Source organism: Diceros bicornis, chromosome 13 (assembly GCF_020826845.1).
Source record: "Diceros bicornis minor isolate mBicDic1 chromosome 13, mDicBic1.mat.cur, whole genome shotgun sequence".
Lineage (NCBI taxonomy): Eukaryota > Metazoa > Chordata > Mammalia > Perissodactyla > Rhinocerotidae > Diceros > Diceros bicornis.
Genome location: NC_080752.1, coordinates 32,703,564 through 33,275,578, shown reverse-complemented (window position 1 = coordinate 33,275,578; position 572,015 = coordinate 32,703,564). Strand labels below are relative to the sequence as shown.

At 51.0% G+C, this 572,015-nt stretch overlaps 2 protein-coding genes across 4 annotated transcripts; both read right to left on the bottom strand.

The window, feature by feature from the left end:
• Window positions 1–20,738: 20,738 nt before the first annotated feature.
• TMEM51 (transmembrane protein 51) lies at window positions 20,739–69,972 on the bottom strand. Its single transcript, XM_058552954.1, is given in 5 exon segments — window positions 20,739–21,843; window positions 23,936–24,063; window positions 24,065–24,474; window positions 28,370–28,443; window positions 69,920–69,972. Coding segments are annotated over 3 exon segments (747 nt in total). The 5' UTR covers window positions 24,278–24,474; window positions 28,370–28,443; window positions 69,920–69,972; the 3' UTR covers window positions 20,739–21,437.
• A 34,539-nt stretch (window positions 69,973–104,511) lies between these two features.
• KAZN (kazrin, periplakin interacting protein) lies at window positions 104,512–551,934 on the bottom strand. 3 transcript variants are annotated; one of them, XM_058552953.1, is made up of 15 exons: window positions 551,520–551,934; window positions 225,887–226,078; window positions 169,776–169,912; window positions 162,421–162,591; window positions 155,642–155,831; window positions 153,469–153,599; window positions 150,500–150,550; window positions 148,923–149,046; window positions 126,636–126,841; window positions 126,013–126,131; window positions 117,826–118,057; window positions 115,828–115,929; window positions 115,143–115,309; window positions 106,335–106,449; window positions 104,512–104,703 (listed from the first exon to the last, which is right to left on the bottom strand). In XM_058552953.1, exons 1-15 carry the CDS (start codon window positions 551,746–551,748, stop codon window positions 104,539–104,541), a joined length of 2,331 nt encoding a protein of 776 aa, XP_058408936.1. In that variant the 5' UTR covers window positions 551,749–551,934; the 3' UTR covers window positions 104,512–104,538. The 3 variants fall into 3 exon arrangements, with proteins under 3 accessions (XP_058408936.1, XP_058408933.1, XP_058408935.1); XM_058552950.1 differs by lacking the exons at window positions 104,512–104,703; window positions 106,335–106,449; window positions 115,143–115,309; ... (3 more) ...; window positions 126,636–126,841; window positions 551,520–551,934 and adding an exon at window positions 260,743–261,102 and having other exon boundaries at window positions 146,553–149,046; XM_058552952.1 differs by lacking the exons at window positions 104,512–104,703; window positions 106,335–106,449; window positions 115,143–115,309; ... (2 more) ...; window positions 126,013–126,131; window positions 126,636–126,841 and having other exon boundaries at window positions 148,954–149,046; window positions 153,474–153,599; window positions 551,520–551,845.
• Between the last annotated feature and the right edge of the window lie 20,081 nt (window positions 551,935–572,015).

Sequence of the window (572,015 nt, the reverse complement as noted above, 5' to 3'; positions counted from 1 at the left end):
ACATCAGTCTTAGCAGCATATTTTCAAGCACCATGTCTGACCGGGCAAGGGAAACATTAGAAAAAAATAAACAAATGGGACTACATCAAACTAAAAAGCTTCCGCACAGCAAAGGAAACCATCAACAAAATGAAAAGACAACCTAACAATTGGGAGAAGATATTTGCAAACCATATATCTGATAAGGGGCTAATATCCAAAATATATAAAGAACTCATACATCTCAACAACAAAAAAACTAATAACCCAATTAAAAAATGGGCAAAAGACCTGAACAGACATTTCTCCAAAGAAGATATACAGATGGCCAACAGACACATGAAAAGATGTTCAAAATCATTACCTATCAGGGAAATGCAAATCAAAACTACAATGAGATATCACCTCACTCCTGTCAGAATGGCTATAATTAACAAGACAGGAAACAACATGTGTTGGAGAGGATGTGGAGAGAAGGGAACTCTCACACACTGCTGGTGGGAGTGCCAACTGGTGCAGCCACTATGGAAAACAGTATGGAGATTCCTGAAAAAATTAAGAATAGAACTACCATATGATCCAGCTATTCCACTGCTGGGTATTTATCCAAAGAACATGAAAACACGAATGCATAAAAATACATGCACCCCTACATTCATTGCAGCATTATTCACAGTAGCTAAGACTTGGAAGCAACCCAGGTGCCCATCAAGGGCCAAATGGACGAAGAAGATGTGGTATATATACACAATGGAATACTACACAGCCATAAAAACCGATGAAATGTGGCCATTTGGGACAACATGGATGGACCTTGGAGGTATTATGCTAAGTGAAATAAGTCAGAGGGAGAAAGTCAAATACTGTATGATCTCACTCATAAGTAGAAGATAAAAACAACAACAAACAATCACATAGAGACAGAGATTGGATTGGCAGTTACCAGAGGGGAAGGGGGGGAGGGAGGAGGGTGAAAGGGATAATTCGGTACATGTGTGTGGTGATGGGTTGTAATTAGTCTTTCAGTGGTGAATGGCACGTAACCTATGCAGAAATCGAAATAGAATGATGAACACCTGAAATTTGTATAATGCTATAAACCAATGTTACTGCAATAAAAAAAAAAAAAATGTCACGGAAACAACTCTGAGCCTTTGCATGCCCCTACTGCACAATCCTCCAGCATCTCAACTTTCCACACCTCCATTGCTGCTGCAGGGGGCAGAGTGGGGTGGGGGGTTGCACTGTCTCTTGACACCCGGGACATGCCATAACAGAAAGTCCTTAAAACCACGATTCTATCTTCTGGAAGGAAGAAAAGACCCTACCGGGGGGAAGAGAAATAAAAATAAGCCAGATAGTTTAGTTTATATTTGTAAACTCTGAGGCCTATGGATGCTCACAAATATTGATGCTTTCATATAACGAGAAATAAATTTTATCAAGTTTACTGTCATTAGTATAGGGGGAAAGACATTTCTTCTTCCAAAAGAACCATGCTCTGTTGCCATTAAATCACTTCTGTTATTAATCCTCAGTTGCAGACGACCACATTATCAAGCAACACAGTCAAGGCTAATTAATCTAAAATATAAACTTTTGAGAAATGTCTTTTTTGCAGAAAAACCACAGGAGATGCCACTAGACTAAAACCCAAAACTTGGATCATGTGCATATTTGTTTTTTAGCACTCACCAAGATGTCCCCAACGCTGGTGCCCTCCCTCTGCTTACATGACCCCTTGTGGTCACCACGTGACCACCCTGGCTAAAGGCGCTCTCCAGCCACTTGCCTTGCTAGCTTATCTCCCTGTAGCGTTTCTTTCCTTGTACTTTTCATTCTCTGACATTTTCTTGTTCCTTTATTCAGTCATGTTTGCTGTTTCCCTTTCTCTAAGATATATGTTCCAGGAGAGCCAGAACTGTGTTGTTTTTATTAAGAGACAACTCTTCATGAGTGTCTTGTGTCTGTCCCTATCTTCAGAGCAAAGGCATTGACAGATTTTCTCCCGCACTATATTTGCAAGGACGTTTATATGGCAAACATCCTGGGAGGATAAAGGTAATGTTGATCATAAAGATAACGTCTCCTTCTGGGGCAAAAGTTGGGCAGGTTTGCTAGCAACCCCCTTCAAAGATTGGGGTTTCCTAAGCTTGGAGTTCCTTAGCTGGGACGCAGACCTACTGTGTGCACAGCACCCACCTTGGCTGTTCTGCACCACACCAAGGGACTTGCAGGGCAAGGGGAACCAATGTGAATAGGAAGCTCTGGCTGCCAGTTGTGCCTGCCGTGCTGTGACTAATAAAGTCCTTTTGTCTGGGGACCAGGAGTCTGCGTCTTCTGCCAGCACCTATAAGACGGCCAGGCTAACTCAGCTTGCAAGCAGGATAAAACCTCAGACCTTTTGCAGGTCCCGACAGTTCTGTTTATCGCCCCACCTCCAGAGCCTGGGGCAGCACCTAACACATAGTAGGTGCTCAGGAAACACTTGCTGAATGGATAAAAATACAAAATGACACCTCAGAGCAAGCCAGTGCAGCACGCTGGCTAGGAATCCCTGACAATAACTACCTTGCATTTTTCTCTTCAGTATCCATCCTAGACGACTTTTTGGAAAACCTAAATTCTATCTTTTTAGCTTTTGGGTTGGACAATATTTCTCCACCTTTACCTTGCCCTGTGCAGTCACTCCCCTGCCTGAAAACACTGTAGAAAGGAATTTGAATGTGTTCAACTCTGTAAATTCGTTCTTAGCGCCATAGAGCTGCCACAGTAAAGGGCAGAAGAGCTTCAATCCTCTGCATCCCCCGGAACACCTCAGACGGCTCAGAATTGGACTATATAGGAGCAAAATTTCTTTCGAGGGCTACAAGGTCTTCAGTGGCCTGGGAGCTGTAGAAGTTTCTCAGAGAAGGAGAGGTCAGGTAAAGGGGATCTCTGACTACTGGATGTGTGTTATCCGTAAATCGGGGGAACCGGGGGGGGGGGTCCCCTCCTAATCCCAGCTGTACCCCACAGGACATCCAAGAGTGGGTGTGGCAGGTGCCAAGGAGGGGCCTAAAGCTCCTTGGGGGGCTGCACTCAGGAAGGAAGTGCTGGTGTTGGGGCATCTCCACTGGGATGCTCCTGGACCCGAGCCTGGATCTGAGAGGAGTTGGGGCTCGGGACGGGGCCAGGTCCCCCGGCTCCCCGTTAGCCCTTGACCTCCCAGGGCCGGCCCCATCAGGCGCCAGGTACCCGCCCGCGGGCTCCTCCCGTGCCGCACTCACCTGGCCGGAGGAGGAAGCCCACGCTCCGTCCTCCGCGAGAGCCCGGCCGGCTCGGAGGCGCGGGGCCCGCTCGGGGGCGAGGCCGCCTGGCCGCGCTCCCGCGGAGTCTCCAGCCGGCGGCCCGCAGCCCGCGCGCCCGCCCGGCCTGTGTACGCGCGTCGCCATGGCAACGCCGCGGGCCGGCCGAGCCGCGGAGGGGCGTGGCCTGCGCGGCGGCGGGGATGAGGGACGGTGCGCGGGGAGCGCGCGCGCGGATCGCAGCCTGGAGCGGCTTGGCGGGCCCCGGTCCCATTTCGCAGATGGGGAAACGGAGGCTCAGGGGTCACAGAAGTAGCCCAAGCGTTTACAGCGAGGAAGGCACAGACTCAAGAATCCTTCCTACTACCCCTTGCTCTAGGCTGGGGGCGTTGAAAGGATTGGGTGGGGGGGGGGATGGAGCTGAACCCAGAGAAGCTTGGAGCTTAGTACCCCCGCCCCACCCAAATCTCTAGTCCTTTCTGTTGCAGAAGAGAAAATAGAGTAAGCTGGGGGGACCACCACTTCTGGGGGGTGGGGTGGGTATGGGCGAGGGATGGGCTGGAAGGAACAATTTTGAAAGAATGAGGGTTTCTTCCGTGTGCTGGGGAAAGGATGTTTCCAAACGCACAAGCCTACTCTCCCTGTCCTTCCCTGTCAAAACCATTTATTCATTCATTCGTTCTTTCTTTATCTCTGCAAACATCCCGAGTCCCTGTAAGTGTCAGAGGTGGCCCCAGACTTGACCTGGGTCAGTCACTGCCCTTAAGAAGACCCCCACTCACGGGCACTGCAGCGAAGCCCCACTCAAAAATGTCAGCAACGATCATTATTTCTATTGAATCACTCCCATTTTAGCAGGCATATAAGGCTCAGAGACGGGGGGAATGTGCTGGAGGCGGCACAGCTAGAAAATCTGGCAGGATTTGAATCTAGATGAGTATGACAGGGAATGTATTTCCTCCAGGGACTACGGGAGACAGCTGTGACAACCACAAGATGACACATGCTCACCACCTGCCATCCCTCGTCTCTGGGCAGGCTTGGCTCCTGTCCGTCCTGAAGGCCTGGCAGTGCCTGAGGCCTGGAGGGAAAGGGGGCCCAGGCCAAGAGAGGGCAGCTCGGGCTGTCACCAAGCTCACCCGCCAGACACTGGATTTCCGCCTCACCCACCTCCCCTGGGCTGTCCTTGATTGGGGCAAGCAGGCCGGCCCGTTGCGCCCCCTCCCCAGACCTGCCTATTGTTTTCCTGTAGCTCCTTGCATTGCAACATGAAATGAGTGCTGGCCTCAGGCCCCAGCTCACCCACTGAGAGAGGTAGGCAGGCTTGCCCAGCCCCTGTGGGGTAAGAGAGACCCAGAGGAAGGGCGAGCACAGGAGCAAGGGAGAGCAAGAGCGAGAAAGAGAGAGAGCTTAATGAGCAGGAAGTAGCCAGGCTGTTGAGTGGGATGCCAGATGGGACAGCAGAGGGCCACTAGAGGCACCACAGCCCATTAATAACCTGACCCTATAGGCTTAGGACATACAGGTTTTTACGTACATACATACACGCACACAGACTCACAAAAATAATTTCAAACCTTGGAGAGAACAACTGGTAACCGAGGCTTTCTAGAGCTTTCCTCACTCCCTTCCCCTGGCAGAAAATGAGAAAATACTCAGGTTTTTCTCACAGGGGCTCTTCTGTTGCCGGGTTGGGGCATTCATTTCTCCTGCAGATCAGCCTCTGCAGTCAATTCCCCTTGGTTCCCTGGGCTGTGCCAGGGGAGTCGGTCTGTATGTTCTGTTTGAAAACTGCAGACGAAGTGTGCTGACACACCATTCTGTCTGTGCCTCACTTCTCTCACCAGGAAAATAGAGATGGTAACAGCATTGCCTGTGAGGATTAAATGGGTTAATATGTGTGCCTGGTACCGTAGAATCACTCTGTGAGTGATTGCAATTATTATTGTCTGTTGTTGTCGTTGTTTTTCTCATGATATGGGAGGACAGCCCAGTCTCAACAGGGTCACAAACACCCTGGGGAAAACTTTTTATTTCCAATTTTTTTATTATGGTAAAATACACATAACATAAAATTTACCATCTTAACCATTCTTCTTTTTTTGAAACAAAATTGGTATATCACATAAGTTTCAGATGTACAACATTATAATTTGAGATCTGTATACACTACAAGTGATCACCACCAAAAGTCTGGTCACCATCCATCACCATACGATTGACCCTCATCACCCATTTCGCCCACCCCCAATCTCCTTCCCCTCTGATAACCACCAACCTGTCTCTGTATATATGAGTTTGTGTTTGTTTTTGTTTTGCTTGACCATTCGTTTTGTTTTTTAGATTACACATATGATGAAATCATATGGTATTTGTCTTTCTCCATCTGACTTATTTCACTTAGCATAATACCCTCAAGGTCCATCTATGTTGACACAAATGGCAAGATTTCATTCTTTTTTGTGGCTAAGTAGTATTCCATTGTGTATATATACACCGTATCTTCTTTATCCATTTATCCATTGGTGAACACTTAGATTGCTTCCATATCTTGGCTAGTGTAAATAATGCTGCAATGAACGTAGGGGTGCATATATTTTTTCAAATTAGTGTTTTTGTATTCTTTGGATAAATACCAGAAGTGGAATAGCTGGATCATATGGTAGTTCTATTCTTAATTTTTTGAGGAATCTCCTGTTTTCCACAGTGGCTGCACCAGTGTACCTTCTCACCAACAGTGTACGAGGGTTCCCTTTTTTCCACATCTTCTCCAACACTTGTTATTTCTTATCTTTTTGATAATAGCCGTTCTAACAGGTGTGAGGTGATATCTCATTGTGGTTTTGATTTGCCGTTTCCTAATAATTAGTGATGTTGAACATCTTTTCATGTACCTCTTGGCCATCTGTATATCTTCTTTGGAAAAATGTCTATTCAGGGTCCTTTGCCCATTTTTTAATCAGATTGTTTGTTTTTTATTGTTGAGTTGTGTGAGTTCTTGATATAGTTTGGTTATTAACCCTTTGTTGGATATGTGACTTGCAAATATCTTCTCTCATTCAGTGGGTTGGCTTTTCGTTTTGTTGATGGTTTCCTTCGCTGTGCAGAAGCTTTTTAGTTTGATGTAGTCCCATTTGTTTATTTTTGCTTTTGTTTCTCTTGCCTTTGGAGTCAGATCCACAAAGATGTCACTAAGACTGATGTCAAGGAGCTTACTGCCTATATTTTCTTCCAGGAATTGTATGGTTTCAAGTCTTACATTCAAGTCTTTAATCCGTTTCGAGTTAATTTTTGTGCGTGGTGTAAGATAGTGGTCTAGTTTTATTCTTTTGCATGTGGCTGTCCAGTTTTCACCTGGGGAAAATTTGGATTTGCATCAAGACTCAGTCCCAACCCAGAGAAAACCTGACCTCTGCACTGTGCCATATCATCTTGCCCGTTGCCCTGGGACCTTTCTGGCTGTTGAGGTCAGAGACAGGCTGAGCCCCCTCCCCTGGTATCCCCTAGAGGGGATTCCTGAGAATCCAGCTGGTCTCTATTTGTTGATACCTGTTAGATGACTCTATAAATTCTATTTCCGGGCATCTGGGCAAACGAACCTCCACTATTTTTTTGCGAGTAGCAATGAACCTTTATGAATGTGTTCAACAAAACCAGCTAATATTTATCAAGGCCAGTTAGCTACCAGCCACCATGCCATGCACAGTTTAAAACTTAATTAAATTAAGTTTTATTTAATTCTGAGCCCAATCCCTTTTATAGAAGGGGGAACTAAGGCATAGAAAAGTCAAGGAACTTGCCCAGTTATACATCTCGTAAGTGGTCGGTTCAGGATTTGAACCCTGGCTGTTGAACTCTAGAGCGCTGTATTTTTTGTAAACGTTTTATCAAAAAATAATATACTATCAAAAAGTGCATGAATCGTAAGTGTTCCCTTGAAGACTTTTCACCAAGTATTTGCATCCACCTCACCAGAACCCTGATCAAGAAACAGAACATCAGCCCCCCAAGAAGTCTCCCTGCGCCTCCTAGTCATTGCCCACCCACTCCCCTGACTTCCCGTATCGTAGATTAGTTCTGCTTGTGTTTGAACGTCATACGCATGGAATCATACAGATTCCACTTTCTGCCTGGTTTCTTTCCCTCAACACTGTGTTTGTGATATTCGACCATGTTGTTTGATGTCCATTCTGGTTCCTGTATCGTTTCCGTTTTAGTTATCTATTCCTGCATAACAAATTGTGACAAGCTTAGTGGCTCAAAACAACCTACATTTACCATCTCGCAGCTTCTGGGGGTCAGGAATCCCAGAGCTGCTTAATGGGTCCTCTTGCTCAGGGCCCCTCACAGGCCACCGTCCACGGCTTGGCCAGGGCTGGGGTCTCATCGGAGGCTCAGCTGGGAAAGAGTCCACTTTCAAGTTCAGGGGGTTGTGGGAAAGATTCAGTTCCTTGAGGGTTGTAGACTCGGGGCCTCAGCTCCTCACTGGCTCTTAGCCAGAGGCACCCCTCTGTCTCTTGCCGTGTGGGCCTCTCCGTAAGGCAGCTCGCTTCAGCAAAGCCAATGAGAGTCAATGGAGAAAATCTCCTAGCAAGATGGAAGTTATGATTTTATGTAACGTAATCAGAGAAACGACATCCCATCACCTTTACAGCGTTCTATTGGTTAGAAGTAAGTACAGGTCCCACCCACCCTCCAGGGGAGGGGATGACATAGAGGTGTGAACACCAGGGATGACAGGGGCCACTGTATATGTCTTGGTACACACATGCACACATATCTCTTGGGTATATGTACCTAGGAGTAGAATTTATGGGTCATAGAGTATGCATATGTCCAGCTTTAGGAGATTCTGTCAAATAGTTTTCTCAAGCGCTGATACCAACCACACCCCCGCTGGTGTATGAGCGTTCTAGTCAGAACATATGCTTTTAAATATTATCCTCCCCTCTCTCCTTACGGAGGGCGTTTGACCTGGGGTTCCTTGGGACAGTAAGTCCTAAACTGGCCCCATGTCAGAATCACCAGATTCCCAGGCCACATCTCCAGACTTTCTGATCATTTGAGGGCTAGAATATAGACTGGAAGGTACACTCCATAAGGCAAGGATCTTTGTCCCCTTCACCGATGTACTCCTGGTACCTAGAGCAGTACCTGGCATGTAGCTGGCAATTCAATATTCAATATTCAATAAATATTGTTTTGATTAAATGAATGAGTTTAGGAATGGTTGTTCAAGAGAAGGGCCTCAGGGAGAGTGTGAACTGCTGAACTTGGGGGGAAACTGACATGTCTGAGCCTGTGTGTATTTTTCTGGAAAGAGGGCCCAGAGCTTTAACCAGATTTCTCCCCAGAAAAGGTTAACAGCCAGTGTGATTAGATACACTCTGGCTTAGTTATCATCACCTAAAGAAACAGTTGGTCCCGAGGAAGGAGGAATGGGAACTGTCTACAAGGTCCCATGGCGCTTGAAGGAGTTTACAAGGGAGAGGAGAGACAGTGCTTGCCTGGAGGGCTCATAAGCTGACACCTTGCTTGTTTTGACCTTTGACCCATGGTGGCTCCTTGGGTAGATCTAGCAACTGCCTGGCCTCCTGGGGCCATCTCCCATGTCTGTTTGTTAAACAGTAAATTCCAGAAGGTCTTGGGGGCCCTGAGTTTCCATCAGCGGCAAGCCAGCAGGAGCCTCCCCTTTTGAGAAAGCCTCTTTCAGTCAATGGAAAGGCTTCCAGTTTACCTGGTTTGAGATGACGAACCATGACTCATCCTTTATCACCTCTTGTTTTCCGGAGGTTTTGCAGCATCTTGGTGCTGTCTGCATTCTTTTCTGATTTGAACAGTGCTCCTATTTTGAGCATTATTTTTTTATTTTGGGTCATTCCTGTCACACACTTTTTATCTTAATTTCCAAGCAGATCAACCTCGTACCTCTCTAGACATTTCTTCTCAGGTTTCCACTGAATCATTTCATTTGGTCTAAATGTGTTCAGTTTTTCTCCTTCCTCACTGCACTCAACATAGACTCTCTCTTTTCCCCAGAACAACTGTTCTTTTCTTTCCGATCCCTCACCCAAATCCTCGTCTTTCACCATGTTTTCTGACCTCTCCTAGGAAGTGATTGTTTTTTGAAACTTAAGTCTCAAGGATCATTCCTTCTAATCTGGGTCTGAATTTGGATCACTGTCAAGAAGCAAGGGAGACAGGAATGTTGCTGGGTAACTGGGATCCTCGATAGAAGGGCCGAGTGCTCAGAAGGGGCCAGAGGGACCTGCAGATGGCAAGGGAGGTACATTCTTCTGTCTGGGGTGGGGTTTGGGAAAGGCTCTAAGAAAAAGGAAGCATTTGACCTGAGTCTTGAAGGAGCAGTGGGAATAGAGGCTAGAAGATGGGTAACAAGAGAAGCTAGGTATGGTGGTACAGAGAAAGAGAGGAGGCCAGGTGCTGAGGTTGCAAACTAAAGGCCCATGGTCGGCCCTCAGATATGTTTGTTTGGTTTTCACATGTGTTAAAAGACTTTTAACTAGTTGCTGAAAGAATAGGTGTCTTTCTGTGGAGTGACAGAGAACCCAACTCAAACTGGCATCAGCATGAAAGCAAATTCGCTGGTTACCATAAATGAAAAATCTAGAGGGAACAGCTGAGTCAGGCCCAAGTGATGTCGCTAGGCCTTGGTTTCTCTCTAGCTCTCAGAAATGCTTTTAACCATGTGGCTCCAACCTTAGAATCTCTGTATAATGGTCACAAAAAGGCTGCCATAGCTCCAGCTGTTACATCTTCTCAGCTTTGAATCTCATGGGGAAGAGTGAGAGTCTTTTTCCTAAGAATCCCCCAAAGGCCTCACTGCTTCTCATTTTCTCAGATTGGGTCAGAGGCCCATTCCTGAGCCAATTATTGTGGCCCAGGAGACTGCTATGCTCGGATTGGCCCAGCTTGGGTCACATGCCATCCCTGCAGCCAGAGATGGAGTCAGCTCCATCATGAAGAGTCTGAGAGACTGGGCTAACACTGGGAGAAAGGTGTGATTCCCAAAGGGGGATTATGATACCATAGTACAGTCATGTGCCACATAACGATGTTTTGGTCAACGACGGACTGCATATATGATGGTGGTCCCATAAGATTAGTACCATGTAGCCTGGGTGTGAAGTAGGCTATACTATGTAGGTTTGTGTAAATATACTCTAAGATGTTCTCACAATGACAAAATTGCCTAATGATGCATTTCTCAGAACATATCCCCATCGTTAAACGACACATGACTGTATTTTACAAGAGAGGCAAATTGATACTGGGTGACAGAAACTTCAGATGTCTAGCACAGTGGCCAACATGTACAGATCACTTTAATTTACATTACAATCTGGATTTATGCCTTTTTTTGGGAAATTGGAATATCTGGCTATCCTTGGGCTCTCTTCCTGCATAAATCAACAATCTGTTAGGGCTAAAGAGAGATATGGCCTCTTTAGGTACAATCTAGTTTTCCCTGCCCACTGCTCACGTTTATTCTCTAGCTTCTGGAAGCTCTGTGTTTTTACCCTCAGCATAATTTGACTATGTAACTAAATCTGTTTCTCCCACCAGAATGGAAGTGCCATAAGTACAGGGGTCAAACAGCCCTCCCTGTGCTTCCACAAACTCCTGAGGACAAATGCCTGGCCACTTTTGATAGTCTCATTCCTAGCTCATTTTTAAATCCTCCTTTAAAAAATATTTAATACATAGTTATTTTAGAATCCGTATCTGATAACTCCAACATCTGAAGTCCTTGGAGGAGGTGGTGGGGGGTCTCAATCTAGTGTGTGTTGTTTTTGCTCACTCTGGCTCATTCTGACCTGTTTCTTGATGTGCAGTAATTTGATTGTGAGCTCGTTTTTGATTGAACTTAATCTGTGGGAATCCTGAGGATCTGATTCCTGGCTGCTTTCCTCTAGGAAGGATTTTTGTTTCAGCCGGATGCCAGGGATGTTAATAACCTGTGACTACTCACATTTACTTCCTCAGCTTGGAGTTTTCCCACTGAATGCATGGAGTGTAAATTACCCCCAGATCCATGTGGTTACAAATCTTCAGGGTTAATAATCATCATTATTAATATTAGGGCCATTAGTAACTTTCCCTTCCAGACCCACATTGAAAACAGACAGGTAGCCTCGCAGACTCCCTTTTCTGGCAGTCCTGGAAAAAAACAATCTAAAGCCCTCCCTTTGCCAGGATGTATAGCACCTTAGAGGGTGCTGGCTTAATATGGGCATCTTAGACTTGGCTAGCTCACTCTGCAAAGGCCCAAGGCTTAACCTCCCATCTCTTGCACCTGTTAACTCCCCAGACAGGTAAAGGTGTTTATCCTCAGGAAGCCCTGGCTTCCTCATTTGCTTACATTTTGCTTGTAGCTCACTCTGCCTGTGTTGTGTCAGGTGTGTATGTTCCTTTGGGACTGCTTACTTTAAAAAACTGTTTATTATGGGATTTTTGAAACATACACAAAAGTAGAGAAAACAGTGTAATTAACCCCATGTCCCCATCATCCAGCTTCAACATTTTTCCAATCTTCTTCCATTTCTTTTTTCTTCCTTTTTGATTCTTTTTTTCTGGATTAATTTAAAGCAAATTGTATCATCTCACCCATAAATACTTCATAACTGAAAGGAGGTTTTGTTTTGTTTTGTTTTTTGTTTTTTGTTTTTCCCTTTACATTATCCCCCACCCCCATGACATTATCACACCTAACAAGACTCATAATTCCTGAATATCATCTAACACCCAGTCCATGCTCACTTTCCTGGATTCTCTCAAAGGTATCTTTTTACTATTTGTTGGTTAGAATCAGGATCCAGACGAAATCCACACATTTGGTTGCATTTGGTTGTTGTGTCTCTGAAATCTCTTTTATTCTATAACTGCACAGGTACACATTTCTTTTTTTTCATGCTACTGATTGTTGGAGAAACTGGGTCCTTTGTCCTGCAGAATGTTCACATCCTGGATTTGGCTGATTGCTTCCTTATGATTTCAATTAAGTTGTTCCTTTCTTCCCCATGTTTCCTGTAAACTAAGAGTTAGGTCTAGAGGCCTAATTAGATCAAAGACTCTTGGTTGTCAAGGCTACTTCGTAGGTGGTGCTGTGTGCTTCCTCCCGCATCACATCATCAGCACGTGATGTCTGCTCCTCCCATTTTTAATGACACTGGGGTAGATCAGTAGGAGAGTGCTGATAGACTGAACCGTCCGTTACAAAGGCCCCATCAGCTTTTTTCCCAATAATTTTTTATTTTTATTTTTAATTGTGGTAAAATATGCATAACATAAAATTGACCATCTTAACCATTTTTAAGTGCACAGATCAGTAGTGTTAAGTATATTCACATTGTTGTGCAGCCAATCTCCAGAACTCTTTTCATCTTGCAAAACTGAAACTCTATATCCATTAAACAACACCTCCCATGTCTCCCTTTTCCCAGCCCCTGGCAATTACCCTTCTACTTTCTGCTTCTGTGAATTCGACTACTCTATATACCTCATCTAAGTAGAATCATACAGTATTTGTCTTTTGATGACACTTATTTCACTCAGCATAACGTCCTCAAGGTTCATCTATGTTGTAGCATGTGTCAAAATTTTTTTCCTTCTTAAGGCTGAATAATATTCCATTGTATGGATACACCACATTTTGCTTATCCATTCATCCATCAGTGGATACTTGGGCTCATCAACATCTTACCTAATAGTTTTAGCATCCTCTGAGGATCATTCCTAAGATCCATTATTTCCTTTGGAGTTGCAGAGTTCTGATTGTTATTCCTTTGGTAATTATTAGCTAGAATTCTTCTACAAAAAAGAATTTTCCTTCAACCATTTATTTATCATAAAATACAATTTGTTCAGGAAATGCAGCACAAATGATTAATTCTTTCCTATTTTGTGTCAATATTCAGAGTAAGAAGCAACTGCCAAAGTACCAATGAGCTTTTAAAAATATCATTGGGAAACTTTGATTTAAAAATACATAGATGGGTTTCAATCCATTGACGTCATTATTCGGTTTGAGGCTCACACCATGCCATCTCAGGGGTCCATTCAGATTGGCTTCCATGTCCTTTGCTTTTCTAGATGGAAACCGCTCAATATTTAATTATAACCATCTATGTTTTTATTGCATTGGTGTGGTCTCTAGGCAGACATCTCTTTGCCTCGGTTTTCCTTCTCTGTACAAGGAAGCTGGGCGAGATGAGCTCTAGAACCGTTCCTGCTCAAAACTACTTTTTGTAGCATTTTCACATAGAGATTACTCATTTGAGTCTCAGTCTTGTGTCCCAATGCAGTTATCAACATCTTCATTTTACAAACATAGAAATTGCCACCCAGGTGATAACATTTTTGTACGTCTTCATACTGCATTTTTTTCCAGGAGACCTAAAGCTGTGGTTCTCAAGCAGGGATATTTTGCCCCCCAGGGGACTTTTGACGCGGTCTGGAGACATTTTGACTGTCACACCTGGGAGGTGCTACTGGCATCCAGTTGGTAGAGGCCAGGGATGCTGCTAATCATCCTACAAAGCACAGGACAGCACCTTCCTCCCCCCCGTCAGTGTTATCCAGCCCAATGTCAATAGTGCCAAGGTTGAGAAACCCTGGCTTGAGCAACCTATAGAAAGAAAATCATATTCTTTTTCATTCAATGTTTAGTCAATGAAAGGATGTATAAAAACGTGCACATCTGAGAATTCAACTATACGTGAAGTAGGACGATGGGATAGGCTGTTTTTAACATATCCATAGAACTTAGCCATCTGATGCTCTTCTCCTCCCTGTTCCCTTCAGTCTTATTTCTGGCTCCTATTTTGCCCCTTGAGACCTTTCTATTATTGGCCTAAGGGAAAATTAAGGGACAATTTCTACTGCTTTCCGGCCAATGGAAAAATTTTAGGCCTTAAATTTTTTTTTTAACTTGGGAAATAAACATCAAAATCAAGTTTTATCCTAAATAGCAGTTAGATTTTTTGGTCCCAATTCCTCTTTGCCACTTTGGTCAAACGGATATTTTAAATAAACTTAGCCTTACCTTTTAAAGACATTAAAAGTATTGCCCTCTTCTGCTCACGGCTTCTCCTGTAAGATGTATATTCCTGTATCCTTTTCTCTGCCACATTTGCGCTGATTTAAAAGAACCCAGATGATGCTAAAATGAATTTACCATTGGCAACTGCTAGAATGGCCTGTCCTTTCCCATTCAAAAAGTCAATCTGTGGACTAGGACATTGAATCTGATTTTTAAAACAGACAACTAATTTGTCAGAAAGACAAAATGCAGCTTTCTGTCTTTTTTTTTTTTTTGGTTCGACTTTGAAAGAGGCAGGAATTAGATAAGGCAGATGCATTTACTCACTTGTTTATATTAAGTATTCACACAATTTCTCTTACAAACACATATTCATAGCTTGATGTATTTTATCCAAAAAGTAAAAGAAAAAGCTTGCTATCACATTATTACATTATTTTTCTCTCTTTTGTGTTTTGTTAAAGTAGATGCCAATGATTTTTCTGGACTGGACACAATCCCCAAGATGCATTTGAAATAAGACATCTCGAGGAGAAATACTGAAAACATTTTCTTGGGTTTAAAGTTCCCATGCACCTCCCAAATTTTATATAGTACTGAGCCCAGCTTATTACTGAGAAGCATGCTGAATTATTTGACACTGCTTTTTCTCAGAAAAACTTACAGAGCAGAAAAGGTCATGCCATAATTTCTGCTTCCCAAATTGTATGCTAGTTGTTTTATTTTGTAATATACCCTCCCTTAGTTCCAAGTATGCTTTTAAATAACCTAAAATTTCTCAAAATCCTTTTGAGTTTGTAAGTACTGTTATCTCTCCCACATCCTTTATACGACAGTTAATAAATTCCTGGTTTTCATATACAGAGTTGGGACTGGGGGTGGAGAAAAGGAGAAAGGAAAGAGAAATCTGTTTATATCATGCCATGGAGAAATAGATTTATAGTTCTGGACTGGGGAGGGATAGCAAAACAGTCTTTGTAAAAGTGACAGTTTCTTTAAGAAAAATGATAAGTAACACACTCTGGCTGATCTCCAAGGATGACTGTTTCCTGCTTCTTCTTGATGGAGCTGACACTGGTGGCCAGGCTCTATGACCAGAGTCCCCACTGCCCAGAAGAACGGACCTTCCTTTGTCTAGGGCAGGGTTTCTCAACTTGGCACTACTGACTTTTGGGGCAGGATAATTCCGTGTTGTGGGGACTGTCCTGTGCATTGTAGGACATTTAGCATCTCCGCCCTCCTGGATGCCAGCAGCAGCCTCCCTCCAACCATGATAACATTGCCAAATGCCTCCTGGGGAGAAAAATCAATCCTGGAGGAGAACCACCGATCTAAGGTGAAAATGTCCAGTTCTGGCGTTGGCAGGAATGTTTAGCAGCATCACCGGGAGCTGAGAATGTTCTGCCACACGTCGCAGCATCTGGGGGTTGGTTGGTTTGTATCAGCATGTCGTCCAGGGTTCCGGGGTCTGCTTGTTCCCTAGGGGATTGGTGTCAATGAGACACACACGGTGGGCAGCCCAGTTGGCCCTGAGCGCACTCCTGTCGCAAGGGCTCTGGCGTGTGTGTACCTGTGTTCTCTCCAGTGGCTTTCAGGATAAATTTGCGTCCACATATTGTCCCCAGAGACTTTTCCTGATCACCCAAATAGGCGATCCCATCACCTCCTATTCTTTACCTGCCTCATTTTTCTTCACAGCACTTCTCATTTTCTGGCTTTTTTTTTTTTTTTTTTTTTTTTGGTGAGGAGATCAGCCCTGTGCTAACATCCGCCAATCCTCCTCTTTTTTTGCTGAGGAAGACGGCCCTGGGCTAACATCTGTGCCCATCTTCCTCCACTTTATATGGGACGCCGCCACAGCATGGCTTGCCAAGCAGTGCGTGGGTGCGCGCCTGGGATCCGAACCAGCGAACCCCGGGCCGCCGCAGCGGAGCGCGCGCACTTAACCGCTTGCGCCACCGGGCCGGCCCCTCATTTTCTGGCATTTTATCATATATTTATTTATTTGTTTGTGATCTGTCCACCTCCACCCAGAATGCAGCCTCTGTGTCAGCAGGGACTTGGTCCATATTTTTGTAGCTTTATCCCCAGCACGTGGCACACAGTAGCTGCTCAATAAAAATGTGCTGCTAGCACAGACTTAGTTTAACTTGGCCATTCCCAAATGGATCTACTCAGGGACCTTTTTCACTTCCACCCATTAAAATTCAGGGAAACATCCTTGGGGTCTCACCAGGAAAGGAGGTGTCTAAAATCCTGATAACTGTGGTTCCTAAGATTCACTTTCTTAGCCCCAGTCACTCGGTTCTAAATGTACCCACAACGCGGCATTAGACTGAAAATCAAACAAAATGGACGGTCCACTCTCCGTGATGGGAGTTGCCATCACGTGCCCTGAGGAACCAAGCCCAGCGCCAGGCTGACCCCAGGGCTGCCTCACTGGCCTTAATTACTCGGCCCTGCTGCCGTCTTCCTGGAGAGGGCTTTCTGCGAAGATTTCTCACAGTCTGCTCCCGAGGCCTGGTGAATTTCCCCAGAACGGGTTTTCAGAAGTGAGTGTGAGGCTCACGCTTGCAGAAGTGCCTGGGTCTTCAAGTTCCCCATCGGGAGACTGTGGTCCAGTCACAGCCACCAGGCAGCCCTCGCTTTCTCTGCACTAGGTACAGCTTAGGCACTTTGCCTGTGTTTTTCTCATTCCCGTCTCAAAACTAGTAACCTCCATTTTGCTGGTGAAGAGATCAAGGCTCAGAGGGGTCAAGTTATTTGCCCAAGATCATACCTCTAGGAAGCAGCAGTGCTAGGATTAAAACAAAGTCCTCCCTTCTGGAAAGCCCCTCTCTCACCCTCTGCGCTCACAGACAGGACAGGGGCTAGCTATCCTTTCCTAACTCCACACTTGAATTCTCAGCACGGTTGGTCCTAGGAGCTCAGGGGTCCTTGTCAGGGCCTTTAAGGCAACAAACAAGCCCGTGAATCCTCAGAAGGGCTCTCTGTGTACTGCCCTTTACAGCCTGTGCTTCAACTGATCCATCCATTCCCACCATACAGCTGTGTCCCACTGTCAGTAGTCTTGCTGGACCCTTGCGGACTTATTTTAGCTTTGCCATCTCACACTTGTCCATCCAGAACCAAGTCATCTCTGGACATTTGGCATCAAGTAACAGAAACCCACTCCAACTTGTTTAAGCAAACATAGGACATTACTGAAAGCAGCCGGGGGCATCCATAGACCCGAGGACAGTGAGTGGACCCAGGCTGAGGAGAACCCAGGCCAGGAAACGCAAAGCAGTGATCTCCGTACGTCTTTCGGTGCAGGGCGGTTTCCTCTGTGAACCTCTGCTTCAGTCGTCGCTTCTTGCAGACCAGCTTTCCCTGTGCACGTGGCTCCCCTGCAGCTTTCAAGTTTGTTGCACTCAGTTCAAGTAGCCAGTCCAGAATGACTATGGTCATTGTCGCCCAAGGCCAGGAGACCCACTTTGGGAAGCACTGCCAGAGAAAGAACCCTTCCCCCGGAGAGCAGGGCCGTAGTTTCACTGCTGTCCTCAAGCCTAGAACAGTGCCTGGCATATAACGGGAGCTTAGGACATATGTGTGGATGGATCTGGCTGGTGCAGCCGCACACACACACAGCAGGCCGTGCTCTACCCTGCACTCCCAGTCGTGCTCCTACACAATCATATGCCTCCATCATCTGCTTGGGGCTCCCCTTCGTCAGAACTGTAACCAGTCCGAGAAAAGTGAAAATCAAAATTGAGACTAGGTGGAGAATCCACTCTGGGCCCAGCACTGCCTATGATGCAAAGGCAGTGCCCGCCGTCAAGGACTTTGGCTAAATTTAGGATCAGAGCTAAAAAGGGGACTCTATTGGGAGGACACAGCATCTCTTATGGAACCCAAGGGCAGAAGTACAGCTGGGCTTCCAGGATACAAGGACCAACGTCCAGAAAGTCATCAGGAGACAGCCCTCTCTGGGTCTCATTGTTCCTGTCTACCTCTTTCAGCAGTTAGCTTCATTCTCTCTACAGAACAGCTTTCTCTGCTTCCCTCACCTGTGGGCCCTCATGACAGCGCCCAAATGGCCCCCTAGTCCCCGAGACCACACCACCCGATGGCCTCTCCATCCATCTCAGGACCAACTCCTGGGAGAGAAGTGCCTAGCCCAGCTCAGCTTCTGATTGGTTCTGCTGGGTCAGGTGATCACATACGGCAGGTCCAATTAGCTGTGACCTGAGAGAGTGGGGGTCATGTGACACCAATATGGCTGCTGATTCCTCCTTTTGGGTGGGGTGGGAGTGCCAAGTGGGAATTTTCTCTGCTCTTTCATAGCCCCGGGGTCATTTAGGGTCCAACAACAAGTAAATGGCTTCTTGAATTTTCTCCCCCATCTCTGTCCTCTTACATTTACCTTAACAACAAAAACATGAGGGAGAGGAAAGGCAGGGCTAGGGTCTTTCCTCTGGTTTTTACCTTTTTAGCTTTTTTTATAGGACCTCAGCCTATAGCTAACGTTCCCAGCTAACATTCTCTCTGCCTTCCTTTTAGACAGAGGTGAACTCAGGCTCCATTTTACATGCTAAATATCCATGACGTATTCTGTGGCTAATATGAATAATTTTCTATTTGATCATTTCCACACCTACAATACAAGTAGGGTCCTCACTGGGATTTCCACAGCACTCCTGCCTGTAGGAAAAGCCGCAAAGTGTGCAGGTTGAAGGGGGGCTGGTCTCTAACCTGTTCAAGATGGAGCCTGTGTTAGTTTCCTAAGCCCTCTGTAACAAATTCCCACAAACCTGGTGGCCTGAAACGACAGACAGTTATCCTCCCACAGTTCTGGAGGCCAGAAGTCCAAAATCAGCGTCTACTGGGCCCAGCGTCTACAGGGGTCAGCAGGGCGGAGCTCCCTCGGACGCCCTAGGGAAGGACCTGTCCCTGCCTCTCCCAGCTTCTGGGGCTCCAGGCGTTCCTTGACTGTGGCTGCCTCACTCGAGCTCTGCCTCCGTGGTCACACTGCCTCCTCCTCTCCTGTGTATGGGAGCTCCCCCGGCTCTCACTTACAAGTACACTTGTGGATGGCCTGTGGGGCTCACCTGGATAATGCATCTCAAAATCCTTAATGTAATCACAGCAGCAGAAACTTCACCATGTAAGGTAGCATTCTCAGGTCCAGGGACTAGGGCCTGATATCTTTAGGGCGCCATTCAGCCCACTACAAACTGCAACTCTTTCTCTCCCAAGGAGGGTCTAGGCTGGGCAGACGCCCCGACAGACGTCAACAGAGGCCAGATTGAGAGCCTTTAGAAAGTCGTTTTTCGGCTCATTTGGAGCCCTGCTGTTCCCCTCTTCCTCCTCCTGTCTGTCCTCCAGTGGGTGGAAGCATGAAGAGGAAGTGAAGCACGCGGCCAGCCCAGAGATACGCGGGGAGCCCCAGCTGGCTCAGAAGTGGGCTGGGACCAGCCCAGGCCCCCGGTGTCCCAGGCCATGAGCAGACCCCTGCGGCTCCCTTTTTCAGAGACGGATTTGATGAGGAAAGTGAAAGGTTGGAATGTAGGCACTGCTGCCAATCCTGAGATAAAAGGTGGTTCACTTCCCAACTGCCGCCCCTTCCCTCCCACGGGAGCTTTTAGAAAACAGCCAGGGCCTGAGAATTGACTCTTCCAACCAAGCTCCAGGCACGCGGACACCCAGCAGGCCCGCTCCACGCTCACCAATTCCAAGAAGGCATCTTTGGACCCCGGTCTGTCTTCCCAGACTCCCACTCCATGGTCCAGAGCCTGACCCCAGATGTCTCTGTCCCTTTCCCCTGGCCCAGCCTCAGCAGTCTGAGACCCCCCCAGGCATTCTCATTAGCTGAACTGCTTTCCTGGGCCCCACAGGTGGGCACTTCGCCCTCTCCGTGAGGACAGCCCCACCCCCTACATGATCATACAGCCCGTCAGCTGCCTCCTGGGCCAGTTCTCAGGGGAGATGGCAGGAAGATGTTTAAGACAGGTAGAGAGCTGCTGTCTAAACAACCAGAACTTTCTGTCGGGCATGTGGGTTGACGGGCCAGCCTCAGCTCTTGGGGAGCACAGGTCCTCATTCAAAGTCTGAAAAAGCTCTTCACACTGAGTTGTACGGTAGAACGTTTAAGAAGTCAGGCCCCGGAGCCAGATGGCCTGGGTTCAGATCTCAGCTCTGCCACTTCCTAGCGGTGTGACACGGGGCACTTTCCTTAACCTGAGCCTCCACGAGCTAACCTACAAAGTGGTAGTGACACTGGGGCACAGATGAAATGGGGTAACATATGTGAGGCACAGGGCCTGGCATATACTGAGTGTTTGGTACGTATGCGCTATTATCATTATCAGTGATATTTCTCCCTAGGCAAGTCAGCTCTGGAAGAGCTGCTAAAGTAATTCAGCACCAAAACATCCTACTTATGAAATATTTTATTATAAAAAGCTAAGCTGCATGGCATTTGGGAAGGAACAGAATACCTCGCACAGCCTTCCTTTTTGCTGTGACACAGGAGAGACTAGGGAAGGGCACCAGGTAAGACTACGACCTTACGCATCGCCAGGCCTTGAGCCCTCAAAGACCCGACAGCATCAGGGGCTCTGAGAGCCCCAGCTGGGCCTCACCCCACATAATCGTGCAGCCTCTTGTTTCGCTCCATTCACGAAACGGCCCCGCGTCTTTTCCACAAAGCTGAGTCATATTCCCTACCCGCAGTTCAGGACTCCAGTGAAGAAAGCAAAGGCAGAACAAAACAGTCCAAGTGAAAGCAAACAAAACCACAATCTAACCAGTTGCTAGGTACCCTTTCCTAATGGAAAGACGAGTGTTGTCGCCAACGATTCAGAGTCAAAGAAAAACGAGGGGGAAGATGCCGGTCTCACCCCTCAATGGGCCACGACATCATGAGAGCCGAGGCAGCATCTCCGTCCCCCGCGCCTGCTACCCGAGGTTCTGTGGTCATCAGTCACTCCCACGTCACAGAGCCCCCCACCCCCATCCAAACTGCTAAGGATGCATCTGGCCCCTCCGATTCTCCTTGCAGCTGATGTGGCTTCACGGGGGGTCTGTTGGTGCGGAGGGTGGGTGACAGGAGGGAACACACCTGGGGGCCGTCAGTCTGGTGGCCGAGTGTCGGGGGCCTTCTCCTGGACTTCATCGTACTGTGGCGGGGGTGTCAAAGGCTCAATGGAGGGAGGAGGGACATTTTTGTCTGAGAGGTTGATCCTAAAGTCTTTGAGGTGAAGCTTTTCGGATTTGATCCTTCGAACTTTTAGTGGCTTCAGGCGTTTGGCCAACTTGGAGTTCTGCCTGTCGGGTGGATGCCCTGGGCTGGTCTCCACATCGGCCCTGGTGGTCGTGGGGCCCGTCTCGTCAAGCCCCGTCAAGGACTCATAGGAGGGGAGGGAGATGCTCATCCTCGGGTTCTGGTCCTGTTCCCTCGCCTCCGAGTAGTTAGTGTTCATCACTTCCTCATAACTGGGGACATAGTACCTTGAGGAGACCTCCTCTTCCTCCTGGCTGCAAGACAAGAGACACCGACACGGAGAGCGTTAACATGCGCTCAGGTCATTTACAATCACAAATAGATGGACTCCAAATCCTGCGTTGGCATTGGGTCCACAGACACCAGCCTTGTAAATGACAAGTGGGTGCTAGAAGTAATAAAAGCTAACACTTCAACTGTTTGCTGTGAGCTGGGCACTGTTCCAAATACTTTAACACATATGAACCAGTTTCATCTTCCTAACAACACTATGAGTTAGGTACTATTATCATACCCATTTTATAGATGGGGAAATGGATACATCGAGGTTACGTGACTTGGTCATACCTTCAGGAAGTGGAAGGGTGGGAACTGAACGCCACACTCTCAATTACTACCCCGGATTATCTGGGGGTTAAACCCCCTTGCCTTTAAGCCTCACATTTAACAACATGCTGAGTGGGATATTCCGATGCCCAGCTGGGTCTTTTGGCCAAAGGCAACAGAAACATGCATGAAATAGCGGCCAGTTTGAAGCAAAATGGTGTCCCCAGGTAGAGAAGGAATATCTGAGTATAAAATTTATATGTATTTCAAATTATTCTACAATTTTATCTTCCGAGTTCACCTTAAGACTCAAAGGACAGGTGACGTCCTCAGCCTTACTCCCATCTGACCATTGAAAGAGAAAGCCAAAAAGCCAGGGCGTTTGGTACACATTTACAGGGAGTAACGCCAACAGCCGTTCTCCAGGACCCTGCACTTGAAGCTGGGGGTGATAGTGGCCAGTATCAGAAACCTCCCTGTTGTCTTTTCATCTCCTTTAGGAACGAACTTGTGTGTGCTCATGGCCGGGGTAGGTTATTATGGGTGACTGATTTTCCTTCTTTGTTCTTTTCTGTATTTCCTAAGTTTTCTAGAATGGGCATGCATTATCTTTTATTATCAGAAAATAGGTTTAATTTTTCCAAATAAAAACAACTCCCTTCCCCCATAAAGATACGACATACTTGTAGAAAATTCAAACACCACACAAAAATCTAATGAAGAAAATAAAAACATCCCAAATCCTTCCACCTGGAGATAACCACTGTTACCATTCTGCTGTATCCTTTCCAGAGCCCTCTCTAATCCCACAGCCACGACACTGGATGCGATGATGACCTTACCAAAGATGCTGTTATCTCTTCCTTTTCTCAGTGTGGTGGACAGGGTCCCACATCAGCAAATAGAGATCAACAATGGTGCACAGAAAGCCATTGAATGAGTGTGTCATCATTTAGCTCGAATGATGGATATTTAGGTTGTTTCTCAGTTTTTGCTATTCTGAGCAATGTTCTGATAAACACATGGGTACAAATTCCTTTGCACTTGTGTAACTGCCTCCCAGGCATAAGGTCTTAGGAATAGAATCGATAGGTATGCACATCTTCAATACTGCCTCCTAATGTGAAACTCCCCTTCAGAAAGGTTATGTCCATCAGCGCTCTCATCAGCAACCCTTTTCCCTACAACTCTAATACCGGGGGCTGTTTATCTTGGCCAATATGATGGGCAAAGAATAACGATGCCTTCTTTTTGTCTGCATTTGGTGACTAGTGAAGCTGAATATCTATTGTTTAAACATCTATGAAATGCTTGCTCATATCCTCTCTCTATTTTCCTGCTGGTGTGTTCACCTTTCATACTCATTTGTGAGGGCTTTTTTTATCATAGGGATGTCAACCTTTATCATATAGTCCCCAATTTATCACTCATCTTTTAAATTTCTTTGTCAAGAAGAAATTGGCATTTTTGGTCAAATAGAAACCTGCTTTCCAACCTTTCCAACTCAAGGCATATACACACAGCACACCGGAGTGAATGGACAAGCAGCCACTCTGGGGGCTCTGGCCACCCCAGGCAGCTTCCCTGGGGGTGTCAAAATCTTGGTACACCTGTAATCCATTCATACCACATTATCTGGAAACTGGGATAGAACTATAAAAGTAACAAGCCGTTCTACGGAGCCTGAATGGGAGAAAGTGGGAAGGTAAAGCCTCTTGGACTGAAACACTCTCCTCACTGACCCCCGTGAGTGTGTGCACGTGCGCATCCCCCGGTCCGGATGGGGCAGCCAGTGCTCACCTGTCCTCCTCCTGGGCACGAGGCTCGGCCCCCGACTGGTGCTGGATGTGTGCCATCTCCTCGCCTTGCCGCTGCTTCCTCTTGTCGCGGATGCTCAGGCAGATGGAGAGCAGCAGCAGCGTCACCCCCCGCCCCGACCAGCACGTAGGCCACGGAGAAGGTCTTGCTCTTGAGAATGCCACTCCCTGTCTCGGTCTTGTTCCCCTGAGCTGTGGGCTTCTCGGCGGCACTGAACCCGGGTACCAGGTTCCACATGGCCATGATGACCCCGAGGACCAGCATCCCCAGGCCGATGGCGGTCAGTGCATAGTGGGAGCCGTTGGCCTTGGACTGGGCCATCATGCCAGCAGCGGCAGGGCACGGCCCAGTTCAAAGAAAGAAAATAAATAAACGGAAAGCAGCAACAGCAGCGACAAAACCCCCTTGAGCGCACTACACAAAATCCTTAGCGCCACAGTGAAAAGAGAGCAGCTGAACTCTCAAGGGATGACTTCAAGCAGATGCGAGGCATCCCGTGTGGACAACGGCGGCAGGGAGGTCTGGAAGGGAAGCAGAAAGAGGAGAGAGACAAGTCAGCTCTGACTCAAGACGCTGCTGTGAACACAGCGGCCGTGCTCTTGGAGGAGGTAAGAAGTGGGACTGAGCCACGGGCTCCGGCTGGGCCTCGCCTCTGATGCATTCCAGATGTCTTACGTGCTGGTGTTCCTTCTGTGAGCATGCAGGAGGCAGGCCGATCCGCCTGCCCCTACCCGAAAAGGAAAAGCCAGACCTTTCCCTGCAGGAGGCCAGGGAGGTCAGAGCTCCAGGTCATTAAGGCATTTTGTGGCATTTAATGAAATGCAGTAAAATCTCGACTCTCATGGGGTATGGCGAGGAGAGTGAACAGTGGCATGCATGAGCCGGGATCAACAGTTGCAACAGAGTCACCTGGGTGACAGGCATCTCAATCATATGTCCCAGTCCACACAGCCTACCGCCGTCTGCTCACCACCCTCAATGGCTCCCCGTTTCCTACAGGAGGAAATCCAGGCTCCATAGAATCACACTCGTGGCTGACTTAACCTGGCCCTACCTCTCCCTCTCATCTCTCACCTGGCCCTTCTTGCACACCCCCTCCAGCATTTCTGCAGTTCTCTGATCACCCCCGCTCAGCTGCCCCTTCCATGCACTCCCACCAGCCCCCAGCAACTACTGTGCTGAGTCTCTCTCTTCCCGGGACCACATCTTCTCCATCTCTGCTCCTGGGACATCGCAGCACTCACAGAATGTCTGCTCAATCAACTGAATGAATGAATAGAGGCCACAGGAAGCCATCCTGGAAGAAAGGCTTCTCTTCAGGCACGTGGAGTTTTGCTTTCCTTAAAGGGGCAGAAGCCTGCACATTCCTCATCTTGGCAGCTGTGCCCAGCTGGACGAGAAAACCTCTTCCCGCGAAGCAGCTCCAAAGCCTTGTGCTAAAGGGAGCAGGCGCCGTCCTGGGATGGCAGAACCATTTGTCAGCCGGGACAGTGAGCCAGATAAGCGAGTCACCTGAAGGTTTAGCTTAGAACACTTCCAGGGGCCAGGAGGATCAGCGAGCAGAGCTCCCGGCTAACTACTCCTCAGTGTTACTCCTGCGACAGTAACCTCTGCACAAGAGTAAAACTTGACAGATGTTTAGATGGCACGGCCCTGTTTTCAATTCTGCATTCTTTTCGAGCTTTCCAAAAGACGGCTAACCAGGCCACTTGAAATCTGATGCTGCAGAGATATTTTCTCATCAAACAATGGGCTCAATCTGAAACTGGCCACTTTGTTAGAAAACACTCTGAAAATATTTGGGATAACATCCTTTATCAGCTTGACGTCTGTTCCTTCTTTTTTTCACTCCACAAATATTTCTTGTGCATCTGCGAAGCAGAGTTAGGCACCGAGAAACACTGGTGAGCAAGTTAGGGGGAGCAGGGCTTCCAGGCTGCCAGGAAGACAGTCTACAAGGCATAACAATGAAGGGCGAAGAAAGTACAGGAATTGTGGAGTTAGGAGCCGGGTGTCCTAACTCGGGCTAGAGGGTGTACGGGAAGTCTCTGAGAGAGAGAAGTCCCACTCCACATAGTAGGGCCTGCACCCTGAATGCACTGTACTATGTGCGTGTGTGTATATGCATATGTGTGTATAAATGTGCACTCAGATGCCCGTGTACTGGTGTGTGAGCATGTATGTGTATGCATGCAAGGCACTGAACAGGGACCCCGCTGCAGACGGACCAGCTGGGAACAGTCTACCGTACATATGTACCCACAAACGTACAAGGGTGTTCATTTCTCATAATCACTCATGGCCTGCAAAGGGAAGGATGAGGGGATTGGCAACCCTAGGAATGCCTCGGTTCTGCCAAATGGATCTGAGACAAGGCCAGAGGTGGGGGCTCAGCAGTGGAGAGGTGTGGCCCGAGGCCTATGCTGAAAGCAGGAAAAAGCCACTTACTGGGCACCTCCTAAGCACCCGACAGGTAGGCCTTGTACCTGGGAAGCTGATGGTGTGATCATTAAACTAGTGACTGGGGCCACTTTGACCTCCCTCCCTCCCTCCCCGCTCTCATTAATTCTCAGCTCAAGCTTTTCCTTACGCTGTCACGTGAGCAAAATAGGCCCCAATTGAGAGTCACGGGCAGAGATGAAAATGACAGGATCCACATGTTTTTGGCCGGTTAAATTGTCAATGATTGAAAATAGGCGATAATACCTGAGGGTGTTGGGATGGGCAATTGCAAACAATTTTTCTGGATGGCAAATTTTGGCATTTATGGATCAAAAGTTTCAAAAATGTTTACAGCCTTTAGTTCTGTAATTCCAACTTCCAAGAATTATATACAAGGCAAGGATATTTATCATAGCTTTACAGAAGTGAGAAACTAGAAACTACTTAAATAGCCAATAATCTGGATCTGGTTAAATAAAATATTGTACATGCACTTATTAAATTACGGTCTTAAAGCAGCTAATGATATACTTTAAAGTCAAATAAGGTTAAAAAATAGTATGTTCAGTGTGATTCTAATTTTAAAAATTCTGTACACAGATATGTGTATATGAGTACATAGGAAAAAAGACTGGATGATCCTATTTATGTTAAAACTAAAAAGAGAAGACAATGTATTTTCATAAATACAAACACACAGGTAAAAATCCCAGACAACAGGCACATCCCAAACTCGTACCAATGATTGCTTCTGGGATGGAGGGGGCTTGGAAAGTGTACCTTTTACTCTACTTCTGTATTTCGAATTTTTTATAATCAGAATGTGTTGTTGCAAGGAACACAGCTTGGTGGTTAAGCATGAACTTTGCAGCCAGGCTGCCTGGGCTCAGATCCTCACTCTGTACGTTCCCAGCTGTATGACCTTGGGAAAGTTACTTAACTTCTGTGTGCCTCAGTTTCCACAACTGTAAAATGGAGATAAAAGCTCTCTAGTACTCACCTTATAGGGGATTTATGATAAGTCAACAAATATACATAAAGCACCTAGAACAGTATGCGACCAGCACACAGTAAGTTCGTACAGAAAGGTTTGTTATTTAATATTATTTAAAGCCTGTGTTCTCAATGGGTTGAGATCACCCACAAGGAGGAAAAAATTAGTTGTTGGGGATGGTGTAAAATAATCTTAGATATTACATGGTTTGTGGCCCTCCGCAGTATACAAACGGATACACCGTATATCTGCGGTATTAAAATTTCAAAGCAGGGGAGGAGCATTACAAAAAGAATGTCTAGAAAGACTCCTTAGGGGTCAGTAGTGGGGAAAAAAGGTTGAGAAACACTATTTAATGTATTATATTAAATTTCAAAACACTCAAATTAAACATACCATGATGTTTATAGTTATTTTCTCTGTGCAGTGGGATTAGAATGACTTTTACTTTCTTTTCCTTACTGGGAGAATAAGAATTAGAAAACACAGAAACGTGCATGGGGTGCTTTCAGAGTAAGAACGTGAAACAAAGGTTTTTGGTTTTGGGGTTCATGGCAGGGTTATGTGTCCAACGGTAGCTTGAAACTGCTCGTCGATTCCACCCTCCCCCTGGAGACCAGGACCTCGATGGCTCAGCAGGGGGTGGAAACCCAGCTCCCCGAGGTGCAGCTGGTGGCTATTTATCTTGCTTCTGGCTTGTTGACTCACGTTATATTTAGTACAGTGTTCTTTCCCTTTCAAAAATAGGGAAAGAAGCTAATTTTGTGCCCAGAGCATTTGGATCACATAGTTTCCAACATGTCCCTAAAACAGAGCAGCTTTGCTGGGCAGCCAGGGGTCCCAGCTCGGCCAGACTCACCTCTGGACCACGGGGTGGGACCCATCACGGCTCACACTCACGGTGGCCCTGAGGGATAAGTGAATGATCCAGTATCTGGGTTTTCAAGAAAAACTGTTAACCAGTTACGAGAGGCACCTACCTGTGGTTACCTGGGGAGGATCAGGGCGGCCTGGAAACAACTCTTCATGCTCAAATCTTGAGTTAAGGATCCACCTGCAAAAAAACATAAATGCAGCTTTCTAAGTAAGCTGTGAGCATGTCAATTTGAGGTGCTCATGGTGGAGGATGTGTTTTCTTTGTTTTTTAGGGGGAGGGCGTGGTTGGGGTAGGGGTAGACAAGTTGTATCTAAAGAAGCCAAGATTCTGTACCAAAAAAGGGGGGTTGCACAAGGATGACAATGTGGTAGCTACAGTTACCAAATCCTTCCACGGTTTTGTCCTTCTTACACGCCGGCTCCAGAGGACGAAAGAAGAGAAGACACCCCTCAGGTCATTTGATGAGGGATGTATAACCTTGATACCAAACCAAAAAAGACAAGGCAAGGAAGGAAAACGACAGGCCAACGTGATCTGCCAGCACAGAAAAAAAATACTAAACAAAACATCAGCAAATGGAACCCAACCATGGTTTTATGTTCAAAAAAAAGATAATACACCACAATTAAGTTGGGTTTATCCCAAAAACGTAGGGTTGGTTCAACATTAGAAAAGCGAATAATGTCACGTCTGAAGAGAAAAATTAAGCCATGACAGTGGCATCCAGTGGGGTACTACGCAGCAGTGAAAATGAATAACCTGCAGCCGCGGCACCAGTATGGACCATTCTGACACACGTGACGTTGACCAGAAAAGCAAAGTGCAGAAGAACACACACAGCATGATTCCATTTATATGAAGTTCAAAACCAAGCAATATTTTGCTCTATTTTTGTAATATTAGGAAAAAGTGCAAAGACTACAAACTAAACTTCTGGATAACAACTACCTCCATGGAGTAGTGAGAAATGGGGAGGGAAGAGTGAAGGGTACAGGAGTGTTTACTTATTATATTACGCCTCAAACGTCACTATATCTTATAGACACTCTTGATTGGCTGAAATATTTTATAGTAGGCATTTCCAAAAGCCATCAATGCCTTTCCATTACTCTTAGCATGAAATCCAACCTCCTGTGCTGTGGCCTTCAAATCCCACCAGACAGGAGTGGGCTCCTGTCTCTCTCATATCTTATCTCTTTGTTCACCAACCCTCAGTGGCTTCCGTTCTGTTTCTCAGTCACACGAAGCACTTCCTGCCACAGGGCCTTTGCTCTTGCTGTTCCGGCTGCCTGAAGCACTCTTCCATCTATCTCTCTCTCTCTTTTTTTTTTTTTGCTGAGGAAGATTATCCCTGAGCTAACCTCTGTGCCAATCTTCCTCCACTTTATATGTGTGTCGCCGCCACAGCATGACTGACGAGTGGTGTAGGTCCACACCCGGGATCTGAACCTGCAAACCCAGGCTGCTGAAGCAGAATGCTCGAACTTAACCACTACGCCATGGGGCTGGCCCCCATCCGTCTCTTTCGTTTGGCTACTTCTGTCTCTCAGCTCAAACGCCACCTCCTCAGCAAGGATGTCCCTGGCCACTCTATGTAAGACGCCCCCTCCCTCACTCACCTACTCTCAAGTTTAAGGGATGTTCCCTGTCAATTAGGGGAACTTCCCAGCTCAAGGCCGGCACCGAGGGGAGAGGATTAGACGGCTAGTTTTCAGGAGTCCCCGGATACCCAGATCTTGGATCCGAATGCAAACGATTTGCCAACAACGTGGGAAAGGCGCCCAGATTACATGTGATTTCCATTCTGACTCCCTCGACATTCCCTGGTGGGGTCTGAGGTTTCAGCCCTTCCCTGGTCTTCCAGGGCAGGAGTCCGCAGGAGCGTGGCAGCCCTGAGCCTCGCCCCCAACCCGGGTAGCTGCTGTCTCCGCCCCCACACACATCCTCGGACAGCCAGAGCCAGCAGGGATGTCCCTGGGGGGGCGGAGGGGCAGGGGAGGGCCTGTGCCCAGGGCGGGGGGCGGAGTGGGAAGGTAGTCACAGCCTCTGGACACCAGAGTGCTCTACCGGGCTGAGACCCGAGTGAGGTCATCCCTGCCAGTCCACACCTGGACTGGAGTCTCTCTGAATCTAACATAAAGACAACGATTTAAATGACATCCAGCTGTAGAAACCAGTGCTGCTCCAGCTGAAACAGAGCCAGGGTTCCAGTGTTGATGGTCGAGCCTTCCCTGGCCCCCTTCCCATGAATCCCAGACATTCTATAGAACTCAGTTTAGAAACTAGGGGGCTGATGGAGACCCTCATGTGGCCACTGAGCTCTGCCCTGTGGCCCTGCATGGCACAGTTCCAGAAGCATCCAGCCCGGCCAGCTTTAGCGGGAGGAGAGCTCGGCGGTCGGAGGTGTCTGGCAGCAGGACCGGCCCCAGCACAAAGAGGCCCCTTGACCGTTCTCCCTGCACCCCGGCCTCTTCCTGCCAAGCCGCATAATTGGGAAAGGGAGCCCGGCTCCGCGCAGGGGACCTGGCCGTGCTACATTCCCATCACAAAGGAAGGATTCAGCGGGGCTCTCGCCGGCTGAGCTGCAGGCCACAATCACTTTGTCCCCAGTTCCAGTCTCAGGTCGTGGGGAGGGGATGGGGCGGGAAGAAAGGCTCTGAGCCACGCTGATGCTGCTCCATCCCGCCTGGGAGTTTCAGGCCCTCCCCAAGAGTCAAGGTCAAAGGGTATCAGGTTCCTGTCCTTTCAGAACAGGTTCTTGTAGATTGTGCACCAGGAAACAGGAAAAGCACTGTGCAAATGAGCCATAAAAGTAGAGGAGAGGGAAGGACGGCTGCCTGAGCCAGAGAGAGCTGAAGGGAACAAGAAAAAGAAAGGATGTTAAGTAACCTGCAAGGCACAGTAATCATAACAGCAGGAACAGTAACAGGAGCACCAGCAGCGTCGTAATGAAATCAGCAGCCACTGAGACCACGAATCAGGCACCCTTTCTAAATGCATCCAATCCTCACAGCCACCCTCCAAAGAGTGATTAGCCCCACTATCTCTTGGTCTCAGAGAGGTTAAGTAATTTGCCCCAAGTCACACAGCTGTAAGAGTCAATATTCACCATCAAATCGAGGTGACTTTGAAGTTTACCTCCTGTCCCTTGCATCACACCAGCTCCCACAAGGCTGAGTCCCTGTGGGCCCCTCCCTGGGCAGGGCACGCAGGCCAGAAGTGAGCAATGCAGTTTACCCTGGGAGATGTTTCATCACAACAGCACGAGGGGGTCACAGGTGTGTGCATTTCTTTTAAAATGGCTTTTTAAAGAATTTGATTCCAACAGAACGTGTGTGGAATGCCAACTCTGCCGGGCCCCTGTTGAGCTCCTTCCATGCATAATCATTTAATTGTTATTAGTTCTATTTTATAGATCAGGACACCAAGGTTCAGAGAGGTAAAGTAACTTGTCTGCGGTCACACAGCTAGTATAAGGCAGGGCTAAAGTATAATTCTAAAACTCATGCTTCTAACCACTAAGCAGTACTGCTAAAACGGGGCACGTATAACGAGCCTACAGAAACAGCCATGACTTCTATTGGAAGGGGGCGGGGAGAAGGAGGATAAAGGAGCAGCTTGCAGGGCCTTGCGGTGTGTGTAAATTTCCTTGGGCAGAGTTTGGGGGTAGCAGGAGATCAGGGTATTCCAGGGGAAGGGTTCGCCAGAGAAACTGCACAAAGATGGGAGAGAAGACATCTTCCAGAACATACCACTCCTTGCAGAGAAAAGAGGAAGCTTCCCCTACCCCCAACATAAGACATCGGTGAATTTTATAAGACCCGACATCTCTAGTCTCCCTGCTAATCCATTTAAGTGTTGGTGAAATTGAGGACAAATTCATTCTGAAGACTCCAGAAAGTAAACAGGAGGAGGAAGTTAACAAATCAGGTGTCTTTTCTTCTGAAGCTTGACGCAGTGTGTTTGTCTAAGCAAGTGGCTGGCGTGTGACCCTATCTGCAAGGCTGGCACCGGGGACCCAGTCTTGGGGGCTCCAGCCAGTCAATATTTCTCCAGAAATGTGACATCTCCGTGTGTTCCTCTGCCAGGAAAGAGTCTGGTGCCCGTGGGGTCAGGGCAGCCAGAGCTCCGGTCCCCATCTGCTCCAAGTGAGCCTGACACCTCGATCCTTCTCCAGGCTCTGCGGATGAGCCACGAATGGAAGCAAGGTCCAGCACAGGCGCTGACCACCCACCCGCCTCCTGCCCACCAGCCCCAGCACCCGGTCAGCCACAGAAACATCTGCTCCTATTTCCTGGACGCTGACTGTGCCGGGCTCACACGAACAGCTGTGCAGGGGTCAGCTCATTTGTTCCGCCCAGCCACCATCCGATATCACTGAATACAGTGAGGCACAGAGAGGTCGAGAAACTTGCCCCAGGTCTCACAGCTTATAAGTAGTGGCCCTGTGCACAAAGTCTCCATGTTCAGACCTTCCTCATCTGCAGGACAACAGAAACCAGCCTTTCAGCCAAGCTTGATTAACTAAATCCAGGGCAGGGCAGAATCCCTGTTATTAAGGGCTGGCTCCACGGCCTCACCAGGGCCCACCCTATGGGCACGAGGAGGAAGTTAGAGATGTCACAGCTGACCTTCCCGAGCCCCCAGGAGTCTGGGGAGGCGGGAGGAGAGGCCGGAGCGTGTCTCCCTTCTCTGCTCCTGGTCACTACGTGGGCTGCTGGCCAGGCTCGCGTGAACCTGGACACCGCATTTGTCTTTGAGCAGTAGGCCATTTTGGACATTGACTTGATTCACCTGGGGACTGCAGAGGCTGTTTGCGAGTGTCAATCCACCCTCCACGTGGGGGGACTCTCGGTGTGCGCTCCCAAACGGGACAGCGCGTTCCTATCTCCCTGCTTAATGGTTACCTAGAGAAGTTAACGCTCACCGCTCAGCCTCAGCTGTCTCGTGTGCAAGAGGGGAATTATACTGGGATCTACCTCGCTGCGTTGTTATGCATTATGAACACAAAGTTTTGAGTTACAGGTATTTATTCATTCACTCAACAAAATATTAAATGAGCAGTGACGTGCTAGGGCCTGAGTGCTGGGGATAGAGGAGTGACCCAGACAGACAGAAGGCCTTGCCCCTGCAGAGCCCACAGACAACTAGCCCAACAGAGAACATTCTAGAGAATGTCAAGCTGCAGGAAAGCAGTGATGTTAGTGACGGGTGGTAGGGTGCCTTGAGTGGTGAATGTTTAATAAGGTGGTGAGGCCACCGGGGAAGTGATAATTAAGCAAAGATTGAAGGAGGCGGGGGAGGGAACCACCTGGCCATCTGGGAGAGGGGCGTTCCAGGCAGAGGGAACCACAGAACAAAGGCCCTGAAGCAGGAGCCTGACGGGCAGTTTCCAGGGACAGGAAAACTGAAAAGTCAAGGAGTGAAGGCAGAAGGGCCTTCCCCCAGCGCCTGGCAGAGAATAACTGCTCTGAACGTGTCAGCTACGCTTACACACCTGTGGAATCAGGGGAGCGTCCGTCGGTCTTCAGAGAGGCCTGGAGCGGGTGAGGGGCTCATTCACGGCCACTCAAGCTGGGGGCAGAGAAGGATCTGGAGTCCAGCTCAGGGCTATTTGCCACTCACCACCCTGCGTTTCTCAGAATTTGGGGAAAGGCGTGTGGTAGGCTGAATAATGGTCCCCACAGACATCCAGATCCTAACCCCTGGGGTTTGTGACTCTTACTTTATAAGGCAAAAGGGACTTTTCAGATGTGATTAAGTTAAGGATCTTGAGATGGAGAGATTAGCCAGGGGTATCCAGGTGGGTCCAATTTAATTACAAGTGCCCTTCTGCGAGGGAGGCAAAAGGTCAGAGGAGGAAGTAGGAGATGTGATGATGGAAGCAAGAGGCCGGAGTGATGAGAGGAAGGGGTCCTGAGCCAAGGAATGCAGGTGGCCCCTAGGACGGAAAAGGACACGGATGTTCCCCAGCCTGTGGAAGGAACCAGCCCCACCGACCTGTTGACTGTAGCCCAGGAAACTGACTGTGGACTTCTGACCTCGACAACTGCAAGAGAATAAATTTGTGTTGTTTTCAGCCACCCAGTTTGGGGTGATTTGTCACAGCAGCCACAGGAAAGGAATACAGGCAGCATGCATGCGTGCTCACACCTCTCTATGGCACCCGCCCACACTTGGACTGTTTACTTACCCAATAGTTGGTTTAGTTGGGCACAGTTCCTTAATTCTGGTAAAATCAATCACTTGGCAAGTTTTGTACGCATTCCCCGTGCGGCCAGGCTGGAGGGAGGCGGGGCAACCTGGCCGTCCTCTCCTGGGCCAGGTTTACATTTTAACCCAGGATTCCGCTAGTGAGCCAAGTCTGCACTTGTTCCAGCTGTGCTGGGATGAAAACCGTGATAAGCGCCCGCGTTCGCCTGCTCATATCAACAGGCGCTCGCTTTCCTGATGCTCAAAACTACAGCTCCTAAGCCTCGGAACAAAACAAGGCAGGAGTTTATTTTACGTGGTCCTTGTCTGGGAGTTTTTAACCCAAACTAGAGGTGTGCAGAGGAGACACACAGACCTCTGCCGGCCGACGAATCCTGCAGAAGCAAAGCCCTCCCCGTTCCCAGGCCTTTATCAGACCGGCCCGGATTCAGGAGATGAGGACACAGTTTGAGAAAGCTGATCCTGCCCATATCTGGACTTTTTGTTTTTTAGCCACAGCAACGCTGCCTCCCTCAAAGTGGTTCCCAAACCTTCTGCCAAGAGCCCTTCTGGATACAGCTGACATTGTCCCAGCCTCTCCACCCCCTCTCCTCCACTTGGACCTGCCATTCCCGCTTACAGCATTTCAGCCAGAGCTGCTTTCTCCAGCCCCCAGTTGTCTACTGCTTCTGATTTTTAGGAAGTCACTTGTCACACCCAATCCTTTTTCCAACTGTTACATTTTGGAATTGTACCAACAGTGAACGTCCTCCTAAGTGCTGACCAAGTGCCAGACACTGTGCTGTGTGCTTCACATGCATTTATCGTTATTATTATGATGTCGTTGTTGTTAGTGCTGTCAAGTCGATTCCGACTCCTGGCAACCCTGCGTGCAGCAGAGGGGAACCCTGCCTGGACTTTTTGAGCCATCCCCTCACCTTCCGGCGCTCTATCAGACAGTGCTTTGCTGCCATTATAGGGCTTTCATGGCCAGTTTTTTCAGAAGTGAGTGGCCGGGTCCCTCTTCCTGGTCTTAGTCTGGAAGCTCCCCTGAAACCTGTCCACCATGGTGACCCTGCTGGTATTTGAAATACCGGTGGCACAGCTTTCAGCATCACAGCAACACGCAGCCACCACAGTATGACAACCGACAGACAGTGATGTGGTTCCGTGACCAGAAACGAACCTGGGCCCCAACAGAGACAGTGCTGAATCTTAACCATCAGACCACTAGGGCTGGCTATTATTATTAATTTTATTTATAAAATTTAGTATATTTTATTTATTTTACATAAATATTTATTAATGATTTATTCTTACTATTAATATAATTATATTTTAAATTTATTATTTATTATCACATTTATATTTCCCAAGAACCCTAAGGAGAAAGTTTCTAGAATAATCCCCATTTCACAGATGAGGAAACTGAAGTTCAGAGAAGTTAAGATACCTGCTCAAAGCCACACAGCAAATGGCACAGCAAAGATTCAAACTAGATAGGTCTGAATCCAGAGCTGGCACACTCCACCACCCACTGCCTCCCAGTCGCCCTACTCCCACGGAGAGCCCCCTCCCCATGGCCTGGCTGCTGGAAGCCTCCCTAGGCCGACCTCAGTCTCTAGGTGAAGAGGCAGAATTCCCCGTTTCCTTCGTGTCATTTCCCCTCCATAAAAACCAATTTCCCCTGGGTGAGTCACTCCGTCCCCTGAAGCCCTGATACTCATCTGGACATACTGTAAATAACTGATGCTGGGATGTTTAATCATAAAACTGGAATTGAGGTTAGAACGAGGCAGCCGCAGGGGACGGGGAGAGGAGTGACAGCCGCGGAGGGGGCGCCCCTTTCACATTGGGAAATAAAACACAAACTCCCCTCGGCCCACCTCCCCGTGGCTTACGACCTCCACGGCACTGCCAGAGCTTCCCGACATCCTCCCCCTTGGTGCTCCCAGTAGCCTGGGGAGGTGCTGCTGTAACCTCTGCTTACAGAGAGGTCGGGGCACAGCCAGTGCAGGAGCTGGAATGAAATCCCCTCTGTCTGTTCAGGGCGGTTAGCACAGACAGCATCGACCCCACAGGGCTGAGGAGTGAACGTTTTAGCCACATTACGTGTACAGCGCTGAGTATACAGTAAGCACCAAGACACAGCACAGAGGGCAAGGATGACAGTTGGATTCCCCCAGCCTGTTACTGGCCCACACTCACCACCACCCACTCCTCCAGGTTTTGGTCTCCTGGGAACTGACAAAGACTCATTTTGCTTCTCTGCAGCCCACACGTGACACTGAAGTGGCCTCATCGTCTGGAGATGAGCTGGAAAAAACTGCAGAGGGAGGCGCAAACGTTTTCTCGGGGCTGTGAGGGCATGCCCCGGCTGCTGTCCCCCCCCGCCGCTCTGGTCTGTAAACACCAGTCAGGCCCAGTAAGTGCCAGAAAAGGCGACCACCTTCTCGGGGATGCGCCAGAGACAGCCGGCTGAGGGGAGAGGTCACCCGTAGGGCACAGCTCACCTCCTGATCTGTCCTCTCCGACCTGTGCTGGAGGGGAGCAAGAGGAGGACATGGTGCCGACTTGCTGGCCTGATCTCAGCAGGCTGGTTTTCTTTTGCCTGCTCATGGCTCCCAATATCCACTCTTCCCTTCTTCCGTCGTAGGAAAACTGATGCTCCGTTTCCAGTGGCTCCCAGAATGAAGACAACATTACCCTGCCTCTTCGGCTGCTAGCTGTGACATGTGACTAAGTTCTGGCCAATGGGATACAAGCAGAAGTGTGTATCAGGGGAGGGGGACATTCATTAAACGGAAGGGACATGATTTTTTTTTGCCCCTTCTTTCTCCCTATTGATTGTAGTGTAGATGTGATGGCTGGAGTTCAGCAGCCATGCTGGAACATGAGGTAGAAACTGGCAGAGCAACAAGATAGAAAGAACCTGGGTCCCTGGTGAAGGAAGAGCTGCCCTCTCAGCCATGGACTACTGACCTCTGGACTCTGTTTACATGGGGGAAAAATAAAGGTTTATTTTATGGAAGCTACTGTTACTTAGGGCTTTTTGTCACCTAAACCAGCCCAGGCCTGGTGAATAGTAACAGTGAAGTGTTATTATTTATAAGACTACGAGCTATGCCACGGATAGCACTACAAGCTTTACCTATATGAGCTTATTTAGTCATCACAAGAGCCAGACGGTAATTTACAAATGAGGAAACCGAGGTCTCGTCCAAAGCCACACAGCAGGTCTCTCTGACTCCACTCTCCATCCTGCCACTAAAACAAGATAACCAGAGAGAGGGTGTGGTAGGCAGACTCTTAAGGTGGCCCCACAGTCCCCACCTCCTGGTGTTCATGCCCTGCGTGACCCCCCTGCTTGAGTGCAGGTAGGACCTACAGCTTCTTTCTAGTCAGTGCAATATGGCAAAAGTGACGGGATGAAGGTGATTACGTGGATGAGATTACATTACATGAGACTGTGGTGCTTGCCTTGCGAGGAGATGTTCTTTTGATGCTGACTTTGATAAAGTAAGTGGCCATTTTGTGGGGAGACCCATTTGGTGAGGACCTGAGGGGGCCTCCAAATGACAACCAGCAGGACACTGAGGCCCTTCGACTTACAACCATAAGGGGGTGAAATCTGCCCAGGGCCATGTCAGCCTGGAAGTGGACCCTTCCCCACTCAAGCCTCCAGATGAGAACCCATCACTGGCCCACGCCGTGGTTGCTGCCTCGCTGGGGACCTGGCTAAGCTGTGCCTGGACTCCTCAGCCACAAAATCCGTGGAATAATAACTGTGAGTTATTCTAAGCCACTAGTTTATGGTAATTGGGTATGTAGTGACAGACCCAGAGGAGAACTCCATGGAGAGAGTAACAGCTTGTTCTCAGAGGGCGAGGAGAGATTAGGGGAGGTCAGTGAAGGACCCCATACGGGGGCCCCAGGAGAGGACTGGAACGGGTGGGGAAGTCTGAAAGTCGGGCCGAGAGGCTTATGGCGGTGGGAGCAAAGCCTGGGAGGCCGGCTGTGGGCAGCTGCAGCTCTGTGAGGTGAAGGCACAAAGTTCTGGACCCAGGAGGGCCTTGGTGACAGAGGCAGGTGTGTGTGGGTCAGGGAAGTGGAGGGCTATGGCAGTTCAAGGCAAGGACTTTGGTACGAGCCTCGGCTCCTCCGCTCAGCTAGCTGTTCCTTACAGCTAGTCTGTCTCCTTATCTGTAAAATGGCAACAATGATACCTTCCCGAAGAGACAAGACACAGAGAAAGGCTCATCAGTGGAGCGATGGCCGAGATGCGATCTTCGCAGGAATGAGCGTTGTGAACAGACGCAGTACGGGCTTCCCGAGAGAGCCTGAGCCAGGAGTGGGAAGGAGGGCAGCCTGGGTAAAGGAGCCGAGAAGGGCTCCTCAGGCAGAGGCCAGGGAGCCGGGGAGCACAGGGTCCAGCAGTTCCAGGAGGAGGCGCAAACAGGGAGGGGCAGCGGTCCGCCTCGAGTGCCTAGAGAAGTTCAGAGGATGCTGTCGTCTCACCTGCCCGGTGACCAGTCCCACTCCTGGTGGAACAGCACCCTCCTGTCCTTCGCCAGGGCCCCCCACTCTCAGTCCTGACGGGCCCCAGGGCTGGGCACGGGGCCTGGCCAATCAGGGCATTCCACACCCCTGGTGGCTGCCCCGGAGAGGAGAGGAAAAATGGAGTGGGGGAGAGGAGAAAATGCAAATAAAATGATAACAACAAGAATAAAACAAGACAGTGGCCCTCCATGGGCCACTGATGATGACGTGGCACAAGTTAAGGGCTGGATTAACCCAACCTTCCGAGCTGGGCCCAACACCTCCAGCTGCCACCCCACAAAGAAATGCTGCTCCCCTGATTCCACAACGACCCAGCCACAGAGCCGAGTGTGGCCGGTGCAGTCCCACACTGGACGTGTAGGAATGGACTGACGGCTGCTCAGCTCCACTGGGTGGTGTGACACCGATCACACCCAGGTGGCTGTCTGGATGGCCCCTGGGAATCTGCTTTATGCAAGAGCTGCACCGTCAGATACATGGGGCTATCTGAGCTCTTGAAATGTGCTGGTCTGCACTGAGATGTCCTATAAAAGTGTAAAGTACACACCAGATTTCAAGACTTAGGAGGACAAAACAGTATCTCCTTAACATTTTTAATTAATTCCATGTTGAAATGATATATTTCAGATATATTGAGTTAAATAAAATATATTATAAATTTTGCCAGTTTCTTTGTCCTTTTTTTAAAAATGTGATTACCAGGAAATTTAAAATTACACACGAGGCTCACATTCTATTTCTATCAGACAGAATGCCCTGGAATGTGAGCTCTCCGGGGCAGGAATTTCTGTCTGTTCTTTTCACTGCTCTCAGTTCCAGAACAGGCCTGGTACATGCAGGAGGAGCTTAATAAATGTTCACTGAGTGAATGAAAAGCCCGACATAGTGGTATAGTGGAATTTAATGAACAAATGAGTGGCTGACACGGCGGTATCGCGGAAAACACGTGGAGTCTTTAATTCTGCACACCCCTGGCAGTACACTGCACCCCCGTGAGCCTGCTTCCTCATCTGTAAAAGGAAGGGGCTGCTTCTGAGGATCCAGTGACATAACCTTCCCCAGGTCCGGCACAGAACCGGCAGATGCTGGCTGCTGTCGTCGTGTGTGGGAAACCTGGGAGGCACAGAGGCCGGAGGGCTCTGCCAGAAAGCTGTTGCTATTTTAAGTGAGTGAATGACAAACTCGGGTCAGGTGCCAGGCTGTGGCCTTGAGCAGCTGCTAAAAGGTTTATCCCCAAACAGAAATGCCTCTATGGATCCCACTGCCTGCACCACAGCCAGTGTCCCCGTTCAGGTGGGCAGCAGCTCGGAGAGGAGGCCCAGAGCCAGCAACAGGTGTGACTGGGGACCAGGGGAGGATGCTCCATGGGCACCTCTAATGGCCCTAATTTAGGAACCCCCAGAGTAATAGGACAGCTGTTCTGTGCGGCTTCTCAGAGTCCTTTCCAGAGAAGAAATTACCCGTGAAAAACGTATTTGCATTGCAGATGCACTACAAAGGAAGATGGAGGCCCGAGGAGAAGGGGAAGGTGGCTGCAGTAGCACTCAGCAGGGGTCTCCTGGGGCCAGGTGGGATGCTCAGGAAAGTGACTGTTCATCATGTGCCTGTCAACGCAGGTGAAAATCTGATAAACACCTACAGGCCCTCCCCTGAGAAGGGCTATATTAGTTTCCTGTTGCTGCTGTGACAAATTACCACAAACTTAGTGGCTTAAAGCAACACAAATTCATTCTCTTACAGTTCTGGAGGGCAGAACTATAAAATCAAGGTGTCAGGGGCCGGCCCCGTCGCGTAGGGCTTAGTTGCGCACGCTCTGCTGCTGGCCGCCTGGGTTCGGATCCCGGGCGTGCACCGACGCACCACTTGTCAAGCCATGCTGAGGCCGCGTCCCACATAAAGTGGAGGAAGATGGGCACAGATGTTAGCTCAGGGCCAGTCTTCCTCAGCAAAAAGAGGAGGATTGGCAACAGATGTTAGCTCAGGGCTGATCTTCCTCACAAAATAAATAAATAAACAAAATAAAATCGAGGTGTCAGCAGGGCTGCATTCTTCTGGAGGGTTCAGGAGAAAATCCGTTTCCTCGCCTTCTTCAGCTTCTAGAGGCTGCCCACATTCCTTGGCTCCTGGCCACTTCCTCCATCTTCAGAGCGCTTCATTCCAACCTCTGCTTCCAATGTCGCATCTCCTTCTCTGACTGACCCTCCCGCCTCCCTCTTATAAGGACTCTTGTGACTACATCATGCCCGTCTGGACAATGTGAATCTGCAAAGGCCTTTAGCATATGAGGTAACATTCACGGGTTCTGGAATTAGGATGTGGACATCCTTGGGGGAGTATGTGTCATTATTAATAATTTCATTATCCAGCCCACCGTCAGAGCCCTAGGTACAATCCTGTACAATTTCAGGGGTTCACTGGACTTCCACAGACTGTCTGCAGGATAAGAATCCCCACTCGGGCATCTAACAGCACGGCTCTTGGAGCTTCAGGTGGCCCTGGATATAGACAATGTGTGTCAGATTACAAATTGGGGAGAGCACACATTTTACAAGAGGGCCTTTTGTTTTTAAAAGCACGCATCTTTAAATCATGGCAAGAACAGCTAACCTGCATCGAATGCTGACTCCGAGCTGGATTATCTCATTTCATCTTCATGAAGAAGGCACTACCATCGTCCCCATGTTACAGATGCAGACACTGAGGCCCAGAGAGGTGACACATCTTGCCCGAAGTCTCACGTTAATGAGCAGCAGAGCGCAACCGTGAACCAGACAGTCTGAGTCCAGAGTCCCTTTAAAATGCTGCCTCCCACCTGCCCCCAAGCCAAGCTTTAGAAGATGAGTTTTTAAACATCCATATACTACGTCCATGAACACGGCACTCCTTTGTCTGACGTCAGAAGCAGAGGGTTGCTGACGGCGCAGAGACGGAAGGGGCTCAGGGTTGTCCCTGACAACTCAGTGACAAAGACAAATGCCAGTGTCTCAAGTAACCTGTCTAGAAGCCAAGGGTCAGGGCCAAGGGCTGACTCTGCGTCTCTCTGCCACCCTGGCTCAGCCTCTGTGACTCGGGGCTCTAGGGGCTGGCTGACGCCCTGTCTCATGTCCAAGGACTCCGCCCCTCTCAGAGCTGCCCCAGCACAGTGGTGAGGTCTGCAATTCAACCCCACGCTCAGAGCCCTTCCTGGGCCCAGGCGCCGAGCTCTTGTACATCATCTTTGTAACCCGCACCATCAAAACGCTCCCTGGCTGCTCCTCTGTCCCCACCGTAAGAGGGAAGGGGGCCGAGGGAGGTGACCAGTCAGAGACCACACGCTCCTAACCTGAGCCGTCCACATTTGAACCCGGGTTATCCACCCAGAAGCCCCACAGCGGGAGTCACGGTCTCTGGTGAGTCTGTGGGTGTTCCAGTCACGTCCCCTCAGGCCAGGAGCCAGGCCGCATAGTCTCTATCCCAGAGAGGGCCTGGACCACACCAGAGTTTATTAAGTATCTGTATGTGCAGTCTGACCCTTGATCCACCCTGTGGGGTGTTTAGACCTGAAGATCAGCAGAGGAATCGTAACTGCACACATTTTGGCATGGAACAGAATTACTGAAGCAAAGGTAGCCAGAGAGAGTAAGGGTCAGCAAGGGTCAAGACTGCTTCCTGAGCCAGGAGAAACTTCCAGGCTGAACAATAACAGCGGCCGCGCAGTCACAAGAGTCACAACAACAATGATAAACTAGCTGCTATTTCCTGAAAGCCCCCACAACCTGGGTACGGATGGGTGGTGCTCCCCAGTGAGGGCGGACCTGGGGGCAGGAGCAGGGTGCCCTCTCCCTCCAGGCACTGATTCCACAAACATTCACCGCACCCACAGCCCGCCAGGCCATGGTCCAGATGCTGGGGCGGCGGCAACAGACCTCGCAGAGAAACCACCCCACGCCAGGCACCTAGGCATGTCCTCTCCTTACAGAAACCCAATATCAAATAGGCAAATCCCAAACAGGCAATCCCAGGGATGTTGATTATCATCCCGGAAGTCTCTGCGGGGACCCTTGGGAGAGGGCACCGTGTGGTCCCCACCCAGCGAAGCTGTCCAGAGCCTGCTGCATTGGTCACTCCCAAAGGGGGTCACTGCAGGCCGGGGCACAAGCCACACTGGGCTGGGGAAGCCAGGCTGCCCCTGGCTACCTGGACCGCTGCGTAGGAGCCACGTGGCCTTCCTGGTGCCCTGGCCTGGCTCTAAGCCTGGGCGCGGCCAGGCCTGGCCAATCAGATCTTCGTATTTCCCAAAGGGCGGAGCCCTGGCCAGCCGGACCCTGTGAGACTCAGTCCCCCAATGCAGAGGAAATGTAGGGACCCGCCCTCCCCTGCTGGGCCCTGCCCCTGAGCGCTTGCCGGAAGGACTGGATGCAGGGAGCTGCAGGTGGCCAGCTCGGCCTCTCAAGGGGAGGGGCCGCCCCAGGATGGAGCCAGCACGGGGGAGAGGCGAGCTGAGGTAGAGGGTGGGCAAGACTCCAGGGACGCCTCTCAAACCCAGGAATCCAGCTGGACATACCCGTTTCCGCTGTGTGAACCAATACATACCCTTGCCTAACAAAAAAAATTAAAAAACAATAACTAAAAAAACAAAAGCAAACCACCAGTTGCGCCCAAAACTCCCTCTTCTGAGGCAAGCTTGGTGCTGACTGAGCGAGGGGCGGCCACCACCTCCCCTGGCGCATCCTCAGATGGCACAGTCAGGCCGCACCTGCAGAGGTGGGAGTTCTGGAACTGGGGCGAGAGTCAAGGCCTGAATTCATTCCAGGGTTACTGGATGTCTTTCCAGTACTGGCTGGGATGTTCTGAGGATGACTGTTCAGGTCACTCAGTAGAGAGGCCTGTGGCCGTGGCAGTGACCGAGGACGGGCACAATCACAGGGATGAAAGTTGGCAAATGGCCCCCAGGCCACTGCCCTAGAACAGGCCACCCCACAGATATTGTCACAGATCACAGGGTTGGGAATGCCTCTAGGCGGTCAGCAGGAATTAGAGGGCAGAGGAACCAGGCCCGCCCTTGAACATGTTACTGCTGAGGTTATAATGTACCTCTAGCAAATAGAGACACACAGGAAAAAAGAAAGATGCACTGGGAGGGACAGGCAGGCACGCCCGAGGGGACGCTGTCTCTATCCGGTGGCCAGGCACTGTGCTGGGCACCAAGACAGCCATCAACAGCACTCCGCCCAGCCTCCTCTCTGCCCAAGAGGGGCAAAAGAGAAGAAAAAACTATGAGAGAGGACACATCGGGGAGGGAGGGCAGGAAGGGAAAAAGAGGCAAGAACAACACAAAGAAGGCGAGAAAGTGAGCAACAGTGGAGTGGTCACGGTGACAGCATGGGAGGAGGACGACACAAGAGCAGAGTGGCAGAAGTGAAGGTCTGTCCCGGACCGGGCAAGGGAGTGGCTGGGGAGACCGCTGGGGGGCAGGAGGGTGGATGGGGGCTGGCGGTGAGTTTTCGGAAGGGCGGGTGAATCTGGCGATGGGCTTCATGCTCCCACTGGGCGGCTGCTGCCTCTCTGGTCAAACAACCAGCCTTTGTTGTCACGGCAGCTGTCGCAGGCGGGCCCAGCACATGGTTTGTGTACACAGATAGGCCAACGGCCACGGAGAGCCCCAGAGCAGGGTTGCTGGGACACCTGCCCGCCACCTTGCATTCATCACAGCGGTTGCCAGGACACTAAGGGGGCAAGAAGTAAGCTGGGCCGGGGAGAGGCCGCCCTAGGATGGCCCTCCGCCTCCTGCTTGGTCCAGGCCAACCTCACACCTCACCTGCATACGGACCACAAAGGCCTCCTCCGTGGCCTCCCTGCCTCCCGGTCTGCCCTCTCTACACTGCTTTCAGGGGGGTCTTTCCAAAAGGCAAATGTGATCACACACCCTCAGTCAAGATCCCTCCATGGCTCCCCAGCACCCCCAGGATAAAGGCCTGTTCACAAGTCCCTTCTGGCCCCTAGCACCTGCCTCCCGTTCCCCTCAGGCCTGGGCTGATTTCCATGCATAATCTCATTTCAGCATCCCCACAACCCTCTCTCTCTCCCCATTCTACAGATAACTGAGGCTGGGAGAGGTTAATAACCTGGGCCAGTTTCCACACTGGCAGTCACCATCTTCCTCATCTGGGCTTGAAACCCAGCTCACCCATGACTCCTGGCTCCCCCTCATCCAGGCCTGAATCCTGCCTATTAGTCCTTCCCATCACAATGCCCCTCTCTTCCTCCTTTTCTGTTTCGACTGCTGCCACTCTGGGGTAGACCCTCACCCCTCACTGTCCCTACCTGGCTTCCTGCCCCCAGCCTTTCCTCTCTATCCAATTCAGCCAGCGTGCTGCTGCCATTTTCATCTTACTGAAACAGGCTTTTTTGCCTGTCACTCCCCTGCTCAGAAACCTTCGGTGGCTCCCCAGTGCCAAAGGATGAAACACCAAAGCCCTCAGCCTGGCGTTCAGGCCCTTCTCCCCACCCGAGGGGTCTGGAAATAGGTGGGGAGGCTTCCCAGGGAGCCTTCCTAATCACCCCCTCCTCACGAGAGGTTCCAGCTCTCTCCAGTGGCCGGGCAGGGAGCTGAATCCCTTCTGGGGTGGGGAGAGGGCCGGCCCCTGGGGACCAGAGCTGGATTCCAGGTGGTGGGGCCCTCATTGCTGCCAAGGCTGACCTCCCAGACCTGCAGGGTCCTCATTTCGGGTCTTATAGGGTGGGGCATCATTGCACTTGGGGGGCTCCGAGGGGCCTCCTGAGGGATGAGGGCATGGGTGATGGGGGACGGCCAGAGACCACAGCAGTCCACATCTGAGGCTGCACTGAAAACTGACCTCGGCACGGCCGTGGGGCTCTACGGGCATTTGAAAATGACGCCAAGCCTTGCCCTCAGTTCGGCCAGTAGAAAGAGATTAAACCAGTACTTCCCAGTCTACGGAGATCACAGACCAGTAAAATCCCTCCCAGTCTTTCGAGAAGACTGACATTGGGTTAACCCTTCTCTTCTACCAAGTAAGGGGATTAAAGCAAAGCAAAACTGAAACAAAAAGCATCCTCCCTCCGCTACGGCCATCCTCTCGCAGCAGAGAGGCCAGGGTCACAGTGAAAGGGGTGGGAGAGAATCTTGGAGGGGTGGATACACCCGGAAAATGAAAGGAATTTTGATTTCAGGGAGATTTAATACATTGTCCTTAGTTTTCTAATTTGCTGTGAACTGATGACGTGTTTGTTACCGACTGGCTGGGGTCTACACACGGCACTTATGAACTACCAGGCTCAACTACGTCCCCTTTGTCAGCCTCACGTATGAATGTGACCAAGAAAAAAAACCCAGAAACATAAGCTGTCACCACGCATTTCATTAAAAATCTGAAATTAAAATCTCAATAAATTAAGAAGGAACTAGTTGTTAGAAAAGGATTTTCCCATTACAAAAAGTCTTGGGCCTCAGTTTGCCCATGTGTGAAATAAGAGGTGGGACTACATTATCTCAGTTCCTTCTGGCCCTGGAATTCTCGGATTTCATGAGTTAGTCCCAGTGAGAGAGGCTGCCTGCGTCACACCACTATGCAGTTTTTAGGGAGCTCTTTGGAGAAAAGCAAGAATATCACAATTTATAGAGAAATGAGGTTTTGGGCCACTGGCCCACCTCCCGGCCCCTCTGGCTGAGCGGTGACCTTCAGCGTGGCGGAGAGCAGGTCATATTCGGCAGAACAGATGCCCTCCCCCATGCCGGGCTCAGTGCTCCCAAGTTCTGAGCATTTCCCTAGCATTCCTTCCGGAGTGAGATGGTTTACAGGAAATCTGTGTATCTGCAAAGAATTCCGCCTGGACGGTTATGCAGCAAACTGGTAACGGTATTTATCTTTGGGGTGTGGGGCTGGGTAAGGGGAGGGGGCTGTGCACCTCTGACTTTCTATACCTCTACACCAGGGTTCCTCCACCTCAGCACCATCGACGTGCTGGGCCCAATAATTCTTTGTTGTGGGGGTGTCCTGTGTGTTGCAGCATCTCTGGTCTCTACCCACTAGATGCCAGTAGCATCTTGATTCCAGTTGGGACAACCTAAAATGTCTCCAGACATTGCCAGATGTCCCTGTGGGGGCAAGAGGGGGGCAAGACGCCCCTGTCTGAGAATCACTGTTCAATACTATTGGTTTAAAAATTTTTAAAAGAAGCCTGTATAATAATTTATATTAAGATTATTAAGAGTATTCAACACCTCAGCAAGTGCTGTCAAGTCTTCTTGCCCTAAGATCTCAAACAAACCTACTTCCTGCCTCTTCCGTTGCTGTCCCCATTACCCGGACAACTGCCTCGGCCTCCTGTCCAGGCTCCCCGCTGCCTCCCCTGCCCAGCAAGTCCTCCCCACATTGCAGCCCGACTGGACCTCTACAAGTGTCCTCAGTCATGTCACTCCCCTGCCTGGCCTCCTACTACCCTGAGAATAAAATCCACACTCCCCACCTGTCCTCCAGGTGCTCTGCCATCTGGAGGCTGGCTCCCCTCTGCTGTCTTCCAGTCGTGGCCACTCACGGTGCGGTCCGTGGACCAGCAGCCCCGGCAGCCGTGGAGCTGCCTAGAAAGGCAGAATCTCGGGTAGACAGCACCAGGCATATGGAAGGCATTCTGCAAATATTTGTGGAATTAATAACAGCCACAAGTTTCGTGTCCTCACTCTGTGGCGGTCAATTTTCTTTACGGGGATTATGTTTATTCTTCATGAAACCTATGAGGTAAGACAGGTACTATCTGTGTTAATCCCCATCTTACAGATGAGGAAGTAGACGCCCATGACTCAAGGTCTCAGAGCTGGTCACAGGCAGAGGAGGGGTTCCACTGGGGCCGGGTGCGGGAGGGATCCGACCCCCATGAATACACCCCTTACCACTGCCCAGTCCTGCCCTCTTATTTGTAAATCAAACAGCATTTTATACGCACGAGGGGTGCCTGACGCTGAAAAGAATTTCCCAGGGAATACTTCTACAAAATAAAGAATTCCACAGTTGGGGAATCGTTATCCCTTCGTGTGCTTGTTGGGTAAATTACATCTTTGTATTCCGAATCTGTGTAAGCAAGGTCTGTCTAGCCATATGTTCCCGAAGACTGGTGCTGTAACGTTTCATTTTACCTCCAGACGTGAGTCCAGGAACAAGCCCAACCGGGGAGACGCGGGGGCCGCTCAGGCTAAGGAACAGTGGGCATGTCTGTGTCCTCTGTCCGACTGGCACACCTGCCCCGCTCACAGCCGCCAGGTAAGTAACCGTTCGTCTTTGGAGATCCAGTGCTTTCCTTCTACGGCCCTTCCTGTCGGCATGTCCCTCGTTGCTCGGGGCTGTCGCAGGTACCCCCACCATTGCAACTCCAGGACACTTCAGGGGGTACTCATGACCTTGTTCACCCTCCCCGAGAGTCAGGGCCAAGTGTCCCCAACGTCGCATCGCCAGGATAACCGCTACCATTTCTTGAGTATTTGTATGTGCTAAGCTGTGTGCCAGACTGCCTTCAGTACTTATCGCCCTCAATTTAAGCCTCTGGACAATCCTTTATATAGGGAACATGGGGTCTCAATTTTGCAAATGAAGAATATTAAGTTCAGAGAGGTGAAGTAATTTGCCCAAGGTCACACAGCCAGTTGGTGAGAGATCCAGAACTTGAACGGTTCAACTCAGAGTGGGCCTGGCCTACCGATGATCACGTCAGCTAATGCTTGTTGAGTCTGTACACGTGCCCGGCCTGTGCTGAGACCTTCACTGCTCGGTCTCACAACAGCCCCATGAGGTAGGTGCCACGACTGTGCCCATTTTACAGATGAGGAAACTGAGGCTCAGAGAGGCAGACAGACAAGAGCAGGGATTGGAATCCAGAAGTGACACGCTGCGCTGTGTGGCCGCTCTGCTTTCAGCCAAGTGTGGTCACACGTTTTTCATTTACACACCAGCTCTCACGGAGCCTCATGCGGGTGGCTGGGCGTCACGGTTTGACAGTTCGCCTTTTATTTTTGTTTTCAACCCAAAAGAAAGAGAGCGGCTTGAGAAACGCACACTGTGGTTCCCAAGATGCAGGCAAAAAAAAAATAAAACAGACACACAAACTCAACAAACAAAAGGATTCTCTGTCCGCCTCGAGCTTGGTCCTCTGAGCACCTGCTGCCACCCGACCCTCCCTGCGGAGCGCCCGGGGCGGTGGGAGGCCGGTGTTCAGACACGACAGTGACCGTCAGCCCCGAGTCTCTTCCGACAGAGTAAACGTGACGGCCAGGAGACACGGGCCTCGGCCAGGAACAAGGCTTTGAGTTTCCAGAATGAGAGAATCCGGGAGAGGGTTTAATCACAGACCTGCAGGGTCCCTGGACGTGGCCGCCCTGGGACTGTCCTGTCCCTTCCTCGAGGCGAGAAGGACGACCTCCCATCTGACCGCAGCCTGGACCCGCCCAGCTCAGTCATGAACCCAGAGAGGTGCAACCTCAAAGGGGACGCATACGACGGGCTCACCTGTGCTGGGGCCACCGTGCACCGCACACCTGCCAACTCGTGTCATCCACACAACAGCCTCTCAACCCCATTTACAGATGAGGAGACTGAAGCAGTTGAGCATCTTGTCCCAAGTCCCGCAGCTGGTAGAGCAGGATTTGAAGCCGCTTTTGGAACCAGTTCACACAGCCTTCCTGAAGAAGGGCGTGTCTCTCGTTCAACCAGTGATGGATTTTCACTCCAGGCCACGGGGTCTTCTGTACGGATCCCCATCCCACCAAGCCGATGGCAGTGTGGTGCCGCGAGAAGCTCAGGAGTTAGGCAGACCTGACTTTCAATTCCAGCTCTTCCATTTTCTAGCTGTGTGACTTCGGGCCAGAGACTTGACCTCTCTGAGCCTTAGTTTTCGATCCATAAAATGGGGATAGGAATAGTACCTAAGCCATAGGGTTATTATAAGGATTAAACTAGACAATAATAATAATAATGGCCAACATTGACTAAATACTTCCCATGCTCAAGGCACTGTGAAGAAAGTATTGCCATCTTCTTGATTTTACAGATGAGGAGCTCAGAGAGGTTAAGTCACTTGTACAAGACACACAGCTAATTGTGAAGATGCGGAGACTTGAGCCTAGGCTGACTCTGAGCCCAGGCTCCTAAGAACTGTACAATGCACCCTCTTACATAATTTCCCACGGACACAGAACAACCATCATAGTGTCTATTATAACACAATAGCTCCTCAACACACAGCCACGATCATTATCTGGAGGGCGGCCAGGGAGACAGAACGCAGAGAGGGCCCGTCTGCTTCTGCCTGATGCCCAACAGATGTCTGCAGCCCTGCGCGGCTGTCCTGCCCTCTGCTCCCAGCACGGCAGACCCTGTGATGCCCGGCACACAGCCAGGACCAGCCTGGTGACTGAGGATGCTCTGTCCATGGCTTGGAGCTGGTCTTGCTGATGATCAGGAGCCAGTCCCGGGGCCAGGCTCCCACCACAGTCAGGTTTATGCTTCAAAACAGACTAACAGTAATTATCCAACATCTTCAAAGACTCGACCGTCCTGGCCAGAAGAGACTTTAGCAGTTAGAGTCTGGGGGTGCCCCTCCAGGTTGGGGGTCAACGCTGTCTGTGGCACTTGTTGAACATGCAGGTGCCCCTGTGTCCCTCCCAAGACCTGCTGATTCTGAGTTGCCAGGGCTGGGGCGGAGGCATCTGCTCATTGACTTGTTTACTTAAAGTATAATTTTATATAGTAAAATGCACAGATCTTAGCATAAAATGTGATGAGTTTCGACAACCGTATACATCCCTGTAACCACCGCCCAGAGCAGGATATAAGACATGTCCATCACCCAGAAAGTTCCCTGTGTGCGTCTTCATCCAGTGAGCTCACACTCCCCACCCCAGGCAACCACGGGTCTGCTTTCTGTCACTGTAGGTTAATTTTGACTGTACTGGAGGTTTATGTAAAGGGACTCACGCAGTACGTGCTCTTACGTCCGCCTTCTCTTGTTCATCCGTGGTGTCGTCTGGATCAGCAGTTTCTTCCTTCCTTTATCTTGCTGAGCAGCAAGCCCTTGTGTGGACACACCACAGCTGTTTCTCTCTTCACCTGCAGATGGACACCTGGGCTGTTTCCCGTTTGGGCTGCCGTGCATAAGCTGCTGTGAACATGTGTATGGTCTTTGTCTGCACAGATGTGTGCCTGTCGTCATAAACACCCAGGAAGATTGCTGGGCCAGGTAGCAGCAGTGATCTGAAGCCTCTGTCTCAGTGCTGCAGCAGCCCGGCGGGGGCGGGATGCCCTGGTCTGCTCTCCTTGAAGCCCCCTCGCCAGGTGAGAGACCCTGGAGGTTACAGGACCTGCTCTGGATCACAGAGGGGTCAGTCTTCCTAACTGATGATCCCTGAGTCTCTCCACGTTTTGATCCACATTGAGCTGCGAAAGCTGAACCGATTCTGGGTGGTTTGTTCTGACAAATGATGTCAGCTGTTCAGACCACGGCTTAAGAGCCCATGGAGATAGTGAAGGAATATTCTGGTTACCAAGGCTCTGACTGAGTTTCCTGCCTCCTTCCCTGTGGTCTACAGAGGGAATGTGCTGATGAAAACGCATCATTCACAGCCCTTCCTCTAAACTCGACCGGGACCCCGCATGCCAATTTGACAAGGCAGTAAAGCAAGGTGGTTCGAGTCGGTGAGGATTAAAATCCAGGTCTGCCTGGGTGGCCTTAGGCAAGTCGCTTCACCCTTCTGAGCCTCGTTTTCCTCATCTGTAAAATGGGGACACTGGCAGTACTACTTCATGATCCTGGAGTTAGGATTAAACAATCTGGGGTGCATAAAAGGAGGTGGCAGTGGTCGGCTGAGCAGCAGATGGGGATCAGGAAGCAGAGGGAGCAGTAATTTGAGACCTGCTGTTACCCGAGGACCCCTGCACCCCCACCTTGCAGAGGGAGGGCAGCGTTTGCTAGATCTGCAGATTCTGCAGTCCCATGATGGACTCACAGAATCGGAATCTGGGGTGGGGCCCAGGACCTGCTGCCAGCACGCTCTCCGCGGGAGTCTGATACTCAGGAAAGCCGCAGAACCCTCATCCCCAGTGTGGAGCAAGGTGGAGCCTGGGGAGTCAGCTGGGCATGAGGACGCAGAGCCAGGCGGGTGGAAGGATCCAGTAGGGCAGGTGAGGCTTGGAAGAGCCACGGTGTGGAAGCAGGAAGAACCCGGGAGGACCAGGGACTGATTTATTCCTCTACCAAGACTGCCTCCCAGCTCTGCCCCAGGGATTGTGGTCACACGTGCCTCACGTGGCCTGTGGGTCAACTCAGCAGAGTCCTAACTCCTTTGCAGGGGAGGGCCAGGGTTAGAAGTTCTGGGTCCGGAGTTAGAAGGTCCTAGGTTCAGTTCCCAGCTGCACCACATCCTGGTTGGATGAACTTGAGCAAGTTATTTCAGATGAGCTGTAAAAAAGATGCAACAAAAAGCAGTGTTCCTCCAATGGAGTTGCCAGAAGAAAGTCATGCGCTCTGGTGGGTAGAGCATTCAACACCTGGCAAGCATCCTTCACACAAAGGTTATTACTGGTGCAGCCCTAGGACTTCATCTTGCTTCCGATGTAGGTTTGGAGATGCAGTTGGTGACTCTTGACAACTGAGAAATATTGCCTGACCCATGGGGCCCGGAAACAGAGGACATGGCTCGTGTGTCTGGTGGAACAGCCTCTTCCCCTCCAGCTGTGTTCTCCCCGCCTTAGATCTCAGCCTTAATCTACCTCCTCCAAGATGCTCCTAGTGTACCTGTTTGCTTGGCTCTGAACAGCTATACAGCAGGGTCTCCCGACAGCCAGGGCAGCCCAGCTCTGCAAGCTGAGTGACGGGGGAAGCAAGCGACTTCACTGCACAAGTCTCAGTTTCCTCATCTGTAAAGTGGGCATCGTGATAGAACCTACCTTAGTGCGCCGTTGTGGGGCTTACGTAAAACCAGCCAGATCAACAAGCTACCCAGTGCCTGGCCAACAGGAAGCACTCAACAGATGTTATCACAAACACTGTGGTCTAGTGTTATTTCCTGAAGAGCCTGTGTCACCCTCCCTCCTACCAGAGACTGTAAGCCCCATGAGGACAGGGCCCTTGTCCCACAAATCCACACCCAAACAGGCATCCGGGGCCTCAGGATGCTCTGTGGCTCCCCCGACCAGGGAGGCGGCTGATAACTGTTCTTCAGGATCCCCCTGGGGGCTGAGTCCCTGAGCAGTGAAGCGAGGTTCCTCTGGGATGTAGGGGTGTGCTGTGTCTCCAGGTGGCCGGGGGAGAGCAGGCTGCACTGTGGTGAGGTGGGATTCACAAGGCCCAGGCGGGATGAGAGGAACCAGGAGGACCCCGGGTTTGTCCTTTTGAGCCCTTGTTTCAGGAGAGAAGGCCAGGCCCTGCGGAGTGAGGGTCAGGTCAAGACAACAGTTTTAACAAAATCACGTGTGGGGCACAAGCACTGGGGAGGGGCTGGCATTCCCACCCACTTGAGACAGAGACCCAGGAGAGCGGGACCCAGGGGGACTCCGCCCAAGGTCCCCGACAGCAAGGGGCTGAGCCAGGATTCAAACCCTTGCCTCTAAGGCTCTAACACATGTTCTTACGTTTGCCTCCTACCAGGGTGCAAATCAGGCAGTCTGAAGCAAAAAAAACCCAAAAAAATCCAGAACAGAATAACCCTCTTACAGAAGCCCAGAGAGGGTCAGAGAGACCACCTCCATATCCGTCACCAGTCAACCACACTGACAGGCCCTGCCTCCAGTCTCCAAACAGCCGCCTCTGCAATTCAGCTGCTTCCCCAGAACCAGCCGTTTCTGTCAGTCTGAGTCCTCCTTGGTCATCTGACCGTCCACTTCACTCCAACATCTTCCACTCCCCGCCTCCAGCCCGCCCACTGCTCGCCCTCTCTCCTCCAGACTTCCTAATTACAGTGCAAGAGCTCACCATTCTCCGGGTGACCTGGGCTTGAAGTCTCAGTGACCTTGGACAATCTCTCCCCTCCTTACTCCACTCTCCAACAGAGACCCACTCCCAGGTCTCAAACTGGCAGCCCGAGGGCTGTATCTGGCCTGTGAAGTGTTATTTATTTTATATAATATAGAGTAGTTGCCAATATTAGAACATGGGTGATCTCATATATAAAACTTGAAAATCTGGTAACCCTGGCCCAAATTCTCACATGTAACAAGCAGCTGGTGCTGAGTTATAGCTGCGTCCTATGGAAGGGCCTGCCTTCCACTTTGCCACAACCCCCACCACTCCCTGCTGCCTCACGTCTGGCCAGACTCTCTCCTTAACATCCTCTGCTGCCTCCTTTTAGACATGTGCATTTACAACTCCTGTCCACTTCTATATTCAATCGGTCCCCAAACTTGTTTCTTTCTTTTCCGTGATTCTTTCCACCCCATCCATCCCCCTCCCATTTCTCAGGCCTGGTTGATTGCGATAATTACTATAACCTGCTTTTCTGAGGTGTTCTCAGCCCCTAAGCCCAGCCATGCCAACTCTCCAGCCACTGTGTCTATCAAAACCTCAAAGGAGTCCCCCATAGCCTAGAGGACAAGTGTAGCTCTGCTGGGAGGGTCTAGACCACCCCATTCAACCTTACGTCAGGGTTCCTTGAGCACTCACTTTGTGCAGGGCCCTGTCCCAGGCACCACCGATACCAGAGTGGACAAAAACGTGCTCTCTCCCAGGAGAGAGGTCAGTGCAACATCAGGGACACGTCCAAGGGAGGGACACGGTCCTGATGTCACGGCTCCGGTCACGCGGATCTGCCTCCATCCTCTGCACACCGTCCCGTCTCCCTGCCTGTCTCTCTCCTCCCCCAGCTACCCAGCTCACCTCCCTGCACATCCAGGCCTCACTCCCGCAACGTGCAGCCTCCCCCACGGCCAGCGAGAAGCCGCCCTCCTCTTCTCCGAGCCCTGTCAGTGCAGGTCACTGGTATATGAACCAACGGCCACTGGCCACTCAGACATGTCTGGAGGGTGTAATTTTCATTTTGACTTTCTATCTTTAACTAAATCTAAAATTAAGCAGGCAAGGCTTAATACCTGTGTTCTTATCGCGGCCTGTGGGCATTTTTACATTTCTCTGGGACTCCTCTAGCTCTGGTGTGGAACTGTACACATCCCAACGTCTGAGCAAATCTCTGCTGACTTCATTCATTCATTCAACAAACATTCACTGCGCAACTCTTGGGAGCCAGGCACGATTCACACAGGAGGGAGCAAGACAAAGGCCTGTTCTCATGAGGCTTCTCTTCTACTGAGAGAGACAAACAAGTGAACGGATGGGTTAACAAGAACTGTTCAGAAAAGAAAACAGAATAATGTAAGAGTAAAGGTGGCGGTGGTTCTTTACACAAGATGATCAAGGAAGGCCTCTGGGAGAGGGTGACATTTCAGCTGAGGCCAAGGCAGCAGCATGGCAGGATGAGAAGGTGGGGGGAGTCCCAGGCAGAGGTGACAGGGAGTGCCAAGGGCCTGAGGCAGAAACAACCTTGGAAGATGGGCAAGGGAGAGGAGCAGCAGGGAGCCAGCTGGGAGGTCACTGCCCTAGGCCAGGTCAAAGTTGACAGATGGAGATGAACTTGTGATGGATTTCACTGGAGAGGGAGAGACGACGGGGGACAGATGATTTTGGCCTGAGCAACTGAGAGGAAGGTAGAGAAGGAAGGTAGAGAGGAAGGTTGTGGACTGAACTGAAATTCACATGTTGAAGCCCTAACCCCCAATGTGAAGGTATTTGGAGATGGGGCTTTTGGGAGGTAATTAGGATTAGATGAGGTCATGAGGGTGGGGCCCTGGTCTGATGGGATTCGAGCCCTTATCAGAAGACACACTAGAGGGGCAGGCCCCTTGGCTTGGTGGTTAAGTGCACGCGCTCCGCTACTGGTGGCCTGGGTTCAGATCCCGGGCACGCACCGACACACCGCTTCTCCAGCCATGCTGAGGCCACGTCCTACATACAGCAACTAGAAGGATGTGCAACTATGACGTACAACTATCTACTGGGGCTTTGGGGGAAAAAAAAAAAACTGATCAGAACCCTTTAAAAAAAAAAAAAAAGACACACTAGAGAGCTCACTCTCTCTCTGTCTCCACACACATGCACTGCAGAAGGGCCACGTGAAGACACACCAAGAAGGCAGCCATCTGCAAGCCAGGAAGTGAGCCCTCATTAGACCCTGGCCTTGCTGGACCTTGATCTTAGACGTCCACCCTCCAGAACTGTGAGAAAATAAGCTTCTGTTGTTGAAGCCCCCCGGCCTACAGTATTTGTTATGGCAGCCTGAGCTGACTCACTCAGGCCCCTTACCAAGATAGGGAAATCTCAACAAATAATGAATGATCACAGGATGAAAACTCTCAGAGTTGAGACTGGTACTAAAGTGGTGAGATCATATCAGTGAAGGCCACAGAAGCGTGGCTAAGGTGCACATCTCACTTAGAGATGCCCCGTGCACGCTGGTCTCCGAGCCTTTGCCTCATGCCCACAGCTGTTCTCGAAAGGCCCCCCTCCCTGATTTCTGACCATGAAAATCATCCTTCCCTTGCCCTCCCTCCTTGAGGCTGAAATGCAAAACCCTCTGTTTTCCTCATTGCTACTTTTGCTTGCTTTGGGAACAACAGCTTCTTTAAAGGCACACTTCAAAGTCAACACTCCTTTCATCAGACAGCCTGGCCCGGGACGCACCGCTTGATCCCGTGGAGCAGGCATTAGGAAACCCTCCAGCTTGCTTTCTTGGAAGAGCAGTTTGTTCTGCCACACAGACCACAACCACTTCACCGCGTGTCAACATGACAGACGACGCAAAAGGAGAGACAGTTATGGAAATGTTCGAAGTTACAGAAAACTTCCAAGATTCCAGATTTAAGAGAGTTTTGAGACAAACAGGGCCGGAAGTTGGAATGGTCTTGATGGAATAATTTTTTTTTTTAAAGATGGAATTTGTGAAATTTGCCTAAAGAAGAAATAAGCAACTGATATTTATATGAAACAACGCCTGGAGTGTGAACTGAGACACAGGGAAGAAAGCCGAATTTTTATGATGTCAGGAAAACAATCTGTGTAAGAATATGGTCAGGGTGAGGCCCAGATTCCTAAGAAGAAAGAGAAGACTCTGGGCCCTGACACACCCCCAGACATGTCTATGCAAATTATTAACTGTATTAAGTAGCACAATATTTTACAGGCCAGAAGTTCGGTACACAGTGTCCTTCAGTCCCCACAATCATCCACGAGGAAGGGAGGCATTATGCCCATTTTACAGGTGAATAAACAGTGTCAGACCAGAAAGGGTAAGTCACTTACCCAAGATCACAAAGCTAGTAAGTACGGAAGCAGCATTCTAACCCACGTCTGCCTGGCCCCACAGCCCACTTTCTGTTCCATACGTCAGGAGTTCCAAATTTGGCTGGACATCTGAATCAAGTAGAAAGCATGTTAAAAATCCAGATTCCTGGGTCCCACTGCTGGAGTCAGACTCAGCAGGCCTGGGCTGGGGTCTGGGAATCTGTTTTTAGTAAGTTCCCTAAAGCGTTCTGATCCAGCTGATTGACGATCTGAGCCGAGGATTGCCGGGGTGGGCCACATGTGTGCCAGCCAGAGGGTCCTGCCGGGAGAGCTAGGGGACCCGCAGCTGAGCCCCCAAAACCCCCTGCGGGCTCAGGGAGGTAGCTCCCTGGCAAGGACCGATTGATCCGCTGTGGTCGTTTATGCTGTGTCAACTTGGTTAAGCCACTGCTTCTCCCAGAATCCCCCTCCCTGTCTGGGTCTAGGTTAGAATTGGCTACAAGAGGAATTGGTGGGAAATCTGGAGGTGGGAGTGGAGCAGTAGCCACTATACTCCTGAGGTCATCACAGGCAGACGCGGTGACGGACAGGAGCGCCGGGGTCCAGCAGGTTCGAGCCTGTCCTGCTGTCCTCCAACCTCTGTCCTCTCTTCCTCCTGACTGCCGGGCCTGCTCACCAAGGCGTCCCCAGGACCACCACCGGACACTTGGTTGGGCACCCACCAGGCAGCAGCTGCCCACAGACTTCTCCTCTGGCCTCCCTGTGGTCCCGCTCTGGTGGCTGGACCTCCTGGCTCCTCAGATGGAGGTGGTCTCTGATCCCTCAGACCCCCTTTCCACCTTCGCCTCTGCCCCCACCCCCATAATTGTGTCAGATCTAATTCTTACGGCAAATCCCTTAACCCACAGGTCACAGTGGCTCCGCTCCCCTGACTCACCGTGAATGAGATCATCGACCACTCTCTCCACAGACCTTCCAGCCTAAGGCAGTGGTTCTCCAAGTGTGGTCCTCTGACCACCAGCACTGGAATCACCAGGAGCTTGTCAGAAAGGCAGATTCTCAGGTCCCACCCCAGACCTACTGAATCAGGAATTCTGGAGGAGAGCCCAGCAATCTGTTTTAACAAGCCCTCCGGGAGCTTCTCACACGTGCGCAAGTTTTAAGAACCACTCACGTAGGCATTTAAAAAGCCTTCCTGTTTCTGTTTGGGATGACGAAAAAGTTCTGGATAAAGATAGTGGTGACGGTTACACAACATTATGAATGTGCTTAATGCCGCTGAATATCACACTTAAAATGGTTAAAATTTTTTTTTAACTTAATTAGCCAGAAGCCACACACAAAAGGTCATATATTGCATGACTTCATTTATACGAAATATCCAGAAAGCAGATTAGTAGTTGCCAGGGGGTGGGAGGGAAGGGGAGTGGGGAGTAACTGCTTACTGGGTATGGGATTTCTTCCTGGGGTGATGGAAAAGTCTTCGAACTAGACAGAGGTGGTATATGTACTACATTGTGAATGTACTAAAAATGCCCCTGAACTGTTCGCTTTTAAATGGTTAATTTTATGTTATGTGAATTTCTGAGGCTGGACATCACATCTGTGAGAATTAGCATCTATGGAGACATCATGCTAAGTCTTCATAAGCATAGTGTCATTTCATCCTCACCCCAGCCCTACGAGGGTGGCATTTTATTCTCCCCGTTCAGTAGATGTGGAACCCAGGTAGTCTGACTCTGGAACCCACACTTGTAACCAGTGTACCATTATGCCCAGAACACTGAGTTCTTTCTTCGTGCGGGAGACAGAAACCAGACATCGGCCAGAGCGCGTAAAAGCAGTATCCTGGTCACTCAGCTTTGCTCTGCCCTGAAGCGCAGGGAGGTGAGGAATAGGGGGGTAGAGACCGGCTTATGACAGGTCCACAACCCCTTCTGAGATAAAGGCCCACGGGCTACCAGAAATGGTTAGTTTGGATTTGGAGTGGGCTTATCAGAATGGAAAGATTTTTAAAAAATAATTACGATATAACAGCACCTAAAAATTTATTGAGCATCTACGATGTGCTAAGTATTTTATACACTTAGCTCATTTAATCTTCACAAAATCCTAAAACTATTCTCCCCATTTGGAGAAATTAAGCAATTGCCCAAGTCACTGAGGTCATTAGGGCCAGCACTTGGTCTTAAATCTGTCACTTTAATGCAAAGTAATACAGTACATGTTTCTCCATAGGAAATTTAGAAATTTAGAAATGGTAAATATTCAAATTTTTAAATTCTTTGGATATTTTTTAAAATTAAAAAATGGGCCAGCTTTGTAATCTTCCTTTTCACATTAATAGATTAGAACCATCTTTCTACATCTTTCAAAGTCTTCTCCATCACCCCCTTTTTAATGATCATGTAATATTCCCCTGTATGGATGTACCACAGTCCATTTTCCAGGCCTTTATGTTGGACACTTGGGTTGTTTCCACAAGAGAAGACATTTCAACTGGGGAAAAATGTTTTAATCAGGGTGTGAAAATAAGCAAAACCTCCTCCCTATGACAAGCAGCAAGAGGGGGCAATCAGGACAATTTGGAGGGGTGATATTTGTGGCAGAAAGACTCAAGCGCCACATAGCTGATGTGCATTTATTTCAGGTGCAAGCTTTGGGGGGAAAAGGCTTTCATTTGTACGTGCTGAAGACAACGGAAAACGTCTATCAGATTTACCCGTCTCACCCCTTAGAAAGAAGAGCTTGATTCCCCGGCAACAAGGAGCAAATGTTCTCCAGATTCCCAAGTTATCTCCCCACTTCCCTGTTCTGAGGCTGCATACCAGGGAAACCTAGTTGAAAGGCAGCACTCTCATTTCTCACCATAGTGTAGTGGTTAGAATACAGCCCCTGGAACCAGACTGCCGGGGTTCAAATCCCAGCTCCACCACCTACTAGCTGTGGATGGTGTCACTGGCTCACCGAGCCCTTGGAAACCAAGTGCGGAAGACGAAAGAAGCCTGGGTCCCTGAAGGACTATGTGGAGCAAAGACCCTTCCTTCCCCACCCAACATGTTAAGTTATGACCTAAGTATCTTAAGCCATTGAGACGTGGGGTTGTTTGCACAGTTGCTAGCATACTCCTGTCTCAGTTTCCCCACGTCATAGAACTGTTACGAGGATCAATGAGTTATGAGTTAATATACGCAAAGTGCTTAGAATACTGCCTGGCCCACTTGGTATGTACATTCAAACGTATACTGGAAATACCTTGTAAGGACAGATCCTCTCTCCATCCTGCCAGCCCGGGATCTGCCTCCTCCAGGGCCACCACAAAACAAGGGTGACAGGAAGGCCTGGTTGTTTCCCCTCAGCAACTCCATCAAGGATATTGACCCCATAAAGGATATTTCCCCAAACGTCTGTGACTTTCATCACCAACCAGATATGGCTCTGCCTCCCAGGAATTTCCCTAAACTCTTTTTGAATATTTTTCAGCCTGAAATCCCCTTGTAGGAAGCAAGTTTGTCTGCTCGTCCCTGTGAGAAGTTCCCAGTAACTGGGCAACTTCATCCCAGGCAAGATCATACACGTATTCTGAAGCTGCCGACACAATTCCCCATATGCGATGAGTCAGTGGAAACACGCAGGGCTGAAAACCTCCATGAACTTCATCTCGGTTGGCTCAGCCAGCCCGAGTTCCCCTTGGCCTGACACAAAACTGGTCCATCAGTCGCTTCATCAGCTCCCAACCACAAAGCGAAGCAGCAATGATCCATAAATGCGGAACTTGTACCCGCCAGCTAATTACACGTTTATCTACCATTTGGTCTGTAAGAGATTGCTTCTCTCTTTGACGAGCCAGGGTTCTTCCTTTTTTTTTTTTTGGTGCACAGACCGCTTTGAGAATCTGGTGAAAGCTACTCACCCTTCAGAGAAAAATGCAGAGATGGAAGGTCTGGCATAAAATTTCAGGTGGTTAGTGGGACTAAAGGCAATCTGAGGACACTGATATGAGATATTACAAGTTTAAAATTACCCAACAATTTCAAAATGACCCTGACAACTGTAATACTCTATTGCTTTGATTACCAGGAGAACATCTAAAAGCAGCATTTAAAAGCATCTATATACGCACAGAAAATTTCCAGAAGCACGTACAAGAATCGTGAACCATGGCTATCTCTGGGAAAAGAGACCAGGGGTCTGGGATGAGGGGAAGAGGTACAGTTTTTTATTGGATATTCTTTTACATTGTTTGATTTTTTTTCACCATGTTAACTTTATAATTAACAAAAAGAGTTCATAAAATGTTATTTAAATTAAGAATGATACACAACCCATCGTTACCTTCATTCCTGTGACATGGGGAAGGGGGAGGTCACCAAGGGGGAAAAGGCCAACGTACCACCTAGCAGAGTTGAACCCACATTAGCTGGGAAATGGCAAGACATCACCCAAGGAGGGATGACAAGTCGTTTCTCCTGGATGTTCAACGCGGGTCGTGAAAGTTCCACGTTGGAGGGGAGAGTGTTCTGAACATTCCATTAGGTCCCTACACAGCTGGTGTTGCGGGTAGGAACTGACCAAAACTTTCTATGGAAGTTCAGGGGGTGTGCACTCAAGACCCTGAGTGAGGCTGGAGGTCACAAAGATGTGAAAATGCGGGAACGATGCTGGGGTGGGGAGGGAAGAGGACACACAGCAGAGCTAACCAGGCCCCCCCACACCCCCCCCAACTTCAAAGACAGTAGCTGTGCCTTTATCAGGTCGAATCGCGTGGAAATGCCTTGTCCGTGGGTCCTCTGTAAAGAGGGGCAGGGCCTGTTATTTCCTAGGCTGTGGTGAGGACTGCATGAGGCCATGGGTGTAAGGCTCCTGGCTGCATGCACAGCACACAGTAGGTGCTCAACAAGAGTCCATTCCCTTCTGCCCTCCCCTCCCTGGATCATCAGCCTGAAACTCACTAAGCTGGCCACTTCATATAAGGACAAACCTACACTCACCATACAAACCCAGCCCTCCCACTCCAGGTATTCGCCCAGGAGAAATGAAAAACTTACGTTCAGCCTAAAACCTGCAGAAAAGCAGAAGGCATAGAAAGAGAAAAGCCATCCAGGTTCATGGCTATGGGCAGGGGGTGGATGGAGGTGGAGGTGGGAAGTGGTTCCTGGTTCCTTCTGACCTGCGCATTGGGTGTGGGAAGGGGTTGGGGCAGCAGGAATGGGTCTGGAAAGGTAAACTGAGTCTGAACTCTACGGAGTCCATTCTTTAGAGCTTTGAAAGCTAAGGAGATTAACCTAGACTTCATCCTGCAAGCAGTGAGGAAGCGGCAAAGATTTTAGTTCAGGCGTGATATCCTTAATGGTTTGTCATTTTGCTTGCTTGTTTCCTAATTTACTGACTCCTTCCCGCTGCCCATGGTGGAAGCTCCATGACAGCAGGTACCATGTCTCTATTATGCACGGTTCCCCCATAACCCAGAACACCTGTCCTGACGAGAGAACTCAATGAATACTGGTTGAATGAATGAGTCTCGCTTCCAAAATGACTTCTAAGAAGAAATTATATAAACCATTTTTCCCACCTCTGCCCTTCACCTCTAGTATCAGCACACGTGAATTAAGCTCTTTTATACCTCTGGGCCTTTGCACAGGCTGTTGCCTCTGCCAGGTGTACCCTCTTCTGTTGCTGACCTTCTGCCCCCCTTCAGATTTCAGCTTAGACTTCACTCTTTCTGAAAACCCTTCCTTGACTCTCCAAGTTGGGTTAATTAACCCTCCTCCTTCATGCACCTGGGCCTCCTCATCACTCCTATGCTGTATTGTAATGGGCGCCCACACAGCCATTTCCGCCAGGACATTGGGGCCCCACCTCGGGGGTGGGAGCTGGCCCTCTCTAGTTCACCACCGGCTCAGTGACTGCCACGCAGTACACACCATCAGTACATCTGTTTAAAGTGACAGCCTGAGGTGAGCCACAGATGACTTCCCCCGAGATAGCAGAATTTGCATCTGTCACTGTTGGAAAACAACAATTACCCAAAGGCAACTCCAACACGTAATTGCTACCCTCCGGACTGCTGTTAATGAAGATGGATTATTTGGGGTTTGAAAGTATGTGTGCGTTTTTTTTTTTTAATCACATCCTTCCTCACCAAGTATCAACAAACCATGCCCACACCCTCACCAACACAAGCCCGTCCAGCAGGTGTGGGGAAAATGCAGAACAAGGGTAAGTAAATTCTCTCTCTCTCAGACCAGATGTTAAGAGGAAAGACTGGCCAAGACATAAAATTCACCAAGAATTAGAGCCGCGTGGGTCTATGTCTTGAAGAAATAGCAGAACCTTCTGGAGACATCCAGAACACTGTACATCATCTGAGATCACAGCGCTGAGTTCTCGTCCTGGATCTGCCAGGATTTGCTGGGTGACCTTGAGGACATCGCCTCTGGGACGCTTCCATTAGTGGAGCTCTGGGGGCATTAAAAAACAGGAGAAATACCAAAACAGGCTTCACAACTCTGGGACGTGTTTTAAATGCTGGCATTGAACAAGTGAATGGTGTGCACCGTGGCAATACAAGCTGAGCCGTTGGCACGACAGTTACAGGCTTGACGATAAACACTAATTCCTGGTGCACAGAACAGTGTAGCCTGTAGGGGACTGAGGCTGCACCGGGAACGTGCATTTGGGGCAGATAGCTCTGTCTGATACTGACTTCAGTGCCTGATTTGGAGAAGTGTCAAAGGTCTACACCGGGATACTCTCGTCCCTCTGAAACTCCAGAGCCCACCGGCCTCGCACAGGCCCCAGCCTCTCTGTTTTCCAGGTTCGTCTTCTAAGAATTGAGGTGGCTAGACCAGCAGCAGTTTCCAACTTGCTATTTTACTTTTAAAGTCGCAGAATTTTTTAAAAAGGACCTTTCGCACCCCTGACATCTGGAACATTTGTAGGCAGTTTCCTTCCAGCTGGCCCTGCCTCCCACCACTGAGCCCCATCCCTGCAAACCTCTGAGTTGCTCCTGGGACCCGTCCAAGGAATCCCAAGTTTCCCAGATCACAGTGTAAAAAGCAGTGGACCAGAGCAGTGCTGCCCGAGGTTACCATGCTGCTGGGAATATATTTATCTGGTGACTCAGTGCATACACACATACAGATAACCAAGAGGAAAGTTTTACTAAAGAATACTTCTCGCGACAGGACATGCAAGTCTACTTTCCTCTATTTCACTCTAAAAATGCCAGTGGAAAACCACTTAACTGATTTAAAAACCCACTAATAAGTCACTGCCCAGAGTCTATAAACATTAACCTAGGGAACCTCCAAGGTCGCTTCTAGTATTGACAATTTCTGGGGCTTTAACAAAGCTGGGATCCTGTTAGAGGATGAGAGCTGCCAGGAGATCCTGTCCCCAATGTGGGGGGACCCACCTCATCACCTGAGTAGGTAAATTCTCTGCACATCTTTGCCACTGAAACACCTGCTCTCCCAGGGCTTGGAGATGAGCAAGCCAAATACTGATTTTGCTAGGGACCTGCACTTGCCATCCCAGTGCCTAATCCTGGGGAGATTTGGGGCAAGAGGTGGCGAGGGTGGGGTGGGAGCACTTGGCTGGGTTAAAACCAGCACAGCAAAAAATCAGAAGAAACAAAGCTTTCTCCCTCCCTCTGTATAATCTTTGCGTCACACCCATCCTATCCAGATGGTTGACCTCCTCCACTTCTAAGAGGCTCATTGAGAATCGGTTTTTGCTTTAGATTTTGTAAACAGAGCCTTTTCCCAAACACCCATGGTGATGCAGAGAAATGGCCCCTTAAGTCCCACTGTGGTGAATAATTTGCCTAGCGTTACAGGATTCTGGCCCCGGGAGCGTTCTGAAGGAGCCAACACAGAAAGCTGGCCTCCTGAGTACCTTCCAGTCATCAGATGGTAGAAGCACATGAGACCGGTGGCTTAGAACCAGTGTCAAAAAACTGTCACACAGGGAAAATACACGTTATGATGATGAATGGAAAAGCCAGGATATGAATTAGCAGAGCAAGCAAGCAAACAAACAAAAAACCTGAAAAAAACATCATGATATTAACGGCGGTTGCCAGCATATCATGATGTTTTCCTTCTACGTTTTCTACAAAGAACGTGGATTTCTTTTGCAATCCGGGGAAGAAAACAACTTTAAAAGCCTGTCCCTCCACAGGGACATTATAAAATATGGTTAAGGGAGCAGCAAATCAGTTTAATCACCAGCTTACTCCCTGGAGTTAATGCCAGTCTGAGCAGACAGGAACTAAAAATGTCAAGAGACATACTCCTTGAGCTGTACCTCTCATCTTCCAGGGGCCTCAGCATTTACTCCTTCTGGACATGTCACTGTGGATGCCTCCAAAATGCCTGGCAGGGTGGAGTGCAGGGAGAAAGGGGCTCCTGGAGGGGGCGAGTGCTCTGGGTTTTTTTTTTCTTCCCCAAGAACCATCCTCAAAATCATTCCAGATAGAATGTGGGAAACTTGGGTTCTAGTCCTGGCTCTGATCTCAGGCAGGCCCCTTCCCTTCCCTGGGCCTCAGTTTCCCCATTTGTATAATAAGCAGATCAGACTTTCTCAGGATGAAGGTCCCTTCTGGCTCTAATATTCTAAGAGCTAAAGGGACCAACATTCAGGTTTAAAGGCTGTGAAGTCTGATAAATCTAGGGCAAGGGAGAATAGGAGACTTTCAGCTGCTCAGCTCAAGTAAAGAGCACTGGCTCAAAGGCGAGGGCCAACCCAGGGGTCTGGAGATGTGGGTTAGGGCTCAGGGGAGGGCGGAGTCGAGAACCAGCCTGAGGCCTCAGTGAGAGGGAGAGCTCAGCAGGGACCCTCAGAGAGACACCTCTGGCTGTGTCTTGGGCTGTCTGGGAGAGCAGCGCAGTCTGGCATGAAGCAGGGAAAACCAAATAAGTGACCTGTTTTTTGGGGGGAGCCAGAGTCCCCAGGAGGGGCAGGCGGGGCACCAAGGGCTCAATCCAGGAGAAGGGAGAGGAAAAACATTGCCAGGCTAAGCTGCGCCAGCCATCCCAGCTGGGGAGGAGCAAGATCCTACGAAGCAGCCGGCAAGACTGAGAGGTTGAGAAACCACCTCACCTGGACTACACTGGGGCCTAAAACAAGTGTCTGACCTGAACGTGGCCAGGCCTCCTGGGATAATGCAGAGGACCCTAGAGGGGTCAGCAGGGCTGCGTTCCGCTCCTGGTTCTGCTGCCGATTTGCTGTGTGCTCTTGGGCAAGTCCCTTACCCTCTCTGAGTTGCATTTGTCAAATGAGAGTGGTGCCCTCCACCCAAGACATTCTAGGGTCCTCCTGTGGCAGGTGAAAGGCCATGGGTGGAGACTACGGAGAAGGATACTCTTATGGCCGTCAACTACAAGAAGGGCTCCTCCAAGCTTCAGAGCAGACACAACAAAAGTGAAAGCAAAAGAGGCAGCCAGAAGGAGACCCTTCACCTCGTTCCCAGTCAGAAGGTGTCTGAGCTTCTGGAATTTTCTTGGCACTTAGGGAGAAAACTCTTCTCAGTTGCTGGAATTCCACCTTAATTCTGGGAGCTGGGGGAAGAGAAGCCCAGAGCCAAAGCTCCTCACACTCCAGTCTCTTCCAGAGAATTCTGAGGACTGCCAGCCCCGCCGAGGGAGGGGAAAACATTGACCAGAACCAGGCCCCAGCGAAACAGGAGCCCGAGAAGCAGCAGGCTGCCAGGTGCAGACATCAACAGGAGACGGGCTGCTGGCTCTGCCTCCAGCCGTTCCTCACATAGAGAACTCCGGGGCCTCGTGACTTGTGGAGCCGGAGGGCCGGAGAGCCACAGCTGGAGGGGCCTGGCCCCCCCCGAGGTCCTGGGCACCGCCACCTCTCCCTGGTGGAAGACAGGCCGGCAGTCTGGCCTCACATCGAATCCACGAACCTCACCCTTGACCAGTGGTCACATGTTGAGACCACAGGTTACTCTCTGCCTTGTGTGGGGCTCCAATCCCACCCCCCTTTTCATTCCCACTGCCCCCAACCCGCAGGCCAACCTTCTCTCTCCTCGCAGCCTTCTCCAAACTCCAGCCCAACTTCCAAGGTATCAAAGGATCAAATGACTGCCCTGCGTAAAGAACTTGAATGGAATTCGTGTCTCTTTCTAGTTCCGTGACCTATCTGAGCTCCCAGAACAGTGCCTGGCCCTCAGTCCACATCTGTCCACACCATAAAGTTCCACTTGCAATGGCCCAGCCCCCGCCTTTCCAGTCCAGCTCATTCCAGCCCTCCACTCCCTTTTCTCACCACCCACCACTCCCTGAGCACCTCCCCCATCCCCCGAGGGACTCTAAGTCACTGTTTAATATTCCAACACTCTTCTCTTAGCAGGACCTCCTGGCAGGCCTCAGCCTGAGCTATTTTCCTTCTTCTGTTCTCCCCTAAGCCCTCTAACATAACTTACTACAGAATACTTGCTAAGTGCTAGACATGGAGGCCCTACCTCACCCTAGGAGGTTATCATTCCCATTGTACAGATGAAGAAACTGAGGTTCAGAGAGGCGAAGTGTCTGCCCACAGTGGGTCACACAGCCAGCGAGTGGCAGGCCTGACTACATGGCCAACTCTCTGTGACACTTGTCATTTACTACCTCTGACTCCCTCACCAGGCTTCGAGCCCCCTTAGGCCCCTTGGCCCTGCATCCCTGGGGCAGACCCTAATCAGGGAACCACTGGTAGCTGAGGACATCGTCGGAGGAGGAATAGATGACCACCAGCCTCCTGCCCTCCTCTCTCTTCTGCCTTTTCTCCCAGTCTGGGGAGGGAGCGATTTGGAGGGAAAGGGGCTCCCTCACAATCCCGTTTGGCCCTATCAACTTAGGTCGAGATCTTTACGTGACAAATCTCCCAAGTGTGAAAGCCGTTCACACGTCCGAGAGCTGACCTTTCACAAGAGAAGCTATCCCTGAGGAGACCCACTCAACACGAAAGCCAGAAGCCAGCTCTCGGGAGCAATCCCCCTCCGGCCGCCCACCTTGACCTGCTCCGGCCCGGTCCAGCCAGGCCCCGCCCACCCGGCTCCCGCAGAGCCTCGGTTCCCAGGCCCCGGACCACCACCCGCGCTGCTCGGAAGGACCCGGCGGGGGGCCGCACAGGCTCCTCGGAGCGCGGCACCGGTGCCCCGCGGCCGCTACGCGCCAGGGAGGGCCCGGGCGGGGCTGGGGACACCGTACGGACGTCCCTCGCCCCTTGGTTAGGAAAGATTTCTTCCTGAAAGTGGCCAACCCTCTCAACCAGACTTGGCGCTCCCGGGCCCCACGCCTCCCGCCAGGGCGCAGACCAGAGATCCGATGCGGATTCTGAGTTCTCGCTCTGCGCTGGGCACGGGTGCCCCACCTCGGCCCCGGAGGTTAGCGCTCCCATTTTACAGCGACGGAATTCAGTTTCACCCCACTTTGATCACGCCCAATTCTTCACTCTTGTTTCTAGTGCGTAAAACACACACACACACGAATCTAAATCCCTAAAAAGCCTCGATCACCAGAAAGGAGGGGCTGGGCCGGGGGGCTCATGCGGGCAGCGCCAGGGTGGTTTCCGGGGACCTACTGGGAAGTTCTGCTCTAAGCACGGGTGAAGGTGCCTCTTTGGCCGAGGGTTCGAAGCACCTGTCCTCGCCGACAGGGGGCCCCGGAGGCCGGCTGCCTTCCCGCAGCCGAGGCCAGCTGGCCCCAGCGTGACACCCGAGAGACGGCGGTGTCCCGCACTGGCGGGGCGCGGCTCCAGAGGGTGCGGGTACCGAGTCCTCCCGGCGGCCGACCCCAGGCGCGAAGCTTCAGACGGACAGACAGACAGACCGGACAGCCCTCGACTCCCCTCCAACAAGTCACTCCGCCGGGCGCGCCGGGGCGGAAGGCGCGGCGGCGCAGACTCACCCGGGCAGCAGCGGGGCCGGCTAGGTCCCGGTCGGGCAGCCGGGGGCAGGGGGCTCCGCGACCCCGGCCTCCCCGGGCTGCCTCCTCCGGGGTTGGTGCGATCCCGGGGCTGGGGGCTCGAGGGAATCTCGGTCGAGGGAGGCGGTGGCGGAGAGGGCACGCCGCCCGCTCGGGGACCGGGATGCGGACGCAGGAAGCGCGGCCTCGGAGCGCCGGCGTGCGGGAGGGAGGGACGGTGCGAGGCAGAGGGCGGCGCCGGCCGGGAGCGGCCTCCAGCCGGGAGAGGCGCCGCCCACCGGTAGACCCTCCCTCCCCGCCCTCCGCGCCACCCCGAGGCCCCGGGGCGCGCGACCCGAGCTGCGGAGGGCGGGCACCCACTCCCTCGCGCCGGCTGGGGGAGTGCGGGGCGGGGCGCTGGGCCCCACTCCTCCTCCTGCCCCCATCACACAGGGTTGGCTAAGCCGGGGTCGGGGGAGAGATCAGAGCCCGGACCTCCTCCCTTCAAGGGCCGCGGAATTGGGTGCGTGGGGGTGGGCGCTGGGGGGAGGTGTCTCGGCCCGGATTCCCGGGTATTTTTGGAATAACCAGAGCTGGGAGACCCCCTCCCTCCCAGACCAGGCGCCAGTGCAGAGGCACAGCACCGCGGACCCGCGCGCCGCGCCTTGACCTGGCCGAGCACTCACCTGGCCGCCGATGCGCCCAGCTATTTCCTCCTTCCTGGGAAGGCCGCCGGCTCCCTCTCCACCCTCGGGCGGGTTCGGGGCGTTGGGGCCCGCCTGCACCGCCCAGGGCTGGTGCCCTGCGAGGTGACTGATGGGCGGAGGTAGGAAAGGAGGAAGCGAGTTTTTACAAAGCAAGTCTTCTCCTGCCCTCGGCCCGGCTCCCCACGCCCTCCTGGGTCCCCTGGGCGCCCTCTGGGTCGCACGCCTGGGCCTCGGCCGGGGTGGAGCCCATTCCGGGGGCCCGCGCCCCGGCACGGGATGGGGGCCCGGAAGCCTCCGCTGCTGGGGGCCCATTCCCAGCTTTGCAAATGACTTTCCCAACTTAGCACCGGTGGTTGTCCTGCCGACCAGGTGGCAAGCCGGTGGCCCAACCCCTGCTCAGAGCCCCAAGCTGCTGCCAGAGGCCTGGCTCTGCAGAGGGTGAACCCCAGCTCGGCGAGGGCGTCTCTCACCTGCGGCCCTGCCCCAGCCTGGAAGCGTGCAGGTCAGGCGCCGGAACTAGGGTGTGCTGGTCTCAGCTAGACCACGTAAAACCTGGATTCCAAACACAGAGGGAGGAGGTAGCCTGCTTCCTGTCTCAACCTTAGATTGTTCTGAATTCCAAGAGATGTCAGGCCGGGGTTCTCTCCTCCGATGAGTGTCCAGACCTTTGAAGTTCAAACCCTGAGAAAAGCTGATAGGCAGCTGTCCGGCCGTCAGAGGATCTAGCTGAGGACAGAAGGTGCCTCCTCCTGGGAATCTGCCCTGTCCTGGAAGGAAAATAGACACCCTGGCGCTAACTGCAATCGAGTTCACTTGCAAATTGCTGAATTTGTGGGTACACAGGGTCCTCACGTGTATATATACCTACAGAGTTGCCACACGCAGGTCTTTTTTCCCGTTGTTGCTTCTTAACACACACAGGAACAGTTCAACAGGACCCTGGTGTCCACAAAAAGACAATTTGGGGCTGTCTTGTGATTTGGGGGTGGGGAGGCATTTGGGGAAACAGAGTGAGTCTCCAAAACAACTGCTATTCCTCACGTCCTTACTATGGACCAAGCACTGGGTAGCCACCCACTTCCCTTGCACCATCTCGTGTAATCCTCAAAACAACCCCGGAGACATATTTGGTTATGCCCACTTTACAGAAGAGAAAGCTGAGGCTTAAGGAGGTGAGGTCATTTGCCTAAGGTCACAGAGCTGGGAAGTATCAGGAGTGGGACCCAAGTTGGTTGGCTCCAGAGCCTGTGCTCTCTCTCTCTGCTATAGAAGAATTCCTCGTCAGTCTAGACGTGCTCTCTACCCTGAGACAAGGTTCCCTGCTCCTCCTGTCTGCTGTTCAGGAGGAAGTCCCCTTTGTCCCACTCTGCACAGCGATGGAATTCTTTACAAGTCTGCCTCCTGCTCTCCTGAGCACGGGGACTGCTGTGCCTCACCCGCTTTCCTGGCCCCCTGCAGATGCTTAATAAATATTTGTTGGATGAATGAAAGTCCCCAATAATAACGTTATTTTAGCGAATGGGGAGAACCCTTTGTGTAGGCAGGTACCCGTGATAGCATTCTCCCATTTGAGAGCTATGTGTATCCATCCCAGAGTTTAGACAGTGAATTTGGGAACTTTCCAGGCTCTAAAGGAGTGATGGGAAACAGTCACATAGCTCTCAGATAAGACTAGGAGTCTGGTTTTCATTTCACTCTGCAAGACCGACTCTGGAGAGGCCTGGGCTGGGGATGATCATTTCAGACAGCAGCTCCAGCTCCTACCTGGAGGCAAAGAGTCTCAGTACTTTTCCATGCCAGGATTCAACCCCAGAGCTGCCCCACTCTGCTGCAAACCAACGGAGCAGGTCTCGTCTATCTGAGAAAATCATCTTCAGTGTTCCTTTCAGGCAGGCTCGCCCTGCCTAATCTTGGGAGAGGCCGGAGCAATTCTCAGCCAAAGCTGAGCCACAGGCAAAACCAAGAAGCTGGCAAAAGAAGCATGATTCTCCTCGTCACTCTCCCTTTCAGAGCCCTCTCCCTCTACATGCTTAGTTTCTCTGAATCTTCCCAGCTTCTCTATGTCCCATTAAGGAGCCTGACTTAATTTAACTGCCAACTTGTCCCACTAAGTGTTAGCTGACAAGGGCCTGAGATGTGTCCTGGGGGAAAGAGCCAAAGAAATAAATCTCGAATGGTGGAATTTCTGTTACCCTTTACCGTAATCGGCAGTGGGGAAGATGTCAGTTACCATTCACTGAGCCCTATGTTTCAAGAGCTCTGCAAACAATGTGTTATTCAATCCTCGCAACAGCCTTAGAAGGAAAATTCTATTATTCCTGTGTTTTCAGGTGAGGCTAAGACTCAGAAAAGTTGTGTACCTGGATCTGCTAGCAAGTGGTGGAGCTAGGACTTGAACCAAGGTATAGCCTTGCTCCTAACCACTATGCTAGGAACCCCATGTGGTAGGCAGAATAATGGCTGCCCAAAGATGTTCACATCCTAATCCCCAGAACTTGTGAGTATGTTACCTTACATGGCAAAAGGGACTTTGCAGATGTGATTAAGTTAAGGATCTTGAGATGTGGAGATTATTCTGAATTATCCTGGTGGACCTAATGTAGTCACAAGGGTTCTTATAAGAGGGAGGCAGGAAGGTCAGAGTCAGAGAAGGAGGTGTGATGATGGGAGCAGAGGTCAGAGTGGTGCGATTGCTGGAGGGGACCATGAGCCGAGGAATGTGGCAGCCTCTAGAAGCTGGAAAAGATCAGGAATGGATTCTCCCCCAGACCCTTCAGAAGGAGCACAGCTCTGCTGACCCCTTGATTTTAGCCTGGTGAAACCAGTCTTGAACTTCTGACCTCCAGAACTGTAAGACAAATCGTGTCGTTCTAAGCCATGAAGTTTGTGGTAATCTGTTACAGCAGCAACAGAAAACTAAAGCCTCCTGCAGACTCTGCCAGGTAGGTGGCTGTTTATTTCACCCGCCTTTTCAGCTAACTGTCCACCGTAAAGCTCTTCTCATAAGAGGCCCCATGATACAGCCCATGTCATCGATTTAGAAAGAAGGCAGGATTTCATCAGCTCTGTCTTTGGTTTCTGAATCCTCTGCCACTTATGAGCTGTGTGACCTTAGGCAGATGTCTCCTCCTCTCTGAGCCTCCGTTTCCTCATCTGTAAAACAGCGATGCTAATGATACCTACTCTGAAGGATCTATATGAGGATTAGGTGAGCCAGAAGGTGCCCAAGTGCCTTGTACGTGGTCCAGTGTCATCTGAACATGAGTCGTTTGGGGCATTAGGCTGTCCAGTTCTGAAAGTCTGGATTCTGAGAGGAGAGGATGCTGTTCTGAGCGTTCCCCTGGCATACATTTTTATTTGCTCTGGCTGAGTGGGCAAGTAACTAATTTAAAATATTGAACCATCTGGTCAGTGACTAGATCTCAATCTGTCATCAAGTGAAGCAGGAAAATCTACTTAGAGGAATATATCATCATACAGAGGAACTCACACATGTGCTCAAGAACATGTGTTCAAAGATGTTCCTTGCTGACTATTTGAAATGGTGAAAAATTGTTACCAAGCTAAATGCCACCAATAGGAGATGTGCTAAATAGATTACAGTGCAGGCTCACACCAGAATACTATGCAGTCATGAAAAAGAAGGAGGTAGAGCTAAGAGGGAAGAATATCCAAGATGTGTCATAACTGAGAAAAGCAAGAGACTACATATTATGATGTCACACAAGTGGTTTTTAAAAAAGACATAGACATATATATATTTGATTATGCATAGAAAGTGTATGGAAGGCATCAAACTGCGGTTACCCTTAGAAATTGAGAAGAGGGGTGTGTGTGTGTGTGGTGTGTGTGTGTGTGTGTGTGTCATGGGCGAGATAATTATTTTTTTCAATAAGAATGTGTTAAATTGAAAATAAAAACCAAGGAAAAACAACCAAGCCAGGAACCACCTGTATTGTCCACGGGGAGGATACCCTCCTGTGTCTGCCCCTCGGTCTCCCTTTCTTGCTGGGGTCTATCCCCATCTGCCACTCTTACCTTGCTCCCTTCTGTGCAGGTGAGCCCCTCTTCCCACTTTCTCTTTACGAGGGCTCGTTTCTGCACCCTGAGGAGCTGAGCAATGTCTCCTCTGTGTGACTCTTGCCCAAGTCAGCAGTAAATCACATACGCGTCCTTGTGTCCCGGCCTTCATCTGGAGTGGTTCACGTTAGTCACTGGGCAGGGATGTGTCTGGCATACAGGTATCACCTGTGACTGGCCCAACCTCTCTGGAGGTTGAATCAGGTCTGCGTGGCAGAGAAATTGTGCTCATCTAGTGCAAAGCGAAATTGGATCGCTGGACCATTAGTTTGATTGAAACAATTGTCATCCCATTTCCTGAAAAATTTTCATTCAAGAAATACGTCTCTACCTGAGTTACCAATGTAACTGGGACTGTGTAGACGGATCAGACAGCCCAGAATGGAGCTAGTGAGGACACCGTGGCATTGGGTATAGGTTCTTGAGACCCCTGAGCACAGAGAGCCTGCAATCTCCTTATCACCCCGTATTACTTCATGCCCCATCCCGTAGAACCTTCTGCTAGGTCTCATAATCACTCATAATCAATCCACCTGGCCTTCCTTCCGGTCCCGCCCCCAAGCTCTCCCCCTTGAATCCCTGCTCCGTGCTGCGCAGTCAGCAGTGTGAAACACAGCTCCGAGCGATGGTTCCCCACTGCCCTCGGCATCAAGTCCAGACTCCTTGACAACGACCCCAGGGACTTCATAATCGGGTGGGCCCTTCTGATTTGCTCAACCTCCTTAGTCGTGGCTCCCTCAGGCTTCGTGCTCTGTCATTCTCTCTTCCTGTGGGTCCCTTTTCCATCAGTGATGAAACCTTTCCCAGAAGCTCCCAGTAAACTTCCTTGATATCTCCCTTACTGGAACTGGGTCACACGCCCATTAAACTTGCCCCTGGCAAGGACCCTCAAGACTGGTGTAGACGCTCAGGATTCACCTGGAGTCACTTGGGGTCGGTGCAGACACCTAAACCAAATGGAGGCTCTGCCAACAAGAAGACGAGGTCAATGGCTGTCCGTAGCCCCCCGCAGGTGCCTAGAGCAGGCCCCCTCAAGTGCAGGGAGGCCGCCGTGCGGGGTGGGCGCACTCCGGAGTGGGACAGCCCGCTGCAGAGAGAGCGGGAGAGAGAGGTTGCCTGCGTTGCTGCTGGCCTTCCAGTGCTTAGGGCTGAGCGGTATTCCTGTTTTCCCAATGAGTTTCCTTTTTTTGCTTCAACTGGTCTGATAAGTTGTTTCTTGCAACAAAAGGACCCTGAGAGAGTCCCTTTGAAGCTTTTGCAAGCAGCTGAGAAGCGTTGCCAGAGGCCAGGCACAGACGCCCAGTCCTCTCCCAGTTAACTAACTGCACTGAAACCACGAGCGGCAAGCACGAGGGCCTTGTGTGGCTTGGATTTCAAGGAGACCCTTTCACCTCCAGGATAAGCGAATGACAATAATAGCAGCCAGGGGCCGGCCCCGTGGCTTAGTGGTTAAGTGCGCGCACTCCGCTGCTGGTGGCCCGGGTTCGGATCCCGGGCGCGCACCGACACACCACTTCTCCGGCCATGCTGAGGCCGCGTCGCACATACAGCAACTAGAAGGATGTGCAACTATGACATACAACTATCTACTGGGGCTTTGGGGAAGGAAAAAAGGAGGAGGTTTGGCAATAGATGTTAGCTCAGAGCCGGTCTTCCTCAGCAAAAAAAAAAAGAGGAGGATTAGCATGGATGTTAGCTCAGGGCTGATCTTCCTCACAAAAAAAAATAAATAATAGCAGCCAACATTCACATAGCGCTGACCACGTGCTAGGCGCCATTCTACACACCTGACAAGTCTTGTTTAATCATCCTCATAACTGCGTGAAGAAGGGACTGTATTTCCCCCACTTTATAGATGAGGAAACTGAGGCACAGAGAGGTGAAGTGACTTGATCAAGCTCACTCAGCTGGTAGGTGGTGGGGTCTGGCTATGAACCCGGGCTGCCCGGAGTCTGTGTTGCCACACGTGTCTCTACCCCGGCTCTCATGCTAGTGGTGATACTCCCAGGGACTCTGATCTGGGTTCAGAGGATGGGACATGAACCTGGGGCCAGAGATTCAGCTTCCCCTGGCTGAGAGGAGCCCAGAAGGAGGAGCACGACAGTGTCTCCCACACCCGCTAAGATCCTGTTTGCACATTCATTCCACACACGCTGCAGGAGCTGGCTAACAGTTAGTGATATTGACGAAAGTTTTAATTTTTTTCCCTCTGCTCTTTCCAGACAGTGGCTCTTCTCACTTCCGGGGAAGCTTAATCAGCAGAAAAGCAGAGATAATATTTTTAAGTTTCAAGAACCAATACTTCGGGATTGCAAGAGCCTGGGCTTTGAGTTTCAAAAGTAGAAGTCGTGGAGGCCTCTGGGCATAAGGTTTAAGTCATTGACAAAAGGTTTGCAGACTGAGCAAGAATCAAGAGCCATTTCCCCCACCCAGATAAGGTCAAGTGTCTCCGGGCTGGGGGCACAGGCAGCGGGGCAGAGGAGAGTGGCAGAGTCACGATGATGTGGGTCTCCTGAGAGGTGACTGGTTGCCATGGTAGCGGCCCTGAGCTGGCCTCATGAGTGGGTGTGGATGGGGGGCAAGCACAGGAGAATGTCTGCCCCTCACCCAGCATGGCACTGGAGGGTGCGGTCACAGGGACTGGTCTGCAGAGGTCCTGAGACAGCCTTGCAGAGGTTTGCCAGGCGCTCCCAACATCTCCCATCTGCCCAAGAGGCCAGAAGAAGCTGAGAGAAGAAAGAGAGAGAAGTTGGGCATAGAGAGGGCTTCCGGGAGGCCGCGGAGGGCACATCTGCCATCTGGAAGACAAACGAGGTCACCTCAGCGGGTGCCGGAGAAGACCAGATTGCCGCTGCCCCTTGCCCAGGTCTTGGCCCTTTGTGAGCTCCTTCCACCAAACAAGAAATATAAACACAACCCAGACAAGGGGTAGGGAAACCCTGATTAATTACGATTAAGTTTCTTCCACCCAGCAGATTGGGGACTTGAAATAGAAATTGTCTGGTTTTGAAACTGAAGTTACGTTGCTTGCACACTTCATGGTGTGGCTGAGTGTCCTACCGTGTCCCTGCTGTTCCTCAAAGGGCTTTGCATGTTCAGTTCTGCTCTCTTGCACATTTCCATGTGAAGAAGGAGATTAACAAGGTTCTTCAGGAGAAAGAGATGAGGCAGGGCATAGAGCAGAGGAACAATACCCCTGCCCTTTCTGCATCCTCTTTTAGGCAGCCCACCAGTCTCTGTCTTCTGCCGTTCAAGCTGTCCCAGCACCCTCATCTCCTACAGAAAAACCTCCCAGTATTGATATAGTGGAGGTGATGGTTCCTTGTACCTACTTCATAATGACCTTCCATCAACCCCAACCAACAATGTACCTGCTCTAACCATACCTTTTATGTAAATAATTGTGTCTACATAGGTAGAAGCTTAATATGACACTGCATTGTCTGGGTAGCTGTTGTCTATGTCTGTGATTCTTATGGTTCTTTAGACCAGAGTTTTGCTACCTTGGCACTGTGGACATTTGGGCGGGATGATTCCGTGTTGTGGGGACTGTCCCGTGCATTGTTGCATTTCCAGCCACTTCCCTGGGCCTCTACCACTTCCCTGGGGGCCAGACCCTGGGGTCTACCTACTAGACGCCAGTAGCAACTTCCGCTCAAGTTGTTACAACTAAAAATGACTCCAGACATTGTCAAATGTCCTCGGGGGGTAGGGGGACTCACCCCCAGATTAGGACCACTGCTTAAAACATTGCACACAGGATGCCCAGCATGTGTTTCTGCTCTGATATTGATGTCAGCCAGGATAGACAGCAACATATAATCAGGAAAGCAGTGGCCTGGAAGTCAGAAGATGGGTTAAAGTCCCAGTTCTGTCATTTCCTACCTGTGTGATCGTGAGCAAGTCATGGAGCTTCTTTGAGCCTCAGTTTTCCCATATGTGTATTGGGGATAATAAACGAGGAGAGGGGTGTTAATTGGTTTTGTTCACTGCTGTAGCCCTAATACCTAGACATGGCACACAGTAAGTGCTCAATAAAATCGCGTTGACTGAATAAATGAATCTCTGCTCTGCCTTCCTCCCAGGGCTTCTGCAGGGTTCAAATGAAAAAGTCTGTGCAAACTTCCATGATTGAGGGACCACAGAAAATACCGTACCCCATCCTAACTCAGAACACAGCTGCCACTGGCTGACACTTTCTAAATTAATTTTATAAATACATAAGGATTCATAATAGTGCAAAACCTGGAAACAACCTAAATGTCCTTCAACAAGTGAAGAGTTAAACTGTGGTACATCCATACCATGGAACACTACGCAGCAATAAAAAGGAGCAGATTATAAGGGCTGGCCCGGTGGCGCAGTGGTTAAGTGCGTGTGCTCCACTGCGGCGGCCCGGGGTTCCCAGGTTCAGATCCGAGGCGTGCACCAATGCACCACTTGCTGGGCCATGCTGTGGCGGCGTCCCATATAAAGTAGAGGAGGATGGGCATGGATGTTAGCCCAGGGCCAGTCTTCCTCAAGAAAAGGGGAGAGGATTGGCGTCGGCTGTTGGCTCAGGGCTAGTCCTCCTCACAAGAAAAAAACAAAAAAAGGAGAAGATTATCATTATATGCAACAACTTGGATGGATCTCAAGGGAATCATGCTGAGTAAAAAAAGCCAATCTCAAAAGGTTACCTACCGTATGACTCCATTCATAGAATATTCTTGAAATAAGCAAATGATAGAGAGGACGAACATTTCCAGGGATTGGGGAGGGAGGTGGAGGGGAGGGGAGGGTGTGGCTACAACCGAGCAGCAAGAAGGAGCTTGTGGTGATGGAACACTTCTGGATTTTGACTGGTCACATGTGATCGTCTTGATTTACACACGTGATGAAACTGCACAGAACAATACATGCACACACACACACACAAATGACTACGTGTGAAACGTGGCTTCTGAATAAGCTCTGTAGATTGTACCAGCGTCAGTTTCCTGGCTGTGATATTGTAGATGATTAGGCAAGATGTTGCCATTGGGGAAGGCTGGGTGAAGGACACACAAGACTTTCCTGTAAATTTCTTTTTCCATTTCCTACTAATCTATAATTATTTCAAAATAAAGATTTTAACCCAAATAATACATAAACGAAAATGAATGAATACATAGGGACATGAGGGAAAAAAGAATTTTCAAAAGACATGTGCTGCATAGAAATAATTAAACTCCCCAAATCACCAGAGGAGTTAAGAGACTCAGACCACAAACTCAAGCTGGCAGGAAATGTAACTATTTTTCCACGACTCAGTCTAATTTATCTTATGAGCCCCTATTTTGCCAGGTGGAGGAAATGTTCCCCTCCCCTTTTGCTGGGGCAGTGTCTAAATTCCGAGGGCCTTATGTAGTGCCAAAGCCCCCAGGGGCACATCTGGTGCAGGTGCCATCCATCCATGTTCCCAGACTGGCTGTCGGTCCCTGCAAGGCCATGCTGAGCCATCCCTCACCCCAACTCCCACACCATGCTGGGTCCCAGGGACACCTGGCAGGACAGCAAGCCACTACCTGGCATCCTCTGATTCACAGGTAGTCCACAGATAGGTTTTATTTGGCCCATACAGGATTTTAAAAAATTAGTTGCCAATTTTTGAAATGGGAATTTTCACTAAGGATCTGGACATCCGGAGCAGATCACTCTGGGTACACATCCCAGTGGAGCAGGAATCCGCCGGACCTGACTGTGTAGTGGCCGCCCCTTTACGCCAGGCATGCCCCCTTGTGGGTCCACCGTAGTCTCCACCATTCCCTATTATGCATCCTGCCTGAATTCATTCATTTACAGAAGCTGCCTGGCCCACGCAGACACTCGAGCTGGCAGCCTTCACTCTTCCCCACTTCTGTGCCTGCCACTCTTGGGTCGCCGAGCGCCTTTTTTCTCCTGCTCCTTGCTGGGGTGCAGAGAAACTTTATGGAGCTGCCTCAGATCCACACACCCAGATATATCAAACGGCCATCTGGTCTAGGGTCTCGCTGCCCTCCCTGGCTCCACTCCGGAAGGGACACCATGGGACACAGCCCAGGGCCCTCATTCTCCGTTTTCCTTGCTTCCTTTCAGACTCTCCCTCCTCCTCCTGATCTGGGAACCTCTATTTGGTCTTACGAGGCCTGAAGCCTTGCTAGTCCAGCATCTGTGCCCTCCCCCCCCCCCAATCTGTTCTGTTGTCTATAAACACCATCCGCTCTGTTCTCTCTGAGCTACTAGACTTTCAAAATTCAAAGCTAGGACACTTTGGGTCTCCTTTTTCGCTTTGTCATCCCCTCCTGGAAGCATATGCTAACAGCTGCCTGAGTTTTGGGGGTGAAGAGGGTCTTGAAGCAATAAGAAAAACTAGGCGTGAAAAATATCAGTTAGAATGTCACTCCTCGTCATCTCTCCACACGCCGGGCGCTGTGCTAAACACTTTACATGCATTATGTGATTTCAACCTCAAATTGGAAATGGGGCTAAAAGAGACGAAGTATTTGTCCAAAGTCCACAGCTAGTGAGGGGCAGGGCTGGGACTCGAACCCAGAGCCTATGATCTTAGCAACTCGGTTCGCACAACGGTGGCTTTATTTCACCGCTACATTTGCGGCTTCCCGAACTCCCAGGTCCCTGCCAGGGGCGGCGGCCGGTCACAATCCTTACCTGGGTGAGACTGAAAGGCCATTGGTCGAACTTTTCCTAAGGCCCGCCTCTTCCCTAGCTGATTGGCAGGATGGCTGTGACCGACAGGAGGCCGATTATTGCCACAGTGAAATATATTGATCCTCCGCGGGCCGCTTTAACCACAGCGTGAGAGTCCTGACAGCCAGGGCGAGTGGACTCCCTGGAGAAGAGCAGGGGTAAAAATGGAAGGACGACACGAGAGGTTGAGTCAGAGGGTGGGCAAATCCAGTTACGGGAGTGCGTGAACGCTGGCTGCCGTCAGTTCGTAAGGCAGCAGCCCGCCTCGCAAGCTGGACGAAGCTCGGCCATTTCTCGGGAAATCCAGTTATAACGCTGAGCCTAGAGGGCCTCTCTGGGTGTTCTGCCCAGCTCCCTGCAGAGCCTCGCCCGATGTCCCTTGGCTGTCTCTTTCCGAGGGCCCTGCCAGGGATCCATGAGCCAGTCACTGGGGCTCCGGGAGAGCCATTCTCTCAGCACCTGGGCACGAAGGCATTGCTCCGTCCCCCTCGGTGGCGGGAGCGCCCGATAAGCCATCTGTCCCGCCAGCCCTCTGCCACTCAGGGCTTTGCTCCCGGCTTTCTGCAGCCGGGCGGCTGGGAACAATGAGTCAGTGCAGCCCCGGGAGAAGACAGACCCCACGTGCCCTGGGGTTTTCTCAGATGTGGCATTCGGCCCGCCACAGCATCTGGGCCTGGCTGGGACAGCACCATGGAGCTACCTGGCCCTCTGTTTGGCCAGAAAGGAGGAAGTGTTTTATTATTACTTTTTTTAATCCAATGTAATTCAAAGTTAAAAGAGTTGTATTAATTGGGATTGTGATATTTTCCTGTTAGAAACTTAGCCATTTCTTTCACCCTATATTGCTTTTTAGCTACTCCCAGTTACCGTCCACAGGGGCAGCACTTGTCTTTAGAGTCGTGCGTATCCGAGGGGCTCTAGCTTGTGCTTAGGCACGTGCCCTGCAGCCGAGCTGGCTGAATTCAAATCCTGGCCCTGCAGTTACCGACCACAGCTCCTTGCATGAGTCATTTAACCTTCTGGGGCCTCCACTTCCTCATCTGTAGAATGGGGTTAGTAATAGTCCCGACCAAGTCAATGCAAGGGAACGCAGATGGCGATACTTGGCTCATGAAAAGCTGCTCTGTAGAAGGAGGCTCTTATTATTGTTGGAGAAAAACTCCCAATGTGAATGAAACCGTTCTGGGTCTGGTGAGACGAAGGGGTCACTGTTCTTGAGTCGGGGGTCACTGGTCTCAGCAGAACTATGATTTGAGAGCCAAGGACACAGTCCTGGCAGTTGAATTAGACTCTCCAGTGTCTCGGCTGGCACCAGAGGACAGCTGTGGCTGCTCTGTGGCACTCACCCAGAAAGCCACAAAGGCCAGGCTAGGATTTCCTCTCCATCTCATCCAGGATTATGGAGCATTGTTTGCAGGAGGCTGGCAACGGATGGAGAAATGGGGCCCATCCGGAGGCCTTGGCTCTCAGAAATGGGGGTGGGAGGTGAGAAGGGGTAGGAGCGTGATGGGGCAGCGCGAGCAGCCTGGAGCCAGAAGCAGCTATGCCCCATGTCCTCCTGGCTTCTGAGGAGCAGGCTGCCCAGAAGGAGGAAGCCGTGGCTGAGTTCTGAGTTAGTGACCTTGTAGGCTGCCAGGGGAGGTGGGGACTGCCACCCAGTCCCGTGGAAATCCCCTGTGGATGGATGGCAGAGGGCCTCCCTTTTCTGGAACTCTCCTCTGGTTCCAGGCCTTTTACTTATTTTTAGTTCTTCTTTTTAATTGAGGCATAATTTATATTCAGTGAGGTGCAAAACTCTTAAGTGGGCAGCTCAATGACTTTTCACCTATGTACATACCCATGTAGCCACCACCCAGATCAAAATCTGGAGCATTCCCAGGACCCAAGAAGGCTGCCTCATACCCTTTCCCAGTCAAGCTCCCCAAAGGAACCTCAGTTCTAACCTTCATCACCATAAATTAGTTTTGCCTATTTTTGAACTTCAAATAAACAAAGCCATACCATATTATATTCTTTGTGTCTGACTTTTTTCATTCGACATTGTATCTGGGAGTCCCATGTAAGGTTTTTCTATAGCTGTACTTTGTTCTTCTTCATTGCTGTATAATATTCCATTGTATGAATATATACCGTACTTTATTTTTCATTTTCCTGTTGATGGACTTCAGGTTTTTCCTAGTTTGGGGCTATTGTGAATAATGCAGCTATAAACATTTTTGCAGCTAGGAATTGGTGCACAGAAGCTCTCATTTCTGTCCAGCATACACCCTGGAGTGGCTCCAGGCCTTTTAGACATTCTATTTGAAAATGCTCCAAGATTAGGGAAAAGGGAACTAGCGTGTTTCCCTCCCTCCCCTCCCACTGCATAGCCACCCCGGGTTGCAGACGTGAGAGTCTGAGAAGCGGAAAGGAGCGAGAGGGTACCATACCACAGCAGCCACGTTCAGAAGATGTAAAAAGAGGCTGGCCACTTGCCAACAGCATTTCCCCTTTCAAAAATGTCGTCTGATCTTTTGCTGGCAATGTGTTGAGAGATTTCTGAACCTTGGAGGAAAGTCCCCCTCCTTCTCCTCCTGATGGTGCCTGTTGAAGTCTTGAATGTCCAGTGACCTCCGAGATGATCAAGTCCATTCTTCCCATTTTACAGGTGGGGAAACTGATGCCCAGAGAAGTCACTGGCCTGAAGCCTCACAGCTGGTAAGTGACAGGGCCAGGAACACAGAGTCCTGGCCTCTAGTGGCCTCGTCTGTAAATTGGGAGGAAGGGATTATATTCATTGGTCTTTTCCGGTGCTCTTGGGCTAAATTGGAGCTGTTGTCCCAAAAGTTTAGTCTTCTGGTAGTCATCCTTCCGTGATTATTGGATGTCAGATTCTAGATTTACTCCATTCAACATTCAATAAACCTTATTGACCACCTGCTGTGTGCCAGGCACTGTTTTAGTCTCTGGGTATACAGCACGGGATAGAACAGACTGTCCTCATGAAACTCGCTTTCTCTCGGGAGGAGAGAGACCAATAAACACATAAATAAGTAAAATGAAGGAAGTTGTAAAGATAAGTAATATAGAGTAAAACGAAGCAGGAAGGAAGATGGAAAGTGCTGGAGGCTTGGGGGTGGGAGGGGCTGGATTGAACAGAGTGATCAGGGAAAGTGAAGGAGGTGAGAGAGTCAGCCATGGGGTGGGGTGAGGGCTGTGGGATGGGAGAGTGTTCTGGGCAGGGGGACCAGCAAGTGCAAAGGCCCTGAGGCAGGAGCCTGCTTGGGGTGTCTGGGGAACGTAGAGAAGAACCCTTTGGCTGGAGAGAGGTGAGCGAGTGGGAGGGTGGCCGGAGGTAATGTCAGAGAGGCGAGGGCAGGGGGGATCTGTAGGGCCGTACGGGTTATGGTAAGGCCTTTGGCTTTCACTCAGAGTGAGATGCAGAGCCTTCAGAGGACTTCCTTCAGAGGAGTGACGAGATCTGAGTTCACGTCTCAAGGCTCCTCTGGCTGCTGCAGGAGAACAGACGGGGGCAGGGACAGGAGCGGGGAGACCACTGAAGAGGCTGTGACAGTAGTCCAGCGACAGATGACAGGGCTTGGCCAGGCGGAGACAGTGGAGGGCGACACATCCTGGCAATACCTGAAGGCAGCACCGGCAGGGCTTCCTGGCCGGTTGACCCTTCCAGGCAGAGGCGCTTTGCAAAGACGGCCACTGAGTTTCAGGTTCGAGGTCTTCCTCGTTCTCCTCGTCCCTCCCGCGGGCTCCCTTCCCCGACGACGGCCAGGGAAAGGTCTCGTGTGTCCTCCTCCATCACGGACCGAGCCCTTGACCCAGGGCCATGTGTGTGCGTGTGTGGGGGCGCGTGTGCGTGTTGGGGCGGGGGAGGTCACTTCGATTCCTCCTCGTGCGCCCCGTCATCTGATCCTCCATTTCCCCTTTTGTCCGGGAGGCGTTTTGACCATGCTCTACCTGCCCACCAGGCCCACAAGCCCCTGCACGGTGGAGCCTTGTGTGAGGCTGCTCTCCTGGCCCTTGGATACGCTCCAGCCCCCTGACCCTCCTCCTGGGGCTCCATGCCAGCGGTTTCCACCTCTGGGCCTTTGCACCTGCTCTTTGAGTGGCATCTCTTCCCATCTTTCAGGTCTCATCTCAGATGTCACCTCCTCAGAGCAGCCTTCGCTGACCTCCCTACTGGAGGTCAGTCACCCCGGGTGCTCTCTGCAGAACACCACGCTGTGTAATGATTACTGACTTCTTGACTCTTCCTTCCCTCACACTGTAAGGCGTTAGAAGGGCAGGGACTGAGCTGGTCTTGTTGACTGTCAGACCCCGAGTACAGTCCCCTCCCCCACTGAACAGGGCTGGGCTGTGTGACAAATGGAGTGTGCGGTGACGGTGGAGGTGTGCCTTCCACACTGCGTGTATGTATATAATTCCCTACTGGTTCTGCTGCTCTGAACCCGGGCTGACACGCGGGCAATCAAGGGAATGGGCTCTGAAGCCCAACTACTGGGTTCAAATCCCAGCTCTCCCCTTTACCTGCTCTGGGACTGTGGACAATGTCTTAGTCCTTTTGCCGTGATTGTCCATCTATAAAATGGGAATTAACTACCCCATTGAGCTGTGCTCACTGAATGGATTAATAAGTAAAAAGCAGCTAGAACAGTGCCCGGCCACGCTCACCATGTGGCCGTCGGCTACAGCTTTTGTTACTTAGCACATAATAGATGCTCAATAAATATTCTCCAAATGTCCAGCTGTGTAGCGAGTGGGAGGGGCCACAGGTCCTCGCGTGCCACACTCCTGCCCAGGGTTGCTTCGGAGGTCAAGTCTTTATATGTAGGTGGGCTTTTAAAGGACATTTTCTCCGTTCTTTTCTTCTTACCTCCCCCCCTTCCTCCCTCTGTTCCTTCCTTCCTCCCTCCCTCCCTCCTTCCCTCCTTCCTTCCTCTCTCTTTCTTTCATATATATATTAAAAAATTATGCATTGTTTATCTGAAATTCAAATTCAACTGTGTGTTAAATTTTCCTGTTTTATCTGGCAACCCTAACCATGCTACATCTTCTCAGAGGCCTAGTAAGGTCACCTCTGTGCAATAGTCAGTTTTATGTGTCAACTTGACCAGGTTCTAGCCCTCAGTTATTCAATCAAACACTAATTTAGGCGTTGCTGCGAAAGTATTTTATAGATGTGATCAAAGTTCGTAATGATTGACTTTAAGTAAAATAGGTTATCCTAGATAAGCTGGGTGGGCCTTGTCCAATCAGTTGAAAGACCTTACGAGCAGAGCTGAGGCCTCCCTGAGGAAGGAGAAATTCTACCTGTGGAACCTGTGGACAGCTGCTTCACCCTCTGCCTGAGAGCTTCCACCTGCCCTTCCTGACGGCCTGCCCTACAGACTGATTTTGGACTTGCCTCACCAGACCCCACAATTGCATAAGCCAATTCCTTGTAATAAATCACCTAAGATATATGTCCTACTGGTTCTCTTTCTCTGGCTGGACCCTACTGCATGCAGCCCGCTTCTCCTGCACCAGGCAGAGGCTCGGTCACCTGAACAGCTGGGTTACTTTAGTTTTCAGCTCTAAAGTCCTGCAGTTCTAGGATTAGGTTGATGGAACCCAAGTCCCAGAGGGGGCGCAAGAGAGAGCAGGTCCAGGGAGGATGTGTCTTTAAACATCTGAGGGCTGGTGTCGTGGACGTTTGTTGTTTTCTGGCTGCCCAACATCCATTTCTCCTTTATCCTCGCCCCTCTGATGTCCTGTTGGGGGAATGACCTCATCTCTGGACACAGTATGATAGAGGGGCAGGTAATGAGGAGCCCCGCCCCTCTTGTGGCCAAGGGGGTGGGCGCATGACCCAGCCCCAGCCAATCAGATGCTCCCTCCTGGATCTGAATTCCAAGCAGGTCCATCCATTCAGTGATGCCCTGAGAACTCCTTCCAGTAAATTCCCCTTTGCAAAAGCATCCTGGGGGCCCCCTCAATGCTGGGCAAATTGGGACAGTTGGTCGCTCTAATTCAAGATGACCTAGAGGTGTCCTGACCTGTGAGCAGAGCAGAGCGATTGAGAATAAGTGTAGCCAGGCAGGTAGTTGGCACCTGGGAAACTTGTAATCAGGTAGCAATGCCCTAGTCACCAGTAGGGGGCTCAGGGGCAGAAGCCCTTTTCCAGGCTGGTAGCCAGCAAGGGGTGTGGTCCAAGGAGAGCTTGGGTGTTAGGTAATGTAGTAGGATGTCTTTGTCATTTGCAAGTCATAGAAAACCAATCTCCAGTTGACTTGAACAGAAAAGGGAATGTAAAGTCCAGGACTACAACCAGCTTCAGGTGTGGCTGGATCCAGGGCATCAAATGATGTCATCTAGATAAGGTCTGTCTCCATCTCTTGGCTTTACTTCTTTCCATCATGGCAGCCCTGGCTGCTCTAGACTGGCATCCTCCCAGGTACAAGAGGAAAAGAGGGTGATTCTCTTAGCCTATAATATCAATATAAACCTTAGAATTGAAACTTTTAGGCTCTGATTGGGTCACGTGCTCATTGCTGAACCAATCACTGGGGGGCGGGGTGGAGGTGGAACGTTACTCTGATTGGCTTAGCCTAGATCCCATGCTCCACCCAGACCAGAGGGTCCTGGCACCTGGGATGTGGGGACAGCTGAACTTGCAGCTATGACCAAATGCAGATAAGGATAGTAATAATGATAACAACAACAACAATAACGGCCGCCAGCATTTACACAGTGCTTGCTCTGGTCTCAGCAGCAAGAAGGAGGGAGGGTGTCTGGGAACTAGACACCTGTCATGGTGCCTTGGGAAACTCTTACACTGGGTGGGTGGGTGGATTAAACAATCAGGGCGTTCAATCTTGGCTGTGTGTTAGGATGGCCTTTTAAAGAATAACTGTGGAGGGCCGGCCCCGTGGTGTAGCAGTTAAGTGTGCGGCTCTGCTGCTGGCGGCCCGGGTTCTTATCCCAGGCGCGCACCAACGCACCGCTTGTCAGGGCATGCTGTGGCGGCCTCCCACATAAAGTGGAGGAAGATGGGCACCAATGTTAGCTCAGGGCCAGTCTTCCTCAGCAGAAAGAGGAGGATTGGCATGGATGTTAGCTCAGGGCTGATCTTCCTCACACACACACAAAAAAATAAAGAATAAAGAATAACTGTGGGCCCCACCTCAGATCAACTGAACAGGAATCTCTGGGGGTGGGACTCGAACATCAGGGTTTTAAAAACGCTCCAGGTGTTTCTGCTGCAGCTTGCCTCCAGGGCTGGGAACCAGCCTGCTGGCTCAGTGTGTCTAGGGTGGGGCGTCTCTAGTTTTAACAACCATCCAGGTGTTTCCTACGCTCATTATAGCTTGAGGACCCCTGAACAGGGCCCTGCTTTCCATCACAGCTCAGCTGTGACCCTGGGGTCAACAGATAAGGCTGCTCCTGGCCAGAGGTGATGGACTGGGTGCTCCTACTGGTCACCTGAGGGCTCAGAGGGTGAATATCTCAGGCTCTCTTTCATCATTCTGCAGTGGGAACTTCATCCGAAGCTCTCTTTTATGAGTCTCTGAATCCTTAAAATTGCCCTAGCCCCTTTAGAAGGACCCCGCTTTAATTACTTGATAGTCTCATTTTCCTGTGAAATTAATGGTATTTTTCTTCCCTGGAATGTTTTACATTAGACCTTGCCCCTTGCGTCGACCTGAGGATTATTTCTCCCCTCCTAGGTAGGAAGTTCTACAGACAAACGGAGCTTCTTTAACAGGGTGGCTGCCTAGGAGAGAAAAAGTTATTCTGCCCTTATTTGTCCAAAGGCGTTAGCAGTGACGAGTGCACACTGAATGCTCCTGATCGTCATATTCGAGAAAGCTTTATGGGAGCGGGCCAGTCTACACTTAATGAGCTGGTTACATTCCAAAGGTTCCTTGATAGGTATGACTGGGAACCAAAATACATTTTCTTATAGCAACAGTGTTATTAGAACCAAGGAGGTGTTCCAAGCTACCCGCAAATATCTCTTCAAGTCATATGAATAATTGTAGAAAGTACCAGGACAATATGAAGAACTTTTCACTTACATAACTCATCTAAGATTTTAGATAGGAAAAAATAAACACTGATTCCAGAGTTAATAGAATTCGTGTCGTTAGATAAATATTTACACCTCCCTCTTAATCCGTATGTTTTAGGCATAGAGTATGTTTATCTTTTTTTCCATTTTCTGTCTTCCAGGTCCATTTTATTTCCTGAAGCAGAATAATATCAGTGCAGCAAATGGGTGGTATGTGACAAACACATTTGTCAGGTGGCAGGGAGTGGTGGCAGTCCTGATAATGACGATGCCTCATTCTCACATGCATAACAGAGCCTGTAACCCACGGCCCGACTGTGCGCCCTCAGCTGAGCCCCGAGGTGGCGTCAGACACAAGTCACTGCCGTCCACTCCTGTGCTGAGTTGCTCAGCAGCCCCACGCGCTCTGTGGCATAAACGTGAATTACCGGGGCCACTACTTCTCAAGAAGAGCCACGAGGATGCTGGGGAGGGGCCTCTGGAGAGCAGACACCTGTGGGCACAGAGCTGCGGGCGGGGCCTGGGGCACGCAGTCCAGCGGAGCCACAAGCTCAGAGTCCACTTGGCCAAGTGTCCTAGTCACAGCATCACTGTCTTTTCCAGAAGCCCCGCTGTCAGGGCCAGAAGGGCTGCATTGTCCAGATGCTTTCATTTCTGGGTGAGGAGCTGAGACCAGCGAGGGTTGTGGCTTCTGTGCCAGGATCACACAGCAGATCAGAAGCAGTGCTGGACTCGAACTCGTGTCCTCTGACGGCCAGGGGAGGGCCCTTTCTTCTCTGCTCCGACATCTCTCTCCTCTTTCCTACGTTTGTCTCAGACTCTGGTTCAGGGGGGCAGCTGTTCTGTCATCAAGCACACAGATGAGGCACGCTGGGGAGCCCCAGGAGGCCAGGGCACCCCTCTTTTGCATCCTCTTCCGGGCCTTGGTGCCCCCTGATCGCTCCCATTACTCTTCAAGGAATTTATGTTTACACGTCTTCTTCTAGTAGAAGGCAAGCCCCTTGAGGGGGCGACTGTGACCCATTTGCTTCCTTATTGCTTGTGACAAGCTTGGGGTCCCACCCAGAGAAGGTACTTTGTAAGTGTTTGACGAACGAATACATGAGCGTCACAGCACGATTTCCTTTCATTCCAGCGAGAATCCCACACTATTTCCCCACATCCACCTGCCCCTCCCAGCTAGAACCACTGCCCGTTCTGAGATCTGCGTGTGGGTGGATGATGAGCTCGGCTGTGACTATTATATGCAGGTATTTAAAAGACTTTGCCACTCATGATGCTCCTTTTCCTGGGTCTCATCCGATCCCCCAACAACCCAGGGAGAGAAAGGTACAACTATTCCAGACAAGGCGACAGAGATCGGGTTGTCATCTGGGCCAAGGTCACACAGGCGGTAAGTGGTGGGACCAACCCTGAAGGCAGGTCCCTGGGTGCTGAGTCCTGTCCTCTTTGGGCTGTGCTCCTGCATGTGGCTGGCTGGCAGAGGACAGGGCCTGATATAAACGAGCGTCCAGGGACTGTCTAACGGCACCTCCTGGTCAGGGATGAGATGTGGGTCTCATGTCCTAGGTTTGAGAACCCTTGCGGGGTTCCTCAGAGCCCTTGGGGTTCCACAGAGCACAGTTTGACCACCACTGCCTTGGGGATTTCTTCTTTAAGCAGTGATTGCAGAGCCCTTCTCTCTGCCAGGATCAAGAAGAGCGAGATCCAAATCTGAGCTCCAGTCCCGGCTCTGACCCCAGCAAGCTGTGTGACCTTGGGCAAGCCACGTCTCCTCTCTGGGCCTCGATGTCCTCATCTGTGATGTGAGCTCTCAGACCAGACAACTCCACTGTCCGTGAGAAAGACGGAGGCCCCGCTGGCCAGCTCCCCTGTCCCTGAGCCGGCCCGTTCAAGAACAAGAGCGCTGGCCCTGGACCCTCTGCTGCTTGGGCTGGTTAGGCGAGTCTTCCTGTCTTGGGCAATTCTGGAAGATTCCTGAAAAGCCTCTGGTTCTGCGTCTGCAGCGGCTTCCTGAGAAGGCCACTTCTCCGGCTGAGGAGGTTCAGAAGCTCAGGGTGCGGCTGGAGAGGGGCCAGCCACACAGCTGTGCTGGGGATGGGTGAAGAGGGCCCAGAGGAAGGGGCGTGGGCAGGGCTCCCCAGGGTCTCCTTCCGCGTCCTGCACCCGCATCTCGTCTCCTCTTGGTGTCTCAGCCACAGCCTGTCACCACCCCGCCCCAGCCCCTTGGCCTCGGCCTGGAGATGACCTCCTTCCCCAGAGGCAGCAATCTTCCAGCGGTCCCGGGGGCTCCCTAGGACACCAGTGCAAGAATGAGAAGAGGAATACGAGGACTATAACTGATGCATCCTAATAACCACCGCGGAGGACCCTGTGCCAGGTGCCCGCATGGACCTTCCCGTTTCATCCTCAGACAACCCTGGGAAGGGTCACTGTCTCCCCCTTTTACAGATGAACAGACTGAGGCCCAGAGAGGTTGCGCACGTGCCCAGGGTCTCACAGCTGGTAAGCGGCAGGGCGGGCATTTGAACCCAGGCAGGTGGGCTCCAGGGTGCAGACTGTTTCTCTCCATCTTTCTAACCTGGGAAGTGGCTCAGGGGCAAGACCTGGGGGCAGAAATCAAGAAAAGAATGAAAAACACTTCCTCCTTTTTTGAAACGTAGCGCTCAGCTCTGCTGGGTCGTGCCTCCGTGACATTTATCCAGATGTCGTTTCAAGCTGTTTGGAGTCAGTTCCTGCGGTGCTGTCAGCGCCAGGAGGGCAGGGGACCCGCCATTGTTCCCCTGATAAACGCCCAGTGCCCGTCACAGTACCAGCCTGTGGGAGTCCGCCTCCCTCGGGACTGCCCACGTGGCCCTGCGGGGCTGTCTCTGTAGCCCTCCCTGGGGACAACGGCGAGTGAAAGTTCCCTGCCACCCGCCACCCGCCTGGGACCCCTCAGAGGAGGGAGACAGCTGAAGCCCCGTGTTGGAGTTCATCAAGGGAGGAAGGCCTGCACTCGGCATCGGCCCCGTTCCGCAGCTTGCCCCCATCCTGGGCGGCCTGTCGCCCTCGAGCCCTGTGCCAGGCTCAGGATCCGGGCCGCCTGGATTGGAGGGCATCTGGGAGGGTCAACAGGAATTCCGATTTGTCCAGAGGCCAGCTTCCAAATTTTGCCCATCCCATTGAAGTTGTGTTTTTTGCCTTCTGTGGGGAAAACAGAAACAAAAGACATTTCTCCATCAAGAGCCCCACTTTTTGGGCTGCAGGGAGGAGCAGGAATCATAAGGGGCTCTGCCTGACTGCACCTGCCCGGCGGGGGTGGCTGGGTGGTCTTGGCTGGTTCTCTCCTTCCTGGGCTGAGCTGGTTTGGGTGGTGAGGGCCGGATCATCTCGCCATCTAGTGGCGAGTGGTGCAACTGTGAGCTCCACCGCCCAAGAACCGTCTACACTGGAGTTGGTCATCCCAGCGCGGTGGTCGCAAGCACCATAGAGTCACCCAGGGAGGTTTTAAAAAATGCGGATGCTCGAGACCCACCCCACATCTACTGTACCAGAAATGGAGGCCTGGAAATCTGCATTTTAAGCTTTAGAATGTAGGTCCCCAGACCTTACCTTCAAACTGTAAATTACTAGGTTTGAGATAGGATCTGGGAATCTGTGTTCTTAACAGGACTTCTCCAGTAACTGCCATGGGCAGCTTGACTTGAAGATCACCGACAGCTGCCCACAAGATAAATGAGACAACTGCAGGATGTGGATTTTTTAAAAAAGCTGATGCTATATTTGGTCGTATTCCTAGAAGCATAACATCCAGGTTAGGGGAGGATATAATATAGTGGTTATTATCTGGGTTCAAGTCCTACTTTTGCTACTATCAATTGTGTGACCTTGGGCCAATGTCTTAACTTCTTCCCACTTCTGTAGAGTGGAGATGAGAGTATCTGTCTGTCACGGTTGTCCTGAGGACTCAATGAGATCATGTGTAAAGCACTTAGCTCAGGGCCTGGCCCTGAGGAAGTGGGTCCTGTACTAACAGTCCATTGCTCAGATCTGTTGGCAGCACTGTGTCTGAGTTCAGTGACATATTTATAACGGGAATGTCCGGAGGAGGAGGAGATGGAAGGGGAGAGGAGAGGAGACTCTGAGGAAGAGCTGAGGGACCTGGAGAAGGCTTGGGGGTCTGTAACTGGGGGGAAGAGGGGTTTGGGGAGTGAGGCATGTGTGCTGCTTTAGAATGTAGGTCCCCAAGCCAGTCTCGGGTGTGCAGGAGGGAACGGAGTCAGACACCTTAGAGCCACGGGAGCTGGGAAGGCGCAGACTGACCGCCAGGGTGATGAGCTCGCCGTCACGGAAGCCTCCGGGCAGACGCTGGATGAGAACTCTGTGCCGTGGAACAGCCAGCAGCTCCAGTGTGGCACCCATGATACCGGACCAAGTGGGCTCGCCTCCTGGTGAGTTAAATGAGACTCTACACCAGTGGAAGTTGTCTCACAAAGTAGAGTGTATTTGCAGCACATAGGAGGCCATGAGGAGTCATGTCTGGAGTCATGGCGTCCCCGAACAAAGGGAAGCAGGAACTTTTATTTGGTTGGTGAATGAATATTCAAAAGGGAGAGGCGGATACACCGCCGATTAAGGTAATGAGGCTTAATCTCCTCCTGAAGAGACCTTCGCATTAAAAATAAGGCAAGGTCACGGGCGCAGCTCTTGTAGGGAGGCTTGGTTAGCTTCTGGGTGGTTGCTGGTTGAGTCTCCTTGACATAAAAAATCAACTTGGAAACATAGTTAAATGCTTCCAAACCCAACCTTGAGTTCCTAGGGGCACTGGGGGGGTCACACCTATGCCCCTCATGGAGGGCGGCCTGATGGTGGGGGATACACATTTACTGATAAGCATTTACTGCAATAGCTATTTATATATTTGTGTGTATACTTGGTACATACATGTACATATACTTCGTAAATACATGTACACAGTATGTATGTATGTTTATGTATTAGGAAAAATAGAGTCAACGTCTCAGGTCTATGGTTTCACAGAAGCAGGAAGTAATGTTGGGCATGAGCCAAATTTAAAATATACACACATGAAGAGTTAGGGACTGAATGTTTGCGTCTCCCCAGAGTCATATGTTGAGACCCAACCCCCACTTTGACGGTATTAGGAGGCGGGCCTTTGGGAGGTGATTAGCTCGTGAGAGAGGAGCCCTCCTGAATGGGACTAGTGCCCCTATAAAAGAGACCCGGGAGAGCTCGCTCGCCCCTTCCCCCATGTGAGGACGCAGGGAGAAGTCAGCAGCCTGCAGCCCGGAAGAGGAACCTCCCAGAACTGGACCCCACTGGCACCCTGATCTCGCACTTCCAGCCTCTAGAACTGCGGGAAATGGATTTCCATTGTTTATAAGCCCGCCCGTCCGTGGCACTTTGTTACAGCAGCCCGGCCGGATGGAGACGTGAAATCAGTCATCGCAGAGCTGGCCTGTGGACGGCACAGAAACGGGGTGGTCTTGGTCTCTGGATCCAGCCTCAGAGGGGCTTGGTGCTCGGGCCTGCAGACTGATCTTGGCGATGGGGCAGCCTGCTCCCGTGCCTCCCACACTCTCGTGCACCCCAGAGGGTGTCGCTGTGAAAGGGGCTGCCATCTTTAGTGAGCCAGTCCGAAGCCACCGACGACCTTGACGCTGGAGGTCGCTGGGTTCAGTGGCTGCAAAACCACAGCCGGGGGCGGTTCCAGAGAGGGAAGGAGCAAACGACCCTGCTGGTTTGGCCCCTTGCCCACCGTGGCGCATCTCCTGCACTCTTTTCTCCTTGCCTGGTTTGTGTGTTGTCCTGTTTTCGTGTTATATGCTTCTTTTTGCCCATTATTTCAGGCCAGAGACTGGCCCACAGCTCTCCCTCGGCCGGGGCTTTGTGCCCGTCTGCCTCTGCGAGGCTCCTGGCAGAGCCCTGCTCCAGGTGTCCTGGGCTCAGTGTCATCAGGGTGACCGTGGCTCTGTCCTCTTGGCCCTGGGCTGACCTCTGTTGTGACCTGGAGCCCGAGTGGTCCCGGAGAAGAACGTGGCCTGAACAGAGCGGCATTGAAACCCCATCAAGAAATCGAAAGAGGGCGACATTCCTCGGGGTGTCCAGACGGCGGTGTGTCAGGGAGGAGACACAGGGCAGCGTCTTCCCCGCAGAGGCAGTTTGGCCTCTGACTTTGCAACATCACAGGCTCAAGGGAGGGGTGTCTCTAGCCAAGAAGATTGGGTCAGTTAAAAAAAGTTGTTTTAGGATTATTTCACTGTTCCACGTTGTTCTGTGTGATGCAGAGAGAGAGCCTGAAACGCAAGGGGAAGTTGTGTGTGCATACACGTGTGCTTATGTGTCACAGGGATGGGATGTGCAGGAGTTAGGAGAAGGGACGGGGTCACCTTGGAGTCAAGCCCAGTGGATGATGGGTAGCTTAACTGGGACTCTTTTAGGGTCAGGCAACTGAAACCCAATTCAAGTTGACTTAAGCAGGTGATGGGGGGCGGGGAGTGTGTGTGTGTGAGTGTTATGGGCTGAATTGTGTCCCCTCGAAATTCATATATTGAAGTCCCAACCCCAGTATCTCAGAATGTGGCTGTATTTGGAGATGAGGTCTCTAAAGAGGTAATTAAGTTAACATGAGGTCGTTAGGGTGGGCTCTGATCCAACATGACTGGTGTCCTTATAAGAAGAGGGGATTAGGACACAGACGCACACACAGGGAAGACCACGTGAAGACGTGGGAGGAGACGGCCGTCCACAAGCCAAGGAGAGAGGGCCCAGAGGACACCAGCCCTGCTGACGCCTTTATCCTGGACTTCCAGCCTCTAGAACTGTGAGAAACTAAATTTCTTTTTTTGTTTTAAGCCACCCAGCCACCTTGTTATAGCAGCCCCAGCAGACTAATACAGGGAGGGAATGGGGGGCGGGAGGTTAGGGTGTCACTTAACCAAACCTCAGGGAGCAGGCTGGCCCCGGCCTCAGAGACAGTGGGCTCCGGGGACTATGCCCGTCCTCCCTGCTCATTCCACATCCTGTTTGCACCCTGGGTTGGCCCCTTCTCTCGCGCATCTCATGCGGGAGGCCCATGCAGCCAGCGGCTCTGGGGCACGACTTCTAGCTCAGGATCCAAAAGGATAGCAAGAGCTCACCTTCCACTTGCGATTTTGAACCGTCTGGGTGGTGACTCGAATTCCCCCTTCTCAGATCTCAGTGTCAACTTTTGGGGCCATTGCCTGGCCAGGGGGCTGCAGGGCTGGGGTGGGTCCAGCCAGGATCATGTGACCTCCCTGTAGCCAGGGTGGGGGTGATAGTGGGGGTGGAGGCAGTAGAGGCACCTCGATCAGCAGACCGCCGCCGCCAAGAATTACACGAAGGGGTAGGGCAATCCACCAAGGCCGGCAGAAGAGGGGGTTCCTGCTCAGCAGAGATTCTGAGGCCCAGACGGGGAAAGGATGTGTCCACAGCCTAGCAGGGGGGACAGTCAACCCCGGCGGGGTCTCCGACTCAGCGTGGTTGGGAGAGAAGGCAGGCGGGCTGGCAGGTTGGCTGCCTTCAGGCTCCGTCACGAATTTACTGTGAGGCCTTGGGCAAGTGTCCAGAACTTCCTCCTTGTTTCCTATTTTTTTTTGTTTTTTTAATAAAATGGGGATGATGGAGGTGTGGTGTGAGATAAGTACCCAGTCCACCAGACCATTCTAGTCCCTAAATTATTATCTTGTTTTCAGTCGGAGCTCATGGCTGACTTTCCCCTTTAAACATGCAATTAGAGAGCAATTTTCTGCCAGGTGGAGAGAGTGGATCCAGCTTCAGAGAACGCTCTGCGTAATAATGAGGAAGTCTCTTCTCCCCGCGAACCTCTGGCTTCAGGAATGTTTTACTGTAAGCAGCTGGGCGTGGCCTCCTAGCCTTAGGCCAGTGTACAGCCCAGACTCTGCAGAGAGCCAGTCTGCCCACGCTAAGATCCCAGCTCCCACTCACTAGGTCAGGACACTGGGAACCTATGTGACCTCTCCATACCTCAGTTTCCCCATCTGTCAGATGAGAAAAACAATGCTACTTGAAGGGAGGGTGCTCCTGGCATCTAGTGAGTAGAGGCCAGGGATGCTGCTGAAGGCCCTGCAATGCACAGGACGGCCCCTCCAAACCAACAAAGTACATCCAGAAGTGCCGAGGCTGAGAAACCCTGCGGGAAAGACAGGCCAGGTGTCCAGTCAGTGTTGGCTCTTATTAGATCTGACCTCTGGGTCAGATGTCCCTGAATTCTCAAGTCTGTTTCTGGCGCTTCTGTGAGCTTCTGGGTGCCTGGACTCAAGTTTCTTTCCCTCTCTGAACATTAGGGGGTGCTCGCCCCTCGGGTCCAGCTGTCCTGCCCCGCTGCTGGGGAAGGAAGCATCTATCAGGAAAGAGGAAACCCCTTGGGCCACATTAAAAGATCTCACTGTCACCACAGAGTCCCCTAGGAGCCACTGGGCTCTCTGTTCTGACACCAGTGCATGCGTCGGCCCCTCGGGACCCGAGACTCGGCTGACCCCACCCCTGGGGGGCTTGCGACCCTATGCCCCCCACCCCCTGAGCCAATGAGTCTTCACCTCAAGACTTTGCTAGAACCGCCAAGTGAGAGCCTCTCTTGTGTAGGGCTTGCTCAGCTCATGGTCATTTTGCCAACAGGTGTCTGGAAATAAACCTGATATAGAGGAAAGCAAAGCCAAGAGATGAAGATGAAGATCCTGAAAATCTCATTTGGCTTAAGATCCAGCTGGGTTCAAACTAGTCGCAGTCCTGGACTGTTCCTTCCATAAGCCAATAAATCCCTTTTTATTTTTGAACCAGTTTTCGAGCTGGGTTTTTCCCCTGTCAGTGGCTAATACAGATATCCCACCTGCCCTAGAATCTTTTTTTCCTCCAATTGTATTTTTCTAGAGACTTGATCTTTTTCTCCTTTGCCAAATCATGAGCTCCTTGAGGGTTGGGCTTGTGCAGTGAACTAAATTCCCTCTGGATGCCCTGGAGCAGGCTGTCCAATAGAACTTTCCGTGATGATGGGGATGTTCTGTATCTGTGCTCTCCAATATGGCAGCCCTAGCCCCAGGCGGCTATGGAGGACTGAGGAATGGAATTTTAAATTTTATTTGATTTTAAATAATTAAGAATTTAAATAGCCACACGTGGCTTGCGGTTGCCGTATTGGACAGCACAGCTGTATAGCATCTTGCACAGGTGGCTAGTGCTCCACGAATTTTTACTTAGTTGTTTGTTTTTCTGTCTGCTCATTTGTCTAACATACAAGGAGTGTGTGCTGGATGCTGTATTGGGGTGTATAGCACCATCACAGGCCCCACGGGTCCCATAGAAATAACCCTAATGTAAAGTTGAGATGCAGAATGTTTCGGAGGAGGCCCAGATTAATATTCTCTGGAAGTTCAGTGGAGATCGTGGTCCAGACAGAGGTTGGAGTGGGATCAAATAAGGCCAGTCAAGGAGATTAGTCACATCCTGAGGAAAATGAATCCATCTGCGCTCTGCTGGGAAGTGGGCCCACGTCTGAGAGGCAGCTGGAGGGGAGGCCGGGCAGAATGGGGTGCAGACAGGGTCAAGTTCCCAGCGGTGATGCCGTGGGGGCATTCCTTCACTGGTGTGTCTGTTTTCCCGTCAGTCAGATGGAGTTAGTATTGGGACCCGCCTCTTTCGGTGGCTTTAGGATTAAATGAGATACTTGTGCAAAGCCCTTAGCGTGCCGTAAGCCGTTAGAACAAACGCACAAACGAAATCTTAGCTCCAATGATTGAGAGAACTCGGCCCCCTCCCCTGGGGGGCCTGCTGGAGCTGAGTGCCCCTGGGAGAGACCCAGCCCTTCACCTCAGCCCTGCCCCGGGCTCCACCCTCCATCAGGGCAGGGCCTCCCTTTCACGCCTCCCCTACAGGCCAGGGCTGCCTGGGCTGTGGGGCGCCAACCCCAGGAGGAAGCTCCGCCGGGTACGAATGAATCGGGAAGGGCTGGGTGTGCACTTGGGTTTGGTCAAGTTTCACCTGAGGTTCACTCCCCACTCTTGGAAACCAGCAGCACATCTTGCAAACAGCGAGGCTTAAAAGATATCTTGGGTCTCTGCTTGGGGTCCTGGAAGAGGCTCCTGACTCCTTTGTTGGCCCCAAGTCAGCTGTGCCCTGGCAGCCCTGGTGCCACCTCAGGGGCCCACGGTGTCATTCTGTGGCCCGGGGGACCCAGTTTAGCCATGAACCAGAGCAAAGCGAAAGAGGGAGCCGTTTGCAGAAGGCGGGGCGTCGTGTCCAGTTGTGCCGCTTGGGAAGCACTGATTGCGTTAGGGAAGACACAGATGGACAGGAGCCAGATCAGGTGCCCTGGGAGTGGGCAGGGGCCCAGCGGAGGCTCTGCTGCTGCCTGATGCCCCTTCAGCCCCCACAGAAGATGAACCGCTTGCTGCCTTCACTCCAGCCACGTGGGCCTTTTTTCAGCCCACTTACTCTACCCCTCTCACTACACGGCCTTTGCACATGCTATCCCTGCTCTTCTCCTGCTGAACTCCCTTCCATCCAGGCCTCCCCTCCTCTTCACTACATTAAATCCCCATTAAATCCCCAACTACCAGCTGTCACTGCTCTCAAGACTGGTCACAGTCACACTCTGACATTGCTGAGGAGTATTTGATTCATGTCTGTCTTCCCCACTGGACTGGAAGCTCTGCCAGGGCAGAGGCTGGCAGGATTTCATTCACCACTGCATCCTCAGCATTTAGCTCAGAGTCTGACTGCCCGGAATGTTCTTCCCCCAGATGTTTGCGGGGCTGGTTCCTTCCCAGAATTTCGGTCTCAGCTCAAAAGTCCTCTAGGATCCCCCACCCCTCCATCACACTTACCACTTCTCACTCTCTGAAATCAATGCCCCCAGTCACGAGTGAGCTTCTTATCTTCCTTCACTACGTTGTATAAGTTCTGCCACTGCAGTCCCAACACCAAGACACACCCTGGGGCTTCACTAAATACCGCATTTGTGGTCAGTCTGTCTCACAGTGTTTTCTAGCTCATCTAAATCCCCCCCGTGCAGAGCACACTCCCCAGGTACTCACCCCCTGCCTCACCTTAGCAATGAGCGGAGGAGTCAGGCGGGGTTCCTCTCCTGGGGGATGCATACCGTCCAGTTCACTGGGGTGGATCCATCAGGGCCAGCTGGCTGCCTGGGTAGAGCCCACAACCCAGCCCCTACCTCCTGTGACGTGAGCTTTGCTAGGAGGCCCAGCTGGCTGCCAGGACCTGGATACCCAGTGTGTGTCTCTGGACCAGCAGCATCACCTGGGAGCTTGTCAGAAATGCTGGGTCTCAGGCCCCAGCCCCGGCCTCCTGAGTGAGCATCTGCATTCCAGACACACCTGTCCCTCTCAGGTGACTCGTGTGCAAGTTAAAGCCTGCACAGCACTAGGATGCTGCAATGCCTGAGATGCCACCACTGCTGGTGGACTGAATGTTTGCACCCCCCAAATTCCTATGTTGGAACCCTAACCCCCAGTGTGATGGTGTTCAGAGGTGGGCCTCTGGGAGGTGATTAGGTCATGAGGGGGGCTCTCGTGATAGGATTAGTGTCCTTAAGAAGAGACAGGAGAGAGCTTGCTTGCTTCCTCTTCTCTCCACTATGTGAAGGCGGCTGCCTGCAAACCAGAAAGAGAGCCCTCCCCAAGAACTGAACCGGCCAGCACCTTGATCTGGACTTCCCAGCCTCTAGAACTGTGAGAAATAAATATCTGTAGTTTAAGTCCCCCAGTCTATGGTATTTATAGCAGCCCAAGCTGACGGAGACAACCACTAACCATCTATTCTGGCGATCTGAAATGTAAATATGCTGGGAGGAGCAACACAGTGAAGCAAATGATGCTAAGGGAGGGGTGACTTGTCAGATGTTCCCCTCCTGAGAGCGGGGTCCTGGGACAGGAGGCAATGCCCTGACAGGGAGATCAGGCCCCAGGCTTTTCCAGCAGGACAGAGCACACCTGAACCCATTCAAATGATGCCATCGAAAGTAAGGTAAGTCCTGTGCTGGAAGGTGGGGGTGAGGGTGGGAGCACCAACATTGCAGGGGGGGTGGTGTGTGCAGTGGGGATGACTGGGCTCCTGTCATCTGCCTTGTGACTTCTTAGCTTTATGGAGCTTGGCAAGCCCCTTGGCCTTTCCAACCTCAGTTTCTCCATCTATGAAATGGGTTAATAATCTCCCCTCTCAAAGAGGCTGTTGGGAAAATTAAATGAGAACACACTTCACACATAGAAAAAGGCCACCTCATCAATAAAGCGCTGTGCAGTAGTATTTATTGTTACAGTGTTAAATTCACTCTTGGGAAGACATTCGGGGCCAGGAACGGCATCTTTGCTCATGGACAACTCGCCTCCTTTGCAGCCCCAAACTCCCCTTGTGGGGAGGGCTCAGGAAATTCTCCTCACCAGCCAACACTGGTAATAGAGTCGGCTTCAGAAGTCGCTTTTCCCCCGCGGGGTTTCTTTTCCCCATCAGACAACCACCAGGAGCCTCTTGGAGCCCCGAAGAGCAGAGCGGAAGTGACGGTGCCCAGAACATATGGGTTTTGATGGGCAAGGGGCGAGCTAGGCTTGGAGCAGCAGAGGGGTCTGGGTGCCCCTGCAGAGAGCACTGGAGTCGCATGGGCCTCAGGATCTGGGGTCACTGTTCTGAGGCCCCTCCATGCTGGCTGAGTAGAGACCCCCTCCCCTCGACTTCATCTGGCCCGGGTGCTCCCATGGCTTCGCTCTGCCTCCTGCAGCCTGGGGGTCGATGACTGCGATGCTGACAGGCAGATTTCTGGGAGAAAGGCTCTGCTCAGCTAACAATATGGGGGCCTTTCAGAGACATCTGGGGTCAGAAAGCTGAGTCCACGGGGCAGGTGCCTTCTGATGGATGTGGCCCCTAGCTTCCGGGAGGAATACGGGGTGCCTCTGCCTACCCCGATTCTCCCCAATCTCTGGTATCAACTACCCCTTTTCAAGGGCACCTGCAGGCACAGGCGACGACACCTTTCAGAGAAGCACACTGTATTGTTCCCAGGTCCAGATGCCATGTCACCCTTTAAGGCCCAAGACCACGACTCATGCCCTTTGGACAGGATGTGGCAGGTCACTGTCCCGGAGGTGGCCGCTCTGCCAGCCTTTGTCGATCAGCTCCAGAATCTCTGCCAAGTCCTTCACCCCCTGCTCTTCTCGCCCACCCTTGAAGCAGAGTTGATAAGTAGGATCTTTGCAGCAGACAAAGCCCACCTGATTCAACTCTGTGTGGAGGTGTTTATTTACCAATCGTAAAATGAATAAGAGAAGCCTCAACTAAAGTGGAGTCAGGAGGGCCTGTAGGGGGAGCTCTCACACCCGGTCAAACATCATCAATTACTCCAAACAGGAAGACACGTTGGAAGTACAAATACTTTACGACTGAGGGAAGATTTCTGTCCCCACCCAGCAACAGCCCAGCCAGTGAGAAACGCCACAGCTCAGCCAATGAGAAGCCACTGCCGTCCTGAACCGTTACTTTCCACCAATGGACTTTCTTTAGAACAGCCCCTCCCTTCACCCCATTTTTCTCTACAAAAGCAAGCTCCCCTCCTTTGTTTTCTGGATTTTTCTATGGTCCACCACAGCATGCACATCCTGAGTTTCAATTTTGGCTATTCCCAAATACTCATTTTGAGGGTAAAATAATGAGCAAACTTGCATTTTAAGTTGATACAACCAACCCGTCCTCATGTTGAAAAGTCAGCTCCAAATGCTCGCCTGGCTGCCAAGGACAGGGAGCACTGGGTAGGAGAGAATGTGCTGGTAGGGCATCAACTGGACCAAAAGGTGCATTCCTGGTTGCCCACAGTGCCGCCGGCCTGCTGGCCTAATGCTGCGAATGTTTTGGGCAATGCCATCTCTGCCAGTTACCCCTCGATTGTCCACTTGCCCATTTGTCCCCAGTGGGATTGAGCTGGGGAATAATGCAAGCTTCATTTCTGACAACTCAGGTGACGTTGGTTTCAAATAATCCGACCTGCATTCAGGACCCCTTCTGCCATTCTTGCCCACCCTGCGAGAATAACTGCCCGCCTGGTTTACTGCCCCCCAAGAGGCAGATCCTGGGGTCCCGGGTCACCCAGCCTGGATGCTGGCTTGGGAGTGACCTGTGACGGCCCTCTCTCCGGCCCGCGGGCTCTGCAGCTTCAGGCTCCCTGTGCGTGGCTGAATGTCATAAAGAGACCGAGGTTTGGAACCTCAGCAAAGCCAAGTCAGGTACCGGAGCTCCACCCCTCAGGCCCTGGAATCAGAAATGTGTCCCTGGAGGCCAAACATTCAGACGAAAGGGGGCCATCCACCTGTCCACCCACCAGCCATGTGGTTTCTGGTGGTGAGAAAGGCTGTGCTTACGTTAAGGTTAGACAGAAAACCACGGTCTTCTCGGCATTGAGAGGAGTAATTCTCAAGTTCATCAGGCCTCGGTTTATGCTTTTCCCCTGAGGGGAAACAATTCGTCGGGTTGAAGAATATGTGCTTTGAGGGTTCTCGAGGCTGCCACCTGCTGTGAGTCTTGGAAATTCAAACCTCTCATTGACTCTCGGTGCAAATGGCTTCAATAGAAGTCAAGCATCCTGGTTCCAACAAATGGTTCATGTTGATAACCGAAGCGTAAGTAGAACTCCACTGCATCTGGCCCTTCCCTACTCATCACTCACATGGAGGTCAATGAACTCAAGCCTGAACATTTGAATCAAACTAGTTTCCAAGGGTTGTGCACGTGAGATCTCTCTCTCTCTCTCTCTTTTTTGGTCAAGCCCTATTGGGGGCTCGAGAGTCTGAACATCAAATCTTCCTTGGCCTCCTTTTGCACGTGGCTCTGACCAAGATGAAGTTGGAGAGAACCCGTTCCATGTCAGTTCTGTGTTGTAAATGGGAAATTAGACACCCCCCTCCCCACCCCATAGCTTCCCACCTGTCTCCTGAGAGGTTACAAAGTGTGTTACAGACATTAGCAAGTGTTAATCCTCACAGCGTCCCTGGGCGGGAACCAGAATTAGTGTAGATGAAGACGCTGAGGCACAGAGAGATGAGGCCACTGGAAAGAAGCCACACAGCAAAACAGCGGCAGAGTCAAAAAAAAAAAAGGGCAGGGGATTCTCTTCACCCCCTTAATGGCTTTGCTCTCCCAGATTCATCTCAGTTAGGGCACTGGTGAGCACACCTATGTTTCAGGTGACAGAGACATCACAACAAGGGTTGCTGGGTTAACAGTGACAAGCATTTCCCCGCCCCCAGTCCCAAACCCATTGCCACACCCAGCATGGTTGTCACAGACCTAACTCGTTGGCAGGTTTTGCCTGATTCCAGCACTGTCCTTCTGGGCTCCAGTACGTCTGGTTGGAGTCCCACCTGCTCCTTCTGAAGGGTGTTTTGGGGAACTGTGGGCCTCTTCCCACCTTGGCAGCTCAGGTCTAGGCTCCGGGGACCACTTGGCTGTCAACGGCTGACAGTCACTCTGAGATGGAGCCTGGATTATGGAGGGTCCTCCGGGCCAGTCTCCTTCCATTGAGCAGGAAAGTCCACGGCCCGCTCAAGGCAGGCAGGCTGGCACCTCCGCTCCTCGGTGCTCCATCGGAAATCGCTCCAGTCTCTTGGGATTCTGCCCGGCAGCAGAGGAGCGTCCTCAGCCCGAGGTCGCTATGTACAGTGGCGATGGCCTCTGCTGCTCTCCCTCTCTGGGCTCTCCGCGTTGGGTCTGGTGGGGCATCGGTTCCTTACACGTTGGTGACCTCCAGGCCGTTGTAGCCTTCCAGACGGCACTGCTCTGGTCTGCCCTGGGGATCATCGTCTCCGCAGTCTTCATTTTGAAGAGAGCCGTAGTCATCGTGGAAATCGGGGTCTTTGCTGCTGAAGCCCCTTCCTATCTTCCCCAGGGGCAGCTGAGAAGAGAGGAAGAGGATCAAAGGACAGGAAGAAGAGAGAAAAGAATTGAATGTTTTTGCGTCTGGAAAATGTGGAGTTTCCGATTCTAATTGCTGTGCGACTTTGAGTAACTTATGTAACCTCTCTGTGCTGCTCCTATTAGTAATAATACTCCACTGCTCAGGAAGACCAAGAGGATTTTGTGAGTTAACATCAGGAGAAAGCTTTGTGTTCCCAACGGGAGGAACCAGTCGGTTACCAAGGATGAGGACAAATACAGTCTTTCTGATGATCACAAAAGTCTCCCGTCTTCCTCCTTGGTGGAAGGAGAGTCGAGAACGGGTATAATGGAGAAGAGGTGAGAGTGTCTGAGCACGGGCGTGAAGTCTCACTGCCTTCCCAAGTCAAGAAGAAATATTCTAGCACCGCCTGACGTGGCAGAAAGAGAGTGGGTTTTGGAGACTCACAAACCAAGGTTTTCTGCCACTTCCCAGCTGTGTGACCTTGGACAAGTCACCTGCCCTCTCTGAGCCTCAGTTTTCTCAGCTACAAAATGAGAATAGTAATTCTTACCTCCCAGAGTTGTTGTAAAGGGTCGAAATCCCATCCGTGAAGCGCACAGGCTGGCGGAGATGAGCTATTATCACCACACACAGTGGGCCCTCGGTGAAATTTCTCTCTTGTTTTGAACACACCTCGATTGCACTAGTCACGATGGCGCTCTGCAATTATTTCTTTACTTGACTGCCTTTCTTTCCAGACCAGTGTTTCTCAACCTTGTTTTCATTATTGCCCCCCTTGAAAAGGAGCCTTTTTAGACATTTTTTCCCTATTCACACTCCCATCATGACATTTTCATAGCACAGATATACTGTCTCTCTATGTGCCGTACGTATGTCTGTGCTTCAGACAGTAAAAGAGTAAGTTCCCAAGAGCCCGTGTTCACTACTTTGGGGGCGCCGTCACCCCCAATGTGAATGCACGTTCTAGACTGGGAGCACCTTTAGGGTAAGGGGGTCATTTACTCATGCTTACGCCCCATGCTTAGGATGGTGCCTGGAGCGCATATCCCAAAGTTTTTGCTGGATGAGTGGAAGAGCTTTTGGATTTTCCAGCCCTGCCGTCTGCGTCTACACTGCTCCATTTAGGAATCTGCGTTGGTCTGAGTCTGCACGATCAGACCCAACTGCACGTGTTTGCATACACCAGTCACTCACCTGCTGCTCACAGTGCTCACGTCCCTGGAGTTCAAAACCTGAGCCGGTGGTTCTCTGAGTTTGGGGTGCACTGGAACCCCCTGGGCAGCTGGGCTGCATACAGGGCTCCCCCCACATCCCAGAGGCCCTTTGCTCCCGGAGGCCCAGGTGGACCCCAGAATCTGCATGCTAATCAACCGCCCGGGTGATTCTGATGCGGGCGGTAAGACCTGCACTTCGAGACACGCTGTTCTAAGCCTTGTGGGGCCTCATGCGTCATGCAGGTCCCTTGAAGTGGCTTCCAGGGCCTCTCTCCTAGCTGCACCTGTGACCCGGCAAATGGGCGCCCCTGCACAGGCCAAGACAGGAGCTGGAAGAGGGCAGCATGGGCCCAGGTGACAAAAAGACCTTTCCCAGGCTGTGAGACTCACAGGTGAATGAGAGCAACTTACCCGGCCAGCCTTGTACTTGATGCCTCCACTGTTCTCCTCCTTCCCAGCCCGGGGGACGCTGGAGGCCCTCCCAGGTGGCGTCCCGAAACGCTCAGCCTCTCGGATGCCTGAGGAGCTGGGGAGAGACCCAATCTGAGTCAGCGGGGGGTGGGGGGGGCGGGCAGTCAGCTACCGACACCCAGGGACATGCACATATTGGTGACAATGACCAGAACTGCCTCGATTTACTGAGTACCTCCCATGTGCCACTGCTGTGCTCAGCACTTTATCAGTGCAATCCTCACAAGGTGCCTAGAGGTCAGGGCTACCATCCTTGCACTGAGAATGAGGTAAAGGGGCACAGAGAGGTTAAGCAATTTGCCCAGGTTCACACAGCTGGAAGTGGCAGAGCCAAGATCTGACCCTAAGTGTCTGAAAGACTCCAAAGTCTGGCTCGTGATCCTCCAGTGTACTGCAGACCTTGTCAGGAGAGAGAAGACAATGGGAGAATCCCCAGATTTTAGCTAATCAGATGTCATTTGAGAGGCACTGCTCTGCATTTGAAATCTGTGTCCCCCACCTGACTTGTTGCCTGAAGTTACCCCCATTACTCCCTTTGTGCAAAAACATTGAAGGCTTCTGTCAGAACAGGATTTCACAAACTACAGCGTGGGGGCCAAATCCAGCCCGCCCACTGACTTTGTGAATAAAGTTTTATTGGAACCCAGTCCATTCATTTGCATGTTGTCTATGGTTGCTTTCTTGCTCTAATGACAGAGTTGTAAGCTTCTGACACAGATCATATGGCTCCCAAGTGCTAATATATTTACTACCTGGCCTTTTAAAGAAAATGTTTGCCAGCCCGGCGTTAGAACATCAGTGCTGTGGAGCATGTACAGAGCACGGAGTCGGGGCAAAAATCCCGGTCCCGATCCAGGAGTTCTGATCTCCAGTCCTCCCACCTGCCCTCCTTCTCTGTTAGATTTGGGCAAACCACTGTCTCCCTCAGGCTCTCATCGTTCCTTCTTTGTCTGCAGGGTTGGCCCCAGCTCTGGAGAGAGCCTTCCTCCGTCGACCTTGCCAAACCCACGCGACTCATATCCAGAATCCTTCTAGAAGCTTTAGCCAGGCAGGCTGGGTTAAAACCCTGGCTCTACTGTTTACCGGCTGCACGACCTTGTGCAAGTCATTTCTCGAAATCGTAGTTTCTATACCTGCAAAACAGTGATCATAATAAAGCCAACCTCTAGAAGTTATTGTGAGGTTAGTTAAAAAATGCTCTGGAACTTAGCTGGCATCCATAAATGGCTATGATAATAATTCATATTAATTAATATTAATTTAAACATATTACAGAGGAATGGGCTCTGGCCGACAGGCAGTCAGGAGCTGGCTTTGCAGGAGCTGGGAGCCTGGGCTCGGGTCCCCACGAGGTGAGGTGGACTCATTAATAGAAATGAACCTTCTGACAGCTTTTAAGCCGCCTCAGAGAAGCCCTGCCTCTTCTGGGGCAAATTTTGCCGAGAAAGTTAAGGGTGGCGGGGGAGCACGCAGGAGACAGCACTGGCTGATGGGGCGGCAGATGAGGCGAAGTTCTCAGATCCACGGTGCTGGGGGCTTCCCCGGAAAGGGGACGCTCCCGCTCTGCGGCGGGTCAGGGAATGAGGTCTTCATTAACAACTGCCCTCTCTCCCCACCTGGAGGTGAAATTCCCTGGGTCTACTGGGGAAGCAATTCCAATCGCAGAAGCTGTGAAAATCTAAAGTCACACTGCCAGCCCTGTCTGCCGTCTTGCACATAGAAGTGCATTGAATCCCCCTGGCTCATGGAACATTAGTGGTCAATGAGCTTGGGAGAGCCCCCGGGCCCCTCCTCTTATTTTCACGGAAGAGATGGCAGTCCAGAGAGCGTGTGCGGCTCATCCAAGGATGCACAAGACACAGGGGGTCGGGATGGAACTTGAACTTGGGCCTTTAGGATCAAGATCTAGACCGTGCTTTTCCCACCTTGGGGGTCAGTGTCGGACCGTGAGCTCCACATCAGTGGCCCGGCTCGACCCCTTAGAGTTGTGTCACTTGGGCTATAGAGGGGGTTAATAACAGCACTTCTCTCATCAGGTCATCATGAGGATTAAATGAGATGATACACATAACACGCCAAGAAGTGGCTGGCATATCATGAATCATCGCTATGATTATATCTTCCTGGGACCAACACAGGCTTTGAGGGGTGCAGACCTGGCTGGAGTCCCTGCTCAACCAGCCCCTAGCTGTGCCCTTGTGCCAGCTCATTACCTTGCTGGCCTCAGTTTCCTCATCTGTACTATGCAGCCCAGTGAGCAGTTCTGGTCGTAACAAGCTATCCCCTGAACCTTTGTGGTGTAAACAGAGGAGTACGGATGGCCCCTCTATGCCCAAATATCTTCCCTTCTTGTTTCTTCCACAGCGGCGGAAATCCCACCCTCAGTTACCCCTTCGGATTAAAACTCATGAAAAAAACTGCTAAAAAAAACCCCACAAATGCTTCAAGGCATAAGCCAAGCACAGGACTGAGGTCTTTGAGACTTGAAGTGGCTTACTGAATATTTCTAGTCACTTCATCAGACCTTGAGGGAATGGAACGCTGGAAGGACAGGTTTTGATGTGGGAAGGTTCTGGAGAACAGGGCATGTCAGTGGGGTCTCCTGAGTCAATGTGGAGGGCATCCTGGACACCAAAAAAGCCTCAGGGTGCAGGAAGCAAGTCGCGGGATGGGAACCAGCCTTTGCCAGCCGGGCTGGCCTGAGGGCTGAGTCTCACCCAATTAAATGAGGATTAAATGGGCCCGTGATGTGCAAGACACTTTCAGACGAATGAAGTGGGGAAGGAAAGAGCATTGATTGGCCGCCTACTGTGTGCTGGGCATGACACCAGGTCGTTCACCCACATTAGCTCCTTGACCCCTCTCAGAAGCTCTGGAAGGAGGAATAAGTTGAGGGAACTTCCCCCATTTTAGGTTGAGGGAACCGAGGCTCCAGAGGTCAAGTTTCTTGCTAAAATGACACAGATGATGGTGGAGGAGCCCGAATTCCGCCCCCAAAGGCCCTGCCCCTCATTACACAGGACCACAACTCCAGGCACTGAACCACTGGGCTCACAGTTCGGTGGTTGGGGCGGCATGGGACAGAATATTATAAAACATCACCTTCTCTTGGGTGCCTGGAAACCTCAACGTCCCCTCCACCTCGGCTCGGGGGCCCTCCGAGAGGCCCAAGAAGATCCCCCCCTTGCCCGTTGCTTGGATTTCTCGGACGCAGGCTTGGGGATCCTGCCAGCCAAGGAGGTGGGAGACGCGACAAGGCCTCCTGTCCCCTGTGCTTGAGAGTCGGGTCTGTCTGAGTTCATAATGGAACTGCTTTTCTCAGCGGAAACGCTAAAGAGAAAGCTGGAGCAGACAGGAGGGGATTCCCGTGTGGCCAACCCAAGAGGAAACTGCTTCACGAGATGAGTCAGGCTTCGTGGGAAGTCAGGGGACGTGAACTGTCAGTCACGGCGGGGCATCTTGGTATCAGGCACGCTGCACACAATCTGCCTCACTGAATCTTCATAACAAGCTTTGAGGTAGGGATGAATCATATTCCCATATTACAGAAGAGGAAACTGAGGTTCAGAGAGGTCAAATCACCTGCTCATGTTCAACACGGCTAGAAAGACGAGGAGCCAGGATTTGAACCCACATTCCAGCCATTTCCCTGTGGACGAGGAAAGGGAGACGGCAGTGGGGGCTCTGGTGGTGGGTTTGGAATAATAATCACCAATATTTATGTCATTGGGTGACTTACAGTGCCCGGGTTCCTTTGCCAAGTGCTTTACGCATTATTCCACCTCATCTTTCCACCAGCCCTTTGGTTGGTAGATACTGATTGTGATCTGCATTGTGCAGATGAAGAAAGGATGGCTCAGAGAGGTTAAGTAACTTATCCAAGATCACACAGCCAGGAATCGGTACAGCTGGGATTCAAACTCAGGTTTCCTGGCTCTAGTGTGCCACAAGGAATTCTGGATGGGGCGTATATCTTTGCTTTCATGTCTACTAAACCAGTTCTTGTCTGGAGCCAAAGCCTTTCTTGGATAAGCAGAGCCCCTCAAGGACCCCATTAGAAAGGGGAAAGAGATGCGGTCTGGAGCTGACGGGTCAGGGGGCAAGGCTGGTCCCCCAGAGGGCAGGCTGTGGTTCTGAAGATTGGGAGCCAGACCCGTTTCTGCTCCCCAGGGAGGCCGGCTCACTTCCACTCACTCTGCTCGTCAAGCCCCTCCCAGCGTGCGTGGATTGAAGAACAAACCAATCAGATTTGTTCCTGATTGTCCCTCATTCCCAGGGCATCCTGGGGGTCTCGGAGGCAGGGCTGCTCCCACCAGTACTGGGCCACATGTGGGAAGGAGGAGAGAGGGAGGTCTTGACTCCTCCATTAGCGCATTTGGGCCTGGGTGTTTACACTCTGGGGTGGGGGCTCATAAGTCCCCTGGGGGAGGCCCAGGGAGACGAGGCCGTGGCTGGACACCAGTTCCTCCATTGTTCTGGCCACACTTCCTGCCCTTTAGGGAAGCAGCAAAGTGCGGTGGCTTGAATCCAGCTCCACGGTTGATCAGCTTCTGGCCCCAGGCAAGATACGTAAGTGTGCTGGACCTCAGTTTCCTAGTCTGTAAAATGGGGCTCACGGTGCCTGCCTCTGAACCCGCCCGCGGCAGAGCTCAGCAAATGGTCATGGCAGTTTGATGCCCCACCCTATGGCCACCTCTGGAGGAGGGAAGAGAGGGAAGAGGGGGATGCCAGCCGACTCTTTCATTCTTGGAAACAAAATGGGGCTCTTGGAGGCCATGGGTCATGAGGCCACAGGATGGGGAAGAGTATTAATAAGTGAGTTGCAGTTTGTCTGAAGCTTCAGAGGTCTGACGGAACCCTTCTCAGGCCTAATATTCAAACAGACTCTGAATGAATAAAGATGGAATCCGCCCCGTCCCCGACTCTGTGTCGGTGACAGGATAGTGGATCCTCCGGGGAAACACTGGGGACGGTCACGCAGTTTCATCTTCTCCTTCAGCTCCTCTGATGCCCCAGTGACTGCCTTTGGAACACCACGGCCGCTCCCTGCATCCTCTTTGTCCACTGGTTTATTTCCCTGGATCTTTAAGTGTGGTCCTATGACACAGAGTTGGTGCTGGCCTGGGGTTTACCGGGAGAAGCAGGAAGTCGGTGCGTGGCAAAGATACCACGAGACATGTCAGAAACCCTCCTCCTCAGTATTGGTCCTGTGTGTTGTCATGGCGATGGGAGGAGGCTGGAGAAGATGATGTCATGGTGGGACCTATAAACTCTTGGTTATCAGGTCGGGTGTTGATGGTCCCTGACTCCCTGGCCATGGGCCATAATCGATGGTGACCATAATCTCCCAAGATGCTCTGAGCTGACCATGTCCCCACCCCCATCATTAAGTGACCACAGGTCTTCTTCAGGGGTCACATCTACTGGGGAGTGGAGCCAGCTACTCCTCAGCCCCCCTTGAAGCTTCCTAGCATAGTAGAAGGTCACTGGAGTCCTCACTGGTAGATGCCAGCACTGTCACTGACTCCTGTCTGGTCCTGAGCAAGTCACAGCTTCTCTCTGAAGCATCAGTTTTCTTATCCATAAAATGGGCACTCATCCCTTCTCTCTCAGCTTCCCTCAGGGGGAGGAGGATCACATGAAATAATGGATGTGACAGCCCCTTGTTGATGATAAATTATGACATAAATATGACAGGTTGATGTTACTACCGTCACCATGGTCCACTCAGCCTGGGATTCAGCCTGGGATGCGGTCCCGGGTCAGCCTCTGATCCCTATCTCAATGGTTGGGGATGTTTCTCAAACTCAACCTTTCACTCAATCAGAGCATTCCGGAAGGACTCACCCCAAAGTGCCAGCACCACCTGCCCGGCCCCCTGTCTCTGGAAAGCTGAAGTCAGCAACAGAGAAAGAGAAGGAGCCACAGGACAGCAGACAGGAGGGCTTCACCGCTTGGACCAGTGTGGGGGTATCCTGGGGCGCAGCCCAAAGATCTGGGTTGATATGAACCCATCGGGCCTTCCCAAGAGTCTCACCACTTGCCTGGGGATCACCGTCTCCCCTGGTGTTTGTTTCAGCTGAGGACTCAACAGGGGTGGTCTCTAAAGTTCCTTAGAAACTCAAGGGGTTCTGTCTCCCCCAGCTGACTGAAATCAGTTCCCCTGGCCTGTGACAGGGTCTCAACACAGGGCTGTGAGTTTCCAAAATCCCACGTGGAGACCTTGACTCATGAACCGTGGATGGACACGTGGAGGAAAGCAGCATCGTGGAAAGAGGTGAACACAGGAGGCAGGCTTGGGGTCTGGCACGGGACTGCCTCTCAGTTCCCTGGCTGACCAGCCTCAGATTCCTCATCATTAAAATGAGGAGGAGGACTGAGTCCGTTTCCCTCATCCTCATCCTAATGCCAGGAGGATTGCTTTCATCTAATTCTTGAAGGAGTCTTTGACCTACCAACCACGTAAGAACCACCCTACCGTGCCCCACCAGAAACTTCCCCAGTGCTCACCCCCTCATCCTAGACAGTCCTCAATACACTTGTCACCTCACGGGTTGTCAAGGGGTTAATCAAACACACGAATGCCTGCTAATGTTTAACTAGCGCTGCCCCTCCAGGGCTCAGAATATTCGAAGCCTGGTACAGATCACACGACTCCATAAGAGAGGTCAGGGAAGGTGGGCAGTTCTGAGGAGAAAAGCCTTTTTCCTGAACCTGTTGATTCATGGCTCATGGAATAGGGTTCTCGTCAAAATGCTAAAATGCTAAAAATGTGGAATCCTGGGCTCTGCTGGCAGATATTGTTCCTGTAGGTCTGAGACAGGGCTGGGGGACCTGCATTTTACAAGAGCACCAATGATTCTGCTGCAGGTGTCTGTGGACCTCACTTTGAGAACCACTTAGGTATTAGCCTGCCAATGGGGAAGGACAGTCCAGGGCACCTGGACCCTGCTACAGATGAATGCTTTTCTCCCAAGCCTCAGTTTCTCCACCTGCATTGCATGGGGTGTGGCTCAGCTGCTCCCTGAGGCCCCATGTGGTTTGGGGGTTCGGCACTCAGGCCTGACTCAGAGAGCCTCAGGTTCAAATCTGGGCTCTGTCAACAGATGGACAAACCTTTGGCCAGACTGACCAGGGATTAAAGAGTGAAGACTCAAATTACTAAAACCAGGAATGAAAGAGGGGGTGTTACTACCAACTTTACAGAAATAAGAGGGATTTTAAGGGAATAATTATATGATCCATTGTATGCCAACAAATTAGCTAGCCTAGATGAAACGGACAAACTTCTAGAAAGATATAAACTATGAAACTGACTCAAGAAGAAATAGAAAACCTAAGTAGACCTACAAAAAGTAAAGAGATTAAATTAGTAATAACAATAATAATAAAAACTTCCCACAAAGAAAAGCCCAGGATCAGATGGCTTCACTGGCAAATTCTACCAAATGTTTAAAGAATAATGAACACCAATTCTTCACAAACTCTTCGAAAAAACAGAAGAGGAGGGAACACTTCCCAATTCATTCTTTGAGGCCAGTATTACTCAGATACCAAAACCAGACAAAAATATCCCAAGAAAACAAAACTACAGACCAATATCCCTTATAAATATAGATGCAAAAATCCTCCACAAAATACTAGCAAACCTAATCCAGCAACATATAAAAAGATTACACACCATGACTAAGTGGAATGCTAGGAATGCAAGGTTGGTTCAACATCTGAAAATCAATCAGTGTAATGTGCCATATTAATAGAATAACGGACAAATCTGGGCTCTGCCACTTACTAGCTGTGTGACCTTGGATGAGTACCTTGGCCCCTTTGAACAAGTTTCTCCATCTATAAGGGAGGGATAGTGATGCTGATTTCCAGGCATTGTTATGAGGATGAAATTGCTGCACATCACAAGTGCTCAATAAATGGCCATCTAACCCTAACTGCAATCATTTTCAGGAGAGAATCCACTGGGAGGGGCCTAGTTTATCTGTCCAGGTGTTTATTCTCTGGTCACTTTTCAGATGAGGAGACTGGGGTAGGTGGGCTCACATGGTCTGCTCACCTGGACTGTAAACACCATTAATATGCCCATCCCTGCCTCCAAACCTTTGTCCCCACAGTTAGTCCTGCCTGGACTGGCCACCTCAACCTCTCAGGCCAATGCAAATGATCCCCAGCTCAAACCCCACCCTCACGGGGCTTTCCTTACACATGTGCTGCTCGGTCTCCCTTCTTTTTTTTTTTTCTGTGAGGAAGCTCAGCCCTGAGCTAACATCCATGCCAATCCTCCTCTTTTTTTTTTTTTTTTTTTTGCTGAGGAAGACTGGCCCTGGGCTAACATCCGTGCCCATCTTCCTCCACTTTATATGGGACGGCGCCACAGCATGGCCTGACAAGCGGTGCGCTGGTGCGCGCCTGGGACCCGAACCCGGGCTGCCAGCAGCGGAGTGCACACACTTAACTGCTATGCCACAGGGCCGGCCCCCCGCTCTCCCTTCTCGATGCCCAGGGGATCTGGAATTTAACCACACACTTTATTCCAGACCAAATGCTCCTCTGCCTCTTTCTAGTCTAGACGTTTGGGCTGAAGCACTTTGCTTCTCTGACCCTCAGTGTCCTGATCTGTAAGAGGAGACCCCCTTGTTGCAAGAGGCAAGTGGGATACAGTAAGCAAAGGGGCCAGGATGGGAAGTCAGGACCACCTGCTTCCAAAGCCTCGCGCTGCAGCCAGCGGCCCGCACTCACTTGGCCGGGTAGAAGATGGCACTCATCTCCTCCGCCAGGTGTCTCCGGAGGATGTGCTTCCCGCTGGGGATGCCCAGGGCAGTGGCCATGGCCTCGGCGTTGAACGTGGGTTCCAGCACCAGCACGGCACCGTGGACGCCGCTGTTGGTCAGGTTGTCTGCGTACTCCTGAGGGCAAGGCACGAGGCTGGTTGGCCTGAGAGAGCCGCCCTGCTGGCTGAGGGGGCCCAGCTCCAAGTGGGGATATGCCCCCAACAGCAAGAGCTTGACCCCCTGGGGAACCAGTTAATTTAATACTGAGGGGGAACCCCACCCCCACTCTTAGGGCCATGAGGGCAGCGACCAAGACGATTTTGTCACTGACGTATCCCCAGACCTTGGCAGGCAGCCCATAAATACTTGTCGAATGAGAAGATGGATCTGGATTCAACCCCACACTTGCTTCAGAGAGCGAGGATGGCTCAGCACCCCCGACCCCCATGATGAGAAAAGCACCATGAACGGGGGTCCTATGCGGGGGAGGGGTGAGTAGGTCCCTCCTCTTGAGTGACAGGAGGCAGGTTATTCTTGCCAGCCTGGGCAGTGATGCCCCAGTTCACACAGAAATGGATACTGATCTGCACACAGATGTGCATGGGATTTGCACAGGCCCTAGAGTTGCCCCCACCCCCGCCATCACCCCTCACCTTCAGGTCGATATCTCGCACCCACTTGAGCACTCGCTGGTTGGTCCAGACCACAGGGTCTATGTTCTGCGTCTCGCAGCGGGCCCGGCGCTCCTGGAGGGCCTGGTGGGGAGGGAGAGAGTGGGTCAGCCAGGAGATGAGGGGGCACACCGAGGTCACAGGGGGAGCGAGGGTCCACGTGGCTGACAGGGGCCCCAGCGTGCCGGTGCGAGGAGTCCTGGCAGGGCCATCCACGACTGCCGTAGCCACATCAATCCGTGACCCGGCCTTTCATTCTGGAAAACAGGGAGAAGGCCCCTTCTGGGGGTGGTGGGAGTCTGGAGGCAGAGATACCTGTGGCCTGGAGTGTGGGGCTGGGCGCGACCCACGGCAGCTGTCTAGTCTGTACGTTTCGGCCCCCTGCTCACCTGACATGGCGTGTCAGGTGCTCAATGCATATGTGTTGAGGGATGCCCAATGACGAGGCCCTTCCAAGTGGGGCCAAGTATCCCCGGGGTCCACCCAGCCTCTGGGGGCAGCAAGTGTCACCCTGTTATGAAACCTCACCCCTGGTGACCTGCAGAGGGGTCAGCCTGATGGCCTTTCACAAGCCTCCTTGGGGGACTGGCTCCCAAAGGGCTCTGGGCTTGTGGTGGGCAGACCCTTCTCCAGGGCCCCTGGCCCACGGGTTCCTCCAGTGTGCCCTGGCCAGCCCCCATTCCACCATGCCCATTTCCACACTTCACTGTCATGATCTTCCTGAACGTCTGCCACCTGTACCAGACTGGGGTTCCCAGGGGCCAGGGCCTGTGTCCTCATCACTTCCTGTGCCCAGGGCCCTGTACCGGGTATCTGAGAAGGCCATGAAGGCCCCTCTTCTGTCCTCTCCTGCCCACCTGGAATTGCTTGTGTTCTGACATCGCTCTAAGAAAAGCAAGCCATCTGGACTCAGCCCTGCAGGGCCCAGTCAGGGCTCCTCCCTCAGGGGAATATTTGGGGAGATGCTCTGGGAAGGTCTTGGGGGAGCTGAAGCAGATGCCCTGTGCTCTGTGGCTTGGCAGAGCTCAGGATCCAGGCAGCACTCAGAGCCCAAACTCTTCAACACGCCCCACAGTCTCCTGGTTACCTATCCCGCATGCCTCTCCACTCCCCCCTCAAACCCAACACCAGAACCACACCACATTCTCAGTTCTTCTGCCACCACAGATATGTCCTCTGGGCCTTTGCCTGTGCTGTTCCCTCTGCTGGGTTGATTTTGCCCTCATACTTTCTACTGATCAATCCCTGGAATTCCTCCTTCAGGGTTCAGTTTAGCTGTTACTATCTCTGAGAAGCTCTCCCTGATCCCCTGGAAGCTTCTGCTCTGGGTTTTCATAAAACCCTGGACTTCCCTCCTTGGGACTCTTTCCATGGTTTTGTGATGCCACCAGCTTCCTGGTTCTCCCTGAGAAGCAGTGAGTTCTTGGAGATGAGGGTTCCTCATTTCTCCTGAATTGAGCACAGGGCCTGGCTTGTGCCCAAGGAGCAGTTGTCGGAAGGAAGAAAGGATGGATGGATGGATGGATGCATGCATGGATGGATGGATGGATGGATGGATAGATGGGTGGATAGATGGATGCATGAATGCATGGATGGATGGATAGATGGATGCATGAATGCATGGATGGATGCATGGATGGATGCATGGATGGATGGATGCATGGATGGATGGATGGATGCATGGATGGATGCATGCATGGATGGATGGATGGATGGATAGATGGATGCATGGATGGATGGATGGATGGATGCATGGATGGATGGATGGATGCATGGATGGATGCATGCATGGATGGATGGATGGATGGATAGATGGATGCATGGATGGATGGATGGATGGATGCACGGATGGATGGATGCACGGATGGATGGATGCACGGATGGATAGGCAGATGGCAGATGGGTGGATGGAGAGACACTGGATGCTAGGGTGGAAAGGAGGGCTGTGGAAGGTGCCCCGCCCCCTGCCCTGGACCTCACCTCCCTGCTGAAGTTCACTTGGTACAGCAGCTCGATCCCCAGCAGGATGCTGACCTGGTGGAACTTCTTGGACACATTTAGGTGCTTCTCCAGGTCCCGCTTCATCAGCGAGTTCAGCATCCGCCCATCGACCAGGTGGTTTTGGAAGGCCTGGGAGTACTGGGACAGGCCGATGTCATTCAGCCAGGCCTTGGCCACCCAGTGATGGTCCAGGTCAGCGGCTTTGGACAGGCTGGTGAGGAGAGACATGGCCAGAGAGAGGGATGGGTGGGGAAAGGTGGCAGAAACAGAGGGACAGGGAGAAATGGGGCAGAGATGAAGCGAGAAAGGGAAAACAACAGGGCGAGGGAAGGGGGACCAAGAAATCCACAGAGTTAGACAGGAACAGAGATGGAGGGAGAGACAGAGGGGAAGACAGAGCAGAGATGGGTAGAGAGGTGGATGAAGGGGAGAGAGAGAGAAGGAGGGAGAGAGAGGAGAGGGAGAGAAAAGGAGAGAGACAGAGAGAGACAAAGAGACAGAAACAGAGAGAGACAGGGAGCCCCAAAGAACAGAAAGGGATCAACAGAGAGACAGACAGAGGGAACAGGAAAAGAGAAGAGACCACATTCAGACACACCGAGAGTGAAAAGGGACATAGACAGAGCAGCAGGGACATCGGCAGCAGGAAGCAGCCCCCCTGGGGACCCTGGCACCCCCAGCCTGCCCCGGGGACCTCCACAGAATCCCTGAGGTTCACAAAGCTTTGGCCTGGCCTGTCTCTCCTCGGACTTTGTCCAGTCGCACAGTGGCACGTCTTGGACTCAGAATTCAAACCCACATTTTGCTTATTCCCAGTGCTCTCTCCTCACCCCCATACCGCGGATTTCTCTGTATCCCACACAGAAATTATCCCAGGGCCACGCACACAGCAGGTGCACAACGAATACTTCTCAAATGGATGAAAGGGTGGATGCTCCTGGCGGGAGTGGGGGTGGGGGTGGGTGGCGGTTGCGGGGCGAGGTCCCCTCGGCTGTCATTCCCTTGCCCGCCACACGGTGGCAGCCTCGCAGAAGGAATGAGGACAGCGCCTCCCACCTGCAGAGGGACTTGGAGAAATGGCCCGAGGCTGACAGGTAGGAGAGCTGCCTTACCTAAGTGGGACCCGCGGGGACCACGAGGGGATCATGATGGACTGACAGAGGGACGCCGCCCTCCTTCCCAGGCCTGGGACCAGGGCCAGCATCCTTCCCTCCCCGCCAGGTAGAAGGAACACGCCTACCCAGCTGGGCGGGGTGGAGGCTGTGAGAAGGGCGGGAGGCCTCCTCGCTTTGCACCCATCTCTGGGGCACCCCTACTGGCTGCCCAAGCTGGAGACCCGGGTGGGGCTTCCAACCCCACCTGACTCAGCTTCCTGCCTTCTACCCTCCACTGCTCACTCCAGGCACCACTGTCTCTCCCCTGAACTCCGCCCTTTAACAGGTCTCCCTGCCGCTGGGCCCTCTCCAGTCCCTGCCCAGGACAGAGCTAGCAGATCAGCCACCCCCTGCTGGTGGTCCTAGATGGCGCCTCCTCGTCCGTCCTTCCTTCCCTCATTCCGCGAATATGTACCGAGCCGCTACTGGGCGCCATATTTATGGACACATCTTCCCTCCTGACCCCTTCCTTTCTTTCTCCATCCTCACGCTCTCCGGTGCCCAGGTGACATCCATTTCCAGGGCTCGGGCTTCCATCTGTAAATGAGGACTCCCGAATTCGCATCTCTCCTCTCTCCTCTCTTCTGAGTCCCAGATTCTAACTGCCCTCTTGACATCCCCTCCTGGCTGTCACAGGCATTTCACATTTAATGGGCTCCAAATCAAACGCCTGTCCCCTCTCCCACCTCTTCCCCACTCCCACCATCAGCCCCCTCCCAGGTTCTCACTGGCCCTGCCTCTCCCCTCCCCCACCCCGTCCACCTGTCAATCACTCTGGTCAGTGTATGTCCTCTTCTCTCCTTTTCCGAGTTGAAGCCACGACCACCTCTGGCATAGATTCCTGCAGCTGCGCCCCCGCCCCACCCCTTCTAATCCACTTTCCCCACAGCTGCCAGTGGCCTTTTAAAAACATCAATCGGATCATGTCACCCCTCTGCTTAAAACCCTCCCATGGAGGAACCTTAAATGCATATCACTAAGTGAAAGAAGCCCACCTAAAAAGGCTACACACTGTGTGATTCCAACTCTATGACATTCTGGAAAAGGCAAAACTATGGAGACAGTAAAAAGATCGGTGGTTGCTGGGGTTGGGGAGAAAGAGGGATGAACAGGTGGAGCCCAGGGGATTTTAGGGCAGTCAAACTATTCAGTATGAGGCCGTAATGATGGATGCGCTTCATTATACATTCCAAACCCACAGAAGGTACACCTCCAAGAGTGAACCCTAATGTCAACTATGGACTTCGGGTGATAATGATGTGTCATCATTTATCATTTGTAACAAATGTTCCATCTGGTGGAGGATGTCGATAATGGCAGAGGCTGTTCATGTGTGGGGGCTGGGGACACATGAGAAATCTCTGTACCTTCCCCTCAATTTTGCTGTGAAACTAAAATGGCTCTAAAAAAATTGTTTTCAAAGAGTGAAGGAGGAAACAGAGACTTTTTTAACAAGCAAAATTGAGAGAATTTGTCATCAGAGGAATGATCTAGAAGAAATGTTAAAGGAAGTTCTTCAAGAGGAAAGAAAATAATAATCATGTGGAAATTTGGACTACACAAAAGAATAAAGATGAGAACTCCTCAAACTCAACAACAACAAAAAACCCGATTCAGAGATGGGCAAAGAGTGGAATAGATATTTCTCCAAAGAGGATATAAGAATGGCTGACAAGCACATGAAGAGATGCTCAACATCAGTAATCATTAGGGAAAAGCAAATCAAAACTACAATGAGATACCACTTGATAACCATTAGGATAGCAACTATAAAAAAACAACAGAAAACAAGTGTTGGCGAGGATGTGGAGAAATTGGAACTCTCGTGCACTGTTTGTGAGAATGTAAAATGGTGCAACCACTATAGTAGACAGTGTGGCAGTTCCTCAAAAAATTAAAAATAGATTACCACATGATCCAGCAATTCCATTTCTGAGTATATATCCGAAAGAACTGAAAGCAGTGTCTTGAAGAGATATTTGTACACCCACATCCATAGCAGCATTATTCACAGTAGCTAAAAGGCAGAAGCAACCCAAGTGTCCATCGATGGAGGAATGGATAAACAAAATGTGCAATACACACACAACGGAATATTACTCAGCCTTAAAAAGGAGGGAAATTCTGTAATATGCTGCAACATGGATGAACCTTGAGGACATTATGCCAAGAGAAATAAGCCAGTCACGAAAAGACAAATACAGTATGATTCCACTTATGTGAGGTACCTAGAGTAGTCAAATTCATAGAGACAGAAAGTAGAATGGTGGTTACCACTGTACTGGGGGGAGGGGAGAATGAGGAATTATTGTTTAATGAGTAGAGTTTCAGTTTTACAAGATGAAAAGAGTTATGGGGACGGGTGGTGGTGATGGCTGCACAACAATGTGAATGTATTTAATACCACTGAACTGTACTCTTAAAACTGGCTAAAAAGGTAAATTTTATGTTATGTGTCTTTTACCACAATAAAAAAAAATTTTCTTAAAGAATAAAGATGATTGGAAATCGTAAATATCTGGGTAAAGGTTTTTCTCATTTGCTAATCTCCTTAAAAGATAATGGACTGGGGCCAGCCCAGTGGCTTAGCGGTTAAGTGCGCGCGCTCCGCTGCTGGCGGCCCAGGTTCGGACCCCGGGCGCGCACCGACGCACCGCCTCTCCGGCCATGCTGAGGCCGCATCCCACATACAGCAACTAGAAGGATGTGCAACTATGACATACAACTATCTACTGGGGTTTGGGGGAGAAAAAGGGAAAAAAAGGAGGATTGGCAATAGATGTTAGCTCAGGGCCGGTCTTCCTCAGCAAAAAGAGGAGGATTGGCACGCATGTCAGCTCAGGGCTGATCTTCCTCACACACACAAAAAAAGATAATAGACAGTTTAAAAGAAAAATCATAACAATGGATTATGGAGAGTATAATATAGAGAGATAAAAGTGTATGAAAACAATAGCGTAAAGGAAGGAGAAAAGAGCATGTTACATTATACAGGAAGTCGCATAATATTATTTGAAGATAGACAGTGGTGTGTATATTGTAAACCATAAAGCAACAATTAAAAATAAAACAAAGATGCCTAGCTCATAGCCAGTAGTGGGAATATTCAACTAATAAAAAGTCAGCCAGTGGAAGAGGGAAAAAAGAACAGAGTAGATTTAAATTAAATAAAACAAGAAAACTCTTTCCTTGCTCCTCTTTGCAGGAATGAAGTGGGAAGTCCTTGGAGGACCTGACGAGGTCCCGGCTCCCCTCCCGCACTGGGCTCAGGCTGGGGGCACTTCCGGGACGCACTGAGCTCTTTGCCCCTCGGCGCTGGGGCTCCCCAGGGTGCCCCTGCACCCACTTCCTTCCAGCCCTGCCCCAGGCTCACTCCTCACCCCCAGGTCTCCACTGTGGCCTGGCAGAGGTTTGCTCTGCCCTGCGGTCTGAAGTCGCTCCCCCAGCCTGCTGCTCTGCCTCCAAGGGTTTCCTTCACAGCGCCAAGCACACGTGGAACTTTGAAAATTCATTGATCTGAGCGCAGGGACTGTGCTCTCTAGGCTCTGAGCCAGCCTAGCGCTCGGGCATCATCCGCTCCGTGGAAAGAGGAAGGGAAGGGAGGTGGGCTCCCAGCTCCACCCCACTCCTCCTGCCCGGCAGCCACCCAGAACCACTGGAGCCCGCCCCCAAGGGCCAGGGTCTCCCGGTCTCCAGCCCTCTTCACCGGCTTAGCTCCTACAGGACTCTGCTGAGACATCCTCTCCCTGAAGCCTTCCAGGCCCCTCGTGCTGGGTCGGAGCCCTCTCCATGCCCAGAGCCTCCCAGAGTCCCCATCCCTGCACTTGTCACCCTGGATAACTGCTGCTCATGTGGCCAGCTGCGCACTAGACCGTCAGCTGCCGGAGGGCAGGGCCGGGTGTGGCCTGTCTACGCACACCCCCTCCCGCCTGGCTCACAGCTAATGCTCAACAGCTCCTGTTCTCGAATCCAGTGCGCAGAAGACGGAGCAAGGCTGGCCGAGTGGGGCACTGGCTCCAGTCCACCAGGAGGCTGCCCAGCACGAGCTCCTGAAATGGAATCTTCTAGCCCAAGACAAGCTCCCTTCTAGGATGACAAGGTCCCAGGACAGAGCCCCTCCCAGCCCTCTAGGGCCGGCTCCCGCCCTGTCACGTCGGAGGGGCCCCTCCCAGGCCCTGTCCTCATTGGCCTCTCGCCCCGGCTGGAGCTGGGGTTCACAGCCTTCTGAATCAGACGCTGCGGGGCCAAGGTCGTCACTGATGGAGACCAGACGACCTCCTCTTCCGTCCGAAGGAAGGGTTTGCTCAGCAAATCGATGGTGCACCCACACGCAGGCTGGAGGGGTGGGAGGGGGCGCCTCGCTTAACCTCCTGGAGAGCGGCCCATTTGTAATCAGCAATATCCATCCGCATGCCAATAAGTAGTGCACCCCTGCCCTTCAAAACGCTTCTCGTCATTAAAATTGTCCCCATGGGGCCCCAGCTTGGCAACCCTTTCCCAGCTGTTGGTTTGAGCTGTTGTAAGCGCCCAAGTCCGATAAAACGGCATGACTTTAAAAGTAATTCAGACATTTTATAAAATTGACACTGCCCCCTCCGCAAACTGGGGCTAGATTAGACCCTATAATCTGAGTTTGGGCACAGAATTTAGATATCACCTGGGCTATTATTCAACACAGGAAACACGAGGGCGTTCTGGCTCCACCGCCCTTAGCTCCAAGACCGTGCACCTCTGTGCCTCAGTTTCCTCGTCTGTAAAATGGCGATAAGCATGCTTGCCCCCGGATTGTGAGGACTAAAGGGAAGTAAGAGTGTAAAACCCTTAGCACAGAGTCTGGGACGCACTCAGTGTTCCATCAATAATAGTAGGAGGCGTCGTCGTTGTTTTAACACAAAGGCCACACGAGATAGCGGAAAGGGAGTTGATTTTGAAGTCAGAAGTTTTGTAGTGTGACTTTGCGCCCATTATTTCTCTGGGTTTCACTTTCTCCACCTTTCAACTGGGCATAAGAGTGTCTATCCTGCACTGATGTTGTGATGGTTAAACAAAATCATGTCCATAAAGTGACAGGTGATGGGTTGGCAGGGGTTGGTGGATTCTGTTGTCAGTATTTTAGAGATAAGGGGAACCAGGCCCAGAGAGGGCAATGTCATGCCTAAGGTCACACAGGATGTCATGGTTGGAAACGTTCTTGAAGATGATCTCACTGGGGTTCTTACCCTAGATTCTGAACCCCTAAAAGTTCCATGGGTCGGTCAGAGAGTCCCAGAATGCAAAGTTGTGAAGTTTTGTAGATTTCTTCTGGGAAAAGTGTCAAAAGCTTTTATTAGATTCTCTAAGGGGCCATGATGCCCAAAAGTTAAAAAACCACTGTCCTGATTTAACTCCCTTTATTTCACAGGTGGAGAAACTGAGTCCTAGAGGGGGCAAGGTCACATGGCAAATGAGAGGCCAGAGTTCCACAGGGAACGGACCCTCAAACTAGGCCCCTCCCTTCTCCAGGAAGCCCTGGGGGTGTCTAATGCTGGGACCCCATGATCCTTGGAAACAGTCCTGCTTAGAGCTCCCAGAATTTTTCAAAATCTGTTCACATCTGGCTGCTGATCTGAATCCAGCCCTTTTGGGTGCCATAGCATCTTGGCTCCTGGAGGTTCTCGGTGTCAGCTACGTTTTGGGGGAACCTCAGCAGTGATCCCGCACTTTCGAAAGGTGACTCGGGCAGCCCCACCCTGTTCAATGAACAGAGGTGGCGTTTTCTGACCGAATTGGGAGTGGGACCAGGGGCAGGAGGGGTTTCCGGCTTGGGTGACGGAGGATGGTGAGTGCTTTTGGGGGTGGGGGGAGGGCACTGGTTGGGAGCGGGTGGTGAGCGTGAGGTGCCTGAGGGACCCCCGGGAGGGGAAGCTCGGTGGGGCTGCTCTCCCCGCCCCCATCACCCGGCTCCTCCATCTCCTACCCCAGCCCCGTCGTCTTCTTGCTTTGAGTTGTTACCTGAGTTTCTGATCCGTCTCATCTCATGATTTCCCGCCACCCGGGAATCCCGCCAAGGGCCCACTCCGGGACACACAGCGCTTTGGTGTGTTCCTGCTTCCAAACCAGCCTGAGTTCCCACCCTTAGCCCCCTCCTTTTTTTCAGTCTACAAAGCTCCTTCTGCACATAATGGCACACACCACCAGCTTTGATTAATTAACTGCACAAAAATGATGGGGAAACCAGTGAAGGAGATGATTATGCAAAACAGAAAGTGTCCGATTTACCAGCTAGTTCTTTCTTCCCCCTCCTCACTCTGAGGACCTGGGGGGGGGGGTGTCCTTCCCTTTTCCCTGGAGCTGCTTGGTGAATGAGGGATGCCCCAACAAGTCCTACTCACAAAAGGTCAGGGGAGAGGCAGGCGGGAGGCAGGCTGGGGTGGGGGTGGTATGACAATGGGGACAGGGCGGCCTTTCTGGGGACATAGCCGATGGGAGGGACTCGAGGCCATTCCCAGATGTGCTCACTAAAAGAAGACCCCTCCCACCGGCCCCATCCTCTGTGGGAGAGATTGCCATAAGCCGATGTGTGCCCATTTCTACCTCTCTGTCCGATTCTGCTTCTCCCCACTTTATGCCGTTTTCCTCACTCTGGAGTGGTAAGAGCTGGGGTTTGAGGTAGACGTAGGCCAAATTTTGGCGAAATTCCCAGACCCACTTGGGCTGGCCCTTCGAGTTCTGGGGGTGCGTGAGGCCCCTCTGACCCCTCACTGGGGAGATCATAGGGCATTTGGGCCTCCCTTAGTCCCTGTGTCTCCATCTTTCTATGGGGAGGGCTGGCCCAGAGAGGGACTGAGGTGCTCCTGAGCCTGCTGGCCACTGGCGTCCTGGGACCATTTCAGTCACACCCCATCCTCCATCACACCTGGCCAGCCTACAGCGCCCGTTCACCCCACCTGTGTGATCTGGGGCTCTCGGGTGGACTTTTCTCCCTCCTCCCTGGGGGCCCGGCCCCAGCAGAGGCCCGGGAGCGCTGGCTCACCTCCGGCCCGCCTCGGCGTCGCGGTAGTCCTCAATGGCCAGCCGCAGCTTGCGCCGGTGCAGGGAGCTGCACACACCCAGGCCCAGCTCCAGGTCCTCGTCACTCAGACTCAGCAGCACCTGCTCCCGGGAAGGTGGGGACTGAGCGCCCGGGAGGGAGGGCTGGGGTTGGGCACCCAAGGCTCCCAGGACCTGCGCTGGGGGCGCCGAGCCCCAGAGGGGTCTGCTGGCTGGGGCTGCTCTCCCGTCTCCCTGCCCATCCTTCCTTGCAGTCTGGCGGAGCATCTGTGCCGCCCACCTAGGGGCCGCTGCTCCCTTAGGTCGCTGGGGTCACCACCCAGGCTGAAAGAGCCTCTAGTCCAGTCTTTACCCCCTTCAGCCACGTAAAGGAAGGTTAGTCCCATTTTAAAGATGAGGAGGCTGAGGCTCCGAAGGGCTGTGTGCCTTGCTGGGGAGACAGTGATTTACTGGGGACGCTGGAGCCTGAGCCCGGGTCAGCCGGCCCCTAGACTACGTCTCCTCCTATCTCGGGGGTGGGAGTTGCCGGGGACAGGCCAGCTCTGGGCTGGTAAGGCTCAGGGGAGGGTGAGGGGGCATGCCCACGGGGTCCTGGACGTGCCCTACCTTCCCACTCTTCACGTTCTCCGCGCAGGCCTTGACGTACATGGGCATGGCCATGACCACCTCCAGCCAGGCCTGGACGGTGCCCGCCTTCCAGTGGGACATGGGGGTGGTCCTGACTAGCTCCACCTGCTGCAGCCGGTCCACCTGCTCCTCCCCCTCCGACAGGCTGAGGCTCTGCCGCGTGGGGCTGCACTGGCTGTCCGAGTCTGCAACACACAGGCGCAACACACACGGCCACGCTGGGGGGCGGGCCGGGCGCCGCCCCCCCGAGTCTGCCCTCCCGGGGCGCGGGGGCAAGCAGGGGTGTCCTCCCGCATGCATTCCTTCTCGTCAGAATCAAAATGGCTTTTATTTGTTTTGCTGCCTCTCCCCCCATTACAAGAGTAATCTAGTAAAAAAAAAGAATTTAAAAAACTCAATCTGGAAAAGAATAAAAATAAAACAGGAAGTGAAAATCACCCCAAATCCCACGCCACCCAGAGACAGCAGCTGTTAGTATTTAGCTGAATATTCTTTGGGAAAGACAAATGCCCACGCTTACATTACAAACACACGGACCCACGTGCTTACACCGTGCGTTCGTTTTGTAAGATGCTGTGCTAATTTACACTGCGGAGGACATGCTTCCATCTCAGCAGAGAACTGTGCTGTCTCTTGGCTGCACAGGATTCATTGAATGGATGCTCCGCAATTTATTTCCCCTGCCTCCTGTTGATGGGCAAGGGTCGTTCCCCATTTTTCACTATTGTAAACAACGCAGCAACAGGCACCTTTGGGCAACGGGGTGATTTATTTTCTTAGGATAAATGGAGCCCAAGTTCCATTCCTTAACACACCGCAGCCCGTTTCTGGAGTGGCCCTCACAGACAAAAAAGTCCATCCACCAGCACCTTCCAAACCTATTCTTCAATCGGTGGTCGTTCAGCTCCATTAACACCTGGTAAATATGCCAAGTCCAGGGTACACAGGAGAGAAAAGAATCTCTTTGTCTAAAGCAGGGCTACATAAAAACCCAAACAGACAAACTCAATACCATGAGAAACGACAAGTATTAAAAAATAAGCCGGATTAGAAATGACCCTACCGAAATTGTATATTACAAATCATCATAACATGTAATGTTGATTGATGATGCTTATCCATCAATTCGAGCGCATGGTTAAAACCGTGGGTATGAAGCACACACGAATGCTAACAGTTTCTGAGTTTGGGGGCCGGGAAGACGAAGTTCTTTCCCTCCTACTATGCCTTTGTGCATCATCAAAGTTCCATAATAAACATGTACAAATTTATAATGAAAATAGTTGGAGAATTTAAGAAACAAGAAGCAGTACAAATGGTTATCGATGGCAGTTTATCTGAATGAATGATGCTCCATTCACATGTTAGAGCATATGCGATTAATAAGAAATCTGTCACCGGAGAGTACTTTTGGTGTGGGAAAATGTTCACAAGCTATTGCCAAGTGAAGGACAGTGTAAGACAGCAGGTACAATGTAACCCCAACCATACTTTTAAAATTATATACATAGTAATATATATAATTATAATTGTGTGTATATATATACATCTATATACATATATAAAATACTAGATGGATACATGTTCAAAGTCTTTATCTCTGGAAATGGGTGATGGGTAATTGTGCGTAAGTGTGTGTGTGTGTGTGTGTGTGTGTGAATGTGCACGTTTCAGTGTTTGAGAGTATTTGTGAGTGTTTGCATACTTTTCTGTTTCCCAAGTTGTCTGCATTGACTATACTATTTTTGAAACTGAAAAAAAAAACCCAGAGCCTGGAAATCTCACTTTTCCCAGTTACAAAGCCCCTCCCTCCATGTAAACCCCCTGAATGACTCTTTGGAAACAGCTGCACCTGTTTGGTGACCACACACACCTCCTTCATCCCAGCTCTGCTGACATGGTTCTCCCCAACGCCCGGGGGCCTCCCACCGCCCAGCCAAGAGCCCTTCGGAGCCCACAGCCACCTGGTCTGGAAGACGCCACCCCCGGGCCAGCAGGGCGCCGGGCAGAGTGACCTAACTCTGGGTGGGCAGAGACGATGCCTGGTGCCTCAGTTTCCATCTCTGTAAAGTTGGTGTGATGCTCCTCCCTGCCGCCTGCCTCCTCTGCTCTGGGGTCTCAGTGACGGTGGGTGTCACTGAGTGACAGTGGGTATGACAGGGCTTGTCTGTGCCAGGACGGGTGGGGGTTGAGAGGTTACTGCAGCAACATTCTATTTCCCTTCTCCCGTGGGTGGAAAGCCTCCTTGTCCCCCTGGGAGACGGCAGAGGGGCACTGAGCTCTGTGCAGGTCGCGGGTCTGAGCACATGTGTTGCCAGGGCTCTGGGGGAAGGTGGAAACAGCAGCCCTGTAGCCCCGCCTGGGGAGATGGCTGCTCAGCTAGGGGAGACAGGCCAGAGCCTAGGTGCTCCTCCTGCTGGAGCCAGGCTCCCAAGGATAGGCTCGGCTCGCAGAGCAGTCTTTCTGATCACGTCCTACAGAGGCTGGCCGCTGGTCCTCCCTGGGTGGGAGAGCTGAGAGCCTCTGTCTTGTTCCTGTAGCTGAGTCCTGTCTCTGTGACGTACTTCTGGGAAGATGAGAGACGACGTGTGGCTGAAAATACCAAGACACAGCCCGTGCTCTCCATTTGGACCAGGCCTGTGGAGCTGAAGAGACCTTAGCACTGGGCAAATTGCTTCACCTCCTGAAGCCTCAGTTTTCCCATCTATAAAATGGGTATAGTAATAATATCTACCTCCTAGCTTAATATGACTATTACAAATTCCGAATGGGAAGCCCCAGGAAGCACCGGTCAAGGGTGGCTATTATTGGTAATACAGGCCCCTCCCCTGGGCTTGGGCACTTTTTGGCTACACTGAGGATTCAGCAGTAGTTGCCTGCATTCCTGGGATGAATGTGGCTTGAGTTCAGCTCAGGTGCTCAGGGAGGGAACCTGGTCCCACTTGTCAAGCTCACCTGGGCAGAAATTCATCGTAGACTCCACCTGGTCCAGGTGGGCGGGCTGTCTGGGAGGGGGGATTTGTCTGTTCTGTGCCAAGGTGGGCGGTGGGGGGTGTGTTTGCAGTGCTTGGCAATGTCGTCCCGAGTAAGGGAGATAAAGGGGCAGGAGAAGGGGAGAGACAGGAGGAGACGGGCAGCAGGAATCAGACAGAAAGAGGAGAGAGGAGAGAGAGAGAGAGGAAAAAGCGAGCTCTAGAGAGGAGGGAAGAGAGAGAGACTCAAAGAGCGAGGCTTCAGGAGAGAAGTATGCTACAGAAACAACAAAGGCAAAAAGATAGGAAGAGGGAGAGAGTGAGTGGAGGGTAGGGAGGAGGGAATGACAGACAAGTAGACGGACAAAGAAGAAAACCAAACTTCCCCTGTGTGTGTGTGTGCGTGTGCATGTGCACACGCGTGTGTTTTTCTGAGCGTGGTGTGTCTGTGTGTTATTCCGGAGCTAACAGGCCTGAGGCCTGTCGCGGGGAGCTGGCTTTTCAATTCACAGTATTTACGGAGTCCAGGCTGGAGGAACGCCAGAGGCCAGGCTGGGTTCAGATGGGCAAACCACACATTTGGTTTCTGAGAAAAGACAGCTGTTGACCAGCCCACCTCCTTCACCCCACCCCCGGGGCTGAGCTCCAAGGAGATGACGCTGTGGAAGGACTGGGGAGCGGGGGAGTCTTTGGGGTCATAAACCGTTAATTAAAGGCAATTTCCAAAATGCAGGCATTATGGTGCCAGATTTTATGTCTGGGATTCCATCAACCCTGGCTTTTATTTCCCCCCTCTCAGCTCTGAGAGGGGGAATAACTAACTCATGTTTATAGCTGGGGGGCTCTGCGGAGGGCTGCGGAGTTAAAGGGGCCGCCTGAGGCCCTGGCAGAGTTGGAGGAGATGCCACCAAGAGGTGGCCACTCTGGATCCTTCTGAACCCCGGGAGGACCTTGGTGACTTTGGAAGGTGAGGTTCGGCATTATCCTCCCCCACTCCCCCATACGATGCACCATAGGATGTGAGTAATTCGTTATGGAGGCTTCCCCAAGCTGGGCCCACAGATGCAGCGATGTTTCCTTGCACAGGGTTGGCAAACTACAGCCTGGGCCCAAATCCAGCCCTCTACCTGTTTTTCTAAGTAAAGTTTTCTTTCTCATTTGTTTACATGTTGTCTAAGGCTGCTTTCCTGCAGAGTTGAGTAGTTGTGACAGATTATTATCTGGTCCCAAAAGCCTAAACTATTTGCCATCTGGCCTGTTACAGAAAATCCTTTACAGAAACCCTGAGGTTCCAGGTCGGCATTGGAATATGAGGGCCCTGGCTGTGAATCCCAGCTCTGCTGGTTACCAGCCAGATGATCTTGGGGGAGTGTTCTTAATTTCCTCAGCCTCACTTTCCCCATCTGTGAAATGGGATGATAATAATGCTGATCTCACAGGTCTGTGTGAGGACTAAATGAGATGATGTACAATGTATACAGAGTGCTCGGCCTGGTGTCTGGCATACAGTGGGCGCTTAATGACCACGTGGGGCCCTCTGTCCTCTGCAGGCTCATGTCACTTCCAGTCTAGACCTGCTCGGTCCAATATGATAGCTACAAGCCACATGTGGCTTCTGAGTCCTTGTGGTGTGGCCAGTCTGCAGAGAAAAGTGCTGGAGGTGTACAAAACACACTGGATTTTGAGGACTTTGTACAAAAAAAAAGTAAACTAGCTTATTAATAATTTTTATACTGATAACGTCGAAATGATAATATTTTGGGTATATTGCGTTAAATGAAGTATATTATTACAAGTCATTTCACCTGTTGCTTTTTATTTTTTAATGTCTCCTAGAAATCTAAAATTACATATATGGCTTGCGTTGTATTTCTATTGGACAGAGTGGTCAGGGTGGAAGATTTTTGTTTGTTTGATTGTTTGTGTTCTCACTCCATTTTTCCCCCTCTGTTGGTTTGGAAATTAAGCACCCTATTTCTCTGTTTTTGGTGCAATAGTTATCGAAGTGTGGCCCCTGGGCAGTAGCATCAGCAACGCCGGGGAACTTGCTAGAAATGAAAATTCTAGGCGCCCACACCCAGATCTCCTGGAACAGAAGCTTTGGGGGTGGGGCCCAGTAATCTGTGTTTTAAGGAGCCCCCAGGTGTTTCTGATGCACGCTGAAGTTCCAGATCCATTCTTTAATGGTTGCTCTTTTTTTTATTTTAATTTTATTTTTTTTGGTGAGGAAGATCGGCCCTGATCTAACATCTGCCAATCCTTCTCTTTTTGCTGAGGAAGACCGGCCCTGGGCTAACATCCATGCCTATCTTCCTCCCACTTTATATGGGACGCCGCCACAGCATGGCCTGCCAAGCGGTGCGTTGGTGCATGCCCGGGATCCGAACCGGCGAACCCCGGGCCGCCGCAGCGGATCACGCGCACCCAACCACTTGCACCACCGGGCATGACCAGCCCCTTTAATGGTTACTCTTGAAACTTACTATGATATTTAACTTACAAAACCCTAGGGTTGATCAATATCTTACGCCCTCTCCTAAACAGTAAGAGTTCTTTAGAACATGTTAATTCTGATCCCTCTTCCTGAATCACCCTACCACATCCAGTATTTAAATTTTGTCCTTTTTTAAAACCCACAATGTAGACATTTTCATCATGATTATTTTCTATCAATAATATTTGCTTAAAATAAGACACCTACATGTTTACCAACTTCTTTGTTCATCATTTCTTCTCGTGTCTCAGACCTTCCTTCTAAGATAATTTTTCTTATTCCTGAAGAAGAAAATTTAAAAGTTCCTCTAAGAGTATCATGGCGGTAAGCTCTTACAATTTTTGTTTATCTGAAAAAAGTCCATATTTCATCCTTGTTCTTCAAAGGGTTTGCTGAGGACGGGTTTTAGGGTGACGGTTTTTTCCTTTTAGCACGTTGAGGACACTGCTCCACTATCTTCTGTCTTCCTTTTTGCTAAAGAGAAGTCAGCTGCCAGCCTAATTGGTCTTTAGTTAGCTTCATCAACATTTTTCTCTTTGTGTGGTGTTCTGCAGGTTCATTACGATGTGGCGAGATGTGGATTTCTTTTTTTTGGGGTTCTGATTGATATAAATTGTGCTTCCTGTATCTGTGGGGTGGGTTCGGTTTCTCAAATACTCTCAACATTATCTCTTAAAAATATTACCTCTTTTCCATTCTCTCTTTGCTCTGCTGGGATTGGACTTTCTGTCTTCTCTATCTTGTAACCGAGTGCTGTCCAACAGAGCTCTCTGTGATGATGGAAATGCTGTATGCTCTACACTGTGCAGTGTGACAGCTGTTAGCCACATGTGGCGAGGAGCACCTAAAATGTGGCTGTGCAGCTGAAGAACTGAGTTTTCCATTTTATTTAATCCAGATATACGTTTACATTGCCGCTTGTGGCTAGTGGCTGTGTTGTGGACCAGAAAGCTCTAATTTCTCCTTTACAGTTTCCATCACCTTCTCTCTCTGCAGTGTATTCTGGGTAATTTCCTCTGACCTGTTTTCCACTTTTAAAATTCTCTCTTCAGCTAATTAGTCTGCTCTTTAACCCATCCTTGGATTTTTTTCTTTTAATGTTACCAACGATATATTTTTTTTATTTCTAAAAGTTCTACTTGGTCCTTTTTCAAGTTTTCCTGGTCTTTTCAGATAGTCTGTTATTTGCTGATGTCTATGATTTCATTTTAAATTTCTTTAAATATTGCATACATACCATCTTGTATTTGGTATTGATAATTACCATATCTGAAAAGGCCTAGGAGGGTCTAAATTTGCTGTTTGTTTCTGCTGAGTCTTGTGCATGCTGGACTTGTATTTGATCTTATGGGAATCTCCAGGGTCTACACGGCAGGTGCTTTCCTCCAGAAGAGGGTTTCATTGCTTCTGCTGGGGTGGGGAGGAGGTAGGGATTGGGAGTGATGCCTGGAGCAGGGACCACTTCATTCCCCTTAAGGGGATCCTCGGAGAACGAGATCACAGGCTCTATTCCTTTGCTTTGCCACATCCCAAGTTTACTCCCCTGTTAACAGTTCTGATATCAGCGTATGTCCCCAGGACAGATCCCAGGTTTTGCATTTGGTTATCACTCACTGCTCCTGTTCTGTATTAGCTCACAGCTTTTTGTTTTTGGATGGGGGCTTCTTGGGGATTCCTCTTACTTTTGGTGAGGTGAATGATGCATTAAAAAGTATGTTTTATTCCATATTTAGTGGTTTGTAGAGGGAGGCCCTTCAGGAGTCTGTCCTTCCTCCACACTGCCTGAGTGGACATTCCTTTTGCCGTGAGCACTGTCGACCGAGCACTCTTCATGTTCTGCTGGCGCTGCCGGTATGTGAGTCTGTCCAATCTGCCCTGCCACAAGGGGAGTCCCCAGGTCAGCGGTCAAGTCTACCCATGCCTTTATTACCCAGGTTCATGGTGATGCTTAACGCCATTAGTAGTGGTAAAAGCCCAAGTTATGGGAAACAGAGCAATAATACCATTTTTTGCTTTCTTCTTTTTAATTTGAATCTGCCCAGGGATCTTTCCTGCTCCACATCCTTCACTGGCTCCCTGGATAAAGCCCAAGTTCCTTACACGACAAGGCTCTGTGTGAGCCAGCCCTGCCGACGTCGTCAGCTTCCTCCTCAGTCCTCTCGCTCTTTCCCTCGACACTCGGGGCTTCTCGCACTTCCCCAACGCTTCTGCCCTCCCCCATCTCCAATCTGCTGTACCCACTGCTCCCTCTGCCGAAGGGTGGCTGCTGCCGTCTTCTCTGCTTGGCGAACGCCTGCAAAGCCTTCAGAGCTCTGTTGCAATGTTGCCTCTTCCAGCGAACCCTTCTCTGCTCACCTACGTAGGCCAGTCACCCCCCTGCAACACACACCCCATCCACACCCCCAACCCACAGTCACACGCTCACACGTGCTCTCATTAATCCAGGTACCATTCCTGCGCTGCACTTCCCACAGCGGAAACTGATCACGGTTGTGTGACTGTTTGATGGGCATCTGTTGCCTCCCTGACTGCGAACTCCAGGAAGACAGGAGCTGGGCCTGTGCTTGCTCCCTAGGCATCTCAGGTACCCAGCAAGCACCCAAACCAGTGGTGTGCTGGTAGATGCTTAACAACCGGCTCTTGTGTTTTAAACAAGTGACTTGGTTTGTAGCATTCGTTTGCAGATCTCTGTGGTGTAAATCCCACCCACCATGGCCAATTTTCAGCACCAACACGAGGCCACTGGACGTGGGGATGGGAACCAGTTCCTGAGCCTGTATGAGCCAGCTCCAGCCCCCTGCTGCCTGGGACAGAAGGAGCTCTGTAAGTTTTGGCTAAAAGAAGACAAGCAGGAAGGGAGGAAGGAGGGGGGAGGCAGGCCTCCCTCTCCTGGCTCATCTTCTGCCAACCCCACTTCGTTTTGGCCACATGAAGCTACTTGTGGTTCCTCGAATGCACAGCACGGTCTTTTTCCTTTTTCTCTCAGCCCCTGGCAGGCCTCTCGACCTTGGCACTAGAAAAGTGACATTTAGGACTGAACCTTTCTTTGTCGTGGGGCTGTCCTGTACACTGCAGGAAGTTAGCAGCATGCCTGGCCTCCACCCGCAGATGCCAGTGAGCACGCAGTGTGGCTGCTCTGGCACCCCCATCCTTCCGCCCAGGCCCCTCTGTTCTTGGGCCAGCCCCCCGCTACGGGTCAAATCTCCCTGCCTTGGGCAGTGGCTGGGGAGCCCCTGTCAGCGCTTTTCAAGCCAAAAGCTGAATTCTCCTCTTTTAAACACTGCATTATAATGTGAAAAAAGCGACGTTTTATGGCCTGATAACGGCCTCTGCGTTGGATGGAGAGGCTTTGCTCAGCCCTCGGTCACAACTCCTGTGAAATATGTGCAAAAGACAGGCCTTGGCCGGGATCACACAATGCGGGTTTAAATGGCATCAAGTCATTAATCGTGTAGCTGCTGGACGGACGGCAGGACTCGGGTGGTCCCGCACCAGCCCACAAGCATCCCTGAGCTAAAACGCTGCTGGCCCTCCCACCCCGACGTGTCCCTTAAAAAACACTAAACCGTACAGTACCCAGAGAGTCCCATGGAGCCCCGCTCTTCCCAACGGTAACTGCTTTTGCTTTAAAAAACAATCACATTCTTTCCTTTCCCCTCATTTTTGGTGCCTCTACCTGGCAAGGCCCCAAGCTTGTGCTCACTGTGTCTGTCCCCTGGCCCAACAAGCCCCGGCCCCCAGCCTCAGAGGACATCCTCCCCCAGTCACCGCTTCCCACCAGCCCCTGCTCCCAACACTCCGGGAGTTTTCTGGGTCGTCAGGGAATTGATTTCTGGGAGTTGGCAAGGTTCCCCCTTGCTCTGCACTCATTTCCAAGGTGTATGCTCGGCAAGTATTTCCTAATTTTACAGACTTAGGAGGAAGACGCTGAGAAGAGGTCCGGGGAAGGCCAACACCATTATCCAATGACTACTACTGAATGCTTTAAAAAGTAGATATTGAAACTTTCCTTTTCCCTCCTTGCTCACCTGTTCTAATGCTGAATAGTGCCCACACTTGAGAAGTCCTTCTTAGAGTCTAACCTGTGGCTGAAGCCTCCTGCCTTTTTTGTCTGCACTAGGGAGGTGTTCCAGCTGGCGGCCAGCCTCCTCGTGTGTCCCCACATCTGCTCCCACATCCTGTCTGCTTTTCCAACATGAATTCCCAGCCAACTTCTCACCCGCTGGGTGGTCCTGAAAGGTGAATTCTGTGAGAAGCTGGAGGGGATCTGTAAGCAGAGGCTAGGGAAGGAGAAGGATTCTTCTCCATGTGCCTGCGTAGAGACGGTGCAGGTTTGCGTCTGCACAGCTCTTGGAAGCAAAGCTGGGAGCGATGGATGGCTGTGGGGTCGAGGGCTCAGCGGTACCGGACTCCCTAACTGGATTTTCAGTCTCCTCTTCCCTTCCCCGACCACCCCAGCTCCCCCAGGGCCTTCAGGACATCTCAGGTCCCTTCTGGCTCAGCTCAGCCTGCTTCCATGATGGCCGTGAGGCCGTGTCCACTTGCTCACTGGGACGGGGGCCACATAGAGTCAGATCCAAGAACCTCTGCTCAGGGCGGCATTGGGAGGCGATGCTGTCCGTGCGATCATCCTAAACGGTTAATGCAGACTGTCCAACCTTCCATCCCCCGCAAAATGCCTCGCAACTGCCTCCTGGGAATTTCCAACACCAGTCGTGAGCGACTTTATTTCTTGCACAAAGGCCAATATAGGAACAGCAGAGATGTTTATGAGCCGTATTTATTTAATTTCCTTCCAAATGAAGAGGGCTTGGTACGGCTCGTGGTGGGGGCGTTCTCACAACTAGATACCTCCAGGAAATGCCAGGAGGAAATTGGTACTAGCCCTGGCTTTTCTGATCATGTGTCCTGAAACCCGGTACCCTGCAGCGTCTGCAGCCAGGGCTGACAGCCACCGCTCGCTCACTGCGGCCAACGCCCCTTTGAACCCATTAATATGTGTAGCCAGAGCCTCAGCATGGGGCAGAATATCCCAGGAAGTTTCCACCATTTTATGAAACAGGGCTTCTCTCCTTTTTCAGATAACCTCCTTCATTGTGACACCCTTTCTCTGCCTCCCTCCAGGACTAGAATTCTGGGAATCAGAGAACCAAGCCTTATCCTAAATGCTCATGGTTTTATCAGCTTCACTTGTGTCTGCCTGGGAAGAGGTGAAGTGTGATAGTCTGTTGGACCCCAATGCTTGAACTTGTTCCATCACTTGCTACGTCTGCTTGGGCTATCTATGTCACCTCTCTGAGCCTCGGTTTCCTCACCCGTAAGGTTGAGACAATAATATACACGTCATGTGATTTTGGTGAGGACTACGTTAGGATAATTTACGTCATATCATTGTTTACAGCTGAATCCTCAGCTCTTAGCCTTAGGCCTGGCACCCAGGAAGCAGTCAGCCAGTGTTTGCTGAATGACTTAACGAGTGAATGTAAAGTGCTTCCACATGCCTGGCACATTAGACACTCAGGAAATGTCATCAAATCGTCTCATCTCAGACCCTCCTCTCCCTGCTCTCATCACTCCCCCATCCCCCCCAGAAGCCAGGCTCTGTCCTCAGGCCTCAGCCTCCATATCCCTGGGCCCCGGGTCACAGCTGCCGCCACATCGGGGACCATGCACTCCCCTGGGATTTCTGGGAGAGCGTGGAGTTGCCCTTTGTCAGGCCCATCACCACCTCATCTGCAGGTGGAGCACCCCCCTGTCCCTGCTTCTCTGAGTCCCACAGAGCCTGGCTGAGTCCATGGTAAATGGCTGGGTCACGTGGCTGGGCCCTCGAGTGGCAGGCGGGCTGACCCCCAGCCCTGGTCACAGGGGCCTCTGAGGGCCAGGGCGGCCTCAGGATTCCTGTGCTGACTCCGGGCTCCTGAGGGCAGCCCCACTGTCACTCCCCAAACACCCAAGCCCTGGGAACACTGCTCTGGCCTCAGAAATGAGTGCGGTCCCCCTGCTGCCTGGCTGTCCTGGGAGGGAAGGGCAGGAGGGCCGTCTGGTGAGGGAGGACCTGTGCCAAACTGAGACGGCACCTAGGGGACTCTTTGATCGGAAGGAAACACAGGGCCGCCAGAGCTGGAAGAGCCCACAGGGAGAATCCAGACTGCGGGCGGCAGAGCCGGTGGCAAATTGGGGCCATGGAATATTTTTCCCCTAAAGGACACTACATTTAAAAAAATTAGTTGCCCATATTAAAGAATTGGGGTATATTCCATGACATCTGTGGCTTCTCCTGAAAAATCAGGAGCTCTGGAAACTGGAGCCCCTGCCTCTTTAGCCGGGGTGTGTGCCCGCAGCCGCACGGGCCCCCTTCCCTGAGTCCCCTCTGAGCCCAGCCCCCAGGCCTCGGGGTTTGAGGCTCGGTGGGAATGAGGCGTGTATGGGCCCGCACAGTGCTCTCACGTGACAGTGCTGGCAGAGGTGGGTCCTTGTCCTCGTCCCCACGACACTCTGCAGAGGGGCCTGCTGGCGCTGATCAAAAACAGCTGCCAGGAGAGTCACCCCAGCTCACCAGGGGCCTCACAGTCACAAGAGCCGATGCTTGCTGGTGCCTTACGATGCGCGGCTGTGACCCCGTGTGCATCCTCCCTGGTGAGGGGGACACAGGGTTCCCAGAGGCCCGTTTTACAGGTGAGCAAAGTGGAGCTCAGAAACGCCAGTCAACGTGTGCAGAGGGCACAGCCGGGACCTGGATTTCTCTCACGACCCATGTGGCCTCTCCCGTGAGGTCCTGCAGCCCCGAGACCAGCAGGGCGATAGGCCAGACACTTCTCTCCACTTCTCAACTCATCTTTGCAATGGCCCTGGGAGACAGGCAGTTTTATTTCCATTTTACAGACGGGGAAACTGAGGCTCAAAGGGACTAAGTGACTGGCTTAGGGTCACCCAGCTCAGTGCTGGCTCTGGGATCACATCCAAGGATCCGGCTCCACAGCCTGGGTCTTTCCTCCACATCCCTCCCTATATTGCTTGTATTTATCAATTCTGTTGGGTTCAGGCTGTCACTAAAATGAGTTCGTGTTTCTTGCACACACACGAAGAGACGGAGGGAATTTGGAATGATTCACACATCCAAGCTGTGGTCGGTGCCCCGGGCCTGTTAGCTGCGACCCTCAGTTTGCAGACGGCCCTCAAATTCCCTCTGGCTTCAGAGAGCCCCCTCCTGTCATCACGGCTCTGGCCCCTGCAGTGACGGCTGTCAGAGGCAGCCTCCTCCCCGCCCTGGCCCTCGTGCCCTGATCACAGGCTCTGTGCCACCCCAGAGACGTGGGCCTCCTAACAGGGCAGGAAGCTGGCACTGGGCAGGCATGGAGCCAGTTTGGATGTGACCCCAACGTCGCTGGCCTGTCCCAGGGGAAGCAATTAGGCAGCTCGGAGCTGGTGGGATGACAGGGACGCTGGGGGCAGATGTTCTGGCAGGATGGCGTGCCCATTCCTCTCCCTGCCCCTGGGCCCTCTGGCAATGGACTCGGCCCTTCTGTCTACACTTGAAATCTGGGACAGCAGCAAAATGGACACCCTGGGACTGACTTTTCTTAGCGAATCTGTGGGGGCCCTTCTGCCTTCTGCAGATGCTGCCTGCTGACTCAGGTTCTGTCCGAGCAAAGGGGATGCTCGGATAGAGAGGGGTCCGACTCCACCTGGCCTCGCACCCGGCTCCGCTTACTTCTTAGGGCACACGGGAACCCCACGTGAGCCCCAGGAACTTTCCAGGGCTAAATGATGTCAGAAATGTGGCATGCTTAGAGATCTCCCAAGAACCACCGACCTACCACCTCCAAGCACAGAATAAAGGGGGCTGAAGAAGTCACCCAACCCAGTATTCCCAGAGGGCGCTCCACGGGACTACATAAAAAGGCTTGGTTCTGTGCAGAAGTCAATTAAGTTTGGGAAACACGAGGTGGAAAAAACGGAAACATTTTTGTTCACTGCAGAACTTGTCGGAGCCTTGATAAGCTAATGCGTTGTGTCGACCTCTAAGGGTTGTAGGCACTATGCATTGTTTCTAAAACTTATTGACCCAAGGATTTATTTTCTCAGCTGAGTCTTGTTGTCTCTGGCAGCTCGGAGCACTGGCCTGGGGTCAGGCTGGGTTCTAGAACCAGCTCAGCCACTGATGCCCTGCTCAGCTGTGGGCAAGTCCTTTCCATCTGCAATATGAGGGGAGTGGGTGAGAGGCCACTACGAGCCCTCTCGGCTCTAAAACTCTTGCTTCCTCTGGTCCTATCCTGGGCTGGCCCCGGCAGCTCAGACGAGTTGCTGAACTTACCCGGGCCTGTCTTCACATCTGTGAATGGAGTCAGTTCTGCCTATCTCACAGGGCTGGTGAGAGGCTGAAATGAGACCACTGTAGTCATCATCATTATCACTGTCATCATCGTGGCTAGCAATTATTGCTACCCAAGCTAAGCCTTTTATATGTAGTAACTCCTTCATCCTTACAGCTGCACTCTGACAGTATCTTATTGTCCCTGCTGTACAGGGGAGGAAACTGAGGCACAGCCGGGTTAAGTAGCTTGCCTAAGGCTACCAGGTAGCAAATGTCAGGAGTGAGGTTTGGACCCAGAGAGTTGGCCCAGAATCTGTACTCTTAACCTTGACCCTAGTCTGCCTGTGAAAGAGCCCTCTAAACTGTAAAGTGCTGTGACCTAGGAGGCGCATGTTCAACGTAGGCTTGAAGTGGTTCACCCGGGGACGTGTGTGGCCTCCTGGGAGGGTCCCTGGCCCTCGACCCGCAGGCTTTCAGAAGCTGGGGGGCCCGTGGGCAGCCCCCACTTTCCTGTTCTGCCAGGGTTGGGCGGGGAGGGGCCTGTACCACCTCTCTCTGATGCGGGGAAGTCTGGGTGTGCCCATGGGGAATCACTTTTCCCTGAGAGGCAGGAGGAGGCCTGAGCAGCCTCCTCTCGTCCTGGAGGCCCTTGGAGGGACCTCAGAGATGACTTAAGCCCTGGTTTTCACACTGCCTTGATGTTGCAGAACCTTCTTTCAAATGAAATCACATCTATAAGATACATAAACCCAAGCTTTGGGCTGAAGGGCAGCGAGTGTGGCGGAGGAGGGGGCCTGGGACAGCAGGGACTCGTGAGACTCCACAGGCACAGGTGGGTAACCACTGCCCCGGTCTGCTTCAGAAGGGAGCCTGAGGTCCAGAGAGGGAGACTGACTTGCCCATGGTCACACAGCAAGTCCTTGGCCAAGCTGGGAACCGGGAGTCCAGAGCCAGGCCCAGGGCTCCTGACTGCGCTGGGCTAGGGGCGGTGGGGCTTCTGGGGCGGAGAAGACGGGCCTCCTCAGGAGCCCGAGGGTGGGGTCCGGGCAGAGCCCTGCGGGCCCCTCGGCAGCAGCTCCACCCCAGACCGCTCCCAAGAGCAGTCTTGGGCAGCCTTGCTCCCAATTTAGGACTCATCATTCGGTGTCCATGGGGCATCACTGGCCCCAGGCCAAGGCCAGCAGGTCCACCGGATGCTGCACAGAAGCTTCCATCGGCCACAGGTCGGGTGGTGGACGTCACACTCAGAACATGGACTTCACCCGGTTTCCACGCCTGCCCCCGCCACTTCCTGGCTGTGTGCCTCTGGGAAAATCGGGGACCCTCTCTGTGACTCTAATGGAGGTACTGCTGCAGCTTCTGAGGCTGCCCGGGGGGCAGCAGACACTCACACTCCACCAGCCCCCCTTGCTCTCTGCTCAGCAGGGCCAGGCAAGGCCCCTGGCAGCGGGCTGCATGTGGCTCCTCCCTCCCTGGGGAACCCTGGAGCTGCCCCAGGAAGGTGGCCTCCACCGACCTTATGACGGCCCCTTGGGGAAGCTTTCCAGTGGTAAGTCTGCACTAGAACCCACGGGCAGGATGCCGGCCTCGGCCACTGCCCCCTGTAACCTCTTGCAACTGAGCCCACAGTGGGGGTCTTGTTCAATATACAGATCCCAGTGCCTCGCCCAGACCTTCTGAGTCAGTAGGTATGGGATGGAGCCTGGGACTCTGTATCCTTCAAACTCAAGGGGTGGTCAGCTTTGACAACTACTGATCTATGTGTGGTTCTTAACCCTTCTCTCTCTCCCTTCCTTTCTCTCTTGCTCACTTTTTCTATCATGGGATCCTTCAAATGGACTCCTGCATGGAGGTCCAGCATGCAACAGATAAGAGCAGTTTCTGGCTGAAGGTGGGGCTGGAGCCCAGCCTGCTAGTTCTTTCACAGCTGCAGCACCCTCTCGAGGGAGCTCTGAGGAACCCCCGAGGGTTCCAAGGAACACATTTTGCAAACTCCTGCTCATTCCAATTTTTTCCTCTATTGAGTGGAGAAACTTAGTCCCAAAGAGCTGGCCTACACAGGGCTTGGCTAGTATGGCTTTCTCAAGTTCTCTGAAGCTTCCTGTTGATCAATTTTCCCTTGTGGGGGGAACTTGGGGGCCAGACGCTGAGCAGAGCCCCAGTCACTGAGAACATGGACTCTGGAGCTAGACCGCTGGAGCTGAATCCCAGTTCTGCCTCTTCCCAGCTGTGTGACTTTGGGCAAGCACTTAGCCTCTCTGTGCCTCAGTTTGTTTATCTGTAAAATGGGGACGATAATAGTTTTTATCTTGGTTGGAAGGATTATATGAGTGAATATCTGCAAAGAGCTCGAGGCACGCCTCACTGCCAGACCAGGCCGGCCCTGGGCTCTGACACACGTTTCCTTATAAGTGTCACTGCAGGGTGACTCTTGGGGCTTCTGCCTGAAGAACCAAGATGTGGGCAGCTTGATTGCTTCCCACGGTCTAAATCTGTCCGTGCCAGCCACGGCAGAGAGTGTGTTTCTACCTGGACTCTAGAAAGACAGAGCGTTGTCAGGCTGGTGGATTCTGGGGGCAACTGTGTCAAGCTCTCCCTGTTCCAAGGCAGAGAAGCCCGGATTCTCTCACAAAGCAACGCTGGAGCTGAGTCTGGACTCTGAGGACTGTGTGCCCAGCTAGAGGGACATCAGGTCACACAGCCCGATGCCTTGATTGTACCCCTGGGGACAAGTTTTGATTGAGTCACCTTCGGGCTCAAGATGTGTGTGAAGCTGCTTCCACACTTTTTTCCTATCTCCAATTGAACTTAAATCCACTCAAATCAGAGGGCACACAAACCTGGGGCCAGTCCTTTCCAGGCTCCAAAACACATCCAGCTCTCACTGCTGAGCCTACGAGGAGGGGAGGGTTGTTACACCCATTTCAGAGATGAGGACACTGAGGCTCACGGTTAAACAATCTGATTGAAATTGGATGCAGGGCCAGAGCTGGAGTGATTATCCAGGCCTGGCCTGCCCCGCTGATGGGCTGCAGGGGTCCTCCAGGTGGAGCATGGCATGCAATTTTATAGAATCTCTTGTTTTGGTGCAATGAACTGCTATGTACCGGGAGCCCAGTAAGAAAGCAACCAGAGATTTCCAAACCCTGAAACTCAGAAATGTAGCAAGCAGTCAGCCGTTGGTTGTGGGGGACTCTGATTCAGAAGCATGGCCGCTGCATGTGGCCCGACAAGGTCACAGGCTCCCCGGGGACCTGCTAGGTAACCGGAAGTCCTGCCATTTTCAGGAAGACTAGGTCAAGGTTTTCATTTGCTGCTACTCCCGCTTCTTAAAGATCAATCCTCTTGGGATAATTTCTCATGGATGCAGCTTGTTGGAGCTGGTGGGCAGAGCCCGTAGTGTGCCGGGCTGCCTATGGGCAAATTTTCCAGTAACTGGGCTTTAAGGCACCATGCAGTCATGGATCAGGTATGGATTATCCATTCCCCGGCTGCCACCAAGATGTATACCCTCAATTTGCCTGAACAGTGACACTTCGCTGGTGATGCGCTATGACTTTGATATTTAAACAGCTTCCAACATACAGTCAAGATCAAACTCCTTAGCTATTTTCAAGTTTATAGGTCATTCTTTCATAACATAAAATCAGGAATCTATCCTTTTATAAGTTAATGATATGTATTCCCCCTTGATCCTTTATGGTCGCTGGGTTCTTTCCCCCCTGGAGTACGGGAACAGGCGGGAGTCGGGGACTGTGGTATGTTTTGCCCCATCCAGTGGGGTTTGAGTTGAGAAAGCTTAAGAGTCATTTGTTCAGAGCAGACGGGCTGCGGTGGGAGGTCGTGAGGCCCGTTTTGGGAAAATGCTGGGTTTTGGCGAGAGGGCCCACAGATATTTTTAAACTCAAGTTGTCAAAGGGCTGATGACCCCACGTTGCAGCCCCACTACACCCAGATTCCCCGGGAGCCCAGGTTGAGAGCAGCCCCACCCTGCTGCGGCACTGGTGTGGGGCGGCTCCTGGGCCCCCAGCTCATCCTGTGGCCAGGAGAAGACCCTCACCCAGTGTTGGGGGCGGAGCTAACCCTCAGGATGCGGGGTTCCCCTGCAGGGCAAATGGGGGCATCTTCTGCCTGGAATGGAGACCACTGCTGACAACTGCTCATTTCTGCTCTGCCCTCCCCACCAGCTCCTCTCTGGGGGTGGGTTTTCTGGGCCCAGGGATGAAAGGCTGACGATATAGACTCAGTCACAAAAGCAAGGAAGTGCTGGGCTGCGCCAGAGGCCACTGGTGGGCGAGGGTGGGGGTCGGGTGAGGTTTAAACCCGGCCTGGCTGAGGCACCAAAGACGCCCACATGCTCGGTCTCAGCCCCTCACTGCCCAGACAGTGAGTGGTTCAGGGCACTATAGACTCCCTAGGTTTGAAGCCCAGTTCCACTGTTGACTAGCTCCTTGACCCTGGACGATTTACTTAACCTCTCTCATCGATAAGGTAGGCTGTTGGAAGGTTAACTGAGTTAATACATGTAAAGTGCACAGCATGGACCCTGGCCCATGGTAAGTGCTTAATAAGTGTTAGATATTGTTATTACTATTACTAGGTTATGCCTGTTGGAGCCTGCCAGCATGGGTAGAGAGCACACAGAAGGACCACACAGTACAGCCATGCAGATTGTGCACTGCACAACTCAGGGCGCCATTCACGCAGTAGTGGCTTCTGAAGTAATGCAGTTCACAACCCGTGCGGCTGTACACTGACCCTGGATGCCCCAGGCAGCCCTTCTTCAATTTCTGCCTCATAGGTGCCACTTGAAGTTGGACCATTTGGGGCAAGGTCTCAGAGAAGATTAACAAAGGAGGTGTGTGGCTTTTGAGTCGAGCTACAGAGATTTGAATAAGGTGTGATCCAGCCCTTGAGAACGTCATAGGATTGTAGGAGTGACAGCTAGGATCTTGGCCAAGTCACTGCTTTCTGGGCCAAAGTTTTCCCCATCTGTCCGGTGTAGGGGCTGGGTTAGTTTCGGGTGCCAACTCTGACTGACTGGCAGTGGCTGTCTGAGGCTTTGTAAAGTGAAGACTCAGCTACTCTAGGCTGGGGGAAGCGCTCTTTAATCAATTAGTGATGTCTGCACGAGGCCAGGAAGAGGGGAGCAGTGGCACGTGTCTGGGTCACTTGGGGTCCTCAGATTCGCCCAGTGGTTCTCAATCCTGGCTCCACCTTAGAATCACCTGAGAAGGTTTAACAACCCTGAGTCAGGGGTATGGCCTGCCACCGGTCATTTTTTTTGAAAGCTCCCCAGGCGATTCTAACGTGTGGCCAGGTTGAGAACTGCTCGGGCCGACGCCCCTAAGTTCCCCGCGGTCCTGAGCTCTGCAACTTCCTGGCATGGTCTACACATCATGGAGCTCTGAGCTTTCTTCCAGCAGAAATGACAGAGGAGCTAAAAGGCCTGTCTTCCATCAGTCTTATTGCTAGAGAGGATTTTTAAGTTGGGAGATAGAAGTTGAGGGCATCGGGTACAATTAGGGATTGGGGAATCTGGGTGGCCCCTTCTTGGGCCACACTGCAGAGTTTCACAGGCCTTGTCTCTGGGGGAATCTCATGGGGCTCAGAAAAGCCTGGCCACTCTGGCTTCATCAGGGAAGCCCTGTAACCCCCTCAATTTCTCCCTTAAGCTCCTTTCAGCCCTAGGGAAGGTGGGAAGTTGGGACGATGCAGAGGCCCACGGAGGTCTGCAGGAAGTAACACGCCCCAAACTCACAGGCCCGCCCTCTGGGCCTTTGGAAGGAGCGCCGGGGGGCAGAAGGAAGCAGATGAAAGCTCACTGGGCCGCTGGGCTGGATAACACAGGGCCAGGGCGCCAGGCTCGGAGGTGGTGCGTTAGGACCACGGCAGCCCTGGATGCCGGCAGCTCCTCCAAATTACAGTCAGGGCTGCAAAGACCAAGAAGTTTCTGGAGGCCACCCTCCATGGGCCCAGAATCCAGCCAGCTTCCCTCGGCCCCTCCCGTCACCCCCTCAGGACCCAGCCCTGGAATTCCAAGGAGCAGGTCATGCGAGGCTTGGCCTCCCACCCGGAGCAAGATAGAAGCAATCAAATAACATCGAATTCGTTAATATTTTAAAATAAGCTTTATTTAGATTTTTTTTTTTATATTTTATATTTGCATCCATGCCTTCGAGAAACCTTTCCCATGGGAAAGGTTATTTTCACCTAATGTTACCCACAACTCATTTGCTATTTGACGTAGTTCTCTTAAATAAATCATCCTTAGTAACTCTTAGAATTATCTCCTAATTTACAAAAACTGAAATGAGAAGGAACTCCTAAATCATTACCAGGAGTGGTTGCAATCTGACTTTCTCGTAAGTAGAGGGAAAACAATAAAAAACAACCAAAAGAAAAAAAAACTCACAGGGGAGAAAAGTATTTTCCAAAATCTCCCTCCGTAGAGAGAGATGCCCTCCGGCCGCTCTCCCTGACCGCCAGGCTCAGCTCAACAGCTTAGCCAAAGAGGGCCAGGAAGACCCCTGTTAGGTACCCACCCTGCCTCTCCTTCCCAACCCCCCACCAGGGCAGAAGGAAAGGGCACCCTCATGGGGCTTTTCTGTCTGTTTTAGAGACTTTGGACAAAATATCCTGTGCATTCTGATAGAGATGTTCCAGCATTTTAAAACCTACTTGTGTCTTTGTAAGAGCTGAAAATGTTACTTGTTAGCAGAAAGCGCAACTACTGTTGTTTAGAGGGCGTGTGAGCTGAGCAGCGTTAGTAGTTAGGGTGGAGCAGAGGGGGGATTCACAGGTCAAAAGGGAATGCTAGTTTTAGGCCGTGGGAGGTCTGCGTGGTCTCCATCGCCCGGCGTTACAATGCACACGGTTCCTTTGCTGGTGAAGCCTCATTGGGGCCAACACTGCTCCCCAAACAGGCAGAGTTCCCGCCCCCCTTCTCTCCTGGGGTGTGCCAGCTTAGGCTGCTCTGACAAATTGGAGGACAGGGCCCGAGGGATCCCAAGGGATTCTGTTCAGTGCGGCTGGAGGAACCAACCAGAATGAGGAGGGCAGAGGCTCTGGTGCTGGATCCTGTGTCCCCAACAGCCCTCCCCTTGAGACGGGCGCCTGCCCCAGTGACACCTGCCTGGCCAACGTGCAGAACAGACCAAGGACGAGAAAGACACAGCTGCAGGGAGGAACGTATGCGGCTCGAGGACCCTCTGGAACCGACTGGGGCCGAGGGTCCCTGCGGTCGTACCCTGTGGTCATGCGGTTGGCCGTCTCCCTTGTGTTTAACCTCTCTCAAAAGACAGACCCAAGAGGAAGTGACCATTAGAGTAGGCGCTCTGCTCACTGAGGTCAGTGTTCTGTATTTCAGAGAAATAAATACACACAGAAAGGCCTGGAGAGAGCTACGGGTGGGAAGAAGGGGGAGCGCACTTCGATGCAGGGGCGGAAGAACGCGGAAGAGAGACAGAAGAAGGAACAGAAAAAAGCAAGCTTTGAAATCCGATGGTCCCTGGGTTCCGGCCACCCTAACTCTACCTCGCACAGTTTCGCAGCAGCGTGGTAAGAGAACAGACAAGTCAACAGAGACATCCCGCCCGCCCCGTGGAAAAATATACATTCCAACATTTATGTAATAATTCAGACAGAAGAAGTCTTTTGCATCTGTGCAAATAAATTAAATGGAACAGTTTTCTTTTTTTCCATAAAGAAAGAAACGGCAACACAATTAAAAAACTGGCAGGCCGTTAAAAAGAGCCCATTTGACACACCGAGCCGAGACGAGGCCCCCTGGCCGGGCTCTCGAGTCTCTGCGGACGGCGGACCTTACCCTGATGACGATGGCGTTTTGGGGTTAAAGTGACTTGGGCGCGCCCCGAGAACTGGGTCTGGTCCCAGACGTTCACACCGGGGGCAGGGGAGGGGGACATCAAAAACAGACCACATCCTCGGGGAGACGGGCTCCAGAAGTGGCGGTTTGGACAGGGGACATGTACAAGCACGGAGTGCACAATAATTTTGTTATTTACAAATACACAGCAGTCCTTCAAGTTTTCAAGTTTCGTAAAAAGGAAGGAGGGGTGGGGAAAGGGGGGAAAGAAAACAACCCAACGAACCAAACAAAAAGAAAAAAAAAAAAAAAACATTGAAAAGAAACAGAGACAGAAACCCAGATTAACAACACAGCTGCATCACTCCCAAGACAACGGTTGACAGGTTCACACACGTTTGTAGTATGTACATCAATTACAGAGGTGGCGACGCAGGGGGAGGGGCCCCGCGTGTCGGCGCCCGGCCGCGCCCAGCACCCACGTGTGCGAGAGCTCGCGCGCACGCGCACCGCCACGCACGCCCAGACGCGCACCCCAGGCTCGCTCGCACGCTCGCACGCACGTCCACACGCACAGACACGCCCGCCGGGCCGCAGGCGAGGGGAGGCGGGTATCACCAGTCCGCGTCCTCCTCTATGTAATAATCAGGGGCGGTACCATCAAAGAGGCCGGGGTCGAGGGACTTCCGCTGCTTCCCTCTGGCGAAGACGCGCGAGATGGAGCCGAATCCCATCTTCTCTTTCTTCTTTTTCCGTTTTTGGTCTTCAAGATCCTCTAGTGACTGCGGAGTCGGGGCCGTGGCGGAGGTGGGGAGAAGAAGAAAGCCCATCTGAGCGGGGCGCAGAGGCCCGTGCCGGCGGAGGGGCGGGGACGGCCACGGGAGAGGGGCTGGGCGCCCCCCGGGGTTCAGAATGCCGGGGTCCGCCCCTCACTCACTCAGCGAACTGGGCCATGCGGAGCCTCTCGGGGACACCAACAGGACCCACCCAAGACTCACGGGGATGTCAGTGAGGATAAAAACGCTTAGCACGGTGCCTGGTGCATAATACGCATTAGTGACCCTTAGCGGCTGGTGGTGGTTGCACTTTTATCTTTTAAATTCAATTTGCCCACCACCTTCGATTGCTTCCGGAGGGCTGGCAGGAGCGTGTCCATGCTCTCAGCCACAGCCGGGCCACAGGCCCTGTCTGCAGGGTCACTGCAGCAAGTGCACAAGTTCCCTGTGAAAAAGTCCCCTTGGAAAAGGGGCCCTGGGAGAGCCCGGAACATGAGCGGGGAGGAAACCTGAGCTTTGTGTCAGCCAAGAGCATGGACCCTGGACCTTACGGCCCTGGACAAGAGGCAGGGCTGCTCATGGTAGGCGGGAGACGCTGGGGCTTGGGTTCCAGTCCTGATGATGTCACTACCAGGGAACCTTGGAGAGCCCCCAGCCTCTCTGAGCCCAGCCTTCTCTCTGTGATGTGGGGATAACAGTGATGATGATGACAGTGGTGATGATATCCTCTTGACTCGGGATAACCACGGGGATTGGGGGGTGGTGTCTGCAGGAGAGCTTTGCAAACTGTCAAGTACTTTATACAAACATGGGGTGGCATTACCCGTCAAACAGGTGGGGAGTTAGACTAGTCGAATGGTTCCCAAAACACATCAGAATTACCTGAATTCCAGGCCTCAACCCCCACCTGGTGGATCAGAATCTCCAGGGTGAAGGGCCCAGGAATCTGCATTTGAGCAGTCTTCCCTGGTGGACCCTGATGCACACGAGCAGCATATAGATCATGTGGGAGCCCCAGGATTAAACAGCTGATCTCAGAGACCCCTTGTGACCCTCAAATTCAGGTTGTTTTTTTCCCTGCAGCCCCCTCCTCACTCTGATGATAGAGTATTGAAAGGTTTAAAATGAACAAAAAAAAGTTTCCTGCAGCAAGGGGCCAAAAGAGCCCCAGGCCTGGGTCATCGGTCTTTGGCGGCGAGGAGCAGCCGCTCACCAGGGCAGCAGGACGGAAGGTGCGTGATGCACATAGTGGGTCCACAGGTCCGGGAGAGGACACGGAAGGGTAGACCTAGGTGCGGAGCCTGGCCCAGGCACCCACCCACGTGGGACTCGGGCAGTGGCTTAACTCCTCTCTGCCTTGGGTGCCCAAGTATGGAAGTGGGGCTGCCAAGGGCCCAGGGGAACAAGGGGTGAAGTCACGGCCAAGGGGTGGAGGGAGGACCAGGGGAGGCACACCTACCTGTACAATAGGGTTGTGCAGGTTCTTCTGAACCGGGCCGGGACTGTCGCCCTGTAGCCAAAGGAGAGGAGGAAGATGAAACAGCAGAGACACACAACACATGAGAGCAGGGGTGGCCCCTGGGGTTTTCTGTGGAAGGAAGCCATCCCTTAGGGACCGCCCTGTATCTGTAGTGGGGAACCCACCCCTACCCCCTGAACACTCCCAGATGGCGCAGTGATGGCGCCTGGGGTTCACTGAGATGCTGCCTGGACCAGGGTCCCGGCCAGACGTCCTGGGGTGCTTTCCTGCCTGCTCTGGCCTCTTGACCCCCAACACCCTCTGACTAACAGATCAGTCACTCAAAGGCTTCCAAGTTCTTGTCCCAGTTGGTCCAGTGTGTTACAACTGGAGGTTGGTTATACCTCATGCTTTTCATAAAGAAATATGATTTTATAGAAAAAAGCACAAAAATAAAGAATTTTGGGATAGAAGATTCGGGAGACTATGTAGCCTCTAACCTCCCCCACAAACACCACAATGAATCTCATTTTGTTGGGGGGGGCAGGCAGGAGTCAGCCTCAGATACAGATATAAAGAGAGGCTCCACATCATGGAGCTCACTGAAAGCAGAGCTACAGCTCAGATTCAGGACTGTCTGGTTCCTCCTGGTCCAGTGCTCCTCCTCGTGGGTGTACAAAGGTGGGTGTGCAAAAGCCTTCTCTACATCCCAGAATCAGTCTGCCCTGCCTGGGGCAAACAGATCATTTCGATCACAAAAGTCACTACTAGGGAGACCCCTGGTGGTTGTTTCCAGAATTGCAGGCAAAATGCCCATGAAGAAACAAAGGATGTGTCACTGGGGCCAACGTCCATCAGCTTTCTCCAGCCTCTCTGTGCTGAGTCTTCACTTCTTCTCTAAATTAGTGGACAGTAAATGAGAGGATGCCAGGTGGGAGGGGTCCTTAGTCCAGACCAGGCTGTTCTCACTGGTGCCAGGTCAAATGCCTGAGAACAGAGGGTCACCTGGAGTTATTTCCAGGCTCTTCCTGGCTTACCTGTGTGCACATCTGTTGAGGTGTGGGATGAAGGTGGTTGAGGGAGGGCGGGGATGGGACACGTGGTAGTTTAGTCTTTAGTCCCATCTCAAGGTCTGCAAACAGAACTCACTGGCAGGCAGCTAAGACAGGTCTACCCTGGGTAGGGGCACCTTTGCCAAATTTACGGGGAAGAGAATGAGGCCAGTGCCCACAGCAGCAAATGCCCGTATGCAGACAACTGGCTTTTATCAAAGCACCACCTCCTGGCAGCAGGGCCCTGTGTAAGGTGAGCTTGGAAACAAATGTGCTGGACCCGCCCCTGTAGCAGCAGGTATGCGCCAATGCCAAGTGGGCAAAAGCTGGGCCTGTGCCAAATGGCCTTCAGAGACCCTTTCGGCAGAATCAATTTTCCAGCAGCATTTCCACTGTCAGAGCCCCCCTGGGCCCACCGTGAGAATATAAAAAAATACGGCCCCTGGGAAGGTATTCTTGTCTGGCGCACGCACGGACACTATGGGGTGTTTAGCCTGTGCTGTAGGAATGAAGGACACTGCTGGCTGTAGGTATACTCAACGGTGGTCCCTCAGAACCAGAGGACAGACGTCAGGGGTCCCTCTAGTGGCCTTGGTTCTGTTAGTCAAGACAGCCTTTGTCACCAGGGTCCTCTCCTGGGGACAAGAGTAGAACCCACTCTTCCTTAAAGCCCCAGTTAAAAAAGAATTCCTTAAAGCCCCAGTTAAAAAAGAATTCCACCCTGAGAGGGGCCTGGCCTGCACACGACCTTCTCCTCATCCTGATGTGGGCTGCGAAAGGCCCAGGCCAGCATGTCACCAGGCTGTGGCCACTCATTGTAAGTTTAGTCTTGGCTATTTCTGTAAGCTCTTTTCATTGTTACTGTAGATGGAAAAAAGTGTTTCCATTATGATTACTTGTATATAGAAGAGTCATTGATTTTTATAAATTGATTTTCAGCCAGTACTGTTATGTCCCAGCTTATTATTAGATCTAATAGCTTTTCAAGTTATTCTCTTGAGTTTTCCAGGTAGATAATCATGTCATCGGCAAGTAATGGTTATTCTGTCTTTCTCTCCCACTACATTCACCTCATTTCTTTTTTATTATCTGTCTTGCTGGTTAATAAAGCAACATTAACTGAGATTTTGAGAAAGCCTTCCTCTGCATTTGAAGACCTAACCCTACTGTGTCTCTGTCTCCAGGACATGGCAGGGGAGCGGTCTGTATTACTAACCGTGTGACAGAACAAAAATGAAAAGTGACCCCACACCCTGACCCCAGTGTTTCCTGTTAGAGCCTCGACATGGCGTCCTCCTGTCCCACCTACATTCACCCCTCGTTCCTTGGGAGCCTGTCTGCCGTACTCGTCATCAAGAGTTAGGCGACCAGGGACCTGCCTCTTGGTAGCTGGTACCCAGTATGCAATCAGAAAGTGTTTGATTAAATAAGCAAAGCAAACAAACTTAGAACAAATTCACAGGACACCTCTCTAGAGGCAATGTGTGCCAAAGCTCCTGGAAATTCAAAAAAAAAAAAATCCGGCTCTTTCCTGGATGAAGGACTGAGAGCTGGCTCTACAGGGAAGTGAAGTGGTGCTGGTAAGGCCCGAGCTCCGGAGGGTAAGGTTTGGGAGGAGAAGCCCACGGTCCCACCAAGGGGAACCCCGGGCTGCACAGACCCCACGGCGGACCCAGGCCCGCCTTCCTCTGGGTTTTCCTTGCCCTCCCGGACACAAGGAGCACACGGGCCTCATTTCCTTCTCTCCCCACCTCCATCTCTTCTTGCAAAAGGAAAGAACAGAACAGGAAATGCCTTCGTCACAGTGCTCCCTGGTGGACGAGAGGAAAGAGCGGGTGCGTCTTCACCCCTCCGCCCCGCCCCGCCCCACGGTTCCGGGCAGGGCCCGGGCCCAGGCCCCGCGGCTGCTGGCCTTACGTTGCAGAGGGAGTGCGTCCGGTGTCGAGGGGAGTTGATGTCGCTTGGCGTGGATGACCGGTCGCCTTCGGCGGCAGACGCGTCGGAGATGACGGAGGGCTGCCGGGAGTGGCAGGGGCTCACCCTGACAGCTGGAAAGCAGGGGTGGGCAGTCAGTGAGGGATGGGGGACTGTCCTCGCCTCCACTGCCTCTTAGATGACTCCACCCAGTGCCCCCATCATGCAGATGAGAACACTGAGACGGAGAGCTAGCCCAGAGACTAGCCCAGCTCTCCGCCCCTCTGTTCCACGGTCCCACACGCCACCAGAGAGCAGCTGGCAGGAAGAATCTCCCACGGCCTCTGGATCCACTTAGGCCTCCTCCTAAGCAGGGTTAAGGAGAAGAAGAGGCAGGAGTTTCCAGGGACCTTGGTGACCGTCCTCACAACGTCCCACCGCCTGGACGTTCCCTCGACCTGGTGCAATCCTAACCACTGGTCAACAGCAGCTTCCTAAGCAAGGAGCCTAGAGGCCACCACCGGCTCCTCTCTTTCCCACCCCCACCCCCACCCATCAGCAGCGCCTCCAAACACAACCCAAATCTGTCTGCTTTTCTCCAACCCCGCTGCCACCACCTGAGCCCAGGCCACCGCTGTCTCTCGCCTGGAAGACCATGGCGTCCACCAGCTGGCCTCCCTGCCTCCACTTCTCACGCTGCAGTGAGAGCCAGCCATCTGGTCACTCTGGGGGATAAATGAACGCTCCTCCTCCTGGTCTCTGAGGCCCAACGGGATGTGGCCCTGCCCACCCACCCACCTCGGCTCACCCCTTGTCCTGTGCTGGACTCACACAGCCTTCCGACAGCACCGACACGGCCCATCTCTCTCACCTCAGCCTGTGCTGGTCCTGCCCACCGGGTGCATCTCATTGTTTGGGTCTTAGCCTGTCCCGAGAGGCCGCCCCCAAGATCGGCTCTCCCCACTGTCTTTTCCCCATCAAAGTGCCTGTTTTCTATTGATTTCTCTCCCTGCACTAATTATGATCTGTAATCACTCTATGTGTCAGCTTATTTACATGTGGGTGGTCTGACTTCACACCTACAATGTCAACTCCATGCGGGAGGCACCCTGGGGGTCCTGTCCACACTGAACCCCGAGCTCACGGTGCCGGCACACAGTAGGTGCTCAATAAATAGTTGTTGAATGGAAGGCTTGGCTGGGAAGGCAGAGCCCGGAAGCCCGCCTGAGGCCCCTAGCAGAACACTCTCCAGTCTGCAGATGCCGATGGATGAAGGAAACCCTTTCTGTTCAACAAGGCTGACTGAGGGCCTACTGTGTGCAGGCAGCATGTGATCAGCTGAGGCTATATTACCGAGATAGTCCTTGTCACCAATGGCCACATGATCTAACGGGGGGATGTGGGGTGGTAGCTTTGGAGTCGGGGCTTGGGTTCTCATCTCAGGACCTGAGGGCTCCAAAGGCCAGGTGATGGTCCCCAACCTGCACCTGCTACACAAAGGCAGCCACTCCCAGGAGGGCGAGGGAATGGAGTCAGGTGGGCCGCAGGTGTGCAGAGGAGTTCGGGGCTTGTCCCGTGGGTAGTAGGTGCAGATGCTGCCCAGAAGCGGGGAGGGAACACCTGCGACATTGATGTCGGCCCCTCCAGACATCCTGTGATTGGGTGGAGCTGTCAATCAAGGAACTCCACTGCCTCACATGCCCATGTGACCCAGGCTGGCCAATCAGCATACTCCCTCCCTAGACACAGTGATTGGTCCAGGGATGGGCATGTGACCTGGGCTGGCCAATCAGAGTCCTTCTATGGGATTTGCTATGGACACGGAAAGAGAGAGTTTCTTTTCCCCAAGACTTGTGAACTGTAAGGGCCGTAAAAGCCTGAAACTGCTGGGGACTGTTTTGCTGCCTCACAGAAAGAGAGAGTCTCAAGATGAGGCCAAATGGAGGCAGGGAGAGCTGAGAGATGGAGAGACAGTTAGACAGACCCAGATATTGTCTGAACCTCAGGATCCAGCCATGCCTGATGTCCATCTCTTAGACTCTTCAGTTAGATGAGCCCGTGGCCTCTGCCCCACACCCCACTAAGCTGCTACAGGGTGAAGAAAGAGGCTGGCCCCCCTCTGGGTCACATGGTCTCCTCAGAAGCCCCCCAACAGCGTGGCTGTGCTTGGACCCACCTTGCCGGTCCGCAGGGTGGGGGGGGTGCGAGTGGTAGAGAGTCTGCTGGCTCTGCCGGATGGCTGCGGTCAGCGGGAGGTCCGCCTGCACCACCCACTCCTGGTTGCCATTGAGCACCGTCTCGCCCGGCATGGCGAGTGAATGCCGCTTGGGGACGTCCTTGGTCAGCGTGGCTAAGGACTGCTTGGCCTGGAGAGAGAGCCGGGGACAGGAAGAGGATGACGTGAGTGAGGAGACCTCCTGGCCTGCTGCTCAGCCGTCACCCACCACCGTGAGAAAGGCATGAACCTGACCTCTAGGCCAGGGCGTCCCCAGCTCTGCATCGCGTGCCCATCATTCGTCGAGCACCTGCACTGCAGGCTCCCGAGGGCCCACCTTGGAGTTACCCCTCAGTTCCTGCTGACACAAAGTGACACCAGAAATACGGAGAGGAAGCGGGGCCAAGGATGCACTTAAGACCCATTCTCTTGGGTTCTCCAAGGACCAGCTGCGATTTGAATGAGACTGTAAGAAAATGGTGTTTTGGCTTCCATCACCTTAACTCTTGCCAAATTCAACCTGCTATCTCCCCTTCACAAGGTGCTACGCAGTGCAGGTGGGGGACGGGCGAGTCCTCAACCCGGCTCCCCAGATCACACGATGAGAATGCGCAGACACGAGGAGGCCAGGGACAGGTGTGGGCCCGAGTTGCGGCAGACAGGAGAGTCAGCCAGCTCTTCCTTTCTCTGCCTGGCATCTGAGATCTCTCTCAGCTTTGGCTTATCTCCCCCCAGGGTATGTGGGGTTTTATTAGAAGCGATCTCAAATTATTTTGGGGAGAAAAGGGGCACATATCAGAAATGTATTAATGTATGTTCTTTTCATCACAGTCAATTTCTACTTCCCAGCTAGCTCCCCAGGCTCAGGCTGGGGCATATGGGGGACACAGGGAGGGGCCCAAGGGTCTCACACTGAAATCTCCAGTGAATCCTACTCCTCAGGGGGTCACTACAGATGGCAGAGCCACTGTGAGTGCTGGCTTTGCCTCTAATATGAACACGGGTCAAATGAAAAAAACTCATCTTGTCTCTCCTAGCTTCAGAACTTTCTATACCTTGCTCAAGGCCCCAGCCTCCTCCTGGCAGAGCAGGGGTTCTTGAGAAAGAGATTCCAGCTGATAAACGGACAGTCCTTGGCCTAAAGCCTGATAGACCCTCATCACATGGGTGACCTGTGTTATTTTAGACTAGTCACTGCCTTCTCTGAGCCTTAGTTTCCCCATCTGTACAATGGAAAGCCTGGACCAAGTGATCTTTAGGGCTCCTCCAGCTCAGACACCCCAGGAGTCTGTGAAATCACTCCTCTTCCACCACCAGTCCCCAGGGAATATAAATCCATACGGCAGAGAGAGGGAGGGAGGGAGGGAGGCGGGGGGAGGTGTCAGCAGCCAGGTAATAATCTCCTCTTGCCTTAGAAAAACCCTCATGTACTCAGTGCAACAGCGGGGGCTCTGCAGTAGGGAGTGTGGGATTATCTGTGCTTGACAGAGGAGAAACCAGAAGCTCAGAGAGGTTGAGTGACTTCTCCAGGAGTGCACAGCAGGCACGACATCCAAGTTGGCCCCAAGCCTGACTGCGTGACGGTGAGCCCCAAGTGGGTTCCACGGTGCCCACGCTCCTCTGGGGCAAGGAAACGCCCAGCATAAGTGATGCAGACGCTGAGTCCACGAGGCAGAGAATGGGGGCGTGTCTGGTCACCACGGAATCCTCTCCACCTGGCTTGGGGCTGGGCACACCCAGTGAAGCACTCAGCAAACATCTGCAGAGTAAATGGGAGCAGGCTTCTGCTCCGTCTGGGCTGATGGCCCGGGAACCAGTCTGTTACTAGAATAGTGATGCGGCGACCCCTCTGCTGAAGGAGGAGCGGGGCTGGGTGTCTCAGGGCTGCCATGTGCTTGTAGCAGGCCCAGCATCACAGGGACTCACGTCCCCTGGACCACCACATCTCACTTGGGACCGCACCTGTGCTCCCCTCCAGGTGCACAGGCATCTCCCGGCCCTCCATCCTGCACCACTCCATGCGGGCAGCTGCTTCTTGAGGGGGGGTACCCCACTTCCTTGCGTCCTCCTGCCCCGTCCATCGTGGGTGCCCAGAAGGTGGACTCCAGGGAGAGAAATGAGCACCAGGCAGGTCTGCCATCATGTGGTAATTTAACCCTCAGCTCTGCCCTCGTGCAAACATTCCCAGCCACACACACAGAAAGCACAGGAAGGTCCAAGCCGCCCCCTGAAACAAGCTGTCCTTTAAGGCAGCACAGAAAGAGGCCTGGGTAGTCCACTCTCCTGTCCCCACCCGGCTTTCTTCTCCCAGGTGGGGCCTCACCTGGGGCAGGGCCTGGGAGCGGCACCTCCTAACTCAGCAGGCAGCGTGACATCATTGTTAGGGGACAATGGGGAGGTCCCCATGGTGAGACCTGCAGGATGGGGTGGTTCACCTGTGAGTTCTGCAGCACGGGAACCTCTCGCACACTGCCCACCCCGCCCACTCATGATTTTACACCTCCCAGACAGAGCGACAACAGAGACGTGAACTGCAAACAAGGCAGCTCAAGTCTGATTTAACACACGCACACATGCATGCACACACACACCCACGCTGCACTGGATCACCTCCCCGTGGCAATCTACACAGCATTTCACTGACTAATCTCTTCCACTAAATGCAATTTAATGCCGGGAGCTCTCCTGGAGCTCTGACACCCTCTCCTCTCTGAGCCTCCGCCCCTTCCTGAGGGTTCTGAACCCGGTCGAGCTGCTGGGAAGTGCTAAGTTGGCTCAAACACCCCCATGTGACAAAAGTCAGACAGAACTGGGTTCAAACTCCACTCCCACTACTTACTTGCTGTGTGATCTTGAGCAAGTTACTCCACCAAGTTAGCAACTGTTATTCTGAAAGTTTCTCCCTCTCAAGTCGGAGTTAGATGAGGAGTAATTCACATGATGGCCCAGGACACTGTTGGCCTGCTGTCATGTTCAGTAAGTTAGGATTATTTACGTCCTCCCTAAGATCGGGCCATAAGATCCCGGAGGCAGGCTGGGGAGAGCAGTGCGGGGCCCGGCCCTCGCCCCGCTCTGGGTATTGCTGGTGAAAGCTCCCACGGCCTGGAGAGTCTGCTGATCTGGAGGCCACACGTATTTCCACGTTAGAGAGCGAGCCTGGCCCCGGAGGGATGCTCTGAGGGCTGCTTAAGGGAATCTTTGGCAATTCAAGGGATTCCTGCTTGTCTAGGGAACGTCTCCCTGGCCAAAGGCTAGGAAGATCCCAGGGCAGGAACATTCCACACAGACATAAGAAGGCTCGTGCTCATGTGGACCCCAGATGCATGGATGCTGCGTCTGCACCAAAGGCGTGTCACACTGGCTACAAAGTGACTTGACTGTCCTCTTTCTGGGCTAACTACCAGCTGGGACCCTTCATGACCTCAGGGCTGCCGGGGGCGGCAGGTCCAGCACAGAGGTGGAGCATGAGCCGATGAGGCAAATACTGGCTCCACGCGACCTCCAACACTGCAGGCTCTGGGGGAGGAGGGGAGGCTCCTGGGCAGACAGCAGGCTCGGGCGGGGCCTGACCTCACGAGTGGTGGCCAGTGGCCCGAGCTCAGGCCCAGTGCTTAGAGCTGGCTGTGGGCAAGGGCTGGTCTGCTGGTCCAAGGCAGCAATGGTGGAGGGCCAGGAGGTGGTGGTTGTGTGGCAGGCTGGTTTCCCCAGAGAGAGGGCAGGAGTGGTGCCAACCCAGGGCATGGCTGTTAAAAGGAACCGAGACCACCCTCGTGGTCCCCTACCTCTCCATCTGCCTCTCACGCACCCCCCACTGTGCCTGACTCTACCCGGGCCCATGTCGTTCTTACAGATGAGGAAACTGAGGCCCAGGCAGGTTAAAAGTGACTTGCTCAAGGTCACAGAATGACTGACTATTGGAACAGCCTGAGAATCCATGTCTCCATCCTGGCGTGGCCCGAGGACAGGATGGGTCTAGCCTAGAACATCAGGAAGCAACAGCTAACGTTCACTGAGTATCTACAGCGTCCCCGCCCCGATCCACCGTCACCTCACCTCTCTCCAATCACCTGGGAGGAAGGTCTTGTCCCGATTTTATACATGAGGAAACTGCGGCTCAGGAAGGTTAAGTCTCTTGTTTAAAGTCACACAGCCAGAAAATGGCAAAACCCATTGTTAGAAACCCTCTGTTAGAAGTGCGTCGCCGCAGCACAGACAGATGCTGAGACAAGAGAATCCCACGCTCGACTCTTGAGAAACAGCCTGCAGAGGAGCGGTTCTCTCCCTGGCTGAACCACCCCCCCAGGGAACACCTGGAGATGTCTGAGACTTTCGGGTCATCACAACTGGGAGGTGCTGCGGGCATCTAGAGGGGCCGGCAGCCCTGCCTCCCACCCACCGTGTGACGGGCGAGCCCATGGGGAAGGCCTGAGGGATGGGCGATGGCGGGGAGGTGGCATCTGGGTGTCCTTTCACAGCCTCCCAGTGAAGCCACCACATCACGGAGCACAGGGACTGCCCACCTCCCAGCCCGGCCTCTCAACCCGCTGGGCAGCTCTGGCGAGCCCCTGCACGCTGAGCCTCTTTCCTCCTCTGTGAAACGGGCACAGTTAGGATACACACCTCACGGGAGTGACCGACCACTAACAGACATGGGTTCTTTGTGGGGTGATGACACTCTTCTGTAACTAGGCAGTGGTGATGGTTGCACAACTCTGTGAACACACTGAAAACCACTGAATTGTACAGCTTAAAGGGCGAGTTTTATGGCATGTGGATTACATCTCAATAAAATAATACAGTAAAAAATATCTACATACACCCACAAGGTGGTCCCCTGGAGCCACGCTACAGAGGTGAAATAGCACCATGAGCGGCAATGCCTGGTTCGGCCAGGAGCTGTTACAGGAAATGTCCCCTCCCCAAGGGCGGGCAGCTGGGCGGGGGCCTTGGGGTGCCCGGCATCACCAGCACCAAGAGAGGCCTTTGCTTCTGGGGAAGCCAGTGTCTCGGGCTTTTGTTTCATTTTGTTTTGGCAGCCCCGGAGGCCTCCAGGTTGTGAGGTTCTGTGGATGGCGGGGAACGGGGGGACCCCCAGTCAGGTGGACACGCCAACAACACTGGGGCTGTCACGGCTCTTAGCAAAGCCCCTTCCCTCTGCCTCCAAGCCCTGGGCAGACACGGCCTGTGCTGCTGTTACGGCAAATCCGTCACCCTGAGCCGCAGACGTTCACCCTGAGGTTCACACCAGCAGAGCGGTGGGAGGCCTGCCGGGAGGAGGAGGCAGGAACCTGAGCTTCGTGGGCCAGAACCACGAAGCAGGCTGAGGGTCCGGGCATGGTGACAGTGGAAACAGAGGTGAACTGGCTCTCACTCCTAAAGACCCCAGAATTCCTGGGAGGCTGGAGGCCAGCGCTCCAAGGCAAGGAGGACCCCTGTGTCCGTCCACAGGGCACTGGGAACACCTGGGAGAACAGGGGCCTCGCCCCACCCTGCACCCTCTTCCCAGGCCTGCAGCTTGGGAGGTCTCTGTCTGGGCTGCAGGCGGTGGCAGGGCAGCCCGCACGGGGACCCCAGTGGTGGAAGACCCCCCCCAGAGGGCACCGGCCTGCTACAGCTTCTTCCAGCCTGCAGCTCTCACCACTAGGGGGCAGCATTAGACAGGAGACCCAGAGGCCCGTGCGGTGCCGGCCCCAGGGATCCTGACCTGCCCAGGGGGCCTGGAAGTGACTATAGAAAACCTTCGTGTCGTCACATCGTCACTCACCACGTACAGGCGCCGTGCATTATTTCATTAAATCCTCACAAGAGCCCTATGGGGTATATGCAATTATACTTGATGGAACCAAGGCCCCGAGAAGTGAAGGGTCCTGCCCAGGGTCACAAGGCAGGAAGTGATGGGGGCTGGACTTGAACCCAGAACCCATGGCTGTCACCACATCGCTAGCCTGCAGCAGCACTCTCTCTAAGAGCCACGTGGACCTCCCCACTGCTCAGGAGTCCCCACGCTCTCCTCCTGGCCACCGTCACACTGAGTCCCTGGTGGTTTCAAAGGCCCTTTAAGCCAGGAACCCTCTGGAGTCACCCAGTCACCTCGTGGGGAAGGCAGTGGGGGATCAAGACCCTCACCCCCACCCCAGTTCCAGATAAAGGGCCCTGAAGCCCAGAGAAGTTCAGTGAGCAGCCCAAGGTCACACAGGGGCAGGAAGCACACAACTGCAGGGCTCTGGACCTCGGTTCTCCCTCCAGGCCCGCCACACCCCTGGGCTCTGACCCCATACGCAAGCTGCGCACCCCCGCGGAAAATACAGCGTTTGGAAGTATCTTGAAGGTTTGTTTTGGATTGGAAGAAAATAACATTTTTTTCCTTGACGATTCAAGTAAGACCTTTTCACTACAGATGAAAATAGAGCCAAAAAGGAAAAGGAAATAAAAGTCACTTGTAATCCTACTGCCCAGAGATAACCAGTATTAATTTTTTGATGTATTTCCTCCCAAATGTTTTCCTAGACAAATACGTACATTTTAAACAAAGAGGGACTCGTTTTTCGCAGCCTGGGGAGCGTGCAGGAGCAGATGGTCCCCCGGCGCCCCCGTAGCCTGGGCCCGGGGCTGAAGGTGCAAGGCTGTCCCGGGCCCGGGGGCCGACGTGGAGGGAAGCCGACGGAGCATCCCAGAGCTGGCGGCCTGCGCCATCCCGGTCCCCCCTCCCCGGGGCACGGGCCGCGCCGCGGGGGGCTCACCATGGCCAGCTCGGCCTCCAGCTCCTTCATGCGGTTGTCCTTGAGGTCCAGCTGGCAGCGCAGCGCCGTGGCGTGGTCCGTGGCCTCCTTGGCCTGGCGCCGCAGCTCCCACTTCTCGCGCTCCAGCAGGTCCTTCTCCTTGGCCAGAGCCTTGACGGCGTCCTCGCTCTCCTGTGGAGAGAGCGCGGGCCGTCCGTCACAGCGGGGCTAGGGGCTCCTCGCCGCCCGGAGGGACCCGGAGGGGCTGGACCCCGGGCCGGGGGGCAGGGGAGAGCGGGAGGCCCCGCGGCACTCGCTAGGCGCTGCGGCTCTGCAGTGAGGAAGCCCCGGGTTCGGATCCCGGCTCTGCCCCAAACGGGCCGGGGGACCGGAACAGAGACAGACCCTTAGGAGACGCTCAGTAAATCTGTTTTCAATGAATGAGCGAGCGAATGAATGTCGGGGTAAGTTGTTTTACCTCATCAAGTCTCGGCTTCTCCATATTTAAAATGGGGGGGGGGTGGTCGATACTACTTGTTTCAAAGAATTGTTATAAAGATGAAATGCCTTCACGTGAGGGAAATACTTAGGAGAGTCTGGCGAAAGCTAGGGTCGACTGTTGTTTGGTATCGTGTGTGTCACAGGACAACAGGGACAGAAGAGGACACCTGCAGCCCAGTAGCCTTGGCTGCCATGGGGTCCTGCCAGCACCCCACGAGGTCACAGCCAATGACCAACAGGCTGAGCCCCCAACCAGTTGCCACGTCTGAATGCAGCACCGTCCCCTGCGAGTCACCCCGGCCCTGCTCGTGGCTGGTCCTCCTGTGAGCTGTTTCCTCCGTGATGCAGAGGGCAGGGACCAGGGCTCCAGCGGCGCCATTCCGGGGCAAAGCCAGCCGGCCAGGAGCAGAGGGCTGCATCAGGGGTGTGGCCTCTGTTGGGAAGAACCAACTTCCAGAACAGCAGGCGTCCTTCCCAAGAGGAAGGGTCCCTGCTACCCTCCTGGCCATGGTTCTCCCATTCACCAAATCAAGAACCAAACTCCAGGTCTCCATGCCACCTGGGCCCTGGGACCCTGGAGAGAGGCGGCCATCCTCCCTCGTCTAACAACCCTGTCACCAAAGGCCTGACTTCCAGACGGCCAGAGACCAGGAGGCTGAAAGAGACACTGGCCTTTCTCTGTGGCTGTGGCTTAGGTTCTGGGGGGAGAGAGAGAGATTCTGGGGTGAATCCTGGCTTGGCAAGGATGAACTGCAATGACTGTTGTGCCTCAGTTTTCTCATCTGTAACAGGGATAGTACCACGTGTGCTTTAGGGGGTTACTGTGAGGGCTGAATGAGATAATGCACAGCTTGACACCAGGCACAGAGCAGGGGCTCACTCACTGCACTCAGGTCCCTGCTCAGATGTCTTCTCCGAGCGGCCTTCCCTGACCACCCATCTAAGAGAGCGGCCCAGGCTCTCTCCAACCCATTTTTCGTATTGGCACCTGATACTGGTCATTCAGCCAACAATCGTGGGTGCCATCAGCAGGCATAAACCAGACAGAAATCCCTGCGCCCACGGAGCTTCCGCCGAAGAGCCCTACTGTGCGCTCCGTGAGCACACAGCCTGCCACTTCAGTTCACGGCACACGCCCCAGCACAGCAGCCTGGCAAAGAGCAGCCAAGGAACACGGCTGAATAAGTGAACGAGTCCATCGTGCCTGCCGTGACTGACCACGAAGGCCAGCCTATGACAGCAGTCACGACCGGGGTGAGGGGAGGACGTGCTTTCTGTGCACCAGCCGCGGCCTCTCAGTGTGGTCTAGCAGAGGCGGCGCGGGGACGATGCCTCCCAGGACGTGTCGCTGCGCCCACACTTTGGGGCCAGGACTCCCGGTGTGATTCTCATTTCAGTCTGTTGCAAGCTCGGGGACAATGGCCTGGTTATTTACTCCCCAAACCTCAACCACCTCATCTGTGAGACGGCGACGACACCGCAGCCCAGGGTGATGGTCAGAAGAACCTGGGGATGCCAGATACAAAGCGAGAGGCGGCACAATTACAAAATCACAGACGGAGCGAGACTTGCAGTGCGGGAGGCACGCCACCGCTGCACGTTTCTCCTTCTTTCTCTCTGCAGCTGTGTTCAGGTGGGGTCAGCGCAACAGGTGACAGGCATAGCCCCCTGGGTCACACCATGGACTCTCTAGTGCCCACCTGGAGGGGGAGCTCCTTCCCCAGGGGCTGAGCCACGTCCTGGGCATCTGCCCCCAGTGCCCAGCAGCTTAGATCCTGGAAGGGCCCAGGAAATGAAGTGTATATAACTGGGTAAGGACCATCTCTTAGAACTGGCTGGTGTACAAGAGGCTGCTTACAAAATGTCCCTGAGTTAGGAGGAAGGTCCACTAGGACCCTCAGGATCGTTTTTGTCTCTACATCTCTTTGCAGTCACTGGCTCCACCGGTCATGAGCAGACCAAGGAGGCAAGGCCTGTAGGCACTTTCAGTCTCAGTGAAGACTCTAACACCCCCTTCCATGACCACATTCCCTGGCAGCAGGACAGCAGGGCTCACCAGCAGCTGTCATGGAATGTTCTGTACACACGTCAAGTACAGTGCTGAGGGTTTTAGGAGCATCATTCTATTAAACTGCACAACCACCCATGAGGTAGTGACTATGATCATCCCTATTGACAGATGAGCAAACTGAGGCCAGAGAGGTGCAACAACGTCCCCAGCCCCACAGAGAGTATGGGAGAGGTCTCCATCCTTGCTGGCAACTGAGGCAGGAAAGGAGCAGAAAGGAGCCCCATCAGGGAGGTTTGGACCCCAAGGTCGTTCTGGCCTGCCGGCAGGTGGGGCTCACCCTGACAGAAGAGGGGAGGGGCGCAGTGAGGAGGGGACTGCAAGAGAACACGGACCCGGCCGGGGAGGCGATGGCAGGCAGGATGAAGGTGGCCTGTTGCAACAGCGGCCTCGTGACTCCAGATCGCCCTGCGTCCAGCCCTCGGCCCCCAGCCTGGCCGCCCGGCTTGCTGCGAGAACTTCCACAGCTGGATTCATGGCGAGTCCTCAAGTCCCCCCAAACCGCACCCACGTGACAGGGAATGTGCATTTGGCGCAGCTTTCCAGGATGTTGCAATTCTGTGAACTTTCCGGACAGGCCCAAACTCCTCATTTCTCAGCAGCCTGTGCCTGTGCAGACCCCTCCCTGCCTCCCCGGTAGCTCAGAGACCTGGGATCCTGCTACCTGCTTCAGGTGAGGCCTGCAGGGGTCCCCAGGGGGAGCTGGGTGGGCCAGGGCAGGCTGAGTGGCTGGGGCCGAGTGTGGTGGGGAGCCTGAGAGTTCCGTTAATCCTGTTCATGGGGACATTTATCTTGCACAGAAAATGCAAGTCATTTTTTTTAACCAGTTGCAAGATCTTGGAGGAGGCGGAATAAAACCAGGACTTGTGGCTTTAGCTTTCTAAAGTAGCTCTAAATACGTGGGCTTGGGTCAGTCACTGGACCCTTCAGAGCTCCAATCCTCCCATCTGTAAAATGGGGTTGGACCCAACAACGATTAAAGATTGTCACAAGGTTGCCATTCCACTGATAGGCTGGAAGTACAGCAGTGACTCTCTCCATAACACCAAGGTTTCAGATAGTCATTTTTAAAAACTGAGTGTTTTCCAAATTCCATTTTTCTGAATGAATCTGAAGGGTCTTGTGAAGCCATTCTCGAAGAGTGCACTTGACGCTCAGCTGTGGCCATCCGTGGGTGCCCACAGCCACAGCTACCAGGCTTCCACTTATTCAGAGCTTCAACCCCACCCACACGCTGGCTGGACTCAGGGGATGCCCCTAGTGACCCGTGATTTAGAAAAGGTGACACGGTGCCGGGGGAAGGTGGCTCTCCATGGGAATCTTATTCCCAAGAAAAAGCACAATTATAAAAAACAAATTTGACATCCTATTGAAAGCAGGAGAAGTGTTTGCTGTTAAACCCTAGGTTGGCCACCGTGCCTCTGAGATGCCCAGCACACCACCCAGTGCTCACGGGGGCGGCCACGTCCTCTTCTTGTGGTCTGCCTTGGGTCGCCCTGCAAACACTGAAAGGCAGAAATAACGCGCGCTTGTTCATGGAAACACATTCTGGGCAGTGCGTGGGAGGCCAGCATGGGCGAGCGGTCACCAGAGGGGGCTCTGGAGCCAGAACGCCTGGGTTTGTCTCCTGCCTCCCCCTTTTCATAACTGTGTGACCCTGAGCAAGTGACTTTACCTGAGTCTCAGTCTGTGCCTCTGTGAAGTGGGGAGAATCGGGACAATCACAGGGCTGCTTCTAAAAGAGCAAATGTAGAGAGTTAAGAGCCATGCCTGCACACAGCAGGTGCACAGTAAGTGCATCACCCTGTGTCAGTCCCCGCTAAGGTGGCCTCTGAAGATGGCCATCGTCATAATCTGTCAGGGTGAACAGCTGGTAAGGGCGCCGTCTTTTGGATCCTCTGAGCGTTCATCAGCACACACGCTTTCGCGGCTCTTCCCAACCTGGATCTGTTCTCCTTCGAGGTGTATGTTCTCTGGGAACGCTTTCCCGCACCCCCACTTCCTGGGTCCTCTGAGACCCTCTGATCCTCCCAGCAGGTCTTGTCTGGGTTGCTTTTCTGCATGGTTCTTGCTTCTCCGCCGAGACTGCCATCCTCCAGAGGCAGGGCCCACGAGCGGGGTCTGCGTGGGACCAGCCGTGCCTGTCCTGCCTGACTGGGAGCTTCCTGAGGGCAGGCGGTCGTGTGCTTCTCTGGGGCTGCAGTGGGACCAACACCGCACAGTGGTAATACAGGGCCTGGAAGGGCCTTGAAGTCCACTGCAGAACTTCCATGATCAAACCAACACCTGACTCTGCATCCCCAGAGGCAATAATAATAATCATAACAACAGGCACTGTTTCCCTCAGCTTGTCTTCTGTGTACCAGAAACATTAGTGCTGACAACATGGGGCTCCGGGTAGTTGCTGTCATTATCCAGGTTTTAGGGACACGCCACATGGCTGGTGAGTACAGAAGTGAGATTCCAATCCTGCTGTCCGGTCTTAACCACTGGCCCCCTGCCTCCCAGGCCGAGTGTGATGGTGAATTTTATGTGTCAACTTGACTGGACCACAGGGTACCCAGATATTTGGTAAACCTTATTTCTGGGTGTGTCTTGGGGTGTTTCCTGATGACATTAGCATCTGAACTGGTGGACTCGATAGATGGCCCTCCCCAGTGTGGGGGCGTCCTCCCTCCAGTCCACTGAGGGGCTGCACAGAAGGCACGGCGGGGAGAAAGTGCTCTCTCCCTGCCTGGTGGTTGAGCTGGGACACGGGCCTTCTCCTCCCCGCAGACAGGCACTCACAGCGGCTCTCCAGGCCTCAGGCCTCGGGCCTTTGGACTCAGACTGGACGGCACCACCGGCTCTCCCAGGTCTCCAGCTTGCAGAGGCAGATGGTGGGACTTGTCGGCCTCCATAATTGCGTGAGCCAATTCCTGATAATAAGTCTTCATGTGTATATATATATATCCCTTCTCTGGAGAACCCTGACTAAACACACCAAGGAAGCTGAAGACCTGGGGACAAGCCGTGTGCAGGGTCCGCCTGGGGGCTGCCCCCTTCCCCTGGGGGCTACACATCAGGTAAGGCCGCAGGCTGGTTCTCCAGCCCCTGCCCCGTGTCCCCACCCCTCAGACAAGGGTGACCAGGTCTCCCTGCTGATGGGCACTCTCCCTGCCTCACGTGGAAGAAGGACCAGGCTCCCTTGGGCCCTGCTACGGCCCCTCCAGCGGGGGGAGGAGAGAGGAGGGGTGGACCGGGAGAGGCAGGTCCTGCTACAGTCTGAACGTCTGTGTCCCCCTAAAGTCACATGCCGGAATCCTAACACCCGACGTGACACCCAACACCCAGAGCTCCCTCACCCTTCCCCCATGGGAGGACACAGCAAGGAGTCTGCGACCCAGATGAGGACCAAGGAAGCTGGCAGCAGCGGGTTCCTGTGCCTCCTCTGCTGCCACAGGTCGTCTGCTCACTGTCACGCCCCGTCTGTGAGCGGCAGGCACGGGAGGCCGACTCCAAAGGGGCCCGCTCACCTGCCACGGAAGGACGCAGGCAGGGAAAGCCAGGGCCCGCGGCTCAGGACCGGCACCCAGGGCAGCCGAAGCTCCAGACCACAGGCAGGCTGTGGGCGGCCTGGCCCAGGGGGCTCTCCGGGGGCTGTTCTCATCACGGAGAGGGAGATCTGCACGCTCGGGAGGTGACAGAGAGGGTCACTGGTGAAGACCACAGTGGGCCAGGGGACGAAGCACTTAAATTCAAATTCCACCTCTGACACTTCGGTGTCTCAACTCCAGCTCAGAGACAACACACAGCAACACGCTCATGTAACGGGCCCACCGCCACCAACCATTCGAAGACCTGCTCAAACCTTCCATCGCCAGAGAAGCTTCGAGCTGCACAAACCTCCCCCTCCAGCTTCTTCCCCGTGGCCACGTGATCCTCGGTCACGGCCCTGGTCATATGGTGTCATGTGCTTGAAGAGTGGTTTTCAACAGTTTTCTGCCCTGCACACAGGAGGTTACAACTCTCTCTCTGCAGACAGTGGCTCACGAAGGCCTGCTTGGCTGGGAGGACTGACTGTTTCTTTAAGTTTCGGTACCCTCTGCACCATGTCCACACCACATATACCAGACACATATTAGCTGAACCAAACTCCTCAGTTGTCTGACCATAAACTCCTACTCATCCCACAGAGCCCAACTCATATGTCACCTCCTCTGTGAAGCCCTCTAAGACTCTCTCTCTGCAGGCAGAATTTCCTGGAGTCTTACTGGTACTCCCCAGCTCTCTCTTCACACCTTTACTGTGGAATTATTAATAAGATGCATAACTAACATTTACTGAGCGCTTACTACGCACCAGGCGCCACGCTGAGCGCTCTGTGTTTATCACCTCATGTGGTCTTCCTCACAGGTCTGCAAGTCTGCACCATGACCACTGTTTTGCAGGTGAGGAAACTGAGGCTCTGAGAGGTCGAGAGAGACGCCCAAGGGCACACACATGGGGACCTGGGATGGGACCCAGGCCAGTGGAATCCAGAGTCCACGCTGTCACCAACAGGGCTATCCTGTCCGGGCTTGTTTGCCCAGGAGGCATGCAGCCCCCCAACCAGGGGCTGTGCCAGTTTCCCCTGGGTGCCCAGGCCTGGGCCGGACACGTGAGAGGCTTCCCCAAGAGAGCACAAGGTGACATGAGCAGTGCGTCTGGGTTTTGGGGTCTGAGAGGCCAGACTCTGTGCTGGGCCGGGCAGGCGGCCTGCAGGTGGGGCGCGGGGTGGGGCTGGGGGTGGGGGGTGGCGCGGGGGTTGGGGGTGGAGTGGGCCCACCTTGCGGTGCTGCTCGTAGTTGCGGATGAAGTCGCGGAGCTGCTCCTCGCGGCTCTCCAGCGTGGCGTACAGCTGCTGCATCTGGCTCACCAGGTCCGTCTTCTCGCCCTTTAGGCGCTTCCGGTCGGCTTTCATGGCTGGGGACAGAAGAGCGAGTTAGTTCCCGGATCCTGGTTGGCTGTCACCCCGAATGCAGAGAAGGGACCCTGCGTCTGTCCTCTTTTTAACTGATGAAGAGACAGAGCTCAGAAGGATGAAGCTTCTCTCCCAAGGTCCCATATTACTCAGCGGCACTGCCAGGATTCGAACCGAGGCCTGCCTGTCCCTACAGTCCCTAGTCTCACCTCTGTTTTATTGATCAAACCAGGGGAGCAAGTCCTTGACAAAAACGTCTTTCCCCGCCCTGAACTGGCTAGGTCCCGGGTGTGGAACAGCTGGAGGCCTGGGGAGTACCTGACCCCACAGCCCAGAAAGCTGACGGGGCCCCTGATTCTCTGCTGAACTGAACCCCCAGGGCCCACTCTGGGCCCACAGAACAACTCAGCCCAGCCCAACAGTCCATCATCTGCCCCATTTCCTCCACAGGGAAAGTATTTCAGTAAAAACACGCAGCAAGGGGCTGCACCCAGGGCCTAGCGGTTAAGGTCGGCGTGCTCCACTTCAGCGGTCCAGGTTCATGGGTTCAGATCCCAGGTGTGGACCTACACCACTTGTCGGCCATGCTGTGGCGGCGACCCACATATAAAATAGAGGAAGATTGGTACAGATGTTAGCTCAGGGCCAATCTTACTCAGCAAAAAACAAAAACAAAAAAAAACCACACAGCAAGATATGACACCAAAAGTATGAGCAACAGAAGAAAAAAGAGGTAAATTAGACTTCATCAAAGTAAAAACTTTTGTGCTTCAAAGGACACCATCAAGAAAGTAAAAAGACAACCCAGGGAATGGGAGAAAATATTTGCACATCACGCATCTGAGAAGGGGCTTATATCTAGAATACATGAAAAACTCCTACAACTCAATAATAAAAAGACAAATAACTTAATTAAAAGAATGGGCAAAGGATCTGAGTAAACATTTCTCCAAGAAATGGCCAATAAGCCTGTGAAAAGGTGCTTGATATTGATAGTATTCAGGGAAATGCCAGTCAGGGCCACGATGAGACACCACTTCACACTTCCTAGAACGGCTACAACAAAAAAGACAGACAGGAACAAGTGCTGGCAGGGTTGTGGACGGAATGAATGGAAATGGTGCAGCCGCCGTGGAAACAGCCTGACGGCACCTCCAGGGATGAAACAGAAAGTCACCCTATGATCCAGCAACTCCACCCCTAGGCGTATACCCGAGAGATGGAAATATACGTCCACACAAAAACGCATACAGAAATGGTCACAGCAGCGCTCATCATAACAGTCGAAAGGTGAAACAGCCCAGGTCCAAACTGATGAGTGAATTACAAAAAATGTAGTATATATCCTATCCGTGCCTGGATTATTATTCGGCAATAGAGAGCAGCACTGCTACAGGTTACCGCACGGATGAACCGTGACGACGTTACGGTAAGCGAAAGGAGCCAGGCACAAAAGCCGCGTGTTGTCTGATTCCATGTACACGGAAGATCCACAGGAAAGAGACGAGTGGTTGCCTAGGGCAGGCGGTGGCAGGAGGGCCGGGGGCTGGGGATATGGGAGTGTTAGCTAAAGGGCATGGGGTTTCTTTTGGAGGTGATGAAAACGTTCTAATACTGATCGTGGTGATGGATGCACAACCCTGTGAATATGATGAAAACCACTGAACTGTGCACTGTAAATGGGTGACTTGTATGATATGTGAATTATGTCTCAATAAAGCTGTTCACACACACACACACACACACACACACACACACACACACACGGTGCCCCATACCCCAGGCAGCCTCCTGCCGAGGCAGCGTGAATTTTGCTGCCCCCAGACTCTTTCTCCTCACATCACTGGCTCATTGGCAAATACAAGGGCCTTGCTCAGGGCAGGCTCTAGCTGCAGGCTCTCCACTGCCTCTTCCCAGAGCCCCCAGAACTCGGTGCCCGCCTGGAGAGAACACCAGGGAGGCAACTGTGGAGAATGCGGGGAGAGGGGCCAAGCTACATCTTGGCTCCGGAAGCTTCCAGCCTGAGAAGGCACTGAGTAGTTAGGTCATTTGCCCAAAGTCACACAGCCATGTCTGACCCCAAAGCCCACACACTTGACCCCACATTTCGCTGCCTCTGTGGGTGAAGCCCCCACAGTCTGGAGGGTCCCGGCCCCAGGGCTAGCTGAGGGCAGTGAGATGGGGCAGGCATGGCTGTGCCACCCCATCCCGTCCTGACATCCAACCCTAGCCTATGAACACGCGAGTCTGAGCTGCTGAGCTCCTGGCCTGGCGCCCAACATAAGCTGACGACCTCCTGGCCTTGTGGGGGCCTCCTCCACCCTCCTGCCCTTTGCCCCCGTCCCCCCGGTAGAACAGGGTGGAGGCAGGTTGGCAGGGCCATGTCACCAGGTGCAGGGAGCCATGTGGGGATGGCCCTTTAAATTCCAGCTTTGAGCGTCCCTCTCCATGGCTGGACTTGTCCTCTTCATGGCGGCCTGGCGGAGCAGCAACTCAGGGCACCACGGCAGGAACTCCAGGCCTGCCGAGCCGGGACCTTAAAGGGCCGGGACAGCAGAGCCCACCGAGAGAGGACTCGTCTGCTTCTCTTTCCTGTCGGGCAGGGGTGGCCCACCAGGCCCCAGGGGAGGGGGGCAGAGCGGGGCTAGTTTTGAGCCTTGAGAACATGATGTGGCCACGTTACTGGTGAACCTCATTTTAAGAAAACCCAACATCTAAAGATGCAACCCGGCCAGAAGGAATCTTACAAAGAGCTGGGCCCAGCTGTCACTGGGGAATCAGAAATTCCCACCAGCACTCTCTCATCCAATCCCGATCCTGCTGCACTCCTGTGACAGAGGTGGCGGGCGGGGATTTTTATCATCCAGTTTTACAGAGGAGGAAACCCAGGCCGCACGGCCGGTACCTGGCAGAGCTGGCACCTGACTCAGTCTCAGGCGGGCGTCAGACAGGCGGGGCATGAGAACGAGAGGAAGCCCCATCGAGGGGAGTGGCTCCTGGGGGGGGCCACTGACCCAAAAAAGTCACCACTGTGGCTTCCCAGGGGAGCCTCAGGCGAGTCCTCCGCCCCAGTTGGGGGGGGCATGTCTCTGCCATTTGGTTGGAAATTAACCCCCCGTGGGCTCCGACTTGCCTCCTTCTTTAGCCCCATCTGGATGAGAACCGAACGCCAGACTTTGCTCTTGGCGCCTGGAGGCTGTGGGGAGGGGACCAACCCCTTCTCCATAGCATCCCTGGGCCTTTTGCCCAATGGCCTTGGAGGGGGCGACGTTGTGGCCTCTTGCTGGCCTCCACGATCTGCTCGCTGCTCCATCCCTGCACCATCTGTGTGTGCTAGAGAAGCTATGAGTGCCACTGTTCTGTCAGTCAGTGGAGGGCTGTGTGTACTCGTGCATACGTCTGTGTGTTGGCAGCCTCGGTGGTGGGGCAGGGGGCCAGGCCTCCCCTAGCTGACTAGGGGCTCCCTGAGGGCAAGTGTTGGCCCTCTGCCTTCAGATTAGTAGCTCCTCCCTAAGAGGAGGGCGAGAGCTCCCAGCAAACTGTTGAATTAAGCCCCTTCTGGGAGCCAGGCTCCATGCTCGCTGCTGTGAGGGGCACAGGGACGAACCAGACATGGTCCTCACCTTTTGGTGGTTGACGATCTGATAGAGGAGACAAACCCATACACACATGGATGACACTAGTTTCCACCCACCCTCCTCCTTACCAAGAGAACCCCAATTTTGTTTGTGCCCAGCTAAAACACTCAACTTCCAAGCTCCCTTGTAGCTAGAGGGGGCATTGTCACAGTTTTCGCCACTATAGACGTACGTGGAAATCTACTCGGAGATCCACTGTTTTCTTTATAGAAAACGTAACAGTACACTGGCAGTAACTCTCGCCTTTTGCCCTTGCTTTTCTTCCTGCTGGGAACATGGATGTGACATCCTGAGGCACAGCAGCCGTCTTGTGAGCACAAGGACAAAGACATGAGCTGAAAATGGGGGTCAGAAAGACAGACAGAAGGGGCCTGGACCCCTGATGGCACCACCCAGGCCAGGGCTCCTTATAACAGGAGCAAAATAAACCCCATTGGTTGTGGGCTTTCCCCTTAGGTGTAGCCCTACACATTCCTATCTGACACATCCAGGCAGGCGTTGAGAAGTGCTGTCACCCCCACCACAAAAACCTTCACCTCCTGGTCCCTTCCCAGGAGCTCTCCATGGGGACCCTGCTCTGCCCAACTCTGGGTGGGACCCTGCCAGGCTGAGGACCGAGGAAACACGAAAGCTGAATCTCTCGGAATGAATAACAAGTGCAGGTCACTTAAAAATGAAGATAAGAGCTTTGGAACCACAGTGTGAACGAAGAAGCCGCTGTGCGGTCTGCCCAGCTTTCTGGAAGCACACACGTCCACAACCCACTCCAGAAAACTCACACGGAGGGACAGGACCTGGGGCTCCCGCACCTGCTGGGCGGGAAAGTGGGAGTGTGTCCCCATCGAGCCTGAACGTTCCCAAGTGTCCAGGCGCTGTGCCGCCCCATCAGACCGGGGCTCCCCTGGGCTGGGGGAGGCGCTGGTGTTGTAGCTCTTTAAGAAAATAAGGAGGTTAGCATGACAGACCCCAGAAATAATTTGAACGACACACACACAGCCGTGAAAATGACACAGCGGAACGCTTCCTTCCCTCGTCGTAGGTACGCTTTTGTTTCTCCTTCAAATCCCCATTTCGAGGTCCTCCGAAAGTTCTAAGGCAAGACGAGGTCGGCGAGGCATGACTGGTCCTCTCTGTGACCAGCCTTGGACGCGGCCTGAAGCCCCCCAGCACTCCGTCTGCCTCCCCAGTCACATAGCTTCATCCAGGCGTGTCCCATCCCAGACACCAGGCTGGTGGAGCCACTGCCATGGTGACGGTGACGTCACGCCCAGTGGGCCCCCGGGATCACAGAGGGAGCCCCGCCCGGCTCCCGGGAATGAGGGGGCTCCGGGGCGGGAAGGAGGGTGTGTGTGTGTGGGGGGGGAATTGTTTTTCTGACTCAGAGGAGGGCGGATGTACACATGCGGGTGTGACCAGGGCCAGCCGCAGCCCCCCCGCGATGGCACTTCTCTGGGGACGTCACTCTTCTCAAGCTTGAGGGGGGCCTCTGCACAGCACATCCCTTCTTCCTCGCCTGGCTTTGGCTGCCACCACCCCTAACTCAGACGGGGGGGGCACAGGGGAGTGGCGTGAGCCCCAGCTCAATGTTTGCAAGTGTCACCCTTGGCAGGAGGGGCCCAGAGAGGGCAGAAAGGTCTCTGCGGTCAGCCTGTCCCCCCGCCGTGGGCAGAGCAGGCCCTCATCCCCCATGCCCGGGCGGAACGAGGCCACGGCCGACACGCGAAGAGAACAGGACAGGTTAACTCTCGGCTTTGGAGCTTCCGGGGGCTGTGGGCCTGGAGACTAAGGGACTTTTCAGGCACTTTTGAGCATGATGGGTCTCTCCTTACCCCCCGAGGCAGTGCGTGCAGGGAGGACCTCTTGCAGTGAGGGACCAGGCTCTCAGCCTCCCCCTCTCTGAGCCTCAGTTTCCCCCCAGCATGAGCCTGTTGGACTCTGCGAGCTTCCTTTGGCTTCTGAGGTCCTAAGAGACTTCGCCTCCACCACTAACCCCCATGAACCCGTCCATGGCCTTGACCCACACCACATGGCGGGGCAGGATGGGCATCGGTCTGGGGCCCGAGGATCTGGGTTCTGTCCCTGGCTCTGAGACCTGGAGCAAGTCACTTAACCTCCCCGAGCCTCGATTTCCTAGATATTAAAAGGATTCCCAGGTGCCAGGCACTGCCCCAAGCCCCTTTTGGGTTTTTGTCACTTAATTCTCACGACTACCTTATGACATCATTCCACACTGTACACGAGGAAGCGGGCACCCAGGGGCATTAAGGAACCTGGCTGAGTAGGGAGTGGCAGTGCCCCCCGGCCCCAGCACCCACCCACCCTCCTGCCCCGCTGCCTCCAAAACTGCCACCCCCAACCACCCCCGCCCAGCCCCGCCCAGCCTGGCCGGCCTCACCTGCTCCTCGGGACCTCATACTGGGGGTGGGCTGCACCTGCCTTATGGAGGGGAAACTGAGACCCACGGGGTTCACTTACTCACCAAGACAACACAGCTCAAGGAGTGGACCTGGACTCGCATCCCTGACATCTGACCTTGAACCCCGCACACCCCTTCATCACCCCTGCTGTGAAAGCACATCGCTGTGAACAGCAGAACCGGCATCGATCCACAAAACCAGAGGATGATCCAAAAATTCACACCGGTTACTCCTATTATGAGACGCTGTTTCTGCCGCTGTCTACAGTCCCGAGGGGGCCTTGTGCGCGCCCCACGACTGCTCCGTGGCTGCTGGAAGGAGGGTGTGTGTGTGTGTGTGAGTGTGCAGGCGTGTGCAAGTCAGCAGCTCTTAAGGAATCCTCCACCAGCCACTCCTCCTGCTTGCAGGATCCTCAGCCAGCCCACGGCGGTCTCAATCCACACGGCCAGATGTCCCATTAGTCTGTGCTCAGGAGACTGTGGGCCTGGTTCTGGATGGTCCAAGGCCAAGAGTCCTGGTACAGCTTCCCAGCCCGGCGGACCCCTGACAAACACGGGCTCAGACGAGGGGAGGGGGCGGCGGGTCAGGCAGACCTCAGCCTGTGTATGGTGATCCCAGCCGCTGCCAGCAGGGGGCCCCCTTTCCCTTCCAGTCAACACTGCTGACCAGTGGAGCTTTCAGCATCCCCAGACTCCGGGAAAGGAGGGGTGGCAGGCCTCTCTGACGCCCAGAGAGGGAAAGAGAATATCCAACATCCCACAGCGAGTCAGCCCAGGTCTCCTGATTCTCAGGCCAACACGGCTGGCTTAAAAGCCTTGGCTTTGGAGTCTGCCTGTCACAGTTTAATTAAGCCTCAGTTTCACCATCTGTAGAATGGGGACTGAAAGTATAATCATCTCTGCCCTACACAGAACAGACTGCTGCGTCCTGAGTGGACGGTCAGGTGTGGACCTTGAGCACCGGGGGGGGGGCGGGGGAGCACCTCAGACAGACACAGTTTCAGACGCACAGAGCCCCGGGCCCTAGTCAGCTTTACCCTGACCAGGCAGGAGGGCCTCGGGCATCGCCCGTCACTTCCCTGAGCAAGCTTCCTCAGCCGTTGAGCTGAGGGTGATCATCTCTAGCCCGCAAGGCTCCATGTGACACTACCCAGCACCTGCATACAGCAGGTGCCCATTTAATGTTAGCGTCTCTTCCTGCCTTCCATCTCCCCACAGCTCCCAGACCCCCGGAAGCCTCAGAAAACACAGGCTGACTCCACCGACCGACAGGCTGGATTGTGAGGAAAGGGCCCCGAGAAGAGGCCCAGGGTGGGGAGAAGGAGGCAAGTTCAAGACCCATAGACTCACGGCCCCGGGATGGGCACACACGGCTTTATTTTGGATTTTCCTGTGGGAAAGCTGAAGGCGAGTTCACAGCAGGTCAGAGTTCAATCTCCTTCACGAAGGTGGGGCAGGCTCTCACCCTGTCGCGGTGCCCAGGTAAGAAAGAAAAGCCAACCAAGCTCGCGGACAGGCGGCTGCCACCAGTGGCGGCGGAGAAAACTGCACCCGCTGAGCCAGGCCTGTCAGACACGAGGGGCACGTGCACGTGGCTGGTGGTCCGGGGTCTCACCTGGGGCGGCTCTGCCCCTCACGAAGGGGAACTCCCTCTTCCTTCTCCCCGTCAGGTGAGGTGGGTTGACCAGCTCCCATGGCCAATGAGTGGCAGTACTTTGACGTTCAGGCCCGTGATCCTTCCAGAATCCCCACAGCTCCCCTCTCCAAGTGCAGCCTAGAAAGTTAGGCAGCGTGACCTTTCTAACCTCCAGCCTGGGGGAGAAAAGGCAAATATCTGGCATACAGGTTCTCATTTTCCAATTCTGTGGCCATGCAGACACGACTAATCACCAGCCTCTATAGGAATCTGGGTTGATTGGGGATGTCTGCCACGGCATGGGAGGGAAATACAGATTTGCCGGCTCTGCCTCAGATGGGCAGGCAGACGCTGTCACTGATGGATCAGCGTTGGTGTGTCTGAGAATGGTCTGGCGAGCCTGTCTGGGTCAATGCTGTGCCAATCACCATCGCACTCCATGGAACCAAGGTCAACTCCATGTAACCAAAATGGAGAATGCAATTCTCTTAACTGGTGGAAACCAGTCCATTCACATCGATGAGATGGTGGCAAACAAACTCCAACCTGCACGCTTCAAGGTGCGAGAGCAGACTACTTCCCTCAACTGGGTCAAAGGGACATGAGGATTCCTGGGTTTCCTTACACATTTTTATGTCCACCTCGGACCAGCAATACAAGCTACTCGGGGGCAGGGACCTGGCCTGCCTTCTTCACTACTGCATCCCCAGCTTCTAGAACAGCGCCTGGCACATATAAGCGGTCAGTAAATACTGACCGACTGACTCTTAGATAAACAACTGAACAGAGTGGACAGCCCAGGGATAATGGGACCTGCTCCACGGCCATTGCTGAGCAGCGTATAGTATCTCCTGTGTCCTGGGGGCAGAGCCAGTTCTGCTTTCCTCTGCCTGTCTCCCTTGCCCTCTCCAGGTGGCACAGGACAGGCTAACTGCCCTCATGCCTCCCGAGGGGACCCTGAGCCGTGGTGCCCTCAGAGCTGACTGCAAAATGGCTGCAGCTCTTGCCCAACTGCCTGGTGCTCTGTGAACTGTGTCCACGGCCACTTCACGTGGCTCCTGCCACGTCCCAGGCAGGACACAAGGACCCTCAAGTGGACCAAAGCTTCCGCCGACCCAGGGCACCTTAGAATTTTGTGGTGCTCAGGGCTGGGGACAGACCCCAGACACTGTGCTGCCAACACAGGCGAGACCCAGTGTCCGGGAGTTGGGGGGATCTGGTTCTCCCATGGCTCCCCTGCTGTCAGCCGAGTCCCGGCTGTGCCTGCCCCGTGTCTCGAGGAGGCCGCTCTCCTGCTCGCCTCCCTCTGCCCATCCCCAGGTGGTTCGTTTGAGCCGGCCGATGAGGCTGCCGTGTTAGATAGGGCAGGAGGCTTCGGAAACTGGGGCCTCCCTTTCATTACAAGCGCCGGCTCGGACATCCAGTTTCCTGCCCTGGGCCCGTGTCCTCTGCTGGATTTTCCCAGTGTCACAGGAACGTGAGGTTCTCTCTCACATCTTCAATAGAAAACCTGCATTCGACCCCATTTCCCTCTCCAGCTCTCGTTCCATTTCCCTTTGGAGCAAAAATGCTTAAAAGGATTGTGCACCCTTGTGCCCTCACTCCCTTGTCCCATTCTCCCCGGCACCGCTGTGACTTCTCCACGTGCTCTTTCTTCTCAAGGTCAGAGATAACCTGTGCCCTGAACCCCACAGTCCTCAACCTGTGCCCTGAACCCCACAGTCCTCATCCACCGCACTCCGTCGGCGCAGGGGCGCCTTCTCGGCCTCCAGGACCCCCGCTCCTGGTTTCTTCTCACGTCTCGGCTGCCCCGTCTTGGTCCCCTTTTCTGGTCTCTGCTCAGGTCTGACCTCTAAGCGTTAGCGTCCCCAGCCCTTCTTTTCCACTGTTTCCTGGCCGGGCTCATCTAGCCTCTTAGCTTTAAATCCAGCCACATGCTGATTGATGCCTCCCAGCTGGCCGTCTCCAGCCTGGACCTCGCCCCTGAATTCCAACTCAGAGCCGAGAGCCTCGCCACACCTCCGCTGGTGCCTAAGAGCAGCTCCAACTTAACACGTCCTAGAGTGAGGCCCCGACCAGTGCCCAACAACCTCCTAGTCTCCCCCAACTCAGTGCATGGTGACCTCGGCCTTCCAGCTCCCCTGGTCTCAAACTCCAGAATCTCCCTTGATTCTCCTCCTCTCACTCCCCACACCAATTCATCAGCAAGCCACATCAGCTCTACCTTCAACATGTTCCCAGAAGCCGGCCACTTCTCACGGCCCCCAGTCAGCACCCTGGCCCGTGTCACCACCACCCTGTGTCTGCATCCTGCAGGAGCCTCCCACCCGGTCTCCCACCCCTTTAGTCTGTGTCAGCTCAGCAGGGACTGGTCCCTGAAAAGGCAAGTCAGCTCAAGTCCCTTCCCTGCTCCTCTCCAGTGGCTCCCTTCTCACTCAAGGGTGAGCACAAAGTCCTTACAATGCTCCAAAGGGCCACATGATCTGTCACCCCCCTCATACCTCTTTGATCTCCTCCCCAACCACCACCCCCACCCACATCCCACCACGACCTGGCTCCATGCGGTTCCTGGTTCACGCAGACGCCCTCCTTCCTCAGGATCTTTGCACTGGCCGTTCTCTGCCTGGAACATCCTCCTTGCTCCCCCACCTCCCACAGGGCCCTCCCTCCTCCAGGTCTTTACTCAAAGGTCACTGTCTCAGCAAAGCCTTCCCTGGACACCCTCCTCACTCCCTTCCCTGCTGCTTCTCCTCCAACTCGCCACCATCGAGCACTACATATTCTGTGTTTATTGTGGGGCATGGTCATTTAAGCACCTCTGCCTTTCTGCTGAGGGCGCCCCTGTGTTCTCCCGTCATCAGAATTCATTGGAGCTTCTTTCCGCATTTCCAAAGCCCATGGCTCAGGCCTCTACTTGCTGCACAGGTGCCCATGCGCTGCTGGCCCTGCGCAGAGCCACAGGAATCGGCACCCGCAGCCTGCAAACCAGACCGACAGCCCAGGCCTCCCAGACTCGCCTAGAAGCATCTTGAAGGCAGGGCCCGGCCTCCTCCAACAGAATTTCCAGGAGCCGGCACTGGGCCCGGCCCAGGCAGATGAAGAAAGTGGGGGATGGATGATTCGGGGGCTTGAGCAGGGTGGGGGAGGGGCTGTGCTCACAATTTCCAAGTATCTCGAGCTGCCCCGCCCTGACTCTCCAGCTTAGGGGCTCAAGAGAGGCCCCCCAACCCACGGTGGAACATCAACTGCCCACGGGGCCCCGCCAAGGCCCTCAGGAAGGGAGAAGTGCAGGTGGGCACCCAGAACACACGCCCACCTGGAGGGGCAGCTGTTCAGGACCAAACGGGGCCCAGCATTGCCACACCTTCCGACTTTTCATGAGAATTCCAAACTCTCGATTGTCATAATATTTTATGTCTCAAATGTCTCTTTATTTTTTAATATTGGCAATTAATCATAACACCCAACCACGTCTGTGGGCCTCGCGTGGGTGCTGGACTGCTGATCTGAGCAGGTGTCTGTAGAAGAGGGAACAGGGGACAGATGTGGGCCCAGCCGCGGCTGAGGGACCAGGCTCTGCCGACACAGACCTGGGCTCGAAGCCGGGATCCACCATTCACCAGCTGTGTGACCTTGGGTAAGCTCCTTAACCTTCCTGTGCCTTTTTCCTCATATATAAAGTGGGGATAACAGTTTCCACTTCATTCTACTGTGGTGAGCAAAAGCCCTTGACTGCCCCTGACGATGACGGCCGGGCCGCGGTTTACCATTCTCAGCCACAGTCCGACAGTCAGAGCCGCCCCAGAGGGGACTGGGCAGTCTTGAGAGGGTATGAACGGGCACCCCGTCGAGGAGTCTGTGTAGAGGCTGCAAGCCACTGGGTGGACGCCGTCTCAGAGCCTGGGCAGGTGATGGGGGAGGGTGTGTGGCCTTTATTAGCCATGGGCGGGGGGGTCTCTGCCTCAGGCACAGATGCCCAGGGCTCCCAATGGGGAGAAAACTCTAGACGAGAGGGGCGAGGCCAGCCCCCAGGAGGGGAGTGGACCCCTGCAGGCTGTTGAGGGTCCTCACTGGGGGCGGGGGCACGCTGTCGCTGCCACCCGTCCCTCAGCTCTGGGCGAGCTCAGTGCTCACCTGGAAGCCTGGAGGGTGGGTGGCGGGCCCAGGGAGCCAGCCCCACTTCCTGCTGAGGGAAACAAGAGGCCGGGGGCGGGAGGGGGTGGTGTTGTTTTCCAGCCTCTGAAGGCGAGTCCAGGAAAAGTCCTCCTTCCTCCGAATCACCACTAAAAATAGTGGCAGGGGATGGGCCCGGAACACTGACATTCCCTAGACTCAGGAGGGCGGAGATTTCTGGAAATGCAGCCTCGGCCACAGGACCCACGCCCCACACAATGAGGACTATTTTTAAAGGCTCATGTTGTCATTCTCAGGCAAGACGATGACACTGGCTCCGCCCTGAGAGGAGGAGGAGGTGTGCGGCAGGGAGTGGCCGGTGGTCAGGGAGGCAGGACACCAGGGTGCAGGCCTGCGTGCTGTGTGGCCCTGGGGACTCATGCACCCTCTCTGGGCTCCAGTGTCATACTCTCAAGACGGTCCATCAGACCCTACGGAACCTTCAGGAAGCTTCCCTGGGCACCCACTGATTTGGGGACTCGTCCCCACCGTGCTCTCTCTCCAACAGAGACCCAGCAGGGCTGTTCGAGGTTAGATGCAGGCGGCAAACTGGTAGTTACCATCAGCCTCTTCCCAGGTAAGTTCAGAAGAAGGAGTGGGGACCTTGCAGCAAGACTGGGCTCAAACCACAGCTTTGCCCCTCACTAGAGGAGGCCTGGAACAAATCACGTTATCCCAGTTTGCTGCATCTGTAAAAAAACAGCTCCTACCTCAGCATACGTTCAATGAGCATGCATCAGTGTGTTCACAAAAGGACCTGCAGTAAAGTTCGAGGTGGCACTTGCTAGAAAAGCTGCAAACTGGAAACTGCCTGGACAACCTTCAGGATAAGGGCCACACCCACCGTGGTCCCTCCACACGGTGGACGATTCAATCTAACGAGAACGAGCGAATTACACAACCACACACAACGTGGACAAACCACAAGGACGACACGCCGAGCAAGGAAGCCAGCCACAGAAGCGTGTGTTCCGTGTGACCCCGTTACAGCACGCAAAACGGCCAAACTAACCCACGCAGCGAGGAGTCAGGAGGAGGCTCTCCATGGCGGGTAGCGATAGGAAGGGGACACAGGATGGCTTTCGGGAAGCGAATCATGTCCTACTTCTTGATCTGGGTGCTGGTCATACTGGTGTGTTCAGTTTGTGACAATTCACCAAGCTGTAAGTTTGAGATTTGCACTTTTCTGTATGTTTGTTAGACTTTAATGAAAAGCTTCAAAGAGAGCGCCGACCTCCTAGGACGGTATTTCTATATGCAACGCGCTCAGCATGGTGTCTAGCATAGGCGAGTGCTCAGTAAGTGCCAGCTCTTATCTGGGGGGAGGTGGCCCCCAGGCCATCAGGGGCACTGAGGACACGGGCAACTCCAGGGGTGGGCAGGGGGTGCTGCCTCGCTGTGAATCCTGCAGGACTCCCGGGGCTGGGGAAGGAACACGAACTTGGGGTTGGTTCCGTCCTGCACGGCAACGATGGCGCCTTCCGTGTGTGACTGTGGTGGGAACTATGGGGAGACTCCACGAAGGGGACCAGATAGGGCTCGAGTGGTGACAGTCAGTGTGGGCTTCCCAGCCCCGGCGATGACGATGACAACGATGATGATGACAATGACAACAGCAGCAGCAGCTAACACTTGCTGAGTGTTTATCAGGGCTCAGATAGCCCTGTTCTGTGTCTTGTAAGTTTCCACTGAATTTCCCTCATAGCCATCCCGTGAGGTAATTACCATCAACAATCCCAGGTCACCAGGGTGCAAACCAGTGTGCCGTGTGGCCTTGGGGACAAATGAGGAAACTGAGGCAAAGCTCGGCCAGCCTGACCTGGCTGGAACGTGGAGGAGGCAGGATTCGGCCCAGGTGCTCCAGCTCTGGGCTCCTGCTCTTAAGCTCGTCCAGGTGGGCGGGCTGGGTGCAGCAGGGCCGGGGTGGACGCTGGCCTTGGCCATGGTGGGGGAGTGGAGCCTGGCGGCCCCATCCTTTAGGCCTTCCACGTCCCTGCAGGCCCCAGGATACTGCTGGGAAAACTCGGCTCACAGTACAGGTGGGGCTCACGTCAGGACATCAAGGATTCGGGCCCTGCTCTGCCTCCCACTGGCCGTGCGCCTTCAGGAAGCCATGGGGCCTCTCCGAGCCTCGGTGTTCTTCTCTGTGGAATGGGTATAATAAAAACCTGCCAACCCCATAGACTGAGAAGTGCCTGAAGATGAGCTGTATAACCCTAGAGGGCTTCAAAGGTACGCAGACAGCTGTTACTGAGGAAACAACAGCTGGGGGCCGCAGGTGCCCAGCTGCGCAGTCTGGGCGAAGTCTGTCTACTTCTGGCATAAAGTGTTACCCAGCCGCCGTGGCCGTGGATTGAGCCACATTCTCAGATCAGCTTTCACAGCCACAAAACTCACGTTCTGATCTTCATTCATCTGACTCCTGGGAGACCCTCCCAATTTGGCAGAGGAAGAAAAGGGTGTTTTCATCAACCCCTAAAGCCTCAGCAGCAATAATTATTATTTTTAATTTTTGCTGTCGTGTCTTTGATTCCCTGTCTTTGAGGAGGAGGTGACTGCAGCTAACAGAGGTGTGGCAGCGGGAAGTCACAGAAGCAATCTCCTCGTCTTCTCCAATTGTCGGCTGTTGCTTCTGCGGGGCGGCCGGAAACTGGAGGCCAGGGCCACCACCCTCCCTGGCAAGGGGCAGGTTCTTGCTGCCACCCCGGCCAGGTCCCCCGATCTACCCGACACCCCCCCCTTCAACTGGCGGGGCACACGAGTTTTATGGCAAGACTGGAGGTCTACTGTAATTAAGACCTCTGTAAAATATTTAGACCGCCATGTCCAGATATATTAAGGATTATACATTTAATGTTAATGAGTGTAATTAGGTGAAAGATTAGCCAAGCCTGTCACTATACATTCAGGACTGATAAACCCTCCTGCTGTAAAATTATATGTGTGAGCAGACGTATACACGTAGACTTAGATGCACTTTGATTTGTCTCATTGAAAAAAAAAGCTCAAAGGGTTGCCCAGAAAAGGGAAGAGAAAAGGGAGTTTGTAGGCTGAGAGAAAGGCAGGGGGTCCGAGGGGAGGACCCTAGAGACCCCACAGGGTCCCTGGAAACTGTGAAGATCAAACGAGCTAGTACACGTAAAAATGTTCATGCCTCCATGGATGGAGAACTCACTACTCCTAGAAGCAGCTAGTTTCAGTTCTAATGATCACATCCTAGAGGCAGGCTTATGCGAATGGTTTATAGGGGCGACACTGGGGTCTCCCCCAGAATACTAAGAGTTTAATTCAATCACATAGAACTAATGAGATCACAGTGCCTCCAAAAGTTGCTTTAAAATGACAAATCATCCCGTGAGTCGAGCCCAAGACGGGCAGGACTCGCCGTGGCCTTGTTGATAGCAAGCCTGGTATTTCTAATTCAATAAAAACTGACTGCGAGCTGACTGTGTGCTGGGCACTGAGTCAGCTGTTGGGAGCCTGGGTCAACAGGACAGATAAGGTCTTTATTCTGATGGAGACTGTTGGAGCAAGGGAGATAGAGGACAAATCAATGATTTAAACGCACGCCGAGGTCAGGCTGTGAAGGAAATAACCGGGGGACCCCGGGGGAGCTGTGCTCTGGTCTGGGAAGGCGTCTGTGAGGCTGGAAGGATGGAGAAGATGCCAAACATGCCAAGAGTGGGGAAGAACGTTCTGGCAGGGGGGACAGCAAATGCAATGGTCCTGAGGCAGCAAGGAGCTTGGAATCTTCCAGGAGTGAGGGCCAGCGTGGTGAGGGGGCCGGGGGTGAGGTCGGGGAGGGGCCGGGCCAGGTCTCGCAGGCCTCACGCAGGAGTCCGGGTTTGCTCTGAAGGGAAGTGCGAAGCCACTTGGATCCGTTTCCTGGGGCTGCCGTAACAAACCACCACCAACTGGGCGGCCCCAAACAGCAGGAAGTTATTCTCCCGTGGTTCTGGGGGCCAGAAGCTGGAACTCGAGGTGTGGCAGGGCTGTGCTCCCTCCGAAGGCTCTGGGGAAGAACTCTTCCTTGCCTCTTCCAGCTTCTGGTGTCGCCAGCAAGCCCCGCGCTCCTGGGCTCGTGGACGCAGCGCTGCAGTCTGCCTCTGTCTTCACCCGGCCTTCCCCGCTGTGTTCTTCCCTCTCTCCTCTCACAAGGACACTTGTCCAGGATGAGCTCATCGTGAGCTCCTTACCTTAGCTATGGCTGCAGAGACCCTCTTCCCACACGAGGTCACCTTCACAGGTTCGATGGCCGTAGCTTCTGGGGCGCCTACGACAGTACTGTACCAGTGGGGTGGGGGGAAGCAAGGGCGGCCTGCCTCTGGTCACTCTGCCGCCTGGCAGAGACTGGATCGGGGACGAGGGGAAGCAAGGAGGCCAGGCAGGAGAAGACGGGGACCTGGAATAGGGTGGCAGCCGTGGAGACAGAAGTGGATGGATTTGAGATCCACTCAAGAGGGGCCTGTGCCTACCAGGAGGGAAGTGGTCACCAGGACACCCCGAAAGTGCAGAGGGGTCAGTGGGGCAGATGCGGCAATGTGCGCCCAGCCCCGCTCAGGGCCCAGACCTGTCCACACCAATGGTTTGTCTGCTTAGCAGGTGCCCGGAGAGGAGAGGCAGAAGCCCCGACACTGTAGCTCAATCACACCAGCTCAGAGGGCCATCTCAGACCCCACACCCAAGCAAGAGCGAGCTCTAGGCACACAAGGCATCGGGAAGACACATTTCTCCTTGACAAGTGATTAACTGGCACTGTGGGCTAAAACATCAGTCTCTTGTGAGTTTGACTCACGTGAGGCTGTCATGAGAAATCTGACTTTTTGGAGCTAAAGAGCAGAATGTGATTGCAGCAAGGAAATGCCACCCCCTCCCCAGCCATCACAGACCATCCCATTGATATAAACCTAAACAAATTTAATATTTTATAGTGCTTACTGTGGATCAGCAGCATTCTAAGTACTTAATATATTATTAATCCTTATAGTAACCCTACGAAGAAGGTGCTATTATTATTATTAACTATTATTACTCCCATTTTACAGATGAGAAAACTGATTGACAGGTTACTTCGGGCAGCCAAGGTCCCGCCATAGAAAAGCCCCAGCCTTCAGAGGCTTACTTCTCATGACCCGAGAAAACAATTTAGCCAGAGCCAGGAGGTCTAAAAGGCAGGAATCGCGGGGGGCGGGGGGGGGGCGGTCTTGGCCCCACAAACTACTGCCCGACTGTCCCTTTAGGATGGCCAGCAGCTTTCAGACAACTGCCCTCACTTCCCTCTACGCGAGGGGCACGTGCCAAGACTTTTCCCGGGAGAACCGCTTTCCTGACAGTGACAAATGCCCCCGAGTCCCACGGGATCCAGCAAGCGCCCTCCCGCACCAGCACAGAGATGAATCTTGGGGCTCTCTCCCAGGAGCTGGAAACCCCTCCAGGAAAAGTTAGTCCAGCAGAGCTCCACTGGTATACGGGAGACTTGGCCTGAGAGGGCCTGACACTGAGGCAGGTGACAGAATTATACAGAAACCACGGCAGCGGTAGTAACGACCACACCCCACCTCGGCGGTGAAGTGCCTTGTTTGACAGACAGTCCCCGAGTCCTTCCCAGAAGCAGCCTGCGAGTGGGTGGGTGAGAACCTGCAGGCCCCCTTCACGGATGTGAAACCCGAGGCTCAGAAAGTTAGTCACTTGCTCACAAATGGATCAGAGACCAGGCTGGATTCAAATCACAGACCTCTGACCTTTAGACAAATTCTCTCCCCCCAGAATCCCCTGGGGGCATCTGGGCAGAGGTAGCCGAAAGGATTTGGGACTTACCCAGAAGGACCAAGGGCATGATGTCAGCCCTCTTCCTGGACTCAAGAGCAAATCTTCCTTCCTGCCCAGCCTGTGAGTCTGGGCCAGTGGATTCCCCCAGATGGAACCCTCCCCGGGAATGAGCTCCAGTTTCCTGAGGCTCTTAGCAATCTTTCCCGTGAGCGTCCTTCCCACGTTTTGCAAGATGTACTGCTGTGTTGGGTGTGAGACACAGAAGCAGAGGGAACAGACCGATAGGCAAGCAAGGAATTTCTGAACAGCAAAACAAGTATTTCTCTAACACGCCCCAGGGCCTTTGCACTTACCATTCACTCTGCCTGAAACGCCCCATCCCAATCTTAAGCACATAGTGGCTCATTCCTCTGCCTCGTTCAGGTCTCGATTCACTGTCACCTTTTTGCAGAGGCCTTTACCGTCTCCTCATCTCTAAACCGCTATGTTACCAGGCCTCCTAGCACTGACTATTTTCCTTCCACACTTTTTTCTAGAGCTCTCTTTCCATCTGACATCATGTACGTTTTGCATTTACTTGTTTATTATCTCTCTACCCCTCCGACTAGCGCGGGCGGGGATTTTGCTTATTTCGTTTCCTGCTATGCCCACAGCACTAAGACCAGGGTCTGGCACGCAGAAGGTGCTCGATAAATATCTGTGGAAGCATTTGCTCACAGTGGAGGTGAGGACAGGGTGCAGAAGGGGCAGGAAGGCAGAAGAGGTCCACACGGGGGAGGCTCCGAGCTGCCAGGCCTGGCAGAAGGAAGCCGGGCGTCATCGCCCGAGAGGGGACGGCGTTCGCAAGGCTCCGAATGTCTGCGGGAACCGGCTGTGTTTGGGGAACTGCACTCAACTCAGCACGGCCCGAGCTCTGCTAAACTGGGAGCTGGGGAGAGCTGCCCTCAGTGGGGAGCTGGCTCACGGACCACGCTGTGCCCTGGGCTGGGGCAGAGCACACCGGCCCGTTCTCATGGCTTTTTTGCCCAGGAGGGACCTCCGCAGGAAGGCTCAGAGGTTTTAAAGAGGGTCTACTGTGTGCTTCTCGTGTCCCGACTCCTGTGCTGCGTCCTGCATCGGGGGCCTGGAAGAAGGCGGGGCTGTCCAGCCGTAGGGCAAAAAGCCGGAGAGGTGACAACTTACCTCTCCAAGCGTGGAAGGTTCCGTCAACCCAGAGACGAGGCACCAACTGTCCTCCATCCCCCATCCCTGCCAGCGATGCAGAGACTTGGGCTTAACTGGGTCTTTTCAGGACAAATTTCCCAGCACTGAGGAGACAGTCCCCGGGGGAGGCCTCTCTGGACAGGACCCTCTTTCTCTACCAGCAGGCAGCTGGAGCAGCTGGTAAGAGCAAGACTCTAGACCTGGCCACCTGGGTTTGAGTCCGAGCCCCGCTACTTGCTAGCTGGGGGACTGGCTGAGTCTCTTAATTTCTCTGTGCCTCTGTCTGCCCACCTGTAGAATGGGCCTGGTGACAACACCTCACAGGCTACTCGGAGAATCGGACGAGGCAACACACACAAAGCACCAGAACAGTGCTCAGGGTGTCCGCTGCCACTGCTGTTAGTGGCGGCTGAGAACGGATCCAATCTGAGGCAGGGGGATGGACAGGAAGACTCTCCAAAGTTCCCGGCAGCCCTGGGATCACTGGGGGCAGCGAACGCGCTCCCACAGAGGAACGGAGAGGCAGGCGCCAGACTGACTGTCCACCACCCGCCGGCCCGCTGTCCCTCCCCCTCTGGACCTGGAGATGCTAAGTGGCCCCTCCCACATCCCTGACCCTGTGTGCCAGGGTCGGCCACGCAGAAGACACAAGAATTCCTGCTCTCGAGGGATTTACGACCAGGTCCAAATACAAATGATAAGAGCCAGGTCTATTTTTTGGTTCATCCATTCAGGCAGACTTTATCACTACTGTAGCCTGGCGCCGCACTAGCACAGAAACAAGGCACCTCAAGTCTTGAGTAATAACCCAAGGCAGCGAGGAGATAGTAAAGGCTGTGGGAAAATGAGTATTGGGGGAGAAGGGGCAGCCAGAGAGAGGTCAGGAGCAGCAGGGGTCTCTGGAAAGGCCCCGGGAAAGAGGCAGGACTGGGCCTGTACCGAATTTCAGACGGTTGGCAAAAGTGCAGCCAACCACCCCCGAGGCTGCACATCCCGGTGGCTGGCACTCTGTGCCCACAGAGCTGGCCCTGCCAGGCCTCAGGGCATCTGTAAGCAAGGGGGAGAGAGCGTATTCAACCCATCAGGAGGCCTGGATTCTAGAGAGAACGCGAGCACGGAACCTCTCTGCCTCTGCACTTTGTGCACAGCCTCTGGGCTCTGACACTAACTGGCTGCATAGACAGGGTGGCCCCAATCTCTGGGGCTCAGTCTTCTTATCAACAAAGTGGGAATGAACCCCGAATCTGTCTCCAAAGAGAGCCGGGGGTGTGCCCTGTTCATCAACACGCCAATATCGACCACATTTGCTTAACGATCTCGCTGAAGGCATCATTTTGTTGTCTGAGTCTTCTAACTAGTTGAGCCCTTTAAGCATCAAACTTAACAAATGTATTGCTTGAACCATTTCCCGACGATCTAAGCTTTTAGTTTTTATTTTTTATAATTTTATTTATTTATTTATTTTTTCCCCCAAAGCCCCAGTAGATAGTTGTATGTCATAGCTGCACATCCTTCTAGTTGCTGCATGTGGGACGTGGCCTCAGCATGGCCGCAGAAGCGGTGCGTCGGTGTGCGCCCGGGATCCGAACCCGGGCCGCCAGCAGCGGAGCGCGGGCACTTAACTGCTAAGCCACGGGGCCGGCCCAAAGCTTTTAAAACACAGTGATGAAACCAAAGGAACTAACTCATTATTCTGAAAACTGGTAAATAAAGGGGAAAAAGTCAAGCCTTTATCCTGTCTTCCCCATACGGACCACACCAGTGGGTAACCAAAGAGCAGACGACGGGGTCTCTTCTAGAAGGATTCCAGCTACTACAAGGCCACTGCCGTGCCGCCACTTCTGCTGGAAGTCGGGGTTCAGGTGTCGTGCATCCCCAGGGCTGCCAACATCACAAGACAGACAAGCAGACGGCACGTGCCTCCTGAGGGGAGGACCCAACGTCTCCTTTGAAGGAGTCTTGCACAAAACAAGTAAAGAAAATGATCCAGCCTCTAGATGAACTACCAATTTACAGGGAAATTCAAGAGACAGAGGAGCATGTTGAAGACGCCACGGGGATGCGATCAGCAAACTGCAGACCCCGGGAAACCCACAAGACAGACAACGTGACTCTTCAAGCGGAATTAGCAAGAACTAAAGAAGAGGAAATAAAGAGGAGCGTCTAGATTAAAAGACATTTCAACTAATCACGATGTGTAGAGCTTACTGGACCCTGATCCCAACAAACACTGACACGAGTTTATGAGTTGGTTAGAAATTTAAATCATGACTGGATATCTAATCGTTTTTTTAGGTGTGATCATAGTTTGGAAGTTATGCTTTTTTTTTTTTAAAGAGTCCTCTTTTACAGGGACAAAGTACAGTATTAATTGATGACATGATGTGTCTGGGATCTGCTTCACAAGAACATGTGGAGGAGGGGGGATGAAGATGGGACAGAATCAGCCCTGGGGTGATGGATGTTGGGACCAGGTCACGGGTACACGGGATTCGTTACACTATTCTATTGACTTCTGTATATAACTGAAATTTTCCATAATAAAAAAAAAAACGCCACCAATGCTAGCAGAGGACAGTTTACGCCTCCGCCGAGTGGTCCAGACTTCAGTGTTTTACAAAGTTGGCTCCTTGTGTAGTTTTTTCCTTAGCTGTGTGGCTGACAGCTGTACACCCCGCGGAGAGCTCCAAGCAGCCTCTCCCAGCTCGTCTCCTCCAAGCTGCCGAGGGCTTAACAACTCTAGGGTCTCCGCTCCTAGAGGTGGGTGTAGAGTATGAGTCACCCCGGCCCGAGCGAGGGGTGCCACCTGTGCGAGTGCCCAGGCCATGACTTTGGCTCTGCCTGTCCCCAGGCAGGCTTCCTCTCCTGCCTGGGGCTCAGGATGCTCTGGAGAGCGAGATGGCCTCATGACTGAGTTCTCTGGGAGCGCAATGTCACAATGCTACCCTCGCTCATTCCCATCAGGATGCTGGGTGTTGGAGAGAGAAGCAAGGGGTGCTCACACCAACAGGCATGGGCTCTTCCCCACGTCATCCTGGGCTCCGGCCCTGGGTCTGGTTTAAAAATTGTCCCCACCTTTGCAGACATGCCCAGCCTGGGCAGTCAGAGGATGGGCTGCAGGCTGCCAGTGTTTCCCTGGTGTCCTCAGACCCCTTCGGACCCCCGGTGGGGCTGGTTAAGGATGCAGGGCAGGGGGCCTGCAGGCTGCCAAGAAAAACTGCCAACTCAGCGTGCAGGATTTATTTACTTCTGCAAGGAGAAAAGCATTTGACCTCTTAAGGAAACAAAAGTGAAGAATTTCCTGGCCAATTGTCTGGGGGGAATAACAGGAACGGAGCTAGTAACAGTCCAAACAAACAGCACTAAGTGATGAGGATGAAGGAGAGGCCTCTGGGACCGTGGCCGGGAGGCAGTAGGACCTCGGCATTGCCTCTCAGTGTCCCCAACCACCACCATTGCTACTCTGCCGTCCCTGCCCAGGTTCCTGGGCCCTTGGGGAGCACTGAGGACCTGGGCTGACTATCAGGATAACCGCAGTGCCTTATATAAACCTGTGACCTGCAAGGCAGACGGGGCAAGGTGGAAAGAGCCTTAGACTTAGAGCCAAATACCTGTGACTCTGTGAGGCCCTGTGACACCCTGTGCAGGTCACATAACCTCTGATCTTTGATCCTGCCTACTCCACAGGCTGATTCACATTTCATGTGAAATGACCTCTGTGAAGTGTTCTACAAACAGCAAAGTGCTCTGGTGGGGCATTACCGCTTCTCATCATAGACATCTCACTCATCTGCACAAACTCAGTGAGTACCGTGTTCCCATCTTATGGATGGGCAAAGTAAGGCTCGTGGGTTAAACGACTTGCCTTTGGTCACACAGCTAGTGGGAGCCAAGGCCTCCTCCTCTTGGGCTTGTCTGAGGCCTGCAGGGTCCAGGGACCTACCGCAGCCACTCCTCAGCTTGGGAAAGCCCTTTCCTTCGTGACGCCGGCAGGCCGGAGTCCAGAATCACAACCAGGTGAAGTCTGGACAGGTGAGGCTTGGCCCACGTGCTGGGCTTACAGTAACAAGCTCGGGCTGAGCTCCCAGGGAAGGCAGCTGTCTGCCTCCGTGGGCCACAGTGTAAGACAGAGCTCCCAGATCCTCATAAAGCCACACGGGCAAAGCACTCATTTTATTAAACAGGGAAGGAGGGAGGAGGTGACTCCTCTGCTCCAGAACCTGGAAGGAGGGCCCCCCACTGGCCAGTCCTGCTCACAGGGGCCACCTCTGCACCCAGGCTGGGCGCCGGCTCCCGTCCTGTGCTGCCCGGGGGCCCCCGAGCCTTCTGCACACGGGAGACGTCATGAACTGATAAACTTGTTAGGGAAAAAACTTCTTATGCAAATGGAAGCCAAGGAGTGTAACGGGCAGCAGCAATCAGACTGGTTAACAAGCGGAATATGCGGAAAATGAGTGCGTTCTGCTCCCAGTCTCCTCCGCCTTGGAATTATCCACTTTGCAGGGCCTGTTCAACATCTGCTGTGAAGGCAGGTGGGCGAGGGACCTGCCAGTCAGAGCAGAAGCTGGGGTGCAGGGAGGGAGGCCTCCCACCACCCAGCTATCCGCCGTGTGTCCGACCAGAGCCCCGCCCGAGTCTCCAGCCAGGACCTCCATCCTTTCCTGTGAGTCCAGACACGGGCAGCCTGGGCAGCAGTGACGCCCGAGAGAGCCCTGGGCTCAAAGCACACCGTCCCCAATTCTTGGCCGATGGCTCCGTGCCTCGATGTTCTCATCTGTAACCTGGGACCATGATGTCTAGGCCTTACCGGGTTGCTAGCTCTTAGAAAAACCCACTAGACTTGGAGTGCCGGCTCTGGGTTCAAATCTTGGCTCTGCAGCTCACCAGCGAGTTTTCTCCACGGTAAATGGGGCTAATGGTACTGATAAAGGTAGCTACCACGCATGGGCTGGTACGACGGGTTGCGAGAATTTTGCACGTTGTGAGAATTTTGCACGTATTAACTCATTTAATCCTCACAGCAACCCCTGAGGCAGGTGCTCCGGCCCTCCCACTGCACAGGTGGGGGAGCCTGTGCGCCTGCAGAGGGATGTCAGGCTGCACGCCCGTGTCCACGCTGGGACAGTGATGGCTGCGCTCCAAGCCCACACCCCACTCATCTGGCTCTGAGGCCTGCCTGGCCTCCCCACGCAAGTCTCAGGTTGTTACCAAGGCTATGTGAGTGTCTGTGGAGCTCCTCGCAGGGGCTTGGCCTCTGAAGGCACTAAGCAAATACAGCTATTGTTGTTATTAGTGACATTGTTTCTTCCCTGGAAGTTTCTAGAACTGCAACCCCTGGCCATTCCTACCCTTCTGCCCTGCTGCTTCTCCTGAGCACCGAGTACCAACCACCACACCATTTTACTTCTTATCTTGTTTAGTGTCTCCTCTGCACCCCCAGTAGAATGTCATCTCTGTGTGGGCAGGGATTTTTGTCTGTTTTAGTAACTGCTGTGTCCTCAGCACCTAAAACAGTGCCTGGCACACAACTGGTGCTCAATAAATACCTGTGGGATAAATGAGTGAATGATCATCGCTGCCCTCACCCTTTCGCCAATCCACCAGATTCTGCAGTGACACCTGGGCCATCAGCCCTGTGGACAGGATGAAATGTGACAGAGGAAAAGAAAGGGAAAGATCCCGCCCTTCCGCGACGGGGTCACTGCACACAGCCTGACCTGCCCAGTCCAGATTTTTCTTGCTCTCATCCAGGCCAATCCAATCCGTATTTACCAAGCAGCTACCACCTGCAAGGCACCTGTGAGGTCACCACGGAACCTCTGCAGATGCAAGAGGGCTCCTCCCTTCCCCCACCCAGCAAAGACCCAGCTCAAACCTCCCACGGCCCAGAAAGCCGCGGCCAACCACCTCCAGTCTTATTCCCGGCCACGAGAATCCGTTTTCGTTCAAACAAGATGCTGGATGCAAGTGTTTTGCGAACTCGCAACGGTTTGGCTTTTGGTTTTTACCCATGAAGAATTCACCGGACCCCCCGGGCTGGCTGGTGGGTGGGTTGGGCAGAGCACCACGGCACCCCATGTCTCACGGAGTGGAACTGTCTCAGCCCAGCTCACAGGCGGGGGCTCCAGGTTCAGACTCCAACCCTCCAGCCACCCCAAGACCTGCCTGCCTGGGTATCCACCAGAGCCCAGCCATGAGGTAATGCACAGGGACGATGAAAAACGCCAGCGCCACCGGGGTCCGCTGAGATGCCTGTCCCACAGCAGAGTGGACAAAACCGCGGGGCACTGGTTTCCTGGCTGCTGTGGTGCAAAACCAATCCTCTTTAGGGTAACATTTAAACTCAGGAGGAAACAGGGAGGGGTGGGCATGACTGGCTCATCAGGGGCCCAGGGAAAGTGGGACAGAGTCAGGGAGGAGGAGGGACACAGCCCCGACAGACGGCACCTGCCTGTGACTGTAGTGCACACACTGGACCCCCGGGGCTGGGTACATGCCCAGCAACCCGCAAAGGCAAAATCTGTAGGACAGATTAAAAACATGTTTTTAACCAATAATGGCTTTAAATAATTAAAGGGCACCTGTAAAATACTCAGCGAGTCTTTGTGCCTGAGGACCTCCCGTGCGCTGGTGAGGGTCGCCAGTGGTGCCCCACGTCCCTGGGCTGGGCCTGCTCGCAGGTTCCCCTCCACGCCGCATGAGAGGCTGTGAGGTCTCGAGGGAGTGAGCTGGACGTACTCCCCTCTGCGTACCCAGCTCAGAAGAATAATCACCATTAATAACGGCAATACTGAACACTGGATCCATAAGCGCCAGGTTCATGCCCCCAGCGAGTACGTTTTAAGTGCCAGGCACTCTGCTGCTTCAGGTAATCCTCACAGCGACTCCGGCTGGTAGGTACTATTATTACACCCATTTTACAGATGAGGAAACTGAGGCACAAGGTCTGAGTGACTTGGAGGCCATAAAAGGCAATGCTGGAAGCACCTCTGACCTCAGACTTAGTGTCCCCTGAGACTGACTTCGAGGAGCCACAGTCTCATCCTCCTGCAGACCGTGAGCAAAATGACCGAATGCCTGATACATGCCGAGGGGTCACATACGTCAGCTTATCGAATTCTCAAAACAACTCGAAGTAAACTTTATCGTCCCCGTGTCACAGGTGGGGAAACTGAAGTTCCGGGAGCTCATGTCACTTGTCCAAGACCATAAACGCCACAAAGCGGCAGAGCAGAGACGAGGACCACGTCCGTGGGCTCTGGAGTCCGTATTCTTTCCATTACGTGTTAACATGTGCACACGGCCCAGGCCCCTCCCACAGGGTATATCCTCAGATCTAGGAAGCAGGCAGGTAAAAGATGCACCAACATCCTCGGGGCCGAGGAAAGAAAAACACCGCCAGTTAAACTCTGACGCATCCCTTTGGAGGATGCACCCTGATTTCAGACCTGCTAAAACGTGCATGTTAGAACTGATGAAATTCGAGACGTTCTCATCTGGGCTGGGGGCTTAGCTCAGGGTCACACAGCTCCAAGTCCCGATGAGAGCCAGGAACTGGGATGCTTGGCCCCAGCTCTGTCCACGGCCGAGCTGTGTCTTTGCTCCAGGTCCACCGGGCCTTTTCACAGTGCCTAGAACACAGAGCCTCAGAGGAAACGTCCTTTAAAGGGGAGAAGGAGGGAAAGAAGGGGGCCTGGCTTCATTCTTCCCCCAGCAGGGCTGGGGACCTAGGCTCACTGCCCCTGAGCCGAAGCCACCAGCCAAGGTGTAGGGCAGAACACAGGACATGGAAGAGGCAGCTCCTAGAGCAGACCAGGTGGGGGCCACCGAGGGTGACACCTGCTTCTCTGTAATGGAGCCAGTGCAGCAGGCAGGTGCATCATACATAAAACACACCTGCGGGAACATTATCCAACTACTGAGGGGAGTGTGTGTGTGTGTGTGTGTGTGTGTGTGTGTGTGTGCTGATCCTGAGCTGAGAGACCAGGAAAGGCCAACGCTGTGACACACAGGCAACACCCATGACAAAGGACCCTCCCCATTTCCCCAGCCCTCTTTTATGCTAGAACTTGAGCATAGAGGACATTGCCTGAAAACAACCCCAAAATGGTGCCCGAAAACCACCCCAAAACGTTTGCCATCCTTTAGGCACCACCTGGCAGTGAACTGGGCAGAATGGATTTTCTGTTATTGATTAACTTCTGCTGTATTTTTTAAAAAGAACTTTATTGAGGTGTAACTGACATAGAATGAACACCCTACAGGTCATTGGAAGCACATAATCAGATGAGTCTTGCCTTATGTGCAGACCCATAACACCACCACCGTGATCCAAAGAGTGAATACATTCACGGCCCTCCAACGTTAGAATGATTTTGACCCAGACTCCCAAACACAAGTGACCAAGCCCCTCTGCCAATCTGGACAATGGAAACGGAAACAGCCAACGGGTCCTGAGTGCTTCATGCAATCCAGGACCACGCTTCCCAGCATCGTCCAGAAAAGCTCTGGAGGGGCTCACGCCTCCCCGCGTTACGCCCAAGAGAGGAGGCCGCGGGTCTAATGAGGGCCAGGTGGCCCGAGTCCAGACCCCAGCTCTGCCCCTGCCTGGGTGCAGCCTGGGCACCTTCCTCTAACCCCTCTGTGCCCCACCCTCACCTGGGGAACCAGAGCACCCGCCTCACGGGTCCTATGGTGAGGATTCAGAGTTCATATCCATCTGGAGAACTCAGGGCAGTGCCTGGCTTGTAGTAAGGGCTCCAGATGTTTCAGAGGCAGAAGATGACGACGGTGGTGATGTTGATTTTTTTGACTGGGGAAACAGACTCCAGGAAGTTAAGTCATTCAGACAGCAAGCGGCCAAGTTTGGCTTTAACTTGGGCAGTCTGATTCCACATAGATGTTCCTAACCCTGATGCTGTCCCCTCCAGGACCCGAGAAGCTCAGAGCCTGATGCAACCAGGCATCCCCACCTCTGTGGCTGCAGACCTGCCGGCTCCTGCCCAAATGACCAGGCGACAGTGTCAGCAGGTCACACCCACAGACGTCTCTCTGCAAACTCGACTGAACCCATCCCAATTCCCTTCTGACATCCTGCATCCTCACAAACACGACAGGCGAGTCTTGGCCCGGACAGGGAACATCTGAGACCCATTTCTGGGCCTCTCTCCTCCCACACCTCTGCAGAGGGTTCCTGGCCCAGTTGTCATCTGAGGCCTCCGGAGGCCTCAGCCGGGAGGGGGAACAGCCCCCACCATGGTAGTTGGTTAGGATTTCAGCTTTGCAGGACCAAGCAGGCCGCCGCCGGTAGAAACCACTCTCCACCCTAAATGCCTGCCGGTGGGACAGAGCGATTCTCAGGGTCCTCCCGAACGATGAGTAACGTGGTGGGAAAATGCTACGTCTAACAGAGATCGGCCGTGGAGGCTGGGAGCCCTCCAGCTGTTGAAGGAGGCGCGTGGCCGGGCTGGGTCGGGGCGGAGAGAAGTTGGAGCAGCTGACCAAACAAGCACAGTGGCCCTGTTTGTCCAGCAGCTATGGGCCAGGCTCTATGCCATGCGCTCTGCGTGCATCTGCTCACGGTCCTGGGTCACTGTCCTCCCCACTTACAGATGAGGACACTGAGGCCCAGAGGCACCAGCCACTTTGCCAAACTTCGCTGAAAAACTTCCCTGAGTTTGGTGAGGCTGGAATTTGAATCCAGGTTTCCGTCATGTCGATCCAAACACACAGCCACTGTGCAGCTCCCCAGCCCTACCCCGCTGCTCTGCAGAGATGCAAACGATACGCACGACTACGTAATGTTTTCATGCTTACTACATGCCAGGGGCCGGGTCAGGTCCTGACGCTCGCATTAATCCTCCCAACAATCCGGGAAGAACGAACCCTGTTTCACAGGTGTGTTATTGGAGGCCCGGCGCCCCCGCAGACCTAGCTGAAGAGAGGGGCTCCCAGGAGGGAGATGGACACTGGGCTGTGTAATAGTTCCCACGGCTGCTCTAACAAATGAGACACATTCAAGGCCTTAAAACAACACACATTTCTTCTCTTACAGTTCTGGAGGTCAGAGTCCGAAATAGGTTTTCTGGGCCAAAATCAAGGTGTCGGCTGGGCTGGGCTCTGCGGCTCCTGGCGGCTCTTGGAGAGAATCCATTTCCCTGGCTTTTGCAGCTTCTAGAGGCCCCTCCTGCATCTTCATCGGTGTAGCACCTGTGAATCTCTCTGACTCTGACCTCCTGCTTCCCTCATCACATCTCCTTCCCTCTCTCTGACAAGGACCCTCGTGGTTACACAGGACCACTGGATAATCCAGGAGAATCTCCCCATCTCAAGATCCTTAATGTAAGCCCCTCTGTAAAGTCCCTTTTTCCATACAAGGTAACATTTTCACAGGTCCCAGAGATTAGAGTGTGGACATCTTTGGGGGGCCATTATTCTGCCCAGCACATGCTGGGACTGTTGTGCCCGCCCCCGCCAGCACCCCCAGGACCTAGACCAACAGACAAGAAGGGGTCGAACTGGACAGGGCAGATTGAAGGTGCCCACATCCAAGGGAAAGGCCCAAGGGGAGCCGGGCGTGGGCGGGGAGGCCCAGGGCAGCGCGCCCAGGCCTCCAGGCCAGGCCTGGCTCCGGCGGGGGCTACATCCACACGCTCGTTCCTCGAAGAGCAGAACTACTTTTAAGTTCTAAAAATACCACCCCCTGCTAAACAAACACCGGGGCTCTTGTGAAATAAAGCAACAACATGAAAGGCCTGGCCAGGGGCACTCCCTCCGCAAGAGCAGCCAAAGCCATTTCCGAAGTCCTGGCGGAACTGAAGGCCAGGCTCTGGACGGGGCCAAGGCCTGGGGCTGCGGGTGCGGGTGGGAAGAAGTCCTGGAAAAGGCAGTAAACAGACACTGGGGAGCGCCGCGGGGGAGAGCCTCCCATGCTACCCTCGTTCTATCCTCCCAACACCCCTGCGAAGCATCTGCATGTCCATTGTCCCAACTGTACAATGAAAGCTCAGAGAGGTGAGGTGACTTACCTAAAGTCACACAGCAGTAAGACCTGGGATTCCAACCAGGTCCATCTGACCCTAAGACCAGCGTCCTTTCTACTTGACCACCCAAACTGCCGCCAGGTTCAACAGGAGAACTTGACAAATGCTTGTTGACTGTTGCTCCCAGCAGGACGGCAAGGTGGTTGAAAGTGCAAGTCCTTGAGCCTGAATCCAGGCTCTACTGAGTTGGGCATCCTTGCCTCTCTGTGCCTCAGTTTCCTCATCTGTAAAGCTAATAAGAGCACCTGCCTCATGGGGTATCGTGAGGATTTACTGTGTTAATTGAGGTGGAGTGCTCGGGCTGGAACAGTGCCACAGCCAGAGGAAGCCGAGTTTCCTGCCCACCCTGAGCCCCGAAAGTCTCCACCCCACCCACAGCCCCCGCCCTCTGGGTGGGCTCTCTCTGGCTGTCTTCCCAGTAGAAGTCACAACACCCTTACTTATCTTTGGGCTGATACAGAGAGAAGGAGCAGAGAGGGCCGAGGCCCCCACACCGCAGATAATCCCCACCCCCTGCAAGCCAATGTTTGGAGCATCTTTTACCCATAAAACCACGAAATCAGTCAACTAGCATCAGAGGAGTGCCCACCTCCCACTCTGCCCCGAGCTGGCTGAGGGGCCTCTGGGACAGTTCCCGTCCTCGGGGGGAACAAGGAGGACACAGTAAAAGAGTCGGAGGGTAGCCAAGCCCTACTCTGTTCCTGAGCACAGACCCACATTTCTATTTCTTGTCTCCCTCATTCCAAACCAAACACACTTAAAATCAGGCTCACTATTGGATATGATTTGCTGTGTGCTTAGCCTGTCCAGATGCTATTCCCAAATGCCTTACACACATGATCGCGTTAATAACCCCTGTGAGTTAGAAAGTACTACACCCATTTCACAGATGAGGAAGCCAGAGCTGAGAGACGTTAAGTGACTTGCCCAAAGCCACACAGCCACAAAGTGGCTGAGCTGGGATTGAATCAGGCCTGCCCGATGCCTTTACTCTGGGAGGCCCCACTGGACCCCAGGCGCCCGGGGTCCTGGTCAGTCCATGAGGCTCTGGGCCCTGCTGCCAACTCCCAGCCCAGGCCCTGGTCCTACATCCTCAGGAGCGAGTTAGTCTGCTCCCGATCCGAGTGAGCGTCCGTCTCTTCATCATCCGTTCTTCAGTGCAGCTTTACTGAGAACCCACAACATTCTGTGTGCTGGCTGCCAGGAACAGAGCAGAAGTGTCCAATATGATCCCTCTGCCTCCTGCAGCTGACAGCAAATATCCAAGAGCCCAAACACAGAAAACAGTCAGAAACTGTGAAAACTGCTATGAAGGGAACCATTTGAGGCTGACACTGAGAATAATGGGAGGGGCGGGGGCCACAGGCCAGGTCTCCCTGGGAGAGGAAGCGCCAGGGACCTCTCCATGCAGGGGACATTTAAGCTGAGACCATGAAGGATGAAGAGCCAGGCGCTCCAGGAGGCAGGGAATGCTGGGAGAGAACATTCCAGGCTGAGGGATCAGCAAAGCAAAAAGGCCCCCAGGAACGAACGGCCTTAGGGCATTTGAGGAACAGACAGGACAGTGTGACCAGGGAGCTCGGGGAGATGAGGTCAGCCAGGGGGATGGGCGCCAGGTCACAAGGGCACATGCACCTCCCTCCCAGCGCCCCACATGCAAGGCCCTGGGGTATGGGGAGGGGTGAGGCTCCCATGACGCCTTCTCCCCGCAAGTGGCATGTCTCTGGGGAGATCAGCCCTTCCTCCGGGGACTGGGAGAGGCTGGTGGGGAGGGAAGGCTGCCTCGGAGGAAGCACACAGACCCGGCTGGCAAGCAGCCCCTCGTGCAGCATCTCCCTGTCTGATCTGCACGGCCCCTGGAAGTGCACTGGCTACAAAGCTGTTGCTACAAGACTTCTCCCCATCCCAAGGCAGCGTGGTCAGGGTGTCTCTGTCTCTCTCTGAGCCTCAGAGGGGAGGGCGGGAGGGGACCTGGTAGCTTTCTGAACATCTTGTTCATGCACTCTCCATTCCTGGATCACCCACCGTAGGCCAGGCCCTGAGCTGGGTCCTAATGACATGGTCATGACTCAGCCACACACCCAGTGTGTTAAAATCCAACCCCCATAGATGGGACCCAGGAGCAAAAGGGAAGGTGTGAGTGCGCTTGCCGGTCTGGGTGGAGGGAGGTGCCTGGGAGTAAGAGAGAGGGACGGAAGCCAAGAAGCAGGGAGAGAAGGATGTGGCTTCAAAGGAAAGGGGAGAAAAGCCTTCCCAGTGACCACATGTCAAAGGTACTGGACCCTGGGGTGGGGGTGGGCGGGGGACTGAGGATCAAACACGCAGAGGGCTGAGCCAGTTCTGCTGTCAGAAAGAGACGGGAAACCAACATGTATCCTTAGGTCTGCTGCAGCGGGTACAGGGCAGGGGGTCAGAAGCCAGCACCTACAGGGGCCCGGCAGAACGGCCTGGGGGGTGGGTAGGGCCGCTGGTGGCATGAGCTGTCTAAAGGGACTGCTAACCCGGGGCAGCACGGGCCCAGGGTGGCCAGACCTGCTCATTTTCCAAGAGAAGGTGGAAATCCGCACTGTGGATAGTTCCCGACTTTTAAATGGTGGCAACACATTCAGAAATTTAAAAAGCACACAGGCTCAAGACAACATATCTGTGGGTCACCAGCTTTACAGCCTGGAATAAATGAAGATAAATAAAAATAGGCACTTGAGCTGGACAGGAGAGGCTTCGGGCAAGAGGGGCATTTTGCAAAAAATGTTGAAGGCAGGAAAAGAGGAGCAAGTGAAGGAACAGAATCGGTGAAAAGAGAAGAGCCTCGTGCAGCCCCTTCTGCCGGGCCCCTGCTTTATTCCCCTGCAGCTGGCGTGGGTATGGGTGCTGGTTCCAGCCTCTTTCTGACAGCAAAGGTCCGGGGACAGAGGCATAGCCCAGGGGGAGTGTCCCCTGGGCTCCTGGTCTAAGGGAATTGGGACGGGGAGCAGCGGATGCCAGCCAGGCTCTGCAGGGACCCCAGTGGAAAAGTCACATGAGCTCACAGGGAGGAGGTTTCCTGGCTGTCAAACAGGACAGACTGGGCCCAGCCCAGCGCTGGCACCTCCGGGGATCCTGGGAGGGTCACAGCTCATCAGAGGAGGAATGTACCTGAAGGCGCTGCATGGAGCTCAGGTCTCACTTTAAAGACACACGACCGTCTCCTTCAGCTCCTACTTCTGCCCAGGCAGCTGCCCTTCCCGGGCCAGCCGGCCACCTTCTCTGGGCAAGTGCACAAGGCCCGTGCTCCCCCTTTCCCTACTGACTCAGCCTCCTCCTGCCGCCCAGCGAGAACTCCCCGTGCTGCTAAGCGCTGCTGCTGCAGCAGCTGTGGCCTTGGTGGCCCGTGGCCTGCCCCGTGCTGGGTCTGAAGCATGGCAGGGTGGGCCAGAGAGTACCGAGAGTGAGGGTGTCTCTTCAGTCCTGGGGGCTGCCTGTGCGCAGGGCAGCCAGCTGAAGTGACCTGAGTCCATGCTCACAACCCCTTACCAGGCAGGTCCTCTTATTATCCCCGCTTTGCAGATGAATAAACTGATTCTCAGAGGGGCTGAAGGACTGGCCCCAGGGCCCGCAGATACTATGCACCAGAGCCAGCATCTGAACCCAGCGCCCGCCATCCCAACCCCCACACGGTACTGCCTCCTCCACAGCCGAGAGAAGGCCCAGTGACAACGGACGAGTGACAGCCCACGGCCTGAGGGGAAGGGAAAGACAAACAAGCAAAAATAAAAAGACATGCAACCATCTTTTCCCACAAAAACAAATATTCCCAGAGTGACACTGAGTCGTTAAGAAATGCTGAAGTCTGCTCCTCCGAGCCTGGCTGGAAGGCGGGGTGCGTGAGGCCCCTGGGAAGCTTGCTGTTCCAGGTGACAAAATGAAACCACGACCACACTGGCACCTGGACCGGGCCTCAGCACACACCTGTGACGGTGGTGGTGGAGAGTGTGGCAGGGGGAGAAAATGCAACTACCAGCCAAGGTCGCGGGTGGAGACCCCAAGAGCCCAGGTGGGGGAGGCGGCCCCGCACGCAGCGGTGCCAGCGCGCCGCGAGTGAGCAGTGGCCCGCAGCCAGTCTTTCCTGCTCCCCACCACCGGACCCAATTCAGCGGCCTCTGGTGCTGAGCTGTCCCCCCAAACAGGTACCATCAGAACAGGGAAACCACGACCCGCTAGGACGGGTTTACAAATCCCCTCGGCACCATGTCCGGACTGAACGTACCCCGAGGTTACTGGATTTTCTGGCTCCGGGAGAACCAGAGCCGAGGCCAGCGCTTCTGAGCGCTCATGTGTCCTCACTCCAAGTGAAGCTGCTCACTTTTAATTACAATTCCCTGCGGCAGGGCTGGGCGGGGCAGAGTGCGGGCAGCCCTCACTCAGCGAGTCCAGCTCAGCTCCGCTGGCGGAGCCCAGTGAGCGGGTGGGAAGGACACTGAGAAGCCGTGGGGACCCTGCCTCTGCCTGGAGTGTGGTACATTCTCCCTCCCCTCACAGGGCGTGGAGCAAGCCAGGAGGAGGAGGAGGAGATGGGGTGATGGTGCAGGGCCCCTGGGCAAGAAGCCTGAGGCCAAACATGTGGAGGAAACAGGCCCTGCATGTAGCTCTGCAGCTCATGCTTCCTCTGCAGCGAGACCCACCTGCCCTCACTCCCCTCCTTGGCCTGGGGCCTTCCTGCTCACAGCTGGATCCCCTGTTTCCACTCTGCACCCCCAGGCCGGCTTCCTAAACTGGAATCTGATCGCATCACTCCCTGCCTAAAGCCTGCAATGGTTCCCTAGTGCCCCAGGCTGGAGGAGGAACCACCCTGCACCAGGTGCCCAGGTCCCTCCCTGTGAGTCGTCCTCTCTCCCACATCTAATCTGCCAGAAAGCCCAGTGGATTCTCCAACTGGTCCTGCTGGAGGAATGCGATAGCTCCTCCAACCCCCGGCCCCCAATCCATTCTCAACGCAGCAGCAGAGGCGCTGCTTCAAAATGCAAATCAGATTGAGTCGCTTCTCTACTTAAAACCAGTGCATCCTGCCATGTGTATAATAAAATCCAAGCTCTTCACTGGGATCGCACAGCCCCACAATGGCTGCCCCTCCTCTCATCTGCCACTCCCTCCCCGTCCTTCTCCCTCCAGCTACACTGGCTTCCTCTACCCCTAAGATGTGCAAACCTCAAGGGCTGCCTCCTTCCCATGTCTTGGGTTAAAGGTCCCTGCTGCAGAGAGGACTTCTCCGGCCACTGCATGCCAAGGAGGCCCCCACACCCATCGTCCACACCTCCCCATTTTACTCCTTTACGGCATGTGCTACTATCTTATCTTTTTCTTGTCTGTTCACTAATTTGTTACCAATTGTTACTGCTGGGCTGGGGGGAGGCTGCAGAGTTTGTTCTGGTCTCCAAGACACCCTCAGCACCTAGCCCTGGGCCTGGCATGCGGCCAGAGGTCAATCGATATTTCTGGAATCAATGACTATCGTTGTTTCTGACACCTGGCAGAGTGCCTGCTCCTGTGCACTTGACGACATTGAATAGAGGAGAGCAGCAGCAGCCCCCGCTTAGTGAGGACCTCCTGATGACTCAGCTGTGAGTGCAGGCAAAGTGTCCCCCAGGCCAGCCTCTGGTAACGTGGCCAACCAGGGCCCCTCAGAGCCCCCCACGCCCAGCACACAGCCAAGCCCTTTACTAGATTCTGAGTTGAGCTCCACTTTCCCGAACTGACATCAAAATAAGAGGATGACGGGTTATCCTTGAGGTCCTACGAGCCCCACTCGAGGAGGCATGGGGGACCATGCCAGAGCCCACCTCTGCCGCGCGAGAGGCCCGCACGCTCCCGTGGCGGCACTTGCTCAGGCTGGCACCAAGCAGGCCGGCGGAACTGCCTGGAACACACCAACCAAGAAAACCTGCAGGTCAGCACTTTCCGGGATTTGCTGCTTTAATATTAAAATATTCACAAAGAGAAGTAATATCACTGCACACGCGTTTCCCATCTGCAAACGGGGGTTAACATCTGTTCCCGGCGCGGCCAGTGCCGGCGCGTCCTGGTGAAGCGGCGTCACAAAAGCAGGGCTGGGGGACCGCCGGAGCCTCAGAGCGCCAGTCTGCACAGCCTGGTCCCGATGCGCTTTCCTCTGCGTTCCCTCCAATGCAGTAACATCATCTAACATGCGGTCCATAGTCACGTGTCCCCAAGTGTCCCCATAACTGCATCTGTGGCTTTTTCACCCCCCAATCCAGGATCATGCATGGCCATGAACTGTTGTGGCTCCTGATTCTGCTTAAATCTAGGAGGGTCCCTCTGCCTTCTGTGGATCTTTCAGGACCTCGAAGCTGCCCTGCTCCAGGCCAACTAATCCACAGGTGATGTTGTGTCGTCAGTGTGTCCCACCAGGAGGCCCAGATGGCAGCTGGTCCCTTCCTGGTGATTTTCTAATTAATTCTACATTTATTAACTAGCGTCCATCTTTTCCCCTCCTTGCCCCCTTTTAATATTCTGTGTCTCTCCTTCGTCTTTTGGGTGTTCACACTGTGCCATCTTTGTCAGCAGGAGCCTCTTTTAGCCAGTGCCTGGGTCCTTCCGACCCATCTGTCTCTGGGTGCATCCTTGCTTTCTAGAATGACAAGATGCTCTAGTCACACTTGGGTACCTTCCGCGGCCCCACACCTGGAATCCCCCCCTTGTCTGAGGAGCCCTGGCTCCTTCTCATGGGGAACAGCACCGAGAAGCATGGCGCTGTGGGCGTGAGGTGTGCACACTGCTACTGGGGGACACTGTTTCTTCACCCTTGCCATGGTGACGACTTGTAAATCATATGGATAGATAGATAGACGGATACAGACATATACATAAAATCAAAAGAGCACACCAAGGCCTTGACTCCAGTCAACCCCCACCCCCATTCCAGATCCCCTTTTCCCACAGAGAGAACCCTGGTACCTGACAGTATATATTGACTCATTTGCTCTACTCCATAATAATACAATAATTCCAGAATTATTACACCAGGAGCACTGTCAACAATCTACTATAAAAACTTCAATATCTGCTTCCTGTTCTTCCCTTCTTTTCAGCCTTCGAGGATTTTTTCTATGCGGTGTGGAGTCCCTTGTTTCTATTTGTGATGTTTCATCCTCAGGGTGAACCCCTAGAAGCACAAGGTGGAGTCAAAGGGTAAATGCACATGTGATCTGCTAGCTAGACCTGCGTGTCCCCCCCCTGGGGCCAGCCATTCTGCCTCTCCACCAACCATGTTCGAGAGTGCCATTCCCCCTGTTGCCCAAGGGCACGATCGGGGGATTCTAGATTTTTGCCAATCTGAGAGGTGAGCAATGATATCATGGGGTTGCTTTAATTTGCTTTTTCAATAACCCTCTTCGTTTACTGCATCCACTTTCAGCCCTGGGACCAAGGCTCTGGCCGTGGGGTCCAGTCTGGGGCTCGTCCTGAAGGTGCTAAGCTGGGCACCCCAGCTGGAGTGAATTGGGGGGATACAGCCTCACCGTACCTGCCCGCCCTGGCAGGAACAAACAATGCTCACAATGAAACTCTGGCACCTGGGGTTGGGGAAGGAGGGCTTCAGGCGTCTAGAGAAACCTCAGAAACATGCCCTCCTCGTTGCTGGAGTAAAAAGCTCCCTGCTGCCTTCAACAGGCGAGAGCAGTGATCTGGCGTTTGCTCTGATGATCACGGACGAGCCACAAGGCTCCTGCCATGGGGCCAGGAACTCAGCAGTGCTCCGAGCATGGGCCGAGGGGAGGGGGCCTGTGCGGGCTGTTGTCACTAATTGGGACCTTTTTCCTTAGTCAGCACCTGCATGTCCCATGCCAGGCCCTTGAGCCACAGGAAGGTGTCATTAGAAATTCAGGCAGTGGCAAGACCCGGCACCGTGCTCCAGCCCTCCCCGGCACCGTGCTCCAGCCCTCCCTGCCACTGCACGGTCCGCAGTTCCCAGCTGGCCCCCTGCCAGGCACTCCTGCAAGGTCTCAGGGTGCTGAGAACAGTGGCCCGGCTCAGAGGGGACAAGTGGGGAGCCCCTGTCCCATCCCTCCCAAGCCCACCTCCGCCTACGGCTGCATTTTAAGGGCTCAGGGACTGCAGCTGTCAACAGACAGGTGTTTGGTCCTTATGGTGTAAAGGTTAGGAGCGCAGGGTCTGAAGCCAGAATGGGCCGAGCGCCGATCCCAGCTCCACCACCACCCAGCTCTGTGCCCTGTGTAAGTTCCTTCCACCCCTGAGCTTCAATTATCTCATTTGTAAAGTTCAGGACCAATCTCACAGGCCAGCTATGAAGATCAAATGGGATCATGTATGCAGAGAGCCCTGCATACAGTAGGTGTTCAATAAATGTTAACTCCCTCCACAGGACACCCCATTCTAGACCTCGGCTGGCTGGCCAGGATAAGTTCCTTCTAACAGACACTTCATTTCTTACTTTATCCAAGTAAGAAAGGTACGTGGATGGGACACCATACCCGGGACATGGTTGGGTCTCTAGTCTGAGCAAAGTCAGGGCTTGGAATAAAACTCAGTAAAAACGCATTGCTGCACCTTTTCTATCCTAAAATTCTTAAGACAAAATCAAGATGGAATTGCTCCTTATGCCAACCACAACCAGCCAAGATGGCCATGACTCACATCCAGGGCTGCCACAGACAGTTGCACGTCTTGTGCACTGCCCTAAAGTGTCTGATAGGTTAGCTGAGTGGGGGCTGAAATCCAGATGGTGTTCTGCTTGTCAGGTTGTGCAGTTTAATGTAGGACTATGACCCCCTAGAGATGCAATCACACACAGGCGCCGCTGGTCATCAGGTTAGGGGTCAGGAGGACTGTGTTCAATGTGATGGGGCGCCTTTTCTTAATCTGTCTACACGCCTTTTTCTAATTTGCACAGACTCCATATAGGCTAGTAGGAGTCCCATCAATACCTAAAAATATGCATTCACAATCCACAGATTGGTGATCGGCCTATACTTTTTGAGCTAAGATCTTTTATGTATAGAACTGCTCTACTGGGTCGAGATTCCACTAAAAAATTTAGAAATCTGTTTTAGGAAGAGACAGTAAAAAGTGAGGAACCCCAGTGAGCATTCAGGGTTGGGAGTTAGGACCCGGGTCTAGGCCCCAGCTCCTAGCTTAGCTGGGGCATGTCACTTCCCCTCACAAAGCATGGCCTCCAGCTCCTGGCAACTTTGCCCTCCCTGCCTGAGGAAAGAAGGTCTTCTCCAGCATCTCTGGGACCCCACTGTTCTGTAGGGGAGGCTGCTCTGGCCCTTCTGGGAACCTGAGCCCCCAGGAACACCGTGTTCCACCGGGAGACACGGGCCATGTGGGTGAATATGACCGTTGCCTGGAAACGCCGCCTTGTCAAGGCACCACATGCTCTTGCTGAGATTGACCCAGAAGCCACGCAGGCTAGGAGACAGGAGCCTCCTCCAGCGGTCCCACCCTGCCTCCCTCATCCTTCCTCCCGAAGCTGCCACCCAAAAGCTTTGGGCCTCTGGTGTCAACTGAAGAGGCGCTCCGTGATTTAATAGCTTCCTTCTCTACCTCTACTCCCTCTCATCTATCACGGCATCCCAATGGTTTCCGAGATGCCCCGTGCCTCCCTGTCACGGTAAGGACCATGTCTTTTTCAGGTTCATAAAGAAAGGAGCGGCCCTCGGTGCTCTTGTATATCCTGATGCTGGGTGGGCGGGCAGTCTTGGAGCATGCAGACGACCCGGGAGCAGCAGCACGGGTGCGCTTCTGGGCAGCAGAGCCAAGGTTCAGGTGGAGAGCTGTTACTCCTCCTATCCAGTGCGACAGGTGGGCCCCCGGCCACCTCACGGTCACCTGTGTACACCATGAGCATCCAGCCCCCACAGGACCTGGAGTGCCCGCCTGATACCCACCCATCTGCTCAGATCCTGTCTGTTGGTCCAGGGTATAGGTCCTGTCTGTCTGGGACAGTCCCACTTTACGCCTATCATCCCAGCACAACTTCTAATAGGCCCTCTTTCTCTTGCAAAACTCTCCCAGTTTGGACAATAAATTTATATAGTCACTCTGAGCTTGGTGAAAGAATAATAATAAAATGATGGCAACTGATATTTAATAAACAGGTACTTACTGTTCTAACCTCTTTCTATGAATCATCTTATTTAATCCTCACAACCACGGGGTAGGTGCTATTGTGATCCCCATGAGGACAGAGAGGACCACTGGGGACAGAGAAGTTGAGCAACTTGTCCGAATTCAAGTAGAGAGGACACCAAGCCTGATCCACCCACATGACCTTGGGCCTGTCATGCGACCTTTCTGAGCTTCTGTTCTTCACATGTAGAAAAAGAAGAAGAGAACTAATCTTGTAGGACGGTGGGAGGATTACCTAAGCTACTGTTCGCCTTCTCGGGTGTTGGCTCACTGTAGGTATCGGTAAAGGACGCTCTCTTCCATTTTTCATTTCTTTCCTGAGAACTTGGGCTGAACCCAGAACCACGGAGAGCACCTTCCCTTCCCTGTATAACTATCTCCTACTTGCTTGGTTTGAATACGGAATGCTCCTGGCACCTACGTAGAGTGTAACACGGCAGAGACGAAGCTCCCTCGTTTTGGACCACTGCCCTCTCCTTATATCTCCCACGCCCCAATTATTCACCATCTTTTCCATTTACTACTAAGAAACCTTGAACAGCAACAGAGGCCATTGTGCCTTGGCATCGTATCCCCCTTCCAGGAGCAGCTCCGAAAGCCCACCTCTGCTGGGAAAGCCCTCACACTTGCAGGGGAGCAATGCCTCCCCGACCCAGCTCCCACAGCAGGCAGAGCTTCAAACCTGCATAAACTCAAGCACATTCAGTGGCCACCAATCACCAGCATGAAGCTGCCCTGTAAGTCTGCTGGCAGCCTGGGGATCTGAACTTCTAGAAGAGTAGGAAGAAGAAACCCTCACAGATGAAGAGAAATCCAACAAAAGAAGAAGACTGACTCCAGGGTCGTCACATGGAAGATCCCAAAAAGGTGAAAGGGGGGCTATTCACCAACTTCTCATCTGAAGAGGGGAGACAACAGTCCCATCTGTGTGATCACGCACCTCCAACCTCCCCCCTACAATCTTAGCAGTGAAGTTACCAAGTGCTTTTGCTAATCCAGACATTCAGCAGAACATCGCCAACCAGCTCATTCTTTCTGCTCTCCACCTGGACCCAGTGTCTCTAACAGGCCTCTAAAGAGTCTCATTCCCAAACGACACCCATTGACCTCTGCAGCCTCAAACTCCAGAGACGTAGCTCACCCATGATCTCTGGACCATGAAGATCTAGAAGAACTGTTCTGACTCAGCCCTGCCAGCAAAGCGCATTGCCCAAGGAAACAGCGGTCTTCAACAAGAACGGGTTGCAGCTGGGAAAGGGAGGGAGCGAGAAGCCCTTGGGCAGACACTTTGCCTAGAACAGAAACTGCCCTCAAGATGCCGACATGCACCTCACAGCAGATACGAGGCTTAACAAAGGCTGGCCAGCACTGGGCACTGCCCAGGTGGGCGGGCAAGCGGTCTGGGGCTGGCAGGGCAATGCAGAGCTGGCCCGAATCCTCCTGGTCAGCGTGGGAGCCGTTAGCCCCTGAGGCAGATCTCTAAAGCCACCCTCCTCTGGGAGATCCAGCCAGAAAACAGCCCTGCTTTGGCGGGACTGGCTGGAGCCCTCTGGCCCCTCTCTCCCCTAGACGCCACCCAGGGCCATCCCAGCCTGTTTTGCCTCTGAAGGAAGCCAGTCTCCCCCAACGTGCAGTCACCTGAACTATGAGGAAGAAAGAAAGGGTGTGCCCTTCCTTCTTCTCCACTGACCCCATCGCCCAGACCACTCCTTGGCAGGCGCACAGATTCCCCAGATGATTCAGAGGCAGGGGAGCACGACGCAGTGCATGGGTCCTTCTGGCAGGAGACAAGAGGTCAGCGCTCAGGATGGCACCAAGAGGTCGCATAACCAGAAAAGCCAGGCTGAGGGATGCCGCCCAAGCACAAGGACCTTCCAGAATCTGCCACAGACCGTGGGCATGGACACGTGAAGAGTGGGCCGTCTCTCTGCTCTTCACCCACTTCCTGAGCACCTACTGGGTGCCCGCCCTCTGGGCCTGGCACATGTCCCGTCTCTGCTCCGTCCCTCTTCCCCAGCCTTGCTTACTGCTTAGCAGCAGGAATGGGATTAGTCACAGAGATGCAGAGACAATACACTCAGACCCTGACCGTGACAGTCCCAAAGCCTCCGTGTTTTCCATCTCATGCCTTCACCTCAGGGCCCATGTTTTGAGCACCTTGCCAAGTGCTGAGCCCAGTGCCAGACACCGGGTGGCAGAGAGAAGGGTTAACAGCACCAGATGGCCAAGGCCCACCTAGCTGTCTAGCTGGCCCCGTCTCCAGGGCGGCTAAGAGGGAAAACTGACCAAGAGAAACCTGGTCCAGCCTCTTCCCGAGGCTTGGCAGGGGTCAGGGATATTGACTGGCCCTGGGCCATCCCCCTCCTCCTGCCTGAGCCCACGGGTTCCTGCTAAAGACCTCTTTCTTTCCCTGGGCACCGTGCTCTGCTGGCAAGGCCTGAATCAGCACAATTCCAGATCTTCATGGGCCAGAGCTCGTGGGTGAGCAACTTCGCCAGAGTTCAGGGGCTGCAAAGGTCAGTGGGCTCAGGGCTGCTGGGTTGGGCAGTGGGTGTTACAGGTCCTGAGGTTTCTCTCTGGGCTGGGTTGAGAGAGGGAGGCCCAGAGGCAGGCAGAGGCCCAGCCAGTGTGACCCGGTGACATGCTGTTCTCTTACCACTTCTGCAGTCAGCTGGCAGCGTTGGGCAGCTGTCTGGCTTTCCCAGAGGCTGGGTTGACCCCTCCCCACATAGGTAATTTCCCTGCATTCTGAGTATGCTGCTCAGGGTGTGCTACAACAGGGGCTCCTGAGAACACACAGCCCAACCCTCCCATCTTCCAGACGAGGCCTACCGGGCTTGGGGCAACACTGATGGAGAGCCCTGGACTCCGGCCTCCTGACTGCCCGCTCCGACGTGCCCCACTGCCTCTGACTCACAGGCCCAGCCTGTCCCCGAGATCCCCATCACAAATGATTCATCATTAAAAACAACTGTTAACCATTTAAACAAACAGCAGCAGGCTCCCCGTGGGGCTGTGTAGGGTACTGGCTAGAGTACATGGGTCCTAGAGCCAGGCACACCTTCCTCGGTTTAAATTCCACCCGCCAGCAAGTTACTTCCTTGTCTCTCAATCTTCTCATCTGAAAAATGGGGAGGAATATCTGGGATAATTCGTGGGATTTGTAGCCCATGCATTCCTGGCCCATAAAAATATTCAATAAATATATATATATATATATTATTTTAATTATATATACATTAAATATAAATATTATTTTTTAAAATGTTATGGAGCCATTGGATTTTAACCTCCATCTTTTCTCTACCGTACTACTTGGCCCTGAGCTGATTAGAACGTTCCTTTCTAAACTGTTCTGAGTTTTTAGCTCAGTGGGCCAGAAAATGCCTCTCCTCCTTTGATGCCCCCATGTCAGGCTCCGGGCACGATGGCCAGTCCAGCTCGCCTGGTTGTTAGCAGCTTCTGTCTCAGCCGCTGGCCAGTCCCTGTGGTCGGAGCTATTTAAAGAGCTGGGCTGGTAGCTCAGGCCAAGCACATGTAGCTTCGGATGTCTGGGCTCTGCCTGTTCCTGGAACGTGAGCCCAGAAACCACGGGTGCCGGGCCCTGACAGGACAGGGCTCTGCAGACTGTGCTCTTCTCGCCCACCGCTTCCTCGCAGCTGGGCGGCACGGTCAGCCTGGCGCCGAGGACTCTGCCCACTCGGGCCTGGGTCACCTCTGTGACCGCAGGCAGAGCAAGAAGGCAAAGCTAGAGGCCACCTGAGTGATGGGGCCTGTGGGGTACTGAAATGTGCCCACCCCAAAACGCCCAGCCCCAGGACTCCTAATCCACCTTACCCTCTTTATAAACAGCTTTATTGATTATAAATGACATACAATGAACTGCACATATTTATCGTGTCACCATTTGCTATGGTCTGACATAAGTCCACACCTGGAAAACCACCACCATAATCAAGACAGCGAATGCATCCATCACCCCAAAAGTGTCCTCCTCCCCTGGGAAAGCTTGCTCCTGCCCCTCCTCCCACCCCCAGGCAACCACTGACCTTTCTGACCATACGGATTAGTTTCCATTTTCTAGAGTTTCACGTCAATGGAATCACACAAGACATACCTTTCTCTCTGGACTCTGTCACTCAGCGTGACTACTCTGAGACCCGCCGCGCTGTTGCATGTATCAACAGTCTGCTGCTTTATAGCTTACGACAATGGACAAGTCCACTGTAGGACACAGAGTCTGTTTATCCATTCCTCTGTCGACGGACACTCGGGCTGCTTCCAGGTTCTGGCTATCATGCATAAAGCTGCCACGACCATTTGGGGACAAGCCTCTGTTGGGTATCTATTTCCTAGGTGAGTAAACACCAGGAGTGGAGAGGCTGGGTCACATCCTCTCCCACTGTAAAATTCCTACATTCCCACAGTATTACCATGCGGTTTCGTTTCCATGACGTTCACTGTTTACTGTTGGCCTTCTCCCTCTCCTCTGGGGCAGATGGTATTTTTGCAAAGATGGACACGGTAACATCTCCCATACCACACGCTTTTCACATGTGGAGTCTGGCTGGCCTTGGGGCTCGCCTGTCACCAAGAGAATGTGGCAGAAGTGATGCTAAGTGACACCTGAGGCCAGGCCATAAGGAGCCCTGCAGCTTGCACCTGGGTTTCTTGGCACCGTCCCTGTGGGAGCCCTGAGCCTCCATATAGGAGGTCTGACTACTGCGCTGGAGGGGCCACCGCTGGGTGCTGTGGTTGTCGGTCCCAGCTGAGCCCAGGCAACCCCCAGGGCACCAGACGTGTGAGCGAAGCCGTCTTGGACTCTCCTGTGGAATGCCACTGCGGGACCCCTGCTGACGCCACGTGGAACTGGAGAGTCACCCAGCTGAGCCCCACCAAGACCCAGACACACAGAATCAGGAGATGGAAAAAAAGTGCCATCAAGATTTGGGAACAGTTTGTTACACAGCAGTAGGAACTGACACACCCTTCTCAAACATAAGCTCCAGGAGAAATGGATCTTTTCTCTTGTTTCTCACAGACATACTCCAAGGGCCCACAACAAAGCCTGGCAAATAGTAAGACCTCAACAAGTGTTGGTTGAATGAATAAGTGAGAGGGTTCTAGGTAAGATTTTATTAACACTGAAGAGATTTTCTACTGATCAGAAACTAACACTGGTGCAGCAGCAAGGGATCCTTGTCAGGCGTGGGACTTCAAATTCAAACATGGAGGCCTGCAGGCTGTACGACACTCTCAGAGCCTCAGTTTCCCCAACTGTAAAGTCAGACTAACTCCACCTACGTCGTAGGGTCGTTCTGAGGATAACGTGAAGATGAGGTGTGTGGAGGGCTCGGCGCAGGGCTGGCCTCGAGAGGTCTTCGATCAGGCTTGCTAAATCCGAGTGAGACTGTGTCATCCCTGCTCCCCCGCCCCCACCCCATGGTTCACTCCAGCCCACAAGGCCCTGCTTCCTCCTTTCCTGACCGACCATCAGCCTGGGCAGCTCTCCCAGGAAGGAAGCTCATCCCCACGTCCCTGTCTGAGGACAGGACAGCATCCCCTGGGCAGCCAACTAGGGCTGAGGAGAGTCATGGTCAAGGCCCCCATTAGACTGGACCCTGCGTCCACGGGCACCGAGCACCCCAGCTGAGCCTGGCCGCCCCGGAGTGCGGGTGTCCTGCACCACCTCAGAGGCCACCTCTGAAGAGGACCCCTCCCCGACTCAGGCCAAAGCTCTTCTCCCAGGATGGAGGCCAGTGTGGCTTCCATTTTCCTGCCACAGTGCAGGGCCACGTTCTGACCCCGTCACGGCGGGGTGGGCACAAGGACCTGCCGCGGCTCCAAACAGAATTTAACAGGGTCTCGGGCAGTGCCTTTTGAAAGGCAGCTTGAGAGCCTGGCTTGTCTCTCCCTGCATTCTGTTCTCTTTCAGCTGGATCAATCTCTGACCCCTCCTGGGAGGGGAGGGAGGATTAATTAAAAGTAGAGGCTCAAGGCCTGCAGCCCTTGCCGGCACCTTAAACACGGCCTCTGCGGCAGCCGTGACCACTGACATCTCCCGGGGCTGAAGAGTTCACTGAACAGCAGAGGGAAAGAGGCGGAGCGGGAAGAGAGGCTCCAGGCTCGTGTGACCGCAAGACCTGCCGTGAAGCCTTTCTTCTCCAGGACGACTCCCAGAGCGAAGGCTGGGAATGATCCACAAATGCTGGGGCCTCCAGGGGCCTCTAAGTGACACCCAAGAACCCTGTGCTCCCAAATCCAGACCTGCTCCTCCCTCACTACCTCACTCCCTTCCTCTTTACTGCCAAGACTACCCCTAAGGCCCTTGGAATCAAAGAAGCATCTGCCAAAAACAGAGGTTTGGAAACCAGACTCACTGGGGATCAAGTCTTGGCCCCCAAACCTACTAGCTGGGAGACCTTATAAAAATCCGATTCTTAAGCTCTCTCATCCCTAATTTTGCAGATGGGGAAACTGAGGCTAACAAACACTACCCATCTAACACGGCTTGCTGGGAGGATGGATGAGCTCGTGCACACAGAGCAGTTTGGAGAGTGTCCGGAACGTTCCAAGGGCTAAATAAAGGTTGGGTGAGATGACTATTACTCAAAAGCAATCTGCTGTGTGCTCACACCTCAGTCACCCCAACCACAAAATCGGGTGCACAGTTCTTTTCTGAACAGGGAGGAGAGGTCGGGCTCTGGTCATGTTTCCAAAACAAGCATCAGGTACGTGTGGGGTGAGTCCCAGGGCGTGTCTGTGTATTTTCAAACAAGCCAGTCTTTTGATTTTTCTCAAGATAAATGGAAGATTTCCATGATTAGAACATTAATACATAGTGGAATCTACTGAGAATTGAACCCAAAGTGTTGAAGGAGAGGCCAGAAGGGCACTTGTTTGGGGGGCCGAGAAGGGGATTCTGGCCTGGGTGGGCGGGGAGGGTGATGGGGACCCTGGGGGAGGGGACCGAACCGGCTGCCTTTCCCACTCAGAGTCAAGGGCTCAGTGTGACAACCCCCAGATGGGATGAGAGGGGACACCAGTCACTCAGGTACAAAACCCTATAAAAAGCAAAGGAGTCAAAAGGGATAATGTTGCTGCAACGTGATGATTATCAGTCACCAGAACCCCAGACTCTCGGACAGATTCTGTTTAAAATGCTCTCTCGGGCCGGCCCCGTGGCTTAGCGGTTAAGTGCGTGCGCTCTGCTGCTGGCGGCCCGGGTTCGGATGCCGGGCGCGCACCAACACACTGCTTCTCCGGCCATGCTGAGGCCGCGTCCCACAGACAGCAACTGGAAGCATGTGCAGCTATGACGTACAACTATCTACTGGGGCTTTGGGGGAAAAAAAATAAATAAATAAAATTATTAAAAAAATAAATAAAATAAAATGCTCTCTGCAGTGGATTCATGGTGATGGCTGCCAACGACCCCGCCTCCCTGCACCCACAGCCTCGTGGTGTCCCCGCCCACAGGATGCTGGGCTTGGTCATGTGACTTGCTCTGGCCAATGAGACACCAGCAAAGATGATGCAAGAAGTGGCTTGAAAAGCACTTGCGTGTGCCACGTTCCACGGTATCTAAGATGCTGAGGATGGGGGCAAGTGGGTATGCGGGGACTCTGCAACTCTTCTGTAAATCTTAAACTACTCTAAAAGAAAATTTTTATTATTAAAGAAAAAAAGCACTTGTGCGTTAGGACGTGTGCCCTTTTGGGGACTCAAGCGGCCACGTGAAGCAGCTAAACTGCTGGAGACAGACGGCCCCGCCGGCAGCTGCAGCCGAACAGCAGAGGTTCTGGCACTTCTTCCACTGGACCGTAAATTATTTTCACCCGGATCAAATTTGGAGTCTAGGAAACCTTCATGGGGGATCTGTTAACAGTATTTAAAAGCAGTCAGTAGTATACTAGGAAGAGGTTTTATCTGTAGAGTTAAAACTCTCTGGAAGCTTCCACTGAATTCCAAGGTTTGCCAGCTCAGAGTCTTCCGCATCAGGGCTGTGGGACAGAGGGGCTGGCTCTGGGTGGCCCCCTGCAGCAGCCCTGAAGGCCATCAGGCTAGACGGCCTAAGACACGGTGGTGGCTTCTGCGTATGACTTATTGAAGAGGAGCCCCAAATTCAATGCAGGGCGATAAGCTGCCCAGAAGACGAAGATGTCTTTGATGGAAGGAATGAGACAAAGAAGGGAGTGTGGATGTGGGAAGGGAAACAGGAAATATTAAGTCTCTTTTCAAACCCACACAGCGCTGTGGACACAAGGCTGTATGCGTAAGGAAGCAGGTGGGCAGAGCCACCCCAGCATCGATGACACATCATTCTATTCAACAGCCACCTGGGCCACCTCCTACCCCACTGTCTGCAGCCCTGGTGACATCTGCAAAGACAGCCAGGGCGTGGCTGCACCTGCCGGGAAAGTAAGGATACTGGTGTCCCCTCCTGCCCAAGGCCTAAGATGGTCTCCGCACCCTAGAACTCTTCAAAGCAGGAATGTCTGTGGCAAAGATTCTTATCTGCAGGCCTACTTGGCCACTTAAAAAAACATTATTCAACCAACCTGCACTGAGTGTGCTGTGGGTTCCAGGCAGGTCACTGGCATGTGTTCTGAGAAGGGCCTGGGTCCTATTTGCCTCTGAATTCTCTGCCCTACAGGCACGGTCCCACGGTGGGGAAGTTTTCAGGGAACGCTTGTTGAATGAGCAAATTAAATAATAAGGCTCAGTTCCTTCCAAGAGCTTGGTCTAGGGCAGGTGACTCACTCTGAGGTAGGGAAAAAGTCCCAACAGACCTTATTCCTTCTGCTAAAGAGAGGACACTTGGGCATCGTTTCTTCTCCCCCATGCTCAATGATCCTATGCTTTGTTCAGCCAACGAGGCCAACTCTGTGCTGGGGGCTGTGCCCCGCAGGAGCCTGGCAAGTGGCAGCCCAATAGGAAACAGACCTCTCCCACTGCGTGCTGAGTCCTGAGGGAGATCAGCATCTAGGGCTGCAAAGGACAGGGGGAGAGGCCCTCATGAGTTTCCCACTCCTGCTGTAACAAATTAGTAGCTTAAAACAATACAAATTTATCATCTTATCGTCCTGGAGGTCAGAAGTATGAAATAGGTCTCACGGGGATAAAATCAAGGTGTGGGCAGGGCTGCGTTCCTTCTGGAGGCTCTAGGGGAAACTCTGTGTCCTGGCCTTTTCCAGCTTCCGGAGGCCATGTGCATTCCTTGGTTCGTGGCCCCTTCCTCCATCTTCAAAGCCAGCACGGCGGGCGGAGTCTTCACGTTCAATCTCCAACCTCTGTTCTGTCGTCACATCGCCGTCCCCGACTTTGACTCTACTGCCTCCTCTTCCACTTTGAAGGACCCTTGTGATCACATTGGGCCCACAGGATAATCCCCCCATCTCAAGGACATCCAATGAGCAACCTTAATTCCCCTGTGCCACCTAACCTACCATATTCACACATTCTAGGAATTAGGATGTAGGCATCTGGGGCGGGCAGGAGGGGGCGTGATTCTGTCAACCATAGGCCCTGAACTATCAGGCAGAGAAGGTCCAGGAAGCTTCCTGGAGGAAGCGGAGCCCGAAATGGAACACGGAGATATGGTGACCATCAGAAGGTAGGGGGAGAAGGAAGAGTAAATGCAGAGACCCAGAGGGGAGAGAAGGGAGATGAGCCCAGGCACATCCAGGAACCACGTGTACATAACCACACATACGTCCACGGGCCAGGAGAGATGAGGCTGCAAAGGCAAGGAGAGGGTGGGAAAGGGAAATGGGGACACCTAAAACACCCCACTTCTCACACTGCCTCCTCCTGCTCAAAATTCCATGAACTTCTGGGTATGGCCCTTGAGGTTCCCGTGATCATCTCCCACCATCCCCCTACTGCAGAACTTCCATATGAGGTTTCCCTTCCCACCTCCATACACAGGCTGGTCTTCTTGCTTTGCTCAAGCTGTTCCCCCTGCAGTAATACCCTCTCTGTCCCTGCCAGCATCCCCTAAGGGCTCCAGAGCCACCCTGCTGAAGTCCAAACTCAGCTCTAATCAAGTACTGCTGTGTACTCCTGGCACATCCACAGCCCACCTCATAGGCTTGTTGTAAGTATTAAATGAGCTAAAGTGGGTGGCATATAAGTGCTCAAAAATGCTAGCTGTCACTACCACCACTACTCCGATACCATTTCAGGGGTCCATGAGGAAAACTATTTGCATAATAACACTACGATGCTATTTGCCTTTTCTACCTTGTTAGCAATTACACTGTTGGTGCAAAAGCAACGCTGGGTAAAACGCCGGCCTCTTAGTGGAAATCACGGCAGCGGCATCAAACCATATTAGCAGTCATTATGTTCTTTACACCATGCACTACCAGTTGGGAAAAAAAGGGACAGGTTTACTTAAGAGTGTCCTTAACGAAGCAGTACAAGTTACTGATTTTATTAAAGCTTGACCCCCGAGCACACATATTTTAATAAAAAGGAAGTACATTTAAAGCTCTTTTGCTGCAGACCAAAGCACAATGGCTGTCTCGAGGAAACACATTTGTGCGACTGTTTGAGTTGCCAGCTAAACTAGCCACTTTTCCATAGAACACTATTTGTACTTGAAAGAAGTAGTCACTAATATATTAACTATGGTATCCGGCAAAGTACTGAACTAAGTTCACAAATAAACTAAGTGAGCCTGTTACTTCTAGGAAAACAACTGCCCATATTTGTTGCCAATGATAAAACTTGAGCTTTCAGGCAAAAATGAGAATTTTGGCAAACTTGATCTGCCACTATGACTTTAACAGCTTCTCAAGACTTAAAGACTTTTCTGATGAGATTGGTGGTGATGTTAACAAATGTGACGGGTTTTTTTTCGGTGAGGAAGAGTAGCCCTGAGCTAACATCTGTGCCAATCTTGCTCTATTTTGTATGTGGGTCGCCGCCACAGCATGGCTTGATGAGTGGTGTGTTGGTCCACGCCTGGGATCTGAACCTGCGAACCCCAGGCCGCTGAAGCAGAGCACGCAAACTTAACCACTACACCACCAGGCTAGCCCCCAAATGTGACTTTTTGATAGTGGATAATGACATATGTCAACACTGCAAAGATCTGCATCACTCAGTGAACCAATATTTTCCAGGTGATCCATGTTAGGTGTTAAAAAATCATGTGTGAGCACAACATCCATTCAAAGTGCCAATTAGACCAATGGCTTTGACTGTTGTTAACAGAGCTCAAAACCTTCATTAGATAAACTTTCAGATTCCACACTGCAGCAAAGCTCTGAGAAACTACCACTTGGTGAGTTTTGTATGGCATCAAAGAAAAATACCCACAATTATCTAATAAGGCAATTAATATATTTCTCCCTTTACGTAGCTGAGTGATGCCAGATTTTCAACCAAAACAACAAATCAAAGTAGCCTGACTGAAGGAGCAGGTATGAGAATTCAGCAGTCTCTGTGAAGTCAGATGTTAAAAAGTTTTTGCAAAAATGTAAAACGATGCTGTTCTTCTCACTCAAATCTTATAGCTTGGGAAAATAATAGTTATTTTTCATTAAAAAATAATTTTATTTATGTTAACACATAATGGGTTTATTACTGTTATTTTATAATAAATTATTGAAGATTTAGACCTGTTCTCAGTTTTAATTTCTAAAACAGTAAATACCAATAGATCTAAACCATATAAACAAAAGCTCTTTGGGGCCTGCTCGGTGGCACAAGCGGTTGAGTGTGTGCGCTCTGCTTCGGAGGCCCGGGGTTCGCGAGTGCGGATGCCGAGTGTGCACCGACTCACTGTGACACCGTGTGTCATGCCATGCTGTGGCGGCATCCCATATAAAGTAGAGGAAGATGGGCATGGATGTTAGCTCAGGGCCAATCTTCCTTAACAAAAAACAGGAGGCTCATGGTCAGATGTTAGGTCAGGGCTGATCTTCCTCAGCAAAAAAAAAAAAAAAAAAAAAGCTCTTTGGCGTCCTCAATTTTCTAAGAGTGTAAAGTCGTCCAGAGACCAGAAATGTTGAGAAATGCTACCCCAAGAAACAGATTTACACACACACATCTTTAGTGTGGTGTGACATAAAGGCAAAAACGAAAAGAAAAAGTGGAAATGACTTAAATGTCCAATAATAGGGAAGTGGCTAAATAAATTATGGTGCCTCCATTCAGCAGAACATTACGTAGTCATTAAAAATTATGTTTTTGAAGAGTATTTATCGTTGTGGGAAAATGCTCAATACACTCGATATGCTGCTAAGTGATTAAAAAACGAAAGAAACAAATCTTCATTATCATCATTTCTGCAATGCCTCGATTCTCGGAGAAATCAATGACACTTGAGGAAATCAACAGACACCCCAAAGGGGTCCCACAGGCCACAAGCCCCCCATGTGTGTAGGGCTGGGGTCATGCTGGGACTCTGGGGTATGTTTGCACACATGATGACACCATTCTTTCTTAAACAATCGTTCAGGGCTTCCACCTTTAAACTCACGGCGAAACCAAAATCTCAAACCAAACCTTCCCAGACTCATCCCCGAAGAAACAAAGCAACTTTCTAAACCCTGTTCTCCCCAAACTTGATTCTTTGCCAGAGGTTGGAACCATGGGCTGATGTTTTGGGTATTTGCTTGAGTTCCTAATTCTCTTACACGCTGGAAAATTTCGGTCTCGTCTAAACCCAGACTAAAGACAGGGGGTGGGCATGTGGGGACCCACCCGAGTGGAAGTCTCTGGGGGACTCTGCGTTTTCCCATCGCAGGGACACTGGCTGTTAACAAGTGTCACCCAACATCTGTCGCTCACTCGGCTTGTGCAATTATTCTCCTTCTCCTCATTACGAGCATATAAATCCCTTTTCATGCCCCAGCCTCCTTCTGCCCACATCTGTCTGCAATTTGCTCACCACGTGCTGTGGCTGGGGAGGAAGCATCTTATTTATGACTTTGTAGGATGCCAGGCAGGATGTTCGGGGCGGCTGAAGGTGTCCACTTTACTGCTCTTTGGGAATACCGACCTTGAGCTTAGATGGGTTTGGGGGGTCTAAGTCTGGGCCACTCCTAATGGGAACCAGGAGACCAATGTCTCCAAGCAGATCCCAGGAGGTCCGCCAGGGCCCCTCTCATCTGATAATCATTAAGTATTTGCACTAATGGTACTAGGCACTGGGCCAAGAACTTTATATCTCATTTAATCCTCATGACAACCCTCTGAAGTAGCTACTGTTATCAGACCCAATTATAAGAAAAACAAGTATTATTATTGTTACTCTCAGCCAGGGAACTATGGTTCAGAGAGGTTAAGGAATTTGCCTAAGGCCACACAGCTAGTCAGTGGTAGAACTGGGATTCAAGTCCAGATCTGACTCCAGAGTCTGCTGTCCCCATTACTGAGATACAAGGGCCTCCCATCTCTCTCAGCCAGGTCGACTTCATCCCCAGAGGGAAGATGAGGTGTGCTGGGGCAGTGGAAAAAGTTTCTGACTCTGCTGCTAGTTAGCTCTGTAACCTTGGCCAAGTTACTTAACCTCTCTGAATCTCATTCAGGCATCTCCACCCGTGAAAGGGGGTTAGCACCTCCTAGCAGGATTGGAGTGAATGGCCGATCATGTGCTTACACCAGTGCTGGCATACAGTCGGCGCTCCATAAAGCTTTCCTTTAACGAATACGGACCAGTCCTTGTTGATGAGATTATTGTTTCTATAAAGGAGCCGCCCCATCAGGCAGATCTCTGGGTCCCAGGGAGGACCATGGGTGAGATAAGAAATCTTACGGCACAGGGCTAGGAAGAAACGCCCGCACAGCTCCGTGCCATGTGCCCTAAAGAGAGAAGGATGCACATCACAGTAACAGCCAGCTCCCACTGAGCAGAAGCTGCCACCACCTTCACAGACATCACCTCATTTAATTCACCGTTACTGTCCCCTCACTCAGATCAGGAAACGGAGGCTGGAGAGGGCGAGCTGCCTGTCCCAGGAGCTGGGGAGCAGTGGGGTAAATGAGCCCCCCTCACTCCCCTGCCCATTCCTTTAGGCCCAGGAACAGCTGAGGGAGGTTTTTCTCCTCCTCTCAGGTCCAGAAGGGCGAATGAGGGGGAGAATTCTCTGCCTGGCCAAGGACATGGAAGGCAGGGTTCTCTGTCCCGGGAGAAGCGCTGGCACAGGTGGCTGAGATGGCATTTGGCTGCCTCCTGAGGCAGTCCCGACTCCACAGGACCACAAAGCCCAGCGAGACCACAGGACACCAACCTGCACAGCCCGGGCCCAGCGGCACTTCCTCATGGGAGATTCCTAGGACTCGAGTCTCTGTCCTGAGAAGCGGAAGGGATGTCACAAGGCCCCTGGGAAGCCTGGAGTGGAGGGCGGCTCGCACAGATCTGCCTAGACTGCTGGATGGTCGTGGAGAGAGAAAAAGCGTGCGTGCTCGGCACAACGACTTCCCAATCATGCCATGTCGGCTGGACCATAACACGTACCACCTGCCCGCGACAGCCTGGAGAGACCACCCAGAACACTGCCTGAGTGGCCCCACTGGAGACAAACCCCAAGAGAAAAGGGTCTGCCTGCCTCTGAGAGTAGCATGCATTGCTAGGAAGAACCCACAACGGTGCTGTAACGCCTGGCTGAGGGCTCACCTCTAGTGATGTCTCCCAGGCTTCCTGGGGGATGGTGAGTGGGTGTTGGACAGACAGCCTGCTTAGCCAGTGTGCTCACCTCGCACCCCTGGTCAGGGCAACATGGCAGAGCTGACGAACTGTCCAGAAAAATCCCCCCGCATTAGACTTGTAGCCGGGACATGGGAACCCAGACTCCCTGCACCCAGGCGTGGCCACACAACCAAGCTCTTGCCAAAGGGAATCTCTGGCTCTCGATTTCGGCTCTTTCCCCGGGTCTCTCCCAGGCCGAGGGGAGCAGAGATGCCCACCAGCCTGAAATGCTCCTCGAGATGGTTACAGAAGAGAAATAAACAGATTCTCTAAGCCACTCTGTTTTGGGGTCTCTTTGCTACAGCAGCCTGAAATAAAGCAATATACCTGCTTTGGCTTCAAAAATGAAGTATTCAAAGAGTATTTATTGTTCTAGAAAATGGTAAGTGGAAGCAGGTTGCTAAGTTTTATTGCCTTTTTTGTTTTCCAGGAGAATCAAAGACTCTAGGGGGGGTCATGAGCATCAAGGCAGACCCCAAAGGCCATTTTCTCCCCGAGTGTTTCATGCCGGAGGTCTCCGAGCACTGTTAGGGGATGGCTTCCCACCTTTCTCCCAAGCCCCTCGAGTGTAGGCAGGCAGTCCCTCAAGAGGGGGTGCTGTCAGCCGCTGGAGTCCCAGGTCAGCCGTTAAGGAGAGCAGGCTGCACACTGGGCCCACTGGTCTCCTCATTTCCTAAAGCAGTTTCTGGCCACAGACACACTGGCCACATGGTGGTTCTGGGTCCGTGGTCCATCTCGGGAAAAGATCACCTGGGCCCCCACATCACGTTCTCTCTGAACCCCCTCCCCACCAGGGGCTGGACACTGCACTTCTCAGAGGGGAGCTCCTCCGGACCAAGCAATGTGAGAAGAGTGACCAGGAGTGAAGTGCGGGGACGGACGGGTCCCCCCGCAGAAAATCCAGCACATCCACACTGTCCCATGAGAGGAGGTGCCAAAGGATCCCGAGAATGCTGAGTCAGCATCCTGGATCAGCAAAGATGCCCACCCACCATTCACGCCTCAGAGGGAGGCACCCCACGACCGGCCATGACGGAGAACGTGCGGTGGCCGCACGGGAGGAGGGAATGACATCTGCACTCAATCCCGTAAGACACAAAATTCCATCCAAAAAGGGACACGGCAGCCTCGGCTGGGGTCTCGGCTCTGGGAGACCCCCGTATCCACGCCACTCCCCCTGCAGAGGTGGGACCCCGCCTGGTGCCCCAGGCAGGGGAAGGGAGGGAACTGCCACCGACTGGTCACTCACCCTGCAAGGCTTCTTTGGCTCTGGCTAGCTCCTGCTCCTTCTGGGCCAGCTGGACCCTGAGCTCGGTGGCCGAGAGGACCTCAGAGGACTTGCCGCCCTGTGACTCCTCCAGGTCCTTCGTCAACATCTCCTTCATCTGCCGGAGAAGGTGAACTTCCTCCTGGAGCCGAGACACTTCTTCCCGCAGGAGCACTAGGGGAGAAGGGCACACGGTTAGCGGACAGGCACGCTGGCTCGCGCTGGCTCACTTTTCCTGGAGACAGTTCCAAGGTGCCTTGGCTTCTCCTGTTTGCCCGGCACTCAGGGCCTTTCCTACAATGTGTGCCAGGGAGAAAACCCCCAAAGCCACCACCTTATTCCAAAGAGCCCCAGCCTGCAGGGCGTGCCTGGGGGGATGCCCACCATTCTCTAGGGCTCCACTGCTGCTGTCACTGCACCCAGAGTGTCCACTCCAATGGCCGCTGGTCTTCCTCCCCACAAAGGCAGGAAGAAAAGTGAGCAAGAGCTGACAGAAGCAGCAGTCTAGCCACGGGCCAGCAGCACGCCGCGTGATGCTCTACGGGCATTAGCTCATTCAATCCCACCCAAACCTCCTGGGGCAGATACCGTCCAGGCCCCACTTTACAGACCAGGAAGTTGAGGCTCAGAGAGATGAAGAGGCTCCACGAGGGCATAAAGTTAGTGGGCAGCAGAGCTGGGATTTGAACCCAGACCTGGCCGACTCCAGAGCCTGAGCAACTAGTCTGACTTTCAGGAAACAGCCCTAAAAAGGCGCACTCAACACATCTCACAAAACACAGCCTTCAGGAGCCCGGCACCAGGCAGAGACGGGACTTCGGCATTCACACCCAACGTGCAGGAAAATGGGGTCTAATGAGTGGTCACAATGGCGACACCGTGGGCAGAGGTTTCCGTGGCACCGAAACCCAACCCCAGACACATGAGTGCCCAGGGATGAGGCCAAGAACGCGGCGTCCCTCAGGCCCTGGGGAGCCTGAAGGTATCCAGAAGGTGCACCTTTGTCGCACAGGAGTCCCTAAGCCAGCTCAGGCCTGCAGCACTGACACGCCCACATCCAGGTCTGCTCCCCTGAGCAACAACAGGCACAGAGCTGTGGAAGGCGCTGGAGGCGGGGGTAAAGCAGCCCCATTAGGCTGCCTTTACCTTTGCGACAGAACCCCTAGGACCGCGCAAACCCGGGCCAGGATGCTCACCTCAGGGATTAAAGGAGATTCTGACATTTCATGTAAGCAGGCCCCAAGGGTCTGGCCGCTGCCTACACCACTAAGCTCACGCGTGGCTCTCTCCTTCTTCCTCTCCCTCCCGCCACCCTGGGCCCTCTCGCTGCCACAGGCCAAGCGCTTTCCAGCTTCAGGGCCTTGGCCCCGGCAGCGCCCTCCACCTGGAACACCCTTTCCCCATTCTTCCTGTGGCAGCCTCCCCACTGTGACACGGGCCACACCACGTCCTCAGAGGGCCTTCTATCACCACCCTGTCTCATACTGCCCTGGGGGTCAGGGGTGCAGTCCTCCCCTGTGAGGGTCACAGAGGGGCAGGGCTGCAGCACAGCTTTCGAGTCACGGGGGCTACGGTCTGGCTCCCTCACTGACCAGGCGTGTGGTCACGAGCAAGTCCCTTCCCCTCGGAGCCTCAGATGCCCCATCTGTAAAATGGGTTCAAACCTCATCAGGTTTTGAGGCTCCAATGAGACACAGGAGGGGGCCCTCCTCACACGGGCCTGGTCCATAGGATGAGCTCAGTGTACACAGGAGGCGCTCAATACTGGTAAGGTGGCAGCTGCCATTTCCCTGGGCACCTTACCCTCTATCAGTGCCCTGCATTCTCTACAGTGCTACCACGTGCACACCTCGGGGATCCTGGGCCTCGAGGCCGAGCCAGGTCTGGGGAGCAGAGGGCGGGCCGAGGGGGAGCAGAGCTGAGGCCTTGAGAACAGGGCGTTCCTCCACAAGCAGAGCCCTTGGGAAAGGGTGGCGTCGACTCTGGCCCCTGTTACCTTGTCCACCGGGTCCAGCCGCCACCTGTGCGAAGACAGGCCTCCCTGCCCATCCCGCACCTCCTGAACCCCAGCCAGTCTCCCCACAGAAGCCTAAGGGCCCTTTGAAACGCAGAGCACGTCACCTTACTCTTCACTGAAAACTCGCCCTGACTGCCCATCCCATCGGATTTTCCTCCAGCAGCTGCCTCGTCAGCCCTCTCTGACACCTCCCTCAGACCACTGTGGGGGGGTTCCAACTTGACAGCACTTTGGATAACCTGAACAGAAGCCCCTATTGATGTGGGAGACCCACTTGTTTCCAGTCTGCGTGCCCAGTGGGCACAGCTCCCCGAAAGCAGGTCTGGTCGTCCTGCTCTGTCTTGCTCACTGTGGGTCTTGTGCCTGCAACAGCATATGACGACACATCACAGCTGAATGACCCCCTCCACCCCTCCATCCACCCAACAAGCGTTTATGGGCACCTGCCCCACGCCAGACACCGCTGCAGACACGGGGGACCCCTGGGCGAGTGTCACAGACAGATCCCGCCCTCAGGCTGGCACTCCCAGACCCCACTGGGAACATGGGTCGAAGGACCCCAAATCTGCACCCTGAGGAGGCAGCCCGTCTGCGAGGGAGTGCCTGGCTGCTCTGACCTTGATGAACTCAAGCGCAGGCTGGGAACTGCCCAAGTTTCTTAGCAAAACTGCAAAGTAGGAGGTTTTGCTTTTGGGGCCCCGCCCCTGCCCTCATTCCAGGCAAACTTCTGCAGGCTGTCTACACTGCAGGCTCGGCACAGGGTGTCCAGAAGGGAGCAGGAACACCCTTGGCCTCAAGAAGCCTCCAGGGAGTAGAAGCAGCACACACAAGTAAGCCTGATACACAGGAGGGGCTGCATCTGCTTGGGGCACCAGGACATCTGAGACAGACCTTGGAGGATGGGGGGTGAGCAGAGGGAACAGCACGAGCAGAGGCAAGGAGGCGGGAAAGCCACCAGTCCCTGGGTGACCAGTGAATGGGTACGAGGTGAGGAAGAGCAGGAGGAAGCCTGGGGAGGCACACTAGGGTCAGATTATAAAAGGTCTTAACCCTGGCCGCCCCTCTGTGCCCCCAGCCCTGGCTTGCCATCTCCAGCAGTACTCAAGACTCTGGAATCTTCATTCTTGCTCCCTGCTCTAGACTGAACGTTTGCGGCCTTCCAAAATTCATACATTGAAAGCTAACCCCCAGTGTGATGGTGTTAGGAGGTGGGGCCTTTGGGAGGTGATCAGGTCAGGAGGGTGGAGCCCTCATGAACGGGATTAGTGCCTTTATAAAAGGGACCCCACAGAGCTCCCTTGTCCCTTCCACCATGTGAGGACACAGCAAAAAGACAGCCATCTATGACCTAGGAAGAGGGTCCTCACCAGACACCAAATCTGCCAGCACCTGCATCTTGGACTTCCAGTCTCCTGAACTGTGAGAAACAAATTTCTGTTGTTTATAAGCCACCCAGTCCATGGTACAGCAGCCTGAACGGACTAAAATAATCTCCTTAATCAATTCTCCCCATTCACCCATCCTGCCAGGACCCGTTCCTACTCAATTGTCACCAAAAGTCTATTTCACAATAAGGTGTGAGTGACTGCTAACGTACCTCCATATATATATTTAATTACTGAATTATAATTATATATGTTTTATATATATACACTATATATTTGACATACAATATCCTATTAGTTTCAGGTATATATCCCCATTTATATTTATATTACCATGCAGTAGAAGACAGGTTTGTTTTTGTTTTTTTGATGTTTTTTTTGGGCAGTGACTTCTGGGCTTCCTCAAACTGCCCTGAGGAAGCCACCCAGGTTGTTTACCGTGTCTATGCAGATGGCAGAGGATCCCAAGAGAACTGGCTTCAAATCCAGTCCTGGTCAGGCCTTGTTGTGACCTGGAGCAAACCCATTCATTTCTCTGGGTCTTAGTTGTCACGTAAGGGGATAATGCCACCCATTTAAGGGTTGCCAGATTTAGCAAAACAAAGCAAAGCAAAACAAACCCCCACCCCCCGACGCACAGCTACATTTGAATTTCAGATAAACGACAAGTAATTTTTAGTATAAGTACGTCCTAAATATCACATGGGACATACTTACACTAAAAATTTATTTGTCGCTTATCTGAAATGCAAATTGAATAGGGTGTGCTGTGTTTTAGCCAGTAGCCCCACTCCCATCCCACGGGGATTCTGGCACAATGAAATGGGGCAGTCACGAGAAAGGGCTCAAAGGAGGCAGGTGGTGAAGGCATGGAAACCCCCTTCTCTGCACCCCTGCTTAGATGAGAGCAGAGAGCACGATGGGGCTGGGCGCCTCTCTCCTGGGCTAACAGCAGCCAAGGCGGATTTTCCTGTGCTCACCTTTCTAGCAGGCGCACCTGACGCCCAGGACCCGCCCCTCGAGTCAGGCCCTGAGGGAGCAGGAGGGCGGGCCACCAGGTGCAGCACCTGCGGGAGCCAAGTCGTAGGAGACCAGGCAGAAAAACAATCCCACGGAAAGAGGGAGGCTTATCCAAGCTCCTAACTGCACCCCCCGGCTGGGTGTGTGAGCCCACACCTCGCACGCCCCGGACCCCTCCGGGGCAGAGACGCGTGACAACCCTGGGACTGCAGATACAGAGAGCCTCACAGGACCGCAGCCCACTTACAGGCTCCGGGACCTGGGCAGGCACTTCCCCTCCCTGGGCCTCAGGTGCCTCACCTGTAAAATGGGGGTGATGAGAAGGGGACACGTGTAATGCACGTTAAGCGCTCGGCACCGTGAGCACCGTGTATGTGTGCCACCTTCCCCTCTGAGCGGTGACCACACTCCTCAGAAACAATGAAGACGCTGGAACTGGAAGACTTCGGTTTCTGCCTCAGAGGGATTGCTACCTTGCTGTGTGATCTTGGGCAAGTCACTGTTCCTCTCTGGGCCTTCATAATATCAGTGACCTTAAAGGGGCCCACTCTTTTTTGTTTTTTCCCTGAGGAAGATTAGCCCTGAGCTAACATCTATTGCCAATCCTCCTCTTTTTGCTGAGGAAGATTGGCCCTGGGCTAAGATCCATGCCCATCTTCCTCCACTGCCTTCCTCCATGCCTGTCAGGCATGGCCTGACAAGCGGTGCGTCGGTGCGCGCCTGGGATCTGAACCTGTGAACCCCGGGCCGCTGAGGCGGAGCACGCACACTTAACCGCTATGCCACCCGGCTGGCCTAAAGGGGCCCACTCTTTATGAATCAGATGAACGCTATCGATTATGCATTTCTCCCCTTGGCGGGAACAGGGGTCCTTGCTCTCGTCTGCCCTGCTCAGTTAGGCAGCCACTTGTCACACGTGGCTTTTTAAGTGTAAATTAATGCAAATGAGCAACTCAGTTCCTCAGTTGCAGCAGCCACATTTCAAGTGCACACAGAGACCACTCCCACCACTGCAGTGCTGGTCCAGAGCACAGGAGACGGAGAAGGAAGAAAGTGGTACTGCTTAAGCACTGGAGCAGCACAGGCCCACAGACACACCGGCGGGAGGACGCGTTCTGCCAAAGGCGGGAGAGCTGCCGAGGAAGGAGCCAGCATCTCTGGAGACACCATCCTGGCCCGTGCCCAAGGACAGAAGAAGGAATTCCATTGTGCACCTTTCCGCCAATGCTGGGCGACCACAGTGCCCTCAGACCCAGGGGCAGGGGGGCGGGCAGTGGTGAAGGGCCTGGTGCCAAAACGCCACACTCCACAGACTCCCTGGCCACGAGCCGGAAGCAAGCGTTGCCAGGGAGATGGCGGCTCTCCCTCCCCGGCGGCTCTCCTGCTGGTTACCAGTGGCGCTGCCCTCGGGGCGGCCTTGATGGCAGCCAGGCCACGCAGAGGAAGCCCCCAGGTGTCTCTTCCTCAGGGCAAGGGGGTGTGGCACACCCACTCAGAGGGGGCTAAGGGAGCCCGGCAGACCCTGCCCTTCTCTAGCACATCTTCTGTTTTCGAGAGGAGCGAGTGCCTGGCATTTAAAAAATGCCCTTTCCCAGCCTCCCTTGCAGCTAGGGCATCCATGTCACCCAGTTCTGGCCAGTGAGGTACAGGAAAAAGTCCCTGAGGAGGCCTGTCCTTTAAGAAAAAAGGGGTTTGTCCCTTTCCTGCCTTCTTGCCTAGAAAGTGGACCTGTGGCTGGAGCTGCAGCAGCCACCTTGTAACAAGGAGGCAACATGCACAGGGGCAAAAACACACCAAGCAGGGAAAACAGAGCTTGGGGCCTCAACAGCAGGGCTCAGCCCCGCACCTGAATCAAGACGCAGAGCAGCACGGCTGGTTGGGGCTGCCTGGCACAGGAGAGCCTTTGCCTTCTGATACACCAGTTCACCAGAACCAAACCACAGCCTGCCCTGCAGGCTGAGACCGAGTTCAGACGGCAGCTATGGGCCAGCAGCCTCTGCGGGTCTGTCCTGTGGCGGGCTCAGCTGTGGCGTCCAGGGAACTGAAGGAGGAGGAGGTGGGGACTGTGGAGGAATCAACACAGCTCAGAAGGGAGGCCACTGCTCCTGGCCCTGGGGAAGTGCCCTCAGTTTGTGACAAGCCTTTTCCAGGCTTAGTTTTTGTGAGCTCAGAGGGTTGGGGTGGGAGAGGAAGAAGAGAAGGGAAGAAACTTTCCGTGGCTGAGGGCTCTACCCAGGAAGCGCCTGATCAAAGCCACGGGAGACAGCGACTCTAAGGTCTCCCCGTGAGTTGTGGGTTTCTAAGTCTAGCCTTCCCAAGCCAAAGGTCGAAATAATAATAATAATATAATTCCCGCGTATCACAATACCAATTGCGCCTTTACCAACACTTCCTGAGCACAGAGCGTGTCCTCCAGGCTCTGCTGTAAGTATTCTACATGACTTAACTAGTTTAATCCTCACGATAAGCCCACGAAACAGGTCCTATTATCACCACCCCCATTTTACAGATGGGGAAGTCGAGGCACAGGAGTTAGGTGACTTGAGCAAGGCCACACAGAGTGAAGAGCAGAGCTAGGGTTTGAACTGGGCAGTCTTGACCAGCACCCACCGTCTTAACTCCCACCCTGTACTACCTTGCAGGAGGAGAGGGCAACAAACTCTGGGGGTGACACAGAGGGAGCCCAGGGCCCCAGCAGGCTCCTGTGGATGACAGAGGATGGCAGTGGAGGCAGGCATGCCCCCCGGAGGGTGTGAGCTTGCTCTTGTTCCCCGCGGTGGAGCTGGGTGAGCAGCCGCTCCATGCACGGTGCTCCCAGCCCTCCACCAGTGCAGAGTCCCCATGCAGCTCCCGGAGAAGGACGTGGCCGTGGAGCCAGCCTGTCTGTTCCACCAGGGCAACAGCTCTGTTGTGCTCACACCAGCGCTGGGCTCTGGGCAGGCACGCAAGAACGGTGCCCAGGGAGACGTGAGACACGCAGGTCTGGGGTCAGCCAGCCGGGGCTCAGGCGTGCCTCCTCCACTTCCTAGCCACGTGATCTTTGGACAAGTGACCGCTGAGCTTATCTAAAAATGGAGCCAAGACCAGTCTCCCAGGCCCGCGGTTAAAATTAAACAAAGCAATCATCTAAGTGGAAATGTTCCGGAAGATTCCAGATTCCAGATGGGGGTCAAATGTAGCCCGTCACGATCATTATTACAGAAAAGGGGAAACCTCCCTGATGTTCCGAGGGAAGGCCATGGCCTCAATAACCACAGAGCCCTGACCCAGGGGCCTCCCAACCCGGAGGGGCAGAGTAAACGGCAGAGAAAACTGAGTCACCCAGTCTGGGGAGTGAGGGATGCTGGAGGAGCCCAGGGGCTCTGCGTGGAGGCCGGGCTGTGTGAGGCCAGAGGATCCAGGCTGGGAGTGACTGTCCCTGGCTGCCCGTCCTGGGTGGACACCTTGATAAACAGCCAGGCACACATCTGTCAAAACTCCCCGAGCTCAAACTGAGCACTTAAGACCCGTGCATTTCACTGTAAGTAGAGCACACTCAAGAAAAAACTACGTATAGCAATAACGTATTCCAGATTTTCCATTAAACTCACTTTTATAGCCTCCTCCCCCCAAATACAGGTACAGAGCCCATCGGTCCCTCCAATAGGCCTCAGGGGAAGGGGAGCCTGGGTCCAACCACCATCAATGGAGGTCACCTCCAGATGACACAGTGCTCTGCTGAACCATGCCACGGTTCCCTTCTGTCCAAACCCCCTTTCTCGCAGAGACGATGGCTGATGGCACTGCCCTTGGTGCTGTGTGCTGAATGCCACAGGCTGGGTTACAGGCTTCATGTCACTGGATCCTCACAGCACCCGGGCAGGGCTGGGGTGGCCCCGCCTGAGGCTCAGAGACATTGCGGGGGTATGGGAACACGCCCAGGTCTGCGGGGCTCTGAAGCGCCCTGCCATGGACTGGTCCAGCAGCGCCTGGGAGGTTGTGAATGCTCAAAAGATGCTGCTGCTCCTGGGAGCTATTCTTATTGTTATTACTGGGTCTGGGCCAAACCTGCACCACCAGGCTACAAGATGCCCCCCAAGGCAGGCCAAAGCCTCTCGCCTCCTCTCAGGCCCCCAGCTGTGCAGGGCCCTCAAACCCCCCTGGATAGGTACCACCATCTGCATCCTTGCCCAGCCTGGAAGGCCCAAGGTCACAGTAGCTCAGCCTCCTGGCTAAGCCAACCCAACATCCCAGCAGGGCTTCGAGTGCTGGATTCCAACAGCCCAGGGCAGCGGGAGGGGCCACAGCAGCAATGTGGCCCTTGGTTCCAACCCCAGCCCCGAAAGGTCCTCGCAGCTCTGTAAGGGACCAGAACTGCCTCAGGGAAATTCAGCCAGGTTGGTCCTGCACTTCATAGTTTGCCTGTGGAGAGAGAAATCTGGGAACCATAGCTGGGCAGAGCAGCCACAGGGGGCACCTGGGCCCGGGGACAGGTGAGGCGAGCCTTGGCGTCACTTCCTTCTGCTCGGTCCGCCCCCTCAGGCCCAGCCCAGGCACCCTCCTCCTGCCTGCTCCCTGCGTGAGGGGCTGGAAACATCCTCTTGGGCCGCCTCTGTCCCCGTTCACCATGCAGTCTCTCCTGCCCCTCCCCCAGTCCCCGTTACACGTGGAGACAGACCCACTAGGCCAGAAACGGGCTCAGCAGCAGCAGACAAGAGCTGGGACTATGGTTTGCTGGAGATTTCTGCGTTCTCTGGGACTCTGTCATATGATCCCAACACATTGGGGGTGACTGGGATGCAATACAGCACTCACCAAATACGAGGAGATTCTCAAGTAACGCCCAGCCACTTCTCAACAGCATTACCCCCAAGGCCGCCCCCAGGTAATTACCAAGGCCCGCCTGGTAATTCTTAGCAGAGGGCTTGGGGGTGGGCGTTGCAGGTACCCAGGTGATACAGCCTTGGTCTTTTTCTCGTATTTCACAGTAACTGCTTTTCTTTGAGGTGCTGTTGAATCCGTCTTTCCTGCAGAGGCTGTTCCGGTACAGCTGCTGGCCCAGGAACATATCTTTTAGCCAGACCTGCTGTGGGCCCCTGACTGCCCAGCTAATCCTCATCCACGATCCTGCTGCCTAGGGGCCGACAGTTCCCACAGGAGAGCTGTGCCCACCCAGCTCCACACCCCGGAAATCCGGTTCTCTCCAGGAACAGGGGTCTGCCTCCTCCCATCATCCCCACCAAGCACTGACTGAGCAACGATCGTGTGCCAGGCACCAGCGATGGAGACAGGGTCCTCGCCCTGGAAGCATGACCGTCACGGGCTCAAAAGCAGAGATGCCCCGGGGGAAGTCGAGGAATCGCAAACCTCCAGCACGCAGTTCCCCAGTTCTCAGGCAGGACTAAACCCGAGGATCCGGGCTGCAGAACGTGGTCTCTGTGGGCGGCTTGGCCTCATCCCTATAATATGCCAGTTTGCCACTCAAGGTCCTCACCTCCTGTCCACTGCATTGTGAGCCCAGAAAGGACATCCTCGGGCAGCCTTTCTGAGCCCGTGGCTTGATGCTGCCACAGCACTGCCAGCCAGGAGGAACCCCGCGGTCCTCTGGGGTCTGCAGAAATCACTCAGCAGGTGATTCTAGCTCCAGAAGGAATGCGAACCTCCAAATACGCCACCTGGCTGGGGTGGGAGAGGCAGGCACTCTCCTGTCACCCTGGCGGCTGAGTCCTTGACAGGCAGCGGCAGCAATGACTGCTCAGTCCCAAAGCGCGGAGCCCAGCCCTGCTTGGTGGCCTCAAGGAGCCCACTCCTACCTGCTTGCTGAGCAGCAAGCAGGAGGGATGGGCGATGAACGCGCTGGCCTCTCCTCTGGGCCTGGCCGCTGCCTCCTCTGGTCCTCGATGAACACATTTTCCACCGGGGATTAGAAGGCGCGAGCTGGGGCCAGTTCATTCCATTGGGTGGGCTGACGGTGCTGTCCTGGGACACCCTCTCGGTACAAGGAGGAATCTTAGCACACTTGTCAAGCCGAGCCTCAAAGCCACCGCTTCCTCTAGGATGCTGGTTCATCCCACATATTCAAAGTTCCTCATTATTCCCCCTGGACTGGGATGTTTCTGTCCGGCTGATATCTATGCCCACTGTCTTTTTGACATAGGTCCTCCATTTCCCTTTGGAGAGCCGCCCACTCTCAGGGCCTGTGGGTCAGGGAAATGTGACCCAGTCTGGCCAATCAGAGCACTGAATCACCCTGGCCACTGTGACTGGTTCGGAGGTGGGGGTGGGAAACGTGACCCAACTCAGTCCAATCAGTGTCAGTGTCTGCACCAAGAGCCACTCTCTTTATTGATGGCCATGAGGATGGAGCCTGGAGATGTTGGTGGCCATCCTGCCTTATGGAGAGAGGGGCACCGACGAGACAAAGACTGGATTCAGATAATACTGGTGTTCTGGATCACACCATACCTGAAGCTAGGATCTACCCTTGGACTTTTCAGTTACATGAGCCAATACATTCTTAAGCCATTTGGAGTTGTGTTTTCTACCTCTTGCAACTGAAAAAGAATCCTGATAAACTGCTTCTGTCAGGGAGTGTTTTCTGGGTGCCCAGCATTCCCACAAACTTAAAGGGCACCTGCTATGTGCTAAGCACTCCAAGCTATCATTCTTCCTTCAGAAACTAGACAAGCAAAACAGACAGTGAAATTTACCTTCACAAAACCAGTGAGCACCTACCCCCATGAGTACTTCAATTCTCGCTTCTCTTTGACCACAGTGACCAGACACCCTGGAAAGTGTAAACTTGCAAGTTCTGCCTCAGGGCCGTTTCCAGCCTTTGCCTGCCCAAATCAGCCTTCTCCTCTTCTCGTACCTGGAGGGGTCTGCGAGCACCAACCCCACAGCCACGGGGCCACCTTCCTTCTCCTGAGCGTTCCAGCTCCCAGTTGGGTGTTGACTAGGTACCCGGCACTGAGCCTCGGCCCACTGAGTTCTCTCTCCAAGCCTGTGGGAGCCGTGCTAGTGTCCTCTCCATCTGCACAGCAGACAGAGAGGCCGGGACGGGTGGGCTAGCTTGTTTAAGGTCGTCCAGCTGGACCAGGTGGCACAGCGGGATCCCAACTCGGAAGGCTGTTTGATTACAAACCACTGGACGAGGCTCCCAGCTCTAAATACCATGCCATGCATCTTTCCCAAACTAAATGCCAGGACAAAGAGCCTGACAAACGGGCACAGAGACGGAACTAGGCTTCTCTTCGAACTTGGGTAAAAACGGCCGGGTCCCTGGGCCTTGGCTCTTACAACAAGCTTCTCCCCCCACCGCCCCACCCCCCAGGCCTGGCTCCTATAGGAACGTATCCAGGAGAACAGGAGAGGGGCAGCAGCCACCGGGTGGCACTGCCTGTTTCCCTCTCCGCCTCCACCATGCGTGACCCTCACCTCTCATCCCTGCTCCCTCTTCTCCACCCTCCACAGGAAAAACAGGACCAGAACACGAAGAAGAAAAATAAGAGAGAAGACCGGCCACTGGTCACCGCCACCAACTCACGCATGCAGCAAGCACAAAGCTCATCGCAAACCGGGAGGAATCAACCTGACGGAGGCCTCGCCACCGCAGGGGGAGCCCAGCCCCGGCTTTCCTTCCCACCCCCGAGTCTGAGTCAGCTGCACACCTGCTGTTTCCTTCTCCACCCATTACCAGAATCCACACAGTGGACGGAAGCTGCCTGTCCACTCATCAGAGAGCGGGTTCTCCTGGTCCAGCTCCTGGTGGGAGAGCTACTTTCCCAGGAAGACTGGGGGAAGAAAGACATTTCTATCCCCATTTTACAGACAGCCAAACTGAGGCCCAGAAGAAGGAATCTGGAATCCACAAACTTGATCGCTGGGCCACTGGCTACCAGGACCTGGAAGCCAAACTGGAAACATGCTTCAGCTGGAACATTCTGCTCAGCCAGTCTCAGACATCAACTCAGGGGTTAAATGCGTCAAAATGTGTAAGGCATGCCAGAGGCCCCTGCAGATGTAAATAATTATGCAGAGAAGGGAAGTGGGTGACCAGGGCCCAGCCGATGGCTCTCTTGAAAGTCACCATCACACGAGGGCGGTGAGTCTGAAATTCCTGCATCTTCAGATCTGTATCGCGGACGGATCCGGGCTTTCAGAGGAATTTAAACCAGGTCCAGACTGTGGTCATACTAATGGCGAACGGGAGGACTCCCTCTCAAATGTGGCTGCACAGGGGGACTAAGAATGGGCGTCTCCTGCGACGGCATGACCTATCTGTCCCTCAACTCTCTCACCTGCAAAATGGTAACTCTGACAGGAGCAGCAGTTCTGGAACCATCTGCCTGGGTCAACCCTGGCTCTGTCCCTGAGTGGCTGCTCGACCCCAGCAGCCCACTGCTCTGTCCTCACGTGGGGAATGGAGATAATAACAGTATCCACCCTCCAGAGCTGCTGTGATGTTCTATGCGTAATAGATAAAAAGCACCAAGAAGGGGCTGGCACTGCGTGAGGCCTCAGCAAACGCTGGCAGCCAGCTCTGATGCCATCACAGAGGATGCCTGACCCCACGGAGGGGCAGCAGAGGAAGAGGGCATCTTGGGCTCAAGCCGAGGAGTCCCCCCGCCCGGCACTTGGTGGGAGGTGCCCGAGGCCAGGCAGCACAATCCGTATAACTCACTCCTGATTCTTCTCCAGCCCAACGGAGCAGCTGCTCCAGGAAGAAATAAAATATGCTTTGCATACTTTAAATGTTTCACTTACGAAAACTGGCAGGGCCGCCTTTCTAAATTGTTTAGCAATAAAGTCAGAAACGAGCACCGTTCGAGGCTCCCACCGCTGGAGCCTGGATCAGGGAGCTGGCCAGGGGTGGGGAAGGAGGGCAGGCTGGCCGCCAGTGCGGAGCCTGCTGGGGCTTCCAGAAGGCGCCATCTGGGATTTTTCAGAGGGGCACTGGGATCACATCCTGGTGTCCTGTTGTGAAACTGGATCCTCCCTCTGGAAGCCAGGCCCCAAGCGCACAGGGCAGAGAGGAGGGCCCTTCCGGCCTGGGATGTTTTCCCACACTCCAAGGGCGCCCAGGTTTCCAGCCAATCGAGTTAATTGAAAAATTACCTTGGGCTGAGAAAGAGCAGACCCGGCCACGGGAGGCTGGTTCACACAAAACCCTCCTGGGTCCCCAGTGTGACCGGACTTAAACACTCTGCAGCTGGAAGGCCTGGAGCTGTGCTCGGCATTCCAGGGACTGTGTGCTTGGCATACATCCTTGCAGCCTCCCAGCAACCTCGGAGGGTGGTATTCCTGCTCTACAGATGAGGAGACCACGGGCCTGCCCAAGGGCCACACCTGGGAAGTCGTGGTTCACGGTCCCTCGGCACTGCCTGACTCCCCCATCAATACTTCTTCCCAGGTGCTGTTCTGTGATGGGCCACAGGGACCCCCAGTCCCTAGTCCTAATGAACATAACTCAGAAGGAAGCAAGGCTGGCCGGGGGCCTTCTGCAGAGCCTGGAACAAGATGGCACTTTCTACGCAGAAGGCTGCACTTCGGCCCAATTTTGCTAAGCTGAATATAGTGCTTTTAACTTTTTCTTCAAAGTGCTCTCATTTCTATTATGTTTACCGTCCTAGCCCCCTGGGAAGATTACAATGGTGTGTTCTATTGTCCTCATTAAGGGCAGTCAACCCAAGGCCCAAGGAATAGCTCCTCCACTCAGCCAGCTCATCCAGAGAGTCTGGGGTACAGGAGGCCTGGGCCTAGTCCCTCTACTCTAGTGCTCCCCCAACCTCCTCCCACCCCACCCATGCAGAGTCCTGGGTACAGCTCTGCCTCTCTGGGCTGTTCCATCCATTCCTGTCCTCCTAGGCCCCTAGTCTGTTTAAAGGGCCGGGGGGGACACACAATTCCAGAGAGCTCCATTCTGTCTCTAGAGGCCTTTGCAGTCACAGAGTCTGAGACTTCAAAGTAGGAGACCAGTGGAGGCCCCCAAAACCATGTCCCTCCTTCCATCAGGCTACAACCTTCAGGACTAAAAATGAACAAAATCAATCAGAAAACCACCCTTATTTCACGAGGGGAGTTTCAGCAGTGTGGTCTATGAATCAAACGTATAATCAAGACACAGAAAAACGTGGAGTATTTTTTTTAGGGAGGAGGAGTGGTCGGATGAGGACGAACTCGAGGCCCTGAGTCACTGCTATGTCTGTGGACAGAACTTCTCCCCCACAGGAAAATGCAACCCTAACACAGAAGCTGCATATCCAACTTTCGATTCTGACAAATATAGTCATGCGTCACATAACGACGGGGATATGTTCTGAGAAACATGTTGTTAGGCGATTTCATTGTTTTGTGAACATCAGACAGTGTGCTTACACTGACCTACATGGTACAGCCTGCTACATGCCTCGGCTTTGTGGTATTCATCTTATGGGACCATTGTCATCTCTGTGGTCCGTTGTTCACTGAAACGTCATTATGCAGCCCATGACTGTACTCACAGAGCACCTCGGCTGAGAGGCAGTGTGGTCTAAGTGGCTAGAAAAGCTGCAGGGGGCCAGGTGGTCTGCGTTTGAGTCCTGGCCACTTACTAACCTCTCTGCGCCTCAGTTCCCTCATCTGTAAACTGGGGCAATAACAGTACCTATCTTACAGGGTTGTTGTGAGGGTTAAATGAGTGACTATACACGCACAGTGACTACACCTAGAAGAACAGTGCTGGGCACACACTGGTTCTTTCCTTCCCTCTCCTGGGAGCCACTGCCTCCAGGTTCTGAGACGAGCTCCTGCCTGCAGCCTTGTCCCTAGGTCCCCAGGAGCTTCTCCTGGAAACTCCTGACCCAACTCCCCCGGTAGAACATTCTTTGCTGAGAGGTCTCCAGAGGGGGGCTGGCTGCCGAGGAAGTGGCCCTGTGATCCTAATCTGGAGGCCTGGGCATGGGAGGGAGGCCCCCTCTATTTTGCCGCCCACCCCCTCACTTTCTCCAGTTTATAGACTAAAAAAAGAAGAAACATAACGTGAATTCCTGCTTTGAGCTGCCGCCAACTCGCCACCAAGCGTCTCCCGTCCGTCTGGCCCACTCCACCAACATTTCGCAAAGGTCAAATGCTTACTCCACTCCGCATGCTGCCTCTTGAGAGAGCAGAGGAGAAAACTATTTGAAAAATGTAAATTGAAAAAACCCCATGGCTCTCCGCCCTCCACCCCCTTCCCCACACACTCATGCACGTGCTCACACACGCATGCGCAGCTCACACCCAGTAAGACAGAACACACGACCACGTCCCAGCACCTCGGTCTTAAAAACAAGCAGGAGGACAGGCTATTTTCCTTGTAGGAATACAAATGACCCTGCCAACCCAGACAAGGAAATCGCTTGTATAGAACAGCATCCTTTCAAAAGGTCTTTCTGGAGCATCTCCTGGCAGGAGCCACGTATTATGTGCCCCAGCCCCTAGCACAGCCCTGACCCACAAGCTAAGCCCAAGAAGTGTCCGCTGAGCTGAAGCCAGTCCAGGGCACAGCTCAGGGCGAGGGACGCCTCAGATTAGGCCGAAGCCTGCAAGGGCTGCACTCTCCTGGCCAGAGGTGCCTTCAAGACCAAACATGCTTTTCCTTGAAGCCTCTCTCTTCCACCCACCCTCCCTCACCAGGAGAAAATGACACCCCCTAAAGAAAAGCAGGTTCTAGGTTTGGCTGCTGCAGAAGCCAAGGGTCCAGCTTGAGTAAAGGAACGAATGGAAGCAAGAGCCGACACTGGACGTGAGTGGTTTAGAGCAGGTCAAAGGCCTTTTGTTGATCTCTAGATTTTTTTTCTCATAAGTCAGCCTCCTCTTGCCTTACTCTCTTGAGCTGAACTTCTAGATCTTTCCTTTCTCTTCTCCCCACTCCACAAACTTCAAACCTGGAACATCTGGGCCTTAAGCTGGGGACCTCTTTCCTGACACATCTGAAATAGTACGGATCACCCGTGGCCTCCTGAGGGCAAGGAGAACAGACATGTGTAACCGTGGCGTACAGACGGGCGGGGTGGGGGATGTAAAACAAAACACACACACACGGCCGTTTGTGGACGCTTAACAACTGCTTCCACGGTTGAGCAAAGCAGCAGAAAATCAGCCAATGTTAGGAGTAAGTATCCTAACCAGGAGCAGGTGTTGCATTGTAAGTCGACTCGTAACAAGAAAAAGCCCTGTGTCCCGTGGGCGTGCTGCCATGTCCCTCTGGAACTGCAGGCTGATCACCAGCCAGGCCAGTGAGGTCACTCCAGTCCAGTGGTGGATGGCACATAGCTGCAGACATTCCAGGAATCCAAAAAAAAAAAGACCCGATGCAAGGTCTGGTTGTCAGCCACGAGGCCCTGGACAACGAAGCCCACGCCCAGGAGGCCGGGGATAAGGGGACAGCAGCCCTGTGGTCCTTCCCCAGGTGAGCAGACAGCATGTGTTTCAGCAAAGAACACGGGCAGGGCCAGCGAGTTTTCAGCTAAAATCCTTTCAGTAATCATGAAAATTAACCCAGGATAACCCTGCTGCCCAGGAAATTGTTCCTGCTCCTGATTGCTGGAGAAAGCTATAAATCTCCTTCCAGATTAGCATTTTCTCTGCATGCACACCTGCAGAAAGCTTATTTTGGGGAAGTGAGGAAAAACAACCAGACCCCCAACCCAAGCTGGCCTGGCCTGGAAGGCAGGCGGCTGACTCGAGTTAAACATTTCCAGGCAGAGAAATTCAATCTGCTTTTTCAACCGGTCGGCATCTAACGTATTATTTTTCTCTCCACCTTTGCCCTCCTCTTTTCGTAAATCTTGGCTGCATGCAAATGTTCACAGGACCCTCTTGCCAGGACCCGAGTGCTGTTTATCTGGCTATGGAGGCTGCTTTTGGACCCCAAAAGGAGTATATGACCTTGTCACTGAATGTCTTGGGGTTTGTTTTGACCTAAGCTGTCAGCGTGGGGGTGGGTGGTGCAGGGTGGGCTGCAAAAAAAGGGAAAATGGCATCCTAACTCCACAGCCCTGGCTGGCCCAGGCTTTGCTGCCACCCCACCTGTCCTAAACGCATTCCATGGAGTCCTAGCTCCCTCTCTCCCTGTCTGCTCCCAGGGGGGCCGCCTGTGTCTTCTGAGGACTGCCGAGTCCTCTTAAACAAACATCAGGAGAGCCAGGAACACACAGTTCAGCGTGGGGAAGATTCTCCTCGTGGATGTGCAAGGGGGGATTCTGGCTCCACTAGCTCTCCTCGACCCTCACAAAGGGCTCCCAGTGGGGCAAGAGATCTAAGTCTGGTCAGCTGGGCGGACCAGGCACGAAGTCCTGTCCCCCCACCCCCAGCACAATGTGCTCTGGCCCGGCGGGGAGGAAGGTGTGTGGGTTCATGTGCCACCGTGGCTGGCCTCTCATGTCATAGGGGTCATCATGTCAAGGACACAGATTTAGTGTGTAAGATCCTCAAATGGGAGGACATGGGCCGACACACGGATGTTACAATAAAATCGACTTTTGGCTCAATACAAAGGTGAGTGAATGCTTAAAACGAATCAAGATCGTAGGGGCTGCCTGGAGAGGAAGCGAGTTTCCAATCCCCAAGGCATTCAAGCTCAGGACGAACACCTGTACTGGACATTAGGAGTCAATTTGTCTCCCTTGCCCCAAATTCCCAAGTTAACTACTTTCCCACAGCCCCTGGAAGGAAGCAGCTCCTCACACCAGATGCCCTCACAGATGCAGCTGATTGGACCAGGACAGTCACATGATCCAGGGCCTGCCAAACCATTGGTTAGGCAGGGACCAATCAGATTCTCTGTCTCCCAGACTTTTAAGAGATTGAAGGGTTATGCACGAGCCAGGCCAGAGGACGCTAGTTGAGGAGGAAAGCAGGGGAGGCAGCTGGGGAGCATCCTGGGATGGAAACAGGAGGGGGGCGGGATGGGAGAGAGGGCATTTGTGTCCGGACCCCACGTGGCTGGCCTTCGACTTCCTGAGGTTGCCTGTCGTGTCCCTACAACAAGCCCTCCTTGCACCTGAGCTCCTTGAAGTAAACACCTGCTTCTCATGCTTGAACTGCTGGAGCTCCCCTGGCTGGGAACACTGCAGAGGGAGGCAGGGCCTTCCTGGGGGATGGCTGGGCCACGTGAAGTCTCGGCCACCACCAAGGGAACCAGGCATTCCTGAGGCCGTGAAGGGGACCAGGCCTAGGACGTCCCCAAGGCCCACTCACACTCCCTCTGACCCTGCGATTCACGCAGGGCCCGCACTCCTTCACACGTACCTCCCGTCATCATCCCTCAGCACATGGACCCTGACCCTACGCCGCGGAGAACAAGGCTAAGGGCTCAGTCACGGCCCAGCCTCGCAATATCCCAACAGGAAGAAGAGCGCCCGGGGGACACACACCTCACCCTATGGAAAGGCACCTCCCGCACTGCCACACCAACTCAGACCCCAGGCTGTTAAACATCATTTTATTACTTGCAATCAATTTAAGGTGGCTTATTAATAAAGCAGCAGCTCCACTTATTAAGTACCTACTGTATACCAGGCCCTGCAGGGTGGGTTCCGGCATTTCCATTTCACAAGATGAGGAAACTGAGGCTCAGAAAGATTAGGCAGCTTCCCCAAGGGCCCCCGGGGGGCTTCCCACAACTCCTAAGTCTCTGACAAGCTGCTGCCAGACGCCCGCCTCTCGGAGGGAGAGCAAAGCCCTGGCAGATGCTGTCCCTAAAAATTTCTCCCCAAGGCCTCACCCCGCCCCAGGGCCTGTCTCCTACTGATCACTGACCCTGGACTTGTCTGACTTGGGCGCCTCTCTGGTGAGCCTTGAATCACTCCAGCACCCATTTTGGGATAAAACTAATAGAAATGGTGTTTACTGAGCACCTACTATGTGCCAAGGACGGTGCTAGGCACTGTGCATAGATCATCTCATTTAATCTCCACAAAACTCCCACTAGGTAGGGATAGCAGCCCAATTTACAGATGAAGCAACTGAGGCCCAGAGGGGTTAAATAGCTTGGAATGATCTGCACCCAGGCACTCTGGCTCTACAGCCCTGAGCACCTGGTACACGGTCTCCAATGTCCCCACATTCAGAGCCCTGGATCCGGGTACCTGTCTTAGTGTGGGAGCTCACTCTCCTCCACGGGGCTGATGCCAAATGAAATGGGGGGCCAGCCCCTATGCCCTAAACAACTCCAGTCACAGAGGCAAGCCAATCATGCACGCCCTTTCGCTAAATTCTTGCCTTCCGGGGCTGCCCACGCCCTGCCCTGCTTTGCGAAGGCAGCATCTGACTGCTGGGTGGGGATTCAGGGCATCTCTAAGGGGAATCAGTCGGTGCTTTCCAGGGAGATGGCCAAGCTCCAGATGCAACCCGGAAAATCTGACTCCCGCCGGGAAGGGTGAGAGAAGCCAGATGCCGTCTGGAGTGCCCAGAGCGCCAGCTGGGGCCACGACCTCGGGGTGCTCAGCAGTATCCGGGATGTGGTGGGAGGCTGGCAATGGGGACACGACAGCATGCGCTTATGCCGGCCCACAAGGGAGCAGGCACACTGGGGTGGGGGGACTCAAATCAACCCCCCCAGACCCCATATTCAGGAAGCCAACAGATCCAGGGGTCCTCCTGCAAGCCTCCCTCGGACAGGCGTGACAAAAGAAGCATAAACAGAGGGAGGGAGGGAGAGAAGAAGGGACGTGATGACTTATGACCAGAAGACAGCAAGGGGACTTGAGAGGTGGCAACTGTCTACTGGATCTTGAAGACAGAAAAGGGAAAGGGGACAAAGAATGAACAATTAATAGAAGAGAAAACTGAGCTCCTCTGCAGGTTCTAGAACAGGGCCTGGCCCACTGTAGGAGCTTAAGAAAACCTGCAAAGTAATTAACCAACAGGGTTGACATCTAAAGCTTTTCTTTGAATCCCAAAACACCTAGCTAGGGGCACAAACACACGCTTGCTGAGGGCATCATCTTACATTCTGCAGGCGCACAGCTCCTGCACCTGCCTCCCAGCTTCCATCCCCAGGGATGAACATTCTCCCTGGCTTTCCTTTGGCTAACACCCCACTCTCAGTCTGCGTGTTTTACTGGGGGCTCACAAGCTCTACCCCAACCTTTTCCAGGGAAGGGCACATGACCTGGACCGGGCGAGGCAGTGCATTCCATGCTACTGGACCAAGTGACTGGCTCAGAGCTGTCACATGATGAAAGCTAAGCCAATGAGAGTCAGTCCTGGGATTTCTGCTGGAAATACTGGGAATGAAAGACTCTCTATACTGGAATCCTAGAAAGGTAAATGTTGCTTAGACTTGTTAGGGGTCTTTTTTGGTGCCAGAAAGGATAAAGCCCAAAGAAACAGATAAAAGGAGAATTGGGAGATGACATCATTTGAAGCCCTCGATGCAGCTATGCCTGAGGCTAGACCTACCTCTGATCATTTCAGTTACACGGAGCTACTGATTTCCCTTTTCGTGAGTCAGTTCCAGTTGTGTTTCTATCACTTGCAACTCAAACAGTCCTGCAACTACACGACTCTCTGGGCAGGTGGTAGGAAAGTGGGAAGTATAAACAATACAAAGTCAGCTTTTTCATTAACAAACTGTTATTGAACACTAAGCACGGACCTCTCTGAGCCTCGGATGCCACGCTGAATGATGGTGATCATGTCTCCCAACTTCACAGTGTGAACAGGCGAGTTGCTGCACCCTCCCGTGATCTCTGTTATCTTTAACACGTTAAGGCCAAGAACAGCAGGAATCCCACAGCCCTGGGAGAGACCCTGCTGTCAGGGACGCCTGTGCGGAGCTCACCCACACCCGAGCCTCTGGCTGGAGCCTGCAGAGCTGCCCCACGACCCCTCCCACTTCCCAAGGGCCCAGCCCAGGGAGGCAGCCACAAGGAGCTCCCCACCATGACTGGGGTCTGGACAGAGCGGTGTGCCTGGCACCTCTGAGGGACAGGGTCACTTTGTTACTCCTCACTTCAGACTCTGCTGTGCCACAGTTGAGGACGGACACAAGTGACGTGGCAGAGTCGACCACAGTGGGGACAGGGAGTGGTGGCTACCGCAGGCTCCAGCCAGACCCCAGCTGGACTCTTGGGCTGAATCTTCCCTCTTCTGCTTCCTGACTCTATGGCCTGGGGCAAGTTTCTTAACCTCCCCGTGCCTCAGTTACTTCATCTGTGAAATGGGGTGATTAATGTACCTCATTTATCCAGGTTGTGTAACGCAGGCCACCCTGCAAGGCACGAGTCCTCAGATCAGGTTCCCCTGCATCATTTTCGCGTGAGTGCACATGATGACGTCAGGCCTTACAGGGAGTGTGTAAGGTCACATGGGGGACGGAGGGGAGTGAGAGTCCCTAAGCGCATAACTACTCAGAACACCGGTTCATCCGCCTGGCAGACGGCAAGTTTCTGGAAAGGGCCCAGTGAACAGGAGGCGCAGCAGCACGCCAGAAACCAAGCTCGCTGCCCGTGGATGGGACCAGCAAGCCAGCCAGGAGCAGGAAGTCGGAGCTGGCTTGGGACAGCAAGAGGGCAGGGCTCTGCCCCGGAGGTCAGACAGAGGCCCAGTCACCTTGGAGAGGTGGTCACACAGGGCCCCAGGGCCCCTGGGGAAGTCCCCAATGCCTACCCCGCATGCAGAGAGGGGAGGGGGCTGCTGGTCATTTCAAACATCCGGGCAGCTGCCCAAACACACAATCAAACCTCCTTGAACCAGGTCCGAGCTAGCTGCTACAGGGCCCAGGTAATAGAAATTTTGGCTTAGATTTGAGACAAAGCAGCAGACGAGGAGAAGACTTGCTGATGCAAAGGATTCTTATTTTCTTTAACTCAAGCTGCAGGGGAAGTTGTGGGGCCAGGTACCACCACCAGTCCTAGGGGCCTCAGGTTGAGTTAGGTCCCGGAAGCTCTACAGAAGCCCACTTCCAAAAAGGGAGCTGTCTGGTCTCCATCCGCCCTGCTAACCAAGGTGGGGAAGCAGAAAGGTATTTCAGGAAATTTTCAGTGACACTGGAAACACAGAGTTCTGGGGTCTAATTCTCTAAGGAGGACTGTGTTTTGGGCAGGAGCGTGTTTTATCTACGACTGGCCCCCTGATACTTAAGAAGGATTCTGGGCCAGGCCAGTGCACCATAATTACCTGCAGAAGAAATGAACAAAAGAAGTTCAGGGGCCCTACCATGCTCGACGATTCTGGAGACGGAAAGGCAAACTGTCCATTTGTTTATAGAGATACAGTGACCAGGCGACACAAAGGACGAGGGCAGGTGTAAAACCAAACAAACTCGTCTTACATCAGGAGACCCGGGGGCCAGGGGCGGTGGGATCCGCAGCCACTCAGCCAGGGAACCGACCGCACTGTGAGCCGCAAGACAAGAGCCAATGGTGAGGGGCCAAACCAGGGCGGACACACTCCGCGCTGGGAGTTCTTTTCTCCTCCCTCGCCAGCCCTAAACTTCCAGAACCGAGAGCATCCCAGTTAGAAGAAAGCCCCCTCTCCTCCCTCCTAGACTTGACGCTTCCGTGGGAAGTTCCTGCCATGAATGCCACACTCCATGCCTCTCTCTGCTCCTCAGTAACCAAGTGACTGGTGGGGTGGGAGAAGCTGTCAGGCTCGTGTGTGTGGCTCCCTCTTGTAAGCTCCTCCTTCAGATCGGCCTGCCTGCAAGGTGCGTGCATTTTCACATTTTCTACACGTTTTCGCCCAGGCCTGTGGCTGTGCAGCCTGAGAACGGAGTACAATGCAGAGGTGTGGGATGAGGGGGCCCGCAGGGCAGCACCCTGGCCACACTCTCCACCTGTCCTGTTCCCGCCTCTTTCAATGGGTTCCAAATTCCAGAAGGAAACAGGAATATATTTGCGGACCCCTCAAAACCCCAACAATTACAGGTGGGGCTGCAGGTGTTCTCCAGGTGCTGCCTCGCTGGCCAGGTGAGGCTCATCCAAGGGTCCACCAATCAATCGACCAGCCAGATCGGATTTCTCCTGAGATCCTGAGGCAGACAGGTGTGTATGCCCTCTGGTCCCCGCCCCCACAGAGGTTACAGTTCAGGAGGAGTGCCCAGGGTGACAAGAATGCTCACACAGGACCTGGTCTCAGCTACAACGGTGCTTCAGATGACCCTCGTCCATGGCAATGCAAGGACAAAGCAAGGACGAAGCACAGAGGGGCTGGAATGAACAAGGAAGGTTTGCAGAAGGGTTGGGGCCCAGGACAGGGTGGAACTTGGACTTAGGACAGGGTGCAGAGATAACAGGGGTGAGAAGGCGAGGGGTGGGAGGCTGCTGGTTCAGGGGACAGTGAGGAGACCCTGAATGCCTAGACATGAGTCAGAGAGGGCTTGTCAATCTTTCATGGTTCCCAGCACCAAACCCAGGCCAGCGCAGGTACCCAACACCGGCCAAGTGGACAGACCAGGAGCCTTGCTGGATCTGGACAAGGGTTGAGGGAGGGCATCCTTCTGGCTCCAGGTAAGAGTTCTAGACAGAAAAACCCTCCTCCAGAATGGAAGCACCAGGAAGGCGGGGCTGGTTTGGCTCAGCTTGTCAGTGCTGGGCACCCAGTCGGGGCCTGATGAGTGCGCATTCAGTGGTGATTAAGTGAACAAACGGGCAGATGTGATTTAATAAAATGTGCTCAGCTGCAAACTGAGTTGTGGATCAGCCTGACCATTAATACAAGCCTGGAGACATGAATGAGCTAGGAGTGAGAGCAGGGCGAGAAGGTCAATGTGATTAGAGAAGGTAGAAGGGGGTCAGGGGTCAAGGGCCAGGGAGGTGACGCCTTAGCTGTTGGGAGGGCGGGGATGGGATGGGGGAGGATCACTTTCCATATGGCAAAAGCAGCTGAGTGTGGCTGGCACAGCTGAGTAGCTAGAAGCCACTGGGGTACAGATAGGGTGACCAACTGTCCTGGGTCACCTGGAACTGAGGAGTTTCCCAGGCTGTGGGACTTTCAGTGCTGAAACCAGGAAAATTCTGGGCAAACCAGGACGAGCTGGTCAGCCCGAGGCACAAGTCTGCCCTCACTAGCATCCCAGAGAGAACAAGATCACTGGTGGTACCAACCCCATCTATAAGGTGCTTCAGAATGTGCAAAGCACTTCCAGATCCAAGGGCTCGGGTAAAGCAACCACAAATCTGTAAGCTAAGCTGGGCTGGCACTATGGACCTCATTTCATAGAACAGGGGAACTGAGGCTCAGAGGTGAGTGACTTGCACAAGGACGGTCCCACGGTGGGTAAGTGGCACAGCCAGCCTGATGCTCTTGCCTCCACCTCCCCTGCTTTCTGTTCACACTGGGAAGACACAAAATAGACAAGAGCTGTCCGCTGAGCGCAGCTGTGGGCTGTGCCGACTCCTCCCGGCTGATGGACGCCAGAGGAAGCAGCAGAGGCCCTGTCCCCAAGGGAGGACCTGGGGGCCCCAGGGAAACAGGCCCATCTGGCCCTCTGCTCTTCTGAGGTCCTGGCATAGGGCGAGCAGGCGGCCACCACCTGGGATGTTGGGAGAGGGGATGGGGGGTTGCTGCTGCTGTGTTTGCCTCCCCCGTAACATCTCCAGTACGGCCACCCCTCGGGTAAGGCCAGGATCCCCAGAGGGCCCTGTGGAAGCAGATGGATCATCCTGCCACACACCCAGCACTGCCTGAGTGTGGAAGGGTCTTGGCAGCTCTTGGCAGCTGGCGAGAACAGCTCAGGGTATGGGGGAAAGGGGAGAGGGAAGGGGGAGAGGGAGGAGAAGACAGAAAAGAGGATTTGGGGGGAAATTTAAGTGGAAGGAGCTTCCTAGAGCATCTTGCTCAGTGACTGGTTTCAAACCGAGCTGCATCCGCCTCACCGTGGGGGCTCTGGGCCCACCTCCAGTTTCTGATTCTGCAGGTCTGGGAGGGGCTGAGAATTCGCAGCTCTAACAAGCTCTCAGGTAAGGCTGATGTTGCTGATCTTGGGACCCCATCTTGAGAACCACTGGCCTGGCGCATGTGGTTATAGGGGGTGCCCACAAGGGCACTGATGGGCCACTGGAAGCTGGGAAGACTCTCGGAAGTAAAGATGGAAGGTGCTGGAAGCCTTGGTCCTCAAACTTCAGAGAGGGTCAGAATCACCTGGGGGTGGAGGTAACTTGTTTAAAATGCAGATTCCCGGGCCCATCCCCAAATATTTTTGACTGTCCAGGTCTGGCAGGGGGTCCAGGAACTTAAAAACCACAAGATCTGAGTGATTCTGACGCAGGCAGTGCAAGGGCCACACGGAGAAGCATGGCAGCCCCAGAGGGCAAGCATGGTGGAAAAAGACCTATCTCAGGCTTCACAAGCTGTGACGGGCATAGAAACATCTGTAGTATCGTGTCCTGACTCAGGGCCAGCTGCACCATCCAATACAATGGCCACTAGCCACGTGTGGCCTTTTATAATTAAATAAACTTTGAAATTCAGCTCTTCTGTCATACTAGCTACATTTTAAATCCAGTGGCTACCATATAGGACAGCACAGATACAGAACACTTCCATCTGTGCAGAAAGTTCTATCAGACAGCTCTGGCCTGGAGAGATCACACGTGTCTGCCTCCACTTCCCCTTCTATAAAAAGGGGCTCCTCTTGGGTCCTTCCCAGGGTGCAGAGGAGAGGAAAGACTCCACCCAGGGCAGATGTTTCTACCCCACACCTAGAAACCCCCCGTGCTCAATGGTGGGAGGAGGCACCAGCTTGGTGGGGGCGGCATTCACGTCCGCCCCAGAACCCAGGAGGAAGGAGCCTCTGTCTCTGCAGAAGGAGCATCAGGTGTGCAAGTTTCCCCCCTGGTTGGCTGCTAGTGCAGCCAGAGGGCCTCAAGGGAGCACAGGAAGGTGAGGGCTGTGGAAATGAGGACATGTCCCAGTGCAAGCCCCCCCGGCCAGGCGAGGTTTAAGGAAATGCCACAGGGGGCTGCCCGGCAGGGATGGAGGAAGGCTGCCGTGAGATCAGCAATGACCATCAGCCTCAGTCAGATGTTGGAAGCCAACAGGCAGCAGGGAGTACTCAGGGTGTGCAGGTGGCTACAGTCTTGGACTGCAAAGTCATAGACCCAACTGGTCCGGCCCCACAGCCCCTAACCTGAAAGGAGAGATGGAGGCAGCACCTGGTGGCCAGGATGGGGGTAGCTGAGCACTTAGACGGGATGCTGGCATCAGCCCCCATCATCACCCCAGGCTGACGGACTCTTCTCCACACTCTCCACACTCCACACCCACACGAGACCCTGACGGTGCACACCCAGAAGGAGATGCTATCTCCCTGCAGTTCTCAGCATCAGTTGCCCTTCTGCCCAAGGCAGATCCCCAGGCAACAGGTAGTTCTTAAGCTTATTCTTCATGTATGCTGTGCAAAACAAACTAGTAAAAGTCTGAGCCATTCCTCTTCAAAAAAAGCTACATCAAACCCACCAACCACACAAAAAGGATGTGTTTAACACATCACAGTGGCAGAGGCACTAACAATATGCTGGTTTTAATCACAGAAAAAAGATAACTGAATTTATTTCTTCCCCAAATCTTCCCAGCACACCTGTGAAGTGGTCATGTTCTAAAGGAAGGAAGTAAAAGAAACAGAGGATAAATAAAGTAGGGAGGACAGGGGATCTCTGTAGGTGGTCCCAGGACCATCAACGTAGGGACAGGGGTGGACAGTACGTTAAAAATGCAGGGTCCTGCAAACACTGTATGAAGTATCTAGAATAGGCAAATGCATATAGACAGAAAGTACGATGGTGGTTACCAGGGGTCGGGGTGGGGACAGAGAGTTAAATTTAATGGGTACAGTTTCAGTTTGGGATGATGAAAAATTTCTGGAAATGGATAGTGGTGATGGGTGCACAACACTGTGAATGCATTTAATGCCACTGAATTGTACACCTAAAAATGGTTAAAATGGTTAATTTCATGTTATGTATATTTTACCAGAAAAAAAAAAAGGGCAGGGTCCTGAACTCCCCCCTTGGACCTACTGAGTCAATCTCAGAGGTGGGTCCTAGAATCTGCATTCGAGCCTATTGACCGTGGGATTCAGCCCTTTGCTGGTCTCCCATGCAGGGGAGGGCCACAGACAGAGCCTTCCCACCCACCACCCAGGCCCCTTGGCTTCCCACCCCGAAGGAGTTGAGAAAGTCCTACAGGATACGACACGATGGAAATTCTCCCACTCGGCTCTCCACCGCACTGTTGACGCAGGTGAGAGATGCCAAGAGGAAGCACAGACAAGCAGCTCGACCAAACACGTCCGCCACGTGCACGGCATTCGGGACGGCATTCGGGCCAACAACAAAAGGGATCCAAGTGGGGCATGGGGGTGGGGAGCCTGGAAGAGAAGGCTCCAACGGTGGGGTTGGTGCCAATCTAAAGAATCTGGATGAACCACGGGTCAAGAGTGGGGTCTCCTCTGTCTCCTCAGCACCCAGCCCAGTGCCTGGCTCCTCGGAGGAGCGCAAGGAAGAAGGAATACTGGTTGAATGACAGGCTTGGGAACGCTAGTGGCAGCCTGGGGTGCGGAGCCGGGCGTCTGAATAAAGACAAAGCCACACTCTGTCCACTTTCTCACCACCGCAGTCTTATGAGAGCACAAGACAGAAATGCATATGCCTCCTTCTAAGGGGTTCTGAGAGCATGTGTGCTGGCGTGGTGGAGGAGACTGGATTAGAAAAGGAAACAGTGGGATGTCCAGTACCTACTGTCCACTTCGGGACACCCACAGGAGCGAGAAGGATGCTGCTAAGGAGTACGTCAGGACGCAGCGGGTAACCCAGAGTACACGGCCCCCCTAGTTTCTTACTCCAAAATTAACCCAGTCCCAGAAAGGCAAATGGCAGAGGTTCTCAAAGTATGGTCTACAGAACCTCTATATCAAAAATCACCCAGGGCACTTGATAAAAATACAGATTCCCGGGCCCCTCGGACAGAATCAGAATGGAGAAGGGGAGCCTGAGAATTTGCATGCTGGCAAGCACCTCAGACCACTGGGATCCCCAAAGTCTGAGACCCCCTTTAATGGGTCAGAGGGAGTTAGGGCAGAGGGTAAAGAGGGAAAACCCCAGTGTTGCCAAGACACCCATGCGCTTTTGTAAGTTTTCACACTGACCCTGGAAACCACCCTACAGGACGTCTTGGAGTATGGACGATTCCTCGCTCTGGGCCTATTTCCTCACTCTGTAGAGAGAGTGAATTGACCCCATCCCTGCCTAGGTGTCCCTCTCGGGACTCTGCGTTCTAGGTTCCCAAACAGCCAGGGTCGGACCTCCCGTCAGGGGCCAGCTGGCTGGGACAGAGGGGCAGGGTAGAGTCTCCAGGAGCCGAGGGAGCAACCTAGGCCCCAGAGGCACCCCCTCCCCACTGCCTCTGGCTGATTGGAAGCCAGCGTGCTGAAGATGCCAGATTAGAATACCCCGAAACTCCTGGCATCGCAGCCTCTGCCCAGTGTGCTGGCAGCCCTCAGGGAATCGTCAGCTGATGAAGGAAACCACAGGGGAGAAGCCCTAGGCCTGGGGCAGGTGGCATGGAGGCCTGGAACAGCCACTTACTACAACCTGTGTCACCTCTGTAAGCCTCAACAGCGTCTCTGTAAGACAGGGAGAATGCAGGTGTTTTCCAGGGGCGGGGGAAGGTAACAGGAACGCGTGGCTCCTGCTCAGCCCCCAGTATATGACTTTTTTTTTTTTTTTTGTGGGGAATATTGGCCCTGAGCTAACATCTGCCAATCCTCCTCTTTTTTTTTTTTTTTTTTTTGCTGAGGAAGACTGGCTCTGGACTAACATCCATGCCCATCTTCCTCCACTTTATATGGGACACCGCCACAGCGTGGCTTGCCAAGTGGTGCGTCGGTGTGCGCCCAGGATCCGAATCGGCGAACCTCGGGCTGCCAGCAGCGGAATGCGTGCACTTAACCGTTTCCGGCCCCTAAATGACTCTTCATCATGAATAGGACCTTACCCAACGGAAATACATATTCTTCCCTGCCTGGGCGCACAGCACGTCAAAGTTAGGAGCGCACGGGCGAGGCTGAGCTTCGAGGTGAGGGAACCAAGCACACAGGCACCGGCAGCTGTTGTTTTTACTTCTCTCCAGGGCCCCAGGGAGAGCCTTCTGAAGCTTCCGTACAACTAAAAGGTCCTGAACACACTCAGTGCCGCTGATAAAGTTACAGCCCAAGCGAGCTGGGAGCCTGAGCCAGCCTCCAAATCCAAGCAGCAACAAAACACGAGGCCGCTGGGTCAGCCACCAGGGGGTGGGTGTCCGCCAAAGTGGTCCCCAAAGCCCAGCACGTGGACAGAGGACTCACACGGGGGGCGCCAACACCGAACCCACCAGCTCCCCTTCTCCTTAGCCCAGGCTTAGTGTCACCGAGTTCGGGGCTAGGACTCCAGGCGGGACACATCTACGTGTCACACCTCTCTGGATGTTAATTTCTTCCAAATTTGGGGTTGCTGCCGCACCTGCTGGCGAGGGCTCAGAGGAACTGCCACCAGCAGCGTCTTCTAACGGGCCTCTCTTGAAGGCATCCAAACAGCAGACAAGAGCGAGCCTGACGTCCCCACCTTCACAGTGGCTGCCGCAAGGGCATAGAGCGGGTGGTCCTTGCGAAGAGGAGGCAATCCTGACCTTTCCCTTCCCAGACCGGCACTCATCTGACACGCTCACCACGAAATGCATTTACGGAGAGCAAATTCATAAAAAATGACTACACACCCAGGCACACGCACACCGTGCAACCACTGCTTGCCATCCTTTCTGGGGTGTTGACAGTCCTCAGGGACTCACAGCAAACACGAGATCCCCATGGCGATTGTTCGGCTAGCTTTAACGATGTGTCAGGTGTGCTTATCTGCTGGGGCCCAAATCTGTGTACGCAGCAATGCACCTGATTTTCCACTTTTGTCAACTGGCCACATTATGGGTGAGAGAGGGGCTAACTCTGGGATCCCGTTTGCTATTTTCTGTGAGCCCCGTGCTCAGTGGCTCTTGAGATGATTAAAAGGGTTGAGTAAATTCTTCTTTCTGCAGAATGCTGGAGGGTCCTAGCAAATCGTCCAGTTAACTCAACTGGAATATTACAAAGAGCATAAACAGTGCGTAATGACTATTATGGAAACTTCCTGACCACTCAGAAGGGCAAATAAGCAGCTAGCAGTCCTTCAGACTCATCTGTCTCATCAAATCTCAATATTTCAAACTTCAAAAATTTCAAAAATTTTATACACACACACACACGCACACACACGCACACACACTCTCATACAAGTTCTTTGGACTCTGGATAAACGGGAATTCTCCTCCCCCTTATGGCACAGGTAGCATGAGGCCCCATGGGTATGAAGGATGCTAACCACACAGATGCCTGTCTAACAACCTTGAGGTGGGTAATACGATGCCATTTTATAGATGGGCAAACTGAGTCTCAGGACACTCAATAACTTGCTTGGGGACACATAGCCAGTAAGCAGCAGAGCTGGCAAATTCAAACCAGGGTGTGTTTGATTCCCAAGCTGATGCCTTGTACCCACTCCGGAGGTTCAGAAGGAAAGGTCAGTCCATCTCGCTGAACAGTCACACAAGGTGGTGGGTGCTGGGCCACAGGGGACGTCCTTTGGGAAACCAATCTGAATTTTTTTTCAAGAGCAGTGACTTTCACTCCTGTCTTCAGGGACAGCCAAGCCCCAGTTGTCTCTGTCCCACCCTGTTAGCCAAGGAAGCTCACACGAAGCCCTCGTGGTCCTAGTGGGTGGCTTTCTAAGAGCAACCCCAATTCCAACGTGGAGATTTCATCTCACCCCCAACCCGGCAGAAATCCTTTACAGGAGGGATAACACAAGCCGACCTACTGCTTAAACTGCTAAAGGCACAGAGATAAGCAAACGCTTAAGTTGCTTAAAACGAGGAATGTGAAGGAGAGGACAGATTTTTTTTTCTTAAGATAAAGATTTAAAGAAAAAACGGACCTGAAACTTAATGTGGGTCTACTTTCCTAAGATCCATACAAGGTCTTTCCACACTGCTCGGAGGTCTACAATCTGGAATCAAGTCCTGGCTGTGATTCCCTCGAGCTGTGTGATCTTGAGCAAGTTACTAAACTTTTCTGGGCCCCAGTTTCCCCATCTGTGGATGGGATTAGCAATTGCACCATCCCCCTGGGTTGCTGGAGGACTGATTAAGGCAATGCAGCCCATTTGGTTAGCACCGCACTGGGCCTGGAAGCCTGGGCAGGCTTCAGATGTGGACAAAGTGTCCAGTCTACAAACATAATAATTTACCAACAACTTTTAAAAAATGATGTGTTTCCTTTAACTGATCGGCAACACCCTCCTTGCGTCCCTCCTAGGGACTTGGCACCCATGCACCTCGCTCCATTCTGGAGGGCATTGACTGTCTCTCTCTGCCCACCCTACCTAAATACCAAATAGCATCCACTCCCATCACGCTTGCCCCTCACCTGGCATTATTTTTCTGCATAGCAATTGCCATCCCGACACATCCTGTGCCTATTTGCAGACTGGAAATCTCCTCCCACAGAACAGAAGCTTCATAGAAACAAGGGCTGTGGTTGTCTCCTTTGCTGCTCTCTCCCTGGCAGCTACAACAGTGCCTGGCAGGACTAGATGCTCAAGAAATGTGACTGAATGAACGGACAGCCAAAGAAGGAATAATTCACGTTCTCAGCCTGAGAACCCTCAGCGAGCAGCACCTGGCTCACTCTGCGGGGGCTCTGGAATGATCCCCCCTTAGATGGAGATATTCCCACGGCACCAACAGGGAAACTGAGTTTCAGAGTATCTCAAGGTCAAACAGATGTGGGGCAGAACCAGGTGCAGAGGGAGCAAGTGTCTACTTTCTGCATCGCCTGCTCTGGTCCCTTGTCCGTGTGCAAAGAAGCGTGACCTCCCCTGGAAGAGGCCCCGCTCTGGAGGCCAGAGCTGTCACCAGCACAGGGCCTGTCACACGAGCAATGTCAAGGTGTCCATGCCTCCATCCCGCCAAGCAAGCATCCCCTCTCCCTGTCCCCACATCTCTGAAAGTGCCAGTCCTCAGACTCTGTCACCCAAAAGGGCACCCCTTTCAGCCCCTTAAACTGAGCATCACCTTCAGCTGGGGACCAAAGACCTGAGATCCTGGGGTGAGTCACCTCACAGCCTGGCTAAAATGTTTATTTCAGCAGTACTGTCAGCTTGTGGTTCTCAGCCAGAAGAGTTCCCATTTGCCTCCCAGAGGAAAACCCCTCCCTTGTAACAGCCAATGGTCTGAGGAACCATGTCCACGACAGGCTGTCCATGATGCCTGGCGACCATGGAAGTTCTCAGAAACTACAGTCGGTCTTTAAGAGCCGGAGACCAGAAGAGGGTGAAGGGTGGTGGGGTAAAGAGAACTCAAATGTTCTGGTTTAGCTGCTGGCTTGATCCTATTTCACGCCAGTGATGTCATCTGTAAAGCTGGAAAGGAGATCTCCCATGCACACACAATGGACACATCATGAGGGCCGCCAGAATAACCACCACCCCCAGACCTCAGAGATAGGCGCTCCTTAGCTACAGCATGTCATTAGGATATTGTTATTATGAACACACAAATGGAGTCTATATAGACACAAAGTAAACAGATATATCTCCACTCAACCATCTTCTACATGTTTACATAATATCAACCTCCACGGGAACAACAGTCAGCCTGGATCACCGAAGTATTTCACAGACAAGACAAATGCCATCTTGACACAGTGCAGGAGGGTGGAGTTGGAGCAGATAGCATCACATCCTAGTGGGAAACTGAGTCAATGGGCACTGACAGGTGCCCCAGCAAGTGAAGCCGACGACTAACATTCATTAAGCACCAACTGTGAACTAGGCAAGGTGCTATGCAGACACCAGCTTTTGAATGATCCAAACGTTAGCTGACATTATTATTATCTCCACTTTACAGATGGGTAAACTGAGTCTCAGAAAGATCAAGCAACATGCCAAGCTCTCCCATTTGCACCAAGCACCAAGCTTTACACCAAGCTGTCTGGGACTCAGTCTGTGCAGCTGGGGAGGGGGTGGGACTGTCTCCAGCAGGCCCAGCCCCAAAGCCAAAGATCAGGGACTTGAGCTCCTTCCAGGGTTCAGCGTCCCTTTTCTAGACCCTTGGTAACCCAAGACCTCAGTTGCTCCAGGAAACCAACGGCAGCTCAGCTAATCAGAGCCAGCTGGTTGGCAGTCTCAGCTCCTAAGGCTAGAACTACAACTTCAGGATTCCGTCTCCTGGGGAGACCAACACAGGCAAGCTGGAATTAGGAGGCCTTGCTGCTGGCTTTTTCTCATAGGAAAGAAATAATTATTAGGTAAATAAGCCTGGTGTTTTCCGGCTGGTAAGCCTGCTGCCTGGGAGGAGCATTCTGGGGCCAACCCATAGACAAAATTGGAAATTCCACCAGTATGGCCTTAGGGCTGTGGGACCTTGGGCAAGTCGCTTAATCCCCAGCCTTATCTGTCCTCATCTTCATGGAGATGACACAGCCTCACACCCACGGTTGGGATAAGATTTTAAGAAGACACTGCATGTAAATTACAGCAACACAATAGGTATTCAAGAAATAATGAATAATCGTGTTGTGCCCTCCCCCGCCCCATTTTTCCTAGAAAAAGTATTCAAACTTCAAACCGATGATGACAGACCCTTCTCGGAAGCCCTCGTTTTCCACCTAAATTTCTTCCCACCCTAGACACAAGATCCAGGGGTTTCTGCGGTTTCACAACCTAAGTTGGGCGGGCGGGGGCGTGGGGGGGACCAGCCGAGACCAGAACAGAATGCAGTGGGCGCATCCGCTCGGAACATTTTAAGACTAAAACGCTGATCTCCACTTGGGTGGGATTAGGGTATGATACACATTAGACCACTGCATCTGTGTCTCCACCGCGGCAATTTCTTTCTGCATTAGTCGTTCAAGTGCAGAAGTCTCCCCGCTCCCGGCAAACGCGAGTCATCACTTTCCCCTCAGAGGGCCGGCGGGAAAGCAGCGCTCTCCTCGGCCCTTTATGGGGCCGCCAGGTGGGTTACAGGTGCGGTCACAGGGGGCCGCCCCAACTTCGCGCGGGGCTGGTCCCTTTCCCACGCTTCCCGAAACAGGCGCGGGGACGGCTGCGAGCTGGGTCTCCAGGCGCCCCGGGGTGGCAGGGCTCCGGCAGGCGTGGCCTCGACCTCCCCCTGCAGCCCCCAGGGGCTGGGGCCGGAAAGCCGCAGAGCCCGGAGACCCCCGCCCCCACCCGAAGAACTAACTCCGCGGCCCGCGCGTCTCCCCTGCACCCCGCCCCGCGCTCGGGGCTCCGCGCGCGGCCAGAACTTTGCCACCGGCGGCGTCCCGAGCCCGGCCCGGAGCGCCCCCGCGCGCCCGGCCCCGGCGGCTCCCCGGGCCTGCGGCCCCGCCGCCCGCGCGCACCTACCCGGCTGGCCGCGATCGCCATCCGCTCGAACCGAGGGCGCCCCGGCGCGGGGCCGATCCCCGGGCCCCAGCGCGTCCACGCCCGGCTCGCAGGCTGCGGGCCCCGGGGGGCGCGGCGGCCCGGCCCCCGCCCCGCAGGAAGGCGCCGGCTCGCCCTGCGCCGCGAGCTGGCGGACGCGCTCCCAGGTGCCCGCGTCGGCCGCCCGCATGCCGGAGCCGGGGGGCGCTGCCCGCGGCGGCGCGGGGGCTCCGACGGCGGGCGCCCGCTCACAGCCCCCAGGGCCGCCGCCGCATCGGGGCGCAGCCGAGCGCCGCCCCCGCCGCCCGCCCGGCCGGCCGCCCGCGCGCGACCAGGGCTCTCCGTCCGGCCGAGCGCCGGGCCGTCCGCGGGCGCCGCGCGCGAGGAACTCGGCCGCCGAGCCTCTCACGTGGGAACGACTCTCACTCCGCGGCTCCGCCTACCGCGCCTTCCGGGCTGGCGAGGGCCGCCCCCGCCCCGCCCCCGGCCCGCCCCGGCCCGCCCCGGCCCCCGCCCCGGCCCGCCGCGGCGCCCGGACTCGCCCGAAAGCCTCGGGGAGCGCCGCGGCGCCCCCTCGTGCGCCCGGCCGCCGGCCACTCGGCGCGTCCCCAACATGGTCATTCCTGGAGAAACTGAGGGTCAGAGCGATGGCCAGTGTCACCGGGGTCGGAAGTGACAGGACTGAGCCAGGTCTTTGAAAGCCCAAACGAGTGCATCAAGGGGCCGGCTGCCTGGCACCCCAGTTTGCATGTCTCTCCACTCTTCTGGCACCCTCGCGACAGCCTCGCTGAAGAGCTGAAGTCCCAGCAACTGGCCGAGAGGGGGCAGACAGAGCGGGCAGGGAAAAGGCGGTGCGCCCTGGGGCTTCACCTGCCCTCACCTGTACTCTGTGACCGACATTCTTTATAATACTGAGCGCGGTTGCTGTGCCGGAGAGGGGGGAGGCAAAACTGACATGGTCCGTATCCAGGAGGAGGCTGTGATCTCGTGAGCGGCCCTGTGTCTGCACCTCACTTCCTCAAGCCTCAGTTTCCCCATCTATAAAATGGGGTAACAGTAATTCCCACCTCCTCCATCATCAGGGCTGCTTGTGAACTCCTCTCTAAGGCAGCCATGTGGCAGGTGAGGTGACGCCCAGGGACGCCAGGGCCTGGACCTCGGGAGGGGGAGGGGGAGGGGGGCAGCCAAGCCCTGTAGGAGGTGATACCTTGGAGGGTCTGCAAATCTGAACCTGCCCCCTGTGGGTGCCCCAGTGGCTGGCTGGCAGTACTCACTGGCTGTAAAGTGAGTTTGCAGCTCTGAGCCCCCTTTGATCTGGGGATTATGATGCTCTTTGGAAGGACCAGTTATCCCCCTGAAGCCCCAGGAAGCGGGTCCGGTTTCCCCCCTATTGTAGACACAGGGGAGCCAAGGCTACATGGCCAGGTGAGGAGTCACACACTCTCGGTAGCGTCCCCAGCCTCCCCTTCCAGGCAGCATGCACCCCACCCTTCCCAGGCCTAGCTTAGTAACCTATGGCTCCCACTGGCTCAGGCCTGAGCTCTGGGAATTTCTAGGTCACTGGCATATGGCTCTCCAACAAGCTGTGGAAACCAAATTACTCCCCCCACCAAGTTTCTAAAATCTTTCATGCATCACTTTCCTGTCCATGGGCCAGGCACCCGGCCTCTCAGCCACCACTGTGGCCTGGCCACCATCCATCACCGCCTTCCTGCTTCCACCCCCCACATCTTCCTCACCCTCCCAATGACTGGGAAACTGGCCCAGCTGTGGAGTTCCCCAGGGCTGCCTCAGACTCCCTTCCCCTGTCTAACTGGAACCCTGGCTGCCCAGGGGAGGGCTGAGGGCTGCTGGTGCTCCCAGCTGGGGAGGAAAACTGCCCACAGGGTTAAACAGCCACAGCATTCTGGGGGAGGGACACTGACCCCACACCAAGTGAGAGCAGGTGTTGGGATCCCCCAGTTCCTCTGCCTTTGCTGGGACAGCAGGCAGAACAGAACAACAGGAAGATGGCTCTGAGCCCTGGTGTGTGGAGAAGCTGGGAATGTCCTTGCATTCTGGGGACATCTGGTCCAGGAGTCTCTGTCTCAGCTGCCCTCAGGGGCCCAGCCAGGGACATGAACCAGTGAGGTGGGCCGCGCAGAGATGGCTGTGGTTTGTTTTATAAGGGCACTGAGGTTGTATTCTTTTGCCCTAGACACTCTTTGCATATTAAACACTAGGAAGGCTCTTCACTTCCACAAAGAAACATGCTCTTTCCCATATTTCTTGAAGTACATGGAACTCTTGGTCAATCTTCCGTTTTCTCACTTGTGATACAGCCGTTCACTTTCCTCTTAACTGCATGACAAGAAGACAGCCGCACAGGCGTGAATATGTAGCACTCGTCACTTGCATTTGGTGTCAGGGAGATTTTAGGGAGTGGTGGGGACTGCGGCAAACAAGAGGCCAGCAGCCCCTGGAGAGGAGGCCATAGATTGTTGTCATGCAAGAATGTGGCTCTTGTGTTACCAGAGGTTCTAATTTTTTTTAGAGCTACTAGCAATGTGGATCTTTATGTAAAATCTAAGTTTGACATGTTGGCAACTCTTTAAAATTTAAGAAGAAGAAAGAGGAGAGGGATGAGGGAGAGGGAGAGGAGAAAGAACAAAGGAAACATATCTAGAAGTTTCTATCTAGCCCATTGGCCACCCGTGTTCATTTCACTGCTGCTCTCCTTGGTCCCCAACCTCTCAGAAGCCTGCACAAGCTTTCTACTTACATTTCAATAATCCAAGCTGTTCTCAAGCCCACAGCCCGGGGGAATTTCTGCTGCTCGCCTTACTCAGCAAAGATTGGCCTGGCTGCGTGTGTCTGTGTTTGTGTGTGTGTGTGTTCAGGTGTGTTCCCCACACTCAGGACCAGGACTTCACACGGCTGTTGGGCCCACCTTCCCTCTCTTTCTGGGGATTCTCAGACTGCCCAGGGCTCCCCCAGGCAGCTTCAGCCTCTTTGTCTCTCTGCTCAAGCTCTGCGAACAGGCAAGCCTCTGGCGGCAGCAGCGGCCTGCAGCCTTCCAGAAAACCATCTGCCTTAGGTCGGAGGCATTTCTTCCTTGAGGTATGTATCTGATTATGAGGACTTCTGGGCCCAGGAGATATTGCTGCTCAGTTCTGCAACCGGAGATCCAGGAGCCAGGAAGTGACAACCCAAGTGCCCTCAGCAACTTGGGCAGACCCTCCAGGATAACTCAGGGTGGGTTTTATTGGGGACTCCAATACAGGGCCAGCTTCTGAGTGCACAAGTTGTGCAGCTGCAGAGGGCGCATGCTCAGAAGGGCCCTGCACTTGGGTTAATGCTCTGCTATCGTCACCTTGAAATTCTTAATTATTTTTGAACTAGGGGCCTCGCACGTTCATTTCGCATTGGGATCCGCAAATTATGTAGCTGGTCCTACTCCCAGAAGATCTTCCCAGGCTCCCTGGGGGATGCTGGGAACTGATGTTGGAGACCGCAGGGCCTGGGAGTTGGCTCATTCTGTCCTTCTCTATGGCACGTCGTGTCCAGCCTCTGCAAGGCAGCAGGAAGGGAGGATTTGGGATGGGGAAAGGCGGTAGGGACTGTTCCCATCCATTCTCTGGACAGCTCATTAAGGTGCAGAGGCATAGTGGGAATTCCCAGGGGAAAGTGGACAGTCCGGGCAGGGGGAGGGGAAGATGCTCTGGTTCTGAGCTCTGAGGCCAGATAGTGTCCCCCTGACCCTGACCTCAGGCCGACAGGGCGCCACCAAAGAAAACACAAAGGAGGGATGCAAGAAGCCAGAGCAGTTCTCATTCACAGCGCCCCCTCATTCCCAGGGAACTTCCTTTAGATCACAGGAGAGAAGGACAAGATATATTTGACTTCAGGAACAAAGCCCAGAAACATTGTACTAAAAGACCCCACTATGTTTGAGATCTGCTTGAAGTTGAATATTTGAGCCCACTGGAATTTTTCAGGTATTTTTTTTTTATTGGCTGTGTTTTCAGTATGTGAAGAAGAGGTTTTACTGAGATCTTCCAGCCAACATTCTCCAACCTTCTCCACACACCTGGAGCTAAGACAAGGTAGCAACTCTGCATTCCTCGGAATCTGCACAGGTCTGCCAGTAACACCACCCTGAACTCCTGGCCACACTTCCCGGGAGTCTGGAGGCCTCAGTGGCAATGCCGGGGCCCCCAGCTTGTGTGTGACCATGGAAAAGGGCCTCTCTGTCCAGGCATCTGGGCACCCTCACTGGCCAAAGAAAATGAAAGGCTGGGTTAGCGGACGTGAGGAGGGCTTTCCAGCTCTGTCCACTATGGCTGAGTCGGTCATTTTATCCTTCTCATGGTCGTTGTGGGGGTATGTTGTGTGTGTGTTGCTAGGAGTGATAGCGAGTGCATTAGTTACCTATTGCTGCATAACAAATCACCGCAAACTCAGTGGCTTAAAACCACAAGGGTTGATTCTCTCTCAGTTTCTGGGGGTCAGGACTCCAGGGTGGCTGAGCTGGGTGCCTCTGGCCTCTCAGAGGCTATGGTCAACTCAAGGATCTATCTGGGGAGGACCTACTCCCAGGCTCATGCATGAGGCTCTGTGAAGATTCAATTCCTCGTGGGTCTTGGACTGAAAACCTCAGCCCGTCCTTGGCTGTTGGCCAGAGGCCGCCCTCAGTTCCTCGTCATAGAGCCATGTATCTACTCACTAAATGGCAGCGTGCCTCCCCCAGAGGGCTCCGAGAAAGCACAAGAGAGGGTGTGCACGAGACGGAAGCCACTGTCTCTGTGTAACCTAATCTTGGAAATGGCATCCATCACCTTTTTCCTGTTCCATTCATTAGAAGTGAGTCACTAGGTCCCACCCACAGTGGACGGGAGGGATTACAAGAAGGTGTGAATACCAGGGGGCAGGGGCCACTGAGGGCCATCTTGGAGGCTGCCCACCCCTGGAGGCTGGGGACACATGCTCTGGAGGCAGAGGGACCAGGTCTCAAGTCTTGGCTCTGACACTCACTAGTGTATGATCTTGGACAAACGATTTCACCCCGGAAGCCTCAGGTTCCTCACCTGTAAAATGGAGAGGATCAGGGCTTCTACCTAGTAGGGTTGTGGGGGAGGTTTCAGTGACAAGAGGCACAGGCAGAGCTCTGAGAGGTGCCTGGCACAGGGTAAACCCTCAACAACTGGGCTCGAGGGACACTGCTGGAGGAGGCTGGAGTGACATGCCCATTGCTTCTAAGCCAGACAAGCACTGCCTGCTATCTCCACTGAGATCTGCAGCCTTCAGTCCATTTCAGGGACTCCAAAGGGACTTGGAAGTCCTTTGGCAGGCCCTGGGATGCCTTTGTGGCCGAGGCCGCCAGCCGGGACAGTGCTGATCTTCCCTTGGCCTTCCCAGTAGGACTCTGGCGCACAGGTGCAGCAGGAGGATTAGGCTGGGATTTTCCTCCAGACCCACTTAGACCTCTGCTCTTGGGGGACGAGGATTGTACCCGAGGTGCATCCTGCCATCTGTCCTGGCGAGGTCTTCCTGGCTGGAGACTTTTGTGGGCCTGTCACAGGCTCACTGGCACCCTGCGACGATCTTCCTGGGGCCCCCAATGACCTGGTAAAGATCCCGATCCCTTCTGGGGGCTTCCAAAGGACCTGCCTGGAGGCAGAGGCTTAGCCCAGTCCTCGGGCAGAGCTGGGCATTAGAGCGTTTCCCAGAGTGCAGCTGGCCTCCGTGCCCTGCCTGTCGGACTGTCTTGGCTCTCAAGTTAGATTCTCAACTGCAACAAAAGGAAAAAGTCCTTCCTTATCCTTCATGCCAAGCAGGGAGGTTTCTGCAGGAAGTTAAAATGTTGCAGCTCATTCAGAATAAGAACAATAACATCAAAAATACTATGACTTATAATAATAATACTGGCAAACTTTTACACAGCCCTTCCTATACGTGCCAGGCACTGTTCTAAGAACTTTACGCATTCATTTAATCCTCCCAACAACCCCGAGAGGTACTATTATTATCATCCCCATTTTACAGATGAGGAAACAGACACAGAGAAGTCAAGTCACTTACCCAAAGGCACACAGCCAGTGAGACTACACCAAGCTTATGTAGTCTGGCTGCAGAGTCCATGCTGATGACCACGAGGCTACCTTGGCAACAGGTGTCACTGATTGAGCACTCACCTCACCCCAGGTGCTGTCCTTTCTAGCTCCCTCAACCCTCCAAACCACACTGTCCCCATGTCCCAGAGGAGAAAACTGAGGTTTAGGGAGACAAAGGGACCTATCCAAGATGATGTGGCTGGTCAATGCAGCTTTGGGGATCTAACCCTCAGACGTGAGGGGTGTTGTCTGGGGACGTGCCTGCCTGTGGGCAGGGTGGAATAGTCAACCGTCCTCTATTACCCCCTGAAGAGAGGACTCAGGGAATCCTCAGCGGGGCACTGGGCAGCTGTGCGGGATGGGGCCTCTGCTGCCCCCGGTGGCCACTGGTGGTACTTCACCTTCCCCAACTGGGGCCCTGTAACTCTGGGTTGGTGGCTTCTGGGGATGGGACCCTTATGGCCACCACCGCAATTTTCAGACCCTGTGTCTACACTGCCTATGTGTGATTCAAAAGACACAGAGGGCTGTGGGCCAGTGAGTGCCCAAGATAAGAATAGCGGTCACTGTTCACTGGCCACTTCCACCTTTGTGCCAGGCACTATGCTAGGCACTTGTTACTTCAGTGTTATCGTTAATTTACCAATGCACAGAGATAGACTCATCACTGTTAAGGGTTATCAGTAATATTGGATAGAGCACTTCACACATACTAGCTCATTTTAATCCCCACAACACTGTGTAAGGACTGTCATTATCCTCACTTATCAATGAGGAAACCACAGAACAGAGAGGTTCAGTAGGTTGCCTGAGATCACACAGTAGGACACGGTGGAGCCAGAATTCAGATGCAGGCAGTTCTGGCTCTAGAGCCTGTTCTCTTAATTATTATGCCATTATTGTTTATTATTATAACAATTATTATTATTCTGATTTTACAGTTGAAGAAACCGAGGCTTAGAGAGGTGAAAGGATTTGTCTAAGATCACACAGCTGGTGAGTTTAGACTCAGTACTCAACCAAGTCTTCTTCATTTATTCATTCGTTGACTCAACAAGTACTGACTGTGCACCACCCGTGTGCCAGGCACCGTACTGGGCTCCAGAGGTAAATCCCTGTGCAGTCTCGCCTGCCACACGTGATGCCACGAGGGCCTGGGGCAGTTTCTGCGGAGGAGAAACTACTCCCAGTGCTCCGCGGCTCCTCCCTGCTGGCCCTACCCCTCCCCACCCAGCCCGGCACCGGGAAGGGCCTGGATTCCTCTGCAACTTCGTCTCCACTGCATTCCCTGCAGAATGGCCCTCACAGGGACATGGGAAATAAGACTGATTGGACTCGGGAGAGGCTGCTGTGAGGGTCCGCGGCATGGAATTCGACACTTCTCTTTCTACAACCGCCCTTGACTTACTAGTAAAGTTAGGCAAGTCAGGCTGCCTTCCTGGGGCCTCAGTTTCCCCACCTGTGAAACAAGGATAAGAGCACTTGCCTATCTCCCCAAGAATGTGCTGTGAGGAACAACGGAGTCCGGAGGTGGGAAAGCCCGGGACTGCGAGGGACAGCCAGCCAGGCTGGTTCAGTAAAGGAATCGTTTGTTCATTTCCTTGTTTATTTCATCTGGTCAGTCTGCACTCGGCGTCTGCCGTGAGTCCACTCCTGTCCCAGACACTGTGGGGAGAGGCAGTAGGACCCCGGCGTGTGGGAAGCTCACAGTGCACTTGGATGCTAAGATGAGAAAGAATTGCTAGCAGATAGATGACTTGGTTTATAACGCTCTGTGCCATAGATGCCTTATCATTGGGACTGTGATGAGCCTCTGCCATCCACCTCCCCAAGGCAACAAATGATCCCAAAGACCAGGCTAGTGAACCGCTTCAAGATTCTTGCATGCAGGGTGAGCGCCGAGGCCCAGAGATGCTGGCCTGGCCTGTCTCTTTAAGGCTTAAAGTGCCCAGCTCTCACAGTGGCTACAAGCAAGTTGAAACCATGGGGTAAGAACCCCGTGCAAAGGCCTAGGCCTTTCATGTGAAGATCTCTGAGCTACCTGCAAATAGCAATCAGGCATCTCCACACCGAGGTGGGGTTTAGTTGTTCAAAGACAAAGCTGGCTTCTCCTGAGAAAAACAGAAGTCCAGAGAGGCTCAGAGGCTTGCCCAGGGGCACACAGCAAATCAGGGGCCCAGGCAGACGGACTTCACTAAGCCCTAGAGCAGTGGTTCTCAAAGTGCGGCCCCTGGGCCAGCTGCATCAGCAGCACCCCTGAGCATTTATGAGAAATGCACATTCTCTGCCGCACCCCAGACCTCCTGAGTCAGAAGCTCAGGGGGTGGTGCCTGACAGTCTGTGTTTTAACAGCCTTCCACGTGACCCTGGTGCCGACAAAGTTGAGAGCCACTGCCGTGCCCAAAGGAAGGGTTGCTAGGTCTTCATGCCCTTCTGAGCGGGGAGGAACGAGGCAGCGGAGCACAGCAAGGTCGCTTTCTCAGCAGCCGTGGCGTCATAGTTACATAACCACCCCTCCCCCACCCTGATGGCTTTCTGCGCCCAGACTCCAATCTCTGGGGCCCTCCCTTTTCAGGAGGCCACCTGCCTGGGCTCCGGGAGGCCTGTCTGCACATGCCCGTGGCTGCTTTCCCGTAATTACGGGCTTTACCTGCCCGCCCACCAGAACTCGGGCATGTCAGCCAGAGCGACTCCCGGCTTCTCCAACTCTGAACGCAGAGCATGTGCGGTCCCCGTCACCACCACACAAGCAAATGAGGGGGTTCCGTGGCTGCAGGTGTCCCCAGCAAAGTCCGGATCGGGCCTGACTTTGCCCCAGCTGCCCCAGTGTGGGCCGAGCACAGGGAGGAAGGCAGAACGTTCTGCACCCTGGACATGAGGAAGTAACCTTAGGCCCTGGTCTCCTGGTTCTCAGAGCAGAAATTGGCAATGGCCCCTGTTCCCAATGGGACTAATTAGAATTTGTTCTAAATTCTTCTTTTTCTAGAATTGTCCTTTGAACATCTTTGGACCTGGGTTCAGGAGGCCGATTCGTCGAACGGATACGTACGAAGGACTGTTATCTTCCCCCTGAAGTTTCTCATTAAAACAAACGAGCAAAGATGTGTTTTGCTAAATGTGAAAGAAGCTGCGTTCTTTTTGTTTTTAAAGACGTGACCTTTGAAAGTGGAATGTTTCTCCCAGATCGGGCCCCAGTGGAGGGATTCTCAGGGACTCGTGGGGTGAAGGACAACCCCACAAGCTGCTGGGTGGGCCAAATCTCACCTCTCCTGTAAATTCAGGGCAAGGATGGGGTCTTAAATTGATAGATGCCGCGGTGCCAGGCACACAGCAGACACACACTTGAATCGTGGATCAGTGGAAAGATCCTGTCCCAGTTGTCTGCAGCTAAGCTTAACAAGCCCCTTCCATCATTCCAGCCCCTTCCCATTTCACCTAAGTGTCCCATATCTTAATAAATAACAACAGCTACCATTCACTGTGGGCCCTGACGTACGATAGGCCCTCTGGTGACATCATCTCATTTAATCCCTCAACTGCCCTATGAGGGAGGGATGCTGTTAGCATATCCACTTTAGAGCAGAGTAAACTGAGGGTAAGAGAAGGGAACCGAGGTTTGCAAGCTGGTGGCCCTAGAGCCAAGTGTGGTCTGGGAGTGTGTTTTTTTTCCCAGCACTCTATTAAAGAACATTTTAAAAACTAGTCACCAACACTTTTAAATTAGGACAATTGATACCAAAAAATTCAGATATTTAGCTTTATTTTGGAAAAATCAGGAGGTCTGGTAATAGTGAACCCCCATTCCATCTCACATGGTAATAGGGCACCCCCTATCCCCCACCCCCTGTCATCCCCGCTGCTCCCTTCTGTTCTACCCCCAGCTCCGTCGCTCACATAAGAGACCCCCTGGGTGCTCCAGGCATGGAGTTCACGACCACTGGTCTGAGGCCACAATTAGTGATAGGCAAAATCAGTGCTTGTCTGGGATCTGTCTGTCTGTCTGTCTCTCTCGTCCATCTCACCAGTGCCCACTCCAGGGAGATCCCGATGTGTTAGATCAGAAGGAGCACTGGACAGGGAGTCATGAGATGCGGGTGTTTGTTCTGTTGGCTGGTGACCTTGGGCAGACCCTTTTCCCTCCTGGGCCTCAGTTTCCCCATCTATACAATTAGGACGCCTGATAAAAAGACCTCCCAGACCCCTCCACTCCTATCAGCCTAAGGAAGTCTCCTCACAGCCGCAGGGCCGGCTGGGAAGCTGTCCTCCGGACTGCAGACAGGTGTGGGCTTGCCCACCTGAGCTGTCCTGTGGCCACGAGTGCCTCTTGGTAGGGGGATGGTCTCACTGACCCAGAGCTTTGCCATCAGCACAGTCAGCCAACAGTCTGACCCCTCCCAGGGACGGGAGGGCAGGCTCCACCCTTGATGCAGCCTCCAGCACCGGTAACCTAATTGCACAGAGAAAAGAGCCCATCAGGAACGGCTCAGACTCCCTGCTCTGAAAAGCAGGATGCCTGAGCTGCAAGGTGGAACCAGCTTGTCCCTGCCCAGTTCAGTCTGAGGACAAGGATGCCCGCCGGGCACTGGGCAAGCTGGTTGGAGCTCTGCACTGCCAAGCGGAAATGCTCATTCAAGTCCCAGGAGCAGAGAGCATGCAATCAACCTCCCTTCTCTTTCTTCACCCTACCAACATTTGTTGGAGGAGGAAACTGAAGCCCAGAGAGGGGGAGTGATCGCCCAAGGTCCCACAGCAAATCAGTGCCAGGGTCAGCACGGGCTCAGGCTCCTTGACTCTGTTCCTGGGGTATTTCCCATATTCTCTCTCCTTTGGGAATTTAGAACCCTCCAATTTCTTGGAATTTGGCCTCAGAAAGGAGGTGGAGTGGCCCACGTGGGCAGGAACTGTCTGGTTCAGAAGCCTCGCCCAGGGCTCATGCATGGTGCCTGAGACACAAACCACTGCAGAGAGAATGGGGACCTGGGCTCGGGGTGGCAGGAGCTGCCTTCTAGGATGGAAGCTCGTTCTACAGGGAGGGTTGTAAAACTGGCAGTCGTCAGCCCACATTTGGCTTACAGACATATTTGTTTTTCCCACAGTGTTTTTAAAAAAATTCACATTAGTTGCCAACATTTCAGAATCAGCAGATTTCATGTAAAAGACAGGATTTCTGCCTTCTCTTGAAAAGTCTCAAGATCTGGCAAAAGCTGGACCACGTTTCCCCTGGCAACGACTGGGGGGAGGTCGGCACGCTCCCTCTCATTCACTATGCCCAGCCGTCTTTCCTGGTCTGTGTGGCCTCCCTGCATAGAACTTTGGGATTTCACACCCCCTCTGCAGCCTCCCTGTGCTCAACTCACCCTCTCTCTCATTCTGGTCATCGCTGGGGAAATTCTGGTTATCAATGGTTCTCAACCTGGGGGCAGTTTTGCCCCCCAGGGGACATTTGGCCATGTCTGTAGACATTTTGGTTGTCACACCGGGGAAGGGTTACTACGGGCATCTAGTAGGTAGAGGCCAGGGATGGTGCTAAACATCCCACAATGCACAGGACACCCCACAACAAAGGATTATCTGGCTCCAACTGTCAATAGTGCTGAGGTTGAGAAACCCTGAGCTGAATCAAGAGACACCAAGAGCCCTAGGTCAGGAACAGTGTCTCGAGAGGGAGGGTCACCCAGGCTAGGGAAGGCCCAGGCCAGCCCTGCAGACCAAGTCCTTTCCTGTATTGTGAGGGGCCTGGAGCTCCCACTTGATGGCGCTACTGAGAAAGCAGATATCATGACAGCCATGTGAGTCCAGGTCAGGAATGAATGTTAGCAGTGGGGAGAGCAGCCAATCAGGAGATCCACAGGCCACAGACATTCCAGAGCCGTCTGGGAGCCGGGGACTAACAGGCCTGAATGTAGCCAGGTCCAGGCATTCATTCTCATGCACTTATTAAGCACTGAGTGCATACTAAGCATCGTGTTAGGCCAGGTGGGAGAAAGCAATGATGTGCAAAATGTGGCCCTGGCCCTCTAGGTACAAGGGAGGTGGCTGGATGAGGAAGGGGCTACCACAGGAATGCAGAGGAGGGGGCTCATCCAGCAGGTACATCCTCAGAGTCTCGAGGGCAGAGGTGTTATTTGGCCCTGGCTTTGAAAGGTAGGACGGGCAGAGATGGGGAGGTGGGCATTCTGGTCAGAGGAAATAATCTAAGCTCAGAGGCACATCCGGGACCAGATATTTTCTGTTAGGTGGGGCAGTGGGAGGGGGAGGATTGGGTGGGAAGCAAGGGGCACGATGTTGGAGGAGACTGTGGGCAGAGGGTGAGGGGTCTCCAAATCAAGCTAAATGGGAGAGAGAGGACAGAGCCCCTGGGGGATCCTTGTAAAGGCAGTGGAGTCTAATACACTGTGTGACCTTGGAGAAGTCACTTAAGTTCTCAGAGCCTCAGTTTCCTCGTCTGTTCAATGGGGACAATAAGAGTAATACCAACTATCACCTCTAGGGTTTACCATGTGCCAAGGCACCGAACTCTGTGATATATTTAATCCTCATGGCAAACTCATGAAGTACATACTATTATAATTTCCATTTTATAGAAGAGGAAACTGAGATATGTGTGGGTAAATTAACTCTAGCTTTCCCAAGGACACTGCTAGTAAGGAATGAAGGTGGGATTTGAACCTGGGCAGTCTGGCTCCAGTGCATGTTCTGACCTGGCCTGCTCTTCTGCCTCTCTAGAACCTTCTCAGCAGGTTGTCCTTAAGAATAAACGAAACACAGCAGGTGAGGTGCCCAGCCAATGCCTGCACAGAGTTTGTGCAGAAGCTGGGACATATCACGATGACTCCCCACCCAGGCTGACAGAGCAAAGTCCAGAAATGCATCACCCTCTTGCAGTTCTTGAGCCCCCACTGGCAACCTCCCCACCCCCCTCAGGCTCTTGAACGTCTCCAAGACTTTGCTCACTCTGTTCCCCTGCCTGGAATGTTCTCCTTTCCACCTCCATTAAACCCCTGCCTTCTATCCCTTCCAACCCAGCTCTTCTTTCCGGAAGCAGTTAGGAGGTGTCCGTGCAGAGTAATCACACCCTCCTCTTTGTACCCAGAGCATTTTTTCAAACTCAGTTGGCCCTCTTATGGCATTAGGGCGTCATCCCACATTGCTTCTCGGCCTTTACTGTGCATAAGTGTCTCCTGCAATCCTGGTAAAATGCAGATTCTGGGGTGCGGTCCGAGATTCTGCTTTTCTGTCCACAAGCTCCCAGGAGATGCTTACGCTCTTGGTCCAGGGTCCACACACTCTGGAGAGCCACATGCAGAGTCACGAGGTCGTGGGCACTTCCCGGGGGGTCATTCTTCCTCCCTGAACAGGATAGTCTTCTGGGTAGGGGCTGCATTTTACTCATCTCAGCATTTGTAAATCCCTTTACGTACTAGGGGTCTGGGGGAGAGGAGAGTGTTGACTTCAATTTGACCTGCATCTTCTTGCTTCAGAGACCCCCGCCCCGGTCTTCAGAAGAGGGAGGCATAGACGGTGCCTCCGTAACTGAGGGCAGCCTGGGGTGATTCCATTGTCATCTACCCTCAATGACAAGCATCTAGGGTCGCCAGCCTGTCCTCTAGAAAAATATGAGCTCACTCATAAGAGTGAAAATAATTACTTTTAATGTTAAGAATTATTTACATGTTTCCACTGATCATTTGTGCTTTTTAAAAAAATTCAGTTTTTGTTTTGTGATGTTGAAAAAATATAAATATGACCTTTTTAACATTTTCATTTTATGAGACAGAAAGCAAAATGGCTGGATGATACAATGAACTCTGGACTCCTGCTCAGCATGAGGCTACCTCCCCCAGGTCACCAGCCACCGCGCAGCTCACTTCTTTCTTTCTTTTTTTTTTTCCAGCTTTATTGACACATAATTGACATATAACATTGTGTAAGTTTAAGGTATACAATGTAATGATTTGATACACGTGTATATATTGCGAAATCTTTACCACAATAAGGTTAGTTAACACATCCTTCACCTCACGTAACTACCATTTTGTTGTTGTTATTATGGTGAGAACATTTAAGATCTACTCTCTTAGCAACCTGCAAGCATACAATACAGTATTGTTAACTACAGTCGCCATGCTGCACATTACCTCCCCAGAACTCACTCCTCCTATAACTGGAAGTTTGTACCCTTTGACCCACATCTCTCCAATTCTCCCACCCTCCAGTCTCTGGAAACCACTCCTCTACTCTCTGTTTCTATGAGTTCAGTTTTTTTAGATTCCACATATAAGTGAGATTATACAGTATTTCTCTTTCTCTGTTTGACTTATTTCACCTAACATAATGCCCTCAAGGTCCATCCATGTTGTCGAAAATGGCAGGATTTCCTTCTTTTTATGGCTGAATAATATTCCATTATATATATATATACACACACACATATATATACACCACATCTTCTTTACCCGTTCATCCATCAAAGGACATTTGTGTTGTTTCCACTTCTTTGTGAATAATGCTGCAATGAACATGGAGTGTAGATCTCTCCACTGAAGATAGTGATGTTGTTTCCTTCAGATAAATGCCCAGAAGTGGGATTGATGGACCACATGGTAGTTTTATTTTTAATTTTTTGAGGAACTCCATACTGTTTTCCATAGTGGTTGAACCAACTTACATTCTCACCAACAGTGCACACGGGTTCCCCTTTCTCCACATCCTCGCCAACACTTGTTCTCTCTTATCTTTTTGATAATAGCCATTCTGACAGGTGTGAGGTGATAGCTCACTGTGGTTTTGATTTGCATTTCCCTGATGGTGAGTGATGTTCAGCACATTTTCATGTGCCTGTTGGCCATCTGTATGTCTTCTTTGGAAAACTGTGTATTTAGGTCAAATAATCGGATTATTTGTTTTTTTGCCATTGAGTTGTATGAGCTCCTCGTATTTCTTTTTTTTTTTTTGTGAGGAAGATCAGCACTGAGCTAACATCTGCCAATCCTCCTCTTTTTTCTGAGGAAGACTGGCCCTGGGCTAACATCCGTGCCCATCTTCCTCTACTTTATATGGGATGCCGCCACAGCATGGCTTGACAAGCAGTGCATGGGTGTGCGCCCAGGATCCGAACCGGCGAACCCCGGGCCACCGCAGTGGAGCGCGCACACTTAACCGCTTGCGCCACCAGGCCGGCCCCTGAGTTCCTCATATTTTGGATATTAAGCCCTTATCAGATATAGGTTTGCCAATACTCCCATTCCATAGGTTGTCTTTTCATTTTGTTGACTGTCTCTTTTGCTGTGCAGAAGCTTTTTAGTTTGATGCAGTCCCACTTGATTTTTTCTTTTGTTGCCTGTGCTTTTGGTGTCATATCCAAAAAATCACTGCCAAGACCAATGTCAAGGAACTTTTCCCCTATGTTTTCTTCCAGGAGTTTTATGATTTCAGGTCTTACATTTAAATCCTTAATTCATTTTGAGTTAATTTTTGTAAGTGGTATAAGATATGGGTCCATTTTCATTCTTTTGCATGTGAATATCCAGTTTTCCCAGCACCATTTATTGAAGAGACTATCCTTTCCCCATTGAGTATTCTTGGCTCCTTGTCAAATATTAGTTGACTGCATACATGTGGGTTTATTTCTGGGCTCTCAATTCTGCTCCATTGGTCCACATGTCTGTTTTTATTCACGGCTCTCTTCTGAGGCTAACTGCCTTATTACCAGCATGTTCCTGGGTGGCGTGCTCCTGCCCCACCACTGCCAACCAAGTCACGGAATGAAGACGAGTTTTAACATCCACTTAAGCAAAGCAACAGGGAAGGTCACCCTGCTCAGGGGAGAGAGTGAGAAAGAGAAAAAACCCCAGTATACGTCAAGGGCAATCACATCAGTGGTTAAATTGTCCACCATTCAGTCCAAGTTCCACTGGGCAGTTAATGGCAAGCTGAATTCACGTGGTGTTTTATTTTCTTATTAAACATTTACATGAAGTATTTGGTTTACCCTTATCATTAATGTTTGGTTAGTGGACCCTTGGAAGATGTCCTGGATGTGGGCCTGGGGGACCTTTCTCCAATGCAGACCCTTGCAACTTCGTCCCATTTTGCAGGTTGCAGCAAGAAAGCCAGCAGGAAATTTTCTACTCCAAGTGCATTTCCTGCCCCATAGAGAACAGCCAGCTTTGGGATACCTGCAGGAAGATGCACTTATCTTGGATGGGTGGAAAACAACTCCATTTGCATCTGGAGAGACCTGAGTAGTGGCTCCTCCAGCAGGGAATCTGACATGCGGCACACAGGCCTGTATGCTGCTGCCTGGAATGCATGTGACATCTCAAATCCTGCAAGCGACATCCATGTGGCATGACTAGTGTCCCTTGCTTGGAACTGTGTTGCAAAGCTGTGCTCACAGCTGGAACTCAGCATTGCAGTGACCATTGATTAAGCATTTACCATGAGCCAGGTTTTTATATGCATTTATCTCCTCAATTCCCAACCCAAACTCTATAAGGTAGGGCAATTCCCCATGCCCATCTAATGAATGGGGAAAACTGAGATACATGGGGGAGGTAATTCCCACAAGGCCATGCAGCTAGTAAGTGGTTGAGCTGAGGTTGGAACCTGGGTCTGCTGATTCAAGTCTGGGCGCCTAACAATTTTGTTATGCTGCTTAACTAGTCCAATTAGCTAATCACCCAAATAACCAACCAGTTGACCAGCCAACCTTCCACTAGCATACACATTCTCTGGGTGCCTACTGGGTGCCAGGCACTGGAAGCCAGGGGAGATTAAGACAGAATCCTGCCCTAGCTGCATCACTTTTAGCAGATTGCTTAACATCTCGGGCTTTAGTTTCCTCGTCTGTAAAATGGAACAATAATGCTGCCTCCCTCATTGGGTTAAGTGAGTAAACACATATAAAGCACTTAGAACAGCGTGCACCACGGAGTAAGCATTCAATAAATGTTACCTATGAATGTTAAATTAATGGGATTGTGATACTTTGATTACATTTTGTTCCTAGTATAATGCTGTACAATTGATTTTCAAACAAAGTAACTGTTAACAAAGCCAGTACCCGGGGACAGGGGAGAGCGTGGTGCGCTTGCCTTTGGCCCGGCAAACAGATTCACATGCCACCCTCGCTCGTCCCTATCTTGAGCCACAAAGAGACAACAAAGCAGGTCTCCGCCTTCCATTTTCCTCCTTTCTCTGCCCATCTGGCGAATGTGCTGGGGAGGAGTCCTGACCTCTGGTGCCCCGAGTGCCCACAGCAAAGCCTGCCCCCTGCAGCCACAGCAGGAGCGCCCCCGGCAGAGAGAAGGGACGCCCGCCCAGCTGCCAAGGTCTGAGTGTGCCCATTTAGGGGGGACACAAGGGAAATGTGCACTGGTGGCTGATGCTCAATGGCCCCAGGGCCACCAAACAAAACTTGCCACTTCACAGCCTGCTTCCTCGAAAAGTGAGTTTGGATCCCGTGTTTGAGTTAGTAAGCATGGAGATGCTGTCAGCATTATTTTTTTCTCTTTTTTGCATTTCCTATACCTGGCATCCTAAGTGGGTGACCAGAGAGACCACAGGAAGGAAAAGAGGAGAGGGCAGGAGGAGCAAATAAAGGATTTTTTATAATTTATGTGTCTACGAGGACAATTGCCTTAATTTTCTAAACTTAAAACAGCAACAACAACAAAGCAGGTCACTCTCTGCCCCAAGGGCCGACCTCTCCGCACCCTTCACTCCCCGGGGTGGGCCTGGCGGCTCCCCCTCCTCTCGCTGAGTTTTGTACAAGAACTTTTGCCGCTTTGCGCGTTCACCTGGGCTTAATGATGCCATTTTCTAGAATGTCTGTAAAGCTGGTAAAAGGACCTGTATTTTTCTGGCTCTAGCTGCATATTAGGTTCCCCTTGGAAATAACATAGACGATAAAAAAAATTGCCGTTCTTGGAACTTTGGATTTTCTAGCCGATAAAGACTTCTGTCCATCAAAGCATGTCCTAAGTTCTGTTGCTCCCAGCATCCTTGCACAGGCAGTGATTTTAAGTGCACAAACGTAGCTCTGTTAGCACAGGCTTTCCAGGGGCTGTGCACTTGGCTGGGTCCCTGCGTCCCTAACGTGCCCAGCGGATCGGCCGCTTCTGTGTGTGCATATCATCTACACCTGCGTCAATTGTCTTTATCAGTTTCCTTAGTGGAAATGCCTGCAGCCACGGGAGGCCCGCAAAGCACTCCAAAGAGAGGAGATTTGTGGGTTTCAGGGCCACACGCATTGGGGCCACTCAGTGTGTCACTCTGATGTCCTCAAGTATACCGGGGCCCAATTCTGGGGTTCTGGGAGACAGACAGAGGCAGAACCCTTGCCACCCCAAAGAGAGGCGGCTACAGGAGTGTCGATTTCACAGCTCTTTGAACCTCGACCTTGGACACTGGGCTGCCCGGGAGCTTCTCCCACTGTGTCGTTCTGGGGGTGTGATCTGGATGGACCCACCCACTAGCAGGTCCTGTTGGCCTCACCTCCAAACGTATCTCGAATCCAATGGCTTCTCACCACCCCTCTGCTGCCCCCTGGGCTGAGCCGCCGTCTTGCCTGGACAATTGCAACAGCCTCCTACTGGCCTCCCTGCCTCCACTGTTCTCCCTTTCTATTCATTCTCCCCCAAAAGTCAGAATTATAGCCCATCAGACCATGGGACTCCCCTGTCTAGAACCCTCCACTGGCTTCCTGTTGCTCTTTGGATGAACTCTGACTCCTGACCATGGCATAAATGGCATGATCTGCCCTCTGCCCCCGCCCCCACCCCAATTGCATCCTTCCCCACTTTCAACTTCATTCTCCACTGATCTCCACTGGCCTTCCTGATATCCCATGACTAAGCCAGCTGCCTCCCACCGCAGGGCCTTGACACGTGCTGCACCTCTGCCTAGAATGCTCTTTTCCTGTCCTACCTGTGCCCAGGTCCTTCTCCCCATTCAGGTCTTAGTTAGATGTCCGCTCTCTAGAGGGGCCTTCCCCCCACCTTACCTGAAACAGCCCCTCCCCCAGTTGTCCCCAATGATGCCTGTGTTTTCTTTTTGTCACAGCACTTCCGCATCTCTCAGATCATTTGTTCAATGCTCACTGGTTGTCTTTCTCTGCCAGATAGTAAGCTCCTTGAGGACAGGGGCCATCTCCAATGTCACCAGTGTATTCTGGCCCTTGGGATAGTGCCTGGCACAGAATAGATGCTCAGTGATTTGCTGAATGAATAAATATGTGGACAGTTTGTGCGACATAACCAACCGGGCACCATTCCAACCTTGGAATCCTGGCGGTCTGGACCAACCATGCCAGCCACCCTCTCCTCCAGTGACTTCCCATTTCCAGACAATGGAAGAAGCCAGAGAGACTTCATCATGGTGGTAGCTGCACCCACTTGCTAGGCCCTTCCTGCGAGCCAGACCCAGGGGGTCTTCACAGGCATGCGATCCTCCTGACGGGGTAGTTATTACTCTTGTACCCATTTTGTAGATGGTGAAACAGAAGCATGGACTGGCTTCAACTCCTGCAAAGTGGCAGAGCTGACTGCAGAGCCACAGCTCTTACCGCCTCCCCATGAGCATCTGAAAAGTACAGGGTATCTCTCAGGGGAGCTCGCAGCAGGGCTTGGGGGTGGGGTGATGACGGCTCCCTAAGAAGCAGTTCTGAGTCAGGGGCAGAACACTGACCTGGCGTCTCTGAGGTTGCCCCCTCCTCTTGGCAGCTGCCACATCTTTACAGGCTCCACGCTGGGGTGCAGACTGGGGAGCTCGCAGGCTCAGCCATCGGGGTGAGCAAACAACAGTGAGCCCCAGGGGCATGCAGGTCACCAGGCTCTGCCTCCCTGGCCATCCCAGGCCTTCCTGATGAACTTGGCCTCAGTCCCGGGGGCCTGCTTTGAAAGCAGCTACAGGGCCAGAGCAGGGGAGGAAGAATGCGGGAAGAAAGACGTTACTTTGGAGGATGGAGGGGGCGGGCAGGAAGGCAGGATTAAGGCTGGCTTTTGTTGGCAGAGGGGAGAGGGCAGCAGGAACCTGCCACTCTGAATGTCCAGGACGGAAATCCAGGGTCACAAAGTGGGGAAGAAATGAGGACAACGTGTCTTAAGAGGGCTGCTCATGTCCCCTGAGGGAGCAGAGGTAGGTGTGGCGTCTTGGGTACCTTACAGGGGCCCAGAAGGAGAGAAGTGAGAGGAGGAGGGGAGAGGAAGGCAGGGGAAAGGGAAGGGAAGGAGGGAGAGAGGAGGGAGGGGGAGAGGGGAATGCATAAGAGAAGGGAGGCTCGGATCCTGGCTTCATGATCTCCGCCAAAATACTGCACTTCTCTCTCAATTTTCTTAGGACACTGATACCTACCAGATGGATAGCAAGTCATGTATGTAGTTAACGTGTCTAACAGAGGCTTGGCACATCACAGGTGCTCCGTAACCATTCATTCCCGTCCTATTAGCCTCCTCAAGCCCACATCTGGAAAAGGAGATAGACTCTGAGACCGAAAATGGCTTCCTTCCTTCAAATCATTCCTCACAGGTCAGACAAAAGTTCCCAGGCCTCAGCTGCTGGCAGTATCCACCCTCAACCCAGGCGGAAGGCTTTGACCTATATCAGGTCCGAGGCTGGTGAACACCTGTGGGCTCGCCAGGGTGGGGGGCTCTACAAAAGGGTTACCAGGGCCCAGAGGGGAAACAGTGCCAGATGTGGCCACAGCCCAAAGTCTCCAAGTGCCCTGACTCTCCGCTGACAACCTGGCTCCCTGGTCCCACCTGTGAACCTGACCTGGGGGAACATTCTGTGTTCCTTGTTGTCGGGATCCTGAGTCCCTCATTCAGCACACGGTCTCAGGTGCCCCCTCTGATGACTCTATCCACTCCCAGGTGGGAGACCTGAGTCTCCAGGAGGGAAAGTGACGAGCTCTAAATGACACAGCGACCTAGTGCAGAGCTAGGGCTGGAACCAGCATCTCCTGACCCGCAGAGCAGAGCCCTTCCCACTGTCTGCAGGGTGAGCAGGTGTTGTCAGCCCCAAATCCAAATACATGGTCAGTCGAAGGCTTTTTGTGCCACTCCCAGGAGCAAGGGGCAATCTGGGAGATGTAATCGGATACGAAGCACTGGAAATTCTGGGACATTTTGATGGTTTCTAGGGACAAGGATACAGGGTCATTCATCCAACCAACAGTTGCAGAGTAGCCACTATGCACTGCACTAGATACTGGGGCTACAAGTCCCTACCTTCTTAGTCTTTTGGAATTGGGACCGTTCTGTAAGCTGAGCCACGTGGCCAGCTCATTGCACCACTGCCTCCCCCTCTGGACAAGGACTTGCTGATACAAGCTATCTGCCCAGCCCCGCACCTGGGCGTGTGTGTGTGCGTGCACGCGCGTGTGCGTGCTCCAGCTGTTCCCTGCAAGCAGGAGGTTCTGTCTTTGGCCTGAAATCTCTTGCTCCTTCTTCCACAGCACCAAGGCCCCCTCCTCCCTCTCCTGTCCTGCTCTGACTTCCTGATGCCATCCAGTTTTTAGTTTCCTGTCCCCAACCCCAGCCTGCTGACCAGGGGTCAACACTGGATGCTTTGCTTTGGCCCCTGGACCCTGGACTGCATCTCGCTCTCTCTGCACGGCCACGCCTGAGAAAGCGCTCCCATTCGGCCCTTGTGAGGGACCATCGGCAAATCTGAGGCTCGCCCCAATCCCTGGCTTGTGCCAACTCTGGCTTCTCCCTCTCATTCTGATCAGGGAGACTCAAGTGCTGAGTTTGATGGCTTCATTTTGTCTTCCCCCCTGTAGAACGACACCCCCATTTTCCTGTCTGTAGCAATTATTGTGGTATGTCTTTGCTTCCAGGGATGTAGCAAGAATGGCATAAAGGGATGTGTGTGGGTGGAGGGACCTTGGGGAAAGAAACTGAAAAGTCAGTTCACCTGGATAATGGATTATCGCTTTTACCTGTGCTCACCTGCGGCCCTACCTCACTCCCAGACATCATTTATTGAGCCCTGTGTTAAGTGTTTTACATACATACTCTCCCTTAGTCCTCTCTCAACAACCCTATGAAATAGGGACGATTATTATCTCTGTGAACTGGGTATTGTGGGTGTCTCCTCAATATCTGTGCACCCCTCCCAAGGTGTGGCTGCCCTGCATTTTGCAGAATCTGACCCTAGCCAGCTCCAGGGGTGAGTCCTGGTTAGTTTAAGCAAATGGTTGTCAAAGTATGTTCTGAGGACTGCCGGGGTTCCCAGACCCTTCTAGGAGGTCTGTGAGGGCCACCCCTTCCCAAACACACATCTGCATGAGGCTGAATTTTCTTCATGAACTGCAACCAAGCTAACATATTGCGACAGGCTGAGTGCAGGTATGAGAATCTTGCTGTCTTCTGTGGAGCCAGACTTAGAAGAGATTTGCAAAAGTGTAAAATAATGCCACTCTTTTCACTAATATTTTCTCTTTTTTTGCTTTTGAAAGTATAATTATCATTCATAAAATGTTATTTATATTAACATGTATAATGGGTTTATTGTTATTTAAAATGAATAAATCTTTTTCAGTTTTAATTTCTGAAATATAAATATAATCCATACAAACAAAATCTTGTTGGAGTCCTCTCTAATTTTTAAAAGCATACTAGGGTCCTGAGAAGAAGTCTGGGAACTGCTGGGTTAAGCCAATCACGATAATCTCCTAACTCTTGCCATTGATTGGCTCAGGAATTCAGGCCTAAGCCAATCAGCATGTAGTTTTCCTCGGTGACAGCTATTGGTTGGAGAATGGGCACGTGACTCAGTTTGGACTAATAGATGGGTGGAGTGGCTGGGGACGTTCTTCCTGACTCTCGGGCTGGCAGGAACTTCTGTCTCTGTGATGTTATTGTGACCAGGTGTGATGCCAGAACTTTAGCAGCTGTCTCACCTGCAGCCTGAGGATGGAGCTCATGCCCAGAAGAGGCAGAGTCAACGGAATCACCGAGAAAGGAGACAGAGCCACGGATCCAGTGAACCTACATCTTCAAGTGCGGTGTCCTGACTCAATAAACGTCTTTATTTTTTATGCTGGCTGGAGCTGGGGGTTGAGTACTTACGGATGAAAGCATTTAAACTGCTATACCCTATTTTACCTATGAGGAAACAGCGGCCCAGAGAGGCTGAGTGAGTGCTGGTATGTGCAGGAGCCAGAATCCAAACCCAGGTCTCATGGTGTCCCAAAGCTTCCTTTTCCCTCCGTGTTACACAGCTTTTAAGAAAGTTAAGTTCTTGCCTTTCTCTGTCTAGAATCCAGATCACAAGGAAATGTCTTCGGCTGCGGCCGCAGGAAGCTAGGCAGTCTCAGACACACGCAAGTGTCTGCCAAAGCCCCTCTTCTGGCTTCAGAAGTCACAGTCCCTATTCCACCTCTGGGCGTTTTGAGGCTGTCCCTGGAGCTGCTTAGGGCAGTCTGAGCTTTGCCTCCCACCGCCAGGGTTCAATTCTCTACTGAGCCAGTGAAGCCTCATGGCAGTGTGCCAGTTAGAGCTGTGGGTTGCCAAGCGCCGGAAACCAATTCTAGCCAATTTAATCAGAAAAGGCACGTCTGTCTGGCCAGCTCACACATCTCCTGCAAGGTGGGAGAGCCACGCTTGCAGTGTGTGAAACCAAAATTAATGCCCCAAATCAAGCCACTGAATTAGTCGTATGACCAGGCCACACTGTTGGGCACAGACACTCTGGCTTGCCTGCTGCCACCACCAATCATGGTCCCACGGGTGCTGCCACCAGTCTTCGGAAACTGAATCTGAATGTGCACTTCTTGCTTCTTCTTTGGGTCACTGGCTGCCAGTTCTAAGGATGAGATGGTTGTATCTGATTGGCAGAAACTAGGTCACATGTCTCCTTAGCTGCAAGGGATGCTGGGAATACAAGTAGCTGGTATTTTTTACTTGATTAAGGGAAGCAGGTTCTGCCTTAAAGCAATCAGGGCTTCTTCAAGCGCAGAAAGGAGGTTTGCACAGGAAGGAGGTTTGCATGCCATGTAGCCCAAAGGAGTGACAAACATCTATTGTAGAAAGGCACTCGGCACTCTGGAGAGCCACTCTGAGGCTCCAACCAGCGGGTCTGGTGGGCCAAAGCTCCCCAGTGTGCAGGAACAGTTTTCTCCCCAGGGACAAATCCATGGCTGTCGGCAGGGGCTGCGGCTGCCAGTCACGCAGCACAGCAGGTGCCCTGGCTCCCTAACCAAGTGCAAAGCAAATGCTCAGCAATAACCAGGAGCATGTATGGGCCAGCCCATGGGTTCAACACCTGGCACCATCGTTTATGAGGGGGGGGTGCCTTGGGCAACTGATTTAACCTCTCTGTACCTCAGTTTCCTCACTGTACAGTGGGGATAACGGCAGCCCCCCATGGCAGGGCTGCTGTGGCCGTCAGAAGCTCAGATGTCAAGTGCTTATTTAGCACCTGGCTCATTGACTGGAACTTCTCACAAAACAGCTGAGGGAGCAGCCACGTGTGGGCACCATTGAACCTGCTGAGTCTCACCTGCCACCCTCCGGGGGGCTCCCTTTTCTCTCCCACCGCATGGAATCTGTTTCTATGATGGGGGAGCAGAAGAGAAGCCTCGTGTCTTCTAGAAAGCTTCCCTGACTGCCCCAGGTCCCAGTGGTCTCTCATTTCTTTCAGTTCTGATAGCATACATTCACTCATTCATTCATTCATCAGCTTATTTCTTCCTTTTTGTCTCATTACCCACCCGCCCCAACCCTCTGCCAAGCTCCTGGTACTCTGGCCTCCTTCGTCTTCTTTGAAGAAGCCATCTTCTCTCTCATTTGCACTCCCTGTCCCTTGTGCTGGAGTATCTTTCCTCCAGATTGTTGCCTGGCCAACTTTTTCTTGTCAATCAAGTCTCAGCTAAAATGTCACCTCCTCTGAGAGGCCCTTCTGGACTACCTAAACCAAAGCAGCTGCCCTTTTCTTTCCCCTTTGCTGGCTCTGATTCTCTGGCCCCCGGTGCACTGAGCTGACCAAACCCCTCCGAGGGCCAGCCAGCGATGGGGACTGTGGCAGTGGTCCAGGCCAGGGATCAGGGTGGCTTGGACCAGGGAAAGGCAGAGTTTTCTGATGCTGGGCATCATGGCCTGCATCGGCATCTTTTGCAGAACTGAGCACAGGGTCACTGTATGACGAAAGGGCTGAAGAGACTTGGGAGCCGAGACCTGCAGTGAACTTCCAGAGGTCCCCCAGCCCAAGTCCCACCCTCCAGGAAGAGTCGTCCCTGGCTGGGTTATACATCAGCTGATGACAAGGGCATCGCATGGCCCTTCTTGGCTGTTGCCCCCACTCCCAGAGCCCTGGTGTCATCCCGGGGGATGGCTGCTGAGGGACGGACTGTAGGGGCTTCAGCAGCTGAGACACAGATCTGATCAGTGTTAATGAGAGGGCCTGCTGATCTGGCGGCTTTGCTAATCAGGCTGCGACAGCTCCAGACCCAGCCAAGGAAGGCACGTTGCTTATACTAATCAAGGGCAGTCTGCACTTCCTGGCTGGTGGAGTTGCCTAGAGCCTGGAGCATGTGCCCAGCACGCAAGGCATGAAGGGAAAGCTGGGGGTGGGAGTCAGGCTGGAAAAAAGCAGATACACATGGCTGTATCCTAGATTCTGTGGCTTCCCGTTGCCCCAGTATTGGGAGAAATGGGCAAGGAGGAGAGGAGAGGCCACCAGTGAGGTAGGGAGAGAAAGAAGGGAAAAGGGCAAATGCCAGGAGGGGCCCGTTATAGACACCCTACTCCCCAGGGTGGGGAGATGGATCATGAGACACACTTTCCAAAACCCAGCCTTGAGTGACGCTGGCAGAGCAGGCTGCACCATGGCATCCATGGGGCCTAGACTCTGTGCCCACCGTGCCTAATGGATAAGTCACCTGGGGCAGAGGGCGGCCTCTGAGGCAGCTGATTTGAAAGGCTGGCTGGATAAAGCAAACCTACCTCACCCCCAGCAGGGCCAGAGCGCTGCACTCTCCAGCCCAAGTTACAGATGTGGAATATTCTGAGTCCATTTCCCCATCACTGATGTGAGAGCAGAGGACCTTGGACCCTGGAGAAATCTGTGTGGAGATTTCACTCATTCATTCATTCATTCCTATACCACTGTGTACCCAATTCAGCCCCTGGGAACACAGAGATGAATGATGCCACCCCTGCCTTCTAGAAGCTTAGAGTCTAGCAAGGACCACAAACCAGCAATTAAGTGACAGTGCAATTACCTAAGCATAGGCTGCAGTGGGACAGCCACCTCAGACGGGGGGGGCCAAGAAGGCGGCAGGAGGAGATGACGTGTGACATCAACGGCTGACGTCTACCGAGCAGATACTACGTGCCAACGCCCTACAGCCTTGACATCACCAACACGGCCACTCTTCCCACTGCCCCTACACAGTGGTGACTATTACAGCTTCCTCATTTCACAGATGAGCACACTGAGGCACAGATTAAGAAAACTTCCTGGCATTACACAGTTGGTAAGAGGCAAGTCAGGGAGCAGGAGCGGGCCAGGTGATCAAGGAGAAGAAAGGATTCCTGGGGCCGGCCTGGTGGTGTAGTGGTTAAGTTCACGCACTCCGATTTGGCTGCCTGGGGTTCGCAGGTTCGGATCCCCGGTGTGGACCTACACACCGCTCTTCAAGCCATGCTGTGGCAGCGAGCCACATACAACATAGAGGAAGATTGGCACAGATGTTAGCTCAGGGCTAATCTTCCTCAGCAAAAAGAGGACGATTGGCAATGGATGTTAGCTGAGGGCCAATCTTCCTCATCAAAAAAAAAGAAGAAGAAGAAGAAGAAGAAGAAAGGATTCCTGAGAAGAAGGAACAGCATATGGAAAAGCACAGAGGGATGATGCAGCAGGAGTAGACAGAGCAAAGGCTGGGAGGGAGAGACGGGGGTGACGGACAGCAGGAAGTTTGCAATTTGATTCACGTGCTGCTGATGCTCTGAGTGACAGCACCCTGGGCTCTGGCGGGTCAGAGAAGTGTGCGTGGGGAACAGTTAGCTTGAAACCTGCAGCCGGAGGGCCGTAACCGTTGATTAATTATCCTCTTCATCAACTATTTAGCACCTCCCTTTGTAGCTGGGTCTGGAGCTGGGCTCCGGCTGCTGCATCAATATTTCAGATGGGTCTTCTTTTCAGCTAAAAATGAGCTTGTCATTTGCACAACTTTTGAGACACCTCGGTAAGCAAGGCTGTCTGCTCCTAAGCCGGGGTGAGATTTTTGCATTCAGAGGGTGCCTCCTTTGTGAAGGGGACTTCTCAAACAACTCTTGTACCTTAAACACAGGCTTAAAGGGGACAGATCAATTCTGCCCACTGTGAGCTCTGACCCTCTCTGGCTTCCAGGTACCAGGGTCTTGGGTGGAGCGTCTAAAAAGCTCTAGACACAACATGGTCAGAAAGAGTTTTTCCAATTCTGTGCTTTCCCAGCCTACTGCCCTCTGTGTAGGGAAAGCGGCAGTGGGTGGGTGTGGCAGCAGGAGGGGAAGGAGTGGGGCGGTCAGTTAAAGTTAGGGTGTGGGGGAAGGGAGGGTGGGGGTCTTACTAAGTGCTCTTTTTCCTTCCCATCCTTCAGTGCTCAGTGAGGGCCTTGTTTCCACAGAGAAGCCCCCAACCCATCCCTTGACCAGGTCAAAGGCCCTCTACCTTTCTGTGTAGCTCTTGTCATGGGGCCACTTCTCTCTCTGTTTTAAATGATTATTTGCTTATCGTGGCTTCCTCCTGTAGACTGTCAGCCTCATGAGGGCAGAGAGCAGGTCTAATTTTGTTCATCATTATATCCTAGCAGCTAGCATTGTGCTGGCACATAGTAGGTCCTCCTAAATATTTGCTGAAAGGATGCATGAATGAGGAATAATCTTGGGAGACTGATGATTCCTTCCCTCCCCTCCTCCTTCCTTCCTTCGTTCCTTGGTTCCTTCCTTCCTTCCTCCCTCCCTTTTTTTCTTCCTTCTGGAGACTTTTCCTGTGTGTGTGCTGGGGATACGAGCTGAGTCAGATGATTTGGCCTGGGTCCTGGCCATCAGATGGTGGGGCCTACAGGAGGCCCCCACTGCCCAACGGCAGGAGCTTCCTGGCTCATCTGCCCAGGTCTGAGGATGATGAACAGATCTGAGCAGGGGTGAGGATGCTGGGCAATGCAGAGATAGGAGGTAATTCAAAAGCCTGCTTTGGAGACACGTTCCGGGGGTTCCCTGCAAGCTTCTAGGCCTTCCTTTCCACTCTGTCTTGCAGACCTTCCAGGGAAAGCCTGCAGGATGGGCTCCTGTGGGCTGTCAGGGGAGGGTAGGATGCTGGGGATGTCAGGGGGAAACTAGCCTTTTAGATTTTAGGATACAGAGAGTGAAAGAGAGAGAGAGGAGAGAGGGAGGGGAGACAGACAGATGTCTCTAAAAGATAGATGCCTCTCTTCCCATAATGAGGCGCAGAGAGGGTATCCAGGGACCCGGGTCAGCAGAGATGGTCCAGAGGGCAGGGACTGAACTCTGTTCTGCCAGGAGTGTTTTCTCCATGGAGTTCTGGGGATTTGAGTGCTTCTGGCAGGTGCTGGGCCAGCTCCTGGGAGACCTGGAGACTCCATTTAGGCCGGGAATGAGAGCACAGATGACAGCAGGGCCACCACCCCCGTCTGGGCTCCGCCTGCTGCCTTGAGAGGGCATTTACTCCCTGTATCTGCACGGCTCACAGATCCTTTAGAGAGAGGGAGCTAGAGGCAGGGGGTGGGGAGGGGAGAATGCCAAACTCTCCTCATCCTTCCCACAAGCTCCAGGTCCCACCAACAGGCAGGGCCAGGTCCTGGAGCACCAGACACCATCCAACCTCACTCCGTCAGAGCCCACCCCACCACCAACCAGGAAATAACTTTAGAGATTGTTTTCTCATTTTAAAAGAAATACCTGCTCATTGCATAAAAGTCAAACAAGTCAGAGAAATAAAAAGAAAGAAGCACAAGTCACCTATAAAATCCCACTGTCTCCGCTAATACTTTTTTTTGGCTTTTTTCACTCCTGGAGAGACACCTGACAACATAGAATTTTCTAGAAATCAAGATAGCATCCACAGGCGATCTTGCCTTTTTTCTTTCTTTTTTAATTCAACAGTATTCCATGGACAGTTTCCCATGTAGGTATACACAATTTTAAACTGGTGGTTTTTAATCCGGCACAGGCATCTGAAGCACCAGGAAGCCTGATAAGATACAGATTCCCGGGTGCCATCTGGGGATCCATCGGGGAATTTGCTGTGGGGCCTGGAAGTCTGTATATTGAAAAAGCCCCGAAGATAACTCCGATTCACAGTATCCTGACCTACAGGATGGCTTTAAAAATATCCTCCCCGGGGGGCCAGCCAGGTGGCGCAGTGGTTAAGTGTGCGCGCTCTGCTTTGGTGGCCTGAGGGTTCGCAGGTTCGGATTCCGAGTGCGCACCAACGCACCGCTTGTCAAGCCATGCTGTGGCGGCGTCCCATATAAAATAGAGGAAGATGGGCACGGATGTTAGCCCAGGGCCAGTCTTCCTCAGCAGAAAAAGAGGAGGATTGGCTACAATGTTAGCTCAGGGTTGATCTTCCTCACATATACACACAAAAAATATCCTTCTCTGTCTCTTTTAGAAGGCAGGCAGAGGGAAAAAAGATTTCAATTTGATATCAGGAATTTTTTAAATTACAGTTTTTATAGGTATTGAGGACATAGATGTTTCGCTTCAACTTACGTTGGATTGGATGTCTTTACGTTTTTACCTGATAATTAACAAGGCCTAACTCTTGGATCGTTGATGGTGTGGGGTGTAGGTCACAACCATGAGGTGGTTCGGAGATGAGGGCAGAGAGGATGTTTCCCATGGAAGGGATCATGGTTCTATTTATGTAGGGAGAAAGAAAAAAAGGAAAATTAAAAAAAAAAAGAAAAAAATCTCAGCTTTTAGGGGATGTCATGGGTTTGGGAGATTCAGCTTCTTTGTCCTTCCCCAGTGGGGACTGCTGTCCAGATGGAGACTATGGGATGGCATGCCATCCTGGGCAATGGGGAGCTTCAATGACATTTGCAAGACGGACTTCTCCATCAGGAAAATGGGCTTCACACACAACCGAAAGATCCTTCCCTAGGGGCGATACAGAAAGCACTTTCTGCTCAATCTTTCACTGGAGAAATTTCTATTGCCCAGATAAGCCTGTTTCTGAAGTGGAGCCTTCCAGCTGACCAAGCTTGGCTCACTTAGCCCAAACCCAAACTTGCCGAGCTGGAAAAAGAAAGCTGATGGCTCGGCGAGTTCTGAGAAGCCCCGCAGGGTCCATGGCAAGCTTCTCCAAGCACCTCAATCTGGGTTCTGACTCAGGGTTCGGCTTTCACTAACGAGGCACTTTTGCAGATGTCGCTCCCCGTGACAGTCCGAGAGCCGCCAGTTTGTCATGTTATCACAGAGGTTGACAAACGTTTTCTTGCAAAGGGCCAGATAGTAAATATTTCGGGCTTTGCAGGCCATACGGTCTCTGTCCTGACTACCTGACTACTCATCTCTGCTGCCATAGGGCGAGAACAGCCTTAGACGATATGTAAATGGATGGGCGTTTGGATTTCATATAAATTTCACTTGTCGTGAAATATTATTCTTCTTTTGATTTTTTTCCAACCATTTAAAAATGTAAAAATCATTCTTGGTTGGTGGGCTGTATCGGTTGGGGCAGGAAGGGGTTGGATCTGGCCCATGGGCTGGGGTAGGTGGGTGGGCAGGATTTCCCAGAATCAGAGCTATCCTCCACAGAAGAATTCTGTCCTGGGAGACAATGAGTGTTTAATCACTCTGACAAGCACCAGGCCCGGAAGCTGCCTCAGTTTGGGTTCCCCTACAAAGCAGACCCCGAGACAAGGATGTGGATGCAAGGAGTTTATCTGGGACTTGGTCTTGGGAAGCATGTGAGGGGGTGGGGAAGGGAGACAGGGAGGGCAGGCTAACGAGTGGGTTAACGCTGTGACAGCTGGGGTCAGTTCTCTGGGACCCTCCGATAGACTGTGTAGAACACACTCAGAAATGTCTCCACGGACGAGTGAAGAAGCTCGAGGATTCTCTAATTCCTGGACCCTGTGGCCTGAGGTCGCTCCTGAGGCATTAACTCTGGTACTTCTGAGGCTGTTCCAGGAGCACTTCGTGGCTGCTCCTGGTGGGTGGGTCGAGCATGCTCTGTGGTCACAGAAGGTCCTCAGGCAGAGAGACCCAGGAAGCCACTGGCATGGATGAGAACCATCCACAGATGACCTCCGGGGAGGACCACCGTGACAGAGGCAGGGCATGGACACCTTCTGCTCTTCAGGGATTCTCCTACCAGGAGGGAGGCTCACTAAAAGATCTTGCATGATTCTATTTCCCTACAGATTGGTGACCACACGGACTCCTTTAAACAGACCCAGCAATGAGTTTGTATCGCTTTCTGTCTCAGTCCTGACCTGGCTCCCCTAACCCAACCCACTCCACGGTCCCCAGTCTGCCCCCTGCTTGCTTCGCTCTCCAGGATTCATCTTACACATCACACTTGGTCCCACTTCCTCACGGAGGCACAACTTCACTCCACGAGGAGCTGGAGACCCTCTGAGGCCACCTCCTCTTGTCTGTTCTGGCTCTGGGCTCTGTGCCTATAGGCAGTACTTCTGCAGCAGTGACCTACCCAGGGGACAAAGCCAACCCAGCCTTTGCCCATTTAAGTGCTGTGAGAAGGCATGGCCCCGGGGCCAATTCTTTATTCAGCACTTAATTAATCAGTTAGTCACAACTTAACAATATAATATCTACTGCCTTTTTATGGCATTGACTATATGTCCAGCCTTGTGCTAAATGCTCTCCATACATCATCTATAATCCTTCCAGCCATCCTGGCAGGGAACTTTTATCATTCTGATTTAGTAGATGAGATTAGGCAAACCCCAAGGTCACGAGGTTAATAAATACTCGAGCTGGGATTTGAACCCACGTCTATTTCCAAAGCCCATATTCTTTCTTTCCAAATTCTTATGTCATATTCGATAATCATAAAATAATATATGTAGGTGGTTGCCAGGGACTGGGGAAGGGGGAAATGGGGAGTCAGTGTTTAATGGGTACAGAGTTTCAGTTTGGCAAGATGAAGGGAGTTCTGGAGATGGATAGTGGTGATGGTTGCACAACAAAATGAATGTACTTTATACTACTGACCTGTGCACTTCAAAATGGTTAAGATGGTACATTTTATGTTATGTGCATTTTACTACAATAAAAAATTGAAAAAAATATGAAATATACATGTAAGTTATGAATCATAACAGTGAAATAAACACTTGTGAGTCAGCAGCATCAGAAGTTTACCTATTCGCCTCTCTCCTGTCTAAACCCTGGCCTCCCCATCAGAGGTTGCTGCTATCAGAGGTTTTGGGGTTTATCAATCACTTCTTTTAAAAAGATCTTATTTGACCAATCTGTATTCTTAACATATTGTTTAGTTCCACTTTGTTTTTGACCTTTTAAAAAATGGTATCACAATATAGGTAGTCTTCTGTGACATTTGTTTTCACTCAACATGACATTTCTAAGATTCACCCATGTTGTTGTGGATAGCTACAGCGCACCCACTTCACAGCTTTATACTATTCCATTAAGTGAATATATCAGAATTTATAAATTTTTTGGTGTGCTTGTCTGTATGTTTTTGTAATTATAAACTACAAGCCCGTTGCGGTAGACTATATTATTTTTCAGAAATATTCTCTGCTCCTCCCCAGGGGAGGATTATACTTTCCTCCTAATGATGGCAGGTTTGGCTTTGTGATGTTCTCTTTGCATCGATGAAATGTGAACAGAATGTGATGTGTGTCACCTCTGAGAGAAGCTTTTAGAGTCAGGACATGATTTTCCCTGTTCTCTCTTCCCCGCCGACATCTTTTTTTTTTTTTTTATAATTTTATTTATTTATTTTTCCCCCAAAGCCCCAGCAGATAGTTGTATGTCATAGCTGCACATGCTTCTAGTTGCTGTACGAGGGACGCGGCCTCAGCATGGCTGGAGAAGCGGTGCGTCGGTGCGAGCCCGGGATCCAAACCCGGGCCGCCAGCGGCGGAGTGTGCGCACTTAACCGTTAAGCCACGGGGCCGGCCCACCCGCCGACGTCTTAGATAGGTAGAGGCTGCTCCATCAGCCTGGGTCCTGGAGTGAAGATGACACGGAGCAGGGCCACCACCGAGCTGCCCTGGACATGCAGCGTGAGTGAGAAATAAACCCTCACTGGGGAAAGCTATGGAGACTGGGGGTCACTTGTTACTGCAGCACAACTGATCCTATCCTGACTGATGCATCTGGCTCTTTCCACCACAACACGGTGATTTCCAGTGTCGGGGTCAGAGGGAGTGCCCATTTTCCTACAAGACTGAATTAATCAGTAATGCACAAAGCCATCTTCAACAGGTTACATAGGGTTAATATTACCCCCGTCCAGTGTGTATCGAGAGTGATTCATTCATTAACAACTAGAAAGTGCTTTGAAGATAATTAGCATTTGGGGGACTAGCTGGCACCTCCTACCTGACTTCTGGGGTCCCACACTTGCTCTCCCCTTCCTGCAGGCCTCTGAAGTTAACTCTCATGCACAGATAGTGCAGGGAAAGGTGGGGGCCAGTCCGGAGACTCTCTGGTCTTGGGGTCCTCGCTGACATGTTGGAAAGAAAAGTGTAAGCCAGGGAGGGGAGAATGTGTTCAAGCCACGAGACTCAACAGAGGGAAGAAGCAAGTCTGGGCAGAGGCCTTTGTGCCTCCCGGGCTGGGAGCCTTGTAAAGCGCAGCGCGCGCGGGTGAGTTCGCCTGGCTCTCACCACGGTGCTCGCCGCTGTGTGCCAGAAGATGCCGGGAATGTCCTGGATGGGTTAATTTCCCTTTCTCATTAAAGCAGCGGCCCCAAGGGAGGACGAAGGCCGCTGTGGCCGTGCTTCCCCTTCTCAATGATCATCGAGAGAGGCCGCCAGGAAAGAGGCTCATTTGGTGCCATTTTCATTCCTTGTCACTTTTCTTCTTGTTTCTTTTTCTTTTTTCTTTATTCCCAGTGCAACTGAGGTCCCCTTAAGTATTCCCATCCACATGGCGTACAGACTCACGCGCACACGCACGCCACGATGAAACCATAATGGGCTCCAGAAACTAATCCATCCTAATGATAAAGATCATTATGGCGACAAAGAAGGAAGGGAAACAACACATTTCATTCTAATTAGGCCCAAAAGCTCATTACTGGGAGCGGGCAGGGAAAGCGATCAAATGGATACACCCTGAAAAATGCCTCCTCTGGGCTCCCTGAGAGCAGGACAGCATGAGAAACACAAGGCATTGGTTCCCAAACTGGGGTTCCTCAGGGTAGTCCTGGAGGAGGGGAGTTGCAGGGAGGGCTGTGAGTTTTTTTCAAGAATTTAAAAAATGCTTCACGGAAATTATTATTTTACTCCTGATAACCCAGCACAGGCAGACAAACTAAAAATGTCAAGTTTCTTTGTTTAGGGCTGGAATTCCATCAGCTCAGTGGTAACACTAGCTCGCTTATAGCAATCAGAGGCCTAATGAATTGTGGCTAACGTCATAAGAATTTCTGGGATTGCAGTGGTGGCCGCGGTACACCTGGGATCATGATGTTCCTGCTGAACGGAGCTGAGGGTCCCTCACACGGAGGCTAACGCTACCACTCTGCTGACCAAGTCTTTGTTCCACTGCACAGGTGGCAAAGAATAAACTATTATTTAATCAGTTTAGGAAAAAAAACTTTCAAAACATGGGGCTCATGAGCAGTAAAATAATAAAAGCGGTCTTTGACAATTAGGGGAAGCGGGAGAAAGTGGGGAAAGAGGGGAGGAAAGGAGAATGAGCATTTATTGATCATTTACTAATACCAAGCGCTACGCTAACTGCGATACATAAATAGTCTTATTTAATCCTCGCAACCACACTTGGGGAGTGGTGGTGGTTCTCTTATTCATTCATTTAGCAAGTATTTATGAGCACCTACGAGGAATCAGGTGTTGTTCCAAGCGTTGGAAATACAGCAGTCAGCAAAACAAAGAGCCCCCCGTCACGGGGCTGATAATAAACAAGTAAACATCGACACCCACATGATTAGTATATTATATGTTTAAGTTTACATACACATATACACTTAAACATATATGTGTTTGTGTGTGTGTATATATATGTGTGTGTGTATATGTGTGTGTGTATATATGAATATAATCACATATAGGTATATATCAGCGGTTCTCAACTGAGGGCAGTTTTGTCCCCTAGAGGACATCTGGGAATGTGGAGACTTTGGTGACTGTCACGACTAGGAGGAAGTGCTACCGGTATCTAGCGGGTGGGGCCGGGGATGCTGTTAACCACCCTGCAATGCACAGGACAGCCCCCATGACAAAGAATTATCTGGCCCCAAATGTCAAGGTTCTGACATTGAGACACGCGCCCCCCAATACACACACACACACACTTCAGATCACGATGAGTGTTACGCAGAATGGCTGACGGTGGGTGGGTTTTGAGAGAGGACTCTTGAGTACCCACTATGACAAAATGCTGAGTTCTGGGGATAGAGCAGTGAGGAAAAGAGAGACAATGCCCACAACATTTTAGTGCAAAAGATGGGCATTAAACAAAGGACCATGTGCATAAATACATGGTTACCATTTCGATGACTGCTAACGAAGGGCACAGCGGCAGTCTTTGGGGGACCTGACTTAGACGGGGAATCAGAGAATACTTCTCTGGGGAAGTAGGGACACTAAAGGAAGACCCCAAATGATGGTAGGAGTCAACTAGATGGAGAGAAGTGGGACAGCGTTCTCAGCAATGAGTTCAGCAGGTGCAAAGGTGCAGAGGCAGGAGGAGCTGAGAGCTTTGGAGAACCTAGAAGGAAGCCTGCGTGGCTGGGGAGGGGTGGGCAAGGGGAGGATAGGTGGGGGTGCCTCCTCCAGGCTGGACTCCTGTGTTAATGCAAACAAGAAAGTGGCGATTATCTCCTCATTTCCAGGCTAATGTTATTTTTGTTGATTCTTGATTTCTTTTCAAAACGTTTTGGAAGAGACTCCTATAACGACTCGATACCAGTGGATAACAGCTCTCTCCCAGGCATTTTTCTGCAGACAGTAAAGTCCTCCTCTCCCTGGCTGACTCCCAAGGTGTGCACAGCTTTATGTTTCGTGCTAAACGGCGCTCAGTCTCGGTGGCTAAGGTCCCCTTTGCCCCACCCCGTGGGCGGACCTCGTCCACCACCATTGCTCCCACTGGGAAACATATTTCTCCTTGAAGGCTCTCAGAAAACAACAACCCTGCTCAGTTATGAAAAAGTCTTTAGAGAAAGGCAAGAGGTTGGTCTAGCCTCTGGCTACACACACAGTGTGGTCTCTGGACCAGCAGCACGGGCCTCCCCTGGAACTTGCTAGAAATGCAGAATCTCAGGCCTCACTCCAGAGCTACTGAATCAGAATTTGCAGTTCAACAAGAGCCACAGGTGATTGCCACGCACACAGAGTCGAGAAGCCCTGCTCTAAATGACCTCCAAAAATGCACTCAGTCTGGGTTTCTACGACTTCAGTGAAAAACGCCCCCCATTTGGAGAACCTGACAGTATATATATTCAAACCAAAGTCACACAGTCCATACTTCGGTTACACGCACAGTATTAAAGGCTAATTTTATCCTTTAATTCAGCGGCACAACAGGAAGGGATGTTTTGGTTTTAGATGCTCGTTGGTCTTCATTATTTACAGGCTGTGAACCCCTGGACCAGTGATATCATCTCTTTCAGGCTCAGTTCTTCATCTGAGAAATGTGGACAGTAACATCTCCCTCCTGGGTTTGTGTAGATATGCAAGAAAGCACATGCAGATGTAAAATGCCTGTGCCCGGGCCGGCCCCATGGCTTAGCGGTTAAGTGCGCGTGCTCTGCTGCTGGCGGCCCGGGTTCGGATCCCGGGCACACACCGACGCACCGCTTCTCCGGCCATGCTGAGGCCGCGTCCCACATACAGCAACTAGAAGGATGTGCAGCTATGACATACAACTGTCTACTGGGGCTTTGGGGGAAAAAATAAATAAATAAATAGTTTAAAAAAATAAATAAATAAAAAAATAAAATGCCTGTGCCCAATTCCTTCCTGCCTGCTGCCAAAAAAATAGATTTGCACTGGGATAAAAAAGGGCTTCCTGATCATAATCAGAAAGGTCAGGGGGATGTTTAATGACATAAAGAAAGCGAGTGATTTCCAAGCAGGTTGTACGCAAATGAGTGGTGTACTAATTTCAGAATTATAGCTCAGAGTTAAAGCAGGGCCCCTGTCTCTCTCAGGAAATAGTTTTCTGATTCTTAACTGGAAGTTCCTGTCTGTGTGCATGTGAGGGGGATGAGCAAGCTTGTTGTGGGGGGTTGTGTCTTGACTCCTTTGAAATTGCATCCAACATTGTATGCGGGTACATTCTCCTAAGAAGTTATGCCAGATTCTACCCTGGGGGTAAAAGATGAGAGGAGCATGTAAAGATGCTCCCTCCCCTTTTTGGCTATGTCTCAGAGTCGCATCTTTGGAAAGGGCACAGCTTTGGGAAAGATGCTCCAGGAGCAGCTGTGCCTTGTGCTCACTTCCCTGGGGGAGGGGTCATCACTTCTATCCTCATCCTAAGGAGACCTGTGCCCCTGGACAAAGGAGCTTAGGAACCACTGCTGAGTTACCAATGATGGTTACGGAGTGGCTTTGGAGAGAGATGTCTGGGCTTGGATTCCAGCTCCCCACTTATTTCCTGATCTTCGACACCTCTCTTTACCTTTCTGTGCCTTGGTTTCCTCATCTGTAGAAGGCAGATGATGGCAGTACCTACCTCACAGGATTGCTATGAGACTGAAATGCAATAATCCATGTCAAGTTTTTAGAACAGCCTCTAGAAGTTAGTAGGCGCTCAATAAATGCCAATTATTTTTTTTAATGTTCTATAATTGCTTTCATTTTTGCAGTCATTCCAACTTGCCCTCCTGAGTGCAGGGAAAGGAAGGGAGGTTTTTGGAAGAGCAAGGTTTTGATGGATGGTGCTCAAAGGAGTTGAACTCTAAATGGTAGTTTATTGTTACCCTGAGCCCTCTGAGTTGGCGCTTCACTTTGCACAAAGTCTTTTACTCTGATACCTGAAGCCCTGGACTGGTGGAAGTACCAGGTCTATAACAGTAGCGCATTTATCAAAACCAACTGTGTACCCAACCCTGAGCAAGGTGTTTCCATGCATCATTTCACATCCTGACGCCCCCAAACAGGGCAGTCTCCTCGCTGCAGACACAGAAACCAAGGCTTAGCAAGATTGGACAACGTGCCCCAGGTAAGAAGCCAGTACATGAAAGAGGAGTTGTAATTCAAATCCAGGACATTTCAAACGGGCTTTCTTTTTCTAGAAGCATTTGAAGTTTTGCTAAATATGCTCTAGCCATGGCTATTCAAAATGACCTTCAGAGTCACAGTAAAACGTAAGGTTCAGCCCTAATGACTCAACAGGTATTTATAGAGTGCCAGCTCCAGGGCAGCTCAAAGTAGACCCTGAGAGACACGCAGGAGGAGCAGAGAACAGTCCTTGCCCTGGAGGGGCTTATAATGAATCTAGAGGAGAAGAGGAAGCTGACACCAGCAGCAGCAGCTGCATTTGCAAACCCAAATCTCATTTAAACAACCATATGTGAAAAACCCTATTATTATCCTCAGTATAATGACAAAGAAACAAGTTCATAGGGAACAAGAAAGAGGTTAAGTGACTCCTTGAGGTCTCTGGCTAGCATGTGGTTGATGAGGAACTCAAACCTGGGTGATCTGGATGCAGAGCCTGAACTGGAACTTGATCTCACCCTGCACCCTGCAGCGCCCTGAAATAATTACGGTCCATGAGACTATTAGCTCCTAAGGGCAGGGACAGCTCTGCTTTGCTCACCACCACATCCCCAGCGCTTAGGACAATGCCCAGCACATAATCGGCACTCAATAAACACTTGTGGGGTGAAGGAATAAACGAACAAGGCAAGGTGGTAAACAGAGCCATGGTATTGGACGAAAAAAGGCTGATTTCCTCCACTTCTTCTTGTGCCTCGAGGGCCTCAGATGATTTCCACGGCCTTGAAAAGGGCTTCTGCCTCCCTGCACCAGAGTTTCACATGCCAGTGGTATTTGCTGCTGCCCATTTCTGCACCTACCAGTTGTGACGAGGGTTGGGAAGTGGTTTGCTGGGAAGCTACCTGACCAGTCATTCTGCTGGCTTTTCTGGTACAACTGGAAACACCCTGCTTATCACAGGAGAATTTACTCTTGGGAATGTTCAGCGTTACCTGGCTAAGCAAAACTTGTGGGGGATTGGTCATGAGTAACTCCAAGAACATGGTGTTGCTGGCTGATGCGACAGAGCAACTAGGCTGTGGGTGCAGCCACCATATACTCCGAGAATGCGCTCCATGCCCACAGCACTTCACAGAGGCCTCGAGAGCAGGAGACATGCTGCATTAATTCTTTTTTTACTCCACTGTCTTCCCCACACTAGACTGGGAGCTACGCGGGGGCAGCAGTTTTTCTTATTGTTGTCTCAGTCCCCAGCACTAGGCTAGAGCCCAGTATAAATGACTGGCCCATCCCCTTGAATCTGGGCTGGCTTGTGACTGCTCTGACTGGTAAAGTACGGAAGAAGTTATGCCACGAGGCTGCTAAGTTAGGTCATAAAAGGCCTGCAGCTTCCAGCTGTTTCCCTTGGAAAGCTCCCTCTTGGAACCCAGCTGCCACGCTCTAAGAAGCCCAGGTGACATGGAGAGACCACATGCAGGTGTTCTGATCGTCATCCCCAGCCAAGCCCAGCCTTGAGTCAAACCAGCCCACTCCCTTAGAAGAGTGAAGACGCCATCTTGGAAGCAGACCCTTCGGCCCAGCAGGTCAAGCTCCCAGCTGGTTGACTCACCCCCAACTGAGGCTCCAGATGTTGAGGAACAGAAAGGAGCTACCCCAGGCCTGTCTCATTTCCTGACTCACAAAATTCCTGAGCATATTAACATTATTAGTGTTTTACATCATTAAGTTTGGGGTGGTTTGTCATCCAGCCACGGGAACTAGAACAACTCTGGAGCCAGACTGCCTGCGTTCAAATCCTAGCTCCACTAATTATTACAAACATTTCCTAGGGCAAGCCACTGAGCCCCTGCAGACCTCAGCTTTCTCATCTACAGAATGGGTGTCCACAAAGACTCTGTCTCAGAGGGTTGTTGCAAGGACGAAGTGGGAAAATGTACATGAAGCATGGAACACAGGTCTGGTATAGCTGCTACTGCAGTTGTCATCATCATCAGCTCAGAATTTTATGGGACACCTCACTTTTGTCATATTATCCCCCCTTCCTCCACTCCCTGAATCCCCCTGAGCATATGACAGAACCTCATCCTAAGGTCGGTTTAGATACTTCTGCTGTGTGGCTGTCTGCAGTGGTCAGGCATCTGAGAAGCCCAGGTGGAAGCCCATCGCCACCATTATTTGCCTTGTGATTCTGAGCATGTGATTTAACGTTTCTGAGCCTTTTCCTCATTTATAACATGGGGAAGGTAAGTTATTGTAAAGATCATGATATGATGCACACAATGTACTTAATGTGGTGGCTTGCACTTGGGGCCCATTCCATTGCTGCCATCTCTATGACAACGTGATGAGCACGATTGCATCCGAGGCATGTCCACTCCATGAGGAGGGCCTACATCCGTGCATAGTCGAATTGTATTCTATTCACATCAAACTGTATTCTAATCACCCATTCTGGAGCCCAGCTGGTCTTCACAGGGGTGGTTCTTGGGCCCGTATCTATCGTTTGGATTTTTCAGAGCGAGGCTTTGGGTCAATCTGAGCCAACGAGTCCCCCTCCTGAATGACTGTTCCAGTTAGAGATCTAGGCCGTTTCTGACTCTGAAGCCAGAGTAAGCACTGTCTGGTGCTGATGGAACACAATCCAGCAGATCATACCTGGCTGTTTTCCTCTGGAAAGCTGGCAAAGTGATATTTATAATGTGGATAACATCTTAGAATTATTTACTTTCGTATGTAGCACTAAGCAGTTTATAAAGCACCAGATATAAATAATCCCATTTGACATCTCAATCACAATATATATAATTGTTGATAAACGGTTATATATTGAGTATTTTCTATGTGTTAGGAACTATGCTAAGTGCTTTACATGTATTAATTCATTTAATTCCAACAACAACCCCACAAGAATGGGGTATTTACTCCATTACTTGCTACATAGATGAGAAAACTGAGGTCTGGGAACCAGTGAGCTGCCCGAGGTCACCAGCCACGTATGGACCCAGCTGGGATTTGAACCACGACCTTCTGACTCCAGTGATCAAGTGCCAAGTGTGACACCAGACCTCCAATGGGTCCTTCCTGCTCTCGGCACAGCCATGCAGGGACGTAAAGGGAGAGGAAGAGGCTCCTTATTTTCTTAGCAAAGCTGAACTGCAGGAAGATTACCTTTCAAGAAAACCTGGACAAATGCCCTCAGAATCGGGGAGCCGGAGCTAGGAGGCCCCTTGCGGGGTTGAGGCCATTGCAGACTCCAGGAACCAGACCAACATCAACCACAAATTTGCCAATAAGTTCATTACTATTCAACCGACTCCTCTTCTCAGGGGGACGCGGGAGGAGAGGTGTCTCCCCAGCACCTGGGCAACCGTGGCGACCAACAGGAAACTCGTCCAGGAAGAAGGCCCAGGGCGAGGGAAGAGGCTGCAGAAGGCGGATCCACCTGGGTGTCAGGAGGACACCGCCTTGGTCCAGCGGAGGCTCCACCGGCCTTTCTCCTCCTGGTTCAAGCCTGCGGGCAGAACGTGGCTGGATTTCACCATAAAATCTGGAGTTGGGGAGAACTGTGCTCTAAGGAGGTCTATGGCTATCCGCCTTCTGGGCCAAGCCATTCATTTGACAGATGAGGAAACTGAGGCCCGGAAGTGGAGTCCCAGACCACAGAGTTAATCAAAGGAATTCTTCTAGAGCGGAGGTTCTCAAGTAAGGGTGGGTGGGTGGGCGAGTTTTGGCCCCAGGGGTCATTTGGCAATGTCTGGAGACATTTTTGGCCGTCACAGCTGGAGGTATCTCGTGGGTAGAGGCCAGGGATGCTGCTAAGCATCCCACAGTGCACAAGACAGCCCCCACAGCAAGGAATTATCTGGCCTCAAAATGTCAGTGATGCCGAGGTTCAGAAACTCTGGTCTGGTCCTACGAGCCCAGCTCTGTGGGATGATAAAGGCCTCTAGGTGTTAAGCAGTTGGGGTCAGAATCCACCAGAAATTGTCATTCCATTTTAGAGAGAAGAAAATTGAGACTGAGAGATACTTAATGATTTGTCCTCAGCCACACTGCCAATTTGTGCCAGAGATGGAGCTTGAAACCACGTCTGCAGGTAGGTCTGACTTTAAGTGCAGTCCTTTAAATGAACAAAGATTCCATCCCTCCCCCTCAGGATTCGATAATAGGTTGTTTAATGTCTCCCTCCCAACCTGCTTTAGGGGCCATCACGACACCTGGGGTCTAGCACACAGCAGACACTAAAATGAGAGCATTTGTAGGATATTCCTGATAACTGCGAACATCAGATAACAGCAACAGCATTTATCGATCATTTATTTTTTCAGTGCCGAGTACTGTTCTAGCAGATTACATTTGTTAACTCGTTCTGTCCCCAACAGCGTCATGAAGTATGTGCCGTTACTATGCCCATGTTACAGATGGGGAAACTGACACACAGAGAGGAGAACGAAATTTATCCTTGGTGACCCAGCCAGCAAGTGGAGAAGCCAGGATTTGAACCCAAGCTGTCAGAGGCCTTCAGAGCCTCTGACCATGGACTTGTGGTGACCCTGTGCTGTGTGTCTGTCCCACCCTCTGCCTTTGGAGAACCACTCCTTCCCCATCTCATGGGCTGGGTTAGGCAGAGCTGACCCCATCTGCTTACCTTTCAGTCCAGGGATTGGCCCATGACTCAGGTCTATCATGGATTCTATCCTTCTGGTCATCGTGATTGGCTCAGGGATGGTCATGTGACTAAAGGTGAGCCAATTAGAGTCCTCCCTGGGACTTTTGCCAGAGCTCCTAGAGAATATGCTTTCTATTCCCTGGAGATCCCTAGATGTAAGGATGATGCTTGAGGCCATCTTCCCAGCCACATGGAGGAAGCCTTCCTCAGTAGGAGAGAATGGGGCCAATATACAAAGGGAACAAAGGGAGGCAGAGCCACCAGATTGGTAGCAGGAAGAGAGTATGAGAGAGTTTAGGTGACACTGCTTAAGCTCCTGGATCCAGCCATGCCTGAAGGATCCACCCTGGTATTTTCGATTCCCTGAGCCATAGCTATTGCATTTTTTTTTTTTACTTCAAACAGTTTGGGTTGAGTTTCTCTCACCTGAAACTCAAGGACATCTCACTAATAAAAGTTAGTTTCAACTTGCCCAAAGACCTATTTATTTTCTTTAGTTCTGATTTCAGAGTGAATGGCTTTGCAGTATCCTAAATGATAGACAGGGCTTTTCCAAATCCAGATAGGCCTACCTATAAAAAGGCCTGGAAGGGAATGATAACAGCTAACATTTTTTAAGCCCTATGTGGCAGGCACTATTTTAAATATTTTACATAGATTATTCATTAATCCTCACGAGCACACTATTTTTCGCTATCATCGTCATCATTATTATCATCCCATTTTATGGATGGGCAGACTAAGGTATACAGAGAGGGTAAGAAATGTGCTCAAGGTCACAGAGCTAGGAAGCGGCAGAACAAGACTCGAACCCAGGCAATCTAGCTCCAGACCTCCCATACTTAACTCCTACACAATACCGTGTCTGATTTCCCTGCAAAGATGTGCACAGAACTGATGGCTGTAAGTCCCGGCTCCTACCTGTACACCCAAGGTGTGTCCTCCTAACTATCTGTTCTTTGCCCTGTTGCCAAGAGCATGTTTCATCACCCGCCTGGAGCTCCTCCTCAGCTTGCATTATAATGAGCCCACGGCAGCCACTATCACTGATGCCATCCTGGTTGCTGGCTGCATTTGTGTGTGTAATAAACACAGCTACCACAAGATAGAAAACTGGACAGGTAACAACAGAGGCGGTGAGTGTATAGATCAGATTGGGGACAAGGAGCTGATAACATGTCAGTGCCACAAAGCCATCTCCCTTCTGTCGTTTCTTGCCTTTGCAGCTGAGGTGCCCTGATGAGGTTGGATCCTAGCACCTCTGTGAAGGTCACAATCCCAGTTGGCTTCCTTCTTCCTCCTCTTCTCAGCCAAACAACTGCTTTCAATCTCCCCATTCACAGGAGGAGCGGCTCCCTCCCATTACACCTCGCAGAGTTGAAGCAGGGGGCATCAACTGTGAAAGTCTGTGGGCAACACATCTTCCTGAGTATATCTGTTTGTGCGGCAGTCACACCTGGGCTGAAATCTCTTCCCTTCCAGGAGAGCAGGAAATTCCTGAGACTGCACTTCAGCAAGATCCCAGAGGATCTCTTTCCTCTGGGCCAGAGGCAGTGATGTGCTGGTGAATGTTCAGTGACCAGCTCTCGAGGTGGGAGGGGCCCTGATGTGCGGTCATTGCCAATTGCCTTGGTGTAAACACTCTCGCCATCATCAATTTCAAGCTGCCATCATTCAGGAGGCTCACAAGACTCCTGAAAAGTTAACCCTTGACTCTCATGAGCCTCGAACAGCTGACTCCAGTACCCCCTGGGTCTACCCAGGGGGTACTGGTCTGAGCCTCATGCCTCCCAAGTTACCTGACGTTGATTATTAGGAGAAGGGAGAGACTGCTTCATGGAAAATAGGCCTTTTTATTAAAAAGACAAAAAACAAACACAAAAACCTAAGGATAATGCAAGACAGACTGATTGAGCTCCAACTTCCATGCTTGTCTAATGAATGCTAACAACAACCAAATAAACCATAAAAAGAGAAACAGCTGGGGCTGGCCCCGTGGCATAGTGGTTAAGTTCGGCGTGCTCCACTTCAGTGGCCCAGGGTTCGTGGGTTCAGATTCCCGGGAGCGGACCTACAGCACTTGTCAGCCATGCTGTGGCAGCAACCCCCATACAAAATAGACGAAGACTGGCAACAGATGTTAGCACAGGGCAAATCTTCCTCACCAAAAAAAAAAAAAAGATAAACCCTTTACATAAAATCTCTAACTCTCCAACTACAACTTATAAGCATATCTCAAACCCCCTCTCACTTGGCTTTAAAGTGGAGGAGAGTCACCAGGGACACCTGCTTGCAGAGGTAGGTGGCTCTGCAAATCTGCTCTCCCCAAAAGCCAGGGATATTTGGCAAAGCAACAGTTTGGCAAATGCAAATACAAAACCAAGTCAATCCAGAATCCCAGAGCTAGTTTTTTTCTCTCATTTTCTTCCCTTTCTTTCCCTTCTCAAGCCTCAAAAGAAGAAAGATTCAACTGAGACTATTATGGGTAATCAAAAGAAGAATAGTCAAGCCAGAAGATGCCAAGATTCTAATCCTACAGCAAGCAGGTATCACACCAACGTTTCTGGGCTGGATCCAAAAAGTTGGGGGAAGGGAGAAGGGGATTAGTCTTGACAGCTTTGGTTCTGGCACCCCGGGTGTCAGGCAACATCTGCTTAATTGCTGGTACAGGTGAAGAGATGCTACAGTCAGCTGCATTAGTTAAGTTAACCTGTCATCCATCCATCCAGTCAGCTAGCTAGCAATTCATGCCAACATTCCTCTGAATGATTCAAGGTCACCAATGACCTTCATGCTATTAAACCCAATGGTCAATTTTCCAGCTCCATCTTACTCAACCTCTCAGCACCATCTAACCGTTGATCACTCTCTCTTCCTTGACACACCTTACTTCCGGGACCTCATGCTCTACTGGTGTTCCTCCTAGCTCACCCACCGCTCCTTTTCAATAGCCTTTGTTGGATCCTCTTCCTCCTTCTGACCTCCAAGTGTTGGAGGGCCCAGAGATCAATCCTTAGGCCTCTTCTCTTCTCTATCCATACTCACTTGCTTGGTTTCATGGCTTTAAATACCATCTCTATGCTGACGATTCTCAAGTTTACATGACCAGCCCTGACGTCTTCCTTGAATTCCAAAATCTTGGATGATTAATACACATCTCAGATTGAACATGCCCCAAACTGGACTCCTGATTTCCCCCCGCCCCACGCCCTCTAAACTTGCTCCTACCCCAGTCTTCTCTGTCTCAGCAAACGGTAATGCTTTCCTTCCAGTTACTCAAGTTTACGTCCCTGAAGTCACTCTTGACTTCTCCTTTTTCTCCTACCCCACATCCAATCCACCAGTAGGTTCTGTTGGCTTTACCTTTCAACTACATCCTGAATCCCACCACTTTGCTCCACCTTGCACTGCTCCCTTTCTGGTCCTGGCCACCATCCTCTCTCGCCTGGATTATCGAATCATTTCCTTATTTGTTGCCTGCTTGTGCTTTTCCTCCCCAGAGTCTATTTTCCACACAACGTAAACATGTCAGATTCCATCCCTCCTCTTCTCAAAGCCCGCCATTGGCTTCCCACTTCACTCAGAGGGAAATCAAAGCTTTGCAACAGCCTGAAAGGGCCCCCTGCTCCCTCTGACCTCGTCTCCTCTCACATTCCTCCTGACACACTCTGGTCCAGCACACCAGCCTCCTTCTGTTCTCTCTGCTCATCTCTCAGATCTCTGCACGGCTCACTCTCTTACTGCCCTCACAGCTTTCTCAAAAGTCACTTGACCAAGGGCCTTCCCCCAACCCCCCATGTGAAATAGCTACTCCATTATTCTGGATCCCTTTTCCCTACTTTATCTTTCTTCATAGCATTGCTGCTACTTGACATTATTTTAGCTATTTGTTTTCTTGTTTAACATCTGTCTCTCCCCTCTAGAATATAATCTTCACGAAGGAAGGGACTTTGTTCTGTGTATTGTTCTATCCGTAACTGCTAGAACAATGCCAGTGCACAGTAGGTGACAGAAGGAATGAATGGATGAGTCCATCTGTCCATCCATCCATCCATCCATCTGCCTATCCATCCACCCACTTACCTGTCTATCCATCCATCCATCCACCCACCCACCTGTCCATTCATCCATCCATCTATGCAATAATTTCTTACTGAGAGTCTGTATAGGTTCATGGGAAGTCTACTATATTAACCTTTCAGGTACGGAGGGAATGTCCAGAAATCAGCCTGTTTTGGGGTTTTAGGCCTCCATGAGATCAGTAGTTACAATAATCATGAGCATCATCTGGACGTATTCACAGAGCATCTGGCCCCATCCATGGATCTTTCAATTTAGGCGTGCAACGACTATTCCTTTTCTGCACTTTACAGTTTACAAAGCAATGTGAAATTTATGATCCCACTGAATACTGCATAACTGCACTGTACAACGTGGCCACTGCTAGCCACATGTGACTGTTCAAATTTAAATTCATTAAAATTAAACATTCAGCTTCTTAGTCTGCCCAGTCATCTTTCAACGCTTAGTAGCTACATGTGGCTAGTGACTGTCATACTGGACAGTGCAGCTAAAGAACACTTTTATCACTGTAGAAAGTTCTTTTGGACAGTGCTGCTACATAAGCGCCCTGTGAAGTAGTTTTTATTTCCCATTTTGTAGACAAGGAAACAAACCCAGAGCAGTCCCATAACCAGCATGAGACAGAGGCTCACCTTGAAGGCTGGCATCTGACTCCAAGTCTGTTGTTCCTCCCAAAACAGGGCAATTTAAGGGCCTAGTCCCTGAAGACTTGCTCCCTAATTCAACTTCTGGAATTGAGGTGTTTATCTGCCAGGGATGGGCTCTTGCCTGTGCAGTCTTCATCCCCCTTCTCCTGGCAACAGCACCCCATTTCCCCTGGCCAATTCTCTTTCCCCCACTCTTAATCCGTGAGCCTCAGGTGGGGTTGAACCCACTCTAATTCCAGGGGTGAGCATGTGCCTCAAGTCTGGTCAACCAGAGTACTGCATTTCCTGCACTTGGTGAATGAATGAAGTCAGAGAATTAACAATGCCACACAGCATCAGGACACACACACACACTCCCCACTATTCATGTAGATGGCCCAGGTTCACGGCAGGTGACATCTTTGGCTCAGGGGGTGGGGGGAAGATGCCCAGAAAGCTTCTTCCTTACTCCCCTGTCACAGACCTACTGATAAGGAGGGGTGGCATGCCCTGTTGAAATAATAATTTGTGATTGGTTTCAGTGCTGTAAAACACCAGACCAGAGCTATTCATACGGTTCCCTCCAGTTCCCCTTCCTGCTCCAAGAGAAGGGGGGTCCTTCAGGCCCCTTGCCTCAGGAGGTTTCTGTGTGACAGGAAAGCAGAGCTTACCTGAAGGCAAACCTCCCTCCTGACCTTCGTCCCTCACACAGGAGGCTCACGGAGGGAATGAGGCCAGGGGAGGGGAAGAGGTGGTGCTTCCAGGGGCGACGATATGGAACATTCTAGAAGAGAGGAGATTGGAAAATGCTCCAAGCCTTGGAAGGAGAGGTCTGTAGGCCTGTGGATAGTGGGGACCTGTGTCTGGCCTCTGCCAGCACAGTGAGGAGGTGGCAGGACTGAAGAGGCAATGGCCTCATGTAGACACTGCCTAGGGGTAGTGGGTCTAGACCCTGGACACTGGGGCTCCAAACATCACCAAAGACACACCCAGGCTCAGGCAAGAGTGCTGTCCACCTCTAGGGGGTCGGGTGGGCCTGGACAAAGAGCAGGTCAGCTGAGACCACGGTGGATGGAAGACTCTAGGCTCCTTCCTCGTTCTCCAGACATCAGACGAACTTCCAGGCAGGTGCGGAGGGACCCACAGGGATGAGGAGTCTTAATTTCTCACCACTGTTGGTTGGGCCTGGTCAGATCTCTTGCACACTTGGTCGTGGAGTAAGATTCATGTAGCTAACAATGAAAACAACACGCCCACTAGGACAACCGCCACTGTACAGCCCTCACGGCAACTGCCCTGGGTCGACAGCTGACTGTGACAATCGTGCCAAACTCAAAGCTCTCTCTACACTTTGTCTCATTAGATGTCACAGCAACTCGTGAGAGAGTCACTATAGTTAGCCCCATTTTACAGATGAGGAAACTGAGGACCAGAGAAGTGAAGCCATTGGATCAAAATCACACAGCAAGTAAGAAGCAGAGCTGGGACTCTGTCTTAGCTCCAAAGCCTGTGGTCTTTTGCTTTTGAGTAGAAGGCTTAATTTTCCCAGAGTTGAGCCCATGGACCCAACCCTCACCGAATCTGCCCAGCAGGCCCCTGAGGATCAAAGCCAAGGGCTCCAAGACCAGGCCCAACCCTGGATGGATTCTGGGATCTTCCACCGAGACAGGACCCTGAGTCCTGAGTCCTCACTGCAGTGGCGAAAAATCTGAACTTGTGATTTTTCTCACCCTGCTCTCACCCTTCCCTGGATACCTTGGGACTCACGGCGACACAACACGGGTGGGTGTTGGCTGGTACTGGAAGGAAATGGCAGAGGGCAGGGACTGCCACAGCCCGGCAGCCACCACACGGAGCGAGGCTCTTAATAAGGCTGGATTTTTCCAGCAGGTCTGCTCAGTAATTACACCCGCTCTTCACAGCCCCTGCAAAACAGGGCGCCTCACCTGCGAGCCTGTAATTTGCCAACACGAAGGAGAAGAGAAGCAAAGCACTCAAACATCACCCCCAGCCACGGCTCGAGGATATTGACTAGCACGCGACGGAGACACGGGCCCGCTTTCAACCCCTAGAACCCAATCAAAATCAATATTTCTCTCCTGGCAAAGAAGGGGAGAAGACCCTTTTACCACGGAGCTAGAAACAGTCTGGGGGCTGTGACATTCGCCAGCCCCACCGCCGTGTTCTGCTTCACTGAAAACGCCATGAGAGGAGAAGATAGAAAAATTACAGAACTCGTCAGGAGATATTATAAAGCCCCAGCCACACGTCCTAATGACTCACGAAATGACTAGTCTCCAGCAGCAGCCTGTAATTAGAGGCACGCTGTGCTGAATATACACACGGAGCCCCGGCGCTGAGGTTCCATCACGAGTCCAGGGTCGGCCCCCTGAATCGTGCTCACACGGGGAAGGCCGTGAAAGATCGCAGGCTCACCCCGAGACGTGAGAAAAACACCAGAGGCTGGAGGAGCTTGGGACTGTGCAAAACGTGAGGGGAGCTTTAAAGACATACATCAGAAGGGTCAAGACAGGCAGGACTGGGTATATGTGGAATGGGACGCTGGAAGCTGGAATACTAAAACGATGCTTTTATCCCAAGCTGTGGCTGAAACAGGGATCAGCTGCCACGCTCTGTCAAGATGGGCGTCCCCACTTACGAGAACATTCCGAGATGCTAGCAGGGACCGGTGGAGGGGAACCTGGCTCCCTGTTTAACATTTCACTAACACCACACATTTCACTAAGACATCAAGGTGGACTGGGAGAGATGCAAGAACAAGGAAGAAAAAATTCAGTTTTTTCTTCTTGGCCCCATTTCTGGAAGGATGTGCACAGGTGAGACCAGCAGCAGAGGAACCCACTGGATCCCCCAAACTCAAGGCCTGCCCAGCTGTTCTGGGTCTACGTGACTCCAGGCTGTCCCGTTGAAAAGTGGCAGTGGTTAGGCATTCACGTGGAGCAGTGCCCCCGGCAAGTGGGTAAGATTTCAGCCTCTGGGTCAGTAATCCTGGGTTGGAACCCCAGGTCTGTTCAGTGTGGTCTTGGGAAAGTAGCTTCAACTCTCTGAGCCTCGCTTTCCTCATCTATAAAATGGCCCCATCCCAAGGAAAGTGTCAGAATAGTGCCTGGCACTCAGTAAGTGCCCAACAGATGTAGCAGTAATTAGTAGTGGCAGTGAAGCCCACCATTTCTCGGGGTGTCAGAACAGTTCCCCTCCCGTGGCCTCGGAGGCGGCCCTGGCTGTGCTTATGTGAAGTCGCTCCCGTTCACTCCTGTCCTAACTGTGGTGAAATTGTGTCTCCATCTCCCCTCCGCCTGCCTGAGCACTCTGGAGCCTTCTACACGTCACAGGCTCAGCACGGGCAAGCTGAGGGCACAGAGCCAGGCACGAGCCCTCCTGGGCCAGGGGCCATGCTGACTGATAGGGTCTCTAAAGACCCCGAGTGAAACTGACAGAGAAGGTAGAGTCCTAGCAAAGGCACTGGCGGGGGAACTGCTGTTATTATTAACGACACAAACAGCAGCACCTAACATGAGTGACAGCTATGAGCTATGCCACTGCATCCTCTTGACGTCCCTGTGAGACGGATGCTAGCAGCTCCCCCACTTCGCAGAGCAGGAAACAGGCACAGAGAAGTGAAAGAGCTGTGCCCGTGGTCCGGGAGGTGGATGGACACCCCCTGGACCCAGCGGTCACTCTGCCATCAGTTCCGGGGACTGGAGTGAGTCCTGGGGGAATCAAATGCTCGTGGGCTTTCTATTTTGGTCCCCTGGTCTAACTCAAGAGCATCTTTTGTCTTCTGTTTCCCTCTCAGCCCACTCACAGCCTCGGTGCAGAATAAATCGCCCCAGATCTCACAAAACAACAAGGCTTCAAGGGAGAAGGGGAGGGCAGGAGAGCGAAAGGTTGGTTCTGAGGTTTCCATGCTCCGCTGATTGGGGCTCGAACCTGGCTGGATCCTCTGCCGGCAGAGGGCACTGGCTGGGCCACGAGGAGGCCTGGGAAAAGCGAGCCTGAACTTAGGATTCAGGAGAAGGGCATTGCAAGGTCAAAAGTCCACCATGTGGGCAGAGGAGTGGCCATCCTCACTCAGCTTCCTGCTTCCATTCTGTCTTTTCAAATCCAAGTTTATACCACGGCAATAACGGTATTCCCCAATGCACCCATCCCCAGAGCTCTCCTAGACTAGGATCTCCCACAGCCCCAGGCCAGCGAGAATTCCACGCTTGGAGCCTCAGGGTGGGTGTCCGGATGCTCATGGAGCCAGGCCTAAGGCCTTGAAAGGGCTGAGAAGCCCTTCCGACTTCTCTGGGTTTAGCAATTTTAGGATCAAGTGTTTTCTATTTTTTGTCAACTCAGTACCAGGCTCCAGGGACAAAGGGATGATAAGCTGGGCGTAGATCTGACCCCCCAGGAGTTTATGGGACTGAGGCCAGGGGCTCTAGCCAAATCCCAGGGAAATTAGGAAGCTTGCTTTCTCTCTAGGTCACAGGCTTTATAAGGTAATGCATTAAATAATTGTCTGTGAGCAAAGGGCTCAAAAAAGAGAAGTGCCGGGGGACCAGAGTGCTTACTACATGGGGACCTCCCCCCTGGAGGTGACGTGTCATTCACCAGGACTTTCAACTGACCAGTGAGCTGGGTGGGCCCCAGAGCCCTTAGTTGAATAGGACCAGAGTCATTAGTCCCATGGCGACTGTTTTGTCTCCCATGGCGGAGGTGGTGGCGGAGATGGTAGCAGAGGCTGAGAGCTCACAGCACAGCTAGTAGCGGCCAGCAATGTCCCTCAGTTCAACTTCTACTGCCCCAAATCCTCCTGAGGTCCTACTGAAAGCCAGGGGTCATGCCAGGCCCCAGGATACGCCCGCAGACAAGACCCACAATGGTGGTGCCTTCACCAAACGCACGGTCTAGTGGTGAGACAGACGTGGACACACACTTACGATAAAGCCCGGTGAGGGCCAGGAGGGGACGTGCAGGGCTGTGGGGGCCTCCAACAGGGGGAGCACCCCCTAGTCCGGAGAATCCAAGAAGGCATCTCATCTAAGCTGAGATCTTAAGCAGGGGCTGGATGGGGGCCGGGGGGATGGAATAGGAGAACTGGGGAGGACAGGAAACTGAAGAAAGTCCCAGGGGGAGGGAACAGCATGTACAGGAACACAGAGTCGAGAGAGAGCTGGGCAAGTGTGAGAAACTCAAAGAAGGGCACTGTGTTAGTTTCCTGTGGCTGTCGTAACCAAGTACCACGAGCTGGGTGGCTTAAAACACAGAAACTTGTTCTCACAGTTCTGGGGGCTGAAAGTGTGAAATGAAGGTGTCAGCAGAGCCGTGCTTGCTCCAAAGGCTCTAGAGAAGAATCCTTCCTTGCCCCGTCCAGCCCCTGGTAGCTGCTGGCAATCCCTGGCATTCCTTGGTTTACAGACACATCATTCCAATCTCTGCCTCTGTGGTCACATGGCCTTCTTCCCTGTGTGTCTTCATACGTCCTTCTTATAAGGACACCAGATTTTGGATTAGGGCCCACCCTAATCCAGTATGACCTCACCTTGACTAGTTACATCTGCAAAGATCCTATTTCCAAATAAGGTCACATTCTGAGGTTCCGGGTGGACATGAATTTTCAGGGGACACTACTCAACTTACTACAGTCTGGAGTGAAGGAGGGTGGCCTGTATGGGACTGGGCATCCAGAGGGAGGGGACTAGCCGTCTCTTTGGCACGGGGTCGGGGGGGGTGGTGTCCCCTGGCAAAAAGAATGGTATTTGCCGGCCACCACCTCAAGGCTCCTCCAGCGAGGGAAGCCTACCTCAGCAGCGGATGGCAGAGTGCGGGAGGAGAGAGACCAGAAGCCAGGGTGCAAAGACCTTGTTTTAAAATACACCAAATCAGGAAGATCTGTCATCCCTGCTAAGCAGATGCGTTGTAGATTCTATTAAAAGCACAAATGAACTTTAGAAGACAGGTCCTAATAAGCAATTCTAATTATCTTCATTAGCTACTCCAGTCCCAGGGCGATCTATTTTCATACTGGGAAGGCGCCGTATCCACGTCTGTCTGGAAAAGTCTGTTCCTCAGGCCCCTCCAGACATGGTGTTTAGTGTGGAGAAAGGTGACCCTGACGTTGGGCAGGGGGCAGAGGCAGAAGCTTCCCCCACCACCAGAATCTTTGCATTCGATGTTGACTAGCGTCCTGTTGCACGTGTCGATATATTTTGGAGGCAAAAAGATCCCCTTGGGTTTGCCATTTAATCTGACCAGCACTGTGTCTTGGCGTGCCTAGCACGGTGCTGGGCAACACCGATAGCCGTTTACACTGAACAATCACGTGGCAGGGCCCTGGTTGGAGCCTTTTCCACGTAGTAACTCATCTGGATCTCAGAACATCACAACCACCTTGCAGGTTGGATGTTATGATTATCGCATTTCACATATGGGATGACGGAGATCCAGAGAGGGGCAGTGACAGCCAGAAAGTGGTCAGCTGATATACGGCCCTTGGCAATCTGAATTCAGAACCCATCCTTGGAATGCAACACTCTGCTGCCTGCCAGATGTTGCCAGATGCTGTGGGGGGTAAACACGAACACACATACTGCTTGGCTTCTGCCACCATCACAACTTCAAGGTTTAGGGCTGTGCCCCGCCCACCTGGAAATCCCCTTAGCAAATCCCATTTGGGAACCATTGTTGAAAGAGTCCCTCAGCATTGTATTTTCAGCTCTTCTCACTTCTCAGTAGGAAGCCATTCCTGAAGTTTAACAGCTGCCCTGTAAAGGAAGGTTTCAGCTCACCCGACACTTCCTTTAAGCCTCGAGCTGGCTGGTGGGGGTGGAACCCCCACTGTGCTGAGCATCCTGGTGGAGAAGATTCTGCTCTCACTGAGCCTAGCTGACTTTTCCTCTCCTCACCTGTGCTTGACTCATAACAGACACTCAATAATTGCCTCCTAGCTGGATGAAGAATGAAATCATGAGTAAAAGAATGAATGAACGAACCCGGCTAGCTTTCAGCTGCACCTCCACCCCCACTCTGTGTTCCAGCTCTGCAGGACTATTTACTGCTCCCAAACACACCACACACTCTCTGAATCTCTGCACCTTTACCTGTTTGGTCCCACCTGCCTGAAATGCCTGTGCCCCTACTTCTACTCACGAACTCCTATTCATCCTTCAACGACCAGTTCAAACTGACCCCTTATTCTCCTTAAATTTCCCCTGAAATTAACTCCTCAGATGAGTTAATTCTTCCTTCTCCTGGGTTCTCAGAGCACTCTACATGTACACCCCAATTGTCATCACCGAACTTGGATTGAATTATGGTTATTTACAGTCTGTCTCTCTGGTTGACAGGTGAGATCCCTGAGTTAAGACCTGAATCCAATTCATCTCTGAGCCCCCAAACCTATGTTCAATAAAAGCCTTTGCAAAGTAAACAAAACTTGAGCTTCACATTTCCAGCTGAGTGGAAGACAGATAAGGATCACGTCCACTGGGCCTTGTTCTCTACTTCTGCTCAAAGCCATCTTAGAAATAGAGACATCTGTCTTCTGGAACATTCCAGGGGAACGCAGAGGTTTCATCAACCACATCTTGCCCCTCCAACACAGCAGATCCCCCGTGTCCTGCTGGGGGGTAGTGTGTCTGCTGCTGAGATGGGGTCAGCTTGCCACACAGAAGGATGAATCTCCCAGGCGTCTTTGGACCACTCAGCAGTGCCTAAGATACCCCTCTATACAGTCACTGGGTGATGCCTTTCGCTGGTCATTGGATCCCACCCCAGATGGCAAAAATGTGGGACCAAGAGCACACACGGACTCTGGGTGTTTCAGAGTACCGTTCCAGGACAGACCTTGTCCTCAAAGCTAGCACTCACCACCTGACAGTTGCAAAAAAATAGGGATACAAAGAGCCAGCTACAGAAAATGTCTCTTTCCGGCATAAACAGAACCACAGGAGTGATAGGACCTCCCTAAGATCAGACCCCAGCTTCGTCCTTTCTTAGCTGGGCAGATAACTTAACCTCTCTTCTCCCATCTGTAAAATGGGTACAACATAGTACTTGTCTCAGTGTCGTCATGAAGATTAAATGAGACAGCCTATGCAGAGGCAACAATTCAAATAATTAATAACCAATAAGGCCCATGCATTTTGCCAGTGATCCGTAATGGGTGAAACTGGCCCCATGTTCTGGTTTGCAAAGCTGAGTATATCCTGGAAATATACGTCAAGTGCTCAGACAGTGTCGGCATTGTGAGCACATAAACCCTGGCTCCGATGATGATCGTTGCTGTGTTTTTACTGACCCAGAGCACCCGGTCACCGTTTGTCAAAAAGCCTGCTCACGTCCTAGGAACGTTCAGGGATGCTGATTTTAAAAATTCGTTTAAATTGCTTTCACCCCTGGCTGATTTTCACTGTTGTCAGTAGGAGCTTCCCTGACGTGACTAATCTCTCTTGTCCCTCGGCTGGGGGTCTGGAAGGCACCACTGGCAAAAATCAATTCAAAGCAATTAAACCCCTACCTGGTCTGATTGGACAGGAGCTGGATTGATCGGAAGTGCATTGGAATGGGAAACCCTCATGGTCTCGGCCCACAGCACCCTCAGAGAGCCGGGTGCCTCTTCCCAGGCTCAAGACCCCACTGCAAGCGCCCTAAACCTCTCCTTGCAGACGGCCTTCTCCAGACGGACAACCAAAAGGTTAGTGGGTCACCTCTTCTGGGTCCCCTGGTTCTTGCTTCTTACATTTATTACAGCAATTGTCAAGTTGTATTTTAATTATGATTTCAGATCTGTGTTATTCTCACTCTGTTGTTAGATCCTTGAGAGGAGGGACCATTTCTTGTTTGAATTTATACCCTCTTCCTTCATGTGTCCAGCACACTCTGTAGGCACTGGTGTCAGTCAGGGTTTTCAATTACAAATGGCAACTCCGCCCAAACTGGTTTAAATGAAAAGAAAATTTTTGGCTCACATAACTGGAGAGTCCAAGGGTAGTTCTACGTTCAGCTTGGTCAAGGAGTTCAAATGACAGAACCAGTTTCTCTGGTTCTATCTGTTTCTCTCTCTCAGCAGTACCTGGCTCCCCTCCCTGTGCTGGGTCCTTGCTCAGATGGGCTCTCTCCTCTTGGTGGCAAGATGGCTGCCAGCAGCTCTAGCCTCATCTTCTCCCTTGTTCAAGTTCATTGGGTAAGCACGCATCTCTTGTCCAGTGGTCTCGGTAAAAGCCTCATTGTGTCTCTCTCGCTCTGACTGGGTCAAGTGGCCATCCTTGAACCTGGGGACTGCAATGCTCAGGACTGGAGTGAACCCCACCTGAAATAATGGATTGAGAGGGAGGAGGGGTGATTCTCTAGAATAAAGTCAGAGTAATGGGTGGTGAGTGGACACACACAGCAAGGCTGCTTTAGCACCCAATGAAGTATCAGACATTCGGGAGGAAATCGGATCTGCGACTAGAATTCCTCATGACCCAGTGACAATAATACCTCATTGTCCCTCCTGTCCTGCCCCTTCTATTCTTCTAGGGCAGGGATTCTGTCTTCGGTCTCTCTTTCCCTTCCTTCTCATAGGAAGGGCTTTGTAAATCACGTGCACCAAGGACAAGAGGGCTGAGTGCAGGCAACACAACTCTCTTAGCAACTTGAATCTGATAAGAAGTAATTGTTTTCATGACCAGCCCCAGCGCCAAAACGCAGCCAGATGCTTCATTAACTAGATCTGGCTTCTTCCAATAATTTATTTTAGATCCGTTGAGAACTTTTTATTTTTGGTTGATAAACTTTGTTTCGTTTAGATGTATTCTGAAGACACAATTAACAAACTCAATTTAGCACATGTGTGTGTTGGGTACAAAGTATGTGCATGTACACGTGTGCTGTGTATATGTGCGGGCGCCAAAGAGAAAACACCTATTTTCTTTCAAATGTCCACAGAATTTTGGGTTTCATGATGTTCTTCTTAACCTAACCTGCCAAGCAGTCCTGGCTGCGCACGATTCTGTGCCAGGGAAGCAATGACTGGGGTGGGGAACGTCCAGGTGAGGCTTCAAGGCAGAATAGTCCTTCCACCACATCCTAATTACTTTCTCTTATGGATATTTGATGGTTGATATAAGAGATCCAAGGAGACACAGTGAGAACAGAAGGAGAAATAGTAAGAAGGCTTTAGACACTCAGAAAAACCTACAAGGACAAAATAATCCTGCCTTATTTATTAGCTCAAGCAACTGATCGTGGCTGTGACAGAGAAAAGACATTGACATTTGATATCAGGCTCTCCTGATGGCGTTAAAATGCCAGAAGGACATTCTAATTAGATTCAGAGTAGGTGAGCGATAATCAGATCTGGGATCAGATCAGGGTTCAGTTAAGCAGTAAATGAAAGAAGTTAAAGAATAAAGAGGTCTGTACCTCTCCTTTACTTTTCAGAAAGGATTTGAGGTGGATTTTCAAAACTGCATACAGTCATGCAGATAGTGCTTCAGACATCAGAATAAAAAAGAATTAGATTCAAATCCCACTTCTGCCACCTCCTGCTGCGTGACCTTGGGCAAAGCCTCTACCTTTGATTTCTCATCTGTAAAATGGGGTCATCACAATTCCTGCACCCTGCAGGCTTGTCGGAGGACAAAATGGGCTGAGCATGAAGAGTGCTTGGTGCAGAACCTACATTGAACGGTTACTGGAACTGGCCTGGAAATTTGCCTCTGGACACCCTAGTGACCACAGCAAAGAGGGAAGCATGATCAGCTGTAAGATTCAGTGTCCATAAGCTAAAAATGAATCAATTACTTAGAATTACGCTTCTTATTACATTGACTTGAGAAAGACTTGAGAAAATTTTATCTCATGGATCTTCACAGGAGGCATACGATGAGACATGGGATGATGTCCACAATGACGTCTTTCCAGTAAATTCATTGGTGAGTTCCAGAGGCTGTTCTTTTAAGGCCTCTCAATGCAAACCAATGGAATAAGAATGCCAATGCAGACATTTGGATATCTTTCAATCTTTCTCTAAATTTGCATGCTTTTAAAGTATGTTGTTTTCAATTCTAGCTAATATTGTCAATACATAGTTGTTTCCATGGAGATCTGTCTTTAAGGAAGAAGCAGAACTGAACTGAAAACTTGTAAATGCAGGTTCATAGCAGCATTATTCATGATGGCCAAAGATGGAAAGAACCCAAATGAAGCCAGGTACCTGAGGATTACTGTAAATAGTCAATAAGAACATGATTACCCTTTGATCTTGTTCCCAATACAGACAGATGAAAAGCAGTTAATCTTATTAATTTGCTGTTTTCTTGTTTAACCTGAGGGGTGACTCAAGGGTCACAAGGATTTATGAGCTTGTTTTGCAGAAGAAAAAGAATGCCTTTAAAGAAGTTACGACCACTAGATAACCAGCCCCTAGCTGCTGTTGATGACCAGAAGTTTGGTTGCCCAAGGGCTTATCTGGAGTGAAAGAAACACAGGACTTCCCCTTTGTTTCTCCGAAACTCCTCCTCCCAAGCCCCTTAGCTCTATAAAGACCCCCTGCTTTCTTCTCTTGTGAAGGCAGATTTGAGAGAACTTATCCTCCTGTCTTCTCATTTTGGCCAGTTCGAATAAATCTTCCTCCATCTCCAAGTACCCAGTGTCTCAGTCATTGGCTTATTGTGTATTGGGCACATGAACTTGGATTATGAGGTTTGGTATCAAAAGCATCTCTTGGCTTTCTCTCCTTAATTAAGCAACTCCAATTCACTCACCTCCCAAAGAGAACCATTGAGTGATGACAAGAGAGGAAAAAATCTGAGTTCCTACTGAGTTGTAAAATCTCTGACTGAGGGGCCAGCCCAGTGGCATAGTGGTTAAGTTCACGTGCTCTGCTTCACTGGCCCAGTGTTCGTGGGTTCAGATCACGGGCACAGACTGAGGCACTGATTATCAAGCTATGCTGTGGCAGGTGTCCCACATATAAAGTGGAGGAAGACGGGCACGGATGTTAGCCAGGGCCAATCTTCCTCAGCAAAAAGAAGAGGATTGGTAACAGATGTTAGCTCAGGGCTAATCTTCCAAACGAAAAAGAAAAAAAAAATCTCTGACTGAGCCCTCAACAGCCAGACAAGAAATATATGCTTATGTTTATCCTGGAAGAATGGGTACAATGGATACTGTCATTATGAGAATAATCTAAGATGTAAGAAACGTATGAAAAGTACAGGTTTCCCAGAGACTAGCATCTATATAAGCAGGGAATATGTACTCCTCACATTTAGTAAATGTATGTGGGGAGAGTTCTTCCTGGATACCCCGTTCCCCTATTTCCATCCCCTCCCCAATTTCTATGGCCGTTATCCTTATAAGGGCCACAGCGCCTCTGAACACCTCAGTGGTGTTCGTCTATGTCTGATTTTATGGCACAGGCCCTTGCAATAACTACCACATAACTTAAACCAAGCCCCCAAGGATGTAAGTCATATTATTACCCACCTGCCATATCCCAATAGCGCATTCCAGTTACCACTGTGCTCCTCGTCAGTAACACAAGCAGTAAATGTACCATCATTCTGGTGGCTTGTTGAAAAATCAGTCCCTCAACCGAACAGCTTTGACAGCAGCAGTGGAAGCACCCGCTCCCCCTTTTCAAAGGGGGAGACAGGCTCCCTCTTCTCTTTACTCTGGAAACGCCTGTTCCCGTCGCATAGGCAAGCTGGTGGCCTAGTGCAGTGGCTCGACCTCAGAGGTGGTTTCAGAGGCCAACCCTGCCATTCATCACGTGCACTTGGGCAAGCTCTGCCTGGGCTTCTGTATCTCCATGTGTAAAGCAGGATCATGCCTTCTTTGCTGGGTTATGCAAAGTACCCAGCATGTAGGAGCTGCTCCGTGAGAGCTAGTTCCCTTCCCAGCTGAGGGACAGCCACTGACTTTGTGTTCCAGGCTGATGCCAAGGCCAAGGAAGACACGAGGACATTCCACCCAGTCATGGGCACTGGGCTGGTTGACCAGAAGGCCACATGATCATGCCAGCGATCCATTGTAATGCAAGGCGACACTTGGTCACTTGTGCAACTGGATGGCAAACGAATCAGCAGATGAGGGGCACAGATTCTAAGGGTGGAGTTGTGTGTGTGTTGGAGGAGGGGTTGGGCAGAGCTGGGGGGTTATTGACAAAAAAGCAAAAAAGGTAGCCATTTAAGCCTTCAGGCAAGGTACAAATTCATTTAGAAACTTTCCTTATCAGCAGCGCTGGGGAAGGATAATTCCACTCAGAACAATAGGCAACAGATAAAAATAACTGCGGTGTAGCAGGGAGACAGATATAAAGGCAAGAAACCATAGAGAGGACCGTGCCATTCTTAAAAGTCATAATCAGTTTAGCGGGTTGGAAACGGGCTGCTAACGGCCCTGGTAAATTCTCAAGTCACATTTCCTGGACCCCTGATCGCAGGGCTAAATTAAAAACAACAGTCACCTTCCTACCGCCCACCTCCTAGGCATTTCGGGTCCGCTGTGCTCGCAGAATAATTGCACCTGAGTGTCTTTCCAGCGGCTTTCACAACCAGGTGAGCCTCAGCCCACAAAACCATCTCTTGCTACTATTTCTGAAAGTCCACCTCCTGAGAACATTGGCTGGACCCCAGCAAGTTCAGAAACACCCAGGTCACTGGGAAATACGCCCTCCCACCCTGAATTGGGCCTCACGGTTTATGGACAAGATCCTTCCCTGCCCTTTAGGAACTAGGAGATGTGAATCCAATACCCCAAGGAAAACCCCAGCATACGAGAGTCTGCCACCAAACAAGAGGGACCGCGAGTCTGTCCTATGTATTATGGTAGCCCGAAGGACTAGTCAACATGTAGGCTCAATAAAAAGTTGTTGGGCAAGTCCCTTTTGCTCTCTGTGCCTCAGTTTCCACATCTGTAAAATGGGGAGGGCTCACTCACAAGGGCCAGATGGTGTCCTTGGGGCAACTTGGGGGTTCTCATGGAACTGACACTGCTGGCCTGAGTCCTCTGGCGGCCCCCCAAGCAAGCCGGTAAGGGGGAGTCCACTGCAATCCACAAGAGGCCAGGTTAGTTGTCCCTGCGTGAGATTCTGCAGCTTCTCTGGGACTCGAATCCAGCCTAGCCCCACCCAGAAGCACATCTCTGCCCCCAAATTGGGCTGTCTTCACTCTTCATCTAATCTTTGCTCCTCAGCCAAGGGTGGCCCACGGGCCACTGGTCCCCATCAGCTGTGGTGTCTCAGCTCCACTGGGAGCTGTTGACGCAGGTGGAGATCTTCTGCACTGGCACCAGTCTGCACCAAGTGGCCCCAGGCCAGGCCCCCCAAGGTTCCTCAAGCAGCCGATTCTGGGTCAGCGGCAGGATTAGATGGGAGCAGGGCCAGGAGACGTCACTGGAGCCCAGGGCTCTCACCAAGCCGGAGTCGATCACTCACCAGGTAAGGACACTACATCGCTTTGCTCACACTGTTCCATCTGCCTGGAACATTCTTCCCCACTGAGAGGCAGGACTACGTGGAGATGAGAGCCAGACTGCCTGGGTTCAAGTCCCCCCTCTCCCACCTGCATTAGCTCTGAGACTGTGCATGAGCTGTGCCTTGGGGGTCCCATCTGAGAAATGAGGCTGCAGGCAGTCCCTCCCTCACTCCGTGCGGTGAGGACTCTGTGAGTCAGTGTGTGCGTGGTGTTTGGAATAACTCTTGGCATCCAGTAGGTGCTGTTTGGCAGGCTCATTCTTATTCTTCACGTCTCACCTGTCCCCTCCCATTGGACACCCTTCCTGGCTCAGCCGCCCCTGCTCTGTGCTCCTCTGCCCTGTGCACCTTCTCATCATGGTAACTGCCACACTGTGTAGTGATCACTGACACCCCCACCCACTAAACTGCAGGTCCCTGAGGAAGGGACAGAGTCTGGCTCACCATGGAGTCCTCCAGCCCAAGCACGATACACAGGTCCTCCCGGAGAACTTGTGAGATGAACGGTGAGTGGGCCTGGACTCTGGAGCAAGCCACGTGAATTCACATCTCAGCTCTGCCGGTTCCCTAGCTCTGTGACTGTAGTCCACTCATGTCTCCCTTCTGACCCCCAGGTTCCTCACCTGGACAACCAATGTCAAGTCTCGCTCGGTGTTTCTCAAACTTCAGTGAGCACAGGAATCGCCCGGGGATCTGGTTAAAATGCAGACTCGGATGCAGCAGGTTTGGGAGGGGCTGGGATTCCGCATTTCTAACAAGGCCCTGGTGATACTGATGCTGCTGGTCCATGGAACACACTTTGAGTAGCAAGAGGCTAAGCTGACTTATATAAAGATGTCTGGGATCTGGCACAGGAGAAAACTCAATAAAAGGTTAACTCATAATCTTATCACAGGGGCAGAAAAAGTAATGTTTCTCATCACAGAAGTTGCAGTCCACACCCCCGAGCCCCTGGGCCCCATTTCAAAGCCATTTCTCTGAGGCCCACATTTGTCATCTCCTGCCAGTGGCATGAACTCTGGGCAAATGTACCCAGCGAGACCATCTGGCCCTTTGGAAATATGCCTAGCACTGCCGATCCTGGGCATGAGCAGAGGCTGGAAACGCTGACAAGCCTAGACAGGGGGCACCTTGTGTGGGGGCCGGGAGGGAGGGTGGGAGGGGTGGGGCTTGCAGGTGGGAAGGGGGCTGGGACCTTTTGATGGGGGGACATCATAGAGCTGCTCCCCTCAGGACCCAGGCTCTGACTCCTGCCCCATTCGCAGGCCCTCTGGCATCACCACATGGCTGACTCAGGCAGCTGGACTCCCTATTCGAGATAAGCTGGGCTCAGTGTGGAAAGGTGCTGTGTCCACACCCGCTCAGCCTCAGCCCAGCTCCCAGGGCTGTCTGGATCCCGTTTCCCTCCCGAGGCCCCAGGAAAACCAAACTCTCAAACACAGTGCCTGGGGCTGTCCAAATGCCGCCCCTCGTGGACGGCCCCAAGGTGGAGGGAGATGGGAAGGAAGGTCAGAGGTAGAGATGCAGAGAAAGGGAAGGAGAGATAGGGAGACCCTCAAGATACAGCCCCATAGGAAGATACACCCAAGACACAGTCCTGTGGGAAGAGCTGACATGTCTCATGCGTGCATGTATGTCGGGCGCTGTTCTTCCTGCTTCATATGCACCAACTTGTTGAGACAGGCCTTGCCATCCCCCTTTTCAGAGGCCCAGAGAGGATAAGGCAACGCCCAGGTGGGAGAGGGAAGAGTCAGGATTCAAGCCCCAGCAAGGTGACCCCCAAGGCCCAGCTCCCGACTCCGACCAGGGTTCAAGGTCCACGACCAGAAACCCCAAAGGAGCCTCTGCAGAGAGGGTGCCTTCGTTCCTGCTGCCCCGCCCTTATCGGCTCCCCCTGCTCCCCGTACGGCTGCAGCAGCGTCCCTTCTTTAGGCTCAGGGCTGGGTGAAGCTTGGCCCCCCAGAGTGCCAGGACAGGGTCAGAGGAGTTGGAGGTTCTGCTCCAGGAGCTGTGCCAGGAGCAGGGAGAGAGGACGGCTGGCAGCACGGGAGTGAGTGGGGCCAACACTTCCCACCAAAGAAGACAGCCCCCTGCAGGGGCACAGGCACGAGGGGCCTGTGCACACCAGCTTTAAGGATGTTATTCCATCAGCTGGTGCCCTCGAAGGTGCTGGAGCAGGGCCCCACCCAGAGGCGGCTCCGCCGTGGTGTGCTTAGAAGCGGAGCACATCCCTAAGGTGGCTGCAGAGAACCCCCCAGGAGGGGAGAGATGAGGTGTGGAGGGGAAGAGGATTAACATCGAGGGCTGACACATCTGACAGTGGAAGGGCCAACTCCACAGAGGCACAGGTAGTCCAGCTTGGCGACCATGTGCGAGGGCTGCTCTGAGCCCGGCACTGCTCACGGCCCTGGGGACGCAGAGCCAGGAAAGACCGAGACGCTGCCTGTAAGTGCTGTAGGCAGGCCCTTGGCACCACACCGCAAACGGGGAAACAGGGATCCTTCTGAGATCTGAGCCGGGAAACCAATACAAAACCTCCAGAGCCGGGACTCGGCAAACTCAGAAAGGTACACTGTGCCTAGAGGATGGGTCTGGGGGTCAGGGTGTCAGGGCCGCCCTTCCCTGGCAGGCAACAGCCCTCTCCCCACCATCTCTATGGGACTTCCCAGTTGAAACCCCTCCAGTGCCACAGGCATCTAAGCAACCATTTTCCGATTGCCCATTCAGTGTCACCCATCATGCTCGGTGCTGGGGCCTCAGAGAGGAACAAGACACAGCCCCGGCCTCCGGGAGTTTACAACAGCAAATGCAGACGCACGTGTGGATGGGCATGGCAGTGAGGTGGAGGTGACCTTCCTAGCTGCGTAGCTTTGGGCAAGTAACTTAACCTCTCTAAGCCTTGGTTTTCCCATCTGTAAGATGGGGATGATTTTAGGAGCACCTGCCTCCTTGGGTTGGCGGGAGGGTTTAAGGAGAAGTAGCCCGTTGGCCACACCTGCCTCATGTGTGGTTGGTCAACCAGAGAGTGGGCTCCGTGGAATGTGGATGTCACGTTGATTTATCGCTGGTTCTCCTCAGCACGTTAATGTTTTGATGCAATCAGGGGCAAGCTTACTCAAAATTAAAGAGAAAGCCTTAGCACCATATGAAGATCTTAACAAAAAAAGGAGAAAATCTACCCAAGTGCCTCTCTTTACGGCAAGCATGACTGATTTAGTGGCTTTAAGAACGGCACATGCCCCACTCTGTTAAGCTATTTGGGGAGCTGTGAGTGAGATGAAAAAGCTCAAAGATGCTTCTCTCCATCTGAAAACAATGGATGAAGGATAAAGGCGACAGCCTGGATTCGATTTTTAATTTTGATGAAAATGGTCTCTATCAGAACCAAACGCCCTCTGGCTGGGATCACCATCCTGAAAGAGAAAGCAGGAGCCCTTAAATGTGTCCTTGAAGGATGCAGAGAAATGACCCTCAGGGAAGCTGGACACGAATTCAGCTGTGCTGGTCTCCTGTATACATCTTGATAACATCAGTGTCTGCGCTAGTTACAAAGTTCCCAAGATTTTGGAGCGGCCTCCCCCAACCCTATTCCCATAAGCACTGCAATTCTCAGCGCAGGATTTTATAGGGGCGGGGTTTCCAGGAACACAGATAAGACATCACGGTAGAAATATCTGTGTTAATAGGTGTCACAAGCTTAGCACAGCCCCGGGTACACAGTAATCACTCAATAAATGTTAGCTGCTATTACTACTGTTATTGTTATTGTTGTCTTGATGATGATGGCGATTAGAATGAATGATAGAAAAGGTAACACATCCTCAAATGAGAGGCGGGAGACATTGGCTCTAACCTCAGGGTGGCCAGTGACCCTGAGGCTCTGGTTACCACATCTTGCAAGTCAGCAAGCACTGCGGGACACCCCCTGGGAACTTGAGCTGAGTGAGACCTGGCCCCTGGGGAGGGAGATAATACTCAACCAGTAATCCTTCACTCTGAGCGGCCAAACCCGGGGAGCTCAGCTACCCCTGCCTCAGCTTGCTGGTCTGTAAAACAAGGGCAGGGACTGGACGATCCCCAGCGACCTCTCCTGATGCAGCTCCTGCTTCCTCGAGCGACAGCATCAGGCCCTCTTAGCTGGCCCTTCTCGAGGCACGTGGGCCTCTTGCTGCCTTTGAAGCTTCCACCAGCTTTTGTGTCCAAGGTGCTCCTGGGACACGGGGCACAGATGCCTCCAGCCAACGCTGCCTCCACGCAGCCCGCGGAAGACGACGCGAACGCCAGCGTTCACACAGCCCTTGAGGAAGTGCCAGGCCGGCCAGATGACGTAGAGCACACGGGATGAACGGCGGCATTTTCATCCCTCACGCGGAGAGCGGGCAGCTGCCTAATGGAACTGTCGGTCTCACCGACAGGCGACATCTGTAGTTCCAGACTTTAAGACTGGATATGCATGCTCCCCTCTCCCCAGGGTGCCTCCAGTTAACTGCAAAACCAAGGCTCCCTGCACCCCAATGTGCACACGCTTCCAGAGAGATCTATGGCTTTCCTTGACAAGGAGGAGTCTTTGGTTAGCACGAATACTCCCCCCATGTTCCTGATCCCCTCTCCGCTCGCTGGCTCATGCCTATCCCGTCCTTGCAGCACCTCTGCAGGAGGCACGGGGTAGACGCACGATCCCCATTTTACAGGTGGGGAAACTGGCTCAGAGAGACAGGACTCAGGCTCAAAGCAAATCAGGGCAGAACTAGAACTGGGTCTCCTTGTTCCAGCACCTTCCTCTCCCTGGGCCATCCCGAAGTTCTGAGCTTGGTGACATCATCTTGGGGAGAAGGAGAAGAAGGTCAGAGAAAGGCAGCAAAAAAGACAGAAAACACAAGAGAGAGGAGAGCTGGGAAGGCAGAGGAGAGGCGCAGGAGGGTGGCGTTCAGAGAGGGAGAAGCAGGAAGAGAGAGGAAGGAACACACCCTACGGCTGGCTGCCCCTGGCCCATTCCTCCAATCCGCACTTGACTTTCATGTGTATATGACATTCATTTATTCATCCAACAAATATTTATTGAGCATCCACTAGGTACCAGGCACTGTTCTAGGCCTGGGGATACTGCACTGAACGAACAGATACAGTTCCGGCCTCATGGAGCTGACATTCTGGTGGGGGCGGCCGAGGAGCAAACCCATGCAGGAGTGAGTGCTGCTAGAACTCCTTTCTCCCTCCAGGGCTGCACAGACACAGACACACACACTTCTCTGTGACCCCAAGGCTCAGATTGGGACGTGGAGGTGGGAGTCAAAAGACCAGGCTCCTCCCAGGCCAGGGACTCCTCCTCTGCGAGAAACCAAAAATCAACTCCAATCATTAAACCAAGACAGCTGCCGACAGACTTGAGGCTCTGGGCAAAGCCAGGTAAGGGCTGCCCATGTCTGTCCTCTGCTGGCCTCGGCTGGAGCCCGCGAGGTGGCCACGGCTGCTCCCTGAGCCCGTGGCCGCCCTCCGTGGATTGATAACGGCGACTTCAGAAGCCCTCGGGGGGCCCAGGCAGCTGGCACCGTGATGTCTGTGAGATCAGTGTGCGGCATAAATCCGACAGCTCAAATTCTGGAACTGCATAAGCTTTTAAACAGATTGCCAGCATATCTTTTATTTTTATTGTGCTAGAAACACAAATGAAAACAGCAATGATTTGTCCCTCAATAAACAAAAGCAGTAAAAGAAAGGAGGAGAAAAATCACTATCCACTTTACATTCCCTGAGCCTACTTCTCGCTGTGATATAGAGCAAGTTATAAAAAGCCCATTTAGAGGGGGCTGCAGGCTCCTGCTGCTGTATCAGGCAAGGAAGGAGCCAGAAGAGGCCAGAAGGGGCCCCCCAGCTCAGTGGCTGGCAGGGGCTGTGGAGTCAGACAGACTAGGGTTTGGATGAGAGTCTGCTGCTTGCTGGCTGTGTGACCTTGAGCCAGTCACTTAACCTCTCTGAGCCGCAGTCACCTTTCCGTGCAGGAAGAATAAAGTTAATAACGGCGGAATTGCTTAGGTTAGTGCTTGGCTCTTAGAGGGCGCTCAGTAAATTCAACAGTTATCATCTCCACGGTCGATGTCATTGTCAGCGACAAAATGAGGATGATAACTCTCTAGCTCGGACTCACTCACAGGGTTGGGGTGATAGTCACAGCAGCTGGCAAATGGGCAAGAGCTTTATAAACTGTAGTGCGCTGTGCACACAGGAGGCCTGACTGTTATTAAGTCGAGTGAAACCATTTTGTTTCCTGTGTCTGCCTTGGCCATTAACACCTGGGTTCTTTATGCATATCTTTATTTGTATTTATTTTTATTTTTGGTGTCTCATGGTCTGTTGAAAACAACCAGTGACATTCCATTTCTCCCTTGATTTGTGTTTTTGTGTTTGTTCTGCCTCTCCCCATGTGCAGCTATTTCTCTCTCCACAGTGTTCACCTTTCTTCTCTTTTCTTCTCTCTCTTGGCCTGGGAGCTCTTGGGCTACACTTAGACCACTGGATCTCAAACTCTATTCCTTGGAGTCATTCCATGCAAAACGTCCCCACAGTCAAATAAATTTGGGAAATGCTGAACTCAACAGGCTTCTTTATTGCAGAGCTTCTTGGCAGCTTCGCTACGCCAACGTGCATCCTGAGCCCCCAAGAATTGTAGAATGCAGCAATTCCAAAATTTTTATGTCCCTATGTTGGCGAGGAGAATGCATCTTGATGACTTCCAAATACAGGGAGTGTAAGTGACTGAGGGCCCCGGCTGCTGCCTTTGCACAGGGGCCACGCTCCCCTGGGGCTGCTCCCAGCCAGTGGTGGAGCATGACAGGGATACAAAGTCAGGGCCCACTCCTGAGAGACATGAGACTCCTCTGATGGCCAACTTTGGCTTGAGGACTCCTGGACAGCTTTGCCAAATCGTTCTTAGCTTGCAGGGCAGTCTAGGGCTTCCACTCAACCCTTCTTCCTCCATCACTTGGGGTCTGACTTGCATCATGATCTGATGGCTCACCAGCCTTCTCCAGCTCCCTCTCCATTTTCCCTTGCACAGGCACTTCCCCAATAAAATCCTGGCATGTTTAATCTCATCTTGGTGTTTGCTTCTTGGAGGATCTGGACTAACACACACCGCTTAAAAGGCACCTACTAATATCACAAGGAATACAGGTGTACCATAGAGGACAATTTGAGAAACTAACACTCAAGGACATTCAAGACCGAAGAAAGGAGTTGCTCACCCCATCCATCCCTTCCTACTTCCCTCCCTCCCTCTACCCATACATCCATCCACAGATCCATCCATCCATCCCTCGACCCATCCACCAATCCATCCATCCATCCATCCACCCATCCATCCATCTGCCCATCCACCCATCCATCCATCCATCCATCCATCCATCCATCCATCTGCCCATCCATCCATCCGTCCATCCATCCATCCGTCCATCCACCCATCCATCCATCCATCCATCCATCCATCCATCCATCCATCCATCCATCCATCTATCCATCTGCCCATCCGTCCATCCATCCATCCATCCATCCATCCATCCATCCATCCATCTGCCCATCCATCCATCCGTCCGTCCATCCATCCAACCATTCATCCATCCATCCATCCATCCATCCATCCATTGATCCACCCATTCCTCTGCCCATCTATCCACCCATCCATCTGTCCACCAATCCATCCCTCTACTTATCCTCCATCCATCCATCCATCCATTCACCCACCCATCTATCCATCCATCCATCCATCCATCCATCCACTTATCCACCCACCCTACCCACAAACCAGCCAGGCGCTATGGTGGGATATTGGGCAACCCACTGAAATCCCTGACTGTGAAGCTGCCAGCTCCTCCAGCTGCCCTACTAGCTCAGCAGAAGCCAAGAAGAGCCGTGGAAGAAAGTCCATTTCCTCCCTATTGGAAAGGGACTCTGTCGTCTGAGTTGATTCCCATTTGGATGGGACAAAAATATATCCTACAGCTGCTCACATTTTCTTCATTGAGAACAATCTCATTTAAATCTTGGCTCTGTGCCCACAGGGATGCCTGCAAGACACACTTCTTCCAGAACATGTTCAGCCAGGCTGACAGCCCGGGAAAGACGCTATTTTGTAAAGTGGGGGTGAGATAATGTGAAGTGTGTTTCAGGGGGTCACTGCTAATAATGGGAAGGAGAGGAAGGGGAGGAAAGTAGCAGTTGCCAGGCATTTGCTCAGTTCCAGGCCCTTAACTTGCTTTTCCCCCATAGCAACCTTTAGAGGAGGGAGGTCTAGTTATTATCCCCACTTTATGGATGAGGAGACTGAGGCTCAGAAAGGCAAAGCAACCTACCTAGAAGGTCAGTCTGGGGAAATACAAGTGAGGGTGTAGGGTGGGGCGGGGGCTTTCCTGAGATTGGGCTTCTATACACGCCCAAGGCAACGTGTGAGGCTGGGCCAGGGATGCTGCAGGTAGAGACGGGCTCCATCTAGACTAGATGTCAGAGGCTTGCTAATGAGACCTCAAAGCATGCGCTTTGGAAAAGGAAACTGGGTCGCTCTTGAGGCCTTCTGTCTGTTCTCCACATCTGGGAGATTGAGGGTGAGGGGGTAAAACCCCAAATGGTTTTTAAAGCTAGTACAATCATGCTGTCTTCTGCTGGAGCAAACAGTTCAAAGCATTGGCAGAGTAAGATCCAGCGTGTCTTTGTCCAGGTGGCTGAGAGCCCGCGGCGGCGAAGGCACACGGAGGTGGAGACTTGCATGGAAACCCCCAGCTCCTGGAGGCCCATTGGCGGGTTCCCCAGACTCAAGACCAGCAAAAACGACAAGCATATAAAAGTGTGTGTGCAGAGGTGAGGACGAGAAGGGGACGCGGTGAATAAAGAGAGACGTGTCGGGGCAGTGGAGTGGCGGGGGATATTTCTTTAAACAATCTTAAGGTTATAAAATGAAGACATTCACATCCAGTGTCAAGGAGGCAGTTTACTGCAACCAGTCCCACCTCCGGGGCTTGGCCTGTGCTGGTTCCCGTGTCCTAAACACTCTTCCACCCTGTTTGCCAAAACCTGGCTCATCATCAGGGCCCGGCTGAAGGGCCAGGCTCTATCGAGCCTGATTTCATTGTGACTACAGCCACCTGAGACCTGAAGATGAGATGGGGGCCCTCCCATGCTCCTCCCCATGTCAGCACAGCTACCCCTCTCTCCAGGGCCTCCCTCCTTGTCATCCTTCAGGGCTCAGCTTAAATGTCACCTCCTCCCACCACCCGCTGAAATGGGTCCCTTCTGATTCTTTTTCTCAACCCCTACTTTCCTTCCTGGATCCCCCCTCCTTGCCCCATCCACTGCCTTGAGTCCAGCACGCGCCGACATACACAGTAGGCAGAGATTCCAATAGGACGGCCATTCCGGGAGAATCTCGGTACACTTCTTGACTCTACAGCAAACGTGGTTTTAATAAATGTCAACACTGACCATTGATTGAAACTAAGAAGTGTGATCCAACTGTATGGGAGGGTAAGGGAGGGAGGGGCGGGTGAAGGGGGCCCAAGAGAGCAAAATCTTCACCCATCATCACAGGACATCAAGAGACTATGTCTACAATGGGTAAGACGAGACACAGCAATACACAAATTATCTCAAAATATGGAGATGAGGAGCAAAAGAAACAGCTAAAAGTGTGGGGAGCAGTTGGCTCTGAGGAGCTGGAATCAGGGGAGGGAGAGTGGGCACGGGATTGGCAATTTTCATTATAAGCCTTTTAGTACGCTTTGATTTTTTAATTATGTGCATGTATTACTTTAATAAAAGTAAAAATTGAAAAAAAAAATTAGAAAAGCGCAAAGGAAAAAAAAAATCCCATCGCGAATTGTACTGCTCCTCTAATCCTTCCTCGTAACATGCCCTAAAAGGAGAGTACACCATCAAGGCAAACAGATCTCACGTGGAAATGAGCAATGGAGGAAGGATGTAAACAGATGTCAATTCCATTCAGCACAATAAGGACTTTTAGTTTTATTTATTTATTTATTTATTTATTTATTTATTTATTTATTTGTGAGGAAGATCAGCCCTGAGCTAACATCCATGCTAATCCTCCTCTTTTTGCTGAGGAAGACCGGCCCTGAGCTAACATCTATTGCCAATCCTCCTCCTTTTTTATTTTCCCCCAAAGCCCCAGTAGATAGTTGTATGGCATAGTTGCACATCCTTCTAGTTGTTGTATGTGGGACGCGGCCTCAGCATGGCGGGAGAAGCGGTGCGTCAGTGCGCGCCTGGGATCCGAACCCGGGCCACCAGTAGCGGAGCACACGCACTTAACCGCTAAGCCACGGGGCCAGCCCCACAATAAGGACTTTTAGATGTGAAAATTCTGGGGGGATATTTCGCTTAATGATGCAGGACAAGGAGGGATTCCCAGGGCTGCCACCTCACATGATAGGATAGAGTGGTCCTGCCTGGGGCCTCCCACTGGGGCTGTGGACTGACGTTTGCCTGTAGGCAAGACCCTCACTCCTCCCATTGTGCTGCCTCGGTTTCCTCATTGAGGTCTGCTTGATTACACGCGTCTACCTTGTTCTGGAAATAAGAGACAACATCAGACAGATGGGTCCGTCAGAGTGAAAAGAGAAAACATGGACCAGGCCATTCATTTGTGCGTTCAACAAAAGATGGACAAGCTCCGACCATGTGCCGGGCACAACGTGCTGGGTATAAAACATGAACAAACAGATGACAATCCTCCTTTCCTCTTGATACTTATGTTCTGGCAGGGGATGAGGCAGAAAATACGGAAGATAAATCAGTAAGAGACAACATGAGTGAGATGGTGTTAAGCACTACAGAGAAAGATAGAACAAGGAGGGAGACGGGAAGGGCAGGGGGTGGCGGGACCATTGGCGAAGGACTCACTAGAAGGGGACATCTCCACACAGCCTGAGGGAGGTGACAGAGCCAGGCCTGCATCTGGGGCAAGAGGAACAGCAAAGCACAAAAGCCTGGAGGCTGGAGCACCTCTGGCCTGTTTGAGGATTGGCCAGGAGGCTGGGTGGCTAGAACAGGACCCATAGGGGACAGTAGAGGACAGAAGTGACAGGTAACTGGGCAGGTCAATCCATTGCCCAATGCACTCATTCCCTGGGAGGCCCCATAGTCAGTGTGTCCTGGTAAATGTTTAAAAATTGACTTAAAAAATTCCCTGATTTGTAGCATTTGCTGATGTCTGCGGTGACGTCACTGAATGCAGAGTGGGAAGGGATGGGCACATCCTGCTGCGGCCCCTGCCCCCAGCACCCAGCCCCCCGCTCCTGTGGAGGGCCTTTGCTCCCCTAACGTGACAGTGATTTCAAAGGATGCCCCCATCCCCAGGACCCTTCACTTAAATGCCTTGGACAAGGTACGTCCTTTTCATACTTTGAGCCTCGGGCATTGGAACACAACCCATTTATGGCCCCCTTTCTAAGTGAAGTACCTGCAAAAGTCTGCACAGTCTGCACATACTTGCCAAGCTTACTGCATCTCAGGCCTTCACACTTGTTCTTGACACTTGGAATGTTCTTCCCTTGGTCTTTGCAAGATCGGTTCATTCTCAACATTCAGATCTCAGCTCAAATGTCCCTTCCTGAGAGTCCTCTGGCCTCCCCTGCCCCCCCTTACTCTCTTCACATTACTCTTTTAAATTTTCTTCACAGCCCTTATCCCTGTCTGATTTAAATTATCTATTATCTATCTATCTATCATCTATATATCCATCCATCCATCCATCCATCCATCCATCCATCTATCCACCTACCCACCTACCTACTTGTCTGCCTTATCTATCTATTCTTTCTATCTATTTATCTCTTTCTCTCTCTTTCTCTCTCTCTCTCTATCTACCTACATCTTCTACTATGTGAAGGTGACCATGGTCTTTGATATCTGGCATCCTGGCATTGCTAGATCCATTCCACATGCCTAGACAGCATCTGGTGCATAGAAGGAATGCATTTAATAAATGCGAATACATGACCCTTCTGTCTGATACCTATAACGTGGGCACTTAAACAAATGAGCCCCCTGCACGGATGTGAAGGATTTGTCTCCATCAAGGACTAGGGAGGTGCATGGTGGACAAGAGGCAAGGTAGCAGGAGGCAGCCTCCAGGCTAAACGACCGGGTGGGTGTGGCTCTCTCCCCCTGGATGAGGGCTGGACTTTCCCGCTGGAGGGCAGCCGGCGGTCGAATGGCAACCCTTATTTAATCCAGGTCAGAAAATCTCTCCCAGAGCCCCTCTGTCACCTGCCATGATGGCGGGAGTAATTTCAGCAGGTAGTGTGCAGCACGATCTCTTCTCGGCATCGGGAAAGCTTCACCCTCGAGTTCATGTGTAAGAGAAATCGGACATGCTTGCTAAATGTCTCTCCTCCCTTGCACCTGTATTCCCACAGACATGGATTCTGGAGAGGTGCACAACGGGGCCCAAATGCTCAAGCGGGGAGGAGCAGCTTGCGATTAGGGAGAAAAGGCCGAAACGAGATGATTTGCCAGCAATTCTGTGTGATTAGACCCCCCACCCCACTTTCCAGTGCCCAGCCATCTAATCATTTCAATGGCTACTATTTAAATAAAGGAAATAATTGACCTCTACAGAGGAGCGTGCTCAAATCGGCAATCACCGCGCAAGTCCTCTGCCGGACCCCGTTAAGAATCGAAAGAGACTCTTTGTGTGAAGCGGCCAATGAGAAGAACGCGATGTGAGGGAAAGGCAGTTTCTGCGATGCCAGGTGGTGAGGAGGGTCAGCGGAGATAAAGGGCTGGGGGTGGCTTTGGAGGCCTAGCTTGGCATCTGGCCGGAGCTCCTGGGGGGACTGATGAGGTCCCGGCCAGGGCAGGAGGCGGGACAAAGACCATTTGGCTCTTCCTCCCTCAGAATTATTGCAACCCAGAGGAAATGGATGAATGCGAGCAGGCTGGCTTCCCCTTCTTGCCTGCTCTGCAACCATAAGACAGAGAAGTAGCCCCGACACGTCTCTGACCCAGTGTTCTCCCAACCTCGTCCATTCATTTCAGAAACTGAGCACCTACTCCGTGCAGCCATCAAGGGCACAGGGATGAGGGAAGAAGTTCCCTGTCTTGGAAGATATCATCATCTAGTTGGGGAAAGAGAGAGCAACAACAGCAACAAAAACACCGACAGGGAAATAAAAACACAACCTGACAGATGGGATTACGAGCTCTGCACCAAACGCTGTCAGAACAGAGAGGCAGGGAAGGATATCTCAGTGACATCTCAGTTGGGTCTTGAAGGATGAATAGGAGTTTTCCTGGTAATGATAACAACCATTTCAAGCTCACATTTATGAAGAACTTGCCTTGCTCAAGAGAGTTTGCTGGGTGCATTTTGGCTATTATTTTACTTTTAAAATGATGCCTAGCACTCATTGACTGTTTACTCCGTGCCAGGCACTGTTCTCAGCCTGTAGTACCCTCAATTAATCTTCATGATGGCTCAATGAGCCTCCTCATCCCCAGCACGTGGAAACTAAGGCCAAGGAAGGTGGGGGAAATTGTCCAAAGTCTCCCAGCCAGTGAAGGAGTGGGGCTAGGATTTGAACCCAGGCAGACCAATCCAGAGACCTTGGTCCTAACTGCTCCCCTATCTAGTCTTTCACAAGAATTCTTCCTCCGTGCATTTGAAGGATAATACTGAGGAAATGCTAAGCACACTGCCCCCCACTCCCCAAGGTGGCAGAACGGGGCAGGTTTGGAAAGCAGATCTGTAGCTGACAGCCTTCCCCGTTCCAGAGGGGAAGCCTGGAATGCCCACCACGCCCCTAGGAGGAGTTGACTACAGGGGATGTGGGCGGGTTGTCCATCTTTCTTTTCTTTGAAATCAGATGGATAAAGTGCCAACCCAGAGCAGGTTTAAGAATCAGGACACCGACCCTGCTTACGACGGAGGAATGGGATCAAGGGGGGAGCCTGGGTACGAGCGCTTCGGAACATAATTGAGACAGATCAGGTAAAGTCAACACGAGAGGCGAGTTATTAGCCTTCTGATCAGGAGGGTGTGGTTCTTTCTCCCAAGCTGAGACTTGGACTTTCCAGTTCACTGTCCGTGTCCCTCCTAGCTACGAACCCGAGACGTTCCAGAAGTCACGACAAGAACATTCCAAGCAGCCTTGTTCATAATTATCCACTCCCACCCCACATACACCGCAATGGTCCATCATGTAAGGCAAACTATCTCATAATCACACAAAGGAATATTACACAGCCGTGAGAACGAATGAACCACAGCTGCCTAACACAACACGGGTGCGTTTCAGCCTGAGAACGTCGAGAGAAGGAAGTGAGGCGCAAGAGCCTACGTAAAGTACGATATTTTTGTAAAATTAAAAAAAAACTACGTAATTATTTAGAGACCTACAAATGTGGTAAGGCTTAAAAAAATAAACAGAGAAGTGATAAAAACAAAATCAAGACAGAACCTGTGTGCGATTAGGTCAGATGAGCTTCCGAGAAAGACAAATTCAGGACAGTGGTTACCTGGGCGGCGGACGGGATGGGGAAGAACCCACAGGTGGCCTCAGCAGGGTCGGTCACTTTCTAGTTCCTCAGTGGGGCGGTGGGTCTTTATCATTTTTAAAAATTATACTTTAAAATTTTCAAATTCATTAATAAGATGTTATAAATATAATAAATATAATATAACGAAAAATTTTAAAAGAGGCAATGCCTGGGGGAGTCCATGCTGAGACCCTCCCCCTCTCTCCATGCTGACTGGTTAGGGGGGAGGGAGACCCGGTTCTTCAGGCCTCGGGGATGCTCAGGGGCTGAAGAGCCCAGAATGCCTAAAGAGGAGGCAGGTCTGGCCGTGGGCGCACCCTCAGGAGAAAAACCAAACGAGGCTGAGCTTCTCGCGAGCCCAGTGAGGCTCCAGAGTCGGGACAAGGAACAGGAGGGTCCAGAACTTTGAACTTTGAACCTCCGAAGCGCCTTGGCGTTGCACACCCTGTGCCTCCTGCTGGCCGCCTGCAGCAAAATCCTCAGCACCCAAAGGGGCAGGGAGCGTGAGGCAGGAGGGGGTGGGGGCTGTGCCACCCACTCCTCTCTGTCTGGGGAGGGACGCCGGGTGCGGTGGCTTGGGGCTTGGGGCCTAGACGGGAAACCTCCCGTTCTCCGGCTCACGTGCCACTCCCGGCCTCTCCGCCCCTCGGTCACTGCTGGCTTCAGCCGCGTCCCCTCTCTCTCAGGAGCCAGCTGCCTGCAGGAAGCCCCCTTGCTGGCCTGGTCCTCCACGTCATAAGCCTGACAGCAGGTCTCTCACTTCGGGGTGGGGGCCCCCTCGGCCTGTGGCTGTCCAGCCGGCCTGGTGGGTGTGCCTGCCTAGTTAGATTCCCATTCCTCTCTCCCACCCGGGGGCGGGGGTGTTACCAGTAGCAGAGGGAACGTTTTGGTCTCCCTCTGCGGACTCTTGTTTTCCGTCACGTGTGGTTGTGAACCAGCGGGGAAAATTCGAGTGTCATTTATTGGTTCCCTGGACCCCAATACCAAGGAGGAAGGTGACTCTGGGGGCTGCCTGGGAGGGCTCCCTGGGTCATGTGCAAGCAGGGGAAGGAGTCCTGGCCAAGGGCCAGGGCACGGGGAGGCAGGAGATGGGGCTATAGGGACGAAAGGGTACGTTCAGGACCGTGTAGAAACACTCTCTGTAGCTGCAGCCCATTCCTCACTCTTTCCTTCTTTTTGGATTTGCTCTGCAGTAACCAAGAAACTTTACAGTGAACTTTTATTTTTCTTAAGTTTAGAGCTAGCCACAGATGCCATCATCTCTCCTTACTGCAGCCTTTAAGGCAACGTATGCCTGCGGCGACCACAGGGCAGAGCTGGCATAAAGACAGTTGATAATTCTATTAGCACACTTGATAGGAACACAGGATTACTCCGGAACGATCAAGAACTCCAGCCCTGCTGGTGGGATAGGCATTTTTAGTGAATTAACGTCATATACTCACCTGCTTATGACAAACCGTTTTAAAGCCTGCTTTGCCAAGACAGCTTTAACTGAATACAGAAACACACGGACCCATTAGAGAATCTACTCTTTTTTATAGGGTGGCCCAGCTAAAAGAAGTCTTCTTCAGCAGAAAATCACTTAAAATGGAAGAATGCTCCAAACCAGCACTTTCAAATCCACCCAATCCAGACTCAGTAGTATAACAAAAGACACTATTATATCTTCACTACACAATGATAATAATTATAATAATTGTAATAATTTAGACCAATAATAATAATAATTATTATTATTCCACTAGGCTCTAAGTTCCATGAGGGTAGAATTTTTGACTGCGTTTTTTCCCCTCCTGTATTTCTAGTGCCTGGCACGAGGTACTCGACACATTTTGTTGAGCCAACAATAAACTTTAAATGATGATTTCTATTACATTTGCATGGTTTTGAAGGCGGTTTCATGTATATTATCACAGTCTCATAAATAACGTACGTCTTGGACAAAGGGCAGGGAAGGAAGAGGCCACTGGAAGGGCAGGAGAGGTCCTCTTGAGTGGAAACGGTGGGGCAGTCTCAGTTCCCGGACGCTGGACTTCTGGTCAACCCCGAACTCCAGGCTGTGAACTGAATGGGGCTGTCTACCAACTGCCGGTGAAGCGTGTAGCTCACCAAAGCCCTGCAGTGGTAACACACTCGCTCCGGGGCTCTTAGCAAAGGGTCTGGGCAGGGTGAACATCTTCAGCCTCTTGGTAACCACTCACTCTTTCTCCCAGATGTCCACGCATCAAGAAGACTTGATTAACCACTAACTGACGGGGTATGGAAAAGGAAACTGCCTTGTACTCACCCACAAAAGACAGAACCCATACGCACGACGACCAGGGGCTGGTAGGGGACGGAGGATGAACACCCCAGTGCCCTCGCCCTCCACTGAGATACCTGAGGGGCGTGCCCCACACCGTCCCCCAGAGATCCCAGCAGGATGAACCCCAGTTGCCCACAGCGGCATCTGCTCAACAGAGTATCCCATGTTGGCCTCCTCCTCTCCCCTCTCCTCCTCTCCCCTTCCCTGTCTCACTCCCCTCCTCCCCGGCCAGTGCTCCCTGAGAGCCCCCCACATAAGAGACAAGTGCTCACAAACTTGCTCAGTGTCTGCTCTGGGAGATCCCGGTCTAGGACAGCGGGCAGAGTGGACATCTGTTGTTCTGCCTACTGAGCACTCATGCCCCTTCCTTCTGGAAGCCCTTTGCCCCTCCCATCCTGTGGTCTGGTTGGTTGGGGCTGACTCCACCGTTGGACTCCAAGGGGTGGGCACTTGACTCGAGCATCCCACTGGCTACACTGAGTGTCTGGACCAGGAGTTGGCAAACTTTTTCCATAAAGGGCCAGATGGTACATATTTTCAGCTTTGTGAGCTGTATTGTCTGCCTCAGTCACTCGACTCTGCCACTGTAGCACCAAAGCAGCCTTTGGTGCTACACACAGACAAATGAGCGTGACTATGCTCCAATCAACCTTTAAGGACACCAAAATTTGAATTTCATAGAATTTTCACATCCCGCCCTAGACTGTTCTTCTTTAGATTTTTCCAACCATTTAAAAATGTAAAAAGCATTCTTAGTTTGTGGGCTCTGCAAACGCAGGTGGTGGGACTCGTCTAGACCCCAGATCCATGACTGTAGCTGAGCCAACCAGAGACAATGACTATCAGCTGCAGGATTTCTACCCGGAAATTTGGGAAAGAGGCACCCTTTCCCGGTTGAAGCTGCTAACCATAGTGATGTGTCTTGGAAATTCCAGGGGCCGTTATGGGAGAGATCCTGCTTAAGAATGAAGCTCACACACAGGACAGCAGATCCCAGAGATGAGGGGAGAGAGAGAGAGAATCAAGTCCTGATGACATCTTTTAAGCCCCAGGATCCAGCCATGCCTGAAGCCAGCCACTCTTGGATTTCCACTTTCAAGAGCTAATAAATTCACTTACTTTTGCTTATGCCTATTTGAATTGGGTTTCTGCCACTTGCAACCCAGAGAGTCCTGAATAACACACTGAGGATTTTAGAGGAGGCTTCCCAGAGAAGTAAAAGTGGAGGTCACTTGAAGGACAGGCAGGGGGCCACCTGCAGCTCAGCAAAGTTGCCTGTCACTTTCCTGTCTCAGTTTCCTATTCAGTGGGCATAAGAATCTGTTAACTCAGAGGCCAGATGGGGACCTATTCATATTTTCGTAGAGCCTTGGAGGTAGGCTCAATATTTCTCGTCAGGTGGAGAGCGCTAACAAGCGGTGCTGTGTGCTAAACAGAATAAATCGAGGCCTTCGTGGTGCTACGCTGGCTGGGCCACTGAGAAACTCTGTGGAACAGACAGCAGCACACAGGGCCTGTGTCCTCGCTTTATGCAACACAAGGAGACGTCAGCATTTTTCTTTATTAAAGACAGAAGTGACGGGCGATGTTGGCCTGGCTCTGCCAGGTGGGGGAGGGGGAGGGAGGGGAGGGGTCCCTTTTTCCCTCAGGGTCCAGAGCTGCGGCAGCAGAAGGAACTGGAGTTGTGATGTCCAGACCCTGAGAAGCACTTCCAGCCTGAGTGCAGGAGGGCGGAGGGTCAACATGGGGGAGCTCATGGGGGTCATCAGGTCTGAGGGATGGGCAGCGGGAATGGGTACAGGAAGGCAGGAACCATGCGGACATAGGAGTGGTCCACGCAATGGCAGGTGAGGTAAGATCGAGGCAGGAGGGGCCACCTGGCATTCAGTCTACCTGAGCGTAACAGCATCTCAATTTCTTCCTTCTCTCTCGGCTCACTTGGCGGGCTCCTGGGGCAGACACCTGACTCTGGCCTGCCGATCAAAGCACAGCTTCTCTTGGCCTCAAGGATCAGTTCAGGGATGGCCATGTCACTCAAGATGAGCCAAAGAGAGCTCCCCTAGAACTTCTAGTGGAACAGCTACTCTTTCCTCTCTGGTCCACGGTTCACAGAGCATAAGCCTAGAGCTTCTGTTGGCCTCTTGCTATGACTCAGGGAGAGCCTATCTGAGAATGAAGACAATTCAAAGGAAGAAAGAGTCTAGAAAGAGAGAGAGAGATTCACAATCACATCATTTGAGCCTCTGGATCCAGTTGCGCCTGAAGCCAACTCTTTGACTTTTTAATAACATGTACCAATCACTACCCTCCCTCAACTTTTTTTATTAAACCATTTTCCCCCCACCTAACCAAAAGATTCTTGACTAACACAGCCATGAAGAAGGCTCGCATGCTGGCCACTGACTAGTGGGGGCCAGTGCCTAATGCCACTATTTCCTGCCCCCCACTAGCAAGGGCTGGGGAAGACACGACCTTTAGGCAAAGTCTAAACTCAGGTTGGCCCACAAGACCCTCTGTATCTGGTGTCTGCCTGTCTTTCCAGGCTCACCTTCTCTGCTCTGGCTACACTGCCTCCTCTCATCTCTGCAAATAGGTCACACCCCTTCCTCCATCGAGACCACCACACATGCCATTCCCTTTGCCTGCAACGCTCACCTCGCCTCCTGCCTGCCCCTTCCGCATCCACCTCCTCACCCCAACACACACACAAACACACACACACACACACACACACGGGACAAGGTGGCAAACTCTTACTCATTTTTTGTTCTCGGCTTAGATGTCACTTTCCCTAGAAAGTTCTCCGTGATGCCCTCCATTCCTGTTACTTGTTGCTAAACAATTCTGTATTTCTCCTCCTATCCCAGCACAATGTCTGGCATCCACTAGGCACTGATTAAATATGTGTTGAATGAAAGAATGAATGAATGAACAAGGAACAACAGAGTCATCTACAGCTCTACTGTTGATGCCTGTCATGGGTCAAAGGGACACGGGGCATGGGCTCCTTGAGTATCTGATGCAGACACTGTTAGTTTTCTACCCAATTTCCAGGCTCTCCTTCTTTCTTGCCAACAGAACCCCTGCTTTTTCAGAGTGACGATAGACTCAGCCCCAGACGAAGGGTCATGATTGGCCTAAGCCAACCAGGATATCCTGTCCCCCACTTTCTCAGCCTCCCTTGCAGCAAGGGTGGCCAGGAGACCCTGTCCTGGCCAATGAGACATACGTAGAAGTCTCCTGAGAGCTCTCCTGATAAAACAAACAAACAAAAAAAGACAAATGTTCCTGTCATTATCTCTTTTGCTTTCACCCTGCCTTAAATGTGAATGTGGTGCCTGGAGCATCCGCAGCCACCTTGTGACCACGAAGTGACAAACCATCAACCTCTGGATGGCAACTCTGAAGGACAGAAAGAGGCTGGGCTCTTGATGATGCTGTTGAGATGCTGCACCAGTCCAGTTCTACTGACCACTGGACTTCTTATTTGGTGGAAAACAAAACAAATCCCACAGTTTAAGCTGCTTTTAGCCAGGGTCTCTAACCTTCAGCTGAAAGCATCAGTAACGGATGTGGGTCTTCCTCTTTGGGGGTATGAAGGATAGCTACTCCAACCTTCAATGGCCAGTGTGGCTGCCCTGGAGTTTAGGACTCTCTCTTCTCGGTTCTGAGACTCTGCTGAGCTGAGGAATCAATCCTAGAGCTCATGCACCCCCTCTCAGTCCAGGAAGAATCTAATTACCCAGTGGTTGTAGTAATTATTCCATCCAATTGATCGGTAATCGCTGTAATTCCTAAGCATGGTTTTCCATTAATAATTTGCAATGTAGTTATTGTTTATACTCAAATAAAATACGCTGATAATAAGACTATTGAGATGGAATCCCCAGGGTCCTGAATATTTACACAGTGCAGTGGTACATGTTTTCATTGTAATATGTATGTCGTTTTCCCCTTTTTAAAAGAGAAAGTGTTTGCTAATAGAAAATGCAATTATCACAATTCTGGCCTGACAGTTCCCTGAGCTGTGATGAGCTAGCCCATTCCAGGGATGGCACAGAGAGCGCGGTGATGGAATGTGTATGGCTGCCACGGGCAGGGGAGGGCTGAGTTATAGCACAAGTGCTAGCATTTGTCATCTCGGGCTTAAGCATTGGTCTCTGTTTTGAGCTGTATCATTTAACCCTAATCCTCAGACAAGGAGGGGGCACAGCCAACTTTTATGCAAACAGAGGAACAATAAAAGGAACCCCAACCTATTTCTAGTGTTTTCCATGACAGCATGTGAAACTCAAGAGGGGGCTCCTGTTCTACCGTAGGAAGCCATCCTCAAAAGTGCTGAGGGCTTGTAAATCTCATAAACGTTTCCATTCATCACTGCTTCCTAACCTTCCAATGGTCAGACGTTTGCTTTATCCAGAAAACTGAAGCTTATTAGCAGAAAGACCCTCATGAACATTCTGTGAAGGACCGAGGTGGGTGGCTCCTCACCGGCCTCTGGAGTTTGTTTCCAAAGGTTCCTCTCTGGAACCTACTCTGTTTCCCAACAACCCTCCTCTTGAATCCAGTCATTGCCTGAGCACTTGTACCATCTGTCAGGTCCAACGTGAGGGAGAAGCAAACAAAATCCCCAAGCCCAGAATGCCCACAGCTCCTTCCTGATCTTTCTCAAGTCGGTCACCAGCTCCATTGGACCTTGAGGCTGCATCAGGGAAAGTTCCACTTGACAACAGACGCCTCAGGACCGGGGCCCACAAGTCCTTCCTTTTCCCAGGTGAGGAGAAAGGCCGAGGTGTGCAGAGCATTGCATGCATTATTTTGTTTAGCCCTTAAAACAGCTCCATTGGGTTGAGATTGATCCCCACAGTACAAATAAAGACACTGATACTTTGGGGGCTTGGTGAACCCCAAATCACACAGCCACTGAACAAGGATTTGAACCCCATTTGGTCTGACCCCAAGCCTTCATTCTTTTTCCTAGACAATATATCCTCTGTGAAAACAGGTGTGGTGATCAGAGCAAAAGCCTCCTGCACTCTTCCTAACCCGGCTTGCAGCCAGGCCCTCCAATGGTCAAGGGAACGAAACCAGGGTTCGTCCTTCAACAGGTGCATGCTGGCCATGTGGGCGTGCCAGGTTCTGTGGAAACCAAGATGAGAAAACCCCAGTCCTGCCCCAGAGGAACTTACAGTCTCACTGGGGAAATAGATGAAAAACCGACAGAACCACTGATATGGGGGAGCAGGGGTCTAGGTGGGTACGGAGGCTCAGGAAGCACAAAGGAGGGGGTGACACTCCTATAGAACAGGGCATCTCACCCCCAGGGAGCAGCAAGAGAGCTCCATAGAATTTTCCGGAAATTGCAAGCCAGCTCTCAGAGAATATTGGTGAAGGCGGTGCCAGGCTGGGGTGCAACTGCAGAAGCAGACGATGACTCACTCTGTGTTTAACAGAAACTCTTTTTCACAATACAAAAATCCACTAAAATAAATCCATATGGCCAGCCTCGAAGCGCCTGACAATGAGACGAGTTCCTGCCCATCATGAGCATCAACAGATAATTAGTACATGCCGATCGTCAGATGCTGGGAAACTGCCCCTTCTTTTCATCTATTCCTTCTGTGGCAAGCTGGGAGGAACAATCAAAGGAGGTGGCCCGCGATGGGAAGCACGGGGCTGCTGCAAAACATTCCCACGCGGCTCTCAAAGCCAGGGAGGCCAGAGGCCGGCACGGACCTGCTCTTCGAGGATATGGGACCAAGCCCAGGGTCAGTCCCTTCCTCGCTCTGTGGCCTTGGGTGAGCTATTTAACCTCTGGGAGTGCCACGACCATCCATCCACCATCCACTAATTCAGAACATGCTCGCCGAGCATCTATCGTGTGCGGGGACACCCGGGTGTCCCCCTGGAGGGCGCAGGTGCGAGAGACAGAGAACTAAATTGACGATGACAAGCAAGAGGTGACAGCTGCGGTCCCAGGGGCCTGGGAGTGGAGAGGTGGGACAGGGATGCCAGGCCAGGGTCAAGGACATGCAGGATAAGGTCCACAGGATGGTCGAGCAAGGCTCGATCAGGCGGAGAGGGAACACAACAGCTTGGGGAAGAAGCTCAGAGGCTTTAGAGCAGATGACCTGGGTTCTAGTCCCAGCTCTGTCATGTCCCAGCTGTGTGCCCTTGGGCAGGTGACTTCCTCACTCCGTGCCTCAGTCTGCTCCTCTGGAGAATGGGGTGATGATAAAAGCGGCTGGCTCACTGAGGTTTGGTGAGGATGGCAAGAGCTCTAAATGCAGAGCACTCACACCTGGACACAGAGACTGTTCTATCACACACGGCACGTCTCGGTCTTTCTCAGCCCCTCGGCAAGTGTCCACACACGCTCATTTAAATACAGTCTAGAGGTAGCAGGGGATGTGGGAAAAAGAGCACAAGGAAACCACAGGAATGGAGCAGAGACGGCATTTTCTAGGACAGTGAGGAGAAACGGCAGCTAGAGGAGACCTCCCAGGCGGAGACGCTGGGAGCCGGGTCAAGAAAGAAGGACTAGCCCTGCATCCTGGAGGGAGCATCCTCAGCACGTCCTAAAGGCCAGATGTGCTCCAGCCCAGCGCCTTCCCAGCCCGATATGGACGACCTGGGTCTTTGAGTTAATATGAACCGAAAGGCAGTTCTTGCTTGCTTTTGCCAAAGATTTGAACACCCTCTGTTTAGGCTTGGGCAGTGGTGGGGGCTCAGGGAAGGCTCTGGGTGACCCAGGCTGTGGGCACAGAGCAAATTCTGCACACACTGCTCAGGGCAATAGAGTCTGGGCCTCCTAGCAGAGAGGGGGACAAAGCAAAAGGAACCATGTGCCGCAGCCAGCCTGCCAGAGCAGCCTCTATACCCTTGACCACGACGATGATCACGGTGATATAAATAACATTCTGCCCCCGTTCCCGGGACAGCTCCCATGCTCTAGGGACTGCCTTAGACGCCTTCTTTACTTAATCTGCAGAACAACTTTGGGAGCAGGCAAGTGAAGGCCAAGACGCAACCCCAGCTCCTTTGACTCTGAAACTTACGTTAACTTCCTCCCTGCCGCTCAGTGCCGCTCACACGGCAGCTCTGTCCTCCACCTGGGGCTGCGTGCGCCGGATCTTCTGGATTCTCCCCTCCTTCCACTTCAGGCTAAACCACTGCAAAAGGTTATCATTGCTTTTCTTAACACAACTCTCAGGACCAACAGTCCATGCATTTTTATTGATGGTGTCTGCAGAGAAAGTGCATGCAATTAATAACCCAAGTCTCCCCGCCCCTGTTCCTTCCTCTCTCCAGCCTCCTTCTCATCTTCCTAGGGTCTCTAACAGGATCTAACCAACCCTCCCCTTGCACTGGACGCTGCCTGAATCAGCATCTAAAACCCTGCTTCTACTTCCACCCATCCACTGGTCTTATTTTGCCCACTCTCAAGTCTTATCTTCCCGGGCTTCCTGGAGCCCCTCCTCCAGCCCCCAACCCCAGGGACCTTCCCGATCCTGGCTTCCAGACACCACATTACCTGTGCCCTGCCCCCAAATTTCATGAGCTCCTCCTTCTCTGTCTCTCTTATGGCACAACTGGCATGTTGGGAGGACAATTCTTCTTCGTGTGGGATTGTCCCCTGCATTTCAGGACATTTAGCATCCCTGGCCACTCCCCTCTAAATGCCAATAGCTGCCCCAGGCTGGTGAGAACCAAAGCCCTCTCCCTCCCTATTTCTAAATACTTCCTGTTGGTGGGGGGAGTACCAGCCCTGGTTGACAACCTCTGTATCTACCCTCTTCAATCTCCACATTCTCCAAGGCTGTGCGGGAGATGCCACTGGGGTATCTTCACAGCCCCAGATAACCTCCTTCCTCTGAAAATGGCCCCCTTCCCTCCCGGAGGTGGCCCTACAGCCTGTTTGGCATGACTTCACTGTGATGCCCTGGGCTGATGGCCCAGAGGTTGTCACCTGACTTGGGCTGGTTGCTGTAGACTCTCTCTCGCAGGAAATGGGAATGGGGATGGGGGGCCTGCCCATGTGTGTCTGAGGTGACACGGACTGGAGAGGTGCCGTTCCATATGCAGAGGAGGCTGCTCCACGGAGGGGGAGAAGGGAGCCGCGGCGCAAAGAAGCAAGGCTGCCTCCCCAGCAGATGCTCCCGTGCACCCCTCCTGCCTTCTAACGGGATCCCCGTTGTGTTTGGGAAGGCCGCTCTCTCCATATGACCATGGGCTAATCCCACTCGTCCTGCCAGTTGCTGCCTCAGAGAGGAGCACGTGACCCAGTTACGGCCAGTGAGGCATGGGGCACGGCTGGGGGGAGCTCCCGGGAAGCCACCACAAAAGAGACACCCAGGAAGAAACAGTCCCCTTCTCGGGTGAGAGTCGCCCTGTCTTCTATGGCTGCCATCTTGAGACCATGAAGGGAGCGAGCTAACGACCAAGCCAACTACTGAGGTTGGCAGAGTGGAAAGATGGGAAAAGCCAGACGCCTGAACACACTGCAGAGCCTCTACGAACCCCCCGGGGCCACCTCTTCCAGGACTTCTTGTCATGTGGGAAATATGTTTTTCTTCTTGTGAGGGTGGTTGAGTCAGACTTTTCTGTTACGTGCAAAGACATGGGAACTAAGGCACAGGACAAAGCACGCAGCCCTGGGGTGAGAGACCGAGGGAGGGCTTGCTTAGTTTCTCCACTGCTCCCCCGTCTCGGTTCCCACATTTCCTGGGGCCTGAATGCCCACCTTATCTTCTTTTTTTTTTAAACAGTTTTATTTATTTATTTATTTATTTGTGAGGAAGATCAGCCCTGAGCTAACATCCGTGCTAATCCTCCTCTCTTTGCTGAGGAAGATCGGCTCTGAGCTAATCTATTGCCAATCCTCCTCCTTTTTTTCCCCAAAGCCCCAGTAGATAGTTGCATGTCATAGTTGCACATCCTGCTAGTTGCCGTATGTGGGACGCGGCCTCAGCATGGCCAGAGAAGCTGTGCGTCGGTGCGCGCCCGGGATCCGAACCTGGGCCGCCAGTAGTGGAGCGCGTGCACTTAACCACTAAGCCATGGGGCTGGCCCCCCACCTTATCTTTGGAGTCTGTGAAATCCCAGTATCTTCCCAACAAATTCTCCTTTGTTGCGTAAGCAGTGCAGAGGCAGATTCTCTGGCTGGAAACCCAAAGAGTCTTGAGGAAGACATCTTTTCTCCTCTTTCTCTCTCTGATTTCACATCCTCATGACGCTTCAACCCACATCTCCAGGCTGACAGCGTCTAAGTCAATATCTCTAGTCCAATCTGCCTCCTGACTGTAGCTCTGATCTTCCCATGGCCACACGGAATTTTCTGCCTGAATGCCCCCCGGGCATCTCCACCTCCAAGGGTGATAGGTGAAGCCCCCACCGCGTCACCTGGCTGGGATGGAAGCTTTGTTTTCCTGGGCTTGGCCATCAGGACCAGGGATCGAAACGAGAAGGGTGGGAGCAAGAGTCCATGGCTGCTGGAATGCGGGGTCTGAGAACTCCAGGAGAAAATCATTATTGGAAAAAACAAATAGAAGCCAGTTTGCTTTAGTGGCAGCAAACTGTTTGAACAAACTAAACTGTAGACACGGGGCTGGTCAATATTTCATGATGGAAGAGGCGGCACGCGATGGTGAAAACCACCCGCTCGCCTGGAGTCAGGAGCCGTGTGCGGTAGACTGGACCCCACCACCACCTCCCTTCCCTCCCTGGGCCTCAACCCAGTGAGTTCCCATCAGTGAGACGAGGAGATCCGACTGGGTGACTGTATTATTTTTCGAGGACTGTCATAACAAAGTACCACAGGCTGGGTGGTTTAAACAAAAAAAAATTAATTTTCTCACAGTTCCGGAGGCTGGAAGCCCAAGATCAAGGTGTCAGCAGGGCTGGTTTCCTCTGAGGCCTCTCCTCTTGGCTTGTAGATGGTCATCTTCTTCCTGTGTCTTCACATGGTCTTCCCCGACACATCAATTTAACCATCGTACAGGGTTAATTCCAGTTCTTCCCGAGATCTGGGGATTTGGCTTTTTCTGTTAGGCTCCTTTACACTGAACTCCCAATGATTCGAGGTAAACTGAATGAGTTTCTCACCCTGCAACCACAGGAGCCCATCACAGGCACTCCAAGGTTTCGTCTGCAGCTAGAGGTCCACTCCCCGAGGGCAGAGGACACGTCCACGTCTCTTGGACTTCCGTCACACTGGATATCTTCATTTCGTCCCTCAACCCTTCTCAAAGCTCCGGGAGGCTGACCTGTACAGAATGCACCAGTGGCCCTCCCTGACCTCTGGCCTCCAGGTGGGTTTGGCCAATGGGAGACTCCAGGAGGAGCCTGCAGGGCAGGGGGAGGGGGGGTTCCCTCACTGCTGCTGGGGGCTGGCTGCAGGCCTTTCCCAAAGCTGCAGCTCCTACCAGGCTGTCCCCTCTGTACAGGTGCACTCTCCACATTCGGCACACTGCTCCCTGCCCCTTGTCCCTTGACACCTAAAGGGGCTATCAGCCCCCTGCTGTGCATCCCCGGGGTACCGTGCTGTCCCTGTGGGTTTCTCTAAATCCAAGCCGAACCCTTGTAAACTGCTCTTTAATTGAATTTGCTGTGAATGGAATGTCTGTATTCTCCCCATGTTCATAAATTGAAGCCCTAATTCCCAACATGATGGTGTTAGGAGGTGGGGCCTTTGGGAGGTGATTAGGTCATGAGGGTGGAGCCCTTATGATGGGATTAGTGCCCTTAGAAGAAGAGACATGAGAGAGATGATGTCTTTCTCTGCAAACCAGGAAGAGGGCTCTCACCAGACGCTGGATCTGCTGGCACCTAGATGGTGGGACTTTCCAGACTCAGGAGCCGTGAGGAAGAAACGCTTGCTGTTCAAGCCACCCAGTCTATGGAATACTCTTGTAGCAGCTTGAACCACGACAGAAGTCTCCCCGAATCACCCAGTTTGAGTGGCCCATCTGTTTTTGGCCATCTGACTGATACGCCCTGGCAGCACACGGGGGGCTGGCCACTTAGCGACTGAATGATACCTACGGACTGAACCAAAAGAGGGAGAAAGACACAGAATCTTCCAATGGTCTTCAGGGCAACAAAACCCCCAGCATTTTCAGCTAAGGGGCCAAATTTTAACTCCCAAACACGTTGCTCAAAAACTTCACCAAGGGGCCGGCTCGGTGGCGCAAGCCATTAAGTGTGCGCGCTCCGCTGCAGCGGCCCGGGGTTCGCCGGTTTGGATCCCGGGCACACACCAACGCACTGCTTGTCAAGCCATGCTGTGGCAGCGTCCCATATAAAGTGGAGGAAGATGGGCACGGATGTTAGCCCAGGGCCAGTCTTCCTCAGCAAAAAAAGAGGAGGATTGGGAGATGTTAGCACAGGGCTGATCTCCTCACAAAAAAAAAAAAAAAAAAACTTCACCAAGCCGTCATTAAGTCAGAGGGGAGAGAAGAATGACGTTGGGTGTGGAAGGAGTTAAGCTCCCAATGGAGGGATGGCCAGCACAACCCACTTTGCAGTTTTCTGCCAAAATATTTTAAATGAAACAGCTGTGTATGAGCAAGACTGTTGAGAATCGGCCCGGCTCCAAGCATGAATCTGAACCACTCATGCTCGGTATTTGACGGGCTGTGTAATTGCTCTAAACCCTATTATCTTCCCTAGCAGTTGTTGAAGTGTCATCAGGACACCTCGTACGAAAGGCTAAATTCTCCTATATACACAATTTTAATAATGACAGTCCTTTTTTTTTTTTTCTGTTTCGAAATGCAACGCTCTGCTCAAAAAGGGAGGTGCCGGGATTCTAGGATTGCATCAGAGATTCTGAAGCCAGCCTGGGATGTTATTATGTTCTTTTGAAACTTTCTCCGGATTTTCCTAACCAATTAATCTTTTATGATTGTTATTTTCTACCTATGTAGGAGAGAAGAGAGCCAGGCATGCCAGGGAATGGAACTAGCAACAGTCTATAAACATCACTGAGGACCTACTATGTGCCAGTCACTGTTTTAGGCCCTGGGGACTTAAGGAGGGGCAGACCTGAGAAGGAGGCCAAAGTAATCTTTGTGCCACACCACATCATCTTGTAGTTTATTTATTTTATGTCTCTGCTCTGCTAGAGAGTGAGGGGCTTGTGAAGGCAGAGTTGTGTCTAGGTCGCCTTTGTATCTGAAATTTGCAGCCCAGATCAATGAGTGTTTGTTGAATGACTGAATGACTGTTTATGGGGTGCACACAATGGGCCAGGAACCTCTCTGGGTGCAAGGATGTGGCCACGAACAAGATAGATGCAGTCCTGCCTTCTTAGAGTACATAATAGGAGTGCAGAGGCAAGTACATGACTAGCACAATGAACGTCACCATGGCGAAAGTACCGGATATTCTGACCCAGGTAAATTGGTCAAAATCAATGTGCAAGGAATCGGCATTACTCAGTCAGGCTTTGAAGGAAGTGTTGTGACGGTGTAGAAGAGGCGTCCATTGAGAGGTAGGCCAGCGCGGTCTGAGACTCCGGCTTGGCCACTGGACAGCTGTTGGAGCTGGGGCAAGTTACGTCTCTGAACCTCAGTTTCCCAACCAGAGAACAGGAATGATACTGTTTAACTCTTCAGGCACTGGAGATGGGCAGGATTCTACGACAGCGCCTTGACCTCCACACCGTGGTGTTACCCAGTGTGGTCGCCTCCCCTTGAGTGTGGGTGGGAACCTGTGATCTGCTTCTCAGGAACAGAATGTGGTACAGGTGATGGGATGTCATTCCTATGATTGGGTTATAATCAATCCATCTATCATTTATCCATCCATCCATCCATCCACCCATCCATCTATCCATCCACCTATCCATCCATCCGTCCGTCCATCCATCCATCCATCCATCCATCCATCCATCCATCCACCCACCTATCTAATCTTATCTATTATCTATCTACCCATCTACCTATCTACCTATCTACCTACCTATCTATCTATCTATCTATCATCTATCTATCTAGTCTATGTATCTATCTGTGTCTCTATTTATGTATATATCTATTATCTATCTATGTCTGTCTATCTATCTGTAGGCACACACACACACATCTATGACCCCATCTTGCTTGTACACACTAGAGAGACCCTCCTTGCCGGCTCCATGAAGTCAGCAGCCTCCCTGAGGAAGCCCACGTGGCAGGGAACTGCGGGCAGCCTCTAGAACCTGAGGGTGGCCTCCACCGACAGCCAGCAAAGTGCCAGGGCCTCACTCACTCAGCCACAAGGAAATGAACTCTGACAACAGCCTGAGGGAGCTTGGAGGCAGATTCTTCCACACGTGAGCCGCCAGGTGAGAATGCAGCCTGGCTGCCACCTTGACTGCAGCCATGCGGGACCCTGAGCAGAGGACCCAGCTAGGCTATGCCGGGAGTCCTGACCCCCAGGAATTGTGAAATAATCAAGCCCACTAAGCTTTTGGGAATTTGCTATGTAGCAATAGATAACTAATGGATAGCTGGCACATGGTGGGACCTGAAAGTTGGAAGTGAAGCAAAGCCGAGGCAGACAGATCAGCTGAGTCTCCCTGACCTCCTCTCACCTGCCCCCGCCAAACCCTAACAGAAGTGGGCATCCTGAGAGACTCTGGGCCTGCCCAGTGTCGGCCTGTAAGGAGCCTGCCTTTGGAAGGAGAAGCATCACCCAAGGGCGTTTCCTAGGAGAGCAGACACTCCACACTGCGCGTGCTCTGGGTTCACTCGCCTCCACTTAGAGCTGAGAAGAGGTGCGGGAGAAACGTCGGGATTCCCGTCACCTGCCCAGAACCCGGGGACAACGAGGCCAATGAGAAGGGACTGTTCACTTCCTCATCACCACCCCATATGGGGACGGATGTGGAGCTGTGCAGGGCTCCCTGGCCTCCGCCAGACGACACGGTGGCCCTGGGTGGCAGGGCGCAGGCTTCGCTGTCTGCTCAGAAGACATAGGTAATTGCCCCGGTCTGTGGGCATGGGGAGGGAGACGGATGCCTGCTTTGTTTCCAGACTCACCTGATCTCATTTCAGCACCATCTCTGAAATGGCTCTGATTCCCGATATTCAGAAAATGATTTGCTCTGCCTGTCCTGTGCACCTACACCCTGCCCAGATCCATCATGATCAATCCTGAATTTTCTGAGCCTGCGGTTCTTATCACAGTGGAGGAAACAAGGCTCACTTCAGAAGGTTACTGGGAGATCACCATGAACCTTATTATCCCAAATATACTAACCGCACCAGAGGCTGGCCAAGGGCTTAATTATAGCATCTCATTTAACTCCCTCGACACCCTCGGAGGTGGGGGCTCTGGGTAACTCACACTCAGGAGAGTCAGCTGAGGCTTGGGAGGCCAATGATTGCCAGCCCCCCACAAGAAGTGCTTCAGATAACGCCCAGCATCTAGAGGGGCCAACCCCCTGACCCCCCTCCACTGACTCCCTGACACACTATTGTGGCGTTTACCTTTATCATGTGATCGCCCTCCCCATGACCTACATGGACCCCTATTTGGTGGTCTTGTTGCTGCGTGGGAAGTGTCTAGGCAGTCACACCCCTGCCAGCCCCTGACCCATCAGCAGGAGTGTGAGAAGGTTGCTGAAACCCAGGCCCTGGTCAGAACAGGCCCATGGATGGATGTGACGCCCACTCAACCGTTCCCACACACCTCTAATGTCTTCCTTGGCTGCCGCCTGAGCTGGAGCCCTGTGTGGGGATATTTCAGAAATAACAAGATTCGGGAGCCTCAGGGTGCCCCACGGGCCTGGGCCAGGGGTGCTGACGGTTTGGCACATGCTCCCTGCTCTGGAGCAGGGCTGGGTGGGAGCCCTGGTGGGGTCTGCGAGGAGGTCTCTGCACGACCGGGAGGCCAGGCTCCTGTTTGCCTGTGGTCAGGGCATTGGGCAGAGATGGGCAGCGGGGACCAACAGAAGACGCAGCCTTCAAGGTGTCATCGTAGTCACGGTCTTGGGTGACCCGAGGCAGTTATCAACTTTAAACCCAGGGAGACTTTCCTTTCGGACATCAAGGTGCATGGACTCATGATGATTTTCACCCAAGAGCAAATGTGCTCTGTGACGGCTGACGACGCCCGCCTTAACCACAGACAGAGGGCCACGCGGGTCTAATCAACTCTGGTCACAACAACGGCCCGCCCCCCAGCTCCGGGGGTGATCAGGCTAGTCCCAGCAGGAGAGAACAACTAGTACCTAAGGGGGTCACGTGCTGTTTCCTTTAAGGGGAAGAAAGGAGAACTTGGCTTCCCTGAGCGCCCACTCTGTGCTGGGCAGCAGACCACGGGCTTCACGTACTGACTTCCTGTAACTCCCAGCACAGTCCCCGAGCGAGGCTTATTTTTATCCCCAGTGTTCCATTTATCCATCGCTGCATGACAACCACCCCAGAACCTACTGACTTAAAATAACAGCAGCCTTTTGTCTTGCTCACAAGTCTGCCGTCTGGGCGCAGGGCTGCCTGTCTCTGCTCCACATGACATCAACCGAGGCAGCTCAGCTGGGCTGGAGGATCCGCCTCCCAAAAGGCTCACTTGCATGGCTGGCCAGCTGATGCCGCTGTCAGCTGGGGCCGTCAGCCTCGGGCCTCGGTCCCTCTCCGTGGGGCTGCTTGGGCTGCCTCACAACATGGCAGCCGAGTTCCAAGAGGTCCAGGTGGAAGCTACAAGGCTTCCATGTGATGTAACCTCAGAGGTCCCTGAACATCACTTCTGCCACGTTCTCTTGGCCAATCAAGTCATGAAATCTAAACCAGATTCAAGGGGAGGGGAACTAGATTCCATCTCTCAAGTGGAGGAGTAGCAAGGAACATGCGGTCATCTTTAATGCACCACGCCCACTTTACAGACGTGGAGACTGAGGTTTCAGAGACATCTAGCACTTTCCCACAGCGAGCAGCTGGAAAGTAGCAGGGACCCAAATCTGAACCTAGCTCTGAACACAAGCCCTTTCTGCTCTGCCACATAGTACTTCAGACCAGCAAGATAATACTAATGGTTGGTCAGTCTAGCTAATAGGGTGTGTCTTCAGAAATAGGCCCAGAAAGACCATTAAAAATAAGACCATGTTTGAATTTCTTAAGACTGACTGAGTTTTCCCAAGTATTCAGTTTCTTTTCTGAGAGCCAAGCTCGGTCAAAGTTTTCACAGGCTAAGCCATCATCAGAACAAAAACCAGGCTCAAGCAATGAATGTGATCTGGACTAGAAAAATAATTCCTGAATTTGTCCACAACGTCCTTCTCTCTGTCAAGCATTCTTGTCCCACCACCCCTCCCCTGAAGAAGACCAGCTGGAAACATGCGGGTGCCTTGGGCACAGGGATGCTGTGTATAGTTGCTCAGGATGTGCACTGTACAAGGAGATTAGTTGAGGGGTGAAAGGGGTTGAAATTCAGCCTCTTTCTCCAAGTTTGCTCCTCTCTCCAAGCCTTGTGTCACGGTATGGGACTGAGCCCATCTGGAATTAGGGTGCGATCTCCTACTTTGCTTAAGGTGGCCTTGAGGGGTAACCTGCCAGAGACTAACACTGGGGCAAACTTTGAAGCAATGCTATCTAAATTATCCTGAGGAAAGGCTGAACCTTTCAAGAACAACTCTCAGTCTCCCTTCTAACGTCTCAAGCAGTTCTGCTCTGGCTCCAAACTCGCACACTCTGTTCAGAAAAACAAAAGTTCTTTAGTTATTGGGACAACTGTCCAGAGGGCAACTCAGTGACCATGTATCCCTGGGGTATTTGCATGCCCTTTAAAGGTCTTGCCTCTCTTGGGTTCAAGTTCTGATTCTTCCGTTTATTTGCTGCACGATCTTGGGCCAAGTCTGTAACATCTCAGGGCTTGTCACCTCCCCTGCGGCACAGGGATCATAATAATATGCATTTCATTAAATCTGAGACACCATCATTTATAACATGCACCGTTATTCCGTGTATCACGGAGATAATAAAGCTGCCAATTAAACTGACACGCTTTTGATTCTAAGATGTATCCTGATTTCAGAGATAAAAATAGAAACAAAATATGTCATAGAATTGATGAAATTTAGTAAAATAGCTTGCCTCCCTATATAAAAAGGTTATTTTGAGGCATTAAATTAAATAATTTGCCACAAAAAAAGGCTTTGTAAACTATAAGGCACTAAAAATATTAATTCTTCTTTGACACATCAACTTTCCAATGACGTCGTCTTAAAGGCTAACGTCCTCTCCATCCTCCCAAGCCGTACAGAATCGTTTTAATGTTCTCACTAAGTAGTTAAAAAGCTGCATTTCCAGTGTATGAGTCTGAACTGCTTTTCTACTTTTATAACATTCCCACCCTCTTCTGATTTATTTGTGTAGCATCAACTTGTGCGTTTTCCCTTGAATGGGATTCAAGATTTGGGGCTTGATTTATAGTTAGAATTGACTAACATTTGGAAACAATGAAGTGTGTTGTCTAAACATGCACGTACCGGCAGAGAAAGCTTAGGCGCTAATTAGCACGAGGTGGGGGAGGGAGCAAACACCCCACAACAGCCTGTTGGATCTCAGGGTTCTCTTACAATTGGCCCACGGCTGGGGGAGGGGAGGAGTCCTCGGGGCCACATCTCCCAGGCTGCTTGGAGGGAGGAAACGGCTGAGAGGTTTGCATTGTGGTTTCCCTCTGGAAAGAAAGAGAAATAGTCTGGAGGCCACCAAAGAGCAGCTGATCCGTAATTCCTCCAGTCTGGAGACACTAAGCTCTCTGGGGCTGCGGGCCTCCTGCGTCCTCAGCGGGACACGCCGGCCTTGGCACTCCGCCAGGCGCCAGGACCCGAGCCCTGACTTCTGGGCCCTTTGGGCTGGCGGGTCGGGGCTGGAACTGACCCGTCCGACCCGGAAGGCCATTTCCTCCTCCCCCGGGGTGCCCCAATCCTAGGGCCGGAAGTAGCCCCTCGAGCCGTCCTGGCCCTTAGGGAGGCAGCCTGGCCTCCCCAGACCAGCCGCAGCCTGGAATCAGGCAGACCCGACTTTACATCCCGCCTCTGTCGCTTGTCAGCGGTCTGTTACTGGACTTTTCTGTGCCTCAGTTTCTCTATTTGTAAGGTGAAACGAGCTCATGTAGCGGAAGGGTCTGTCCAAGCTTCTGGAACAGGGTGGACACTCCTTAAATGATTCCCGTTAGGAACCCCCCGATGGAACTCTGACTCATATTTAACCAGTGTTTGCTGATCTCCCCCATGATTCACCAGCCACTGTCGGGTGTCGGGGACCCTGCGAGGGGAGGGCAGCTCTGGTCTCTGCTCCCACAGGACTTAGAGTCCAGATAATGAACCAATAAACAAATAAATAAGACACACCCAGTGGGTGATAGGGGCTGTGGAGGAAATAACGCAGGACGTGGGGCTGCAGAGACGGGCCATGGGGGGCCGCGGGGCTACCATAGGAAGGGCGGCCACAGAAGGCCACGCCTGTGAAGGTGCCTAAGCCCCGGCCCAGGATTCTCCAGCCTAGTGGTTTTCAACTGGGGGTGATTCTACACCCCTCGGGGGACATTTGGCAATGTCTAGTGACATTATTATTACTGGGTGGGGGTGGCGACTGACATCTAGTGGGTGGAGGCCAGGGATGCTGCAAACGTCCTACAGAGCACGGGACAGCCCCTCCCGCCCACCAAGAAACCCACAAGGAATTATCCAGCCCCAAATGTCAACGGTGCTGAGGCCGAGAAACACTGATCTAGTCCATTACCCTGTGGTTTTCGTGACACTTCACAGAGCTGCTGACTGTGGAAAGCCCTCTGCGGAAGGGACCTGGCTAACAGACTCACCATCATCAGGGCCAGTAACGGGGTGACATCAGAGAGCCAGCACCCAGCCTCTGCCCTCCCTCACAGCGGCAGGCACACAGCAATGCCTAGCCCTGCGGTGTGCCCCACAGAGGCTGGCTCGACGCCCCACACCCCCGGCCTAGGTTATCCCAATAAAGCTTCTTCTGCTAACAGGAGATTAAAAAACAAACAGACAAGCTAGGAATCTGGGGCTGGCTCTAGTCAGCTTTGGGGGAAATGGATTCAGGGATACTTCCAGACCAGTGCACCCGGAAGCCAAGAGTGGACACTGTCATGGTCCAGCAAGCACACCCTCCTCCTCCCAGGTTTCTAGACGTACACACGGTTAAAGGAAACAATCAGAAGCAGGAGCGACACTGCCTCTAACAGGCACACAGGCGTGAGCAGGAAGGGACAGCTGGCAGCCCGACAGTGAAGGAGGAAGAACAATGTCACCTAGAAGGAGAAGGAAGAATCTGGAAGGCACAGGGTCTGGAGTCATTCAGACTCTCCAGGCACCTCTGCATTACTGCCACTGCCCCCCACCAGGACCCACTCCCCTTTTCCATGCCACCAGGACTCTGATTTTATTTGGGAGACAATGTGCTCAGCCCCCACTGAAATCAGCCATGGCCATCTCGTTCCTTGTTGTCATCAACTGGTCCAGGAGTGGGCATGTGATCCTGTTCTAGTCAATACGATGTAAGGGCGTGTCAGCTTGGGAGCTTCTGGAAAGATTTTCCTCTCGGATAAAGCAGAGAGCCACATGACTAGAAAGTCCTTTTTTACCACCAATCCATCCTTCCTGTTTGGGAAATGGGCTTGTGAGGAAGGATGTGATGCTTAGAATTGTGGCAGCCCTTTTGTGACCATGAGGGAAGGCTTCCCCAACATGCTAAAGATGGAGATAAGGAAACACAGAAAGAATGAGTCCTCAATGACATTGCTGAATTTTGCTATGTAAGAAATTAAGTGCATTTATTGTTTAAGCCTTTGTTAGTTGGATATTCTATTACCAGTGGCCCAAAGTCTCCTAAATAATATGGTTTCTTTTTGTAATAATACTTCTCAGAAAGATGTCCATGCCTAGAGGTTAATGTTTTAAGAGGTGTCCTCTCTAAAATGGACAAAGCATCAGTTATTTAGAAACTTCTTTAATCTGGAATGATGTTCCCCTCCCCAGAGGGTTCCACAGAGGACAAAATGTCTCTATTTAATTGCACCCAGAGTCGTAGGAACTATGACACATACCATCTCTGCTTTCACACAGCAATTTAATGGTCCTGCTCTCTATTCACAGACTCACAGAATCTCAATTTTGGAAAAGGGCATTTTGAGCCAATTTCCTCCACAATCTCCTCATTCGGTGTCCATCACGTCCACCCCACCCCAGGTAGGACGGGTTTATCTGCCTGGCGAGTACGGGATCAAGAACTGGTCCTCCCTCTCTGCTTCCCCTTGGGCGTGAGCCGCCCGCAGGTTTGCATTCTGCTCTGCTCCTTTGCAAACTTACAAGAGCAGCCTCTGCCCTGGGGGGGTGGGGCCTGCCCCCGGCTAGCGCTACCCGTGTCTGGGTGGGGAAATATGTCCACTTAGGGGCCCATTTGCCCTTATACAGGACTCATTGTCCAATGCTTGCTTTGTCAGTCACGAAGATGGTGTTTTGGTCTCGCATTGTGTGCCCAGAGTCAGTTCAGGGAACAGACTCTATTCTGGCTACTTTGAGCAGGAAGGTGTTGACTATAGGATATTGAACGGGTTATGGAGCTGTGGGAAGAGCTGAAGAAACAGAGCCCTCAGGAATGAAAAGCCACACTGCGGGACGGGGCCACTGAGGGATCTGCTGCCTCTTCAGTGAACCAGACGCTGGCAGCCCCAGCACCTCGCCTCCCTGGCTGCCCCTCCTGCTGCCTCTCCTGAAGCCACCCCATGCCTGCCGGGACCAGCACCAGCGAAATGGATGTGCCGTGCCCCCTCTCAAGCCCCACACTGCACAGGGACCACGGCTGAAGCCACCGCAGAGAAGGCAAGTGTCCCAGGAGCACACTCGCCAGCAGAAGTGCAGAAGTAGCAGGGATGGGCCTCTGTCTCACGCCTGCCTCCCAAACCTTGCGTGAACCCATCTCGTGGCCAAACCCGGATCACACACAGAACTCTAGCTGCAAGGGAGTCCTGCCGCCGAGTCCTCAGCTCCCCCGCCTCTGCAGGACGAGTAGGGAATGAGGGTGGGATGGTCGATGAGGCTGTATTCTCCACACCCATCTGCATGGTGGCTTTCAGTACAAACACTAAATCAGACCACTGGGTTCAAATCCAGCTACATACTAGCCCAGTGGCCTTGAGGTGCCACATAACTCGGTGTGCATCAGTTTCTCCACACCCACGAAATGGGGATAATAACAGGACCCGCCTCAGAGGGTTGTTATGGGGAGTAAACACTCCCTCCTATTCAAACCCTTGCTGCTCGTTATCAGGAACTCAGAGACGGAATCATTCAGAGAGGGCAGGAAACTTGGGCATGTAAAACACACAGCACTGCAGCCAGCACATTACAAGTGCCATAAAAGTGTTTGCTAGCAAGGCTTCAAAACTTGGTCCCAATCAAGTTACTCCCCAATAATAGCTTAAGATTAGACAGGGATGGCCGAGTTTAGGATGGGGGTGTGTGTTAGGTTCTGTACAGATGAACAGATAATTAAATATGTCCAAATTCCTTAACAACAGCACTGTCAAGAGGCCTCGTGTATTTCTGAATGGGTGCTGATGACAGTGGAGATAATGGAAGATGGTGCCTGACCGTGTGCTCTCTGACCCCCAGGGTCGCCCCTGCCAGTCGGACTCCTGTCTGTTTTCTCTGCGGGCCATCCTGCGAGAAGGCCCAGATGAGAAGGTATCCGCAGAGCATGACTGGCTTCCAGTATAATTCAGTGATCTGGCAGGAAGTTGTCCTGACAGCTGATGAAAACGAAATATAATTAAATGTCAACAAAAATGAACACGGCAGGGCATCAACTGACATGCCAAGCCGGTCGCCAAGACCCCTCCCGCGGGATGCCAATCATGCCAGCTGCCCCTCTGGGTGACGTGACCGAAAGGAAGCGGCATCGGATGGGAGACAGAAGGAGCAGGGGTGTCGGGAGCTCCTGGGAGAAGTGTGGTCACACCCTGAGGGCTGTGGGCTTTCCCTGCAGGCCAGAGGGCCCCTGGGGAGTTCCTCCTGGGGTCAGGGGCCTGTCGGAGGAGTGGCCTTGGAGGAAAGAACATCAGGGGCCGTGCCCTCACGTGTGTGCTCTGGTCTGGCTTCCAGAACTGGAATCCTGAGATGAGAGAGAATTTTCCTGTTCCTCCTAAGAACGATCTTTCCAAAAATGACAGCTACCATTCACTGAGTCCTTACTGTGCACCAAGGCTGCGCTAATTGTTCTTTAATTGCATTATCACATTAGTTGCAATCCAGTCTCCCTTCACGTACAGTTACAGAATATTCCTTCCACCCACTGCCCCAGCACCTCAACTCCCAACAATCTAGCTGGGCCCATGGGAACCCGGAGACTCCATTTTTTCCAGCTTCTTTGGCAGCTCGGTTCAGCTATGTGGCATGTTCTGGTCAATGGAAAGTGACTGGTAGAGGGGCGTGAACTTACGGACCACATCTGTTTAAAGAATTTGCTTTCACTCCCTTCTTCCCCCTCCTGCAGCACGCAAAGGGGGCGGAGAATCAGCTTCAACCCAGGGCAAGACCCCAATGTGTGGCTGAGCAACCAGGCAGAAGGAACCTGGGTCTCTGGACAACCTCACGGGCAGAACCACTCTCGGCCACCCTCCTCTAGACTTTTACGAAAGAGAAGAATACACTTGTGCCTTGTTGACTGCCCTTCAGGACTTCTGTTCTGTTACAGCACTGAGCCTGTGCCCTGACTGACACACTCTTCAACCTTCACAGCGACCTTCAAGACAGGTACGATTTTCTCCCCATGTTATCGAGCAGGACTCCAAGGTTCAGAGAGGTTAAACGGTTTGCCCAAAGTCACAGCAGTACCAAGTGGCAGAGCTGGGACCTGGTTCCAAATCTGGCTATGACCAAAGCGCATGCCCTCGTCTGGTGCTCAGTGCTCCTGCTTCCCTCTGCCGTCTCTGCGGTGATGGCTCTTCACCTACGTCTGTGCATTTTAAAAAGTTGGAACAAAGAACATGATATGCTCCCATCAAAGAGAAAGGAAGAGAAGAGGCCTCCTTTTCCTTCGTAAAGCTGAGCGTTGGGGACTTAGGGGATCAGGGTGTGATCAATACAGGCGATGAGTTGACATCTGTTATTTTTACCTGCATCCCCCCATTCTGGTACCAGCACCTGGATTTCACGTGGAGGACCTCCCCTGCACTCTCATGTGCTTCAGGCTGGCTGACCTCACCGGGCCTGAGTTAGGCCAGTGGACCCTCTGTCCCTGGCACTGGAGTTTTGGTGGGGAGACACAAAGTCTTGAAGGCCCCAGAGTCCATTCATTCCAGCAGCAGACCCCGACAGACAAGACAATCCATAGGTCCCTGCTTCCCAGAATTCTGGGCTTCCCCGGGTCCTGACCCTTCCAAGCCTTGTTCATCAGCTCTCCCTTTGATGTGGAGAGCTCTGCCACATGCTTCTAATCAAGTCCCCATTTGCTTACATTTTTCCAGGGCTGGGATCTCTTCCCTGCAAAGACCCTGTCTGATAGTTAGAGCTGCTCTGAGCCGAGGGCAGAGGGGGATGGCACAGACCATGTACAAAGGTGACATCGAGAGTTCCAACCAAACCATCTGGGAGCCCCGGAGCTAGACTCAGAGACCGACATCACTAGGTCGGGGGTTGGCAGGCCCAGGAATGGATGGGAGACAGGCGAGAGGCTGGAGAGAGCATGAAGGACCAGGACAGAGTGGGTGGGTGGCAGCAGTGTTTATCTTGCTGGGTTCTGGGGTGCACGTGGATTCAGGTAGAATGCTCCACGTTAACCGGGGGACAGGACCTGCCTTGGAGCTCTGTATGTCCTGGCACATGGACCAGGAGAAAGAAGGAAGACCACCAAGGCTTTTGCCTGCTGGCCATGCCCCATGGCCGTGGGGCGTCACTGTGGAGTGCCGGCCCATCCTGGAGCAGAGGACAGTACAGTGAGGCCCGGCACCCCGTTTCCAGGCCCCGTGAGAGCAGCGTGGGAAGTCCAGTCGTAAAGCACTCAAGCGACAGTCTCCACTGACGGAGCTGGATTTATGGGGCGCACTCGTGGCTCTGCCTTATTTCGGATGCAGAGACCCAGCCGCGGCATCATTCACGGAGAGCAGCTTCAGCCACGGGCACTCGGGGCCCAGCTCGTGCTCCAGTGGGGAGGCGGTGCCGGCTTGGGGCCCTCCCCGCTCAGACAGCCTTGCACCCTTGGGGACCAGAGGGAGAGTGGCAGCTTCAGCACTGGCTCCCTGGTCCTGTTCGCAGGGGCCTCTGATGTGTGGACGATCTGATCCTGAGTATCAGGGCTGCCTACTATATGGGAGACTGGGGGGCAGTCAGGTCTGGCACTGGCCAGATGGTGGGACTGCTCATCGATCGTGGAGACAGCAGGTGACAGCAGTGAAGAATCAGTGGGTCTGAATCTTCCCTCTGCTAATCCCCAGCTGGGTGACCTAGGACAACTTGCTTCTCTTCTCTGAGCCTCAGTTTCTTCATCTGTAAAATGGGGACAACAGAACTTTCCTCTTCAGGACACTGTGTGGATGCAGGGAGGCCTTTAGCGCAGCATCTGCTGTATAATTAGCCCTCAGTAAGTGGTAGCCATGACACAGTATTAGGCATAATCACAAAAACATCTCACTTTTCTTGTAAACCACTTTCACACACATAATCGAATTCTGTCTTCACAACCACAGCGGGAGGAGGACGGGTCAGCTGGTAATGCTCCCATGTTAGCGATGAAGGAATCAGGCCCCGAGAGGTCGGGTGGCTTTCCTGAGTCCCCACGTGGGCGGGGACAGAGCCAGGACTTAAATCAATGGCGTTCACTCCTGGTTCACTTCTCGTTCCATCAGGTGCCGATGAGAACCCGGCTCTCTAGAGAGGACGGTGGTAAGATTAACAGCACCATTACCGGTGCTACTGGGTCCCAGGCCTCTTGTCCCATTAATGATTGGATTTAACCCTTACAGGAAGTAGGTGTCAAAACAGGATCAGTGTCCATGAAGAAGTCTTCAGTGTAGACTCAACGGGGCTCAAACTGCGTATGTCAGTGGGGACGCGGGGAAACGAAGGAGCCTGCTTACGTGCAGGCGGGTTTCTCAGCCTCGGCCCCATTGACATTTGGGGCCAATACTTCCTTGTTGTGGGGGCCGCCCTGTGCACTGTGTATGTTTAACAGCATCCCTGGTCTCTGTTCTCTCCCTGCCAGTAGCGTCCCCACCCCACACACACAAGTTAACCAAATATGTGTCCAGATACTGCCCAGTGGCCCCCTGGGGGCAAAATTGCCCCAGGCTGAGAACCACTGCACGTAGAGAACTGACGAAAGCTTCCTGGAAGAGAACATTTTAAAAAGCAGATGTGGCAGAGGAAGGTTCTAGAAGGGTTGAGAGGACAGCCCTCTTTAGTGCAGAGAGGGAGGGATTTAAGGCAGACCTTGCAGAAAGCCTGTGTCAGGAAACTCATCAGTGGTGTGTGACAGACAGAGCAGGCTGTCACAGCCTCCCCGATGAAGCCCAGGATGTGATAAATGGCTACCATCTCGAGAGGCGCGTCCTCCTCCTCCTGGGAAAGGGAGGGTCGATGGAGGATGGCCCATCCTAAATCACATCCCTTGTCTTGTAGTCCAAGGGGGGCCCAGAATGCCCTCAGGCCAAGGGACTCAGCTACCTTGTGAGCTGTGGACGGGGTGGAAGCGACCGGCAACCTCACGTGCACTCATTTGTGTCACGGCTCCTTGCAACGCCGACAAGTGAGGTTGGTCCCAACCCCACGAACTTGCTCCTGGTTTTGACTGCCTGGACCCAGAAGAGCAAAAGATTCCCCAAGGAGCTCGTTGAGATGTTATGGAGAGAGAACCACAATGGTGTGGAAACTCCCGAGATTGCTCTGTTTGGCTTTAGTGGACCACCATCAAGAATTTCCGGAACTGTCACTAGCTCTGCTCGCTGCAATGGTGCAAATGGTTCATCTCCTCACCACAGTCCTTGCCTTGTGGTCCTCTTACTCGCACACTTTTTTTGAGATATAATTCATATACCATAAGATTCACCTTTTAAAAGTATACAACTCAGTGGTTTTTAGTATATTCACAAGGCTGTGCAACCATCACCACTATCTAATTCCATAATATTTTCATTGCCCCAAAAGAAATCCCTACCCATTAGCATCACTCGCCATGTCCCCTCTCCCCAGCCTTGGTAACCACTAAGATGCTTCCTGTCTCAATGGATTTGCCGATTCTGTACATCTCATATGAATGGAATCAGACAGCCTGTAGTCTTTTGTGACTGCCTTCTTTCACTGAGCATAATGTTTTCAAGTTCATCCACATCATAGCACATGTCAGTACCTCACTTCATACCTCACGGACATACCACATTCTGTTTATCCGTTCATCAGTGGATAGACGGGTGGGTTGTTTCCACCTCTTGGCTGTCGTGAACAATGCTGCTATGAACATTCATGTGCAAGTGTTTGTGTGGACACAGGTGTTCACTTCTCTTGGATACACAACTAGGAGTGGGATTGCTGGGTCTTACGTGGTTCTTGGTTTCGAGATCATAAAAACCTCGAGATCTGCCACCCTGGGTCAGTCCTGGGGTATTTCTGGGCTGGCATTCTGGGCCACCCTGAGTCCCTGCTGTCTTCCCGTCTGGCTCATCATGGAACCACCATTCCACTCTCAACACACTCAAGTCTTTTAGAAGCTGTTTATACATCAGTTTGAGTTCCAACGACACTAGTTCTCTAGGTACATAGACATTCTGACAATGTCTCCATAATTCAGCAGAAGAAACATGTCAGCTGCTTATAACTTCGATATGGCCTTTGGGGACACCTATTATCTAATACTGTTTTATTAGTTGCAGGAAGATATGAAAAGGAAGGAAGAGACAGGAATTCTGCTTAGGGTCTCCAAGACTTCCTGTAAAATATCGTCTGAGACTTCAGAAATGAAACTAAATTGTACATTAAATTTTTTTATTTAGTTAAAGCCTACTTTTCAAAAAAAATGTTCTTAAGGGGTTTCCGGATAAAAGTCAAAGCCGCCTGTTAATTGTATCCTGAGCCCCACCGTCATACGGGGAGTTTTGTTTTCTTGACAGTGACTTGATCTGATTAAGTTAATGGTCTGGGAGATAATAACATCCCCTCTTTGCAGAGCTAGCTCTGGCCAGGCCCATTTCTGATCATTTTAACAACTCAACTGGGTCCTCTAAAAATTAAATGGAAGTTAGCCTCGGACCTGGAGGTACTTCTCCACTCATTTACTGCCGGACCGCATCAATATTCTGAAGAGGTTTCGGGTGTTACTCCTTTTTGAATAATTTATCACAGCTAATGAAAGCTTTCAAGATCGGCTCACATGAAAGCAAAACAGTCATTCCCACAGGTGTCTCAAATGAAGTCTTTCTGGGCAGAAGAGATGAAAATACCCATTTCAGCTTCTGCAGCCCTCAAGCAATTCGGTTGATGGAGTTCATCTTCAACCCGACGAGTATTCATTGCACATCTCCTCTGAACACACACTGCACGAATTAGATATAAAGTAGGAAGGCGGTGTAGTGGACAGGAAGGATAGGTTACATTGCAGTAACAAACAACCCCACCAACTTCAGAGGGCGAAGATAACGAGCATTGATTTCTTCCTGCATCTCTGTTCATCTCACACTGGAAAAGAAAGTGAAGCCCACCTGTTAGGACTATTGATTTCTGCATGGAGGTAAGGATGTTTACTGATGGACTTTTACAAGTTGCTTGGGTGCTGCATTACTTAATTATTTCCGTGTTATAAGCAAAGGACTTCAGGAGACAGTGAGCTCTCCACTAAGAGTGCAGGCAACGTAAAGACAGGACTGTGTTTTCTACTTCTCCATTAGCTTTGGTGCCTCACCACAGGGCTACGCGTGGAGCACAGACAGAGGTTACGCTCAGGGGTTTGAATCCTGCTGCTGGCACTCCTGAGCTGTGTGACTCAGACAGTTTTCTTAACCTCTCTGTGCCTCAGTTTCTCGTCTGTGAACTGGGGAAATAATGGTCCCTCCTTCCTAGTGTACAATTTAAAGTAACTGAATTAGTGCCTGTCAAGCACCTAGAAGTGTCCCTGGCACATTGTGGGTACCATATTAGTATCTGATAAATAAATAACGAGAGTTAGCCTCTTTGGAATGCTGATTTAGGAACTGAACTAAGGATCATTTTATTGAATCTTCACAACTCAATGAAGTAGGCATATTGTGATGACCATTTTGCAGCTGAGGAAACTGAGGCTTGGAGAGGTAACTTGCCTGGGTCCAATAACTCGTCAGAGGTAGAGCCAGAATTTCACCCAGGTCTTCCTGACTCCAGGGCAGACCCTCTTTGCCTTGAAGCTATAGAACTTCTATTTGCAGCACAAAATGCCAAAGGCTTAGTGAGCAACACGGTGCCCATTTTTCTTGATCTGATGTATTGTAAACTCCGTACTCCATCTTCATTCAAACCATTAACATTCTCGGTTCCAAGGTACTTTCTAATCCTCTCACATGGATCCCTTCCTGTAGACCCTCATCCCCTGGAAGGGGTTCCAGAATCCCGCTGCACTGTCCTCCTGTTAGCACTTCTTGGACAAAACAGATTAACAACAGCACTACCCTCTCCCTTCCCTTTTCCGTGTGTGTTACCCAAGCAGCTGCCAAATGACGCGTCCACATAGCTGAACTCACGGCTTTGAAATCCCACAACGCCATCTCTACCATTTTCCTCACACAGCGGGTCTGGGAGCGGCTTCCACCGCTGAGCTGGCTCAGATCCTGCTTCTCTTGGCTGCAGACGTGCAGCGGAGAAAGGGGCCGGTCACGCCATCTGTTCGAGCCTCGTTTCCTTCTGTAAAGCTGTGTCTTTCTTCAGCTCAGCCCTTCCTGTCTGACTCCTTCAGGTGACAGCAGGTGAGGACTCGACGTTATACAAAACGCAGTTCGCTGAGGAAACTCCCAAGGAGAGCTGTTCACGGTGTCGTGCTTGCTAACGGTGGGACAGTGATCTTCCAAAATATGGCAACATGTACAGCCAAGGTGAACTGGCCACTTCTGTGCCCTTTCACAACAGAAACATATCCCAGAGCTCTCCAGCAGATGCTGGGCTGTTGGAAGGATTGTCAGCTCGCCCAGTCTTCACCACACATCCACGACGTGCCAGCCTCTGTTCTAGGGACTGGGAACCAGAGCTGGACAGGACGAGGTGCTGCACCCATGGGGCTCCCGTCCCGGTGGGCAGGTGGAGATGTGGCTGTCATGGGCTGGTCTGAGTGTAGGACAGGGACCCGTGTCCTCACTAAGATGTGGGCCTTGATTCCAAGAGCGGAAGGGCCTGAGCTCTGGCTGGGGACACCCTAGGCTGGGGTGGGGAGGGGGTGCCTGAGAGGCCCGAGCACAAGTCAGGGCCATGCTGGATGGAGGCATGTGGTGCTTACGTGCAGGAAAGGTACCCAGAGGCCTGGCCCTGGGATTGCAGAACTCTGAGGGAGAGAAGGGGCCAGAACAGGGAACGGAGGCTGGAAAGTAGCTGATTTGGCATTTATGATCAGAGGGAGACAAAGCACAGATGGGAACAGAGGAGAGGTGGGGACAACAGGCAAGAGGATAGATTTCTTCCCACAAGGAGCTCATCACTAGTGGAGGGGATGGGGAGGACAGGCAATAAACACACAAACAAGCAAATCTATAATACATAAGGTAGAAAGAAATATAAAGCAGGCTGTGGGGATGAAGAGTAGGGTGCCAGCGAGGGGTTCCTATTTCAGACAAGGCTTTCTGAAAGGTGACATCTGAGCAGAGACCCGAGTGATGGGAGGAACCAGAGAGGAGCAAACAGCATGTGCAAAGGCCCTGTGGGAGGCACATGCTTGACATGCCACACCAACAGCAAGGAGGCCAGAAAGGCTGGTGCAGAATGAGCATGGGGGCATGTGGCAGGAGATGAGGGCAAAGGAGCAGGTGGGAACCAAATCCTGCAGGGCAATGGGAGGGAGAGAAGTTGGGCAGATTTAGGCTATGTTTCTCAGGTTCTGATGGATAGCAGAGAGCGCGCACTTTGGGATGGTGTGAAGCCTGAATTTGAAAATAAACTTAACTGCGGAGAGGGGCGCAAATCTGTGAATGGAACAATATGAAAGGCTTTTGAATCAATCTCCAAGCGCCAGGCGAGGACCTTGCATACAGCAGAAAGACTGCAGGCAGGCTATGCCCACTCCCGGCCTGCCGTAAGACCCTGGGTTGTGCTCTTGGGCTGTCCGTTTGCACGCCCCTTCCTCTCTTTAACGCTTGCAGCCTGTGAGGCAGGTGCTGTTACACCCAGCGGAGTGCCGGGGCCGGCTTTCCTGGCTCCTCGGAGCCGACTGTGCGCCTCTCTTCCCAGCGCCTCCCTCGGGGACATCAAGTTAGTGCTTAAGTACCGACCCCATGAAAACTGGTGGATGCCACACCAGCCTCCCCTCCCCGACCCCGAGAGAGCTGGTGGTTGGACACTGGCCAGCACACCACAGGCTACACCCATCTGGCAGAGGAGGCAGCTGCAGCTCCGGAGAGCAAAGGCAGGGCCCCAAGTCCAGGATCTGCTGCCTCCTGCCAGTGTGTGGCTGACGCTGGATGGTCTAGAAACAAACACTCCAGTGATGGCTACTGAGATTCCACTTTGGATGCCAAGGGAATTTTTAGGGATTTCCACGTCTCTTTCGGTTCCTGACTTCATCTGGTTTAGATTAAAGCCAGAAATCCCTGGTGGGCCTTCCGTGAAGCCAGTGATCCCCTTGCTGGGCTACAATCACAAGAGGGCACCTAGAAAACCCTGTCAGGGAGTGGGCCGGGGGAGCCCCCTCCTCACCAGGCTGCGTCCTTAGGAGCCGGGAGAGGAGAGCAGGGGACTTCAGCAAACGCCCCTTACGTAGCTGCTCCTGAACAGAAGGTCGGGCCCTGTGCTATCACTTTTGATTACGCTGAAAAAACCAATCTAGTTTTTAATTTCCTCAGGTGGAGGCTGCAGGCCGTTCACAGGGCGCCGGCAGGGGAGGGGGCAGCCTGCGACGGGCAGGCTTGTTTGCCCAAGAGAGACCACCTAGAGGGCACTCTTAGGGGCTGCCCAGGGGTCCCTTGTACCCCAAGTTCTCACCTGCTTCAAATACAAACCGGGCCCTGTCTTGACCTCTCTTAAGCCACAGAGGGTAAGGAAGGCTCCACACAGGAAGAATAAGAGCAAATATTTATTGAGCGCTTATTGTGTGCACATTCTAAGCACTTTATGTATACACACACACACTCATGCAATCCTCACAGCACCCAATGACTAGCTACTCTCACTTATCTTCACCCCCATTTTACAGCCCTGTAAACAGATACAGAGAGAAGTTAAGTCATTTGTCTGAGGTCACACAGCTAATAGGTGGTAGGGCTGGGCTCTGAAGCCAGCTAGTCTGGCTCCAGACTCCCAGCCTCTAACCACTAGGCTGCACGGGATGGGGGATGCCCAGGTTAGCCACGAAGCATCGGGAAATGCTCTGAATATGGTTTGGCATCTCCTCCAAGGAAACTGGGAAAACGCTGCGGGGACTCGGGGCTCTGCTCAAACCTCTCCCTTGTCTGTCCAACAAAGCCAGGCCACCCCACAGACGCCATCGCTGAGGCCTGATTCGCTGACCTTGTTGTTCCTCAGTGTGGCCACTGCAGTGGTCTCCTGGAGGTCCCTGCCTCTGGCCTCGCCTCCTCGACGTCACTGGAGAGGTGCGTCCATCTCCATCGCTCTCCCGCAGAAAGCCATCAACAGCCCCACTGCCTGAACACAGCACACAGACCTGGCTGGCCTGACCCTCACCTCTCCCTGCCACTTTCCCAGCACAGTCACACCGGCCGTGTCCCATGTGCATGTCCTCAGATGCACACTGCTCTCCCTGCCTCTGTGCCTTTGCACATGCTGTTCCTTGCACATACTTGGAACACTGTCTCCCATTTTCTGCACCCACTGATTCTTCATGATGCTAGTCAGGGTTCCTCTCCTTCTGGAAGCCACCCTGACCTCCAGGTTGAGGTAAGGGACCCTCTGGGCTTCCACTGCACCCTGGAGATGGCCATAGACCTCCTCCATCCCTGTGTGGTCACCGATATTCTAGTCTGCCTGCCTGCTGGGCTGCGAGAGCCTGGGGGGCAGGGATGGTGTCTTGTGCATTTTTCTTTCCTTAACAGCTAACACAGTATCTGGCACACAGTAGGTACTCAATAAATAACACTGAGTAAATAAATAAATGAGTGAATGAATGAGTGTCTGGCCACGTTTGGGTTATCTATCTTTTCAGCCAGGTAGCAATTCTGATTTATGTCCTAAATCTGAGAGCAAAGGCAGCCCTGAGCGCTGGGGGTGGGCGGGTGAGGAGGGTATTTGAAGATGAGACTCAGAAGTAACATGAAAGGCGGCCAGAGCAGGCGTTCGAAAGTACAGTCACAGTCGTGACAACCCAAGTCCCCGCAGCACTGACAGAGGTCACCCGGGCTAATGTGGCCGCTCCTCCGAAGAGGCGAGTCCCACCCCCGCGCCGGGAGATCACACGGCCACAACAATCAGCCCGCGGCCACGGCCACGGGGATCAAACACACGCGGCTGAAGGCGAAGCTGTGCGCGCGGAGATGAAAGGCTGGCGGTGGCTCCCTCTGCCCCGGCGCGTCAGGCCAGCGGGCCCGGGGGCCCAGGAACCGCTCTCCGGTGGCCACAGGATGGATTAGGCCGCCGATGTTCCGGAAGCTTGCCCAGCTCGCGAGCTGTCTCCTGCTTGTCTCCTGGGGACTGGGCCCACACTCGCGTCCTCGGTGGGGCCCTGGCGTTTTCACCGCAGTGTTTTTGGGTGTTTTGTGGGAGAGTGGAAGGAGATGACAGGGAGACAGAGGCATGTCCAGTGAACAGGGTGACATTCCTTGACCAGGTCCCCGGACTCGGGGTTTGGAAATCACGCAGATGCTAATAGGTCCTGTGTGTCGGCTCCTTAGCCCAACAGGGCTGATGGCGCAGAGGCATTTTGAACGGGGGCACAAACAAGCCAACAGACAAGTTTAAAAGAGTCGTCTGAGGAGGAGGCCCAGAGCGACATTTGGGGACAGAAAAAGGAGCAAGCAAAGCAGTTTCCGATGTGGACGCGTCACTGGTGAAGGCTTCCCAGCACAGCCCCCAGCGACACCACTTACCTGGGCCTCGGGCGGTGGGAAGATTCCCCCAGCGCGAGCCCTGCTTCCCGGGGGTGAAATCTGAATACAGCAGCTGGGAGGAGGGCTGTCCAAGCAGATTAAGGGCAACGGGGCGGAGTTCAAAGAGGGATCGCTCTGCATGATTCAGATGCATCTCAAGGCCGTTTTTTTTGAGGGCAAGGGTCCCTGCTAAGCACATCGTGAGGGAGAAAGGAAATGGAGGTGGAACAGGGTGGGACTCAGACGTGGGGGGAGCAGGACAGAAGAAACGCAGACCTGCGCTCCCCAGACACCGCGGGTCCTTCCAACTCTGGGACACCTGGTCGGGAAGGCAGAGGCCCCGGCTGGAGGCATTGGACAAAGACTCCAGCGATTTCCAAACAAAAGAATTGTCATGTACTTAGAGTTAACAGCACGCCTTCACCCTTCAGGGTGCTGTAAATGTTGTGGCATCAGATACTGGTGATGGTCGTGCAACCTTGTGAATACACTAAAAGTCACTGAATTGTACACTTTAAAATGGTGAGTTTGATGGGATGTGAATTACATCACCATAAAAAAAAAAGCCTAGGAAAAATCTCTTTATTCCATATCCCACCCTGGGTCAGGAAATTGAAGGAACACCAAGATGTGGTGACTCGGTTATAGGAACCCAGAGTCCACAAAGAATGGGAACAAATATAAGAAAAATGGCAGGCGGGGGTGTCATCTGACGGCCACGTGGAGCATTTAGCCAGGGGACAAGCTTTAATTACACAAACATATTTACTGGGCACCAGACACTGTCTAGACTTCAGGGATTGAAGAAAGATGAGGAGACCTGGGGCCTGGCCCTCAGAGGAGAAATGGAGAATAAGAGAAGAAGAGATAGAAGTCGGGCGGGAGGCGGGACACGCCATGGGCAGGGAGAGGGGCTCTGGGGGTTGAGTTCCAAGGACACTCAAAGGAGGGCCAAGTCCCTCCCGGTCACAGGGACCAGGAACGAGACGTGGAGAACTGCAGCGTCTGAGACAGACCTTGAAAATGGTGAGTGTCCGGATAGGTGGAAACGCTTCAGGAGAGTGTCCAGGGGGAAGGAACAGCAGGGGCGAAGGCTCAGTGGCTGGAAAATACCAGGTGTTTTCATTCGCCTGCAGAGAAGGGTGTGTTTGGGCAGCGAGGGAAGGGAGGTCTGGAAAGGCAGAGGGCCTTGCAGGCCGGCTGTCGGGAATGGGGTGGATTTGGTCTGTTTCAGGTCCACACCGGGGAGTGACTTAATCAGGAGTGTCCTTCCCTGACTCAGGGGTGGTTCTGGTTTTAAACAGTGAGGGAGGCAAGGTTTGCTTTGGGGACCCCTCCCCGCAATCCCGTCCACCAGATTCCCACTCCCCCCCCTCCCCCCCCCCCGTCCTCAAGGCCTTCAGCTTTGGTAGGCATGCCTCCTGGAAGATGCTCAGTGAATATGAGATGAGAGAATGAATGAATGAATGCTCATGACATGTAAGACCCTCATCCCCATAGCAAAACTAACCTGTCTAGTGTCCCATTCCTTCAAGACTCTGCTAGGGAAAAAAAAAAAAAGAGCCAGGAAATCTAATCAAGTGTTCCCAGGAAGGCATTGCAGGAAGCTAACAGTAACCCTCCCGGGTAAGACAACGGCATTTGTAAATCAGTTCTCTGGAGGAAACCTTAACCAGGGGATTCTGATGGCGGGATCTCAGGTATCAGGCGTGCTGGGCAGAGGTGTGTGTCCACACGCCTCAGATCACACCATGCCCTTATTAGGCCTGACCTCCCTGTGCCCAAGCATCTTAAAGGTGACACAGTAGCAGAAGCAAAGCCGTCTCTGGCTGGATGGGTGGGTGCTGGCAGCAGCAGACTCACTGTGGCCGGGCCTCTGTGTCGTACGCTTTAACAGGGGGCCTGCGGTGCCTGGTGCACTCAGGGTCTACTGGGTCTCTGCACCTTTTATTCATGCAGACAGGTGACAGCAACTCATGCCTCGTCACTCTAACAGCCTGATGTAGGGGAAAAAACCTTACAAGCGTTTGTGCTGCATCCATCGTCTTGGACAGAGACCATTCCTGAAGCTTCTGTGAGCTGCCACCCTGAGAATTCAATTTACCCATCCCAGTTTCCCTGGAGCATCCCTCACTATCTGTGGTTAATCACAGTTCATTTGGGCTAAAGATTTCTCTCCGATGCCCCACTCCTGTTGGAGTCCAAACCATCTTTTCCACCTGCCACATATTTGTCTTTCCTGCTCCTGGAGGGAGAAATCTGAGGCTAACCAAGCAGATGAGCTCAGGAGGTTGGAGGCCCGGAAGCCACTGCTGGCCCGTCTCTAGCTCAGGAAGCTGGGGTGGGGGGAGGAGGGCGGTGGCATGTGCCAGCTTCCTGGACATGTGACCTGTGCAGCTGCACAGGACCCTGTACTTACAAGCGTCCTGTGCTTGGTTTAATGCTCTGTTGTTGCCGTCTTGAAATTCTTAATACTTTTTGAACACAGGGCCCGGTGTTTTTGTTTTGCACATGCCCACAAATTATATAGCAGGCTCTGCACAGAGACCTGGCTCTCACTGCTGATTGGCTTGGTTCTCTTCTGGGGCCACTGACTTGGTCTTTAGTCGGGCTGATCTTTCAAATATGTGGCATCGTTGATAGTGATGCTTCTATTGAATTAGTTCTCCTCACACTTCCCACGGCCACTGCCCTGGTCAGGCCTGGCCATCTCTTCCCTGGGCTACTGCAGATTCCTGACAGCCCTCCCTCCCTCCACCTCTACCCGCTCTGAACCATCCAGAATGATGTTGGTCAACAGGACTGTTGTGCGGCACAGCTCCAGGGGGCGCCAGTCATCTAGGACCCCCAGTGAAAGGTCCCCCAGAGCACCCTCGGGGTTGTGCAGGGCAGAGGCCCTACAAAGTAGTGTTAATCGCAGAACAGCCAATGTTAATGGAGCTCACACAACATGCCAGGTAGCGTGCTAACACGGTACATGCATTTGCTCGAACACTGAATTCTCACAATTCCAGAAGCAGGTCTTTTGCTGTCATTTTATGGATGGGAAAGATGATGCTCAAGGAAATGAAGCCAAGCACACTAGGGCAGGGACAGCGATTCCAGAGGCAAGATCGCTGGTTCAAAGGCCAGCTGGGCTACCACTGGATCTGGACTCTGCGTGAGTTATTCAACCGCACTCTACCTTGGTTTTCTACTTATAATATGGGAATAAGAAGAAAAATACCTACCTCATAGTGTTGTAAACATAAGGATTCAAAGAGTCAAACAGCTAAAGTACTTAAAACACCCCTTAGTTCAGGCTAAGTATAATATGTGTTAATACATGTACTGGCTATTATTAATATTAACACACTCAAGGTCACACGGGTAGAAAGTGGGCAAATTGGACTGGAACCCAGCGACTCAAAGCTCCCAGTCTGTGAGTCCAACCACTGGGCCATGCTGCCTTCCAGGAAAGGAACAAAGACATGCCACGTAGAAAGGCGTCCGCAAAGCACACCTAATTCAGTCTAAATCTAAAGACGCTGGAGTCAAGAGTCAGAGATTAATAAGCAGAAGAACATGATTCAAAATGTTGACTCTTAGCCCTAAGTGTACGCTGTTCGTTAGCTCAGAAATGGGTAATTTCACAGTGCTCCTAACGGCACTTCACCGTTTACCCGAAAAGTCACCGTGGCCTATTTCCGTGGAGTAACAGCATCGTTACAATGTGAGAGGTCGGCACAACATCATTCTATTAAGGAGCACAGGGGACAGTGCCAGGTGATGGGAGAATTACAGGGTGTGCAAATTGCTCAGGCACCGCTGCAGACAAAGGTATTTTTTTTTCTTTATCCTGATTTAGTGAGTCGGGAAAGGAGCGAGCAAGCGCATTTTAAAGACGGGCATCAGGTAGATGCAGGGCTGTGGCCTTTCTCTGTAAGTGGCAGAGGAAAATGAAATGCACTTACAGTGGCTCCTGATTTGAGCTTAATTTTCTTGCAATCCGTTCAAGGTGCCGGATCACCACGCCTGATTTGGCCCAGTGTGGGGTTTCAGCTCCGTGTGCTCAGAGAGAATGTGTGATTGAGGAAGTGTGTGCTCCACATTACCTCCAATCGCAGTGAAGAACAGACCGCTCCCGTGCCATGTGCAAAAATGACGCTGTCGCTCCCCAAACTACAGATGTCCTTGAAGCCAATGAGAGCACTGCCCAGCTCAGAAAATATTAACTATAGAGTGACCAATGGGAGAAGGCATATGAGCCAGAATTGTTAATAATTAGCAGCCAGTACTATAGGTGCCCAAGATACAAATGACATCAGATATAGAAAGTACCTCAAATTTAGACTGCTGTGAGATGAAGTTGGGGAGTCATGCTTCATGGGAGCTTAGTTGACTAAATAAGTGGTTTAATAATAAGAATCATAATTATAATAATAATAATAATTCCCTTTTATTGAGCACCTACTATATACCAGGCATTTTGCTAAGCACACTACACGTGGGGATGTTATTTGATCGCTATAACCCTCCTGCAAGATCATTATTACTACTCTCATCCTGCAAGTGAGGAAACAGTTCAGAGATGCTGAATAACCTGTCGCACGGACACTACGCAGGGGTGAGGTTTCCATGCAGATACAGCTGCTCTAAAGCCCGTGCCCTTGGTCTCTTCACTGTGCCATAGGCCATTATTACTCTTTTCAATACTAAGCCCAACTAGGCAACGAGAAACACGGCCACTACCATGCTAGTAACAAGGAAACAACAACAATGAAAGCAGGAACAATAATTTTAAGAGCTAAGAGTTGAATGATTGCTATTTAATCTTCACAACACTTTTATAAGATAGGTTTTATCCTCTAATATAGGTATCATTTCCTTTTTAGAGATGAGGAGACTCGGGCTTAGAGAGGGAGAATAATTTGTCCTGGCTGTACAGACAGAGAGGAGGCTGTAAGGTCCACAGTGGGCCAGATGGAGAAAAGGTGAGGAGGTGCTGGGCAAGGGCGGGGCAGGAAGGTCACTGGGGAGAGGGAGCAACCTGGAGCTCCCACTGAGGAGGTGTGGCCACCATCTACAGCCCCAGAAGAAGCAACCTCTCCTAAGGCGTCCACTGTGTCCACAGGACAAGACCTGGCAGCCATATTTGTTCTCTGTGACACCACCCTCCGGCCATGGCCGATTGGTTCCCGGGAGGACATGTGACCCAAGACGTCCAATAAGATTCTCTCAAGAACTTGAACTGAAAGGCACCAAGCCTGGCGCCTGCTGAGGCTGAGTTTGGTCCGTGCCAGACTTCCCAAGGGAAGGTCAAAAAAGTCCCGCTATGGTGCTCCATGGGGCTGCCCTACTTCCCAATTTGCCTGAGGCTCGGCTGTCAACTTTTCTTGGACTCCATGAGACACGCCAACATTCATCCAATGAATTCCGTTTTCTACTCAGTTTAGCTCACATAGGTCCCTGTTACCGCAGCCAAATGAATCTTAGTTAACGACCACCACCACTTGTTAAGCACCTTCTAGAAGCTTGACTGACGTTGACATCTTAGTCTCCCAACATACCTCTAAGGTATCATCTCATTTTACAGACGAAAAAAAAATGTAAGTGGTCAAACTGGGCTTGACACCGAGGTGTATGGACTTCTTTTTTTTTTTTTTTTTTTATAATTTTTATTTATTTTTTCCCCCCCAAAGCCCCAGTAGATAGTTGTATGTCATAGCTACACATCCTTCTAGTTGCTGTATGTGGGACGCGGCCTCAGCATGGCCAGAGAAGCAGTGTGTCGGTGTGCGCCCGGGATCCGAACACAGGCCGCCAGCAGCGGAGCACACACACTTAACCGCTAAGCCACGGGGCCGGCCCTGTATGGACTTCTAGAAGCACGAACTTCCAGTTGTCTCGAGTGGCGGTCCTTGGGCTTGGTGACATCACTCTAGCACAGCAGCCACATTACTCCCACCAGTCCCTGAATTGCATTTTAATTTGCAGCTTTCTCTGGTGCAAGAGCAGTACTTGGGCGACTTTGGGTACTGTTCCTCGTGCCTCACCTTTGATCCAGGGAGAGAGGAAGACATTCTGAGGAAACGTGTACCTCCCCTGAGGCCCTCTGTGATGCTCAGTGTTATGTGTCAACTTGGCTAGACACATGCGGTCTCCAGTTAATCAAACACTCTTCTAGGCAGTTGCTGTGAAGGTGTTTTAGAGATGTGATTACAGCCCCTAATCAGTTGACTTTAAGTAGGGTAGATTACCCTAGATAACTTGGGTGGGCCTGATTTAATCAGTTGAAGGGCTTTAAGAGCAGAGCCGAGGCTTCCCTGATGGAGAAGAAATTCCACTGTGGCAGCAACTTCGCCCTGTGTCTGAGAATTCCAGCTTGCCCTTCCTGACGGCCTGCCCTGTGGATTTCGGACTTGCCTTGCAATAAATGTATTGCCTTGCAATAAATCTCTTAATATTTATCTCCTCCTGGTTCTGCTTCTCTAATTGAACCCTAATTGGTCCACCCTCCTCAGGGGCCCCTGCTGCCCACAGCTGAGGACCCCACCTCTAGGCATGATCTCTACCCACGTCTCCAGTTTGGTCCTTATGATCCTAACGCATCACACTCTCCCTGGCTCCAGACTCAGCCTCATGTCTCTCCACCCCCAGTACACTCCCCACCAGGCCAGGTCTCTCGTGCTTCCAGACCTTTCTCTCTGCCAGGAACCCCTCACCATGCCTACCTGCCAGAAAATGCCTACCCCTCAGCCAGGACTCAGCTCAGGCCCACCTCCTACATGAAGCCTTCCCTGACTTCTTCAGGCAAGACATGGTGATTTCCCTTCATACTCAGATCGACAGCCATGGTATCATTTCTTAGCACTTTTCTGTTTCCGTGGCTTGGCAACTCTCGCCTTGAGGACAGAGAATGTGTGTTTTCATCTCTTATCTCCTGATAAGCTAGGGTCTAGCTCAGGACTTGGCACACAGATGAATTTTTGTTCAATAAATGCATGAACACGGGCATCTGTGCCTTGGGTCCTGGTTTTGCAGAAAGGACGTTCCAGAGCACAACAAGGTCCGACCACATCTGGCTTCCCAGGGTCACCTTGCAAAGCGCAGCTGGTCTTTATCAGTTCTCCGCACGTGGGCTCCTCCTCTCTGCAGTGGCTCCGTCTGAAAAGGGTCCCCTTTTCAGGTGAGATCTTACAAGGTGAGATCTCCTAGGCCTCCCTGCCTGGCTTTGGGCTCCACTATTAGGATGAATTCCTGCATGACCTTTAAGATTAGAACTAAATGTTCTGATCTCTCCGCAGACAGGTATTAGGTGCTGGAAATGGCATTTTGCAGGGACTGTGCTGAGTGGCAGTCTCCGAATAGCGCCTCATCCCATTCTGACATGTTACAGCCAGTCTGAGCTGGGGCTACGCTGAGCATTGCGAGGCCGGGCACTCTGAGGGCAGCAATTTTCTCTCTTTCATGCTGGCCCCATGGGCACCCCTCCTGAGTCTCAAGGGAAATGAGACTTGAGTTGCTGGTGTGGTGTCTCTCTGCTGGGACTGCCAGGGGGCGGAGGGTTATCAGCAAGCAAAGTTTAGCAGGACTGTCAGGAAAAATTAGCCCCTCTGAAGATGCTCCCAGGCCTCTACCACCATCTGTAATGAAAACATTTGCAGCAAGGTTGGGGGGATTTCTCCAGTAACTCAGGGAAACCACAAACGGCCTTCATCAGGAAACACACTAAGAGTTCCTAAATTTGGACTCCTTTGATTAAAGGAAAAACCTAATTAGATAATTGTTTCCATAGAAACCTAGGTATATTTATTATTGCTTTTATAAGCCTCTCCAATTACTCAAACGAGGGAACACACTTTTACGGTGGCCCGAGTTTGCATGGGAGACACGTCTCAATGAAGAGCTAAGAATCATGAACAAGCAGCCACTCACTTATAGGTAAATATGTTTGCCTAACGAGGGCAGAAATCGCATTTTCGGCATTGTAAACAACTGCTGGTTCCGACTAATAATAATTTTGATGCTAGTAACAGCAAACACGTATAGAGCATTCTTTACGTGTGCTGGACACTGCTGTAACTCTTTACATCAGGTCTCTGCAGCAGGTCCATTCTCATGCCCATTTTCCAGATGAGGACTCTGAGGTTCAGGGAGGTGGAGGGATTTGCCCAAAGGCACAGAGCTAGAGGTGGCGGAGCTGTGACTGGAAGGCACACAGTGTGGCTCGGGAGCTCACCCCACATGTGAACTACCAATTTTTGAAGATTTTTTATTACTGGGGATTGAATTCATATTAATTTAAAAAATAACAATAGCTTACTTTTATTGAGCATATTCATGTGCTAGGGCCTGTGCAGTGTTTTTCCTGCATTATTTTCTCGTTAATTCTCAGAACACACTGTAAGGTGGGGGCCGTTATTACTCCTGTCCTACAGATGATGAAACCGAGGCTCAAAGACATTGTCACTTGCTCTCTTGAGCGGGTTTTAAAGGTACAAACTATTACTGGGGGAGCCAAATAGCCTCCTCACTAACATCCCACCTTGAATTTGTCTGAAGACGGAGACGCCCACCTCCTGTTTGCACCCCTCAGTTCTCGGCATCTTCATATGCTGCTATAAATGAGGTCAAACTGCAGCTGCTCCCTCTGCATTCAGATCCCGCCTTCCCAAAGGCGGCTTGGGCAGGAACATTTATAGTCGTAAATATTCTCCTCTGAAGTTGACCCTGTGCTTAGAAAACGCAATAATTCATTTTAAAATCTGGTAGAAAAGAAGTTTTTAAAATGGGAGTATGATTTCTTAGCACTTGAAACTGAGGTTTTACGCCTTTTAATGCACATTATTCACCCCGGGGCTCCTTCCCTCCCTCCCCCTCCACTCCGCATCCTCTGGGCTCCTGTAACTCCAGCCGCAGGCTCGCGGGACATATTTCGCTTTTCCAGAACACCCGCTCCTCTGAGTTTCTCCTCCTCTCCATTTCTAAGTCAAGATCAAGAATACTTTTGAACTTGAAAGTTTTATCGGTTTCTACCTTGGTCAACAGGAGAGTTCAGGACTCAGTCCACTCCTGGCTGGTGATCATTCGTCATTGTCCCTAAAATGTCAGAAGGAAAATCACGCACAACAATCACTTTTGCGTGCCCCCAGTGCGTCAGGCACTGTGTCAATGCTATATATTTTTTAAAATTTCATTTTGCTCATGTACCCTTAGTATCTAGAATAGTCCTTTGTCTTAATTGCTACATGCTTCTGCACTATGAAAGAGCTAAGAGGCTTATTTATAGTATCTCACTTAATTCTCACACCAACCCTATGGGGCAGGTTCTAGTTACTGTCCCCACGTGACAAATGAGAGACCTGACGCTCTGACAAGTTCAGTAACTCGCCAAGGTCACATAGGCAGCGCGCAAATGAGTGCGACGACACGAGTTCTGATCAATATGCCCACATGACCTTGGCACGTTCCTGGACAGGCTGGCTAGGGAAGGCCTCTCTGAAGATGAGGCATCTGAGCAGAGACCTGAAGGATGAGGCATAGGGGCCGTGCAAAGAGCAAAGATCGGGCCAAGGCATGGGGGCGGAGGCCACAACAAGGTCAAAAGCCCTCCAGAAGAACATGTTTGGCTCAAAAAAACATGCTTGGCTTTGCTGCCCCAAAGCTTTTGCATATTCTAAAGCCCTCCCTGTGGACATCACAACACTTGGGATTCTATCGGGGCGACCTCATGGGTCTGTTGGGGGAATTAATGGGATAAAGCTTGTCAAGCGCTTAGCAGTGAGTTTGACACCAACTGAATGTTACCTGTTATTGCAAAATTATCATCCACCCCAGGTTCACTGCAATTAGCATCAGCAAAGGAAGAGCTCATTCAGCCCCCGTCACCGGCACTGCAGTGTCCCTTAAAAGTGAGCAAACTGCTTGCCTGTCACTTCACTTTGGGAGAGGTCACTGGTAAACAGGCTGCCAAAAAAGGGAAGTGGAATGAATTCTCTGCTGAATGATCGAGTTGTTTAGAATACGCAGCGCCTTAATCCCAGGAAAAAAAAAATAACAAAACCAAGCCCTTCCCAGGAACTGTTCAGAGAAGAGAGCCTGTCAAAAGGAAATTAACAAAGTGCACAGCAGATAATCAATAGTAATCAGCCCAGGAAATCAAAAAGAAAGCAATTGCCCTGCAGACCTACATCTTGTTTGCTCAATATTTCTGCGAGGTCAGGGACCAATGTTGATCCATTATGGTTCTTCAATTCAGAGGTAAATATATTCGTGAGCCTCCCGCGGCAAGGGCCCAGCCCTATTTGTCATCCAAGAGAATAGAACGTGCAAAGGCCGGGGAAGCTCCAGGGTCCCTTGGAAGCTGCTGGTTCTCCCCTCCAGGGCCTTGGGCTGGGAGCCTGAAGGCACCAGAAAAGCCCCAAAGGGAAGCCTGAGGAGCCCACACCGCCTCCCTGCCGCAGGGCACGCCACAGGGTGATAAGTTCTGTGGTCTGAAAGAGGTTCATCAGGAAATCGGATGTGGTGGGTTGTATTTCCAAAGATGACTGCAACAGGATTTCACATCCCACATGTTCTTTCGTGACGTGGGCCTAACGGGAGGCGGAGACTGTTTCCCAGGACCTTGGATCTGGGCTGTCCCCGTCCCTTGTTTTGGCCAATAGACTGCAAGGGAAGTGATAACCAGGTAACTCCTGAGTTTGGGTCTAAAGAGACCTGCAGTTTTCACCTTCGCCACTGGGACACTCGCTCTTGGGACCCATCACCACGACAGACACAGGAGCCCAAGCTAGTCACATGACGAAAGGCACGCGGAGAGAGAAAGAGAGAGGTCACAGGCTCCCAGGGGCCCCCACCCAGGTGCCAGACACAGGAGTGAAGCCACCTTGTGCGTTTCAGTGCAGCTGCCATCTGAATGCAGCCTCACGAGTGACCTCTGCCCACTCCACGTGGAGCAGAACCACCCAGCCCCGCCTTGCCGCAATCCTTGAGCCACAGAATTGTGAGCACATAAAATGGTGGGTGTTTCAAGCCACTAAGTTTTGGGGTTGTTTGTTATGCAGCAAAAGAGAACTGAAGCATCAGATAACCAATACCTAAGATCTGTGTGTGCCTGGGGCAGTCTGAGGACCTATCCCTTGTGGGGATGAGGGGTTATGACAAAAAGGGAAAGGCGGCTTTAGTATTGAGCTTCTGTCTCCAGAAGCACACTTAAGAGACTTTGTCTTCTCACATTTCTCTGGGCTCAGGATGGCCTGGAAGCTAAGGAGCAGCTTGTAGCTGGGTGGAATCAAATAGCCGCTCATAAGGAGCTTAACCCAAGGTTTCTGAGCCAACACGGACATTCTGCTGCAGAGCAGAGAGCAGCATTCAACGGCTCACAAGTGTCTGTCGGACACTGTCCTGGGGAGGCTGGCCCAGCAGAGCACAGTGCAGACTTCCTGCCCTTGAGGAGCTCACATTCCGTGGGGCGGGGAGCAGGAAGAGAACAAGATAAATCGACAGATAGGAGCTGCAGCTCTGGAGAAGTGCTCCAAAGACAAAAGAAGGTCATGTGACAGCAGTGTCTGGAAGGGGCTGCTGTGACCACAGGGCAGGGGAGGCCCCTCTGGGACATCTGAACTAAGACCTGAATGATGGATGAGGAGGCAGTGATGAGGAGGGCTGGAAGAGAGTCCCCAGAATGGAGAACAATCACAAAGTCCAGGAACACACTTGGCTAGTTTGAGGGGCAGAAAGAAGGCCCTAGAAGGAGAGAAAGAACTGGAGGGGCGGGGGGGAGTGGACATGTGATGAGGCCATAGAAGTGAGGAGGGGCCAGATTGTGTACGAGTCACATGGGCCACGGACTTGAGCTTCACATCAACCCTGGCAGCAGCAGGAGCCGTTGGAGGAGGAGGCATGGCCTCAGGGTGTTCTTACCCAAGGAGGCTGGGTCAGCTGGTCCTGGGTTCAAATCCTGGCACTCTCTCTTCTTAGCTATATGATCTGGGTACCTCTCAGAGCCTCAGTTTCTTCATCAAATCAAAGGAATAAAGAAAACCACTGTCTACTTCAAAGAGTTCTTATGAAGATTAAACGAGATATCATGATGTACTTAGCACAACGCCCAGCACATAGTAGACACACAATAAGTGGTAGCAGTTAGGTATCTTGTACGGCAACCAGTAGGTTTCACCACACAAGAAGGAAAGGTCTGCAAAGGAGACCTGGTCTCCGGCTCTAATGCAGAGCGCTGGGTTGGGCTGAGTTGGAGCAATGACAGCAGATCCCGAGGAGTGGGGTCTGGGTCATGTGCTGAGGGTGACACGTGGGTCTACGCTATCTACCGAGAAGTGCGAGCCATGCCCACCTGCATTATTATTCCTTCATTCCACTTCCTAAATGCTGAAAACAGATGGCTGGGGGAGGGTTGTGAGGATCACACAGAACAGTACTCACTGGTGGCTCCGTGAAAAAAATGCCTGGGAGTCCTCAGCTATGGGAAAAGGGCCTCGAAGGCTTCAAGTGTAAAGACTGCACCCAGTGACCGCCTTAGAAGGACCCTCCCTCTAGGAGAATTTTCTCCATGGTCTTGCTCTCAGCATACTTGAGTTTTTTCAGAGTATTTGCCTGATTTGGATCTTATGTGCATAATGGCTTCATAATTGATCATTTCTCCCCCTTCATGATGGAGGCTACAGGGAAGGCTCAAAGAGCAGCCTTTCTCTTCCTCTTGGCGCCACCTTCTTCTCCGGCCTCTCATTGCCCGTTGTATGAGCTTTGTGTTCTGAGCAGAAGTTCTCACGTTCCACCTTCTCTTTTCTCCGTATCGCATGGTGTGGAAGCTAGGGCCAGGCTGACCTGGATTGTCATGTGGGCCCAACACTCTTTAGCTGGGTGACCATGGCCATGTTAATTAACCCTCCTCAATGCCTTCCTCTGCCAGCTGAGGAGAAGAGCGTTCATTTCCTCAGAGGGCCCCCATAAGGCTGAAATGAGGGCAAGCCCATAAAACCCTTAGCGCAGCGGCCACCTGGAAGGATGAATCAAGATTAGCTGTTGTCAAAGCCATTTCTGTCCTATTGTTCTGCGACTAGGATACACGTTACTAAGGATGCTGATGTTGGAGGAAATCAAACATGGTGGAAGAAACAGCTCTTTGGTCCTTACTCTCCGTATCTGTGAAATGGGGTCACGCCAGCTTGCCCACGTTGGAGGTTGTTGAGGGTCAAACAAGCTGATATATGCATCATGGCCTGTCTGCTCTAAGGCCCCCTTCAGCCTCTTAGATGCCCCAGGTGTCTGTGAGTGTGGTGCGACACGACGGCTCTCTCTAGAGTCTGCCTCTCCCAGGACTGCAAGCTCCAAGAGGGCAGGCACACGTCTGCTTTGACCAATGGGGCTGCCAAGTATGTGGCACGTATGTGACAGGCTCTCAATAAATAATGTGAAGGGAGGAGAGAGGATGGGTGGCACCAGGTAACCTTCCAGAGGTGTGAGATGCACTAGGACTCTGGGGCAGCCAACCATGATGTAGAGATAAGATTAAGAATCTGTTCAAGAACCAAGAAATGGCAAAACTAAGCATCCCGAGGGTGAGCATGGTGTGAGAAGGTGGCAGTGAGGGGACAAAACGCAGAACCGTTCGCTGCGTTTCCATGTGTGCTGGGCCCTGGGCAGGGGGCGTGATGTGCGTGTCTTCTGTATCCTCCATCGTGCCTGCGGGGCCGGCCTTATGATCCCATTGTACAGGGAAGTAAGGCTCGGAGAGGTCACCCCGCCAAGTTCACACAGCCAGCGAGTCACAGAGTTGGGGTTCGACTTCCTCCCGGACTTTAAAACCACCTTTCACCCCCTAAATTGCCGCTCAAGGGGACACCAGGGTGCAAAGAGAAGAAGGCAGAAAGCTCGGGCGGTGGGAAGAGGAAAGGGCTGTTAGGCTGAAAAAGAAGGGAAATGGGGTCTTGCTCGTGCTGGTCTCCAGAAACCCTGGTTGACTTAATGCAGACTCGAGGACGGCGGCAACTCAGGCGCAGGGCGAGAGAAGGACGCCCACGTTGGCAGGAGCCCTGGGGCGGAGGGCCCTGGAAGCCGAGAGGCACTTTCTCATAATTAGTGTTGACAGCTCTTCTCCTTCCTGTTTGCTTCAAGCTCCCCTCAGTGACATGAGCCTGGAAAGATGGTGTTTTCTTTGGAAGGACGAGACCCGGCCCGGGCAGAGCTGGCTGCAGCTCACAGGGCAGGCCGTGCTCACTGAGAAAGCGACTGTGAAGCCCGCAGCCAACGGGCCCCACTCTCGGCTCTGTGAGGATAAATGATGCCAACGCGGAGCTGGCTGCACAGAAGCACCAGCCATGGAGACCTCCAGGATCCGACGGAGAAGAGGAGGAAGGAAGAGAACTGGCGGCAGACGGTACCCTACCTCATTTCCCTCTCCCTATGACCCTGCAAAGTCAATGACATTTTTTCATTTTCCCAGATGGGGAAACTGAGGCTCGGGGAGCCCAGGCCATTTTGCCCGCCAGTGACGGAGCTGGGATGGGTACCTTTCCCCCCCCAGGGGTGTTTGCGTGGTAAGTCTTAGCTCCCCCTGTGGAGAGGAGGACTCCGGTGAAAGACATTTCTAACAATGGCGTTCAGGTAGGTGAGGTGGGGGCTGTGTGTCAGAGGCGTGGCCATCTCACAACCCAGGCCGCTGCCGAGCCCTAGAATCCCCATGGCAGCCCACCCCGGGCCCAGCGACATCTCAGCATCAGCTCTCCTCTGTTACCCCCACGGCCCCTCAGGAGCACTGGGGACATGTGTCCTGGGGAGGATTTAAAGGCCAGCTCATGATTCAAAAGGAGAAGCAGACAGGGCAGGCACCTCTAATCTCTCTGAGCTCCTTGCATATTTAGGAAAAGGCGACCTCATTTCTCTAACCAGATCTGCCACCCATCTAGGACCTGGACCACCCAGCAGACCCTCAGAGGCACATTCCACAGAGCCCCAGAGGAAGAGGCTGCTGTGGAAATTCCATCCTCTTCGTTGAGGGGAAACGTGGCGGACACGCAACTCAGCTGTGCAGAAGCTGCTTGGGCCCCTCAAATCCTCAAGCACTGAAAACTGAGTGCAGAAGGCCGATACGGTGAGCCCCAAAAGGAAATTTTAGGGGAGAATGTACAGCTTTCTCTTTCTTGGTAGAGAAATGGCTCTGCGGTGAGCAATGTGGCCTTCAGAGCTAGGCCTAGATGCTCTTTAGATCACTCTATGGTTAGAAATATCTGACCCTGCAGGAAGGGCTCTCAGGCCCATCCTAGATGTCACTGAAAAGACAGCAAAGGTTTCCCGGGACCTCCGGGATGGCCTGAATCACAAGCCACCCACGTCTCTGCAAAGAGACAAGATGGTCTGACGGGTCACGTGCTCTGCTGCCTCGGTCGTTGCTCAGCCAACAAATGTTTATCACAAGCTTGCTCTGCACAGAGCATCCAAGAGGGGTCTTTTTTGTTTGTTTGTTTTTATTCTAGAGTCATCTCTTTTTTTAATGTGTTAAGTGAAATGTTTTTATAAAGGGAAATGCCCCAGAGAAGTCTTCTGCAAAACGCAAATCGGATTGTGTCGATCCCCTGCTTTGTACCTTCCAGTGGCTTCTCGGTGCATCTGGAAGGAAGCCCAAACCCCTCAGCAGCCTCTGAGGCCCCCCGTGCCCCGGCTCCTGCCGCCCTGCTGTGCTCACCCCACCGCGCACCCCTGCTGCGGTTCTGCACACACGCGCTACCTGTTCCTGTCTTAGGCTCTTCTCACCTGCTGTCCCAGCTCTTTGCAGGGCTGGCTCCTTCTCGTCATTTAGGTCTCGGCTCCAATACCACCTCCCGGGTGGGAACTTCTCAGGCCTCCCTCACCCTCCTGTCCCTCCACCTGCTGCATTCCCTTCACAGACCTACTACAGCACGCGCGAAACTATCCTGTTCGTTTATTTGATGGCATATTTATCATTTGTCTCTCCCACTGTTGCGGGGGTGAATTGTGTCCCCCCAAAAGGTATGCTGAAGTCCTAACCCCACGTAATTGTTGATGTGACCTTATTTGGAACAGCCAGAATGTTTCCCAAACTAGCTGAAGCATTTTCCATCCCCACCAGCAGTGTATGAGGGTTCCGATTTCTCCACACCCTCACCCACACTCGTTATTATCTGTCTTTTTGATTTGAGCTGTCCTCACGGGTGGGAGGTAGAACCTCATAGTGGTTGGGATCCCTTCTAATGCCGAGGGCAGTGGAGGCTCTACCCTGTTTTCCTTGCCCTGCATCTAGGGGACCTTCCGACTCTGATAAGTTACCACCCTAGACGCCTGTTTCTCAATCAAAAGGGACTCCCTCATTGAGAAAAAGGCCGAATGCAGGATGAGAAGGGAAAAATACAAAGACCCAGAGAAAGTCTGATATAGGCCATTAGAACCAGATCATGGTCTTGCTTCCTCCTCCAGGTTAAATATTTTTGCCGTCTTAGAAAGAGCAATGATTCCTGCCTTCTCTCCCTTCTTAGCATCTCAGAGATGCTGTCTGCTTCCATGGCATCTTTGTTTTCAAGACCAGAATGATTTTATATCCTTGGTCTCACCTATCCTCAAAACATTCTTTTAAAGGATCTTGGGGCAGTATTTCTAGCCCTTTACTAGACCTTTAAAAAAAAAAATTCTGTCTTTCATGGGGTCTTCCTTCTCTGCAACAGCATATTGTTCACATGGCAATGATCATAGCGGGCCATTCTTGCAAGGATTTCTGCTCACCCTGCGCCCTCTTCCCACAGCGAGGACAGTAGGAAGGGTAAGGTCATGTGGGCGAGTGCCCAGGATTCGGGAATGTCCAGTCATTTGTGGGCTCATTTGGACACTGAGCTATTATGAGTCTTCAGATGTCTAACTGGGCTCCTTATTCTCCTTTTCCTGCTTCCTCGAAATGTTCTGCTCTCAAAGTTAATTCCTGCTCCTATTTGGGGGAGGGGAGGAAGATTGTTTCCAGCTAGTAATTTCTGAAAGATTGAAAATGCATGTTTCTCTCTCAGAAACATTGGGGCCTGGTTCTTTTAAAGGCCTAACCACTTTGAAAATTCAATTTCCTAACTTTGACCACTTTTGGTCTGATGGTAATAGAGAATTACAACTGGGACTTTGGAGATGTTTTGCTAGTTTCTCTGTTAGACTCCAAACTAAATCTGTCCCTTCCCCCTAAGCCTTCTTCCCAGGGCTGCTGTGTTGTATGGCTCCAGACTTACACTGTAGTCTAAGTGATGGTACCTCAGAGAGTTGTGCCCCCACAGCACCCACCAATGTCCTAGTCTCAGCAAATGGCACCACCTCCTTACAGTTTCTCAAGGCAGACACCTACATCTCCTTCATCCCCCATAGCCAATCAACAACCAAGTTATATTGATTCGACCTGTTAAATATTTCATACATCCCCGGCATTATCCCTATTTCTTCGCTGCATCCTAGTCTAAGTTGTACCCCACCTCTTCCCTGGATACACACATTAGCTTCCAAGCTAGTTCCCACATCCACTCTTGACCTTGTCCGATCAGTTCTCCACACTTCAGTTGGGAAGATCTTTTAGGATGCAAGTCATCATGCCCCATTCCTGTTTGAGCCCTTCTCTTGCTTTCTCTTACCCATACACTGAATCCAAATTCTCACCGTGGCCTACTGCATGAGCTGGCCCAGGCATCTCTCCAGCTCTACCCGCCCCACTCTTTCCCATGGTCTCTCTGCTCCAGGCACCCTGGACTTCTCTCTGTGCTCCTGGCTCCCTCTGCATCAGGACTTTTGCACATCCTGCCCCCTCTGCCTCCCACTACCACAGTTCACTTGACTGTATCCCAATTCAACCTCCAGCTCTCAGTTTATGCATCACCTCCTCGGAGGGATCTTCTCTGACCACCATGCTGAGCTATGCACACCCCTACACTTAGTATCCTGTGGCCCTGTCCCAAACCCAGCATGCTCAGAGTTACTTCTCCAACATCTACCCATCCCACCAGACCACAGCAACAAGCAAGTCCATAATTTGCCACTGGAACCCGCTGCCAGCACACAGAGGATGGTCAATCCATACTCGCTGAACGAATGAACAAATGAAGGACCAGCTTTGACGTCATTCATTCACTTAAACACTAACTAAGAACCTCCCATTGGTAAGCCATTATGCTGGGGACCTGAAAAGGTAAAAATCTGACCAAGATATGGGTTCCCACACTCAGGGGACTTTCTAAACCCCCTGAGGTCAGTCACCTGATTCTACAATTCAGATGGGGGTGACATCGATGATTCTAGCCCAAACAAAACCCAACTACCACTAGCAAGCCAAGCTTTTCAGGGTCGAAGACTGTTGACAACAGGGTCGGACTCAAAATGCTTTGCTTCCTGGTCCTGGTGATGACGTGGCTGGCTCCTTCCACTGCTAACAGCCAGCAAAGGCATGTCCGAAGAGCTGGGCCTTCAGATGGGTTCTTTGCCTAGTAATTAATTCATCCATTAACTCAAAAGCTTTTACGGAAAGTCAACCAGCTGTGAAGAACTGCTAAGGCTCCAGGGATGAAGTGGCTGCACACGGGCCAAATTCAACCGTATGTGGTGGCACTTTTTAAAAATTTCGAATGAGTTGCCAATGGTTGAAAAATTGGAAGATTTCGCATCTCCCAAATCTCCAGCTTCTCTTAAAGCAGCAGACCATTTGGCCACACTGGGCCTCCAGTTCCACAGGCCTGCAACTAGCTGGAGATGAGTGGAAACTCCTTCCTTTGGATGGAGCAAGCTCTCTCTCTCTTTTTTTTTTTTTGTGTGTGTGTGTGTGAGGAAGATCAGCCCTGAGCTAACATCTGCCAATCCTCCTCTTTTTGCTGAGGAAGACTGGCCCTGGGCTAACATCCGTGCCCATCTTCCTCCACTTTATATGGGACGCCGCCACAGCATGGCCTGACAGGCGGTGCATCGGTGCGCGCCCGGGATCCGAACTCGGGCCACCAGCAGCGGAGCACACGCACTTAACAGCTCCGCCACGGGGCCGGCCCCATCAAGCTCTCTCCTTTTATTCATTACTCCCAACCAACTTCACTGGTCTCCCTCACCTGCCAGGCTTCCCTGGGCATTGGAGTTGGCATTCCGTGCTGCTCCAGGATTACTGACAGGTCAATAAGAAATGGTGGTTACCGTTGGGGCTCTCATAGGGAGTATTCAAACTGTGCCCTTCACTCTAGGTGGGTCACAAGAAAAATAAGGAGGGCAGGGAGAGCTTGGAAAGTGGAGACCATTTAAAATCCTTTGTTTGTTTGAATCCCACGTTTTGCATTTTATCACAGGGACCCAGTCTCAGGCAACTCTTGGATATACTGACAGCATTGATTCAAGCACAAGATCTTGCTACTGAAACTCTCTAATCCTCTGTTTCCGCACGCACAAAACAGGGGTGATTCTACCTCCACACGCAACATTGCAGAGTTGTTGCAAAAATTATATTGATCCTGCACACAAGGCACCAGGCTCACAAGAAATGCTGCACAAATGTTAATCTCATTGGTATCTTCACAAATTCATTGAGAACAAATAATTACGCCTCCAACAGCAGTATACATCCCTACTCAGATCTTTTTTCCATCTTTATTGTTTATTTCTGATTATAATAGGAATCCAAGCTCCTTGCAAAAATGCTCATAGAAATTCATACCATAGTGAGAGCAGATTCTTGGACTTTCTAACTGTTTTTGCTCTCTAATCAAGAAATATTTAAATCTCCACAGTGACATTTATGTGCATTAGGCCCAAGCCAAGGCTGAGACACATAGCGGTCCCTCTCTGCCTGAACTCGGCCCTTAGGTTGAAGAAAAGCTTGCAACGGAAAATTGAACTTTGCAGCCACCTTAGTAATATTCTCCAGAATGCAAGTGACATTTATTTCCCCTGGGCTGTCACTCCAGCATTGCGTTCCAAACCCTGGCAGTTCAATTAAAATCCCGGAGTCCCGGCCCAAGCGGTCCTGTTTGCAGGTGGTCACCCTCAGACATCAACTGCCGAGGCTCTTTCAATGTCAGCCAAGCGTGCCCACTCCTGTCACCCGGCGTCCAGTGAGCCCCCACGGCTCCAGGCCCCATGGACCACACTAGGAAAGGCCCGCGGACAGGACTCCCACCCAGAACACGACCATCACGATGGCACCTTCCCCGCCACGTCCGGCTGCTCTGAGATACTCTCCCCACGCTTCCTGGCCCAGCTTTTGGGCCCAGCACTGAGTCAACATCCTAAGTAAGAGCTGCAGTTCTTGCAACAGGGAGAGCACCCAGGCCCCCGGCTCTGTCCCAGGCTTTGCCGATCCACTACATGGAATCTCCAGGGAGATGAAGGCTTGGCGCTTGCTTGCCCTGTGGGATGCAGTTATCTCTTCTCGGCTTCTCGGGTTTCCGCCCTACAGATAGAGCCGTCAGGGCGGATTGTTCCTTGGCTGCGGGTTTTGGGTTTTGCACAGGAGTCCCTCTTGCTCAGAGCCATCAGTTCAGGTGGAAACAGAACCAACTCAAGTGGTGGGAATGTCCCACCTGGGGAGGTAAGAAGTCTGCTATCGTTAGGCAGATCACTCTGACCACCCCCTCAGCCTAACCTTCCCCACAGTAACCATGCTAACACGGTGTTCAACTATTAACCGACCTCAGTCACCCGGGTCTGTGAAATGGAAAGGAAAAGAGAACACAGAAGTTGCACCCACTTGCGGCTGCTCAGGATCCACGATTCCTCCTCTAAGATTCAGCGCCGAGGTAAATTTTCAGTGAAGCCTTTACTGACAAATCCCTCACTGCCCTCGTCTCCCCTCACCAATTGATTTAGTCCCGCCAGCCCTTATTTCCCCCTAGACCTTGTATATTTCTCCATTATAGCAGCAACAGCTAGAATAATAGCTAAAGTGTATTGAGAGCTTACTGTGTGTGATCTCATCTCATCTAATCCTCACAATGATTCTATGCGGAACTATAGGTATCTCCAGTTTACAGATGAGGAGACCGAGGTTCAGAGTGGTTAACAGCAGCAGCGCACCACTCACTGTGCTACACAGCCTCCCATGGTAGGGTGCTTGCACTTGCTGATGCCTCTGGACTGTGAGCTCCAGCAGGGGGAGGGCTGCCCTCAGTACCTTAATCTTCCCAGGTAACTGCCTGGTACACTCTGGGTGCTCAGTAAACATGCTGAAAAGAACTGTGAAGGATGCAGCTTCTCAGAGTCACTTCCTCCAGCTCCCGGGGGCCTCTCTCTGTGATCCCAGGCACCAGGCAACATGCTTTTATTATAGGTTCTATAATATACTAGGATGATGCCTGCCTTCCTTCTCTCCTTTCTTTCTTTTCTTTTTCTTTTACTTTTTTGGTCTATATTCCTTAGACTGTGAGCTTCTCAAAGCCCTTCCTGTGTCCTTTCATCTTCTGTCTTGAGTGCCTGGCTCTGGGGGAGGGAGGGGACAGCTGAACGCCTCATCTCACAGGTAGTGGCCTCCTGGAGCCTCTTTGGGAAGGCTTGTGAGACCTCAGATGGCTCAAGGAGAACGAAGGCCCCTATCCAACAGCAGTATCTGCCATGGGTGCTGGCAGGGCCCCATGTTGCATAACTCCAGGAACCTCGTTCCTATTACATTTGCCTTGTCCATGGCGCCCCCTAGAGTCAGGCAGTGCAGCGGCCCCGAATTCCAAGGAATGGGGAGCAGGCCCTAAATAAATGGGCAATCCATCTGCTCTTTCCCGTGAGCTCCATCCAGCTCCTTGAAATCCAGCCATCTTTTGGTCAGCGCCGGATGCCCCAGAGCACAGGGCTGGGAGCGCTTACTCGGCCAGGACAGGGTCTGGAGAACAACACTTCTTGGTCACAGGTGTGCAGAAACGGAAGGTGGCAGGGATAGCACCTGCCCAAGAAGACCCTTGTTCCTGCAGGTGGCCAGCAGGTTAAAATCGCCTCGGGAGCCACTGAAGACCCAGGAGGAGAACGGGCAAGGATGGACAGGTGTAGGGCAGAGGGATACTTCGGTAATTCTCAATCCAACAAATATTTGCCGCGTGGCCCCCAAATGCCAGGCATTGTTTTCTGTGCTGGGGGTACAGCTATGAGCCAGACCACGAGGTCCTGACTCCCAAGGAGCTTGCAGCCTGGCAGACTGTGGTTAGAAAGAGTGAATCTAATATATGACCCAAGGTCACGGTGATGCTCTTTTAAAACAACTTCTGTCTGCCTCAGCTGGACCTCTACTTCCATTCGTTCCCGCAGCAGATGTTTCCTGAGTGCTCGCTCTGACTCAAGCAGAACTGGGTTCTGCTCACCGGCAATAGCCAGTGATAGTATGTTTCTCACGAGAGGAAAGGGGCCTGTGTCTACCATCCTGGGCATGGGAAGGGATCCGAGGGTCTTCCTTCAGGAAGCCTTTGACCGCCAGTTCTGGGGTGGGTAATGATGCGTCTTTGGGGGTAAAGGCTCCTCCCAGACGCACCCCTTCCAAGGAGAGAAAATAATCATCTAAGTTTTGATGTCTATGGAAACACAAGGTCTGTGGATCAGAGAACAGACCCTTCCTTCCTCACAGAGCATCTTTGCAGCACCGGCTCCTCTGCCCCAATTCCTCATGGGGTGACGACATGCAGGCAGATGTCACCATAGGAGAGGAACCCCGAAATTATGAGACTCAGAGCTTCTGTAGGGTGGCCCAGATATCTGCATTTCCTCCTCTCTGGAGAGAGAGGCCTTTGCTCTCTAATGTAACCACCTCCTCTCTGGGGACAGGAAGAGAAGGCCCCTTGCTGTTTATTGCCCTTAGAAAGTAAGCGAATGTCTCCGGGGGAAAGAAGTCTTTACATCCCTCCAGAGCAACACACAAGCTCTGGCTTCCAGGCGTGTTTGCCATTTAATCATCTTTTGACTCAGTTGCCAGGAGAAAGCCTGGACCACGCAGAAGTGTGAAAACAGTCATGGCCCAACATGATCATCACCGCCGTGCGTGCTACGTGCCACGGGCTGTTGTCAGCGGCACACGGACACACGAGTGTATAAACTCAGTGCAGCTTCACCATGACCCCACGAAGTAGCTATTACTATCATCCCCACTTTACAGATGAGGAAACTGAGGCCCAGAGGGTGTTATAAACCTCATCCAAAGCCACACAGTGAGGGACTTGGGCTTCAAACCCACGTCATCTGACTCCAGAGTGCTTGCTTGTCACACTGCACCAGCTCCCTTTGTCACTGCTGGCTGGTTTTGGGGGTCTGGGTGGGAAGGAAAGTCAGCTGACCCCCGGGACGGGGACCTCAGACAAGCCTCGCACCACTTCAGTACAGAGCGCGCCGCCGAAAGTCTCCAGTTCCAGGCCCTTGGGAAATGCCGTTGCTTTTTCCATCTCTGCAAAGTGAGTAAGAGCTGCTATCTCTGAGGCTTTTTATATTCTTTTAAAGAAGATTACGCTATAAAACAAGCTTCCAGCTTTCCCTAAAGCCGTTCTATGACACCATGGATCCAAGTGCAAAACGGGCAGTTCCGACCTTTTCACCCCCAGTGCCCTCTGGACATTTTTCTCCAACAGACTCCCGGCTCTGGAAACTTCTGTGGACTAAACGAAGTGTTTGTTAAGTAATAATATGATTCCCCAATTTAATTCGTCAAGACAACTCTGTGTACTGGCCACAGTGTGGGGTGAGGGAGGAGAAGGAACTTTGGAGTCAGGTCTCGATTTGAAGAGCTTTTGATTGAATTATTTCTCCTCATCTGTGTTACCTTCTTCCTCAGTTTCCTCATCTGTAGAATGGGGATAGGAACAGTTTCCACCTTGCAGGGTTGCTGGGAGTTCACGGAGCTGCTCTCTGTACGGTGCTCAGCACAGCTCCAGGCATGTGGATGTGCCAACCAAGAGCAGATCGTACCAGCCTTATTGTGGTCAGCCCACAGGAAAAAGTCCCCTCTTCCTCCACTGCCCCGGCTGTAAACTAGCAGATTCTGCATAGGATGATCACCTGTCTGGAAATGAACCAGCTACAGACTGTCCAGAATTTGTGGCTTGAAGTTTTGGGGAACCCCCCAAACTCCAGTCGAGGTGAGACCTGGGTGTAACCTCCAGAAGACAGGACTGGAACAAGGCGTGATTTCATAAGCACAACATTGCGGTTGCACTGCACCCACCTGGAGAAGCTCTGGGTGCTCGAAAGAAGGGGGGTGGGTGTGGAGAACAGCGAGGGGTAGGGGAGACGGACCTGGTGGGCGCCTCCCCCACAGCCAACATGATGTCTTGGGTCTGGATGCTCCCAGGACTGCTGGGTGGGCCTGGCTGTCACAGCTCAGTGACCCCAGCTGGCGAGTGGGTCCACTAGTCCACCTCCTCCAGGGGGTTCCTTCTGAGCTCGGCCTGACTTCCCATGCAGATGTCACAGCCTGGGCTGGCAGCGGCAGGACTAGGCTCTCTCCCTGGTTCCGTTACTCAGTGTAAATAAAGGTGAAGGATGTGACTTAGCCACTCTGAGCCTCAGTTTCTTCATCTGTGAAGTGGGGACATGAAGAGTATGTACTTTACAGGTTGTTTGGAGGATTCAAGTACAGTAGTTAGCCTGGCAATTGACAGCACAGCCGACCTGCAGGTGCCCGGCCCTCACCTGTCCCCTGGCTTCTCGGCACTGGAGGCTGCTTTTTGCAATACTGGTGGCTCTGCCTGAGGCTTTTCCCTGGCTGCTGGAGCAGGCCGGGTCAGTGCCCAGGGCGAGCAGGAGGCCAGTGGTCTTACTCTTACAGTGCAACTCTGCCTGGCACCCAGCTGCCAGCATCTGCATCCCCAGGGTGTCTGCTCAGGCAGCCCCGGAGTGGTGCCTGAGGGAGCCGGTGGGGTAGACCCCAGCTCCTCAACTGGGAAAACTCTGAGGCATGCATCCTACACCATTTCCAGAACTCTCCAGCAGGACCTGGGCTCCAGAGGCCCACAGTGGCAACTTGCTTGCTTATGTGCCCTTATTGGCTGCCTTTCTCCCCCGGCTCACTATCCTGCTCCCCTACTGGAGTGTCATGAGCGTCACCTCCTCCAAAAACTTATGTGCCTGGAATTCTTGTCTCAGGGTCTCCTCTGTGACTCCTGAGCCCAGACAACATACACACACCGTTCGATCGATGCTGATGGCTGGCGGCGGTGGTGGTGGTTTGCTCTGGCACGCATCAGCTTCTGGGGTGAGTTTGGTTCACCTGCTGCTCAGACCGCCTGCTGTGGGAGCTTCACTGACCCAGAACTCCAGCTGCCGCCCCTCTGTAGCCTCGCCTGGGTTCTCCCGGCTTCTCGCCAACAACTGAGCACGACAGCGGTCCTAGTGCAGCCCATTCCTCCGGGATGCGGGACTCCCCAACAGCCTGGCTGAGACTTTCTCGGAGCTGTACTGGGGTCTGAGGCTCTTCCTAGCCAACCCTCCTTCCTTCCCCCTCTCCTTTCACAGGTGTCAGGCCTGTGTCATGGTCTGAAGGCTCTCCCTGCCTCCTCCTGTTTGTCCTCTTTATCCTTCACAGGCAGTTTCCCAATGACTCTCCTGCACATCTCATTCCACCTTAGCTGCTTCTCAATGACCCACACTAATGGTCACACAGAAGGGGCCAATTGGCTCTGGGCCGAGAAGAGGAGGCCACATCCCAGACTGTGGCCACACCTTCCCCAGGTAAGACAACTCCAAGGGCCCTGGCTGCAGGGCCAGTGAGTCTCCTGACAACAGCTCTTTCTTCCTTCTCTGAAGGACCTCAGGGTCCATGAGAGCTCCTTCCATTACATCGACATCACAGATCCACAACTGGGGGTGGCCTTCCCTCCATGGGACACTTGGCAAAGTCTGGAACCATTTTTGGTTGTCACACTGGGAGGAGAAGGGACGCTATCGGCATCGAGTGGGTACAGACCAGGGATGCTGCTAACATCCTACAGGGCACAGGACGGCCCCACAACCAAGAATGATCCAGTCTAAAATGCCAGTAGTGCCACGTGGAGGGCAGGACCACCAGGCTGGCAGCCTGGAGGTCAAACTCATACTAGAAGGACAAATGAATCGATGTAGAGTCAGACAGATGTGTGTTCCAAACCCAGTTCTGCTCCTCACTATGGCCCTGGGCAGCACGTGACTCTCTGGGTCTCATTTTCCTCGTCCATGAAATAAGGATAACAATACCTGGTCACAGGACTGTTGTGAGGATTACAGAAGATAACACTGAGAGAGCACCGGGGCGTCACTGGCACAGAATAGGCGCTCAGGAACAGGGACCCGTCCCCTCCTGCCTCTGCCCATCTCCCCACCCAGCCTGGAGCCAGAAGCACATCCAGACGGTCTATTGGGGTGACTGCCCTCAGCGGCTTAGTGGCACCTCTCTTAGAGTCAAATGTCCTTCTGCCTGTCCTGCATTCATTCCATCCTCTCCCTCTAATTCCTCATTTATTCATCCTTTCACTTAACTGATGGAGTGTCTCTTATGAGCTCTGGGCACTTGAAATACATCAGTCAATGAAACAGGCAGGCCTCTGCCCTCACGGAGCTCACATTCTATCGGGGGAGCAGACAACAAAGAATACGGCTCATAATAAGTAGATCATGTCTTATGTTAGAAGGCTGGGGAAAGACAGAACAGGGGAAGGATTCCAGGAGTGTGTGTGAGTGTGAGTGTGTGTGTGTGCAGTTTGCAATTTTACATGGGGCGGTCAGGGGAGGCCTGACTGAGAAGGGGACCTTTGAGCCAAGACCTGAGGAGGAAGGATTTAGCTGCGGGGCATCTGGAGGGAGGGTGCTGGGGCCCAGACAAGGGCCCCGGGCCTCAGACACGCCGCCTCCAGTAACGTGGCTTCCTACCTTCCTGCAGGTCTTTCCCAGGAGCCCCACCTGCCGACTGCACATGGAAATCATCTCTTGGTCCTTCTTGATATATATTCCACCCGCAGCAGCAGAAACCAGTGCCATAATTTTAAACAAGTATCAATATCCCCCGCCCCTCCCCTTTAGACACAGAGTCATGATCGGGACTAATACATCACCAGCACATCAGCTCACACTCTTCCAAAGGAACGGGCCATTTCCACTCGTTCATAGGGCCGACTCCTGCCTCGAGCAATTACAGACGAGCATCGCCTGTGCTCCTTACAATTACAATCAGGCCCTGAAGAGCAACGCCATTGGAGGGAGGGGCGCGAGCTAGGAGTCGACACCCTGATCCTGTCCCCTCACAGGGTTTGGCAAGGTACAAATGCGAGCCAGGGACTAGCTTCATCTCAAGGGCCCTGGCCGGTCAAGAACGTGGGTGAGTGGGATCCTTCCTGTAGGATTCAGACCAATCAGACAAAATCAGCAACAACCAGGAACACAATCGAACAGGCGCTGCTTCCCAGGGTCGGGTCTCAGGGCGTGCCTCAGATGGACACTGCTTCTTAACCGAGGTACCCAGGTGCTCTAACCGCCTCCACCCCCCCAGCCCCCCTCCCCCTTCCACCCCCCCGACTCCCCCTACCACCCCCACCTCCCTGGTCCCCATTCCTGAGGGCATTTCTTGCCTGCTGGCTGATTTACTGGTGCAACTGCTGTACTGGCAGCATTAACTAACTAACACTTTTATTAATAAAGTTACCAAGAGGCCTCCTAAGATCAAGACCCAACGTCGCAGGAGGATGGGGAGAAAGTCCACCGAAAACTCACACACTGCCAGGTTCTGAACGGCTCTGTTTAAGTGAAGCATTGCAGAAATGGCGCCTGATTAGCGATTAAAGGTTCACAAAGGACTTGTTACAAATAAGTTAAATAAAGGCACTTACTACCTTCATCTTCTCAATAACCCACTGAGGTAGGCATCATTCTCATCACCCTCAGCGCTGAATAAAATCCAAGTTCCTAGCGCCGAGGCAGGGGTCTGCCTCCATCTGGCCCATGGCGACCTCTCTGACCTGTCCCCGGGGGTGGAGAACCCGTCTGAATGTATTTCCTCCTCTCCTTTCCTGCTGCCACCATGCCAGTCACGTCCCATCGCCTCCCACCTGGAGCTCTAGAACAACCTCCTACGTGGGCTCCTTGCCACCTGTCCTTCTCCCTCAAGCCATCGTTCTCATGGCTGCCCCCAAGCATCGGCCAGGCCCCTCCGCAGCGTAAAATTCTCCCATGCTATCTGGCTAGGATAAAGCTCACGTTCCTCGGCATGGCATTCAAGGCCCTCTCCCATCTAATGCTGGTCACACTCCGGACCACATCTTGAAGCCCCCTTGGTCCTCTCACGATTCTTGTTGTTCGGGAACCACTGCCCCGAAGCATTAAGTCATAAGAGGAGCTGCCATCACTTTGGGGATCACAGTTATTGTGATGAAACACAGCTCGCTTCTCTGAGAGGTGTCACGGGTTTCGCCATTCCACCCCTCAGATGCCTTGGCACCAAGGAACCCAGAAAAGAGGCTTGTCTCACGGCCGAATGAAGTCACACGGGCGATGTATCAGATGGAGGCTCAGGCGCACGTATCAGGAGTATCGTGAGTCCTGCTTCCTTTCTGAAGCTGAGTAGAAAAAGAAAACCTGCCATCCAGATGTGACGCAACTCCTAAATCCCTCTTCAATTAACTGGCTAATCTCAATGCCACCTTCAGAGAACGCCTTTCTCTTGGCGCTTTTAGCCTTGAAAATGGAGGTCTGCTGACCTAGGCTTGGGACTGAGAAAAGTAAAGTGAGAATTTGCTCAGGGAATCCTCCTATGAGATGTTTAACAGGGTAATTGACGGTGAAAGAGGAAGAGAGGAAGATCATTTGGGGTTTTGTAGGTTTGCCTTACAACCAAGACAACCACTGCAATTCCAGTGTTCTTCATTCTTCAAAAACCTCTTACGGGGGAGAGGCGGGGGGCGGGTCCCAGAGACCATTAAGCCAAGGAGTATTTACTGAGCAACTACTAAGTGCCAGGCCCTGTGCTATGGGCTGAAGATGCTTCAGCAACAATCAGATACTGTTGAAGTTTGCCTTCTAGAGGGATAGACAGACCCCACACAAGTGACTAGGGGAGTAAATTAATCCCTGAGATGCTGCAGACAGTCCGAGTGGGGTGGGGAGACCTTCTGAGATCTGCAGGCAGGTGGACACCTCTCAGAGCAGGTGACATTGGGACTGACACTTGAATGATGCGCAGGAGCCAGATATGCAGAGGGCTCCAGGAAGAGGGCCCCAGACCCAGAGAGGAGACCAGTTAGCACAGACACTCTAGACAGGAATGTGCTGGGTTTCTCCAGGAGGCCAGCATTGCAGGAGCGAAAGAAGGGGAGGAGAATGGGTCGGGATGAGGCCAATGGCTGGTGAGGGGGGCAGGGTCCCCACCATTCAGCTGCTTGCAGACCAGGGGTCAGAATACCACAGCTTGTGGGCCGAATCTGGCCTCCTTCCTGTTTTTATGAATAAAGTTTTATTGGAAGCAGCCACGCTCATTTGTTGACATACTGGTGCAGTTGAGTAGTTGCGACAAAGACCATTTGGCCCATAAAGTCTAAAATATTTACTATCTGGCCTTTTGTAGAAAAAGTTTGCCAACCCCCTTTATAGGTCATGGTAGGAAGATTGAACTTCACTTTACAATCAAGTAGCCACTAGAAGGTCTTACATATTTGACTGACATGTTTTAAAAGACCATTCTGGTGTGGAGGAAGATGGGGAAGGGGCAGGAGGGACCAGAGAGAGCAGTAAGGAGGTTTTTATATTTCCTTCCCAGCCGTGGTGCAGACCAACCATGTCCAGACTGGGCCAGTGTGTGCCGAGTTCCTGCTTCGTGTTAGTCATTGTGCAAAGTGCTTCCAGGGACTGTGTTACTTCATTACAACACTAAAAGAGATAATGCATTCTGAACGCTTAATTCTATGCCTGGCACACCAAAGTGTTGAATAAAAGTTAGTAAAACAGTTTGTAACAAATTGGCGAGGAGCATCAGTCTGCGCTGTAAGGTGGGATTCTTCAGCAGCAGAGAAAGATGGAGACAAGGATTGGGGCACAAGCGATGCATGAAAGAAGTGTTCCAGTAGGGGCAGCGGGGGAGGGTCGGGGAGGCGAGGAAGGCAAGTGAGGGCTGATTCCAGGCAGAGGCGTGCCTGGGGGAGCCTCAGCTGAACCCGCAGGGGCTCTGGAGTGTAAGTTATGCCTCAGAATGTGTCCTGAGGTGAGGAAGGGAGCTGGGCTTCCATACTCCCGCACTGCTCAGTCATCACCCGGGGGCTGCCCTGAAGGGGATCAGTTCCCAGGCACTTCCAGCTCTGTGGGCATGTGGGCAAAGCAGCTCCAGAGGCCAAGGGCGATTTTTGGAAAAGATGTCTCAGGTGCAGGGTGCAGGAGGCAAAAGCACACCAGAGCAGGCGGGGATGGTGCACAAGGACAGGCTTAAGGGGATGTAAGGGGATCTGGGTGGAGCGTTGTCTGCTACACACACCCACTGTTCAGATGAGGACACTGAGGCTCACTGACCTGCTCTCCAGTGGCAGTCAGGATTCCAGTCCCCGTCTGACTCTGCTCTCTTTCCTAGCAAACCCCTCCTGCCTCCCTCCAGTGGTCATGAAAAATTAAAGCTTCCCACTGCATGGAGCCATCCTGCAGGTACGCCAGCCACACGCTCTTGCAGACCATCTTTAATGTCTGTAACTGCTTAATCAAAAAAAAACGACGGCTGTAAAAATTGGGAGTGTTCAATGTCCTCTGAACAGTCAAGGAAGGTTATCAAAATACCAAAGTTTGGGCAAATATAACTTCTTTTATAGAGTCTCTCTAACAGCAGACTGTAAAACAGTCCTCTCCAAGAGGGGGTGGGAGATAAAGAATTTCTCCTTCCAGCAGTAATAAATCAAACAACACTCCGTGGACAGTGGAAATTGATTTTTCTCACTCTTCACACAGCCACGGCACTACCAAAGCCACAGCACCGTGTTCTCACAGTGACAAGCTTCAACTCGGCCACATCAATTATCAAAATACAAAATGTCAGGCCTTGCACGGCGATGCTGTGATGCGAGCTCCCACTGCCATCGCTGCTGCCCTGCATATGTCCCCTCCTGCGGCTTTTTATTTCAAGTCCAACAAGACTCAACCAGGCCACAGCCCAGAGTTAACCTCCAAGGAATCCTGCCTCCCTTCTTAGAATGCCCCTCAGTCGTTCAGGGTTTCCAGTTTAGCTTCAGGACTAATTCCTGGCCCAGATGAACTGGTCAAATTCAAATCTGCATGGATCTGGATCTGGATCTCTCTCTCTCCCTCTTGCTAACTTCCTCTCAAGCTCTCTTTCACTCCTTCTCTTTCATTCATTTCTGGATTCAAAGGACCCCCCCTTAACAAAGGTTGCTTTCCAGAAAAATAAAACTAACCAATGCAAGGCCACACCTTTCCATCATTTGAAAGGCAAAACAGATCCTCCAAGTCCCCATCTCTCTAGAGGTTCAGTTCCTCCCACTGCTTCCCACCAGTCCCAAGAAGGGAGGCATGAGGGTTGCGAGTGCAGAGACAGACATAACAAAGGAGACTGGACAGCCAAAGCTCATTTCAAGCTTCTGCCCGTCTCACATCGGCTAACATCCCACAGGCCAGAGCGAGTCACATGATCGAGTCTAAAGTCAAGGGGCAGGGAAGTCTGCTTCGCCCCCGACGTGGCCGTGGCACGTGGAGTGGATGTGAAACACCACTCCAGGATGGAGACTTGGGACCAGTAATTCAGCCTACATGTTCCAGTCAACGTGGTGAGGTCATTGTCGTCCAAACGTTTTCCTCCCTCCCTTCCTTCTTAAACAGAAGGCAAATCATGGTGACAAGAGATTATATAAACAATTAGCCTGGACACTCTAAAACATGAATTCTTAATTGATACTCAAGATGTGGAGGGTGCTTGCAGGAGATGACATCAGAAGACAACCCCGAGCCCACAGAAGAAATTTTGATTCCCCCAGTATGACATCGGAGTGATACGGAATTATTACAAAGTTCCATCTTAGTCAAACAGGTTCACTAAAAGGCAATGGTTGCTTCCAAACCTCTTCTCTATGTAATAAAACTACATCTAATATTAGTATAACACTTGACTGTGCCCTTTCCACGGATTTTATCTGTTTTCCCTATAAAACTCTGTGAGGTGGTTGCTACTGCCACCACTTTACTGATGAGGAAACTGAGGCTGAGGGAGGTTGGTTAATTTGCCCACGATCACAGAGCTAGTATGTGGGAGAGCCAGGACCCGACCCCAGTCTTTAGACTGTAATTCCTTTGTTCTTTCCCATATATTTCAACCCTTCCTTCCGGCTTCAGTAGCCAGCTCCGTCTTTCTTCTGTCATCGCTCAGAAATGGGACACTGCAGAGAGAGCAGGAGCAGACAGGTGTTGAGTTAACTACGGGCCGTGGTAATGCATAATTCTGTGTCCCATACAGTGCAGAGTATGGTTTGTGAACACTGTAAAAAAACCCCGTGTACCATGACTATTAATTTCCTGTGGACACCTGGGAGCAGAAGAACCAGGTTGGGTGATGGTGAAGGTGTAAGTCGTCCAGAGCAGCATCAACGGCCTGGAAATCCTTTCTCGGTAGACCCCTGAGCTTCTGCCCGGGGATTCTAAAGTGAGTTTCCCAACCCTTTGGCAGACAAGCGAGGTGCGACAATTTATCCCTCTGGCAACAGAATATCTGAAACCTCAGTGCACAGATTAAAAGGTAAAAGGACAGGGGGCCGGCCCGGTGGCACAAGCGGTTAAGTGCGCGCGCTCCGCTGCGGCGGCCCGGGGTTCGCTGGTTCGGATCCCGGGCGCGCACCGACGCACTGCTTGGTAAGCCATGCTGTGGCGGCGTCCCATATAAAGTGGAGGAAGATGGGCACCGATGTTAGCCCAGGGCCGTCTTCCTCAGCAAAAAAAAAAAAAAAGAGGAGGATTGGCGGATGTTAGCTCAGGGCTGATCTCCTCACAAAAAAAAAAAAAAAAAAAGGTAAAAGGACACTTAACCAAAAATGTCCACAAAATGACAAGCCTATCCCTCACCCCTCTGCTGGCAGAAATGCAAAAGGTTTTGCTCTATTTGTTTGTTTCTTTTCAGTATTGAAATGTGGCCAAGCCAGTTGTGATCAAGAGATTCATGATTATTCTTTCAGCAAACTGCTTAGCAAAAGACATTCAAAACCCACGACTCCCCTCGCTATATTCTCAACGCACGGACCTGGGGCAGTAGAAGAGTAAAGTGGGGCCGGTTCGGTTTCATTTCAGACCCTGGTGGTGTCTGGGCTGCCTTGTGAAGGGCTCCGGGCCCGAGGAAATGGCTCTGTTCCCACTATCAGCTTGTGGCTGACTTTACTGCAGTGTATTTTAATGAGAAATAAATGGGTAAGGAAGGCACTAGCAGGAAGAGATCCCGGTCCGATACCAGAAGGGTCATTTCCAAAACCTCACCCCCAAATGTGCTGTATTAATAATCACATTGATCAGGACCCTCGGGGTCAGGCGAGGGCATTTCTGAGGGCGGGTCACAGGAGAACAGAGGCGGCTTTCCATAACTCGTGCACATACTTGCTTCCCTCGGAGTGAGGAATAGATCGGGCAGAAGAAGACCGAGGACCAGCCCCCGATGGAGGAAGAATAAGGATGCCTCAGGGCAAGAAGAGCCTCCACTGGGCTCTTTTGAGAGCAGGATGTCCACTCAGACACCGAAGACCACGGGCCCTAGAGTCAGAAAGACCTGGGTTCGAATCCTGACTCTGACGTGGTGCAAGTTGACTCCCCTCGGTGAGCTTCCTCCTCATGGTGCGCTTCTACGAGGCCTTGTTACGAGGATGAGTAGGGGTGTCTTAGTTAATTCAGGCTGCTAGAACAACTTACCAGAGACGGCTAGTCTCAAACCACAGACATTTATCCCCCACAGTCCTGGAGGCTGGAAGTCTGAGATCAGAATGCCAGCCTGGTCGGGTTCTGGTGAGGGCCCTCTTCCTCATCTCCTCACAAGGCAGAGAGAGAGGGGAGAGGCAGAGTCAGAGACAGGGAGAGAAGAGAGAGGGCACTCAGGTCTCTTCATTCCCACATAAGGGCCCCAGTCCCATCATGGGGGCTCCATCTCCATGACTTCATCCAAACCCAGTGACCTCCCAAAGGCCCACCTCCAAACACTGTCACACTGGAGATGACGGCTTCAACATTCGGTCCACGGTGCGAGGTCCTAGCAGGAGGCAGGAGGCACCGAGCCGGGCAGAGACACAGTGGACACAGCCTCCCAAGTTCAGGGAGAGTCCTTGGTGCAACCCTAGAGACAGGTCAGCTGTGCAGCCAACTTCCTCCCAGCCAGTGGGGTGTCTGGAAGCCTCGAGGCCTTTGCTCCAGCCATGAAGTGGCTTTGTGTGCCCGCTAATACTCCAGGCTTCTTCTTACTGGGCGAAGTCCCCGGAACATTCCCCCCACTCGGCCAGTGCTTTCCTCCTCGCTCCTAATTGGAAGCTAAATGCCACTTGCGTGATCATTAAAGCACCATTCCAAGGGGGACCCCGCGGAGCGTGGGCACAGAGGGCGGCCAGGCCAGGAAGGGGCTGTTCTCTACGCCACGCCCCAGCAAAGTGGAAAATGAGCAGCAAACCTCAGCAATTATGCAAATCCGGAGTCTGCATCTCATTTCCTCCTCTGCAGCTTGTGGGAATCTGCTCTGAGACCTCCCTCCTAATGATGTTAGTTACTTCTGCACATCATAACTTCCCAGGAGTGCTTTTTCCCTCCTTCCTTTAAAAAAAAAAAATCTACAACCACATAATGTACAAGTTGACTTTTTACATTTATTTTTTTTTTTAGAAAAGCTTTCAAAATTTTTTCTCACCTGGAAGTTAGGATTGTACCTGATATTAGAATCCTCTGGGTGGAGGGGTGGGACGTGTGGGAGAATGTAAAAGGAAATTTAGGAACAAGCACAGCAATGGCATTTTGCAAGCCTTGATTAACTTAATTTTTTCATCCCGGGAAATCCATGTCATTGTTCTCATTTTATAAATGGGGGCTGGAGCAGAAGTTCAGAGAGGTTAAGTAATCTGTAGAAGGTCACTCAGCTGCCAGGCAGTGGAGCTGGGATTTAAAGAGCGTTGACCAGGCTCCAAAGCCCTTTCTCTTTCCCCTGAACACACATTTCCCTCTCTGTGTGCGAGAATATTTCCCACAGGCCACGAAGTGTGACCTTCAGCCACGGACTTCACCCATTAATGTGAACTTATCATATAAAAATCTGGATTCATGGATTTGAATTTTGTAGACCTGCTCAATTCACAAGGTTTAAAAGGCTGTGTTTTGGATATGATTACACCCACCACAATCCCTCCACTGGCTTCCTCACCGTATTCCACATAAATCCTCCTTCCCTTGTCTATGTCCAAGCCCAGGGTGCTGGGCTGCATCGTGTCCCCCAAATTCGCCCTACCTCTCAGGCCCAGATCAGGTGCCCGGCACCAAGAAGTCTTCCCGGTGGCTGGAGCCCACATCCATCTCCCTCTCTGAATCCCCAAGGGTTAGAGGAGGCTGGTTTTATCCCAGGCTGGTTAGAGGAGAGCCCCCAAGTCCTGGCCAAGTATCCCTGTGGAGGGAGCCCCAGTCACCCACACCCCGGGTCCCCTCTGTCCCTTCAGTCACTCTTGTCTGGCTGCTAAGTTTGGGAGTAGGAAAAGAGCCTGCCCGGAGCCCGTGTGCCCACAGGGCAGACGCATTCTGGTCTGTTCTCTGCCGGAGTAAGCACTGGGAAAGACCTGGCTCCTAGGGGTGGAGACTGGGGGCCTGTGGTCCTTCAGCCCTGCCTGCCACTGGGGTGGAGAACTGGCCAAAACCAAGTCTTGTTTCCCAATCAGCTTGTCGGTAATGACTGTGGTCGCCACGCGCCTTACTCCGTGTCTTTAATTCTCATTTGAAACCAAACTGGAGATGGAAAGAAAAGGGCCCTCTCCAAATAAAACCCCACCAACACCATCTTGTATTATCTGTGATTGTTTCATGTGTGTAAACCTAGTCTCTTCGCACAAACAGGAGGTGCTTAATACATGCTTGCTGAGCGAGTGGACAGATGACTTGATGGCATGTTTCCTGGCTCTCCCTCGTGCCCTCCAATTCCGGACACTCTCGGTAAACTCTTGGCAATTGACATCCACCAAGGTCTGCTGCCCTCTGAGCTGCGGCCACCGTATAAATTAAGAGTATTGCTATCGCTAATGCACCGTCTTTGGCGGCATCTTCTGTAAAGCGCATTGTGATAAAATGACCCTTTGTGGCCCATCCTCTCTAGTTAACTCTGAGTCGTCCACATGCACAGTCAGGCTGCAACAAAACTCTGATGAGGATGTGTCCCCAAGGGAAGCCACTGCTTATTTTGTTTGATTTGGGGAAACAGTGGCACAAGGTGGAAAGAGAGTGGGCCTGGCGATCAAGAGAGCCCAGCACCAGGTTTGGCTTTGCTCCTCACCTGACGAGTCAGTTTCCCTTCTGGGCCTGTTTCCTTACTCACAAAAGGAGAGAGCTGTGTTAGATCAGGGTCAGGAAAAGTGTCATCTCGCAAACCCATCCGAATGGCTCAGCAGTGAGAAGGATCCCATGCCAGTCTGGGATCCTCAGGAAGAAAGGTGCTGTGATCAATTAGCGATGTCTGCTGTGGACACAAGAAGGAGGAATGGTGTTCAGTGTGTCAGGCATTTGCCACCCAAGGGCCAGATGAGTTCAGAAGATGCCTGGATTGAGGATTGAGTGGAAGTGACACCCAGCGGTTAAGAGCACAGACTGACACCAGACTGCTGGGTTCAAGTCCCTGCCCTGGATGTGTGACTTGGGGCAAATCTCAGACTTTCTCCACGTCTCAGCATTCTCTGCTATAAAATGGAGATGGTAATAGTATCCATTTTATAGGGCTGTTCTGAGGATTAAATGAGATAATCTGAGAAGTTCTGGGAATAGTGCCAAGCACTGAGTAAGTGCTACATATGTGTCAGCTATAAATTAGATGGGGATGAAATAAAAAGGTTAGAATTCAATGACAGTGAAGATCAGGACTGTCAAGCCCCCAACAATGCAAATAAAGAAGCCAGGTTTCAGGAACGGCATGCGAGCGGGCATTAAATCCATGTGTATACATTATATTCACATGTATACATACTAACCACACGTGTCTAAAGGCCTAGGAAGACCTAGGCAATGCTCATCTAAATGTGAACTGTGGGGGTCCGCCCCGTGGTACAGTGGTTAAGATCGGCACGTTCCGCTTCAGTGGCCTGGTCCAGGCGTGGACATACACCGCTTGTCAGCCCTGCTGTGGCTGCGACCCACATATAAGGTAGAGGAAAGATTGGAACAGATGTTAGCTCAGGGCTAATCCTCCTCAAGCAAAAAAAACGAGGAAGATTGGCAACAGATGTTAGCTCAGGGCAAATCTTTCTCAGCAAAAAAAAAAAAGTGAACCACGAATATATCTGGGTGGAGGAATTAGGGTTAACTTACAGTGAGCATGTATCATGAAATTGTTGGGTGCATTTTCAAGGATCTCATTTTTTAAAAACTGATATTATGAAATAATGACATAGTCACACAAAGTTGCAAAAGTAGTACAGAGAGGTCCCCTGTGTCCATAACAAAGCTTCTCCCAACAGGGGCGTCTGCACAACCACAGTACAATATCAAAACCAGGAAACTGACATGGGCACCGTGTCTCAGATTTCACCAGTTTTTACGGCACCAGTTGTTACTGCGAGGTATGTCTTTGTCTCATGCCATTTTATCACGTGTACAGTCCCTTAGGACGGGTCAAGCAGAGCGGCTTCCAGGGCAGGCAGGAAATGGAGAAGCCACAGAACAACTGTCAGCCCTCAGCCTGCACAGGGGGCTGGTGGCCTCTGTGTGAACACAGGTCCTGGGCACCAGGGCAGAAGGGCCCCTTCCCAGCAAAACCAGCCTAAAGGGACACACTCCCCCTTCCCCACCGGAAACTGCAGGGCCCCCTCCCCTGCAGCCTGCTCTCCTCTCTCAACCACGGCGCAGCCGAAAGGGCCAGGCTGCGCCAGGGGTATCTGTCACCTCCCTTTATGACTATTTCCTTGACTCGTGTCACCTCCTCGTGCCAAGACGAAGCCCTCTCCCGGAGGAGCTTTGAGACGGGCTTAAGAGCACTTCTTCCTCCGCTGAGGTGTTCTCAGGCACATTCAGTGGCTAAAACTGACGAGACATTTTTAAAGAAATCTTAGCAGGCCTGCCTGTGTTTATGGTGGTGCAGGAGAAGAGCCTGTAATGGAATTGAGATTTCCACTCAGAAGATCAAACAAGTTTCAACTCATTCGCCAAGTGCAGTTGAGTGCTAGCTGCTGCCTGGAGCACCATGTTGAGAAGGATTCTGAGGCTAAGACTGCACTCAGTGGATACGAGTGCTGGGATCAATTAGTAATGTCTGCCCTGGGCAGTGATGGCTCGGAGGCCACGCTTATTTGGCATCATTGATAGAGTCCTCTAACAGCAGGACAGTGGGGCCCAGAGATTGGAGGGACTTGCCTGTGGTCAAACAGAAAACTGGAGACAGAGCAGAGAATAGAACATGTATCTTTTGACTAACAGTGGCCTTTTTCCTATAGAGTTCAGGAGACCATTCTGATGTTTGCCAAGCTTTCTTCCAGAAGCTATGGCTCAATCAACTGAGTTTGGATATCATCATAGTCATCCGAGCTAAGAATAAATATCTGCCTATTTGGGGCACAGGAGGTCAGCCTCAGCAATCCTGGGAGTGACAACACGACTTAGGCTTACTGAGCAATCACCATGGACCAGGCCCATGACAAGAGCTTTACACGCACTGGCTCCATTAGTCTACACAACAACCTTTGAAACGTAGACTATTATTAGGCCCATTTTACAGAAGAAGAGGTTGAGGCTGAGATACCAACCTCAACAAAACTAATGTAAGTTAACAGACATGGAACATTCACTATTCACCAGACACAGAAAACTTACAGGCATTCCCTCATTGAATCCTCCCAACAACCATATGCAGTGACCAACTATTATCCCCATTTTACAGACGAGGCACCTGAGGCACACAACGAGATTAAAGAAGAAAGACGTGTGCAATTCTTCCCCTCCCTGCAAAGAAGAGGTCAACTTGCCCAAAGTCCCAGAACCAGCGAGTTGCTGCACCAGCTGTGTGGACTCCCAACAGGGTGACGTCCACTCTATTTACTGCTTTCCCCAGAGAGGGGCTCATTCCTGAGCTGAGTTCCTCCCACGTTCCTGTGAACTTCACTGTCAGAAAGGACGAGAAAAGTGGTTTTTATCCACTTTTATGGATAAAAGGATACACAAGGATGGCTCATGTATCCTTGAGGGCTCATTCAGATTCATTTTTTAAAAGATGATTTTCTGGGAGAAAACCCAGTGGAATCTGAAGAAATCTGTCTTGCTGGTTGAAAAGCACTGGGCAGAACCTGATCAACTGTGTCCGGGTCACAGGAAAGAGGGATGAGACGATGGGCCAATTTTCCAAGCCAGCACTTACGACCAAAAGCTTAGCTTCTCAAAGGCACTGCCCTGGTTATCTCACCACCGTGTGATTCAAGAGGAGAAAAGAACAAAAGTTGAAATCTTTGAAAATCAGGAACACAGTCAAGCTGAAAACCTAGAGGACGGTGTTCAAGATAAAGAAAGTGTCGCCTGAGCAAATATTAACCTAATTCCACTTCATGTCCATTAGCATGGCTGTTATTGAAAAAACAGAAAATGACAAGTGTTGGCGAGGATGTGGAAAAACGAGAACCCTGTGCACTGCCGGTGGGAATGTAAGATGGTGCAGCTGCTGTGGAAAACAGTTTGGCAATTCCTCCACAAGTTAAACAGAATTATCATATGATCCAATAATTGCACAAAGGACGGAAAGCAGGGACTTAGACAGATGCTAGTACACGCGTGTTCATAGCAGCACTCTTCACAATAGCCGAAAGGTGGAACAACCCAAATATCCACCAACACGTGAATGGATAAACAAAATGCAGCATGTCCACACAAGGGAATGTTATTCAGTCTTAAAAAGCAAGGAAATTCTGACACATGCTACCACATGGATGAAGCTGGAGGACACTCTGCTGAGTGAAATAAGCCAGACATAAAAGGACAAATATTGTATGGTTCCACGTATATGAGGTACTTAGAGTAGGCAAATGCATAGAGACGGAAAGTAGGATAGATGCTACCAGGGGCTGAGGGGCAGGCAGGAATGGAGAGTTATTGCTTAATGGGTGCAGAGTTTCTGTTTGTGAGAAAGTTCCAGAAATGGATAGTGGTGATGGTTGCACAATATTGTGAATGTAAGTAAAGCCACTGAATTGTATAGTTAAAAATGGTTAAAAGGGTAAATGGTATGTTATGTATATTTTAACACACACACACACACACACACACACGAAAGCCTAAAAGGAAACCAGTCCCAGCAGTGACATCTCTAAGGGACCGCTTTGACCTCCAGCACTGAGAAATCCTTAACAGCACCCCACGTTCCACTGAATGAAACACACACCCCATCATTTGACTCTCAGGCCCTGCGTGAGCTGCTCTCTTCTCTACCTCCCAACTCTGCCCTCTGTCTTCCACTTCAGCTCCCCCCTCCAGCCTCTACCTGGAATGCCTCCCCCACTCTCCCTCTGCTGGTCAATGTCCTCCTGACTCTTTCAGTGCTGCCTCTGAGAAGCCTTCCTGGATCATCTTGCCTGCAGCAAAGTCTAACCCTCCCTGACCCCCTAGAGCACGGTGTCTGCATCTTGCTGTCTGCAGTTGTTGGTCTGCAACTGGCATCATCCTCAAGACGCTGGAAGGTTGAGTCTTTCACACTTTAAACCCAGTGGATCCCCGATGCTGAGCATTTTGCCATCCTGAGCAGTCACTCAACAGTGAGATTAAAAAAGCCTCCTTTCCGTCTTATTATGACTATTAGTAACTGTTAATTAGAGTGTTGTAGGAGCAGCAATCACTTCCCCCCATTCTCGCAGTGCTAATTACTCTTGGCTTTTGCTACCAGCGGAGGAAAAAAAAGCCCCACTATTGTTTGGGGGGTTCATTCTTGAACTCATTGTACTATCATTCCTATCTGTTTTGAGCTGCTTATCATTTAAAAACAGTTGTGGAGAAGCCCTTTTGTTACAGGAGGAATGTGGTCCTCCTCTCTCTGATATCAGCCCACTCAGCTGCCAGGCTGGGTCCTGGTGCCGTGCGCTCCCGGGTCCGCGGGGCACTGGCTGCATCAGCCTCTCTCTTGGTTTTTGGCCAAAGCTTGTGGTTAGGTCATAAGGCAATCCGGCTGTCTCGTCACAACCTCCCTTCACCTGTGTCATCTCCCGAGACATGAACTACGCGGTTAGTCTGTGATAATGTAACATTGCCCACAGGCAGGAGAGCACAGGAACCTGGCTCTGGGGCCAGGCCACCCCGGGGAGCTGCAGCCCCACTGGCGCTAGAAGTCAGGACCGTGGCTACCTTGGGGACAGGGAGGGACAGGGAGTGACCGGGAGGGGCTGTGGGTGAATCTGGGTGCTGGTGATGTTCTCCTGCTTGATTTCAGTGCTCCTTGTGTGGGTGTGGCCACGGTGAAAAACCTTCTAGCCATCCACTTACCAACTAACCACTTTGGGGCTCAGTTTCCTTATCTGTAAAATGGGGCCAACAGTTCCTACCTTATAGGGTTGTGATTAAGAGTAAATCAGACAATATTGAATGTGGCACTTTGCCAGGGCATAGAAGCCACATAAAACATGATAGTAGCCATTATTAACACCGCTGTCGTTAGTATTAATGGGTAAAAAATGGCCAGTGAATGCTGCCTGGACATAAGAAACCATTTAAGGATAAGGTCAGGGCCATGACGATGCCCATGGACAGCAGCTCCATTCTCACAACTATAGAAAGAGAGTCATCAACTCTTAGGCATGGAGAAGCCATCTCAGATGACTTCCCCCAACCTCATGGTTTTGTAGATGAGGAAGCCAAGGCCCAGAGAGCAGAAGGGACTTGCCTGAGGTCACACAGCATGCCCAGAATGTTTGCCCCGCAAACTCCATAACGTCTTCATTTTAAGCAGGCTCCTGGGATCCGCTCCAATAACACAGCATTGCTCGTGGGGGGCCCATGCCCCGGGGGGGGGTGCTCAAGTCAGCTCATTTGCTTCTCTTGACAACTCTGCACGGGGACCAGGAACGGGTTTTGGGTGTCCAGCTTGTGTTTTCTACTCCTTTAGCACCAACACCTTAATTTTGCTTCAGGGAACCACCCTGACCCCATTCTTATTCTCTGTAGTTGAGTTAAGATTGACCCCAGCCTTCATCCCGCGGATGGGCACCTGACCTAGGCCGGGCAATCAGCCTATTCCAACCTCTTAGCCATAAGGGACCTGGGATCAACCCCAGGACTCTTGTTGGAGCTACTGGGAAAGTGGCTCCCTCTTCCCACCACTGAGGCTAAAACAGTTCAAGAAAGCCAGGAGCAGCAGAGGGGAGGGAGGACCCAGGGGACAGCCCGCCTGAAACCCAAGCCAGCCCGGAGGACAGCAGAACCGAGAGCCGAGGAGAGAGATTTCAGCCAACCGTCAAGCCTTCCTGATGCCAGCGACAAGCTATGACTCCTCAGGTCTGGGAACTATTTAAGGTTTTGCTTTGTTTTGTTTTGGTTAAGTCAGCTTAGAAAATATTTGGGCTGTTATCAGAGAAGTCCTCACTCTCACCGCGGCAATGACCTATTATTACCCATGAGTATACCTAGGAGTGTAGGTCATGTAGGTATTTCTGACCCTGACCTGAGCTCCATCTGCTAGTCCCAGTCTCCTCTGAGCCCCCTCCTGAGACGCACCACCCCTGCCCAAGCACCACGCCGTGCAGCTCGCTCCTCCTGCTCCCACATTTCAAATCCACCAAAGCGAAGATCTCAGAAACTGCACATCTCACATGTCCATTCGTGAGTGAGGGAGGGAGCATCCATTGGACCAGACTCAGCATTAGGCGCTGTGTGCAATTACAAAGAAGGGCGAGCCTCCCTCTCCGAGCTACAGGCACTTTTACGATCTGGGCGGGCAGGCAGGACACACGCTGAACATCAGTGACTCCCAGGGAAGAGGCAGGCTCTCTGCCATCACCGCACCCCTGGGTCCTGCCACCATGGCTGCCCGCAGGAGGGGCTCCGCACATGGTTTCTGAACTGTGCTCAACGGCTGAGATGAAAAGTGACGAAGCAATTCAAAGGCAGAAGAGTTCGCTTCTCGCCAGATGGAGTGATTCAAAGAAACGTCATTCGAGCTGACAATTAACGGGACTTTTGGTAGGCAGAGATGGCGAAGGTTCGTCAGGGAGAGCAAAGTGAGTGAGAAAAAGTACAAGGAGAGGAAGCTCAAGGCTTGTTGTTCCAGAACTGAAACAAAGGGAAATGAAATTAGTTATTGGCTGGCGGATCGATTGGCTTATTGTTTTTTCATTTGTTTCTGCCTTGATTCATTTAATCACGCATGCATGAATGCACTAGTTAATTCAACAAAGACTTATCCAGGGCCCCGAGTCGTCCCTGGCACATGGTAGTTGCTCAACAAATGAAGGAGCTTCTGCTTCATGCCTGCTATCGTGCTGAGCGGTCGGAACACACTAATGAATAAAACAGACACGAACACGGTCCTCACCATCACAGAGCCTGCAATCTAGCAGCTCATTCACAAATATTTATTCAGCACCTACGATGTGCCAGGCACCGTCCCAGATGCTGGGACAAGCAGTGAACAGGACAGACAAGGCTCCTGCCCTCATGGAGCCGACATTTCAGGTGGGAAAGGACCCTTCTAATGGGTTTGTCCGTTTGTTTACCCTGTTCTTTGAACATTACAGGGAATTGCTGCCTGCACTGGGTTTTCCAAGTGTGAGGAATCTCACTGCTTGCAGATGCTTTGGTTTTTCTACCCAGTTATCTCATAGCATCAAGAAGGTGAGTGTGCCTTCCTATAAGGAAAATCCTTAAAAAACCCACACATACACCACACACACACACACACACATACACACACACACACACACACACACACACACACAGTAGATAGGGAACACTGAGTTAGTTCCAGGAAAGCAGTCTTTAGATCTGGCTCAAATAGCAAGATTTAGATATATTTCAGGGTCCCTCATCAGTTTCTCGTAAAACATACCACCAAACTGAAATTTTATCAAGGTTTGCTTTTGTTTAGTTTGCCTTGAAAGGGTTCTTGTCCTAAACGGCCACTCTGGAAAGCCGATCTTTGAGTGAAGAGTAAGAACCTGCTCGCCATGAGGTTGAGCAGGTCCTGAAACCCTGGAGGGAGGGCCCCTTCTGCTCCCTCTCCACGGTAGATCAGCGAGTAGTTCAGCATCATTTAAGAGAAAACAGAAACACACAGGTTCAGAAATAGTCAAGCCCTACCACATTGGCCTGCCCCTTCCACCATGTAGACTGTTGCTGTCTCAATTCTCTAAATCCAGTGGGAGGTTCTGCTGGACACTCCCTTCCAGGAGACCAAGGAGAAGGGCCAGAATTGTTAGAATTGCTAGAATCCCTCCAAGGCAACAAACCCAAGAAAATATCATAGGTCTCCGGGTCTCCAAATGCCCATGGGATTTGCCTGGCCTGAGGTAACCGCCTGACTGGTGCTGCCAGCCCACCCCTCTGCCAGCATCCTTCCATTTGACATCTATCAAGCAATTATGTGCTTCAGGGGTTGTGCCAAGTGCTGGGGAGGAGAAGACGATCAAGACAGGATCCCCACCCTGGAGTAGCTCACAGGGGGAGAAAGGCAATCCATCCATCCACCCATCCACCCATCCATCCATCCATCCATTCATTCATTCAAAAATCAAGCACCAATCACATACGGGCCCTGGACACAGTAGGGGCAGACAAACCACCAGCTCCAGCATCTTGGGACAAGTGCTGGGCCAGCACACAGGTCCTCCACAGGAGCATGAAGAAGGAAGTCAGGGGCATGATTCTGCCCAGCCGCTTGGGGGTGCACACCCCTCATAGAAGAATTCCCAAACAGTAAGGTCATGGTCAACACGGCCCTCCCTCACTCCCCTCCAGGCCAGTGAAGAGAGGGCAGGACCACTGCCCGCCACCCGCCCCCCCCCCCCCCCGCCCACGGGCACCATGGAGGGAAAGTGTTGGTCATTCCCCAGGAAATGACAAAACTGAACTCTCAAATGCTCTGTTATTCCTAGATTTAGTAACTGGAATTCCCAGAGTCCAGTAAAGGTAGAACCTTCCATTCTTCTAGGGGCTGGCCAGAAGGAGAGCTAAGGGAATTCCAGGCAAAGGGGGGAGAAGGAGCACAGAATGGTGAGGAATAGCCTGCCGTGTGGCTCAGAATCACAGCGGCATAAAGCCTCCAGTGGGGGTGCCGGCAGCCAGAGGGAGAGGTCTGCGGGGCCCAGGACAAGCTACTGAGGGCTTTAAAGAAGAGTGAGGTGATCGGATTCATATTTTTTTCAGACAAAGGGCAGGATGGAATTAAAGGGATATTTCTGGCAAGGAGACAGTCGGCAGTTGTAATAATTCAGAGAAGAGAAGCAAACACAGGCAACTATGGAGAGAAGGCGAGGATGAAGAGGAGGAAAGTCAGTGAAGGAGTCTGCATGGTTCTGGGTGTCAGGGGACACTTCAAACTCCACTGCCTCTCCCCCCAATAACTCTCTGTGCATCAGTTTAGAGGTCTCATGCCCAGGAACGCCGTCTGTGCGCCTGGAGTTGGCCCTGTCCTGCACAGCATGGCATCTTTGGTGCCGTTACCCATCACCCCATCAGTTAGCTTCCTGAGCTGCAAGGATTGCTGAAGCCATAGGTCCCTCGGGAGGGACCAACTGGCCTCTTGGGGGCCTCTGGGTGTTCGCCCCAGCTCCAGTGCACCCAGTTTTGTTCTGATGGACAAAACCCCAGCTTTGCACGGCAGGTGGTCTCCTATTTCCTGCAGATGTCTCTGGGTGCCTCCCCCAGGAAAAGGCTAGTTTCTTTCCCCATTCTCACTGCACAGCAAACTGCCCAATAAACCAGCATCCTCCTTCCTCCTCCCTCAACCAAAAGGGCTCAGGGTCACGCTTCCCACGGCAGAATTGCACAGGGTCGCTCCAAACCATGAGAACAAACCCCAAAGCAGATGCCAGGCCTCCTTAAGTGTGCACAGGAACCCCTCCAGGGCTCTGCACACGTTTGCACGTGGGCAGGGAGGAAGGCAGGTCAACATTTCGCGATTCTGAGGCTAGGTGACGATACTGCAATTTTTCTGCTCTTTTGAATGCCCTGTGCCTTTGGCTCAGCCAGTTTGGCCCCTTAATCCATTTACCTTCTTGATCTGAACTTCCAACAGTAGCAAAAGGAGGGGAAGTTGGAGGTGTGAAGACGGTCCATCATTTGGCAGGTCTTTGAAGCGTCCAGAAGTGAGAAACTACATCCCTACTTCCTGAGGCAGGTCTGCGAGTTTCCCCACCCGCCCAGAGGGGAGGGAACAGTCTGGCTTATGGAAGAGTTCTGGGAACTCAACGGCTTTTAGGAGATGTTCTGTTATCACAGGAACCTGAGAATGTTCTCCCATAGGAGGGAAAATCCACCGGAGAATGCTCCCTCTCTCTCATCTCATTTCCGATGTCAGCGCTTAGTAAGCTGAGTCATAGGAGTGGTGGACCGAGGACTCCACTCAAATATTTTCTCACTTTGCACAATCCTGGACTTCACATTTGACTCAACAATTGAAAATATTTCTTATTTAGATCTGCATTTCTGGCACAGCATAGAGTGAAAAGAACGGGGCTCTTGAGGCTAGATGGACCTAGTTTTGAACCCAGATTCTGCCCTCTACTTGCTGTGTGACTTTCGGCAGTTTGCTTACTCTCTGGGGCTCAATTTCCTTCTCTGTAAAATGTGGATCATAATCCCTACTTCACGAATATGTTTTTGTGAATGAAATTCAGTACATGAACCTCTTTGAGGGAAGCATAAGATCTCATATAGAAAGCACACAGTTCCTGAGGCTCCAGTAAATGCTCTAAAAATCACCTGCCCTCCCTTCCTTCTCTTCTCCTAAAGCTCTTGAGAGGTGCGTCAAGTCTAAGCTCAGTCAACTCCAGCGGTCAGGAAGGCAGGGAGGAGCCTCTCTGCCTCCCCAAATGAGCAGCCACAGGTTTATGATTTATTTGCTGATTAATTGGGCGCTTGGAGACAATTCTATTTCAATTACCTTACCGGCATGACAAGATATACGAAGCTGCCCATGTCAATACAATAAGACTGAGCAGGCCGGGGCGGCAGCCAGGGTTCACGGCAGTGCTGTGTCATCTGTCCACGGCCCACGGGCAGCTTAGAAAGCATTTTCGTGTGACTGCTTCCTTCTCTCTGCTCCTAGGGAGAGGAGGTTCCTGCCCACCCCAGGCAAGTGAGGCTGAAATTGAGGCGGTGCCTTTGGGGCCCCCATCCCATCCCAGTCTCAGCCAAGATTCTCTCACAGAGATCCGCTGGGGCTGGGTGAAGTGAAAGTGGTCGTGTATCACATTGAGCGGGGTGCATTTTGTGGGGCCAACGGGAGAGAAGGTGAGCCCCTGTCACTGGAGTGCCGGCCGGGAACCAGAAATCATGTTGGAACCAAGGACGGTAGTAGAATTCTAAGATGGCCCCAGATTCCCACTCCTGGTGTTCACACCTTGTATAATCCACTCCCCTTGAATGCAGGCAGAACCTGTGAATGTGATGGGACTTCACTCCTATGATTAGGGTACAGTCAGTTGACTTAGAGCTAATTGAGAGGGAGAGTATCCAGGTGGGCCTGCCCTAATCAGGTGAGCCCTTAAAAGGGCTTGGCCCCTTCCTAAGAGTTTGGAAGCCTGAGAGGGCCTAGAGAGGGGGCCATGTGGCAAGGAACTGCAGGCAGCCTCTAGATGCTGAGAGCAGCCCTTGGCAAACAGCTATCAAAAGAACAGGGGCCTCAGTCCTACAACCGCCAAGAACAGAATTCTGCCAGTAACTCCGTGAGCCTGAAAGAGGACCTGCACTTCCAGAAAGGCACGCGACCCAGTGGACACCTGAGTTCAGCCTCTGAGACCCTGAGCAGAGGAGCCAGTTCAGCCGTGCCCAGACTTCTGACCCTCAGAAGCTATGGGATAATAAATGTCTATCTTTTGAAGCCATGAAATTTGTGGCAGTGGGTTGCGCAGCAGTAGATACCAGTTACACCAGCAGCTGCATAGCTGCTCTCCCAGCCCCCTCCTCCGAGAGCCCCCGGTGTCAGTGTCTGCTTCTCCCCGCACGTCTGCTTTTTTGTTCTTTTCCTATAGACTGGGTCTCTTCTCTCTGCACTCTGTGGATGAGACTCACCCACATCTCCAAATGGATTCACCCATTCGGAAAATATCTGCTGAGTGGCAACTATGTGCCGAGGCTTGTTCTCAGTTCCAGCCACGAGCTTTCTTTAAACCCACTTGCAAAATCTGAGAGAGGGTCTGTTTGGCCTGGCTTGATTCACTCTGCAATGGCCAGGGTGGCCGGGTCATGCCAAGCCAGGTGCAGGAGCTCTGAAAGGATGGGGTTGTCTTGGGTGGGGTCATCGTGGGTGGGGAAAATACCCCCAAAGTGTCTTCTGGAGCAAGAATCAGCAAACCTTTTCTATAAAGGGCTGGAAAGTAAATATTTTGGGCTTTGAGGACCACGTTGTGTTCATCTAATTACTCAACTCTGCTGTTGTCGAGCAAAAGCAGCCTTAGACATTACATAAACAAATGAGTGGGCCTGTGTGCCAATAAAACTTTATTTACAAAAACTGGCAGTGGGCAGTAGTTTGTTAGCCTCTGTTTTAGAGTTACAGCAAAAGGGAAGTCCTTCTATCCAACACCCCTGGTTTCTAAGGACAGGGTAGCAGGAAGTTAGAGGTGGAGGTGGCTGCTTTGTAAAGCTCTGGGCCACTAGTACGAGTCCCCTACTCCCGCTGTAGCAAATCACCATAAACTTAGTCACTTAGGACAACATAAACTTATTACATTTGTTTAGTTCAGATGTCCAAATGGGTCTTAGGGGCTAAAATCAAGTTCTCAGCAGAGCTGTGTTCCTTCTGGAAGTTCTAGGGGGAGAATCCTTGCTTTTTCCAACTTCTAGAGGCCACCTGCCTTCCTTGGCTTCTGGTCTCTTCCTCCATCTTCAAAGTACTTCCCTCCAACCTCTGCTTCTCCTCTCTGACACTGACCCTGCTGCCTCCCTCTTAGAAGGATTCTTGTGATTACACTGGACCCACCTGGATAATCCAGGATAATCTCCCCACCTCCAAATGCTTAATCATACCTGCAAAGTCTCTTTTACCATGGAGGGTAACCTAATCAGAGGTTCCAGGGACTAGGACATAGACATCTTTGGGGGGCATTATTCTATCTACCACACCACTGGGCCACCCAGAGTGCTACAACTGCCTCCAAACCTTCTTTCTTCTACCTTTGCTGTCCAATAGTCTGTCCCCAACTTAGCAGCAGACGGAGCCTTTTATAATCTAATGAAATCACGTCACCCCTCTGCTCAACTCCTCCAAGGATTTCTTGGCTCCCTCAGAGTCCAAGTCCTTACAATGGCCTGAAAGCAGGTAAATGGATAATTATTTTATTGTTCAGATTGGGGACTCCTGAGAGTAAAATAGGAAGGCATTAATCATTATGCTGGTATTTTGAGCTTAAGCTGGGACCGTCCTAGACAAACGGGACATGCCGTCACCCCGCCGTGCTCCTCGTTCATTCTCTGGCCACGTGTCCTACCATGTTCCCACCTGATCACTCCTCCTCCACCCACCTCCTTGCACGTTGGGGTGCCCTAGGTCTCAGGGTCTCTGTGCGTTACCCCAGAGATCCACGTGGTTCCCCTCACCTCCTTCAAGTCTCTGCTTAAACGTCACCTCCTCAGCGAGGCTGTCCTGGATCTCCTAATTTAAAGCCGAAACATTTGCTCCCATCATCCTCCCCCGTGCAGTACTCCCCCTCCACAGGACATACAGTCATGAGTTACCTGACGACGGGGATACGTTCTGAGAAATGCGTCATTAACATCATAGAGCGGACTTACACAAACCTAGATGGTACAGCCTGCCGCACACCTAGGTTACGTAGTACTCACCTTGTGGGACCACCGTTGTCTATGCAGTCTGCTGTTGACCGCCTATTCTTAAATGTGCTTCACGCACTCACGTCCTCATTTGTCTTCCATCTTGTTGATCTCCTCCATAAGAAAGTAAGCTCTGTGAAGTCAAGCAGTTTGGTCTGTCTTGTTCCCTATATCCTCAGCACTTACTTAGAACGGCAGCCGGCACACAATTGGTGCTCCAGAAATATTTGTTGAATGAATGAACAAAAGAAATGGGGCCATGCCATGTCTCCTCAAATTCTGTAGCCTGAATCTGTCCTGGAAAAGGCATTTTAGACCATGTGAGTGAACATACCGCTACTCTCCCTTGAGCATCTTGAGCTGAACAACTGTCTGCCCCTCACTCTTATAGAAAGACACACGCCAGAGCCAGGGTTTCTCAAAGTGTGGTCAGGGGACCACCTGCACCAAAACCAGTTGAGGAGCTTGTTAAAAATACACGCCCCTGAGTCCCACCCTAACCCCGATAGGCCCAGGAGTCTATATTTTTAATTTTTAACAAGTACCTCCCCTGCCCCATTTTTTTTTCAAACAGTTTTATTTATTTATTTATTTATTTTGTGAAGGAGATCAGCCCTGAGCTAACATCCGTGCTAATCCTCCTCTTTTTGCTGAGGAAGACTGGCTCTGAGCTAACATCTATTGCCAATCCTCCTCCTTTTTTTTTTTTTTTTTCCCCAAAGCCCCAGTAGATAGTTGTATGTCATAGCTGCACATCCTTCTAGTTGCTGTATGTGGGACGCGGCCTCAGCATGGCCGGAGAAGCGGTGCGTCGGTGCGCGCCCGTGATCCGAACCCGGGCCGCCAGCAGCGGAGCACGCACACTTAACCGCTAAGCCACCGGGACGGCCCCCCTGCCCCATTTTTAAGCACATGGAAGTGTGAGAATGCTGACTTACAGGAAACACACACACTCCACCCCATTCCTTCTCTCCTGAGCCTGTGGACAGTTTCTATTCCTCCTCTATCCACCCGAAGTAATAAACCCAACAACGGCTGGCTGCAGATGAACACACGGGCCTGGGATTTCAGCTGGCCGGTCACGTCTCCAGATTGCATGTTCCACAACTTTTACTCTTCGGAGGTGACTCGTCTACCTGCCGTGGCTCCACCTCACCCCCAAATGGTTTTATCCTCCTAAGGCCACCGGTTGAGATGGTTGCCAACCTCAAGCTCAAGCTCGAGGCTTACAAATCACAGAGTCCCTGGGACAGTAAGTGGTTATTTCACAGCGAGCCCCTTTGACGACTTATAGAACCCAGAGCGAGAGAAGGAGCTTGCTCTTAAAATCGTTGGCGTTTCTCCTTTTTGTGCAAGAGTGGCTATTACCCGGTGTGCTGCTTTGGAAATCCGGAACAGGTGGCAGGGATGATGGAAAACGTCTGATAAGTAGCTTGTGCGCCCCCTGCTGTCTCTCCCTGCAGCCGCCGCCTGATGTGTGGGTATTTGGATCTCAATCTGGGGGACCGCCATGCGAAAATGGGTCATTGGGTGTGCTGGGGTTTGGCGTGTTATCTCGGAGCCCGGCCGCCCGGATGGCTTCAACACCCAGGTCTTGTTGATAGTGGGCAGCCTCGGGGTCTGGTCTAAACACCCAAGGTGGGCGAAAAGCAGGCTGGGGCTGAGCAGTGGCAGAAGGAAATCCTAGTCCTCGCCTGTGTTCCCTTCACGTGTGCTTTTTTTTTTGAAGAAGAAGAAGAAGAAGATTGGCCCTGAGCTAACGTCTGTTGCCAATCTTCCTCCTTTTTTCCTTTTTTCATGCCAAAGCCCCAGTAGATAGTTATATGTCATAGTTGTACATCCTTCTAGTCGCTCTATGTGGGACGCGGCCTCAGCATGGCTTGATGAGCAGTGAGTAGGTCCATGCCCAAGATCCAAACTGGTGAATCCCCAGCCGCCGAAGCAGAGTGTGCAAACTTAACCGCTATGCCACCGGGCCAGCCCCTCTGTGTTCCCTTCAGTAATAAATGCCCCTCTGAAAACAACGGCATGACCTGACGCAGAACAGGTGCATCCTCGCACAACCACGCCCACCACCTGTCTGCTGTTTCAGGCCTCAGGAGCTTTATGACGGGCATGGAGATTGGGGAACCCAACTGCGCTGCAGGGAGTCGTGGATAGAACAGGGAGAAGGAACTAGTGTGCATCTAACCTCGGACAGCGAGATGCTCTGACACACAGCCAGCCGTGCCGCCCGGAAGGAGGGTGGGCGTGCCCTGGAAACCTCACATTACACACAAGAAGAGCTACCCCTGGCAGGCTGGCCATGAACCAGGCATGTCCTCAGCACTTCACATGCCCCACTGCATGTAATGCAATGAGACAGACCTTTGTTATTCAAGGTGTGGTCTCTAGAGCAGCAGCATCAGCATCACCCGGCAGCCTGTGAGAAACGCAGCCTCTCAGGCTCTTCCCCAGAGCAGCTGACTCCTACTCTGCAGTTGAACAACATCCGAGCGTGGTTCCAGCGCATCTCACGGCTTGAGAAGCACTGAGTTAGGCGCGATTTCATTCTGTGGGTGAGGAAGCTGAGGGAGGCCCGAGGGCTTAGTAACGGCTGAGGTTCTGACTCAAACTCGGATGTTGCGACCAGGATTCTAAAGTGCCCTCCTAGAGAAGGAAGTCCTTGAGTTGGGCTTCCAAAGGGCAGGTGTTCAGATGAAGGGCATTCTGGGCAGAGGGAACAGCCTGAGCCAAGGCAGGAGCTGTACACGGCCCTACACGTGCAGGGAACAGAGAGCAGTCTGCACCAGTCTGCAAAGTGGGCAAGGGAAAGGGTCCATCTGGAGAGGCGGGAAGGGGCCAGACCCCCAGAGAGGTCGCTAAACAGCCCTCCGATGGCTCAGGCTACTATTTCCCCTGAGGCCCCACCCTGAACATCAAACAGGCCCTGGGAGAACATGGGGCCTCCAGCCTTGGAGAAGCGCTCCTTGTGCTGCACCTTCCAGAACGCCTGTGCCCTCCTGCAAGAAGGGCCATTTGAACATGTCTCAAGTTGCATCTGCCCGGCTCCGAGGGCCCCTAGGTTCCACCCTACAACCCGTGGCTGCATTTCCACAGGCGTTAATGGAGCTACTGACGTGCTGCAGGGGCGGCTGCCAACGGAAGATCTGGAGAGCAGTACGGCACGCGGGTAGCATGGGAAAAGAACTTCGTCTCCATTTCATCGAGTTGAAACTCAGGGTTGTGTATCTGACACCAACACCATTTTCTCTCCGTCAGCTAAGTTCTCTGGGATGTGTCTTGTCTTGCTTGCATCTTAACTCCAAGTGCAGGCCACCGGGAACATGCACGAGCCATTCCGCAGTTGCTCAGACAGCTGAATTCCCCGCGCCTGGTGCAGCGGGAGCAAAGTCGCTCTATCAGAAAGTCGAGGCTGAAACCAGAGCTGAGGGCTTTGCAGCAACAGATCCCGGGAAGCACTCCGAAGGGCAGGAGTTAAACACTCGTCTTCTTGAAAGTGGTTTCTCAAGTCTGAGCCCCCCGGGGAGCTGTCTGGAGCCACATTTCTGAAGAGAGGGCTCCCCTTCTATTCCCAAATGTCATTCTGTAGACTCTGACCTGCTCACTGAACGTAGGGTCAGGAAGGAAAGTGTGCGTCCATTTCTCCGCTCATTCAGAAAATAGTTACCGGTAAAATTAATTTGCAAACGGCACTGGGAAGCCACTGGCTGTGCCTTCGGGCAGAAGTTGCAAATTGTCTCAGGTCCTGGCCCTCAGAGACTCAGCAAGTTTTTCATGGTACCCGTAGGTCAAAGGAAATCCATAAAAGCTTTGTGTATTAAGTAATTTGGGCCAAAAACTGAAGTATTTATGTTCCAACAACTTAATGGCCAGTTGAAAAAAAGAATACACGCACATGGAAAGAAAAAACAATAGTTTTATCTTGTTCTTAAATAATCACAAGGACGTACACATGGACTGGGTGCCTGCTGGGCACTGCACAACGCCTCCAACCTTGAACCCGGATTGGACTCCACCCCCTCATTTCTGTTCCACAATGATTTTGTTGGTATTTGCTTTTGACGAAAGGAACTGCCAAAACCCTAGCTTCCCAAAGAAATGCTGTCATCAAAAGGAATGTAGCAGAATCTCACGTTGAAACAAACTACCTGCAGCTAGTAGTTCGCTCAGTGTCCGACAGATGTCGCTATGTTTTCTTTGAAAATTAAAAATACCCCACAGCACCCCAGTCACTTCGCTGCGGCACCCCGGGGTGCCTTGGTGCACAGTTTGGGAACTGTGGCCATCGAGCCTGCCACTTAATGAGCGCTTACCATACTCGTAACCACCCCATGAGGTAAGTACTACTATCATCATCCCCTTTTACAGATGAGGAAACTGATAGCCAACAAGGTTAAGGCACATGCCCCAAATTGCCAAGCAGAGCTGGGACTCAGACTCAGGCCAAGTGGAGCCAGAGCCCATGCTCTTCACCTCCCCACTCCCAGCACAGTCCAAGGACCTGGGTTCAAGTCCAGGGTCTGCTACTCCCTGGCTGTGTGCCCTTTTGTGAGTTTCTCAACCTCTCTGGTCCTTGAGTTCACATCTGCTGTTCCTGCACCTCAGGCAACTCTTTTACAAATGGATGGTCTTTCTGACAAGGGATAACGGATATATGGAGAAGGCTCAGCACCAACCCAGAAGCAAAAGCTCCTAGGAAAGGAAAGGGAGAGAGGGAGAAGAGAGAGGAGAGGAAACACGTGCCAAGGGCAGCCCCTGCAGCAAGACTGTTAGGAGCACAGAGAGGTCACAGGGCTTGGGACAGGGCACCCTCCGCCTACTGCTCGGCCAAGCTGGCTCAGGCATCTTGACCGTCGGCCTGAAGCAGACAACGCCGATGATGATGTTTTTTAATAACTGAGTTCAAAATGGATGAGAAGACGGGTGCTGGGATCAGGGCTTTTAGTCATAATTGCTCAAAAATAATAATAAAAACCCACCAGCCTCTTTAATTACTCGGCAGTGCATCTTTTCTTTTCATTAGGCATTTCTATTTGTTCCTGATGGTGTTGCAAAGTGTTTATCCATGCTAATGATGCGCTTCTCCAGGGCCCCATTTGGTCAAAAGGGCTGTAAGGGAAATTGTTAAGAAATAAATTTCCTATGCAGCAATACATCACAAAGGAAAGCGAACAGAACAATAGCCAGGCCTTCTCCCCGGCTAATGAGGATGTCACTTGCTGGGGCCTTGGACTCCACCAGGCCTGAGCATCCAGGCTCCCTGCTGTGCCCAAGTTGGTATCAGAGAGGTGGGTGCCCATGTGGAAGACGCCGCCATCTTGGAATGGAATGAAGATGAGATTAGAGACACCTGGGCCCCAGTCCCAGCTCTGCCTCTTGCTGGCTCATCAGGAGGGAATGTTCTCCCAGGGCCTGAGAATGCATCAGTCCCTCTGGGCCCTAATTCTCAGGAAGAGATTTGGGCACTTGCTTGGGAATAATTAAGGACCTCGCCTTCTGGATGCTTTCTCTGAGGATAAGCTCTGCAGACCCTGGTCACGAGAGGCAGTGTGATGCAGTGGTCAAGAGTGCGTACTTGGGCTTCAGTCTGCCCGTGTTTGAGTCCCAGTTCTGCCCTTTCTCTAGCTGTGTGATCTAACGCAGATCGCAGGAAACTCTCTCTGCCTCTGTTTCCCTGTTGGTTAAAAGGGGATTGTGAGAGTACATATCCTAGGGTCGTTACGAGGATTAAGTGAGTTTACACATGGGAAAGATACACAGCAGGAACTCAATACGTCAATGAATAAACACAAGCTATCATGATAAAGTGATAATTTATGAGAGGGGTCAGCAAATTTTTTCTAGAAAGGGCCGGATGGTAAATATTTCGGGCTTTGTGGCCACATAACGTCTCTGTCACAACTGCTATATGGAAAAAAACGAGTGTGGCTGCGTTCCAACATAGCTTTATTTGTGGACACTGAAGTTTGATTTTCATAAAATTTTCACATGTCATAAAATATTCAAATATTCTTCTTTTGGTTTTTCCCAACCATTTGAAAATGTAAATACCACTTGTAACTCACGAGTCATCCAAAAACAGGCGGGGGGTAGTTTTCAGACGCTGCTTTAATGGAAATGATTAGAGTGGGAGAGAAAAAGGCAGCTTGGGGTGCTGGCTGGGGCCTGCAGGGGCTTTGCAGAGCGGTGTGCTCCGTGGTGTAGGGTCTTGGTTAAGTCCCCAGTTTCCTTAAGGACACTCAGTTGGTCAGTTAGAGGAAGGAACGTGACCAGATAAGGAAAGCCACCAAGTCGCTCTGGGTCACTGTGGGGATGCAGAAAGCCTGGTCTCTCTCCCATCTCTTTGCTGCCCCCTGTGGCCTTCAAAGGCCGTAGACACATCCAGGGGCCTGAACCTGAGATGACAGTGCCCCTTCCCCCCACCGACGCTGTGCCTCTGAGCATAGGGCAGAAGATGGGCAGGAAAGCTTTGTGGGCAGTGCTGGGGTCATGTTGGGAGCCACTCTCCATCTGTCACCCAGAACGCACAGAAGAAATGGCCTTCCCACTCATCATCTACAGATAGCTGAACAAGTGACCTTTGGAAGGTACTACAATTGTCTATTGTTAATCTAAAAGAAGATTTTATTGAGTGCTTAAATGTGGGCCAAACACACATGTTTATTCATTTAATCCTCACCAAGGACCTTAGGAGACAAGGACTATTTCCATGCCCGTTTCACAGATGAGGACACTGAGGTTGAGGGGGGTTAAGGAATTTGGTCAGGGTCATAAAGTTCATGAGTTGCCAGAGGCAGGATTCAAACTTGAGACACTCTGAGCCCCAACTCTGTGTTCTAAAGTGACGGGCTGGGCTGCCACACTCCTGTGTGGGTTCAAATACCATGTGACTGCAGGGGAAAAGGCTTCAAACACAGGAAGCCCAGTGCCTTGCAATTTAGTGGTTACGGGAACTGGCTGCATTAGAATCACCTCGGGGCAGTCTGCTAAAATGCAGATTCCTAGGCCCCGTCCTGGATGCCCTGAGTTAGCATCTCTGGTGGTGGAGCCCAGGAATCTGCATTTCAGCAAGCACCCAGATGATCCTGAGAATTGCTGCGCTAAGCCCGTCAGCTTTTACCAACGTGGCTCATAATTAATTCATCCAAATAATTCATTGGAGGGCCTGGAATACTGGGAAGCACACCGACTCAGGAAGCCCTGGGTTCAAGTCCAAGGCCTATTTCTTTCCCCTCTGCATCTGCATCTGCATCCTCTCTGCCCAGCACTGAGTTATCGCACAGGCGGGCTGAGCATGAAAGAGAGAAAAGAATATTTTGGGGAAAATCTAATGTTTTATAATCCAATGTTTTATACAGATCTTCCTCGACTTACGATGGGGTTATGTCTCAGTAAACCCATCGTAAGTTGAAAATATTGGCAAGTCGAAAATGCATTTAATACACCTAACCTACTGAACACCATAGCTTAGCCAGCCTGCTTTAAACGCATCCAGAACACTGACTTTAGCCTACAGTTGGGCAAAATCATCTAACACAAAGCCTGTTTTATAATAAAGTGTTGACGATCTCGTGTAATTGATTGAATACTGTACCGAAAGTGTAAACAGAATGGCTGTCTGGGGGCAGCACGGTTGTAAGTGTGTTGGTTGTTCACCCTCGTGATCGCGGGGCTGACTGGGACCTGCGGCCCCTGCTGCTGCCCAGCAGAGGATCGTCCTGCACATCTCCAGCCCAGGGAAAGATCAAAATTAAAAGCTGAATACGGTTTCTACTGAATGCGTATCACTTCTGCACCATCATAAAGTTGAAAAATCATAAGTCAAACCATCGTAAGCCGGGGACCCTCTGTATATTTTTTAAAAATATCAAACGAGACATCATAGGAAAGAAAACCCATGCCATTTTGTTAGACATCCTCACGTGTGTTTTAGGGTTTACACCAGGCACTGGCGTTGTGGGAGAAACACTTGTCGATGTTCAAACCGTGGCTCAGAGCACAGCCTCTGCAGCCAGCAGCTGGGTCTGAATATTGGTGCCACCACTTACCAGCTGGGTGACCGAGGACAGGTAACTCCACCGATTTGTACCTACCACCACTGCTTTCAGGATTAAATGAGTTAATCTAGGTCTGAGGCTCTCAAACCTGAGCACGCATCAGAGTCACCTGGAAGGCATGTTACAACACCAATTCCAGGCCCCCTCCAGGGTTTCTGATTCCTCAGGTCTGGGGCGGGGCCTGAGAATCTGCATTTCCCACAAATTCCCAGGTGATGCCGCCACTGGTAGCCTGGGGACAGCACTTGGAGAACTACAAATATAGGTAAACAGTTAAAGCAGTGTCTGACCCACGGGCATTGCAATAACTGCTACATAAGTGCTTATTGTTTTGTGGTTGTTCTATGTAGGAGGCACTGTAATCTTTGCAGTGCTCACAGCTGGTTTTTTTTTCCCCACACTTTTTCAAGGAGTCTTTATTATTAGTGAAGTCATGATTCAGGATCCTGGGGTGGGGATCACCATGTACCCAGGTCCTCTTTCAGAACCCCGGGAGACAGACAGAGGACAGAGGAGAGGTGGGGTGGAGCAGTTCCCATCTTCCCGGGAAACGTGCCTTCTGCCCAGCAGTCTCCAGGCTGACACCCGGGGAGTTCGGCCAGCGGGTCCTGGTCTGGTTCTGGTTGGGGAAGTGACTGTCAAAAGGGGCAGCCTGCTAGTTCTCGATTTTGGTCTTGATGTCTTCTGCCATGGTGTGGACTCCCGAAGACGCCCCTGAAGAAGCTCGCAGCTCAGTGGCGTGGGGCTCACGGCTTCCAAAGGCCTTTGTGCGGCCCAGCCCAGCCTCTGTTCAGCGGACTAACACTCGTGGAAGGGCGATTGTGGACAGCGCCCGCCAGCTGATGGCCCGGGAAGGAAGACTAAGACCGAGGAGGTGCTGGAGGATCCTGGGGCGACTGCACACATCTGCTGAGATGCGGGAGAGACATCCCCCAGGGGACACTTCCTCCTGGCAGGAAGCAGGCTCCCCTGGTGATGAGAGTCTCCACCAGCCTGCAGGGACCCCGTATGTGCTGTGCTCCGGCTCTCCTGCTTGTTTTTGGGGTGCACATCTGCTTCCCCCAAGCCCAGCTGTGCATGCCCAGCTGGGAGCTGCTTCCTTGGCGAGAGCCCAGGTACCTCCACAAGGGCTTGTCACAGGCCTTTCTAGTCCCCCTCAGGGGCCTCGCCCGGGGAACCAAGCCATCAGAAACCTCATTCACAAAGCTGGTGGCAGGTGAGGTGACAGTGGCATTCAGAACCTCCCCACACCCCTGCCCGCTTGACTGTTTCGACTGTCGCCACACACACAGACACTCACAATACTTAACCTAGATGCTCCATGTGAATCTGTCCGTCGGCTTTGAACCTGTCCACTTCCCTCCCTCCAGTTCCCTCAAGGAGCAGACATTATCTAGGGCCTCGCTACTCAAAGAGTGGTCCAGGGACCAGCAACGTGACCCTCACTGGGAGACTGTCAGAAATGCAGATTCTTGGCCACCCCAGACCTGCTGAATCAGACTCTGCATTTTAAGAAGGTCCCCAGGCAGTCTACATGCCTGTTGCAGTGTGACATGTGCCGAGCTAGGGGACCCATTGGGGAAGGCAGCCAGGAAACACTGGGACTTGAATCTTGGCTCCCCCACTTGGTAACTGGGTAACTAGTATGAGTCATCCCGTTATGCTCTCTGAGCCTCAGTCTCCTCACCTGTAAAATGGGAACAATCATAACACGGCTGTTATGAGGCTTAATTCATTCCTGTACCAAAGAAATGAGTACCTGCTATGTGCCAGGAACCACAAGAAGCATTAGAGATATGACAGGTAGGAAAGAAATGACACCCCCCACCCTCATGGAACTTACGGTTAGTTAGGTGAAATATTAAAGAATTGCCCAAGTCAATTAAGATGACAACTTACATTTGCTGTCGATGCTGCAAAGGAGAGGAGCAGAGTGCCACCAAGAGCCTGGCAGAGGGGGTCCTGATGAAGTGATGTCTGTATTGACACACAATGAAGAGGAGGCAAAGGGGAGGAAGGTAGAGGAAGAATGTTCCAGACTGGCGAATACATTTGAAATGAAAGCTCCTGGCACGCAGTAGGTGCCCGGCAAGGAAGGGAGAGAGTATGTAGCAGATACCTAAGCTGCGTAACAAATGACCCCAACCTGCTTTGTATTTAGAGCTAAAACTTGGTGGGCAGTTCTCTTCCCTCCTTTGGTAAGTTATAAGCTCAGTGAAGGAAGAAGCCCTCTTTGTGCATTTTTTTTTTGCAACCATCTCCTAACACGCCTGGTACTAATGGGACTCCATAAACACTTCTGAATTAGTTTTCCTGTGTCCTCAGGCTTCTCGCTCCTCTTCTCCTTCCAAACTACCATTTGGGATCCTGGGGGCTGGGGGCACCGACTTCTCCCAAACTTGATGGGGGAAGTGAAAATTGATGGAGCAAAGTGAAGAAGGACGGAAGGGCGTTTGGGAGGTAACTGAGAAACTAGACAGACCATGGAAGAATTAGAAACAGAAAGCCCAATTCTGCTGTAGTCCGTCGGAGCTCAAGGGACAGCGCGCGAAGGATGGAGAGAGAAATCCGAAAGACCTGGGCCAGAAACAAATTGGTTTTAATGGAACATTTCGGTTCTGGAGAAAAATGGAAACACCAAGTAGAAATAAGACTCAGGCAATCAATTTGTGGAAGTGTCATCCAGGCACAAAATGAGGAGGAAGGAACCAGAAAAGCAATTGGTGTAATTTTTTAGATTAATTGTGAGCAGTCAATAATGTGACTCATTCGGGGACCCAGAGGCGTCTAAGCTCTGCTGAATAATCTGCTTAGGCTGGTAATTATTGTTTGCATTCATGGAATTAAGGCCACAAAAAGGTGGTTTAGAGTAAGCCCCGCCGAGCTGGGGGACTGTAATCTCAGCCCTCCCACAACACCTCTGTGCCCCGGCGTGAGGCTCGATCCTGCGGTTACAACGCAGAGCATAAGAAGGAAAAAAAATCTTCCTTTCCTCCCTTGCTTGGTGGCTGATTCACTGCCAATTCCAAAGTATTCACTTTTTCCCCTATCTCACTTTTTGTTTTTTAATTTAAAAAATGGTTGGGGAATTAAAAACGTACATCAAAGAACAAATAAGAAAATAATAGTGCATATTTTCATCACAGAGAATTAATCACTGTGGTCTTCTTGCCTTGTGTGCTTGCTTTGTTTATAGTTTTTGTTTTAAGAAACATCACTTTTTTTTTTTTTTGGTAAAAATGAAACATGCTCCTTTTAAAGAAATCAACAAATGCAGAAAATTGCAGAGACGGCAGTGCAAACATTACTCTCAATTCTACCATATTCGGTGGACGTTGTTGCAAACATCTTTCGATGCTCATATGTGTGTAGAAACTATATGAGGGCAGGGGTTTTGTCTGTTTCCATCACTTCTGGATTCTCAGCGCCTAGAACAGTGTCTGGCCAATAGGAGACGGCCAGTAAAATACCTGTTGAAAGACTGGCTGAGTGAACAGACCGTCTGGATCAGTCAGAGCAATGTTATAGGAAACCACCGTCCAGGAACAGGTGCCACACTGGGCCAGTGGTTTTGATTCAGGGCCTGCACCCGAGCCCTGATGTTCACCCCTGGGGGCACATGAGTCCAGTGGGGAAAGCAGAGATGGGTGCCGAGGAGCGAGAGTGAGGGAGCTGAGACTGACAGAGACAGACTGAGGGCCACTGTGACGGCCTTTTGTACCAGGCAGCAGAGTCTGAATGTCCCAGCACTTCCAACTCTTCCCCCGACACGGCATACAGACAGAGGATAATGTTTGTACAGCTCACTGGCGTTAAACTGATGGGGCTCTATGAGGCCAAGGCCGTGGTCAGCAGGCTCTGCTCACTGCCCGTGGAGGACATTATCTCGGCGCGCCTGCAACCCCTTCGTGGCCTCTGTCACAGCGGGAGGCACTGATGGATGCGTTTTAGGGCAGGGCTCGTACGAGGGTGTGAGAAGGTGACTCTGAGGAGATTGTGGGGACAAACAGCAGGCAGGAGGCCTGGGGGTCGGGATGAGGATCTCGCTGCAGTAGCCGAGCATCAGAGGATGCAACTTGGTGACGGCGGGGCAGCAGGGTTGGGAGGAGGAAATGGAAGTGCTTAAATAAGCCAGGGACTCGCTTCAGCCTCACACAGGGCCAGGCGCTGGGGAGGGATCCGGGTTTGGACGGGGCAGGACTGGCCAAGGGCTGATGGTTGCTCAGCTTGGGTGAGGGGTAGCTGGGCATTCACCTACTAGGCTGCCCACTTCTCTGCATGTCCAAATTCTCCTCAATCAAAAGTTAAAGAGACAGAGAGACAAAGTCAAAGACAAAATAAAATAATTTGTCCCTCTATGTATTTTTTATTATTAAAAAAAGACATGCTCATTGGGAAGAGAACTTTAGCAGTCCAGAAGTGTAGGTTGTGAAAAGTTATCAGTTGCCACCTCCCTGCACACACACACACACACACACACACACACACACACAGACACACACACACTCCTCCCCACTCTGCTCAGCAGCTGGGACATATCTCTTCAATTACTTTTCTGGAAATGTACAAATATCTATCTGGATATATAAATTTTGGAAGGTAACCCTTTTCCATGTTTATTGAAAACAAAACAAGGTCACAATGAATGAATATTTCTTCTCTTCCAACCAAACAAACCTGGACCACGAACAATGTTCTTCTTCTGGGTGTTAAACTTATCTTTTATGTTAATTTGATAGAATATTATAACCACTTAATGACCTGAGAAGGCTACAGTGTTTAAGATTTGTGAAGCACCTAATTTCTTTTAATAACACCATCATGCTTGCCCTATAATGGATATATAACTTTATTTTACAAAAATGGATCATTCCAGACACAAGGGCACGGCAACTTGCTTATTATAAACCTAACGCTATTTCCTGATTGTCTCTCCATGTCCACGTGGTTCAGTCCTCACCATTTTTAACAACCTCACACTACTCCATCGTAAATGCACTTCTATTTATTTATCCAGTGCAGCCCGCTGATGGATTGATAGACAATTAGGGTTTCGATTTACTCTTACAATAAACAATGCTACAGTAGGCAGTCTCGCACACAAATCTCTGCAAAACCTCTTAGTGTTTCTGAAATCCTGGAAATGTGCTGAAAATCTGAACAGACATCACCAAGGTGCCTTTCAAAAAGACTGCAGTGATTGGCACTCCTGCTGCCAGAATAGAAAGGTCATCTTGGAGGTAAACACCAATGGACAAGGCTACATTCAAGGTTCTTGTCTGGCCAATTCACAGTTGCACAGAGCTTTGTGCTTCTCCATCTCTAATGGACCATCAAAACCACCCAGCCCTGGTTTCCTAGGGAAACTAAACAGCGCTCTGTGCAATGACAATTGCCTGCCTCTGTGTGGGTAACACAAATTCAAATAAATAAAGGAGCCGCCCCAGAACGGTGAAGGTCACCAATGGAAAACATGTCGGAGGGTTTCCAAAGTCATTCACCCAGGAGGCAGCAGAGAAACGCCTTCAAAAGTGAAGATGAGGCAGCGAGAGAAAACAGGAAAGATTCCCGACGTGAGCGAAGGGCGGTCTGTAAAGATGATAAGAAAAGCAAAGATGGGAAATGGAAAAGGAGACGGCACAGAAAGTTAAGCAAAGACAAACGTTGCAAAGACGCGAGGCAGGAAAGGGCAGCAAAGGAGGACAGTTTTGTCAGAGCAAACGAGCAAAAGTAACTTGACGACTGTGCAAGTAGATGCCCTAAATTAAATTCGCTGCTGGACTCAGTGATGAGGCCGGTTCCAGAAGGAGACAGAAACCTTTTGGGGCGAGAAAGAAAAGCATGGAAGGGTATCAGCGTCACCACGGCATCGGACAACCAAGAAAGTCACATGAAGGACTGCGGAGGCATTGGGATCTGGCCGGGAATTCTGAGGACGGCTCAGACCCAAATAATGGGGCCCCTAAGACTTGTCCCGTGACGGAAGAGATTTTCAGGAGCAAGGAGGGAAATGCAGTCTTTCTTCTCGCCAAGTTACAGCTGCAGCAGGCAGGCTGAGGGTGCCGTATCACAAAAAGTGTCATCTTCCTGGGGATCCTCTCGTCATGGTGAGAAGTGACACTAGAACTGGAATCCAAACCCTGGGTTCTACCCCACCACTCACTAGGTGGGTGGCTCAAGACATGTCTCTTAGATTCCCTGAGCTTTAGTTGCCCCATCTACCCACAGTGGGGAGGGTGGCCCGTTAACTCTCTGACCTCCTCTCTCCTGCTCTCCCTCCTGTTCACTCCACTCTCGTCCCTCTGACTTCCTTGTTGCTTCTCAACATGCCACAGGGCCTTTGCACTGACTCTTCCCCCTGCCTGGAATGCCCTTCGCAGCTCCTGCATGGCTTTCTCCCATCCTTCTCATCTTTGCTCATATATCACCTTCTTAAAGAGGCCCAACCTGACCACTCTCCTTAAAATTGCACCCCTCTGTCTTCCTTCCGTGCTTTTTCACCATCTAACACCTTCTAATAGACCACTGAATATAATCTACTTATTTATTTTATTGCCTGAGTTCTCCCGCTAGAATCTCAGCCCCACGAGGGCAAGGGTCTTTGCCTGCTTTATTCTCTGCCACATCCCCCACATCTAACACAGAGGCCTGGCACATAGTATGCACTCAACATATATTTATTGCCTAAGGTAATGGATCTATAAGTAATAATAATAATGATGATGAGAATTATTTCATTAGTTCCACCAAGATTTATTCATGACCTACTCTGCTGTATGCTCGACATAATCCCGGAGACCAGCTAGCAGACAGACGTGTAATGGCGTATGTGCAAAGTTGAATACGGGTTGGTCATGTGATGATTGTGAGTGGATTGTGGTGACAGTCTAGGTTCTCACTGTTCCTGGACACCAATGCTGCACTCTTAAAGATGCAGACAACCCTGGGTCTAAACCCAAAGTCAGTCTGTAAAGTTGAAAAACATTCACCTCAAACCCCCTACCTTCTCTTCCTATACCCTGTGGACCAAGCCCTCCTAATGGGCACACCTGGGGAGTCTTGTTGCCTCCATCATACCCCTCAAGGGCCCAGGCCTCCCTTCAGTCCTAAGATAAAGGCCGAATGGAAAGAGTGGAGGTTGAGTGACACAGGGGTGAAGTTAAACCCCTAATCTGCCACCCCTTCCACTGCTCCTGGAGAGTGGGGATCTGGAAGGCCGATGGCATTCCCCCTGGGAAGGTCTTCCTGCACTTCTGGCTGGTGCTAAACTCCCTCAGCTTGAAAACCAAGCGGCAGAAGAGACCGACTATTTAACAGTCAGCTTAGAGGCAGCACTGCCAGCAAACAAAATGTTAGGGATACATAAAAAGGGAGAATCACATGTAATTCAGAGAAAATTATTCTTGCAAGAGCCCAAATTTGTGAAAATTGTCAGCAATTCTCTTCCTTTTAGTACAAAAAGGTTATTGTAAAATACTGAAACCCTCCAAAAAGGAAAAGTCCCTGTAAAAATATCAGCATGCCAGGTTGGGGAAAATCCGGTCTGCACTATTTGAAGAGCAGATGATTAAGGGTCCATGCAGAACGCTGCCCAGAGGCGCGAGGGCACATAGCCTCCCACCATTTGGAAGCCGGCAATGGAAGAACAAATGTGGTGGCAGCATAAACAGAGGAGACGGGCACTTCAGGGAAATGAGCGACACTTTCTTTACAGAGAAACAGAATCGACTGTCAGGAGCGGTGACGTGAGCAGCCGGGAGACAAGAGCTCAGAACACAGTGAAAACGCGACTGGACATCAAGCAGACTCCCCCTTTGTGCTCAGCTCGCGGTGGTGACCAGCGGCGAAAGCCATCAGTTTTTGGCGCTGTTCCCTGAGTCGTCGCAAGCGGGCCCAGGCTTGGTGGAGGGACCCCCATCTCAGGGGCTGTGTCCCAGGCTCTGACGCCAGGGGCTGGAAGCCCCAGCTTGTTCTTGGATTCGGAACCAAGGAGCAGGCTGAGATCAGCAGGCGAGGCGACAGCAGCCAGACATGCCTCCTGGGGGGCAGAGGGAGAGTGTGCGTGTGCGCAGTGGATGTGCAGCCACTTTGGAGTCAAAAGGCTAGGGTGGACCCCTCGTTGGGCCAAGTTCAAGTGTGAGGCCTGGGACAAACTGCCTCATGGGCCTCACCGTCCACCTCCACATCACCCGCAGGGATGCTGTGAGGGCCACTGTGGTGGGTTGAATGGTGCCCCCCCACCGCCCACCAAATTCATGTCCAACCAGAACCTCAGAACCTCATTTGGAATAAGGATCTCGTCAGATATAATTAAGGTAAGGATAGAGAGGGGATCATGCTGGATTAGGGTGGGCCCTAAATCCAGTGAGAGTGTCCTTACAAGAGAGAGAAAAGGAGAAGACAGAGGGAGACATAGGGAGCAAGGCCGTGTGAGAGCGGGGTGACGCGGCCATGAGCCGAGGAACACCAGGAGCCACCAGAAGCTGGGTGAGGCCAGGAAGGATCCCCCCGCAGAGCCTTGGGAGGGAGCCCGGCCCTGCTGGCCCCTTGATCTTGCACTTCTGGCCTCCTGAACGGGGCGAGAATAAATTTCTGCTATTTTGGGCCACCCAGTCAATAGCAATTTATTACAGTAGCCCTAGGAAACGGATACAGCCACTTAAAAAGTGCCTGTGGCCTCGTGCAGCGTGGGGCCGACGTACAGCAGTGCTGTCTTTACTTCTCCACGTAAACTTTCACGCGCAAACAGTACTTCCATTTGCACTAAGACTCGTGCCCGAACTCACTGCTAAGAGGGATGGTATGCCGAAACCGTGAATTTCTACCGCAGCTCAAAATCACCCAGCAAGTTCTGAACAGCCACGGTGTGCCTTCCTGTCGCCTTAGGATGAGCCCACACCAGCCTGCGCTGCCCGCCTCTCCAGCCTCTCCTTCCCCGCCCCCTCACTGGGCGGCTGCCACATCACCTAGCAGGTCCTGGGAGGCTTCAGACGACTCCCCACCTCAAGGTCTCGTGCATGCTGATCCCGGGGACAGGCAAGCCCTCCCCGTCTGCCCCTCCCAGGCCCCTCCGCCGGCTCATTCCCGCTCATCTTCTCTGTCTCAGCTGCAATGACATTTTCTCCAGGGAGCTCCATGGCCCGACTGGTACCCCCACTTTATACAAAGGATTCTCCTTCGTGGCTCTCCTCCCACTTCTCACAAAGTTGTTATGTCTGTATTTCTTTTTAAAACCCTCTCTGGCTAGCATGTGCAGTCCACGAGGATGGAGACGTGTCTTTCTTATTCATCACCATGTCCCCAGCACCTTGCATGGGAATGTGCTGGTGCTGGGGGTAAATGTTTGTTGAATGAATGCATGATTAAAGAGATGGACAAGATAACTTGTGCTCAAAGAGTCCATATCCAGTGAGTGGAGGGGGAATGGTGGCTTTGAGACAAAGATGCTGCAAGGCGGTGTGTGTGTGCCCGAGGAGGACAGAGACATCACAGACGCAGCGGGGAGAAAGTGCTCGTGTCTGGCCAGGTGGTCAAGGAAGCTACCTCTCTCTCCATGAGCATGAGGGGCTCCCAGATGGCTCTTGAAGGATGGAGCTGGAGGGGAAGGCATCCAGAGGGAGGGAGAGGAGAGAGGAAAGGCAGCGAGGCCAGACAGCCTAAGACGTGTGAAGGGAGCTGCAGGGTGAACATTTTTTCTCCCAGTGGCAGAGTCTCCTCTTTGGGGAAAGCTGACACGGAAGCTTCGACTTGTGTGATGGATTTAACAGAACAGACTGAGACAGGAGCTGCCACGGAGAGAGCCACGTTTTGGGTTGGAGGGGGCCCTCCATTCAGTCCTCGCCCTCCTCTAGGTACAGTTTGCAGACCAGGGGCCTAGAGGGAAGGATGTGGAGGGAACGGAGAAGGCAGGAGAGGCACTGAAATGCCAGCCTACGGGGCGCTCTGAGTGCGGCCGGAGCAGCGGGCTCTGATTACAAGAACGACCTGCTCGGGGACGCGCTACCACAGAATTAATCTAGTGGCCGAGTCCTGGATGGATTAGAGGAGGAGGCTGCAGACAGGGAGGTTATTACAACGGTCCCAGGGAAGGATTACCGGGGCCTGATTGGCGGGCGGCAGTGGGAACGGAAAGGCACAGAGAGATGTGCAGGAAGATTGGAAAGGGAAAAAAATCTGCTCGACTGATTGCATGTCCTCCAGTGAGGGAGGGGAAGGTGGTGAAGATGACTTGAGGGATTCGCGCTTAGGCAACGGGGATTTGGAGAGAACATCGCGCTGCCCATCGAGAAATGTCTGAAAAAAACCTGTCATCCTTAATTTAAACGTGTCACAACCGCTGCCTACATGCTTGCTGTGAACAGAGAATACTGGGTGGGAAGTTAAGAAGCTCCTTCCAGTACACACCCTCCCAAATGTCTGTGCACACACATACACACACACCAAATCTTTGCGCACACACACCAAATGTTTGCGCACACACACCAAATGTTTGTGCACGCACACACACCAAATATTTGTGCACGCACGCACACACATACACATTTTCCGTGGACTCTAGGAAAAGTAGTGGGTATTGGCACATGGAAGCCAGTGTCCTACTTTAATAAACCCTGAGGTCTGCTCTTAAAACAATCCTGATGGAGAAATCCAAACCTTTCAGCGAGTCAAGGAAATATCTCTTCCTTTTATTTGCTGACCACAGCTTGATTAAAGACCCTCGGTGGAGTCTCTTTTATCCCAGTCCTTAGAACACACTCCAGCGGCCGGCTAAAGGGTAGAGTCGGCTTCAGTGTTTAGGAATAAGAATCCAGGACCTTGTCAACCACCAGGGCATGGGTCTCTGTGATGGAGATTCGAAGGCTTTTAAATGAGACAAAGCTTCACTCTTCAGAAAGGCCTTTTAAATACTGACTTAACCCAAAAGGAAAGGACAATGAAGCTGCGATACTTTTAGTTCAATCAGAAAAATGGTTCTGACTGCACATCTGCTGCAGAGCCTTTCAGAGTAAAGGAAAAATATCAACCTGAATTAGGCCCTACAAGGTGATATGGTCCTCGGAGAAAAATGCACTCCCGGGAAGGGAAACATCCATTACTGATTTATCAGCCAACCCCAAACACCAAGTGGACACGCAGCCTTGGTTTTCCGAGCGCTGTGGCTTCAGACAAGGCCCCTTCCGAGGAGAACGCATGCACCACTCACTGCCAACAGCTCTGCCCTGAGTGGAAGGGTCAGCTTCGTTTTCAGACTGTGTCATCCTTTGATGCCAAGTGTTGCCTGATCTTGTAAACTTGGCCAACCTCCCTTCGGAAGGTAAAGCACTAGAGGCAAAGACCCTGTGCTTTGCCTCAGAAGGCTGGCACAGGGTCCCCTTGAGACAGGCGGCTGGTGGAATTCAGGAGCAATGCCCCCTAACTCTACACCCTTTTCCAACAACCATTCTGGTGCTGCAGAGTTAGATCCTGGCAAAGCGGCAGATTCAAACGCCAGCCAGGGTACAGCATCTCAGCCTAAAAGGCAAGAGAGCCAAGGACTTCCAGGGACCATGGATAAGGGGGCCTGTGCTGTCCATGGGCCAGAACCCTCACCCAAGAGGAGACGCATGCAGGCAAATGAGGCCGGGGCTGCTCTGATGGCTGGGATGTAAAAACCCAGTTTGGGAACTTTCCACCTATGTTATTTAACCTCTGTGGGCCTCAGTTTCCTTATCCATAAAACGGGGAAAAAACAGTACTTCTTCACAAGGAGAAATGGTAATGAGGAGGAAAAAAAAAACAATAACATTTCTTTAGAGGGGAAACTGTAAGGATTAAATGAGATAATGCAACAAAGTATCAGCCACAGCACTGGGCACATTACAGGCACTTCATAAACATCTATGACTATTTGCACTATCGTCCATATTTTATTTATCTCTGAATCCCTAGTTGAGAGCAGTCACCAGCATTTGAGAGGGGCTCAAGAAGTGTAGCTGAAAGAAAACATGAATAATGAAGTTATGAATATATTTAAACAAAGAGGTGGCTAGAAGGACTCGTAATAGTTTTCCCAAATTTACATCCCAAACCTCTTCTCAGTTTTCAGTGCCTCCCATCTGGGCAGCATGTTTTACCGTTAGCTAACCCACTGGCTCTGAAATTTAAATCTATGTCTTTAAGGCCAAAGCACACACACCTTGTTTCTAGAAAGCACACAAAACAGTAATTAGGTAAACGTGCCAAAAACAAATGCCCTTAAAACCGTATTTTGTGATAAAACATCACAAACAGACCTATTTCTGTTCCCTACTTCTAAAGAAGGAAAGAACAATCATTTCTTTGGCAAATGTCACATGTCATGTGTATCAACATGCAGGTGTGGCCTGGGCAGGGCTAAGTACTGAGCGAGCCCCATGCAAAAACAGAGCTGGTGGCTCCGAGGGGCTCCCTCTTCCATGTTTACTGAAGGGTGGTGTGGGCAACGTGCACAGTTCCCCGCAGCGGCGGGTGAGTTTCTTGGCTCATTCAAGCTCTGGTTCTGACTCTGAGAAGCTGAGGGACTGTAGGCATTCACTCGAACTCTCTGAGCCTCAGTTTCCACATCTGTACTATGGGGGTTCCAACATCTGACAAGGATCTGGCTCCAGCTTAAGCTCTGCCGCCTCCTCCCTCCCTCTCCTCTCTGCAGCTGCAACCTTCTGGGCATCGTTCCAGACCCCAGAGCTACACCACGTACGGTGTCTTAGCTGCCCCCTCCCACCACCTCGTCTTAGTAACTTCTACTTCACCTCCTCCGGGAAGCCTTCCCTCACCACCCTCAAGCTGGGTGGGATCCCTACTCCGCTTCCCTAACATCCTGCTCTTACATGCCCCTCCATCTGTGGTGGGCAGAATTCTAGAATGGCCAGTAAGATTCTCGCCCCCATGGTGCACATGGCTGTATAATCCCTGCCCTTGAGTATAAGTGGGACTTACGAATGGCATTTCACCCTGGTGATTAGATTACATCATATGGCAAAGGTGAGGTGTTTTGCAGTTGTAATTAAGGTCTCTAATCAGTTGACTTTGAGTTAATCAACAGGGAGATCATCGTGGTGGGCCTGACCTCATCAGGCAGGCCCTTTAAACGAGAGTCTAGAGATGAGAGACAAGAAGCAGCAAGACACGCCCTCCTGTTGGCCTTAAAGAAGCAAAGTGTCATGCTACAGAGAGGGCCACGTGGCAGGGAATGACAAGCGGCTTCTTGGAGCTGAGGGTCTCGGTGCTACAACCACGAGGAACTGAATTCTTCCAACAACCAGAGGGGCTTGGAAGAGGAACTCAAGCTCCAGACAAGAACACAGCGCAGCCAGCATCTCCATTTTAGCCTTGGGAGACCTCGCGCAGGCCACTCAGCTCGGCCATGACCAGACTCCGGACCTACAGAAACTGTGAATAATAAACGGGCTTTGTGGAAATGTGTTATGCAGCAATAGAAAACCAACATACCCTCTAAGCTCCCAATCATAGTCACTGAGGGTAGAAACCACTCTTACTGGACCTGGCTGTCTCAGCCACTGGCACATAGTTGAATGAATCAATGAATGAACAATACTTTAGCAAGGCAGTATAGTGAAGTGGTTAGGTGCATGGGTTCTAGCGTCAGACAACCTGGCTCTGTCACTTACTAGCTGTGTGACCTTGGGCAAGCTGCTTGACTTCTCTGGGCCTTGGTTTCCTAACCTGTAAAATGGGGACAATAACAGTACTTACCTTACAGGGTTGCTGCGAGGATTCAAGAGCTAATTTATATAAAGCGCTTACATAGGGTCTACCGTGAGCCAGGAGTCCTGCGTTAGGTCTGATTGCTATTTTACGATGGGGAGGAAGACAGCCTGGCGGGAGCAGGCAGCGGGGTCAGCAGCAGAGTGTTAAAGGGAGAAAGGACGGGACTGGGAGATGGGTGGCCCGGGCGCAGCGCTCAGCCATGTCACCTGATCATGGGCAGGCCGCGAAACCTCTGTGAGTTTCCCCGTCTCCACAGTGGAGGTGATGATCCCGCCTGTCTCTCTGGTTGGGAGGTTCTTGTGGGAGAAGGTCCCTGCAGGCACTCTGCAAACTGTGAAGTACTGTGCACGTGGTAGCCATCGGCAAGGGCAGGAGGATGGAAACAACAGCAGAGGGTGGGGGAGGGGGGCATCTGTTGGCGAGGCAGAGGAGGTGACAACGGGCAGAGGTTGGAGGCTAGTAGAGTCCCCCGGGTCACAGCTTGAGGACCTGAGGCTGTGAGGACGCCCGCTGGAAGGGGCGTACGGTCTGCTCCAGGATGGTGCGAGATTCAAGGTGAGGACAGCCCTGGGCACATCGTGGGTGTTTAATGGATGTTTGAGGAATTAAAAACAGAAAAGGACCACGACAGACAAATTGCCAGCTGACGTGACCAAGTAATTAAAAAATTCCTGGTCACTGAACCCTCTGTTTTCCTCGAAATTTCCTTTAAACTCAGAATCTCGGTTTGAGAAGCAGTGGGGCCTCAGGCTGGGTGTCGTGCGCTTGGTTATTGCAGCAAAAAGGACGGAGAGGAAATGCGTGTTCCCTCATCAGAGCCTGTCCTCAACTCGGAGCGTCGTCGCGTATTAAAGTTGGGAGGGACAGTGAAAATCACCTCCCTCCAACCCGTTCCCATAGACGGGGAAATGGAAGGCCAGAGAAGCCTGGATGCCGTGTTACCACCGTCCCAGATGCTGCCCGGTAACTGCTCCATCCGTGACGTTCCACACAAATTGGGCAACGGAGAAGCACCCAGCAGAGAGCCGGGACCGCAGCAGGTCCTCGACACCCCACGTGCAGCTCTTCCCCATGCTGGGCTCCACGATGGGCCTTTTCAGAGGCGCCCGAGACCTCCGTGCATCCAGAAACACTCACTGAGCAACACTTGGGGGCCAGGGCTGCACAGGACTAGACTCCTCGGCCTGCAGAGAGGCAGCCCCGGGGCCTGCTGAAGATCTAGGCTTTGGAGCCAGGCTGCACCGCTCCTACTCCCGGCTGCCCTTTAGCTGTGTGACCTGCCCGCGGTGGCTTCCCCTGCCTCAGTTTCTGCATCCACGAGATGGAGATAATAATAAACCCATGTCAGAGGACTGCTGTCGGGAGTAAATGATGAGATGCGTGCTAGGTGCCAACACAGCCTGGAAGCTGGCAGCTCTTACTGTTATTCCTCATGGAGCCTCTAGGGGGCAGGGCACAGCGCTCTCCTTCAAGGTAGAACGAACTTCCAAATTGTGAGTAAATTCTCTTCCGCATCCCTTGAGTGGCCCGGTGGACGGCTTCAATGCTGTCTTTCTTCCCAAAGAGTGAGAAATCCAAACTTATCCACACTTCTCCTCCTCACAGGAAGAGCACAGAGCAGGCACAGCACCTGCTGTTCTTACATACAGCGCTTTCCTCGAGGACCTTCGAGACCTTCATGAACAGCTCACAAGAGGATAGAAATTACCTGAAGTGAGGATTAAGAGCGCCCACAGCGGGCTGCAGTGGTGTCTGCAGTCACCACAAACATCCCCAGCGCCGGGCCCCTTCATGGCCGTATGCCTTGATGCCGCACAGGCGACGAGAGGTTCTGGGAGTAGACCAGGTGACCATGCTCACACGCTGGCTGCTTAGGCATTTTTTCCTTTCCTTTGAATTCCTTTAATTTTGCCTCTCCAGCACTGCGAGGGAGAAGTTCCGTGCAGAGCCAATTACCCAGCCACCGGAGAACAAGGATTCTTTAACACTCTCCACATGCTCTGGAGAAGGTGTCGCCAGACGCCTCTGGAGAAGGGATTTGTCCACCAAGTGTCCAAGCCGAGGGCAGCTTCAGGACCTACTGGGGAGCTGGACTACATGGTAGGAACAAATTGGAACTGGTACGAGGGTGACCAGATTGCACAGATCTGGACCCAAACCACGGCAGCCTCCATCAGCCAGTCCCGGGGGGCAAGACGAGGTACGTGGATAGGAAAGGAAGAAAGAACTAAAACTGGACCTGGTCAAACTTACTGCATAGAATGAATGTCAGGGGTCATCAAACTGATGCAGGGTTCTCAGCCTCGGCACTACCGACATTTGGGGCCAGAGAATCCTTTGTTGTGGGGCGTCCTGTGCACTGTAGGATGTATAGCAGCATCCTTGGCCTCTACCCACCAGATGCCAGTAGCATCCTCTCCCTCAGGTGTGACAACCAAAAACGTCTCCAGACATTGCCAGATGTCCCCTGGGGGACAAAACCACAAAAACCAGTGATGAGCATTGAAGTGATGGTGCTGACAGAGATCCGAGATAATCAGGTGCATTTGTCAATCAGTGAAGATTGCAAAACGCCCCCCACCCTTCACCCTTGGCTTGGCCACGTGACTTGCTTTGGCCAACAGAATGCCAACAGACAAGGAACAGAGGCTTGAAAAGCACTTGTGCAATTAGGCTTGTCTCCTCTTGCACGTCTGCTATTGCCATGACAACAAGCCCGAGCTGGCCCAGTGAAGGATGAGAGATACATGGAGCAGAGCCTAGTAGCCCCAGTCACCCCAGCAGACAGCCAGATGACCCACAGGTATTGAGCATGCTCAGTCAAGATCAGAGAGGTCCAGCTGACCTTCCCAGATATGTGAGCAATACGCACTTATCGTTATTTCAGTTTTGTGGTTGTTTGTTACACAGCATTAGTATATGAAAAACCAATTGATGCACAAGCATCTATGGGGAAGGTGTCACCTGGTATCACACTGAGACATACTAAAGTCCCAGCACCACCAGGGCCGGGAATACCTGGTTGCTTTTTGTTGAGGCGTACGAGGGAGCACGGGGAGAAGGAGGGGGTGGGGAGGAAGCATTCGTTCTGCAGCTGCTGCAGGTTGATTTTTAACGATGGATTGCACGAGGGGAATGTTCCAGCCTGCTGATGTCTGCCCCCAACTTATGACTTTCATGGTTTCTTCCCTCATTAAGGCCCAGCTTTGGTTCTCTGGGTAACGACATGATGGAACAACCGTCTGTTACTGGGTCCAGGGAGAACCTGGAGTGACCGCTCATGAAATAAGGTGCAGCTTCCAAGGCATGGCTCTGGGGCAGGACCTGAGGCCCCTGAGAGCCAGAATGATTGCAAAATGCTCCATTTCCCAGGGCCTGGTTTTCCCTCTCATCACACAGGGTTCAAGCTCTATTTCAACCTGCTTTTCAGAAAGCGTCAAAACTTCAGTGATGAGAACAATGTAATTTCAGCATTGTTGGCATCAACCTGAACAAACAAAGCGTCTCAGTGGCCTGCAGTTTAGGCCAAAAACAGAGACAAGGATTGTTGAAAACTGCAGATCCACCTTGTGACACCTCCTCCTCCCTGACCACCACCCTGGGCCCACCCAGTGAATCACCGAGTCCTGTGGGGTCTTGTCTAAAGCAGCACGAGAACCCACTCTCTCCATCCCCACTGCCAGCACCCAGGGCCAAGCCATCAACATCTCAGACACAGATGACTCTCCTAACGGGTCTCCCCATCCCCACTCCTGCCCCTCCAATCTCTTCTCTACGCTTTGGCAAGGTGATCTTTTAAATGAGAACTGGATAATGTCCTTCGCTGACTCCAACCCTTCAATGGCTTATGTGAGCTTTTAGCTTAAAACGCACAGCAGAGCCTCGCCCCTGCACCCTTCCTCCCCTCATCCTGTGTTCTTCTTCCCCGTGTTCATGGAGCTCTAGCCTCCTCACTTCTTTTCATCTTGAATTCCCTGCATCGTGCTCCTTCTAGACTCAGAATGCATCTCCCCATGCCCTGTACCTCTCCTGTATTAGTTATCTACTGCTGCATAACAAGTTGTTCCAAACGTAGTGGCTTAAAGCAGCGATGATGATCTCAGTTTCCGTGCATCAGGAATCTGGGCACAGATTCCTGGGTCCTTTGAATCTCTATCTCAGGGTCTCCCACAGGTTGCAAGGTCTTGGCTGCAGGCATCTCAAGGCTCAATGAGGGAAGGAACTGCTTCCAAGCTAACTCATACGGTTGTTGGCGTATAAGTTCCTCACGGACTGGTCGGCTGAGAGTCCGGGTTCCTCATGGCTGTGACTCAGGGGCTGCCCCCAGTTCCCTGCCATGTGGGCCTCTCCATCGCTCACAACCTGGCGTATCACTTCACCAAAGTGAGCAAGTGAGAGAGTGCCAGCAAGATGGCAGTCATAGCCCTTTGTAACCTAATCCTGGAAGTGACACCCCACCACCTTCGCCACATTCTGTGGGTTAGAAGCAAGTCTCAGGTCCCACTCACACTCAGGGGAAGGGGACTGCAGAAGAGCATGAACACCAGGAGGTGGGGACGATGGGGAACATTTAAGAAGCTGCCTGCGACACCTCCCTTCCCCCAAAGAAATCAACTCTGACCCCTAGACCAAAATATGGCCCTCGATCATGTATTTATCCCTTCAATAATTATTTATTAAAGGTCTACTGTGTGCCAGGCACTGTTCTCAGTCCGGGGCACACAGCAGAACACACCACAGACCAAGGCTTGGCCTCATGGAAATTTCATCCCACTGGGGGAAGACAGACAATGAACAAATAAACATAAGGAATGTCAAATGGCAATAACTGCTTTGGGAAAAGGGAGTCAGGGAGGGCTGGGGCAACCATGATAGGACTCTCCTCCTCAGAGCAAGGGTGTTCCTGGCAGATGGAACACCTAGTGCAAATGCCCTGAGGTGGAACCAGCTTGGAGTATGCAGGAAATAGCCAATAGGAGGTAGTGTGGCTAAGCCCTAGCACAGTGGGCCAGAGGGAGGAAGAGGAGGAGGAGAAGGAGAAGTGGGCCTTGGCGGCCACGGTAGGACTTTGACCTCTTCTCTGAGTGAGCTGGGAGCCTCTGGGAGGTTTGCGTACAGCAGTGACATGATCTGATTGGCAGTTTAAGAGACCCCTCTGGGTGGCCAGAGTAGAAGCTGGGAGACCAGTTCAGAGAGAGCCACAGAATCCAGGAGGGAGATGATGGTGGCCGGGACCAGGGTGGCAGCAGTGGAGATGGAGGATGGGAGAACATACTCTCCGACGCCAGCCCTTCTCCCTGGTGGTGCTTATTGCTGTTGCAAATAAGTAGTTAACGGTGCAACACGTCATCATTTACTGTCTGTTTCCCTCTTCAATATCAATTTCACGAGCGCAGAGGCCATGTCTGGCATGTTCTCTGTCTTTGGAGCCTGGGACACGGTACGAACTGATGGGGGGAGATAATTATACAGTGCACGACACACGATCTCTGACACAGCAGGTCTGCATGTGCCCCCCAGGTAGCATGTAGAGCGATATGAAGTCCAGAAACTTCCCTGCCACTGAATCCTCGTTCCAACCCTTATTCCCTGTGCTGCTTTGGGCAAGTGTCCTCACCTCTCTGGGCCCCGTTTTCCTCACTTGTGAACTGCAGAGCAGAAAACTTACCTCAGTTAACAAGAAATGTTAATAAGAAATTGCATGTGACAGTGACTAGCACCCAGCAGACACTAATACACACAAGCTCATTTTCCTGCTGACCCTCTGTCTAATTTGCCTCCACTCTTAGATAGAAAATACCGGAACAGCATGGGTTTATACCGTCCCTCAACTCTGCCCACTCTGCAGTATTGTGTTCTGGAAGCAGTGGCCTCTCAGACACTGGCTGGTGTGAAGATGATCAACTTCCCGTAGGAAAGACCAGCCCCTAATTCTTCTCTTTGCTGAGCCAACTGAATGGCTTTCCCCGGTGGACTGTCTTGTGTAGATTTTGCTTCGCTAAGGACCACAGGGTCCTTCTCAGGGAGCACTTTAGGCCCCCGGGAAGTCTTCTGGCCACCGGCAGGCTGAGAACCACCTCTTCAGAGCTGTCTCATTGGACTCTTTAGTCTAAGTTTTTCACGTCCCTGAGTCAGGAGTTCAATGCCTGTGGTCGCTCATAAAGGCTGGTTTCATTACATCCTCCCTCTTAAATGCCTTCGACCATGGAAGAAATAGAACTGGAAAGACAAACATTTTGCACTTTATGAATTGGGTCTTTCATCCCAGAATGCAAGAGAAGAATTTGGGCTCTGGAGTGAGACCCACGTGGGTTCTCATCTCAGCTCTCTGTTTGCTGGCGTGTGCCCTCAGGAAGGTCACACAGCCTCTGTGCATCTTCTTCCACGTCTGCGCAGTAAGGGAGGGATGGACTCTCACCTCCTCAGGTGGGTGCAAGGATTCAACGGGAAGAGGCAGGGAGCTCACCAGCCACAGTGCCTGGCACATGCTAAACACTCAAAGGTATCTGTCCTCATCAACTTCATCATCGCCATCATCACCGTCATCATCCAACAGGTCCCGCGTCATCCACCAGGTCCTCTTATGAGCCATGCCAGGGACTCTGGATACAGAGGGAATAAAACACAGTCCTGGCAATTGAGACTCACAGGTTTGCTTATTTCAACTCTCAAACAGTCTCTCTAAACTTCAGGACCTCGTGAGGGCAAACAAAAGGATGAAAAAAAACAGACAAGCATAGAAACAAAAAAACCAAGTGACAGTCTACAGATGGCCAACGCTGCAGGACAGGGAAAAAAACACCTCCTTGAGATGATCATGTTGGCCGCCACCAGCTGAATACTCTTTGGGCAAAAGAAGATGCGGAAGGTGAGACCCAGCTGCTACGGACTGGATGGTGCGACTCACGCATCTGCAGCTGGAATCACCCAGGCTACTGAGCGGGAGCAGAGCCGCGGGTCTTCCTCCACACAGGGCACCCTCCACTCCACTGACCTGGGTCTTTAAAAAGACCCTTACATGACTCTGAGCAGAGACCGTGCGAAAACGCTCTGAGGCCAACCTTCTACAATTCTTAACCAGACACTTGGCACATTTAGGAAGAAAAACAAGTCCATGGGAATTATTTAGGAAAACAACATCTTAATATCGCCCCTGTGGTAACTCAAGGAAGAAAGTTTTCTGTGCCTTGATGAAATTAACAGGAAGCCAGGAGCCCTGGTCAGGATCGTACTTTGAGGCTGTGAAATAGAATCGGCAAGGCAGGATGCCACTTGATCCCACTAATCACCTCCGAGTTCTCCTCATTGGAACTTCAGAGTCAAAAGTGCTAATTCTGACCACACTGCGGGCATCCGTGCAGACTTGGGCACTCCGGGTGAACACTGGATTTTCTCTTTAGGGATGACAAAGGTCTTTGGGGATGAAAAGGCTTCCAACAGACTGAATCAAGCCTTTCTGGATGCATAAAGTGCCCACAACTGGGAGGAGAAAATCCAAAAGCCTGAGCTGGTGGGAAGAAAGAAAATGCCACTGTGGCCAGATCGGGAAATTGTTCAAACTCACAGACCTGGAGTTTCAAAATGAACGCTTAGCCTCCTGATTTAATTTCATTAACTCTAGGCAGGGTGTCTTATGCTGAAAGCTCCATGAAAGAAGGGTCTGTGTTTTATTTTCCCTGCATCTCCAGTGCCCAGCACAGTGCTAAATGTTGGGTGAACTGTACTTAATTACAGAGGAATACTGAGAAACAAAAACTAGAGACACACAACCTTTATGGACTTCAAACAACTACTCAAAACATGGACGATTTCAGTGTAGATGAATGAGAAACATATGGCTAGGTTTCCGATAATTTGCAGGATAAATAAACAAATACAAGAGAACAGGGGCCCTTGGAACAACATCTTATTGCAAAGCATCTGAAACGGTAGTGGATGACTCCAGAAGTCTAAAGAAAGTCTCGGGCTCTTCAAGAACATTATAGGGTGAGCCGGGGTGTTAAGTTCGGAAATGAGAGGAAACGCAGACTTCTAAGGAAGAGCAAAAGCACCATCAAATGGGTTTGGAGAACTCTGGAAAAGAGATCTGCTAAGACCAGGAAGCCGATGGAATGGCCTGGATGGTTCTCAGGATGGGGAGTGGTTCTCAACACTTTTGAAGGCTGTGCGTTGCCTCCATGGTTATTGCAACGTTCACTTTCTGGCCAGTCACCAGGTTCTGCAGCTGGAGCAGAACTGTTACTGCCTTGTATCCTTTCATGGACTCACCACCTCCGAATGCAGAGTCCTCACCTGCTCCCATGAAACCAGGCTCTCCCCTCTCCCCACGGGGACCTGCGCCCCACGCTACCCATGCTACCCGACAGACGTCACCATCACAGGTGGCACCTCCAGTGGTCACAAGAACACATTTTATACACTGATCACAGCTTGATGGCACCCAGGCAAGGTTTCTCACGGGACAACGTGCACTGGTTGTGAACCATTTGTGGGGGGGAGGGGCTGACTTGAGAACACACCACACAATCTGCGGCTTTGGAAGTGGCCAAGGGAGACGAGCGTGGTACCAAAGAGAGGCCAAGAGTGAGGGCTTCGTCCAAGAAGGGATTTGATGGCTCTACATACAACTCAGCCAGTTTATACACCATCCTTCCAATTCCTGGCGCGGGGCCGAGAGACAAGTGGGCGATTTAGTACAAATCTCTACAAGAGAAAGAGTCCAAAGGGCGTTCCTTTATCAGTCAGGCAACAGGAAACAGATGGCGCATTCAAATTAGGATAAAGGGATTGATAAAGGTGTAGGAGAACTGTTGTGGGCTGAATTGTGTCCCCCCAAATCCATACATTGAAGTCCCAACCCCCAGTACCTTGGAATGTAACCGTATTTGGAGATAAGATAAAGAGGTGATTAAGTTAAAATGAGGCCATCGGAAGGGCCCTGATCCAACAGAACTGGTGTCCTTATAAGTATAGGAAGAGGCACCAGGGGCGTGTACACACAGAGGGACATGCGCACACAGAGGGACATGTACACACGGAGGGACGTGTGCACATGGAGGGACGAGTACACACAGAGGGACATGTGCACACGGAGGGACGGCATGTGAAGAGGCAGCAGGAGGAGGGAGAGAGCCAAGGAGAGAGGCCTCAGAGGAACCAACCCTGCCGACTTCCAGCCTCCAGAACTGTGAGACAGTAGATTTCTGTTGTTAGGCCCCCCAGTCTGTGGCACTCTGTTACCGCAGCCTGAGCAGACTAGCAGGAACCCGCGGGACGTGCAACAACCGGGGGCTACAGACAGTGGAGCTCTGGGCCTCTGGGCCTCGACGGATCACAAAGGAAAGGGCTGTGCTGCCTCGCAGTGACTTTGGTGGAGGGACACAGCCTGCAGCCCCATGGCGACCACCCAGGGAAGGAGCCTGAGCAGTGAATACCTGACCTCACTCTCCTCCCCGCTCTGAGCTCCTGCTGGAACTCCATGCCGGTGGAACCCACTGATGCCACCTGTACAGGTCCCTTCTTGTGGCAGAGAGTAGGGGACAGAGAGTGACCTGGAGGAGCAAATGAAAAATACTGCCAGACACAGGATGTAAAGACTTCACACTTGAAGAAAAGCACACGACGTCATGACCGTACGGCCTGTCCTATAGAGTCTGAAGCCTTAGTCCCCCACCGAGGGTGGCCCGAAGGGTACCTCCCAGAGCCACGGCCCACAGTGGGCTTCCTGCCAGCTGTGGATCAAGTCCCTCCCCTTTGCCCCACGGATACAGAGGGCTAACTCGATTTGTCAAATGCACACAGTGGGTTTCGTGAGGATGCCAGGTTCTGGCAACACCAGTGGCATGCCAAGTCGGCCTGGCGCACTTCGTCCCTCCCAAAGATGTTAGGTTTACCTTCACAGTATGATGGAAGCTCTGGAACTTTGTCCACAGGGACCCTGTGCTGTGGAACTATGGGTATTACAGGATCCTTATGGCAGTTTAGTATCAAAATCCCCTTGAACGGGGAACACTTCTTCCCTGACCTTGATGTTTCCTTCCATATGTAGGGTCCTCACTTGGTACAGTCCTCCAGGCCTCGCTCCCACTCTTCACTCTGCCCCAAGGGAGATGGAGTGACTTATCTGAGGGATCATTCTGGAAGGAGAAACTGGGCACGCACAACCAGCTACTCCTTTCTCTCCCTTCTCTCTTGAGGGTGAATTGCCTTCTTGCTCCAAGATCTGACGCCGGGTGGATGAGTCTGTCTGACCCTGGGATTCCCTATGAGGAAGCCCAGTCGGCTCTCATACATAAGCCCCCTTCTCCCAGTCCCTTCTCTTCCTCTTCTCTGGAGAATTGGTCACCCTACTCTGGACCCATCCCCTCCATGACGTATGCTGCATGAGCCTGTCGTTTTCAGGTGTAATCTCAAGGACCCCAACATATACCTGGGTTCAAATCCTTGCCCTACTATTTACACACTGCATGTCCTTGGGAAAATGTGTTAACCGCTCAAAGCCTCAGTTTCCTCGTCTGTAAAATGGGAATAGTAATAGTCCTTACCCGATAGGATTATTATTAAATACGATTGTCTGCTTAGCACAGTCAGTGTCTAGAACACAGGAAGCAAAAAATTGCCAAAAAAATTTTTAAAGGGGGCGTGAAGGGATAAGTGGGTGAAGGATAGATTTCAGGTGTAAATTCCTGTTTTTCTCATTCTCAGGTGAAGAAAAACCAAACAATGAGAAATGAGGGTGGCCCTGGAAGAAGGGCACAGACCAAAAAGCACACGTGGGCCCCTCAACAGAGCCCATCAGAAAGGACCACTTTACATCTTAATTACAATGGTTGGTTGCCAGGGGGCCCTCAAAAAGCAAAGAGTACCAGAGAGAAGACTGAAGACTGGGAGTCAAGAGGTGGGACCTCACCCACAACACACAACATATTTCCCCAACTCCAGCCCTGACATAAACAAAATGCGGGGTTTGGATGGGATTTCACGGGGACGTTATGAAGCCCCTGCAATTGTGTGCAAATTTTTGTGTGTTTTCAAAATCTTGTCTGGTGGAGGGAGGATCATTTCTACCTTTTGCATTTTATTCTTAACCTTTTGGGAGTCATAAACCCATAAAAGCCCTTGAGAATGTGATGAAAGCTGCCAACCCTCTTTACGGAAAAATACACACACACAGACACACACACACGATTCTGCAGACAATTTCAGAGCATTCTGGAAACCCATCAGCTCATACAAGTTTTCCAAGTGCAGACTCCCTAGGAGTAGTTTTGCTTCCTCCCCCTCCTGGGCTGCCCAGGCCCCGGGGCCTTTTAAAAACACCAAATCTGGGACCCAAAGAGAAACGCCCAGTAAACAAACAACACGGCCCCTCGTCCAGCTGTGCTTCTCCTCCTCAGTCTCGTACTTGGATCGCTGGTGATGAATAACCAGACAGCAGACCCATCTGTTCACATGGGAAAACCGACCAGAGGCAGGGATGTGCTTCAGCACGGAAAGGAGCAGGGTAAGGGGCCCCCAGTCCAGTGAGGATGGGGGGACACACACGGGGCACCCCGATAACTGGGAGACTGGGATGTGCATGGGCCTGTGAGGCGGAGCGAAAGCGTGGAAGGAAATGGAACAGTTATGAGAAGGGTCAAGGGGCGGCGAGGGGGCCTCGCGCATCTGAGTGGGGAGCCTACAGGAAACTGCCTGCAGGATACTCGTCTGCTTTTTAAAAATTATACTAATGATACACGTTTTAAATTATACACCCGGGCCCCCAGGGCATGGGGGCACATCTTTTGAAAAGTCCAATAAATAAATAAGCAGCCTTAACTGAAGTCTCCTCGGGCTTCTTCATTTGCACAAGATGTCCCTTTGAAGTCCGCTCATGTCGCCCGGCCCCTCTGAGCATGCGGAGGTTTCCCGCAGAGAACGGAAAAGAGAAGACCCGCCCAACACGGATCTGGATCCACTCGATCCATTTCTCAGAGGGGCTGACTCCCTGCTATGAGCTGGTTACTGCTCTCATTCCCCTCTCTGCGGCTCCTTCCTGGCCCCTTGCCCAGGGCTGTTACAGCAGGGAATACACAGGCGCGAGGAAGCCGCCCTGGTCAGAAGTCTCTCTTGCGTTCTTGCCGCCTCTGGTGAGTCACGTCGTCACTTTTGTCGATATGAGGCAGGCACACGCTCATCTTCCATCCCAGTGACATTTGCAAACGGAGGGCGGGTGTGTGGACACACATGACAATATATTTTTTCAGTTGAAATAGTCCGTCTTTTTAAGTAGTAAACAAATGCCTCTGTGAGATGAGGTGGGGAATGAAATGGGGCACTGAGCACAGTCTCTATTCCATTATCAGGTTAGAACAGATGTTCAAGGACGACTTGAGCAAGCCCTTCCAGTCCTCATCATGCTACATGACTGCTGTCACCACTGTCAATGATACTGCTAGCAGCACCGCCCCAGGACACTTGCATTGCCATTTAGGGTTTTCAGAGACTTTCATAACCATAATTCCTTCCTATAGCCCACAAGGCCCAATGTGATCCAGCCTCTTTCCAGCATAACGCTCCCACCCCTTGCTCACTACGATCAGGCCACACTGACCTCCTTTCTGTTCCTTGAACACACCATACTCATTCCTGCCACAGGCCCTTTGCACTTGCTATTTCCTCCCGGACTCCAGGATCATCCTCCAGATCCTTGCATGGCTCACTCTAATGAACGCTGTGTGACTCACACCAGCTCACATGAGCTGACTGTGCACACTTCTTCCGATGACATAGCTTGATGGCTTGAAATGGACCATGGAGGGAGTATTTACACTATGTAAATTGGCAAACTCTACAAACCAAGGGTTTTTTTTAAAGAGATAGTCATTAAACATTTACCAGCACACCACTGGCAGGCTCCTTCTTGTCATTCGGTGTTCAGCTCAAATGGCCCTTCTTTGCTCCCATCCAGTGTAAACAAGCTTCCCCCGCCCCCATCATCCCTCTCCCTCACACTGCCTGTTTTATTGATATTGTAGCTTTTACAACCTACAACTAGGTTATTTATTTGCTGCTAAGTTGCTGGACGGCACATGCCCCCCCCCCCACTGCAGGCTCTAGAGAGCCACCGGCCTCTGCTTGTTCTATGTTGTATTCCCTGAGCCAGCAGAGGGCCAGGCACAGGGCTCAACTCCTGTTTGCTGAAATGGACACAGGAGTGACAACAAGCCCCTTCGAGCCTCCAGTTAATTGAGAAGGGCTCAGGAGGGGCTTGGGAGGGGAAAACCGAGCCTTCAGGGCATGGGCCCCAAGAGCGTTCCAGGTCCTCCTGGGTCCCACCTGAGATCCACAAGATGGTCCTTGCCTTTGAAGGTCACCCCCGAGGACAGCTCTCCCAGGGGTCAGCTAAACTTCGTCTCCCATTGTCCATCAGGGATTTCATGATCCTGGACCTTCGATCAGGGACTTCCCTGGGGGTTGGGGTTTCACTTCTGTCCAGTTGAGGGACATCAGGAGCCATTTGCTGGGGCTTTCTTTCCAGGTATGTGCCACAGCCAGATGACGGAGGAGCAGAGACAAATGGGGCTCACCTTCTGCAGCTCCTGTCATCTCATCTGTCAAGCCCGCATGTCCTTGTCAATCAAAATATTCTCCCTTGTTTTCTTTTTTTCAAGGAGGACTCGTGGAGAGACAAAGGGGCTTGTGTCCTATTTCCTCTCGGGACTGGGGTTTGCCAACGCCAAGTCCTTGAACATTCTTTGCATTTTAATTCAGCAAACTTTGCCCACCCACTCTTGCCAGACCCCATGCTGCATTCTGGGAACAGGGATATAAAACACGCTGGTGCTGGCCCCAGGAGGCGATGTTTTAGTGGCAGAGGCAGACAGCTATAAAGGATTCTGACATGGGAGGGCTCATGCTAAACGCTGTCAGTAACAGAATTTCCCCAAGTATTGAAGGAGAATTCTAAAATAAGTCCAGAACACCGGATCACCTTGTGGAGAAGATAGCATTTGAGCCCGGCCCTGGGAGGTGAGCTTGCTGAAGGCCCGCGCGGGTGGGGCGGTGGAATTATTCCCATATGCCATGGAGAGCCGCGACGCAGCAAGCCGCCCGACCCGAAGGGCAACTCAGCAGCCACCGTGTGGCTCACGGCCGAGGGCCAGATGGGACGACGGAGGTGTCAAAAGATGTCTGGGCGCACAGACGACATCAGGAGCAGATGTCCCGCCACCACCCCCAACCCCTGGGCACTTTAAACACCTCCCCACCCCCATCTGACCTGACTGATGCCACATTTTCGCTGCTCTGGCTAAATGGAGCTCGAAGCTGAAACGAAAGTTGAGCGTGCTATAGGAAAACCTTGAAAACGTGTACAAGCAATGTAACTAATTTTACGGACTGAGAGTCACACCTCTTCCATAGATACCAGGAGCCAGGGCATGGGAGACTGAACAGCCTTCGGGGAGGATCCTGGAGAAGCAGACACAGGCAAACCCCCAGAAGCTGGCCGAGGTTTGGCCAGTCTCGCCTCATCCTCCAGAGAAGGGGGACTGGGATTTTCTGGCAATTTTACCTCAGTGACCCCCATTTCTACTTCTTCCATTGGCTCCGAGCTCTGGGCAGCAGCTTCTCTGCTGGGTCCTTTGGCGAGAACCACAGAAGAGCAGGGTGTGAGAGGAGAGGCAGGTGGAGGGAAAGGCAGGTGGCGGCCAGGGGCCCAGGCCAGAGGGCACCGTCCCTGGGCAGCGTTGCTGGGCCTCCACGACCACAGTCTCAACACAGGAAAACTCAACATTTCAGGGTTTAGAGCGGGGCTTCCCTTCCTCACAAAAGAGTTTGTCTCCGGGCCCCTTTACACCAACACTCTTTCAGCGGGCTGAAGTGTTTGAGGGATCATTACACCTGGGGTGGGAGGAAGACCCAGAGAGGGGGATTTGGATGTGTGAATCTGCTGTTAGATGCTGCTGCCCATTGACGGTGCATCGTAGGTGACTAGAAAGCCGTGAGAGAGGAGACTGTAAGTCAGTGAGAAAATAGGCTTCCAAAATAAAGCCTTCAATGTGCTTATTTACTCTCCAACAGAACAGACATGATTAAAAATGAAAAGGGAAACGGGTTACATTTCCAGACGCAGCAAAGTTGTGTACAGTTATGAAAAGGAGGTGATTATTTCCTTAACACGACTGTAGCCAATACGAGCTTGATGAATCCTGGGAATTATCACCTGGGAGCCAGAGTGTGCAGTCAAGGATGCCCTGTCCGGGCCGCTGCGTTTCCTTGGCTCCTGTCCACGATTTCCCAGCCTTTTTCTTCTGCTGGTTTTAGGGGCCACCGCTTCTCCCGGTTGACCTCATGAATGCCTAAGCAGTGGTTCTCAAAGCATGGCTCCTGGGCCAGCAGGACCAATCTCACCTGGGAGCTTGTTAGAGATGCAGATTCTCAGTCCCACCTCAGACCTGCTGAATCAGAAACTCTGGGGGTGGGACCCAGCCATCTGGATTTTATCTAACCCTCCAGATGATTCTGAAGCACACCTCAAGTTTGAGAACCAGCCCATGATGTAGATGCTCCTGCCATAAATGGCAAAACCACCCCCAAGAGGGTGCAGTGGGCGGGAAGCACTGCCACGTTGCCCAAACGCCTCACCTGCCCACCTCCGTTCATGGCATCTTCCTGCCCATCTCATTAGCATGACGCGTAAGATCCTCCGTGACCTGGCTCGGCCATGCTACTCCCTGCTTACCCTCAAAGCTCAACAGCACACGGTTTCCCACCTTCTCGCCAGGTTCAGGCTGTCTCCTCTGTCTAGAATGCCTGTATCCTTTCCCAGATGCCCCCAGGCTGGTGATCTCACTAATTCCCTACACAAATCCTTTAGCACATGGTATAATAATTCTCTGTTTATGACCACCAACTCTCTGGAGATAAATGCTGTTTTATTCATGTTCTCCCTGCTTTCATGAGCACAGGGCTTGGCACACATGGGGATGCTCATCAACACTTCTAGAAAGAATAAAGGGCTCCGATACTGATACTAGGAGGAAGGAGATGAGGGAACGGCTCTCAGACCCTTCTGAGGTCTCAGGTTTGTGAACCTGAGCCGGCTAGCAAGGGTGGCATTTAAAAATACTGTGCATGCAAAATTAATTTAATAGCTAAAGGAAACCTGAATTATGTATAACGTGTTGTGTATTAACATGTCTCTTGGAAGGATTTTTACTGTATTCACCAAAACAAGCAAGACTTATAAACAATTTTCAGGATCACATCTCTTATATAAGTCAAGGCACATGCATGCTAGCTGTGGTGGGGAGTTACAGCACCCTAAAAACTATGGCCTGTGGGAGTGAGTGGTGCAGAAGAAGGGGGCAGAGGCCAGGGGAGGAGGTGGCATTCCACAGCTGCCTGGGCCCCCAGCTCCTGCATTCCTCTCCCATAATTCCTTTAGCCTCCTGGGTGGAGGGCAGCCTGTGGGGGCTTGTCTCTCCTGTTGACAGTCCAAGAGCATGGTGTTCCGCCCGTCGGTAACTCACTGGACAATTATAAAGCATGATAAGGAGAGCCTTGTACATCGGCGAGGCCAGCTGGAGCTGTCCCCAGGACCACGCTATAACAGACTCAAAGCTCCAAATCTTCTTCCAGAGTCTGCGTATGGATACAAATCAGTCACTCACTTATCTAGTTGTTCAATGAAGGGCAAAGTGACACAATATGTTCATTGTGGTAGAAAGTGCTAGAAAGATGTACAAGGTACACTCCTTACCCACTAGGAACTTCTCCTCTAAGCACAGAGAAGACAGGGTCCAATAAAGCCCAAACTTGGGAGACTGGAAACACTCCCGGGAGTGGTACACCCTCAGGGAGACAGATGGGGGTTACTTCCGGCTCTCAGCTAAGTGTCCCATCATCAAGGACCCTCCCTGACCTCCTAGATAAGGCAAATTCCACTGTAATATGCTCCCCTCGCACCCTCCGCTTGACCTTTTATAAGACAACTTACAATAGAAATTAATCACGAAACCCAACAATTACTGAATGCTGCCTTCACGTGTTATGTGCAGTGACTTATCTAGACTTTTCAACAACCTTGTAAGATAGCTACCACTATTAGCCCCGTTTTACAGTTGAGGAAACTGAGGCTCAAGGAAGTGAAGTGACTTTCCTCCAAGTTACACAGCCTACAAGTGGCAGAGTCAGGCTTCAGAGCCCAGACAATTGACCTCCAAATCCTACACTCCCAACACTTCCCAACTCCCCTCTGGCCCCTGTCCATCCCACTCCTAGATGGTTGGTCCCCACGGCACGGGCCTCATCCGCTGTGCTCATCCTTGTATCTGTGGCATCTAGCACAGGGCACTTGTGGAGGTTTGATGAATGAATAAACAAATGAATGAACTTTAGCCGGGAGATTAGAACAGAAAGAGCGAAGGCGTGGCGACAGTCACAACTGGAATTCTGGATTCTTCCACAAGCCTGACCACCCCCTCTTCCCTTTTTCCTATGCGCTTTTTCTTCTTTCTTTTCTCAACATTCCAGCGAAAGGGCACCGGGCACCACTGACCCCTTACTCGGCCAGTGACAGATGGGCGAGCCGAGGCAGCTGGGAGCTGCCTGAGTTGATCTCAGAGCTGTTCAGGTGGAGAGGTCAGCTAGCGGGCTGAAGCCAACTGTCCTCTTAAAGGCGCTTTGCAGCTTCAGCACAACAGAGGTCCTGCTTTTGGAGGGAGACCAATAAACAATGGCCCCACAGCTGAACAGGATTGAAATATGACACTGTTCAAAGGGAACGTCAAAAGGATTAACAGCCCATCTCCTCCTAGCTTGGGGCTACAGCCACGCTACTGCCTCGAGTTAAAATCACACGTAGTCTGCACGCTACATTTTAAATCTTCTCCATTAAGTGCAGCCCATCACCAGCGCAGCGTGGGGCAGGCTCCCGGGGCCCCTCTGCACATTAGCACGATTCTCCAGTTGGGCATTTTTAATGGGGAGCAAGCCTAGCGCCTGGATGGCAAGCACAACTCAGAATGCTGAATTTAGAAATAAATATCTGGTTCCTTTCCTGGAACATACTTCTGGACTTGTCTCCAAAAGCCCAAGAAAGTGGGCTCTGAAAATAGGGTGACAACTACGGACTCTGTCGAACACCAAGCGACAAGTATGGCAGAAGCTGAATCTTGACAATACACACTCCACACACACACAGATTTATGGAAGGAGAGCGAAGGGCGAGGGAAGGGTGATGGAGCAGGTTGTTTAAACAAAGAAACTCCGAGCTTCTATGCCAGCAGCGGTTAGGCCCCAGGTTCACGCAAACACACCCCGTGAATCTACTTTGCTGCCCAAGTTCAGGTTAAAATAACACAAGACCAGCACCAAAAGATTGAAGAGTTTCCCTCTCCAACGTTAGAATGCTCCTTTTCCAAGTGGTGGTTCTTAACCTGCAGACGGGACCCAGAGATGACGGTTCTCCGTGTGGTCTACTGCAAGGCATGCAATCCTGACTTTTAGAATGAAAGCAATGGGGCTTCCTTGCTTCCTGGTGGGAAGAAATGATTAACTCTGCTATCCTGCCTTTAGCCTCCCATGGCCAGGAGAAAGAGCTACCTCCCTCACTCAGAAGGTGTTTCCCCCCCAGCTTTATTAAGGTAGGATTGACCAATAAAAATTGTAGATATTTAAGGTGTACAACGTGATGTTTTGATATACGTATACATTGTGAAATAACGACCACAATCAAGCTAATTAACATTCTTTACCTCATATAGTTACCTTTGTTTTTTGCGGTGAGAACACTTGACAGCTATTCTCTTTGCAAATTTCAACCACACAACATATTATCATTAATTATAGTCACCAGGCAGCACATCAGGTCTCCAGAGCTTATTCATCTTATAACTGAAAGTTTGTATCCTTTGACCTACATCTCCCCATTTCCCCCATCCCCCAGCCCCTGGTAACCACCATTCTACTCTCTGTTACTGAGAGTTCGACTTTTTTTTTAGATTCCATATATAAGTGATACCATACAATATTTGTCTTTCTCTGTCTGGCTTATTTCACTTAGCAGAATGTCCTCCAGGTTCATCCACGTTGTCAGAAATGGCAGGATCTCCTTTTTTAAGGTTGAATAATATTCCATTGTATATGTATACCACATTTTCTTTATCCACTCATCTGTTGACAGACACTTAGGTTGTTTCCACATCTTGGCTACTGTGAATAATGCTGCATGAACATGAGAATGCAAATATCTTTTCCAGATAATGATTTTATTTCCTTTGGATAAATACCCAGAAGTGGATTGCTGGATCCTATGGTAGTTCTATTTTTAATTTTTTGAGGGACTTCTACACTATTTTCCATATGGCCGCACCAATTGACATTCCCACCAACAGTACAACGGTTCCCTTATCTCCACATCCTCGCCAACACTTGTTATCTTTTGACTTGATGACAGTTGGGGAACAGGTGTGAGGTGATGTCTCACGGTTTTGATGTGCACTTCCCTGATGATGGTGTTGAGCATCTCTTCATTGGCCTGTTGGCCATGTCTTCTTGGGAACAATGTCTATTCAAGTCCTCTGCCCATTTTTTTAATTGAATTATTTGATTTTTTGCTATTGAATTGTATGAGTTCCTTATATATTTTGAATATTAACCCCTTATCAGATATATGGTTTGCAAATATTTTCTCCTATTCTGTAGGCTGCCTTTTCGTTTTATTGATTGTTTCCTTTGCTGTGCCAAAACTTAGTTTGATGTAGTCCCACTTTTTTATTTTTGCTTTTGTTGACTGTGCTTTGGGAGTCAAATCCAAACAATCTTTGCTGAGACTGATGTCAAAGAGCTTACCCCCTATGTTTTCTTCTTGGAGTTGTCCTATTAGGAGTGGCAAATAGGAAGGAGGTGATGGAGAGTTCTTTTGTCCTGTCCAAGCGGTCCAAAGGCCAAAACAGCTTGAGGACCGTTGCTCTTTGGGGAGGAGAGAAATGATCATTCCCACTTAACTTAACCAGCATGGAGCTTTCAGACACCAAAGTCAAAGTCAAGAGTCATTACTCAGTGACCTGAGCAGAGACACATCTCTACTCTCTTTAACAATGACCCTTGATAAGACTAAAACTGGTCAAACTCATGTCCGGACCTGAATAAGGAACTGACAGACATGAATAAACTGTGATGGGCTCTACTACCTACTCAGGTGGTCTCGGTCAAGTGCTTGCTCCCCACCTGCCTCATCTCATGGTGGGCTCTCCACAAAGTGAATAAACAATTATGCCTAAAGATGAAGACAGAAAAACCCCATAAACCCAGAGCTAACCTCTGTTAATATTTTGTTATTTATTCTTCCATACATGCACTGAAAGACGTCTGGAAGAATGAATATATATGTATGTGTATATGTATATGTATGTGTATATCTATGTGTATACGTATGTACAGTCATGAGCTGCATAATGACATTTCAGTCAATGACGGACCACATATATGACGGTGGCCCCATAAGATTAGTACCATATAGTGTAGGTGTGTAGTGGGCTATACCACCTAGGTTTGTGTAAGTACACTCTATGATATTCACACGATGACAAAATCGCCTAACATGCATTTCTCAGATCCCTGTCGTTAAGAGACACATGGCTGTATATGTATATATACATACTAATATATAGTATATATAGTATATATATACACACACACAAACTATACAAATAAATATATATGTCTATTTTACTTGTTTATGTCTATTTGTATAGTTTGTGTATACATCTGTGTACACACATATATGGGATCATAGTACATACACTGCTTATATCTTGCTGGGTTCACTTATCAATACATTGTGAGCATAATTAATGAATTGGCCATATATTTCTGAGACACCTAAATGTAAAGTGCAATATCAGGGGATTTTTTTCCCCACCTGAAATGTGAAAGTACTGAGCCATCCATCAATAGTCAAAAATCCCTAAAGCTCTAAAAAATTCAAAGTTTGGTTAAACATCTAAGTCAGCACTTGTTCTGTCAGCAGATTAATCCCTAGCCATGACTAAAAATTGTATATTTGCCTTTAATTGTCATGTCATTATCCCTATACACCTGAGATCTAAATGTAAATTCAATATTAGCCATTAAAATATGCATTTGTTTTCTAAACAGCCTTATCCAGCAAATGACTCTGCAAAATTAGGAAGAATAATAATGGATCTGGAGTGAAGAATAATAACCAGGTATCCCAGCATCTCTGTAAATCACCCTGGACAGCCTGGTGTGGGGGGAGTATAATTATACAAAAATAAGATAAACCACAGTGCAGCCTCTGTAGCGTGCCTTCTTGAACGAATTATGGATATTCGAGTCCTATCTAAGGCAAAGTTTTTAAGGAGGTTTTATGGCTGGCAGACCATGGTAGTCTGAATAAAAGCATCCTGTCCTGTTAAGAAAGGCTTTGGGTTTGTTCTGGAAGCAGCGTTCCTTTTGGTGAATGGCTTTGGCCAAAACCAGAGTGTGGCTTTCCTCTCTTAAAAGAACTGGAAAAAGAGAAAGAGTATGAAGGAAACCTTCCAACATCGCAGAGGCTGCTGTCACCCCAAGTCAGTCATTGAAGTGACTCTGGTGACAAGGAGGGAGGCTGTCACGATGCTCCACTTCAGACGGGCCTTGGAGAATCCCCAGCTGGGTCTTCAGCAGGAATACATAAATGCCGTGTATCCTCTCTCCCTGACGTCTGTTTCAGCTTCGTGGCCTCCTTAAATCCCAGGCTTCCAAGTGAAAACATCAGACGGCCATCTCAGGCTCATTGTCACGTGGGATTGCACCAAGTGTAAGTTTTTATAAGGCCTGTATATTACAAGCACTTGAGAAAGGGAATGCAAGAAAAAAACCCCAGCAGGCTCAGGATGCATAATTCATGACGAGGGCTGGCACTGCCGAGCGTGACAAGCCTCCTGGATGCAGCATGCAGCCCATCATCGTCTGTTCATAGAGGGCAGCCATTTACCTGACTGTAGGAAGAGACGGCGTCAATGCAGCAGGTTGCTTTGACCAGAAAGGGAGGTTTCTGCCGCCGTCGAGCAGGGTCTTCAGACTCCAGCTTTGAAAGTGGACTTTGTCAACACACAGTCGGCTTGGGGAAGCCTCCACCATCCAGTGAGCCTGTTTCCCAGAGAGAAGCCGGAAGCCCTGCAGGCACTTTGACGCCCGTTTCTCTCTGTTTAATGGGAATGACCCCGTGAAATAACGTTCTTTTGCTCAATGACACGCGCCTGGCTTTGCGTGTAGCAATTGTTTCGCACTGGCTGGTCTCGACGGGTCCCTTGCCATCTGAGGGTCTCACCACGCCCTCTGGCCCCGGACAAGTTGAACACTGTGAACTGAAGCTTCGGCACATCCCTGCTGGTGTCCCACCAGCCTCGAAGGAGGGGGCTTTTCCAGCGATGCAGCTCCTTGCCATCTGGTGAGGCGGGCTCTGATCACGCTCTGGGCTCCGGGCTGCTGGGAGGGCCCTGCACCTGTTCCTTTCTCCTCTTGGCCACTTTAGGTTTTCTCTGGGAAAATAACTCCCAGTTTTTCCAGCAGAGTCAATGGGGTCCTGCCGAGGAGTAATCCAGGCAGAGCTGTTACATTTACCTATCGACCATCTGAAATCCCCAGCATCCTCAAACACAGACGCTCCGAGGTCAAACGTTTGTGGGCTAGAAAGTGTTTCCACGCTGTCAACGTCCTCCAGCAGCTTTGCCCAGACCTCGTGGGAGAGTGAGCTCTCTTCTACAAGCAGGTGTGGGTGGGGAGATACGACCTCACTCCCTTTGCTGGCTGTCACCTGGGTGTGAGCCACTCGGCAGACCAGGTCCTAAGCAGCTCTCCATTTGTCAGTTTCACAAAATCTGATACACAGACTCAGCACGGTTTTACCTATAAACTCCTATGGGTACTTTTTTTTTAAAGAAAAAATGATCTTGTCCAAATCTGTCATCTCAGTTCTGAAAGAGAATACGTGCATTATTTGTGCTCCTCTCTGCATACAGAATCACAGGTAACCGTGGCCGTGAACTGGGAGGTGACGGACACTTGAGCGTCACTACCCTGGGTGAGGTTCCCATCTATGCATGCTTACAGCTGCGGGCAATCTGGTTGGGTTTCCTTCTTTTGCTAAGATTCCTCCATTGAAAGGAAATGCAATCAAAGAATTCCACAGAGCAGCCACTTCCCTGCTGCCACCGTATTTTCTACTTACTTATGTTTTATACCTGCTTGTACCATATTCTAATTATTCACCTCCACATGGATTTCTACCACTAAACCCCCGAGGGCAGGGCTCTCATTTTATTCTCCTTGGTGCTTGCCCAGGGGAAGAGGCTGCCTGGCACCTGATGGGTGTTCCTGCATTCATCCTATAGTTCCACACTGAATGTCTGCTCTGTGCCGGGCCCTGAGGGTTACAGCGGTGAACAGGACAGATAGATACAGCCTCAGAAAGAACTTGAGTCTGTCTAGCTGAACACTTTCTTTTAACAAATGAGGAAGCAGGCCCAGTGAGGGAAAGTGCCCGGGGTCACACAGCTGGAACCAGACCCAGCCTGGCACTCTTCCTGCCATGCCTGACCAGCTAGAACACTACTTGGTAAATGGGCCGCGTGTCTATGAGCCTGTATCTTTGGTGCCAGAGGCTGGGAATAAAAACTCGTGAAAGCAGGAGGGGGGACATAGTAACAGCTATGTCCGGGACTCCGGGAGAAGAGAAGTGTCCAGGATGCGGGTGGGGGTGGAACCAGCAGGAGTTGGTGTATTCCAACATCAGCGGCGGGACGTCAAGTCCCTGGCCCCATGCAGCGGGACGCTGCAGAACTCCAGCACAGTCTTTGGTGCAGGGCCAGTGCACAGACTTCGGTCTCCACGGTGAAAATGAAGAGAATAATTCTTGCCTCTTGGGTTTGCATAATTAAAACTGAAGAGCAGAATTTGCCTATCAACTTAAGCCCCATGAAAATGCACAGAAAACTCCTAAAATATGACTCATTATTACACAGATAAATCATCCAGGTCCCTTGCCTCCTACTTCCAGCTGAGTTCCATGCTGTAAAAAGCAGGTACCATTAGTGACTACTTCTAGGGTGGAATCCCAGCTTCTTGGCAAGATCCAAAGGCCCCACTGGCTGGAATCTGTCTCCATCTCCAGACTGATCTTCCTTTGCTTCTCTCCTACATCCTGGCCGCAACAAACCCCCCGAAGTTCTTCTCGTGCACCATTTGCGTACCGCCTCTCTGCTTTTGCCCAGGCTGCCAAGAGCACCCTTTTCATCTTCTCCACTTGGCTAATCCAGACTCATCCTTCCCAGCTCAGCTCACATCACCTCCTATGGGTATCCATTAACACGCTCCAACCCCACACGCATTGCTGGAGAAGCTGTCCACCCTCTGGGCTCCCAGAGTTCTCTGTATTTATGTCCCTCATAGCACTTACCACGTGCTGTTGACTCCTTTCTCTTGTCCAGCAAAGGGTTATGTCTTAGCTCTATGCCCATGGTAGCCCAGGGCCCGACCACAGCAGGCACTCAATAAATGCCAAATGAACACGGTCCATGCCCTCCCCAATCCAGCCTTACAAAAGGCTGCCATTTTGATACGAAGGAATTACCATACCAGCCAACTAGCCAACTGATATTTCCTTTAAAAATAACCAAATCAAAACTCAGTGAAAATAAGGAAGGCAACTTGGAATGCTGGTAACCACCGTGTAAGTTGATCAATTTTTCATTCAGAGGGGAGCAAGATCCGCCTTACGAGAGCTGCACACCAGCCATTCCCACATTAGTCTATTGATAGGGCTCCAGGCACCTCTTATCGAACTTGTACTCTTGGGGTGAGTTCTATTACCCAGCCACCTCTGCAGGGAGTTCCATATAAGATGGAAGAGGAAACTCAGCCAGTCTGGGGAGCTGTTATTAACAGCTTGGTTAATAAGCTGTCTTCAGAGAAGGCTTTGCCCTCTTCCCCACAAACAGAATTCCAGACAGAGCCTGGTCTCAGGCCCTCAGGACTAAAATGGAAGCTTGGGCTCTGCAGCCCCCTGGACTGAGGTTCTGTGCCGATGTTTATTCCTGTTGCTGTCAGAGTCCCAAATCTAGAGGTTTCTGAAAAGCCAAGGCCAGTGGCAGGGCCTTTCCCCAAGGCCTCCCCCACACTCTGATATTGGACAAAGCAGAGGAGATTGCCCAGAATTTCTGCTAGGTCATCTTTGCTAGAAAGAAGGTGAAGGGTTAAGCTGACTTTGCTATGATTTTTCAGGTGTTCCCAGGGTCTATTAAGAAGAAGTGAGTGCTGGTCAACATCAAAAGAAGTTAAGACAAGGTGGAATAAAGAGGTAATTTCTCTTTTTCCATGAAGGACGCCCCCAGGTTGGGGAGGAGAAGGGATCACATACATCTACCTAGAGTCCCTCCCAGCAACGTGGGATGGTGTCAGCTCCAGGAAATCGGTCAGACTGAAGTGGGTTTGCTTAGAAATTCTGGCGCGGCTTCCAAGTGTGGCAGACTGAGGTCAACGGGAGGGAGTGCAGGGCAAAGACAGGGAGACATGCAAATTCAAGCTCTGCCTCTTGCTAACTGCAGGACGTTGGGGAATTCACTTAACCTTTCTGGGCCTCAGTTTCTTCACCCATAATCAATAAAATGGGAACAATACCTACCTCGTGGAGTTATGAGAATTGAATACACACGCACACACAGACAAATGAACCACACCCCATAATTCATCACCTGTGATTTCCAGCTTGCGTTTCTTTTTTTTTTTGGAGGAAAATAGTAGTGCTTTTATTTATTTTTTTTAAATTTTTTGTTTATTGCAGTAACATTGGTTTATAACATTGTAAAAATTTCAGGTGTACATCATTGTACTTCTATTTCTGCATAGATTACATCATGTTCACCACCCAAATATTAATCACAACCCATCACCACACACATATGCCGAATTATCCCTTTCGCCCTCCTCCCTCCCCTCTTCCCCTCTGGTAACCACCAATCCCATCTCTGTCTCTATGTGTTTTTTATTGTTGTTATTATCTACTACTTAATGAAGGAAATCATACGGTATTTGACCTTCTCCCTCTGACTTATTTCACTTTGCATAATACCCTCAATGTCCATCCATGTTGTCACAAATGGCTGGATTTCATCGTTTCTTATGGCTGAGTAGTATTCCATTGTGTATATATACCACATCTTCTTTATCCATTCGTCCCTTGAGGGGCACTTAGGTTGCCTCCAAGTCTTGGCTATTGTGAATAATGCTGCAATGAACACAGGGGTGCATGTACCTTTACAAATTGGTGTTATCAAGTTCTTTGGATAAATACCCAGCAGTGGAATAGCTGGATCATATGGTAGTTCTATCCTTGATTTTTTGAGGAATCTCCATACTGTTTTCCATAGTGGCTGCAGCAGTTTGCACTCCCACCAGCAGTGTGTGAGAGTTCCCTTCTCTCCACATCCTCTCCAACACATGTTGTTTCCTGTCTTGTTAATTATAGCCATTCTGACGGGCGTGAGGTGATATCTCATTGTAGTTTTGATTTGCATTTCCCCGATAGTTAATGATTTTGAACATCTTTTCATGTGTCTGTTGGCCATCTGTACATCTTCTTTGGAGAAATGTCTGTTCAGGTCTTTTGCCCATTTTTTAATTGGGTTGGTAGTTTTTTTGTTGGTGAGATGCATGCGTTTCTTTAAAGGGAGAAACAACTACCCCTTCTGGAATGTCGTGGTTCTCCCTCTCCCGCCGTCCTCTGCAGTTGTCTTGACCATATCTAACTGAGCAGCTTTTTTTTAAAGCAATTTACTCTTATCAAGTCTTCACCTTCATTAAATGACTGTACAACTGGCATAAACAGGTTTGGGAATAACCACAAGTGACTCTTAGCAAGCAAATGACTTGACGGCTGGGAGCAGAGGTGCCCGGGCATGGTGCGGACCTGACTGCTGGCCACGAGCACTCAGAGGCTCTAGGTCTCTGGGGAAGACACTGTCGGTTCCTCTGCCCACATCCCCTTGTCCTTAGCACATGGGTGCACGCTGGCCTCACTTCCAGCTGCCACTGCCTGCAGTTCCCCGCCTGCGGGCCTTCTCTCAGGGCTGGAGCTCACTGTGCCACCTGCACAGCAGGCCAGAAATGCCAGAGAATGACATATGTAGGACTACGACATAGTAGGACTACGTGCTGGAGGCATGCGTTCCAGGCATGTGCTAGATGCCGAGGAGCCAAAGAATAATAAATAACAAGAAACAATAACTGCCTTTGAGGTGTGGAGCATTCAGGAGCAGGAGGTAGCACACACCGCAATAACTAGGCTACAACAGGATGTGCGCTGTATTTCTAGCTTAGCCTGGGGAACCTTGCCTGAGGACCTACTATGTGCCAGATAATGGGCTGGAGCTGGGGCAAAGATAAGACAACGCCTGCTATGAAGGTGCTAATAGTCTGGTGAGGTTAGTAAACAGTCGTGAATAAGTGGCATTCATACTTCACACATTTATTTCCTGAGTGCGTTCTATATGTCAACAGTGCCACAGACGCTACAGTGATGAAAACACGCAGGATACCGCGGAGGCTGGTCCATGTTCCTTGGAGGGTCCAAGAAAACCTAGTAGTAACTGGAGTTGAGGTCCCAGGGCTGAGAAGTGTCCCTTAGGCAGAGAACGGGTGAGAAACCTTTGCACTACGTCTCTGCGTTAATATCCTATTAATATACTTTGTGAGTTCAGTCTATGCATCTTCTTTGGGACAGGCCATGACTGTCAAATATGAGTGACAGGGTTTTAATTGTGGCAACTCAGCACCCAGGCAATTAAACTCCGCCTGTTTGCTCCGGTTCATTCCCACCGCTGAGACACTCGACAGCTTCCCGTCCTGGGAAGGCGCGGGGGGTCGGGGTCTAAATGGCTTTCGGCTCACATTTCCCCGCCCATCCCGCATTCAGCAGGAGCCTCCTCTCGTACCTGATAGGAAACTTGCAGCACGTCAGATGCGACAAATAGAGTTTTAAAACAGCCAGGGGAAATATAAACAAAGAGACCTGCTTTCCAGACTCTGGTATGAACAGTTCTGGAAAAAGAAATGGAGAGAGGATTTTAATGGACTTACTGGGAAACCAGTTCAGATGAGAGAGAACAGGTGCCGATGGTGGCAGGCGAGCTGCTGACCCTACTCAGACAGCCCGTCTTTTATAATAAAAACAATTGTGAAATCTACTTGTCTTTGAGCTGTCTGCATTTTGAGATCTCCTAGATCTAGAATATTATGAGTGTTAACACAGCCAAACATGCCCTGGGTAAGTAAGGGAAGAATTTATAGGGTTTCTGGGTTAGGTAATTGTATATTCTTTTTTTAAAAAAAATATCTTATTGAGGTCATAATGGTTTATAACGTTGTGTAATTTCAGGTGTATATTATTATATATCAGTTTCTGTATAGACTGCATCGTGCTCACCACCAATAGTCTAGTCTATCCGTCACCATACATATGTGCCCCTTTACCCCTTTTGCCCTCCCCCACTCCCTTTCCCTCTGGTAACCACTAATCGTTCTCCTTATCCGTGTGTTTGTTTATCTTCCACATATGAGTGAAATCATGCAGTGTTTGTCTTTCTCTGTCTGGCTTATTTCACTTAATACCCTCAAGGTCTATCCATGTTGCTGCAAATGGGACGATTTTGTCTTTTTTATGGCTGAATAGTATTCCATTGTATATATACCACATCTTCTTTATCCATTCATCAGTTGATGGGCACTTGGGTTGCTTCCACGTCTTGGCTATTGTGAATAATGCTGTGATGAACATGGAGTTGCACAAATTTCTTTGTATTGTTCATTTTATGTTCTTTGGATAAATACCCAGTAGTGGGATAGCTGGATCATATGGTATTTCTATTTTTAATTTTTTGAGAAATCTCCATACTGTTTTCCATAGTGGCTGCACCAGTCTGTGTTCCCACCAGCAGTGAATTAGGGTTCCCTTTTCTCCACAACCTCTCCAACATTTGTTATTTTTTGTCTTGTTAATTGTAGCCATTCTGACAGGTACAAAGTGATTTCATTGCAGTTTTGATTTGCATTTTCCTAATAATTAGTGATGCTGAACATCTTTTCATATGCCTGTTGGCCCTCTGTATATCTTTTTTGGAAAAATGTCTGTTCATATCCTCTGCCCGTTTTTTGATTGAGTTGTTTGTTTTTTTTGTTGTTGAGTTGTATGAGTTCTTTATGTATTTTGGAAATTAACCCCTTGTTGGATATATGATTTGCAAATATTTTCTCCCAGTTGGTGGGTTGTATTTTCATTTTCCTTTGCCTTGCAGAAGCTTTTTAGTCTGAGGTAGTCCCACTTGCTTATTTTTTCTTTTGTTTCCCTTGCCTGAGAAGACATGGTATTGAAAAAGATGCTGCTAAGACCAATGTCAAAGAGCGTACTGCCTATATTTTCTTCCAGGAGTTTTATGGTTTCAGGTTTTACATTCTAGTCTTTAATCCATTTTGAGCTAATTTTTGTGTATGGTGTATGATAATAGTCTAGTTTCATTCTTTTGCATATGGCTGTCCAGTTTTCCCAACACCATTTATTGAAGAGACTTTCCTTTCTCCATTGTATGTTCTTGTCTCCTTTGTTGAAGATTAGCTGTCTGTATATGTGTGGTTTTATTTCTGGGCTTTCAATTCTGTTCCATTGATCTGTGTGTCTGCTTTTGTGCCAGTACCACACTGTTTTGATTACTATAGCTTTGTAGTATATTTTGAAGTCAGGGATTGTGATGCCTCCAGCTTTGTTCTCTTTTCTCAGGATTGCTTTGGCTATTTGGGGTCTTTTGTTGTTCCATATAAATTTTAGGATTCTTTGTTCTATTTCCGTGAAGAATGTCATTGGGATTCTGATTGGGATTGCATTGAATCTGTAGATTGCTTTAGGTAATATGGACATTTTAACTATGTTAATTCTTCCAATCCACAAGCATGGAATATCTTTCCATTTCTTTATGTCTTCTTCAATTTCTTTCAATAATGTCTTAAAGTTTTCAGTGTATAGGTCTTTCACCTCCTTGGTTAAATTTATTACTAGATATTTTATTCTTTTTGTTGCAACTGAAAATGGGATTGTAGTCTTGAGCGCTCTTTCTGCTAGTTCGTTATTAGTTTATAGAAATGCAACTGATTTTGTAAGTTGATTTTGAACCCTGCAACTTTGCTGTAGTTGTTGATTATTTCTAATAGTTTTCTGGTGGATTCTTTAGGGTTTTCTGTATATAGAGTCATGTCATCTGCTAACAGTGAGAGTTTCACTTCTTCCTTTCCAATCTGGATATCTTTTATTACTTTTTCTTGCCTAATTGCTCTGGCTCGAACCTCCAGTACCATGTTGAATAAGTGGCAAGACAAGTGGCACCTTTATCTTGTTCCTGTTCTCAGAAGAATGGCTTTTAGTTTTTTACCATTAAGTATGATGCTGGCCGTGGATTTGTCATATATGGCTTGTGTATTATGTTGAGGTACTTTCCTTCTATATCCATTTTATTGAGAGCTTTTATCATAAATGGATGTTGGATCTTGTCAAATGCTTTCTCTGCATCGATTGAGATGATCATATGATTTTTATTCCTCATTTTGTTAATGTGGTCTATCACATTGATTGATTTGCGGGGTGTTGAACCATCCCCGCATCCCTAGTATAAATCCCTCTTGATCACGGTGTATGATCCTCTTAATGTAGTGCTGTATTCAATTTGCTAATATTTTGTTGAGGACATTTGCATCTATGTTCATCAGTGATACCGGCCTGTAATTTTCCTTCTTTGTGTTGTCTTTGTCTGGTTTTCATATCAGGGTCATGTTAACCTCACAGAATGAGTTAGGAAGTGTTCCGTCTTCTTCAAGTTTTTTGAATAGTTTGAGAAGTATAGGTACTAAATCTTCTTTGAATGTTTGATAGAATTCTCCAGAGAAGCCATCTGGTCCTGGACTTTTGTTTTTTGGGAGGTTTTTGATTACTGTTTCAATCTCTTTACTTGTGATTGGTCTATTCAGATTCTCTATTTCTTCTCGATTCAGTTTTGGGAGGTTGTATGAGTCTAAGAATTTATTCATTTCTTCTAGGTTATCCAATTTGTTGGCATATAGTTTTTCATAGTATTCTCTTATAATCCTTTCTATTTCTGTGGTATCCATTGTAATTTCTCCTCTTTCATTTCTAATCTTATTTATTTGAGCCTTCTCTCTTTTTTTTCTTAGTGAGTCTGGCTAAGGGTTTGTCAATTTTGTTTATCTTCTCAAAGAATCAGATCTTGGTTTCATTGATCCTTTCTATTGTTTTTTAGTCTCTATTTCATTTGTTTCTGCTCTAACCTTTATTATTTCCCCCCTTCTGCTCACTTTATGCTTTGTTCTTCTTTTTCTAGTTCTGTTAGGTATAGTTTAAGATTCCTTATTTGAAATTTTTCTTGTTTGTTGAGGTAGGCCTGTATTGCTATAATTTCTGTCTTAGTATTGCTTTTGCTGCATCCCGTAAGAGTTGGTATGCTGAGTTTTCATTTTCATTTGTCTCTAGGTATTTTTTGATTTCCCCTTTGATTTCTTCATTGATCCAATGGTTGTTCAGTAGCATGTTATTTAGTCTCCACATATTCGTGACTTTCCCAGCTTTTTTCTTATAGTTGATTTCTACTTTCATAGCATTGTGGTTGGAAAAGATGCTTGATATGATTTCAATCTTCTTAAATTTATTGAGACTTCCCTTATTTCCCAAAATATCTTGAGAATGTTCCATGTGCACTTGAGAAGAATGTGTATTCTGATGTTTTTGGGTGGAATGTTCTATATATATCTATTAGGTCCACCTAGTCTAGTGTTTCATTTAAGGCCACTGTTTCCTTGTTGACTTTCTGTCTGGATGATCTATCCATTGATGTAAATGCGGTGTTGAGGTCCCCTACTATTATCGTGTTGCTGTCAGTTTATCCCTTTAGACCTGTTAATAGGTGCTTTATATACTTTGGTGCTCCTGTGTTAGGGACATATATATTCATAAGTGTTATGTCCTCTTAGTGGAATGTCTCTTTTATCATTATATACTGCCCCTCTTTGTCTCTCATTGTCTTTTTTATCCTGAAGTCTGCTTTGTCTGATATAAGTATTGCAACACCTTATGGTTACCACTATGGTAACCAAGCTTTCTTTTGCTTGCCGTTTGCTTGGGGTATCATCTTCCATCCCTTCATTCCGAGCCTATGGTTGTCTTTAGAGCTGAGATGTGTTTCCTGGTGGCACCATATTGTTGGGTCTTGTTTTAATCCATCCAGCCACTCTGTGTCTTTTGATTGGAGAATTCAATCCATTTACATTTAGAATGATTATTGATATATGAAGGCTTAATAATGCCATTTTTTCTCTTGTTTTCCAGTTGTTCTATATTTCCATTGTTTCTTTTCCATTGTATTTCTGACTGCTGTTTCAGTTTGGTGGTTTTCTCTTTATTTATGATTTGTGGCCCTGCTCTGATTTTTTTGTTTAGTGGTTACCATAAGGTTTGCATGAAAGATCTCATAGATGAGATAGTCCATTTTCTGATAGCCTCTTATCTTGATTAGCCTAAGCAGGTTCCATTCCTTTCCTCTTCCCTTTCTGAGTTATTGTCATCACAAATGGTTCTTTTCTGTGTTGCAAGTTTGTGACTAAATTGAAGTATTTATAGTATTTTTGATGTTTTCCTTTGCTTTTTCTTATATGTTATAATTCAGTGTTTACTAAGCTATCCTGATACACAGCTGTAATTTTCTGATTCCATCTGTCTATTTATCTCCTTGCTCAAGGTTTTGTGAACGTTTGCTTTTTAGTTTCAGATGAGAGGGCACCTTTCAACGTTTCTTGTAAGGCAGGCCTAGTGGCAATGAACTCCCTCAGCTTTTGTTTATCTGGGAAAGATTTTATTTCTCCATCATATCTGAAGGATAGATTTGCTGGATAGAGTATACTTGGGTGAAAGTTTTTGTCTTTCAGTATGTTGAGTATATCATTCCGTTCTCTCCTAGCCTGTAAGGTTTCTGCTGAGAAATCCACTGAAAGCCTGATAGGGGTTCCTTTGTAGGTTATTTTCTTCTGCCTTTCTGCCATTAATATTTTTTCTTGGTCACTGAGTTTTGCAGTTTTAATATTATATGCCTTGGGGAAGGTCTTTTAGCATTCATGTAATTAGGAGTTCAGTTGGCTTCATGTACTTGTAAGTCCAGTTCCTTTTCCAGGTTTGGGAAGTTCTCAGCTATTATTTCACTGAACAAGTTCTCTGCTCCTTTCTCTCTCTCTTCTCCCTCTGGAATACCTATAATCCTTACGTTGCTTTTCCTAATTGAGTCAGATATTTCTTGAAGTATTTCTTCATTTTTTAAAAATCTTCTCTCTTCTCCACCTGAAGCATTTCTATATTTGTACCCTCTAAATCATTAATTCTGTCCTCCATAAGGTCAGCTCTATTTTTTATGGTTTCTAGATTTTTTTTTATCTCATTGATTGTGCTCTTCATATCCAGAATTTCTGTATAGTTTTTTTTTAATGGTTTTAATCTCTTTGGTGAAGTATTCCTTCTGTTCACTAATTTTATTCCTGAGCTCATTTAACTGTCTTTCTGTGTTTTCTTGTAGCTCGTTGAGTTTCTCTATGACAACTACTTTGAATTCTCTGTCATTTAGATTGTAATCTTCTGTGACTCAAGGATTGGTTTCTGGAGACTTGTCATTTTCCTTCTGCTCTGAAGTGTTACTGTGGTTTTTCATGGTGTTTGATGAATTGATCTCTACTGGCACATTTGTGTCAGTATCAGGTCTCAGATTCTACCTGTCACCGCTGGGGGTGGGGCAGGAACTGTGTTTTCTGATCCCGCCCCGTTTGCTGGTAGTTGTGCCAATAGGGCTGCTGTGCATTTGTATGCTGGCTGCAGCCACTGGGCAGGTTGTGCTCACATGGGTGGGGCCTCCACACTTGGAAAGCAGGTAGTGCAAGTGCAGGCGGGACTGCTGCATTTGTCAGGTGACCAGCTGAGCTGCTGTGCTAGGTGGGAGGGGCACTTTCTTTCATGCAGGCTGGCACTATGCTCATGGGCGAGTTGGCTTAGCTGCTGTGCTTGGTGGGTGGGGTGCCTTCGCAGGGGCTGAGCTGCTGCCAATTGGTGGGAAGCATTCCCACAGGCAGGGCTGCCTCAGTAGGTGGGTGGTCCTGTGGGCCAGGCTACCACTCTGAAAGCATTTGCTCCCTAGCTGGGCTTCCCCCGTCTCCACTGACAGTCGTGCTGGCTGCTGTGTGAGGATCTACAACCCAGATCACTGACACTAGGTTGGGGGAGGGATCCGCTCACCTAGTTCCACTGCTTCCCAGGGATCCAGTCCTCCCACCTTCAGATGCATGGCTGTGTGGGTCTCTCAGGCATCCTATTGTGTTGTGTAGGGAATCTTCTGTTGGTTAATGAATGTCCCTTTAGTTGTAACTTAGAGAGGAGAGACAAAGGGAACAGCTCACTCTATCATGATGCTCATGTCACTCCTGTATGTTCTTTTTCTTTTTTCAGGAGAAGATTGCCCCTAAGCTAACATTTGTTGCCAATCTTCCTCCTTTTTTCTTCCTTTCTCCCCCACAAAGCCCCAGTACAAAGTTGTGTATAGTTGCAAGTTCTTCTATGTGAGCCACCACCACAGCATGGCAACTGACAGATGAGTGGTGTGGTTCCACACCCAGGAACCAAACCTGGGCCACCAAAACAGAGCATGTCAAACCTTAATCGCTAGGCCATCAGGGCTGGCTACTCTTGTGTGTTCTTTTTAAAACTCTTTTTTTAAAACGAAATTTTCTCCATTAAAAAAATATAACAACAAAATGTGGTATACACACACAATGGAATGTTATTTGGCCCTAAAAAGGAAGGAAATTCTGACACATGCTACAGCATGGATGAACCTTGAAGAAATTATGCTAAGTGAAATAAGCCGGTCACATATATTGTATGATTGCACTTATACGAAGTACCTAGAGTAGTCAAAATTCATAGAAATGGAAAGTAGAATGGTGGTTACCAGGGGCCAAGAGGAGGGACAAATGGGGAGTTAGTATTTAACAGGGACAGAATTTCAGTTTGAGAAGAAAAAATTCTGGAGATGGATGGTGGTAATGGTTGCAAAACAATGTGAATGTACTTAATGCCACTGAACTGTACACTTAAGAATAGTTAAAACGGTAAATTTTATGTCATGTATATTTTACCACAAAAAAAAGAACATGAAAACACTAATTAGAAAAGATATATGCACATCTATGTTCATGGCAGCATTATTCACAATAGCCAAGACTTGGAAGCTAGGGCCCATCAACAGACGAATGGATAAAGAAGATGTGGTATGTATACACATATACACATATATACACAATGGAATACTACTCAGCCATAGAAAAGACAAAATCATGTCATTTGCAACAACACGGATGGACCTTGAGGGTATTATGCTAAGTGAAATAAGTCAGGCAGAGAAAGACAAATACAATATCATTTTACTCATATGTGGAAGATACATGGATAAGGAGAACAGATAAGTGGTTACCAGAGGGGAAGGGGGAGGGGGGGAGGGTGAAAGGGGTAAAGGGGCACATACATATAGTGACGGACGGAAACTAGACCCTTGGTGGTGAACACGATGCAGTCTAGACAGAAGCCAAAATATAATGATGCACACCTGAAATTTACACACTGTTATAAACCAATGTGATTCAATTAAAAAAAAAAAGTAACATCCGCAAGTGGTACTCTCAAGCTGAAACAGAGTCGCAGGATTTTGGAGCTGAAAGGGACTGTTGTCATGAGCTGGTCAACCCAGCATTTCTGAAATCACAGCATTGGGCTGGCTGCAACGAATCAGCCAGGGTAACCCCACCATTCTAGTCTCGGATATTTACCCAGGAGAAATGAAATCATAATTCCACAAAAGACTTGTATACAAATGTTCACAGCAGCTTTATTCAGCACAGCCCCAAACCGGAAACAATCCAAATGCCCATCAATAGGAGAACGGATAAACTAATTGTGGTATATCCGTGCAATTTACTACTTCCCAGTTACAAAATGAATGAACCATTGAAACACACAACAACTTGGATTAATCTCAAAAGTATTTTGCTGACTGAAAGCAGCCAGATATAAAAGTATACATACTGTAGGATCCATCTCTACGAAGTTCTAGATTAGGCGAAACTAGATTAGGCGAAACTAATCTATACTGATAGAACTCAGAACAGTGTTTCCATGGGGGGAGGACAGTGAACGAGGAATTTTTCTAGCGTGGTGGAAATATTTGGTACCTCGACAGGGGTATGAATTGCATGAGTGTATGCATTCATCAAAACTCATCGAACTGTACACCTAAGATCTGTGCATTTCACCATATGTGAGTTATATCTCAATTTTTTAAAAACATAATTTAAAAAAGAGTCACTCAGGGAGCTTATCAAAAAATATCGCCCCCCCGAGATTCTGGTTCAGTAGGTCTGCAGTGAGAGCCCGGCATCAGCAGACTTAAAATATCCACAGGCGAGCTGCATGGTCAGCTGGGCTCCAGCCAGCCCACTCCCTCCCACCATATTGGTCTCGAGGTGGGAACTGCCTTCCCACACCCCTTCTCCCTGCATCCTCCACTCTTGAAGGAGGCAGGTGGTGCCTCGTTGAAGCTTAGCTTACTAGTCACAAGTCACTTCTCAGATGTGCCCAACAAGACTAGACTAGGTCCTTCCTCATGCAGAGGCCAGGAATGAGGTCTTCAGGAGTGCAGACTGTGGGGTCTGACCGCCTGGGTTCAAATCTCAACTCCTCTCTGACCAGCAGAATCACCTTAGGCAAGTTCCTATGCCTCAGTTTCCTTATCTGTAAAATGGGGATGCTGATGTTCTTAGCATCTACCTTGGAGGGCAGATGTGAGAATTTAAGAAGTTAATACAAAAATATAAAGCTGTATTAATCATGTTTTTTATTTTCTATATTTTATAATATAGAATTAGAATAATATAGAAAAATTTTCTATATTTTATAATATAGAAAATTATAATATAATATATTATAATTTAAATTATAAATATATTTATATTTATATAAAAATAAATATTTATATTATATTATATTTATATATATTTATATTTATTTTAAATAAATATAAAATTATAATTATAATATAATATAATATTATAATTTTCTATATTATAAATCCTCCTGTCCTAAATCCCCCCAGGCCAGGTATTGGACAACTAGGGATCACCCATTTAGCCTAGAGATGGCCAAAATTATTTAAACTATCCAATCCTAAACTTACTCAACGTACTTATCATGTCTCATTCTTTCCTTCCTGAGAAAAACCCAATAAATGCTCTGGCCCATGCTTTCTCGTTGACTCCTTCTGCCTCCTGACCCACACTGGTGCTTCCCCATGTGGCCCTGCATGGTGTGGCATGGCCCCCTTCTCTTCAGAACTGTACATAACTAACTATCTTTTTATCTTTTTTTTTTTTTTGTGAGGAAGATCAGCCCTGAGCTAACATCCATGCTAATCCTCCTCTTTTTGCTGAGGAAGACCAGCTCTGAGCTAACATCCACTGCTAATCCTCCTCCTTTTTTTTTTCCCCCCAAAGCCCCAGCAGGTAGTTGTATGTCATAGTTGCACATCCTTCTAGTTGCTGTACGTGGGACACAGCCTCAGCATGGCCGGAGAAGCGGTGCGCTGGTGCGCGCCCGAGATCCGAACCCAGGCCGCCAGTAGCGGAGTGCGCGCATCCCACCGCCAAGCCATGGGGCCAGCCCCAAACTATCTTTTCAATGGTCCCCTGATCTCTTGGCTTTACTATACCTGAGAAAAGCTAAAATTCCAGGTAAATTTTAACACAAGCACAAGAAGAGTGCCTGGCACATAGTAGGTCTGTAAAAGGTAGAGTCTACTCATTAACAGAATCCTTTGCTACTTTTTTCACAGCACTTGCCACAATCTGTAATTACGTATTTGGGGGACTATTTGATTAATATCTGTCTCTCTCGCTAATCTCTAAGCTCTGAGAAGGAAGATCGACGTCCATTTTTTAAGGCACTATCATATCTCTAGCACCGAGCCAAGTGCCAGGCAAAGAGCAGGGCCTTAGCAAAGGCTTGACGAATGAACAAATAAGCCTTCCTTTAGTAGACAGTGACATCTGAGCCAGGGAGAGGAAGTGACATCTAAGCCAGGGAGAGGAAGTGACTCACCAAATCACACAGCCTGTTGAGTCAGAGCTCAGGTGTCAAGGCCCCTTGACTCTCAATGCCCCTTCTCCCATACCAGGCAGTCACCCCCACATCTGGGGTCCAACCTTGTAAGCCGTGGGGAGCAGCCCAGGCCCCCCGAACAGTCCATTTCTGCACACGCCAAAGCTGCGTGGCGGCCCGGAGGCTCTGTGACGTCTCCTTGCCGGGCTGCTGTCCTTTGCTCACCCCACTGACACTGTTTTCAGTGGCCACACAGTTTCCTGTCACTATGCGGCAGCTTTTCGTTATATTGCCGCAGACCTTGAAACAATTTTGCCTTGGTCTCTCTACACAGATGGGAGCTGGCTCATGGGATGCCCATCAATAATTCCCAGGGCCTAGAAGTGGCCTCCTCTCCACATGATGTAATTGCCAAGCTGATTCTCAGCCCTTCCCAGAGGGAACGCTGGAGCAGCTTCCCTTGGCTTCGGGTGGTGGGTGTCTGTCATCACCAAGGCCTGGGAATGAGTCCCTGGGGTGCCTTAGAGCCTGTCATCAACTCTTGGAATTCTTGGATTCTACTCCTAACCCTCCAGGCCAAAGAGACCAGCTGCTAGTCTCGCGGGTGAGCAATTCATGAACCAGTCAATCTCTACAGCGTGGAAGGTTCACTTAGATTGACCATGGAAATACTTCTGCCTTTCCATTGGGAGTTTTAGGTATCACCATTTAAGTTCTAAGAACCATTTTAAGTTAAACAATGGCCAGGTCTCCAAAAAAATAAGACATTTGATTATATTCAGAAGTCCTTGAACCTAAGAGAGAGTAGCAGGGGGTGAAGGAAAAAGTCTAGGCTTCGGGGTCAGACAGACCTGGGCTGGTTCCCAGTCTGGCCTCTCACTAGTCCTGTGACCTTGGTCATGTGCCTTAATTTCTCTGATTCTCAGTCTTCTTTACAAAATAAAGATGATAAGATCCGTTATGTGAAGCAAGGCACGCAAAGCTCTCATCACAGTGCCAGGCACACAGTAAGCACTAAATAAACGCTGAAATATGAAGATGATGCAGTGATAATGGTAACAATCCAACTGCATGCATCCTTACAGCTGACTCGGCCCTTTTCCCATACATTGTGTGTGTGTGTGTGTGTATTTCTTTTGTTATTGAGATATAACTCTCATACCATAGAATTCATCCTTTTAAAGTACATAATTCAGTGGTTTTTAGTATATCCACAAAGTTGTGCAACCATCATCACTATATAATTCCAGAACATTTTCATCAGCCCCCAAAGAAACCCTACACCCATTAGCATTCACTCTCCATTCTCCCCTCCCTCCAGCCCCAAGCAACCACTAACCTGCTTTCTGTCTCTATGGATTTGCCTATTCTGGGTGTTTCATATGAATGGACTCACAATATGTGGCCTTTCATGTCTGGCTTTTTCACTTAGAATAATGTTTTCAAGGTTCATCCATGTCATAGCACATATCACAACTTTGTTCCTTTTTATTGCCAAATAATATTCCATTGTATGGACATACTACTTTTGTGTATCCGTTTATCAGCTCATGGGCATATGCACTGTTTCCACTTTTGGCTCCCATTCATTATTTTATTCGATCCTCACAACCTTCCCTCTAGGAACAGAGCAGGTACAATATTGTCCATCACAGAGACGGGAACTGAGGCTTAGGGAGGTGAGCTGACCTCCCTAAGGTCACTTAGCTGGCTAGACACATGCTAGGGATTGAGGCCAATCCTCCTGCCCTCCTCAAGTTCTATCAGTGTCTCAGAGGGAGACAAGAGGGACTGGTGTTTTGTGTGGAATCCAACAGCATATTACAGATCATTTCAGCTTGGCCTGTGGGCAGAGGGAGGAGCATAATTAAAGAGCATCTTGCTTCGTAACCCCAGCAGGGGAGTCAACAGCTGATTCCAAGTGGATCGGTGCCAACATCTAAGAAGGGAAAACAGCTCATTCTCACTAACTAGAAAACCCAGGAACAATCCAGTCTCATCCTTGGGGCTTTGCTGGGGATTCTCAAGTTGCACAACCTTGTCCCCCTCCCTCTGGCATTCCCGACGTGTCAGGTCAGATTCTCCTTCGCCTCCTCTGCATTCTTTCCCCTTTTTAGTCCTCCTGTGCTTGGACCTGGAGGACTGACCATACACATGGCAGAGAGCAAAGCCAATAGGAAAGCCACCGGCAATTATAGCAAAAGAAGATGGAAATAATCCACGTGGCGAGGGAGCAGTCTCCACCCTATCAAAGGCAGGGCCAGAGTGTCTCGGAGAACAACCTTGGCTGTTTCCGGAAAGTTCTCATCTCACATGCAAGGAACAATGATTGAGCACATACTTCTAGTCACTATTCATTCACCAAAATATTTACTCTGCATTTCCTGTGTGTCAGGCCCGGGAACAACACAAGATGACATCAGAGGAAGAAAAACAGGGTCCAACGCTGACTGAAATTCTCCTGATGGAGACAGAGAATAGGTAGGCAAACAAAGAGGGAAAAGGAACTAATGAAGAAATGAGAGTGGGAGTCAGGCTGCCCCCTCGACCGGGTGCCACACACTGGTCTAGGCATTGAGGGTACAGGCAAGACCCAGGAGCATCTTCCAGGTGGAAGGACCAAATCTGCAGAAAAGAGCAGCCAAAGCAGGAGGGGAAGATTGTTACAGAAAACCCCCCAAACGCCATCTCCTACCAGCTGTCTGGGGGTCACCCCCAGGGGTCCCTCCTGCTGCTGAGCGTGTGTGACTCACTCTGAGGGCGTGACTTTTGGAGCTCCCTCCCAGCTGCCCCCCCAGTGTCAGGTCAGGGTGTGACTGATCTTGCAGAGTGGACGCAGCACAGCCTGCTGACAGCCTGTGGCCTTGGCTCCTGGCAGCTGTGACATCCCAGGAGGAGGAACAAACTAGCTGTCCCCATGGGCTACACAGAATAGTGTAGTCAAGTCACTCTGTCCAAGTAACTGACACCGAGGGGCTGACCCCAACGCCAGCATGGGGCACCTGGGAGTGAGGGAAGCTGGATGCCTTGATGATACAATTGCTCTGAGCGCATCTGTAGATAAAGTGATTTCCCAATTGATTTTATTTTTAAACCAAACCTCCTTCTATCTCCAGCTGAGGGCCCACACGCGCTGCCATGGAAACATCAATAGCAGATCCCAGAGCTGGCTGAGAACCAGGGGTCGAGACATTGGGCCTCAGTCCTCTGCTCAAGCTTAGACCTGCCCAACTCACCCCACTGCGCGGCAAAGTCTGGGGCTGCATGAATAAAATCCACCTGGGGAAGGTAACATCTACCCCCAGGGGGCAGAGAGCATCGAAGGAGAGGAGGGGTGAAGCCACTAAGTGCCATCCTGGCATGTAGGATACCCCCTCCATCCCGGAGTCCAGGGTGAGCCGTGCTTTCAGCCATGAGTTCACTAACTTTATCAAATCCATGCACAGCTGACTCACGGTCCTCTTGGTGACCAGAGCTGCACTGAAGAGAGGAAAAAAGCATTTTACAACATCGTAGGGAAGATCTCCTTGGCATAAAACAGGGTTTGCTTTTAGTTCTACTGTTCACCTTCAATGCCTCCTAATTTAGATATAAAAGAGATTTGCTGGAGAAGCTAGCAGTCAGGGTCAGAGCTACAGGACTGAAGATGTGAATCAGAAAATTCTAGGCTCAGCTCTGCTGGTTTGAGCAAGTTTCTGCCCCTCTCTGGGCCTCTATTTCCCCATCCATAAGATAAGGAGGTTGGATCAGATCGGTGGTTCCAGACCTTCAATGTGCACAAGGATGACCTGAGAAGCTTGTTGAAACTCACGCCCCTGGGCATCACTCTAGAGAGCTGGGTTCAGTAGGTCTGGGGATGGGGCCAGGACGTCTGCCTTCTAATCGAGGTCCAGGGGTGAATCAGACACGAGAGGACTGAAACCCTGGGTTCGATGACCCATAAGGGCTTTTTTAAGGATTCTGAATCTTAAAGGTGTTAGGATTCCTCAGCCTGGGAAGAGAAGGCTCAAGGAGGAAGTACGGGTACCAAGAATTCAGGAAAGATTTTTATATGAAGAAGAGGTTGACCTGTACCAATCCCTGGTGCATTTTCATTCACAGACACTCTGGCATCGCCTCGCCTCCATTTCTTCGGCCTGCATCCTTGAGGCGGCACGGTAAGCGATGGATACAACAGCATCCCGCACGCCTCCCTTCTTTAGCTGCTTCTCCTACCGTGAAACCTGGGGGCTGGCCCTGATGATCCGGAAAGGCCCTTCCTCCCCAACATTCTGGGGAATGTTTAAACAAACCGCTTTCACATCATGCATGCTTTTGTTTAATCCATCATCGGTTCCTATATCAAATGAATCAAATCCTCACAAGCCTGCGATTGCTGCTTCTGGGAAGAAACCGAAAGCACCTGGTCACTCTGAAACCATCACCTGGGCTGTCTGAGGAGCTCTGCTGTGGGTGGGAGCCACAGCTCTGTGTCCATCTAGGGGCTAGCACTGGCCAGCCCCTTGCAGAATCCACCTCCAGCCCAGGACCAGAAGTGGGCCTGGTAAGTCTCAGCGCAGACTAGCTCATCGCTGCCTCTGATGGGAAGGAAGGGACAGTGAAAACCCTGTGGCAGGTCTCCCTCTCCTGTACCCTGAAACCTCTAGCTCACAGTGAGGCAAAAAAACAGGGTAGGCCTCGCCTAGGCTGTTGGGCATCTGTCATTCCTTTGGGTCACCCTGAACTTTGAATACTTCTATGTTTGAGAGTTCCACACCTTATGAGCCCACATCTTTCCAAAATCAAAGTGAGAAACCTTCTTCCTTCGCCTTCTTTGCATATAAACTGGGCTCCAACAATCAGACTGTGCCCAAGCCCAAGGTGGAGCTCAGGGCTGGGACAAACGGGCACAGGCAGATCTCAGGCAAGGGCACAGCAGCCCCATCCAGTTCCCGGAGACGGTGGTGACAGCAGCATAGAGGCGGCACTTGGTGCCCGGCATCAGGGCTGCACTTTGTCTGTGCCTGGCGGTGGTGGCGCTGGCGTCTCCACAAAGCAATTCTTCAAGAAGATCCAGGCGTAGCACCTCCTATGTCTCTGCTGTGTAGCTGCCCTCAGCCTGGCTGGCTGACCTCCTGGAGATTCTGTGAGCCCCTGGATTGCATTTGATAAATTCTGTGTCTGCTTAAATTTGCCAGAAATCAATTCTGTCATCCACACCAAAGCACCCGGATACAGGTGATACACCAGATACAGCCAGAGAGGGAGAACCGATTCTTTGGGCGGGATCTAAGATGACTGAGCTTTCAGAGATCCTCAGCCCGGGAGCTCTTCAAGAAAGAGCCAGACGGTTATGGAATTGACCTGTCGAAAGGGAAGGCTCAGTCCACCGCACGTTCAAAGGTTTTTCCTCCTCTTGATGACCTGTCCCCATGACAGCCCGGCGGAGAATCCTGGGCAGAGGACATTGAAGAGAAAACCTGACTTTCTTTTCTTCTTCTTAATCTACTCCTCAATTTGGAGGAAACGAACCAAAATAAGTGAACCATGAAGTGAAGGCGGTGGCATGGGGCGGGCTTTTGTTCCCGAAGCAGCCTGGGGAATGCAAATGAGCCCTGAGCTGCTCTCCTCTGTGGCCTTGACCTCCCTGATGTCACGCACTTCAGACAAACTCTGCCAGCTCAGGCTTCATAAATAGCCCCGCAGGGATGATGTGTCTCCCGAAAGAGAAAAAGGACAAAATTCTCAGGCAAGGATGTTCATTTCTAGGCTGCAGAAGCTCTAAAGTATTAAAAGCCCAGCAATAATTAGAAAGTGTTTTTGTAATATTCTCCCCTCTGAAGAGAGTCACACAAAGGTGCTCAGAGACTCGCGCTAATGGGAAAATGGAACGTTCTGAAAAGAGCTCCTTTGAATCGCGCTCCTCGGCTCGCTCTCTGGTAATTGCAGACACACAAATGAAGGGTCTGATTTTCCAATTTTCAGAAAATACAGGGCAAGAACTTTCTGGATGGAAATGAGGTTTAAAAAGAAAAAGAAAAGAAAGGCAGTGAATTAAAAGGAGATACAGACATTTACTTTCATTTTTACTTTTCTCTATTATATAGAGGTTCCTTCCCAAGCATCATGAAATTAGGAAGTTTCAAACAGCCATGAAAAAAAAAGTATGGGCTTTTTGCCCATTGCGGGAAACTCTAGTGCCTTCTCTGAATGTCTGAAAGGCAAGACAAGTAGATGGTGGGCATATCTCACAGCCTGACCACTAACAGACCAAGAGTGTCTGCCTAGGGAGCCAGGCAAAGCGAGCCTTGAATGTATGTTTCATGAGTGGGTGGGAGGAAGGATGAAATCAATGATTTTCCATTCCGCCTTGCCTGCAGCAGACCAAAGACCTTGACACCCACTCATTCATTTAATAAAAATTTATTGAGTATCTACTATGTGCTGGCCATTGCTCTAGGTGCTGTGGATCAGGAAGGAACCAAACAAACAGAAGTCTCTGCCCTTCCGGAGTTTACATTCTAGTAGGGAAAGCAGATCGTGTATAAGACACACATAAGTAGAATAGATGTATTAGTGGCATGTGCTATGGAGAAAGAAGAAAATAGGGAGGAGGGATAGGAAGCAGCAGGGGAGGGCTGGAACCTCATGATTACGCGTCAGCCCCACTGTCCCTGCAAGAAACCTAATATTGGACACTAGGCCTAATTTAAGTATTCCCTCCTCCAGGAAGCCTTTGCTGACCATCCTGGCCCATTTATCAGTGGTTTGCCAATCTTTCAATGCCTTTGTCTACCCAGGTTTATCAACTTCAGCACCACTGAATTTTGGACTGTTGTGGGGCTGTCTTGTGCATTGTGGGATGTTTAGCAGCATCTGTGGCCTCTACCCTCTAGGTGCCAAAAGTACTCCCAGCTCCCAGCTGTGACAACCAAAATGTCTCCAGACACGGCCAAAAGCGCCCTGAGGGGTAAAATCGCCCCTGGTTGAGGACCACTGGTCTACTGTTTGCTATTCAAAGGCTGTCCCTGGATCAGAAGCTCGGGCGTCACCTGGGGATTGGTTAGGAATGCAGAATCTCAGATGCCATGCCCGGATCTCCTTAACCAGCATCAGTATTTTCACAAGATCTTTGGGGGATTCACATGCACATTAAATATTTGAGAAGCAGAGGTCTACACCATTCATGTGACCCCTAGAACAATGATTCTCAAACTCCTGGTGTGCATAAGAATCCCCTGGAAGGCTTGTTAAAAGCAAGGATGCGCAGGCCCCTCCCCAGATCTACAGAATCAGTCTGAGGGCATGGGGTCACTGCTGGGCTTTTAGCCAGCTTCCCAGGTGACTCTGATGTACACTAACATTTGAGAATCAATGCTGCAGACCAGTGGTTCTCAAAGTGTGGTCCCCAGACCAGCAGCACCACAGCATCTCAGTGCTTGTTAGAAATGCAGATTATCAGGCCCCACCTCAGACCTACTGAATCCGAAACTCTCGGGGGCAGGGGGAGGCAGCCATCTGTTTTAACAGGCTTCCTGGTGATTCTGAGGCTTGCTCAAGTTTGAGAACTACGGTCTTAGACTAGGGAATTACAAACTCAATTGTCTTCAGCAGCTAGGCATGCATGTATGGGGCTAATAAAGATGAAGTATCTTGGAAGGACTTGTAGTTTACTAGAGAGTCTAAACTCTTACTCATGACATTTGAATAAAAAAAAAGAAATAAAGAAAAAGAAAACTCGCTAGCCAAATAAAACACCACTGTAGACCAGATCAGCTAGGAGCCACGAATTTGCCACCCTGCAAGAGATGGCATCTTATACGACTGTTCTCTTTCTACGAAAACCTGGATGACTCCTCAAGTCAGCACGGGTCTTCCTTGAGGACAGATCTCCACTTCTTGGTCACCTGTAATATGTTAGTGGTACCCAGGAAAAGTCAGTTGGTTGTTGATTAATTTTCATTGCACCAAACTATTTCAAAACAAACAAAAGCCCAAAGGAGAGTTTCAGCGACGAGAGGTCTGAATGCAGAAGGCCAGGTTCTTGGAGCCTCAGTACTATTATTTGAAAATCAAAAGGGTTGGAGTAAAGCAAGGTTTCTCAACCTTAGCCCTGTGGACAGGTAGGTCTTTGCTATGGAAGGACTGTCTTGTTCCTTGTAGGATGCGTAGCAGCATCCCTAACCTCTACTCACTAGATGCTAATAGCATCTCGCCCAGTTATGACAACCAAAAATGTTTCCAGACACTGACAAGTGTCCTCCAGGGGGCCAACTGCCTCTGGTTGGGAACCACTGGATTACACGTAGGAATTGGCAAAAAGAAGAGCGAAATCAGCCTCAATGTTTAAGCCAAGGTCTCGCTCTTCTCAGGATGGGCCTGGCCAAGGATGGAGCAAGGAGGCAGTCAAGGGGCTGGCACTGCCACCCAGGGCACACCTCCTCTAACGGGCTCTCTTCACTCTGGAGCTCCCTTTCGGCTGCCCGAGCTTTGTCAGGTCTCCTTCGAGGCCTCCTTGCCTAATCCTCTTCCTCCCCTAGCCCGTCACACGTGCTGCTCCCCGATAAGCATTCCACACTCCTAACTCCATGCCCACGTCTGCTTCCAACATGTGAAAGCCAGTAACACGCTGGGCACGGCAGCCTAAGAGCTGAGCCTAATCTGCCCGTCCTCCGTGTCTGTTCAAAATGCCTGCAGAATCAAAAACCCTTGAGTGGTTCTAAACAGAATGAAGATGCTAACCAAATCCGTTCTCCCAGATAAGGGAGTGAGGGCATCCCAAGTGGGGGCAGGGGCGGGGGAAGGATACATCCCAGGCTGGGCTCCTTGCTTCCAATAAAGGTCTCACACTTACAGTAATTATCTTTACAATGTCCCATCATTCTCGGGCAATAGAAGAAACTCCTTGATAACAACGGGTTAAAAGACATTTGTGAATAACATAAATCTTTGAAAATCCCCCTCTGTCCCAGTCCATGATAAATGCTCTCTGTCTGAGGGGTCTCCAGGGTCTCTGCGTGCATTCTATTTTGTATACTGCTCTGGGAGAAGAGAACACCAGACCCCACTCCTTTTAAACACATAACAGATTACAGTAACAAATTGATGTCAAGTGGCATGAGCTGTAGTCAGCTTTATGCCCTTAGCACGCACCTATTCTACTATTTATTGTTTCAAAAATAAGAGCTCTAAGACACATGTCTCAAAGGGGAGATCACATCCTCAGTCCAAATTCCTGCAACAGACTCTCACCTTACCTGGGCAGGGGTGAGCAGCTGCTGAGAGATTTTTAAAGAAGCGTCACCATCCTGCGAGGAAGGAAGGAGGCAATACCTCCGCTTTATGAAGAGAGACGAGAGAGGACGGGAGGAGGAACAGGAAGGAGACCATGGCCTTCGCCCAGTCATGCGCTGGGGGAGAGAAAATGGTCCACCCTCTCGAGCCCACGGGCTCGTCTAGAGGAAGAGTTCTGCGCTGAGGGCTAGGAGACCTTCAGAGGTCACTTTGAGACTTTAGCCCTCAGCTTCCTCATCTGAGATATGGGACCAAAAATCCTTCTCCTGACACTTCACACCAGTGAGGTCATGTAAGGATGTGACCGTGAGTGCGTGCCAAGCAGAGAGCGCCAACTGAGACTAGAGGAAGAGAGCCCATCTCCGTGTAAGAGAAGGACTGGCCCTCCAAACTCTTAGGGGGCACTTCTTGGTTCAGTGAAGGTGGCCTCTGGGTCCAAGCCACAGACGTCTTGAGCGGCCTGAGGTCAGTAGCACCGCAGCAGCCCCCTGCTACCCTCGCCGTCCACAGCCATCAGCTCCCGTGCCCTCATCCTGCTGATTCAGGAAAGGGAAGCAAAATGGTGCCTCGGGGGCTGTAGGCGGGGCGGCCAGGGGAGCTGGTGGGGTCTCCTCCCAATGCACACATAGGATTTCCAGAGCCCCTGGGATTTCTCAAGGGAAATTAAAGGAAGGGAACGTGACTTTCCTTTCTTTAAAACGCTGAGTATCACAGCCAGGGCTGCCAACAGCAAAAGCATTGTAACTAATGAGCTCAAAGAGGGAGTCCATCGCATGTGGGACAGCCAGGACAGAGGACGGCCACCGAGCCACTGACAGACTCACCCAGGGATGCGTGAGGAGCTTCTGAAGCAGGACGTGGGGTTCCCACGGACCAGGGTGAACGGCACGTACTTGAAAGTTTTTATTCAAGATCCTTCTACTTGCAAGAAAGGAAATTACATGTAAAGCTCCCAAGTTTCTTGGAGACTTTGATCCCCAACCCCTGTTTTCTTTCTTGTTGACTAAGGAATTTAGAGTTGCAGAAACGTCTCTTTGGAGCCACAGAAGCACAGCATTTTAAAGCAACATCCGAATCAGGCATTTCACCTCCCAGTTATCTTCCGATCTGAGCGCCGTCACATCAGAGTTCACTCCTGCACTGGAGCTTAAAGGATTCTGATTTTCAAAAGGAAGATGAAGACTACGGATTTGAAGGTGTGAAGCGTAGGGAGTCAGGGTTTTGTTCTGGTTTGGCTCCAAGGAACAATTTGATTGCTGAGAATTGTATGGAGTGGTATCTAATCTGAAAATGAAATCCATTTTCATTCATTTTCCTTTTTTGTTGGAGAAATCCACATATAACAGGGAGCTGGACTGCAGACCGCAGTTATCCGGATCAACTTAAGGACGCTGCATTTTGGAGACTTTCAGTGGAACTCTTCCCATGCAGGCGGCATTGTGGTTCCCACTGGGACGCCCCCTCCCATTTTCTCTGTTTGTTCTGGAATAATTACAACCTGAAGAGAAATCTGCCGGAGGTTAAAGTCAGATTTTTGGTTCAGATAAAACACAGCCGGACTGACTGGAAAAGCACAATTTATTCACTGTCCCTGTGTCCCTCAAACGTATAATCAGAGGAATACCGTTAAGAGAAGAGCACAATCCACTAATGTTCTTGCTTAAACAACAATTTCCTCAACTTCCGCGTGCTCAGGGAGCTGGGGGCAAACCGAGTATTGGTTGAGTGGTCCCCAATGGGTCCCCCAACCTATATTCACCTTCAAGTCTCCTCATCATGGCGATTCACACCCTTGGGAAGGGCCAGGTCTTCAAGGGAAGCCGCAGACCAAGCGCTCTCAGGACCTCACCCGACTGTTCTTGCTCCAGAGAAAGCATGGCTCCTCCCGCCTCGAGTGTCCTCATCCGTCATGTGGGAATCACGGCTGGCGATGCGGTCAATAGCTGTAGCGGGCTGGGTCATGTCCACCGGGAAGCTCAGAATGTGAACCGTATTTGGAGAAAGGGTCTTTGCAGATGTAATTAGTTAAGAATCCAGAGATGACAACTTCTTGGATTTAGGGTGCGCCTTAAATCCAATGTCTGGTGTCATGGTAAGAAGAAGGGGACCCAGAGAGACACAGGGGAGGAGAAGGCCACGTGAAGAAGAACAAACAGATGTTTGTTGGAAACAGAGATTGGGGTAATGCTGCCATAAACCAAGGTACGCCAGGAGCCACCAGGAGCTGGAAGAGACAGGAAGGATCTCCCCAGGAGGCTTCGGAGAGAGCTGATGCCTTGATTTTGTACTTCTGGCTGCGGGAGCTCTGAGAGGATAAATTCCTGTTGTTTTAAGCCACTCAGTTTGTAATTTGTTATGGCAGCCCCAGGAAACTAATATAATATCTTAATTACGTGCCACTCCTCAAAGTCTGAATCTCTAGATTTCTTTCTTCACAAACCCCTTCCTTCCTGTAGCTTCCAAACTGCCAAAGGCAAATGAATCCTCTGGACCCCAGTGGTGGGGAGTGTGGAGCTGGCGTTTACCCAAACGAGGTGGCTGCATGCTCTAAGGAAACAACTAGAATACGAAGAGCTATGACGTGATAGTTGATGGGGATTCAGTGCTTGACAATGGGCCAGTACCGTGTCAAACGCTCTATGAGCTTTTTCTAGTCGAATCCTTGAGAGGTAGGGACGATGATCACCTCTGCTTTCACGTAAGAGGAACCAAGCTCAAGTTCCTCGAGCGAGCAGAACTGGCTTTGACTCCAGGCCCGCAGCACCTGCATCCTAACCCATGGCAGCATGCTGCCTCCCCACCCCATCCCAATCCCAGCAAGCACCCAAGGGTGGACTCCTGCGACATCAGACTTCTCAACAGCAAACATAAATGTATAGCACTTAAATAACTGATTTTGATAGGAAATGAAACCATTGCCTAGCTTATTCATCAATCACTCTACCGGCAGAGTCAATAAATGTCATTCTTTTGACGCCCGACTATTCCACGGGATGAAAAGGTTGCACAGCAAACAGTGATAACACATATCCAATGTAATTGTTTTTAAAAGGCAGCCACTGGACAAATTGGGAGATTGCTAGAAGATAACAACGAGAAAGGTTGGCTGAGTCTGCTCGGATCTCCTGGTCATTTCAAAGCCCTGTTGTCCTTCTCACAGGAGCAAAGTGGGATGCTGTTGGTGTGACGCAGGATGGGGCGAGTCACAGCCTCTGGTTACAGTGTCCCTGTGGACAGGACCACCTTGGCAGGGGCAGGGGCAGAAACACGGACACATGGCAGCACCAGGTGCCTTGCTGAGGACACAAAACCAGTCTGGTTCCTGGGCGGAGGGACTGTTTGTGCTGGTGGTTCCCAAACATTGGGCTGGTCACATAGGAATCACCAGGGAGCCTAATAAAAATACAGATTCCTGGGCCCGACCACCGGTGGAGATGTGGAATAGGGTTGGGAATCTGCCTTGTAGTTATCATAGTGACTGATTTCGTGTGTGTGTGTGAGGAAGATTGGCTCTGAGCTAACATCTGTGCCCATCTTCCTATATTTTGTATGTGGGACACCGCCACACACAGCTTGATGAGCAGTGCATGGGTCCGTGCCTGGGATTCGAACCTGTGAACCCCAGGCTGCCAAAGCGGAGTACAAACTTAACCACTACACCACCGGGCCGGCCCCCGTAGTGACTGATTTTTAACAAGCTTACCAGAGGAGTCCGAGGCAAATCACCCATTTTTTCACTAAAGCAAAAGACTGGTCAAATTGATGTCAAGACAGTTGCTCCTGGCAACCATCACTCTATTTTCTGTCTTAATGAATCTGACTACTCTAAATAATTTACATAAGCGGAATCATACAGTATTTATCTTTTTTGTGATTGGCTTATTTCACTTAGTATAACATTCTCAAGGTTCATCCATGTCATAGCATGTGTCAGAATTTCCTTCCTTTTTAAGGCTTCATAATATTCCATTGTATATATATACCATATTTTGTTTATCCATTCATCCATCAATGGACATCTGGGCTGCTTCCAGCTTCTATCGATTATGAACAATGCTGCTATGAATATGAGTATACAAATATCTCTTTGAGACCCTGCTTTCAACTCTTTTGGGTGTACACCAAGAAGTGGATTGTGGGATCACATGGTGGGTCTATTTTTAATTTTTTTGAGGAAACACCATACTGTTTTCCACTGTGACTGCACCATTTTACAATCCCACCTACAGGGCACAAGGGTCCCAATTCCTCCACATCCTCACCAACACTTGTTATTTTCTGGGTTCTTAATATAATAACCATCCTGATGTGTGTAACTCATTTTCTTTTAAGAAGAGGATATAAAATACGTTGATGTCCTTTTAACTTAACAGAGAATATCAAACTCAACCCAAAAATACATATTGGAAAAACAACTCTGAACACTGGCTCTGCAGAGCACTGGTTAAAGGGGGAAGTGATGGCTGGCGATCAAGAAAGAAAGAGTGTGCTTCTGTGCTGAGTAGGTCTGAGTTCAGCTCCCGACTCTCCCATGTCTCACCTGGGTGGCCTGACAGTCAAGTTCTCTTCCTCTCTCAGACTCAGTTTCATCATCTGCAAACAGGCATAAGAAAGCCTACCATTTGCTTTTAAAAAAATATGCAAGTCTTGGCGATAATGGGTGAAAAGCACCCTGCTTAGTACCTTAGCAGGTGTTCAATAAATAGTGTCATCCTTAGGAAAACGGAAAGTTAAAGAGAGAGGGAGAGATGTTTCCCATGAACTACCTACTCCTCTTCCCCAACACATCCAACACATACACATTTATACTCACACACGTACTCACATTCATATACATGTACACACACTTAAATGCATGGCACACTCATACATACACACACACACACACACACCACCCACTAAAAGGAAGATACCAAGAAAGATCAGTATTGGTCAGAGACGTAAAAATAATCACATTAAGAAAAACAGAAATTGATGTACACAGACTTTTTAGGAACTAATATGCTCATGGTTTTGAGGGAAGAGCTGTTACCAATGGCACGTGGGACCTGGTGAGCTAACTGAACATCTTCCTCCCAGGCCTAACGTCTGGCTGGTGTTCAATCCTGAAGAAAACACTCATGGCACCGACCCAGACACGCTCAGACAGAAGGTACAAGGGTCAAGGGTGTGTGGCTGCCTACTCTCTAAGGTTGACCAACAAGCAAACTGCCCGGCCCGTGGTGTCAGCGTTATCGACCCAACACTGCAGAGGGCACCAGAAGTCCTGTCTAGACTTGAGCCCACACAGACACCTAGTAATGGGGCAATCACTCCAAAGCAAATGGCACTGTCCAGTCCATACGGCTCTGGCCTGTGGTAAAGCCTGCCACCTGCGAGGAAGGGATAATGACGCTGATACAGCTGACCTCTCCCAGGGAGCCCTCTCTTCCCTCCTTCCTGACCCGGGCATAGACACCTCATAAAACCCTAGAGGAGGGTATGATTACAGACCCACTTCATGGCTGAAGAAACTGAGGTTCATGGAGGTAAATAAAGAACATTCCTCAGGATCACTCCGCTGGTAGGTGGTGAGGCTGCGATGCTACCCCAGGCCTCTCTGACTTCAGACGCCACGCCCTTAATGGGGACGGCAAACTACAGCCCACCCCTTGCTTTGGTAAATAAAGTTTTATTGGAACACAGCCAAACCCATTCATTTATGTCTCATCTATGCTGCTTTCCTGTTATAATGGCAGAGTCGAATGGGTGCCACAGACACTGTATGGTCCACAAAGCCTAAAATGTTTACTATCTAGACCTTTACAGAAAAAGTTCGCCAGTCACTGCTTTCAGCCATAGCAATGTTCAATTGGTCAAAGGTCCAGGGTCCCCAGCAGACAATCCATGACAAAGCAGCAGTGGCTGAACCAGACAGGGAGGGTTACAGGGACCTCCTGGATGGAATCATCAGAGACTAGGCCCACCCTCACATCCATTATTCACCACCTCTGCCCTCCAGCGTTTAAAATCATTCCTTCTCATTGGCTCAAGAATCACCCAGCTTTTTAGCACCTCAGTTTCCTCATCCACAAATGGGGAGAGCAGCAGCATCTCCCGTGCAGAACTTCTGTGACACTTAAATGAGATCTGTTAGACAAAAGGCTCAAGACAGGGCTTGGCACAGAGCCAGCTCAACCAACACTTCTTTCCTTCTTTCCTCGGGCCTCTAACCAATGATGTCATTCTGAGGCCTCAGGTGTCCCTGGCAAAAGAGCTGCACCGTGGAGGATGCGCCTGCCACCAGCCTGCTGTTCACAGGCCCGTTAGGCAGAGGAACGGAGAGGGCTCTGCTTTCTGGATAGATAAAAAAAGCATAAGGCAAAATGCAGCATACACAGAGAGCATCTTACCTGCACAGCCACTGACTGTGCCTCTTTGGCAAACATTTAAGCAGCGATGACAGCTGCCTGGCTATTTGGTTTCAGGGTGGGGGTGGGGATGGCTATTAAACAAAAGTTTTGCAACAGGTTTGAGTTTTCTGCAGACCTGGGTGTGAACCCCAGCTCTGCCAACCACCAGCTGCGTGACTTCAGGAAACGCATGCCCCTCAGTTTTCTCATCTGAAGATGGGGCAGGGGGAGTGTGTGGCTATCACGGTATCTCCCTAAGCGTCTCAGTAAGCGAGTGGATCCACTAAGTGGATCTAAGTGGAAATGAGAAATCACACGTGAACGTTCCGCACCCTGCCTGGCACACAGGGGGCAGCCAATAAAGGTTATTATTCATCTTGGCGTGAAGGCCCCAACATCTCCCGATGGCAGGGTCCCTGCACAGTGGCGGGGAGAATGGGGCATCTGTGTTCAGACCACAGCGGGTGGCGGTGGCTCAGTGGAGCTCCGGCTTTGGCGTAGATCTCTCTCTTTCCCTCGCAGCCCCATTCAAGCGGACGCTAATCGCATTATCAAGATTATCTCCCCGTAGTCACAGAGCTGCTGCCCTGGGACTTGGCTCTAATTCCGTTTTAATAACAGGTTCTTAAACACATTTGAAAACAAAATTATGATGCCCTTTCATCCCTTAGTTGGGAAAAAATCCTTCCTAACGTACAGTGATGTGTTGGGTTTTCTGTCGTCTATTGTTTTGTTGTTTGGATTTTTTTTTTTTTAAGCATGTGTATTGTTTTGGAGATTGTTGGGGGCTGGGATTCAGGGGTTTTTCCATTTCAAAATGATTTCCCTGGCAACAAAGGAAACAGCTATTCTTCCCAGATGCCAGGACCTGCCTTATTTGAAAATTGCCTTGTTGTAGGCCCACAGGGATCATGGTTTCTAAAAGCAGGAAACTCGCGTTAAGATGATATATCCAATTCAGGGACAGGCTTGGATTGCTCTGTTCATCTTGTATTTATGGAAAACTTAACATTTTTCTTTCCCAGGCAGGATCAAGGTGGTGGTTGACTTTCTTGAAGTTTCCATTGATTATAAAGGATACAACATATAGTGCTGCCTGCGGGAGATATGAATGAAAAGGAATTCACTGGGCTTAAAGGTGAGCAGAGAGGCTAGGTACTGATGACTTTTATTCCCTTATCCTCCAATACTTTCCCCCATTATTACCTCCCCCCAAACCCATACTGTCCTAGATTTCATCTAGGACGGCCCCATAGTGCGTCCCTCACCCAGTTTCAAGTGGGTCTCAAAAATCCTCCAGGGGCAATGGCTTTGCCTAAGGACGCTGGCTATTCCTGACCTCATAATCAGGGTGAATAAAGGGAAAGCTCGTCCTGGCACAGGGTGATCATTCTCGCTCTCCTCTGGCCTCCAGCTGCCACAGCAGGGAGCGGAACTCCACAGGCTCCACCGGGTCTGCGGACACAGTGCCTCAGACCTGGTCTGGGGGTGTTTCACCAGCAGTTCAAGAGAGACCTGGGCCCTGCCTCCAAGAGCCCATAACTTGGCCCGAGAGCCCGCAGTCTTCACGTAAGGACCAACAAATCCCAACGTTCAGGAGCACTCGTGGTAGGGGGACGCAGGCTAAACTACAGGTCTTCAGTAGGTGACAACTGCCACCTCTATGGGACAGAGTCAGACAGTCCTTAAGTGTTCCCCAAGTGTGGTCCCCACCCGGGACCAGTGGCATCCACATCACCCGGGAACCTGTGAGAAATGCAAATGCTTGGGCCCCAGCTCGGACCTAGGGAATGAGAAGCTTGGGGGTGGGGGTGGGTGCATTTTAACAACCCCCAGGGGATGCCGGCCCCCCTCAAGGGTAAGACGAAGCCCAGGGGCAGAGGGCATGGGTCTGTGACCTGGTTCCGCTTTTCACGGGCTAGCCGGGACCACTCTGATGGCTAGAGGAACTCTCCCGGAGCCTCGGTTTTTCCTCACCTGTAAAACGGTGAGGACAGCCCTGCTTTGTATTATTTTGAGGATGAAATGAGACACGTAGATGAAGTACCTGGCTTGTGAGTATTAAATCTTGGGTGATAACTGTGGGTATGACTGTTCTGAGATCTTCTCAGCTCTGCCTGCCTAGAGCTTCCAGCCACCATCCACCCTCTGAGCTGGGCTGACCAACAGGCCAGATTCCCCGGGACTGAGAGTCCCCAGGATGGACTTTCAGTGTTCAAACCTGGATGAGCTTGTCACCCTGCCCTGAGCAAGCAGCTCCCTCCCAGTCCAAAGACCTCACTGTGGTTCCTCCCCGCCCCCAGGCCCTTCCCAGCAGGCAGGCACACGAAGCCAAATTATTTAGAACTGAACAGAAATGTAAGAGGCTTTCCCTTTCTGAAAAATAGCTCTGTATCAGAGCCACCAAAATGTCACAGTTTCCCCATCAGCAGAGAAGCAAATTGTTCTAATCTATATCTGTCCCAGCAGCTAAGCCTGCTTATAATGAAGCACAATCCAAGCACTCGCGGGAGAAGGCATTTCAGGCGCCCAGTGATTTAAACCACCTCTGTTAAGCTCGAACAAACAAAACCTATACAGAGGGATTTCACTAATTCACTCTAATGACTGGGAGACCTGTCCAAATGTGCTACATTAGCAAGGGGATGAGAAAAATAATTAAAAAACGAAGGGGCTGGTAGGCATATAAATTCACTTTATTGAACCAGCAAAGGACTCACACAGCAAGTTGCAGTTTAACTCAATGCCATGAGTACTTGGCTGTGGTCTGCCAGTGGATGGGGCTGCCCCACGTAGAGAACCCAGAGAGAGCTGACAGGCATCCCTAAATCTCCCCGGCCTCCCGGGCTCTGATTTCTCCACCGCAGGGAGGGACCAGGTAGAGGCAGGGCGTTGGGATCTTTGCTAGAGCCCAGATGGGTGGTTCGCAAAGTGTAGCCCCCCGGCCAGCAGCAGCAACAGCATCTGGGAAGCTGTAAGAAACGCAAATTCTCGGACCCTGTCCCCGCAGACCTGCTGTGTCAGAAACTCTGGACTAGGGCCCAGCAGTCTGTTTTAACACGCCCTCCAGGTGCTTCTCAGGCTCAAGTTTGAGAACAGCCTACCCGGGTCAGTTCAGGGCTTATTCTTGCTCAACAAAGCTAACAGCTGCTGCTTTCATTACTGATTTCATCAAAGACCTGGGTGAGAGGGTGGCCTCCTCGTCCCTGTGGACACAAGGGCAGTGCTGGAGGCCCTGGAGCGGAGGGACTATTCTTACAGCCCTTTTCCAACAGGTGGGCGGGCCAGCGCGCGTGCAGGTGTGAGCAGCAGAGAACAGAGCTGCCGGTGTGCTCGGTCACTCCAAGCGCTTCTGTAATCATTACCCAGAGAGGCGACGTGGGCCTTGAAAGGCCAAACTCTGCAGGCCTCGGAAGCAGCAGAGAGCCACAAAACGACCTCTGTCTGGAGAGAGGGGTCCAGTGCCTGTCCTGGGAAAGCCAGAAGGATTCGGAGATGCCTTCCCTTGGCTCTTTCTGGTTCTCTACCTGGGCTGACCAATGCACCAAGAGACCATAGCCAAGTGCTCATGGCATTGAGTTAAACTGTAACTTTCTGGGCAAGTTCTTTGTTGGCAACGTCTGGAAACATTTTGGTTGGTACACTGGGAGTGAAGGAAGTGCTGCTGGCATCCGTGGGTGGAGGCCAGGGATGCTGCTAACCATCCCGCAAGCACAGGACGGCCCACAACAAAGAATGGTCCAGCTCCAAATGCCAATTGCGCTAAGGTTGAGAAAGCCTGATCTTGGTAAAGTTTTCACTCTCGACCAATATTTACTGAGCATCTACTGTCTCCCAGGTACCATATTGGGTATCACAAGCCTTCGCTCATTTAATCCCGAGAACAGATGTCAAAACTCCATGGGATGCAGCCCATGGATGTGTTGTTTGGCCTGAGCAGTGCTTTTGGGTATTTTGTTTTGTAAACACAAATTTAATCAGTTGTTAACGTTTAAAACTCAGGTGATTTCATATACAATCTGGGCTTCTAACTTTTCTGAAAAAATTGGAAGGATCTGGCCACCCTGGGCCTGCATTCTTGGATCGAGACAGTTGACCGGAGCCACTGCCTATTTTAGCTGCTCTGAATTTTGCCGCGGTCCCCAACACTCCCCAGGGAGCTGTATCAGCTGCCGTTTGTCACTGCTCTTGTCACCTCACCTGGCACCTGCAGTTGTATGACACGTTCAAGGTTCCAACCTTCACCCCCCCCCAATGATATGTCTCAAACCTGTATCTACAACCCTTTTGTTCATCCAACCTCTTTCCCCCTATTTTCAATTACTCCTGGACCTCTCCAGAAAAGAATCTTCCCGTAGATCCATGAATGGACTCATTAGTGAACGACCCTGCAAAGGAGAAATGATAGAAAATACCTATGGCCTCACCAGTAGCATCAGCAAAATTTCCCTGTTTATCTGTCAATTTCCCCTGCAATACCATAAATTCCATATGGCCAGGTACCCAGTTATTTATCTGAGTCAGCAGAATTTCTTAGCCTTGGCATTATTATATTTGGGTCAGATAATTCTCTGTCGTTGGGGCTGTCCTGTGCATTGTGGATGTCTAGCAGCATCATCGAGTTCTACTCACTAGATGCCAGTAGCACCCCCTCACTCCCAGTTGTGACAACCCAAAAGACACTGTCCCAGGAGGGCAAAATGCCCTCACTTGAAAATCACGAAGCTGGTGCATGGCCTGGCACATAGACAAAAACAAAATATTTTATGTATGCATGGATGGATGGATGGATGGGTGGATGAGTGGATGGGTGGATGCATGTATGGATGGATGCATGTATGGATGGATGGACGGATGGGTGGATGGACGGATGGGTGGATGGACGGATGGATGGATGGGTGGATGGACGGATGGGTGGATGGATGGATGGGTGGATGGATGGATGGACGGATGGGTGGATGGGTGGATGGACGGATGGGTGGATGGACGGATGGGTGGATGGATGGATGGGTGGATGGATGGATGGGTGGATGGGTGGATGGGTGGATGGACGGATGGGTGGATGGATGGATGGGTGGATGGATGGATGGATGGATGGGTGGATGGGTGGATGGACGGATGGGTGGATGGACGGATGGGTGGATGGATGCATGGATGGATGGGTGGATGAGTGGATGGATGCATGAGTGGATGGATGGATAGGTGGATGGATGGATGGATGGATGGATGGATGGGTGGATGGGTGGATGGACGGATGGGTGGATGGATGGATGGGTGGATGGATGGATGGATGGATCAGTGGATGGGTGGATGGACGGATGGGTGGATGGACGGATGGGTGGATGGACGGATGGGTGGATGGATGGATGGGTGGATGGATGCATGGATGGATGGGTGGATGAGTGGATGGATGCATGAGTGGATGGATGGATAGGTGGATGGATGGATGGATGGATGGATGGGTGGGTGGATGGATGGGTGTATGGATGAGTGGGTGGATGGATGGATGGATAGGTGGGTGGATGGATAGGTGGGTGGATGCATGGGTGGACGGATGGATGAGTGGATGGATGGGTGGATGGTGGATGGATGGGTGGATGGATGGGTGGATGGATGGGTGGGTGGATGGATGGATGAGTGGATGGAGGGAGAAGTGAGTGGATGGATAGGTGGGTGGATGGGTGGGTGGGTGGATGGATGGATGGGTGGATGGGTTGATTGATGGATGGATAGGTGGATGGTGGACGGGTAGATGGATGATGGGTGGATGGATGGATGGATGGATGGGTGGATGGATAGGTGGGTAGACGAATGAACCAACAAATAAATATATGACACCAAGACTAAAGAGCAGGCGGAGGAAGAAAGCAGAAAAATCCAAGACACAGTCAACTGAAAAATAATGAAGAGTGACGATAATACGATGACTCTGAAATGCCCATTTTAAACGAGAGCAAATTGGATTAAAATCCCACAGAACTTTTCATGGCTGCTGCTAGTTATTTAAAGTGAAGAACATTTGTCATAGATTCATAACAGGATCAAAATTACACGGCTGGGGTAAGTCCTTGCACACACACAGATACAGCTTCCTAAACAGAACTTGTCTTCCGCCACTTAGCTTATTTGATCTTTGATTTTTGTCCCTGATTGGTGGCCTGGTGGTCTGCCCTGTGCAGACCTCATTTCAGTACCAGAAAGTCCTGTTCTGTATGAATTAATTGAAAGCAAACGAAGGCAAGGTTTGAGAAACTACAGAGTGCTGAATGATTTTCCTGCTGGGGGGACTATTTCCATCTTGAAACCGTCTCATGAGATCACCAGTGTCACTCAAACTACCCCTCTTCTATGTGACGGAGTTGAAACGGTGAGTAAGGGGCTCCAGAATCAGGCACACTGGCCCTTTAAGCAGGGCCAACCAAGACACATACCCAACCAACCAACGTCATGAGCTACATGATGCTTTGTCTTTCCTTCTGACGCTGGAGTCCAAATGGTTCATTTAGACCCTGCAATTATTCTCTCAGGAAAAAACCCCAATCAAAATTTTGGAAAATAAATCCAATCAAGTAAATGTTCTTTTCAACGATGCTTCCACAGAAGAACGCTCATCAAGACTGAGTTAATGGTTTTGTAGCAGGAGATTCTTGCCTGTTTGCAGATGCATTCTTAGTTGGGGTGGGGGGATAAATGCTGCCCTCCAGGATTCACACATTGCCCTGATCTGTTTGGTAGAAAAGGTTAGGAGGAGATAGGCTGATTTCTCACTTATTATGAATTCTCCCTCTGGTCTCTATTCATTAACAGGGAAGACGGATATCCCAGTTAAAGAAAACCTCCCCAGCCATTACCAGCAAACTGACAGGAGGCTGTCCCGCAGAGACCCCTCAACCAGGATAAAGAACGACTAGGACTTCCATCACCAGGGCAAGTCTTAATTATTTCCCCTAAACACTGCAGCTAGTGAAAACGACGTTCCATTTTCAACAATAGCTCCTTTCTCAAGGTTCATAAAGCCAAACATGGCAAGTTGAAAATGCGATGAGGAATTGCCAGGAAGTGCTTAAGCTCTAATTGTGATCATGCCTAATTTGGTCATTTAAAGAACAAACGATCCTATCGTAATGATGCTCTTGGATTTCAACTGTGTTGAAGGAGCTTTAGTGACTTGCTCTGAATTTGAAATTCACACAGTTTTAGGAAAACCTCCTGGCCGGAGGCGTGGTGGGTCCCCCTCGCACTGGCACACCTTCCTGCTCCATATGCGTGGGTAGCATTTGGGGGCTGAATGTTGGATTTGTCCTCTCCTTGATTCCCTAAACCACAGGCCCGCAATCTGGGGGGCCACCAACCCCAACAGAGGAGAAGGGGCACTTGGTGTCATTTACATGGTCCAAAAACACATACGGTCATCATGCCCTGCTTTTGGGAGGCTGACCAAGACACCTGCCACGTAAATGTGCGCATGGTTTTCAACTGTAGGAAGAAGCTGCTGATGGATAAAGGACAAACTTCTTCAAAACATTACTGAATTCATAGTCTCCGTGATATTTGTGATTTTTATCAGTCAAAAGATGTTAAAAGTGGAGCTACATCATATGGGATGGGAAGCGTTCTGATCATGGAAAAGGTTCTCATACACAATAATAGGAAGCATTTCCGTTGACTTTTGGTCCTACCATAATTCTTAAAACATATTCAGTTTAACGTGCCCTTGTAATTTTTCATATGTATTTGGTATAATGTTATATGACAGTGGATGTCCCACAAAGCCTGCTGGCTTACTCTGCCACACACACCCCCACAAATACAATAATGTCCCACACTTACTTGCTGTGTGACCCTGGGAAAGTTACTAAACCTCTCTGGGCTTCAGATTCCTTATCAGTAAAATAAGGGTAATAATAACAGCACCTACTCTCATGGAATAGTTGAGAAGATTAAATGGCATAGAATTTAGGTGCCAAGCCCTGTGCCCGGCCCATAGAAGGTTTTTCTACAAATGGTATCACCCGAACCGTTATCATCTTTCCTTTAATATCATTCTACCGACTCACACTACATTCCAATGTACAAACAAACAGAAATTAGGCATAAAACATTTTTGGATTTTTATAGGATCATGGTGATTATTAGAACAAAATTATGTTGAAATGAGATTTCTGGCTTTTCTCTCCATCTCAGCTCATCATAGGTCATGCCGCATCTTTTTTCCTAAGTATGAGCTAAAAACCGCCCACTGAGAGACATTCCTAATTAACAGGCTTCATTGGCTGCCTTTAGGATTGGTCTGTTTTAAAGTGGATACTTATGACAGTAGTGTTTCTGTAACGTGCCAGCAGGCAAACCCTAAGACCCTCCTCGGGCCGCACGTGTTTACAAACATCTTTGGTCACTATAACAGACAAAATGTGAACTTGGCTTATGGCAGTGGATCAAGCAGGCTCCAGGATGTAATGTAAACCATCAACAATTTCCCCAGGATGAAGGACTCTAGAGAACACCGCCTGGGTTAAAATCCCAGCGCTACCAGATACATGCTGTGTGATCTTGGGAAAGTCACTTAACTGCTCTGTGCTTCAGTTCCCCATCTATAAAGTGCAAAAAACAATAGTTCCTTCCTCAACTCTTAAAGAATGTAGGACTGGGTCTGGCATAAAATAAGTGCCCTATCAGTGGTCTGATTACACCTTCTGGAAGGGTCTGAAGCAGAGACTGGGGGGCTCTTTATCCACTGAGCCTAGAGAAGAGGACAAACATTTACTGGGCTGAAGAACTCAGGGCCTGGCCACCATCAGAGCAATAACGTGGTGCCTGCACCAGGGTAACTGACCACTGCCTTGTCATGCTCAGAGCCAACACCTAACAAGTCGAGGCGTACTTCTTTGTTCCACGTGGTTTGGGAAACCATTCTGGAAAATCTGAATGTGTGGACAGAACTGATGAGTTAATCCAAATTCATCTGCTGCCAACTTAAAAGAACTGGGGGCAACAAACGGTCTTTTTTTTTTTTTTTTTTGGTGAGGAAGATTAGCCCTGAGCTAACATCTGTGCCAATCTTCCTCTATTTTGTATGCGGGATGCTGCCACATCATGGCTGATGAGTGGACTGGGTCTGCACCCGGGATCTGAACCCATGAACCCAGGCCGCCAAAGTGGAGCATGCAGCACTCCAACCACCGGGCCACGGGGCGGCACCCAAGCTCTCTATATTTTATTTTATATTTTTTGTGTGAGGAAGATCAGCACTGAGCTAACATCTGATGCCAATCCTCCTCTTTTTGCTGAGGCAGACTGGCCCTGGGCTAACATCCGTGCCCATCTTCCTCCACTTTATATGGGACGCCACCACAGCATGTGTGTCAGTGCAAGCAGTGTGTCAGTGAGCGCCCAGGATACGAACCAGCAAACCCCGGGCCGCCGCAGCAGAGCGCGCGCACTTAACCACTGCATCACCGGGCTGGCCCCCTAAGCTGTCTATTTTTAATGTGAAGACGTGAGTGGAGTTGTCTAACTCAGGTCAGAATGGCTTCACGCCCAAAAGACTCAAGTACCTTTAGCCAGTTGCAACTCTCCCGGGGGCGAGGTCAGCTCCCAGTGGGACGTGAACCAGGGCATGCACTTATATTAGCAAGCTCCATCCTTCTTCCATTTTTATAATATCTAACTCCTGTAAATAGTCATGGAAGGAAAAACTCTCTGAACTGGGGGCTCTGTCCTCGTGTTTATTGACGGACCTGCAGTCACTCCTCACTGAAGTGTCCCAGGTCCAACCCCTCCTTCTCAGAACTCCAAGGGGAAGCAGCCAGTCAGCCCCTCTGCAACTCTAGTCTCCCTCCCGACAATCTCACCTAAGAAGCTCGCTGCGGGGGCAGCTTGATTTTTCTTCATATCAGCTAGGATCAGACGCCCCACCATTGGGCTAGTTAAATAAACCCGTGGACATCTATCAAAGAATTTATGCTCACTAAATGTCACTATTGAACTTTCTCTTGTTTTTTATGTTTCTCACTTAGTCTCCAAGTAAGATTTCCCTTAAAACATGTTTTCCATTATAAATTAGTAATAGCACATTCCCAGCATGAAAAACTTGAAAAATACAAGAAAGTTGATGGAGAAAAAATGACCTCTATTCCCACGCCCAGAGCTAACCACTGTCAATATTTTGCCGTTATTTCCTTCTAGTCTTTTTTTCTATGCATAATTCTTTTCCCCCCAGTTTTATTGAGATATAATCGGCATATAACATTGTATTAGTTTAAAGTGTACAGTAGAATGATTTGATATATATATATTGCAAAATGATCACCACAATAAGTTTAGTTAACATCCATCACCATACATAGTTACAATTTTTTTTTCTTGTGATGAGAACTTTTAAGATCTACTTTCTTAGCAACTTGCCAACATACAATACAGTATTGTTAACTATAGTCCCCATGCTGTACATTTCACCCCCAGGACTTATTTATCTTATAATGGAAGTTTGTACCTTTTGATCCCCTTCACCATTTCACCCACCCGCACCCTCCACCTCTGGCAAGCACCAATCTGTTCTCTGTTACTATGAGTTTGGAATTTTTCGATTCTACATATAAGTGAGATCATACCGTATTTGTCTTTCTCTGTCTGACTTATTTCACCTAGCCTGATGCCCTCAAGGTCCATCTACGTAGCTGCAAATGGCAGGATTTCCTTCTTTCCATGGCTGAATAATATTCCATTGTGTGTCTGTATACATATCTCTCTATATATCATATTTTCTTTATCCATTTATCCATCAGTGGACACTGAGGTAGTTTCCCTATCTTAGTACCTGTGAATAACGCTGCAATGAACATGAGAGTGCGGATATCTCTTTGAGACAGTGATTTCATTTCCTTTGGATAAACACCCAGCAGTGGAACAGCTGGATCATACGGTAGTTGTATTTTTAATTTTTTGAGGAACCGTCCTAGTGTTTTCCATAGTGGCTGCAGCAGTTTACGGTCCCATTTTCTTGGCTGCGGCATTTGCATACCCGCGGTCGTTCTGTCCACACGGCCTCATGCCCTGCTTTCTTGTTCTGGGCTTTTCGGCTTGTACACGTTTCCATGCTGCTGTGATTAGGCTTAAATTGAAACAGTTCCTATGCAGAAGTTCCATCTTAATTTAGTTCAACAGTGGGGACAAGGGACTCCTTCTCGTCTTGCTTGAGACAGATGGGGCGGCAGAAGAAAATGACAGGCCAGCTGGGAAGGAAGGACCCGCGAGGACTGGGAGGAGATGGGAAGGGAATGGAGTTTAGTGGTGGGGTACTGACCACATGGAACGTCCTGCTAAGCTTCCCTCTCAGGGTTCCTGCAGAGTTGACCTTCCAGGGCTGCGGTGGGGGAGAAGCGACAACCTCGTGGGCCCCGGGACATACCTAGCCTGCACTTGTTCTTTTCCATGGGAATTTATTGCAGCATTTACAAATAAGAAGAGGCCAAATAAAGATTCAAATCTAGAGCTTCCGTCAAAAACAGAAAAAAGAAATAAGATTTGCCAACACCAGGCCCAGATGCGCACGCAGCAACAGCTACGTAGATGTGAGCAGGCACTTCGGTCTTCAGACTGTGCACGGCCCCTCTAACTAGGTCACTGCACATTCCCCCAGCCCGCTCCATCCTTTACTAACCAGCCCAGAGTCTGCAAGCACTGGTGTTTGCAGCCACATGTCCTACAGTAACTTCTGGTCCTCTGATCGTCCTAATTGAAAGACAATCCAGTAAACTCCTTTGCTGGTTCCTAAATTAAAGATAGAATAGCCTGGTCCTTCTCCAGCTCGACCTCCTAAGCCACCCCTGAAATAAGCAAAGCCCTTTTGAAATAAAGACTCGAAATACTCCGTGATCTTTATCCTGGGCTGAGGAGTGTGGGAAATAGGAAAGCAGCATGGCAGCAAAGGTGGCCTATCGTGATGGAAGGTGTGTGGGTTTGCATTTCTTTTCATGACTTTTACATAATTCTGCAATTGGCTGCGGGCTGTTTTGACCATTATTTTTTCATGCAACAGGAAAAACTATGCCCCGGGGTCTGATTGCTAAAATATGTTACTCTTCTATATTTAAATAGTGGAATGGCTTCTCTGAGCTTTAAAACGAGCTGAGGGAAATACCTACGGCTTAAGATGCAGGCTCCACACTCCACCACTTGGAACCAATAACTGCCCGGGCCTCAGTCTTCCTTTGCCACGTAATGGATATGGGGACACAGGTGGGTGTGGAGGGAGGCTATGGAGAAGGCGGGGACCCGTGGGACAGCTGCCCCAGACTGCAAGAAGCGGAAGCTCAGCAAACAGCCTCACGTGCCCCGGGGGGCCTGTCCCCAGGTGTATCCAACGTACCCTTGCAAGCTCTGGGGCAGCTGTCGCTGGAGAGGTAATGAAGACAGAGTGGAAGCAACAGGGTCCCTGAGAAAGGAAACAAGCAACGGGAGTTGTTTACTTGTAAGTAACCGAAACATACTCACTCTCACCCAGGGGTTCTCAACTAGGGGCGCCTGTGTTCCCCGTGGACATTTAACACCTGGAGACATTTTTGGTTGTCACAACTGGGGTTGGGGGACGCTACTGGCATCCAGTGAGTAGAGGCTAGGGGTGCTGTAAACATCCTGTAAGGCACAGGTCAGCCCCAAATCTGGCCCCAGACGTCAATAGCGCCGGGATTTGAGAAACCCGCCCGAGCCCACAAAGGGGACGTGCTGGAAAATGAGGCATTGGCGGTCAGACTGCTGCTCCCCCCAGATTCACGCCTCCTTTCTACCATAGTAATAACACTTTTTACAATAAAATTGACTTTTGGGGGTGTACAATTCTTTGAATTTTAACACACGCATGGATTCGTGTAACCAGAGCCACAATCAGCACACACAACGGTTAGTTCTATCACCCCAAAATTCTCCGGTACTGTCCCTTGTAGTCACACTCTCCCCCCATCCTAACCCTCGGCAGCTGCGAGTCTACTCTCCATCACCACAGTTTTCTCTTCTGGGGAATGTCCTATAAATGGGATCACACAGTATGTAACCTTCGGGACTGTTCCTTTCACTCAGCGTAACGCCTCGAGATTCATCTCAGTTGTTTGGTGTATCAGTAATTCATCCCTTTTCATTACTGGGCAGCTTTCCATTGTATGGACGTACCACAGTCTGTCCAGCCGTTCATCTGTTGAAGGACGTTTGAGTCATTTCCAGTTCGGGGGTCTTATGAATAGAGCCGCCATAACCACTCCTGTACAGGTTTTGTGTGCACATAAGTCTTTGTTTCTCTAGGATAAACACCCAGAGTGAGACTGCTGAGTTGCACAGTAGATATACGCTCAACTTTGTAAGAGACTGCCACTCCGTTTTCTAGAGGGCTGCACCATTTTACACGCTCCTGAGAGATCCAGTTGCTCTGTGTCTTTGTCAGCATTTGGTATTGTCTGTCTTTTCAATTTTAGCCATTCTAACAGGTGTGTAGAGGTATCTCGTTGTGGTTTTAATTTGCATTTCCCTAATAACTAAGGATGTTGGACATCTTTTCACAGGCTTATTTGCCATTCGTATATCCTTTTTGGTGAAGTGTCTGTTCAAGTCTTTTGCCCATTTTAAAAATTGGGTTGTTTGCTTTCTTACTGTTGAGTTTTGAGAATTCATTATATATTCTGGACACAAGTGTTTTTTTTGTCCGATACGTGACACGCAAATACTTTCTCCCAGTTGGTAGCTTCTTGTTTCATTCCCTTACCAGCGTCTCTCACAGAGGAAAAGCTGTTAATTTTTACGGAGTCTAATTTATCAGTTTTGTCTCAGGGATTGTGCTTTTGGTGTCACGTCCACGTGTAACAGAGCTTTTAAGTGGCTCACGGCCACGCCTGGCTTTTTTTGTAGCGGAGGGCAGCCATGTGACCACGTTCTGGTCAAGAGAATGTGAACAGGGTGGTGAACGTCCTCTGCTCCTTCTTCCGGCCTCTTCCGTCTGGCTTCTTGGAGCAGGGTTGTGACAGCTGGAGCACCATCTTGGCCCCTGAGGTTGTGAGCCATATCGTAGGGATGGCACGGTGGAGAGCTGAAGACACTGCGCGCTTGAGGACTAAGTAGAGCCGAGCCCCAAGCCAGTCCTGGATTGCCCAGTTTTGGCATTTACGGGAAAGAATAATGAGTGTCTTTTTTACTTAAACTACTGCTATTTTGGATGTTCTGTCATCCTCAGCCAAATCTAGCCTGACTTGATGAAGAAGGATACAGGGGTATCTCATGAAACTCACCTAGATGTCCTGTGGGCCACCGGGAGCTAACCTGGCCATCTGAGGTTTCTGGCCGCCCAGTATACCTTCTTATTTCGGTACGAATAATCTAAGTGTTCCTCCTGATTACGGTATTACCACCTGCGTATCACTGGGAAAAAATCAAATGATTTGAGAGGGACGGATTCTACTTCTTAGCTCCATGACCCAGGCCTGATCAACCAGATTCATGGTGGAATTGCCTCAGTGATGGACACATGACCCAGGACTTCTGCTGCAACCACTAGGAATAAGGCCCTGTGGTTCATCTGGGGAATATGAGTTCACAGTTACCCGTAGCCATTTTGCCAGTAAAGACAGAGGCTGCCTGAGTATACAACCAGCTCAAAGAAAAGCAGAGCCAAGAGATGGATGGAAACGTGCTGGCTGAAGCACAGAGACTCTGAGCAGGGACCCAGGAGCTCAGTAAGAGCTCCACACAGAGAGGCATTTAATCTGAGACCTGAAGCAAGAATAGGAGTTAATATGGTAAAGGGGTGGAGGTGATGATATGGAGAGTGAGAGTAAAGAGCCAGGCAACATAAACAGCATGTGCAAAGGCCCAGGGGCAGCCTGACTGCCAGGTCAGAGCATAGGTTGCAAACTTTCTGTTTGGGCTGAGCTTTGCAATGAAAGAGTGGGATCCCTACCAAGTAGCAGCTCTCAGGGTTCTTGCCAAAGAACCTGCAAAGCACTGGATGAACACTTCTGGAAAGTATTAAGACGTTATTAATCACCTAGGGAGACGACACTGTAAACCCAGCATCGAAACCAAGTATAGCAGATCTCTCCAATGCCTGCCACCTGCTAATGGCTACAATTAGAGACTGCTCTGGTACCACGGATTGTTCTGGACCCCTTGGCCCAGCACATGTGCCAGCAGGAAGAGGCAAGGGCATGTAAGAGGCCTTTAATGGAAGGACGAAAATCCCACCTTGTTGCCTCCCCCATGGCAACAGAGCAGAGGCTCACTCCACCTGCAACAGTATCAGAGCACGTTCCAGCAGGTCCCAGACGGTTGAAACCTGGCAAACATAAATTAGGCAGCTCATTAGCCCATAATTTTATTAAGCAGCATTTAACATAGTGAATAATTTTGAGCTTTATTATCTAAAATATAAAGGGGTGTTTTTAAACTTAGCTAAGCAGCAGATTGAGTTTTAAAAAATATTGCTGTTTCAAGCCCAACAAACCGGGAGCATTTCTCGAATGACCTTTCATGGCTTTCCGCCTTCCAAGCTGTGCTTGTGGTTCCTCCTTCTCCACTTGGACCTGGGGTGCTTAGCAACCACACCTGTTACAGAGAGAAGTCCCCGGCCATCGCTGCACACTACCTTCTCCCTGCCCTCAGAGGGATGGAGGAGTGGGGAGCGGGGAATTCCAAATTCTAGAAGCCAGTAAGATTTAAAGCTGATCGATGGGAATGTAAGACTCACCTCCTTGCCCTGGATGGCAAAGAAAAAAATCAAAGGGAGATGGGTTTGAGTGTCCAGCGGCCATATGGATTGGCCGACTCCAGCTCATCTACAGCCCTGCTCTCCGTGTCGCATACGGAATTAGGAGAGGAGAAACCAGCCGGGGTTGTGAGAGCCTCTGAAATTTACAAACAGCTGCAGAGAGCAGAGAGCAGGGAGGAGGAAGCGAGGGAGCCACTCAGCCTCTCGCCTGAGCAATCACAGCCCAGCTCACCCCCACACGGCTTCTACTCCACAGGGCATTTACACCATCCCAAACAGGCCCATGGCCACGGCCCCCAACGTCCCCTGCAGGGACAATTTCCAGACACTGAGCTCCACAGGGGACATTTGACCACTAAAAGTGTGGATGTTCAACATTAATTTTTAATGTTTCTGAAAACCATCAAGCTGGTTTCTATTATGCATCACATTTTTACAGCTGGTCATTTTATTTCCAGCTTGGAAAGTGGCTGGAGGAATCTCTATGGGGATATTTACTAGTTTCTTTGCCCTCCTCAAGGTTTAAAGGAGAGGCCAAAATGGGAGGCCTCCTCCTCTCGCTCCACTCTGTTTGCGGGACCCTCTGGGGGATCAGAGCCCTGACAAAGAACATCAGCTTTTGGGGTCCCTGGGTTTGACATGGTGTTTGTCCAGCCGTCCAGGCAGAGGGACCACACAAGGGATGGCCTGAGAAAGGAGCATAAGAGATGCGTTTCAGGGATGGAAGCAGCTTCAGGATGGGGAGGAGCACTAGATGATTCTGCAGAAGCAGACTGAGGAGGCTCCTAGGACAAAGGATCCACGGAAGGGCCTCAAGCTGGGAAGTAACAGTTCAGATCTGTCATTTAGAAGACTGGCTGCCGACTGAAGATGAGCAGAGTGCCGAAGACAGGAGGCAGGGAGACCCGTGGGACGTTGCTGCTGTTTATGCAGGTGACAGATGATGGTGGCCTGGACCAGGTGAGCGGCCGTGGGGATGGAGGAGATGTAGACGATGCAAGACGCATTCAAGGGAACACTCAACCTCCTCCTTTGGGAGAAGACCCATCTCCCCGGAGCCTCCCCCTTCACAAACACACAATGCTTTTCCACTGTGGGCAGGGTCTTACTCCTACAGGTCTCAGCAGGACAGCTATGTCTTAACACAACCTCAGTTATTTACACACACACACACACACACACACACACATACACAGTGAGTTAAATAGTGTCCCCCAAAATTCACGTCCACTGGGAACCTCAGAATGTGACCTTATTTGGAAATAATATCTTTGCAGATGTAATCAGTTGAGATGAGGTCATATTGGATTAGAGTGGGCCCTAAGTCTAATGATTGGTGTCCTTATAAGAAGAAGGGACAAACAGAGACACAGACCCACAGACCCGCCACGTGAAGACAGAGACAGAGATTGGAGTGATGCTTCTATGAGCCAAGGAATGCCAAGGATTGCTGGCAACCACCAGAAGCTAAGGGAGGGGCATGGAACAGACTCTCCCTCAGAGCTTCCAGAAGGAACCAACCCTGCTGACACCTTGATGTTGGACTTCTGGGCTCCAGAACTGTGAGAGAATAAATTTCCGTTCTCTTAAGCCACCCAGTTTGTAGCAGTTTGTTACAGCAGCCCTTCGAAACTAATACAGTACACACCCACACATGTACATATATTCATACACACACACAGACACACACACATTTACACATGACAGTATAATCGCCTGAGGAATTAAAAAAAAAAAAGGTACCCTGCCAGGCCCCATCAAGAACTAGTTAAACCAGAACCTTTGGAAGGTGGAGCCCGAGTGTTACCCTTGATAAAAGCTCCTCGACGACTCTACAGAGAGCCAGCCTCGAGAACCAACGTTGGAAGAGACATCTGAGGAGGGTGGGGACCTAAAGTACAGGTTCCGGACTCAAGCTCCCGTGTCTCCCCCACTTTCCACCCTGTGACCTCGGCAAGTCCTGCGACATTTCTGAGCCTCAGCTGTCCTCATCTGGGGAATGGGGACCATAACCCTACCTGCCCATTGGGATTGCTACGGCACTGAAACGAGATAATGCAACCCAGGAACGGAGCTCGGGGCCTGGTGTGTAGTGGGTGCTGGGTAATTGTGAGCACTCGTTTCATCATCGTATTCCTTTGAATATGAGTATGTCGACAGGGACTCCGCCAGTCCCTGGTTACATCACCTCTTACACTGTCTGATGAGCTCTGTGCTGGTTCTTCTGGCTCCGTTTTCACTGCACACCCCGCATTACACACCCAATGTATAGGAGGAACCCCAACACACGGAGAGAATATACACTGGCTAACAAAGGAACGAGGAAGTCAGGAAGGGGCCCCGGCTCTCCAGGCAGCCGCGTGAAGTGTTGGCTCAGATTCCTTGGAGAGGATGCCCGGCCTCTCCAGAGGTCTCCTTTGAAATCATAGCTCTCAAGGTTTCGCCTTCCTGTGAAATGTCTAAACTTCAGGTCAGATTTCCCCACAAACACATTTGTTTGCATTTGGGGTGGGAGGGTGACATAACTTCTGTTATTTCCTCTGGTCCTATCTCTCTCCTCCTAAGGAGGGTGGCATCTCACAAATTAGCTTCACCAGAAAATTAAATTGTTTAGATTCTCCGTGTTCAAGATGAACAGCAAAGCGCAGCCTTGCTCGGGGAAGGGTGGCTCCTTGCAACGTGGAGGGAGCATCTCTTTTACTCTGCGGTCAAGACAGCAACCTGCCCAGCTCTCCCGCCTGTGATCAACAACGGTGGAAAATGCCTTCTCTTGCCTCTGTTTCCCTGTCTGTAAGGTGGGGGAAAATGCTGGCCCCAGCCTCATGGGACTGATGAGTAGATCAAATGATTTCATACAGGGGAACCGGGTTCAAACAGTGCTGGTGCCCCGAGAAGGCTCAGTGTCAGCTGCTGTTGTTACCGTCACAATTATCAGGGTGTTTGAGAACAGAGGAGAGCCGGAAATACCCAACACACGCAAGCAGCCTCCCATCCGAATGGCTCAGGACACAGCATGGAGACGACTTCAACTGATTTCACCTTCCTTGAGCTGGGCGTCAGACAACATTGGCTCCACCATGCAAGTTACTCTCCTCCAGCACCTAGAAAGGGTGACTGCTGGGTTTGACTTTAAAATTATAATTAGGAATTTTAGAGCAGAATGGTCACTTACATCTCATCCTGCCCCCTCATTCGACAGACGAGAAACCTGAAGTCCAGAGAGGTGGGGTGACTCACCCAAAGTCACCCCATGCAGGAAGCGCTCGAGGCGGGACCAGAATCCCGCTGTTCTGGCCTCCAGTCCTGGGTCCCAGCAACACCCTCTCCTCCACTCTTTGCCCAGTCCCTCCTCTTTCAGTTGGAATCGTTTTGTTGGGGTTGGTTTTGAAGGGTAGAGGAAGCAGAGCATAGTTTTACTCCTTACTTTACTCCACAACCACGATTTTCCCAGTGCCAACAGACCTGAATGTAAACAGACACCATCGACAGGATAAAACAAATCAACGTGAGGAGAACCAATACGCCACCTGTGACACCATCTAATTCAGGGTTTCTCGACCTTGGCACTATTGACATTTTGGGTTGGGGGCTGTCCTGTGCATCGTAGGGTTTTTAGTAGCATCCCTGGCCCCCACCCACTAGATAGCAGTAGCCTCTCCCCTTAGTTGGGACATCCAGAAAATGTCCCCAAACATTGGCCAGTTGCCCCGGTTGAGAACCACTGGTCCAATTATTTCACATCAGCTACATGCACAGCTATACCTCAAACAGGTCGACCCCTCAAGTACAGGTGGAATTGCATCTCCTACAAGCCCCTTAGAGAACACGGCAAAAGGACAGGACTGTGCAGAGAGGCCTAAGAGACGTTCCCCTCACTAATAACAGTATGGTGACAGGAGCAGCAGAGAGGGCAGTAACAGCAGCAGAAGAAGCCCCGACTTAGTGCCCCTAGCGGCCCAACACTGACCCAGGCACTTGCCAGGTATCTCACATCATCCCCACAGGGTTGGATGGGAGAACCCCAGCCAGAGCAGTTCAGGGACTGGCCCAAAGCCCCAGTGCTAGGACACCGCACTGAGGATTTCTGAATTTCAGAACTGTGTCCTTAACTAACCCATTACATCATCTCACCCATTAACAACAACAACCAAGCTAACATTTACTGAACACTCAGCATGAGCCAATACAACTTGACATTCAGCATATCCCCTCATCCCCCGCCTCATAATACCTCTGGGCTAGGTACCATTCTTGTCCCCCATCAGTTTACAGGTGGGGAAACTGACATGTGCAGGCTGGGGGACTTGTCCAAGTTCACTCAGCTCCTATAAGACAAAGCCAAGTTCTACCCCTAAGCAGTAGGACTCTACAGCCCGATTTCTGAGCCACTTACCTCCTCAACATTTGTTTGACGTGCACACGACAAGCAAGGGCAGACTTGCAAACCCGCCCATCCCTTGAGTGCATTCCTGCTGTGGAAGAGGTGTTAGCGCCCGCAGGAGAAGAAAAACGGGCTGGAAGCATTCTGCGCATTCCAGCCTGGGAAACATCCCTCCTTCCCAGCACTTTATGACATTTAGGAGCCCCTCCAAAGCCTGCAGTTAGCTCTCCAGAAAGCCCTGGACTGCCCTGCCTGCCATCCCTTATAAACGGCAACTGAACTAGCAAAGCCAGCCTGGCCTGGGCTACATAAACAGGATGTAACCGAATGGGTGGGGAGAAGGAAACTGAGCTGCCCAGAACCACAGACCCAAACGCACTCCACAGATGACAAGAGGCGGGTTCCTCCCGCCCTCGCCCGCGTATAGTCATGCTGTTGAGTGACCAGGGATTGGAAGCGATAATATACCTTATTTATGATGCTACAGCATCATAGCACCTCAAGATCCAACCTCCTGCTAACGTATAATCCATTTTTGAAAACAGATTCTCTGTATGTGGTTATGAAATAGAAATTTTTAAGACAAAAGAGACAAAATCCTTAGTGATCTTTCATCTTTCATCAGCCAGGTTTGATAAAAAATGGAGCTGGGAGGTATCTGCAACATACCCCTGGGGAGAAGGTTCATTCAGAAGGAATAGTTCAAGTGTGGGTATGTGGAAGCGCCTGGTTGTATTACAATAAATGGCATCCGTTGCCTTCTAGACACACAGGCATAACTCCTCGTGACATTAATAGGAACCACGCATGCAAAGAGAGAGAAAAGAATGGGTCTGTCTCTGCAAACCCCATGTTTAACATGGTGTCCGGTCTCAGAGCGTTGCCACACTCCTATGGGCAGCCTCAGAGAGCAAAAAAGGGAGGCGTGATGACATGGGAATCATAAGAGAACAGCTCACAATTTTGTCAGGTTCTGGGGTAAGCAATTGAAGCATTTCTCTTTCCACTCCAAATTATTGTTTTTTTTGTTTAAACAGTATAGTAAAAGCGGACTGGTCTCACATCCTGTCAACTCAAGCTCTCTCTTCACCAGCACAAATATAATGGGAACGTATTTTCATAACCATGTCCCCAAGGCACTGTAGGAACCTAAAGTATCTCTGAATCATCAAAGAAAGAATGAATTATGTTCTGTGAGGCTGAGAACCGAGGATTGTGTGTTATTCTAATGCTCTGTACAGTGAATGTCTGTGTTAGTTTCCTACAGCTGTTGTAACAAATTACCACAAGCAGAGTGGCTTAAAAGAACACAAATTTATTACCTTCCAGTTCTGGAGGTCAGAAGTCCGACAATGGGTCTTACAGGGCTACAGTCAGGTGTCTGCACAGTTGTGTTCCCTCTGGAGGCTCCAGGAGAGAATCTGTTTCCTTGCATTTTCTAGCTTCTAGAGGCCACCTGCATCCCTTGACTCATGGCCCCATTCCAGCAATGACATCTCTCTGACCTCTGTTTCCATCATCATATCTCCTTCTCTGACTCTGACCCTCTTGCCTCCCTCTTATGAGAATTCCTGTGATGATGTTGGGCCCACCCAAGCAATCTAGAATATTCTCCCCACCTCACATCTGCAAAGGCCCTTTTGCTATGTGAGGTTTCGGGGATTAGGACATGGACATCTCTGGGGGGCCATTGTTCCGCCTATCACGGTGTCTTACAGCCAGAAGACTTGATCCTTGGAAGTGCATCTCATTCTCCCTCCCAAAGAGGGGGCCGTCATTACAAAGAGTGAATATCTTGAGTTATCTTCCAGGCCAGCAGTGGTGATAAATTTGTTCAGGTCCAGCCACATGCCACACCTGGCTCAGCTTGAAAGAAGAGCATCAACAAAAGTGCTCAAGATCGGGCATGTGGATGGTGCCTGCGGGATGAAGCCCAACAAGGGGACCTCTGCAGCGTCAACACCTGGAGTCCTGGCTCCATCTGTTCAGTCCAAGCTGAGGACCACGCAAGCTGAGGGATGGATGGAAAGACATGATGACCTGGGGCTTGCGGGGGGAGCAGGAAAATGAGCAGAACTGAGATGAGCAAATGGAAGAAAAAAAAAAGACAGCCCCAAAGGAAGGATTCTCCTGCTGGGGGCTTGTTCAACTTTCTCAGAAAATTCTGGAACCTTCCGCCATACATCTTCAGTTCACTCTCAAAACAGACAATTCTTCAGTATTTATAGGTCGCTAATCTACCGTCTGTCATAGAAGCATTTTCTGATGTCGAATTTCTGATGTAATTCTTTCCCCAATAGAAGGATTCTTCTATTTACAAAAGGATTCACATCTAATTCCCTTAAAAAGCAACCGCTAAAGAGATGCTGTGCTTCGTAAAAGTTTGCTTTAAAATAAAAACAAGTATCCTCCCAATGCATTCGAAACATGTTTTCACTGACAACACTGCTGTAAGCATTGCCCTGGGATTCCACCCCCACCCCCACCCCAGGAAGCGTTAGCTACGTTAAGTGAGGTATACCTGCGATCAATACTGTAGGGAAATGAGAACTACCACAAAGCCCCCAGGAAATGTGATATTGCAACGGAGATGTTTCACTCAAGCTGCTCCCTTTCCTGCCTTTTTAAAAACTTAACAGTTTGGCAATCATGCTTCGGTTTGACAGGGAACTGTGAAAATGTGTCACTGTCTTCTCCCGAACTTCTAAACTCAATCAAAATAACATTTATTAAAAACCTGAGGGTGTTTGCCAGAATTTGTGGTGTGATATTAAAGAGAGCTGACCCCAGGTCTCTCTCACCACTTTTCTCTCCTCCTTTATAAAAACAGCATAGAGCTTCAGATACACAACCCACAAAAGGTGCATTCTATCCTCGACATGCTGCCTCGACAGTGGAGGGGAGCGATTGCCTGGGAATTTTCACCACTTCGTTCTCTGGGAAAAATCCAACCAGCCCGAGGACAGGGGCTCCTTGCTCATGCTCTCTCTCAAGTACAGAGTGTGGTGTGAGAAGCTGTGATATGCACAATCTGGAGTCACACATCTCCACCATGCACGCCAGAGGCACCAGCTGGAAGCTCGAGAATAATCTTCCGGAGGCGGCAGAAGAGCCCCGGGGTGGGAGGAAACAGGATCTGGAGCCAGAGGATCTGGCCTGAGTCTCTCCCCACCTTGCCTGTGCAACCTTTCTAAGACTCAGTTTCTCCAGGTGTCATGTACCAAGTAGGACTCTTTTGGCTGCGATTGATGGAAATTCCCAGCCCAGGCTAGCTTAAAAATGAATAGACTATCCAAGGATGAGAGGCTGCATCTGGGTTCAAACTAGGCTAGCTCCTTCCATCTCCTGTCTCCTACTCTACTCAGCTCTTACCTCATGGTGGCAAGACGGATGCAGCAGCTCCACCCTTTTGGTCCCCTAGGTCCCAGGGCAGAGGGAGTCACTTCCTAGTAGCTTCCACAGAAGCTCTTAGATTAATTCTGATTGGACCTCTAAACTAAAAACTTTAGTCAGGGGGTGTAACTATGCTATTCGGCTTAAACAACAGGATGTGGGATTGGGGGGTGGGTAGGGGATATTCCACGAACCTCATAGCCTAAAAGTCAGAGAAAGATGGATCTCCAAACCAAAATTGGGAGCTACTTCCAGACGAACAATGGATTTGGGTGGAGGGGTAACGAACATGTACTAGCTATGAAATTATGCTATAAAAAAATAATGAATTTTACATTTATTGTGCCCTGATATGCTTTATCTCATTCAGTCTTTGCAACAACCCTTCTAGATGACGTACTTTACTATCCCTCATTTTACTGATGAGGAAACAAAGTTTCTTCCCCAAAGTCACACAGCTCAAAAACAGCCATGCTGGGGTTTGAACCCAGGCCTGTCTGCCTTCAGAGTTCATGGTTTGTTGGCTGGACTACAGTGGTGTTGAATTGTGGTCCACAGGTGTTGGGGATACGTTAGAGAAGAATAATGGATGCACCTTATATTTACATATATACAGCACTTTATGTTTACAAAGCACGGCCACAGTTGGCATCTCATTTAATCCTCCTGATGGCTCTTTCGGGGAGAGGTTATTCCTATAATCCTTTTAGGTTGAGGGGACTGAGAAAGGTTAAAGGACTTGCCAGAGGGCCCCGGCTTGACTCTGGACCTTTTAGTCTGAGTTAGAGTCTCTCACATCCACAGTGGTGCAGAGAGATGGGGAATGGCCACCAGCACCTGGCCTAGAGCTGGACCGGGAAGGACCCGTCAGCACGCAGCGTCAGGGGCGAGCCCGGGCATCCTGGGGATGGCTCCTTTCAGCAGCCCCCATCCAGGTCTTTTCCCTTCCTCTGCTTTGGTTTGAGGCTCCATCCTTCCTTCCATGTGGTCCACAAACGTTAGGGGAAGTGTCACAGTGCTGTACTGCCTGAGAGCCAACCATGTGCTTCCGCTCCCATGTTCAGTGGCATTGCATTGGTTGCTTAAAATCAGCCATGGCAGGAATATTTGCACCACAGGAATCGGCAAATGCTGCACTTGTGTGTGTGTGTGTGTGTGTGTGTGTGTGTGTGTGTGCGCTTGTTTCTCGGAGAGCCAACTGTGAAACATTTCCAGCATGCCACTGGGTTTACTCCAGCTCTGGGTCCAGAGCCTGTGGCTTAGGTTTAGGGAAACAATCTAATCCAGCACACACCCCTCCCTCTGTCCCCTCCCCGCTATGCTTCAGTGACTGCATCAGGGTTGGACATGTGACCAAATGACCCACGCAGACCTAAATCTGGGACTTTTCTCAAAGGTTGGACAAAGAGTTAGCTCTTACCCACTGGAGGTGACAAGGAAGCGAGGTATCCTGTAGCCAGTGGCAGCCATCTTGGGACAGGAAGGGAAAAGACCGCTATGGACAACAGAGTCAACTTTGAGGAGACAAAACTGAGGCCGTGCTCCATCACCTCGGCCGAGCTGTGGCATTGGGCCGTGCTGGAAGTGCACGGAAAGTGCTGGAAGCCTTTGAGGTTTTTCAATTGTGAGAGTCCTTTACCACTGCTGCCAGTTTAACTTGGAGTTTCTGTTCTTTGCAACTAAGCACATCTTAAGTGACATAGTAGCCCGTCAAAAAGGTCAGCCTATAGAGAAGGGAGCTGCCATGGGACAGCAGTGGTAAATAAGGCAAACCAAGGTACAAAGAGACTCTCAGAGAAAGAAAAAATGCTTCTTACAATCAAACGCTAACAAACAGAAGCCACCCCAACACCTTTCACTGGCTATCCATGAGACCCCTCCAGATGGTCCAACAATTGCTCTCTTTTAAGAATGGCTGTTAAGATGTGACAATACTTCCAGTTTTGCTATGGGTTAACGATGGAAGCACAACATGTTGGCAGCGAGCATGCAGCTGATAGAAACGGCTCTCCTCCTCTCTGAAACAGAAACAGTGGTGCCCGCCCCTCGCAGGGTTACAGCAAAGACGAAATGGAATCAGGCAGGTTTGTGAAAATAGATTCCGAAACAGGCCCGGCATTCTCCCAACGAATTCCATTTACATGTGCATCTGAACTATTAAACCACATAAAATGCCTTCGTTCACTTGGGACAATAAATGAAAACTCTTTTGACATTTGAAGCATTTCATGTCTCTGTGCTTCCAGAGAACGGTTCCATTTAACTTGAAAGGGGTTTTCAGTGTAATTCACATTTAATGTTATGAAAGCATTTCTCTCTCACATTGGGCTTTATCTAAATTTTTAAACAAGGCCTAATTTACAGGCCCCAAACGACTTGGCAAATTTCCTGCAATCTCATTGAAAAAGTCCTGGCTGCCTATATGCTGCGGGTGTGTTGAAAGACTGCTTTGTCTTGGGTGCCAACTAAAACTAAAATTACTCCGCCGACAAAAGGTCGTCTTTTCAAACAAACCCTCGGAATCCATACGCACACAGGGCACACAGAGCTGCCCCCGAAGCCGATCCCCTAGAAGCACAGAGCCGCAGACTAGGTGTACTCCGGGCATGCCCCATAGCAGTGGGGACGGGGGTGCCTCATCCCCAGAGGAGAAATTAACTTCAGAGAAGACACCGAATCTATTCACGAGTGGATGGATGCTGCCCATTTCCTGGGAAGGAGAGGGGAGAAAGCCAGACGGACAAGGGAGAGAGTTTCATATTCATTGTCCACGCTGTCAGATGCAGCATCTGTATCTACACATAATCCAAATGCCGAGTAGGGGCCTGATGGGCAGAGAACAAACCTGTGCCCCTGAGAACGGCCTCTTGCTAATGTATCTGGATGCGCCCTGCACAGCACATGCCAGGGCTGGGTGCAGAGCTTCCCTTTGGTTGGTTGTTTTTTTCGGCGGGGGCGGAGGGGCCGACACAGACCCCTACACCACACACCCTGTAGGAACACTCTGCCCCTCTGCCTTGTCAATGGCTATGGAGCCTAAGGGGAAGCAAGCTGGGCTGGGAACCATCTCACATATCTCTATTAGGTACATCCTAGGAGGCAGGCACTGTGTAAGGCCTAGGGATACAATGGTGATGCAACCACACAGCCCCTGCCTGCACGGACCTTACGGTAGCAGGAAAGACAGCAGATTAAATACATAGTGATACGAGGGGAGTAAGCATTGAGTCCTTTAAATCCTGAGTCAGATCACGTTAGGCCCCTGCAGAGACGCCTCCTCGGGTTTCCCAGACCACTAGCTCCCCCTTCTCGCCCACTCTGCATGCTCCGGCCCAGCTACCGCTCTGACCTCATCTCTTACTGACCTTGCTGAGCTCCAGCCCCAGCGGCCTCCGTGCTTTCCTCAAGCACACCAAGCAGCTGCAGCCTCACAAGCCTCTGCACCCGCCCTTCCTTCTGCTTGGACACTTAGACGCTCGTCCCCTGGATATCCCCAGGGCTCGCTCCTTCACTTCCTTCCCACTCTCTGTGTGAGGACTTCCCTGGCCCCCGATCTAAACAAGCCCCCCACTCTCTGTCTCCCTTAGCCTGCTTATTGTTCCGAGCATCTCCTACATATTCTAGACACATTTGTTTACTGTCTCTTTTCCAACTTGTCTCTGTTCACTGCTTTATCCCAGGGCCTCCAACAGCACCTACAACACGGTAGTTGCTCAATATATATTTACTGAGAGTCACAATAAGAGACTAGAGCGTGCTATGGGAGCACACAGTAGGAGCACAGTCTCTGGCAGAGCTCGGAAGGCCTCCTGGAAGTGGCACTTAAGGGTAAGGGGAAGTTTTCAGTGTGAAGAACAGGGAAGAGGTTGCAAGCAGCACGAACAGCTTTGAGAAGTCGGGAAGAGGCTGCGAGAATCTTGGTGTGGCTGGAATTCAGGCCATCAGGGGCAATGGCAAGAAATGAGAGTAGGGAGGGAGGCCAGGGCAGGCCCCACAGTGCCTCCAGAGCCAAAGTGGTCAGGCTTCATCCTGAACCACGAAGAGACATACAGAGGGTTTTCAGAAGCAGAATGACACAGAAACATTTGCATTTAGAAAGCCCACTTGGAATGCAGCCTACAGAAAGTAGGCGAGACGAGAGGCTGGAGGGCGCTGCCGAAGGGGAACCGGGGGAGAGATGCTAAGACCCCAGCCAGGGCGGCGGCCCTGGAGAGAGCAGAGCCTGGCTCTGTCTCTGGAACCCCAGTGTCCGTGGACAAGTCACTTGGCCCATCTAAACCTCCACTTTCTTATCTGCCAAATGGGCACACTAAGCCATGTAATATGCTGTTGTGAGAATTTGTGTAAATAACCTTGCTTCCGCCAGAGTGGAAAGTTAAGTATTCTTAACTTTCTTTGTTATTTTTAACAAAAGCAAGCTGTTATTACGATGACTTACTGGCTAATGGCTGAAGCTTTACATTTTCATCCTTGCTTAGCACTTAGTGGATGTGTCAGAATCTATATTCTGATGAATTTAAATAATGGTGCCATTTGATTGACAGCCAAAAGTCATTGATTCAGTATAACGTGTACAGACAGCACGAGAGGGGCAGGGCAGAGGGAAAGGCCTCTAATGGCTCTTGCGTTCTCCCAGCACGGCCCAGTCCACTTGGCTGGTGGCTTAATTCTCCAACTCCACCAGGTATGATGGGAGAGAAACGAATCCTTGCGTGCTGTGCCAGCTCTTCTGGCTCAAGTCTGTAGTCAGAGAAGAACAGCATCTGGATCTAAAGCTAGGATGTATCAAATATCCCTCCAAACCTCTTAGGTCCCCTGAAAGGTGAGAAACCAGACATCCAGCTATGAACATCGGTGCGACCAGGAAGAAAGGACGGTGACTGGGAACGTCTACATTCCTTTGCCAGCCCAAAGGCCGGTCCCCACCCCACGTGCTCTCATTTCCAAGGAAGCTGGAAACAGTACATTATAAACCGAGCATGTCCGTCCCTGGGAAGAAACCACATTGTGCACCCTGGAAACCCTCCCGCCCTCTTTCATGTCTGCTAATTGCCTGGCAAATTGAGAGACTTTTGAAAGGGGGGAGATAATTGAAATTTCACATAATTACATTTTAAAGTAACGCTTTTAGCTTCCCCCAACTTCAGTCAAAGAAATTATTTCTATCTTGTCAAAATAATCTTAAAGTTTTTTTCTTAAACAAAGATTGATGAAATATCACTGGAAATCTTTCAGCTGCTAATTATAAGTCAAGCCTCTTTGGGGCTTTCTCGGGATACCTCTTTGACTTCTCTGAGTGATTCGTTTGGTCTTCTGCTTTTAAATTGTTCATTTTCCACTTGTGGAGAAGAGTGAAATGCCCTCTGCGGTTTTAATTACAATCGGAGTATTATCCTCGGATAGGATAGAGCGACTTCACCACGGGAGGGGGGCTACCCTGTTAATCAGACAGATCTGGGATACTGTGAAGGCTCGTACCTTTCATTACATTACCTTGTTGGTCTAATTAATGGCATTACCCTCTGAACTGTGTGCAGAAGCTTAAAGAAATTCAACACACGCAGAAAACATGCTCGAGGGGAAAGCAAAGGATGCCTAATAAAGCATCGCTCATCACACACTGGGTCCTGCTGCTAATTTCCCCCCTGATTACCACCTGCGGGGGTGGGGCATGCTCCGGGTGACACAGGCTGGGCTCACGCAGTTCTCTTAGGAACGGTGGAGGTGCCTGTATTTTGGTTTCTGGCACAGACTAGCAATTTACCTGTGATACTTAATTTAAAAAACCAGACATCACCTCATCAAAAACTAAATGTTGTTCTGTTGGTTCAGGTGAAGTTTTTGGTAATGTCTGGTGAGAGCAGGTGGGGTCGGTGGGAGGAGTGAGCTGAAGAGAACAAGGTCTTTTGTTCTTGGGTCACTAACCCACCTCAAAAAATAATATTCCTGTGAGAGGCTGAACGTGACAGTGTTAATTACTGTAAACCCACAAGCTCCACCGTTAGAGTGTAAACTCTTGGCAGACAGGGAGCAGATCGTGTTCAGCCATGACATGGCACAGGGCAAGGACTCAACAAATGTTTGTTGAACAAATGAATGAACTCTCTTTACTGAGTCCTTAGCAGTCAAAGGCACACTGTGCCGGCCATGCATGGTCCATGGAGGTTTTGTTGAATCCTCAAAACTCCTTTTTGTTTGTGATAAAAATAAATACATAAGAAAACTGACACTCAAAGAAGTTAAGCAAATTTTCTAAAGTCATAAAACTATTTAAGTAAGAGAGTCAGGATTTGAACCAGGTTTGTTGGATTCTAAAGACAACCCTTTTTTTTTTTTTGATGAGGAAGATTCGTTCTGAGCTAACATCTGTGCCAATCTTCCTCTATTTCGTATGTGGGTTGCCGCCACAGGATGGCTGACGAGTGGTGTAGGTCCGCGCCCGGGAACAGAACCTGTGAACCCAGCCTGCCAAAACAGAGCATGCCGAACTTAACCACTATGCTACGGGGCTGGCCCCACGAAGACAACGCTTTCAACATCTCCATTATAAGATGGATCAGAATGAACAGATAAATGCATGATCTGAATTTCATTTCAGATACGGCTTAAAAGTGAAGTGGAGGTTTTGAGAGGTATTAATTAAAATTTTACAAAAATGCAAGAAATCTCAAAGGGACCTTATTTTACTAAACATAATACCATGTATCACTGCTGTGTTTTTTTAACATCCTGTGAAGGCCTAATATTAAGCAAACCCATACTTTCCAATCAAAATGTATCAATACAGTCTCCCCCTTCTGATGGAGCATCAGTGGGCTCACCTTAGGGACTTTTGATCAGTCAACATTTACTAAATGCCCAGTGTGTCTCACAAGAAGTCAAAAGCACATCTGACCTCAAGAAGCTCACAAGGTAAAGGAGGAAATAAATCTGTGCATTCTTCTTCTAAAACTCTCCCTTCGAGCGCTGCCGGGGAGGGGAGGTGCTGACTCAGTAGCTAACTGTCTGCAATGGACAAGGTCAGACGAGTCTGGCCCCTGTGCCCCCACACTCTGTGGCCTGCCTAAGCAGGAAGTACAGGCTTTGTAAGGTTTCTTAGGGTTTGAAACTTTCCCATGCTTGCTATTTTCTTGTCTTCTGTCTGCTTCCCCAGAGCAAATGCAACTCAAACACAGAGCAAAGGCCCATGTTCTGCAGGAGCTTTAAGAAGGGAGGACTGGGGAAATGGTCCTATTCTGCAGCCAGTTTTGGAGGGAAAATTCTGGACAGTGGCAGGTGCGGAGAAGCAAAGAAAGCAGACCGGGCCCTGGGAGTCAGAGCAAAGCAGAGAGGCCTTGGGGAGTCAGTGTGGTCCTGGGAGGAAGCTGGGGGAGAAGGCCCCAGTGGCTCCTGATAGTCACTGTCTTGCAGAAGGGAGGGCGTTAAAAGGCACACCAGAAATTAATAGAGTCAGAGCTCTACTTCAATGAGCAATTTCTGCATTCAGAAGCAACAGAAATCTATCTGTGAAATGCTGCATCCGTTTTTGAGAAAAATACACTTGCAGCACAGTCACCCTGAAGACCCCAGTGTGGAAGTGGTTGCTGGGGGCAGGAAGCCCCAGCTTTTACACCCTCCAGCCATTGACTAGCCCCATTAGCAGACGACAAATGACTTGGGTGGCCCTGGTCCAGTCCCCGGTGGACCAGCGCACAAAGGATTGAGCCTCTATCTCCAGTAATTGTCTTTTCACTTGGCAGCTCCCCCGGGAGGTCGAAGCTCCACGAAAGTGTCCCCCTGGAGCTGCCCATCTGCTCTGTGGTCTTCCTCCAGGCCAGCAGGGAAGTTCCAACACAGAGAGGAGCACAGGATGACTGCAGCTTCCAGGACAAGCAGAGATGATGAAGACCCATCTACGCCAACCAACCGGCACACTGACGACGATGAGGACACTTCCATCCCAGTTCAGTATGTGCGAGGGGCTCTGCTGAGAGAGTTCCATACACATCATCTCCAAGGGTCCTCACAACAACCCTAAAATGTAGGTACTGTTATTATTTCCATTTTACAGATGATCAAACCGAGGCTTCAGGAGATTACGTGCTTTGCTCAAGGTCACACACAGCTGGTAAGTGGCAGGGATGAGACTTGAACCCACAACGGTTTGATCCCAAAGCCTCTTGCCCATTGGGCTATTCCAGCTGGCTTCTGCCACCCTACACCCTTCTCAGTCCACTTCTTTTTAATTTGTGGTGCTGTGAACTCACAGAATGCAAATTCACTTTCGGCTTAAATTCCTCACAGAAGGGGAGTCACTTTGTGGGTTACCTACACCAACACACCTTCCTGTGTTGACCCACCCAGAACTGAGGTTCATTCCCAAGTGACCCGCTAGCGGGGATTCGGGAGGCAGACAGACCTGAGTTGAGCTCTTTTCCTCACCACCTATATGGGTGACCCTGGGCAAGGCCTTGCTCTCGTCTAAAAACCGAGGATAATCCACATGAGCACCTCACAGGATTGTTGAGAAGGTTTAAAAACATAATCCATCCTGACAAAGGACACCACTTTGTAGTTAAAGACCATAAAAATTAAAGGGCTTAGCACAATTCCTGGAACCTAGTAGGCACTACAAAATCAGAGCTAGTATTATTTCTTCACAAGGTCCCAAATCAAATTTCCACAGTCCATTTTAGCCAGAGATGTTTTTTTCTCCTTTAAACTTCTAAAGGACGTTAAAACTTCTCTTAGAAATTCCCTTTCCAACTTGTATTATGTAATTTATGCACATATTTCTCCTCTTTTAAAAAAAAAATGGGGTGAAAGTCTATTAGGTACCAGACACTAGCAAATGACTGTATTCAGCATCTCATTTGAACCTCAAAATGAGCTAGACTCTACTGTATTGTGCCATTTCACAGATGAGGGAACTGAGGCCCAGAGAGGTTAAATAACTTGCCGAGGGCACACAGTAAGCAAGCAGTGAGGCGAGGACTCCATTCCAGGCCAGCCACCCTGGAGCCTAGGCTTGTCACTGTTTGTCACTATAAGTACTAGATTATAAACACCCCAGACCGGATCTAGATCTAACCTACTGCCCGCCACCACCACTGCGCACGGTGCTGTCCCATACCAGGGGCTCAGTAAGGCTTTTAGAAAGAACGGGCAGAAAGAAGAGGGAAGTTTCTGCAGTTACACTGTCACAGATCTCCTCTGAACAACGTGTGCCCAAAGTCTACCCAGCAGGGCTCCCTCACGGACTGGCCGAGACCCAGGAAACCTATCCCAGCTTTCCGCCACCCAGAGAACACGAGGTGAAGTGGACATTGTGCCAATAATAACAATGACGGTAATTACAGCAATGATCACAACCAATATTTATGGGGTGCTTCCGATCTGCTGGGCACTATTATCTGTGCCTCCCATAAATGAACACATTTAATATTCTCAACAACGCTCAGAAGTGGGTATGCTTATTGGCCCCATTTTATGCCTGAGGAAACTTTCACTTTGATTTTAAATAGGATTTTGGAGCTCCAAACAATTTCAAAGTTATCTAATTTTTCTCTTACACTTACTATTTAGGGAGAAGCAGACAGTACACTTTCGTAGACAGTATGCATACAACATATAAACATATGCACAAACACACAGTCTACCATTATACAGATGGGTAAACTGACACTTAACAGGGTCAGGGTTATACTACATTGATCTGAGGAGCTAAGCTGAGGCCAAACTTCAAAATGATTCAATGCCACTATTCACAATAGCCAAAAGGGAGAAATGACTCACCTGTCCATCAAATGATGAATGGATAAGTAAAATGTGGTATATCCAGGTAACGGAATATTACTCAGAAAAGGAAAGAAATGTTGATACATGCTACAACATGGACGATCCTCGAAAATATTATGCTAAGTGAAACAAGCCCGACGTAAAAGGTCACATATCGTATGATTCCATTTATACAAGATGTCCAGCATAGGCAAATCTATAGGGACAGAAAGCAGATTAGTGGCTGCCACAAACTGGCAGTGGGGGAAAGGCGAGTGACTGCTTAGTGGGTACAGAGTTTATGTTTGAGCTGATTAAAAAGTTCTGGAACTAGATAGTAGCAATGGTTGACAACATTGTGAATGTACTTAACACTACTGAATTGTATACTTTAAAATGGTTAAAATGGAAATTATGTGTTATGTGAGTTTATTACAATAAAAAGACATGATTCAATGCCCTTTACATTGTATGTGGGGTAAAATCTGGATTTCTTGTCTTAGTTTACAAGAACCTTCCAAATTTGCCCTCTCCATCTCCACTCTCTCTCATTCTCTCCTTCTCTCTCAACTCCCATCACTTCTCCCTCACACCAGACCTGAAGCCCAACCCAAACACTGGCCGTTCCCCCATGAGCCATGTGTTACCCCACTGTGTCTGTCCTCTTGCAGCGAGCCCCACCCAGAGTCCCCTCCTACACCTTCCTAACCTAGGGAAGGCTCACTTGTCCTTCAGACTCGACTCAAGCACAGCCTCCTTTAGAAGCTATCGCTGAGGCCCTCCCCTCGGCCTGAGCAGAGTGCCCCCTGTCGGCACTCTTACACACCTTGCATGTACTACCATCAAAGTACTCGTCACACTGTATTATAATTATACCCTTTCATATAAGACAGGAGCATGTGCTGGTTAAAAATATAGGCTTTGGGGTCACTGGGCCAGAGTTCAAATCTTGACTCTACCTGCTGTGTGAGCATGGGCAAATTAATTAACCACTTTGTGCCTCAGTCGCCTCCTTTGTAAAAGTTGGAGAAATAATAATGCTTGATGTGAGGATTAAACACAGAAATATATATACAGCTTTTAGAACAGGGCCTTGTCGCTCCTCAGCACTCCCCAGTACATGTTAGTGTCACTATTTTCCTCATTGTTGCCATCATCCTCCGTCTGCCCTAGTAGCTTACGAGCTCCATGAGCCCAGCACAGGGCCCGCCATAGAGCAGATGCCCAAGAAATATACGTTGAATGAAGTTATGCTCCATCTACTCTGTTCCTCTCATTTTACTGATGGGAAAATGTGAAAGTGATTTGTCCAGTCACGCAACCAGCTGGAGGCAGAAGGGGGTCGTGAGCTTCCCGTGTTGACTCCTCACTTGCCACTAGGACGTAACGGGGCAATATTCCAGTGTGTTTCCACGAACATGGGCTTCACACCGGATCATGCAGCCCCAACAAAACTGACCAATGAGAGTGAAGCCAGTGCTGGACTCAGTTGCCACCTTTCAGCATTCAGGGTCTTTCTTTGCTTCACAATGAGAGCTTGAAATATCATCAGGGAAGCTATAAATAATCGAGAAAACAATAATCCAGAAATTAACTGAGGGTCTGTCGGCAAGTCCGTGGGGCTCCCTCTCCCAGGGAGGATGATGCATGAGCTGTCGGAGATAAGACTTCACCTGGGCATATTTAAGGTGAGATAGCAGATAGCAGATAGCAGTGGGCACTGCAGATAGCAGTGGGCACTCAGGGAGTTCCTTCTGACCCCGCCAAATGGGAAACACCATAGATCAAACCACAGAATAAATGAGCACATTAAGGCTTCATACACTCTGGGATTTGTATTTGAAAAACCAAGATTCTAACTTAAAACTGCTCCTCCTCAAACGATTTTGTTGTCATTCCCAAGAGAAGTCATTCTTTAGCACTAGAGGTCTTCCATGGGAGACTCTGGGCCATAGTTTTAAATACTCACAGCTGATATTTACTGAATCCTTAGCATGTATGTGCCAATCACTTCGCACAGTTTCACACATATTAACTCACTTATTCTTTATAAAAACCCTATAAGGTATGAGCTATTGTCAGCCCCGTTACACAGATGAGAAAACATCTGTTACGCGACCCAACAAGATGACATACTAGCAGATAGTGGGACTGGCGGTTAAGTCCAGGAATCTGAGCCCAGTTAAAGGAATGTAGTCATACAACCAAGGCTGTTGTCTTGCAGGGTTCTTGAGAGATGAATAGAAACAAAATGGGAAGTTCTAACATCCACAGTGGCTCATGACACCAACAGAATGATGAAAGGTGTGGGCCATCTTACCCCTGGATTTGTACGAGGCAGCCCAGACAGCACCCTTAGGAGCTGGCTGAAGAGTTAATAGCTATTTGACAGACACCCACTACTATATTACAAATAGTCAGGAGCAAAATAAATGCAAATGAAGCCATGAGGGCAGAAAACCTGCCTTCCCAAGTGTATCCTGCCTGCGTTGAAATGCCCTGGTTCCATCCCTGAGCTTCACATTTCATGCAAAAGGCAACACTGAGATTGCCACTCCAAGAAACCCAGGGGAGGACAATCAGGATGACAAATGGAACCCTGCCCCTCGTATCTCAGAAATGCCAAGAGGTGTGGGTGATGGGCTGAAATACCTAAACAAACCAGGGGAGTGAGCCTTTGGCTAAGCCTGATTTATGGGCAGAGGGGCCCAGCCCTCACCTATATTTACATTGCTCAGAGCACATAAACTCCAAGAAAATTTAGTGTTTTAATTTGGGCATCTGGCTTGTGCTTTCTTTTTTTTTTTTTAAATCATCCTCTTTTATGGTCGCTGGAAAACGAGATCCAACTATAAACCCCATACCGGAGGGCTCCTCTGTTTCCCACTTGCCTGGTTCAGATGGTAAGTTCCCTGAGGGCACAGAAAGGATGTGTTTACGATGCATAAAGGGTTCTGCTGGGATCTGCCGCATGGACCTGTGCATTTGTGCTTCAGTGTGGACACTGCACAGGTGGGCGTGGGATCAGGGGGACGTGTACTGAACCGGGAGGCCAGCATCACCAGTCTGGCCTGGGCTCTGCTACAAAGTGCTATGCGGCCTCAGTCAGCTCACTTGTGCTTTCTGGCCTCAGTTTCTCCAATGGGAAAACGAAGGCTGGAGGAGCTGGTCATCAATTTCCCTTCAAGTGTAGTATAGACATTCTGTGAGTCCATAACCCACACGGGTGCTTTTCTCTGGTGCTGCCGTCTTGTCCCCACCCCAATTTTCCAGCCCCTCTCCTACACACGTCTACTGCAGAGTCACAGGCTTACCTTCTCTGTCCTTAAGCCAGGAAAGACAATATTCCCCAAACTAAACAAGCCGTCTACTTTAAGATATTCTCTAAGGTAGAACTGACAGAGTCGGTGATATCGTTAAAGGCCACAAGTTGTAGAAATTCAGAAATGGGAGGGACTTCAGCAAGGTCTTAGGCAATGAGCTCATTTTGACTGGCCCAACATCCCAGCTTCTAAGGACGCCTCTCACAAGTCATGGGGGATGGAGGTGGGAGTGACGTGACCCATTTCTCTGGTCATACAGGTGGCATCAAAGCCACCGTGGAATCTGGAACTTCCCTTTTCGTTTCCCATTGGTCTCTCAGTCCTACAGTCAGGGCTGGAATCCACTCCTCTTGGGTCCCATGCCGGGCCCTTCCCCCTGCTGTTCTTTCCTCCTCTGGCTTCCAGCAGAAGGCCAGCACCTTAGAGCCCATCACCGTGCCTGTCAATCAGGAAACGTGCTTAATGATTGCTAATTGAACAAATAAACAGAAGCACCAGCCCAGCCTCCCTCCCCGGGGCCTGCTGGGAGGCCGTCCATTTGCGCAGGTTTACGGCACCCATTTACAACCTCTACAACAATTATGGAGGACTTAGCAAGTGCCGGGCACTGTGCTTAGCCCTTCACACACACCCTCTCCTGTGGACTCACAACAACCCTGGGATGTCAGGATTAGTGTTATCCTAGGAGGAAACTGAGGCCTAGACTGTAAGGCAGCTTGCACACCTCTCACAGCTAAGAAGTGTTAAGAGAACCAGATCTGCATCCCGGCAATGGACTCCAGAGATTTCTGTCCTGTGCTATAAATGTTGAACTTACCTGTATCGGCATCTTAGTTTATTCAAACCAGTCATTACAGCAAAAGCCAGTGAGGCCTGTTCCTCGTAATTACTGGCTCTCAACACTTCTCTGGGTTGTACCCAAATGACGGCATTCGGTGGCTGCTAACCTTTTCATTTTCTTCCATGGCCAATCTGAACGCAAAAAACAATAAAGGGAAGGTTCCTCTCAACCAGTTCATGCTTGGTGTTCTGCATATTGTTTTCTCCTGAATTCCAAACCTAGTGCGGGAGTTGCTTTGCCAACGTGCCTGGCAGATGGTCATCCAGGCTCTGGTGATGACCCTGTCCCCTGCACAGCTCTCATCCTTGGCAAGGTTGGCCTTCTGTGATCGGAAACCTGCCTCTCTCTAATGTTCACTCCTAAGACATAGGTGGCCCACCAGCCAAATATTAACCAAACACAAAAGAAAAGAAATGAAAACCATTTACTTGGGTCTTCCAGGTGATTTTAATTGCAGGTAATAAACCATTGTTAAAAGGAAGGTTTATAATATGAAACTGCATACCCATGTAGGGTGTTTGCAGTGGAACAGTGAAATGATTTTGTAAATGCCATCTTCTCTAATAAATCTGAATGCTGCTGGAGAGATTAGGCCATTATCCAGTGCTGGCATAAATGAGAAAATGATATGATGGATCACATGCTTGAGGGGTTTTAAGAGTTAGCTGGAGATGGGGCAGGATGACGCTAGTTAGCAATGGCAGTTGGCTAAGCAAATAGTTTAGGGCCAGTTCTGTTATTCTGCCTATAACTGGTGCTTTCCAATATTCATGCCAGCAAGTCATTGAAGAAATTTTTGCAGAAATAAAGGAGAGTTTTTCTTAAAGTTAAGGGCCCAAGACATAGATTGATCGGATTGTGTCACAGTGAGGCAGAGCTGAGTTTGAGAAACAGAAGATCTCTTTAAATCAGCAGAAGACTCAAAGGCCGGGGCAGTAGCCATAATTTTCCAAGGCATTTATCAAGCACCCAACTGTACATGACATTGTTGAGGACCACGCTGAACGGGGCTGAACACACATGTCCAGATGCATTCAATAGCAGCAGTTCCCAACCTGTGGGCCAGAGACTCTGGGTGGCCAGAGAGAGCAACTTACAGGAAGTCCAAAATCCGAAGGCCTCCAACGTGCTGCATGTGGACAGAATGAATCATTTTTCTTGCATGTATATACCATTATTTTTCAAATATATGCAGATGCAAAAGCAGCATCCATTTGGCAATGCTGCTGAATTCATTGTACTCTTTTGCATTTATGTATTTTCTCAAATAGAAAAAAAAAACTACTAATATTAGGGGTCAGAATTCATTCATTCAATCTCTCTCTCTTTTTCTCTCTCTCCATCACTACGAACAGTATATGTAAAAACTGGGAACCACTGTTCCAGTAGGAATATGGATGGCAAAATCATTAAATCCAGACAAAAACTGATGGTATGGAATACCCATCTTGGCTAAAGTTTAAACCATTGAAAACTGGCCCTTGGCTAATGTTAGAAGCACGTACATGCTCACTAGGGAAGTGATCATTTTGTTGATGCTAGTTTAGGGTACATTATCTGTTTCCTCTGAGTACAGCCTACTATCTCAGCCTGCCAGCCTTTGTGAGTTAAGCTTTTCAGTTCTTAGCCCTCCCTGTCTGTTCATGTTGCAGACATCTGGATGATTTCTTATATGAACCATTTATGGATTCTGACCACAACCTCAAATACGAGTCTAGGGTAGATGGTGTTAAAAGTGCTGGAAAGCATACTCAACAGGACATAGTTGGAAGTTTGGTTCCTCCCAGGAGCAAGGCCTCTAAGCAAGACAGAAATATCAAGAGAAAAACCTGGTGTCTAGAACAAAAATATGCAATCTTGCCTCTGGGAGACAAAAATCAGCTGGAGAAATAAAGAGAATTTCACTCACAGGTGGGAAAATTCAGTGTTCAATAATACAATATGCTATTAATAATGAAGAGTTCTATCTATGAAATCCCAAAGTCTACCAAGCTTTCCGCCAGGCACAGTATGGCTTATTCCATGAAACCAGTGGTTCCTACCCAGAGAGTGATTCCCCCCCCAGCGGAAAACATTGGGCAACATGTGAAGACCTTCTTGGTCGTCACATTATGGGGGTGCTACCAGCATTTAGTGATAGAGACCAGGGATGCTGCTAAACACTCTACAATGTACAGGGCAACATCCCACAGCAAAGCATCTTCTGGCAGAGAATGTCCACAGTACAGAGGTTGAGAAACCCTGCATTACATCATCCCAATCACCCCACAATGGAGGCATTATCGGCGTCTTGTTACAGATGTGGAAACTGAGAGCTGTAAGGTCCTACAACACTGAAGTCATGTTGCCAGGATCTGGATAGGGTCTGACTCACTTCCTTAAATCCATATATCTGCTCTACTATCTCAAAGATGGAAGTGACTTCTTCATTTCATATATAAGGAGACTGAGGCTCACATGCCAAGCGTCTCGCCTGTATCTCACCGTGACTGATGACGCTTTGTCCCTTCACAGTTCTTTTCAGGCCAGTGATGATGACTAAATACAAGCAACTTCACCTCAAACCACGGAGTTGCCAACAAATGTCTCTTTCTCTTGTCTGTTAACCATTACACCCCTAGTAATTTTCTCGTTTCTGCTCGTTTAACACTGTAATCTAGCAGTTTTATCGCTCACATCTAATTCACTAGCTTACTCATTCAGTCACCATTTATTAAGCTCCTCCTGTGTGCCGAGCATCGTGAAGGTGCTGGATGTAAATGGGTCAGAAGGCAAATGAAAGAGAGCCACAAGTTCAGGGGTTGGCAAACTATAGCCCAAGGGGCGCATGTTTTTGTAAATAAAGTTTTATTGGAACGCAACCACGCCTATTCATTTACCTATTGTCTATGGCTGCTTTCGCATCAGCAGGGTTGAGGAGTTGTGACAGATACTCTGGCCCCACAGCCTAAAATATTTACTATCTGACCTTTTACAGAAAAAGTTTGCCAACTCCTACACTACCTCCATTATTCAAATCAGAAAGAGGAAGCACTGAAGTGAACTCCAAATGGAATCAAGAAGTGTTTTCATCAAGAAGCGTTTTCGTCTACGCACACAACTCTAGTATCCATTGGCAGTGGGAGAGTCTTAAATGTTTAATACTAATACAAGTCTAAAACTCAAAAGCACCAAAACATGTTGATCCTTAAAAACACTTCCTGCTTTTCTAGAGCCCATTATAAATAGATCTTCAAGTAATTCAAATGTATATTATTTCTGTTTTGCTGTCAGAGGTTTAGGAAGCCCAAATGTTCCTTGTTGTACTGAATGCAAGTTGCACTGAAATTAATACAGAGATCAGACTATCAGCCAGCCGTTGGTTTAGCTGCTCAGGAGTCAGTTAACCACAGCTGGTTGTCTGCTGCACTGCAGAGGCCTCCGGGTCGATACGCTCCTTCCTCTAAGATGCACGGCAAAAGACCCTATTCTGATCTTCCCTGAATTTTCTGCCACACTTTTGGCCTGAGTACAAAGTCTAGGCACCAACCTGGAGCAGCAGGAAGTCCACCTACTGTTTGGGCAGTTACGGCCATGGCAGAAGTGAGAACATGCGCCTACGCAGCCAACAGATTAGGTGAAGAATTTAAACTGACATGTTTTGGTTGCATATTAACCCAAAGACCCTGATAAAGGAGATCCTAAAGGTTTAATGGAGTCTCCCGGAAGGGATAGTGGAAAAAAGAGAAATAAGGCAGATTTATTGTAAGGGCTAAATCTTACCCCCAAAACTTGGAGAGTAGCCACATCCACACGCTAAGACCATAGGTCTCCACACAGCTGTGCTTCCCATATTCAAAAATCCTAAATGATGGTGGGGTCAGGTGCAAAAGGTTCTCCTCCATAGGACAGTCATTCACAGATCCGGTTCATCGAAATCAACAGGAAGTTCCCCTGGTGCAAGCCCGCCCTGGTTTACAGATCCCTAACTACTTGATAGGGAGGCTAGAAGAGGAGAAACTCTAAGCCGAGGCATTAAGAAGATAGGTCATTGGAAGAGCAGTCAAATGATTGTAAAACTCCACTGAGATGATGAAAAAACTTAGTGTAAAAAATGGGACTAAATTTGTAAAACTAGATTCTCCCTTCACCATGGGCAGACATTGGACACGGGGGCTCAGAGGATGAGAGCACAGTCTTGGGTGATGGTGTCACCATCCAGCCCTTACAAGAAAGGGTGGCCCTTACCTAAGAGGGACCTCACCCAATCATAAGCTACAGGGCAGCCCCCTTCCACCACTGCACAACTGAGCCTGATCTTGCAGTGGGAGAAAGAGAGGAGAATTTGGTTCAATGACCAGCTCAACAATCTTGGACAAATCAGCTTAAATCACTGTGCCTCAGTTTCCATATCTGATAAGTAGATTACTGTGTCTACCTCAATTCAGTCACATGGGCCAGCTGGTAGGGTGCATGGAGACAATGCTGTGAACGTCTTTGTATACCACAAAGACTGGGTAGTGATGAGCTGTGGTGCTTCCCTAGTGCCCTCCTGGGTGCAAAGGAAAGAAGAAGAGTGCATAAATGCAGTGGAATCCTGGAAAAAGGCAGCAAGCATTGGCTGTGTGAGCTGAGGGTGGTAGACCAAGCTCTCGCTTTAGAGGCAAGATTATAACACTGAAAGTATTGGAGGGTGGGTTTTGAGTTGGCCCATGGTGGAATCAACCCATGTGTTGACCAGCTGAGTTTTAACAAGGTTCTATGCTATTGGCCAAGGACAATGACCCAGACTGTTGAATAGCCAACCATGGAATCATGATCCTTCTCCACAGGACTTCCACTAAGACTTAAACATGCCTCCTTGCTCCAGAAGGGCTGCCCAGTACCACGTCAAATTGCGAACAGATCAATCAGAGCACGTCTGCCAGCTGACAGTCTCCACAAGATGGTAGCCAGGCTTTGCCTCTCTGTTAACTCCCAAATTCAAGATGTGTCGAATATTCCCATTTTTTCTTGCTTCACATAGTAGACCTTGTAGGAATAGGAAAAACAATCCACTTGATGAACACTTTAATTAAGATAATCAATATACACATAATCACAGATCAGTTCTCCCCAGCCATCATTTATCACGCTGTATGGTACCACAACTGCACTCTCCAGGGTCAGTATCAAATTTCTAAATTTCATACCTTGTTGTCATCGAGAAAGGGTGAGCACAATAATCACCAAGACAAAAAACAACAAATGTTGGAGAAACAGGAACCCTCATACACAGCTGGTGGGAATGCAAACTGGTGCAGCCTCTATGGAAAACGGTATGGAGATTCCTCAAAGAATTAAAAACAGAGATGCCCTATGATCCAGCCATCCCACTACTGGGAATCTATCCAACGAACCTGAAATCAACAATCCAAAGAGGCTTATGCACCCCTATGTTCATTGCAGCATTATTCACCATAGCCAAGAAGTGGAAGCAACCTAAGTGTCCCTCGACTGACGATTGGATCAAGAAGATGTGGTATATACATACAATGGAATACTACTCAGCCATAAAAAAAAGACAAAATCGTTCCATTTGCAACAACATGGATGGGCCTGGAGGGTATTATGTTAAGTGAAATAAGCCAGAAGGAGAAAGACAAACACTGTATGATCTCACTCATATGTGGAATATAAACCAACACATGGACAGAGAAAACTGTATTGTGGTTACCAGAGGCAATGGGGGTGGGGGGTGGGCACAAGGGGTGAAGGGAGTCATATATATGATGATGGACAAACAAAAATGTACAACCCAAAATTTCACAATGTTAAAAACTATTAAAACATCAATTAAAAAAAAAAAAAAAGAAAGGGTGAGTACAGAATTTCAAATGACAAGAATGGGGAGAAAAAAGGTGGCATAAATCCCACTGTGCTCCAAGTTGCACTTACTGAATTAAAGCAAATACACCATGTTCAATGGTTTAAAACAAGTTCAAGTTAATCAAGGAAAATAAACTAATTCATTTGTTGCAGCTGACAAGAAGCCCCAGCCTTAGCCAGGAAGATAATACAAGGAGTGAGCTTATTTTAAAAGATGCAGGGCTACGCCCACACTGAAATTCAGATCTTTTCTTGTTCTCTTTAGGGGCAAAAAAAAGTTGAGATCTAAACCCTGTATCATCCACATCTTCCTTCTCCATAAGAAATGCTCTTTGGGGAGAGAAGGTCCCAGCCAGCAACTATTCCCTGCAGTGTCCAATCCCAACTTATCCCAAAAGTTGTACTTTTTAATAATTTCTCGTGGACAGTTTTAACCTTTAGTAGTGAAATTAATGTATTTTCCCAGCATGCTTTTATTACCTATTGCCACTATCGTGCAGATCTGTGAAGGCTTCCATATTTGTCACTTCATCGTCTATCTTCCCAGTACACCTGTCTAGACCTTTATTATAAATGTAATTATGTTTCCATGTCAGTCACACCTACTAGACTGTGAGCTCCAAGATTACTCAGTCCATATCTTATGAAACCTGTGGTCCCTGAACCTACGTGCCCAGTCTCTCAGGACAGATGGAGACGGAGGGAAGAGAGAAAGAAGGAAGGAAGAAAAGAAGAGAGAGAGTGGGGAGGGTGGGCATGGAAGCAAAAAGACAAAACCACCATACTGGCCTGTCTTTGTGCCGCCCGGCCATGACATCTCGATGTTCTTGTCACAGTGAAGCGGGCAGGCTCCAGGATCAGTTGAATTTGTGTTCTAATCCCCTGTTCCTCTCTTTGCAGGTGACCACTTTCCAGAGCTTAGACAAGCAACCTAACCTTTTTAAGCCTCCATGTTTTCCTCTGTAGAATGGAGGTGATAACGTTACCTAACTCACTGTGATATGAAAGTGAGATGAGAAATGTTCAGCGAGCACACTGCACAGTGTCTGGGAAAGCCGAGAAGAGGCTCGACAAACGCTGGCTATTGCTATTACTATATTCTCGAACAATCTCGAAAGTCTCGCCACCTCCTCCATTCCGATCTTGGAACATCCCTTTTTCTAAGGATGAGTCAAACCCCTGCTAAGAAGCTCCAGAGTCCACCGTCCCCTTTCTCAGAAAGGAAAGACATTCAAGTCCTCTCTGACTCTCTCCAGCCGAAGCCCAGCAGTGAGTTAGAGAGAAGGGAGATTCCCACATTTGAACAAGGCTCAGCCACGAAGCTGCCCTCATACCTCCGGCCAGACACCAGTCTTTCCTGGCTACAGATCCTCCAGCAGTGACAAAGCATATTTCATACAGCAGAGCTCTGAGGATTTATGATGAATGACTTAGTGTCTGACATGCAAATCCTAATTATAATTGACACAATGTCAGCTTCAGAACAAAAATGATTTCTTGGGCAGGAATGGAAAATACTGTGCAAAGTGGTACAGCCTCCTGGTTGGGACAGCAGGCAGTCTCTGAAGTCACATTTACTTGTATTTGTATCCTTGCTCTGCCATGTGCCAGCTCAGTGACCCTGGGCAAGTCACATAACCTTTCTGTGCCTCAATTTTCTCAGCTGTAAAACAGCACAGTACTCACCTCAGAAGGTAGTTTAAAGGATTAATTGAAGTGATACAGGCAAAGGGTTTAGAACAGGTTGGCCTATAGTAAGTATACACTCAATTAAAATCATCTGTCGTTAAATCGGTGATCTTCATGATACCCTGTATAAGTTGATAAGTAGACCAAATTCTGCACACTCTGTAATTTACTAATCGTGGATTCATCCATTCATTCACTCAGTAAGTATTTACTGGGCTCTTGCTATGTGCCAGGCACTGTTCTAGGTGCTGTGAATGGAGCAGAAAACAGACAAAACTCTGCTCTCACAGACTGTCCTTCTAGGACTCACAACTAGGTCCCCTACTGCTCAGCAAGAGTTGCAGTTCTCAACTGGGGACGATTTTAGCCCCCAGTGGACACCTGGCAACTTCTGTAGACATTTTGGTTGTCGCAACTGGGGTGTAGGGGGTTCTACTGGCATCTAGTGGGCAGAGGGCAGGGATGCTGCTCAACATCCTACAATGCGCACAACAGCCTCCCCCCAGCAAAGAATTGTCCTGCCCCAAATGTCAACAGCGCCGAGGCTGAGAAACTCTAGTTTAAGGGAATCTGTAAGAAGTTAACCAGTCCTTTGTTGGGTGGAGTCTTGGGCCACTGGACACGACTGAGGCCACAGGGAGACAACCCCGGGAAAGGGAAGGAACTTGGGGTGGATAGAGAATAAGAGGACCACAAATTTCCACCTTTGCCTGGAATCATCCTTCCTGAGAGAGAGAAAGCACGTAAAGTCCAAAAAATAGGAGGCCCCAAGCCCAGGGTCAAAATGGTTCTTTCCACTGGTGACAGGTGACCCCTGGATGCTAACCCTGCCAGCAGGATCCAGTTCTCTCTTTGTCAGTTTCTCTCACACCTAAGTGAGAGGCACTCCTGCTCCCCTAACTCTCAACCATAAGATTTCACCCTAAAGACCCAAAAACTACCATCACTTTAGGGAAACATTAATCAAGAATGGAGACAAGCCTATAGCTCCCCCAACCTTCCTAATATAACAAACCAAAGGATGTTTCTGACTTAGGAGACAACACAGGTTTAAATAGCAGAGAGGCATGGTGGGACCTGGACCAGTCACTGCCAGCTGAGTGACCCTGGGCATCAAGGTCGAATGAGTAAGAGCATGGACTCTGGAGCCAGAGCTGGGTCACTTAATGGCTGTATGCCCTTTGGCAATTATCATATCATTCCTGTGCCTTAGTTTTCTTGTATGTAAAACGGGTGCAAGGATGGAATCTGCCTCATAAGTCATTATGAGGACTGAATGCATTAATCAAATGCATTAATGCAGAAAAGCACTTAGAACAGCATCTGAGTAAAGGTGATGTCAAAGCTTGCGGTTACCGTCACCACTGGAGTCATCACTACGTTGTGGCAGACAAGCGACTTACCCTCTCCAAGTCTCAGTTTCCTCTTTTGAAAAATGGGCCTGAGAGTTGCCACCTCATTGGGCTCAGGGTTCAGTTACGCATATCAAGCTCTCGTGACAATACTTGCTATGCTGTAAGTTCTTCTTATTATTATTTATTGAAAAGTTTGGCAAGAGCACTGAAACTAGTTCTCATTTGGTCCTACGTTGAACTATTCACCATCACCAAGAAGAAGAAAACTACATGGCGTCAGGAAGGTTCCAGAACATCTAGTGTCTTATGACGTACCCAAGAGGTGAGCTCGGAGGACTATAATCAAGTGACAAAGATAAGTATAAAATATTAGCTCTGGACCCACCTTCCTTAGAGGGCACTTTGCTCTTAATGATTCACATTACTTCAAACAGTCTGTAGAGCTGAGAAAATATTGAGAACGGAAGGCCTTTACATCCCCACAGAGGCACTGCAGCCCTTGCTCTGATGGGAGAGGATGAGGGGATGGGAGCTGGGCACGGTCTCATTCTCCCACTTCTCTCCATCTTCCCAGCCCAACTGCACATGGAAGAAGGGGAGCCTAGAGGCCTGGGGGGCTCTTTGCTTGCAGAACTGCCTATTACAAGCTCCATCTGAACTATCACGCTAGGGTCTCAATTCATCAGAGGGTGAAGGGGACAGGAGCTTTGCAGAAGTCTGACCCAAAGGTTCGGCAAGGCCAAGGCAACAAAGACACCAAAACAAATTTAGAACCGATGATTTCCCGCCACACAGAAGCCACCTGCTCAAACAGTTGTTCTTGCCAAACTCATTAAAACTAGGTTCAGCTTCTTTCATCCTTCCAGCAGCTCACGATTCCAAGGGGGAAGCAGGAATGCTCACAGAGCACAACCTGGACTCCACTGCTTACATATGAGGTTGCATCAAACAAGAAAGAATGTTCTGGTCTCATCCAACCACATGGGGAGGAAGAAGAAGTTACTTTCTCTGGTCTACCTCCAGCTTCTTCACAATCGAGATGGGCCTGGCAGGGGACACCGAAGACGGTAACATTGAAGGTGGGCCAGCGGGACTCTTACCTCCTCTGAACCATCAGGTACAATCTGCCACAATGGATGGCCACTCTCTTGGCTTCAGGTCACTCTATTGGCTTTTCCTAAATGATTCTTCCTGAACCCGCTTTGCCTGCCTTTCAGATGACTAAGATATTGCAATGGCTGCTGTTGGTGGCACCCCTTGTCATCCCATGTGTTACTCGCCCTAATATCCAGCCCAAACAGTACGGACTAATTTTCATTTACAAGATCACTTAAAAATCCATTCCCTGGCCTCAGCGGGCAGAATGAGTTCCGTTCTTGCCTGAGGGATGGCAGCGGGTAAGAAGCCAGGCACTAATGCTCACACAAACCAATCCTGGAAGAGGTCTGAAAAGAACTGAGGAATTCACGTTGATTTCACTTTCCTTAGCAATATAACTCAGGAATAAATATAAATAAAATATGCAATGAATACGGCCAAGACCCCAAGCCTGACCTTCTGGGCCCCATATGACTTGCACCGTGAGCAGGCGGCGTTCCAACAAGCTCTCCCCACCTGCCAAGCCCATCTGCCGCAAGCTCCCTGACAGCCAAGAAGTCACAAATTATAACCTACAGGATTCCTGAAAGGGGGCAGCAGTCTTTGGGAGTACAGGGGTAAAGGAATGGGGAGAAGATGTCTTGCCTTACTTACTCTGGGAGGATATGTGAGCAGGCTCTCATTATAAAAATCAGATGGGCTTAGACTTCTGGTTAATATCAAAGAAGTCATGAAAAACCTCAGTAAATCATGAAATGTTGGAAGCATGAAATTAACCAGAACCAGAAACTTGACTTAAGGGATCCTCCAAAGGCATTTTCCAAAGACAATGGAAAGACAGTAAATAATAGCCAATCAATAACTAATTTCAACCACACTGTACTGATCTGTAAATAATCTCTTTGTGACCATGCGTGATGATTTTCAGGAAGAACTTGGTAACCCCATCTCATGACAGCCCACTAGATTAGGAAAAGATACACATGTCTCTTTCAGCCCATTGATATGGCTGGAAAACCGAGACCTATGAGACTTGATGAGCTCTGTAACTTAGGGAGGGGCAAGCTAACAGAAGGCCCCAGAGATGTCGCCACATTTTCTTCCATCCTCTCTGCTATGTGAAAATTCTCTTTCTCAAAAAAGATAAAAGTCTACTTGGGAAGACGAGAGCAGAGGCAGAATGAATGGGGAAGAGGATGCCAAAAGACAGAACTTATTTTGCAAAGTAACAGTGTCTAGCATCTCTGCAGACTACTCACACAGTCAATTCAGTCCAAAGGTAATTTATACTTCACCAAAGAGTTTCCAGTGTTGTAGCAATGCTAGATAAGAGCAGTCAGACCTGAAGTAACAGCCTATTTTAACATCTGAGAAGAAAAAATTAAACTTGCACCTATGCACGGAAACTTACAAAGGAAAATGACCCTTTTCCCCATCCCCATCCTAACAAATGCAGTAGGCAGTAAGTCCTCAACACCAAAGAAAGACGCTCTTCGCACTTCCATTTGCATAGGCATATAAATACAATGATTTCCTTTAAAAAACCCCAAAAACCCACAAACTAATGGCAATAGGTATACATCCTACTGAGCATAAGTATTTTATGTTACATATAGTTAACACCTATTCGAATTGGGTACAATGGAGCTTAATTGTCTTATTCTCTGCATAGCAAAGCAACCAATTGAATCTAATATTAGTCATTCATCAGATAAAACATTTTCAGAGAAACAAACTGCTATATTTTCCCCTCATAGAACAGCAAGCATTTTAAACACATTTCGCAGAGATGTTACGCCGAGGAAAACAGCTTAGAAATGTTACTTTAAACAAATCCGTTCTCTGGCTACCACCACCAAGATGAATTGGAACAAACGCCTGGCTCTGTTCTTTCCAAGCCTCCTTCTGTCCACCTGTCAGAGGCAATTTTGACCCCACCGACCCCAGAGGCAGCTCCGGAGCTGTGAAATGTGCCACCCTGCACGGATGCCCTCTGCACTGTTTGCCAGCATCGTCATTAGGGATTATCCAACTCACTTGAAGCAGGGAGAGAGAAGATGGGCCGGCTGCCAAGTGTTCTCTCAACACAGATGCCACAAGAAGATCCTGCAAAGGGTCGAAAGCCCAGATTTTCAGCAGTTCACTTTCTAGACTCTGTTACATAGCAACCATGCCAGCTCACAGAGGGTACCAACCAAGTTAATAGTTTGTGTAACTGACACATTGCATTAAACTTCTAGAAAAACCTAAGTTTTCTTCATCAACTTACCTGTGGTCAGATATCACCACTGGAACAAAACATCCAATGGTGGATTGATGAGCTTGATGAATTCATTAAAAAAAACTTTTTTCAACAAAAAAATTTGAAAATGAATCTAACAGTTTCTTGGTAGGGAGAGCAAAAGGTGACTATTCCCCTAACCATTTGTGCTAATATTATTAAAAGCGCATTAGCATGCATTTGATATGTGCATAATGCCCTCTAGTTAAAAGATGACTTATACAGTTGCATTTTGAAAGATACTCATTTCATTTGAAACCTTGATTTGAAAAGTGATAACTCAATAGCACTAAATGCTCATAGAGTTTGGGCCCATCGAATCGCACCAACACAGACAAAATGAAAACAGAAGACTAATTTGGAAGAACAGTCAGGAAAAGCCAGGAGATGAGCTTCTGTGAGCCTTCCTGGAGGTATATTATGAAGAAGCATGAGGAAACCATTCAACCAGACGTTAAAATTAACTTGAGAGAACCCAACACTTTCCTTTAGGAATACAAAAGCACTAGCAGAAGAAACTACCAGACCACCTCTGCACAGGGTTTTTGCTCTAGCAGAACGCTGCCACAGGTCATAAGAAAAACAAAACAAAATAAAAACAAAACCCCAAAAACTCACAGAAGCCAAATAATGGAAAAAGTACTGGATTGAAATACTATCGCTATAGATAATATAGTAAATGATGCCCCACTGGAGTTATATGGGGGGCTGTTTTCTTTTCAAGCATCACATCAGTTTAAACTCACATCAATTTAGAAGGATATGTGGCCAACAATTAAGTTGAGTGAAAACCTTTAACATTTTATTTTCTGATTATAAAATCACTAAATGCCCCCGAGTAAAGGTTTTGAAAAATACCAGGGGTACACAGAGGAAAATTCAAGAACATCCTTCATCCAACCACCCACAGCCAGCCACTGACATGGGCAGGCATGCTCCTGAGAGCATGAGGGACTGCTGGGTTTGTGTGTTTTCAAGGATATCAAGAGATCCAAAAGCCACTTTCTTTTCCACAGCCTTGTGCATTTTTGTAGGAAAAAAGAAAAAGGAAAGAGCCCCCTGTGGCTCCATTACAACAATTTAACCATCAGCTAAGCATCTCAATTTCCAAGTTGAATGTGTAGATCCTTGCTGGACTGACCTTCTTAGCATGCTCAGCCTGCAACTAGACCCAGGACTCAGATAAAAGCCACTTAACTTTTCCTTGGCTGAGGAAAGGGGCAGACGGTGGGAAATAAACCAGCATTGTTCGGTCCCCTTTAACCATGGCTTTTGATTCTTAGCAAAATGCCAGTTCTTAGCTATTTCTTAATGTTGGAAGCATCCCTGCCTATAAAAAGTAAAGCATTCCCTTTTGGCTCAGGTACCAGCGGAGAACATCTTCCACAACACAATGACATAGCAAGGGATAATTGACAGAATAACCAGATACCCACCTTGAAAACTGTGCAGCAAACACCAGGCTCACAACACCTTCCCACCATTACGTCATGGCTACTTTGGTACCAAATTACTGCCCCAATGCCTAAGGCTTTTGACGGACTCCTGAAGTACCAAGTTAAGATCTGACTTGGAATTCAACATAAAACTGCTAATGTTCAGGCTTAACATCTAGCACCCAAAAAAAGCACACCTTCCCCAGGAAAGTAAGGAGGAAACAAAAACTGACGGAGAGAGGGCATTAATAAGAAAACAGACTCTCTCAACACTTAGGAGAAGCTCTTGAAATAACAACAAAACCAGAAAATCCTTTTGAGCCACTGAGCCATTGGTACCCCATACTTCATCAAATGACATATTTATACAAGTGGCCCTCCTGGACTGGGTATTTTTTTTCTGTTGTGTTCTGGATTTCAGCAGTTTACTTTACAATTCAAATGATATTAATAACCAGTGACACCGTTTCTTAAAGGGCAATTAGGCAAAAAAAGAAAGAAAGAAAGAAAGAAAAATCCTGAAAAGCCAGCCTACCCTTTTAGCTTTCAATTCACAGAAAACAAACAGTGCATTTTCTGGATGCTTCCTCCACCTTTAACCCTTGCAGGGGGATTCAGAGCTTCATCACTGTCAATGTCAACACAGACCAGCTGTCTTTCTTCCCCTCGTCCTTGAAACTGCAAAGAGCCCCTTCCAGCAGCAGCTCCCTGCAACCCACCATCTACACCTTCGTTTCGCCAGGAGCCCATCACTCAGCCTTTGAGGTCTAAGATTTCTCCCTAGAAAGTGCTCTCGGTGTTTATATTCGCTGGCAATCTTAACTCCCTGCTGAGCAGAGCATCTACTGTTGCATCAGTGTGTTCCACTGCCTGTGCGATCTCAAATGGGGAGAAAATAAAGTCCAGATACAACCAAGACAAGGGATTTGGCACCCGTGGAGAAAAGTGCAAACCAGTCCAGTCCTCTACCCCAAACACGGCAGCAGAGCCTGGATTCGCTCTCGGGAGAAAGAGTCATTCCAAAGGAAGGAGCCTCCGGAACTGGGGGGAGCTGTGGCATTCGCCCCTGCGGGGGGGTGGGGGCAAAGGCCCGGGCGTGAAAAGTTTGCCCGCGGAGCTGCAGGCTGTGTGCCAGCTAAAGGGCACTTTCTGCCGCCGGAAGGGACCCGCCGGCTGCGCCTCGCTCACGCTGGCCGGGGCCGGTGTGACCGTGTGAACCCGTGCACACTGCGCCCGGGTTTGCGTTAATGACAGCAGCCTGCAACTCCCGACAGGGGAGCAGCGGTGGCCGCCGCCGGGCGGAAAGGGTTACACGCCACAATGCACGGCGAGTTCGCCCCGGGCCTGGGGAGCACCGAGTGCCCGGCCGCCTCCAGGCCGGTGCTGCTCGCCCGCCTCTCCCCCGCCCCGGGCGCGGGCGATCCCTACCTTGCGCGCCGTGCTGGTGGTTCTCCATGCTCGCGGCCGCCGAGTCCGCCGCCGCCGCCGAGGCGCTGGCCGCCGCGCCCGGGCCCGGGCCGGGGCCGCCGCCGCCGCTCAGTTCCGCCAGTCTCCGGTTGGTGGCCGTGAGCTCGGCTCGCAGGTTGGTCACCTCCTGGCTGGCCGACTGGACCGCCCCATCGATGCGGAGCGCGAGCTGCTTATTGTCTTCCATCATGCTCAGGATTTTGGCCTGGGGGCGAGAGAGGTGACAAAGAGCTGCATGATGCGCGGGGGGCGCGCGGCCGGGCCCCCCCGGCTCTACCTGTTGGGTCCCCGCGGCCCGGCTCCCCCGCGCCCCGACCCCCAGGCACCGGCAGCGCCGGCTCCTCCGGCGCAGGAATGACAGCGGCGCCTCCAGCCGGAGCAGCGGCGGTTGCGAGGCGGCGCGGGGAGGAGGAGGAGAAAAAGGAGGAGGAGGAGGAGGAGCAGCGATCGCCGAGACCCCGGCGCCGAGAGCGGCTCGGAGAAGGACACCGCGCGCCGCCCGGCACTCTTTCAATGGAGCCTACCATTCGCCGCGCGCTCGGGAGGGGGCCTGGGCCGGGGGCGGGGGCGCACCCTCCGCCTCCCGCGCCCCCCACTTCGGGGACACGCCCCCCGGGGGGCGGGGGCGGCGGGCAGCGGCCGCGAGTGGGTCGAGGCGGCGCTCCTGGCCGGGGGTGGGGGGCGCCTGCTCCAAGGCCGGCCCTCGGTCCCCTCCCTGGAGCGGTGGGGCAGCCCCCGCCCTGGCGATCTAGCGCCCCGCGGCGTGCTGGAGCTGGGGAGGAGGTGGGTGCTTGGGGGAGAGGGGTGCTCGGAAGAGGGGCCCCGGAGGGGAGCGGGGATGGAGCTCCGGGGGAGGGGGAAGCTTGCGTGTGCTTGGGAATGGAGTTCTTGCTGGCCGTTTCCTTAAAATGTGGGTACGAAATGTGCAGCGGGGAGCTGGGCTGGCGCCCCGCGTGCCTCTCACTCTCCACCCCCACCCCATCTCCTCCACCGCCACATCCCCACCTGCCCCATCCCCTTTCCCGCAAGGAGCGCTCTGTCCTTCCCCACCGTGGGCCGGGCCGCCCGAGTTCCGAGCTCCGGCCTCCCCACAACCGCGAGTCCCCCCGGGAGGGGGCGTGTGCACCGGCGGTGGAGGGGTGGCCTTAGCCAGGTCCTAAGCTTCTCAGCTGGACTAAATATTGGGGGGCCAGGAGAGAAGACTGGAAGGCGTCTTCCAGCCCCATCCAGAAGATGGGGCTTCCCCTTTCTTCTCCTCCTGGGAGTAGGCGTGTTGAGTCCCTGCTGCCTCAGTTTACCCACTCCCTCTTCACAGAACTGAGGTAACCATCAAATTGAAACCCGTCTAGCTCCTCTTTCTCCCAGAGCATGGGCTTGGCATTTTTCACTGGGGCCCTGGATTCCAGCCACCAGACCTTGTTACCATAGCAAGCTTCATTCCATGCAAATAGGACAATTTAAAACAGCCAATGTAACCCTGAGGACAGCCGTACACCATGCACCACCATCACAGCTCGGTCAACCTCGGAGAGCAGCTCAGAGCCTCCTGCAGAAGCACAGGGGGTGCGCTGGCATAGACTGAGGTCGCCCACCCTTCAGATTCAACAGCATTTACTGGAATCCTACTGTGTGCAAAGTGTCTAGGATGCATTATCATCTCTTTGGAGTAAGGATTATTATTGCTACTTGAGAGATGAGGAAACTGAGGCTCTGGGTGGGGGTGAAGCAATTTACCCAAAGGACCCACAGAAATCGGAAAACCAGGACTAGAGTTAAGCTGTCATCTGATTCCGAGTTAGTCCCGCTGTGCCTTGAATGCTAGATTGTTTTTTTTCCTTTTACATGGAACTATGAAAACACACTCTTGGTCTATCCCTCTGTGGTCACTAACAAGCTTTTGTAAGAGGGCAGGACAGGATTAGATGGTGGAACACGTGGCAGCAAACATAATTTTTCACTCTGTCCACTCTACTCAGCCAACTGGACAGCTGGGGACTGAACCCCTGACCTTAGTCTCATTAACACAAGTTCTGACCCACCGACCAACCAAGGCACTCAGACTGCTTGTTGTATTGGTGAATCGGAATTCAGCTCTTGGAAGTCCTTCTGCTGAGTTATGGAGGAGCGTCAAAACTACAGAACTTTGTGGGTCTTCAAAAGCGGGATGTCATGGTTCAGCCACTATGGAACACAGTTGAGTGCTTTCTCAAACAGTTAAACACAGAATTACCATATGACCCGGCAATTCCACTCTTAGGTCTATAGCCCAAATAGTTGAAAACAGATATCCAAACAAAAAGTGTACAAGAACGTTCACAGAAGCACTATTCACAATAGCCAGAGGTGGAAACAACCCAAATGTCCAACTGATGAATGGATAAACAAATTGTGGTATATCCATACAATGGAATATTATTCAGCCATGAAAAGGAATGAAGTACAGATACATGCTAAAACGTGGCTAAACCTGGAAAACATTACGCTAAGTGAAAGGAGCCAGACACAGAAGGTCGCATATTGTATGATTCCATTTATATGATATATCCAGAATAGGTAAATCCATAGAGACAGAAAGCATGTTCATGTTTGCCAGGGGCTGGGGGGAGGGGAGAATGGGGAGTAACTGCTAATGGGTACTGGGTTTATTTTGATTTTATTTTGAAATGTTTTGGAACTAGATAAAGGTGGTGGTTGCACAACATTGTGAATGTACGAAATGCCATCAAATTATTCACTTTAAAGTGGTTAATTTTATGTTATGTAAATTTGACCTCAAGAAAAAAAGTCAGCATATATGCAAATACCGAAAAAAGGGGGAGAAGGGGTGTCCTGGGAACAAACCTTCTGAGAAGACAATTAAGAGCAGCTCTATTTGGAGAGCTGTGTGTGTGTGCGTGTGTGTGCGCGTGCGTGCGTGCGTGTGTGTGTCTGCGCATGCGCACGTTCGTGTGCTCACCCTCCGTTACGGCACCCATCAGAAGGCACAGTAATTCATCCGTTTACATGTGTCTCTCCCACTTCACCGAGAGCTTCTGCGTGGGAGGAGGAGGGTGGTCAGCTTTTGTGTGTTGTTCATCTTTGCATCCTTGCCACCTAACCTATAGTAAGCACCCTGCAAATGAATGTGTGTGAGCGTGTTTGTACAGTAAACAAACTGACCAAGTGTTACTCATTTCCCTCTTCAGTGAGATTATTCCCACACACCAGAATCCCAAAATCAAGTCAAAACAAAACAAAAAATCTAACAAGGAGGAAAGAAAACAAACACTCATTCCTTGGGTCCCTTCTCATCTCTCTCCTCCTCTTCCCCAGTTGTGGTACAGCCATTGAGATTTCAAGACACTCACTTTAGAAACTCCTGGGTTGCCTCTAGGATTTTAAAGCATTTTATTTTTTGAGATTTTTCTCTCTTAACATGAAAAAGGGGGCTTTTCCCAAATGTGTCTCCTTATGTTCACCCACATACAAAAGGACCGGATCTCAAACAGAAATTCTGAAGTCAATTACCCTCTGGAATCTACTTGATTTAGACCAAAACGGTTACTAGTCTACGTTTCTTCCTCCCGACTTCCACCTCTGCGCCTCCCTAGGTGATCGCAGGTAACAAAATAGACACAGAATCCATGTCCTTTTCTGCTTGCCTAATACCCTCTTGCAAGCTCACTTGCCTCTTTGCAGGGCTGGGATGTGTTGACAACTCATTTCTCTTGAGACGAATATAAACCGTTGGAGGAGGGGCTCCAGAGCTGTCTGTCATCCATAGCTTTCTCTCTTAGGGGTCCATAACTACGAGGATTTAACAGCACTGTGCATTCTATTTCAGGATCCTCCCTTCTGCATGTTCCTAAAGAAGCCCCCGTCTCCCACTCCAAGGTAGCTGATGTTAAGAACTGAGTCAGAGAATGGGTTCCCTTCCTAGGGATCTGCTGCCATTTTCCCAGTGTCGCTGATTGCTACCTTTCCCCATCAGGCAAACCCTGTCCCAGGCTCGGGCGGTGCACTGGCCCTTAGGCAGGGTCACCAGCCTGCTCCAGTATTTGCTGAGTATTTGTCCAATCTTTCTGAGCAGAATGAGCGAACTATGCCATATGCATTTGGTGTCCGTCAAAGCTTGCCGAGGCATTTTGGAAAGTCTGCAAAACCCTCCTTGCTCAGAGAAAGAAAATTCCTAAGAAGAACCAAGGCAAGAAGCCTAAGCCATTGCTGACAGCAGTGTCAGATGCACCTCCCTTCTCCCATAAATAGAGTGACCTCATAATTTAATGTCCAAACTGGGGCACTTCTGAGAGCAAAAGAGGGTGCTGTGTGTCATGAAGCTGGGACAAGTGGCATAAATTGGAACTGTCCCAGGAAACCCAATATACGTGGTTCCCCCACCCTACAACCAAATGATGCTGTTTAGTCCCGAAAGGCAACTTCGGGGCCATTTACTCCAGCACCCTCATCGTATACTGATGGAGAAATGGAGACCCAGAGACAGGAAGGGACCCTGCAGCCATGTTGGTAAAGGAGTTGGGAGAGATTAAAGCCAGAGTCTTTAGAAAATGGTCCATCATTCTACCGACGTATGTCTGCACTATGGACTGTGAGGCTCACACCAGCTCCTTGGTGCATGTGGTGCCCCCTGAGCTCTAGATGCAGAAGAGTGAGCCCACGGTCTCGCACAATCTGGCCTCTGACTTCATCTTGTACTACTACACTCTTGTCACTTAATTCTTTCCGACCTCCGAGCCTTTGCCTTTTCTCTTACCTCTGCCTGGAATAATCTCCTTGGCCTTCTGCATCTGATTCCCTTTCATCCCTTAGATTTAACATTCAGCATTTGCTTATTTCGTAGCACTTTATCACCACGGATCATTGTTTTGTGTATTTGCTCATTTGAAATACAGGCTGAAGGATGTGAGAGGTAAGTCACCATAAGTTTGGCTCAGTGGGTTTAACTCCTGAGACTATGGTCCCCAAGGGAGTCTTGCCTATTCTGCTTTGTCTTGGATTCCATGGAATTCGGAAGAAATAAATGCCCCTTTTCTTGAGCTAGTTTGATGATTTCTCTTGCATGCAGTACAAGGCCCTGGCTAAGACTGCACCTACCCCTCTCTCACCCCACACGTGCACCTGCTCAGCTGGTCTGTGAGCCTCCGGAAGGCAGGGTTTGTATCCAGTTCTTCTTTGTGCTTCCACCGCCTGGTGCTCAATAGATGCTTCTCTGAAGAGTTTGTGGTTGACTGAGCACATTCGTCTCCCCCATCCTCCGTGACTCCATATCCACGAAAATACTTGCTTCTCTCATTAAAACCTTTCTCATCTTTGGTGTCCCCCAAGAATTTTTGTCACATCTTACTTTTCAAAGTACTTGCACATCTCTCTTCTTATTTTATCCTTTATTGGGTGGAGAAGGTACCTGGAATCTGCATTTGGCAGATTAAGACATGGGGTCTGTGATTAAAGGGTTTATCCATTTGGCAGATTAAAGGGTTTGTCCTCAGATCACAGAACTGGACAAAAGGGTTCATGAGGGGAGGCGCGTGCCTGCATGTTCCTCCTCTTCTTATCTCCCAGGGCTCAATACTTGTTTGTCGAGTGGATGAGCTGGGGGCCAGGACTCAGGCATCGCCACACGTGGCCCAGTTTTCTCTCTGACTCCATCAGGGACCTGGTTTCTGTCTGGCTCAGGAACTGGAGGTAGCATTCACGTGCTCCTCCCTGCACGGGAAGTTCATACATGGGACAGGGTGGTAAAGGGGAGGTCTGAAAGAGAAGCCCGTATGTCATGGACTCCTCGGCCCAGGAGTCAGTGCCCTGAGAAACCCCGATGTTTCTTGGAGTCTGCATGTGTCCACCCATAGGAGCCAGGGAGAAACATGGTCCTGCCTCCCGCACTTCAACTTTAAAGGTCACTTCCTGCCGACAGTGTCCCTTGCTAGCCTCTGCGAGGCACATCTTTGGACTTCAGGCTGGTCCCAGGGTTTCTCAAAGGGAGGATAAAGACCCCTTGATATGCAGTCCCCAGAAAATGCTTGTTAAAATGTAGATGCGGGGCTCCACTCCTGACCAGCCGGAATCTCTGGGGAGGTGTTGGGTATCTGCACTTGCAGCAAGCTGCTCGGGACTGTCTGGTGCAAGGTGGTTTGAGACGCACTGCTCCAGGCACCCAGGGCAGATGCTCACAAAGCACTGTGCACATGTGTGAAATGACAAATGTGAGGAACCTTCTGAGCCTCAGGAATGGCTGCAAGGGCTCCCTGCTCTTCCTCTTCTGGATGCTGTCTGTCCTGTGTTTTCCCCATCCCCCTCCACTGGAGAGTCCCTGGGGAATCACCCTCCCTCTCTGCAGATGGATGCTCTGTTTATTCAAATTGTCACATGCGAATCCCGGCCAATCTAGGAGATGTATCTTTTGTACATTTACACGGTTTACTTTGGCTGAGTGGGTTTTAACATGTGCGCTGGGGAAAAGGGCAAAGCATCTCTCAGAGAGAGGCAACCAGGTCGTGGGGCTCTGGCCCCCTCCCGGAGGGGGAGAAAATCAAAGACAAAGAAGGGTGCACACAGGCAGTGAACCCCAGCAGCTGACTATATTCCCTTCCCAGCAACGCTCCCCCCGCCGCTGCCATCAGTCACCCTCATAACCGTAGTTATGAAATGAAGGGATGGAGAAAAAAAGAAACCCAGAGGAAAAAGTAGGAGAGGACTGTGGGCTTAGGAAAACAGCCGGCAGCTTTGAGATGGGAATGTGTGTGTATAGGTGTCAACTATAAGTGTGTGTGTGTGTGTGTGTGTGTGTATACTACATATAGATAGATATATATGCACACTACACACACACATACACATTTCACTGTGGACACAGAGCACAGCTATTAGTGGGAAGAGTGACATTCTCCTCTTGACTGCCCAACCTACAGGTAGGGAGGTTGGTCAGGCTCATGCCCTCTGTGTATGTATTTAACCAACCCACTCACTTCTGCATATCTTTCATTTGTAAACAGTCCTTTAATAATTATAATTCAGAAGCTTCTATGTATGAAATAGATAAATATTAAATATACACACTAACCATAGACTTAACCACATAAGCATATATACCTAAAGCATCTATTTCTTGATAGAAGTGCAATTTTTTTCCCTCTTTGAATGTTCCTTGGTTTCTTGATGTGTTTCTTATTTGGTGTGGTGTGGGGTTTACAAAAGAATGTGCATGATGGCCTGGTCTCTTGGCTCCGGGCTCTGTCACAGCCTTTGTGAGTGACAGCGGACAAATAGCAAGAGACAAGCAAAATACAAAGCCCTGAGACAAATATGTTCACCTCTAAAGAACTATTACTACACCTGGAAGAAGTGGTCCAACCCCCAGGGGTCTTGCGAGACCTCCTGCCCTCTCATGTCTTGGTTGTCTCCGTGGGCTGAGTGCCATTTTATTTTCCAGCTCCCCAGAGCAGTCTGTGGGAGGTTCCCTCAATAAGGCTAAAGACAATAGGGTCAAGTCTTTCAGCCATTCAGTCTTCAGCTCTAATTCCCTGTCTCACTGAAGTGCCCTCTCTACAGCCATAGTCTACAGCCAGATTATGCTAACTGACGTCATCAATGATCTCACCCTTTCCTGAGGGCGAGAGGAGCTTCAACTCTGTAGGCTCTGGAATTAGTCAGACAAGGGTTCAAGTCCCAGCCCTGCCACTTACTAGCTCTTTGACACTGGATGAGTTACTTAACTTCTCTGAGCCTTAACTTCCTCATTAGTAGAATGAGATAACATTACCGCCTACTTCATAGACTTGTTGAGGAATTAAATAAGACAATGCATGTGAAGCATTTGGCAGAGTCCCTGGTGTCTGGACAGAACTCTGTAGATGTTATCAATGATGCAGACACAGATGATGGAGATGCTGCTGGTGATGAGGATGATGGTGATGGTGACAGTGATAGTTGTAAGGGCAGCTCCTGATTCTTTGGACACCCAATATGGCCCACCACTGTGCTAGTCCATTTCTTTCCACTAACTCAGGCTGAATCCTCCCAACACCGAAGATAGGTGTTACCATCCCCTTTCAGCACATCAGGAAAAGCCTCAGGCTCGGAAGGTTTGCTCACACTTACCCAGCTGAAAAGTAGCAGAACCAGGTTCAAGCCCAGGTGTGTCTGATTCTAAGGTCTCAGCTTTTCTTTCTTTCCTGTTTTCCCCTCTGACCCATGAATGCAGTCTCATCCCTGAGCCCATTGATGCACCGAGGGACCTCCATGTCCCTTCTGATGCCACGCCCTTCATTCTCTGCAAAAGTTACTGATCTGATGAAGCAGCAGGCGTGGGAGCCCCTCCTCGGTGGCTGGTGCATTAGTTCTTCCAGGCCCTGGGGACCCATTTGGTAAATTAGTTCTTTTGGCTCATGAAATGGTACCCCAGTGGCTTGAAATACTTTACAGACCTACCCTAAATGGGTAATTTATTCTTTTCTCACTGATGCTATTATTCTCATGATCTCCATCCTATAAAAGTTGTCTTCTATGCTTTCTAGGGGGTGGGGGTGGGGGATGGTTTTTTTTTTTTTTTTAACAGAAGTGCATTAGACTTGGTAAGGAACGGCGTGAGATTTTCTAAGAATGGGATTTTCAGGACCCTGTTCTCCCCGTATTTTGCTCTTTCTCTCTCATTTATTCAACTCTGTCATTTATCATAATTATTGTATATTATGATATCTTCAGCAGGAGAGCTTTTTCACTCATTTCTTCTCCCACCGCCACCCCTTGCTCAGACTCTTGGGAGCTTCAGCTTCCTTTGGTTCATTTCTTTCTACTCCTAGGATACCTCACGCACTACGGCCCCCTGAGGACCAGTGTTTCCTCTCCCAGACAAGGAAGAACAGTGTGACCCTCATTCAAGGCCACAGAGGAGATGCTATATTAAGCCCCAACCAGAGGAATCAAGACTCTAACGCGCCTCGACGACTCATTACAAAGGCGTCTCAGATATGACCATGTGTACAATCCTTTTTCAGGAGTTGGAAGCAGCAGGTAATAGGAAAAATTGGATCTTGCCCCTTGAGTCAACACTAAATCTTTCCAGCACTAAAGTGCCCTGGGACAAATATTTATTAGCCAAACAGTCTAGGCTGTTCAATCCAGTGTGCCGTGAAGGACTGTACCTGCGACCATCTGCCTTGATATTCAGGACTAGCTGTCTAATTGCACACGTAATTAGAAGAGAGCTATTTTATCCAACGTTCAGCTCATTGGGATAATGTGTCTCTAGCCAGTAAATTGTGAAGTGCCATATTTATCTGAATTGGCTGCCCCTTTATTTGTTTACCTGCCTTATTTCATGCTGGGGAGATGTAAAACAATTTATAATCCAGTGTTTGGAGCCACAAGGCCACGTTATTAGGTGTGTGTGCGGTTCAAGAGAGAACTGTAGTTGCTCTGAGCAATGTCATTCGCATCTTCTGGTCAGCATCCTCACCATCTTGGTACTACAGTGGTACTCTGACACCTTGGCCCAGGAACGGCTAGCTACCGGTATTTGTTCCTTTTGAAAACCAGAAATAGGAGGCTTGGTTTTAAAAGGAGTGGGTGGAGATGTAAAAACAAGCACAGAGAGGAGGGCTCCTTCTCTCTTCGCCGCACGTCCCCTGGCATCCTGCACCCCTGTCTATAGCCCTGGACCCTCCGTCCAGCACAGTGGTCCCCTACCTGGCCCCTCAAATCAATGGGATCATCAGAGCATGAACGCATCTGTCCAGGCTCTGAAACAGCTGTCCTGTATCAAAAAGATGAGACTGTCTGGAAAAAAGAAAGAGCTGCGTTCTTCCCCCGTCAGTGAGGAGCCTCGAGGGAGTCCCGCAGAAAGTCACTTAACACTGGAGCCTGATAGCTTTGGGAAGAGCGGTGAGCCCGAGTCCTCTAGGCAGCTTTTGGGAAGAAAAGAAAGACAGATCTAGGTTCTTGTCCTGTCATTCATTAGGAGGCATCAAACCGAAGCATGAACTTCAATGTCTTCTAAAAGATCGATTGGTCCAGAGCTCTGGCTAGCCCACGGAGGACCTTTGAGCAAATTAGAAGAGATGTGTCCCCTTCCTCCAGGCAAAGGCAGCCCTGCTGGAGGGCACAGACTCAGAGAATGGAGCCCCAGTGCTCATGTGTGTTAGTTCCCTCTGGAAACCAAGCAGGAAATCATCACATGTATCGCTCACCAGCTGGATTTCACCTTAACTCAGAGGATTTCTGTAATGGAACTAGGTTCTATTTTTTTTTTAAAATCTTTTTATTGTTACTGTTTTAGTTCAAAGTAACACATACTTCTACAAATCTACGTATATTTTTATATGAAGAACCGTGAATGAAGTTATTTTACATGTTTCATGAAATTTCAGTGATGGTATAAACTCTTTCTTTTTTGAAGTTTCCTAGACTTTCTAAAAAGAGGCTAAATGAGCTGGCAGATTCAGAATCGAATTTTGCATGGAAATGTGCATGGAAGGGGTGCTCTGAGAAGGACAGTAATGATTTTAGTGGGTTCTTACATCCAGCACCGTGCCAAGTACTTAATATCACTTACAGTAACCTACAAGAAAGAAGCTACTATTAGCCCCATTTTACAGACAAGAAAAGTGAGGCTTAGAAAGGTTAAGTTACTCACCCAAGGTTTCACAACTAGCAAGTGGCAGGGCTGGGACTCAGGTCAATGGGATTCCAGCAGACTCCAGTTTACTACTATTTCATGTCACCTCCTTACACCCAAACTCGCCATTCGTACTGTCACAGCGAAAAGCACAGTAAAGACAGGATGTATATACACACCTGAACTGAAGATGGCAATGGAACAATAAGCCTTTTTCTGGGGAGGTGGGTGGAAGGGGAACAAGGAATATGAGTTCAATCATCAGTCATGTGCTCCAGGAATTCTGAGCTTTTCCACTGGGAAAGAACTTGAACATCCCTGTTCAGTGCTATGATGCTCATGGCTTTGGCAGGTCTGATTTCCTAGATGCACACCTCTGTCGTTTGAATTATCAGCAAGTGAGAAGAGAACATCCCCCAGTTTGTGGGCTTGAGAATTTTAGATCTGGAAGGGACCACAGACTTCATAGGTCAAACTTGCTTTCTTTACAGAGAAGAAACTGAGACCCTGGGGGAAAACTTGACTTGCCCAGATGACCCAGCCCTGCAGTGGCAAAACTACTGTTATTATTTGTTTATGCTTTTGTAAGTGAGCACAGGGCCATGGGAGATGTTCTGTAAACATTTGTGGAACCGAATTAAATTGTGGCCTTTGATTCATCCATCTGAGGGGCACATCGAAAAAACAAAGCTAGCTCTACTTCTGATGGATCGGTTGTGAGAAGCTTCCAAACTCAATATGAGGTGAACACCTCTGCTACAAAGCATCCTTTGATCTTACACGCCTTTCTCTTGAAAACAATAGCAAACTTGGCAACCAATTCTTCTAGAAACTAATAATCAAAGCTTTAAAAATTTTCTTTGGTTATTCTAATAACTTAAAACAAAAAGAAACTATAGATTCCCTATAGTGTCTCCCCCTCTCCCTTCCAACACCCCTACTAGGGAACAGCTGTGTCTGTTTAAAATTGATTGTGATCTCTTGGAAAGGATCTGGTTTTTCTGTACATGGAGCTGCTTTTGGAGATGGCATGTGCCATTCTGAGAAAGTGTTGGGGTTCAGCTGACTCTGCTGTAATTCTAACAATCAGTAGAAGCTGGTCTTCCTTTGGGGACGTGGGGGAGACGACACCTTAGTTGATGTTAGTGTGGTGGGCTGGAATGTTCTGCTGCCTCAGGAATCATTTAGCACCCTCTCCTTATTCTCTCTGCCTGTCTGTGGTAGATTGGATCATTTTTCCTAATTCCTTACTCCCTTCTGATAACAGTATTACTCATCCTGCCCTTTGCCTTGTGACTTTTCAGTTCCTCTCACCAGGGTAGATGGAGTACCTTGCCCTGCCCTGTTAGTACTAGGCTTTGAGATGTGACTGTTTCAGCCACTGGAACCGACTTGCAGCAAGCAGAGGCCTTCAATGTATTCACACAGTTTGGCCTCTTATGCTCTCGCGATCCTCCATGAGAAGAGCATGCCCCAGGCAACTGCCTTGTTGGTCTCAGCCCCAGAATGAAGACACACGGAGCAAACCTGAACCAGACCTACAGCCTGGAGTAAAACCCAGCCAAACCCTAGCCATGCCCCCACCAATGTGCAGATCTATAAATGAGAAACATGAATATTGCTGTAAGCCGCTGAGAGTCAGGCTGCTTGTTACACGGCAAAAACTGACTAATACATTATTGAAACCAGCCCCTTGACTTCGGGGTGTCATCCATCTGCAAGTGAAAGAAAGTCAATGTGTGCTAGCTTAGACACCCAGGGGAATCTATTGGCTCACAAAACTGGGAAGTTTAGAGGTAGATCTGACCTCAGGAATTCCAGGAGCTCAAGTCATGCCATCAGATCTCTCTTGTTCTTGTTCTGCTCTGTGTATTTGCCTTATTTCTCATTCTCTCCTATGCACTGGCCTCTCTCCATGCAGAGGAGGCTGGGGGAACATGGCCATAAGTGGCTCCTGGCTTATATCATTCTACCTTAGCTGCCTCAGAGGAAGAGGCTTCCCTGTCCCCTTGCTCCCGGGGAAGAGCTGGCCTATCCCCAGGCCAGGGCACGGTGCTGCTTTGATTGACCGGGCCCCGTGTGTGTGCCCATCCTGGAGGCCCCCGGGAATCAGGCTGGTGGCCCCACCAGAGGTGCGGGCAGTGGGAAGGAGTACATGCCCACAGGAGGGGGAGTGATTTAGCAGAAGGAGAAGGAACCCTGGACAGACTCAGGCAACAGACGTCCACGCCCGCCGCATCACTGCCCCAACAACGAGGTGATGAGCACAGGCCTGGGCAATGGCTTAGGGATGATGACCCAGCCACCCATTCAGGCCTTTTGTCAGACACACTGGGCTTGACTCTCAGCGTCGCCTTCCTAGGTGATCAGCTTTAGGCCAGTTGCTTAACTTCTCCAAGCTCCAGTTTGTTCTGTTATAAAGTGGGGATAACAAATGCATAACTCATTATGGGATAGCAATGAGGATTAAATGAGATATTATGCAAAATCCTTAGTCTGTCTAGGGGATACTACAGTGTTCCCCTTGGCTCTCTTCATCAAGGCCCACGCACTCACCTGCCAAGGGCTAGGAATACAGCTACTGAAGGCCCCCAGCTGTACCCCTCACCAGCCATTGCCCTCTGCTGCAGGGGTCTGCCTCACCCAAGTCATGCCCCCAACCAGGGACCAGCCCTTGGCCAGTGACTTGGATACAAAGCCCAGCCCCTCTGCCTCCATTCGGGACCACTCTGAAGGGCCACTCCAGCTCCAGAGCTCCCTGTAGGCATCAGGGGCAAATCACATTGCCTGCCAGCTTTTCCCTCTGCCCAATGGCTTCCTCACTCCTTGACACGAGTATCTTCAGAGAGCACTCCCCAGCAAACCGTCTGTGTGCAGAGAACCTCATCTAGGGCGTCCTGGTGGCTAGTTCACAGGGAGTGCTCATTATAATCATTGTTATCACTCGCTTATTTATTAGTTCATTCATCCATTACCCATCTGCCAAGGGCACCCTTGTCAGAGGCAGGATAATGTACTAGCTAAGAGCACAGACCTGCCTCTGGAACCAAATTGTCTGGGGTCAAATCCCTCATCTGCCTCCACAGGTCTGTGACCTTGGGAAAGGCACTTGGCTTCTCTGTGCCTCAGTTTTCTCATCTATAAAATGGTCATACTAATAGTTTCTGTCTCATAGGATTGCTGTGAAGATTAAATAAGTTGATGAGTATAAAGGGCACGGATCAAGTGCTTTTCACACTGGGTGGTGGATCAGGTGCTGGAGGTCCAGGGATGGAGGAGATCCAGTTCCTGTCCTTACAGTGCCCTCCGTCTAGTGGCCAGGACAGAGAAGCAAACAGCGCAAAGGCCCAGAGGTACGAGAATCCTTGGCTCGTCTGAGAAACAGCTAAGGACTTGTAAGGACTTTGGCTCTTATTCTGAGCGAGATGGGAGCCACTGAATAGTTTTCAGTAGGAGAGCAACAGGAGATGATTTATGCTTTAAAATATTCCCCTGGCTGCTGTGTGGGAGAAACTCTAGGGTAGGAAGCCATTTAGGCAGCTACTGCTATGTCTTGCAAGCTATGATGGTAGCTGGAAAGATGGTAGTGGGGTGGAGGGAAGAGGGGTAGAGCATAGAGAGAGGTGACTGGGTTCTAGAGAGATGTTGACAGGAGAGCCACAGGATTTGCTGACAGCTGGATGTAGCATGTGTGAGAGAAAAAGGAGTCAAGGATGACTTGAATGCTTTGGATTTAAGCAACTGGAAAAATGAAAATTCATGTACAGACTGGAAAGGCTGTGGGAGGAGCAGGTTTGGGGGTAGGTGTATGCTAATTGTGAGGTGCATATTTGACATCCAAATGGAGATATCAAGTGGGCAGTGAGATACATGAGTTTAGAGTTTAGGCGATGGATTTGAGCTGGAAATATGAATTTGGAAGTTGTCAGCAACTGGGGGTTATCAGAGAAATCAGACTGGATGAAACCTCCTAACAAATGCATGTCCATGGAGAAGGGAAAGGCCCAAGGACTGAGCCCTGGGGGCCTCCAACATTTAGAGGTCGGCGGCCTAAGGAGAAACAAGCAAAAGAGACTGCAGAGGTGCGGTAAGAGAAGTGAGAGGGAAAAAGTAGGTGTGATAGCCTGAAAGCCACAGAGAGAAAGTGTTTAAAGGAAGCCTTGTTAAAACCTTCTGATACGCCAAGTAAGCAATGAGAAGTGAAGATGGGCTGAGGATCTGGCGATGTGGATCACTGGTGGCCCTGAAGGGGTTTCATAGGAAGGTTGGGAGGATAAGGTGGGCTGACACACATAAAGCTCTTAGTTTAAAACCTGGTGCATAATAGATGCTCATTAAATGTTCGTCCCTTTTCTCCTAATCCTTCACCTACCACACGACTTGTCCAACCCACAGCTACCGATCACTTATCCTTAACCTCCCACGTCTATTAATATCAGTCACACAATTCTTCATCCTACCTGACTACACTACTAATGTACTTTAAAGATACATTCACCAGTGATGGTGAAAACTGAGCTGACTGTAACACAATTTAATTACCCTGGACGTCCCAGAGACAGCCAGTGAGTTTGCAAATATCCTAATAGTATGCCCTGAAAAAGATTTTGGATTCCCGTAGCTATGAATGGCAATCTGTACTAATTATCCTTTATTTGGAAATTAAATGAGCAGATTTTTCTCGCCACATGGCAAAAGGTCCATATGATGTCCTAGACAATAATAAAGTGAATGGACCTGGTATGAAAAGGCAGCAGGGAGCCTCACACTGGGTTTCCTGTCACTTATTAATACCAGTGCATTGCATGAAATTAGAAGAGAGGCTTGTCACAGGAGCTCTAAGAATTCCTGCCTGGCTGCCATGTGAGACCCCTGAATTCTGCTCCTCATCCACCAATACACCAGCCGTTCAGTTTGTTCCTATTAATTTCGAATCCAATGATGAAGGCACGCTTTAAAAAAAAAAATCAGCAGTGGTCAAGTAGTATGCTTATCCTAGCATTTCTAAGTATACTCATGAGATAGTGAAAACTACAATTTTAGAGCATTAATATTTGTCAGATATTGTACTAAGTACTTTACTCATTTTATCATCTTGAAATTTAATTATTATAATAACTCCACGAGGTAGGTATTATTAACACTGTTATAAGCTGAGGTTCCAAGAAATAAATTCCGAAAGTCACATTGTCAGTAAGAGGCAGAACTGGGGTTTGAACTTAAGGACTACAGAAGGCTGAAGCTCTTCTGCGCTGCCTTCTAAGAAAAGATTAATGTCTTAAGCAGAACATTTAGGAGGTTCTGCTATAATATCTGACTTACATTTTTATTAGTCAGGCACTGGGGATAAAATAAAAAAAGACAAAAATGCCTTCAATAAGTATATATTATACTCGCCTACAAAGTAGGAATGATAATACTTATCTCCAGAGGTCATTGTAAAGTTCAAGTAAATTAATGGATAGGAAACCATCCTATTTCCTAAATAGAATAAGGGTGTAATAGGAAGTTGAGTTTTAAAAATAAATTCATAAAGTACATTAACATCAACATATTTTAAGGTGCTGAACCAAATTCTAACAAATGGCCAAATTTACTACTCTATCCTAAATTTTAACTTGTATATGAATGGACCAATTTTCCCCAAAGAAACATACATTTTTTTTTGCCGTGGTCGACGTAAATCTACTCTGCTCCTATGACTTGATTCATTTATATTCTTTCCTTTTCGATTAAATAATCACCCAGAATTTAAAAAGATGTATTTCCATTAGGAGACTCTTGAATAGATGACCTTTGAGATCACAAGCGTTTATGCAAATTTTTTCTGATTGCTTTTCATCTTCTTGTGTATCACTTTCCCTAAAAATTCTGTCAGTCAGTGTATTTAAATTCTTTTCTCATCTCCTCATTGCACCGCTATTTACAATAATGAGTCACAGCTGAAAGGGACTGAAATCTCATGGCCTTCTTTTAACATGCGCCAACAAGAAGGGTGCTTCGCCGTCGGAAAAGGCTAGGGCACTATAAGGCAAATGTACCTCCATCAGTGTGAAACGGAACTTGGAATTTCCATTAGTTACTTTCCAGGACTTGTCCGATTTGGTTTTCTGTTTGATACAACCTGATATTCTCTGTGAATAAATAGCAAACATGGATTAAGTGTTCCTTATGCATCTGATTGTTAGGAGCTCATTAATTCTCCCAAGAAGTAGGAGGTAGATACTTTTATCATCTCCATTTTACAACTGAGAAAACTGAGGTCTTGAGAGATTAAATAACCTGTGCAAGGACACAGAGCTAGTATGTCAAAGAGGTGGGGTTTGAACTCAAAGCTTGGGCCTTTGACAAGTAGGCTATCGGCCCAGCTCTGCCGGCTGTGAGACCTTGGGCGAATTACCTTGCTTTCTAAACTTTCTCATCTGTAAAATGGGGATAATAGTAATAATCTCAGCTTTGTCTCTCCCAGGATTGCTACGGGATTAAAGAAGTCACTGAAAGTGTAAGTGCTTTGTGAGTTGTCAAGAACCCAGTGATTGGCATCATTATTGGGAAGTGAATGCAATGGGGGAAATCAATCAGTCAATGGAACCAAAGATCACTCGATAAGTGGGCTCACATTCAAGACTAAAACCAGCTTTGTTCAAAGAACCAACTGCCAAGAACCAAGTGCTGCCCATTTGCCGACCCCTAGCTGCTGAGAGGTTGGCCACAGGGCTCTCACCTCCCTAGGGATCTGATCTGGCTGCTGAAATACACTACTACCCTTGGAAACCAGCCTTTAGCAACCCTCCAAAGCTACTTCTCACCTCCCCTGTGTGCCAACGAGATTAGTTTTGCCACCCTCTTTGATTAGTGGCACATTTCCAAGCTGAGGGTGTCTGTGGAAGCAATCTTTATGCTCAGATTTATTAAAGCCACTGTTGGTTTAATGAATTACCGCAATCCAATGAGCCCATAGATAGCTTATATTTAACTTTTATGTGGCTGCCCTAGAAACCAGCTTGAAAAGCAGAAATCAATGATTGTGACAAAATCTCGATACAATTTATTTTGAATGCTCTGTCTGGGATTTGATGTATGCCATTGTCAGATATATTTTATGCTCTCAGATGAATTTTATACTTACTGATTAAAGGGGGTTAGCAATATCAGTAGGATACGATTTGACAAACCTTAAAAGAATTGTTGCAAAAGTGCTCCCATTCATTACATGCTAGTTTCTAGCCAGATTTGCTTCACATTTTAATCAGCAACACCAGTAGCTGCATCTTCAAACTACCAAAGGGAGGCCCTATTTACCAGTTCTTAAGTTAATTAGTAAAAATGCATTTAATTAATTATACCCACTGTGAATATTTGATCTGCCAGCAATTGGGTAGGGTCTAGGCAGGAATCAGGTGGTATGGAAGGGGTGGACACATTGACTAGGAATCTTCCCGTTGGAGACCTTGGTCTTAATAAGTATTATTTGTGCTTGGATTTTTTTTTTTTTTTTGGTAATGCATCAGCTACTATTTAGAAATAACCTGTTCATAAGCAACACCTGCAGATTAGCATAAAGTTCCTATTTAGAGAGATGTCTAGACAGAACCCAAAATAAGAACTTCAGGATTCAATGGCAGCAGGCCATAAGACTTTCACAAAAACCAAGACCAGGTAGCTTTTTAAGTATTCAGACTAATCAATTTATTATATAGGTGCTCACAAAATGAGATTAAGGTTGGTCTGAAAAAGAGCATGACCTGATACGTATATCCTATTTAGAATGTTCCTTTCACTTGTTCATTCATCCATCATCAACGCATCTATATATCCGTTAACATATCCATCCATCCATCCATCCATCCATCCATCCTTCCATCCATCCATCCTTCCATCCATCCGTCCATCCATCCATCCATCCATCCATCCATCCATCCATCCATCCGTCCGTCTGTCCGTCCATCCATCCATCCATCCTTCCATCCATCCACCCATTCATCCATCCATCCATCCTTCCATCCATCCACCCATTCATCCATCCATCTATATCCATCCTTCGATCCTTCTAAGCTGTAGAATGTATTGACTGTTTACTTTGTGTCAGACACTCCACTAAACTTTTATCTTGGATAACCTCTTCTAGTCCTCACCACAATCTATAAGGTCCAATAGTAATATCACTTTCATTTTACAGGTGAGGAAACTAAGCCTCAGAGAGGTTAAGTGACTTATTCAAGTCACACAGATCATACAAGAAGGGTAGGGACTCACGTTCATCTCCCAACTCCATGTCAAGGGTTCTTTTTCCTACTACTACTAACCTGGCTGCCTCAGGTAAGAATTCCAAATTGTCAAAGTTTAACCAGCTTAACATCTGAAAAAAGAAATGACTACCGACCCACCATATGTTCATCTAAGGGGATGAGTTTTTATCCATTTATGTTCCAGGCATTATGCTGAGTCTTAGAGATATAATATGGATGAGAAAGGCTCAGACATTGTCCACTCTGCCCCCACAAATTTGCAGGCTAGCAGAGAGACATGTAATGGGCCCTTATTTAGTAGCATTGTTCCGTGGCTTGAAAAACGTTACCCATAAGATAGAAGGACAATCAGAACTCTCAATGATGTATTACTAGCTCTTTAAGATTCTACCTCCTGAGTATCTTTCAGCTCTGTCCTCTCCTCTGTTTGACGACTGCCATTGACCTAGTTCGAGTACTAGTTACTTGTCACCTAGTTTACTGCAACAGCCTCCTCACCCGTTCCCTGATCACCTCCTCCAGTCTCACCCCTGCCCCCAGTCAATTGAAATTCCACCTGCTGCCAGGGTGGCCTTCAGGAGCTATTGTTTTAATCAGCTCTTTCTTTTGCTTAACCCCTTCAATGGATACTATCTTTAGGAAACTCTTAGTGTGGCATGACGGGCACATCTGGTTCCTGTGCCTACCTCCCAGAACTCTCAGATGTGCCGTGTGCTCACATGCCTGCATCTTTCTACCTGCTCTTCGCTCTGCTTGAGCCCCTCAGCTGGATGCCTCCTCCTCCTCTCCCTCCTCCCCCCTCCTCCTCCTTTACTTTCTCCTCGTCTTCCATGCACACAGAGCCAATTCCTTTCTGAAGTCTTGGTTGAACAGAGAAAGCCTCTGCCCTGTTCTCTCAGAGCCTTCCAGAAGTCTTTCCATCACAGCACTTCCTCCATTCTCCTGTAACTGTTGGTTTCCTCTACTAGGCTGAAAGCTCATGAAGGCAGGAACGAGTCCTCCCTCACCTTGGCGTCCTCAGTGCCCCAGCCACAGTAGGCGCTCAACAAGTGATGGTTGGATGAATGAAGGCAGAGCTCCGTGTGGACAGAGATAACCTGTCTGGATTTGTAAGAAACAGAACTCTCTCTAATTCATGGCTGTTGATGAAGTTCTGCCAGACATCGTGAAATGCGGCTTCCTTGCTCTATAGATGAGGAAGCCAAGACCAGAGCAGGCAAAGGGACTTGCCTGAAGTCACCCAGCCAGTTGGTGACTTGCTCCCACCCTGTTCAGCTGTCACATTTATTTTTCCCAAATAGGAAACTTTCCAGAGTCTCTTTAGAGTTTTCAAGGTGCACACTTTAAATTATTCATTGGAAACTTCAGGTCATGAAATCACTGCTGCTTGGAATAATAACATACATTTTTAGAGGAAAATCAACTAGACCAGCAGGAATAGCTGGACCGAGATAACTAGGATCAGAGCTCTGAACCACCTCTGGCATTGATAATATATTTAATTAATGAAGATATTTTCTCTTAACTAAGATGTTTCAAGTACTAGTTGCAGGTGCCTGAATTTCTTCTTTCCCCACCCCTAAAAGTAGAATTCCTAGG

Excerpts from the sequence above, each read along its gene's own strand:
- KAZN (XM_058552953.1), bottom strand. The coding sequence starts at position 551,748 with ATGATGGAAGACAATAAGCAGCTCGCGCTCCGCATCGATGGGGCGGTC. Across the intron at positions 149,047-150,499 it reads TGCACAACCCTATTGTACAG|TCACTAGAGGATCTTGAAGA; the intron begins GTAGGTGTGCCT and ends CCGACTCCGCAG. Across the intron at positions 115,310-115,827 it reads TGCGAGATATCGACCTGAAG|GAGTACGCAGACAACCTGAC; the intron begins GTGAGGGGTGAT and ends CCTTGCCCTCAG.